Source organism: Anthonomus grandis, chromosome 10, assembly GCF_022605725.1.
Source record: "Anthonomus grandis grandis chromosome 10, icAntGran1.3, whole genome shotgun sequence".
NCBI lineage: Eukaryota > Metazoa > Arthropoda > Insecta > Coleoptera > Curculionidae > Anthonomus > Anthonomus grandis.
The window spans coordinates 866293-1323340 of NC_065555.1; the positions used below are offsets into that span (position 1 = coordinate 866293).

General features: G+C 32.7%; 18 protein-coding genes, 3 long non-coding RNA genes and 1 pseudogene across 39 annotated transcripts; 10 read left to right on the forward strand and 12 right to left on the reverse strand.

The window, feature by feature from the left end:
- Positions 1-16360: 16360 nt before the first annotated feature.
- Positions 16361-162532, forward strand: LOC126741642 (protein sickie-like). Of its 5 annotated transcripts, none has more exons than XM_050448165.1 (27): positions 16361-16559; positions 20688-20884; positions 42521-42638; positions 56638-56690; positions 82660-82841; positions 93700-93970; positions 95641-95822; positions 95892-96127; positions 96188-96489; positions 97094-97590; positions 99886-100008; positions 113748-114104; positions 114172-114233; positions 123090-123200; positions 123267-123501; positions 123558-123701; positions 126482-126508; positions 126831-127033; positions 127093-127244; positions 150983-151066; positions 151150-151548; positions 151607-151851; positions 154347-154644; positions 154734-154939; positions 156521-156754; positions 156815-157026; positions 159463-162532. In XM_050448165.1, the coding sequence occupies exons 2-27, from the start codon at positions 20801-20803 to the stop codon at positions 159855-159857; spliced, it is 5412 nt and encodes a 1803-aa protein (XP_050304122.1). In that variant the 5' UTR covers positions 16361-16559; positions 20688-20800; the 3' UTR covers positions 159858-162532. The 5 variants fall into 5 exon arrangements, with proteins under 5 accessions (XP_050304122.1, XP_050304124.1, XP_050304123.1 ...); XM_050448167.1 differs by having other exon boundaries at positions 96230-96489; XM_050448166.1 differs by lacking the exon at positions 126482-126508 and having other exon boundaries at positions 16362-16559.
- A 480-nt stretch (positions 162533-163012) lies between these two features.
- LOC126741643 (centrosome-associated zinc finger protein CP190) lies at positions 163013-192254 on the reverse strand. 5 transcript variants are annotated; one of them, XM_050448174.1, is made up of 18 exons: positions 191953-192254; positions 190786-191081; positions 190556-190732; positions 188516-188703; positions 187167-187311; positions 186937-187114; positions 186684-186885; positions 183561-183735; positions 182953-183171; positions 182752-182892; positions 177079-177365; positions 176846-177026; positions 171779-171892; positions 167953-168143; positions 167689-167896; positions 165207-165427; positions 164583-165129; positions 163013-163394 (listed from the first exon to the last, which is right to left on the reverse strand). In XM_050448174.1, exons 2-18 carry the CDS (start codon positions 191060-191062, stop codon positions 163327-163329), a joined length of 3519 nt encoding a protein of 1172 aa, XP_050304131.1. In that variant the 5' UTR covers positions 191063-191081; positions 191953-192254; the 3' UTR covers positions 163013-163326. The 5 variants fall into 5 exon arrangements, with proteins under 5 accessions (XP_050304131.1, XP_050304129.1, XP_050304128.1 ...); XM_050448172.1 differs by lacking the exon at positions 191953-192254 and adding an exon at positions 191599-191929 and having other exon boundaries at positions 183561-183732; positions 190786-190954; XM_050448171.1 differs by lacking the exon at positions 191953-192254 and adding an exon at positions 191599-191928 and having other exon boundaries at positions 190786-190954.
- Positions 171797-172785, forward strand: LOC126741646 (uncharacterized). Its single transcript, XR_007662248.1, has 2 exons — positions 171797-171940; positions 172456-172785. It is a non-coding gene; the product is annotated as an uncharacterized LOC126741646 (long non-coding RNA).
- A 5656-nt stretch (positions 192255-197910) lies between the features above and the next one.
- On the reverse strand, positions 197911-200081 carry LOC126741351 (uncharacterized; annotated as a pseudogene).
- Positions 199880-201118, reverse strand: LOC126741645 (chondroadherin-like). The gene has a single exon (XM_050448176.1). It carries the CDS (start codon positions 201076-201078, stop codon positions 200143-200145), a length of 936 nt encoding a protein of 311 aa, XP_050304133.1. The 5' UTR covers positions 201079-201118; the 3' UTR covers positions 199880-200142.
- Positions 201119-205711: 4593 nt separating this feature from the next.
- On the reverse strand, positions 205712-223940 carry LOC126741283 (DNA topoisomerase 3-beta-1). Its single transcript, XM_050447664.1, has 13 exons — positions 223678-223940; positions 223336-223605; positions 216321-216458; positions 215842-216190; positions 215576-215776; positions 215417-215517; positions 215136-215359; positions 212260-212532; positions 211986-212203; positions 208107-208331; positions 207553-207708; positions 206045-206272; positions 205712-205988 (listed from the first exon to the last, which is right to left on the reverse strand). The coding sequence occupies exons 1-13, from the start codon at positions 223766-223768 to the stop codon at positions 205889-205891; spliced, it is 2574 nt and encodes an 857-aa protein (XP_050303621.1). The 5' UTR covers positions 223769-223940; the 3' UTR covers positions 205712-205888.
- An 805-nt stretch (positions 223941-224745) lies between these two features.
- Positions 224746-312508, forward strand: LOC126741626 (brother of CDO-like). 5 transcript variants are annotated; one of them, XM_050448141.1, is made up of 15 exons: positions 224746-224891; positions 244289-244379; positions 280558-280642; positions 282208-282437; positions 282496-282800; positions 284629-284759; positions 284817-285113; positions 285166-285415; positions 291650-291861; positions 291917-292164; positions 295017-295236; positions 295296-295490; positions 299346-299497; positions 299698-299722; positions 306248-306395. In XM_050448141.1, exons 2-14 carry the CDS (start codon positions 244368-244370, stop codon positions 299716-299718), a joined length of 2358 nt encoding a protein of 785 aa, XP_050304098.1. In that variant the 5' UTR covers positions 224746-224891; positions 244289-244367; the 3' UTR covers positions 299719-299722; positions 306248-306395. The 5 variants fall into 5 exon arrangements, with proteins under 5 accessions (XP_050304098.1, XP_050304099.1, XP_050304095.1 ...); XM_050448142.1 differs by having other exon boundaries at positions 306222-306355; XM_050448138.1 differs by lacking the exon at positions 299698-299722 and having other exon boundaries at positions 306248-312508.
- LOC126741632 (transforming growth factor beta regulator 1) lies at positions 224952-226189 on the forward strand. The gene has a single exon (XM_050448147.1). It carries the CDS (start codon positions 225050-225052, stop codon positions 226040-226042), a length of 993 nt encoding a protein of 330 aa, XP_050304104.1. The 5' UTR covers positions 224952-225049; the 3' UTR covers positions 226043-226189.
- On the forward strand, positions 257918-262052 carry LOC126741635 (uncharacterized). 2 transcript variants are annotated; one of them, XR_007662240.1, is made up of 3 exons: positions 257918-258106; positions 259956-260314; positions 260370-262052. It is a non-coding gene; the product is annotated as an uncharacterized LOC126741635 (long non-coding RNA). The 2 variants fall into 2 exon arrangements; XR_007662239.1 differs by having other exon boundaries at positions 257974-258106; positions 259956-262052.
- LOC126741636 (uncharacterized) lies at positions 265295-267148 on the reverse strand. Its single transcript, XR_007662241.1, has 2 exons — positions 266889-267148; positions 265295-265630 (listed from the first exon to the last, which is right to left on the reverse strand). It is a non-coding gene; the product is annotated as an uncharacterized LOC126741636 (long non-coding RNA).
- On the reverse strand, positions 312496-321253 carry LOC126741628 (actin-related protein 10). The gene is made up of 7 exons (XM_050448144.1): positions 321020-321253; positions 318389-318629; positions 318138-318334; positions 317838-318078; positions 312976-313096; positions 312786-312917; positions 312496-312727 (listed from the first exon to the last, which is right to left on the reverse strand). Exons 1-7 carry the CDS (start codon positions 321166-321168, stop codon positions 312576-312578), a joined length of 1233 nt encoding a protein of 410 aa, XP_050304101.1. The 5' UTR covers positions 321169-321253; the 3' UTR covers positions 312496-312575.
- Positions 321254-321325: 72 nt separating this feature from the next.
- LOC126741631 (uncharacterized) lies at positions 321326-330995 on the forward strand. The gene is made up of 5 exons (XM_050448146.1): positions 321326-321620; positions 323836-324089; positions 324148-324308; positions 330191-330461; positions 330520-330995. Exons 1-5 carry the CDS (start codon positions 321563-321565, stop codon positions 330769-330771), a joined length of 996 nt encoding a protein of 331 aa, XP_050304103.1. The 5' UTR covers positions 321326-321562; the 3' UTR covers positions 330772-330995.
- A 957-nt stretch (positions 330996-331952) lies between these two features.
- LOC126741633 (ATPase ASNA1 homolog) lies at positions 331953-334033 on the reverse strand. The gene is made up of 3 exons (XM_050448148.1): positions 333815-334033; positions 333425-333654; positions 331953-333007 (listed from the first exon to the last, which is right to left on the reverse strand). Exons 1-3 carry the CDS (start codon positions 333922-333924, stop codon positions 332361-332363), a joined length of 987 nt encoding a protein of 328 aa, XP_050304105.1. The 5' UTR covers positions 333925-334033; the 3' UTR covers positions 331953-332360.
- Positions 334034-334100: 67 nt separating this feature from the next.
- Positions 334101-340127, forward strand: LOC126741634 (ATP synthase subunit g, mitochondrial). Its single transcript, XM_050448149.1, has 3 exons — positions 334101-334267; positions 334437-334630; positions 339941-340127. Exons 1-3 carry the CDS (start codon positions 334228-334230, stop codon positions 340004-340006), a joined length of 300 nt encoding a protein of 99 aa, XP_050304106.1. The 5' UTR covers positions 334101-334227; the 3' UTR covers positions 340007-340127.
- On the reverse strand, positions 340124-355141 carry LOC126741627 (UDP-N-acetylglucosamine--dolichyl-phosphate N-acetylglucosaminephosphotransferase). Its single transcript, XM_050448143.1, has 5 exons — positions 354932-355141; positions 354763-354877; positions 354427-354706; positions 354207-354372; positions 340124-341268 (listed from the first exon to the last, which is right to left on the reverse strand). Exons 1-5 carry the CDS (start codon positions 355120-355122, stop codon positions 340782-340784), a joined length of 1239 nt encoding a protein of 412 aa, XP_050304100.1. The 5' UTR covers positions 355123-355141; the 3' UTR covers positions 340124-340781.
- On the reverse strand, positions 348822-353830 carry LOC126741629 (beta-1,4-mannosyl-glycoprotein 4-beta-N-acetylglucosaminyltransferase). Its single transcript, XM_050448145.1, has 2 exons — positions 353303-353830; positions 348822-350025 (listed from the first exon to the last, which is right to left on the reverse strand). The coding sequence occupies exons 1-2, from the start codon at positions 353622-353624 to the stop codon at positions 349118-349120; spliced, it is 1230 nt and encodes a 409-aa protein (XP_050304102.1). The 5' UTR covers positions 353625-353830; the 3' UTR covers positions 348822-349117.
- Positions 355142-358298: 3157 nt separating the features above from the next.
- LOC126741521 (histone H2A, sperm-like) lies at positions 358299-364892 on the forward strand. Its single transcript, XM_050447954.1, has 3 exons — positions 358299-358512; positions 358587-358719; positions 364484-364892. Exons 1-3 carry the CDS (start codon positions 358398-358400, stop codon positions 364647-364649), a joined length of 414 nt encoding a protein of 137 aa, XP_050303911.1. The 5' UTR covers positions 358299-358397; the 3' UTR covers positions 364650-364892.
- Positions 364893-372603: 7711 nt separating this feature from the next.
- Positions 372604-374315, reverse strand: LOC126741352 (leucine-rich repeat-containing G-protein coupled receptor 5-like). The gene has a single exon (XM_050447745.1). It carries the CDS (start codon positions 374239-374241, stop codon positions 372682-372684), a length of 1560 nt encoding a protein of 519 aa, XP_050303702.1. The 5' UTR covers positions 374242-374315; the 3' UTR covers positions 372604-372681.
- LOC126741128 (leucine-rich repeat-containing G-protein coupled receptor 5-like) lies at positions 374286-389956 on the reverse strand. Of its 5 annotated transcripts, none has more exons than XM_050447463.1 (4): positions 389701-389956; positions 379939-381740; positions 376677-376729; positions 374286-374999 (listed from the first exon to the last, which is right to left on the reverse strand). In XM_050447463.1, the coding sequence occupies exons 1-4, from the start codon at positions 389701-389703 to the stop codon at positions 374359-374361; spliced, it is 2499 nt and encodes an 832-aa protein (XP_050303420.1). In that variant the 5' UTR covers positions 389704-389956; the 3' UTR covers positions 374286-374358. The 5 variants fall into 5 exon arrangements, with proteins under 5 accessions (XP_050303420.1, XP_050303421.1, XP_050303418.1 ...); XM_050447464.1 differs by having other exon boundaries at positions 374286-374327; positions 376005-376729; XM_050447461.1 differs by lacking the exon at positions 376677-376729 and having other exon boundaries at positions 374286-374742; positions 379629-381740.
- Positions 389957-390095: 139 nt separating this feature from the next.
- LOC126741353 (uncharacterized) lies at positions 390096-406810 on the reverse strand. Its single transcript, XM_050447746.1, has 12 exons — positions 406587-406810; positions 406356-406481; positions 406089-406289; positions 398321-398521; positions 398137-398267; positions 397900-398083; positions 396985-397104; positions 391925-392050; positions 391664-391864; positions 391409-391609; positions 390434-390564; positions 390096-390372 (listed from the first exon to the last, which is right to left on the reverse strand). The coding sequence occupies exons 1-12, from the start codon at positions 406738-406740 to the stop codon at positions 390181-390183; spliced, it is 1968 nt and encodes a 655-aa protein (XP_050303703.1). The 5' UTR covers positions 406741-406810; the 3' UTR covers positions 390096-390180.
- Positions 406811-409818: 3008 nt separating this feature from the next.
- On the forward strand, positions 409819-411306 carry LOC126741197 (uncharacterized). Of its 2 annotated transcripts, none has more exons than XM_050447550.1 (5): positions 409819-409992; positions 410067-410260; positions 410407-410646; positions 410706-410876; positions 411057-411306. In XM_050447550.1, exons 1-5 carry the CDS (start codon positions 409912-409914, stop codon positions 411268-411270), a joined length of 900 nt encoding a protein of 299 aa, XP_050303507.1. In that variant the 5' UTR covers positions 409819-409911; the 3' UTR covers positions 411271-411306. The 2 variants fall into 2 exon arrangements, with proteins under 2 accessions (XP_050303507.1, XP_050303508.1); XM_050447551.1 differs by having other exon boundaries at positions 410076-410260.
- Positions 411307-424455: 13149 nt separating this feature from the next.
- On the forward strand, positions 424456-441300 carry LOC126741500 (retinol dehydrogenase 12-like). Its single transcript, XM_050447920.1, has 6 exons — positions 424456-425101; positions 425151-425276; positions 433912-434112; positions 434165-434365; positions 434423-434550; positions 441024-441300. The coding sequence occupies exons 1-6, from the start codon at positions 424906-424908 to the stop codon at positions 441213-441215; spliced, it is 1044 nt and encodes a 347-aa protein (XP_050303877.1). The 5' UTR covers positions 424456-424905; the 3' UTR covers positions 441216-441300.
- Positions 441301-457048: the final 15748 nt, after the last annotated feature.

Consider the following 457048-nt stretch of genomic DNA (forward strand, 5'->3'; position numbering starts at 1 on the left):
AAAATTGAAACATTAACCGTTCACGAGATATCGCCACTTAAAATTTGGTTCAGGTTTGTAGGACCTTGGATCGTCGACCTGTCAGTCTACAGCCGATATCTTTTGATCTACTAAAGCTACCAACATCAAATAAACTTTTTTTTAAAGGAAAATTGTTTGATCTACAGTTACTGTAGGGGCCTTTAAAACTATAAATTTACTAGTTTTTGAGATATTGGACCTAGAAAGAGCGGACCCTCCTAGTGACTAGAATTTATACAAAAATTCCCCATAACTTTCTCATTTGTCGTTCTATGGTTTTCATCAATAAAAGCAAAATTATATAAAAAAAAATTATCTACCAAATACTGTCATAAAAAAAATTGAAACATTAACCGTTCACGAGATTTCGCCACTTAAAGTTTGGTTCAGGCCTGTAGGACCTTGGCTCGTCGACCTGTTAGTCTACAGCCGATACCTCTTGATCTACTAAAGCTATCAGCATCAAATAAACTTTTTTTTAAAGGAAAATTGTTTGCTCTACAGTTACTGTAGGGGCCTTTAAAACTATAAATTCACTAGTTTTTGAGATATTGGACCTAGAAAGAGCGGACCCCTCTAGTGACTAGAATTTATACAAAAATCCCACATAACTTTCTGAATTGTAGTTCTATGGTTTTTATCAATAGAAGCAAAATTGTAGAACAAGAAATTATCTACCAACTACTGTCATAAAAAAATAGAAACATTAACCGTTCACGAGATATCGCCACTTAAAGATTGGTTCAGGCCTGTAGGACCTTGAGGCATCGACCTGTCAGTCTACAGCCGATATCTCTTGATCTGCCAAAGCTACTGACATCAAATAAACTTTTCTTTAAAGAAAATTGTTTGATCTACAGTTACTGTAGGGGCCTTTAAAACTATAAATTTACTAGTTTTTGAGATATTGGACCTAGAAAGAGCGGACCCTCCTAGTGACTAGAATTTATACAAAAATTCCCCATAACTTTCTCATTTGTCGTTCTATGGTTTTCATCAATAAAAGCAAAATTATATAAAAAGAAATTATCTACCAAATACTGTCATAAAAAAAATTGAAACATTAACCGTTCACGAGATATCGCCACTTAAAGTTTGGTTCAGGCCTGTAGGACCTTGGCTCGTCGACCTGTTAGTCTACAGCCGATACCTCTTGATCTACTAAAGCTATCAACATCAAATAAACTTTTTCTTAAAGAAAATTGTTAGCCCTACAGTTACTGTAGAGGCATTTAAAACTCTAAACCCAACAGTTATTGAGCTATTGGACCTAGAAGTGGCGGACCTCCTTGATGACTAGATCTTTCACAAAAAACCCCCATAACTTTCTCAGTTGTAGCTCTATGGTTTTCATCAATAAAAGCAAAATTGTATAAAAATAAATTATCTACCAAATACTGTCATAAAAAAAATTTAAACATTAACCGTTCACGAGATATCGCCACTTAAAGTTTGGTTCAGGCCTGTAAGACCTTGGGGCGTCGACCTGAGAGTCTAAAACCGATATCTCTTGATCTACTTAAGCTATCTTTATCAAATAAATTTTATTTGCAATGAATTCGTTTGTACTACAGTTTTTGTTAAGGCCTTATAAGCCCTAAACCTCATATTTAATGAGATATTTGAGTGTGAAAGGAAGGACCTCCCTGGTAAAGGGATAATGAGCTATATCTCTCTTACAAGTTATTTTCTGATTATTATCGATAGAGGTAAAGTTGTAAGACAACACTCTATCTACCTAAAGACCATCATAATTTTTTTGGAAAGATTAACCGTTTAAGAGGTATCCTTAGTTAAAGTTCAATTCAGGCCAGTAGGACCTTGAATTATCAACCTGAGAGTCTACAGCACTACAGCAGATATCTGTTGATCTACTTAAGCTACCAACATCAAATAAACTTTATTCGAAAGAAAATCGTTCACGCTATCGATTCCTTGCATCGCATCGACGATAATGATATTTCTAAATATAAATATCTTTGTCAGAAACCCAATCTTACCAGTTTTCTTTGCTCCCTTCTCCTTATCACTTCGATTAGGGCCTGCGACAATAGGATTACACGTGCTCAAATGATCCCTCTTTTTTCCTTCACTATCCCCGGGGAGTTCCTGTCGACCTGCGTTTGTTCCTGCTGCGTTGACCGGGGGATTCCTGCGACGAATTAGGACGTTAAAGAATTATCTGTTTTACTAGTAAAAAGAACGAAAATACCAAGCAACACATGATAATTCATAAATAACCAACGTTCATTTTTAGTTTGTTCATTCGATTGGGGTCAGTAGTGACCCCTTTATCCCTCACTGACCCCCAGTATTTGATAAATAATTTTTTGTTTTACAATTTTGCTTTTTTATTGATAAAAACCATAGTAAACTAAGTCTACTCACCAAAAACATCCACAACTTCTACGTCCAATATCTCAATAATTATTGAGTTTACAGTTTTAAAGGCCTCTATAGTAACTGTAGAGCGAAGGATTTCCTTTAAAATAAAGCATATTTGATTGTCGTGGCTTAAGTAGATCAAAAGATATCTGCTGTAGACTCTCAAGTTGATGCTTGAAGGTCGTACAGGCCTGATCCCAAATTTAAATGAGAATATCTCGTTAACGGTTAACGTCTTAATTTTTTTATAAGAGTATTGATAAAAAATGTCTTGTTCTACAATTTCGCTTTTATTAATAAAAACCAAAGAACTACAACTGAGAAAGTTATGGGGGTTTTTTGTGAAAGATCTACTCATCAAGGAGGTCCAATAGCTCAATAACTATTGGGTTTAGAGTTTTAAATGCCGCTACAATAACTGTAGAGTAAACAATTTTCTTTCAAAAAAAGTTTATTCGATATTAGTAGCTTTAGTAGATCAAGAGATATCGGCTGTAGACTTACAGGTCGACGCTCCAAGGTCTTACAGGCCTGAACCAAACTTTAAGTGGGGATATCTCGTGAACGGTTAATGTTTTAATTTTTTTTATATCAGTAGTTGGTAGATAATTTCTTATTCTACAATTTTGCTTCTATTAATAAAAACCATAGAACTACAACTGCGAAAGTTATGGGGGATTTTTGTATAAATTCCACTAGGGGAGTCCGCTCTTTCTAGGTCCAATATCTCAAAAACTAGTTAATTTATAGTTTTAAAGGCCTCTACAGTAACTGTAGATCAAACAATTTTCTTTCAAAAAAAGTTTATTTGATGTTGGTAGCTTTAGTAGATCAAGAGATATCGGCTGTAGACTGACAGGTTGACGTTCCAAGGTCTTACAGGCCTGACCCAAACTTTAAGTGGGGATTTCTCGTGAACGGTAAATGTTTTAATTTTTTTTATGACAGTATTTGGTAGATGATTTATTTTTCTACAATTTGGCTTTTATTAATAAAAACCGTAGGACTACAACTGAGAAAGTTATGGGGGATTTTTGTATAAATTCTAGTCACTAGGGGGGTCCGCTCTTTCTAGGTCCAATATCTCAAAAACTAGTAAATTTATAGTTTTAAAGGCCTCTACAGTAACTGTAGAAAAAACAATTTTCTTTCAAAAAAAGTTTACTTGATGTTGGTAGGTTTAGTAGATCAAGAGATATCGGGTGTAGACTGACAGGTTGACGTTCCAAGGTCTTACAGGCCTGACCCAAACTTTAAGTGGGGATATCTCGTGAACGGTAAATGTTTTAATTTTTTTTATGACAGTAGTTGGTAGATTTATTTTTTTACAATTTGGCTTTTATTAATAAAAACCGTAGAACTACAACTGAGAAAGTTATGGGGGTTTTTTGTGAAAGATCTACTCATCAGGGAGGTCCGCCACTTCTAGATCCAATAGCTCAATAACTATTGGGTTTAGAGTTTTAAATGCGTCTACAGTAATTGTAGAGCAAACAATTTTCTTTAAAAAAAAGTTTATTCGATGTTAGTAGCTTTAGTAGATCAAGAGATATCCGCTGTAGACCCTCAGGTCGACGCTCCAAGGTCCTACAGGCCTGAACCAAACTTTAAGTAGGGATATTTTGTAAACGGTTATATTTTAATTTTTTTGTATAACAGTAGTTGGTAGATAATTTATTTTTCTACAATTGTGCTTCTATTGATAAAAACCATAGAACTACAACTGAGAAAGTTATGGGGGATTTTTGTATAAACTCTAGTCACTAGGGGGGTTCGCTCTTTCTAGGTCCAATATCTCAATAACCAGTGAATTTACAGTTTTAAAGGCCCCTACAGTAACTGTAGAGTGGACAATTTCCTTTAAAAAAAAGTTTATTTGATGTCGGTAGCTTTGGTAGATCAAGAGATATCAGCTGTAGACTCCCAGGTCGATGCTCCAAGGTTCTACTGGCCTTGACCAAATTTTAAGTGAGGACATCTCGTTGCAGTTATTGATAAATAGTTTATTACTTTACAATGTTACTTCTATCGAGGATGACCAGAAAATAACTACTGAAGAAGATAATATATGGATTGTTGTAAAAGGTCCCGTCACCAAAGAAGGCTGCCTCTTCTAGGCCCAATATCTCAATTACTATTGGGTTTACAGTTTTATAGGCCACTACAGTAACTGTAGAATAAAAGATTCCCTTTCAAATAAAGTTTATTTTATGACGGTATCTTTCGTAGATCACCAGATATCAACTATAAACTATCAGATGAATAATCAGAAAATAACTTCTATAACAGATAAGGCTCAACCCTTTCAAGACCAAATATCTTATTATTTATGAGGTTTACAGGTCGCAAGGGCTCTACATCAATTGTAGATCCACAAGTTTTCTTTAAACTAACGTCAATTCGGTAACGATATCATTAGTAGTAGATCAAAAGTTGTATTAACTCTTAATAATGACGTTTTTTAAATAGCGATAACTCGTAAAGACGTTTCAGGCTATTCTGGTAAATAGAGTGACAAATTTCCGCTGTCTGTTTCTAATTCTAAATATACGCGGGGGGACTGTGTTGTTTTTTTTTCCCGGTAGCCTGGAATGATTCATTTACTCCAGAAAACAGAGAACGACGGCAACTTTGCCGAGTGAATTTTAAAGTGTTATTTATTGCTGTGATCCCTTTGGGGTCTTTATACGCCCCTCCCCCGGATTTCCGGTAGCTATTACATTAATTAACCCCTATAGAGGTAGGGGGGGGGGGGGCGATAAAAGAAATAGCAAAAACAATGACCTTTAAAGCACCTCCACAGTCATTTGTTTGCAGCATTTTCCCTAAAAAAGAAAACCGTCGTTTTTCGAATTTTTCACGGCACCCATGCAAGGAATATTCCCGTTCTTATGCATTCGTTCGCCCTTCGTGCTAATTTGCATTTCTTTTCTTACTTTTCGCCGAAACGACAAAAAGGGAGGAAAAAAAACAATGGAAACGCGAGTAGATCGTAGTTAACGCCTCTGTTTTGCATAATAAGGCTTTCGTTAGGGAAATTCACTGTTTTTCTTCAAAGGTATTTATGCTAATGGATTGGAGAAGGAGGCGTTTATAATGCCACTCGTCTGTATGGAATGTCACTACTGTCACATCTGTCAAACGTCAGTAATGTCATTTATTGAATAACGTGAATGTAGGCGTGATCTATACAATTGGCAACGCTGTCCCGTTAGTGTCATCTGTCACGTCAAATGTCATCATTGTTAAAAGACATGAATGTAGGCATGAAGTTCTTACAAGAAGTTATCTATGATCCTTTTTTATTATATGTTACCATATATTTTTCCCTTATATAATATTTTGTTAAAGCGGTATAGTAGCCTGTAAGGAAAGTTATATTCCACGCACATATAGGAAGAAAAACAGTTGGCAAATAATGACATCTGTCAAATGTCATATTTGTCACTTATTGACGTGAACGTAGGCGTGGTCTATACAATTTTCTTCATAATGCTATTTGCCTGTAAAGGATGTTACATTCCAGGCATATGAAGTGAGAAAAACAATTGGCAACGCTGTCCCGTTAGTGTCATCTGCCACGTCAAATGTCAACAGTATGAAGGTAGGCATGTATTTCTTACAAGCAGCTGTGTCTATTTTTTCTATGTGCCTCTATACAATTTACCCTTATTTTACATTTCCTTTAACTGCTATTTTCTTGCAAAGAACGTTATTATATTTCAGGTACTTAGAGTAAGAGAAACATTTGGTAACACTGTCTGTTAAGTGACATCTGTCACGTCAAATGTCATCATTGTTAAAAGGCATGAAGTTATCTATGATCCCTTTTTACTATAAGTTACCATATATTTTTCCTTTTAGGATATTTTGTGACAGCGCTAGTAGCCTGTAAGGAACGTTATATTCCACGCACATATAGGAAGAAAAACAGTTGGCAATAATGTTTGTTAAATGACATGTGTCAAATGTCAACAGTGTCACTGACCTGAGTAATTGAATATAGTCCTGAAGTTGGCACTCTGGCCTCTGTGCATTGTTCCCTTATACGATATTTTCTTACAGTGCTATTAGTCTATAAAGAATGTAATATTTTAGGCACATATATATAGTAAGAAGAATAGTTGGCAACACTGCCTGGTAAGTATTATCTGTCAAATTAAACGTCAAAAATGTCAAAAGACACATGAATGTAGACATGGAGTCATTGCAAGGGATTGTCACTATTTTTCCTAAGGTTACTATAATACATAAATGATATTTTGTGACGGTGCTATAAACCTGTAGGAAATCTTAAATTCCAGGCATATATAGCAAGAAAACCAGTTGGCAACAATGTTTGTTAAATGACGTCTGTCACGTCAAATGTCAAAAATTAACATTGTTCACTAAATTCACTGCAAAACAGCCTTGGAGTTTTTACAAGGAATTGTCACCATTTTTCTCTTATATATTTTCTTATAATACTATTAGCTTATAAGGAAGGTCATATTCCAGACACATATATAATACAAGAAAAACAGTTGGCAGCAACGTCTGCTAACTGTCATCTGTCACTTCAAATGTTATCAATGTCAAAAGACGATCTACTGGCATGAATGTAGGCGTGGAGTTCTTACAAGGAATTGTGACTCTTTTTCTTTCAGGTTATATTACCAAAGAAGTATTTACAAGAAAAAAAGTTGGCAACAGTGTTTGTTAAGTGACATCTGTCACGTCAAATGTCATATTCGATCTATTGAAGTGAATGTAGGCATGGAGTTCTTACAGGGAGTTGTCACCCTATTTCCTATAGGTTACTATACATTTTTCCCTTATTTGATATTTTTTTATAGTCCTATTAGCCTGTAAGGAACATTCTTGCCAGGCATCTAGAGCAAAAAAAAATAGTTGGCAACAATGTCTGTAAAGTGACATTTGCCACGTCAAATGTCATCAATGTCAGAAGACAATCTAGTGACTTGGTATGGATTCTTACAAAGCAGCTGTCATTATTTTTCTTATAAGTTCCAATCCATTTTTCCGTTATATGATATTTGTTGATGGTACTATTAGTCTGTAAAAAATGTCATATTCCAGGCACATAGAGTAATAAAAACAATTGGCAACACTGTCTGTTAAGTGTCATCCGTCATAACAAATGTCTTCTATTGTAATTCTTATAAGGAGCTGTCATTATTTTCCTTAGTGCCGCTCGTTAGTAAAGAATGTTGAATTAGTTTCGTGAAAATAAATAAAACGATTTGGCAACATTGGTAGTAACTGACATCTCTCACGTCACACGTCAAAGAACTGGCAACACTTCTAATAATGTACGTCAAAGTAAACTCGAGTATCGGCAAGAGGAGCTAAGATTCGGCACCATTGCCATAGTTAACGTCACGTCAACTGTCATTGACCGTCGGGCGGATGGAGGACTAAACAGTGTATTTAAACCTAATACTCTTTGGATCGTACGGGGGACTGAACGATGTGTTGAACTAAATTTAACGTAACTTTAAGTACTTGGAGAAAGACTGGAAAGTGCCTGGAAAAAGTCTTTGACTAATTTAAACGCTTGTAGTAAGAATATTCTTTCGAAGTTTTGTTAACAGTTCACACTTCAAAGTCTAAAATCTCAGGAATTTACTGGAATATTCTTGTGAAATAATTATTAGAATATTCAAAGGAATATTCACTTGAAGTTTCCTTAAGGGTCCAAACCATTTTAATTAAGAATTCTTGAGATATCATTCATTTTAGGTAGCGGTGTTTAATAGGAATGCTCGTTTTCCAATGTGTCCACTCACTTCAAAGTCCGATATCTCAAAAACTTATTGGAATATTCTTGTGAAATAATTATTAGAATATTCAAAGGAATATTCACTTGAAGTTTCCTTAAGGGTCCAAACCATTTTAATTAAGAATTCTTGAGATATCATTCATTTTAGGTAGCGGTGTTTAATAGGAATGCTCGTTTTCCAATGTGTCCACTCACTTCAAAGTCCGATATCTCAAAAACTTATTGGAATATTCTTGTCAAATAATTATTAGAATATTCTAAGGAATATTCACTTGAAGTTTCCTTAAGGGTCCAAACCTTTTTAGTTAAGAATTCTTGAGATATCATTCATTTTAGGTAGCGGTGTTTAATAGGAATGCTCGTTTTCCAATGTGTCCACTCACTTCAAAGTCCGAAATCTTAAAAACTTACTGGAATATTTTTGTGAAATAAGAAGCAGAATGTTCATGGGAATATTTTCTTGAAATTTTGTTAAAAACTCAAATTGATCTAAATAATATTTTTTAAGTTATCCGCCTTTTTAGGCAGTGATGACCAAGAACCAGATGTGCCCTTCAAAGTGATCACTCAGTTCAAAAGTCGATATCTCGTCAATTAGTGGGAATATTCTGCTAAAACAAAAACCAGAATATTCAATAGAATATGGACTAAAAATACTGTAAATAGCTTAACGTAATCCAAAAAATAGTTTTTCATTTATTAGCGTTTTTATGCAGTGTTGTCCAAGAACCAGGTCTGAGCTTCACGGTGAGCAATCATTTTAAAGGTTAATATTTCATAAAATAATGGGAATATTCTCAAATAACAAAAATCAGAATATTCAATAGAATATTGTCTAGAAATATTGTAGATAGTTCAACTTAATCCAATAAAGAGTTCTCGAGTTATCAGCATTTTTAAGCAGTGACGACCAATAACCAGATTTAATCCTTAAGTTGTCCACTCACTTTAAAAGCCAATATCTCAAAAACTAATACGAATATTCTCATGAAACGAAAACCACAATATTCAGTAGAATATTCTGCAGAAATAATGCAAATCATTCAACGCGATCGAAGAATTTTTTTTCAAGTTATAAGCGTTTTTAAGCAATGATGACCAATAACGAGTTCTTCAAGTTGACCTTTCATTTCAAAAGCCAATATCTAAACTCAAACATACAATATCTGTACTAAAAACGCTCTATAAGTTGACTTAAGCGCCTGGACTAAGTATCGCGTTGTCTCAAGTGCCTGGACGAAACAAATGATTTTTTTCAAGAATGGAAGCCTGGACTAAGTGAATTTTTATGTCAAGTGCCTGGACTAGGGTCGTATTCTCTCGAGTGTCTGGAGGATACATTTAATTTATCTCCAGGCACTTTAAAGCCATTTCTTAAGTAAAACTGATTTCGGTACTAAGCGGCTTGTCTAAAGATTTAAATTCTTTGATCGGACGGAGGACTGAACGGTAAAAAGACCCGGTGAGGGTAAAAAGTGCCTGAAATTGTTGGACAAAGTGAAAAAACAATACACAGACAGTCCGCTCTTGGTCACGAGTCAAAGGGAATCAAATAAACTCATCTCTCCTCAGGAGTAAAATTGAATTTAAAAACAAAAACAGAGAGAAAAAAAATGAAGGGAAAAATACGTGCGAAGGCGCGTGCGTCCTTTTGCCGTCCAGTTTTTCGACGTCGACGACGCGACCGAGCCTTCCTGCACCACGGCCTGTCCACTCCTATTAAAAGGGTGGACCCGCCTCTAAAAAGCAATACCTCACCGCTAGATGGAGAAACAAGTAAATATCGATCCAAAGTGCGGCGGGGGGGTCATAGGTTCACGTTCAGGTCGAAAAAGACATAGAAAAGAGAAAGAAGGAAAATAAAATATCATTTACAATATTTTACGGGCTCCAGTCAGTCCGGCGCTATAAACTGTTTATAACCCCTATAAACTGTTTATCTATGGTCCGGCGCCGGTCAGGTTAAAAATTATTTAGGAATAAAATAACCAGAAAAGATAATAAATAACTACCTGTAATTTTGATACCTGAGTCTTCTATTTATTCCGAGACACAGGGTTGTTCTAATTATTTCTACGGCTGTTCGCAGTGTGTTAAGTTTTGCTTTGTTTTTCAGTGTTTTGTGTACTCTTTTGATTGTGTAGTGGTTGTTGATACCAGTTTTAAGAACTTTTTTTTCTCTGAAGGCTTTGCTGGAAGTAACCAGGTAAGATCATACTAATTACACATATTGACATACTAAGTACACAACTTATTAAATCGAATTTATTTGTTATTATAAGATGTGCTAATAATAATATAGATAGTTTAGGGTTATGATAAACCATGCCTGGGGCATTTATTATTTGGATAATATAAAATATGAGCATTTTAAATTTCACATTCAAATTTTATTATTACAATCAATTAGTAAACTTGTTATACCTATATACAGAAGCACTGAGGGGCCACACAAGTTTTTTGATGTGACTATTTTTGATATATTATTATAGTTAAGAGTCAATATAGTGTTTGCAGACCAGGTATAGCCAGTTTAGTATCTCACCGAGTATCTGACTAGAGTCGAATAATATTACACCATTTGTAATATAATAGCAGATCAACATTTAAACTACATATTTATATGTACCTAATATCTTTAATATCATCTATGGTCGCAGTCAGATAAAGACTTTTTTGACAAGAACTAATTGGAAATATTAGATATTTATAAAATAATTAATTTTAATTGTATTCAGGTATATTTAAATATATTATTTTAAAAAATGGCTCCACTTTTTCCACCCGAAAAATTAATTATGATATTATAAAAAAAATTATGAAAGTGACAGTATTTTAGATTTATATGCTTTTAAATTTGCTAAGCTATGCCTAATAAAAAAATTTGATAATTATACATACATTTTATAAATAAAAATTTAAAAAGATGCTCTATTTTTTCCAAAATTTTTTCTCTCTTGTACATGAGATTGAGAGATATATCATTTTCTATAGAAAGAGAGAAAATTAACGGTATGTCAAAGTGTGACACATAGTTGAATTGGTAATTAAAAAAGCTATTTTAAACTGTAATAATTCAATAAGAAAATAATTGAAGTGTCTAGATAAGAAAATACATGAAGTTGATCGAAGTTTGACAAATCAAATTTAAAAACTAATGCAATAATTGTTTTTACCATAAAAAATAGTTTTGAATATGTTCTTGCAGATTTTAAAATTTTTACAGATATAATAAGCTTTAAAGAAAATGCTGATTTGCATTTTTCCTAAATATCTCAAAAACCAAAAAAGGTAAAAGTATGCTGCTGGCATCTTACTTACAAAGAGTTAAAATATTCTTTAAAAATTTGTCCTTTTAACTAATAATTTTTCTATCTGTCATAGTTTACATTTTTTTACAAAGCTCTCATGTCCAATTGCAAAAAAATAATCTTACTTTTTTAGTATGATTATTTTATTAAAAAAAATACATTGGCTGGTTTGTTTCAAAAAGCATAACATTTTTATAAGCATAGTGAAAAATAACAGCTGGGGCCAATTCACTATGAAACTAAATTTTATTGTAAAAGTTTTAATTAATAAAGACCAATCAATCTTTTATTGAAATATAGTTTTTAATATTTTACATGGTCAAAAAATTAATGTTTTTATATTTGAAAATTTTTAACATTAAATATCTCAGCTGAAAAATATAACCTCAGTTTTACTTATCTATCATCGAAAGAAAATATATTTTATATAAAAGGGATATTTTTGAATTGAAACAGAATAATTATTGTGTTTTTGCAGATAAAAAAAATAACAGGATGCACATGGAAGAAAATACAGATTTTTCTAAAAATCGCATTCTACATACATATGTAGTAAGTATTTGCTTGTATACATTTTAGTCACAAATTTAAGATAGTCTAATATGGGATACAACAATCCTGGGTGACACTCTATTTTAATTTTTTTTCAATTTTTGCAATATCTTTTATTTTTTTAAAAACTAAAAGTAATCAAAATATGGGAAACATTAATAGTTATGGGCAATATAACCTGAATAAAGGTCTACATACATATATGTAGTGAGTAAAGTTTCTTTAAAACATATATATGAGTATATAATTTTTAAACTCATTCTCTAAGAACTTTTTAACTTTAATTAATATGGTTTTTAGGACAATATGTCTGTCTACTGTGCAGTTAAAGATTGTGGCCTAATAAAAACTAAGAATCATAGATTCCCCAATCCTTCAGTGGATTATCTTAGATTTGAGAAATGGGTGAGCTTGACAGGCAACAAGGCTTTGTTGGACAAAAATCCCAACAAAATTTACAGTGGTAACCGAATGTGCTCAAACCATTTTACACCAAGTGACTTTGGGCCTAACCAGGTTCTTTTAAAAACATCAGTGCCATCATTAAATTTACCAGGTCAGTTTACACATAGTTTTTCAGTGGTGTAGACCATGAGCAAGGGGGTAACAGAGCATTTGTCCCCCACAAGACAGTTTGTCACTAGTTGTTTTTTTAACCCACTTTTAATCTTTTATAAAAATTATTACTTATCATGCCACTTTAAAACTTTTCAGTCTATGCCACTACGGTTTTTATCAGGTTTATCAAGTTTTTAAAAATTAATGAACTTTTTTTTTGTGTTGTAGATCCCTTACTCAATATTAAGTTTAAAATGCCAGAAGAAGACTTTCCAAAACAAGATAATATTTCAATTAATAAACCAGGCATATCAGGAATAAAGAGAAAACATGAGGTGGAAAGTTGTGTCACCTCCAATCCAGGGCCCAGTGGCTTGCAAAAGTTTGAGGTAGAACAAACAGAAAACCCGTTAGTGGAAGATACTCGGTTGGCACCTAGTAAGTTCATTATATTCTAATTTCTAATATGTGTATATTTTATAAATCATTCAAATATATTTGTTTGTTTTTAAACAATACACAATGATTTTATAATATACCTTTTTTCAGGAGCAACTGAATTATTAAGAGCAGTTGATGTAACTAGAAAAGTCCAGTTAACCCCAAAGGCTAAATACTTTTATGAAAAAGCTGAGTACTTCAAAAAGAGGACAACTAAGTTACGAAGATCAAAAATGTCACTTAAAAGGCAGCTGCAGTTTCCAGACTTGACTAATCCATTTGGGTTTAAAGGGGTGATTTCGAGCATGGATAGGATCAGGAAAAGGTTTTTTGAATCTCAGATAGAGAATTCCAATAAAAAGCCAAGGGGTCGAAGGTTTACGCTAGAGGACAAAGTCCTTGCTCTTGCATTTTATAAGCACAGTGGTGCAAATTACAAATTTATGAGCAGGATATTTGCCCTTCCATCAAGACAAACCATTGGAAAATTATTAAATCGGATTCCTGTTAAACCAGGCATTAACTATGAAGTTTTGTCTATATTAAAGGCTGAAATTAAAAACTTTAAGGATCCTAGGGATAAAATTTGTCTTCTCATGTTTGATGAAATGAGCATTGAACCTCATTTATCTATAGACAGAACCAAAGGCAGCATAGTTGGCTTTGAAGACTATGGTTTTTATACAACCGATAAAATTGCAAATCATGTTCAGGTTTGTAATTATTATTATTGTGTAATACTATAATGTAAAAATTATATTTTGTTTTTAGGTTTATGTTTTGAGAGGTGTCATGAGGAAGTGGAAACAACCGATTTATTATAACTTTTGTTATGGGGCCACAAAAGCTCATGACATCAAAAACATTTTGAAAACAATAATTTCTGAATGTCACAAAATAGGCCTAACAGTTATTGCAACAACATGTGACCAGGGAACTAATAACGTCTCGGCAATTCGGTCTTTAATTGCTGATACGAAAGAAAAACATGTAAGATTTGGTGAGGAGTGGACAAGGAACACATTCGAGATTAATGATTTGGAAGTTGTACCAATCTATGATGTCCCACATTTAATTAAAGGAGTACGAAATAATTTTTTAAAATATAATATACTATTTTCAATTGATGGACTTCAAAGAGAAGCAAAATGGGATCATCTAATTTCTCTTTATGAAATGGACTCATTTTTCGGAGAGCTTAAACTGTGTCCCAAATTAAGCGATATCCATGTAAACAGAAGAAAAATTAATAAAATGAAAGTATCCATTTGCAGTCAGGTTTTAAGCCATTCAGTGGCTGTTGGATTGAATGTACTTGCTCGTAGTGGTAAGATTTTTTATAAATGAAAAAAATCCTTTTTTAGTCAATATGATTGATTTGCTAGTTTTAAGATGTACTGTTTTCTTGAAGTATTTACGCTTTTCTTAATTGTTACTGAATGTATTATTTATTTCCAGGTATGAAAGTAAACTATAATGAGCAGATACGACAAATGCCGAGGGAGGCAGAAAGTACAGCTGTTTTTGTAAAGTTTATGGACCAGCTCTTTGATAGCCTAAATGGAAGTACGTTTCATCCAGGAAAAAGGAAAATTTTAAGATCAGCCCTAACTAAAAATTCTGCACATTTTAAATTTTGGGCAGCTGCAGTAAGCAATTTAAAAACATTTCGATGTGTAAAAGAAAATAGCCTTTGTATTCCTCCATCTTTTAAAAATTTAATTTTCACCATCGAAAATTTTAAAGTTATTTTTGATAAATTAGCCAGTTCAGAAATAACTTATTTAATGCCCAGGACTTTCAATCAGGATCCTTTGGAAAACTTCTTCGGTCAAATACGACAACGGGCATTTAGATTTATTAACCCGACAGCCGAAGCATTCACCCCTATTTATAAATCACTTTTAGTAAAAAATCTTACATCTAAACATTCTATGTCAGCAAATTGCGAAGATGATGAATCCGAGATATTTCTTACATTGCAACGACTTGTGTCACAAGTAAGTTTTTTGCTTTAAGTTAATAATTTTAAAAATTAAAATTATATGTATTTTTCAGGGACTGCCCGAAGATGATAACAAAGAAGATCCAGTTGAATATACTGCTATTCCAAGCTCATTGCCAGCCAGACAGACACCTATGGTAGAAAAAGTATTAAAATATGTTTGCGGCTATTTATTTAAAAAACTGAAAACGAGAATTAGTGTTAAAAACTGTTTCTGTATGAAAATGTTTTTAATTCGAGATCATGAAGAGGACAATGTTGACAATGATATCATGATAGAACGGGAATATACAGATAATAAAACAAGATTGTATTATGTCAATAAAGAGTTTGTGTTTAAGTTGGGTAAGGCATATTCCATAATCAAGTATGTTCTAAACACAGATCTGCATAAGAAGGGAGTTCTACAATATGTTTTAAAAGAACTTTTAGTAAAAGTAAAACTTACATCCTGTATGCATAATCATTTAATATCAAACACTATTTTTAAATATTTTGTTAATGTAGTAACTTTTAATTATATTAGGGAAATTAATAACATTCTTAAAGGTAAAAATGTAAAGTGCCTCCCTGTAAAATGTCCACCCTATTTTAAAAATGCTAAAGCACTACAATTAAAACGCTTTAATTACAAAAAGTAAAATAAACTATTAATCTACAATTTGTTGTGTTTTTTTTTAAGCCTCAAAATAAGTGGTATACAATAAACTGTGTTTATTGTATACCTCTTTGATTTTAGAGAGATTATTATATTTAATGCCTTCAAACAAACTATACAATGTGTTCTATTTAAGACTGTATCACCTCATTCACCCTCACCCAACGAGGCCAAAACAGTCCATTTAATCTTTTTTTCGGTTTTGTGAAAATATAAAATATTACATATTATAATTCCTTAGGTGATACCTATAGCTTTAAATATCAGTCAAATATCTTATTACTAAGTTTCCACTAATTTAGAATAAATTAAGGATTTTACTAAAAAATTTAAAAATCCGTTAACAAATAAAATCAGCATTTATGTCAAGAGGAAGTATGAATTTACATTAGGTTACATGGGAACTCAATTTTAATTTTTATCCGGCGCATTCGCCGTTAAAAAATATAATACCAGTTACCGTTATCGCATAAGTAAAATAACGCTCGTTAAAAGTTATTGGGTATGCGAAAACTCTTTCTAATACAATACCTAGCCGCAAGGAGGCGCCTCAATTTGGATCCACGGCACATATGAGAGTGGTCATTCTAGTATACCCCCTCAATATTATTCTATGTCCTGCACTTTTCAGTCGCGTTTCAGGAAACGACCGGGAATTAGGCGTCGCGACGCCGCCCCCACGACGCCCGATAACGCTCGACGACGCGTCGTTCGCCCCGTGTGCACCAGGAAGTGTCCAAGACGAACATCTGGCGCACTACCTGATCGTGCTGGTGGGAAGTTACTTCGCGTTTTAGTGCTTTTTTTTGTTTAATGTGTTTAACCAGTCCAGGAATATTATACATGGTGGGCAAATGGATACAAGTGACGTCACAATCACCTGTTGAACTATGTCAGCAGTTGGTGTTTATGAATTCAACATTTTCCGCCAACGGATCATTTTCATTAATGTCATCAATAAGTTTAACTCTGAAATCCCACTTCTGAGCTTCGCCATAAAACTTCCGATAACTTCAACACTTCTGGATGAAACTCTTTGAGACCTAAAGATGATTTTAAGAGAAACTTTTCCTTAATACTCCTCTTTTTACCCCATCCAATTATCTTCAATAGTTCCAAAGATATTCAACTTTTTCTGATAACGGGCACCATTTGAAAGGTCACCAAAAACAAAACGTTTATCACCAGAGCCGTGACATTTTTCTGGATAATAAAATAAACGGGAAAGTCCGTAAAACATTTCCAGGGAAATAGGCGCGCTCCTTTTACGGATTAATTTATGGCTCGAATTTGTTTTAGAGCCTGCCGGAACAAATTATAGGCTCGGAATTGCCTCTTAATGCCACTTCGAGACGACGTAAATGACGTAATTCGCTCGGTTTTAAGTATTCGTATTCTTAGGTGTTCAATTGAAGAGAATGTTCTCTTGAATAATTCGCTTTTTGTTTCATCAGAATATTCCTAATAAAGTGAGTGGTCTTGAAACTTGAAATTCTGACTTGGTTCTTGGTTATCACTACTTAAAAAGGGTGATAAGTAAAAAATTCTTCTTTGAATCACGTTGATCTATTTACATAATTTCTAAAGAATATTCCAACGAGTATTCCAATGTTTGTTCCATGAGAATACTCCCATTAGTTGACGAGATATTGGCGTTTGAAGTGGCTGGTTAACTTAAAGGTCAAATCTGGTTTTTGGGCCTCATCGTTTAAAAAGGCTGATAAGTGAAAAATTATTTCTTGGATCACGTTGGTCTATTTATATAATTTCTAAAGAATATTCCAACGAGTATTCCAATGTTTGTTCCATGAGAATATTCCCATAAGTTGACGAGATATTGGTGTTTGAAGTGGCTGGTCAACTTAAAGGTCAGATCTGGTTTTTGGGCCTCACCGTTTAAAAAGGCTGATAAGTGAAAAATTATTTCTTGGATCACGTTGGTCTATTTATATAATTTCTAAAGAATATTCCAACGAGTATTCCAATGTTTGTTATATGAGAGTATTCCCATAAGTTGACGAGATATTAGCATTTGAAGTGGTTGGTCAACTTAAAGGTCAGATCTGTTTTTTGAGCCTCATTGTTTAAAAAGGCTGATAAGTGAAAAATTATTTCTTGGATCACGTTGGTCTATTTATATAATTTCTAAAGAATATTCCAACGAGTATTCCAATGTTTGTTATATGAGAGTATTCCCATAAGTTGACGAGATATTAGCATTTGAAGTGGTTGGTCAACTTAAAGGTCAGATCTGTTTTTTGAGCCTCATTGTTTAAAAAGGCTGATAAGTGAAAAATTATTTCTTGGATCACGTTGATCTATCTATATAATTTCTAAAGAATATTCCAACGAGTATTCCAATGTTTGTTCCATGAGAATATTCCCGTTAGTTGACGAGATACTAGCGTTTGAAGTGGTTGGTCAACTTAAAGGTCAGATCTGTTTTTTGGGCCTCATCGTTTAAAAAGGCTGATAAGTGAAAAATTATTTCTTGGATCACGTTGATCTTTTTATATAATTTCTAAAGAATATTCCAACGAGTATTCTAGTTTTGATTCCATGAGAATATTCCCGTTAGTTGACGAGATATTGGCGTTTGAAGTGGTTGGTTGACTTAAAGGTCAAATTTGTTTTTTGGGCCTCATCGTTTAAAAAGGCTGATAAGTGAAAAATTATTTCTTGGATCACGTTGATATATTTATATAATTTCTAAAGAATATTCCAACGAGTATTCTAGTGTTGATTCCATGAGAATACTCCCATTAGTTGACGAGATATTGGCGTTTGTGGTTGGTTGACTTAAAGGTCAAATTTGTTTTTTGGGCCTCATCGTTTAAAAAGGCTGATAAGTGAAAAATTATTTCTTGGATCACGTTGATCTTTTTATATAATTTCTAAAGAATATTCCAACGAGTATTCCAATGTTTGTTCCATGAGAATATTCCCGTTAGTTGACGAGATATTGGCGTTTGAAGTGGCTGGTCAACTTAAAGGTCAGATCTGGTTTTTGGGCCTCATCGTTTAAAAAGGCTGATAAGTGAAAAATTATTTCTTGGATCACGTTGATCTATTTATATAATTTCTAAAGAATATTCCAACGAGTATTCCAATGTTTGTTCCATGAGAATATTTCCATTAGTTGACGAGATATTGGCTTTTGAAGTGGTTGGACAACTTAAAGGTCAAATTTGTTTTTTGGGCCTCATCGTTTAAAAAGGCTGATAAGTGAAAAATTATTTCTTGGATCACGTTGGTCTATGCATATAATTTCTAAAGAATATTCCAACGAGTATTCCAATGTTTGTTTCATGAGAATATTCCCATTAGTTGACGAGATATTGGCCTTTGAAGTGGCTGGTCAACTTAAAGGTCAAATTTGTTTTTTGGGTCTCATCGTTTAAAAACGCTGATAAGTGAAAAATTAATTTTTGGATCACGTTGATCTATTTACATAATTTCTAAAGAATATTCCAACGAGTATTCTAGTGTTGATTCCATGAGAATACTCCCATTAGTTGACGAAATATTGGCGTTTGAAGTGGTTGGTCAACTTAAAGGTCAAATTTGTTTTTTGGGCCTCATCGTTTAAAAAGGCTGATAAGTGAAAAATTATTTCTTGGATCACGTTGATCTATTTATATAATTTCTAAAAAATATTCCAACGAGTATTCTAATTTTGATTCCATGAGAATATTCCTGTTAGTTGACGAGATATTGGCGTTTGAAGTGGCTGGTTAACTTAAAGGTCAGATCTGTTTTTTGGCCCTCAGTGTTTAAAAAGGCTGATAAGTGAAAAATTATTTATTGGACCACGTTGATCTATTTATATAATTTTTAAAGAATATTCCAACGAGTATTCTAGTTTTGATTCCATGAGAATATTCCCGTTAGTTGACGAGATATTGGCGTTTGAAGTGGTTGGTTAACTTAAAGTTCAAATGTGGTTTTGGTCCTCATCGTTTAAAAAGGCTGATAAGTGAAAAATTATTTTTTGGATCACGTTGATCTATTTACATAATTTCTAAAGAATATTCCAACGAGTATTCCAATGTTTGTTCCATGAGAATATTCCCGTTAGTTGACGAGATATTGGCGTTTGAACTGAGTGATCACTTTGAAGGGCACACCTGGTTCTTGGTCATCACTGCCTAAAAAGGCGGATAACTTAAAAAATATTCTTTATATCAACTTGAACTTTAAACAAAATTTCAAGAAAATATTCCCATGAACATTCTGCTTTTTATTTCACAAAAATATTCCAGTAAGTTTTTGAGATTTCGGATTTTGAAGTGAGTGGACATATTGGAGACCTATTAAACACCGCTACCTAAAATGACTGATATCTCAAGAATTCTTAATTAAAATGGCTTGGATCCTTAAGAAAACTTCAAGCGAATATTCCTTTGAATATTCTAATATTTATTTCGTAAGAATATTCCAATTAGTTTTTGAGATTTCGGACTTTCAAGTGGAAACTTGCGAAAGGCTTGTCGGTGTTTATCGGAACGGATTTTATGTTCGTTCTATAGGGCGGAATTACCCGAAGGTCCTCGAGCGGGCCCAAAAGAGCGAGATAGAACATTTACTTGTTTCGCGGTTATTTACGTTAATTTTCTTCAATTTAAACACGCAACATTTCCATTATCTGTTGTGGAAAACACGTGACGACGTGACACCTCCATTAAAACTTTTAAATTAAAAATAATATAATTAAATTTATTACCTTTTGGTCTTGTCTTTGTCTCGCTCATGACGGGCGAGCCGCCAAGTGGCCTATGAAAGTTTTACATTAATAAAAAAAAACAATAACACGGTTGTCCATGGCAACTGATAACGTCACAACCATATCCGGTGTGCCGCGCTTGGGCGGGAAATTTAAATTCTCATTATGATTTTATTGATCCTCTGTTGGTTGGTGTTTGGCACTAGTTTTGGCCTTACAAAATGAAAACCTGTTGTTTTTTTTTAATTTAGCACCATATAACTGCATCTATAGGGTGTGTCTATAATGGATAACCGGGAGAATGTGATTTTCTATAGTGACTTTAGGACAAAACGGCGTTAAAAGCGTTTAGTGTGGCCGCACCATGTTTCCCGGGTGTATAAGAGCCCCGAGGAGTATACAGGGCTCCACCGACGACATTACCAAGCAAACAAAGTCAATTGTGCAGGTAAGGAATACCGTTATTAAGTCACCCTGTAGAATGTTCTGCCTTTTAAGCACGTGTGCTAATACCTACTTTTGGGCACACGCCCTCTTATATCTCTTATCTTGTCTAATATATGGCGTGCGGATACATTCATTCATCTTTAGATGCCAAACGGGGTGTTCCAGGGTAAATAACCCCATAGTGAAAGTTATTTATATGCCTGACGTCCGGACGTGTTTAAGTCTAATTAAGGCATCAGGGGGTTTAAGTTTGACGCCCCTTAGCACCGAAACCGTTGATTTTTCGACATTTTTCATAGACACATTTTCTGTTCGGAATTGAAATCTCTTTGTTGTGACGTCATTTCCGTGAAAATCCAACAAATTTTAATGGGCCTACACCAAAAAAAAGACGCATTCGAGTCAAAGTCTGCAGCTGCAAATTATTTATCTTTAGCGAAGGCCTGATATAAGAAACACCAAGAATTCAAAATATACTAATAGTACTAGAAAGAGAACTACTAGTAGTTCTCTTTCGTGCTCCTTTTTTAAGTCAAGAGCAATTGATTTTCTCGAAATACCCCTATAACACAACGCATCTCTTTCAAGTAAAGAAAGTTCAAATCAATTGGTCAAGATTTAGGTCTTTACAACGGTTTCAAGTGCCTATAAGGTTATTTTATTGTAAAACCTGATTTTCTGGCTAAAATAAGTATACACACTGATTGATTGGGAATTTGACAACGTTGCAAATAAGTTATCTTATTAAAAACAGTGTTGCAATTATTAAATTAGTCGTGGAAGTTGAAGAAATGTTTCTTTCTCATATCTCTGAACCAGAGTTAGTTAGAGATTTGAAAATTGAGGTACAGATTCTTCAAACTAATTCATTTGACATGTAGACAAAATCGTCATATCTCTGAACTCAAGTGAGCTAGAGGCCTCAAAATTGGTACACAGATTCCTCAAATGAATTCATTAGACACCTATTTCGGCGTTTTTTCCAAAAAATTAAAAAAATTGAGAAATCAGCCTTGGAAGTTGAAAATATTTTTTTATAGAAAAAAATTCAGTTTTCAGAGACAAAATCGTCATATCTCTGAACTCAAGTGAGCTAGAGGCCTCAAAATTGGCACACAGATTCCTCAAATGAATTTATTGGACACCTATTTTGGCGTTTTTTTCAAAAAATTAAAAAAATTGAGAAATCAGCCTTGGAAGTTAAAAATATTTTTTTATAGAAAAAAATTCAGTTTTCAGAGACAAAATCGTCATATCTCTGAACTCAAGTGAGCTAGAGGCCTCAAAATTGGCACACAGATTCCTCAAATGAATTTATTGGACACCTATTTTGGCGTTTTTTTCAAAAAATTAAAAAAATTGAGAAATCAGCCTTGGAAGTTAAAAATATTTTTTTATAGAAAAAAATTCAGTTTTCAGAGACAAAATCGTCATATCTCTGAACTCAAGTGAGCTAGAGGCCTCAAAATTGGTACACAGATTCCTCAAATGAATTCATTAGACACCTATTTCGGCGTTTTTTCCAAAAAATTAAAAAAATTGAGAAATCAGCCTTGGAAGTTGAAAATATTTTTTTATAGAAAAAAATTCAGTTTTCAGAGACAAAATCGTCATATCTCTGAACTCAAGTGAGCTAGAGGCCTCAAAATTGGCACACAGATTCCTCAAATGAATTTATTGGACACCTATTTTGGCGTTTTTTTCAAAAAATTAAAAAAATTGAGAAATCAGCCTTGGAAGTTAAAAATATTTTTTTATAGAAAAAAATTCAGTTTTCAGAGACAAAATCGTCATATCTCTGAACTCAAGTGAGCTAGAGGCCTCAAAATTTTCACACAGATTCTTCACATAAATTTATTGGACACCTATTTCGGCGTTTTTTCAAAAAAATTAAAAAAATTGAGAAATTAGCCTTGGAAGTTGAAAATATTTTTTTATAGACAAAAATTCAGTTTTCAGAGACAAAATCATCATATCTCTGAACTCAAGTGAGCTAGAGGCCTCAAAATTGGCACACAGATTCCTCAAATGAATTCATTAGACACCTATTTCGGCGTTTTTTCCAAAAAATTAAAAAAATTGAGAAATCAGCCTTGGAAGTTGAAATTATTTTTTTATAGAAAAAAATTCAGTTTTCAGAGACAAAATCGTCATATCTCTGAACTCAAGTGAGTTAGAGGCCTCAAAATTGGCACACAGATTCCTCAAATGAATTTATTGGACACCTATTTTGGCGTTTTTTTCAAAAAATTAAAAAAATTGAGAAATCAGCCTTGGAAGTTTGAAAATATTTTTTATAGAAAAAAAAATCAGTTTTCAGAGACAAAATCGTCATATCTCTGAACTCAAGTGAGCTAGAGGTCTCAAAATTGGCACACAGATTCCTCACATAAATTTATTAGACACCTATTTCGGCGTTTTTTTCAAAAAATTAAAAAAATTGAGAAATCAGCCTTGGAAGTTGAAAATATTTTTTATAGAAAAAAAATCAGTTTTCAGAGACAAAATCGTCATATCTCTGAACTCAAGTGAGCTAGAGGCCTCAAAATTTTCACACAGATTCTTCACATAAATTTATTGGACACCTATTTCGGCGTTTTTTTCAAAAAATTAAAAAAATTGAGAAATCAGCCTTGGAAATTGAAAATATTTTTTATAGAAAAAAAAATCAGTTTTCAGAGACAAAATCGTCATATCTCTGAACTCAAGTGAGCTAGAGGCCTCAAAATTGGCACACAGATTCCTCACATAAATTTATTAGACACCTATTTCGGCGTTTTTTCCAAAAAATTAAAAAAATTGAGAAATTAGCCTTGGAAGTTAAAAATATTTTTTTATAGAAAAAAATTCAGTTTTCAGAGACAAAATCGTCATATCTCTGAACTCAAGTGAGCTAGAGGCCTCAAAATTTTCACACAGATTCTTCACATAAATTTATTGGACACCTATTTCGGCGTTTTTTCAAAAAAATTAAAAAAATTGAGAAATTAGCCTTGGAAGTTTGAAAATATTTTTTATAGAAAAAAAAATCAGTTTTCAGAGACAAAATCGTCATATCTCTGAACTCAAGTGAGCTAGAGGCCTCAAAATTGGCACACAGATTCCTCACATAAATTTATTAGACACCTATTTCGGCGTTTTTTCCAAAAAATTAAAAAAATTGAGAAATTAGCCTTGGAAGTTAAAAATATTTTTTTATAGAAAAAAATTCAGTTTTCAGAGACAAAATCGTCATATCTCTGAACTCAAGTGAGCTAGAGGCCTCAAAATTTTCACACAGATTCTTCACATAAATTTATTGGACACCTATTTCGGCGTTTTTTCAAAAAAATTAAAAAAATTGAGAAATTAGCCTTGGAAGTTTGAAAATATTTTTTATAGAAAAAAAAATCAGTTTTCAGAGACAAAATCGTCATATCTCTGAACTCAAGTGAGCTAGAGGCCTCAAAATTGGCACACAGATTCCTCACATAAATTTATTAGACACCTATTTCGGCGTTTTTTTCCAAAAAATTAAAAAAATTGAGAAATTAGCCTTGGAAGTTAAAAATATTTTTTTATAGAAAAAAATTCAGTTTTCAGAGACAAAATCGTCATATCTCTGAACTCAAGTGAGCTAGAGGCCTCAAAATTTTCACACAGATTCTTCACATAAATTTATTGGACACCTATTTCGGCGTTTTTTCAAAAAAATTAAAAAAATTGAGAAATTAGCCTTGGAAGTTGAAAATATTTTTTTATAGACAAAAATTCATTTTTCAGAGACAAAATCATCATATTTCTGAACTCAAGTGAGCTAGAGGCCTCAAAATTGGCACACAGATTCCTCAAATGAATTCATTAGACACCTATTTCGGCGTTTTTTCCAAAAAATTAAAAAAATTGAGAAATCAGCCTTGGAAGTTGAAATTATTTTTTTATAGAAAAAAATTCAGTTTTCAGAGACAAAATCGTCATATCTCTGAACTCAAGTGAGTTAGAGGCCTCAAAATTGGCACACAGATTCCTCACATAAATTTATTAGACACCTATTTCGGCGTTTTTTTTCAAAAAATTAAAAAAATTGAGAAATCAGCCTTGGAAGTTGAAAATATTTTTTATAGAAAAAAAATCAGTTTTCAGAGACAAAATCGTTATATCTCTGAACTCAATTGAGTTAGAGGCCTCAAAATTGGCACACAGATTCTCCAAACTAATTCATTTGACACGTGTATCAGCGTTTCTCCCAAAAACTTAAACTAAATTAAAAAATCAGCCCTGGAAGTTAAGAATAATTAATTTTGTTCAATATACTGCTAGATTTCCCGCCACCCTCTTCAAACGTCTAAATCACATCCCGACAGGCCCATTTTCAAGACAACGAAAAATCAAAATGTTTACGATACATATAATGAATTAGGGTTTATAAATGTATACGGCCCGACTGATTTACTCCTAAAGCCGTTATTTATAGCATTTATGAGGTTTCTATAAGGTCCCCTTTTGTTTTGAAATTTAACCGCGTTTAACGGCGATTTATTGCCTCCCGGGTTCGTTCTTTACCATCATTTTTCTTGCCTATAATATACCGGGTGTGTCTCGAATCTATATAGAATATTCCTCAAACGTTCTGAATTATTCTTGGGCTTATATATTCTATGTTACGTGATGACGTGACTACAAAAAGGTAGAGGGGACAGGTCCCCAATTAGCCGTCAGCGAAAACGGTAGTTGAGCCGTCACCGATCCATCAATCCAACACATAAAATATAATTTTTATATGAGAGAGTTTAACGAAGGGTTATACGTTAACGTTAATGTTAAACACCCCCCCCCCCCCCCCGTCTCGCAAACTCCCTAATTTTCTAATAAAGGAAATATCAGATGAGATATACAAATCCGAACTGGAGGCCCCTCTTAACTTCGATGTTGTTTCCGAGCGATTTAACTCAATATATGAGCGAAAACTGGAAAATTGTACTGTAGGAGTCTAATTTTGAGCGGGGGTGGTTTGCCCCCAAAAGATTATATGGGAAGATTAGTGTGGCGATAACCGTCTAATTCTTAAGATGTGGAAATGAATGGGTAGTAGTGAATAAGAAAGTGGTTTCTGTCCTTGTTTGCTTGTAAAGGAAGAAGAAAAATTGGGGGTGTCTGTTGAAATAACTGGGGGTTCTTACTAAATGCGCAAATATGTTGTCACGAACTCTTCATAAGTTGATAATTAGATAACATAGACGTTTGAAATTTTTTATGCGAATTCTTTAATTAAATTAATTGGACACCTATTTCAGGATTTTTCAAAAAAATTCGAAAATTTTGAAAAAATAATTTTTTTGAGGAAGATGATTTTTTTTACTAAAAATCCACAAACTGTCCATAACTCAAAAACCAGACATTCTACACATGTGAAATTTTTTACATAAATTCTTCTATTAAATTGGTTGGATACCTATTTCAGGATTTTTCAAAAAAAATCCAAAATTTTGAGAAAATAATTTTTTTGAGGAAGATGATTTTTTTTTTCTAAAAATCCATAAACTGTTCATAACTCAAAAACCAGACATCCTACACATGTGAAATTTTTTACATAAATTCTTCAATTAAATTGATTGGACACCTATTTCAGGATTTTTCAAAAAAAATCGAAAATTTTGAAAAAATAATTTTTTTGAGGAAGATGATATTTTTTTCTAAAAATCCACAAACTGTTCATAACTCAAAAACCAGACATCCTACACATGCGAAATTTTTTACATAAATTCTTCTATTAAATTGATTGGACACCTATTTCAGGAATTTTCAAAAAAATTCGAAAATTTTGAAAAAATAATTTTTTTGAGGAAGATGATTTTTTTTTTTCTAAAAATCCACAAACTGTTCATAACTCAAAAACCAGACATCCTACACATGTGAAATTTTTTACATAAATTCTTCTATTAAATTGATTGGACACCTATTTCAGGATTTTTCAAAAAAATTCAAAAATTTTGAGAAAATAATTTTTTTGAGGAAGAAGATTTTTTTTTTTTTTAAATCCAAAAACTGTTCATAACTCAAAAACCAGACATCCTACACATGTGAAATTTTTTACATAAATTCTTCTATTAAATTGATTGGACACCTATTTCAGGATATTTCAAAAAAATTCTAAAATTTTGAAAAAATAATTTTTTTGAGGAAGATGATTTTTATTTCTAAAAATTCACAAACTGTTCATAACTCAAAAACCAGACATCCTACACATGTGAAATTTTTTACATAAATTCTTCTATTAAATTCATTGGACACCTATTTTAGGATTTTTCAAAAAAAAAATCGAAAATTTTGAAAAAATTATTTTTTTGAGGAAGATGATTTTTTTTTCCTAAAAATCCACAAACTGTTCATAACTCAAAAACCAGACATCCTACACATGTGAAATTTTTTAAATAAATTCTTCTATTAAATTCATTGGACACCTATTTCAGGGTTTTTTAATAAAATTCGAAAATTTTGAGAAAATAATTTTTTTGAGGAAGATGATTTTTTTTTCTAAAAATCCACAAACTGTCCATAACTCAAAAACCAGAAATCCTACACATGTGAAATTTTTTACATAAATTCTTCTATTAAATTGATTGGACACCTATTTCAGGATTTTTCAAAAAAAATCGAAAATTTTGAAAAAATTATTTTTTTGAGGAAGATGATTTTTTTTTTCTAAAAATTAACAAACTGTTCATAACTCAAAAACGAGACATCCTGCACATGTGAAATTTTTTACATAAATTCTTCTATTAAATTCATTGGATACTTATTTCAGGATTTTTCAAAAAAAATCGAAAATTTTGAAAAAAATAATTTTTTTGAGGAAGATGATTTTTTTTTCTAAAAATCCACAAACTGTTCATAACTCAAAAACCAGACATCGTACACATGTGAAATTTTTTATATAAGTTCTTCTATTAAATTAATTGGACACCTATTTCAGGATTTTTCAATAAAATTCGAAAATTTTGAAAAAATAATTTTTTTGAGGAAGATGATTTTTTTTTTTTTAAATCCACAAACTGTTCATAACTCAAAAACCAGACATCGTACACGTGTGAATTTTTTTATATAAGTTCTTCTATTAAATTGATTGGACACCTATTTCAGGATTTTTCAATAAAATTCGAAAATTTTGAAAAAATAATTTTTTTGAGGAAGATGATTTTTTTTTCTAAAAATTCACAAACTGTTCATAACTCAAAAACCAGACATCCTACACATGTGAAATTTTTCACATAAATTCTTCTATTAAATTGATTGGAAACCTATTTCAGGATTTTTCAAAAAAAATCGAAAATTTTGAAAAAATAATTTTTTTGAGGAAGATGATTTTTTTTTTAAAAATCTACAAACTGTTCATAACTCAAAAACCAGACATCCTACACATGTGAAATTTTTTACATAAATTCTTCTATTAAATTGATTGGACACCTATTTCAGGATTTTTTAATAAAATTTGAAAATTTTGAAAAAATAATTTTTTTGAGGAAGATGATTTTTTTTTTCTAAAAATCCACAAACTGTTCATAACTCAAAAACCAGACATCGTACACGTGTGAAATTTTTCACATAAATTCTTCTATTAAATTGATTGGACACCTATTTCAGGATTTTTCAAAAAAAATCGAAAATTTTGAAAAAATAATTTTTTTGAGGAAGATGATTTTTTTTTCTAAAAATCCACAAACTGTTCATAACTCAAAAACCAGACATCCTACACATGTGAAATTTTTTACATAAATTCTTCAATTAAATTCATTAGACACCTAATTGAAGACTTTTCAAAGATGGTGTTATATAGGTATTGCACTCTATTCCCGTCAAAAAGATTAAATTTAACATCAAAAGAATCTTCGTTTTCCAATAAAATCAAAATATATTCTGCGACCGTCAAACCGGTTTACGTGCACGTCTTTCTTTACATATCCACTTAATTAAACACGCTATTCGCTTTCCTTTGAAGTGCCGCGACGGTACGTACGTCTATTTTCATCTAAAAATGTGCGTAAAATAAACCAAGTCAGGTCAATACGCCGAGACAGTTTTAAAACTAAATAAATTAATTTTAACTGGATACGGTCCTGTCGCACATCTGACAAGTCCGTATAACCACGTAAACGTGTTGCCATAGTAACGGCGCGCGCAGCCTATACATCCGTGACTTGCAATCAAGCAAAACGACAGGGCCGTAGCAAGTTTTTTTTTTTAAATTTATCACTGCTCATTTTTTTTTCAAAATGGCCTCCACCATTTGGCCTCGTTTACTTTACATTTAACGCTAAAGGGTGGACATAGTAAACTGGCTTTCATGTAAGTATATTAACGAAGATCCTCGAACAATAAATGGCCTGTCGTAAGGGTTTACTCTCGGATAGGCCCGGGGATAAACTAAACGGGTTATACCCCATAAAGGTCTTGTTAATTCGCTTCCGAAGGATATCCTGGTTAAATATATTGCCACAAAAAAAATACTTGCCACTTAAGAGTGGGATGAAACTTTTTTTTTAATGTGTGGACTTCAAAAGCCACATAAAAACAAACGCGAGCATTATAAAGCGATCATTTACTGCTCTACCGACATCCGCATAATTTCAACCCCTTTTCATGAATAAATCAGTCAGAAGAGGTATGTGTATTATGTATATACGGGTATAAGAGACCCCTCGTTATATCAATAAGTGTTTACGGAAGGGGCGCGTTTACCCCATTTCCCGCATTTTATAATTCCGGCGAGCGGCGTCGCTCCATTAAACCCTTCCCGTGTTGACATTACTTTGCAGTAGGATTTTTTTTTTAAACACGTCAATTTACTCCTTTATATATGTACATATAAATATACCAGACCAGGGTAAAGGGTTGCACTAAGAACTTCTATCTTTACTTAAAATGACATATGTACAATGGGTAATGTAATCCCACTAATCAACGGGGAGAATATATGGCTGATTCGCGTGTGCTAACCCGGTTGTGTTGTATATACTGAGCAGTTCAACCCCTTTTTAGATTAAGATCGCACGGAGATTTGTATCTTCCGTTAATCGTCCCTTTTGAGTGAAGAAACAAATCATTTTTCAACAAGAAATTCAAATCACCAAAGGATAATAAACCGTGGGAAAATTATAAGGGTCCAAACCAGAAAAATAAAAATATTTTGACAGTGGCAATTGTTTCGTACCCTCCCTGAATTTCCTAATTAATTTAGCCCATATACGAACCAGTAATATTTAATTTAATTAAAGAAGTTCATTCATTAGAGAGCAGACTTTTGTCAGGCCCAATAAAAAAGCGATTAATTTCATGGTTTTATTCGTAAATGAACGCGATTGAATTCGAACGATTTTTGGACCCGCATATGTTGTTGAAAAATCGTTTATATGTTTCCGTCAGCGCGTTTGTACAATTGAACCCGATACATTTATTCAGTGTTGTTGATTAGTGACACAAAATAACAAACACAATTGTACTAAAAAATATCTGCGCTCCTTTGGATTATTGGTCTTATTTGGTTGTCCTTGGACGGTTTTCTTGGATATTCTTGGGTTTTCTTAAAAGATGATCCAATTTGGAAGGAAAATGTATCTCAGAAAAATCGTAGAAACGCTAAAGAAACAAGTGAAAATCCATGAACACCCCAAAACGAAATCACACTAAATTTCTTGAATTTCCTTAAATCTTCCTGGATTTATTTTGTCCTTGGATTTACTTGCATCGTTTCGTTTTCCAGTATTTTGTTTACTTTTTGAGAAAATTGTACGATTTTCTGTACAATTATGTTATTTAATAAAAAAAAAATTTTGGTTTTTGAGTTATGAACAATTTGTGGATTTTTAGAAAAAAAAATCATATTCCTCAAAAAAATTATTTTTTCAAAATTTTCGATTTTTTTTGAAAAATCCTGAAATAGGTGTCCAATCAATTTAACAGAAGAATTTATGTAAAAAATTTCACATGTGTACGATGTCTGGTTTTTGAGTTATGGACAGTTTGTGGATTTTTAGGAAAAAAATCACCTCACTCAAAAAAATTATTTTCTCAAAATTTTTGAATTTTTTTAAAAAATCCTGAAATAGGTGTCTAATTAATTTAATTAGAGAATTCATGTAAAAAATTTCACATGTGTAGGATGTCTGGTTTTTGAGTTATGGACAGTTTGTGGATTTTTAGAAAAAAAATCATCTTCCTCAAAAAAATTATTTTCTCAAAATTTTTGAATTTTTTTGAAAAATCCTGAAATAGGTGTCCAATGAATTTAATAGAAAAATTTATGTAAAAAATTTCACATGTGTAGGATGTCTGGTTTTTGAGTTATGAACAGTTTGTGAATTTTTAGAAAAAAAAATCATCTTCCTCAAAAAAATTATTTTTTCAAAATTTTCGAATTTTTTTGAAAAATCCTGAAATAGGTGTCCAATGAATTTAATAGAAGAAGTTGTGTATAAAATTTCACATGTGTAGGATGTCTGGTTTTTGAGTTATGGACAGTTTGTGGATTTTTAGAAAAAAAATCATCTTCCTCAAAAAAATTATTTTCTCAAAATTTTTGAATTTTTTTGAAAAATCCTGAAATAGGTGTCCAATGAATTTAATAGAAAAATTTATGTAAAAAATTTCACATGTGTAGGAAGTCTGGTTTTTGAGTTATGAACAGTTTGTGGATTTTTAGAAAAAAAAAATTAACTCACTCAAAAAAATCATTTTCTCAAAATTTGTGAATTTTTTTGAAAAATCCTGAAATAGGTGTCTAATTAATTTAATTAGAGAATTCATGTAAAAAATTTCACATGTGTAGGATGTCTGGTTTTTGAGTTATGAACAGTTTGTGGATTTTTAGAAAAAAAATCATCTTTCTCAAAAAAATTAATTTTTCAAAATTTTCGAATTTATTGAAAAATCCTGAAATAGGTGTCTAATTAATTTAATTAGAGAATTTATGTAAAAAATTTCACATGTATAGGATGTCTGGTTTTTGAGTTATGAACAGTTTGTGGATTTTTAGAAAAAAAAATCATCTTCCTCAAAAAAATTATTTTTTCAAAATTTTCGAATTTTTTTGAAAAATCCTGAAATAGGTGTCCAATGAATTTAATAGAAGAATTTATGTAAAAAATTTCACATGTGTAGGATGTCTGGTTTTTGAGTTATGAACAGTTTGTGAATTTTTAGAAAAAAAAATCATCTTCCTCAAAAAAATTATTTTTTCAAAATTTTCGAATTTTTTTGAAAAATCCTGAAATAGGTGTCCAATGAATTTAATAGAAGAAGTTGTGTATAAAATTTCACATGTGTAGGATGTCTGGTTTTTGAGTTATGGACAGTTTGTGGATTTTTAGAAAAAAAATCATCTTCCTCAAAAAAATTATTTTCTCAAAATTTTTGAATTTTTTTGAAAAATCCTGAAATAGGTGTCCAATGAATTTAATAGAAAAATTTATGTAAAAAATTTCACATGTGTAGGAAGTCTGGTTTTTGAGTTATGAACAGTTTGTGGATTTTTAGAAAAAAAAAATTAACTCACTCAAAAAAATCATTTTCTCAAAATTTGTGAATTTTTTTGAAAAATCCTGAAATAGGTGTCTAATTAATTTAATTAAAGAATTCATGTAAAAAATTTCACATGTGTAGGATGTCTGGTTTTTGAGTTATGAACAGTTTGTGAATTTTTAGAAAAAAAAATCATCTTCCTCAAAAAAATTATTTTTTCAAAATTTTCGATTTTTTTTGAAAAATCCTGAAATAGGTGTCCAATCAATTTAATAGAAGAATTTATGTAAAAAATTTCACATGTGTAGGATGTCTGGTTTTTGAGTTATGAACAGTTTGTGAATTTTTAGAAAAAAAAATCATCTTCCTCAAAAAAATTATTTTTTCAAAATTTTCGATTTTTTTTTGAAAAATCCTGAAATAGGTGTCCAATCAATTTAATTGAAGAATTATTGTAAAAAATTTCACATGTGTACGATGTCTGGTTTTTGAGTTATTTAAAAATTCTCAAATGTCTACATCGCATAGTTTTTGGGTATAAACAGGCAACGCGGTTATACAATGTTAATTCATTTAAAAATCTTATTAACGAGACCTTTGAAAATTGACATATTTTTTTTAATAAATAGAACAATAATTTGAAAAATAGTAAAAAGTTATGTAGTTCTGATTTCTCACTCTACCCGTGAAAATCGGGTAGCTAGTTTCTCTCACTCTCATTCATATACTTGTCACAGTTCTGTCATTTACTATATGACCCGATAAAAAATTCTTATTTTTATTTTTAGCGTAAATTGAAGCTTTTAAGAACATTAGGACCTAATTAAGCTAATAAATTATTAAACCCTTAATCAACGCCTATTCAATTCCTTATATAGAACCCAAACCTGATGCACTGTAGTACCAACAAAATAAATAAGCGTATATATGCGTACCCTAAAACAAACGGATACGTTACACAACCCATACGAGAGTGTTTATTCAATAAATCGACTTGTCCCGATTTGAACGTTAAAAATTGAATTTAATTAACTTCCATGAAGAGGAGAGTTGCATTACGGTCGGTCTACACGTAGTATTATAGAGAACGTATTTATAACCGGTAACGCCGTTTTCGTGTTTTTCCTCCTCGTAAAAGTTAAATTTAGCGTGTGGCCATTTACTTTCAAGATGTACACTAGCCGCCAGCAGACGCCTCATAGTTACGATGTTATTGTGCAACTGAGGAGATAATAAAAATTTAAAATGGTCTATAGTCTAAAGAAAATCAGAGACAGGCAAGGTTGATTGGGTCGAAGTCCATTATTTCCCACTCAAGTAGAGTTTTACCAAACCACACGACCATCTTTAATTATATAGAGGCCCAATAAAACACCGAAGAAAACGGAGCGATCCAATTAATTTCTCACCGAGAAACTTTTGTATGTAAGCGAAAGGGGTGAAACTGTGGGTAACTTTGTTAACTAATCACCCTCCCAGCTCCTCGCCCCTCTTGATTCTCCTGAGGATTCCTCCACTGAGTTGACACAAGTGTGACAGTTGACGTGCCGAATATTTGACATGCATGAAAATTGTTGCTTTAGGGGCATAAAAATGGACCCTTTGCCAAAATTCAGCCCGGCAGGGTGGAAAGTTAATTTCTGGCTCAGCTAATTAAGGGTTTTAATAAACCGAAACGTAACGCGACGTGGCAGATTTTCGCTTTGCCATCAACGAGTTCCGTACAGTTGGAGTAAACTCATTTTACTATCTAACTCGAAAAATTCATCCATTATCCCAAAGATGCTGGTCATACACTTTTATAAAAGGTAAAAAACACAAAATCTACAGCATCACAAATACATTTAATAAAATTACGAAGGTTACATGTTTCGCTCGACTAGAGCATCATCAGACCTAAACAATAATTAAAATGATGTAACCCGAAAAAAGGAGAATTCAACAAAAACTTACCATAACATACACAAAACACCTAATGTTTAAGTAAACAAGAATATAATAAAGTGGCACTATCTATGTACAAAGAACTCAAATCACTTTATACATTTTAGAAATCTAACCATCATTTAAGAGGTTATTAAAAACTAGGTGACCATCAAAATCAAACCTTTCATTAACACAGGACAGATCTGGGCTTTTAAAAGCTTTACTAATCTCCATTGTCTCCAACAAGTCTAGTTTTTTACTTTTGTTGCATTGATGCAGTATTTTTATATTTTGGCTGTCACGAAAATCATGTTTGGGAGTCGAAAAGGTGATTAGCAAAAGCTGATCTGGTCACTGTGATTTCGGTATTTTTAAATTTATTGTATTGGGCCTTGTGTTCACTAATCCTAGTAGAAATCTTCCTACCAGACTGGCCGACGTATCTATCCATTGGCACAGATTAACTTTCTTATTTTAAGTGGGACTCCTCAACTTTTTTAACATATTTTGATGTCTAAGAAAAATGACACTCCATATGTCAATTTTTGACATCTAACCTTTAAATTATTTAATTTTTTAAATTTCAATTTAGAGTGCCATGAATAATTTAAAATCGTTAATTTTACATCAAGTATTCCTAGAAAAATATAATTGACTCCCCTTTATTTTTCACAGCTTTTCTAGATGCATCTATAGTTTGCAAAATCGTATTTTCGGCTCTAACTCAATTTTTTCAAATGGAACTAGGGTGGCTCATTGCCACAGTTAAAAAGTGTATTTTTTTACAAATAATTTGGTATAAGACAATCGATAGTGGGTACTTACCAGCATTATTAAAATTTTATTATTTATCTCTTGATATTGGATTTTGGATCGACTGTAGTGACTTACCAAATGAAAAAAACAAATAAATTATTTGACAGTTGACACATGTCAAATAATTTATTAAGGCTCAAAATGTCCACCCATTTATTATGAAAATTATGATGCCTTACTTGACCTTCTATTTAATTTTTGTGTCTTATAGTTGTTTTACCTGTGTTTTAAATGTACTACCCTCAGGTTTATGTAAATTAGTGGTATGGGGCCCCTAGTAAATATAATTGTGTTGTATAGTAATATAATTAATTTTTAAGTTATACGCATACAGGTGCTTGCACCTAGGTGTACTTTATTGTATTGATACTACAAATTAATTTTGTTCACATCTATCCTGTATTAAGCATGTATTTGTTATGTTGAATAAATTATGAATTATGACAAAAAAAATTGTTGCTGTCAAAAGGGTAAGAGTCCAATTTATCATTAATCTTGAATGTTTAATAGATGTTACGCAAATGCTACTAAATGCTAAAAAGTCTATCTACAAAATCTATTTAAAACGGAAACAAATATTTTATTAATTTACAGCAATCTTTGCATTTTTTTAATTGGAAAAACTGTTTTTTTGAAAATTACCAAATATCGATTGTCTGGTAACAAATTATTTGTAAAAACAATACACTTTTTAACTATGGTAATGAGCCACCCTGGTTCCATTTGAAAAAAACGAGTTAGTAACGGAAAATACGATTTTGCAAGCTGTTTTTCTAGGACTACTTGTTGTAAAATTAACAATTGTAAATTATTCATGGCACTCTAGGTTGAAATATAAAAAATGAAATAATTTAAAGGTTAGGGGTCAAAAGTTATTAGGTTTGTATATAGGAGTCAAAGACATATGGGGTATCATTTTCCTTCTATAAAAATATGTCAAAAAAATTGGGGAATCCTATTTAAAATAAGAAAGTTAGGGTTCATTTAACAACTGAATACGTCAGCCAATCTCAATTTGAGTGCTACACCCACGTACCAAATTTCAAGTTATACGGGCGAACCACTTTCTTAAGACACCCGGTATTATCTGTCGCGTTCTTGGTCAACCAACATATTTAAAAAAACACTTTTGGTCATAATTATAATATTCGAAATATGTTAAACTTTATGTTAGCCAAACATAAATCTGTCTCTTATCAAAAGTCCTTCGAATACATTGCTTCACACTATACCGGAATAAATTACCAAAAAAAGTTAAGAATTTTGAACAGGAAAAATTCTCAAAAGAACAATCTTAGTGAATGGGTACCTAACTGACACATTGTTGAAACTCCTTGATCCCCTGGTGGGTTGGTTTTTTTTTTGTTGGTTTATAACTAAAAATGTCAATCAATGCTTTATTGTCAAGAAATTGTTACAATTTGTAGACAAAGCTGTAAAACAAAAAAGACACAAAAATGCAAACAAAACACAATTAAAAAAAAGAAAAACAAAACAAAATTTAAAAAAAAATATAAATAAATAAATAGAATAGATTATCTACAATATATACAGATTAATACAATTTAGAAATTGTAAGTAGTCAAAAATATTATTATAAAATATACAATTTAATGTATACAATGTATACAATACAATGTATACAATATCAAAAAAAAAGATCATTAAAAAAATCTCTCTACGTTAAAAAAAATGTAAAAAATGTTTAAAAAAGTAAAAAATTATAAAAAATCCTAAAATAGCTACAAAAAGCAGTATACCTACAATATATCTGTAATATACCTGTATTGATTCTTTTTTTTATTATAATGTTAATCTCTTTATGTTTATTTTTTATGTATATTCACCAAAATTAATGAATGATTTGAATTGAATTAATTGCAAAGTAGCCACAATTGCCTGAATGTATCAATTTAGAGAGATCTATATAAAAACAAAAATTAAATTCTATAACGTATAAATGTAGCCGAACAAAATAGAAATTGGACGGTTCCGCGATTTTTCTCATGTAACCGATAGCATTGAGGCCTTAAAATAAAAAGCTCACAATATGTACATAATTATAATACATTATATACCTGGAACGTTTTAGTATGTTTTTTCTATTGAATTTTTTTGATACATACAATTATAAACAAAAAATTCCTCCATGACTTTTGCTGTAAATCTTACCGTACACCCAATATAATCGTTAATTAAAAAAACGTCTTTTATGCATAAAATGCATCTTTAAAAATTATGGAAATAAATCAAGTTAACTTTGCTCGTTGCCAGAAAGTTGTTTTAAACATTATGACACTTGCGTTAGTGATTATTCTCGACAGTTTGTTTTTAGTATCCTTTGGATCTTAAAACGTGAATTGTACTAGTTAAAAAATGGTAGATTATTCTAATTTGGACATGAAGCAAATGCATTTCCTTTATGGACTTGCCAATGGTAATGCTATGGAGGCGCGGCGTTTGTATCAAGAAAGGTATCCTAATCGCGCTGTCCCAGATAGAAGAATATTTATACATGAACATTCATCGTCGTCTGGCTGAATCTGGGAGTTTTAAGGCTAATTCTGCCGAGGGAAGGCCCCGTACAGTTAGGACACCGGCAGTTGAAGAGGCTGTCCTACATGCAGTCGAAGAGGATCCGACCACTAGTACACGAGGCATTGCTTCTTAGAGATTATGAACCGCGTACGCAATTTCGTAGATGGTATCTCCAAAAAGTAACACAAAATCCTCAATTTGGTGCGAACATCTTGTTTACGGACGAAGCTAATTTCTCCAGAAATGCAATAATCAATTTCCACAACAATCATTACTGGGCTCAAGAAAACCCTCATACGATTACAGAGACACATTTTCAGGAACAATTTTCAATAAACGTCTTTGTTACCAGGACGCCTTAACGGACAGAATTATTGTAATTTTCTCCAAAATGATTTGCCTCTGCTTCTCGAAGATGTTCCTCTTCAGTTACGGCAACAACTTTGGTTTATGCATGATGGTGCCCCAGCCCACTTTAGCATATTGGCTCGTGAGCATTTAAATAGAGTCTACCGAAATAAATGGATAGACCGTGGAGGACCACCTAGATCACCTGACTTAAATAGCCTAGATTTTTTTTTGTGGGGACACCTAAAAACATTGGTTTATCAGACACCAATTGTGACATTAGAAGAACTAAGAAATAGAATTATTGACGGATGTGAAACTATAGGAAACACGGCTGGAATTTTCGAAAGAGTTCGTGATTCTATGAGAAGAAGAGCTGAAGCCTGCATAGAGGCAAGAGGTGGTCATTTCCAACATTTGTTGTAATATGTATGTATGTATTGTATTTAATTGTTGTTGCTCTTTGTTCACCAGTTTGTAAAAAATAGCTTGAAAAAGCGTAGTATTTTTTTGTATTAAAAATTCATCATAGCTACGCCACTGGTTGCTAAAAAAAAAGTAGGTGAACATCTAAAAAATGTTTTTTTATGCCATAATTCAATTCAATATTTTAAACCGTATTTGAAAAATTTATTAAAAACGAAAAAATAAATAAAACTTTAACGCCCTGTATCTTAAAAACTAAGCATTTTAGGACCCATGTTTATATGAACTTTTTGACTTAAAATCCGTCTAGGAATGTCCCTTTTAAATTATGACATTTCTTTAAGTAACACCCTGTTTATTGTGACAAAAAAAATTTATAGTTAGAGAATGTCAATTAAAAAAATTACCAAACAAGCTACTTTCTAAAAAGGACATGATAGCAAGTTTTTTAATAGAAAAAAAACTGTGCCTACTGCTTGGTAACCTCTTTGAAAAAAATTATAAATCAATTCTTTCTACTCAAAAATTTCTTGATGTTTGGAAAATCGCCAAAGTTTTGATAAGTCATAAGTGACTGTTCGACCAATCTCGGTTTTTAAGATTTGTTAGATTTTTTATCACCTATATTGTTCTTAAAAATAATTTTTTCTCAGTTTATTATTTTCTGCAAAAAGGCCGTTTTTATTAACCTCGCCCCTACCCCCTCCCCCCCAACCACCCCACACAACTTACCAGTAAGAAATTGTTTTCCAAAATAATACCCACAAATAACAGCTGATTTTTTCGTTAATATTTAATCTAATAACACAGTTTGCTTATTTAAATGTCATATAAATATATATGTATATTAATAAATATTTAATACAATAAAAACGGTGATTTGTCAAAAGACTTCCTTACTGGGCTGTTATTTGGGAAAATGCTTAATTTTAAATAAACCTGATGATTGTAAAGGAAAAAAATTGTTTCAAATGAGGAGCGACCAAGCAAAACCAGATAAATCCAATTTATAACATTTCGAGATATTTGCAAAAAACGTGCCAATAGCGTGCCCGTAAACTTATCAAATTAAATTATGGTGTACGTGAAAGGTTTAATATTATAGATCTCGTAGACCATATTTTGGACCTTATTAATTAATTAATTAATTAATATAAGAATAATTGCTAATTAAAAAATGGATTTATCTGTTTTTGCTTGAGATAAATATATATCGGATATTTTATAATGTAAAAGTGCTTGTTTTATTGTGGTTATGTAGTTATTGTATACACATACTGACCTGCGCAACTAAAACTTTTTGAAAGATTAACGTCAGAACCTGCAGCCGGATTTTTTGGTTTTTGCATGAAACCTGAATAGCAATTTTATTTTGTGGATTTATCTGGTTTTGCTTGATCGCTCCTCAAATCTGTCCATTTGGATAATCTAGGGTCTAAACAGATTTAAGATTTGCGGATGACATAGTCCTAATATCAGATCGCCTCGACCATGCCGTGGGAAGTAATAGAGTCAAATAGTTTTAGGTACAAATCGAAAAACTTTGCTGTCAAGAGTGTGACGTTATTACTACTATGACGTTCATTTAAAAGACAGCTGTGAAATAAATGATTCACTTGATTGACATTTAAAAAAGATGTTACTTAAAGACACTAAAGCAATGCTACCAACCATCAAATTTTATGAGACAAGTGACAGATGTCAAATGCGGAACCACGTTGCCAACTATCAAATACTTGGTTTTTGAATTAAGAGCATTTTTTAAATTAAAAAAATAATGTTTTGCGATACGCCTTGCTTTCGAGAAATAAAACCTTAAGATTATGTGAGAAAAGTATAGATACAAAAACTATAGATTGTTTTATAACCTATAATTTTCTTAATAAGCATTTTTTCCTCAGGCAATTAATTTCTGCAAAAAACCGTTTTTCATGAAACCTACCCTTACCCCCCCCACCCACCCCACACAACTTACCAGTAAGAAATTGTTTAAAAAAAATTATTATTTTTCAAAATAATACCCACGAATAACAGCTTCTTTCGTCGTTAATACCTAATCTAATAACACAGTTTGTTTATTTAAATTTGATATAATTATATGTTAATAAATATTTAGTACAAAAACAGTGCTATTAGATTGGATATTATCGACAAAAAACAGTGATTTTTCAAAAAAATTTCTTACTGGACAAACGTGTGGGGTGGGTGGGGGGGGGTAAGAGTTGTGTTGATAAAAAACAATGTTTTCGCAAAAAAATATATAATTTAATTTAAACACACTGTTTATTTCAATTTGATATAATTTTGTATATATGTATATAAATATTTCGTATAAAAACAGCGTTATAAACAACGAATAATATGGACGAAAAACAGTGATTTTTCATCAAATATTTGAGGTGTACTAGTTTAAAAACTACATATCTACAATTTTATTGGTAGATACTGGAGTCAGATAGATTTTGTATATACAGATTTTTTCAAAAGCTTTCGACAAAATAGATCACTCTACTTTATTAAAGAAATTAAGAGGCATTGGCATTAGCCAAAATTGTGAATCTTTCTTTTGTGAATCTTTTTTTTTTATTTCTATTATAAAAAAAAACAAAGTTTAAACGGTTTTTTATAATGGCTACAACTCTAACTACTACAAATCGAACTCTCTATGGAAAAATTAATAATTGCAAAATTTCCCTATTTGCAGACGATTTAAAAATTTACGCCAATGTTTTAGGATATGATCATATAGTTAATTTACAACATCAACTAAATAAGTTAAGCCAATGCTGTCAAAATAATAATTTATTACTTAACGTATCTAAATATAAGGTTTGTTTAATCACACCATAGAATAGCCCAAGCTTATTTAATTACCTTATAAATAACGTGGATCTGCAGAGATGTATGAAGATTAAGGATTTGGGGGTCACATTTGATATTGATTGTTATAGAATAAGATGCTGATTCTTAGGGGTTTTACACATTAGAAACATACCAATTTTTTTCTGCTGCCAAAATATATTTAAGTATTAATACATATAAAGTAATCTACTGCATGTCATCTGTATCCAACATACGTCAACTATACAGTATTAAATAGTAAATTTTACGGATCCAACAGTGTATAGTGTGTACACACATTCTTTTATAAGCAAATGCGAAGAAGTGTTCATATTTATTGAATTTCGAATGCAGCCAACGACATTTGAAAAATGATGACATTAAATAATAAACATTGTGCTTTATATATAAAGACTGTGAGAAAATAATCGAACATTTACAAAAATTTTTTAATCTGGTTAAAGTTTCACTATTCTAAATCACTCTATTATGCAGAATACCCACAAGTATTTTTAAAATTGGTGCTCGCAATCTTTTTCATAAGACAACCGGAATGGGTAAATGCATTGGTGCAAGCAGGGCAAAGTCAAGAAAATCAAGGCCAAAATAATTCGACTTGCCCCCAACCCTTCGTGCCTTCTCTATGAATAAAACCTCGTTGGAATGCACGAAGGGAAGAAGCTTATTACATGCCCGGAATGCGTAAAAGTTTTTAGGGTGAACTTTTCGCGATATTTAGTTTAGGCGGTTGGTGGTTTTAAATTCCACTGAGTAACTACCCTTAAAATATCTTAAGTTTAAAAATGCATTAGAGGACCGATATTTTGGACGTGAAACCCTGCTTCAAAGAGACACATTTCAAGGTGAGCTACAACAAGTGAGATGCGCTAGAAACCCCTCTATAAAGATCCAAAAAAATCTTTGAGTACGATAAAATAGAACCACCAAACAACAGTCATTTATATCAAACCTATTTTTAGAAAATCTCACTCTTTCTATACTGATATTCGACCCTAAGAAAGCTTCTTTTTTACCTATACGGTTTGCAGTTCCTTTTAGCACCGAATTCGGTCTGAGGGGGAGCAAATAAAGAAAAAGGTGACGGCGGTAAATAAAAGTGCGGCTCACGTATCATTTCTCGACAGAAAAAAAGGGGGTTTCGACCCTGTTCGGGGTAGCAGGGAGGCCTGACGAGAGTGAATGCAGTTCTAGAGAGAGTAATTTTCTAATTTTTTTTATTTGTTTTCAGATTTATACCGATTGGGCGAACCACTACTTGGAGAAGGGTAAAAGTAAAAAAAGGGTCAGTTCTTTGGCCACGGATTGCAGCGACGGGGTTTTATTAGCGGAAGTTATCGAGTCAGTCAGTGAGTACCAAATCATATTAATTTTTTTTTAATTAAAAGGAATTTTAAAGTATGTATAGTTCCTGTAATTAAGTACAATTTTAACCGCTTAAATACGCCGGTAACTTCTATAAATTTGTTTTCGGGCGCGGCGGTCGAATAAGCAGCATCAATGTGGTGCCTTGCACTTTGACAGACAATTGTCGGAAAACCATGAGGTCTTTCCACATAATTTCAATGGTTTTAGAAAATTATTAATTTTCTGAATCTAATGAGGTCATATAAACCGTTATACCTCTTATAGTTATCGAGATATTGGAGGTTGAATGGCGAATTCGGAGTCTAAAAAAATGTGTGTCAAATGCCCCTCTTATATGCGCACTTTTGCTGGTTTTTACCATTTTTCCTTATTAATTTGACATAGGAAAAAGCTAAAATTAGCAATAGACATTATTGAGAAATGCTGTATGAGGATTAATAACCATTTAACCACAAAAACTTGCTGGATACTCAATGACACACTCCTATAAATTTTTTTCGGGTGGCGGTCGAATAAGCAGCATCAATCTGGTGCCTTGCACTTTGGCAGACAATTGTCGGAAAACCATGAGATCTTTCCACATAATTTCAATGGTTTTGGAATATTATTAATTCTCTGAATCTAATGAGGTCATATAAATCGTTATACCTCTTATAGTTATCGAGATATTGGAGGTTTTATGGCGAATTCGGAGTCTAAAAAAATGTGTGATCAAATGCCCCTCTTACATGCGCACTTTTACTTGTTTTTCACCATTTTTCCTTATTAATTTGACAAAGAAAAAAGCTAAAATTAGCAATAGACATTATTGAGAAATGCTTTATGAGGAAATTAATAACCATTTAACCGCAAAAAACCACTAAATACTCAATGATACACTCTTATACATTTTTCAGGTGGCGGTCGAATAAGCAGCATCAATGTGGTGCCTTGCACTTTGACAGACAATTGTGGGAAAAACATGAGGTCTTTCCCAATAATTTCAATGGTTTTTATGATTGATTTTCTGAATCCAATGAGGTCATATAAATCGTTATACCTCTTATAGTTATCGAGATATTGGAGGTTTTGTGGCGAATTCGGAGTCTAAAAAAATGTGTGATCAAATGCTCCTCTTACATGCGCACTTTTACTTGTTTTTTACAATTTTTCCCCACAATTTGACATAAAAAAAGCTAAAAATAACAACAAATATTATTAAGAAATGCTAGATTAGGAAATTAATAACCAGTTAACCGCAAAAAACCGCTAAATACTCAATAACACACTCCTATACATTTTTTTTGGGTAGCGGTCGAATAAGCAGCATCAATGTGGTGCCTTGCACTTTGACACACAATTGTCGGAAAACCATGAGGTCTTTCCACATAATTTCAATGGTTTTGGAAAATTATTGATTTTCTGAATCTAATGAGGTCATATAAATCGTTCTACCTCTTATAGTTATCGAGATATTGGAGGTTTTATGGCGAATTCGAAGTCTAAAAAAATGTGTGATCAAATGCCCCTCTTACATACGGACTTTTGCTTGTTTTTCACAATTTTTGCCCATTAATTTGACATAGGAAAAAGCTAAAATTAGCAATAGACATTATTGAGAAATGCTGTATGAGGATTAATAACCATTTAACCACAAAAACTTGCTGGATACTCAATACACACTTCTATACATTTTTTTTTTGGGTGGCGGTCGAATAAGCAGCATCAAACTGGTGCCTTGCACTTTGACAGACAATTGTCGGAAAACCATGAGGTCTTTCCACATAATTTCAATGGTTTTGGAAAATTATTGATTTTCTGAATCTAATGAGGTCATATAAACCGTTATACCTCTTATAGTTATTGAGATATTGGGAGTTTTATGGAGAATTCAGAGTTAAAAAAAATATGTGATCAAATGCCCCTCTTACATGCGCACTTTTACTTGTTTTTCACCATTTTTCCTTATTAATTTGACATAGAAAAAAGCTAAAATTAGCAATAAACGTTATTGAAGAATGCTGTATGAAGAAATTAATAACCATTTAACCGCAAAAACTCGCTGGATACTCATAACGCACTCCAATACATTTTTTCGGGTGGCGGTCGAATAAGCAGCATCAAATTGGTGCCTTGCACTTTGATACACAATTGTCGGAAAAAAATGCGGTCTTTCCTAATAATTTCAATGGTTTTAGAAAATTATTGATTTTCTGAATCTAATGAGGTCATATAAATCGTTCTACCTCTTATACCTATCGAGATATTGGAGGTTTTGTGGCGAATTCGGAGTCTAAAAAAATGTGTGATCGAATGCCCCTGTTACATGCGGACTTTTACTTGTTTTTCACCATTTTTGCCCATTAATTTGACATAGAAAAAAGCTAAAATTAGCAATAGACATTATTGAGGAATGCTGTATGAGGATTAATAACCATTTAACCACAAAAACTCGCTGGATACTCAATACACACTCCTATATATTTTTTTTCGGGTGGCGGTCGAATAAGCAGCATCAATCTGGTCCCTTGCACTTTGATACACAATTGTCGGAAAACCATGAGGTCTTTCCACATAATTTCAATGGTTTTAGAAAATTATTAATTTTCTGAATCTAATGAGGTCATATAAATCGTTATACCTCTTATAGTTATCGAGATATTGGAGGTTTTGTGGCGAATTCGGAGTCTAAAAAATGTGATCAAATGCCCCTCTTACATGCGCACTTTTACTTGTTTTTCACCATTTTTCCTTATTAATTTGACACAGAAAAAAGCTGAAATTAGCAATAGACATTATTGAGGAATGCTGTATGAGGAAATTAATAACCATTTAACCGCAAAAAACCGCTGAATACTCAATGACACACATTTTTTTCGTGTGGCGGTCGAATAAGCAGCATTAATCTAATGCCTTGCACTTTGAAAGACGATTGTGAAAAAACTAGGAGGTTTTTGCGCACGATTTCCACGGTTTTCGATTAGTTTTGATTTTCTGAGTCCAACGAGGTTACTTAAATGCTTGTATCTTAAATAGTTCACTTCTTATTGGAACTTTTGTGGTGAGCTTGGGGTCTAAAAAAATGTCGATTTAATTGTATCTTTTGCAGTCGGATATTTACAATTTTCCTCACTCATTTGATACGAGAAAGGTAAAATTTAAAATGGAAATTGTTAGAAAATACATATTTCAGAAACTAATAATGATTTAACCCTAAAAATAACCGTTTAAATAATGCGTTTCTGTTTTTTTTTTCGGCCGGTCGAATAAGCAGCATCAAAGTGGTTCCTCGCGCCTTTGAAAGACAATTTAGGGAAAACTGTGAAGTTTTTCCGTGTGGTTTCAAAGGATTTGGGAAGTTTTTCATTTTTCGAATCCAATGAAGTTATTTAAATAGGTGTAGCGTTCATAGTTCTCAAGATATTGGACATTTTAATTAGAAAAAACCCTTAAATATGTACGTGCTGCTCGGGAGGGTGGTCGAGTAAGCAGCGAATCAATGCGGTGTCGTACGTAACATTTCGTATTCGAAAATTATCATAATTTCTGGGGCTAATAGTTGAAATAAAAATAAAAATAAAAATAAAATAAATAATAGAAATAATGAATATCATCAATCTCTTACGAGTAAATATAGTCGAGAGTATTTAACGCGTCCACGTATTTCTACATATTTATTTACGTACTACTACATATTTGTTTGTAGTGGTCGAATAAGCAGCAACAATATGGTCTCTGAGGTCCTTGGAAGGTGATTGTGCGAAAACTATGCACGGTTTCAACGATGTTGGGAGATTTTCGACTTTCTGAATCCAATGAGACTGCTTAGAAACTTTTACCTCTTGTAGATGCTGAGATATTTAAGATTTTATGGTTGAAAATGTTCGCCAAATATAACACCTTTTGACGACTTTTTTTCACCCGAAAAATGGCCTCAAAATGGTCAATATCTCGAGTATTATTAGAGGTACGACCTTATTGGATTTAGAAGAATGGGCTTATGAAAAACAATTGTCTGTAGATAATAACGTTTAATTTTTTTTTTAAAGCTGTCGTTACAAAAACTGTTCGGTCTGAGGAGAACTATCATTTGCAAAATACTTCCTAATTTTATATACGACCATTTTCGAGAAAATTCAAGAACACCGATTTTAATAGGTTCACCTTTTTCCAATGTTTTTACTTTTGTATTCAATTCTATGTAGGATGAACCTAAAAACATCTAGAATATCTTTTTCTCCTAACTTGCATATTAAAGGAGGAATGGGTGAATCGGAAATAGCTGAAAACAGCCTAAAAAAATCGGTTTGAAATTTTTCCCTGATGTTATATAGAAAATTGATGTATTCAGTTTTACATTATATTCTATGCAAAAGCCCTTAAAAACAAGATAGAATATCTATTTGAATTAAAGTGCGTATTACAGTGTAGTAAAATTCATTTATATTTATTTAAATATTTTTATAATGCAGGGTTTATACTGGTAAGACCCCATTAAAGTCGCTTTTTACGGGTTTCTTGGCATTATTTTCTTGGATTATTGGACGGTTTCTTTGACCTCCAAAATTGCCATATCTCGGTAATTATAGGTGCTACGACCTATTCAGAAGGACTAGGTTCAAAAGACGAATTTTGAAGAAAGACCCGTGTAGAAAAAATGAGAAAGGTTCAGGAACCCCTAGATATTTTGCCCCCATATAACAATGTATTATCATATGCCTTCGGACTACACCAATTTTAGCATATACGGGGCCGCATAATACGTGTGGGCTAAACTTTTTAATGAACTTACAAGTTTGAATGGGTGTAAAGTGACTCCGTCGGGTTCGGGTTTACACATTCATTCTTATTATGTCGCCTCTTGTTATTCAAAAGTTTAGTCTATACGACCAGACGGGCTTATTTATTACCGGAAAGTTCATTTTTCCTCTTAGTTATTGGTTAAACCGCAATCAGCAAATAATATACAGGGCGCCTAAAACTATTGAATATTCAATGAAAATGTGGGTTCACGGTGTTTACACAATTATTATTAATATACAGGGGAGCGTCAACCAGTGGGAGACGACACATTATTTATATGCATTATGAATGACGATGATTTTAATTTGTGGACTCGCGGTTATTACGTTAACCGTAAATGAACAATTAACATTTCGCGAAAATCCCGTTAAATTGTTATTAAAATTATGACCGAAAAAAAAACTTGATTTATAATAGTTGACGTGCACCATCTTGAACGTCGATTAATCAACGTGACCGCGCGGTCGACATATGTATTTCGGGGACACTGGGTCGCATCGGTGAATTATACGTGGTGGATTTAATAGTTCAGTTTAATATAATATGTAGGGGTTCGTAGGAAAACAAGTACGAGCTTTGCTCGTACTTTGATCAGTTGGGACCAGTAGAGATTTTCCTTAATTTTGATCAGTAGAAAGTTTTTTAAATACAATTCATGTCGAAATCACCATTGAAGATTGTTGAGCAGTTGCTCCGACAACGCTACTCACCGCGTTATATATCTTACAAGCTTTGCGTCTACGGTTTTTGGGGTATCATGCTTCGCAGAACCATGATGTGATAAGAGCTCCGCTCGAATCTAAGTATGTGTTAATATTTAAATAAACTCCAAATACCAAATTTCATTCAAATCGGGCAAATACCAAAAAAGTTTCAAAAAAAAAATTAATTCATAAAATAATAATACCCATTAAATCCAGATTAGATTTTTTTTTTATCATTAGGACCCACTGTGTTGTAATTTTTGTCTAGCAAAATGACTTGTATAGACCACTATGTCGCATGAATATTATAATAATACACGGCAAATACTAAAACGTCAAACGTTGCCGAATTATCACGGCTAAAAGAATCCGATTTGGTAAAAGGTATGCACATATTCGGATTCTCCAGAGTTTCTTGAATAATTCAATACCAATTTCAAGAAGTTCTGAGCTATTTTAAGCATTTTATCAATGAAATTAGGAAGCAAGTCCGAGCCGATTCGTCCACGTTGACGCCATGTTGTCAAAACCACCGTAAAAGTCCGCATTAAAATCGCGCGTAGACGTCAAAATCGACCATTTTCAGACGATGATTTCGGGTATAAAATAAGGTTTTTACCTTATGATTTGTACATGGAAAAATAGTTCAAAGCCTTAGGAATAGATTAACATCAATTCTGGATCGATTCCAATTGGTTTTAGTAGTTAAATTTCGATTATAAAAAGGGTCTTTTTTCGGCGTTTTCGTTGCCATGGAGACGCCGGCCATAACACCGGTCATAGGTGACTCGAATGTCGCTCTTGTGTGGGTAGATTTTTAGCGATTTTTCGTATTTTTTTGAAAAAAAATTATTTTTAGGGCACGTGTAAAAATAGCCAATAAATGAAATTTTAGTATGTCATAGTAAAATGAATGACGCATCTGCTCGATCGGTTTTGGTTTTTCTATCATATACCGGATACGCACAATTAATTTCTAAAGTCAAAAAATGTAAAAAAATTCATAACTCAAAAATGGTTTTACTTAAAATTACGGTTGAAATTGCAAAGGATTCTGCTTATCACACGCTACAAACCACCTATAAGCCATCTGGTTCTAGCGGGTGCCGCTAAAAAGTTATTAAGGCTGAAAAAAAAAGTGTAAAAAAGGGTATTTTCAATTGAGCACTGTTCACCCTGTATAAATGATACGGTTAAACTTTATACGCCATTTTATTTGAAAAGAATGCAGCTTTAATTAATCCAAATGAAATTTTTTTAAATTTTGCACCGTAAAAATCTTACACAGAAAAAACTAAAAAAAATCAATTTTTTGAGGTTTTTTTGATTTTTCTCCCAAAAAAAAAACATTTTTTCATAAAAAGTCCTTAATAAAAATTGTAGTTCTCGATGAGGCGCACCTGTCTTCTGTGAGTCATTATTTCCGGAAAAACACCGTTAAACCGTCAGAGGGGCTGGAATATCATACATGTCTGAAACTTTGAGCGTTAAAAAAAATACTTCCCGTATGCTGAGAATAACCAAAAACTATACAGATAAGGTCCTCATTAATTTTAATCGATCTGTTAAATTTCATAATATTCAAGAAACCGTTGCGACCTGTATCGAATTCCATTGACCAAAATTGAAGAAAATTTTTTTTTTTTACTTTGAAGGCGTCCTAGTCCTACACAAAAAAACAAATGAAAATTTGAAAATAATCAAATTAAAGCCTCATATTTCTAGATTATAAAAAGATAAACATCGTTTCTCTAACCTAAATACAACCAAAGTTATAAACACTTTTGTCCGACCGGTCCGAATTTTGTGCGAAAACTCCACTGCGGGAGAGCCCCATAATAAGAGCTACGCTCTTATAATAAGTAGGAGTTTGTATAAATGTACGACCGTAAATCTCCGTTTTTTGTGCTTTTAAGTGCAATTTTATTGGTGTTACTTATTCAACCGGCGCACAGTACGATCTGATGAAAAATTTAAATAGGTTTTTTGAAAGGACATATATTGATTTATATACTAGCAAATTCATAATTCAGACTTAAATCGAAAGTCAAATGTTACAGTATCCTACTCTCACTTTTTAAAAAGTGAATAAAGGTATTATTAGCCTTTGAAGGAAACAATAGTCATCTGAAGAACTTTCATCTTCATCTTGCCACTCTAACTCAAGATTATTGTTTGATCACCAAATACGAAATATTCGCTTATATTGTCTGTATCATTTTGTTATAAGAGCGTAGCTCTTGCTGTCCCGCAGTGGAGTTTTCGCACAAAATTCGGACCCGTCGTACAAAATTGCTTATAACTTTGGTTGTATTTGGGGTACAGAAATGATGTTTACCTTTTTATAATCTAGAAATATGAGGCTTTCATTTCATTATTTACAAATTTTCATTTGTTTTTTTGTTTAGGGCTAGGACGCCTTCAAATTCATTCAAAAATTCTTTCATCGATTTTGGTCAAGGGAATTCGATACAGGTCGCAACGGTTTCTTGAATGTTATGAAATTTAACAGGTCGATTAGAATTAATGAGGACCTTATCTTTATAGTTTTTGGTTATGCTCAGCACACGGGAAGTATTTTTTTTTAACGCTCAAAGTTTCAGACATGTGTGATATTCCAGCCCCTCTGACGGTGTTTTTCCGGAAATAATGACTCACAAAAGATAGGTGCGCCTCATCGAGAACTATAATTTTTAATAAGGACTTTTTTTAAAAAAATGTTTTTTTTTTTGGGAGAAAAATAAAAAAAAACTGTTTTTTTTTTAATTTTTTCTGTGTAAAATTTTTATGCTGCAAAATTTTAAAAAAATTCATTTGGATTAATTAAACCTGCATCCTTTCCGAATAAAACGGTGTATTAAGTTTAACGCTATCATTTATACAGGGTGAGCAGTGTTCATTTAAAAATACCCTTTTTTACGCTTTTTTTTCTTCAAATATTAATAACTTTTTAGTGGGGGTACTTAGAGGTTTCATTCAATTGGAGCATTTAAAGAACCTTTTAAAACCAATTTTTTGGCACACTCTACAATCATCTACGTAGAGCAGTTTTTGCTCTACACTATTTTTTGACTTTGAGGCCTAATACCGCAATGGCTATGCCCCATACGAAGACCATTTTTGCCCTCAAACACGCGGAATTTATCTGGCTATAATCCACTAGATACCGTTTTGTTTCAAATATCACCATTTTCCAAGAAAAACCAATTTTCCATGAAAAGTCTCAAAAAATCGGTCAGCTGAATATTGGTACCCCTACGGGCCCGACGATCAGGGTATAATAAGTAATGTGGTCTAACACCCAACAAGTGCGCGTCTCCATGGCAACGAAAACGGCGATTTTCGCCTAAAAAAGACCCTTTTTATAATCGAAATTTAACTACTAAAACCGATTGGAATCGGTCCAGAATTGATGTTAAACTGTTCCTAAGGCTTTATACAATTTTTCCATGTAAAAATCATAAGGTAAAAACCTTTTTTTATGCCCAAAATAATCGTCTGAAAATGGTCGATTTTGACGTCTACGCGCGATTTTAATGCCGACTTTTGACAACATGGCGACAACGTGGACGAATCGGCTCGGACTTGCTTCCTTATTTCATTGATAAAATGCTTAAAATAGCTCAGAACTTCCTGAAATCGGTACGGAATTATTCAAGAAACTCTGGAGAATCCGAATATGTGCATATGTTTTACCAAATCGGGCTCTTTTAGCCGTGATAATTCGGCAACGTTTTGACGTTTTAGCATTTTCCGTGTATTATTATAATATTCATGCGACACAGTGGTCTATACAAGGCATTTTGCTATACGAAAATTGCAACACAGTGGGTCCTAATGACAAAAAAAAATATAATCGGGATTTAATGGTTATTATTATGTGGTAATTTTTTTTTTTTTTAACTTTTTTGGTATTTGCCCGATTTGAATGAAATTTGGTATTTGGGTTTGGTTTAGGGTATAATTATTAATTTTTTGAAAATTTTTGAAATATTGAGTTTTAGGATCACATGACTACTAAGCGGTTAGATAAAATATATATTTTCTAACAATTTCTCATATTTATTTGTACAAATATTCTCTGGACAATTTGGCTGGACACCTATTTCAGCGTTTTTCAAAATTTGTACAAGATTTTGAGAAAAAAATATTTTTAGAAAAAAGCATTTTTTTTCTCATAAAATTTGAGAAAATGTCCATAACTCAAAAAGTTGACTAAATACAATTTTGAAAATTTGTACAAATAGTCTCTGGACAATTTGGTTGGACACCTATTTTGGCGTTTTTCAAAATTCGTACGAGATTTGAAAAAAAAAATATTTTTGAAAAAAAACATTTTTTTTCTCATAAAATTTGAGAAAATGTCCATAACTCAAAAAGTTGACTAAATACAATTTTGAAAATTTACACAAATATTCTCTGGACAATTTGGTTGGACACCTATTTCAGCGTTTTTCAAAATTTGTACAAGATTTTGAAAAAAAAATATTTTTGGAAAAAAAAAAAAAAAATTTTCTCACAAAATTTAAGAAAATGTCCATAACTCAAAAAGTTGACTAAATACAATTTTGAAAATTTGTACAAATATTCTCTGGACAATTTGGCTGGACACCTATTTCAGCGTTTTTCAAAATTTGTACAAGATTTTGAGAAAAAAATATTTTTAGAAAAAAGCATTTTTTTTTCCTCATAAAATTTGAGAAAATGTCCATAACTCAGAAAGTTGACTAAACACAATTTTGAAAATTTGCACAAATATTCTCTGGACAATTTAGTTGAACACCTATTTCAGCGTTTTTCAAAATTCGTACGAGATTTTGAGAAAAAAATATTTTTGGAAAAAAGCATTTTTTTTTCTCATAAAATTTGAGAAAGTGTCCATAACTCAAAAAGTTGACTAAATACAATTTTGAAAATTTGTACAAATATTCTCTGGACAATTTGGTTGGACACCTATTTCAGCGTTTTTCAAAATTCGTACGAGATTTTGAGAAAAAAAATATTTTTGGAAAAAAGCATTTTTTTTCTTATAAAATTTGAGAAAATGTCCATAACTCAAAAAGTTGACTAAATACAATTTTGAAAATTTGTACAAATATTCTCTGGACAATTTGGTTGGACACCTATTTCGACGTTTTTCAAAATTCGTACGAGATTTTAAGAAAAAAAATATTTTTGGAAAAAAGCATTTTTTTTCTCATGAAATTTGAGAAAATGTCCATAACTCAAAAAGTTGACTAAATACAATTTTGAAAATTTGTACAAATATTCTCTGGACAATTTGGTTGGACACCTATTTCGACGTTTTTCAAAATTCGTACGAGATTTTAAGAAAAAAAATATTTTTGGAAAAAAGCATTTTTTTTCTCATGAAATTTGAGAAAATGTCCATAACTCAAAAAGTTGACTAAATACAATTTTGAAAATTTGTACAAATATTCTCTGGACAATTTGGTTGGACACCTATTTCAGCGTTTTTCAAAATTCGTACGAAATTTTGAGAAAAAAAATATTTTTGGAAAAAGGCATTTTTTTTCTCATAAAATTTGAGAAAATGTCCATAACTCAAAAAGTTGACTAAATACAATTTTGAAAATTTGTACAAATATTCTCTGGACAATTTGGTTGGACACCTATTTCAGCGTTTTTCAAAATTCGTACGAGATTTTGAGAAAACAAATATTTTTGGAAAAAAGCATTTTTTTTTCTTATAAAATTTGAGAAAATGTCCATAACTCAAAAAGTTGACTAAATACAATTTTGAAAATTTGTACAAATATTCTCTGGATAATTTGGTTGGACACCTATTTCAGCGTTTTTCAAAATTCGTACGAGATTTTGAGAAAAAAAATATTTTTGGAAAAAAGCATTTTTTTTTCTTATAAAATTTGAGTAAATGTCCATAACTCAAAAAGTTGACTAAATACAATTTTGAAAATTTGTACAAATATTCTCTGGACAATTTGGTTGGACACCTATTTCAGCGTTTTTCAAAATTCGTACGAGATTTTGTGAAAAAAAATATTTTTGGAAAAAAACATTTTTTTTCTCATAAAATTTGAGAAAATGTCCATAACTCAAAAAGTTGGCCAAACACAATTTTGAAAATTTGTACAAATATTCTCTGGATAATTTGGTTGGACACCTATTTCAGCGTTTTTCAAAATTCGTACGAGATTTTGTGAAAAAAAATATTTTTGGAAAAAAACATTTTTTTTCTCATAAAATTTGAGGAAATGTCCATAACTCAAAAAGTTGACTAAATACAATTTTGAAAATTTGTACAAATATTCTCTGGACAATTTGGTTGGACACCTATTTCAGCGTTTTTCAAAATTCGTACGAGATTTTGAGAAAAAAAATATTTTTGGAAAAAAACATTTTTTTTTCTTATAAAATTTGAGAAAATGTCCATAACTCAAAAAGTTGACTAAATACAATTTTGAAAATTTGTACAAATATTCTCTGGACAATTTGGTTGGACACCTATTTCAGCGTTTTTCAAAATTCGTACGAGATTTTGAGAAAAAAAATATTTTTGGAAAAAAACATTTTTTTTTCTTATAAAATTTGAGAAAATGTCCATAACTCAAAAAGTTGACTAAATACAATTTTGAAAATTTGTACAAATATTCTCTGGACAATTTGGTTGGACACCTATTTCAGCGTTTTTCAAAATTTTTACGAGATTTTGAGAAAAAAAATATTTTTGGAAAAAAGCTTTTTTTTTTTTATAAAATTTGAGAAAATGTCCATAACTCAAAAAGTTGACTAAACACAATTTTGAAAATTTGTACAAATATTCTCTGGACAATTTGGTTGGACACCTATTTCAGCGTTTTTCAAAATTTGTACAAGATTTTGAAAAAAAAAAATATTTTTGGAAAAAAACATTTTTTTTTTCTCATAAAATTTGAGAAAATGTCCATAACTCAAAAAGTTGACTAAATACAATTTTGAAAATTTGTAAAATAACTGGGAAAAATTGTGAAAAACAGACTGTAAGAGGGGCTTTTGTTAGGTTCCAAATTCACCACGGAACCTTTAATATCTAGTGAACTATATAAGGGATATAACCATTTAAATGATGTTTATAAAAAGCGTTTAATGGAATGAAATTTTTCTTTTTTAAATATCTTTACCAATGTAGTAAATTTGCGGATGAGTTTAATGCATCATTTAAAAAATAATTTTTTTCCAATGGCGTCCGTAAGGGATTTACCTTAAATGATATTTAATAAGAAAAAATACACCACTGCATTTTCCCAAAAAAAAAACAAAATTTTTTAAATCTTTGTTTAGTTTTGAGCAAATTTGTATTCTTGAGTTGTTTTATTTGTATAATTATTGTTTCATACACGTGAATGTATTTCCTATTTTTTTCCAGATTTCTTTGTGTATGATATTCCATTATTACACTATAAGATATATACGTGTATAAAAAGTATATCGTATCCTGCACAGTGGCATTAATATATCTGATAGCGGGGTCATTTTATCATATATTTGAGGTTTAGTTATCGAGTGTAAACACTAGCTACATAATAAGCATTTTTTTCGCAGGGAATTATTTTCTGCAAAAAAACCGTTTTTCATAAACCTTACCCTTGCCCCCCCACCCACCCCACACAATTTACCAGTAAGAAATTGGTTTCAAAAATCATTGTTTTTCAAAATAATACACATAAATAACAGCTGGTTTCGTCGTTAATAAATAATCTAATAACACAGTTTATTTATTTAAATTTGATATAATTTTATACATAAATATTAGGTATAAAAACGCCTCATTAGATTGGATAATATGCACGAAAAACAGTGATTTTTCAGAAGAATTTTATCAAATTGCTTAAGGTAAAAAAATCACTAAAAAATCATTGAATAAATATGTATTTTAATATATTATGATGTGTTACTTGAAGTGTTAATTTCAAGTTTTATTTTAATTGTAATTGAAACTGGAACCTATAAATCCAATGAAACCATATACCTCCAGTATTAACGTTTATGTCAAACAAATCGTCAAAAGTCGTGATATTTGATGAACATTCCCAGCCCCTAGTTGACCATAAAATCTCAGGAACTACACAATTTACAGCCATCTAAATACTCTCATTGGATCCAGAAAATAGCAAATATACAAAACCATAAATAAACACCTCACAGTTTTCCCTTAATCAGCTTTAAAAGACCTTAGGAACCACATTGATGCTGTTTATTCGACCGCTTAAAACAAATATGCGGGAGTACGTAATAAACGATTTAGAGGCACGCTTTATTAGTACCTGAATTTCTCATAATTAATTCAAAGGCACAAACCACCTGAAACAATGTTAGCAACGCTTTTCTTCTTAGAAGTCTTCTGGTATAATACCACCGGGTCGCCAAACCGCATTACCATGAAAACGGGCGTATTTTACGGCGTTTAGTTGGGGGGCAAACGGTCAACTTTCACCCAATTATTACGATATTAATTAGTTTCTTTTCGTTACAGCCTCCCAAAAGATCGCCGATATCAACAGAAAGCCAAAGTCACCCTCACAAATGGTAAGTTCTAAGTGACGTTTTAATGGGGCGGTTTTTGTTCAGTTTTATAACCGCAAATGGGTGTTTTTATTTCAATAAGAATCTAATCATCGTTATTCGATAAGAGGATTTCTACCTGGTTTTTTAGGGGTGTTGTATAGGGCCAATAATAAAGGAATTTTATTCATAGTGACATGAGTCTTTGAACCATAAAACCTGGAAAACTTCTGAATAAAATGACTTAAGACCAAAATAAGAATTGTAGCCTGATTCATGCTTAATAAGTCACTTTTTATTTCGTGTCAATTACTCCAGCAGTTTTTCAGTTATTTCCCATAGAGTGGGCCAACACTAAAAATAAACAGAAAGCAATCGAAACGTTTTTCGCATACTAATCAGGGGGTTGGGAGTTAGGGTTGGATGTTTCCACCCATTTTCCGCATTGCATATTTTGATCAAGAAGATACTTGAGTTTTTAGTAAAGGAGTGTCTTTAAACAAATTGAATTCGCACTTAAGGAATAACAGATATTTTGTAAGTACCAGTAGCCAAATTGATAAATTTTTAATTTTTTGGGTTTTTTAGAGTATTTTCCGCTTTTCCTGAAAAAAATTTTGGAAATTCATCCTTTAAAAAATAAAAATTTTTGAATTTTTATTCCAGGAGTTCCTTTAAGAACATAATCACTTTAGTCTTAAGGGATAGCGAATATCTTGAATACAAAAAGTCAGAATTTTGAAATTTTTATTTTTTTGGGTTTTTTGAAGTTTTTTCGACTTTTCCTGGGGAAATTTTAAAAATCCCTCCTAAAAAAGTTAAAATATTTGAATTTTTCGTAAAGGAGTGCCTGTAAGAAACAAATTACCTTTACTCTAAAGGAATCGCGAATATTTTGAGTGACAGTAGTCAAAAATTTGAAATTTTGGGTTTTTTGAGTTTTTTTAAGTTTTTCCGACTTTTCCTGAAAATTTTTTACAAATCTCTTACTAAAAAAGTGTAAATATTTGAATTTTTAGTCCAGGAGTCCCTGTAAGAACATAATCATTGTACTCTAAAGGAATAGCGAATATCCTGAATAAAAATAGTCAGAAATTTAAAATTTTTGGTTTTTTTGAGGCTTTTCCTAAATAAATTTTGAAAATTCCTCCTAAAAAAGTCAAAATATTTGAATTTTTAGTCCAGGGGTCCCTGTAAGGACATAATCACTTTACTCTTAAGGAATAGCGAATATCTTAAATATCAACAGTCAGAATTTTGAAATTTGTGGTTTTTTTGAATTTTGTGAAGTTTTTCCGACTTTTTCTGAATAAATTTTGAAAATTCCCCTTAAAAAAGTCAAAATATTTGAGTTTTTAGTAAAAGAGTGCCTGTAAGAAACAAATTAACTTCACTCTTAAGAAATCGTGAATATTTTGAGTGACAGTAGTCAAAATTTTGAAATTTTTTATTTTTTGAGTTTCCTGAAGTTTTTCCGACTTTTCCTAAAAATTTTTTACAAATCTCTTACTAAAAAAGTGTAAATATTTGAATTTTTAGTCCAGGAGTCCCTGTAAGGACATAATTATTTTACTCTTAAGGAATGGCGAATATCTTAAATATCAACAGTCAAATCAAAATTTTTGAATTTTTATTCCAGGAGTTCCTTTAAGAACATAATTACTTTAGTCTTAAGGGATAGCGAATATCTTGAATACAAAAAGTCAGAATTTTGAAATTTTTATTTTTTTGGGTTTTTTGAAGTTTTTCCGACTTTTTCTGGGGAAATTTTAAAAATCCTTCCTAAAAAAGTTAAAATATTTGAATTTTTCGTAAAGGAGTGCCTGTAAGGAATAAATTAACTTCACTCTTAAGAAATCGTGAATATTTGAGTGACAGTAGTCAAAATTTTTAAATTTTTTATTTTTTGAGTTTCCTGAAGTTTTTCCCACTTTTCCTGAAAATTTTTTACAAATCTCTTACAAAAAAGTCAAAATATTTGAATTTTTAGTCCAGGAGTTCCTGTAAGAAAATAATCACTTTACTCTTAAGGAATGGCGAATAACTTAAATACAAATAGTCAGAATTTTGAAATTTGTGGTTTTTTGAATTTTGTGAAGTTTTTCCGACTTTTTCTGAATAAATTTTGAAAATTCCCCTTAAAAAAATCAAAATATTTGAGTTTTTATTAAAAGAGTGCCTGTAAGGACCAAATTAACATCACTCTTAAGCAATAGCGAATATCTTAAATACCAACAGTCAGAATTTGGACATTTTTGGTTTTTCGCGTTTTCAAAAGTTTTTCCGACTTTTCCTGAAAATTTTTTACAAATCTTTTATTAAAAAAGTCAAAATATTTAAATTTTTAGTCCAGGAGTCCCTGTAAGAACATAATCACTTTAGTCTTAATGGATAGCGAATATCTTGAATACAAATAGTCAGAATTTTGAAATTTTTATTTTTTTGGGTTTTTTGAAGCTTTTCCGACTTTTTCTGGGGAAATTTTAAAAATCCTTCCTAAAAAAGTCAAAATATTTGAATTTTTAGTCCAGGAGTTCCTGTAAGAACATAATCATTTTACTCTTAAGGAATAGCGAATATCTTAAATATCAACAGTCAGAATTTTGAAATTTTTGGTTTTTTGAATTTTTTTAAGTTTTCCGACTTTTTCTGAATAATTTTTGAAAATCGCCCTTAAAAAAGTCAAAATATTTGAGTTTTTAGTAAAAAAGTGCCTGTAAGAAACAAATTAACTTTACTCTTAAGGAATCGCGAATATTTTGAGTGACAGTAGTCAAAAATTTGAAATTTTGGGTTTTTCGAGTTTTTTTTAAGTTGTTCCGACTTTTCCTGTAAATTTTTTACAAATCTTTTATTAAAAAAGTAAAAATATTTAAATTTTTAGTAAAGGTGTTCCTGTAAGGAATAAATTAACTTCACTGTTAAGGAATAGCAAATAACTTAAATACAAATAGTCAGAATTTTGAAATTTGTGGTTTTTTGACTTTTGTGAAGTTTTTCCGACTTTTTCTGAATAAATTTTGAAAATTCCCCTTAAAAAAATCAAAATATTTGAGTTTTTATTAAAAGAGTGCCTGTAAGGAACAAATTAACTTCACTCTTAAGCAATAGCGAATATCTTAAATACCAACAGTCAGAATTTTGAAATTTTTGGTTTTTCACGTTTTCAAAAGTTTTTCCGACTTTTCCTGACAATTTTTTTAAAATCTTCGATCAAAAAAGTCAAAACATTGGAATTGTTAGTAAAGGTGTGCCTGTAAGGAACAAACTAACCTCACTCTTAAACATCGGGGAACATTCAGGCATATATATATATGCCCTTGATCACGTAAAATGTTATCCTAAGGTCCCATCTACTACTTAATTCAACATCCGTGTAACCTCTCGGAAGGTGACAAAAGCCACCCGAAAATTGACGTCGTTTTTTCCATTCTAATCAGATCCCGGTTAAGCTTCACATAGAGACTTTTACATAATAAGTACCACCTCTTCTTCTTCTTCTTCTTATTCTGCCTCTTGTTTGGCTCTGGTACCACTTAAACGGTGGGGAAGTGGGTACTACCGCGCCGAATTAATCAAAACAGTTCGAATCGGTACGTCGAGACGGTTAATACGCGACCGTACGTGTTTTACGGGGTTTTACACGCGGGTTTTAGGTGCGAGAAAAGTGGGAACATCGGGGAGAGTTCCTTAATGTTTTTGTGTTTGTTTATAAAGGATCGGGACTAATGACGCAATGGGATACTACAGGTATTTATTTTATTAAATGGTGGTTGACTCAAATGACGTAGGTAATAAACCAAGGGTTTGTTTACAAAAAAAAAAAGAGAATCTGTAGGAAAGTTTTTTGGATTTAATGTGAAATTCTAGGCGGGGTAAGTTCAAACGGTTTTGAGGAATATTGTAAAAAAATGTTTTTCAGTTTCTACCACATTTCATGGTCGAGGCACACCTTGCATTACTTTAAAATTGTATGTTTTTTTAAGTAATTAAACTCACTAGAGACGTGAAGTATCATTTCATAGCAATCCTCAAAGATTTATGGGTCTCAGATGGTTTTAAAGGTCAACAAATGAGTAAAAACACTTTTTGGGTTTCTACCGCATTTCATGATCTATGCACGCCTTGGATCGTCTTGAAATGTCACTTTTTTTAAGTAGTTAAACCCACTAGAGACGTAAAGCATCATTTCCTAGCGATCGTCAAGGATTCAAGGGTGTCAGATGGATCTAAAGGTCAATGAGTGCGTAAAATTAAATTTCTTCGGTTTCTACCGCAATTCATGGTCCATGCACCCCTTAGATCGTCTTGAAATTTCACTTTTCTTAAGTAGTTGAACCCACTTGAGACGTAAAGCATCATTTTATAGCGATCGTTAAGGATTCATGAGGGTCAGATGGGTTTAAATGTCAAAAAGTGGGAAAAAGTGCATTTTTTTCAATTTCTACCGCATCTCATAGTCTATGCACGCCTTAGATCATCTTGAAATTTCACTTTTCTTAAGTAGTTGAACCCTCTAGACATGTAAAGCATCATTTCATAGCGATCATCAGAGATTAATGAAGGTTAAATGGGTTTAAATGTCAAAAAGTGGGTAAAAAGTGCATTTTTTTTAAATTCTACCGCATTTCATGGTCCAGGCACGCCTTGGATCATCTTGAAATTTCACTTTTCTTAAGTAGTTGACTACTCTAGAGACGTACAGGATCATTTTATAGCGATCGTCAAGGATTCATGAGGGTCAGATGGGTTTAAATGTCAAAAAGTGGGTTAAAAGTGCATTTTTCCAGTTTCTACCGCATCTCATGGTCTATGCACGCCTTAGATCATCTTGAAATTTCACTTTTCTTAAGTAGTTGAACCCTCTAGACATGTAAAGCATCATTTCATAGCGGTCGTCAAAAATTGATGAAGATCAGATGGGTTTAAATGTCAAAAAGTGGGTAAAAAGTGCATTTTTTCAATTTCTACCGCATCTCATGGTCTATGCACGCTTTAGATCATCTTGAAATTTCATTTTTCTTAAGTAGTTGAACCTTCTAGAGACGTAAAGCATCATTTCATAGCGATCGTCAAAGATTCATGAATGTCAGATGGGTTTAAATATCAAAAAGTGGGTAAAAAGTGCATTTTTCCAGTTTCTACCGCATCTCATGGTCTAGACACTCCTTGGATCATCTTGAAATTTCACTTTTCTTAACTAGTTGAACCCTCTAGACATGTAAAGCATCATTTCATAGCGATCATCAGAGATTAATGAAGGTTAAATGGGTTTAAATGTCAAAAAGTGGGTAAAAAGTGCATTTTTTTAAATTTCTACCGCATGTCATAGTCTATGCACGCCTTAGATCATCTTGAAATTTCACTTTTCTTAAGTAGTTGACTACTCTAGAGACGTATAGGATCAATTCATAGCGATCGTCAAAGATTGATGAAGGTCAGATGGGTTTAAATGTCAAAAAATGGGTAAAAAGTGCATTTTTCCAGTTTCTACCGCATCTCATGGTCTATGCACGCCTTGGATAATCTTGAAATTTTACTTTTCTTAAGTAGTTGACTACTCTAGAGACGTACAGAATCATTTCATAGCGATCGTCAAGGATTCAAGGGAGTCAGATGGTTTTAAAGGTCAAAAGGTGCATTTTTTTTCGTATTTAAGTAGTTAAACCTATTAGAGACGTTAAGCACGTTTTTTTTCAAGACTTTTTTTTTTCTTTTTTCGGCTGTTGAGTTTGACATTGACAGCATTTCTTCTTCACTTCAGGTATTGCCAGAGAGCCAACCAAGGAGACTAGATTAAGGAGAGTGATCTCCACGCTTCGCAAATGAGGTGACTCGTACTCAAATTTGAACGATAACTGGGTTCGCAGAGCCACCTCAGTGCTGTTGTTCAGAAATGTACCTCGCTGTGAAATTTGACATTTCTAAAAAGAGAATTTTTGATAGGATAAGACCTTGTAACGTTCGCGATTAACCCATTAACGCCTGGTTAATTTTTTTTTGGCAGAGAAATATCAAATGATTATTTTTTAAGTTTTTAGGATACAATACAAGAATTGACAGCAATTTTTTAGTTTTATTGGTAATACTGTAGCCGAAATTAAATGTGACCATATGGTAACACTAGGCGTTTTAACTACCTTGTTATAACAATTTGTGAAAAAATACAACGAATTGTTCAGTGTCATTTATTTTAAAGTAAAAAACAAAAACTGTTATTTTAGACTAAAATCTACTTCCATTGAAAAGTTACTTTGTATGAAATAAAGAAAAACAGTCAATACAAACACCCACGTCGCATTTTTTGCACATTGTTCTTCCCACTGCGGAACAGCCCTCTCCAGCCCAACGTCGCCGTTTGTTTTGGGGAACTCGAATAACCAAATGATCCCTTTTATCATACCGAATATCATCCGATACCCTGTTCAAGGAAACTGAACTTGAAGATGTGGAAACTTTACCAGGACCTTTTGGTGGAACTCCAAAAGATTTCAAATAAAATTTCGCTATTTCCCTTCTAAACTCTAATTGCGGAAGAGTTCATCCAGATTTCTTGTGGAGTTGCCAAGCATTCTGCACACACGCGTCCATTAGTCACGTTGTGTACTCCAAAACATGTACTCTCAAATTTGTACTCCAAAACATGTTGACGCCAGAGTGACAACTCCATTATCAGCCCAGCGAACATATGAAATCCCATTTCCCTTATCAAGGATAGATTCGGTAGTATCTCTCGGTTTTTTTCAAAGGTCTTTTTTTCTGTAAGAGAGCATCCCTTAGGTAATCTATTTTCACGCACAGTTCCAGTACCTTGATACCCTTTATCTCGTAAATATTTAAGGAGCTTTACGCCTGTAAATAAATTATCAAAATAGAGTTTATATGGTTTGAAACCTTTTACTCTTTCCACTTCTTTTAGCATTTGCACCATGGGCGCTGATGATTTACCGAATAATAATTCATACTCAGGGGAGCGGCGGGGGTTATTTCCCTGATACATTTCAAAGTTGATGAGGCAACCAGAATGCTATATACAGAGTTTTCAGATTTAATTGAACCTAAAAGGTTGTTGCCCTTAGCATAATAAATTATATTCACCTTATAATAAATCCTTTAGCAATTTTAAATTTTTGCAAACTTTTGTATAACGTTTATTTAATGGGTTTTACTCAGACAGTCTTATTATATACTAAAATATTTTTTAGCCATAGTAATAGCACTTTAAAAGGCAATCTGACCCAACAATATCTAAAAGTAATAAATATATAATCTTCATTAATTAATTATAAACTTGAGGTACAATATTGTATCACAGCAGGATAGTTTTGTTAATAATTAGAGGAGATTTATTTAGTAAATGAGTAGGTTGCACACCTGAAATCATTTATTTATTTGCACTTTACAGATTATACTAAATTGGTAATTGGTCGTATTACAGTTGAAGGAATATTTCGGTATTTTTCCCCTTTTTTAATTAGGGTAAAGTAATACTAAATTATAATTTAGATGCCTACTGTTATTGGCTACATATGGGAGGTAAGTAAATACTAAGAGTATTTCTAGTCTAATATATTATTAAAAACGGGGATCATCAATACGACCATTTAGTAATTTACAAAGATATACTTTATGAAAATTGATTGGATCTACATACGTCGCTCAAGTGCCTCCAGTTTGTACGTATGACATAACCCAATTGTATTGTAATATTTGTTTTCTCTAACATGTAATGCGCCATTTTTGTTTTGAATACTCTGTTAACCGTAAATGTAATAGTATGGGTTCCAATTTAGGCATATAGTACAGCTCAAACATGCTGGATTATTACATCCTTTAGGGTGTCTTACGTATAATGTGATTTTTCATAGTTAGTTAAACCCAATTTAAACATCAAACGTGTTGTACCTAAAATTCAAGATGGTGGACGGTAAAACAAAATGGCGTCGACTCAAGTTCGTTCTTTGGTTTATCCGTGAGAACGTGCGACCCAGTTGACGCATAAACAGAGCGAACAAATTAAATTCATAAGTCATAAAGTGCGCCGCGAACTAAATAATAACGAACACCTATAAAACGTACGTTGGCCAATACGAAGGAATCCATATTAGGGACGATCACAGTCTAAGCGTTTCCGATAAGCTGATCGGGGGATTTACGGTCGGCGAGAATGTGACCCGGGCCAAACGACGTGAAGGAAAAATTATAGCGGTTCGGCGGCCCCAAAAGTCCCTATTTGGGCACTTTTTATGGTACGAATTTGTCTAAACAAAAAGTGCCGATAATTTTTCATTCATTTATAAGAACCTGCTATTGGTACTAGACAAAATGTTAAAAAAAAAAAGAAATAATCACATAAAAATCTGGCAAGGTTTAAAGGTATTTTAGTTTTATCCCTGTTATTACAAAACAATTCAAAATTTGCTTCCTCTGGATTACCCTTTAAGAATAGCACTTTGCAATTAGCTAGTGTAGAAATGGCTTTAGAAAATCAGAACTTTTCATCAATTATACTGTTCTCAATAGTTCAAGTATATTGCGCACAAGCGACGTTGCCAACACGTCTACAATTTACCATCTCTTAATCGTTTTAATGAATTCCATTCGTCGCCGTTGTCTCCGCGGCCGACCTTTGACCTTCGAAATTAGCGTAATCGTTGAAATTATTATTCCGAGAATAATCGCGGTTTTCCGTAAAAGGAGCTAAAAATAATGTGTTGCCTCACACCAGTATCAATAAATAAATAAATGCACCCGCGAAATTGCAAACAATGCCATTAAATGCGGTATTGCGAGATGTAAGTAGGTCGCAGCTGATACCCAGTTATACAGGGGGATTAAGTTAGGAAAATCCATCTGAGGAAGTTTTCAAGATCATCTACAGGGGGGTTTAATTCTGTAATAAAAGTAAAATTCACGGTAATTATTTCAGACGTCCCTGGACCATGAAATACCATAGAAACTGAAACAATGCATTTTTGGACCATTAAACCCATCTGAGATCTGTGAATTTTTGACGATTGCTACGAAATTATGCTTTAAGTCTCTAGTGAGTTTAATTACTTAATAAAAGGGAACTTTCATGACAATACCAGGCACACCTGAACTATGATATGCAATAGAAACCGGAAAAACGAACTTTTTTCCCATTTTTTGACGCTTAAATGCACCTCAAATCAAGATCGTTATGAAATAACGCTTTACGTCTCTAGAGGATTTAAGAAAAGTGAAATTTCAAGATGATCCAAGGGAAGCATAAACCATCAGATGCAGTAGAAACCCTAAAAATGCGCTTTTTACCCACTTTTTGACATTTAAACCCATCTGACATTCATGAATCTTTGACGATCGCTATAAAATGTTGCTTTACGTCTCTAGAAGGTTCAACTACTCAAGAAAAGTGAAATTTTAAGATGATCTAAGGAGTGCATAGACCATGAGATGCGGTAGAAATTGGAAAAATGCACTTTTTACCCACTTTTTGACATTTAAACCCATCTGACCCTCATGAATCTTTGACGAGCGCTATGAAATGATGCTTTACGTCTCTAGAGTAGTCAACTACTTAAGAAAAGTGAAATTTCAAGATGATCTAAGACGTGCATAGACCATGAGATGCGGTAGAAATTGAAAAAATGCACTTTTTACCCACTTTTTGACATTTAAACCCATCTGACCTTCATCAATCTTTGACGATCGCTATGAAATGATGCTTTACGTCTCTAGTGGGTTCAACTACTTAAGAAAAGTGAAATTTCAAGATGATCCAAGGCGTGCATTGACCATGAGATGCGGTAGAAACTGAAAAAATGCACTTTTTACCCACTTTTTGACATTTAAACCCATCTGACCTTCATGAATCTTTGACGATCGCTATAAAATGATGATAAGATGCAGTACGTCTCTAGAGGGTTCAACTACTTAAGAAAAGTGAAATTTCAAGATGAACTAGGGAGTGCATAGACCATGAGATGCGGTAGAAACCGAAGAAATTTAATTTTACGTACTCATTGACCTTTAGATCCATCTGACACCCTCGAATCCATGACGATCGCTATGTAATGATACTTCACGTCTCTAGTGGATTCAACTACTTAAGAAAAATTCAATTTCAAGATAATTCCAGGCGTGCCTGGACCATGCAATGCGATAGAAACCGCGAAAACGCGCCTAAAAATCTCATGATTTTTTTTTCCTAATAATTTGTATCCATCTGTATCTAAATTAATGGCAATTTTAAATTTATTTGGGACTAGTCATTTTTATAGGAAACCGTACACTACCAGATATATTTCATGGGACTCTTTTGGCGCCCATTACAACCTCGCAAGACCTGACTAAGAGCACTTGCAAGCAAATTGCTCTGATCCAGTCCGGGCCCTAGTTAGGGATATAATTGGGTCATTTCTTTTATATTGGCCTGATACTTCCTTATTACTATGGTTATGTCCATTCATGTTTGTCCTATGGCATAATGTGTTGAAAAAATGTCTAGAAAAAAATAATTGGAACTAAGCTTTATACATTTTCTTGTTTGACTTAAAAATAATGCCACTTCCTTGCCTATTTATTTTCAACTCGGTCATGCATATAAAGCGTAACCTGTCTGATTATTCTTTGTCTAGAGGTACCCACTATGAGCTCAGGGTTAACGTAAATTCGGATTTACTCAAACATAAATTAAGCAAAGTGGCAAACAGCCCAATTAAATTGTTAAAGTTTCATTGAAAAGAATTTTAATTAAAAATTCCTTTTATACGGTAACAGAATATTTAAATTGCAGCGTCTCATCCTTACTCCTATAATTCGTATTTGTTTGTTTGTTAAAAGCTGTAGTTTTCTTTTATTCTTAGTCTTTAGTTAACTGTAGATTTTTTTATTGTTTTTTCTTAAGGCCTTTTTAAAGTCGTACGTTTAGGTCTTATAATTTTATTTTTTGACATTATCCGATACTTATTTGTATGAGTCTATGGAAATCAATATTTGAGTATTGAGTATTTGTTTTATAAAGGAACACGCGGTCCTAAAAGTCCTTTTGTCCATGTATCCCGACTGGTCATAAGAGGCACGCACGTAGATCGATTAGGGTCGCCAAAAATTAAATTTATGACTTTTTTACTCGAGTCGAAATCTGCATAAAAGCGATCGCCCGGACTGGTGCAACTGCGTTTTTTTTTTACTTATTGCATCAAGCGTTTTTAGGTGAAAACGGTTGGTGACCTTTTAAATCAAAATTTCGCAAAAAAACTGGCATTTTGTTTAATTTATTTGGGACGAAATAATAAATTGAAGGTCAAATCCATGAAATTTCAACGGCAAATAAATAAATAATAACCTTCGACCTTCGGGTCAGTACATAACAATTATTATACAACAATTGTCATTTCATGCAGTGGTTAATTTGTTTCCTGGATGTCATTAAATATTGGGTGTAACTCTGTCTAACCACAATGGAAACAACACCAATTTCTCATTTTATTTATTTACTTATTTATTCTCCTTTAAAGCATAAAATTAATTCGTAGTTACTTTAAAAAAAAATGCTTAGTATCAATATATTTAGTAACCGTTGCCCCCTTACATACCTATGCTTCCAATTAAAATAAATAACTAAAAAAAGAGGAGATAATGATAATATCTAAACTAAATAAAGAAAAAAAATTAACAGTTGAAAAATAAAACAGTAGATATATTAAATTTTTCTTTTATCACATATACAATATTTTGTTTATTGGTGAACAATTAGTTCTATTGGTAGAAAATAAGCCATAGTTATCTTTGGAACCTAAAGTATTATATTATTTAGGAACAAGCAGTCTTTATTACAAAATATGATTTATAATATATATAAAGGGCTGAACGCAAGTTTCTTTTATGATTTAGTTTTTGAATAAGATAATAGACATGGAAAAACATTTCTCTATCTCGATTAATATTAAATAGAGTTTGTTATGGAGCCCACAGACGCGTATTCTATAGAGGCAATTTTTAATCCAACATTAGTATGGCATTATAACAAAAAAAAAACAACGAATCCGACCGACTCTTTGTTGTTGTTGTTGTTGTTGTTATTTTAAATGGCGCCCATTAGTTACGAAATAATCGTCCATTAACAAAACGGTTTTATGGGAGAAAGTGGACCCACGGCGCCCCCCTCTGCGCCCATAAAAACCGTCAGGAGTTTTTTTTTTGATATTATTATAAGTGGTGCCCGGCAGCTAATGACCCTGTTTTTATCGGTTATTGTTATTGAGTTTTTAGAGTGCCGTAAGGAATCATTTATCGATTAAAATAAAACGCGTTTTTTTTTACTACAGTTAGTACCAGAAGAAATTTTTGAGTGCGGTGCTGTCGTGCAATTGCGCAGGACCGTAGTGGTACCATGAGTGGTACAAAAAAATGTGAATATATCATTAGATTTCTGGAAAAAAGTTAGTTGAAAACGAGTACCATGTCGATAAGTTAATTTCTATTTTTAAGAAATTTTTTACGATTTTAGGAATACTATGAGTGGTACCAAAAATCTGATTTGACCATTAGATTCCTGAGAAAAAGTTAGTTGAAAACGAGTACCATGTCGATAAGTAAATCTCTATTTTTAAGTTTTTTTTGACGATTTTAGGAATAGTATGAGTGGTACCAAAAATCTGATTTGACCATTAAATTCCTGAGAAAAAATTAGTTTAAAACGAGTACCATGTCGATAAGTTAATCTCTATTTTTAAGAAATTTTTTACAGTTTTAGGAATGCCATGGGTGGTACCAAAAATCTGATTTTACCATTAGATTCCTGAGGAAAAATTAGTTTAAAACGAGTACCATATCGATAAATTAATTTTTATTTTTAAGTTTTTGTTGACGATTTTAGGAATACTATGGGTGGTACCAAAAATCTGATTTGACCATTAAATTCCTGAGAAAAAGTTAGTTAAAAACGAGTACCATATCGACAAGTTAATCTCAATTTTTAAGAAATTTTTTACGATTTTAGGAATACTATGAGTGGTACCAAAAATCTGATTTAACCATTAGATTCCTGAGAAAAAGTTAGTTGCAAACGAGTACCATGTCGATAAATTAATTTCTATTTTTAAGATTTTTTTGACGATTTTAGGAATACTATGAGTGGTACCAAAAATCTGATTTAACCATTAGATTCCTGAGAAAAAGTTAGTTGAAAACAAGTACCATGTCGATAAGTTAATCTCTATTTTTAAGAAGTTTTTGACGATTTTACGAATACTATGAGTGGTACCAAAAATCTGATTTGGCCATTAGATTCCTGAGAAAAAATTAGTTGAAAACGAGTACCATGTCAATAAGTTAATTTCTATTTTTAAGAAATTTTTTATCATTTTAGAAAAACTATAGGTAGTACCAAAAATCTGATTTGACCATTAGATTCTTAAGAAAAAGTTAATTGAAAACCAGTATATCATGTCGATAGACTAATCTCTATTTTTAAGAAATATTTTACGATTTTAGGAATGCCATGGGTGGTACCAACAATCTGAATTAAATATTAAGTTTGTCGAAAAAGGTCAGCTGAAAACTAATGCCATGTCGAAGGTTTTATGCTGTTTTTTAAGACAATTTTTACGATTTCTATTAAATTACGAGTAGTACCGACAATCTGATATTACCATTAAATTTCTATTTTAAAAGAGAAAAAGTTACCATGTCGATGACTTTATTTTTATTTTTAAGATTTTAGGAGTATCAGGGGTGGTACCAAAACTCTGAATTCATGATTAAATTTGCTGAAAATGGTCAAGTGAAAACGGACACTATGTCCATGGGCTTATCTTGACTTTTAAAATAAAATGCAAAATTTTTTTAAAAACTGTGGTGGTACCACTGGTACCAATAATGTGATTTTACTATTTGCCATGAAAATTAACTTTATATAAAGGAATCTGTACAGTCTTGAAAAAAACAGGGATTACTATAACTTTCTGAAAACCTTATTTTTTCTTTTAGACTAATATACAGTATCATTAATTTTAATTCAATAAAAAAGTGTGTCAAATTCTTATCATAAAGCTAAAAGATTTAAGTCATAGTATATATATGTCATAAAAGTAGTTTGACGTAACACTAAATAAAATTACAAAGACTTATTCTTAAGGTATATTTATACACCATACTAATGAAATTTAGTACTGTACCGTTTATCCTATTAAGAACTTTATTAGGTAACCAAAAGTACCATATCGATAGGTTAATCTTTATTTTTAAGAAGTTGTTTACGATTTTAGGAAAACCATGTGTTCATCCAGCGGTTTTTAAACTATCCAAGATTTATCATAAATATCGTATTACCTCCTCCCATCAATCATTTAATGCACCATCCATTTACTGCCTAAGATACTTAATACTCGACAAACAAAAACAAAAATCTAAAGCACATTTTGTAATTAAATATCGCGTAATTAATTAATCTTTTTGCAGTTAATGTCGCTCAAACGAATATTCCTAAAAATAGGACGGTGATGTGCCCCAATTATCTATTTCGGGCCGGTGTTTATTTATTGCCCTCGATAGTTTATTTACGTTTTTTTTTTCAGGATATTTACCTTGTTTGCATAATTTTTTTTTTCTTTTTTGATAAATATGAATATTGGACTTCTTACTGTCTGAAAAGAGACAGTGAATGATGAGCTTCTAGAAAGAGACACTAATTTAATCTACACCGTGACCGATTTATTAAATTTATATAAAATCGGCAAACGTGTGTCCGTTTAAAGTCAATTTACAAATAGACACATCATTCGCATATTTAACCTTGAACGTTCGCACTCGACCATCTGTAACGACTTGCTAACAAAAAAAATTTGTTATTTGCAGGCATTTTTTGTTTGGATATTATTTATTAAAGAATACGTGGATTATTTGTTCCTATGTAGTTGCTAGTCCGGGGAATCTGTACTTTTTAACAAAAAAATTGCAACCCGCAAACGAACGACTGAATGTGGTAAAGGGGTTCATAAGAAACATAAAAAAAATAAATTCATACCTGGGGTGGTTTTGCGGGGGTGAAAACTGAAAAAAACAGCTGGAGCATTTTTCTATCGCTATTTCCGGCGAAAGTTGACGCTCAAATAAAAAGTGCTTAATGGCAAAGTTGTAGATAATATAAAAATCTATAATTTTTGTAGAGGGCACTTTTGAACATAACCTCAAAATGTTCAAGATAAATGCATTTTTTTTTCGTTTTTTATTTTTCATTTATCCAAAAATTATGCAATTTTCATAAAACTTGGTATAAATATACTCTTTAGTATCCTAAATAATCTCTATTTTTTTCAGTACTATACAATAACAATTTTTCAAGAAATTCAAGTTTTTCAAAAAAATTACTTTTTTTTTTAAACGAAATTTGTCCTTTAGAGAATTGTCCTAGGAAGTTCATATGAGGCTTATTTTTTTTGTTTTTATTTCTAGTTTTTAATAAAATAAAGAAAGGTTATACTTCCCATTTGAAAATAAGCCAAAAAATGCAAAAAACTGAAAAAAATTTTTTTTGCAACAATGAACTTTTTATTAATTGTTAATAATTTACTAAAAATTTTTAAAATGTCAAAAAAGTAATAACACCACTAGATTCTACGAAAAAAAATACATAAGAAAATATATATTTCATCATGTAAAGTTATAAATAAATAAATAATGGCTTTATTTGTACTTTTCAATAGTGTACATAGGCGAAGTCTAGCCTAGGCGAAGTCTAGCCTAGCGAAGGCTAATCTACTTAACCTATTTAAAAAAAGTAAGGAAAATTATTTTAGATAGCACACCAGAAAGAAAAAAATTAACATTTGTAATGATAACACTAATATTAATATAAAAAAAAACAGATATACACCCATTGGTCCATAAAAATCAAAAAATTATAAAATAAGAAATACCTACTGACAATTTAGCTATTCTGTTTTGTTAAAAAATGCAGCTTTAGTTTTTTCTTGAAACCCGCTACTGACATTTCTTTTATAGGATTCGGAACAAGGTCATTGTAAATTGCCACAGCATTATATATAAAACTACGACGAAAGAAGGCTGTTCGATATCTAGGAATTGACAACTTATTTATAAATCTCAGATTTGCATCATGTAAATTTTTCCGAAAATTAAGTTTTTTGCGGAGGTAGGGAGGAGTAGACGACGCTATAGCAGTCTATGCACAAAAACCGCCAATTGCAAAGAGAATAGATTTTCCACGCGCAGCCAACCAAGTTCACACAGCCCTGCAGAGACTCTATCATTCTTTCTTAGTCCATAAATAAATCTGCAGCATTGATTTTGCAGCTTTTGCAAACGGTACGCAGTGATTTTTTCTAAACATGGATAATAAACAATATTGCAGTAATTCATAATAGGTAATACTGAAGACTCACGCAGTTTTTTCCTTACCTTAAAATTAATTATATTTCTGTTTGCATACAATGGCTTTAAAGAATAGTATGACTTTTTAATAACATTAGAAACGTGTAACTTAAAGCGCAATTCATCATCCAAAAGCAATCCAAGATTTTTTGCACATTTAACCATACTTAGCTGATTACCTCCCACAAAAAGCTTTAAACCGTCCAATGCTATTCTTTTTTTGTTCTTAGAAGTAAAGCACATAACATAACACTTTGAAGGATTGAGTTTTAAATTATTTTGAGAGGAAAAGAAGGAAATTCTAGAAAGATCGTCGTTTATTTTATTTGATGCCTCCAATACAGATTCAGCTTTAAAAGAATGATAAATTTGCATATCATCCGCGAACCCCTGGATCTGGCAGTATTTTACAACTTTAAACAAATCCGAAACATACATCAGAAATAAGAGAGGTCCCAGAACAGATCCCTGAGGTACTCCAGATGTTATATATTTGATATTTGAAAAAGTCTGATCTTCCAAGACCACCATTTGCCTTCTGTTGCATAAGTAGGATTTAAAAAACATTTGGGAAACATTATCAAAGCCATAATAAGCCAATTTTGCCAAAAGCAAATAATGATCCAAAGTTCAATAGATTGTTTTATGCAGGAGACAATTCAAGCTTAACCCCCAGTATGTATCCCGTACCTCGACGCGTATTCTGTATATTACACTAAATCAGCCAGAGAAATCGATGTCGTTTTATAATTTTCGAAGGGTAGAATCGATTTTTCGAACTTCCCAATTCCAAATCGATTTTATTAAACATAATTTGGCTACTTTTTGATCGAAATCAGCGGTTTTTACATATTTCCATAAAAAATAGAAGTATGAAATAATTGTACAAAATTGATTAAAATTTTACAAAATTGCTGAAAATTTTTTGCAGTATTTGATTTTATGAATACATTATACATTTTATGATACACGAAAATTTTTTACATTATGTACAGTTTATATAATACGACGTATTGTTTTATTGATTTATTAGTCTTTTTTTTTATTTACATGCTGTGAAACTTGTTCGTGGTCGGACTCTCCAGTACAATCTGGTTCTTCAGCGTTTTCCGCATCTTCATAATCGCTGATATCAGAGTCTTCACATTCTTCTTCATTTTCGGCGTCTAATGAGATTCTTGGAAGTTCAAACTCATTTAAAATCTCTTCCGAATCACTGCAATCTTCCTCTATTTCATCGATATTGGAGCAGTTGCCTGTATCTTGGCAATTAGTGCACAATGATGTGCCCATGCTTCCTACACCCACATCGATTTGTACTGCAATTACCTTTGCAGGTGCAAAAGATTTTTTTGAGTAACTCTTCGGGTATCATCGTGTCGCTTGTGTATCGAGGCATATGAATTGTACTATTATTCACGAGTGACTCTTTCCATCCCCTCATGGTTGCACTTAAGTTGTTACCAAACCACATTTGAAGTTGATGATATACTCTGAAACAATGCTGTGTAGCTGCTCCAATTGTTGGTGGTAACTTTTCCAATTTGAATGTAGGTTTAGCAATTAAGATTTCGTAACGCTGAAATCTCAAATCGGTCAAAGTTTCTTTTCCTTTAGTGTAATTGTAAATATGTACAACCATTGTGAGCTATTACAGTTGGATGAGAATCAGGCTCATAAAATGGCTTTGCTAATTCAGCCAAGTTCGAAGAGTTCATGAGCGCTTCCACTGTTTTTTTTGCCTTTCCCTGCGAACCCAGATGTTGAATCGCAGCCAGTAAAACAATGGATAAAAGCAATAATAGATTGGTAGTGCTGGAATTTGAAACTTTTTGATGAATAAATTGCATCATTTACTTTTCCTGCACCTACTTTCAAAAAGTATTTGTTGCAATAAAACTAAAAGATCAACATCTTGGCCTACAATGACGATCTGCTTGTTACATTCAGTTACTCCAGTTGCTGAATTTTTAAACATATTACTTTCAGCAATTTCAATTGAACTATTAACAATTAAGGAATCTGCATCTTCTTCAGCGACTTTAACTGAATAACCTTCAAACTTAAAAGCTTTTTCTAAGTGTTTGATCAATTCTACCTTGTTATTTTCATTTGACAAAAAATTCTCTTGCGAAAGAGTAACTTGTGTGTGCAGTTCAAGGTGGAATGTAGGGAAGTTCGAAGAACTTTTCCGCCTTAATCGTTCGCTTGCTTTTGTTGAACTTGCAGTCGAGTTATCAGTCTCACTTTCTGGATAACCGTCGAATATAATGCACGAATTCGTCGCATAATGATTTTGCACAAAAGATAAGTATTTTTGAATAATAATCTGTACAGTATCATTTTTTTGCCATACAACTTTTCGTAATAAAAAGCCGCCATCGATTACATGTACAACGTTTTCGGTAACCGGTGTAGTTTCTGTGATGGTAAAAAGGTCAAATAGTTTTCAGAAAAATGTGACAACGGATATGGCTCAAGTTCACACTTTAAGTAATTTTTCATGTCACTTTTTTTGCTGATGTTCAAGCATATTCTTTGAAATAAAATCAAAGGATCGATTATGATGTTCTCGTCGTTTACTTTGATCGATGCCTGAACACATTTTAGTAATAAAACCCTGTTCTTTCTTGAAAATTTAACATTCTCAAAATTGTTACCTACTACGGATTCGACAGACTGCATGCCAACTTCGTACGCTCGATGGCAGTTGATCGATTCGTTACCCACAATTCCGGAAAAGATGGACATCAGGTTTTGTGTGTCTGGAAACGGATTAAATTTTCTGAAAAATACCAATCAGCTGCATCTCTAGTGATTCTAGACTCAGTCGCGTCGACGTGCTGCTCGGATGTGTAGTAAGAGACATTGCAAAATTATTAACAATTATTAAAAAGTTCATTGTTGCAAAAAAAAAATTCAGTTTCTTGCATTTTTTGGCTTATTTTTAAATGGAAAGTATAACCTTTCTTTATTCTATTAAAAAGTAGAAATAAAACCAAAAAAAATGAGCCCCATATGAACTTCCTAGGACAATTCTCTGAAGGACAAATTTCGTTTAAGAAAAAAAGTAATTTTTTTGAAAAACTTGAATTTCTTGAAAAATTGTTATTGTATAGTACTGAAAAAAATAGAGATTATTTAGGATACTAAAGGGTATATTTATACCAAGTTTTATGAAAATTGCATATATTTTGGATAAATGAAAAATAAAAAACGAAAAAAAAAAATTTCGCAATGTAATGCATTTATCTTGAACATTTTGAGGTTATGTTCAAAAGTGTCCTCTACAAAAATTATAGATTTTTATATTGTCTACAACTTTGCCATTAAGCACTTTTCATTTGGGCGTCAACTTTCGCCGGAAATGGCGATAGGAAAATGCTCCAGCTGTTTTTTTCAGTTTTCACCCCCGCAACTACCCCAGGTATGAATTTATTTTTTTTGTGTTTCTTATGAACCCCTTTACCATATCCAGTCATTCGTTTGCGGGTTGCAATTTTTTTTTTTCATGAAATATGGTACAGATTTCCCGGACTATGCCTACAATAAACCCTTAAATTATTTTGTCCTCCGGAGGTTCAGTTTACACGCGAATTGCAAATAATATTTACAGTTTATTGAATTTACGTTGAAACTTTCGATCGTTTTTCTTCATTTTAAGTGAAAACTCCGGGCTCTTTCTGGTAGAAATTCCTTGTAAACCGTATCAATGTCGCCGTAACTCATCCCGAATGTAAGCGTAAAGTGATATTTAAATTAGGCTCCGGGAAAAAGGAGCACCACCGGAGTTAAAGTCGTTAATGGCCCTCTGACACGTAATTTTTCGATAGAAAAGTCGATATAACGGAAGATTATTAGCGTAAAAAAATATTTTTTTTTTGGTACGGTCCTGTCGAGTATACTGTAACTACGTTTACAACGCTTGTACTAATTATTTAATACTTGAGTCAAATGACGTCACGAGAACTATTTTTTCGGTGTAAACGGCAGCGCAATAAAATTTGATGCTTTCCAAACAAGGAAATTAAATTCATTTTTTTTGCAGTACTAAAATGACAAGTTTGACATTTTATGTGATTTTAGCTTATGAGAGAGAGATTTTTGTATAGGAAAATCAAGAAGAACGGGAAGAGAAGGACAAGTTTAAGCCTTGAAAAAGAATTTATTATTTTTAAACAAAAATAACACTTTTAAAGATTTAGAGGTTACACTTCAACTGACATTTTGATCCTAGAGGTAATAGTGGACTAATTTAAACTAAAACCCTCAAAATAAATCCTTGTAAACAAGGCTGTACTAAATAATTTGATCCATGGACCTAATAGAACCGCGCGGTGTAAACGTAGCTTGTGAATGTGCACGCGAGCAGACCTGTACAGGACCGCAATAAGAATAATTGTTTTTTTCTTTTAAATTTTAAAAATGCCTGTGGGCGCTTTTTTCGAATCCTTGGGGCCACACATGGTTTTCCGAAAATCGTAAATCTAATAATAAATTCAGATTTTTGATATCACCTCCTAAAAAATTAAGATAAACTCATCGACATGGTTGGTACAGGATAAACCGTACAGTATTAAATTTCATTAGTATAGTGTATAAATGTACCTTAAGGATATGCCTTTTGTTTTCAACATTTTCAATTCAACAATTCTTTTAATTTTATTTAATGTTACGTTAAACTACTTTTAGCTTAATAAGAAGAATTTAGCACACTTTCGTATTGCATTAAACTAGGATATACTGTATATTAGTATAAAAAAAAAAAATAAGGTTTTTAGAAACTAATGGTAATGCCTGTTTTCTTCCAGGCAGTACAAGTACCTTTATATACAGTTTAAGCGTTGATTGAACAGGCGATTCCCTTTTCAATCAACGGTTTAAGTTAATTTTCATGCCTTTTCCGGGCAATTGTATATATTTTTTTTAAGCAATTTGTCTCGGAAATTTAATGGTACCAGTGGTACCACCTACACTTTTTTAAAAATTGTACATATCATCTTAAAAATTAAGATAAGCCCATGGACATAGTGTTCACTTGACTTTTTCCAGCAAATTGAATAATGCATTCAGAGGTTTGGTACCACCCATGGTACTCGTGAAATCGTAAAAAAATAAAAATAAACTCGTCGACATGGCACTTTTTTTCCGCTAATTTTTTCTGAAATCATATTTTTGGTACCACCCATGGTACTCACAAAATCGTAAAAAAATCCTAAAAATCAAGACAAACCCATCGACTTGGTACTTTTTTTCAGCTAATTTCTTCTAAAAAATTTAATGGTAAAATTAGATGTTTGGTACCACCCATGGTACTCTTAAAATTGCAAAGAGTTTCTTAAAAAATAAAATAATCCCTTTGACATGGTACTCATGTTAAGCTAATTTTTTCTGGTTAATTCAATAGTGAGATCGTATTTTTGGTACCACCCATGGTACTCTTAAAATTGCAAAAAGTTTTTTAAAAATCAAGATAAACCCATCGACATGGTACTCATTTTAAGCTAATTTTTTCTGACAAATTTAATGGTAAAATTAGATTTTTGGTACCACCCATGGTACTCTTAAAATTGCATAAAGTTTCTTAAAAAACAACATAAACTCCTCGACATGGTAGTCATTTTAAGCTATTTTTTTCTGACAAATTTAATAGTGAAATCATATTTTTGGTACCACCCATGGTTCTCTTAAAATTGCAAGAAGTTTTTTAAAAATCAAGATAAACCCATCGACATGGTATTCATTTTAAGCTAATTTTTTCTGACAAATTTAATAGTGAAATCATATTCTTGGTACCACCCATGGTACTCACAAAATCGTAAAAAAATCCTAAAAATCAAGACAAACCCATCGACATGGTATTTTTTTCAGCTAATTTCTTCTAAAAAATTTAATGGTAAAATTAGATGTTTGGTACCACCCATGGTACTCTTAAAATTGCATAAAGTTTATTAAAAAACAAAATAAACCCTTCGACATGGTACTCATTTTAAGCTAATTTTTTCTGACAAATTTAATAGTGAAATCATATTCTTGGTACCACCCATGGTACTCACAAAATCGTAAAAAAATCTTAAAAATCAAGACAAACCCATCGACATGGTATTTTTTTTCAGCTAATTTCTTCTAAAAAATTAAATGGTAAAATTAGATGTTTGGTACCAGCCCTGGTACTCTTAAAATTGCATAAAGTTTCTTAAAAAACAAAATAATCCCTTTGACATGGTACTCATTTTAAGCTAATTTTTTCTGACAAATTTAATGGTAAAATTAGATTTTTGGTACCACCCATGGTACTCTTAAAATTTCATAAAGTTTCTTAAAAAAACAATATAAGCCCCTCAACAAGGTACTCATTTTAAGCTAATTTTTTCCGACAAATTCAATAGTGAAATCATATTTTTGGTACCACCCATGGTACTCTTAAAATTGCAACAAGTTTTTTAAAAATCAAGATAAACCCATCGAAATGGTCCTCATTTTAAGCTAATTTTTTCTGACAAATTTAATAGTGAAATCATATTCTTGGTACCACCCATGGTACTCACAAAATCGTAAAAAAATCCTAAAAATCAAGACAAACCCATCGACTTGGTACTTTTTTTCAGCTAATTTTTTATGACAAATTCAATGGTAAAATAAGTTTTTCAATACCATCCACGGTATTCCCAAAATCTACAAAAATCAATTTTTTACATTTTTATTGAAAGCACAAGACAATCCACATACGTCAGCTATATTAATAATTTATACAACAAAAAAAACACAAAATTTTCACATATTCCGAAATTTTCCCACGTTTTTCCCTCTTTATCCAGATCCCTGGACGGAGCTGCCGTTCTGGAATCCAAAGTCTCCCCGATTAAAGAAACTCACGTCAGGCCGCCTGGTGAAACTCGCCGTCGCATTTTTCTCGAATTTCGTGTGTTTTTTCAAAATGGTGGCGGGGCGCGGCTGTTTTATTTTCCAATTGTACTCGTGCACGTCCTTCATCATTTTCCCCAAGATGACCAGGGCGAGGAAGAACCGGAAACTGCACGGGATGTACTCGAAAAACCAGAAAATCGGGAAAAACATGATCCAAGAATAAAATCATAAGTTGGTATATATTGTCATTTGTGAAATTTAAATAACTAGTCACTTTTGACAGTTGTCAAAGCGAGGAAATGTCAATGTGACGTCTACGGTGGAAAGGTAAGAGGGAGAAGGCGCGAGGAGGTTGAACTTGCTTACATACAAAAATCAGCCCATAATCAATTACCTAACGCTCTCTCTCTCTCACTCCCAAAGGTTCCAGGATTAATTAACATCAAGTTACGAGGTGTAAATTTCGAGTTTGTGTAATTTAATCCGGCATTTTACACGGGACTGATTTATGTTGGTGTGGCGTGCGATGCTAAATTAATCTGATAATGGAAAATTGGAAAATTGACCGGCAAGGGTGGAAAATTGTTTTTAGTTTGACGTAAATTTTGTTTTTTTCAAAAACACTATGGAGCATTAACTGGAAAAATAATTTTGAAAAAAGTTCCCATACAACTTGAGAAATTGGTCTTATTGGATTAGAAGTTTCGCAGGAATTTCTCCCAGAACGGTAGATCATAACATTAAATTTTTTTTCTCCAAAAGTAGCTCTGATAATTCCGCGTAACTTTTATTTAAACCATTTTTCTCTGTGTTATCAATTTTCTCGAGAAATTCGATTTTTATTTTAGAAAAATAGTTGGCAACAATTAAATTACTCCAAAGAAAAATTATTATTTTTTTGGCTTTCCTATAAAGGATATTATAGAGAGTACCATATTCACAGATTCGTAATTTTTAAGAAATTTTTTAGAATTGTAGTACTACCATGGGTGGTACGAAAAATACGATTTCACTATTAAATTTGTCAGAAAAAATTAGTTTAAAATGAGTACCATGTCGATGGGTTTATCTTGATTTTTAAGAAACTTCTTGCAATTTTAAGAGTACCATGGGTGGTACCAAAAATATGATTTCACTATTGAATTTGTCGGAAAAAATTAGCTTAAAATGAGTACCATGTCGATGGGTTTATCTTGATTTTTAAGAAACTTCTTGCAATTTTAAGAGTACCATGGGTGGTACCAAACATCTAATTTTACCATTAAATTTTTTTGAAGAAATTAGCTGAAAAAAAGTACCATGTCGATGGGTTTGTCTTGATTTTTAAGAAACTTCTTGCAATTTTAAGAGTACCATGGGTGGTACCAAAAATATGATTTCACTATTAAATTTGTCAGAAAAAAATAGCTTAAAATGACTACCATGTCGAGGAGTTTATGTTGTTTTTTAAGAAACTTTATGCAATTTTAAGAGTACCATGGGTGGTACCAAAAATCTAATTTTACCATTAAATTTGTCAGAAAAAATTAGCTTAAAATGAGTACCATGTCGATGGGTTTATCTTGATTTTTAAAAAAACTTTTTGCAATTTTAAGAGTACCATGGGTGGTACCAAAAATACGATCTCACTATTGAATTAACCAGAAAAAATTAGCTTAAAATGAGTACCATGTCAAAGGGATTATTTTGTTTTTTAAGAAACTTTATGCAATTTTAAGAGTACCATGGGTGGCACCAAACATCTAATTTTACCATTAAATTTTTTTGAAGAAATTAGCTGAAAAAAAGTACCATGTCGATGGGTTTGTCTTGTTTTTTAAGAAACTTTTTGCAGTTTTAAGACTACCATGGGTGGTACCAAAAATATGATTTCACTATTAAATTTGTCAGAAAAAATTAGCTTAAAACGAGTATCATGTCGATGGGTTTATCTTGATTTTTAAAAAACTTTTTGCAATTTTAAGAGTACCATGGGTGGTACCAAATATCTAATTTTACCATTAAATTTTTTAGAAGAAATTAGCTGGAAAAAATACCATGTCGATGGGTTTGTCTTGATTTTTAAGATTTTTCTACGATTTTGTGAGTACCATGGGTGGTACCAAAAATATGATTTCACTATCAAGTTTGTCAGGAAAAATTAGCTTAAAATGACTACCATGTCGAGGAGTTTATCTTGTTTTTTAAGAAACTTTTTGCAATTTTAAGAGTACCATGGGTGGTACCAAAAATACGATCTCACTATTGAATTAACCAGAAAAAATTAGCTTAAAATAAGTACCATGTCAAAGGGATTATTTTGTTTTTTAAGAAACTTTATGGAATTTTAAGAGTACCATGGGTGGTACCAAACATCTAATTTTACCATTAAATTTTTTAGAAGAAATTAGCTGAAAAAAAGTACCATGTCGATGGGTTTGTCTTGATTTTTAAAAAACTTTTTACAATTTTAAGATTACCATGGGTGGTACCAAAAATACGATTTCGCTATTGAATTTGTCAGAAAAAATAAACTGAAAAAAAGTACCATGTCAAAGGGATTATTTTGTTTTTTAAGAAACTTTATGCAATTTTAAGAGTACCATAGGTGGTACCAAAAATCTGATTGTACCATTAAATTTTTCAGAAAAAGTTAGCAGAAAAAGAGTATCAAGGCGATGAGTCTATCTTAAATTCTTAACAAGTCTATATAATTTAGAAAATTACAATTTTTCCAAAATTGTCCACTTTTTCTCTCTATTTCTAGTTGGATAACATCAACTTGTGCCTGTCCACCCTCCACTCGCAACACGTCCAAGGGATCGAGGGCATCGCCGCCCAAGAATTGCGAGATGGCAAACTGAAGGCCATTCTGGCGCTCTTCTTCGCCCTCTCGCGCCACAAACAGGCAACAAAAGCCCGCCAACAGCAAGACATGACGCCCAACAGGTAGGAAGCTGCTTTATCGACATACGTATAATCCGTTCGGGTTCTGATTGGGTCACAGTTGGCAGCCAGGAAAATCCAAAAGATGCTTATTAAAATGTTGTTTTTTGGTTTAAAAAAGAGAGATGTGGCCATGGTATTTAATTGAATTAAGACAATTGTATAAAAGTCAAATTATTATTGCTTTTAGTGGCATTAAGGCCAAAGGCCAACTCTGTAGGCCTATCAAACAACTCGTGAATTAACTATATTAGCTCGGTAGGGAGCGATTAACGGGTTGAGCTGACATGCGCGCCTTCACCATAGTATCAGGATACGATTGGCAATTAATTATTATTTAATTAAATTGGTTATACAGGGTGTCCTAGAAAAGAAAACTTTTTTTTTTTGTTTAAATATTCTTGGTGAACCTTGAAATTCTTTTTTTTTGTCAGCTGTAATTTTTTTTCTTATCCTGATATTATGGTGGATGAGCGCGTGCGACCATACATAAGTAGTGCAAGCGTCTCTTATAAAGTGGCTAAAAAAAATATTACAAAAATCAAAATGGCGGACGGGCGCCATCTTGGAAAGAAAAACAACCGAATTGACCAAATTAGGTGTGGCTTCTTGGAACCCGTTTGGATATTTTACGAATCTGGAACTTATCGATTGGAGAACCCAATGGCAAAAAAACGTGTATGTCAAAACAAGCAATTTCGCAAAACTCTTGACTATAAAAAAGGGCCTGTTTGAATTTTATATCGAAACCTAAGCAAAGCATCTCAATTTCACCCTTCGTCGGTCCCGAACTCTCGTAAAAAAGTCATAAATTTCGGTCCAGATGTTCGACAAGGGACCCCGCTTTATTTTCCCGGCGGTTATTTGCCTGTTTTCGTTTTTCCAGGGTGGGGGAGTTTTTCCAAGGATGGACCGCTTAAAGGCCGGATTAGAGGCCATTTTTTACCATAATTAAGGCGTTAGTAGACACCGGAAATAAATCTTTTTTTCGAGGGGAAAGCTTAATCTTTTAACTTTATCAAGATTTAGTTGTTTTTGGAAAATCGACTTTTAGGATTAAAAATCTGATTTTGGCATTGAGTTAGTTGGGAAAAAGCAGCTGAAAATGAGTACCATGACGATGGGTTTAACCTGAGTTTAACAAAGAAAATCATGATTTTCGGAGAACAGTAAGAGTGGCAAATTTTTTTTTTTTTTAGAGTTGCAAAGTGTTTATATCTTTAGAACCAAGACTGTTAGAACCATGAAACCTTGTACAAAGGTTCTTCATTAAATTTCATTGGACACCTATTTCAGGATTTTTCTAAATAATATACAAAAAGCTAGAAAAAAATTTTTAAGGGTGGCTATTTTTTTTTTTAAAAAACTGGCAAAGTGCCTATAATTCAAGAACCAAGACAGTTAGAACCATGAAACTTTGTACAAAGGTTCTTCATTTAATTTCATTATACACCTATTTCAGGATTTTTTTGAATATAATACAGGAAGTAAGAAAAAAAAATTCTAAGGGTGGCTATTTTTTTTTTCTTAAAAAGTGACAAAGTGCCTATAACTCAAGAACCCAAACAGTTAGAACCATGAAACTTTGTACAAAGATTTTTCAGTTAATTTCATTAGACACCTATTTCAGGGTTTTTTTGAATAATATACAGGAAGTAAGAAAAAAAAATTCTAAGGGTGGCTATTTTTTTTTTCTTAAAAAGTGGCAAAGTGCCTATAAATTAAGAACCAAGACAGTTAGAAACATGAAACTTGGTACAGAGTTTCTTCATTTAATTTCATTAGACACGTATTTCAGGATTTTTCTGAACATTTTACAGAAAGTTAGAAAAAAAATTTTTAAGGGTGGGTATTTTTTTTTTCTTAAAAAGTGGCAAAGTGCCTATAACTCAAGAACCAAGACAGTTAGAACCATGAAACTTTGTACAGAGGTTCTTCATTTAATTTCATTAGACACCTATTTCAGGGTTTTTTTGAATAATATACAGGAAGTAAGAAAAAAAAATTCTAAGGGTGGCTATTTTTTTTTTCTTAAAAAGTGGCAAAGTGCCTATAAATTAAGAACCAAGACAGTTAGAAACATGAAACTTGGTACAGAGTTTCTTCATTTAATTTCATTAGACAAGTATTTCAGGATTTTTCTAAACATTTTACAGAAAGTTAGAAAAAAAAATTTTAAGGGTGGCTATTTTTTTTTCTTAAAAAGTGACAAAGTGCCTATAACTCAAGAACCCAAACAGTTAGAACCATGAAACTTCGTACAAAAGTTCTTCATTTAATTTCATTAGACACCTATTTCAGGATTTTACTGAATAATATACAGAAAGTTAAAGAAAAAATTTTTAAGGGTGGCTAATTTTTTTTCTAAAAAAGTGGCAAAGTGCCTATAACTCAAGAACCAAGACAGTTAGAACCATGAAACTTTGTACAGAGGTTCTTCATTTAATTTCATTAGACACCTATTTCAGGATTTTTCTAAATATTATACAGGAAGTTAGAAAAAAAAATCTAAGGGTGGCTATTTTTTTTTCTTAAAAAGTGGCAAAGTGCCTATAACTTAAGAACCAAGACAAAGAGAATCATGAAACTTTGTACAAAGATTCTTCAGTTAATTTCATTAGACACCTATTTCAGGATTTTTCTGAACAATGTACAAAAAGTTAAAAAAAAAATTCTAAGGGTGGCTAATTTTAAAGTATCCATAACTCAAGAACCAAGATAGTTAGAATCATGAAACTTTGTACAGAGGTTCTTCATTTAATTTCATTTGACACCTATTTCAGGATTTTTCTAAATAATACAAAGAAAGTTAAAAAAAAATTTAAAGGTTACTAATTTTTTTCTGCTTTTCCTCAATTAGTCCCTTAAAAGATTCTAAGTAATATACACCTTCATCCGGGCACTCTGGTTCTTTTCCGGCAACTCCTAATATCTTCTGAATTCTACAGGAATCCTTTTGTAAGTTTGCTCTTCTTTCAGTGCTCTGTGCTTTCCTCAGAAAGAGCTCAACAGATCAGAAAGCCTGGAAGTGTAGTGTCAATTTTTTTAGGAATTCCGGAACTGTTTCCGGAACAGCTTCGAAGCCACCTACATCCAGTTCCATTAACTCCAGTCCTCTTAGGACAACATTTAATTTATTTTCAGTGTCAATGTAATAAGTGCGAATCCTCCTAATTCTTACAATCGCCAATTGTTAACACAATTCATATTTGTATTGAGTGGCTTCCTTAATCCACTGGTCTTTGCACTGATATATTCACGAAAATTGAACTACTATTTTTAAAGATTTTTTGAAGAATCATGGTACCAACATTCTGATGTCACAATAAAAATGTTTTGGGTGGTACCAGACATCTGATTTCACCAACACATTAGGTAGATATAATGTCCTGAAAGAAATCCCTGCTTTTCCCTTGATTCTCCTAAAATGGCAGATTCTAATCGGGTTTCCACCCTACCACGGAAAAACTTCGCATCAAACATCTGCCAGTGACGCTTTTCTTACACCCGCGAAACTTTCCCCGGAAAAGAGATTTAAGTGGGATCTGCGACGCCCCCTTTAATACAGTAAACACCTCACGCCGCAACTTTTTTTAGAAGAAAAAGGGAGGATAGAGACGTGCCCCACACACACACACACACATCGACGTGAAATTATGAAAAACGACCTGAGAAAAGTTTTCCTTAGGTCGTCGATAAGGGATGTTACTCACATAACAATTATTTTAAGGTGTAACTTACAGCCCTAGCCTGTCCTATAGGGATTAATGAGATGCTTCTCCCTTGTCCTCTTAGGGGAAATCATTAGTTAATATTTATTTTACCCCTGAGGGATGTAAAGTATGATTAGTTCCGGTGTTCTTCGGATGGGACTTTGTGGGGGTCTAAGTTGGAAATTTCTTCCTGTACCGCATTTTGTGTCGCAGTCCAGATCGTCCAACTAAGAAAGGAACTGTATTGACACCCTATGGCACGTATTATGATAATATCCCGAGTGCTGGAAAGCCTTTGAGCCGTTCCAAAGGACGACAAAGGGATATAAAAATCTGCTTTAAAAACAAACAAAAAAGTCCCCCAGTGAAATATTGTTATTGTCTCTGTCGTCTGCAGGGTTGACACTTCAATTTGGCCTGATGAAAAATGAATTTTATGAGAGGCGGAAATTGTCATTGGACTTTTTTCCTAAGGGAAATAAACGTATTTATTGGTGCGGGTCATCTGTAAAAGACACATTTACAGACAACCACCGGTGGTATAATACGGTAAAACTCAAAGGAACGTTCCGTTAATTAAACGTCCGTGTGCGAAATTAAACTTTTGAAAAAAACCGATTGTGTCCCTCTCTGGAGCTCACGGACGTGTTTAAGAATAAATTGAAATTGATGCCGACTACGGTCAATTGGTCTTGACGACGTTTATTTGACGGGCGAGACCATGAAAATATATTGAAACTGATGCCTACTATACAGGGTGCGTCAATAAGGCGTAGCTAAAGCATACGAGGTAGAGCAAAAATCTATAAACTAAAAATATTTTTTTTGAATCTATACAGGGTGGATCACAATATTTTTTTTGAAATATACCGTTCTGCATGGTTAAGCATGAGAGGTTTATTTTGATATAACATTTTTTATTAAGAATATGGGTAGAACAAAAACACAAATTATAATAACTATTCTTTTATTTTTATTACTTAAGCAGCGAATGAAGCAAAAGTCGAAAAAGGAATGAATCTTAAATATATCCCTTTTAATACAGACTAATACGGACCTAATGAATCGGTCTTTGTATTAGTAAAAAAACACTACGTCAGTTATTATACAAACCCATTTATATTCCAGTTGCTTTCTGTTTTCATAAAGAAAGATGACGATGTGGATATTGGCTTAAACTAAATATAAACATCATAAACCTCTACAATAATAGAAATATATTGAGTCATATTTGTTGACTATTAAATACATCTATTTCAATATTTTTAATTAATTCTTCTCTTTTTTTTTTTAAAGGGTTCGTTTAAAAAATTGTAACTAACTATGGATTCAACCTAGACTTTCGACGAAAATTCGTACCACAGTTAGTCTAAGATACCTGTTAAAAACTAACGATAATTTAAAGGATCATAAGCAGTCTCAAATGTCTGGAAGATAATACTCAATGATACATAAATTATTATTCCAGGCACTTAAGATGATTCAAATGTCTCGAATAAAGTTCCAAACTTCAGGACTTCTCTAAATAATTCAGGAAGAGGTTTAGAAGTACTTCAAGGTTTTTTAAAGGCACTCATAGTACTGCCAATGCCTATTAATTCCAATTTAAATTTTTATCTATTTTATTGTGTATTTTTTGAAGAATATTGACAGGAAAAACGTCATTTATCAACTCAATTGCCTGGAAGATTTTTTTTTTAATTTTTGACCTCGATGCAACTTTCTTGTGGACTTGGATATGGAAAAAAATTAATTTAGGAAGGATTACATGTCGTTTAACATTTGAAAAATATTGGCGGCAACTTCTTCTTCTTCTCTAGCCTGTATCTATCCACTCCTGAATGTAGGCCTCTTCCAGTGCTTTCCATGTTTGTCTGAAAATACCATAAAAAAAGAAAAATTAAATAAAAATTCAAACATCTTAAACCATCAAAAAAATCCGGGAGAGTTGACCGTCGGCCTTCCCAAAAATGTCACCGTGTTGCAGGAATATCCGAAATTTCAAAGGCGATGCGGCCGGTTATCCGAAGGGGAAATGCCAATTTGAGATTCCGCCACGTTGCCGCTGTTTTACCTTTAAAAATCTAATTTATAAATAAAATTATAATTTTCTGTGAGTGTCTCACAGTCGGACATTTTGAATTCAGTTTTTTTCTGTTGCTATGGGCGTGGCTTATAGATGCACCTAAACAATAACAATAGGGCGGCCATCTTGAATTTTGTTTATTGGTAGGCGTGGCTTCTGAAACATTAGAACTAATCTATTTGATTGAATTGTTGACTATTATTGAACCGTTGATTGAATCTATTTTTTAATTCAACTATCTAACAACCGTTTGACGTCCGTTGGTTGTGATAAAACGGCCGATAAAACGGATTGATTATCGTGGAAATCGACGATTTAAATAAAAATCCTAAGACGTGGCAACGTTGTCTTTTTCATTCGTTAATCCGTTTTTTGGGGTGGTTGGCACACGCCGAGTGCATTTCGTGTTCGTGCTCTCGGGGCACTCGGGCGTCGCGACGCGTTTTGTTTATAAACGGTTGTGAACGTGAATCGACGGCGTCAGTGTTGTTCATTTTTTTGTTTTGGTTGGGTTGGTAACTAGTCGAATTTTTTAAGGTTATGTTTTCACCGTTAAAGTATGTCAAAGTGGCGTTAAAAACTTTCAAAAATTTCGGAAAAACAAATAAAATGTTTATGATTTTCTTTCTGCTGTTAGTTGAATAAAAAATTAAAAAACAAATGGTACTTTATGAGAGCCATTTTTTCCAGATTACGTCGTCAAATTTAAAATTCGACGTTTCGTCATCAATTTTCGCTTTCTGGCAATTTTTCCAGTTCAATGAGTAAGACAAAGGTAAACATAATTATGGCAATATTTACGTGTAAGAGAGAAATGGGTATACATTTTTTTAAAATAAATCAATTTTAATTATTCACCTCAGTATCTCAAAATCACCTCAAAATCAGGTAAATAACAAAAAAGTTAAAAAAAAAATAGTCCCACATAATAAATAATATATACTAAATCCCGATAAGTTTTTTTTGTTATCATTAGGACCCAGTGTATTGTAATTTTTGTCTAGCAAAATGCCTTGTATCGGTCCACTGTGCCGCATGAATATTATGATAATGCGCGGTCAAAACTTTGCCGACTTATCACGGCTAAAAGAACACGATTTGTTAAAAGATATGCACATATTCGGATTGTCCGGGATCTCTTGAATATTTCCAGACCAATTCCTAAAGGTTTTGAGCTATTTTAACTACTTTATCAATGAAATTAGTAAGCAAGTCCAAGGCGATTCATCCACTTTGACGCCATGTTGTAAAAGACGCCATTAAAATTGGGCATAGACGTCAAAATCGACCATTTTCAGATGATGTTTTAAGGTGTAAAAAAACGTGTTTACCTTATTATTTGTACATGGAAAAATAGTAAAAAGCTTCAGGAACCGATTAACATCAATTCTGGACCGATTCCTATTGGTTTTAGTAGTTAAATTTCGATTATAAAAAAGGTCCTTTTTCGGCGAATATCCCCGTTTTCGTTGCCATGGAGACGCGGTCATGGGTTGCTTTGAAAATACCCAGTGTGTAAAATATCCATATAATAATGGTCAAAAATTGAGATTTTATTATGTTGTACTAAAATCAAGCAGATATGGTTTATCTATGACATACAGGGTGCGCACAATTAATTTCCAAAGTCAAAAATTCATAACTCAAAAACGGTTTTTGTTAGAAGTACGGTTAATATTAGAAAATATTCTTCTCATTACAGGCTAAAACCGTGCATAAGCCATTTGGCTCTAGGTGGCGCCACTAAAAAGTTATTAAAAGTACAAAAAAAAAGAGTTGGTAAAAGGTATTTCAAATAAACAGTGCTTACCCTGTATAAATAATACCTTTAAACTTGATACACTGTTTTATACGAAAAGAATGCAGGTTTAATTAATGTAAATGATTTTTTTATTTAATTTAGTGCCATAAAAATTTTACACAGAAAAAATTGAATTTTTTTTAGGTTTTTTTGATTTTTCTCACAAAAAACATATTTTTCTGAAAAAATATTTTAACGAAATTTGTAGTTCTCGATGAGGCGCACATATCTTCTGTAGGTTATTATTGCCGCAAAGATACTGTTAAACCGTCAGAGGACCTAGAATATCACACATGTCTAAAACTTTGGACGTTAAAAAAATAACTTCCCGTATGCTGAGAATAATCAAAAAACTATACAAATAAAGTCCTCGTAAGCTCTAATCGACCCGTTAAATATCAAAGAACCGTTGCGACCTGTATCTAATTCCCTTGACCAAAATCGAGGAAAATATTTTTGTTTACTTTAAAGGCGTCCTTGCCCCAAACCAATGAAAATTTGTAAATAATCAAGTTGTAACCCCATATTTCTAGATTGTAAAAAGGTAAACATCATTGCTCTACCCCAAATAGAACCAAAGTTATAAGCACCTTTGTCCGGCTGGTCCTATAACAACATAACCTAAACACCTTTTAATATACACCATTTAAAATTATTATATACCCATCTCTTTCCAACACATAATTAGCGCCATAAGTTCATCTTTGTCTAACCTATAAAGCCTATATTGTTTTGAGTGACAAGGACAAAACGCATGAACAATTTAACGTATCGAACAGAGACCGATATATATTTTCATATATCGAGCATTCTTTTCATAGAAAATTAGCACATACCAAACGACTAACCTTCATAATTCAATTCCCATCATAGAAAAATCAATAAAAACGCATCTCAGATCTCAAATCAATGGGGTGACTGGGGTAAAACTCTAGGGTGGGATATTCCCTAAGAGGGGTCACTCATAATGAGGGTGGCTCCCGCTCTAAATCTCGCCCCGATGCTAAAATATACACGTCAGTGTTTCAATATTGTGATGTTTTACGTAATAAGTTGAGTGATTTTTGTGAACGTTCTAGTGAATATTCAGTGATGGGGAACAGCCATTCCGGAGGAAGGAAGTCCCGGAGTTTACCGACTTCACCGGAAGTCCGGCGAGCTAAGTTGTTAGTGAATATTTCAATAAATTAATAAAAGGAATATTCTAAGGTTTATTATGCACTTTAAAGTCCAACAACTCAAAAATGAAGAAGAGCATTCTCGATAAGGTTTCAAAGAGATTCAGGCAAAAGTTTTAGACATATTAGGCTTTTTGAGTAGCGGGGTCTAACTCTAAGGTTACTCACTTTAAAGTCTAATATCTCCGTAACTAATGGATATATTCTCATGAAACAAAAAGCAAAATATTCTGCTTCTATAAACTCGAAAAAACAAACGAATTTTTTACTGTCCAGACCAATAATTAAACGGGAATAATCGGGACGCGGATGGCAACCATCCGCTTAACAGGCCATAAATCATTTCCTACATTCAGATCGGGCTTATAAATTATCCGAATGCCATTAAGCGAGGCCCCCCGATTAAATAGAATTCACGCTTTTGAAGCTAAAACAACTTCGGTTTTAGTTTGACGGGTTTATTTTCGGTTTTATGTATTGAACGTGCAGTTTAAGTGCTCTCTGAGGGCCTTTAAATCATTAAATTTGAGCGGTAACGTGTGATTCAATTAAGGAAATTTCAGTGATAAACCTTTAGTTTACCTTAAGACTCTTCTTCCCAATTCTTCTCAAAGTTCTACAGGTTGGAAGTTACCTCTAAAGGGATTGATTAGGTGTATTCCTCAAAGGTGCCGTTTGGAACAAAATTCCAAAATTAGAAGTCCCAAAATAGCCCCAAATATCGAAGTTATTTCAAGATAAACGCAGATTTCGGTTATAAATCGCCTCTTGAACCGAGGAAACTCAAGATTTTTCCCGCACAATTAAATGTGTATATTTTAGAGGGGTTTTTGAATGGCCTACGTAATCACAGACTATTTAGTAGTAAAGTACCTTAAATAAATAATTATTTAACACTAAAGAAAACACGAAAAATGCACGAAAGTCACTTTATTGGCATAGGTCTCAAAAGTTAGGTTAGACTAATGACATTTGACGTTGACGTTTAAAAGATTCAAGGACACCAGCTGTTGCCAAATAGGATTTACCGAGTATTTTGCCATTTTTCCATAAATATTTGAGATAAATCGACGTTTGGACTTGCAACTCTTGTAACATACTTAAATGATAACTATTTCAATCAAATGTAAGCTGTCACTTGTCAACGGATGACGTAATTGACATTTCTGAATAGTCTCGCGGTAGTAAGTTTTTTTGTATAGTTACTGTGTCATTATAATGCCTTATACGTGTAACCTCAGTTTTAAAGTAAACATTTTCATATAATAAATTCCCAGAGACAATATGATTATATCTCTGAACTCTAGTGAGCTAGCGACTTGAAAATTGGTACACGGATTCTTCAAATAAATTCATTGGATACGTATTTCAGCGTTTTTCTCAAAAGTTAAAAATACTTGAGAAATCAGCCTTGGAAGTTGACAACATTTTTTGAAAAAGAATTTATGTTCTCAGGAACAAAATGTTTATATCTGCGGACCCAAGTGAGCTAGCGACTTGAAATTTGGCACACAGATTCTTCAAGGAAATTCACTCGACACCTATTTCAGCGTTTTTTTCAAAAATTAAAAAAAATTGAAAAATCAGCCTTGGAAAAATTCCTAATAAAAAAAAAATTAAGTTCTCAGGTACAAAATCTTCATAACTCCGAACCCCAATGAGTTAGCAACTTTAAAATTGTCACACGGATTATTCAAGCAAATTCATTGGACACATATTTCAGGGTTTTTCAGAAGAGATACATTTTAATATATATATTATACAAGTTATACAAGTTTGTGTACAGTAACAGGATCTTTACTAAACAATTACTAAAGTTCATTATAATTTTTTAAATGACATGTTAGTTGCGTTATCTGCCGTCGTACGTCTAGTATGCCTAGCCTTAAACAAATAAACAAACCACACAGCCATATTTAAAAATGTTTAGTTAAAGGAGAGGATTCGTTTCCTAAAATCCGATTTCGCCTTTTATTATCGGCCATAAGACATTGAAAAGGAACATTTTGTTTACGTTTTAGGAGTTTGACGTAAACAACCCGCACTACTTAAACCAATTTTCTTATTTTTATTTGTTCGATAGATCGTCGGCGATTCCTCATAAGGGCGGTACCGCAACCAGTGCCATACCGTTGCCGGGCAGTGCGCTGCCGGCCCGACGATGTCCCCCGGACAAGGTACGACCGGTCGCGGGCTCCTCCAGGGCTCCCAGCCCCGCCCTCAGTATGATCCCCCGGGGGCCGCCCGCCGCCCCTCCTCAGATCTCCAGCCCCTATCAGACACCGACGGCCGCCCCTAAGAATTCTACCGTCACTCAGAACGGTTCCATGTTGGATAAATTGAAATTGTTCAAGGTAAGCATGTATTGTAACGAGTGTAAGAGATCCTTCTGATTTAAGTACATATTATGTCAAAATATGAGTCCAGCAGCTGATGTGAATACTAATGCAGAAAATTTGCAGAAGCTTAATAATTATACCTTAAGTAGACCCCAAATACCAAATTTCATTAAATTAAATCATTTCATTATAATTACATTAAATCCCGGTTAGTTTTTTTTTTCATCATTAGGACCCACTGTATCATACTTTTTGTCTAGCAAATTGTTATGGATCCGTCCACTGTGTCGCATGAAATCGCTGTAAATTTCAAAAGGTCAAAACTTTGACCAATTATTACCGCTAATAGAAAACAATTTGGTAAAAGATATGTGCATATTCAGATTGTCCAGAGTCTTTTGAATTTTTTCATACTTATTCCAGGAAGTTTTAAGCTATTTTAAACATTTTATCAGTGAAATTAAATAGCAAGTCCCAGTCGATTCACCCACTTTGACGCCATGTTGTCAAATCCGCCGTAAATGACGCCATTAAAATTGGTCATAAACGTCAAAATTGACCATTTTCAGACGATGTTTTAGGATACAAAAAAAAGCCCTTTGCCTTATAATTTGTACATGGAAAAATAGTAGAAAGCTTCAGGAAAAGATTACAACTAATTCTGGCCCGATTCCAATCGGTTTGAGTAGTTAAATTTCGATTATAAAAAAGGTCGTTTTTCGGCGAAAATCATCGTTTTCGTTGCCATGGAGACGCGGCCATGGGTTGCTTTGAAAATACCCAGTATGCAGGATGATTTTTAGCGATTTACTCTAATCGACCCGTTCAATTTCATTAAATTCATATAACCGTCGCGACCTCTATCGAATCCTATGTACAAAAATCGATTAAAATTTCTTTTTTGACTTCTAAGGCATCCTTGTTTAATCCGTATGTAAACAGAACCAAAGTTATAAGCACTTTTGTCCGACAGGTCCCGATTTTTGGCGGGAAATCCTTAAAGATAGTGTGCTTTGATTATAGTCTCAGGGTCTAATGACAGAACAAGGTCATTAGTGTCACTTTCGGGTGTGTAATAGTCTTACAGTATTTTTTATAATGATTTTTTCAAAAAATCGCACATTAAAAAAGAAGCAAATTATGAATTGTTTGGCGTGCAAAAGGGACAAGTGCACCGGTGGGGGGGTGTATTAATATCCGTTTTTTTTTCACCGCATCCTTTAACTTTTGAATGACATTAGTCAATGAATAGAATGACATATGTCAGATGTGACATGTGACAGTTTAAATTCCGGTACCCTAATATTTTTTTAAGCTTTATTTGCTTTATTTGTGTTTAAATTAGTGTTTTAATACTTCAACAGTGGTAAATAATTTGTGGTGCCTAAGAAACTGGGTTTTTAAGCTGTAAGTGTTAATTTCTGCACACACCTTGCATTTATATGTTCCAAAAAACCACTCATATTTATATTGCAAATCTTTCCTCCTGTAATTAAATTTTTTATTAAAGGAAAACCCTGTTAAGGAACAGTTTTCAACTTTTGTGTAAGTTAAGTTTTTCTGGGAATCCCTTAGCCTAAAACGCAGCGATGCCGGGTCACTTTAAGAGCTATTAATGGCTTCTATAATGGAACTCAAAGTCATTTCGACTAAACACCCCAATAAAATTTGATAATTTATTCTAGAATAATGAGAAGACTAGTGCTAATACAAATGGCAAGAGGACAAGCTCATCCAGTGGGGTGTCGTCGGCTAAAAGTGAAAGAAGTGACAGCAGTGCCTCCCTGGATGCCAACCCCGAACACAAACCAGCCAAAAACATATCCAGAATTAAACAGACTTCAAAACCGACCAATAATACCCCTAGGTACCTTAGTTTTAAGCAATTTCAAAGTTTCCCTTGACCTTAATAACATTTTTTTTTGTCTCGTGTTAGTATTAAGACCCAGATTCAAAAGAATAGTCCAAGTCCAGCCAAAAAGGTCCAAAATGGGGGCCCCAAAATGGCCACGGAGGTAGAAAAACATGCCAACAAAGTGGCCCAGTTATCAGCGGGTAGCAAACTGGCCGAGCCGAAAGTCAGAGTGTCAGCCCTCAATAAGGATGTGAAGTCATCGGGTGTTCAAAGTGGAAATGGCACTGGAATACCCAAACCCACCCTGGCGGTCAAAGGTAATAGTTTTATTTACATACAAGTCGAAAGCATTTGTGTGTGCAAACATTTAATAATAGGTACCACAAAGTCTTCCTCTTCTAACATTCCCCTGCACCCAGCATCGAAACCGCCGACCATATCACGTGAACCGTCACAACATTCCTTGTCCAATCACAAACCGGCTGTGGCCATGGTATCACCGATGAAGTGCGAGAAGGACACCAGTACTACTAATGTGACAAAAGAGCAGCCGCTGTCAGAGAGCAGCGCCTCTACCGGCCCCTACAGTAACTCCAGCGACAGTTCCTCGGTGATTTACCGGCCGTCAAGCGAGAGCAGCTGTTCCGAGAACGTCCATAATCCGATTCCCAATAGGCAAGTAATGTAATTTTTATTTAAATGCTTGAACTATAGAATCTTATTGTTGAGTAACAGTTTGCGCCTTGTCACATCCACAAGTTGTACCTGGTTTCACTTTAACGGGACCTTAGTCCGGGCGCTATTGACCGGAAATATTCCTTTTAATATGATTTTTATTTGACCTTTTAATATGATAAGATAGTAAAAGCAAACTGTAAATAATTTTTTTTTTAAGTCAAAAGTTACAAGGCAATTATTACTTGACAGATAAGAATTTCAAAAAGTATATGCCCCTTGTGAAATCAGTTCTAATTGTTTTTTTAGAGTTGCTAAGATATATTGATTATGGAATATTTATGCTTCCTATACAGATTTTCCTTTCATTCATACCTGATAAAACATACCAAAACAGATAAAAAAAAAATTTACTGTTAAAGGCGTGTTTATATACAAGAACCTAAACGCCCGGACTATAGAATCTTGACTGGATATCGGTGTGCGCTTTGTCACACCCGTTACCAAAATAAGTCGTTTCACTTTAGCGGGACCTTAGTCCGGGCGCAATTGACCGAAAACATTTAAACCCTTTTAATAATATCTTTTTTTTTTTTTTAAATAGGAAGGAACCATTGACTTTTCTATCGGAACCTCCGCACATCCCCCACCCGCCCCTAGAGCCGTTGAAAGAAGCCCCCCAGGAGGCCGAGAGTCCGATAAAGTCCAAAGTGATGACGTCACCGACGACCCAACCGAGACTCACCACCACCATCCCCAACCATATCAGACAAACCATCAAGTCGAAAGTGGGCGAGGGAAACGTGTTAGAAAAGGACAAGAATATTGTCAGCATGAAACATATTAGGGAGCAGAGTTACGTGGCGAAACAGCAGCAGCAGCAGCAGCACCATCTGGACGATTTTCCGGATAATATGGCGAGTTTCGCGATGGACGTGAAGATTAACGGGGCGGTCAAAGAGGGCGGCGGTGAAAATTTAAGTATAGAACCGATGCGGCCGTTGCTACGGGGTTATTGCAGCACTTTAACGTTACCCGGGCGGCAAAGGGGCGGCTACAATAGGGCGACCGACGGGGATTATTGCGAGATCTCGTTGGCCAACGGGTAAGGATATAATTATGTATTATTAAAATTAACTTGTTAGATATTGGGTAATTAGAAAACCTAATTTCTCTATGTACCAAAAATAATCATATTACTTCGAAGTTTAACAATAAAAACTTACTGGACAAAGATTGAAATAAGACTTAGTGTGACCAGATACAATTTTGAAAATTTGTACACATATTCTCTGGACAATTTGGTTGGACACCTATTTCAGCGTTTTTCAAAATTTCTACAAGATTTTGAAAAATAAAATATTTTTGGAAAAATTGTTTTTTTTTTCATCTAAAAATTTGACAAAATGTCCATAACTCAAAAAATTGAACAGATACAATTTTGAAAATTTTTACACATATTCTCTGGACAATTTGGTTGGACACCTATTTCGGCGTTTTTCAAAATTTTTACAAGATTTTGAAAAATAAAATATTTTTGGAAAAATTGTTTTTTTTTTTCATCTAAAAATTTGACAAAATGTCCATAACTCAAAAAATTGACCAGATACAATTTTGAAAATTTGTACACATATTCTCTGGACAATTTGGTTGGACACCTATTTCAGCGTTCTTCAAAATTTGTACAAGATTTTGAAAAAAAAAATATTTTTGAAAAAAAACACCTTTTTTCTCATAAAATTTGAGAAAATGTCCATAACTCAAAAGTTGACCAGATATAATTTTGAAAATTTGTACACATATTCTCTGGACAATTTGGTTGGACACCTATTTCAGCGTTTTTCAAAATTTTTACAAGATTTTGAAAAAAAAAATATTTTTGGAAAAATTGTTTTTTTTTTCATCTAAAAATTTGACAAAATGTCCATAACTCAAAAAATTGAACAGATACAATTTTGAAAATTTGTACACATATTCTCTGGACAATTTGGTTGGACACCTATTTCAGCGTTTTTCAAAATTTTTACAAGATTTTGAAAAAAAATATATTTTTGGAAAAATTGTTTTTTTTTTCATCTAAAAATTTGACAAAATGTCCATAACTCAAAAAATTGAACAGATACAATTTTGAAAATTTGTACACATATTCTCTGGACAATTTGGTTGGACACCTATTTCAGCGTTTTTCAAAATTTTTACAAGATTTTGAAAAAAAAAATATTTTTGGAAAAATTGTTTTTTTTTCCATCTAAAAATTTGACAAAATGTCCATAACTCAAAAAATTGAACAGATACAATTTTGAAAATTTGTACACATATTCTCTGGACAATTTGGTTGGACACCTATTTCAGCGTTTTTCAAAATTTTTACAAGATTTTGAAAAAAAAAATTTTTTTGAAAAAAAAAATTTTTTTTTCATAAAATTTGAGAAAATGTCCATAACTCAAAAAGTTGACCAGATATAATTTTGAAAACTTGTACACATATTCTCTGAACAATTTGGTTAGACACCTATTTCAGCGTTTTTCAAAATTTGTACAAGATTTTGAAAAAAAAAATATTTTTGAAAAAAAACACCTTTTTTCTCATAAAATTTGAGAAAATGTCCACAACTCAAAAAGTTGACCAGATATAATTTTGAAAATTTGTACACATATTCTCTGGACAATTTGATTTGATACCTATTTCAGCGTTTTCCAAAATTTGTACAAAATTTTGAGAAAAAAAATATTTTTGGAAAAAAAACTTTTTTGCTCATAAAATTTGAGAAAATGTCCATAACTCAAAAAGTTGACCAGATATAATTTTGAAAATTTGTACAAATATTCTCTGGACAATTTGGTTAGACACCTATTTCAGCGTTTATCAAAATTTGTACAAGATTTTGAAAAAAAAATATTTTTGGAAAAAAAACATTTTTTCCTCATAAAATTTGAGAAAATGTCCATAACTCAAAAAGTTGACTAAATACAATTTTGAAAATTTGTACAAATATTCTCTGGACAATTTGGTTGGACACCTATTTCAGCGTTTTTCAAAATTTTTACAAGATTTTCTTCTACAAATTTTGTATTTAACTTTGTTCGTTTCGACGTCAACTTTAGGCGTAAATCATAATTATGCGATTTACTCCACTTTCTATCCTCTCTCTCCGTCAAACTACCCTACATAAATTAAATTCATTTCATGAGTCATTTTTTTTGGTATCCCCCTTTACTATTCCCAGTGGTTTTTTCTTAGGTATGAATTTTTCCTTTACAAAACATTATTATGGTCTAAATAAACCTATTATCGCTCATTTTTCACTAAAAAGACACACACCTACGTGATTTATTGGGGTTTTCGATCAGATTTAAACTTATCCCGACCGTTCACCAATTGTGCTTGTTTAAATTTCAGATATTTATCGGAAAGCGAGATCCTACGCGGGTCAAACCCCATGGACATACCGGACGGTTACTTATCGGAGGGCGGATCGGTTTTGTACTCCCGTAGGTTACAAAATATACCCCAAAACAACGGGTAAGTTTTCAATGGTAACTTTTAATTTTATATTAAAGGAAAACGAATAAGCACCTCACTGTAGCCCACCTACCACCGGTCGTCGCAAATAATCGGCTTAAGATAACAACGGGAAATGCCATAGAAACCGAAGGTGGGAAAGTGAGCACAATGATACAGACGCTAAAGGATTAAATTCTTATGGGGAAGAGGGATTATTTAATTTGGATATTGCGTGGGGGGGGGGAGAACAGTTATTTTCGACTTGGGGAGCCCCAGAAGGCCGTTGATTCATTGCCGGTTTTATGTTTATAAACACGTGAAAGGATTGAGAGTGTGTATTCGGTAAAAATCGCCTATTTTTGGATCGCTTAAAACGGTCGAATAGAACAGTTTTTATGGTCGAGGCACTTGATCTCGCACAAATGACGGAATATTTTGGAAACTATTGAGAGTAATCAGATGAAACGAACTGCATTTGGTTAATCAATAATCGCTCTGCCATTCATTTTTGGTTTCGTTGTTGTAACGGGATAATTGATGATTAAAATGCTTTTTGTTTCATTTAAATACGTTGAGTAGTTTTTGAGATATTCGGGGTTTTGTTAAGATAATTCAATACCCAGGCACCTGTCCACTAAAGTCTGGATAATTCAAAATCTACTGGACAAATTGATTTGGGACTTATAAGTGAATTGTTGAGGGATCATTGAAGATTAAAATTCTCTTTAATAATTCTTTTAAATACGTTGGGTGGTTTTTGAGATATTTTGTGTTTCGTCATGGGGGTTCAAAATTCAGGCACCTTTTCACTAAATTGTGAATAATTTAAAATCTACTGGACGAAATTATTTGGGACTTAAAGGTGAATTATTAAGTGATCATTGCTGATTAAAATGCTCTTTGTTTCATTTAAATACGTTGAGTAGTTTTTGAGATATTCAGGGTTTTGTTAAGATAATTCAATACCCAGGCACCTGTCCATTAAAGTCTGAATAACTCAGAATCTACTGGACAAAATGATTTGGGACTCATGTGAATTGTTGAGGGATCATTGAAGATTAAAATTCTTTTTAATTCATCTTAATACTTTGGGTGGTTTTTGAGATATTTTGTTTTTTTGTCAGGGGGGTTCAAGATTCAAGCACCTTTTCACTAAATTGTGAATACCCCAGAATCTACTGGACAAAATGACTTAAAACTTAAAGATAAATTGTTAAGGGTTCATTGATGATTAAAATGCTCTTTGTTTCATTTAAATACGTTAAATAGTTTTTGAGATATTTAGGGTTTTCTCAAGAAAATCCAATATGCAGAAACCTATCTACTAAAGTGTGAATAACTCAAAATCTACTGGACAACTTGAATTTGGACTTATGAGTGAATTGTTGAGGGATCATTGATGATTAAAATGTTTTTTGTTTCATTTGAATGCGTTGATTGGTTTCTGAGATACTTGAGGTTGTATCAGGGTGGTTCAATATCCAGGCACCTTTCCACTAAATTGTGAATAATTTAAAATCGACTCGATGAAATTATTTGGGACTTAAAGATGAATTGATGAGGGACCATTGATGATTAAAATTCTCTTTAATTCATTTAAATACGTTGGGTGGTTTTTGAGATATTTTGTGTTTCGTCATGGGGGTTCAAGATTCAAGCACCTTTTCACTAAATTGTGAATAACTCAGAATCTACTGGACAAAATGACTTAGGACTTAAAAGTAAATTGTTAAGGGATCATTGCTAATTAAAATGCCTTTTGTTTCATTTAAATACGTTGAATAGTTTTGGAGATATTTAGGGTTTTGTCAAGATAATTCAATACCCAGGCACCTGTCCACTAAAGTCTGGATAATTCAAAATCTACTGAACAAATTGATTTGGGACTTATGAGTGAATTGATGGGGGATCATTGAAGATTAAAATGCTCTTTGTTTCATTTGAATGCGTTGATTGGTTTTTGAGATAATTGAGGTTGTATCAGGGTGGTTCAATATCCAGGCACCTTTCCACTAAATTGTGAATAAATCAAAATCTACTGGACAAAAGGACCTGAAGGTAAATTGTTAAGGGATCATTGATGATTAAAATGCTCTTTGTTTCATTTAAATACGTTGAGTAGTTTTTGAGATATTCAGGGTCTTGTTAAGATAATTCAATACCCAGGCACCTGTCCGCTAAAGTCTGGATAATTCGAAATCTACTGGACAAATTGATTTGGGACTCATGTGAATTGTTAAGGGATCATTGCTGATTAAAATTCTCGGGTAGTTTTTAAGATATTTTATATACATATTATTCATTGTTAAAAACCGAAATAGCTTAAAAACTATTAAAGGTATCTTAATCAAATAAAAAGCGTTTTATTAATTAATAATTACACTCCAATTCTTGTTGTTGGTCCCAAACGATTTCATCCAGACGCTTTTGCGTTAGCCAAGTTTCTGTGGAATGTTGACTGTTTTTGGACGTAATTTTACATGAACCTAATTATCTCGGAAACTATCAAAGATATCCTAATATTCCAGACTTTGATATTGAACCACCTTTACAAAAATGGAAATATCTAAAGAACTAATGAAGATACTGAAATGAAACAACAAGCATTTTAATTATAAATGATCCCTTTTTATATTCCATACCAATTTATCAGAAAATTTCCAAATATGTGTATCCATGAAAAACCTTCAGTTGTGCCAACAATCGAATTTCCTCTCATAACCTGCCAAACACCACGTTATCTTGTTGCTCTTTTATCTCTACTGTTACACGGAACTTTTGTTATCGCTCGAAGGGTGGCTTGAGGGCTCCCTCACGGTCATTTATCATTTTCCCCTTGCGCGATAGAGAGAGAGAGAGAAATAGAGGAAAAAGGGAAATTTACGATGTGTTTGTTTATGCCGGTGAAATTTACGATGGCATAATGAAAATGAAGTGGAGAAAATTCCCCTTTCACGGGTTTATATTCAGAGAAAAGTGCATTGTGCGGGTGAGTGTCTTAAAGGGAATTATAGAGGCATATATTTGTGTAAAATGTGTAGAAGCATTAATGTACCACATTAATGTAAAACATAATGAGACTCACATAAACGTTGTTTCTGCTACTATGTTAACACATCCATTATTATACCTGCTTGTTTTAAATATCGGTGAGGTCATTGTTGGGCATTTAAATTTTTATTTAATGAATGAAATGGACTTTGTCTTCTCCATCAAAAGCCGGTGTCACACAGACTATTTTTATTTGAACAAATTGAACCATCAGTTTTAATAATCTAGGATTGGTAAACTTGTATGGTAGGTATCATCTGGAAAATTAATGAATACTTTGGAACCTTTTTATGCGCATAAGGAAAACCTAAAGTGTAGATATCACTCTTCCAAAGAAAAGGATGTTAAGTTTATGTCATTTGCCACCTAGAATTAAGATAAATTTTAAATGCATAAAAATCAACATATCTAAATCTTAGAAAAAAGGTATTTTTATACTTAAACCATCATAGACTACTCATTCCTAAATAGAATTTTAAGATGATCAGTCATTTAAATTTAGGAAATCTGAGTTTGCTTGTAATGGCAACATGGAAAATATTAAGGAAATAGTGCATTCTGAAGTAGAGTCAATGTAACATCGAAAAGTTGTGGTTATAGTATTTCTAATTAGATATTTCCATTTTTAATTGTTGAACTGAAGCTTGGGAAATTAAAATTTATTAAATATGCATTTTTAATAAAGATTTAGTTTCTGATAAAGGGTGCAATCAATTTGATGAAAATTGAAATAAAGATAAATTTTTTGAAAAAAAAATGTTTTTTTTTTTCAAAAAATATTTTTTTTCTCAAAATTCTGTACAAATTTTGGAAAACGCTGAAATAGGTGTCCAACCAAATTGTCCAGAGAATCTATGTAGAAATTTTCAAAATTGTATTTGGTCAACTTTTTGAGTTATGGACATTTCTTCAAATTTTATAAAAAAAAAATTAATTTTTTTCCAAAAATATTTTTTTTTTTCAAAATCTTGTACGAATTTGGAAAAACGCTGAAATGGGTGTCCAATCAAATTGTCCAGAGAATATGTGCACAAATTTTCAAAATTGTATTTGGTCAACTTTTTGAGTAACCGAAATTTTCTCAAATTTTATGAGAAAAAAATTTTTTTTTCAAAAAATATTTTTTTTTTCAAAATTCTGTACAAATTTTCAAAATTGTATTTGGTCAACTTTTTGAGTTATGGACATTTTCTCAAATTTTATGAGAAAAATTTTTTTTTTTTTCAAAAAATATTTTTTTTCTTAAAATTCTGTACAAATTTTGAAAAACGCTGAAATAGGTATCCAACCAAATTGTCCAGAGAATCTATGTAGAAATTTTCAAAATTGTATTTGGTCAACTTTTTGAGTTATGGACATTTTCTCAAATTTTATGAGAAAAAATTTTTTTTTTCAAAAAATATTTTTTTTCTCAAAATTCTGCACAAATTTTGAAAAACGCTGAAATAGGTGTCCAACCAAATTGTCCAGAGAATATGTGTACAAATTTTCTAAATTGTATTTGGTCAACTTTTTGAGTTATGAACATTTTCTCAAATTTTATGAAAAAAAATGTTTTTTTTTCTAAAAATATTTTTTTCTCAAAATTCTGTACAAATTTTGAAAAACGCTGAAATAGATGTCCAACCAAATTATCCAGAGAATATGTGCACAAATTTTCAAAATTGTATTTGACCAATTTTTTGAGTTATGGACATTTCTTCAAATTTTATAAAAAAAAAATTAATTTTTTTCCAAAAATATTTTTTTTCTCAAAATTCTATATGAAGTTTGAAAAACGCTGAAATAGGTGTTCAACCAAATTGTCCAGAGAATATGTGTACAAATTTTCAAAATTGTATTTGACCAATTTTTTGACATATGAACATTTCTCCAAATTAAAAAAAAAAAAAAAAATTTCCAAAAATATTTTTTTTCTCAAAATTCTGTACAAATTTTGAAAAACGCTGAAATAGGTGTCCAACCAAATTGTCCAGAGAATATGTGTACGAATTTTCAAAATTGTATTTGACCAATTTTTTGACTTATGGACATTTTCTCAAATTTTATGAGAAAAAAAATGTTTTTTTTTCAAAAAATATTTTTTTTCTCAAAATTCTGTACAAATTTTGAAAAACGCTGAAATAGATGTCCAACCAAATTATCCAGAGAATATGTGCACAAATTTTCAAAATTGTATTTGACCAATTTTTTGACTTATGGACATTTTCTCAAATTTTATGAGAAAAAAAATGTTTTTTTTTCAAAAAATATTTTTTTTCTCAAAATTCTGTACAAATTTTGAAAAACGCTGAAATAGGTGTCCAACCAAATTGTCCAGAGAATATGTGCACAAATTTTCATAATTGTATTTGACCAATTTTTTGACTTATGAACATTTCTTCAAATTTTATAAAAAAAAATAAAAATTTTTTTCCAAAAATATTTTCTCAAAATTCTGTAAAAATTTTAAAAAACGCTGAAATAGGTGTCTAATAATTTTATTACTTTAATCTATATTCCAATTCTCTAACCCTTTTGTTGCCCAAGATACAGACTTTCCATTTCCAGGGAATTGGAACATTTTTATCAACTTTCAAGGGTGATTTCTCCGTTCCTAGGAAAAAACGCTCAAAAATAGGTGTCCAATGATTTAAATTTACATTTTAAATTTCAACTCTCTAAACCATTTTGATTCTTGAGATACAGACTGAACAAGTCAGACAAAAACAGTCAGTATTCGACAAAAGCCTGGATAACCCAAAAGCTTCTGAATAAAATGATTTGAGATTAAAACAAGAATTGTAGTGGCATTATTGATTATTAAAACGCTTTTTGTTTTATTAAGATATCTTTAATAGTTTTTGATATATTCGGAGTTTCATCATGGTGGTTCAATATCCAGGTATCTGGAACACAGTGTGATTATTGACTGATCAAACACGATTGGTTTTATTTGAATATTTTTTGGTAGTTTTAAAGAAACGTCACTAATCATCAGTGGACCGAAACAACAAAAATATCCCATTAAAATTGATGTTTTTAGTGCCTCTACCGTCTGGATACTTCCGCGTCTTATACATCAACATAAGACGATCGAAAATAGCGTCGAATAAATCCATCAGATGCCACTAAAACCATAATACGAGATTATATCGTCGCGTGACATTATTTACACCCATCCGAAAGAATTCGCTTTCTATTTTTATAATCCGGGAATTTCGAGAGGAAAGAATTTTAAGCGCTTGTTTTACAAATCAGACGGTGTCAACTTGTAAGGAATGTTACCACTTTCCGGTTACTTAAATTAATGTATTAGCGTTGATTGAATATTTGGTCAAAGGTATAAGTAAAAACGCTTTTGATATTATGGCACTAAAGGAATATTTTGGTCTATCAGAGTCGTCTTTAAAAAATATATTTACATATGTCACGCTCTAAAGCGTGATAGTGAGAGTTTGAGGACCTTGTAGGATGGACCGTTCATTTATTGATTGAATCTGTTCCTGATGTTATGGTGAGGTGGTCCCTGCTACTGTCTTTTTTCATTTCTTCCAGGCATATGAGGGATTATTTCACTTATTCCAGGCAGTTGAAGACGCCTATCTATTACTTCTAGGCCTTTGACGCCATTTTTCAGACATTCCGTTGTTTTGTCAAATATACTACCAATGTTAAAAATAACAATTTCTTAGTATTTATTATAAATAATTTTTAACAAAAATTTAGATATATCCAATTTTGTTGCCCCACTTTATAAATATTCATAAACATTTTTTTCTCATAAAATTTGAGAAAATGTCGATTACTCAAAAAGTTGACCAAATACAATTTTGAAAATTTGTACACAGATTCTCTGGACAATTTGGTTGGACACCTATTTCACCGTTTTTCAAAATTTGAACAAGATTTTGAAAAAAAAAATATTTTTGGAAAAAAGATTTTTTTTTCTCATAAAATTTGAGAAAATGTCCATAACTCAAAAAGTTGACCAAATAAAATTTTGAAAATTTGTGCACATATTCTCTGGACAATTTGGTTGGACACCTATTTCAGAGTTTTTTAAAATTTATACAGAATTTTGAGAAAAAAAATATTTTTGAAAAAAAAACATTTTTTTTCTCATAAAATTTGAGAAAATGTCGATAACTCAAAAAGTTGCCCAAATACAATTTTGAAAATTTGTGCACAGATTCTCTGGACAATTTGGTTGGACACCTATTTCAGCGTTTTTCAAAATTTATACAGATTTTTGAAAAAAAAATTATTTTTAGAAAAAAAAAAATTAAAATTTGAGAAAATGTCCATAACTCAAAAAATTGAACAGATACAGTTTTGAAAATTTGTACACAGATTCTCTGGACAATTTGGTTGGACACCTATTTCAGCGTTTTTTAAAATTTGTACAGAATTTTGGAAAAAAAATTATTTTTAGAAAAAAAAAAATTAAAATTTGAGAAAATGTCCATAACTCAAAAAATTGAACAGATACAGTTTTGAAAATTTGTACACAGATTCTCTGGACAATTTGGTTGGACACCTATTTCAGCGTTTTTTAAAATTTATACAGAATTTTGAAAAAAAAATTATTTTTAGAAAAAAAAAAATTAAAATTTGAGAAAATGTCCATAACTCAAAAAATTGAACAGATACAATTTTTGAAAATTTGTACACAGATTCTCTGGACAATTTGGTTGGACACCTATTTCAGCGTTTTTCAAAATTTGTACAAAATTTTGAGAAAAAAAATATTTTTGGAAAAAAAAAATTTTTTTCTTATAAAATTTGAGAAAACGTTCATAACTCAAAAAGTTGACTAAATACAATTTTGGAAATTTGTACACATATTCTCTGGACAATTTGGTTGGACACCTATTTCAGCGTTTTTTAAAATTTGTACAGAATTTTGAGAAAAAAAAATTTTTTTGGAAAAAAACATTTTTTTTTCATAAAATTTGAGAAAATGTCGATAACTCAAAAAGTTGCCCAAATACAATTTTGAAAATTTGTACACATATTCTCTGGACAATTTGGTTGGACACCTATTTCAGCGTTTTTCAAAATTTGTACAGAATTTTGAAAAAAAAAATTTTTTGGAAAAAAAAAATTTTTTTTCATAAAATTTGAGAAAATGTCCATAACTCAAAAAGTTGACCAAATACAATTTTGAAAATTTCTACATAGATTCTCTGGACAATTTGGTCGGACACCTATTTCAGCGATTTTCAAAATTTGTGCAGAATTTTGAGAAAAAAAAAAAAAAAAAAAAAAACATTTTTTTCTCATAAAATTTGAGAAAATGTCCATAACTCAAAAAGTTGACCAAATACAATTTTAAAAATTTGTACATAGATCCTCTGGACAATTTGGTCGGACACCTATTTCAGCGATTTTCAAAATTTGTGCAGAATTTTGAGAAAAAAAAAAAAAAAAAAAAAAACTTTTTTTTTCTCATAAAATTTGAGAAAATGTCCATAACTCAAAAAGTTGATCAAATACAATTTTGAAAATTTGTACACATATTCTCTGGACAATTTGGTTGGACACCTATTTCAGCGTTTTTCAAAATTTATACAGATTTTTGAGGAAAAAAATATTTTTGAAAAAAAAACATTTTTTTCTCATAAAATTTGAGAAAATGTCCATAGCTCAAAAAGTTGACCAGATACAATTTTGAAAATTTTTTTCACAGATTCTTTGGACAATTTGGTTTGACACCTATTTCACCGTTTTTCAAAATTTGTACAGAATTTTGAGAAAAAAAATTTTTTTTGGAAAAAAACTTTTTTTTTTCATAAAATTTGAGAAAATGTCGATAACTCAAAAAGTTGACCAAATACAATTTTGAAAATTTGTACACAGATTCTCTGAACAATTTGGTTGGACACCTATTTCAGCTTTTTTCAAAATTTGTACAGAATTTTGAGAAAAAAAATATTTTTGGAAAAAAAAATTTTTTTTTCAAGAAAATGTTTATAAGTCAAAAAATTGGTCAAATACAATTTTGAAAATTTGTACACATATTCTCTGGACAATTTGGTTGGACACCTATTTCAGCGTTTTTCAAAATTTGCACAAAATTTTGAGAAAAAAAATTATACATAACCATTTTTGTACTTAACCCCACAAAACCAAAAGTATCTCAAACCAAAAAAAAAAAGAACCAAAAAAAAACAATTTTATCATTAATGATCCCTCTACGATCACTTAGACACCATTTCATCCAGAAGTTATCCAGATTTGCGTACCGTGTCATAAACCGTCCAAATCCAATTACTATTCAGGGGCCATCCGAAAATCCGGAATTCCACACATACCAAGAAGTACAATTTTCGGCCTAACCTGCCCCCATATAGAACGCCACCCCCCTTGGCCACCCCTTTTCCAACCCCCTCCTCCAGAAACCTTCCTATCAGATGTTTCAACGGACATGCGCACACAAATCGATCCTCTCGGGCTTTCAGACATTCAGACGGTTTTTAACCCTCGGTGCGGAAAATCGGCGGAAAACAACCGTCCAGGAAATTATTTATTTTACGTTTTTTTCGTTAATTAATTAATTAATTCATTAAGTTCAATGGTGAGAAGTGTACGGGGTCGGTGGTGATCGGGTTCGGTGGCGACCCATTTTTCACCCTTAATGGAGCAAGAAATTAATCAAGAACGTGAGTTTTTTTTTGTTTTTATTCCTACTGTCGGAGGGTGTGAAGGGAGAATCGAGAGTCTTTTGTCTCGGGTGATTCGTAGTGAAACTTATTTAACAACGAATCGTATTGAGTTTTGTGAGGGATGGAGCGACTTGTGATTGGTAAAATGCCTTTTGTTTCGTTGATTTCTTTTTGGTTCCAGAAAAGTCTGGATAAGTAGAACAGTTGTGGATGAAATGATTTGGGACTTTGCTTATAAAATGCTTTTCGTTTCCTTTGATTATCTCTGATAGTTTTCGCGATAGGCCACTTTTTGTGAGGTTAGGAATCATTATCCACTATCCTTCAAAAAAAACCTGGATAATCTCAAACACTTCTGGACGAAACGGTTCGGACCAAAAGCAACAATCATAGAGTGACTATTGATTAATCAAATGCTCTTTGCTTCATTTGATTATCTTGAGGATATACGACTTGAAAATTCACTTATATGGTTTATTCCTAAGCCTGGCCCAACCTAAATATAGATAAGACACGTCCAGTAGATTATCTCACTCTTTCCCATATAGTAACTGGGCCCCAGAGGGGGCTTCTGTTGACTCACTTTCCCTTTTTTTGTTTGAATAGGCCCCGCACGTAACATTTTAATGGGGAAGAATGAGTCAACAAGTTCAAGGGTAAATTTACATAAAAGGGTCAGTGATCTATTGTGTTTTTATTTATTATGCGCCTCTCTGTCTTATCCATTAAAATCCTAGGTTTTCTTGAATAAGGCAGATAAAAGAAACGAACATTTTTAATGAATATATTAAAATTCTGACTTTCCTGGAAAGTTGCTCGCAGTTGTTAAATCCGGTTTTTCCTAATGAAAGAACGTGAAAAGCTCTCCAGGAAAATAGTCTGGAGATTTACGGTTTTTTAAAGTACCTAACCACGGAATATGGAAATGGGGAGCGCTTTCATCGAAGGAAATGGAAAAAGGGTTGAGAAATGTGAATTAGGGCTTGAACAATAAGGGCTTGTACGTATGTGTGTTTCAGCTCTTAAAGGCAGCAGTAAATAGGCATTTGACGGTTAATTTTAATGTTCTCATTAAAAGTTGGATATGTCCAGAATCACAAAAGATAATCAAATGAAATGAAAGTCTGGATTAATTTGCTTCATCAGGATATTCCCAATAGTTTTTGAGATATTGGCTTTTGAAGTGTGATTAACGGTTGGCGTTACTTAAAAAGACTGGTAACTCAAAAATTATTCTTGCACTATTTAAAATTTTTCTAGAGAATATTCCAGTGAATATTCTAATTGTTGTTCCATGAGAATATTCCCATTAGTTTCCAAGATGTTGGCTTTTGAAGTAAGAGGTTTATTGGAAAGTTAGACCTGGTTTTCGGTGGTCATTGCTTAAAAAGACTGATAACTGAAAAATTATTTTTCACATTACTTTGCACTATTTACAATATTTCTAGAGAATATTCCAGTGACTATTCTAATTGTTGTTCCATGAGAATATTCCCATTAGTTTCTGAGGTATTGGCTTTTGAAGTAAGTGGTTTATTGGAAAGTTAGACCTGGTTTTCGGTGGTCATTGCTTAAAAAGACTGATAACTCAAAAATTATTTTTCACATTACTTTGCACTATTTACAACATTTCTAGAGAATATTCCTGTGAATATTCTAATTGTTGTTCCATGAGAATATTCCCATTAGTTTCCAAGATGTTGGCTTTTGAAGTAAGAGGTTTATTGGAAAGTTAGACCTGGTTTTCGGTGGTCATTGCTTAAAAAGACTGATAACTCAAAAATTATTTTTCACATTACTTTGCACTATTTACAACATTTCTAGAGAATATTCCTGTGAATATTCTAATTGTTGTTCCATGAGAATATTCCCATTAGTTTCCCAGATATTGGCTTTTAAAGTAAGTGGTTTATTGGAAAGTTAGACCTGGTTTACGGTCGTCATTGCTTAAAAAGACTGATAACTTAAAAATTATTTTTCACATTACTTTGCACTATTTACAATTTGTCTAGAGAATATTCCAGTGAATATTCTAATTGTTGTTCCATGAGAATATTCCCATTAGTTTCCAAGATATTGGCTTTTGAAGTAAGAGGTTTATTGGAAAGTTAGACCTGGTTTTCGGTGGTCATTGCTTAAAAAGACTGATTACTCAAAAATTATTTTTCACATTACTTTGCACTATTTACAACATTTCTAGAGAATATTCCAGTGACTATTCTAATTGTTGTTCCATGAGAATATTCCCATTAGTTTCCCAGATATTGGCTTTTAAAGTAAGTGGTTTATTGGAAAGTTAGACCTGGTTTTCGGTGGTCATTGCTTAAAAAGACTGATAACTTAAAAATTATTTTTCACATTACTTTGCACTATTTACAACATTTCTAGAGAATATTCCAGTGAATATTTTAATTGTTGGTTCATGAGAATATTCCCATTAGTTTTTGAGGTATTGGCTTTTGAAGTAAGAAGTTTATTGGAAAGTTAGACTTGGTTTTCGGTGGTCATTGCTTAAAAAGACTGATAACTGAAAAATTATTTTTCACATAACTTTGCACTATTTACAACATTTCTAGAGAATATTCCAGTGAATATACTGATTTTTATTTCATGACAATATCCCTATTAGTTTTTAAAATATTGGCAGTTGAAGTGAGTAGACAACTTAAAAAGCTGGTCACTGATCATCACTGCTTAAAAATGCCGATAACTCGAAGAGGTTTCTTCCGATTACATTGAACTATTAACATTATTTCTAAAGAATATTCTGCTGAATAATTTGATTTTCGTTTCGTGAGAATATTTCCATTAGTTACCGAGATATTCATTTTTGAAGTTTTTGATCATCATTGCTTAAAACAGCAAATATCTCAAAAATTTTTACTTAAGTTGGCTTAAACCTTCAACAAAACTTCAGGTGAATATTTTTCTGAACATCCATCTTTTAATTTCATAAGAATATTCCAATAAGCTTTTGAGATTTCGGACTCTGAGAACTCTTGAAGACCAAATATTCCTATTAGATGTTACCACCTATAAAGGTTGATATCTTAAGATTTCTTACTTGAAATGCCTTGAACCGTTAATAAAATTCCAGGTGAATATTCTGCTGAACATCCTTTTTTTTATTTCACAAGAATATTTCAATAATTTTTTCAGATTTCAGACTTTGAAGTGAGTGGTCACCTTGAAGACCAAACACTCTTATTACTAGATACTGTATACTTCAGGTTCGCTCTATAACTCTTATTTTAGCTGCAAATAATTTTATGCAGTATTTTTTGAGTTATCCAGGTTTTTGTGAAATACTGACTATTTTTCATCCAGAAGTTTTTGAGCTATTCAGGTTCTTGTTGAATGCTAACATTTTTGAACTTAACTTCAGAAAAACCGACATATCTCAAAAACGATCAAAGGTATCCTAACGAAACGAACAGTATTTTATTAATCAATCATCCTACCACAATTCTTGTTTTGGTTTCAAACGATTTCATCCAGAAGTTTTTTAGTTATCCAGGTTTTTATGAAATAGTGACTGTTTTTAGACTTACCATTGGAAAAACCTAAATATCTGTAAATCTGTCCTAGATATTTCAATGAAATAAAGAGCACTTTATTAATCAATAATCACACTACAATTCCTGTTTTAGTCCCAAACAATTTCATCCAGAAGGCTTTGAGTTATTCAAGTTTTTATAGAACGGTGACTGTTGTTGGACTTAGAAAACCCTGAATATCTCGGAAACTATTAAAGATATCCCGATGAAATAAAAAGCATTTTATTAACCAATAATCACGCTACAATTCTTGTTTGCTCCCATATTATTTCATCTAGAAGTGTTTCAGTTATCCAGGTTTCTGTGGGGGATAGTGGCTGTCAAACTTAACCTCACAAAATGTGACATATCTCGAAAACTATGGTTGATAATCAAATGAAACAAAAAGCATTTTACTATTCATTAAACTATCCGCATCATTGGTTCAGAAATTTTTAAATAATCGAGGTTCCTTCACAAACCTAAAACTCCACACATTCAATTAACTTTTTATTCTTGCCAGGTCCGGCCTCACCGTGTTAACGGAACAGTCGTCCCGAAGGGGCGGGACGTCCAGGGACTCGCCGCCGCCGCCGCCCCCTCCCGCCCCCCGCGGCTCGTCAAAGTCGCAACGTAACTGCGGTACCGCCACCTCAAACTCAACCGCCGAGTCCTCGAAACATTCGTCGTCATCCTCATCGTCGAACGGGCACCACCACTGGAAGCGGTACGGCGACTCGCCGGGGGTGGGAAGTCCGCCCCCGCCCGCCCCCGGCAGTCCCACCTCCAACCGGCGGGAGCGGCGCGGCAGCCCGCACGGTAAAGAAAAGGGCGGCGGGGGCGGTAGTAAGGGGGTGCGGGGCGTTCCGCAGAGTTTCGGGTGAGTTTAAGCGGGATTTAATTTTTTTTTTTTTGTTTAAAATATTATTAATAATTTCTCGTTGTAGATATGTGAAGAGAAACGGGAGCGGTAACGGTGGTAGCGGGGCGGCCAATGGTGCGGGACAAGGTAAGGACCAAAAAGCTTCGTCCCCCATGAAATTCTTACCCTAAAATGGCTAAATTAGGTGTATGCGTAAAACGGCTTATTAACTTAAACTCGTTTTAAGTTAATCCCAGTGCGGAATCAATAGGGTTAATTTCCGGACAATATTTACCTCCCCGTTTGGGGGCGAATGATTGACAAGCGAATTGGATGTTACGTCGGAAGTTAATTGTAGAAGGAGGGTCTATCGAGACGATCGATGGACGTGCACGGGAGTAAAGTGAAAAAAAAAGTGGGATTTGAAACGGGAATAAAATTCCTGACTCGATAATTCCAGTTTGACCGTACTCCTTTGCTTAGGCAATTAAGTTTGGTTATAGGCAATTAAAATGATCATTTATTCGTTTCAAGTTTCTATTAAAGTGATTGCTCTTCTAGACTTTTGGAATAGTTTTTCTAAACTTTATGCCTGCTATTGGACATCATATTTTACAGTCTGTTCCAGACAATTTTTTATTCAGGTCGTTTTAAGTGACTTTTTTCCTTTTTTTTTTTGGTCCATTTTCTAGTTATTCTTGTTTTTAGGTTTAGTTAGTTGCTCATTTGTTTTTAGGTACTTAAGTGTGTGAGAGGCTTTAAAAAAAAACTTAAAAAAACAATTCATCGCCTCCGAGAGGTTTTCATACCAAAAAGGGAGTCAAAAGTCCATTATTTGACATTCTACCGCATCTCACTTCTCTAATATGCCTGGAATCATCTTGAAATGTCACTTTTCGTTTGTAATTGAACCGATCACAGACGTGAACCATCAATTCATTGCGATCGTCAATGATTCCTGAGTCTCAGGGAGGTTTTCATACCAAAAAGGGGGTCAAAAGTCCATTATTTGATATTCTACCGCATCTCACTTCTCTAATATGCCTTGAATCATCTTGAAATGTCACTTTTCATTTGTAATTGAACCGATCACAGACGTGAACTATCAATTCATTGCGATCGTCAATGATTCCTGAGGCTCAGGGAGGTTTTCGTACCAAAAATGGGGTCAAAAGTCCATTATTTGACATTCTACCGCATCTCACTTCTCTAATATGCCTTGAATCATCTTGAAATGTCACTTTTCATTTGTAATTGAACCGATCACAGACGTGAACCATCAATTCATTGCGATCGTCAATGATTCCTGAGGCTCAGGGAGGTTTTCGTACCAAAAATGGGGTCAAAAGTCCATTATTTGACATTCTACCGCATCTCACTTCTCTAATATGCCTTGAATCATCTTGAAATGTCACTTTTCGTTTGTAATTGAACCGATTACAGACGTGAACCATCAATTCATTGCGATCGTCAATGATTCCTGAGTCTCAGGGAGGTTTTCATACCAAAAAGGGGGTCAAAAGTCCATTATTTGATATTCTACCGCATCTCACTTCTCTAATATGCCTTGAATCATCTTGAAATGTCACTTTTCATTTGTAATTGAACCGATCACAGACGTGAACTATCAATTCATTGCGATCGTCAATGATTCCTGAGGCTCAGGGAGGTTTTCGTACCAAAAATGGGGTCAAAAGTCCATTATTTGACATTCTACCGCATCTCACTTCTCTAATATGCCTTGAATCATCTTGAAATGTCACTTTTCATTTGTAATTGAACCGATCACAGACGTGAACTATCAATTCATTGCGATCGTCAATGATTCCTGAGGCTCAAGGAGGTTTTCGTACCAAAAATGGGGTCAAAAGTCCATTATTTGACATTCTACCGCATCTCACTTCTCTAATATGCCTTGAATCATCTTGAAATGTCACTTTTCGTTTGTAATTGAACCGATCACAGACGTGAACCATCAATTCATTGCGATCGTCAATGATTCCTGAGTCTCAGGGAGGTTTTCGTACCAAAAATGGTGTCAAAAGTCCATTATTTGACATTCTACCGCATCTCACTTCTCTAATATGCCTTGAATCATCTTGAAATGTCACTTTTCGTTTGTAATTGAACCGATCACAGACGTGAACCATCAATTCATTGCGATCGTCAATGATTCCTGAGTCTCAGGGAGGTTTTCGTACCAAAAATGGTGTCAAAAGTCCATTATTTGACATTCTACCGCATCTCACTTCTCTAATATGCCTTGAATCATCTTGAAATGTCACTTTTCGTTTGTAATTGAACCGATCACAGACGTGAACCATCAATTCATTGCGATCGTCAATGATTCCTGAGTCTCAGGGAGGTTTTCGTACCAAAAAGGGGGTCAAAAGTCCATTATTTGATATTCTACCGCATCTCACTTCTCTAATATGCCTTGAATCATCTTGAAATGTCACTTTTCGTTTGTAATTGAACCGATCACAGACGTGAACCATCAATTCATTGCGATCGTCAATGATTCCTGAGTCTCAGGGAGGTTTTCGTACCAAAAAGGGGGTCAAAAGTCCATTATTTGATATTCTACCGCATCTCACTTCTCTAATATGCCTTGAATCATCTTGAAATGTCACTTTTCGTTTGTAATTGAACCGATCACAGACGTGAACCATCAATTCATTGCGATCGTCAATGATTCCTGAGTCTCAGGGAGGTTTTCGTACCAAAAAGGGGGTCAAAAGTCCATTATTTGATATTCTACCGCATCTCACTTCTCTAATATGCCTTGAATCATCTTGAAATGTCACTTTTCATTTTTAATTGAACCAATTACAGACGTGAACCATCAATTCATTGCGATCGTCAATGATTCCTGAGTCTCAGGGAGGTTTTCGTACCAAAAATGGTGTCAAAAGTCCATTATTTGACATTCTACCGCATCTCACTTCTCTAATATGCCTTGAATCATCTTGAAATGTCACTTTTCGTTTGTAATTGAACCGATCACAGACGTGAACCATTAATTCATTGCGATCGTCAATGATTCCTGAGTCTCAGGGAGGTTTTCGTACCAAAAAGGGGGTCAAAAGTCCATTATTTGATATTCTACCGCATCTCACTTCTCTAATATGCCTTGAATCATCTTGAAATGTCACTTTTCGTTTGTAATTGAACCGATCACAGACGTGAACCATCAATTCATTGCGATCGTCAATGATTCCTGAGTCTCAGGGAGGTTTTCGTACCAAAAATGGTGTCAAAAGTCCATTATTTGACATTCTACCGCATCTCACTTCTCTAATATGCCTTGAATCATCTTGAAATGTCACTTTTCGTTTGTAATTGAACCGATCACAGACGTGAACCATCAATTCATTGCGATCGTCAATGATTCCTGAGTCTCAGGGAGGTTTTCGTACCAAAAAGGGGGTCAAAAGTCCATTATTTGATATTCTACCGCATCTCACTTCTCTAATATGCCTTGAATCATCTTGAAATGTCACTTTTCATTTTTAATTGAACCAATTACAGACGTGAACCATCAATTCATTGCGATCGTCAATGATTCCTGAGTCTCAGGGAGGTTTTCGTACCAAAAATGGTGTCAAAAGTCCATTATTTGACATTCTACCGCATCTCACTTCTCTAATATGCCTTGAATCATCTTGAAATGTCACTTTTCGTTTGTAATTGAACCGATCACAGACGTGAACCATCAATTCATTGCGATCGTCAATGATTCCTGAGTCTCAGGGAGGTTTTCGTACCAAAAAGGGGGTCAAAAGTCCATTATTTGATATTCTACCGCATCTCACTTCTCTAATATGCCTTGAATCATCTTGAAATGTCACTTTTCGTTTGTAATTGAACCGATCACAGACGTGAACCATCAATTCATTGCGATCGTCAATGATTCCTGAGTCTCAGGGAGGTTTTCGTACCAAAAAGGGGGTCAAAAGTCCATTATTTGATATTCTACCGCATCTCACTTCTCTAATATGCCTTGAATCATCTTGAAATGTCACTTTTCGTTTGTAATTGAACCGATCACAGACGTGAACCATCAATTCATTGCGATCGTCAATGATTCCTGAGTCTCAGGGAGGTTTTCGTACCAAAAAGGGGGTCAAAAGTCCATTATTTGATATTCTACCGCATCTCACTTCTCTAATATGCCTTGAATCATCTTGAAATGTCACTTTTCATTTTTAATTGAACCAATTACAGACGTGAACCATCAATTCATTGCGATCGTCAATGATTCCTGAGTCTCAGGGAGGTTTTCGTACCAAAAATGGTGTCAAAAGTCCATTATTTGACATTCTACCGCATCTCACTTCTCTAATATGCCTTGAATCATCTTGAAATGTCACTTTTCGTTTGTAATTGAACCGATCACAGACGTGAACCATCAATTCATTGCGATCGTCAATGATTCCTGAGTCTCAGGGAGGTTTTCGTACCAAAAAGGGGGTCAAAAGTCCATTATTTGATATTCTACCGCATCTCACTTCTCTAATATGCCTTGAATCATCTTGAAATGTCACTTTTCGTTTGTAATTGAACCGATCACAGACGTGAACCATCAATTCATTGCGATCGTCAATGATTCCTGAGTCTCAGGGAGGTTTTCGTACCAAAAAGGGGGTCAAAAGTCCATTATTTGATATTCTACCGCATCTCACTTCTCTAATATGCCTTGAATCATCTTGAAATGTCACTTTTCATTTTTAATTGAACCAATTACAGACGTGAACCATCAATTCATTGCGATCGTCAATGATTCCTGAGTCTCAGGGAGGTTTTCGTACCAAAAATGGTGTCAAAAGTCCATTATTTGACATTCTACCGCATCTCACTTCTCTAATATGCCTTGAATCATCTTGAAATGTCACTTTTCGTTTGTAATTGAACCGATCACAGACGTGAACCATCAATTCATTGCGATCGTCAATGATTCCTGAGTCTCAGGGAGGTTTTCGTACCAAAAAGGGGGTCAAAAGTCCATTATTTGATATTCTACCGCATCTCACTTCTCTAATATGCCTTGAATCATCTTGAAATGTCACTTTTCGTTTGTAATTGAACCGATCACAGACGTGAACCATCAATTCATTGCGATCGTCAATGATTCCTGAGTCTCAGGGAGGTTTTCGTACCAAAAAGGGGGTCAAAAGTCCATTATTTGATATTCTACCGCATCTCACTTCTCTAATATGCCTTGAATCATCTTGAAATGTCACTTTTCATTTTTAATTGAACCAATTACAGACGTGAACCATCAATTCATTGCGATCGTCAATGATTCCTGAGTCTCAGGGAGGTTTTCGTACCAAAAATGGTGTCAAAAGTCCATTATTTGACATTCTACCGCATCTCACTTCTCTAATATGCCTTGAATCATCTTGAAATGTCACTTTTCGTTTGTAATTGAACCGATCACAGACGTGAACCATCAATTCATTGCGATCGTCAATGATTCCTGAGTCTCAGGGAGGTTTTCGTACCAAAAAGGGGGTCAAAAGTCCATTATTTGATATTCTACCGCATCTCACTTCTCTAATATGCCTTGAATCATCTTGAAATGTCACTTTTCATTTTTAATTGAACCAATTACAGACGTGAACCATCAATTCATTGCGATCGTCAATGATTCCTGAGTCTCAGGGAGGTTTTCGTACCAAAAATGGTGTCAAAAGTCCATTATTTGACATTCTACCGCATCTCACTTCTCTAATATGCCTTGAATCATCTTGAAATGTCACTTTTCGTTTGTAATTGAACCGATCACAGACGTGAACCATCAATTCATTGCGATCGTCAATGATTCCTGAGTCTCAGGGAGGTTTTCGTACCAAAAAGGGGGTCAAAAGTCCATTATTTGATATTCTACCGCATCTCACTTCTCTAATATGCCTTGAATCATCTTGAAATGTCACTTTTCATTTTTAATTGAACCAATTACAGACGTGAACCATCAATTCATTGCGATCGTCAATGATTCCTGAGTCTCAGGGAGGTTTTCGTACCAAAAATGGTGTCAAAAGTCCATTATTTGACATTCTACCGCATCTCACTTCTCTAATATGCCTTGAATCATCTTGAAATGTCACTTTTCGTTTGTAATTGAACCGATCACAGACGTGAACCATCAATTCATTGCGATCGTCAATGATTCCTGAGTCTCAGGGAGGTTTTCGTACCAAAAAGGGGGTCAAAAGTCCATTATTTGACATTCTACCGCATCTCACTTCTCTAATATGCCTTGAATCATCTTGAAATGTCACTTTTCGTTTGTAATTGAACCGATCACAGACGTGAACCATCAATTCATTGCGATCGTCAATGATTCCTGAGGCTCAGGGAGGTTTTCATACCAAAAAGGGGGTCAAAAGTCCATTATTTGATATTCTACCGCATCTCACTTCTCTAATATGCCTTGAATCATCTTGAAATGTCACTTTTCGTTTGTAATTGAACCGATCACAGACGTGAACCATCAATTCATTGCGATCGTCAATGATTCCTGAGTCTCAGGGAGGTTTTCATACCAAAAAGGGGGTCAAAAGTCCATTATTTGACATTCTACCGCATCTCACTTCTCTAATATGCCTTGAATCATCTTGAAATGTCACTTTTCGTTTGTAATTGAACCGATCACAGACGTGAACCATCAATTCATTGCGATCGTCAATGATTCCTGAGTCTCAAAGAGGTTTTCATACCAAAAAGGGGGCCAAAAGTCCATTATTTGACATTCTACCGCATCTCACTTCTCTAATATGCCATGAATCATCTTGAAATGTCACTTTTCATTTGTAATTGAACCAATTACAGACGTGAACCATCAATTCATTGCGATCGTCAATGATTCCTGAGTCTCAAAGAGGTTTTCATACCAAAAAGGGGGCCAAAAGTCCATTATTTGACATTCTACCGCATCTCACTTCTCTAATATGCCATGAATCATCTTGAAATGTCACTTTTCATTTGTAATTGAACCAATTACAGACGTGAACCATCAATTCATTGCGATCGTCAATGATTCCTGAGTCTCAAAGAGGTTTTCATACCAAAAAGGGGGTCAAAAGTCCATTATTTGACATTCTACCGCATCTCACTTCTCTAATATGCCATGAATCATCTTGAAATGTCACTTTTCATTTGTAATTGAACCAATTACAGACGTGAACCATCAATTCATTGCGATCGTCAATGATTCCTGAGTCTCAAAGAAGTTTTCATACCAAAAAGGGGGCCAAAAGTCCATTATTTGACATTCTACCGCATCTCACTTCTCTAATATGCCATGAATCATCTTGAAATGTCACTTTTCATTTGTAATTGAACCAATTACAGACGTGAACCATCAATTCATTGCGATCGTCAATGATTCCTGAGTCTCAAAGAGGTTTTCATACCAAAAAGGGGGTCAAAAGTCCATTATTTGACATTCTACCGCATCTCACTTCTCTAATATGCCATGAATCATCTTGAAATGTCACTTTTCGTATGTAGTTGAACCGATCACAGACGTGAACCATCAATTCATTGCGATCGTCAATGATTCCTGAGTCTCAGGGAGGTTTTCATACCAAAAAGGGGGTCAAAAGTCCATTATTTGACATTCTACCGCATCTCACTTCTCTAATATGCCTGGAATCATCTTGAAATGTCACTTTTCATTTGTAATTGAACCGATCACAGACGTGAACCATCAATTCATTGCGATCGTCAATGATTCCTGAGTCTCAGGGAGGTTTTCATACCAAAAAGAGGGCCAAAAGTCCATTATTTGACATTCTACCGCACCTCACTTCTCTAATATGCCTTGGATCATCTTGAAATGTCACTTTTCATTTGTAATTGAACCAATTACAGACGTGAACCATCAATTCATTGCGATCGTCAATGATTCCTGAGTCTCAAAGAGGTTTTCATACCAAAAAGGGGGTCAAAAGTCCATTATTTGACATTCTACCGCATCTCACTTCTCTAATATGCCTGGAATCATCTTGAAATGTCACTTTTCATTTGTAATTGAACCGATCACAGACGTGAACCATCAATTCATTGCGATCGTCAATGATTCCTGAGTCTCAAAGAGGTTTTCATACCAAAAAGGGGGTCAAAAGTCCATTATTTGACATTCTACCGCATCTCACTTCTCTAATATGCCTGGAATCATCTTGAAATGTCACTTTTCATTTGTAATTGAACCGATCACAGACGTGAACCATCAATTCATCGCGATCGTCAATGATTCCTGAGTCTCAAAGAAGTTTTCATACCAAAAAGGGGGCCAAAAGTCCATTATTTGACATTCTACCGCATCTCACTTCTCTAATATGCCATGAATCATCTTGAAATGTCACTTTTCATTTGTAATTGAACCAATTACAGACGTGAACCATCAATTCATTGCGATCGTCAATGATTCCTGAGTCTCAAAGAGGTTTTCATACCAAAAAGGGGGTCAAAAGTCCATTATTTGACATTCTACCGCATCTCACTTCTCTAATATGCCATGAATCATCTTGAAATGTCACTTTTCGTATGTAGTTGAACCGATCACAGACGTGAACCATCAATTCATTGCGATCGTCAATGATTCCTGGCTCTCAGAGAAGTTTTCATACCAAAAAGGGGGCCAAAAGTCCATTATTTGACATTCTACCGCATCTCACTTCTCTAATATGCCATGAATCATCTTGAAATGTCACTTTTCATTTGTAATTGAACCAATTACAGACGTGAACCATCAATTCATTGCGATCGTCAATGATTCCTGAGTCTCAAAGAGGTTTTCATACCAAAAAGGGGGTCAAAAGTCCATTATTTGACATTCTACCGCATCTCACTTCTCTAATATGCCTTGAATCATCTTGAAATGTATTTTTTTGTATGTAATTGAACTTTTCGTATGTAATTAAATAGTGTCTAAAAAGATATGCAAAAATCTAAAAATTCACGTTATTACACTAATACGCTTAAAAATTTTAGGTATTCAAAATCACAATGGAAAAACCGCGTCCGTATCAGCGGTCCCACGCACCAAAGTCAAAGTTTCCGGAGGTACCCAAACGTGTTCAAGCGATTTACAACAATCAAACAGTGAGTATTATATTAGGGAGAAAGCCCCCTGCATTTCAATTAATCGTTTTATCGCGATCCTCCTAGAACCTTCTCCGCCCCAATTTAAGTCGTACTCGTTGACCGGCAACACCGCCAATCAACTGTCGCAGTCGGTAAGGGAGCGTCTCATGATGGGTTCGCAGAGTTTGCCGAAAGGGGGCGTCCATCAGGAGTACGGTCTCGTGATGAGACAGATGCGACCGAAAGCGAGCGATGGATCGTTGAGCGATACCCAGGCCATCGAGAATTGTAGTCCTTATGCCCCTTGGTTACGTCACAGGTTCAAAAATAAAGGGAAAAAAACCGGTTTCGTGGAATTATTATTTTTTTTTTTAGTAATACTTACTCGGTGGCGCCCCGACTGTCCGAAACCGATAGCATGGAGAGCCTTACCAGTCTTCCAGGTCACAGAAGTAGCCTTACACACGCGCGCCTTCTTAGGGATTCGCCCTCGCGGCTCAGTCGCAGCAATAGCATAAGGTGCGGCAAGTGTTTTTTCAAAAAAAAAAAGTCCACCGTGTTAAGTTTATCAATTGTTTGTCTGAGGTTATGGGAGGGAACAGTGTTGAAGCCATTACTATTTCTGTTATATGAAAAAAGTGGATTATTTGCGGATAACACAATGATTTATTTAATTGGAGAAAATCTTCTTCAATAAATCTAAATCACCACCTGTTTGACTGGCTCTGCGACAATAATTTCAGTTTATATGCAAACAAATCATTAATGACTAAAAATTATTCGGGAATTCCGAAATACTTCGATAAAATATTCGACAAAAACCAAAATTTTCAATTTTGATTTTTTTATTTTTGGCTTTGTTTGTTAAGATAACTCAAAATGAAAAACACATTTCCATGGCCACTTTTTTTGCTGTACAACTCGGTATGATTTAATATTGAATCTGACGTTTTGGCTTCTGGCGACCATTAATTTTTTTTAAATACAGACCTAATTTTTTTTTCAATTTAATTTAATCCTTTCAACACCCTTAAAGCGCTATCTATCGTCACTTTGATATTTGTCGAGGTTTTTTACAGAAAATTCCTTCACCAAAATATTTTATATTTATTTAACCATAATACGGCGCTGATGAACTACATTTTTAGATAAAAATCAAGAATACACTTAATACATTTTCATGACGTTTTTATTGCAACTCATTTATTGATAGTAATATTTCACGAATTTTAACCATAAGATTAACAAAAAAAAGTAGACAACAAATCCGCTTACATAAACAATTTGTTTGCTACTATACTATCTTGATACCCATATTAACAATAAACGTAAGTTAATCTTTATTATTATAAGTCATTAAATGCAATACAAAATCTTTTTTCCGTGATTACTTGATTAAAAATTTCAACGCATTCTTGGGATAGGACCCTATTTTAAAAAATTATTTTTTTATGTGAGTATAAAACAAAAAGTAGCAAATAGAGTATCTTTTGTTTTCAGAATATTATTTTCTATCAAAATAATTAATAATATACCAAATGTCCCATTTAAAATAAGAAAGTTAGGGTCAAAAGTTTCGATATTTAGTATTCTCTCGATATACTAAATATATGTTCTTCAAACGATTTCGTTGAATACTTATTTCAGTTTTTTTTTTGAAATATTTGGATATTGTTGAAAAAAAATTGAAAATTCGAAAAAAAAATGGTCATAATTTAAATACTACTCATATTTATTTTTACTAATTGAAATAAATAATATCTTTATTTAGCAAAAGCTTGTTATGTTTAATAACTTTTTATGTTTGCTTGGGTTGTGTTACATCTGTCGACCAGTATGAAGTCTATACGATTTCTCGTATTATAGTTATGTATATCTCCAAAAACTCTTAATTTATTACAAATATAATCGGGGAGCATCTGATGTTTTAATTTAAAAATAAACAAATAGACGTTATATAAAATTCTTTGATGTACATACAACATAATAATTATCTAGGACACCCAACATAGAGACAACAGGTGTGTAACGATTACAATTTAGAATCAGTCTCATAGCCCTATTTTAAATTCTTTCCAGTTGGTCAATTCTATACTGTGGCAGGTTAAACAATAATGTTGAACAGACCTGTAAATGAGGAAGAGCAATGGCGTTGTAAAGTTTCAATTTGATGTACATTGTCAAATTTTTTCCAATTCTTGTGATAAATCCAACTTTTTTTGAAAATTTTCTCATTACTTTATTTTCATCTTTTTTCTTAAATTTTTAAATAATACTGAGAAAAAATTTGATTGAAAAAAAAATCGATGAATTTTAAAAATGCTCATAACAGAAAAACTAAAAAAAATTTAAAATTGAAAATTCGCGTACATACTCTTTAGACAATGTCACTTGACGCTTATTTCAGGTTTTTTTGAAATTTTTGAATAATACTAAGAAAAAAAGCTCGGAGTTCCGGAAAATGTTCATCACTCGAAAAAGTACTCAAAATTCAATATTGAAAATTTCGGTACGCGGTCTCTATAAATGTTTATTGACACATTTCAGTATTTTTCAAAAAAAAAAATGAAAGTGCTGTTTCAAAGACCGGTTATTTTTTTCTAAAAGTGTATCTATAAAAAAAACTGAAAAACTAGATATTTTCCGAGTAAAAAATTAAATATAAAAAAATGTGTAAAATGAATAGACTCCCAAGTAGAAAAACAGTTATAATTCCCTCAATTTTCCATCGATTTTCACGAAAGTTGTATTAGTTGACAGGGTTTTTAATTTGGAACAAAAAGTTATTCTATAAAAAATTTGAAAAACTGAATATTTTCAGAGTGAAAAATTATCACAGAAAAAGTTATTTTTTTAATGTGATATCATGAAACAAAATAAATGGGAAACCTGAGTCGTTCGATTCTATGGCGGCAGCACCAGGAAGATACCACTTTTAAATCGTACTTAAAAATTTTAACACGGGAGTTATGGTCCTACAAGCCGGATAAGAAAGTCTGTAGTTCACTAGATAAGACACGATCAGACATTATTAATAATAATAATAATAATAATCTTTATTTAGCATATAAAATATAATACATTTTAGAAAATTCAATAAAATTATGATAGTTTAATCCACCCGGTACGTTATGACCTGCTTTCGTTAGCCGGTTAACCTACCAAAAATGGTAATATATAAATACAAATTACTTAAAAAAAGGTAATGCTTTAATTTGGACCTATATTGTAATGCTTTGTAGACTTTTCGTTAAAAACGTCTCATTTTATATTATTAATTTAGTCAATTTTTCATTCAGCTATCTTCGAGACCGGACATTTCCCAGGTAGACAAAAGTGTGGTGCACCGTTTTCAGCTTTATTATCATTACAAAAAAAGTACCCAATTACGCTTCCTAAAGTTGAACTGTTCGCTTTTGTGAGTTCTGCGCTTTTTAAGGATCTTTACATGGAAAATTCGCTTTTACAAGCAGTTGCCACAATTAATCTATTTTAAAAACCCATAATACTTTGACCGATGCTATGGCATGATTAAATTTGGCAACTGCATGTTTCGGTCAGCTTTCACCGTTACTTTTTTAGCACCACCTTAAATCATTAAGACATTCAATAAAGAATTAATTAAAAAAAAAAAAATGGAATTTGCAGATCAACCAAATCCGAGAAACTGTATCCCTCCATGTTGCATAGGAACACGGAACCGGAAACGGAACCGTACTACTGTCTCCCTATTGGGAGTTTATCGCATTGGTCACAGCCCACTAGTCCCGCTCCCGGTAATGCCAGGACGTTCCCTCTCAGTCCCACGCATGGCGGCACGCCCAGGCACAGTATACCGAAAAATGACGAACGTAAGTGATTCTAAAGGGCAGTTTTAGAGCAGTTTTTTCGACAATTTTTTTTGTTGTAGTTCATGGTTCGTCGATCAGCTTGGTGTCGACCGCATCCAGTTTATACTCGTCAGCGGAGGAGAAACAGGCTCACGAAATCCGGAAACTACGGAGGGAACTGAGCGAGGCCCAGGAGAAAGTGCATACGTTGACGTCGCAGCTCAGTACGAACGTAAGTACCGTTTTTCTTGTGATATTATGGCGAATGCACCGGGAATGAGTTAAGCAATATTCAAGGCACTTATTGTGCGTTGAAGAAGTTGATGAATGCACCGGGATAGTACTTAGGAATCGTTTTTTAAATTGTACAGAATTTTGAAAATAAATTAGAAAATTGAGTAAATACAGTTTTAAAAATGTGTATACATATTCTCTGAACAATTTGGTTGGATACCTATGTCAGCGTTTTTCCAAATTTGTACAAAATTTTGAGAAAAAAAATATTTTTGGAAAAAAACAAATTTTTTCTCATAAAATTTGAGAAAATGTCCATAACTCAAAAAGTTGACCAGATACAATTTTGAAAATTTGTACACATATTCTCTGGACAATTTGATTGGACACCTATTTCAGCGTTTTTCAAAATTTATAAAAAAAATTGAGAAAAAAAATATTTTTGGAAAAAAAAACTTTTTTTTGCTCATAAAATTTGAGAAAATGTGCATAACTCTTAAAGTTGACCAGATACAACTTTGAAAATTTGTACACATATTCTCTGGACAATTTGATTGGACACCTATTTCAGCGTTTTTCAAAATTTGTACAAAATTTTGAGAAAAAAATTATTTTTGGAAAAAAACATTTTTTTCTCATAAATTTGAGAAAATGTCCATAACTCTTAAAGTTGACCAGACACAATTTTGAAATTTTGTGCACATATTCTCTGAACAATTTGGTTGGACACCTATTTCAGCGTTTTTCAAAATTTTTACAAAGTTTTGAGAAAAAAAATATTTTTGGAAAAAAAAAATTTTTTTTCTCATAAAATTTGAGAAAATGTCCATAACTCAAAAAGTTGACCAGATACAATTTTGAAAATTTGTACACATATTCTCTGAACAATTTGGTTGGACACCTATTTCAGCGTTTTTCAAAATTTGTACAAAATTTTGAGAAAAAAAATATTTTTGGAAAAAAACAATTTTTTTCTCATAAAATTTGAGAAAATGTCCATAACTCAAAAAGTTGACCAGATACAATTTTGAAAATTTGTACACATATTCTCTGGACAATTTGATTGGACACCTATTTCAGCGTTTTTCAAAATTTGTACAAAATTTTGAGAAAAAAAATATTTTTGGAAAAAAACACCTTTTCTTCTCATAAAATTTTAGAAAATGTCCATAACTCAAAAAGTTGACCAGATACAATTTTGAAAATTTGTACACATATTCTCTGAACAATTTGGTTGGACACCTTTTTCAGCGTTTTTCAAAATTTGTACAAAATTTTGAGAAAAAAAATATTTTTGGAAAAAAACACCTTTTCTTCTCATAAAATTTTAGAAAATGTCAATAACTCAAAAAGTTGACTAGATACAATTTTGAAAATTTGTACATAGATTCTCTGGGCAATTTGATTGGACACCTATTTCAGCGTTTTTCAAAATTTTGTAAAAATTTTGAGAAAAAAAATATTTTTGGAAAAAAGACAATTTTTTTCTCATAAAATTTGAGAAAATGTCCATAACTCAAAATGTTGACCAGATATAATTTTGAAAACTTGTACACATATTCTCTGAACAATTTGGTTGGACACCTTTTTCAAAATTTGTACAACATTTTGAGAAAAAAAAATATTTTTGAAAAAAAAAACTTTTTTGCTCATAAAATTTGAGAAAATGTCCATAACTCAAAAATTTGACCAGATACAATTTTGAAAATTTGTACACATATTCTCTGGACAATTTGATTGGACACCTATTTCAGCGTTTTTCAAAATTTGTACAAAATTTTGAGAAAAAAAATATTTTTGGAAAAAAAACTTTTTTTTGCTCATAAAATTTGAGAAAATGTCCATAACTCTTAAAGTTGACCAGATACAATTTTGAAAATTTGTACACATATTCTCTGGACAATTTGATTGGACACCTATTTCAGCGTTTTTCAAAATTTGTACAAAATATTGAGAAAAAAAATATTTTTGGAAAAAAAACTTTTTTTTTCTCATAAAATTTGAGAAAATGTCAATAACTCAAGAAGTTGACTAAATACAATTTTGAAAATTTGTACATAGATTTTCTGGACAATTTGATTGGACACCTATTTCAGCGTTTTCCAAAATTTGTACAAAATTTTGAGAAAAAAAATATTTTTTGAAAAAAGACCATTTTTTTCTCATAAAATTTGAGAAAATGTCAATAACTCAAAAAGTTGACCAGATACAATTTTGAAAATTTGTACACCTATTCTCTGAACCATTTGGTTGGACACCTATTTCAGCGTTTTTCAAAATTTGTACAAAATTAGAAAAAAATTAAAATTTATTCATAAAATTTGAGAAAATAATTAAAACTCAAAGAAGATTTGAACAAATGCAAGTGGCAAATACAATTGATTAAAAAAAAATAAAAAAACTACAGTCGCATACATTTAAGTTATGCACAAAAAAATCTTTAATTAGGTTTGCATTAGAAAAAAGGGGATTCACGATAGTGACGGTACATCTGCCTGGAAAAATTAAATTTTTATTCCAAGCATACGAGCTGGACAATGTTTCAACTGACTAGACGAATAACTGTAGAATAATTCATTCGGTAAAATCAATTAAAGTAACTAAAAAAATATATTTACGAGAGTAAAATGAATCTGAAAAGAATATTATTAATAATAAATAGTCTTTATTTGACAAACCCTGGCAAATTACAGTATTTGCTTGAATAGGCGAAAATTAGCTAAAAGCTACTCTTTATCTCTTAACCTATCCAATTAAAAAAAATAGTCCTACTAATCTAAACTAATCATTGCTGTACCAAAATTAGATCTTTATAGAATCTTCGATAACAATAAATGGTAACAAAAATTAGACCTAAAACGATTAAATAGAATCACACCTTGATAGGTGAAAAAACGTTCAAATATTGATGTAGTGCGACGTGGCATTGAAAGTATATTATACCTTAAATTAATTAAATTACGTAAATTAAGAATCTGAAAGAAACAGAGAGAATGGACTAAGTAAAATTTTAATGTGGGGATCAAGGGCTCCTAACCGAGATATTAATATGGTGAAAGTTACTTTCGGCTCCCTGAAATATTGTGGAGGAGAGAATGTAGAGTGAAATCACTTAGTTTTTTTTTTCACCCAAACCTTCTCTTTAAAAGTTTTTTGTAACTAACACTACATCTTAATCGCTTAAAACTTAATACAAATCGAGCAGTAAATAAAATATTCGAGACGAGTAGCCCCCGTGAAACGCCGGAGGCATTTTATCGTTAAATGTGTAAATAATTTTTTTTTAACGTTTCGCGGAATAACGCCACGAGTGGCGTATATAGAATATAAATTGGTTCAATTGGCGTTTATTGTGCATTGATTTGGCACCAATATACTTTGACCTTTAATTGTTGCTATTTATTAATTTCTTTTTGCACCAAATGCATGTGTTTCATACATATATCCTAGAATGTAAATAAAACTTTTCTCTTGACATTAGACTGGCAATTTTACGGATGTGATCTCATATTAGTTTTCTTATGCACGGCGATTATATTCCCATTGTATGCACAGATTAACCCAGATTTCCGTAACGTGAAGAATTATTTAATTGATACCTCACCTTTTTTTCTCTCTCTTTCTTATGCTAATGAGAGTGCAAGAGAAAGACTCGCTTTGTATTGCTCTTGATGCTCGATCTGTATTTTTCTTTGAAATGATTTGATAATTCTGCCACACACAGTGCTAAAAAAGTGCATAATAGCCGGGCTATTTACGTCTTTAGCCATGTATAAATAGGGTAAACCCATAACCCTCTAGCGGCTTTAATGCTCTAAAAATCCGCCCAGACATGCCATTTTTAGAGTAAAATAAAACAGGTGGCCCTTCAGGCCCTACGAAGGTCAAAAGTTGCGTGTAAACAAGAGAAACCAGATGTTGGAACGTTTAGTCTATATTATGATTTACATAATATGGGTTCTTAGGGACATATACAGGGTGTGTAATTTCCTAATGCACCTGTCGCGTCGCGACAATTTTATGAGAAAAATGCGGTAAAACGCTCGTTACTCGGAGGAACGATAAGTCGGGTTTTGTTTTTTGCATGCTTATTATGTTCGATGAACCTTGGGAGTCCGTAAATGGGGAAATTCTTAACAGATTTTCATGTCAAAGGTGGCATTTTAGTCGCTCTGAGAGGTACAGCAATTAATTGGGCAAGAAGTTCGGTTTTTAACTCGGTTTCTATCGCATTTGATTTTGAAGCCGCACCTAAAATTTGCTTGAAATTTATTAATTTTTTTAAATTTTGTTAAATATAACTTACACCAATCTTTATACTATATCTTATAATCATTTTTTATAATTACAAGAAGCTTCAAGTAAATTGCTCTTGATTTGAATTTCTTATTTATTTTTAAAGTTAAATTAAAAATAATTTTTGGAGGATTTTTGGTAAAATATTTATAACTTAAGAAATAATGCACCAATTAACTTGCAATCTACTCGCAATGATTAGCAATAGATCTCTACATAACCACAAGAAGTTCCAAGTAAATTGCCCTTGATTTGAATTTCTTATGAGTTTTTAAAGTTAAATTAAAAATAATTCTTGGACGATTTCTGGTAAAAAATCTGTAACTTAAAAAATAATGGATCAATTTACTTCTAACCTTCTCTCATCGATTAGATATAGACCTCTTTATAATTACAAGGAGTTTCAAGTAAACTGCTCTTGATTTGAATTTTTTATGGATTTTTAAAGTTGGCTTAAAATATTTTTTTTTGGACTGTTTTTAGGTAAAATATTTATAACTTAAAAAATAATGGACCAATTAACTGACAATCTTCTCGTAACGATTAGCAATAGATCTCTTTATAATTACAAGGAGTTCCAAGTAAACTGCTCTTGATTTGAATTTTTTATGGATTTTTAAAGTTGGCTTAAAATATATTTTTTTTGGACTATTTTTAGTAAAATATTTATAACTTAAAAAATAATAGACCAATTAACTTGCAGTCTTTTCTCGTCGATTAGCAATATATCTCTACATAACTACAAGAAGTTCCAAGTAAATTGCCCTTGATTTGAATTTCTTATGAGTTTTTAAAGTTAAATTAAAACAATTTTTGGATCATATTTGGTAAAAAACTTATAACTTAAAAAATAATGGATCAATTTACTTCTAACCTTCTCTCATCGATTAGATATAGACCTCTTTATAATTACAAGGAGTTTCAAGTAAACTGCTCTTGATTTGAATTTTTTATGGATTTTTAAAGTTGGCTTAAAATATTTTTTTTTTGGACTGTTTTTAGGTAAAATATTTATAACTTAAAAAATAATAGACCAATTAACTTGCAGTCTTTTCTCGTCGATTAGCAATAGATCTCTACATAACTACAAGAAGTTCCAAGTAAATTGCCCTTGATTTCAATTTCTTATGAGTTTTTAAAGTTAAATTAAAACAATTTTTGGATCATATTTGGTAAAAAACTTATAACTTAAAAAATAATGGATCAATTTACTTCTAACCTTCTCTCATCGATTAAATATAGACCTCTTTATAATTACAAGGAGTTCCAAGTAAACTGCTCTTGATTTGATTTTTTTATGGATTTTTAAAGTTGGCTTAAAATATTTTTTTTTGGACTGTTTTTAGTAAAATATTTATAACTTAAAAAATAATAGACCAATTAACTTGCAGTCTTTTCTCGTCGATTAGCAATAGATCTCTACATAACTACAAGAAGTTCCAAGTAAATTGCCCTTGATTTGAATTTCTTATGAGTTTTTAAAGTTAAATTAAAACAATTTTTGGATCATATTTGGTAAAAAACTTATAACTTAAAAAATAATGGATCAATTTACTTCTAACCTTCTCTCATCGATTAAATATAGACCTCTTTATAATTACAAGGAGTTTCAAGTAAATCATTCTTGATTTGATTTTTTTATGGATTTTTAAAGTTGGCTTAAAATATTTTTTTTTGGACTGTTTTTAGTAAAATATTTATAACTTAAAAAATAATAGACCAATTAACTTGCAATATTTTCTCGTCGATTGGCAATAGATCTCTACATAACTACAAGAAGTTCCAAGTAAATTGCCCTTGATTTGAATTTCTTATGAGTTTTTAAAGTTAAATTAAAACAATTTTTGGATCATATTTGGTAAAAAAATTATAACTTAAAAAATAATAGACCAATTTACTTGTAACGTTCTTCCATCGATTAGATATAAACCCTTTTATAATTACAAGGAGTTTCAAGTAAATTGCTATTGATTTGAATTTCTTATGAATTTTTAAAGTTAAATTAAAAAAAAAATTGAACGATTTTTGGTAAAAAATTTATAACTTAAAAAATAATGGACCAATTTACTTGTAACCTTCTCTTATCGATTAGATATGGAGCTCTTTATAATTACAAGGAGTTTCAAGTAAATTATTCTTGATTTCAATTTTATATGAATATTTAAAGTTGGGTTATTTTTTGTTGGACAGTTTTCGGTAAAATATTTATAACTTAAGAAATAATGCACCAATTAACTTGCAATCTGCTCGCAATGATTAGCAATAGATCTCTTTATAATTACAAGAAGCTTCAAGTAAATTGCTCTTGATTTGAATTTCTTATGAATTTTTAAAGTTAAATTAAAAATAATTTTTGGACGATTTCTGGTAAAAAATCTATAACTTAAAAAATAATGGATCAATTTACTTCTAACCTTCTCTCATCGATTAGATATAGACCTCTTTATAATTACAAGGAGTTCCAAGTAAACTGCTCTTGATTTAAATTTTTTATGGATTTTTAAAGTTGGCTTAAAATAATTTTTTTTGGACTGTTTTTAGTAAAATATTTATAACTTAAAAAATAATAGACCAATTAACTTGCAGTCTTTTCTCGTCGATTAGCAATAGATCTCTACATAACTACAAGAAGTTCCAAGTAAATTGCCCTTGATTTGAATTTCTTATGAGTTTTTAAAGTTAAATTAAAACAATTTTTGGATCATATTTGGTAAAAAACTTATAACTTAAAAAAATAATGGATCAATTTACTTCTAACCTTCTCTCATCGATTAGATATAGACCTCTTTATAATTACAAGGAGTTTCAAGTAAACTGCTCTTGATTTGAATTTTTTATGGATTTTTAAAGTTGGCTTAAAATATTTTTTTTTGGACTGTTTTAAGTAAAATATTTATAACTTAAAAAATAATAGACCAATTAACTTGCAGTCTTTTCTCGTCGATTAGCAATAGATCTCTACATAACTACAAGAAGTTCCAAGTAAATTGCCCTTGATTTGAATTTCTTATGAGTTTTTAAAGTTAAATTAAAACAATTTTTGGATCATATTTGGTAAAAAACTTATAACTTAAAAAAATAATGGATCAATTTACTTCTAACCTTCTCTCATCGATTAGATATAGACCTCTTTATAATTACAAGGAGTTTCAAGTAAACTGCTCTTGATTTGAATTTTTTATGGATTTTTAAAGTTGGCTTAAAATAATTTTTTTTGGACTGTTTTTAGTAAAATATTTATAACTTAAAAAATAATAGACCAATTAACTTGCAGTCTTTTCTCGTCGATTAGCAATAGATCTCTACATAACTACAAGAAGTTCCAAGTAAATTGCCCTTGATTTGAATTTCTTATGAGTTTTTAAAGTTAAATTAAAACAATTTTTAGATCATATTTGGTAAAAAACTTATAACTTAAAAAATAATGGATCAATTTACTTCTAACCTTCTCTCATCGATTAGATATAGACCTCTTTATAATTACAAGGAGTTCCAAGTAAACTGCTCTTGATTTGAATTTTTTACGGATTTTTAAAGTTGGCTTAAAATAATTTTTTTTGGACTGTTTTTAGTAAAATATTTATAACTTAAAAAATAATAGACCAATTAACTTGCAGTCTTTTCTCGTCGATTAGCAATAGATCTCTACATAACTACAAGAAGTTCCAAGTAAATTGCCCTTGATTTGAATTTCTTATGAGTTTTTAAAGTTAAATTAAAACAATTTTTGGATCATATTTGGTAAAAAAATTATAACTTAAAAAATAATAGACCAATTTACTTGTAACGTTCTTCCATCGATTAGATATAAACCCTTTTATAATTACAAGGAGTTTCAAGTAAATTGCTATTGATTTGAATTTCTTATGAATTTTTAAAGTTAAATTAAAAAAAAAATTGAACGATTTTTGGTAAAAAATTTATAACTTAAAAAATAATGGACCAATTTACTTGTAACCTTCTCTCATCGATCAGATATAGACCTCTTTATAATTACAAGGAGTTTCAAGTAAATTTTTCTTGATTTAAATTTTTTGTGGATATTCAAAGTTGGTTTAAATTTTTTTTTTTGGACTGTTTTTAGTAAAACATTTATAACTTGAAAAATAATAGACCAATTAACTTGCAATCTTTTCTCGTGGATTAGCAATAGATCTCTACATACCTACAAGAAGCTCCCAGTAAATTGCCCTTGATTTGAATTTTTTATGAATTTTTTAAAGTGACGTAAATCCCTTTATGAATCTTATTCTGAGGTCAAAGTGAGAGTTACTGAAGACTTTTATGAACAAGCTTTTTTTATCCGGAATTTCACGACCGAGTGTTTTGAGGATAACTTGAAAAATCTTTGAGGCATTTAAATAAGATTTCTATCAAAAGAAAGGACGTTTTTCGAGGAATAATTTCATATATGAACCATTTTTATGGCCTAAGTACTTTCTGAGCTAGAGCCAGTTTTGCCCACAAGGGTCTGAACCTATCAAATTTGAGGTTTTTGGAAATAAATTGGTCACCTTGAATTTTTTAGTTATTCTTGAACATTTTTTCAAATAACTTTCAAATTATTTAAGTTATTCTTATAATTCCTTTACAGTGATATTCGAAACACTCCAGGAAACCATTTTTTTCTGAAAAGTTGATTTTAGATTAAAAATTACCTTAAATAGAGCGAGTTTGGTTTAGGGGTAATTTCACCCAAGAAATGTCCCAAGTTTTTTAAGGATAACTTGAAAAATTTTTGAGGTATATAAATGGGGTTACTACAAAAAGAAAGGGTCTTTTCTGAGGAATAACTTCATATATGAACCATTTTTGTTGCTTAAGTAGTTTTCGAGTTAGGGTCAGTTTTGCCCCCAAGGCTCAGAACCCACCAGATTCGAGGGTTTGGGAAACAAATTGGTCACCTTGAATTTTTTAGTTACTCTTGGACATTTTTCTAAATAACTTCCAAGTTATTCAAGATATTTCCGTAATTCTTTTACAGTAACATAAAGGGACTTTATGGAACAATTTCCTGTCTAAAATTTGATGTTTTTGCTCAAAAAAAAAAAAAAGTAATTCGGGCTAAAACAGGAGTCAGTAAATACATAAATATCTAGTGCTGAGAAAAACATACATATTATATCGCACGACCGTCATCAAACAAACCACTTATGTCCATAACAGTCTCGAATAACTTCTGGTGTTCACTATTTCCTTCAGATGACCCACAATCGTGATCTCTACGAATGGCAGTGGACACACAATAACGCCCATATGTCGTCTTTTTTATTATTTGTTTTCTTGGAATCTATTTATGCCTAGACCACCCTGTGTATTTATATATAAATTGGCATTATATATAAATATTCTTAAACTAATTAATAATGTTCCTACTGTAATTAATGACGGCAATACGCCGACAAAGAGTTCATATCTTTACATGTATACTTTATCGGGATTTTTCGCTGAAAAGTGCAATTTTTTACTTATTCAAATGAGACGGATAATTACGTTAGCGATGATGTCAACAGTCGGGTATTTTAATTTGTTATAATGAGATGCAATAATAAATAATACATTGCTCGTGTATGTTCGGGCATGTTTGTGACAAAAGCAGGGACTATCACCAACGTCCCCTTAAGTTATTCAATTTTCTGTACAATTATGCACTTTCTTGGACCTCATTTACATTTCAATTGCTCATACAAGACCTCACTTAAGCACATATTATTTAATAATAAACAAAAAGGAAAGAAAAACAATAATTGGGGACACTCGACCGAACTTTATTGGCTTAATTGCGATAAACAACAAATATTATTAAATAGTTTCAGTTGTTCAGTTTTAATTGGACGAGTAAATCGGGTTATAAATTAAGTATATAGGATGATAGACGTACTGTTTTAAATAAAGTCTTCTTCTTATCTCTTTCTAACTCAATCAGTCAATTTATCGTGTGTCTTTGTTCGCTTAGGAAACACCGGTCACGAGGCGTGAATTTGTACAAATTTACACGCTTTTGTTATTTTTTTCCTCACTCTCTTCATTTGTTACCGTTTCTTTCCTGCCAGGGGCTTTATTACCCCAGCACGACTAATTTCTAAGGTCACGCAAGGCTGACCGAACTCTGAAACGAAGAACTAACTTAACTCAACGAGTTAATAAATCAAGAATCAACAAAAAAACAAATATCGGCAGTTGGTAGCATTGCCTTAGGGTCGGGATCTGTCACTTGTCAAATTCGAGAATAATGATTTTTCACTTCAACAGTTGGCAACGTGGCGCTGTAGGTGACATTGCTGTCGCTAATCTTCGAAATGGCGTCACAAGATTTGTCGATTGTGACAGTCACATTCCTGATTCGTTTGACAGTTGTCATTCGAATGAATATCATAGGAATTATGACTTTTGTTCTTGACAGCTTCGTAAGTAAAAAATATTGGCTGAAAATTCAAATTTCAATTTTTCCAGACAGTTTTTTTTTTAAGGTTTATCCTCTCAATAATTTATAGTTCATTTGATAGTCAAAAGTTTACTATCATGAGTTTTTCACAATTAAGTTAAAAATGCGCGGGAATTTCATTTTATTCTCTGCGTACTACAGCATTTCTAAGCAACAGATCATATTCGAAATTTTGCAACGTCGCGCGTGTACGAGTGCCTGCGACAGAGCACCGCCCCGGCCGGCCCGAGGACGGGATTAGTAAAGACTTACCATAATTATGGAATTGTACCATAATTTTGCAAAATTTTTTGCTTGCTCTATAATTTGTACCATAATCAGAAATGTACCATAGTTGTACCATAATTTTGTTTTTTTTTTTTCTGAATGGTGATCACACGTTTATGAGAAGAAAAATCGATTTTTGACGATGATATAATGTAAAAAAAAAATTGACAACCGCTCAATTGTGTGAATAATTCGTGTCAGTTTACCAACTGTCATTTCACAAGCGTGATGTTTTCTTAAGGCAGGATAATTGCCGTGACGTCATATTCAAACAGTGAACTTCATTTTTTTTCTTCACACGCGCACTCTATATCTGCGTACACGTCGGCTCTAATTGAAGAAGGAAGACGGTCGGTCTGGTGCTCGTGAGTCAGTCGATTGAGAGCGAGCGAGAGAGCGATTCGTACGGTCGGTTAAACTCGGGATATTTCGAAAAATACGCGCCAAAAAAAATCAAGTGTGTTTTTGAGTGAACAGTCTCGGTTGGTACTGGTGATTTTTTCTTCGGTTTCGCTGTTTTGTACTAAATACCACGATCCTCCTCCTTACTCCTTAAAAAAAAGCTTTTTTTTAACTATTAGTCCTTCTCTTCCATTTTTAAATAAAAAAAATAATTTGGGAAATGACGTCATAATAATCAAAATATTTACACTACATATTATAGATAAGACGAAAAAAATTGTTTATTTATTGGCTTAATCGTTCGGATTTGACAAGGTTACATACACTATTGATAATTTTTACACAAGTGTGAGTAAATAAGAGGGAGATACCAGAATGAACTTTTCTCTTTTTTTTTTGTAGCATTTCTTCTGGAAATGTATGTTTTTATTTTATAGTTCACTCAACATAAATGAGACGTTCAATATCATTTTCTTCCAGGCAGTTGAATTAATTCGACTACCTACCTTACAGTGAGCAAAGGGAGAATTAGGCTGCAGTTCAACTTTCTGGAAGGTTTTTTTTATTTTATTAAGGAATTTTAGTGCATTAAACTTTTACACATACAGTCCATCAATTTCTAGTTTAATTGCCTGGAAAAATAATTTAATTTCTTCCAGGCAGTTGATTAAATTCAACCACCTTATAGGCTGCAACTAAACTATCTGGAAGCTTTTATTGTTTTAATGAGGAACTTGTGAGTGCATGTACCTTCAAACAGAGATAAAAGATAGTCACAGTTTCCTGTTCGGTTGCCTGTAAGAATAATTTAATTTCTTCCAAGCAGTTGAGTGAGTTCAACCATTTTTTAATGAACATAGAAAGAAATAGACTCAACTGCGTGGAAGAATATTTTCTTTACTTCCAGGCAGTTGATTAAATTCAACCACCTTATAGGCTGCAACTAAACTATCTGGAAGCTTTTATTGTTTTATTGAGGAACTTGTGAGTGCATGTACCCTCAAACAGAGATAAAAGATAGTCACAGTTTCCTGTTCGGTTGCCTGTAAGAATAATTTAATTTTTTCCATGCAGTTGAGTGAGTTCAACCATTTTTCAATGAACATAGAAAGAAATAGACTCAACTGCCTGGAAGAATATTTTGTTTACTTCCAGGCAGTTGACTAAATTTAACCACCTTATAGGCTACAACTAAACTATCTGGAAGCTTTTATTGTTTTATTGAGGAACTTGTGAGTGCATGTACCCTCAAACAGAGATAAAAGATAGTCACAGTTTCCTGTTCGGTTGCCTGTAAGAATAATTTAATTTCTTCCAAGCAGTTGAGTGAATTCAACCATTTATCAATAAATATAAAGACTCAACTGCAATTAAGTTAAAATATTCGTCCAAGAAGTTGAGTGATTTCGATCATTTCTTAGTGAAAAAAGCAGTAAGAGTTATAGACTCAACTGCCTGGAAGAATATCTCAATTACTTCAAGGCAGTTGAGTGAACTCAGTCATTTCTCAGAAAGATTTCCTATGATACATCAAACTGAGATCCACTCTGACATAATGACAAATATTTTTAGTAACTTCATCCACCCTGGAAATGATAAGTAATGGGAACAATTGCCTGGACAAACTTGTATCAATTCCAGGCCAATGAATCATAAGAATTATTTCATTGATTTTAGATTGATGACTCCTTGCGATCAGTATGATAATTATTGAATGAATTCGGAGCTGGCCAGTCGCTTATTTCCTTGATTTAGGATTCAAAATTGATTTTAATCTATAGGGCTATCAATAATTTATTGCAGTCGTAATATTTCCTATACAGACCTGTATGAACGTTTTTTTTTTCACAATTTTTATAAATTTAACGGGAAATTATTAGAATTAACTGTCTTTAAATCAATAGTTGCCTTGGCGGATATAAAAATTAAATTCCTGGCAATTATTGTAAGTTCTTCTTTTTAATGATTTTAGATTGATTACAATTATATTATAATTATTATTTAATCACATCTGAGCTGCAAAAGGACCCTCATATTTCTTGATTGACTTATTTCATGTAATAGTTGAACTTTTATAATTTTAAACTAAAATAACTGACTCCATCAAAAATTGCGCAAAAACATTCGAAATGCGTCATAGAACGGTATCAAAACAGAGCCAACGCGAATTAAGGTCAAGTAAAGCTGGAAATTTAAAATTTAAATCCCCCTGATTATGTATTAATATGCGATGTTATTATGTAAAATAGAAAATTCATTATTTATTAATAAACAGTCACAACCTTATTATATAGGGTGTCACTTTGAAAATGACGTATCTTCAAATCCCTCCCACATGCCAAAAAAAAATCAAATCAAGAGTGATGACTATAATTAACGTGGGCGACTTTTTATTGCATCCTTTTTACCGATTACGTAATCTTTCCTTGTTTTTTTACCGTAAGAACAAAACCTGAATAAATAATAATAATTTAAGCTCCAATTGAAACTAATTTTTCTATATTTAGATCCTTATCAGTTTTCATTAATATCCACTAGAAAAGTTAATGTAATACATGATGGTGTAATTATTTACTACATCAAGCCTCTGGCTCGGGTGTACCGTTATATTTGTGTACCTTCATTATATACACTTGAGCCACTTGTACTATTGTTTACTAATAAAATGGGGCTTATCTCCTTAAGGAGCTTAAAAGGTTTTTTATTTAAATATATATGCTTGAATTGTACAATAAGAAGTGCTTTATATAGGAACCTTAAAAGAAATCCCAATTGTTTAGATACTATTTTTGCCCTATGTAAAAGAAGTTTCTTATGTACAGTCTTAATACAATTAAATGTACAATACTTCTCAGGTTGTTTTTTTTTAATGCAATTTTTCCGTTATTTCTTTGAGGCGGATTTACAACCGGCTTAATGCAATGCCCATTCAAGTCATACGCGGAAACGTTTTGTTTTTAAGGTCTGCTATGTCGTTGCTCTTCTATGGGCGTCATTTTAAAGTTAAATTTCGGTCTAGTGAACTACTTCTTTTGATTTTTGTGTTTGTCAGTACTCTATGGGCAATTCTGGCTTCACAGTGAATTTTTGTAAAAATAGATTTAGTGGTATATATAAAACTTAGTGGTAACAGAGGATAATCTATATATGTATAATAGTTGTATGTATGTAATGTAGACCTATAGCAATTTACTATTTATATTCATTTTTTAAATTCTGTTATATAAATTAGTTTTTTTTTTAAATTGTATAAAATTATATATCTTTTTTATTTGTGTATTTGATATTAGTAAGGCATTGATTTTGCTGCAATTTCTTATTCTCCATATTTGGATCATTAAAAATGTTTGTGCTTAAAGCCACTGAGTCGAGACTATTCTTATAAATTGTTTAGGTTTATCTGAATGATTCTTTCACTAGTTCTGAGTATTGAGGATGAGTGGTAAATCAGTAGGTCAAGTACTGACTACTAGGTACTGTACTGAAGGTTCTTTTTTTTTCTCCAAATTTTCTACATAAAAAAAAACACATTTTTTCTATAATGTTGTTGATCTGTAAAGAATGTTAATATGGCTCTGTCTCATAAATATTTTCCAAATCAAAAAAATATATAAAAATAACAATTTTTTTAATAGTTTTCTTGGTCTGTAAGGAATGGTATTATGTATAGCAAAAAAAATTAATTCTTTCAATAGTGCTATACTCACCTGTAAAGAATGTCATCATCAGTGTTTTTCAAAAATCCACTTTCTATAGGTCACAGTCTAAACGCATCAGAATATTGGAAAAAATTTAATTTTGGATAAACTTGGGCGGCATTTGGCTTAGACTGGGACTTGAAAAAAGTACTTACAATTTTTAGATTAAATTTTCGTCATTTCACAGTCTCAACGCATGTGACTCCAAATAAGACATTTTCACTTTTAACCTCGAAAAATTAAAATTTTTGGAAAATACAGAACGTCGAAAAAAAATAAAATTTAAATAAATTTGGGCGGCATATTGTTTAGACTGTGACTCGGAAAAAGTATAGTTTCAATTTTCAGACGAAAAATTAAAATTTTGGAACAGTTCTTTTACTTTTGTCATGTCACAGTCTAAACGCATCAAAATGTCGAAAAATAATCATTTTTCAATAAACTTGGGCTGCATGTTGCTTAGATTGTGACTTCAAAAAAATATTTTCATTATATTAGACTACAATATTGGAAAAACTATTTTACTTTTTCATGTTACATTCTGAACGTATCAGAATGTCGAAAAATAATCATTTTTTAATAAGCTTGTGTTGCATGTTGCTTAGATTGTGACTTCAAAAAATATATTTTCATTTATTAGACTACAATATTGGAAAAACTATTTTAATTTTTCATGTTACATTCTGAACGCATCAGAATGTCGAAAAAAAATATTTCTTAGAAGAAAACTTGGCATGTTGTTTAGACTGTGACTTCATAAAAGTATTTTTAGTTTCACTAACTAAACATTGAAATTAAAAGAAAATTCTGTTGCTTTCGTCATGTCACAGTCTCGATTTATCGAATAAAGTTTTTCTCAATTAAAGTAAAGCGAACGTGAAACTTAGACTGTGACACCAAATAAGAAATTTCCACTTTTAACCTCGAAAAATTAAAATTTTTGGAAAATACAGAACGTCGAAAAAAAGTAAAATTTGAATAAATTTGGGCGGCATATTGTTTAGACTGTGATTCGGAAAAAGTATAGTTTCAATTTTCAGACTAAAAATTAAAATTTTTTCTAATAGTTCTTTTACTTTTGTCATGTCACAGACTAAACGCATCAAAATGTCGAAAAATAATCATTTTTCAATAAACTTGGGCTGCATGTTGCTTAGATTGTGACTTCAAAAAAAATATTTTAATTTTATTAGACTACAATATTGGAAAAACCATTTTACTTTTTCATGTTACATTCTGAACGCATCAGAATGTCGAAAAAAATATTTTTTAGAAAACTTGTTATGTTGCTTAGGCTGTGACTTGATAAAAGTATTTTCAATTTCAATAAGTAAACATTGAAATTTTAGATCACAGTCTAAACGCATCAGAATGTCGAAAACAATTTTTTTTAGAAAACTTGGCATGCTGTTTAGACTGTGACTTGATAAAAGTATTTTTAGTTTCACTAACTAAACATTGAAATTTAAAAAAAATTCTTTTGCTTTCGTCTTGTCACAGTCTCGATTTATCGAATAAAGTTTTTCGCAATCAAAGTAAAGCGGACGTGAAACTTCGACTGTGACTCCAAATTAGAAATTTCCACTCTTAACCTCGAAAAATTGAAATTTTTGAAAAATTTAGAATGTCGAAAAAAAATAAAATTTAAATACATTTGTGCGGTATTTTGTTTAGACTGTGACTCGGAAAAAGTATAGTTCAATTTTCAGACGAAAAATTAAAATTTTGGAACAGTTCTTTTACTTTTGTCATGTCACAGTCTAAACGCATCAAAATGTCGAAAAATGATGATTTTTCAATAAACTTGGGCTGCATGTTGCTTAGATTGTGACTTCAAAAAAATATTTTCAATTATTCGACTACAATATTGGAAAAATCATTTTTACATTCTGAACGCATCAGAATAGCGAAAAAAATATATTTTTTAAAAAACTTGGCATGTTGCTTAGACTGTGACTTAATAAAAGTATTTTCAGTTTCACTAACTAAACATTGAAATTAAATAAAATTCTTTTACTTTTGTTATGTCACAGTCTAAACGCATCAAAGTGTCGAAAAATGATCATTTTCAATAAACTTGGGCTGCCTGTTGCTTAGATTGTGACTTAAAAAAAATATTTTCAATTATTAGACTTCAATTTTAGTTTTTCATGCTACATTCTAAACGCATCAGAAAGTCAAAAAAAAAATTTTTTTAGGAAACTTGTTATGTTGCTTAGACTGTGACTTGATAAAAGTATTTTCAATTTCAATAAGTAAACATTGAAATTTTAGATCACAGTCTAAACGCATCAGAATGTCGAAAATTAATCATTTTTCAATAATCTTTAGACTGTGACTCGGAAAAGTATAGTTTCAATTTTCAGATTAAAAATTAAAATTTTGGAACAGTTCTTTTACTTTTGTCATGTCACAGTCTAAGCGCGTCAAAATGTCGAAAAATAATCATTTTTCAATAAACTTGTGCTGCATGTTGCTTAGACTGTGACTTAAGAAAAGTATTTTCAATTTCACTAACTAAACATTAAAGTTTAAAAAAAATTCTTTTACTTTTGTTATGTCACAGTTTAAACGCGTCAAAATGTCGAAAAATAATCATTTTTCACTAAACTTGTGCTGCATGTTGCTTAGACTGTGACTTAAGAAAAGTATTTTCAATTTCACTAACTAAACATTGAAATTAAAAAAAAAATCTTTTGCTTTCGTCATGTCACAGTCTCGGTTTATCGAATAAAATTTTTCTCAATTAAAGTAAAGCGGACGTGAAACATAGACTGTGACTCCAAATAAGGAATTTCCACCTTTAACCTCAAAAAAAAAAATTTTTGGATAATTCGTTATTTCACAGTCTAAACACATATATTTACTGATAAATTAATTTTCTTACTTAAAAGTCGGACAGATACGACATTTAGACTGTGACGTATACGTTTTCAATAACTTCCAACCTCAAAAAACCAATAAGATGCTGATTGAACTTAACCTAATCATTTGACAAGAATATAATTGCCTTTTTTATATATAAATCACTTAACACACTAAAACGTCCCAAAATCCCATTAAACGTCAAACACTAACGCTCGATTATAACTATCGCGATTTTTCCAATAGTGTTGCTCGGTTTTTTTTGTAGATTTCCTGATGTGGTTAAAACGTCATCACAAAAAACCCTAAAGCACAATCGATAACAGCACTGTGGTTAATTAACCGGAATTAATTAATTAAACAAACGAAACGCCCCTTGACCGGTAATCCAAAACTCATTACCGGATCATTTTTCATTCCACCCGGAAGCATTCGTAACGTGCCCTTAGGGCAACCATCTATCTATCCTCCCTCTAATTACCAGTTATATGTGCTCAAAAGTCACATTCTTTTAAGGGATTTATTTTTAGTGAAACAAGCTTACCTTCCTTTGAGTTTATTTTGAACCTTACCTGACCCCTTGAGCATGGGTGAAAAAATATGAATTTTATCCGGAATATTTGAGTAACCCCGTATAATAATATTATCAGATAATAATGTGCGAGACAATTACGCCCTTTCCTCACTAACAACTAAGTAATAATAAACAAAACAGTAGAAGTGAAAAAAGAGGCTTAAATGCCACCGGCCTCCCTTCAAATGTTAACCACCCCGCCACCCTCGCAAATCCACGAAGGGTTCGCCACCATACGGAGACCGAGGGTGGGGAGGCCCCGGAAACCTCCCCGGCCTCCCTCTTTGGCCAGTGTACCCGAAGACATCCGTGGGTATCAAGATGATCTGCTGAAGAGACAAATCGGATGTTACACCACCCTGGGACGTACCAAGAACGCGTTGAATGGCGATAGTCTGGAGGATTTTAGGGAGTTCAAGAGGAAAATCGGGGGGTTGAATCTTAACGGTGGGCCGTCGTCGCCTATTGGTGATCCCAGTATACCGTGGTGGGAGTTGGCCACCAAGAACAGCAGGTACAGATCTTGTCCGCAGTTGGACACCCAAACGGTTAGTATCTGACCTCTGGTGGGTTTCACTGGTCATTTTTTCAACAGGGTTTTGAGAGGTATCAAATTCGAGGTTCGTTCGTTGTTTTTTTCTTGTTTGTGATGAAACAAACGAACTTCAACTCGGAACAATTAATGAATAAAACTGTTGTGTTAACGTTTAGAATTTGAAAACGGCAACGTGCTATTGTTTTCGAAGGGTCGTTGCTGCCTTGGGGTTAAAGGGCGCACCTTTAAAAGTAATTTCCATTAAAAAGGGATTAGGTTATGGGGATTAATGCCCCCTCTGTCCCTGTAGAGATGGGCGTGGTTTGATGGACAGGGGGGCCTAGTATGCTTTCTCTTGTTTCTAGTGAAAAGATGAGTGGAAGAGAGAAAACATATTTGAATTTTTCTTTTAAACTTGTCAAAGTTTAGCAGATAAGAGACGTAATTGTCTTTTGTCTTTAAACGTCATGAGAAATGAGTGAGATAAAGATAAAAAAATTTTATATGAGTACGACAGAAACCAAAGAATGTTAAAAAAAATTAATTGTAAAAATATGTTTTTTATTTAAATAATAAATGAACTATTTATAATTGCCTTTGAAAGTTGATCTTAAATTATTGCAGAATAAAGTTCATGCAAAAACCCAAATATCTCAAGAACTATTGAAAATAATCAAATAAAACAAAAAGCATTTGAATAACCAATAATCACTGTATAATTCTTCTATAGGTCCCGAATAATTTCATCTAGACATTTTCTAGTTATCGAGGTTTTCATGGAAATAGTGACAGTTATTGACTTAACCTCACAAAAACGCAAATATCTCCAGAACTACTGAATATAATCAAATAAAATAAAAAGCATTTGATTAACCAAAAATCACTGTATAATTCTTTTATAGGTCCCCAATCATTTTATCAAGAAGTTTTCTATTTATCGAGGTTTTTATGGAAATAGTGACAGTCACTATATCCATTGACTTAGCCTCACAAAAACCCAAATATCTTCAAAACTACTAAAGATAATGAAATGAAACAAAAAGAATTTGACTAATCAATAGTCATTTTACAATTCCCCTTCAGGTCCAGATATTCAGGTTTTTTTTTTTTTGGAAATACTGATTCTAATTGACTTAACTTCACACAAATCCAAATGGTAACCGACATTGATCTACCCTCATAAAAACCCAAATATCTCCAAAACTACTAAAGAAAATCAAGTGAAACAAATAGCATTTGATTAATCAATAATCAGTCTACAATGCTTCTTTAGGTCCCAAATCATTTCATCCAGAAATTTTTCAGTTATCCAGGTTTTTCTGGAAATAGTGACTGACATTGTATTTCCCTCATAAAAACCCAAATTGAAACAAAAAACACTTGATTAATCATTCTACAATTTTCTTCAGGCCCTATTTAATTTAGAAGTTTTCCAGTTATCCAGGTTCTTCTGGACATGTTACTAATAACTTAAAAGAGTACGTTAAGTGTGACTCGCCTATGCTAGAAATAACATTTACTTTTTTAAGCATTTAATTTTCAGGATGCAAATCTTTTTTTGCCAAATAGTACTGTGGTACTTCCTGATTAATTCCGGGGCACCCTGTACACGTTATGCAAGGATTGCATGAGATAAGACTCTCACTTGTTTGATGCTGTCAAGGTGCTGTAAAGCACGTGGGTAGAACATTGTAGTACTACTATGGAACTGTTTATAATAATTCTCGTTTTGGTACCCTTGAACCACATTTTATTTGGAAGAAAATATGGTGATCTAGATTAAGGAACTCGTTGGTTCCGGTCATTGTTAGCTTAACAAAAAAAAAAAAAAAAAAACAACGACCTGCTGATGTCAATCATTATATAACACTCATAAAACGTGGTACTGAATGGGCTTCTGATGATCCGAAACTGGTTCTGGTGTCTTCTTTGAATTAACATGAGCGTGTGATTGTGTCGAAATCGTTATGAAAAAAAAGCGATTAGTTGAATTTTAAATGGGCTTGTTATTTTCACAAAAATCTCGATAACTCGGAAACTTCTGGATGAAAATGGTTTAGGGCCTAAAGAAAAATTGTACAATAATTATGGATTAAACAAATGCTTTTCATTTCATTAAATCATCTTTAGTAGCCTTGAAGATATTTGGGTTTTTGCGAGGTTAAGGCGACCATTTGCATGGAGGCACAATTATTCAGGAACTATTATTCAAACAACAGAGAACGCTCTAGTGCAGTTACCGTGTTAAAAAAAAAAGGATGGAAAATATGAACTTTTGCTTATAAGAAAATTCTTCTTTAGTACGAATAATTCACATTCTTGTCACGTCCTTTAGCTGCATCATAAAACCGAATAAAATAACAAACAACAACAATTGGCCCAACCCCAAACGACAATCAAATGTATGCGCAATTTACTAAATTGCTTTTCAGGTAATTCCGCTGAATAATAACTACAGGCTGACGTCATACGGGGCGAAGCGAAAAAGTGCAATTATTATTGTACTACTGACCGCTCCTAAACTCCTAATTTTATGTTGTACATACAGGGAGTGTCCCTATAATACATCCATCTATGTATTATATGATTTTTCAATTATGAGTTGTATTACATTGCCCTGGTCCTTCCAGCCGGAAACTTAAGGGAATTTGATAGTTTATTAGACAGTACAACACCCCATATCGGTTTGCCCCTATATGTACCTTTCAAACTGGTTTGGGGTGCGGTAATGAGGTCCTTAGATTAATAAAATGAGTCGTGCAAAGCAAACAGTTTTTCTGCATTGCATGCACGTATTAGGTAAATAAATAAATCGCATTTTATTTAATAGTAATCTACTTACAGGAAAATCAAAAATGTAGTAAGATCAATTTTTATACCAATTTTTTTGGTTTTCACTCAATCTCAAAATAAAGCCCACTGATTTTGATGCAGAAAGTGTTCTTTTTAAAATATGATCAACAAAATTAAATGTTTTATCAAACGTAACGCCCAAATATTAGATTAGTCAGGCAAGTTCTCTGAATTTATTTTTATCTGAAAAAATAGCTTGAGGCTTTTTAAGCTTTCCAGAAGGTCGTTTATAAACAGTATAAAAAAAAGCAATAAATTCCAAATTTGAACGTGGCGGAACTCCTGGTTTTATACGATATTCTGATGATCAAGCAAATACGATTTTATAAGTTTAAGCACCCCTTCCGAGAACCCTAACTATTCTAATTTATATAACAGTATATACAAATCGATCTGATCAAATGCCGTCTGAAAATCCATATAGATTATATCTACTTAATCCCTGCAGCTTAAGTTAGTAACACATATCTTTATCATCTTCTTTCCATAAATCCGTGTTGGTCCAAAGAGATAAGCGTGTAAATTTTACTTGTGTGTAAATTTGACCATAAATACGAATTTCAAAAAAATCAGACAGAATCTAAATAGGCCGATAGTTACGTAAGCAGTTTCTATCCCTTTTCTTAATTTTTGATGAAACACGCGTAGCAGTTTTTTAACGGTTCGGAAAGCTACTAGAGGCAATGGCTAAGTTAAATATATAGCAAAGAGGCGTAGGAAAGGCTCCTATGCAATCCTCAACAACAAAACTGGGTATTTGAATAATCTCAATTTCTTCAATATTTTGTAAATTTTGAGTTGCTTAGAGATACTAGGTTATGTGGTATTACATTCAGGAGAGCCATTTATGAAAAGAAAACACTTTCTTATTATTTTTTTTCAAAGAATAATATTAGAATGGTGAGATGCGGTAGAATGCCAAATAATGAACTTTGACACTCTTTTTACCATAAAAACCTGTCTGAGACCCAGAAATCATTGATGATCGCAATGAATTGATGGTTCATGTCTGTGATCGGTTCAATTACGTACGAAAAGTGACATTTCAAGAGGATTCAAAGCATATTAGAGAGGTGAAATGCGATAGAATCCACATTATGGACTATTATGGAAATAACAAGTATTTATTAAATAGCTATTAAAATTAACTCAACTCTTTGAGTTATGGCATTTTCTCAAATTTTATGAGAAAAAAAATGTTTTTTTTTTCCAAAAATATTTTTATCTTAAAATTTTGTACAAATATTCAAGAACGCTGAAATAGGCGTCCAACCAAATTGTTCAGAGAATATGTGTACACATTTTCAAAATTGTATTTGGTCAACTTTTTGAATTATCGACATTGTTACAAAATCTAATGATAAATTAAGAGATTCGTATTGCAATACATGTTCAGGCAACAAGAACTGAAGACAAACTCCCAGTAAGTGGAAAACAAACTTGCGTTGTTGAAGAAAAACTGCGAATTTAAAAAGTGCTTTTTAAACATTTCCAAATTTTTATTTGCCTCCTGAAGAGGATGCAGCCGTATGAGAAAAACTAGTAAAATTCATAGAACAAATCGGTATTTTAGAAAATCCTTTTTTTGTTTGAATAAAAGGCCAAAATTCGGAACTATCCCTACTTAGATTTTCTTTAGTACATTGAATGTAGCTTTTCTATGCCAAGCCGATGTTAGGATTTTAAGTGTTGCGCAACAATAGTAGAATCAGGTTTACTTTTTTTTGACTTCTAAATGTTATATGCCTTGTATAATTCATTCTCTGTCCTCTTATATTAAGACTTTTTGGTCTTATTTCAGGCCCACGTGGTTTCCGCCTTCGAGCAAAGCCTTACCTCGATGACCCAGCGGTTGCAGCATCTCACCTCGACCTCAGAGAAAAAGGTAAAAACAACTGATCCGCTCAATGCCCTCCTTAGACCCTCGGATATGTTTTTCTAAACGTTTCCATAAATCATTTATTCCAGGACAGCGAACTCCAAGAGCTCCGACAAGCGATGGAGTCCCTGCGGGCGCAATCGATCCAGGCGGGAATCGGATCGGGTCTAGCGCGTCAACCGAGTTCCGATAGCGTATCAAGTCTCTCGTCCGCCTGCTCCCTGGACAAACAAGAGAAGAAAAAGAAGAAGGGCTGGCTACGGAGCAGTTTCACCAAAGCGTTCAGCCGAAACGCCAAAGTGACCAAAGTCCAGTCGAGTCATAGCGAGGGTGAGAACGAGCGACAACACAGTCCCCCGCCTCCCGCCCCGATCGATCAGGGCCAAGAGGTGGTGGAGCTACAGAAGCAATTGAGAGAGAAGGATATGGTGTTGACGGATATCCGATTGGAGGCGCTCAGTTCCGCTCATCAATTAGAGAGTTTGAAGGTTGGCTGGTTTGTGGATTTATAATTATGGGTGTTCTTTGATGCCGGGTTTTTTGTAGGACACCGTGATGAAAATGCGCAGCGAGATGCTCAGTTTGAAGCAGAACAACGAGAGGTTGCAAAGGATGGTGAGCGGCACGGGGAGTATTCCCTGCGGGGAGCTTACGACCGAGGCCAGATCGAATTCGTCTTTGGACGCTCTCAGTGATCTCATTCCGACCGATGAGCCGACGACCGAGGTGGAAAACGATGGGAAACGAGTCGCTATTTCGGTGTATTTGGGGCAACCGCAGGGGTTCGATAGGTACTGTGATAATGTACCACCTAGATTAGCCACATAGGTTATAATTTATAATTCTTATACAAAACAACCCAAGCAACATCGGATGGATCGGATAATAAACGTTAAAAACGATCTATATATATATATATATATATATATATATATATATATACAGGTTTTCTTATTCCCTTTATAAACTTATTTTGTATAAACATATGTATACGTATAGATGATATACGTATATAGAAGATCCCATAAATAATAGTAAATAATTTAACAGCAGATTTATTTATTTTTTTTAAAAATGAGTTTCCTAGTCCGAAAGTCAAAGATATTCAAGATACAGGGTTATAAACAACTGGAGGTCATATCATATAAATGTTACATATAAATACAACATTTATAAACACGTTTTGCATACGTTTTTAAAATCCAGTTTTTTGACTGTTGTTAAATTTAATCGAAATTCTAAAGAACATATTGGTCGTTGCTCATAATAAGCTCTTAAAGTCGAACCAAGCATAAAATTTACTATTGAAATTAACGTATATAGCCAAAAACGGATTAATATAAACCTATAGCACAGCATAAAGAAACCAGCAGTCTCACTCCGCTCGAAAATGTAAGCGAACTAATAGCATCCTTAGCCATGCCGCAGCCATGTTCTCCGGATGCCGAGCTCACTGTTTATCGAACTGTGTTCATAGGTGTATCGCCTAGTTCAGCGCCGTACTTAGTGACTATTTTGATAGCGTTTTTTATAAAAACTTTTGTATTAAAACAGAGGTATGTCAAAAATTAAATAAATTAATAAATTAATGAAGCAAAATAATTGACTTTGAAGTTTTTAATAGCTGCAAATTTGGCTGTATGGCTTAAATAACATAATTAAGCATCAATTAAAGTTGCAGCAATGTAATATTTTTTTTTTGGATTTTTAAGGACATTATTTATATTTCTGCCATTTTAACAGTGTTGCCATATTTAAAAGAGTTGCAAAATTGTATACTTTTACTTTAGTTGGTACTTAATAATATAACAAAAATTCGCAGATGTTAGAATTGTTTTGAATTGTTGCCAACTATTTGTCTTTATTTATTGGCCTAAGAGTTTCTATTTGTTTTGATATATTACTTTATTTGTATAATTAGTTATCCTTAAACTACTATGTAGTCAGGTGTTAATCTAAAAGCGTTACTATACAGGGTGTTAATTAAGTATGTACCATAAATTATTTAACAGGCGATTGTTTGAGTAATTTTAAGACAAAAAGTTCATATGAACATAGGTCCGCAAGTTCTCTGGCGGTGTTATTTATAACATTAAGGAGCTAATTTACCCCTAACATGATTAAATTTATTAGGTCCAGTGTAATCTCGAACGGGACCTGAAGAAATATTTGTGGCAAAAAAATTGGGGCACCTCAATTTTGTGCCATTTTTAATGTTATTTGATTTACTCAAATACAAATACAACTTTTTCGTATCTCGCTTATTTTTCGAGAAAAAAAAAGTCCACCTAATTGCATATCCCTGGATCACACAAGGAATTTGGGGAAAAGTTTCATTTGGAATTTATTATTAACTAAGCAAGATACGAAAAAAATTCAAGAGACAGAAAAGTTTTATTTGTATAATCCACAGAACATAATAAAAATTGCACAAAAGTCAGTGGCATATATTTTAGTTGTTGTTAAATTTTAACACCCTGTATATTGAGAACGAAGAATTTCTGGACATATATTTATATGAACTTTTTGTTTTAAAATTACTCAAAGAATGGTCTCTTAAATTTATGGTACATACCTAATTAACTTCCTGCACGTATTATTCTATATCGTTGTTGTTAGATGTAGAAATGCGATGTTTATTTTTGTTTAAATATTTTGTTAATGTATGAACTTTATTTATATTAAAAAATCAATATTTGTACTATGTAGGTATTTTTATTTTACAAGATAATAACATCTAAAGCGAGTGTCAGCGGCATCCCTACTATAAGCAAAAATGCCTCGCCTGCGTTAGTACACATGCACCGAACTCGCTTATTCAAGCCAATGTATTTTTATTGAAGTGCGACTGCTGGTTTCTTTATGCTGTGCCTATAGGGACTATGTGCTTCAGATAAACGTTAAAAACCGTATATTTATTCTAATAATAATAAACGCCTAAGAGGAACTGGAAAAAATCGTATAATATGCATATATCATAAATTTCGTTAAAAAACTAATATGAAAAACGCATATTATTTATACGTAAAGTACGTTTGATTAACATATATATATATATATACTTACCCGTGTTTCTTTGGAACGGAAATGTACTGCTAAAGTTTGGGTGTTCTGCACCTCAAGGGATTGTCTGGTATATTTAAATTTTTTAGGAAATAATTGGCTTATTCTTAAAAGGGATTTAATCAAAGAAACTTCTTGTTATTTGATAACATAATTTCTGAACCACCAAAAATTAGTTCATAATTATTTCACGATGAATTTTGTTTAATATCCATAATTTTAGGTACTATCTTGAAAACTACGGTTATGACGGTAAAGGATCCTCCCAAAACAATTCCGCTGAAATAGCGATAGCGTACACGAACATCGGAGCGTCCACCGGTTGGGGCCAATTAGACAACAGCGTACGAAGGGCGTTTAAGCAATACGTTGCCAGATTGGATCCCGGGGGTGGTTTAGGGTTGGGCAGCGACTCGATAGCCAGTTATAAGTTGGGTGAGGCGGAAAGGAAACCGGATACTGGCCCGCCGGACCTTTTGCCGGTCGGTTATGCCGTGGGGAGAGTTACGGCAGTACATGTGGTAAGTATAATCAAAGTCTATATAGCTTGGGTATAATAAATTGTGAGACGATTGCGTTGAATATGCATCAATTTTTTCCTCTTGTGAAGGTTCTTCAGCCAGTGGCGGCGTTGGCGTTTGAAGCGTTGATTCCTAAAGGGGTGGCGCAAAGGTTGGTGTCCTTATTGTCGGAGCACCGGCGGTTGGTGTTATGTGGTGCTCCTGGAACTGGTAAAACCCATTTGGCAACGCGGCTCGCAGAGTTCCACGCGCAGAGTTTAGGGAGGGATCCGCAGGAGGCCGTGGCCACTTTCAAGTGAGTTTGAGGGTTGAGGTTAAGTGGAGTGGCGAAACAATGTGGAATTTATCGTCTTAGATTCATGCCTCTATCTGTCATAGGAAAGAGTTATTAGCGATTTTGGGAAGTAGTGTTTTGATTCATGTCTCTATTTTTAATAATAAAAAAGTTATTAACAATTTTGGAAAACATCCACAACCTAAAAACGACAAAAAACTGAAACTTTAATTTTCCTTCAAAAGTATTGGTTTTTCAAAATTTCTTATTTTAATCGAAAATGTTCTCTGCACGTGGGTGTATATATCAGTTTTTGATTCATATCTTTATCTCTAATAGTGAAAAAGTTATTAACAATTTTGGAAAGTATCCAAAACCTCAATAATGATAGAAATTTAATTTTTCTTTTCCTTCAAAAACTAATGGTTTTTCAATTCAAAACAAAACCTAATAACAATATTAGGAAAAGAAGTTATGAGCCTTTTACTTGTATTGATTCAAAAATGATTAATTGCGATGCTGTGGGATGTTCAAAGGATTAACCCTGTGAGTAACAACCCTTCACTTGATTCTGTCTAGTAGGTGGAGAGGATAAATAATTAAAAAACCCTTTGACTCATTGTCATTCCTTCTATTCAAAAAAAGCTCTTATATTCCTTTAAGGAAAAAAGTGGCATATTCCAGGATCTTAGATTCCTTTTAAAGTCGCCTTGAGTCCAAAATTTCACCCGAGCCTCCTTTTTCCACGTCTTTCTTCCATCCAATACTAAGGCACTCAGCACTGTGATATTTACCAAAAAATCCTTACTTATCAAAGATGTATTCTCTTATTTCGCCAAAAATATTTTTAAATTCTATGTTTTTTAGACTGATAACTGAAAATTAAATAATAGTCGTGATTACTGTACTTACATTAAAATACAATCATTTATATCTGGTTAAGCCTTTAAAATATTTAATAAATTGCTATTTTTCAAACGTGTTAATTTCCAGTCTGCTTAAAAAACGCGATTATACAGATTTCTGAAGTTTCCACTATTTATAGGCCAATAACACTAACCAACAATCTTTCTAAATTAAGTATATGACAACTAGATTAAACGAGTTTCTCAAGAAAAAATAATTTCAAAGCAGCAATAAGGATTTAAATATAATTGCAGTGCAGAATCCGTTTACGAAACTTTAAAGGAGGGAAATCTGTATAAGCATATTTTTGGATTTAAGTGAATCATTTGACAACATTGAAATTAGAGGTACTATATAAATAGGCTGTTTGAGTTCTATCTAAGTCGTAGAATTCAAAGAGAAAACTTAATAATACCTTAAGTGAATCTTATCTGGTAGTGTTAGTGTTTGTGACTTGCTAAATTTGTTGGCTGTCGAACAAGAAGAAATTTGCTTTCTTTTTTGGTTTACTTGCTACTATTCTTCAAACACAATAAAAAAAATGTAACAATAACATAGATAATAAAATATTAAGTTTTTAGAATAATTTTTGGTTAGTAGATTATACAATAAGTATGCACGCACATAATTGTATTCATAGTGCACCTATGCGCAATCTACTATATTGTATCCCATATTTGAATTTAACTGTTTCAGTGTGGACAACAAATCGGCCAAAGAATTACGCCAGTACCTGCAGCACCTGTCCGAGCAAGCGGCCTCCGGGGACAACAGCGTCCTGCCGTGCGTAGTCGTCCTGGACAATTTACACAAGGCGGGCCCCCTAGCGGACGCATTAGGCAGCTTACCCAGAAACTTACCCTGCTTACTGGGAACGATGGCGCAGAGCGCCTGTTCCGCCACCAGTTTACAACTGCAACACGGATTTCGGTATGACAAAATGTGAAAAACTTCCACTTAATTTTTTTTTTTAATTGTTCGGGTTTTTAGGTGGGTATTGGTGGCCCCCCATATGGAACCGGCCAGGGGCCTGTTGGGGCGCGTGCTCCGAAGACGTTTGGCCGCCCTGGAACTGGAACAGGGACCGCAGCCGGAATTGGCCGCCATTTTAGGATGGTTGCCGAGGGTGTGGCAGCATTTAAACGCCTTCTTGGAGACGCATAGTAGTGGGGATGTGGCCATTGGACCCAGATTGTTCCTCAGTAAGTCAACTTTCATGTCTCTCAACCTGCATCCTATAGTGTTTTTTATTAACTCGCAATTAAGAGCATGAACTAACCGTACCGATTAACCTTTAGTATACGGGATCTTAAAGTATGGTTGTGTAATAGGATTACTATACAGTGAACGGCAAAAATTTTTAAATTCATAAAAACAGCAATTTTTAAAACCGCGTATGTTAGAAACAGTTGAATAAAAGTATGACATCAAAATCATTTTGTAAAGAATCCAAAAATGTAAACACAACCCTGTCTGTGATTACATTTTTGGATTCTTAGACTTTGTCTAGCTAAGGAAAGGTACAGCACGTGTTGTTCGGCTCGGTTTCGCAGTAAATTTGTTTACGCCGCTGCCAAAGCAACGGTATCGATCGCCTTGATTTGCATATAAACAGTGCCGTTGCGTTAATTCTTATATTTGTGTTCTGTGCCTTTAAATTAAATTAAAAAAGCGCGCTACTGTCACTAATCGCGCGTTATTAGGGGACAAAACTTGGCGCAGCTTTGAAACAGATGGTGTACCTTTCCTTAGCTAGACAAACTCTAAAATAAGAAACTTGGTATTAATCACGGCTACATGAGACACCCTGTATACAAAATTTTTGTTAAAAAAAATGCGCAATCAAATATATTAACCGACATGTGCAAGCGTTTTTTCGAAACACATCCTCATTTATTTTTTATTGAATTTGTTCCATATTTTTGCCGTTTACTCTATAGTAACTTCCTATATATTAGCCCAACCAGTTTATTTATGCCTGCGATCAGTCAGGAACTCTTCATCGTTAAAGGATATGCACATGCGTGATTCATAACCGGTTCGGAATTTATTTCAACCGCTACCGATCCACGGACTGTCAGCATCTAAATTTGTTTGGGTTAGTATAGGTTATGATTTCCGATTGTTTTATTTAGGAAAGATTTGAAGCAGAGAAATTGCTAAGGAATACCGTAATAAATTTTAATGCAGTTATTTTTTCTGAGGCTCCTTCCTGTTGTTTATAATATGGGGATTCAGGAAATCGATTTGCCAGTTCATTCGTCAGTGCTGAGCTCATTCGAAAATGTTGTAAAAAATCGTCAAATTGTGAAAGAATGTTTTCAAAATATCCAACTTTTTTTGGGAACTTCTGTAACTTCTAAGAGGTTCTCCAAGTCCTCATCACTATAACATAAATGATCAGTCATGGTAATTTTATCATGGACAACTAATCTAAAACAAAATCGATTTAATTATAACAGGAAGTGTTAGTTAAGCAACAAACTACTCGTAAAAATAATAAAAAACAGTAGGACAAGTAAATAAGTCAACATACATAGATACGTTTATGTCATAAAAAATCTACTGCGCAAATCTAGAACTCAAAATTCTAGTCTAATGAAGGATCGATTGAACTATTTACAGATTGATCCTGAACAAGTAACAAAACATCCGCGAACGGCAGGATTTCGAACTAGAAGTTCAGGTCTAGTAACCGCGAACGCTCTTTTTAACAATGCGGATGCGAAGTAATTCTGAACTTGTCCAGCACTCTCACCGCGAACAAAGCTAATATTAACAGAGAGCCGGAGGGTTTCAAGTTCCATTAAATCAAAAGTTAATTTTTGACAACGAATATCTCTCTGTTAATACCAGTTTTAGAAAAAGATAATCTAGGTTTATTATATAGTTATTGATGTAAGTTATGAGAAATAATTTCATAAAAGGTTTAATCCCTGCAGAATTTTTAATTAAATTTGTTAATGAATTCAAAACTTAAATTAAATTAATAATTTATTCTCAATATTATTTCTCTTTTAGCTTTTATAAAAGAGTTTCGTGAGGGTAAAAAATCCATTTTAAAAATTGATAAAAAAACTAAATTTTTCCGTTAGACTTCTTAAATGTTTTGCCCAAATCATTAGCTTCTTCCAAAAATGAATAAGGAAAATTTGTGGAAAGTAAAATCTTAATATGATGCAGTGGGTTTATAAAAAATTGTATGTTAAAATGGGTCTAAGGGGGGTTTTCGATTTTATTTATTTTAGGTAGACAAATCATATTTGCATTTTAGTTATTTAACCACTGCATCATTTATTGACTTGTTTGGGTAGTGTATGAACTAGTTTTTATGAGATCGTTTGATAATTTAGAAATATGAACACAACAAATAGGCATGAATATAGCAGTCGATAAACTAATGATGTGTTCTTGCCAATGCCTACAAGGTCATTAATAAAAAAAAAACATTTATATTTGATGGCAAAGAAACTCTTAGTTGCGAAAAGCCATTTTACCTAATTTGTTTGTGTATTATTTTTGATTTAACTGTTCCGTCAACAAATTTACTTTTTTTGACAGTAAAGCATATATTGATTGATTGAATCTTTGTTCACCAATTTACAAGAATAGTTAGTGAGAGAATTTAAAAATTCCAGGTTGTCCGTTGGAACTAGACGCAGCGCGTGCTTGGTTCGCCGACGTATGGAACTACTCCCTGGCCCCGTACCTTCGAGAGGCGGCCCGCGAAGGTTTACAACTGTACGGGCGTAGGGCCTCCTGGAACGACCCGGCACAATTTATCCTGGACAGTTACCCTTGGCCGGGAGCACCTCCTCAAGGATTAACCACCATCACCGCGAAAGACGTGGGACTGGAAAACAACCCGAACGCTCAAGCGGAAAGTGACGGAGATCCGCTCTTAAATATGCTGATGCGGCTTCAAGAAGCCGCGAATTATTCGAGTCCACACTCGAACGACTCGGACTGTAACAGTTTAGACTCGAATATGACGCACGGGAGCAGTAACGTGGGCACGGAGAGTGTCTCGTAGCATATGCGGGACAGGGAAAGTTTTACGCTTGATTAGGAGATTGAAGCCTTAGGTGCTCGGTTTTTGTAAGAAATGGGGGATAAATTGTAACGGAATCCTGGATTAATGCATTGTTTACGCAAGGTACTACTTAATGGTCATTAAAAATTGTTCTCAAGTAACTTGGATCATAATTCCACTTCTAGTGCTCAGATCAACTTTATGACTATTTTAAAAGTTTCTTTGGAATGTTCTTAAGCTACTACCGAAAAAATCACGAAAATTCATGAATGGGAATAATTTTTATACAAATTTTTGTAAATCATGTCCAAGAGGAAAAACAGTCTCAGGTAACATGGATCATAACTTCACTTCTAGCGCCCAGCACGTCTTGATTTTTACTTTAAAATTCTCTTTGGAATGCTCTTAAACTTAATTAAAAAAATCACGAAAATCCATGCGTTAGAATAAAATGTATCCACGTTTTTTTAAATCACGTCACTTTTGGTGCTCAGATCAGATGTTGAAGCCTCCTCCAAACAGTTCAGGCATATTAACAAATTTGATATCACGGTTCTAGAAGCAATATTTCAATTGTTTTCAAGCATCTGAAGCTATCTGCGTGAAAAATAATTTCGATATTAGATCAGACAAAAAAAAATTTTTTTTTTTTAAAACACAGTAGGTACTTCAACTGCCTCAAATAATGTACTATTTAAAATCAGTCTAAATGTTTAGTGAGTCTTTGTTGTCATTAAGTGACTCCCTCCCGTTTATATCTTCTTACTAACAATAGAGTTATAGTATTTACAATAGAGTAGTTAAGAAAGCTCAGGTCTTTATTTGGTTATAACGAACTGTCGAGTTTACGCATTAAAGGCTCAAATATTAAGGGATTTCTAACAAGGTTTCTCTTAATCTCAAAATGAGATCTTTAGAGTAAAAGTTTTGTAAATGGGTCATGTAACTAACATCCTATTCTTGTAAGGGACAAAAAATTCATTGCTGCAAGAATCTTTACTGTGTGCCAACGTCCCTTGAGTTTAAAAAAAGTTCTATTTTCTCGACAATCCTATTGTGTTTGACTTATTTTTGAAATATCTTGTTTATTATGTGGTTTAGGCAAAAAAGTATAGAAGCTTTTTTGTCGGTCATTAAAATCTACATCTTTTTTGTCTTTACTGAATTTTTATTATTTCTAATGATCAGGGGCGTTTTTTTTTGAAAATTCCCTCAGGATCAGTGGGTTTTAAAACCGCATTTCTCGGTAAAAACCGACAATTTGTGGTCAACATGAATATTATAATTAATTTACATTAAAAGGGATTGTTTTAAATGGTAGCAGTTTTTGATTCATGCTTCTATTTTTAAATAATGAAAATGTGTTCAATAACTTTGAAAATAGTCTAAGTGTAAAAAGGAAATTTTAATTTTTTTCAAAATCTATTGATTTGTTCGGAATTTTTGTTCTAATCAAAAATGTACTCTGTGGGTGGGTGTATAAAGTGATTTTCTTTAATTCTTGTATCTTTTTCTAATAGTAAAAAAGTTATCAAGAATTTTGATAAACAACTAAATGCACCATTTCCTAATAAAACCTAACAATTTTTCAAAATCCTTATCTTTGTTCCGAATGTTTAAATAATTTAACTCACCCAGGAAACATCCTGTATACATTCCAATTTATTGTAACCAGTTTTACCGTCTAATATCGGCCTAAATTTTAACATAAAAGCCATTAAAGGCACACATTTATCGTTTATATATTTTTATTTATTCAGAGCATTAGAAAAGCTAATACACATAACGTATTACTTTTATGTGTTACGCGAACATTTATTTGATTATTGTATTCATCCAGGATTTTCGCATGAAAGTTTTTATATGCGCTGCAGTCAGTGTGAACACAGATTTCAAACGTTCCCTTATGGATCATTAAGACTTCCACCCTTAATCAAGGAAAAAAATCCTTTTTTCACGGTCAATTCACATCGAACGACCTAAAAAAACCGATAAACAAAAACACAATCGTTTCACGTAGATTTAAGTACCACCCGACTATAACCAAGTGCTTCACTTTTATACCTTTGCGGTTTCGTTTTTTAAGACGCAGTACGAAAATGAATTATGAGAAATATTACTGCACACCAGGGATTTCATTAATTGTTCCTGAGGAAGTCATTGAGCGAAAACACTTATAAAGACAATTAATGGACCACCCTACTATATTGTGCTGTTTGTTTGTTGTATAACTTATCAAGTAAAGAATGAATGTTGCTGTATAAACAAGCGGTATTTAAAAAACTACCGTATATAATGTACCTATAACAAAATAATAAAAAAAACTATATTTTGAGACAAGTGTATTTGTGTAACAGCTTTTTATACGCGCCCTTTTTGTGCAATTATTCTAACCTAAGATATTGTTAAGGTTTTGTCTCTCTCTTGGGTAGAACAATATTTGCCTTGTTAGACAAGGATAAGAACTGTACGCTACGCAGTTTTCGTTTTTTTTTTTTAATTATTTGTCTGTGTTTATGAGTATTTCTGGTCAAAATAACCCGATAAGTATTTAATGTAAATAATTTAATTTAAAAAGAAATATCCCTTGTTTATAACGTTTATTTGTACCGCGATAATATAGTAATTTTATACAAATTGTAATATAAAAACTACCAATAAATTATTTATCTTGATTGTGTTAAGTATTATTTTAATAAATCCTTATCACGTAGAGGATTTATGTTTATTGTGAGGTTTATTTCAATAAAGGTCGGAATGTTCTTTCTTTGGGTTGGCCGGAATGCTTGGAGTCTAGGCAATTTCTCATCTTATTCCAGGCATTTTACTACTTGTAATATTGATTCTTGTGTTTTATCAGGCGCTCTTTTCAATGAATTTTTTTAAATCGTCAATTTTCTACATCACATTCCTGGAATAAATTTAAGGTTTTATCCCTTAAACATAAAGTTCATGTCAATGTTTTCTTAACAACAAAACTTGTCTATTGGGTTTATTGTAAGACAAGGATAAAAAGTGTATACTATGTAGTATTTATAGTCAAAACAGTCTTTTAATAACGATAATGCACTCAAAAAGGAATCTTGCTTATAATTTTTATATTTACCTAATTTTATAGATAAAAACTGGCATTTGATTGAAATAAAACACTTAACTGAAATGACGTCTCCTATATTACATATAAGTAACGCTCAAGGCCATGCAATCGATATTGAGTTAAACAAAAAAAAAGTAAATTGTAGATATTCATGATGTAAAAAGAGAAATATTTACATAAACTATATTTACATTGTATAAATAAAAATCGGTTGCCTCAATATACCGCTTTCAGGGACAATTTATACCTAAACCTAATTTGAAACTATTTCACGCGATTGTAATAAAGTTAAAAAAAAAAGAACGAGTATACGATTTTTGTAGATAAGACAATTCAATCTTCGGGCAGAAGATTCGTTTTTTTCCTTTTGATTTATTCTTTGTGTTGGTCTTCCTCTTCTTCCTCCCAGTCGTCCATTAGTTTTGTAACGTTTTCAGTAGCTGAAAGTGGATAAAGTTGCATTTTAAATAAAAATTGGCATGGCATGTTGTTGTGTTGAGATAGTGACGGATGAGTTATAATAAGGGAAGTTTGCGTGTCAGGGTCATCCGGTATATATAGAGTGTTAACAATTTTCTTTTTTTTTACATAGACTAGGATTTTTAAAGTAAATTCTCAATTTTCCATGATTTTTAGGCTTTTTTGAGTAACTCATGTTTGTATTCCAGGCTTTCAATGTCATTTTTCATGACTGCCAAAGGAATCACATATATCCATGTCTTTTCAAAATTTGTATGTAATTTTCCATTTTATTCCAGAAATGAAATGAACATTAATTTTAAGTCCCGGCAGTTAAGGGAAAATATTGCCATTTTTTCAGGAACTTTTATAGTAATTTCACATTTTGTTCAAGGAAATTAAAATAACGTTTGACATTTTCTTCGGATTTTTAAAGTGACTTCATTTTATTTCAGGTCAAATTCTGACCTAACTGTACAAAAAGTTCCTTACTTCCAAAACTGTGGCTTGGATTTTTTCAATTTAAAACAACATTTGTAAAGAATTGATTTCTGAGCATCAGGCTTTCTATTTCATAAGAGGACATTCATTAGTTTTTGAGATATTCAGCTAGAAAGTAAATGCTCACGTTGAAGGACAAATATGATCTCTGAACCTTACTGCACAAAAAGTCTTTTTGTTCTGAAACTGTGGCTTGGATTTTTTGAATTTAAAAGAACATTTCTAAATAATTGATTTCTGAATATCAGGCTTTTTATTTCATGAGAAACATCCAATAATTTTTGAAATATTCCGATTCAAAGCGAGTGCTCAGAGCAGAGGTATTGTCTTTCCTAACGCACTCGCTAAAAACGAGTAACATTTTTGCGCCTATTCCGGTGCGTTCACGTAAAATACAAATTTTAAAACATCCAATGTTTAAGGTTTTCACTTCAATTTTTTTAATCCATGGAATTTTTTGATTTATTCCAGAAACTTCGTTTAGCGTTTTCTCGAACATTAGAAGCGATTTTCCCTTTCACTCCAAGTGAAATTTTGGGTATAAAGCAAAGTTACAATCCCTGCAAAAAGCCTAAAAATCGGGAAAGGATTTTGTCATTCCCGGCACATTCGCCAAAAAATTACCACCATTCCTAAAATCTATCCGGTGTTACCTACACTGTACTCACCATTATTCTCATTCGGTTCACGTTCCTCTTGAACCTCCTCCTCATCCTCCTGATTCTCAGGATTTTGGCTCGCCTGACTGTCAGTGTCGTCCCAATCCTCCAGAATCTCCTTATTTAAGTCCTTATTCGTTTTCTGCCCGGCACTGTGCTGCGACTCATCGGTGAAATCCTCGAAAGCAGTTGGAGCGTTCACTTCCGGATGTTGCTGTTCTTCCGGTTTGGCGCATTCTTGAGGTTGAGGTTCCTCCGAGGGAGTTTGAACGGTCGGTTGCGTTTCCACGGTTTCTTCGGGGGCGTAAGTGGATCGATCGACCTCGTCAAGGCTCTCCTGCGGGTGGTTCTGAAGGATTGTTCCGTCCACTTCCATGGGTTCTACGGATGCTGTTTGCTGACTGACCACTTCTTCGTCCTCGTGTGGTATTTCCACCTCTTCCGATTGGCATTTGGGAGATACTGGAGGGATGTCTACGGGTTGCGAGGCGTTTTCACAACTCTCCTCTTCTGTCACTCGTTTTTCCTCTTCTGTTGCGCCTGTTTCCGTATTTTCCTTCATTTAAAAAGAAAGAGTTTAACATTCATGAATAAACACCCAGGGTCCATTGACTAACTCATGCACTAACCTACCTGTTCTGCGGAAGTTACTACTTCCGAGGGTTCTTCAGCGTTGGGTATTTGGTTCTCGTCTACTTCCATGGGTTCTTCTTGTTCTTGCTGCATTACGGTGGAATCGGTGGTGTCCGGAGGCGTGTTTTTGCCCTCAGCAGCAGAAAATTCTTCGGGGTGGTTTTCTGACTGCGTTTCTGGCTGTTGTACTTGCTCATTTGTGGAAGGCGCAAATTCGTTGTCTAAATCAAGAATTTTTTTGGTTAGATTTAAGAAGTTTAGGGAAGAGTTTGAGCATAAGCAGTGGTTTAGTTTTAAGGAAGGGCATAGTTTTGATTACTTGCTTTTTTCAATTTTTATGTTGGATTTGACCTGATTCTTTGAATTCCAGAGATCTGAAAATGTTTTAAATTTGATAGGTTTTATGAAATGCTTTTTCATTTTATTACAGAAAATCGGTACCTGCCCCGAATTTTACATATTTTTTTCAGGGATTTAAACAATTTTTAAGCTTTACTATGTCTATCAGGAATTTTAAACAAATTTTAAGATTTTCGATGCTTTTTAAAGCGAATTCTTATTTTGTTCCAGATATTCAAATTATTTGTCACATTTTTCAGGTATTTAAACAATGTTTCATCGTTTTCAATAGAAAACATAGATAAGTCTATGAATAACTTGAATTTTTTTTTTAGTTTTAACACACCAGGCTCTTGAAGCAAATTAAAGTCATTTTATTCCACATATTTAAAACAGATGTGTATGTTTTCTAGACTTGTGAAGTTCCTGTTTATCTTTTGTAAAGAATTTTTTATGTTATCCAATGGATGCGGATTTTTCAATTTATTCGAGGCATCATTATTTCAAAGTGATTTGAAACACTTTTGATGTCCAGTTATTTAAAACAATTTTTTAGGTTTTCCCGGGTTTTACGTAGTAATTTTCCATTAATTCAAACAAGTTTTTCGATTTGAATCCGGAAATTGAGTAAATTTTTTTCATATATTCCAGGATTTTGACTTTTAGGGATTTAAGACAATGTCATGTTTTTTATCATTTCTTTGTATTCATTTTTAAAATTTAAGCCTGTTCCATGATTTGCAGGGATTAAAAAAAGCATTTCCAGGATTCTTGGAGTCATTTGCCTTAGAATTACAGGACAGTCTCAATATATGTTCATATTTTTTAAATATTTTTGTGATATATGCTTAGATTTCGACTTCCGGGGATTTAAAGTAATTTTACAGAAAATTTGAGCATATTTATCGATTTTCGAAGATTTGAAAAAAATCATGTTTCCAGGATTCTTCAAGAAATTTTCCCTTTAATTCCAGTGTATTTCCATTACATTTTCAGGCTTTTTAAAAAAAAATTTGGTCTGATTTCAGGAATTTGAAGTATTGCTTTATCTCCAGGTATTTAAAACTATTTTTTTAGACGTTTTTGAATTTTTTTTTCAGTTTATTTCAGGAACCTGGAAGTCAAGGATTTGAAGACAAATTCTGGAATATTTTTCTGATGTATTCCAGGAATTTGACTTCCGGGGAGTTAGAACGGAAGTCCGGGGTTTAAATAAATTTTTCATGTTTTCCCGGTTTTTTTTTGTAGTAATTTTCCTGAAATTTAAGCCAGTTTCTTGACTATCGGGAATTTGAAATAACATAATGTTTTTCAGGATTTCAGGATTCTTGGAGACATTTTGCCATTAATTGCAGGACATTTTCAATAAATGTTCATATTTTTCAGAATAATGACTTCCGGGGACTTATTAGAAGAATTATTCAAAATTTCGAGCATATTCCTCGATTTCCGATGATTTGAAAAAAATCGTTTCCAGAATTTCTTGGAACAATTTTTCCTTTAATTCCAGAGCATTTCCATTAAGTTTTTTTACTTTTCGGCCTTTCATGGTAACTTTTAGCATTATATAGGAATTTGCAGTAATACTTGGTCTTACAGGTATTTAGAAAACAAAAAAATCGTATTTTTCAGGTATTTTGATTTTTCTTTGGTTTATTCCAGGATTTTGATTTCCCGCGATGCGAAGCAATTTTTCAGAAATACGAGCCTATAATTTTCTCTCTAATTCCAGGGCAATTCTATTAAATTTTCTTACTTTTCAGGCTCTCTAGAGTAATTTTTAATCTTATTACAGGAATTTAAAGTGATATTTGAAATAACTTTCCAACTTTTTTAAAATAATGTTTTCGCTTTACTCCACAAATTTATGCGTCAGGGATTTAAAGAAAAATTTAAATTTTTTCCAGGATGCTTGGACTAGTTTCCTATTTTATTCTAGACAGAGAGCGTTCACCATTTCAGAGTAAATTCTCATAAATGCCTGTTTTTTTGATATTTCTCAGCAATTTCCCTGTCCTTTTTTTTTCTGTCCTTCAAAGGTTTAGAAACGTTCTCCGAGCCTTTTCAATCCCAACATTCAACTTTCTTTGAACACATTCTAATTAAATAATAATTAAAGAGTCCTTGGAAGATTTTGATCTACCTTTTTCCTTTAAAGGAGTATCCACCGTAGTAGCATCTCCACCCCCGGTGCCCTCAATTTCTTTCCTAATCAAATCGATCGATTCTATAGGCGACTCGATCGCTTGCGTGGTCGTGGTGTTATCGACGATTATCTGACCGGCCGTAGTGGTAATCGAGGCTCCGTTTCTTATTTCCAGCATCCCGTCAGAATTAACTAGAAGATTTCCCTACGGAAAAAATAAACCATCATCAAATCCCCTAGGGAAAAGTGTGTTCAACTCACTTGTGAGGTGATAAATTGACCCTGTTGTCCCTCCACCGGGTGACTATAAAGCACTACGATATTGGAATTCTCGCCGCCTTGTCCTTGATTTTGTTCGTCTTCGGGATAATCGTGGTCGGTGAGGACCATCACCAGTTCGTCGGTGGAGTTTAGGTCACCGCCGGCAGCGGCAGCCGCCGCCTGTAATATACCTAAAAGAAAAAAAAAAATGCTACTTAGGTACTAAGAAAGCCAATACCGTATTAGTTATAAACTAAAAAAGTAGTAAAACAAGCGGATATTGGAATTAATGTCACAATAGGACGATCAACAAAAAAAAAAAGGAAGAATATCCTCAATTGCGGTATAGACAATAACAAATATACAGTCGGAAATGCAATGTAAACTCGACGAAAACTATAGCGTCGATAGGTCAAAAGTGCTATAACACCGGGTCAAACTGATTGCTGCAAGTGAAAATGAATATGCGAATAGTGAAATTATTGGGAAAATTTGAGCAACAATAACTTTAGTTGAAGGTTACTTTGTAAAACAAAGATTCACGTGGATAGAACAATGAAAAAATCAATATTAGTTGGAGCCGAAATTGTCCGGTATTTAACGGAAATCACTTTGGGTATCCTGGAAAACATTTCACTTGCATGGAACACGCAACAGAGTATCCCAAAAATCTTCAAAAACCTAGAAAACACATAAAATAGTACTCACTCACTGAAAAGTAGAAAAAATTATGTCAGATTTCTGCGAGATATAAAAAATTACTCTAAGCTTAGAAAACTTAAAAAAAAAAAACGAAAAACTACCGGGAAAACTAATAAAAATGTTGGAAAGTATGAAGAGTCATAGAAAATAAAAATTAAATTCTGGGAATAATATCGAAAAACAGCCCTACAAATACTGGAAAAGAAGAAAACCTGTGGGCTACTAACCAGATGTTAAATGAGGGCCTCAAATTCCTGGAATAAAATATATACAATGTTTTCCCCAGTTTTTTTTTACAGTAATTTTCCAAAAATTTAAGATTGTTCCTTAATTACCGGGTATTTGAAAAGAATCTATGTTTTCCAGGGTTGTTGAAGCCCTTTTTACTTTAATTCTAGGCATTATCCATCAATTTTCAGGCTTTTTTGACGTTATTTCAGGAATTTGTAGTAATATTTCGACTTCATGTTTTACAAAATTGGGTGCAAATATTTTAAGAGCGTATAGTTAAAGTCAAAATAGGACTTTTTTCCTATAAACATGTGTCCTAAAACGCATCCATTCAGAGCTACAGCCCTCTCAAATTTGCTTTAAGAAAATAGATTATTTAAAACACTAACTATAGTTATGCATTAAATCTTTTGAAAATTTTCAAGTCTCAGTTTTTTGGGTTCTCTTGACATTTTTCGTCCCAAAAAAACGGTCAAAACTCAGATTCATGGGAGCTTTTACCCTTATGATGGCCCATATCTTATGTTACCGATAAGAATTTTGAAAATCTGAGACACCGTCTAGTTGGCCATAAAAAAAAACCTAAAATTAGCGGTCACAGCCTACTTCGTTTTTTCTAATTGGATAGTTTGATCTGGCTTAATAATGCTCCCCTTTTGTTTAACAGCGACTTTCTGGAAAACGGTTAATTGTATCGAAAAAATGCAAATAACTAAAATTTAAGAGTTTCATGGCTAACAAGAAGATGTTGCTAGATTTTTAAGTTTATTATTGCAAACTTAAGATAGGGGCCATCAGAAGGGTAAGCCCTCCTGAATCTTTCCTTAAAATTGGATTTACACCATTTTCGTCACAGAACACTCAAAAAACGGGTCTTTTCAGGAGATTTGACACATAACTGTAGTCATGGTCCCAAATAATCGATTTTCTTCAAGCAATTTGCGCGGGCTGTAGCTCTGAGGGGGTAAATTTTAGGACACATGTTCCTAGAAAAACAGACTTATTTTGACTCTTAAAATATTACTCCGAATTTTGTAACACCCTGTATACTGGAACATAAATACCTGGAAGTAAAAAATTGACCCCGAAATCCTGAATTTGTCACCAGTATTTGAGTTTTTTTTTGTGTAATATTTTCCCTTTAATTCCAGCTATTTGAAGTCGTTCTTTCATTCACAGGATTTTTCCATGACTTTTGAACCGTTTTTCCATTTTACTCAAAACCAATTCACTGGAATTTAAATAAAATCAAAATTAATTGGAATAAAATTAAAAATTGGAATCAAATTTAAAGTTAGGTCAAATTCCTCAAAGGTAAAAAATTACCTCAAATGTCTGGAATTAATGGAAATCACTTCAAAATGCCTAAAAAGATATAAAAAAGTAATTCAGTTACCTCTAAAATCGCTGGACACCATTAAAAAATCATGTCAAATGGCTGGAAGATATAAAGAAATACCGTAGATAACCGAGAGTTATTAAGGCTCCAAACCTAACGAAGTTTTAAAAAACTACATTAAATCCATTTAGAATATATAAAAAAATGTTTCGAAAAAATGTGGAGGATATATAAGTTAAAAAATCCAAGACCCAGAATTCCTGAATTTACTCCACTTTTATTAACTTTCTAGGCAGTACACTTTTAAATGAATTATTTACGTATTTTTCTTTTCCATTTTATATCAATTTTATTTCAGGAATTCAAAATCATTCTTACACTTCCAGTCTTTAAATAATTTTTCATGTTTTTCCGGATTTTTCATTTTATTCCAGATCTAATTTCCCTAAATAAAGTGAGTTTTGAATCAATGAAATATGAATTTAAATAAAATGAAAAATGGTCTAAAAAGAATAAAAAATTATGGTAAAATGCATCAAATGCCTGGAAAATATAGAAAACTGTTGTCAAATGCATGGGATTCAAAATACTCTTATATTTGGAAAACATTAAAAAATTGTCTAAATCCTCGAAAGTCAAAAATTGGTCACGAATTCCTCGATTTATTCCATTGTTTTAACATTCTAGGCGATTCTTTTAATTTTTTCTGAATTTAAGGTTTCATATTCACGGTTTTAAATTTTCTTAAGTTATTTTCCATTTAATTCCAGGAATTTCGAGTCATTCTTTCACTCCCAGAGTCTATAAACCATTTTCCATATTTTCCCGGATTTTTCAAGTAGATGAAATTTCCCAAAGTCAAATGAGGTCATCAATCCTTGAAATTTGAATCGGAGTAAACTGAAAATTAGTTCTAAAAGATTGAATTGAATAGTTATATATATTATAATTAACATGTCTTATAAACTTTCTTCATAGTCCAATCTTTATCTTTATTTCTGACTAATAAAACCACATGGAAAAATGAAGGTCATTGAAATTTAAGGGAGGGTAAATATTTCAGGTACATAATTAATATAAGTTAAACATGGTTAAATTTAAAAAATGTTTAAAGCAATTTGACTGTTTCAATTATATTTAAGCAACAGACAAGAAAAAGTTCAGGTATTAACACCATATTTGTACAAACAATATTGCAATAGAACATGAACAACAAATCAAATATCTAGATGTTATACTCGAGGCTAATTTTCACGTAATAAATTAGTAAATTGTAAAGGTTTATATGTTACCAGATTGTATTACTGAACGTGGTCCACTCGTCCTAGTGTCATTTCATGTCTTTTTATAATTGTATGTTTACTGTTTTTACGTTTCATTATTTTTTATTTAACATCACACGGATGGTACTGATCCATTGGTGATATTTCGCCAATGAAGTGGAGCGCAACGTTTAGAAATTTAAGTGTGTTATGTATATTGAAATAATTTTTATGTTCTTTTTATGTGTGTAGTACGTTTTGCTTTATATTATTAATAATTTTAAAATCGTACCTTCGCCGCTAGTGAGTTCCGGCGGTAGAATGAAATCGGCTCCGCCCACTTGGCCCTGGGGCTGCTGAAGGATGTACTGTTGGTTGTCCTCCAGTACCACGATGTCCACCAGACCTAAAAATCGGATTATTGAGTCAATAAGTAAAACTAAGACTATGTAATGTATGTAATTCTAAGCAAATCCATATTTTTATGAACAAATTTTGTATATAAAAAGGGTGTTTAGGGGGGTTACTTTTGCAACAATTTAGTATGAAATTCATGGAAATCCATGAAGTATTTTTTTTAATGATTTTCTACAGTTTGTCTAATTTTTTATATCTCCCAGGCATTTCACATATTTTTTTTAGGTTTTTGGAGACATCTGAGCTACTTTCTTGTCCACCAGACATTTTTAAAGAATTTTTTATATTTTCCAGGAACTTGACACAATTTTCCAGGCTTGTCGAGGTTGTAATTAATTAAATTCCAGGAATTTGAGGCCATTCCTTAACTTCGACATAATTTTTAATTGTTTTCAATTCGTTTATACTATTTTTCAATTTATTCCAGGCACTTGGGGCCGTTTTCTTAACTTCCGGCGATAATCCACAATTTGTCATATTTTCCAATTTTATGTTTGGAATTTGATTGACTTTTCATACTCTTCTGGCATTTGATGTATTTTTTGTTTTCAGGGAGTTGACATAATGGTTGCAAGGTAGCTGCAAGGTATCTGTTGGGCAAGTGTATCTATAGTTTCGATTTACAATTTTAAATGTGTATTATGATTAATATTAAGGGTTTGTTTATTAATTTATTTATTTTCATAATGTATCATACTTGAGATATATGTGGTAAGGTAATGCACCCAATATTATGTCCAACATCATCTTTTTGTTCTTACTATTTTTATTAGCAGTATGTACTGTGTAGATGTTATCAAATTTTAATTTTGTTCATTTTGTGACGTTGCTATTGTCTATTTAAATTAGATCTTGAAAGCAATAAAGAAATTATTATTATTATTATTATAATTTTATTATTTTTGACGGCATTCAAGTAATTTTTTTTATCCAGTCAATCTCCAGGCATTTTGAAGTGATTTCAATTCATTCCAGGAATTTGACAACATTGAGTCATTGCAGTCTTTTTGAACTAATTTTTATTTTATTCCGGAAAATTGGTCTTGGAATAAAATAGAAAATTACTACGAAAATCCGGGAAAACATGGAAAATGGTTAAAAGATTCAGAAGGGTGCGAAATGAGTTTAAATTTTTGGAATAAAATGAGAAAAGTTATTCAGGATTATTTAAAAACGTGAGTAAATGCTTGAGAGTTCTTTTTTAAATCCGGGAAAATATGATGGCAGATTGTTTAAAGACCCTGTGAGTGAAAGAATGATCTGAAAGTCTTGGAATAATTTGCAAATTTACTTAAGAGTAATAAAATTAAATCCCTGGAAATTACAAAAAAAATTAAATAAATGAATGGGATAAACTCAGGAATTCGTGGTCAATTTCTTAACTTACAGAAATTTACTCATTTTTTTTAAAGTTTTCCAGGTTCAGGATAATTTTTAATGACTCCCGGGCATTTCACATAATTTTTCTGTCTTGCACACATTTGCAGGAGTTTCTATATTTTTTAGGATTGTGATTTCAATTAAATTTAAATTTAATTCAATTTTATATTTCATGGATTTGAAGGATTGAAACCTGATTTTATTCCGGGAAATTTGATCTGAAATAATATAGAATATTAGTTCAAAAATCCCCGAAATCATGGAAGACAGTTTAAGAAGACTCTAAGAGTGAAAAAATGACTTGAATCCCTGAAAATTTCAAAACAAAATTAAGTGAAATACCTGGTATAAATTCAGACCTTTAAAGGTAACTTTCGGACCTCTTAAGGTAAATTTTGATTTTATTCCCAGAATTTCAGTACATTTTTTAGCATCCACGAATTTTCATACTTTCCAGGGTTTTTTATCCTTTCTGGGCATTTGATCTAATTTTTTTAAGTTTTTTTTTGGCATTTCCTTTAAGTCCACGAATTGGACACAATGTTCCGTGCTTTTAATATTTTTGAAGTAAATTTTAATTTAATTCCAGTAATTTAAACATTTTTTATGTTTTTCAGGCATTTGATATAATCGAAAAATTCATCCTAAAAAAACCATTTTCCTTATCTTTTAAGCAAAACGGTAAATTTGGCACCGTTACCCATAATATTATGATTATTCGTGCAACTACTTCTATAGGAACTTTTTATACATTTTCCAGGAATTTGACACAATTTTCCAGGCTTGTTGAGGTTGTAATTAATTAAATTCCAGGAATTTAAGGCCATTCCTTAACTTTTATGCATAATTTTTAATTGTTTTCAATTCGTTTATACCAATTTTCAATTCATTCCAGGCACTTGGGGCCGTTTTCTTAACGTCTTCCGGCGATAAACCAAAATTTGTCATATTTTCCAGGCATTTTCCAATTTTATTGACTTTTTAAATCCGGGAAAATATGATGACAGATTGTTTAAAGACCCTGTGAGTGAAAGAATGATCTGAAAGTGCTGGAATAATTTGGAAATTTACTCGAGGGTAATAGAATTAATCCCTGGAAATTACAAAGAAAAGTTAAGTGAATGAATAGCATAAATTCAGGAATTCATGGTCAATGTTTTAAGTTAATGTATGTAGGATGTATTTTTTTTTATAATTAAAATAACATAATCAGTTAGTGTAAGCTTTTCTTTACCTTTATATTCTAAAAGTATTTTTTCTTTCAAAATGATGATGTGATATATAATTTGCGCTCGTTAAAACAATATATAAGGTTCTCAGAAAATTGATACTGCCGAACCGAATCTGTGGAAACTGCTGACTCAACAACCCGTTTGATTTCTGTTAACGGTACGACGGCGATTAAAGGGGAATAATAAAAAAGCTGACTCAGTCCTTAATACGTATTAAAAAATGAGGACACGAAAAACAGGCAGTCAGTCGAAGTCTTTGAAGAGTAAAAGTCGATCTAATCTGCCGGTTTAAGACGTAAAGTCACGGGATCACCAAAAAAGGCGGTTTTGGTGCCGTGCAAGAGCTTTATAATTATACCGGGAGAAGGCGGCTCCCGGTTTTATAATTTTGAGTATTTTAAAGACGAATTAAGACGGATTTTTAAAATAAATCGAAGACGTAAATATAATAAGACGCTGTCGTGTAGTGTGAAGGTAATTAAGCGGGTTTTATGTAAAACAAGTTTGTTATTCATGTTATTAACTCTACTTGATTCACTTATTTATTAAACTCTTTCTTTTGTTGTTCTGCCATCCAGACTTTTATTTCCTAAAAGAACCCAATAATATCTCTAGCGATGAAGAAAAAACCTACATGTATTCCAGGTTCAGGATAATTTTTAATGACTCCCGGACATTTGACATAATTTTTCTGTCTTGCACGCATTTTAAGGAGTTTCTATATTTCCTAAGATTATGATTTCAATTGATTCCAGGAATTTGGCACAATTTTTCAGTCTTTTTCGACTAAATTTCATTTAATTCAATTTTATATTTCATGGATTTGAAGCAATGAAACCTGATTTTATTCCGGGTAATTTGATCTGCAATATTATAGAATATTACTTCAAAAATCCCCGAAATCATGGAAGACAGTTTAAGAAGACTCTAAGAGTGAAAAAATGACTTGAATACCTGAAAATTTCAAAACAAAATAAAGTGAAATATCTGGTATAAATTTAGACCTTTAAAGGTAAATTTTGATTTTATTCCCAGAATTTCAGTACATTTTTTAGCATCCACGACTTTTCATACTTTCCAGGGTTTAGCATTTTCTTTTAGTCCACGAATTTTACACAATGTTCCGTGCTTTTAGGATTTTTGTTGTAAATTTTAATTTAATTCCAGTAATTTAAACATCTTTTCTGTTTTCCAGGCATTTGATATAATCGAAAAAATTCATCCTAAAAAAAGACATTTTCCGTATCTTTTAAGCAAAACGGTAAATTTGGCACCCGTCACCCAGAACATTATAGGTTTGTTCTCACTGAAAATTCTTACAAGTTTGAAACTGTTTCCAAACCATTCTTGATGCGCATGCGTAAAATATTACAACTTCTGATCGATTTGAAACCGTCTGTGCGAACATCAAATACGGGTTGAGTGGAGAAGAAAAATAACCTCACTTTTTTATGCCAGTGGAAAATGGGAAAAATAAATCAAAAATAAACAAAAAAAAATATACTACAACCTTAAAATAGCTGTATATTATTAATAAAGTTTAAGATTGTGTGATTTCCTACTTCAAGACTTACTCTAAAATGGTCGAGGAATTCTATTATATTAAATTGGGACACAGTTTCATCAAAATAGTTTTGGGCTTTATCCGTTCTTCAATTAAATCTTCTTTAAAAGTCTGTGTCGGAATCAACATAACTTGGAATCAACAAAATTCTAATCAGATTCTTCCGACGATTCAAAATCACATATTTCCTTAATGTTTATTTTTAGACTAATCCAACAATTTGAAATACAATTTTCAAAACGAATATCAAAGACTATACAAAATGACAAAATACAAACAACAATTTACAGGTTATGTTCCGAAGATCGGCGCTGACTGGCTACACGAATTCTCTGACACTTTGCTTAAAATAAATTCGAAAACAAGTCTGACTATCAGATGACGATCAGAAATTTGTGTAAGAACATCAAACTTTTGATTTGAAACCGATCAGAAGTTCCTGTGCGAACGCATTTTACTCTATTGCGCATGTTTATTTGTCGAAAACTTGTTTCTTGCAACTACTTCTATAGAAACTTTTTATGAATTTTTTGTAATTCCGTTATTTATTGGAATTTTCCTAAAACCTTCGCACAAACCTATCGTATATTCAGACTTTTATTTTTGCAACGTTTCACTTTTTTTAGAATCATGATCAATCTGCAGTCTGCTCATCATTATAAAAAATAATAATTAACCTGAAATGACAACATGACACAATACTATTCCTCTTTGCCTTACACATTATTATCGAGGACCTTTCTCTAATAAATGAGCACCGAATTACCCAAATTCGTCGCTATACTTCCGCCTATATTCCCACCGATGTTGGCCAGGGTGGTAGTAGGAGTAACGGAAACGTTCTCTTGTCGCGACTGCTCGGGTTGCACCATTTGCACCGCCGGTCGTTCCATTTTTACCGCGTTTTCTCGCTCCTTGGCCACTTTTACGTTCGAAATGATCTTCACCTAAAAAAGGAGCACATTAAACACTCTATATCTCACTATTGCCTATACATACCCTATCTCTAAACGACTCTTTTTCAACTTTCACGCCGCTATGTGTCTCGTTGATGACCTCCGCGTGTTGTTGTTCTTTAACCTGCAACTGCACGTTGTTCTGTGGCGCTTTTTCCGATTCAAACTGGGGTTCGTCGTCGCCCTCTTCGTTTTCGACGTCCATCACCTCGTTCAGGCTGGTGATGCCGTCGCGACGCGCCTCTTTTAAATGTTGCGCCCTGATGTGCGTGAACAGGGTGACGGGCGATTGGAGTTTCTTTTGACAGTAGGCGCAGTCGAGGATCGATTCTAAAGAAAGAAGAAAATTTCACTGATTAATTAAAGTGTATTAGTATTTATTTACCACACAATGCATTCCAACAGGAAATTTCGAACTTATGCTCGGCAAACTAAGAAGTAATTATACAAAGCAGATAAACTTAAACTAAAAACTATATGCTTTAGGTAGCTTAAGTTAAAAATTTAATAGTCTATAGACATTGAAATGATTCAAAACAATCGTCAAGTCCCAAGCTCACAACTCTGAGTATATTACAAGCAAACGAATATTAAATATAAAGTGAGATTTGATGAGGTTTTTAATGTAGCCCTAGCTATATAATTATTGCTGATAAAACATGTGTATTAAACCACGTGCAAGTTCGATATAAAGACGCATTTTTTGCTAAGCTAGTAGGTTTATTTTCTGAATTAGATTCAAGGTGTTTTCTAGGGTGGATAGAGGAAAGTCTTTTAAAACATGACGTGCATCAATTTAACAGATGCATAATTTAAATTTTAAAAAAACTGTCTGCTTAGAATACCTCAGATATAAAAAACTTAAATCCATACTTTAGAAGTAATTTTCAATTTTTGTGCCAATTTTATTTAAAGTGACTTTTTAAATAAAAAAACATTAATTTTTTTTTCTCAATCGGTTCTTTGAGCTTTGAAGTTTTATTCCTGGATTAAATTTTATATAAATGTAGATAGATTTGCGTATGTGCAGCGCAGGTTTTATAAATATGGAATATACCTTCCAAGTAATAATAACTTATTTTCATTTTATGAATGTCAAAGATTTAACCTTCGAGAAAGTGATTTTGGAATAAAATGGAAAATTGCATAAAAATCTCGGAGAATCTTTACTTTCAGGAATTTAGAAAACATAAATTTTGATTTTATTCCAGGAATTTGAGGGCGTCCTTTAACTTTTTCAAATTTTATTCCCAAAATTTTATTTTTTAACTTCCATGAGTTTGTACTTTCTACGCTTTTTTTTATGTCTTTCCGGTAAATTTTTTTCTAATAATTATAATTTTCTGTCTGTGCGATTTCCTTTTATTCTGACATAATTTGCCACGTTTTCAGACTTTTTTGACTTATTTTCCTTTTATTTTCATATTTCATGGATTTTAAAAATCTTTAAAAATCCGGGAAAATAAAGAAAATCCTGGGAGTAAATTCAAATTACTCGAGAAACTGGCAAATTATTTAAGAAAATTAAAAAACATAAGCAATTGTTTTAAACCCCTGGAATTTACAAAAAAAAATAAATCCAGGATTTCGGGGTAATTTTTTTACTTCCGAGGATTTAGATAATTGTTTATGTTTTCCGGACCTTACCGGACGTAAATTTTGATTTTATTCCAGGAAATTGGGGCCATTTTTCTGGTGATTGCCCACAATTGTTATTAGAAGAGGCTATTGAGAAAACATCTTTTAAATAGGGATCTTAGCTATCCCTATTCGTATGAGTATTTCTATTTTCTTTTTTTTTGTGTTGTCCTAGGTTAGGTTTTATTTATACCAATAAATGTTGTGTACGTTTTCTTTTATTGCGCTGATCACCACTCTATTATACCTAATGTAGCCCTGTATATAATGAACTTTTATTGGTTTATTATTATTATTGTAGTTTATTTTCTTTGTAGACTTTAGTACTGCTTTATATTATAATTATAATTGAAGAGTGGTCGAGCTAAATGATCTAAGTGCCAAAATCTACATTTTCGTTTTTTTTCTCTCAATATATTCTATGTGCCACCGCCAATATCCTACTATGAGATCTCAAGTGCCAATTTCAACCTAGGGCTTGCAAACGAAGTCCAACGATGGGGCCACCTCTACGTCCGGTATCATATTCTTTGCTAATTGATCTAAGTGCCGGTATGCAGGTCGATATTCTTGGTTGGTTTGTCGTTAGATTCGATTGTTATTGTCTGTGTATTTATATGTTAAAGTAATTACAATTAACTCCATTGCGTTTGGCGATAATACAAATACGGAATCAAGAAGAAAAAAACAGAGTGAAGCTAGATTAATGGAAAATCTTATGTTACACAAAAATCAAAGCTGCAAAAACCTGGAAAAGCCGTTCCCAAAAATGCGGTTAGTATGAGATTTTTAACGATATTTCGCTTGAAATTTTAGACCGCTCGCGGCGCGGCCCGATAGTCAAATCTTTGTAGCCGATAGTTACATTACCCTGAGATATTTTTAATTTCAGATCACCTGTAAATGTAAATTTAGCTGTAGAGATGTGATTCATATAAAAGTTAAGCTCTTCGATCTATACCATGGCCTTGAACTCAATGAGCAAGGCAGCTATCTCATAGGATTATTGCAAGTTTTACCAGTCCAACGTCGCCGCCATGGTACCTACGATGATTCAGCAGAAAGCAGACGACAATAGCTTTTGCTATTCCAGATGGGCAAGGTAACGTAAAAAGGGTATGGAAAAAAACGTTTTTGGAAATATTTGCTATCAGTCCGCAAAAGATTACCACGTTTGTTAGGCGTAAAAAGGAGAGGCATACAACCTTCAAGGATAAACGAGGAGGTTGTAAAAAATTCAAGTACACTCTTCACGATAGATAGATGGTAAAAGACCACATCAACAGCTTTCCGAGGGACGAGAGCCACTACAGCCGTTCAAAAAGTGAAAAAGAGTATCTCAGTCCGGACCTTAATGTCTATAAGCTATTTAACGCTTTTAAAATAAAACATCCTGGTTGCACTATAACATACAAATTCTATAGAAGAGTTTTTATAAAGGATTTTCCTTTAGAAGACCTAGAAGAGTTGATAGGTGCAAGACTTGTGATTTACTTTTTTTAAGAAGCAAGGACATAGATTTTAATGTATCAAGAAAAGCTAAAAACGAGCTGGAGTTGCATCATAGAAAAACAGATAAAGCTCTAAAGGTCATACAAGAAAACAGTGCGAGTAGTACTCTTCCAGGTAGCGATACCTGTACCATTACCATGGATCTACAGAAAGTTTTTTCCCTACCAAAATTAATGCATAGTAGTATGTATTAAAGCCGCCAGTTGTCATGCTACAATTTTGGAATACATGTGCAAGATACGTCAGATGGGATAATGTGCATCTGGCATAAAGGACTGTAGGGCCGAGGTGGCAACCAAATGGCATCATGTCTTCTACAAGCCTTGAACACAGGTCAGCTTTCAACTTATAAGCGAAAACTATGTAATGGATTGACAATTGCGCAGGGCAATTAAAAAACCGAATGTTCATTTTCTTATACAATTTATTAGTAGCCACTGGACATTTTGACACCATCGACCATAAATTTTTAGTTTCCGGCCATAGTTTTTCGTCTTCAGATAGAGATTTTGCCCTTAAACAAGCAAAACGTTCTAAGCTTCAGACAGTAAACGATGTCAAAACGGCAATTGCGGCTGCTAGACCTTCTAGGCCATACAGACTCTTAGATATGGGTAAATGTACTTTTTTTGATTTTGATAAACTATCATCAAAACTTATAAATACAACTAAACTAGGCATTACACAAGCGTCGTGGTTACGTGTGACGAAAGAAGAGCCCGGCATAGTATTGTACAAGAAAAATTTCAGTGACCTAATAGGATGGGAGAAGTGCCGTGTATTAAAACAGGGTGTGACTGTGCAAAATTTAAAGTCGGTTGAGCTCTTAGCCTTGCCTGGTGTTGAGCAAATAAAGGAAAGTAAGAAAAAAGACCTTCGCGCAATGCTAAAGTACATTGATCAGGACAATAGGACATTTTTTATCACTATTTTAGATTTTTAATCATTTATTATTTTTGTGGACGTTATTTCTTCACTTATTTTGCTTTACGAAGTTTCTTTGATGTCTTACCACAGAACATTTGTTTTATTTTCCTTAATTGTCAAGTTTTCTTTGATTTCTAGCAATTTTTAATTTTGCCACTTAGATCACTTAGCTCGACCACTCTTCAATTATTGTAATGTATGTAGCTATTATGCTAAATAAACTTCTTTATTAATTTTATGTTATGAGAGAGTGTTGTACTGTGGTTTTTGTTAGCACAAGGGCGTTCGTTGAAATTTATGGCATAATCCAGGGTTGCCGTACCTCTGAATTTTTCCCAAAAGTTACTAGGAAAATTGTTTGACAGTTGAAAAGCTGTTCATTTAAAACGAGAAATGGCCTTGAAGAACTGAAGACAGGGTGGCTAAATTTCCCAGAAAATTAACAGATAAATATTTTCTTTCTTTTGTTATTAACACTACTGAAAAAAGTGGTCTGTCATAGTGGTGATTTGAAAAATTATTAACAGAGTTGCCATATTTGCAAATTTAGGAAATTTTGTGTGTGGGAATTAATTTTTCTTGTGTAATAAAACTACAGAGAAACTATTAACAGCGTTGCCATATTTGCTTTATTTTTTCCAGAATTAGGTGTGAACGAATAATAAATCTGAGTGAAAAGAGTTATTTGAATTTCATCCACAAATTAGGGAATTTTTTCTGGTGAATTACGAAAATTGAAACAACATTAACAGCGATGCCATATTTGTAACTTTTTTCTTAAAATGGGGAAGTTTTTGCTTGGCTGTTAAAGTTACTGAGAAATTATTAACAGAGTTGTCGTATTTGCTAAATTTTATTCAAAATTAGGAATTTTTTTCTGTAGAAAATAATTCTTGTTTGATAATCCAGCTATAGAGAAAACATTAATGACAAATATGGAATTAATGCAAGAAAAGATTTTTATCCAAAAACATATATGTGAAAACAGTGTTTATACCAACTCAAGGAATTTCTCATAGGATGCGTAAGAAAAACCTCTAAAACAGATATTTAGACACTGAGTTGCCAGATTTGTGCATTTTCCTAGTAATCTTTAAAAATTAAATGAAGAAAATCACATTCCTGAAACCCTGTACTATATTTCCTGGGACGTGGTTGTCAGATTTGTAGAATTTTTCCAAGGTATTAAGATTTGACTGGAAAACGCTTAAATAATTAATATGGTAGTTATTCTATGGGGTGAGATCTAGAAGGTTCTTCTTAGTATTAAACTATTACATAAATATTTCAGTTCTGACATGAATACTGGCAACTGCACTATAGCCACTATGATCAAAAGAATATTTCCTAACCAAGGGTTGTCCAAAAAAAAAAATTTCAATGCATAATTTCCCCTTTGAACTTTAATTATTGAATATTTAATCTGAGTAATACGTAAATGTTTGAAATGTTGGCAACATTGCACCAACCAACTGAACAGTCAAGTACATTTTCAAGCCCGTGTTTGCCAAAATTGCGATTTGTTGCCCAAAATTTTAGAACATAAATAATAATCCATTTATAGGCAAAAACCTAAAACTGACCATTTACACAGAAATAGCGAAAACTTTAGCCCATTTCTAAGCAATTTCCTACTCACTGATCACTTTAGTATGTCCAACGATGCGCTGATGAAGGACCAGATCCTCGTTAGTGTGAAATCCGAGTTGACAATTGCGACATTGAACCTCGTCGGGTCCGTGGTTTCTCATGTGCTCCTGAAGCCGTTCATCTGTCACGGCTACAAAAAGAATTTCGCCCACTTAGTTTCGTTTTTTAATTACTCAATGGAATTACTCACCGATAAAGGGACATTTACTGCACTTGGGGAAGACGTAGGGCTTGGCCGGTTTCAATCCGTGTTTGGTGTACAAATGGTACACCATGTAGTTCTCTTTGGTGCACTTTTTACCGCAATATTTGCATAAAGATGAGTCGAATTCCATTTGATGCTGGTCGCTCATGTGTTTCCTGAAGAGGTAGTAAAGGACGAACTCGGGAAAACCTTCTTGGTCGTCACCTAAATAATTAAGAAGAAGAAGGGTTTTTATATATTTACATAGAATGCAATAAGAAAGTAAAAATCCTAATTTTCCTTACAGTTTCAGAGATAATTGGATGAATAGGATAATGGGAATTTTCTTGGAAATAATCAGACGTGCAATGGTAAATAGTTTTTTAAACCATAACCCTCAAACGATTTCTTTTAGCCTCAAAATTTTAGCAACACTTTTAGCAAGAAATGTTTCTATTTCTTCCCTGGTGAGGGCCTAACATATGCCGAAACGTTGCTAAAAGAAGCATAGTTTTTCTTTAAAAAATAGCCCACTAAATATAATAATAATAATACCAACTTAGAAGTATGTTTAGTAGTGATAAGAAATTATAAATGAGGATTGTCCTCCTTACCATAGCATTCCAAACAAAGCCAAGGGCCCTCATCACTAATCGCTCGATAACTCGCCTTCCTTGACCTGAGTTTTGTTGCCTCTTTTTCGGTAGTTTCCTTTACGATTTCCTTCTTCACTTCACGCATCGTTTGCTGTCTGGTGGTCATTCTTTCGATAGGAGCAGCAGCAACCTGCTAAATATTTTTTGTAAAATTATTCTTAATTAATTTAATTAGATACCTATTTTAATGTTTCCCAAAATGTTGTTCAAAAAATTATTTACAGTGGTACACAGTTGGCCTTTCGATATACTCTTCATACCTTGGACTAATTTTGTCCTTATTACATGTTCTCGAAAATGTAGAGGATGTATTAGGAAAAACGGGACAAAGTTACTCCAATAAAAATTTCCATAAAATTACTTTGCAAAAAAATTAAAAAAATTTGGACCACTGTACAGGGTTTGACTTTAGATATATTACTTTACACACCGTCGACTAACTTTTTCTTTATAACATTATTTTTTGTAAACATACAGAATCTCCCAGCAAATCAGGACAAAGTATCTTCAATAATAAACATGAAAATTATATGTGCAAAAATTAAAAATAAAAATATTTAAGATGACTGTTCAAGATTGGACTTTCAATATGTTACTCTTCATACTTTAAACTAATTTTTTCCTTATTACATATGTTTCCGAAAAGATATAAGACGAACATTGTCATAAAACCTATTTACGAAAATTCAAAATAAAAATAGTTTAAACTACTGTACAGGATTGAACTTTTTATATTTTACTACCTCTTACCTTGCACTAACTTTTTCCATATTAGGTAATTGCGAAAATTTTTATTTTTTTCAAAAATGACTGAAAAACTCCAAATATTGAAAACATTGATTTTTGAAAATGTCTATTGATTTTTTAATTAATTTGATCTGTTAACCAAATAAATTTAAGGTAAAAACGTGATTGTGGATTAAAGATTTGGGTAATAAGAGTAATTTTTGTCAAGGCACTTTTTTTACACACATATTTCTACTAATCTTGAAAACATTTCACTAGAAAGGGCAATTCTTCCCAAATAATTTCATATAAGAACATTTCTTGTATCTCAAAAACTCACCGAGTTACAGGCAATTTATCTTACAAGGTTCAAGAGCCTCTAAATTTGAGGTTTTAAAAAATAAATTGGCATTATAGGACATTTTTAGGCATAACTTCGGATCCAATTAATATATTTTAATATTTTCTTCGCACATATATAAATGAGTTCCTGAGGATGGATTTGAGGATAAAAACGCAAGTCTAGGTAAAAGATTTGAGTAGTTGGAGAAGTTTTCGTCAAGGCACTTTTTACGCAATTTTTCAATCGGAATATTCTTAAAAGGAGTTTTGGAATGGAAGGACCAATTCTTCCCAAATAATTTCATATAAGAACGTTTCTTGTATCTTAAAAACTCACTGAGTTACAGGCAATTATGTTTCACAAGGTCCAAGGGCCTCTAAATTTGAGGTTTTGAAAAGCAAATTGGAATATCAATGTTTTAGCATATGAGGACCTTTTTAGGCATAACTTCGGATCCAATTAATATATTTTAATAATTTCTTTGCACCGATATAAAGAGGTTCCTGAAGATGGATTTGAAGGTAAAAACGTGATTCTGGGTTAAAGATTTGAATAGTTATAACGGTTTCCGTCAAGGCACTTTTTTTGCAACTTGTCCTAGCATGTTTAAACTATTTTTGAAAATATTTCACGAAATAATTGCAATATTCTTAAAAGGAGTTTTGGAATGGAAGGACCAATTCTTCCCAAATAATTTCATATAAGAACATTTCTTGTATCTTAAATACTCACTGAGTTACAGGCAATTATGTCTTACAAGGTCTAAGGGCCTCTAAATTGGAGGTTTTAAAAAATAAATTGGAATATCAATGTTTTAGTCATTATAAGACATTTTTAAGCATAACTTCGGATTCAATTAATATATTTTCATAATTTCTTTACACAGATATAAATGAGTTCCTGAGGATGGATTTGAGAATAAAAAACGCAAGTCTAGGCGAAAGATTTAAGTAGTTGGAGAATTTTTGTCAAGACACTTTGTAAGCAAATTTTTTTTTACTATTCTTGAGAATATTTCACGAAATAATCGGAATATTCTTAAAAGGAGTTTTGGAATGGAAGGACCAATTCTTCCCAAATAATTTCATATAAGAACGTTTCTTGTATCTTAAAAACTCACTGAGTTACAGGCAATTATGTTTCACAAGGTCCAAGGGCCTCTAAATTTGAGGTTTTGAAAAGTAAATTGGCATATCAATGTTTTAGTCATCAGAGGACATTTTTAGGCATAACTTCGGATTCAATTAATATATTTTCATAATTTCTTTACATAGATATAAATGAGTTCTTGAGTATAAAAAAACGCAAGTCTAGGTGAAAGATTTGAGTAGTTGGAGATTTTTGTCAAGGCACTTTGTAAGCAAATTTTTTTTTACTATTCTTGGGAATATTTCACGAAGTAATGGGAATATTCTTAAAAGGGTTTTTGGAAAAGAAAGACCAATTCCTGCCAAATAATTTCATATAAGAATGTTTCTTGTATCTCAAAAACTCACTGAGTTACAGGCAATTATGTCTTACAAGGTCCAAGGGTCTCTAAGTTTGAGGTTTTGAAAAGTAAATTGGCATATCAATGTTTTAGTCATTATAGGACATTTTTAGACATAACTTCGGATCCAATTAATATATTTTAATAATTTCTTTACACAGATATAAAGAAGTTCCTGAGAATGGATTTGAAGGTAAAAAAGTGATTCTGGGTTAAAGATTTAAATAGTTAAAGCGGTCTCTATCATGACACTTTTTTTCCCAACTTGCCTTGCATGTTTAAACTATTCTTGCGAGTATTTCACGAAATAATCGGAATATTCTTAAAAGGGTTCTTGGAAAAGGAAGACCAATTCTTCGCAAATAATTTCATATAAAAACGTTTCTTGTATCTCAAAAACTCACTGAGTTACAGGCGATTGTCTTACAAGGTCCAAGGACCACTAAATTTCAGTTATTTTAATACAAGTATTCGAAATTAGGCCAATCAGGGCAAAATTCTTACTCTTCTTAAAACGGCTTACCACAGGCTTAGGCTTCTCCTTCGCCGTCTTCCCGGAATCAGATTTCGACTGGGTAATCTTCAATTTAATATTCTTCTTCTTCTTCACCAAGTCCGGATACTTTTTCAATATTTCCGATACGATTTTCGTGTGGTCCACCTCGCTCGGATTACTGGTGGTCAAACTTATCACGGTTTCATCCTCGGTATTTGTGATTTTAATCCTAAATCGTTGGAATAATTAGAAAAGGAAAATATCTTATCGGTTTTATTACCTTTTAGGTGATGAGGCCGCATTGGTGTCAGATTTCCTCTTAACCGACTCGTTTGTAACAGTTTCCGAGCTGGATATATTGACTTTTCTCTCCGGTTCTACTTCTTCCGCCTCTTGACTCGTGCTATTATTTTTGCTTCGAGCAGGGTCCATTGCTCGCTGAGCTTCTTCCAGTACACCTAAATGCCAGATTTACCATCTGATGACCCTAAGAAATTTAAATAGAAATACCTGTTTTATGGTCATCGTCTTTAGTCCATAAGGGTTTACTGGTCAAAGACACCTCGTCAAAAGCGTTGTAAATCCCTGGCACCGGTGATAAATCATCTTCGGGCCATTCGAATCTCGTCGGTCTGGGTGTATTATCTGCCAAAGACTGTCACCAAAAAGTGCGATTTTATTTATTTTTAATAGTAACATATCGTTTAAAGATCTATAATCTATCGATAAAATTGCGGATGACGTAAAACTTTTTAGAACTACTGAGTGTTTCAATAATGCGTTGGGTCTAAATTGTTTTAGATTAGGGAATATGGATGGATCCAAACATATCAGTCATGTAACAAATAGGGCAATGAAGGTGCTTGGTTTCATTCAAAGGTCAAGTTTTGACTGAATGTTTATTTTCATAATGCTTTATTGTTCCCTTGATAGATAGATGACATACTTTATTGTTCAAGAACTACGACATATATAATTCTTATTAACAAAGTTTGAAAGACATACCTACAAAATTAAGTTCCGTAACAGACAGAAATATTTTACTAATACAATTGTTGGAAAAATTACAGAATCCTAAAAGCCTAATAGAGACTAGATCCTACTCAAGATTAAACAAAAAATATTCATCAACAGAATAAAACACATGGTCAGTTAAAAGGATTTTTGCACTTATGTCGGAACATTTTCAAATTCTCAATGGCAAGTGGTTAGGTAACTAAAACTTCATCACTTCATGTAACTAAAGTGAGGAATAGGCAAACATAAATTACAGCATGTTTGGTAAGTTCGGACATTTGAGAAATTAGGAAGATGTTTGTGAACAATACACACTATTTCCAAAACAAAAAGAGTTGATAGGGTGATGGTTTTATTTTCAATGAATACAGGGACGTAACAGACACATGACCGAACATCTTTTTTTGTAGAACACCACAGAATTGTTAGTGGAACTGTTACATGGAGTAACTCAAAAAAAACTCCAGACTTTTGAGAATTAATGCATTTAGAATTGGATATGCAAGGGACTAATAAATGGGTGAGGGATAGTCTACATTTGCCTACACTAGAGTCAAGAAGAATTCTTCTAGATTTATGTTTTTTACATAAATTAATAAATGCTTCTATAGACTGTCCTCAGTTGTTGTCACTTTTTAAACATAAACTTAGCAGCACTAGCTTTTAAGCAAAAATGAAAAGAAATTTTTTAAATTGTTCTTTCTTCAATCATAGTCTTATTAGTAACTTATGTTAAATGATATACTTATTATTAACTGTGATGATGATACTTGTGACTAACATTTTTATAATTACAATATAAATGGCTTGCGTTAATAAATAAATTAATAAAAGTTACTTACAGATCTGGTGGCTACTCTTTCTGGTCTGCTTTCGAACGTGTCCGAGGTGGACCCCCATCGGTTTGAATTGGAAGAACTCGATCTGGGCAAAGGGGAGAAATGTTGTCTTTTACCCCGGTAGCTGCCCCTTTTACTGGCAGTTGGGACTGGGGAGCTCATGGGGGGCTCTACAGGAGAATTTTTCTTCACTAGAAGTACGTACATTGAAATTAATTAAATAGGTTCATTTTAAAGCCATAAAGTTGTATTGATTTTAAAAATGTCCTTTAAACTCCTTGAATCATAGGAGGAACCAAATAATAGCCACATATTTCAAGAATGGTAAAACAAGACTCTCAACAAGATGAAGGCTCACTTGAACACTTAATAAGTAGAAGATTTTTTAGGGTTTTTTCTACTTCAGCAAAAATCTGTGAAGTGGAGTAACAAATTAGTCCTAGATCCTTCTGCTGGGGTACTCTTTGAAGTTGTTCACCATTTAAGGTGTAAATAACAATTATATTAATAAAAATTAGGGTAAATGACGTGCAAGCACACTCACTGATATTTAATTTGAAGCTATTTAAATTGCATCATAAATTCTTCAAAAATGAATGCCTGATGAAATGAAGTTCTGGTATTTTTAGGTTACTTTTTTTTTATTCCAGTCAGTTGGAATAATTTTTTTTCAAATTCCAAGCAGTAGAATCATAATTTTCCTTAACTGCCTGTAATTTTCCTTAATTGATTTTCCAGGTTTAACACACAAAAATTGTTTGTTTAACTGCCTGGAATTTTAGGCATTTCAGTCAATTTTTTTTCCATCCAATTTCAGGCAGTTTGGTCTCAAATTTGGTCTGAAATGCCAAGGCGTAGAGGCATAATTTTTCAATAATATAAACTAATTTTGCCCGTATTTAATCATTATCAGACATTAAAAGTTAATTTGTCTTTAAATTTCAGACAGAAAAATATTTTTTTTTTAAATTCCAGGCATGTTTGCAGCGCATATATACTCAAATGCCTGAAAATTGAATAAATTGTAGAAAATTTTGGTTTTTACCACCTAGAATTTTAGGCATTTGAAACTATTATTCTTTTCCAAAGTTTCAAGCAGCAAAGAAATTTTATACTGCCTGGAAAATGAACTCAACATCACAAACTTATCTGACAATCATTCTCTCGTTTGAATTTTAAATCGTCGTCAAATAATAATCACTTTTGCATTTTATTTGATATTTATTATATCAAAGACCATTGATAGGACCCAAAAACAAAAGTGTTCTAGGCCCTGTAAATCGCCAGAAGTACCTTTAAACACACACGACTTTGAACCTTTAATTTTGACATACTGGAACCTACAATTGAGGTATGACTGAATTGGGCAACCAATATACAAGGATCAGGCAAAGATTTTAAAATAATTGCTTTTTCCATTTGATCTGTACAGATATATGAGATTTTCCATTGATTTGATAAATGTTTTATTAAAGTTATATTGTATTTTGAAATACTGTGTCTCGACAAGTCACTTGTGAGTTGCACTAATAAACGAAATTTAAATTTTAAGTAATATATTTTAGGTTTGAAGCTTCATGGTATTTAAACAATATCTACTGAACACACTAGGAATGTTAAAGTCACCAATAATATTAAATTCTGAATTTTGTTTACCCACAAGGTTTGCCTCACTTTTCTCAAAAAAGCATTCATATAAATTACTACTATAGTTAGGAACAAAGTTCAGATCCAAGATTTGATCAATGACAGCAAGGTAGCAATTAATGGAAGAAAAGTTTGCCATTTCATAGAGTTCAAAAATGGTTGCATAAGGTCGACATTTAAAAATGCATGCAGTATTGCGTGGAATAACTTAACCAATTATCAATATAGATGTCACAATAAAGTAAATATTAAGGTGGACTGCCCCCTGGAATTCTCTGGTTGCTTTACTGTGATAAACTTTAAGGTGTAAATTGATTAAATTACAAAATTCAAGTCTCGAAAAACCTCAAAGTTCTGGTGAAAAAATGCTCAATAGATATATCTTAAATAACTCACCATCTTTCCAAGCATTTTCACTCTCTTCACCCTTTTTCTTATTATACTTGTTCAATCGATAAACTTTTGAAACTGCCGACAACTGTGCCTCCAATAATTTCGTCAACACTGTGATATTCATGGTATTGGCAGCGGCATATAGTTTATCATATATACTCGCATGATACTCCAACATACCTAAAACACAAACTACAATTAACACCCAATTTTCCATTTTTTGGCACACATACCGGTATACATAAAGTTAACAATTGGCACTATGACGTCAGCCTGTAGATCCGGGGGCATCATGATGGTGTTTTCTTCGTGTGCAGGGCAAGTTTGTTCCAGAAACCCAAAGTATTCGGTGCAAGCGTTCATGACCAGACGATGGACTTTTAATTGGACATTGCCTTCAAACTGTAGGGTTAAATCGCAAAAATCAGTTTTAGAGAAAAAGAGCTGGAGTCTCTGGAGGAAATAGATGCCCCAGTTGTCTACTCGGACTTGTTTACTTGTCTCCACCATGGTTATTAGTTGTCTTTAGCTGGAAACAAGTCTTCTCAGTGAGAGAATGTTTTTATTATATTTATTTATTACAAGTATCAACTGCTACAAGGCCACTTCACATACCATAAAAAGTACTGTAATAAATCATAAAAGGAAATACAAAAATGAGCAAATACATATAATAATGCAGAAATTACTCACACTCTTAAATACAACAACAAATACTCAAGACATCACTGAGCAGTTCAATTCTGTTTTAGTTTATTTAGAATTATTTTTTGAAACTGCTTCAGACTAGCTGAGTCAATGTCAATATCGGAAGCATATAAGTTAAAATATTCACAAAGTTTGTGGATAACCCAGATAAGAAACTAATGGATGGCGAGTGTTAATTTTGTTTATTGTTATACTGTGTCAAATTTCTTAATCCTACAGCGGGAATGAAAAGTTTCCTTAACACCAAAACTATTTTGGGGAGTAGACAGTTTTCAAAATAGGTATGGGTGAAATATTTTAAGTACTACTACAATTTTTAAAAGTGCAAGTGAACTTACATTGGTTTTCCAAGGATTAATAGGATCCCAGGTGTGATTTGGATAGGATGTAAGCAGGGCCGGGGGCATTATTGTAACAAACCTATTGATCTCCAGAGGGTGTATAGATATGTAAGGCATTGTTCCACTACTTCATATAACCAAATAAACCGTGAAATTCTTACTAGGAAATAAACTAAAACAAGGCAAAGCTGTGCAAAAGCCAAGGAAGGGCCCTAATCCCTTGCCTGTGTTCTCACTGTTAAAAAGCCATTTCCGGATAAAACTCATGCAGTTAAATGAAACGGTGAATAACATACGGGGGAACATAAACAATTTCCACTTTCCCGGAGTTTTTAATTTAAATTTACTGACCTTTTCTTTATTATTAAAATGTTAGCTCCATCTTATAATGGCTGCCTCAAACATATCGAACTGCCGGTTCGGCTATTTCGACGTAGGGGGCGCGGCAGTGCTCGCGCGGTAAATTTGAATTTTGCCTTTCTAATGTTTTTTTAGCGCATTTTTCAGGTTATTAAGGTCTCCGAAGGACCTACGTTGCTTATTTTCGGTTTCTATTATAGACACGCGACAGGAATAAAGCGTTTTAATAGAAAATTCACTGGGAAATCGCGGAGGGTTTTTAGGGCGTGCGCACCGAAACCCGAATAGATGTCGCAGGTTTCCTAATCGCGCTGAAAAACGTAAAAGGAGAAACGTGAAATGGATCGGTAACAATGGCGGAATTTAAACATTCGCCTGCATAAATCAATAGTATTGCTTCGGCGTCACATCAGAGGGCGCAATGGCGTTGTGTGTTTGTTTCGTATAGATTACTACTTGTTCGGCTTTAATTATAATTATAGTCCTCTACTTATAATGTTTTTATTTATTTTTAAATAGTTTTGTGTGCTGGTAAGAGCGGGAGAGAATAATATTAATTGTGTATTATAAGATCAGAATGACCGATAAAATAATATAATTCATTAACTTTCGTAATTAAAGGTTTATCTCTCATTAAACCAGAAGAACGAAACGAAGAGAAAACTGTTGGAATTCTCCCAATAGTGCCCTATAGAATAGTTTTTCCATTTTTCAGGTATAAAAAACGGGTCGTCAACGTCAAAACATTTGTTTACAAATTATAAATTAAATGTCAAATAAACGTCAATTTACTAGTGCGTAAAAAGTGAAACTTAACGCACCCTAGGAAGTGTGTAAAGTAAGCACTTTACGCACGGTAGTAGAAAAAGTCTTTTTAGAGTGCGTAAAAAGTAATTTGACGACTGTGAGTATTCCTAGGAGACGGGTGCATTCGACACAATCGTCATTCGACATAATGGACATTCGACACAATACCCGCGAAATATTTTAAACGTTCGAGTATGATCGGTTGGGTCTTTTACACGTCAGCCAATTTTTATTCGAAATAGCTGTAGTGTTGTCATCTAACACAAAATAGGGTTAGGTATAGGTATATTATTTTGTTTACATTCGAGTCGTGCTTACAATAATTAGTTTATATTTATCGATAGTTTGCCAAAAGTTATTAATTTGTGAGTTGTGAGTTCTTCAGTATATTTGAAGCTTTGAGATAACTACAAAAGACCTGGGATGATACTTCCTGATACTGATTAAGAAACACTATAACTAACTTTGTGTAATTTACTACTTGGCCTCCTATCCTGTGATTCTTCTTCTTAGAACATTAAATACCTGCATTATACTTATTGCGAAGTGACGAGGAATTTGACGCCAAAAAAACGTACGATCACTTGGGAAAGTGCAAGTTTTTGATCTTGTGGAAGCATGTTTTTCATTAAAAATTGTGGCAAACAAAGTTCCATTTGACTTGCATAGGTGTGGTGATATTTACTACTTTTGACTAATAAACTTGAAAAAGTGCAATTTAGGATAATATGCTGGAGAAACTGGATGATTTTGATAAAGTCATATGCCTCCGAGGATATGTGGATTATAAACTATAGTGTGTCAGCTTAAATATAACATACTGAATAACCAAAAGGACTGTAATAGACTATACAGTTTTTAATTTACTTATACACACACTTACTGCTATCAAGTAGTTTGTGACTAACATTATTTCTGAATTGGTGTTGTAAAAAAGTGCAATGAGTTATTAGTTAATAATATTTATAAGTAGGAAAAGAAACAGGTTCTTAGAGAATATCATATATTACAGCCTTATTTAGATTGAGCCAAGTTTTCATTCATATTGTTGAGTTTTGTCAGGGCTGGAATGTATACAAATTACAGTAACAGTTTACTATCTTATCGACTACCCATTTTCAAGATTAAAAAAAAAGACAGGTACATAGGATAGTGAATGTCGTATTCATCATAATTTCATTGTCGGAGACCATAAATTTCACTTTTTTCATTTTTATTTTTTTTTAAATCTTTTAAAAAAAAAGTGACTATATTAAATAATTACCCCTGGCGTAACAGTTTACTATCCTATCGAACGCCGTTTTTTGGTACGAATTTAAAAAATTACAAAAAACAGTTACAAAAGTTAATGTATGTCGTATTTATTATAAATTCGTTGTCGGAGACTCAATCATTTGATTTTGATCAGTTTTTCTTATGAAAAATGACTATTCACTCAACAGGTCCTTTTTGCACCCAGCGCCTTTTTTTATAAAAAATAATCACTACCAACCCAGCTCAGCCCCAACCAACCCAATCCAACCGCGATAATTCAGTGTCGCGAAAGGTTTTTTCGGTACGTATTCTGGTAAGTGATTTCCAATTTGTTGTCTCTCTCGTCTCAACATAATCGAGTATTTCCGAGCGGTGTGTTATGTGTCGAGGTCACCCTGTTCGGGCGCTCGCAGAGTCGCTTCGGGGGAAGCTTCGGGAGTGTGTCGAATGTCCATTGTGTTATTTGCCTGTTTTCCATTCCTAGTACCATCCCAAAATTGTTTAAAGGATTTGTTTGTGAGAGCTCTTAACCCCTGCTCTTCAGGGTCAATTATTGGATCAGCAATTTGGTTTGATTGCTGGGTGTTCTACTGAATTGAATGTCCTTTCTTTTGTTGACTTTCTGACTGAATCCTTGGGGGGAAAGGTGTCATGTACATGCTTTCTACGCTGACAACTCCGATAGATTAAATCATGGGTTGTCAATATATAAATTTATGAAAGCAGGCTTACAGGGGTTATCAAAGTGCTTGGTTATGAGTCACATGAGATTTCGGTATTGTCTGGTGTTTCACAGAGGTCTCACTTAATGCCTCTAGTGTTCAAGAATTATGTAAATGATCTCGGGGTCTTTTAGTACACCTCTTTTCTTCTCTTTGCTGACGATTTTTTTCTTAAGATTTAATGATTGCTGCTCTAAGAATGGTATGGACTTAAATGATAGAAAATATTATTCAATATGCTTTAATAAGTGTAGGGAATGTTAATTTATATTTGTTTTTCTACTTTTAATTTGGGAGCACTTGATTGGGTACACTTGAATAATGAGATAGATTAATAACACATTATAATTATTTTATTACTTGCTTTGTTCTCCATAAGTGCAAGTCATACCAACAACCCAACCTACAACTACTAAACCTCAGTTGTCTTTTGTCAATGTCTGACAAGCCATAAATAGGCAATTTCAAAGTATACTCTGGTTGTATACCTGACATCTCCCTTTTTTATAAAATTAAAAAAATAAACATTCTTATCCTGATTAACTTACAGAACTACATCCTTAAAGATCTAACCTAGTAGGTGCTCTAACTAATCTACCTCTACGAGTAACCACAGGATTTAAGTTTTCTTCTACTTCATCCTCACTTTCTGCACTATACATCTCAGTGTCTTCTGACTCATTTTCACTTTCATTCCCTAGTTCACTTTCACTTAACTCTAAGAAACACTTTTTGTTTTTACCTTCATCCCCCTCATTGTCTGAGAAGAACCTAACCGATTTATATTCATCTTTCACCCCTATATCTTTAGTATCTGAAGGCACAACTTTTATAAAAATCCTATTTCTAATAAATATAGAGCCAGAATCAGTTTTTACTTGATATGACCTGTCTCTAAGTTTTTGGACAACCCTACCAGGCACCCAAATACCTTTAGGCTTTAATTGAATTACAACTTTGGTATTAGGCAAAATGTCTGGTAACTCTTTAACTCCTGGCCTATTATAATTATTGTACTGTGCCTGTTGTGTTTTTTCCAAAAACTTAGTATAAATCTTAGTATCTATTACATATGGTCTTAAGGTTTGCTCAGTGACAGGAATAGTTGTTCTTAAATTTCTCGACATTAATAAGTTTGCTGGAGAAACATTGTCAAAAATTGGCATATTTCTATAATACAGCAAAGCCAAATAGATATCTTTCTTTTCCTCTAAGACCTTTTTAAACATATTTTTAGATGTTTGGACATTTCTCTCTGCCATACCATTCGATTTGGCATAGGTTACTTTATTCCATGGGATTAAGGGTATATTATGACACATTAAGGGTTCAGGAGTTTGGGATTTAGAATGTTTTTGACATATATAGCATTATTCAATTTTTTGTTTAATATCATTAAACATTGTGGGCCAATAAATTGAACCTTTAGCTAAGTCCAAACACTTTTTAACACCCAAATGGTTATAGTGTACTTTGTTTAACATTTCACTGTGCAAACTTTTAGGTATTACTAGACAATTTCCTTTTAAAATCAAATTTTTATGCAAAGTGAACTCATCTCTGAATTTAAAATAGGGTTTTATACACTCCCTGACTTTTTTAATTGAATTGGGCCACCCATTTAAAATAACAGTTTTTAATTCCTGTAGAGTTTTATCACTTAAAGTCATTTTTTCAATTTCATTTAATTTTCCTTCTGTAACATTTATTTCCGACACTACAAGACATACTTGTGCCTGCATTTCATTATCAAAATGATCATAACTTTTGTCTTGAATATAAGCCCTCGATAAAGTATCTGCTATAATAAGTTTTTTGCCTGGCTTATAGTATACTTCTAAATCATATTTTTGTACCTGTAATAACATTCTTTGAAGTCTAGGAGGGCACTTATTTAAAGGCTTTTTAAAAATTGTTATTAAAGGCTGGTGATCTGTCTCCACTTTAACTTTTTTCCCAAAGATATATTCATGAAACCTGTTTAAACCAAAGCATATTGCTGCCATTTCTTTCTCAATTTGCGCATATCTTTCTTGGGTTTCAGTTAAAGCTTTGGAGGCAAATGCACATGGTAAGTTATTTTGAAGCAAAACTGCTTCTACCCCTGACTTTGAACTGTCTACATAAATTACTGTTTCTTTTTGTATATCAAAAAATTGTAAGACTGGACTTGACGTTAAGATCTTTTTTAAATTCTCAAATGCTTTTTGCTGCAAAGATCCCCATGTAAAGATTACATCTTTTTTCAGTAATGCTCTTAAAGGCTCCGAATTTGTTGAAAAATTTGAAATAAATTTAATAACATAAGTAAGCATTCCCAAAGCCCTCTGAACATCCTCTTTGCATGTAGGTGTTGTCAATTGCTTTATTGCTGCTAATTTTGACTCATCTAACGACACTCCATCACCTGAAATTTGGTGTCCCATGTACTTTATATTAGATTTACCTAAATGACATTTTTCCAGATTAAATTTAATATTATTAGATTTTGCAGTTTCTAGGACCTTTATTAACCTCATATCATGTTCTAATTTATCTTTTCCAAAAATTACCAAGTCATCAATATAAATTCCTGTCCCTTCACAACCTTGAAATATTTCCCTAAACTTATGTTGAAAAACCTCAGGTGCAGACTTTATTCCATATGGTAATCTCAGAAATTTATACCGCCCAAATGGTGTGCCAAACACACAAAGATCTGTACTTTCTTTGTCAAGAGCAATTTGGTAAAACCCACAAGTTGCATCTAATGTGGAAAAAACCTTGGCACCAGCCATTTTAGCTGTAATCTCTTCCAGCGTTGGAATTAAACATTGTTCCCTCTGTATGCTTTCATTCAGATCTTTTGGGTCTAAGCATATTCTGAGAGTACCATTTGGTTTTCTAGCTATAACTAGAGCATTAACCCAGTCAGTTGCTCCTTCCACTTTTTCAATTATTTTTTGTTTTTCAAGTTCCACTAAGCTTTCTTTTAATTTGGGTAGCAGTGGGAGAGCTACTCTTCTTGTGGCATGAACAACTGGCTGTGCATTTTGTTTTAATTTTATGTGATATTTACCTGGTAAACAACCTATACCCTCAAAATTTTCTTTATATTTATCTAATAAGTCTTTATACTCATTATTTTCACTTTTTAAAGATTCTATCTATTTTTGTAATTCTATTTTTATGATTCTATTTTTATAATTCCTAGATTTATGCAAGAGGACAAGCCCAAAATAGCCTGTGTATTACTTTCTACAATATAAAACTCCAATTTAAACATTTTATTATTTTTCTTGCAACTTAATTCACATATGCCTACTACTTTTAGATTGTCCCCTGTGTATGACCTAAGCCTGCAATTTGTAGTTTTTATTGGTATATTAAATAGTCCTAAGTGTTTTAAGTGGTCTAAAGATAATACATTACACATTGCACCTGTGTCAACTTTAAATTTAAATTTATGATTATTTACAAACAGATCTGTAAACCATTCATTTTCTGACATGCAATTTTTATTTTTATTTTCCCTACTTTCTATTGCATCAATGTACAAAAATGCATCTGTGTAATTTCTTTCATTAATTTCTACTACAGAATTAATCTCGTTTTCCTCTGTTACCTCATGTACTGATGTGAAATTTTTACATACTACTGAGAAATGATTTTTCTTTTTGCATTTTAAACAAAATTTGCCATAAGCTGGACAATTATTTAAAGTATGAGTTCTACCACATTTAGTACATGAAATAAGTTTTTTACCTAGACTTCTACCAGCTCCATGGTGAAGTTGTTCCTGCTTCTGGTTTTGTTTTTGTCCATATCTTGAGCCCTACTTATTTTGAAGTCTTGTCTCAAATCTCGCTCTGTTATGAATATCATTAATATCCTTGAATGTATCTTCAGACTGCATCTCCCGGCTCTGCTCCTTGGCAAATTCCAAAATTTTGCACTGCTCGATTACTTGGTCTAAAGTTAAAGTGTCATCCTGTAGAAGCTTTTCCCTGAGCTCGTTACTCCGAACTCCACAGATAACCATACACTTAATTAAACCCTCCTCCAAGGCATCAAATTTTGAATCTTATTTTATAGGCGACTTTATTGTAAATAATTATGAAACTTATGTCAGAGGGTAGAAAAATAGGATTTAATTCCACACTTGCAAAATAAATAGGGAAATGAATGATGAATATATGATACATTTACATTTTTAGGAAATAGTATATAAGTTATATTTCAGCGTGCACATGCAGGGGTATCAACCTCTAGGAGCCAATTAAACAACATTTTTTATAAAAAAAAAAAACAATGTATTTGAAGAACTCAAATGTATTGTATGTAATTTTAAATTTGAATAAAATTTGATTTGGTCTGAGCTTATTATTCCACATATTTCAAATGTAGTAACTAAACCGTTCCTAAAATTGTTTGTATTAATTTTAGTTGATGACTTACTTATTTTAGGGATAGATTTAAAAGAAGTAAGAAGTTTAAACAAAAATTTGGGAATTAATATAAAGTAGAGGTCAAAAACTCTGTTTAAAAACGATTTGGTATGCAGGACTGTAAATCTATTAATACTCCAATTAATGTGCTTAAATAATTTAATAATTTTAAACATTCAAAAATTAATACTAACCAAGACTCGGTTCAGGTTTTAAGATCAGATCTTTTTTAGGTTGTAAGCCTGCTAAGTAGGTACCTGGATAAAGCCAACTGAAATCTTATAACTGCTCTTAAGAGTGTCGAGGACGAGGGATGTAAACATTATTTATTAGTATATGGTTATTAAAGAAAAGATGCATCAATGCCTGGTATAAATTACGTACATTGAAAGTGAAGATCAAATAGCAGATAGATTTTACCAATGCATTTGGCAGAGTTAAATTTGAAAAGTCTAGGAAAGGATCAGGGTTAGACTTAAGTATTTAGCAGTATATAAAGTTGAGTTTCTTTTCTATCATATAATTAGTGCGTTATTTAACAACATGTTTTTTTTGTTTATGTATTAATGTTTAAAATTATTTACTGTCACAAAAGAAAGAAGTGCGAATAAACATGATCTTACTTTTAAAATAAAAAACGTGTGTGTGCGCAGATATAATTGTGTAAAACCCATTCTTCAGGTGATCCAGCCAATAAAGAAAACCAAATTTTAATTTAAATTCGTTAATTTATTGCCACATGATTGTTGTTTTTGATTTGGAGCCCTAAAATGTTATTTTTATTTAATTAGATAATTAACTGGGTCACGCTAATACGTTACTCATACACAAAATAGATTTACAATATTAAAGTAACTTCTAATACAAGTACATCTTAAGAAGTAATCATATTACAAACATATGGTTTCATTATACTAGACAATCATTCAAATAAATACTTCTTCATAATAACATCAGTATATAAACGTTTTTCATGCGACACTATTGGTGCTATTTTTCAAACTCTCATACCAGTTCCTACACTCGTTGGTCAAAGGATTATTATTAATATACCACAACACTTTCGGGGAAATATCCACCAGTTTCCTGGGGAAGCACCTGAGTTGATTATGCTCCAGCCTGATCCAGTCCACCATTTTCAAGGTGCCCAAACTCCCGACGCTGATCTCCTCCAATTCGTTTTTGTGCAAAAACAACCAGCCTAAAGTCTCGATACCGTCAAAAGCCCCCTCGCTCAAATACTTAATTCGATTATTATTCAAATGCACGTGCGTGGAAACGTTCAAATTAGCCGTCGGGTCATAATGCATCCCGTTAATATTCTGTAACGCTCCCGCGGGAATGCTCGTGATCCAGTTAAACTCGAAATTCAGCACGGTTATCTTTGGACTGCCTAAAAACCAATCGGCCGACCAATATCCCAAGTTGTTCTGGTCCAGTTGCAATATGCTCAAGTTGGGTATATCGTTGAAAGCTCTAGGATGAATGGATTCAATGCTGTTATTGGATAAGCATAGTTCTGTCAGCGGGAGCTTATTAAAAACCCCCTCCCTAATGGTCTTAAAGTTATTATGACGCAGCTTGATTAAATACAACTTGGGCAGATTCGAGAAACATCCGCTCTCCAGATCGGCGAGGCTGCTGTTGTCGATAATAATGTCCACCAATTTCGGAAGTCCGTTGATCGCGTCCCTTTTTAAGATCGGAACGTTCTGATCTAAAATCTGGATGTATCTTACGTCGACCAAGTCTTCGACGGGGGAAAAACAGCCGGTGATCCTTTTCACATCTTTTGCGCCGACTAAAGTGACGTTGGTGTCGAGGAACGTCGACTCCTCGCAACTTTTCGCGTACGTACAAAACAGCGCGAGAAAAACGACGATTAAAAAAATTCCCCGGGAGGCCATCGTCGTCGCGTTTTCTACTAAACTGAAATTATTGTTTTGACATTAACAATTTAAGTTTCGGCGACGACGATAAAAGTCGATTCATGACTTCTTATCGCTATCAATGAATGAAAGGTCGCCCGGGGTTAATGACGGTGAAGTAATTATTTAAAATAGTCAACGGATGTGTCGCTGCTACTGTGTCCCCGCGATATTTTTTTTTCTTGGGTGATTAGGGAGTTTTATATTTAGATTACGTATGTGGAATTTTTATTTGGTGTTTGTGTCTGTCCTATGGGGCGTATACAGGGTGTCCTAAAAATCAATGGCAAGCCGAAAACGGGCAATAGACCAAAGAGGTGTTCAAAGATTTAAAAAAAATCTATCTTGAGCACTTTTAAAATTATAGAAGAGAGAAGTGGCTGTGTTGCTCGAAGGATAATTCAAATTAATCAAACTAGATGTATTCAGAGGAATTTATTTTTAAAAAGCTTAGCAGAGCGCTTTCGGCGTATGATGAGCCATCATCAGTCCTAATTGTCAGTTAAGCCCAGAAGTTTTTCATAGTGGGAACACATTTGATAGTATGAAAATTATACATTACATTTAGACTATACACTATCTATTCATCACACTTAAGACTGTACAGACACTAAACAGGACGAACAGTAACGGACTCTTTATTGTAATAAAATGTAAACAAAACACAAAGGAGACTAACGTGCTCCCCTTTTTAAATACTGTTCGTCCTGTTGAGTGTCTGTATAGTCTTAAATGTGATGAATAGATACCGAAAACCGTAAAAAAAATGACACCTCCTGTTGATCTTTTATGTACTGTAGTTACAAATTTCTTAACAATTTTTTTTAAATGTAACCCTGAGTAACCCGAGCTTCGATAAATTACAAAACTAAATTCAACCACAACTGTTCACATTTTTAAGAAATTATCAGATTTTTGCTCAACTTCAAAATTGTGTCTTTTCCCTATTGTTCCAAATTGTGTTTTTTCCTTTGAAGGACCAGTCTGCAGCAGCGTTTTTGCGTTATAATGAACCTCGGGCAAATAACACAGTTTGTCATTTCATACATTTAATAAAAATGCCCAAATAAAACACTACTACAAACACATTTTAAATGAACTGTAATAAATTTAATTCTGGTTCAAACAAAGACAAATTATAGATTGCCAGAAGCATTCGAAAAGAACCGGCCGTTAATATGTAAATTACGCGTATGTAAAGGTGAATTTGTAAATTTGTATCATCATAGTTCGCAGGGATGTTAACCCGTTGAAAACCACGCACTTTTTTCTTTGACCCAGAAAACTCTACTGCTTAAAAACTTAAAAATAAAAAATCTCTTCTCTCCCCAAAGGAAGTTTTTCAGAATCCTTCAAACCGGCCGCTTTCAAAAGTTGGCGTATCTAATCTAGATTTCAAAATGGTAAGATACTTGCTAGATTATTGGTTCAATAGGACGTTTGGGACCGTGGGATTGGCCTGCGAGATCACCTGATCTTACACCACTTGATTTTTACTTTTGGAGTAATTTGAAGCCAATGGTACACAACAGGAACTATGTTAATGACTTTATTGCATTGGTCAACAAGATCCTTCTGAAATGTAAGCAGCGATAACACATGCTGTACAACGTAGGATTTTAAAGTGCTTAGAAGTCAATGGCAGTCATTTTGAAAATTTATTGTGAATTACTTATAATCTTAGGATAACCTGATTAAATCATTCTTAAGTTATGAAACAAATTGGATAAAGTTATTTTGTATAGGCACACATTTTCTTTTATCCATTTTTTGTAAATTGGGGTACATTTCGTTGAACTTTCGGCATGTTCTTGCTACAATTTTGTCACATTGTCCATGCATAATAAATAGATTCATCAAAACTTCATTTGAATAATTATTTCTCTCAATTTCAAATAATTTTTAAGGTTTAACTATTTTAAAGAAGCACCCACGTGTATTACTTACTATTATTAGCTACGTTTCCAACGCGCAAATCTATTAGGTCCATGGATCAAATGATAGACTATTTTTATTTAGTACATCCCTGTACATAAGGATTGATTTTGAGGGTTAAATTAGTGCAGGATTATCTCTAGGATCAAAATATCCGTTGAAGGGAGTTTATCAGTTTAGACGAAGAATTGTAGGACACAACCTCTAAATCTTTAAAGTGTTATTGTTGTTTAAAAATAAACTAATAATTTTTTTAAGACTTACGCTTGTTCTTCTTGTCATATTCTTCATTTTTGTGTACAAAAACCTCGTAAGCCAACATCCAATAAAATTTCAAACTTACCGTAGCTAATGATCAACTAAATGTAACTGTCAAACGTCAATAGCATAGGATTGTTTGGTCATGACCTTTTATGGTCACCTAAAGCAAATATATTAAAATATTCCAATTTTTACAGAAATTTGCTTTTATTTCAGAAACCGAACTACTTAGATATATAGGAAGGTGATACCTCGTTAGAAAGGTATTTCAATTTCCTTTTATAATATGTTATAATATACAGGGTGTTCGATTTTAAAAAAACGCATTTTTCATCATTTTTGTATTTAGCGGTAAAATCACTAATTTTGACTAACCCTGTATAATGTTGAGGAATATGGCTTGACAGGTTCAGTTAATAACCTCATCAGGTCTTATTTACAATATATTAGCCCAAAAAAATAAGAAGCATTCTAGAACTGAAAAATACCGAATTTTGTAGACCACACTTTCAAAGGCTTAAAATATTGACAGTGCCATGCTTGAGCATTTTGAATATTTCCATGATAGAAAGACATCATTTTATGTCCTAATGACGACAAGGCAATGCAATAGTCTTAGAATTCCCTCACACCGAATGGCAATGTTTAAAAGATGTCCCTACTATAATTGCATTAGGGCGTATAATGCTTTACCTGATAGTTTCAAAAATTTGTCAAGTGATAAAGTATTTAAACAATTATTGTGTGAAATTGTGAAAATTCCTTTTATTCACTTGATGAATTTTATAACCACATATCGCAGACACTAAACTCACGCCTGTTGTAATGTTTGATGTCAATTATTGTTATGATTTTTTGTATGTATTGTTTCTTGTCTATTTATTTCATTAACTTATGTAGATGGGTAGTTTGTAATAGTATTATATGATATATTGTAAACTTCTGCTTTAATTATTTGACAATTATGATGTTTCCATTGAAACTGATGACAAATAAACTTTATTATTATTATTATGTAGAACAATTTTTATAGTTGAAGACTAATGTACAATACTTCCATAAATTACGTTCATAATTTCAATTTTCTGCGCGTTCCAGTGCCGTAGTAATAAAAATTTATCTGAAGCTATGTTTTGGACAAAATATAAAGAAAATAATTAATTTCTGGAAAACCACTAAAAATAGGTATACAGGAACACAATAGAGAAATCGGTTTTTGTCTAACTGTTGCCGCAGCCTGCTCAATACGTGCTATTAGTTCTTCTTGTGTGTCGATAGGCGTCTAGAAAACTAAACTTTTCATATACCCCCACAAAAAAAAGTCACATGGATTTCGGTCTGGCGACTTTGGTGGCCATGCAACTGGTCCATTTCGGCCAATCCACCGATTTAGGTAACTTATATCCAAAAATTCGCTCACTTCTCGTCTAAAATGGGCAGGTGCTCCATCCTGCAGGAGCCACATAGCTTGCCTGATATTCAGTGGCATGTCTTTTAACAGAACAGGCAGATTATTTTGCAAAAAGTCCAAATAAACATCGCCCGTCAAACGGTCTGGTAAGATAAATGGTCCAACAAGTATCCCATTCACAATTCCTGCCCACACATTAGCAGAAAAGCGGCGTTGAAAATTGTTTCTGCGAATTGCATGGGGATTATCAACAGACCAAATATGCGTATTACGAAAATTGTTAATTCCGTTTCGGGTGAATGTTGCCTCGTCCATGGCTAAAATGTTGATCATTTTCATGTTGTTGTAGGAACCATTCACTAAACTGAACTCTGCAGGGGAAGTCTTCAGGCAGTGGCGCTTGGACACGTTGAACGTGAAAGGGATTAAATTGATTCTCGCGCAATGTTCATGCTTTTGTTTGACTTAATCCGACCTGCCCTGCAACAACTCAAGTACATGTTGTTGCATCTTCTTCGATGAGATTTAAAATTTGTTCTTTCCTATGAACATTTTTAGGTCTCCTTCCTCTTCCTGCATGCCTTCCACGATGTTCCCGTAAATCGTCGTTGAATAAGATTTATGAAACTTCTGGGTGTAGGATGATTCCGCAAAGGAAAGCGGTCTGCGTATAATACCGAAGCAGCAGCAGCACTTTGAAGACACTCTCCATAAATAAGCAACATATCCACAAGTTCATTGTTTTCATAACGATGTGCCATTTTTAGGATTTGCAAATTTAAAATTAACAACAATAAACCAAAAGTGTCTCTGATCGGTACAATGCGTGATCGATAATACAAAAATTCTAGCAAAAACTAAACATAAACAGACGATGAAAAACAAACCCATATTCACTTTTTTTATTCTGTATGTCCCTTGTTTTTGAGTGTATCGAAAGAAGTTATTTAAAAAAAAAAGTATATTTTACCGAGTTCTATACACAGTTAAAAAAAAAGTATCAACTTAAAAATCACCCTGTATATTAGATATTTATTTTTTAGGCAAAAAATTGTTATTCTAACAAATAAGTGTCTAATTAGAGAGTAAAAAAAGGTTACAATAAATTAACGTTTTAAAGCATCTTATTGCCGACATAATATTCCCAATCTAATAGAAATAAATTATTCATTTAGCTGAGGGTCATACGAAATAGGCCGCCAACTGGGCCATTTTATCTTTGGGCTTGCCTCTGCCTCTCGAGCCGCCCCTGCCGCCCCTTCCTCCGCCAGTTTTACCGCCCCTAGAAAAAAAAACTCGCTCAAATATATTTTATATTAAAAAAAAACACAAACTTACCTAAACGGTCTGGGCGGTCTACTGACCACGGCCACCTTGGGCCGATCGACCAATTTGGCGAAATCGTTACTGCAAAACGCGCAGCCGCTCATTTCGGTCGCCTGATTGGGCAATTTCGATTTTTCCGGTTTGTATTCGACGGTGACCAATTGGGCGCCGCAGTCGCAATTTTCTTCGAGAATCGTGATTTTGTGGGCGTCATCGAACAGGTTTATGATCGTGTCGCACCTGGAAAGTTAGAAATGTTCATCTTCACATTAACACCATCGACCATTAACCTTTGGGTTGGTAAAGGAAGCTACAGAGGAGAAACCAATACAAGAGTGACGGTGAGGTCTTAGAAAGATTGGACGTTACTGAACAGATGAAAAACTGAATAATATAGTTATATCTGGAATTCTAAAACAGGAAGAAGAAATGACCAAGAGTATTAAGAAATTATTCAATGCCATGAAAGTGTCAATATAAGAGAGTGATGTGTAATCATATCGACTTAATCGGAATTAAGATGCCCTAAATCAGGGCTAAAATTAAATAAATGCGGTTTTATATCTTGTTCTTCATTTGGTACGGTTCAATCGTAGCATTAGTTCAATTGTTATTTAAAAAAGAAGGAAAACAAATATGAGATAGTATATGTATTAAATGGGGAGGATTTTCAAAAAATATGATACCTTTAAACTACAATGAAACAAGTGCGACAACAAAAAGTATTAAACTGATAATTGACAAACATAAACATACTTTACACTAATATTAGAAGTCTAAGAAACATATTAACTGGTTTAAATGATATATTATTAACTAGTCAGAAAACAGTATAACTTTTCTTATAATCATTTTATTGGAAACCTGGATTTATCCTAACGAAAAGCACTTGTTTAGTCTACCCTTTTACACAGCACTGCATAGTTATAGAGAACCGGTATTTATGTTCGAGATGGGATAAACTATGTAGCAGTAGTTTAATTGATTGGGACATTTAGGCGAGAGGTGTATCAAATTTAAAAAAATGCTAAAGTATGTGTTCAACCAAATTACCCAGAGAATATGTGTGCAAATTTTAAAAATTGTATCGGATCAATTTTTTGACTTATAGACATTTGACTTATGTGTCCGATCCACTATTAATCTTTCACGAAAAACCGGTGCACCTATTAAACATAATATTAAATTCCTTAACGTATATCACGCGGACATTTTATCCGATATTTATAGTTGAATTTCAAATCTTGTGTAAACCAAAAATAAACGTTTATTTAACTATCGTGTGTTGCTTGGGTTATTAAGAATATTTAACCTTAATGAATATAAATTTTGAACGTGTACATTGCAGATAAGTTAAATTGGTTGGGTTCTTGGCACTATTTCATTTATGACTCATATTTTATTATACGCATTATTACTATCAGCAACTAAACAGGATCTTATGCTTAAGGGTAAGATATATTATGTTTTAAAAGAAACGTTTAAGAGTTAAATTGTTTGTTAACTAGACGTGGCTTTACCTGTTGCATCCCAATTTCCATTTAGGTCCCGAGGAGGGGTCCAGTACCAAAACCCCATATTCACATTCGGCACAATTTATGACCCCATTGGTATTCAGTCCGTACTGACACGTAGGGTGAGTGCAAGAGTTACAACCGTTCGCTTTACGCATATCGCTTAAAAAAATTAAATTAAATCAAATTAATCGGATGATTCGGGAGATTACAAATAAAAAATATTTTTTTTCAAAAGAAGATTTATTTATGAAAATTATGATGCCTTACTTGACCTTCTATAAATAACTTTTCTTCTGAAATTTTTAATGTTTGTGTATTATAGTTGCCTAATTAATTACCCTCAAGTTTATGTAAATTAGTGAATGTATGGGGCCCCTAGCAAAAATAACAGTCTTGTATAGTAATATAATTATTTTTAAGTTAAAAACATACAAGAGCTTGCACCTAAGTGTACTTTATTGTATTGGTACTACAAATTAATTTTGTTTACCTCTATCATGTATTTATTATGTTAAATAAATAAATAGTTCGATAAAACCGGCAAAAAGTGAACTTACTTAAATGGCGGATTATTGTAACAGTATGGGCAAAAAACGAAACTTTTCCCCTTGTTACCGGTGGTCCAGCAAAGCAGCTCGAACTCGTCCAAGGGACACTTCAACTCCCTAAACAGTTTAATGGTGCCGTTTTGTGGCAAGTTATAAGTTTCGTCGCACTGCGGACAGTGTAACCTGGCAGGTTTCGCTTGGATATATTTCATGTATCTTCGACATTTACCGCACCTAAAAATCGTTTATACGGGGTGTGTTTTAAAATTCGACCCTCAACACGGAGATCTCGGAATCAGTAAGAGATACGAAGATGGTTAAATTACGGCGATGTTTGAGCTTAACAATGTGCCGTTTAAAAAAAATATAGGGAAACTTTTAATATTTTAAAAAATTTTATGATATCTTTTTAATATTATTCTCCAAACTTCAAGTTATTCAGATTTAGGTGAAAAATTTCCAAAATAATTCCTATACAGTGCATCCCAAAAGTTATGTCTAAATTCATTTAAAATGTAGGGGTGTGTTCGAAAAAAAAACGCTCGGACCCGTCGATTTTTATTTCAAGTTGCGCATATTTGTACGTGAAGTTTGTATATACAAAGTACGACCATCAACTTCATTTTTTCAAACAAAAGCACCTTTTTTTATTTCATTTTTAACTTTCGCGTGGAATTCTACGTATGTTTCATGCATCATGTCCTATACCTAAAGTCAACAGTTATCGAAAAAAAGACGACCAAACATTATTATTGAAGTTCGCCTTACGAGTCACCTTATCTCTGAGAATTTTTATACAGAGCAAAATTCCATTCATTCGTGTTTTTTTATCGTTGGCTGATGACCGTGTATTTTCATAGAAACTGTATGACAGTTGTACGCCAAACAGATATTGTCAAGTGTGAAGTGTACGAGCAAAGTTGCGGTTTTCACAATGGTAAAGTTAACGGAACGAGAAAAAATAGAAATTCTGCGCATGATCTCTAGAGATGGAATTAAGAACTATCGCCCCATTACTATTATGAGCTCTATTTCTAAAGACTTGGAATTGGTTATCTTTAAGCGCCTATTTAGTTAGTAGTAGTAGTATAACTTTCACTAATCTTGTCTCATTCTGTCAATATGTCCATGAAGCTATTAATGGAAAATCCACACTATAAATCCTGAAACCTTTATCAGACTTACATAAGTTTAACCTCAGTTGTAGGTTTCAATATGTTGAAACTAAAGATTGCAAGTCGTGTATACCTTTAAAAGTACTTCTGGTGTTCCACAGAGCTACAATCTTGGACCACTCTTGTTTTTGGCTGCTGTTGGTCTGACTTGCAATATTAAAAATGCAAAGGGATTATTGTTTGCCGACAATTTCAACTGTTTCCTTCAGATTTAATCTGTGAATGACTGTCAGGCTTTGCAAGATGATTTTTGGAATGATATTGCGAGAATTAAATGGCTTTAGATTAAATGCCACCCTAAATAGTAGTCCCTTAATTTTTAATTACATTAGTGATTTTTGACCCGACTCTTTCATTTTCTAAACACTGGTTATTTAAAATAGAAAATGCATCTCCATCTTTTCGATAGCTTTCTAATCTTGGAATATGGGTCAATTAATTGGTCCCCCCCAGTACAGTGGTGGCAATGGTTGAAGGCGTTCAGAGAAAGTTCTTGAAGTGCATGTTTTTTAAGAAATTTGGTATATATCCACAGAGAGGCGATAATGATCTATTGTTGCAGGTTTTTGATAGACTGTCTCTGAGTAAGAGAAGAATTAGAATATTTTTGTGCGCTTGAAAAACCAAATCGATTATCCTGAGATTCTTTTACGTCAGTTACCTTTTGCTTTAAACAAAATTAACACTCGCCATCCATTAGTTTTTTATCTGGCTTATCCATAAACTCTGTGGTGTGGGTGCTCGATATATTAAATATGACCAATTATTCTATTGGCAACTATCTATGAGAGAAGAATGAAAAATATTAAAAAGGAAGAATTATGAAAATGAAGTGAAATACACCCAACCCTTTTTAATTTGATTTGAATTATTTTGTTAAATTTTATTATGATTTTTATTCTAGGTAGTTAATTATGATTGATTGTCCAACCTTCTACTACTGCAATAAAAACTCTTTGTAATTATAAATTATTTTCTACTTTTTAGTTCGATTAGCAATAAAAGTGTGTTCTTTTAGTTTTTAAAAACTATTATTATTCATTATAATGTACAAATTTGCAAAACTTTATGGTCAATGTGTAGATTTTAAATAGATCATAATGTGAACTATAAACATTGTATGGTCCTAATATCACTTATTTCATTAAAATGTCTTCTAATAAAACCTAGCGTTCATTGTAATGTTGTCAGAACCTAGATCATTCACTATATCAATATATTCTAAAGGCACACTCATTCAAAAGATTTTATATTTACATGTTAAGATGTTATTTCCACAATTATAATGTAATGGTTTATGCAAATAAAAATATACTGAATACTAAATATAAATATATATTCTGTATTATATTTTATACCCTCCCAAATGTGATACTGAAACATTTAACTTTAAACCATTAATCAACCATAAGCTAATACTATCAGGGTTTGCACTGAAGTAATGTATCAGATTGTGACATTATTTTATACAAATTAACCTTATTAGACACAGCCAGATGCTATGGTCCCATTCTTTCCGAACACTCTTATATTATTCCAGGAATTTGGAATCAAATCTGGCTTCATTCCCGGATTTTAGGGTCATTTTTCAGGTGTTTCAATTCATTTTTCTTTTAATTTTAATTTCAGAAATTTTTAAATTTAAAAACCACAAATTTTGGGCATTTTCCAGATTTTTCAAACATCCTTACGATATTTCAAAGTAAAATATAATTTTATTTTTAGACCTTAGGGTCATTTTCCACGTCTTCCAGACATTTTAAGTAATTTATCTTTTAATTTTAATATTCTAAAGTATTTTTTTGTTTTCAATGTCCATGTAATTCCAAAATTTTTGGAAGTTTTCCAGATTTTTTTGAGTATTTTTGAGATATTCCAGGCATTTGCATTAAATCTTATGTCATTCCAAGATTTTGAGGTAATTTTTCCGTGTCTGGCTAAGATTTGCAATATTGTTTCTAATTAATTTTATGTCTTTATTTAATTTAACGCTATTGCGTTTTTATGATTTTTTTTTTAATTTGAGAAATTGGCATGTATTTGGATTTTCTTAAAGTTTTCCACATTAATAGAGTAATTTTTTATTTATTTCAGGCATGTAAAATAAAGTTTTGTTTTATTCCAGGTTTTCAGAATCACTTTTTCTGTTTATCCAGAAACTTGGAGTGATTTTTTATGACTTACAGACGTTTAACGTAATTCTGTAGGTTTTCTAGAATACCGGATTAATTTTCTATATTTTATTAGACATTTGAAGGAAATTTTTACGCCTTCCAGGAATTTCAATGATTTTTTATATTTTGCAGGAATTTTGCGTAATTTTCTGTCTTCCAGGCATTTAACGCAATTTTTTAGAATAAAATGGAAAATGATTTCAATTAATAAGGATGTAACTATGAAGTCATCTGTGCACCATTAAGGTATTACATTTACAAATATTACTTTTCCAAAGATTTCAAAAATGCTAAAACCAAATATGGCTTCTATAAGAAAAACAAAGTTGATGATGATTGGCAGAACACAAAACGTGGTATTAAAAATCTAAAAACACCCTTATGTATATAAGAAATAAACTTCAGAAAAAACCAAAATCGATTTTTCAAAATTTCGGATTTTTTTTTTACTTCTTTAGATTGCATATTGTTAAGTTCAAAAAATGCCTTCACCTTGTATCCACAACGTTTTTATATATGATAAATGCACATTAACTTGCCTAGAATGCGCCTTTCCCGACGCACTAAGGGGCGAAAACGACACTTCAAAAAGCTGATCCATCGCGTCGATATTCTTCACGAAATACTGAAATTTCAGCTTGAAAATGTCAATGGTATGTTTCAAGACCGCGTTAAAATTCGCCTTTCCCGCTGCTATAAGGTTCAGTTGTTCTTCCACGGCCGAACGCATCGTCGGCAGCACCAGCTGTGCATCGATCTAAAAATTTCATTAAAAAAATGACCGAACTTTTGACGATTTTTTGATTCCGGTACTTTTTGGTATCCGTGAACCAGGACTATCCCCAAAGTTGTCGGCTTGAGTTTCCTTCCAGGCGTCACGGTCACGTAATTCCTTTGGGAGATGTTGTTTATATGGACGGGAATGGACGCGTCGGTGCCGATTCCGTGTTTTTCCATTAAAGTGATCAGTTCCGCTTCGGTTAAATAGTCCGGGGGGGACGTTTGATGTTCTGTTAAACGGGCGTTTTGAATCGGCACGGTTTCGTTTTCTACGAATTTCGGTACTATTTCGTTTTTACCCAAAGCCTAAAAAAGGGCCCGATGAGTCGTTTCTGTTATGACCAAAAAGGAGAGAGAGAACAATGGTTTTTGAGAAAAAGTGAAATTTTGGTATTTTTGCCACTTTTAATGGCACAATTGGGTTTCGAAATTTTGTATAACTTGTTTGTTATTAAAGATAGAAACTTGATTTAAAAACTAGAATATACAATAAGTCCGAATGCATTTTTTATCTTATTACCAAAAACACTGAGAAATCAAAGGTTTTTAAACAAAAGTGAAATTTGTGATTCTTGCCATTTTGATGCGTTAGTTAGATTTCGAAATTTTTCGATAACTTGTTTGCTGTTAAAGATAGAGACTTGATTCAAAAACTGGCATATGCACTAAGTTCCAATGCATCTCTTATGTTCTAAGCAAAAACTATGAAAAATCCATGGTTTTTGAGAAAAAATGAAATTTGTCATTCTTGACATTTTGATGCCGCACTTCAATTTCAAAATTTTGGATAACTCGTTTGCTGTTAAAGATAGAGAGTTGAATTAAAAACTGGGATATTCATTAGGTCCCAATGAATCTTGTATGTTACTATCAAAAACTCTGACAAATTAAGGGTTTTTGAGAAAAAGTGAAATTTGTGATTCTTGTCATTTTTATGCCGCATTTGGGTTCCAACATTTTGGATAACTTGCTTGCTGTTAAAGATAAAGACTTGATTCAACAAGTGGCATGTGCACTAGGTATGAATGCATCTTTTATGTTACTACCAGAAACTCTGAGGAATCAAAGGTTTTTGAGAAAAAGTAAAATTTGTGATGCCGCAATTGGATTTTAAAATTTTCAATAACTTATTTGCTATTCAAGGTAGAAATTTGATTGGAAAACTGACATAAACGTTGAATACCAATGCATCTTTTATGTTATGACCAAAAACTGTGAAAAATCAATGGTTTTTGAGAAAAAGTGAAATGTGTAATTCTTGTCTTTTTAATGCCGGAGTTGGATTTTAAAATTTTGGATAACTTGCTTGCTGTTAAAGATAGAGACTTGATTCAAAAACTGGCATATTAACTAGATCCCAATGCAACTTTTATGTTACTATCAAAAACTCTGAAAAATTAACGGTTTTTGAGAAAAAGTGAAATTTGTGATGCCGCAATTGGATTTTAAAATTTTCAATAACTTGGTTTCAGCAGGACAGTGTCGTTCAGGCGCTTTTTCCCAATAAATTAATCTCCTGAAGAGGGGACATTCTTCAGTGGCCCGCCCGAAGCCCGGACTTGACTCCCTGCGATTTTTTTTTGTGGGGATACCTTAAGAGTAAGGTGTACAGCAACCGACCCCAATATCCAGCAAGAAATTGAAGCGATAACTCCAGAAACTTGCCAACGCGTTATTGAAAATTTTAGGGCTCGGCTTGAGGAGTGCCAGGAAAGAAATGGGGCACATTTGGACAACGTAATTTTTAAGACATAAATTTCCCAAGTTTTCTGTAAATTTTAAGAATAAATTTGTTACAATTGATCAACGGGTTTTTTTTATTTAATTTTATAAAATGAACAACTTTCTGGACCACCCAGTACTATCAAAAACTCTGAGAAATCAAAGGTTTTTGAGAAAAAGTGAAATTTGTGATGCCGCAATTGGATTTTAAAATTTTCAATAACTTATTTGCTATTCAAGGTAGAAACTTGATTGAAAAACCGACATAAACGTTGAATCCCAATGTATCTTTTATGTTATGACCAAAAACTGTGAAAAATTAGTGGTTTTTGAGAAAAAGTGAAATTTGTAATTCCTGCCTTTTTAATGCCGCAATTGGGTTTCGAAATTTTGTATAACTTGTTTGTTATTAAACGTAGAAACTTGATTCAAACACTGGCATATTCATTAGGTCTCAATGCATCTTTTATGTTACTATCAAAAACTCTGAAAAATTAACGGTTTTTGAGAAAAAGTGAAATTTGTGATGCCGCAATTGGATTTTAAAATTTTCAATAACTTTTTTGCTATTCAAGGTAGAAACTTGATTGGAAAACTGACATAAACGTTGAATCCCAAAGCATCTTTTAGGTTATGACCAAAAAATATGAAAAAATAACGGTTTTTGAGAAAAAGTGAAATTTGTGATTCTTGCCATTTTAATGCCGGAGTTGGATTTCAAAATTTTGGATAACTTGCTTCCTGTTAAAGATAGAGACTTGATTCAAAAACTGGCATATTCATTAAGTTCCAATGCATCTTTTATGTTACTATCAAAAACTCCGAAAAATTAACGGTTTTTGAGAAAAAGTGTAATTTGTGATTCTTGCCATTTTAATGCCGGAGTTGGATTTCAAAATTTTGAATAACTTGCTTGCTGTTAAAGATGGAGACTTGATTCAAAAACTGGCATATTCACTAGGTCCTAATGCATCTTTTATGTTACTATCAAAAACTCTGAAAAATTAACGGTTTTTGAGAAAAAGTGAAATTTGTGATTTTTGCAATTTTCATGCTAAATTGGGGTTCCAACATTTTGGATAACTCGTTTACTGTTAAAGATAGCAACTTGATTCAAAAAGTGGCATATTCTCCAAAGTCTTTGAAAAATCATAAAATTTACTTTACAAAATAGTTCGCCCACTTACTTGCCATGTCATCAGACTAGTATATCCCGGATCGATCAACGTTTTCCCGGTAATATAAAATACTTCATTATTAATAATAATTTTAATACTGGTGCTTAAGTATTTGCAATCTTTAGCGAGGGTGCCTATAAAATGCCTAGTGATATAATCGTATAACTTCCAGGCGTCACCGTCCAGTTCGGTCCTAGAGGCCGCCTTCATGGGAGTTATGGGGGGATGGTCACCTTAAAATTAATATGACAAAAATAAACTTCAATCATTCATTTTAACAATTATTGTACCTGCATCATGTCCACTTTTCGGCCTGTTAATTCCTTGACCTAAAATCTCTTTAACTTCCTTGCCCCAATCTGCGCTGTTTTCTTGTTGCTTTAATGTGCCCCTGTAAAAATTACCAGAATATTATTAATAATAAATTCAACTTTTTTCATATACCTTACAATAAATCAAAGTTCTCGGGATATTTAGTGGTTTCAGTACGAGGGTAACTTATGTACCCTTGGGTATACAATCTTTCAGCGATTTGCATGGCATGATGTGGCCCCATGCCTAAACCCGAACTGGCCACCCTCATCAGTTCTACGGTGTTTAAGGCCGGCGGTCTGGGCTTCACTTTTTCTTTTGATTGTACACTCTCCACCCTTGACAATTCAAAAATAAAACCTACTTAGCAACAAAAAGGCATTTTGACGGTGAAAACCCGTACTTTCCCTCGTTTTGCTGCTTAACTATCCCCAAAAACATGTTGGCCACGTCCTTATCGAAACATCTGCCGCGTTCCCACTCCAACGGTACGTCGACGCCCTCTTTCGTGACCGCCGAGGCCTGAACTACCCAATAAGTTTCCGGTTTAAACGACTGGATTTCGTCGTGTCTCTGGACGCAGAATCCCAAGGTAGGCGTCTGGCATGGTCCGTAAGATATTAGGGAGGCGTCCAAATCGCCGTATTTGCCTTGGAAGTATTTGGTCTGGTAACGGGTGAACGCACAACCGATTCGCAAGTCGAGCTCTTGGCGCGCGTCCACGCTTTTTGCTTCGTTTTCGTTCGGATGCGCTGGGGAGAGAACAATCTTAAAATAATGGATCACTACTTTGCTAGAATTAGCAAGCACACCGTAACCATTAAAAAACCACCAAAGGTTTTCGAGAAAAAGTATATAAAATCGTATTTTATAATTAGTTACCTAGATTGTTAAAGGCGGCCTTAATATCCTTGTCAGTGATTGCAGAGAATTTGGCTCTGTAGGTTACGTTGTCAGAATACACGTTTCCATTCATGCTATTGGCCACCGAAGACATTACTTCAAAGCATATATTTTCTCCTAAAAGTCAAACAAAGAGCACTTAGATGTTGTTAATAAAGCTTGTGTTCAATATGCCATTGAAGACTTCTGTATTTCTTGACAGATGGAAGTATTATAATAGTTCGGGAGTATATCCAACTTTTATTTATTTTTATTTTATTTATTTATTTATACACGGGATCAACCCCATTATAAAAAATATATATATTCTTGAAAAAGAAATAAAAGCTATACTACCTAACCACTAATTACTAATTAACAATAATTATCAGACTTAATCTTAATACCAAGGATAATTAAACCGTTTTACAAGTAGTAACAATATTCTCTCAAAATCAGAACAATTAACAATGCAAAATTAGCTAAGAAAAAACAAAATATATTATTATCAATGACAATGATCAAATGTATTTCAAATCATTAATCATGGAGCAAAATTAATTCAAAAAACAAAATCCTACAAACTCTTAATAAGACTCCTAAAATGCAATAAGGAAATTCCTAAAACTTCAATTCCAGTAGAGTTTACCAGCCTCAAGGTCCTTTCGACAGGCCAGTGCATAGCATAGTTGGTACGATGATAAGGCAAAGAAAACAATCGATTTGCCCTCAGATTACGGTATGGAATATTAAATGAAATCCTATTAAGTAGTTCGGGACAAATCACAAGGCCATTCAAAAGTTTATAAATGAACACCAAATCATTCTCAGTGCGTCTCTTAAGTAAACTCCGCATATTCAGCAAGTTCATTGCTTCATCATAACAATGGTCATTAGGAACTGGAATGCGAAGTTTATAAAGGCAGAATCGTAGAAATTTATTTTGAACCCTCTCCAGTGCCATACAATTATTCATGTACAGCATTCATGTTCTTAAAAAAGCTGAAATTATTCCTATTTATAAGCAGGGTGATAGAAGGTTAATGAATAATTATAGACCAATTGCAATATTAAGTACTGTTAGTAAAATTATAGAAAAATGCCTTAAACATAAATTAATGATATTCTTGAATAAACATAAATTATTATCCGAAAGTCAGTTTGCTTTTAAAGATAATGTTAATACAGAAAATGCATCGTGCAAAGTGACAGAACAAATTATAAAATCTTTAAATAGCAAAGAGAAAGTGGCAATATTCCTGGACTTGGCACATCACATTTTATTAAACAGATTATATGATATGAGGATAAGAGGAATAGCAAATAATCTATTCAGTTCATACTTGAGTAACAGAACTCAGAAAGTAAAATTAACAGAGGAGAAAAGTGATCCTGTAAAAGTGGGAGTTGGTGTGCCACAGGGTACAGTGCTGGGGCCAGTCTTGTTTATGAATGGGATTTTTTCTGTGTTGAATGAGGGAAGGGTTCTCTGTTTTGCGGATGACAGTGCCATTATAGTAAATGGCAATCAGCTATTAGAAAAGCAGAATTAGCAATAACATACATAAAGAGATGGTTGGATCACTTAATATTGATAAGACCCATTTTATGATGTTTGCATTGACTCAGGCAACCCTTCCTAAAGTTCAAGAGCTCAAGGTACATGATTAACTTTGCGATATACAATCTTTGCACTGCAAATGTCAATTTACCGTTAAAAGAAAATGTAATATTAAGTATCTAGGTGTATTCATGGATGAAAATTTAACTTGGAAATCACACATAGAATTTGTAACTGCTAAAATAAGGAAGTTGATTTATAAGTTTTATGAGCTACGTAACATCCTACCAAGTATATAATTAAAATAATGTATTTTACAAACAGAGGATACCCATCTGAATTGCTATTTCATGAATGCAAATTATTGACATTAGAACAACTCTACATAGTGGCAGCACTTAGATTTATGTTAAAAACAGATTGTTATAAACAGGAAATATCTCATCAATTAAATACTAGAAATTCATCTTGGCAAAATGTTAATATACCTTTAACAGAGACATATCTATTTTCTTGGTCCCAAACTGTACAATTTCCTGCCTCTTTCACTAAGAACAGGAAACTATTGTCAAATTAAACATAGATTTAAAAAATGGATTATTGATAGTGAGGTAGCTATTAATAATTTTGGCTAGATTAACTTGGTAATTCCTTCTCACTAGATTTCTTTTTCCACTAAATTAGCTTAGTCTCCTTCCATAAATTAACATTATATAACCTCATTATTATTATTACTATTAATATTGTTTATTGTTCATTTACTTAAGTATTTCTTAAAAATGTAAGTATTAACTACTGCACACACAGATTTATAATCCATTGTGCAGTTTAAAGCAAATTGTATAAAAAACAAATGTATTAAGTTTGAATAAATTGAAAGTTTTGTAATCCCTGTTTTTAAGAATGGGGAAAGGAGTGAGGTCAGAAACTACAGAGGTGTCTGCATTCAGTCCTCTATTCCCAAACTCTTTGATAGCTTGGTAAGTGATCGATTGAGGTGGATGTGCCGAAATTTAGTGTGGTTATTTTCTGGTCGATAGACAGTCACAAGTTTGTTGTTATATCAAAATAGGCTAATCAAAGCCATGGAGGATTTTAAACAGGTTGACTCAATTTATGCAGATTTTTCAAAGGCCTTCGATCGAGTTGATCATGGGGTTTTTCTGAGTAGGTTGTTTGATTTGGGTTTTTGGTCGGGCTATCAAGAGGATCAGACACTTTTACAGGAAGACTTAGATAGATTTGCCGATTGGTTTTGGGATAGTAAGCTTAGTCTGAATGTGTTGAAGTGCTGTTTTATTAGCTTTTATAAGGGGGTCAGAAAACATACTATTTCCTATCTTATTGATGAGGCAGTGGCGGCTCGTGGGAATAGGCAGGGTAGGCCGGGCCTACCCTAAAATTTTGGGCATACAAAGTACAAAAATAAAATTTTAAAAATATTTGATTTTAATTAAATATCATGTTAACACACCAATTTATTTATTATCTTAACCCGCAAATATATTTTATTTAACGCAAAAAGCATCAAATCGCTTAAACGCACTTAAAAAACCACTAATAGGCCCGAACGAATCTGGCCGACCCCATACACAATATATCCCTATAGAAAAATCGCGGGACGCTGGTCAACGCGTCGGAGGATGGATTTTATATGCACGTTATTATTTTAAGTCATTTAGGCCCGACACGAGGTGGCCTGCGTTTGTTTTCGCGGTTGAATGTTTGTTTTTAGCGGAAAAATTTATTGATTTGTACTTGAATTTGTTCTTAATTTGCTAATTCGTGGTTAAATGTTTTCGTGAATTAAAAAGTTGTAGTGTTTTTAATTTAAAAGTTGTAGACATTGGTAAATGAAGTTGGTGAAAAACCTAATAATTAAATCCAGAAATTTGCAATGTTTTTACAAGGCTTTTGCCTATTACGTTTTTTTTTTAATTTAACACTAGTTGGTTGTGTAATTAAGATAAAGGCCTAAGAGGCCAAAGCCTTTTATTAGGCCTTTATTTAAAAATTAAAGGCTAAGTTTGAGGACTTAAATATTACTTTTTTTTGGAATAGTAAGATAATATAATAGACAAAAATGAGTTTTACCAAGTTGCAGTACTAGTACCAATAATGTTATGTTGGCACTTGGCAGTGGATTGGACATTATTGTTTCGTTGTTGGAATTACCATTGGCTAAAAGACCTGAGGCTGAAAGACAAAAAATTATTTTGAGTGACAGGCCTATTCCAAAACTGTGTATTGACCAAAAAGATGGGAAAAAAGTACGTGCTTTTAATATTTCTTGGTATGATGTGTATAAATGGCTGTGTGGAAGTTGTATTACAAAGAAACTGTATTGTTGGCCATGTATGTTGCTTTCGAATAAAAAGTGTGTATGGAATTGTGAAGGATACTCCAATTTAAAAAATATATCTGCATCGCTTAAGAAACATTCAACTTGTAAAGAGCATTTAAGTAGTTCTTTGTCCTTTAAGGATGTACAAAAAAGAGAGTTTTCTGTTCGTGACTTGCTAGACGGACTGTCGAAAATTTGAAGTCAAGTAAAATGCTGAAGTTAAAATAAACCGAGAAATTATTAAAAAATTAATTGCTTTAACTTGTACTTTAGCTAAACAGGAACTGGCTTTTCGTGGCCACGATAAATCAGATGACTCTCTAAATCCTGGAAATTTTAAAGCAATTTGGGAATTAATTGTTAAATTCAAATCCAGAACTAAAAGATCACTGGCAAAAAAAGACTTATTTTAGAGGCCTCTCAAAAACGATACAAAATGAACTCACTGACCTGATTAAAGACGAAATTTCCATTTTTATTGAAAATGCCATCATTAATTCCCCATTTTTTGCATGTATTGTTGATAATACAACCGATATAACTGAAAAGACACAGTGTCCAATTGTATGCAGGTTAGTAGATGGAAAAGGCATAGTTCAAGAATATATCTTAAGATTCTTTGATTTAGGGGAAGATCGAAATGCTCCAGCGTTACGCGATTTACTGTTTAGTGTGATTGGTAAATTTGACTGTAAAGCGAAACTAATTGCTCAAACCCATGATGGAGCTAGTGTTATGTCGGGCCAACTAAACGGACTACAAAAATTAGTAAAAGACTCTGCACCATTAGCTATTTTTACCCATTGTTTTGCGCATCGCCTTAATTTAGTTTTACAGCAAAGTTGCTCCAATATTACGGCAGTAAAAATATTTTTTTCGACTCTTCAAGGAATTCCGGCTTATTTTCACCATTCCTCCAAAAGATCCCATTTCTTAAATAAATTTGTCGGAAAACGAATTCCTACAAATAGCGAAGTGAGATAGAACTCGAATGCTAAAGTGTTAAATGCCATATTACAGGAGAGAAAAAAATTAATTGAAGTATTTCAGGAGATAATGAATTGTCCAGAATCAAATGCGAAATCAATTAGGCAGGTAGATGGGTTTAAAAGAAAACTGGATGATCTGGAATTCGTATTTTTATTAAACGTTTTTAGCGACAACAAACAGAGCTGTTATACAATGTGTTACAGAAAAAAAATAATGACATCCAGTTTTGTAACAATTCCGTTTCCAGATGTCTTGAAGTGTTAAAAAGCTGGAGAAATGACCTGACCTTTTCTAAGCATATTAACGTTGCTGTTAGCGAGACAAATACAGAACTTACTTTAAATCATAATGAACTTGGTGGTTTACCTAAAAATGATGGTAATCAAAGCACTTTGGATAAAGCCAAAACTAAATTTAGACGAATATTTTTTGAAATTTTGGACAATAATATAACTCAATTAGAGCAACGTTTTTCGCACTATAGCAAGTTTCAATTTCTGCAGTTGGGTGATACTAAAAAATTTTCAGAATATGGAGGAGTATTTCCGCAAAAACCATTGGACTCATTAATAAATACTTATGGAGCAATTTTGATAAATCATTATTGAAAACAGAACTAGAAACTAAACTAAAAAAAAATAATTTTACGATAAAAGTTTGTCGGGTCTAATTAAAAGTATGCATGATAACGACACAAATGAAATTCTTCCTGAAGGTTACAAGTTGTTCTGTTTACTAGCTACAATACCTGCAACCAGTGCTTCAGTTAAAAGGACTTTTTCTACGTTAAAGCGAATAAAAACATCTTTGCGGAACACAATGACTCAAAATCGGCTTTCATCCTTATCTATTTTATCAATCCAAAAGGACAATCTCGCTCAATTAGTGGAAACTGGGGACACATTTTACGATAGGGTAATTGACAAATTTGCACGAAACAAAGATAGAAGAATTAGATTGCTTTATAGGTAATAAAACTCAAAAGTGATAATTTGTGTGTGTTCAAAATACTTTTAAATGACTCCTTCTTTCTGTGCGACTTGTTACTTTTATGTACGTAGGTTATAACAATAAATGTACATATTAAGCTTAATTACTGTCGTTTCTTTTCATATTGTCCCCCTTTTTTGTTCTCTAGTTCTCCCAAATTTTTAAAATTTGATAGAAAAAAAAATGTTTTTTGTTTGGAAAAAATTCTTAGAGTTAATGTTTTAAATGTATAATTACTTGACAACACTGGCCTATTATATGATTCTTTGGGCTTCATCGTGAGTGGGCACTCCTGCTATGGCCTACCCAAAATTTAACCCCACGAGCCACCACTGTGATGAGGGAGGAACAGTTAAAATATGTAACCAAAGTAAGAGATGTGGGAGTCATTTTTCAAGAGAATCTATCTTTCAATGAACATCTGAATGAAATTACAGTTAAATCATTAAAATGCTTGGCTTTGTTCTCAAGCATTGTAAGAATTTTTTATTGGATTTTCTAAAGGGTGTATATGGCTCACTGGTTCGCTCTAAGCTTGAATATGCCTCTATAATTTGGTCACCTTATCTGGAAATACACAACTGGACTGTGGAAGGATTATGCATTAATTGAGAGTCACTTATATTTCGTTACATTGGAACAAAGGTGGAATATGTTGGGTATGATGTGCCTACATAAGCTAATTAATGGTTACATAGATTGTAACAGCTTGTTGGAGTGCAAAAACCAGCTAGGATTCAATCGATCAATCAATCATTAGAGAAAGGGTTTACACTGAGTTGAGCAATATATTTTTTATTGACTTAATTTACCATTGCTTCTGAAGCCTCTCTCCAAACAGTTAGGATATATGTAAACCATGTTACACAGCAATGATAAATGTATGATTGTTATTGCTTAATTTATAAGTTTAAACTATTATTGTAATATAAGGATACCACTTTTAGATTTTATCTGTTTGTATCCCAAAGGCTTAATAAATAAATAAGTGCTAAAACTCGTTTTCTATAGTCTCAATATTAATCAATTGATCTCAAAAACCCAGGATCAAAATAACAAAATGCATTCTTAACAGAAATACTTTACAATGATTCTCACTAAGTCTCATACTAATACAATATCATAAATACCTTCTTTATCACAATCAAGCCACAGGACCAAGTAATCACACCCTTTAGCCTCGGCAGCAAGAAATGTGGGCATTTTCAACTTGGGCATCGCCTCTTTCTTTTCTATGGGACATGAGAATAATTCTACAGGGTCAACTCTGTCCCAGTTGTTATATTTGCTAAGAAAGTCCACTCCTAGGACATGTCCGCAGACAGAGGTCATTTTGAGCCTTGCAGATGAGCCCAAGAATGTTCCGTTCCATTCATGGATAGAGCAGGCTCCGTTAAAGCCTAAAAGAAGATTATTTTAATGAGATTTCTAAGGAAAATGTTGAATGGACATTCAGTCTTTAGGAGACTAACCTTTTCTAGAAGAATTCTTGCCATTGCTCAAAATATTGGCCAGGGAAGCCGCCAATGACGGTTTCTCTGCCACCATAAGCACAGTTTTCATTGTTTATGTTAAAATTGATGTTGAGACTGTATTGTTGTTTTTATAGTTTAAAATTTATTAGTTTATACAGGCCCGGTTAGAGTTAAATTTATAAACAAGCTGAATTTTTGTTCCTAACAGAATTAGGAAATAAAATTGGGAGTGGTTGGTGTTTTAATGGTGGTGTCACGAAACAGTGAGCAGCTAACCGGGCACGGAGCGATACGGTATGTGTCCGTTCGGACGAAAAACTTATTTTATTGGTTCTATCATTGAATATTTACATGTTTTAAATATAAACCGATTCCAAGCGGTCTATCGGTAATTACCGTTCCTAAATGGTATTAACCAAACACGTCCAAGCAGTTATAGTTATAACCGCTTGAGATACGTGACGTCACCAATTAGCCCTTTATACGTCATCAATTTGGAACAGTAATTACCCACGTCCCGAGCTGTTTTCTAAACGTCAAATGTCAAAGACATTGAAATAAGCGCGGGAAAAATAAACAACAAATTATTTCCTTTTTAAAAATGACACAAAATTTATTATGGCTAATAAATAAGTGTTCTTTTTTGATATTTATGTTTAAGAACTAATTACACATAATATTACTGGCGCCTGGGGTATTATTTAAAAACAAACAAAATGATGATAGTGACAGCTGACAAATTACGAAGTTACTTCAACTAAACACGTTCAAGCGGACACGATTGGTTATGTTATAAAGGGACTGTTCAAGGTGAACCAAGGGCTTAACCGCGGTTAAAACCGATAGATCGCTTGGAATCGGTTTTGGTTTTTTTTTATATATGTGTGAATCTAGCGTCCGATCGATATCCAGCAACTAGATATTAACAATGACTACCTAAATCGAATAATGGCGGCCCCAAACCATCCAAAGGATTTGAATAATTTATTATTTTCTCTATAAAGCATATATCAATAGTTTTATATCGATATATCGTTGCCATCCCTAACAATGACATTGACGTCTGTCAATTTTGACATTTCACTTTTTGCTTATAAATTTTAATTTTTCCCCTATTATATTTAACAAACATCTATTTGTATCAAAAAAGCGTTTATTCAGTGAGTGTTACGGGCCATTATAATTCAGGTGTGTGATCCCATCCCTCAATGGTAAGTTATTAAAGTAATACTGCCCTTAAATATTCATTATTTTATGGTTAGGGTTGTCAAACGTCACTTAGACTGTCATAACATGCTTATAATTGCCCCACTGGTTTTTTGTTTACTTATTATTTAACCCATTAAACAAACACTAAAATTGCCTCAAAATGAGTTACGAATACCACCAGCACAATAATTCTTATCGTCGCCCGCGTCCCACCTCGGTAAATTATCGCCAAAAGCTCGCGGTACTCAAAAGAATGATCGTGGAATATGTGCACGAAAACGCCGCGTTAGTAGACGAACTAGAAGAGGTCCAAGCTAAAATAGTGATGCGAACCGAAGAGAGGAAGTTCTTGTTAAGAAAACTGTGCGAATATGACCCATTGGTTGCTGCTGAGGTGCAAAATGCGGCCCAAGGTGGAGCCAGGGCGCCCAACCATTCCGCCGAGGTGAAAAAGTCTAAGAAGAGGCCCTCTGACTCTTCAAGTAGTGACCGAAGATCTTCAGTGTCGAAACCTAGGAGACCCAGTGTGAAAAGCAGCAAAAAGAAACTGATACCGCCTGTACCAGTGGACAGTAATGGAAGACCAACATTTCCAATAGAATTAGGAAAGCTCACAATCCATTCTTTAGGGGAAATTATACCAGACAAACTGGAATTTCATTCCGAAGATACAGTGTTTCCAGTCGGTTATGTTTCAACCCGAATATATGGCAGCTTGAGAGAACCCACTATCAAATGTGTCTACACGTGCAAAATATCTGAAAAGAACGGTTTGCCAAACTTTATAATAGCCTGTGAGGACGGCAGCTCAGAGATCGAGGGTGACACACCTGACGTATGCCATTCTCTACTATTACAAAAAATTAACGACAGCCTTTCTTTGAATGTGGTTAGCACTAGGCCTAGGGGCAACGAATTCTTTGGGCTGACACACTTAACAGTTTTACATCTGTTTCAAGGCATGCCAGGGGTCAGGAAGTGTCTGAATTATAAATGGACAAGGTTTGAAGTGTCAAAGACAGCCGAGCCTCCAAAGGAGTATAATGATGCCGGCTTAAGTTTTGATTATTTGCAACGGAGCATTAATATGTGCAAGTATAAGATGGCTCCCGACGTGCTTCAAATGCCTAGTGATTTTATTGAAGGCATTTAAGTTTAATTGTAATTTTCTTTTTATATTATGGATGTTTTGATGTAAAGGGCCCTTATTGCCAGAGTGTGTACTATATTATTTTGTAAATTCTTACTTAGAGTTGGAATTTGATTTAAATATATGTATTCATTTTTGCTATGAGTAAAACACTTTTTAATTGTTTAGAGTGATATTGCGGTCTGCTAGAAAAGTGAAAAAGAGGATGAACAGAGGGATGGATTTTAAACGAGATACTCTACATTATAGAGCATTAGTGCACAAGCATGAGTTAAGGTTGATGAACCCATTTTTGTACCATAGTATCCAAGTTCTATAGGTTAAATTGTTATAATGAAAGTACTACAATAATGTGTAGATGAGATTTTTAAAGGTTGTCTGATTTTTGAAATGTTTCTAAGTATAGTCATATTTGCAAAGAAATGGTTTATTGGTCACCTAATGCCAATTACCTTAAAATATTAATTAATTAAAATCCTCCCCTCTACTATAAAAAAAGGTTTTCACATCGCACGCTCACTTCTCATACCTAATATGGGGCGCAATTATATAGGTACCTACTATAAAATGTAATTTTTATCGGGAATGTAAAGCAAAAAGTCTGAGCCAATATAAGGGGGGGCCCTCATTTTAAATTAAGTTAGAACTGTCAACCGGTGGAGAGGTCTAAAAGGGAACAAAAGAACCAGGACGGGCGGCGGCAGATAACAAAAGGCGATCGCGAAATCCGTTCTCGGAAAACCGGCCCCGGCGCTCAATTGAATTGTCAATTGCAAAAGGAAGAAGAAGAAAAAAATTCGGGATTAAAAAAATGTCATCGAAGCCATGGGATAAGATTTAGTGCGAGTTCCGAGCGGTTCAGTTCACTTGTTTCAAGGTACTTTATAACTTCGATATACGGTTTTACAATCGGTTATTTATCTACCTTCAGTTGATCATGTTTCAAAATAAAAAAGAACACTTTTAATGCAAATGGCGGATGTCCACATGCAGTTTTTTGAACTCAGGTTTTCGTCGAGAAAAGCACCTTAGTGTGTTGAGTCAGTTAAGGTGATAAGTTCCCTAGATTCCCTATCTCATGTCAATTAATTTGAAAAAACGCATCTATTTTTAATACACGGCGTGCAGATACTGCAGATGCAGAATCTTCTGCTTAAAATGATTCCTGTGCACTGAAATTAGAATATTCCAATTTTTCGTGAACATATTCGTAAGAAAAGTATAAAATTAGCAAATAAAGTTCCTTAACTAAAATTCTTGTTACTACCGAAATAATAAACTTAGAACCGCGTTTTTACGCTCAAATTCAACATCAAAATCTTTATAATACTCCGGTAAAAGAATTACGAAAATATTTCCAGTGGTTCCCAAGTTATTCCCAAAAATGTCCCCTAAAAAATGAAAATCTTGATCTCGGTGAATAACGGCATTTACGTTTCGAAAACCTTAAATTGGAGGGCCCTTGGACCCTGGTTGCTAAAATTGCCTCTAACTCAAAAAGTTTTTGAGATATAAGAATGGTTCTCCTATAAAATTATTGGTAAAAAAACGCCCTTTCTTGAACTGAACCTCTTTTAAAAAAATTCCAATTTTTCATGAAAATATTCTTAAGGAAAGTGAAAAATTGCTAAAAAAATATAAAAAAAAAGTGCTCCAACCAAAATACACATAACTACCCAAATAATCAAGTAACAACCATGTTTTTACTGCCAAATCCATCCTCAGGATCTCCATAATACTACCGTGAAAAATTATGAAAATATTTCCAGTGGTTCTCAAGTTATGCCAAAAAATATCAAGTAATAATTAAAAATCTTTCGTCATTAGAGGGTCCTTGGACCCTGGTTGATAAAATTGCCTCTAACTCAGAGAGTTTTGAGGTGCAGAAATGGTTTTGCTATGAAATTATTAGGAAAAAAATGACCTTTCTTGGACTGAAACTCTTTTAAGAAAATTCCAATTTTTCATGAAAATGTTCTTAAGAAAAGTGAAAGATTCCTGAAAAAAAAGTCTTTTAACTAAAATGCTCCTAACTACCTAAATAATTAACTTACAACCACGATTCTGTACTCAAATTCATCCTCAAGATCTCCATAATACTACCGTGAAAAAATGATGATAATATATCCAGTGGTTCTCAAATTATGCCCAAAAATATCGACTAATAACTAAAAATTGAATTACGGCATTTACGCTTCGAAAACCCCAAATTGAAGGGCCCTTGGACCCTGGTTGATAAAATTGCCTCTAACTCAGAGAGTTTTTGAGGTGCAGAAATGGTTTTGCTATAAAATTATTAGGAAAAAAATTACCTTTCTTGGACTGAAACTCTTTTAAGAAAATTCCAATTTTTCATGAAAATATTCTTAAGAAAAGTGAAAAATTCCTGAAAAAAAAGTCTTTTATTTAAAATGCTCCTAACTACCTAAATAATTAACTTACAACCACGATTCTGTACTCAAATTCATCCTCAAGATCTCCATAATACTACCGTGAAAAAATCATGATAATATTTCCAGTGGTTCTCAAATTATGCGCAAAAATATCGACTAATAATTAAAGATCTTAATGTCGATGAATTACGGCATTTACGCTTCGAAAACCCCAAATTGGAGGGCCCTTGGACCCTGGTTGCTAAAATTGCCTCTAACTCAGAAAGTCTTTGAGGTACAAGAATGGTTTTCCTATGAAATTATTGGAAAAAAAGCGCCCTTTCTTGGACTGAAACTCTTTTAAAAAAATTCCAATTTTTTATGAAAATATTCTTAAGAAAAGTGAAAAAATACTTTAAAAAATTGGAAAAAAAGGCCTCTAACCAAAGTACACCTAACTACCCAAATAATCAAGTTACAACCATGTTTTTACTGCCCAATCCATCCTCGGGATCTCCGTAACACTACCGTGAAAAAATCGTGAAAATATTTCCAGTGGTTCTCAAGTTATGCCACAACATATCGACTAATAATTAAAAATCTTTCGTCATTGGAGGGTCCTTGGACCCTGGTTGATAAAATTGCCTCTAACTCAGAGAGTTTTTGAGGTACAGGAATGGTTTTGCTATGAAATTATTAGGAAAAAAATGACCTTTCTTGGACTGAAACTCTTTTAAGAAAATTCCAATTTTTTATGAAAATATTCTTAAGAAAAGTGAAAAATTCCTGAAAAAAAGTCTTTCAACCAAAATACTCCTAACTACCTAAATAGTTAACTTACAACCACGTTTCTATACTCAAATTTATCCTCAAGAACTTCATAACATTACTGTGAAAAAATCATGATAATATTTCCGGTGGTTCTCAAATTATGCCCAAAAATATCGACTAATAATTAAAAATCTCAATGTCAGTAAGTTACGGCATTTACGCTTCGAAAACCCTAAATTGGAGGGCCCTTGGACCCTGGTTGCTAAAATTGCCTCTAACTCAAAAAGTTTTTGAGGTACAAGAATGGTTTTCCTATGAAATTATTGGGAAAAAAACGCCCTTTCTTGGACTGAAACTCTTTTAAGAAAATTCCAATTTTTCATGAAAATATTCTTAAGAAAAGTGAAAAAATACTTTAAAAAATTGGGAAAAAAACTCCTCCAACTAAAATGCATCTAATTACCCAAATAATCAATCTAGAACCGCGTTTCTAGTCTCAAATTCATCATCAAAATGTTTATAATACTCCGGTAGAAAAATTATGAAAATATTTCTAGTGGTTCTCAAAATATGCCCAAAAATATCGACTAATATTTAAAAATCTCAATGTCAGTAAATTACGGCATTTACGCTTCGAAAACCCTAAATTGGAGGACTCTTGGACCCTGGTCGTTAAAATTGCCTCTAACTCAAAAAGTTTTTGAGGTACAAGAATGGTTTTCCTATGAAATTATTGGGAAAAAAACGTCCTTCCTTGGACTGAAACTCTTTTAAGAAAATTCCAATTTTTCATGAAAATATTCTTAAGAAAAGTGAAAAAATCCTGAAAAAAAAGTCTTTTAACTAAAATGCTCCTAACTACCTAAATAATTAATTTTCAATCACGTTTCTGTATTCAAATTCATCCTCAAGATCTCCATAATACTACCGTGAAAAAATCATGATCATATTTCCAGTGGTTCTCAAATTATGCCCAAAGGTATCGACTAATAATTAAAGATCTTAATGTCGATGAATTACGGCATGTACGCTTCGAAAACCCCAAATTGGAGGGCCCTTGGACCCTGGTTGATAAAATTGCCTCTAACTCAGAAAGTTTTTGAGGTACAAGAATCGTTCTCCTATTAAATTATTGGAAAGAAAACGTCCTTTCTTGGACTGAAACCCTTTTAAGAAAATTCCAATTTTTCATGAAAATATTCTTAAGAAAAGTGAAAAATTACTTTAAAAAATTGGGAAAAAAAGTCCTTTAACAAAAATGCATCTAATTACCCAAATAATCAATCTAGAAGCGACTTTCTAGTCTCAAATTCATCATCAAAATGTTTATAATACTCCGGTAAAAAAATGACGAAAATATTTCCAGTGGTTCCCAAGTTATGCCCAAAAATGTCCACTAAAAAATAAAAATCTTGATCTCGCTGAATTACGACATTTACGTTCCGAAAACCCCAAAATTGCTTGGACCTTGGTTGATCAAATTGCCTCTAACTCAGAAAGTGACAGTCTTGACATTCAACAATTTTATTCTCCATCTCATTCTAATTCCACTAGATCGTCTCCTCATGTCAGTAAGTTATCGGATAAAATTCCCTTGGGAAAAAAATTCATTTTTAATACACGGCGAGCGGATACTGCAAAACATTCTGTTTAAAATGATTCCTGCACACGTAGAAGAAACTCATGAAAGGCCCGCTTTTTTTTTTTTTCTTTTTAATAAATTTATAAATGTATTTTCTTTCTTGGTAAACGGGTCATTATATGAAACAATCATATACACGGGATGCCGGAGTAGGAACTGGTTTCGGCTTTTTTGTCACTTTTCATTCAACAGTCCCTGCAGTCCAAGTGTATTGAAAAAAAAAGATAAAAATACTCCAGAGGCCTTCTTAATAATGATGATCACTCGCCAGTGGTGACTCGGATCGATCGGGTTAGAACACGAAAAAGAAATAGATGTTCAAGTGTAACAACTTCTGACTGGGTTCCTTCGTGTCACGTAACGAGGTCCTAAGAAATATTTCGAAGAGAGAGAAAAAAGACGCAACGAAGATCACATCGCATCGCACAACCTGTTTGCATAAAGGCCGTTTATGTATGTGCGCGGAAAACACGCAGAATATTTCGGTTCCCATCAGACTCCTCGTAGTTACTTTAAAAGTCCGTTCGATCCGATTATATAAACGATTGGCCTCTCATCGGTATGCAAGAAGAAAAGAGACACATTAAAAAAGGAGATTTTTATTAAGCGTAAAAAGGCTTACTCGTATCATCACGAAAGCACCGAATTATAATGGGATTCGAGCAGAAATAACTGAATGAGAACACTTTGAAAATTCGGAAAAAGTCACTTTTGGACCTCGTTTTTGAGCCCAAAAATGGGCATCAAAAATGCCGTATCTCAGCTAATATGAGAGCTACAACGTTCCGGAAGGTCTCGTTGGATTCAGAAGGACGAAACTAAGACATAACCGTTGGAATTTTCCAGATAGAGCCCCTAGAAGCTGAGATATGGACCTCCAAAGTTTGGAATTTTTCACTTTTCGGGTATACCCCCCCGTATCAAATTTTTCAGCAAAAATTGATTTTTTTCGAAATTGAACTAACTATACCAGCGGCTTCCTCGTATCACCCACATCACGAAAACACCGGGTTATAATAAGATTTGAGCAGAAATAAGGGAATGAGAGCACTTTGAAAATTGGGAAAAAGTCACTTTTGGACCTCGATTTTGAGCCCAAAATGGGCACCAAAAATGTCATATCTCAGCTAATATGAGAGCTACATTGTTCCGGAAGGTCTCGTTGGATTCAGAAGGACGAAACTAAGACATAACCGTTGGAATTTTCCAGATAGAGCCCATAGAAGCTGAGATATGGACCTCCAAAGTTTCGAATTTTTCATTTTTCGGGTATACCCCCCCGTATCGAATTTTTCAGCAAAAATTGATTTTTTTCGAGATTGAACTAACTATACCAGCGGCTTCCTCGTATCACCCACATCACGAAAACACCGGGTTATAATAAGATTTGAGCAGAAATAAGGGAATGAGAGCACTTTGAAAATTGGGAAAAAGTCACTTTTGGACCTCGATTTTGAGCCCAAAAATGGGCACCAAAAATGCCATATCTCGGCTAATATGAGAGCTACAACGTTCCGGAAGGTCTCGTTGGATTCAGAAGGACGAAACTAAGACATAACCGTTGGAATTTTCCAGACAGAGTCCATAGAAGCTGAGATATGGACCTCCAAAGTTTCGAATTTTTCGTTTTTCGGGTATACCCCCCCGTATCGAATTTTTCAGCAAAAATTGATTTTTTTCGAAATTGAACTAACTATACCAGCGGCTTCCTCGTATCACCCACATCACGAAAACACCGGGTTATAATAAGATTTGAGCAGAAATAAGGGAATGAGAGCACTTTGAAAATTGGGAAAAAGTCACTTTTGGACCTCGATTTTGAGCCCAAAAATGGGCACCAAAAATGCCATATCTCGGCTAATATGAGAGCTACAACGTTCCGGAAGGTCTCGTTGGATTCAGAAGGACGAAACTAAGACATAACCGTTGGATTTTTCCAGATAGAGCCTCTAGAAGCTGAGATATGGACCTCCAAAGTTTGGAACTTTTCATTTTTCGGGTATACCCCCCCGTATCGAATTTTTCAGCAAAAATTGATTTTTTTCGAAATTGAACTAACTATACCAGCGGCTTCCTCGTATCACCCACATCACGAAAACACCGGGTTATAATAAGATTTGAGCAGAAATAAGGGAATGAGAGCACTTTGAAAATTGGGAAAAAGTCACTTTTGGACCTCGATTTTGAGCCCAAAAATGGGCACCAAAAATGCCATATCTCGGCTAATATGAGAGCTACAACGTTCCGGAAGGTCTCGTTGGATTCAGAAGGACGAAACTAAGACATAACCGTTGGATTTTTCCAGATAGAGCCTCTAGAAGCTGAGATATGGACCTCCAAAGTTTGGAACTTTTCATTTTTCGGGTATACCCCCCCGTATCGAATTTTTCAGCAAAAATTGATTTTTTTCGAAATTGAACTAACTATACCAGCGGCTTCCTCGTATCACCCACATCACGAAAACACCGGGTTATAATAAGATTTGAGCAGAAATAAGGGAATGAGAGCACTTTGAAAATTCGGAAAAAGTCACTTTTGGACCTCGTTTTTGAGGCCAAAAATGGGCATCAAAAATGCCATATCTCGGCTAATATGATGGCTACAACGTTCCGGAAGGTCTCGTTGGATTCAGAAGGACGAAACTAAGACATAACCGTTGGAATTTTCCAGATAGAGTCCATAGAAGCTGAGATATGGACCTCCAAAGTTTGGAACTTTTCATTTTTCGGGTATACCCCCCCGTATCGAATTTTTCAGTAAAAATTGATTTTTTTCGAAATTGAACTAACTATACCAGCGGCTTCCTCGTATCACCCACATCACGAAAACACCGGGTTATAATAAGATTTGAGCAGAAATAAGGGAATGAGAGCACTTTGAAAATTCGGAAAAAGTCACTTTTGGACCTCGTTTTTGAGGCCAAAAATGAGCACCAAAAATGCCATATCTCAGCTAATATGATGGCTACAACGTTCCGGAAGGTCTCGTTGGATTCAGAAGGACGAAATTAAGACATAACCATTGGATTTTTCCAGATAGAGCCCCTAGAAGCTGAGATATGGACCTCCAAAGTTTCGAATTTTTCGTTTTTCGGGTATACCCCCCCGTATCAATTTTTTCAGCAAAAATTGATTTTTTTCGAAATTGAACTAACTATACCAGCGGCTTCCTCGTATCACCCACATCACGAAAACACCGGGTTATAATAAGATTTGAGCAGAAATAAGGGAATGAGAGCACTTTGAAAATTGGGAAAAAGTCACTTTTGGACCTCGTTTTTGAGGCCAAAAATGGGCATCAAAAATGCCGTATCTCAGCTAATATGAGAGCTACAACGTTCCGGAAGGTCTCGTTGGATTCAGAAGGACGAAACTAAGACATAACTGTTGGATTTTTCCAGATAGAGCCCCTAGAAGCTGAGATATGGACCTCCAAAGTTTCGAATTTTTCGTTTTTCGGGTATACCCCCCCGTATCAAATTTTTCAGCAAAAATTGATTTTTTTCGAAATTGAACTAACTATACCAGCGGCTTCCTCGTATCACCCACATCACGAAAACACCGGGTTATAATAAGATTTGAGCAGAAATAAGGGAATGAGAGCACTTTGAAAATTCGGAAAAAGTCACTTTTGGACCTCGTTTTTGAGGCCAAAAATGGGCATCAAAAATGCCGTATCTCAGCTAATATGAGAGCTACAACGTTCCGGAAGGTCTCGTTGGATTCAGAAGGACGAAACTAAGACATAACTGTTGGATTTTTCCAGATAGAGCCCCTAGAAGCTGAGATATGGACCTCCAAAGTTTCGAATTTTTCGTTTTTCGGGTATACCCCCCCGTATCAAATTTTTCAGCAAAAATTGATTTTTTTCGAAATTGAACTAACTATACCAGCGGCTTCCTCGTATCACCCACATCACGAAAACACCGGGTTATAATAAGATTTGAGCAGAAATAAGGGAATGAGAGCACTTTGAAAATTCGGAAAAAGTCACTTTTGGACCTCGTTTTTGAGGCCAAAAATGGGCATCAAAAATGCCGTATCTCAGCTAATATGAGAGCTACAACGTTCCGGAAGGTCTCGTTGGATTCAGAAGGACGAAACTAAGACATAACTGTTGGATTTTTCCAGATAGAGCCCCTAGAAGCTGAGATATGGACCTCCAAAGTTTCGAATTTTTCGTTTTTCGGGTATACCCCCCCGTATCAAATTTTTCAGCAAAAATTGATTTTTTTCGAAATTGAACTAACTATACCAGCGGCTTCCTCGTATCACCCACATCACGAAAACACCGGGTTATAATAAGATTTGAGCAGAAATAAGGGAATGAGAGCACTTTGAAAATTCGGAAAAAGTCACTTTTGGACCTCGTTTTTGAGGCCAAAAATGGGCATCAAAAATGCCGTATCTCAGCTAATATGAGAGCTACAACGTTCCGGAAGGTCTCGTTGGATTCAGAAGGACGAAACTAAGACGTAACCGTTGAAATTTTCCAGATAGAGCCCCTAGAAGCTGAGATATGGACCTCCAAAGTTTGGGATTTTTCATTTTTCGGGTATACCCCCCCGTATCGAATTTTTCAGCAAAAATTGATTTTTTTCGAAATTGAACTAACTATACCAGCGGCTTCCTCGTATCACCCACATCACGAAAACACCGGGTTATAATAAGATTTGAGCAGAAATAAGGGAATGAGAGCACTTTGAAAATTCGGAAAAAGTCACTTTTGGACCTCGTTTTTGAGGCCAAAAATGGGCATCAAAAATGCCGTATCTCAGCTAATATGAGAGCTACAACGTTCCGGAAGGTCTCGTTGGATTCAGAAGGACGAAACTAAGACATAACTGTTGGATTTTTCCAGATAGAGCCCCTAGAAGCTGAGATATGGACCTCCAAAGTTTCGAATTTTTCGTTTTTCGGGTATACCCCCCCGTATCAAATTTTTCAGCAAAAATTGATTTTTTTCGAAATTGAACTAACTATACCAGCGGCTTCCTCGTATCACCCACATCAAGAAAACACCGGGTTATAATAAGATTTGAGCAGAAATAAGGGAATGAGAGCACTTTGAAAATTCGGAAAAAGTCACTTTTGGACCTCGTTTTTGAGGCCAAAAATGGGCATCAAAAATGCCGTATCTCGGCTAATATGAGAGCTACAACGTTCCGGAAGGTCTCGTTGGATTCAGAAGGACGAAACTAAGACGTAACCGTTGAAATTTTCCAGATAGAGCCCCTAGAAGCTGAGATATGGACCTCCAAAGTTTGGGATTTTTCATTTTTCGGGTATACCCCCCCGTATCGAATTTTTCAGCAAAAATTCATTTTTTTAGAAATTGAACTAACTATACCAGCGGCTTCCTCGTATCACCCACATCACGAAAACACCGGGTTATAATAAGATTTGAGCAGAAATAAGGGAATGAGAGCACTTTGAAAATTCGGAAAAAGTCACTTTTGGACCTCGTTTTTGAGGCCAGAAATGGGCACCAAAAATGTCATATCTCAGCTAATATGAGAGCTACAACGTTCCGGAAGGTCTCGTTGGATTCAGAAGGACAAAACTAAGACATGACCGTTGGATTTTTCCAGATAGAGCCCATAGAAGCTGAGATATGGACCTCCAAAGTTTGGGATTTTCAATTTTTCGGGTATACCCCCCCGTATCGAATTTTTCAGCAAAAATTGATTTTTTTCGAAATTGAACTAACTATACCAGCGGCTTCCTCGTATCACCCACATCACGAAAACACCGGGTTATAATAAGATTTGAGCAGAAATAAGGGAATGAGAGCACTTTGAAAATTCGGAAAAAGTCACTTTTGGACCCCGTTTTTGAGGCCACAAATGAGCACCAAAAATGCCATATCTCAGCTAATATGAGAGCTACAATGTCCGGAAAAAAATAAGTCAATATCCTAGTTTTTACAAGACAAGACTTTGCATTGCAAGGAATTTGCATTTGAACAAAATTTGACAGTTTGGATGGGAGATTATAAATTTTTAAATAAAAATAAAATTCTAGCTTTTGTATTTCATCGTGTATTAACTAAGGCCTTAAACCCGATAACCCCAACGCGGGTTTCTACTATAATATACTATCGACATTCCTGCACATCCACACACCATAACCCCGGGCATATTGAACGTACTTAACAATAATTATTTTCTTCAAAAACATCTTACAAACAGGTATTGATGGGCGGTCAAGTGCGGCTCTCCTATAAAATTTATTGTAGTGCCTCAATGTTAACAGTTAATCGTTTTTTTTTCTCGTTGTACACAGTTAAATAAACAGGCAATAAATCCGGAACGTTTTTGTAAGTTAAAAGAAGATTTTTGATACGTCCGATTCGGCAACGAAAAGCGCACTGCTACTAAGGTGACTAATGACAGTTTTGACGTTGAAAACGGCATCCAAGCTGGTTTTGATGGGAAGTTCGATAATAAAAATCCCTTACTTTAGTACCCTATTGTGTAAAAACTAAGGTCTCAATCCCATAGCGGTTTTTACCATAATACACCGGCAGAAATCCTGTACATCCACACTCTAATAAATGACAGTTTTGACGTTGACAGCTACATATATTAACTCTGTGGGATAAACCCGTCATATATAAAATATGATGGAGATGAAACGCGATCGGCATACAACCGGCCGTTATTAAGACAATGGTCGGTTAGAAAAGGACCCTTGTTGGACCATTAAAAAATTGCCCAAGCCATTATTCTTCCCTATATGGTAATTTTATTCGGGTTATGTTTTTATAAACACGCTCACCCGGTACGTTTTAACTGAGACGTCTGCTTTTTATTGTTTTTGATAAGGTTTTTTGACCACATTAAATCGCCTACCGAGTGACATAAAACTGAATTAATACGCTTCCTGTCTACAAGATTTACATTTTCTTGGCTATATTTTAGTCGTACGTTGTATAAGCTCAAAATCAATCTGTCGACCAGCTTGGTGAATAACGGACCACACCAAGATGTTTGTGGCAAGTGACGTTGCATGTCAATGTCAGAACTGTCATTTGTCGTCTTGGATACAAACTAAATTGGGCGCTTCTTGTCATCGGAACCTGATTTTCCCAAGGAATCATTAAGACCAAAGATTACAACGAAACAACTTAAACGATTCTGTCAGTTTTTACATCAGTGAAGTTTATGTTCACTGTTAATAGGGAAGTATTGGAACTGCCAGGCTAGCCACTGCTAGGCTTTAATTGCGCCACAATGGTCCAGTGTTCTTTATTTTTGACAGTTTTGACATTTGAAGAAATAATTTTGACACATGACATGAAGAATGAGGCAATGAAGTTATTTTATTCGTTGGATACTGATAGAACTATTTGACTGTTCCAATAATTCCCGAATGTCAAAACTGTCATTTGTCACCATGATTGACGTCTGTCAAAGAAAAAACTGCGCTTTTTGTCATTGAAGGCTGACTTAGGAAAATCTTCTTAGTTTTACATAAAATATTAAGGCTTGATTCCTTAAAAACTCCTTCCGTGATCTTCAAATAACATTCACATCGAATATTCCATTAGCAGTCCCTCGTAAATCCCTTCTGCGTCCATCACTGTTGACCGATAAACTTAGGACACTTCTAAAGTGCTAACTACCCGCCTCCTAAACATTCTCTTCATTATCAAGTTTTAATAATCCGAGAACTGGTTTTGGGTGAATATTAATTAGAGATAGAGGAGGCGAGGACTATAAGTGCCGAACCCTCCGTTGATATAAGAAAACCCCAATGTCAGTTTTAATATCTAAAGATAGCCGCATTTCTTTATGACGTTTTAATATAATATAATGGATAACGTTGCGAAGATGTAACGAACGAACGAACGAACGGTCGAACGGCCATTTGAACCTGTTCAAGAATGCGAAGCCCGCACATTGTTGCCGAATCTTCGAGCATTTGAACGCATTCTTTAACTCTTCTTGGATAGACAGAAGAATATTATACAGAGGAATATATCCAGATTTCTTCTTCTTTTCTACCCTTCCAGGCTTCTCCAGAAAAGCTTGTGTGGTCCAAGCTATTCTGACCAGTCTCTGAACTGTCATTTTTAGGTTAGGGTCGATTTCTTCTGATTTAGATATGGCAAGATAATAAATAGACGTTTATTGGAAAGATATTTGTCTACACTACAATATTGATTAATGGTATTAAATCTCTAACCCCAACACCAAGCGAGATATCTGGCATAAAAGCTCGAAGGCTCCATTGAGAGGGGATAAAACCCAAAAATCTTCCATATCTTTTTTAATATTAGTTTTAGCCCAGTTAATGTATTATGGAAAATTGTTGGCTTGCTCATTATCGACCCAATGAGCTAAAAAAAAACTTCGTTAAGCGGGTTGGTGTTTGAGTTATGGCTCTTTGAATTTTGACTGACGTCAGTGCTAGCTTGAAACGTCAGGCTCAGCCACTTTGGTCGATTTCTCGTGATCCAGACATGCCAGGATGCTGAAATAAAATTTATTGGGAAGGTAATCGTTTACACTACAATATTGATTCATAGTATTAAATCTCTAAACCCAACGCCAAGCGAGATATCTGGCATACAAGCTCGAAGGCTCCATTGAGAGGCGATAAAATCCAAACATTTCTCATATCTTTTTTAATATTAGTTTCAGCCCAGTTAATATATTATGGAAAACTATTGGCTTGCTCATTATCGACCCAAGGAGACATACAAAATTCGTCTGAGTCTTCTGGTTTATAATTTATGGCTCTTGGAATTTTGGCTCACGTCAGTGCTGCCTCGAGACGTCAGACTCAGATTCTTTGGTCGATTTCTCTTGACCCAGACATGCCAGGATCTTGAAATAAAGTTTATTGAGAAGGTAGTCGTTTACACTACAATATTGATTCTTAGTATTAAATCTCTAAACCCAACGCCAAGCGAGATATCTGGCATACAAGATCGAAGGCTCTATTGAGAGGGAATAAAATCCAAACATTTCTCATATCTTTTTTAATATTAGTTTCAGCCCATTTAATGTATTATGGAAAATTGTTGGCTTGCTCATTATCGACCCAAGGAGCCATAAAAAATTCGTCTGAGTCTTATGGTTTATAATTTATGGCTCTTTGAATTTTGGCTGACGTCAGTGCTGCCTCGAGACGTCAGGCTCAGACTCTCTGCTAGATTTCACGGGATCCAGACATGCTAGGATCCTGAAATAAAGTTTATTGGGAAGATAATCGTCTACACTATAATATTGATTCATAGTATTAAATCTCTAAACCCAATGCCAAGCGAGATATCTGGCCTACAAGCTCGAAGGCTCCATTGAGAGGAGATAAAACCCAAAAATCTTCCATATCTTTTTTAATATTAGTTTTAGTTCAATCAATGTAATATGGAAAATTGTTGGCTAGCTCTTTATTGACCCAAGGAGCCATAAAAAATTTGTCTGAGTCTTCTGGTTTATAATTTATGGCTCTTTGAATTTTGACTAACGTCAGTGCTGGCTTGAAACGTCAGGCTCAGCCACTTTGGTCGATTTCTCGTGATCCTGACATGCCAGGATCCTGAAATAAAGTTTATTGGGAAGATAATCGTCTACACTACAATATCGATTTATAGTATTAAATTTCTAAACCCAACGCCAAGCGAGATATCTGGCATACAAGCTCGAAGGCTCCATCGAGAGGGAATAAAACCCAAAAATCTTCCATATCTTTTTTAACATTAGTTTTAGCTTAATCAATGTAATATGGAAAATTGTTGGATTGCTCATTATCGACCCAAGGAGCCAAAAAAAATTCATCTGAGTCTTCTGGTTTATAATTTATGGCTCTTTGAATTTTGGCTGACGTCAGTGCTGCCTTAAAAACGTCAGGCTCAGACTCTTTGGTCGATTTCTCGTGATCCAGACATGCCAGGATCCTGAAATAAAGTTCATTAGAAAGGCAATCGTTTACACTACAATATCGATTTATAGTATTAAATCTCTAAACCCAACACCAAGCGAGATATCTGATATACAAGATCGAAGGCTCTATTGAGAGGGAATAAAATCCAAACATTTCTCATATCTTTTTTAATATTAGTTTCAGCCCATTTAATGTATTATGGAAAATTGTTGGCTTGCTCATTATCGACCCAAGGAGCCATAAAAAATTCGTCTGAGTCTTATGGTTTATAATTTATGGCTCTTTGAATTTTGGCTGACGTCAGTGCTGCCTCGAGACGTCAGGCTCAGACTCTCTGCTAGATTTCACGGGATCCAGACATGCTAGGATCCTGAAATAAAGTTTATTGGGAAGATAATCGTCTACACTATAATATTGATTCATAGTATTAAATCTCTAAACCCAATGCCAAGCGAGATATCTGGCCTACAAGCTCGAAGGCTCCATTGAGAGGAGATAAAACCCAAAAATCTTCCATATCTTTTTTAATATTAGTTTTAGTTCAATCAATGTAATATGGAAAATTGTTGGCTAGCTCTTTATTGACCCAAGGAGCCATAAAAAATTTGTCTGAGTCTTCTGGTTTATAATTTATGGCTCTTTGAATTTTGACTAACGTCAGTGCTGGCTTGAAACGTCAGGCTCAGCCACTTTGGTCGATTTCTCGTGATCCTGACATGCCAGGATCCTGAAATAAAGTTTATTGGGAAGATAATCGTCTACACTACAATATCGATTTATAGTATTAAATTTCTAAACCCAACGCCAAGCGAGATATCTGGCATACAAGCTCGAAGGCTCCATCGAGAGGGAATAAAACCCAAAAATCTTCCATATCTTTTTTAACATTAGTTTTAGCTTAATCAATGTAATATGGAAAATTGTTGGATTGCTCATTATCGACCCAAGGAGCCAAAAAAAATTCATCTGAGTCTTCTGGTTTATAATTTATGGCTCTTTGAATTTTGGCTGACGTCAGTGCTGCCTTAAAAACGTCAGGCTCAGACTCTTTGGTCGATTTCTCGTGATCCTGACATGCCAGGATCCTGGAATAAAGTTTATTGAGAAGATAATCGTTTACACTACAATATTGATTCATAGTATTAAATCTCTAAACCCAACGCCAAGCGAGATATCTGGCATACAAGCTCGAAGGCTCCATTGAGAGGCGATAAAATCCAAACATTTCTCATATCTTTTTTAATATTAGTTTCAGCCCAGTTAATATATTATGGAAAACTATTGGCTTGCTCATTATCGACCCAACGAGACATACAAAATTCGTCTGAGTCTTCTGGTTTATAATTTATGGCTCTTGGAATTTTGGCTCACGTCAGTGCTGCCTCGAGACGTCAGACTCAGATTCTTTGGTCGATTTCTCTTGACCCAGACATGCCAGGATCTTGAAATAAAGTTTATTGAGAAGGTAGTCGTTTACACTACAATATTGATTCTTAGTATTAAATCTCTAAACCCAACGCCAAGCGAGATATCTGGCATACAAGATCGAAGGCTCTATTGAGAGGGAATAAAATCCAAACATTTCTCATATCTTTTTTAATATTAGTTTCAGCCCATTTAATGTATTATGGAAAATTGTTGGCTTGCTCATTATCGACCCAAGGAGCCATAAAAAATTCGTCTGAGTCTTATGGTTTATAATTTATGGCTCTTTGAATTTTGGCTGACGTCAGTGCTGCCTCGAGACGTCAGGCTCAGACTCTCTGCTAGATTTCACGGGATCCAGACATGCTAGGATCCTGAAATAAAGTTTATTGGGAAGATAATCGTCTACACTATAATATTGATTCATAGTATTAAATCTCTAAACCCAATGCCAAGCGAGATATCTGGCCTACAAGCTCGAAGGCTCCATTGAGAGGAGATAAAACCCAAAAATCTTCCATATCTTTTTTAATATTAGTTTTAGTTCAATCAATGTAATATGGAAAATTGTTGGCTAGCTCTTTATTGACCCAAGGAGCCATAAAAAATTTGTCTGAGTCTTCTGGTTTATAATTTATGGCTCTTTGAATTTTGACTAACGTCAGTGCTGGCTTGAAACGTCAGGCTCAGCCACTTTGGTCGATTTCTCGTGATCCTGACATGCCAGGATCCTGAAATAAAGTTTATTGGGAAGATAATCGTCTACACTACAATATCGATTTATAGTATTAAATTTCTAAACCCAACGCCAAGCGAGATATCTGGCATACAAGCTCGAAGGCTCCATCGAGAGGGAATAAAACCCAAAAATCTTCCATATCTTTTTTAACATTAGTTTTAGCTTAATCAATGTAATATGGAAAATTGTTGGATTGCTCATTATCGACCCAAGGAGCCAAAAAAAATTCATCTGAGTCTTCTGGTTTATAATTTATGGCTCTTTGAATTTTGGCTGACGTCAGTGCTGCCTTAAAAACGTCAGGCTCAGACTCTTTGGTCGATTTCTCGTGATCCAGACATGCCAGGATCCTGAAATAAAGTTCATTAGAAAGGCAATCGTTTACACTACAATATCGATTTATAGTATTAAATCTCTAAACCCAACACCAAGCGAGATATCTGATATACAAGATCGAAGGCTTTATTGAGAGGGGATAAAATCCAAACATTTGTCATATCTTTTTTAATATTAGTTTCAGCCCAGTTAATGTATTATAGAAAATTGTTGGCTTGCTCATTATCGACCCAAGGAGCCATAAAAAATTCGACTGAGTCTTCTGGTTTATAATTTATAGCTCTTTGAATTTTGACTAACGTCAGTGCTGCCTTAAAACGTCAGGCTCAGACTCTTTGGTCGATTTCTCGTGATCCAGACATGCCAGGATCCTGAAATAAAGTTTATTGGGAAGATAATCGTCTACACTATAATATTGATTCATAGTATTAAATCTCCAAACCCAACACCAAGCGAGATATCTGGCATACAAGCTCGAAGGCTCCATTGAGAGGGAATAAAATCCAAAAACCTTCTATATCTTCTTTAACATTAGTTTTAGCTTAATCAATGTAATATGGAAAATTGTTGGCTTGCTCATTATCGACCCAATGAACTATAAAAAATTTCGTTAACCCTTTTGGAGTTTAAGTTATGGCTCTTTAAATTTTGACTGACGTCAGTGCTGCCTCGAGACGTCAGGCTCAGACTCTTTGGTCGATTTCTCGTGATCCAGACATGCCAGGATCCTGAAATTAAAGTTTATTGGGAAGATAATTGCTGGCACTATAATATTCATACACATTATTCTCCTGAAAATCCCTTGCCAAACAAGTTATTCACCAAAAACCTCTGTATATGATTTAAAAAAAAATTAAAGCGCCGTTATTAAAAAACGGGGTTATTAATACGAAAATCTTATTTGATATCGCGTGTTAATTACACGCCAAAACAAAACAAGTCCTACTACCGAGCGGCAGTACCTTTAATTAGTAGATATAATATTTATACAGGTTTGTGTTGACATATTATAGTACCATATATTGAGTACATACAAAAGAGTATACTATAGAACATTTATCTGAATTCTAGGTTGAGGTTACCACCACACAATGCTTTTAAGGGATAGGAATACACCTTAAATGGAGGCAGAACGTACTGATGACTGTAAATGAATCATACGGTAAGTGGTACATGGTTATTATACCGATAGTAATTTCGTCAAGATTTAAAAAAGGCGGAAATTTAGGGCTTTATCCCTCTAAATGGGTTTCGCTTATTTTCAGGTAGCCGTGAAATATGAAACAGCCCAGATTAAATGGCATTATATTCTTTTGGGTGTAAACAAGTCTTTGTACATGTATGTACAGATGTAAAGTAAATGATTATTATATAAAGACCATTGTCCTGTATATAAGGTATTTGAAAGCGTGGCAGTAGCATGGAATTGATGGTCTTTTTTTCCCATTTTTGTGAAGTAGATTTATTTGTTTGTCAAAACTGACTCTTTTGAGGCAGTTTAATCGCATCAATTGGTTGATAGTCAATAACAACATCAGAATGGCATCAATACAGATGGCTAAAAAGTTCTTTCTAAAGAGGTATCCCACTCAACTCCTATTGTTATTTAAGATTTTAGGGAAAATGCCGAGTAAAAGTGAATTATTGCATTTAAGAATTATTGAACTTCCATTGAATTAAATATAGTGAAAGGTATCGTTAAAGATGTAAGTTCATATTTCTTCCAAATAAAACTGTTTTCTTGTTCTTTTCAATAAATGGACGGATGAGAAAGTTCTTCCTAAATTTATATTTACGGACCAAAATAGATAACTGAATGAATCTAACTTTTCTTCAAAAAATTGATCATTGATTAATCAATAGGGGACATAATCCCGATAAGTGAGTACTACTGACAACGTCGCCATAGAGCCCTGAAGCCGATCTCGGATCTCGTTTTCTCAAGGTAGGCGCGCGGTCGTACTACAACACGACAAAATAAACGCGAGGGATCTCTCGGATCGGGTCTGCACGCCGGCCGATACACGAAAAATTTCAGTGTGTGTGCGTTCGTTCACTCAGTTGACTCGCTGCGAGTACGTATTAATTTGGGCCCGTTCGTTTATTGATTTTTCGGAGTTGCGGTTATTCGGGAATTGATTGAAAGGACGCGATTTTTTTTTTTGAATAAACATTTTTGGGATTTTTAACTGTACGGTTGTACCCTGAACTTTGGGGCATTGACGATAGGCGGAAGAAGGGTCTCAGGTGCTTCTTTTTACGGATTTTGTTCTTGTAGGAGGATCCGGTTCTTCTTCATGATGGCTTGTGTTTAGTAAGTATTGTTTTGTCTTAGAAATGGAATATTCTGTATATATTCTCAAAATAAATAAATAAATAAAGCCAGTGTGGCCAATGATTATCCAAATGCAAGTAGAAGTGATCAAAATAATCAATTCTCTTATTTAATGACCAATAATTTTTTTTTAATTGATCAATTACCATTTTTGATTGTGAAAAATATAAGTCATTTCTCATAATTATGGACCTCCAAAGTTTGGAATTTTTAATTTTTCGGGTATACCCCCCCGTATCGAATTTTTCAGCAAAAATTGATTTTTTTCGAAATTGAACTAACTATACCAGCGGCTTTCTCGTATCACCCACATCACGAAAACACCGGGTTATAACGGGATTCGAGCAAAAATAAGGGAATGAGAGCACTTTGAAAATTCGGAAAAAGTCACTTTTGAACCTCGTTTTTGAGGCCAAAAATGGGCACCAAAAATGCCATATCTCAGCTAATATGAGAGCTACAATGTTCCGGAAGGTCTCGTTGGATTCAGAAGGACGAAACTAAGACATAACCGTTGGAATTTTCCAGATAGAGCCCATAGAAGCCGAGATATTGACCTCCAAAGTTTGGGATTTTCAATTTTTCGGGTATACCCCCCCGTATCGAGTTTTTCAACAAAAATTGATTTTTTTCGAAATTGAACTAACTATACCAGCGGCATCCTGGTATCACCCACATCACGAAAACACCGGGTTATAACGGGATTCGAGCAGAAATAAGGGAATGAGAGCACTTTGAAAATTCGGAAAAAGTCACTTTTGGACCTCGTTTTTGAGGCCAAAAATGGGCATCAAAAATGCCATATCTCAGCTAATATGAGAGCTACAACGTTCCGGAAGGTCTCGTTGGATTTAGAAGGGCGAAACTAAGACATAACCGTTGGAATTTTCCAGATAAAGTCCATAGAAGCCGAGATATGGACCTCCAAAGTTTGGGATTTTCAATTTTTCGGGTATACCCCCCCGTATCGAATTTTTCAGCAAAAATTGATTTTTTTCGAAATTGAACTAACTATACCATCGGCTTCCCCGTATCACCCACATCACGAAAACACCGGGTTATAACGGGATTCGAGCAGAAATAAGGGAATGAGAGCACTTTGAAAATTCGGAAAAAGTCACTTTTGAACCTCGTTTTTGAGGCCAAAAATGGGCACCAAAAATGCCATATCTCAGCTAATATGAGAGCTACAACGTTCCGGAAGGTCTTGTTGGATTTAGAAGAGCGAAACTAAGACATAACCGTTGGAATTTTCCAGATAGAGCCCATAGAAGCCGAGATATGGACCTCCAAAGTTTTGGATTTTCAATTTTTCGGGTATACCCCCCCGTATCGAATTTTTCAGCAAAAATTGATTTTTTTCGAAATTGAACTAACTATACCATCGGCTTCCCCGTATCACCCACATCACGAAAACACCGGGTTATAACGGGATTCGAGCAGAAATAAGGGAATGAGAGCACTTTGAAAATTCGGAAAAAGTCACTTTTGGACCTCGTTTTTGAGGCCAAAAATGGGCACCAAAAATGCCATATCTCAGCTAATATGAGAGCTACAATGTTCCGGAAGGTCTCGTTGGATTCAGAAGGACGAAACTAAGACATAACCGTTGGAATTTTCCAGATAGAGCCCATAGAAGCCGAGATATGGACCTCCAAAGTTTGGGATTTTCAATTTTTCGGGTATACCCCCCCGTATCGAATTTTTCAGCAAAAATTGATTTTTTTCGAAATTGAACTAACTATACCATCGGCTTCCCCGTATCACCCACATCACGAAAACACCGGGTTATAACGGGATTCGAGCAGAAATAAGGGAATGAGAGCACTTTGAAAATTCGGAAAAAATCACTTTTGGACCTCGTTTTTGAGGCCAAAAATGGGCACCAAAAATGCCATATCTCAGCTAATATGAGAGCTACAACGTTCCGCAAGGTCTCGTTGGATTTAGAAGGGCGAAACTAAGACATAACCGTTGGAATTTTCCAGATAGAGTCCATAGAAGCTGAGATATGGACCTCCAAAGTTTGGGATTTTCAATTTTTCGGGTATACCCCCCCGTATCGAATTTTTCAGCAAAAATTGATTTTTTTCGAAATTGAACTAACTATACCATCGGCTTCCCCGTATCACCCACATCACGAAAACACCGGGTTATAACGGGATTCGAGCAGAAATAAGGGAATGAGAGCACTTTGAAAATTCGGAAAAAGTCACTTTTGGACCTCGTTTTTGAGGCCAAAAATGGGCATCAAAAATGCCATATCTCAGCTAATATGAGAGCTACAACGTTCCGGAAGGTCTCGTTGGATTTAGAAGGGCGAAACTAAGACATAACCGTTGGAATTTTCCAGATAGAGTCCATAGAAGCTGAGATATGGACCTCCAAAGTTTGGGATTTTCAATTTTTCGGGTATACCCCCCCGTATCGAATTTTTCAGCAAAAATTGATTTTTTTCGAAATTGAACTAACTATACCAGCGACATCCTGGTATCACCCACATCACGAAAACACCGGGTTATAACGGGATTCGAGCAGAAATAAGGGAATGAGAGCACTTTGAAAATTCGGAAAAAGTCACTTTTGGACCTCGTTTTTGAGGCCAAAAATGGGCACCAAAAATGCCATATCTCAGCTAATATGAGAGCTACGACGTTCCGGAAGGTCTCGTTGGATTCAGAAGGACGAAACTAAGACATAACCGTTGGAATTTTCCAGATAGAGCCGATAGAAGCCGAGATATGGACCTTCAAAGTTTGGGATTTTCAATTTTTCGGGTATACCCCCCCGTATCGAATTTTTCAGCAAAAATTGATTTTTTTCGAAATTGAACTAACTATACCAGCGGCATCCTGGTATCACCCACATCACGAAAACACCGGGTTATAACGAGATTCGAGCAGAAATAAGGGAATGAGAGCACTTTGAAAATTCGGAAAAAGTCACTTTTGGACCTCGTTTTTGAGCCCAAAAATGCCATATCTCAGCTAATATGAGAGCTACGACGTTCAGGAAGGTCTCGTTGGCTTCAGAAGGACAAAACTAAGACATAACCCTTGGAATTTTCTAGATAGAGCCCATAGAAGCTGAGATAATATTTGATAACTGATGATCTGATTGTGTGCCTAAATAGCATTCGCGTATTTTAGCGGGAAGCTTGAATTATATCTTTTCTCAAGTTTTCACTTTAATTTTTACTGTTTTCGGCGGGAAATTTGAATTGGTACCTCTGCTATGACCTACGTCATGTTGCCCATTTAGGGGTGGCTAAAACAAAAGTATTTTTCCAGTAATTAAAATACATTTTGGGTCATTATAAGAGTCACAAACCGACAAGTCATACATACATAAGGAGTATACGTTATGAATTCTGTTTACTCGATGCATATATGCATAAAATATACATAATCTATTTACTTTTTTATGCATGCACCTTTTGATCCTCATATGTATCTAAATTATAATGTAAATACGAGTGTGTGGATCGGAATTACGAATCATAAGGTTGACACTCGTGTTATTTGAATTTGGCGCGCCAACTGTCTGTCATAGTATAGAAAACTGTAAACATGGGCCCAAGTATTAAGGGAGAGCGAGGATTTTAACTAAAATGCTATTTGTACCTTTTAGCGGGAAATTTAAATCGATTTTTCTTATAAATATTTAATTCGATAGGCCAATTTAATTATATGGAGAATCAACTAAAAAACAATTTATTCTAGTAAAATTTTTTGGGTGGCGCCACCTAGTTATCCAAACGAAAAACTCTATGCTCACTTTGGCGGGAAATTTGAATTGCGTGACAATGACAGTAACAACTCAAAAAAAAAATGGTGCACTAGAACCAACTTAACAAAAAAAAGTGCGAATACCTGATGCTCTTACTCGATGGGTTGTTTGTGGTACCATATTACGTATTATAGGTACTTATATATAGATACTAATTATAGGTACCCGATGCCATATATGTATATTCTTATTGAACACCCAGACAAATTAGTCAGAGCGACGGAAACCCGATACTTCTTGTTTTGTTTGTTTGGGTACGTGTGTGAAATGGTACCAAGAAATCGCACGTTAATATTTTGTCAGGAAACGAGGGCAGGGTAGACTATACAGTCGTAAAATTAAATTTGGTATAGACCCGTTTTGTGTGTGTGTGTGAAATAAGTGAAAATGTCTTTTTTTTTGAGGTTATACACGCGTTCTGCCTTATAAGAGAGTCAACAAGTTAAAACAAAATGGCCGAACAAGTCGCCATTTTGAATCAGAGTAGTGACTATTGCATGGCAGTGGTCCGCCATCTTAAATTCGATGACTACTATGTTTGAATGAAATGAAAATATGTTTAAATATCCCGCCGATTTGAGCCAGTTGGTTACATATTGTAATACAGTAAGTTACGTGCGGGTATAGGCCACGCCCTAATTTTTACAAAGAGAACCTCAATCAAGCAATAACCCGATGGTTTGTCGCTCCCAATACTAAGAGGATAAAGAGGGAATATATTTTTTAACCAGTGGGCATCAAAGAATCCTATATATTTGGAGTCATTGTCTACTTTATCTCGGGCGTTATTATGTATAAATTCCTGACTTTTATTCCAGACGCTTAAATTCACTTTTTGAATAACGTTTCCAGATTTCTGCAAAAATTTTCAATTTTGTTCCAGGCATTCAAAGGCATCTTAGATTTCTTCCAGGTATTTAAAGTAATTTTTCATATCAACTAAGCCATTTTAGGATATTTATAACTATACCTTTAATGCACTGCAAATCATTATTTATTTATTCCAGGCATTTAAACTCGTTTTTGGGAACATATTTCCAGATTTCTGGATCCATTTTCAATATTATTCCAAGCATTTAAAGTGATTTTGAATTTATTCCAGGCATTTAAACTCGTTTTTAGGAACATATTTCGAGATTTCTGGTGTCATTTGCAATTTTATTCCAGGCATTCAAAGTAATTTTGAATTTATTCCAGGCATTTAAAGTGATTTTTCATACCGACTAAGTCAACTTAAGATATTTCTAGCCATTACTTCAACGCGCTGCGAATCATAATTGATTTATTCCAGGTATTTAAATTTGTTTTTGGGAACATATTTCCAGATTTCTGGACTCATTTGCAATATTATTCCAGGCATTTAAAGAAATTTTGACTTTATTCCAGGCATTTAAGTATATAAGTGATTTTTCATACCGACTAGAGTAGACTTAAGATATTTTTAGCCATTACTTCAACGCACTGCGAATCGTAATGGTTTTATTCCAGGCATCTAAACTCGTTTTTGGTAACATATTTCTAGATTTCTGGATCCATTTTCAATATTATTCCAAGCATTTAAAGTCATTTTGAATTTATTCCGGGCATTTAAAGTAATTTTTCATATCAACTAAGTCATTTGAAGCCATTCCTCTAATGCTCTTGAAATCATAATTTATTTATTCCAGGCATTTTAACTTATTCGTTGGAATATATTTCCAGATTTATGGAGTAATTTTCAATGTTATTCCATTCATTCGTCATAAATTTCAACTCTTTTTAAGCATTCTTCCTAATATTTCAATACAATGGAATTCATAATTTATTCCACGCATTTAATCCGTGTTGTTCTGAGCAAGTCATTTCCGGACATTTGAACCTGTTTCTTACTCCTTTCGGGTTAAAATAATGTGACTTCACATGCCTGGAAAACATGGAAAATTGTATTCAATAATCCTGAAATAAAAAGGAGAGTTCAAATATGTAAACCCGAGGACACAAGAAGAAATGCCTGGAATAAAATGACAAATAAGTAGAATACAGACATTTAATTAATTAATGTATAAAAGTGTTTCCTTGGTATTTTAAGCCAATTTTCGTTTCGTTTTCTTTCCCTTCTCTTGGGTTAGATGTGAGAGCTGTAAAATGATTTCCAGTAATTTTTATTCTTTTTTTAGTACAGAACCTCATAAAATCAGTTTTTTGAGACTTCGCCTTGAACTAAAAACGCTTGTGACTAACATTATGCTAACGACCCAAAATATTTAAATAAAAATGCGGTCCAAAGAACCGATTTTGAGCGTTTATGGGGATTTTATAGTCGCAGGTACCACCGGTTTTTCAGATAAACAAAAAGACCCACTAGAACCACGTTTACGCGAGTGGCTCGATACGTATTAGCCAAAACGCATTAAGATTACGTGTTAAAAGAGGAAATGCTTCTAAATCAGTTTGGCCAGTAAGCGTTTTTAAAATAAAACATTCCAGTATAATTTTATATATATATATAGGTTCTTATGACCCAATATAAATAGCCGAGAGAGTCTTTCGAAAAATGACACATCTCGTGCGACGTTCTAATTTTTCACCATACAGGAAGTCGTCGCACTTTTAATAGCTACAAGAATTGGGCGCGGGCTTTTCTATGAAGAGTTTTACCACCGCGCTCGGTTTCTCAATTCATTTTACTTCAATACGCATATTAGAAATAGAAGGGACCTGTGATCAACTAAAACTACTTACAAGTGCCCTTATATACTAAAGATGTAACTCATAGAGCAATTACTCCTACTGGTCTAAAAACTGTATTAGTCTATATATGTAGGTTATTGATTTATGTTGGACCTACTTGATTTTCTTGAACAATCAAGGTGAGACTTACGATTGCATCTTGAGGGAGTCCTGTGTTTGAATAGTCATTGATTAGTCTTAATTGGAATGTTCTATCAGTCAAGAAATTGCTTATAAATGACATCATCCACTTATTTTACATTTTTTCTAAAGTGTTTATAATGCTCTGCCTGTTAATTAAGTCAAAAGCTGAGGTCTAATCAATCAATCAATCAAATATGCTTTATTGTCAAAAAAATTAAAAAAATTTTGTAGACAAAGCTATACATAAAAAGCAAAACACACAAATATAGAAACCAAAATACAAGCACTAAATACAAAACTGGGTACAAAAGACATAAATGTACCTGGTCAAATTTCTTATACTTATACTAAATGTAAAAAGTAAGAAAATATAAAGTAAATAAAAATAGTAACAAAAACAGTCACTAAAATTAATACAATGGTTAAAAAGTCATAAAAAATTTTATAGAAATTTAGCAATACAAAATATTGCTATTCTACATCGTAAAAAATTTAATAATTAGCCAGTGCGTGCATGATACTCAAAAATTAATATTAAAAAATAAGACTTTAGTTTTTGAGATGTTTAAGCAGAGAAATTTGCCGAAGTGCCGCAACATCCGGATTGCTCCATGTAAAGCTAGTATCATCGGCAAAGAGACAGATTTTGCCGCTAATGTTAAGATGGGCCATATTATTAATAAACAGCAGAAACAGAATTGGGCCCAGAACTGAACCTTGGGGTACCCCACATTATATTGGTCTGCTAGAAGACATGGTCGTATGAACCTTTACAAGCTGACCTCTGTAGCTAAGATAGGACTTAAACCATTCGAGAGACGTTCCTCTGAACCTATAGTGCTGTAATTTGTTGATCAAGATAGTATGGTTTACACAATCAAAAGCCTAGGAGAAATCACAGAAAATGGTTACTGTTGAATGATGATTGTTTATGCTGGAGTAAACACTGTTAAAAAGGGAGAACAGAGCATCATTAGAGCATTTATTACTCAAGAAGCCAAATTGATGGGGAGTTAGTATTTTATATTTAAACAGAAATGATAATAGCCTTTTTTTAATCAATCTTTCTATGATCTTCGATAATGTTGGAAGGAGAGCGATTGGACGATAATTTGAAGCTTGCTCTTTATCTCCTCCTTGATGCAAGGGAATATTTATTGCAGTCTTAAGGCAGTTGGAAAAGACCCCATTTTGAAATGATTTGTTAATTAGGTTTCTCATATGGTTAATTGTGTTATCAGGCAGATTTGAGAACATTTTTAGGGTAAGATTTTTAAGAATTTGTTTCTTATTTCATTTATTGTACTTTGAAGCTCTATTATTAGTACAGGGGTAAAAAAGAAACTATGTAAGTTTTCATTAGAGAGATATGAAAGTGGATCATGAGAAGGTGTTATAGTAGTCATTAGGTTTTTAGCCACGTTTACAAAGTAATCGTTAAGATTCTCAGACGAAGAGGGGATAGTGCTAGTCGAAGAAGGCTTATTTCTTAAATCGTTAACAATAGACCATGTTTCTTTAGCAACGTTACCAGAATTAGCCAGCCTGTTATTATAATAAATATCTTTTGCGGCTTTTATTGCTTTTCGTTACAATTTCCTGTATAACTGAAAATTTTTTTAGGTATGATAAAGAGCGCATGTTTCTTGCAGACACACGTAAGCCTTTAGTGGACTAGGGTTTATGTTGCTTAATTTTGATGGGTCTATAAGTAAAGGACTTATTCGCAATACTTGACAAGGTCTTTACAAATCTAGAAAACTCATCATCGATATCATCAGAGATAAGACCCCAGTCAGCTGTTTGGCATAGATTCTTGAACTTCAAAACATTTTTTTTACCAAAAATACGGCCTAATTTACCAAAAATGTATTTTTGCTTAAAGTGTCTATAGTAAATCTGGCCAGTACAGCTTCATGGTCAGAAAAATCTGAATTGAGAACAGTACAATCCACGAAGTTCAGAGTAAAAGTTGACACGATATAGTAAAGGCGTATTGAATATATATTTCTAGTCCTACCATATGCTCTGTGGTGGAACGATATTTTCTGAAACCTGCCTGCTCTGGAATAATAAGTATTCAAGATACCAGTTCAGTATATTATTAATTATTTTTTTTAATAGTTTGCCAAGATAACGGGTTAATTATTCTATGGGCCTCTAGTTTTCCTTTTTCAAGATTGATCTGGATTATTCACGGACTGGAAATAGAATGGAGTGTTTCTAATTTTTTTGGTAATTGACCTGAGGTCGATATTTTTCTCTCAGTAGTCTCAGTCATTTAATAATATTAGAACGTAATTTGTTTTTCGATTGGTAAGATTTCTTGAGATTTGATTGATCATTAGAAGAGGATCGGAATAAAATGATAATTTTCGGGTATAAGAGGACACATTACGAGAGAAAAACACTATTTCCCGGCGATCCAAACTGTCGCGAAAAGATGGTTTCTAGAAGACAAATGTTTTGTTCAGATTCGACGCGAAAAGGGTATACTTTAGCAATAAAAATGATGAATGGCACCTTACCTTTGGAATTTCTGGATGCGAGTGTCACAGGGATCCCTGATTTCCTCTGGAGAACTTGACTGAATTCTGCTTGTTTCAAAGCATTCACTTAGAGTAGATTTTCTTAAAAACAATGTAGACTTTTGCGAAAAAGAACTTGCGAAGAACTACTTTTTGAGAATTACTTTTTTAATATGCTTGGAGAGAGAGAGAGACGACTGGTGACGCTTCAATCGCAAGACTGCTAAGTCGTCTGCGCATCCAGGTGCCAACCAAGTATTGCTAATGTATAAATATAAAAATTTAACTTTAGGCGCGGGAAATAATAAAATTGTTGCAGCGACACAAACACTATTTAAAAAATGAAACGATGATACAGGAAATAGGTGAAGAAATCGAATTGTCATTTATTTATCCTTTTCTCAATTTGAAAATTAGAAAAGGATGGGAATGAAATGATGTTTTTCGGGTTTAATCAGACACATTACGATAGAAAAACACTATTTCCCGGCGATCCAAACACTACTTAAAAAATGAAATGATGATATAGGAAATAGGTGAAGAAATCGAATTTTCATTTATAGATCCTTATCTCAGTTTGAAAATTAGAAGAGGATGGGAATAAAATTATGTTTTTCGGGTTTAATCAGACACATTACAAAAGAAAAACACTATTTCCCGGCGATCCAAACACTACTTAAAAAATGAAATGATGATATAGGAAATAGGTGAAGAAATCGAATTATTGTCATTTATTTATCCTTTTCTCAATTTGAAAATTAGAAAAGGATGGGAATGAAATGGTGTTTTTTGGGTTTAATCAGACATTTTACAAAAGAAAAACACTATTTCCCGGCGATCCAAACACTATTTAAAAAATGAAGCCATGATATAGAAAATATAGTGCAGAATTAAGATGCTTCTTAACAACATCAAGTTCTTTCTCGGTTAAGAACATTTACCACAACAGTACAATTCTGATGGAGGATAACCGGGGCAAATCGGCCTGAAAATTGACTTCTTGTGGGAATAAACCTTGAGATCCCAAAACCCAGTTAATAATCACTCGCTTCAGTTAAATAAATAATAATTTGGTACGCTGGGCGTAACTAATAATGCGGCTATTAAAAATATGCTTTATATAGATCATGAACAATGTTGTTTGGTAGCCACTGTACGAAGATCTCTTTCTCTCTCTCTCTTGTTATGATCCTGCTAAAGAAGACACATAAAAGAATTAATTGATATCGATTTTTTTTTTGGATGTTGATTAAATCAAGAACCGGTCAACTTGGACCCAGACCTTGATGTCGCTCGCTTTAAGCGGTAAAATAATTGACGTATATATGCATAAGCATAAGTCAGCAAGAGATCGTCCCAAACTATTCAAATTATATTATACCAGGTCACTTAAAAAAGGCGTTTTAAAATATACGAATCAAATTTTCCTCTTTAAGGAAAAAAGAATTACTGGTGAATTACCGTGAGACAAATGTGCAAAAACTCCCCTCGAGTTTCTTAATTACAGGGCAATAATATCTATAGATAGCCTTGTTCCTTTGTATAGCTTGTCCTTTTTTTTTTTAGTATTTTACTGATTGTCTCGATGGGTTCGCTGGGTTCTCTGTCTCGCTCCTTCTCTCGTTGGGCCCCATTGTGAAATGGGCGCACTCAACTCAACCTTCGTCTGGAATCGGAATGCAGTCTTCCCCTCTCGCCCCCCAGATGGGTGGTTCTTTTATTTTTGAAAATGACGGTGCTTTTTATGACGAACGGCGTGAGCTAGCTGCTGCTACGTATACGGGTCGTACCGACGGTTTCTTGCTTATACTTTCGTTTCAGGTGTATAATAAGGCGTTTATATAGAATTCAAACTTGAGTTTGAGATTTTAATATTGGTTATATGGGGTAAATAAAATTCAAATATTTCTATTTTGATTAATTTTTATTATTGTAAGTGCGAAACACCTAGAAGGTACCCGCGCGACTTTCACGCACTTCGACAATACTGTTGTACCTTAGAGTAAAGAAAATACAGCCTTTATTTCAAGAGATATGCATTCTCAGAGTTGTCAATATTTATTTAACTAAAACTTTGACGCGGCGAGATGACATATTTTGAGAACAATTCCAATTTAAGAATTTTTTTTATATCGCGTTTAACTTTCCCTGCAGTAATAAATAATATGCATAAGGTATTTTTACTACGTTTTTAAATTGTCCCTATTAAGATTTCTTACTCTCAACTCAAGTCCAAAAAATGACTTAGTTCCAGACACCGTGTATAGAGTTACTCCCTAGGGGACATCCTGGACTATTATTTCGATATATTTTCATCAAAAGAACCTTTTTATTTATGAACCCTGGTGTATCGTAAAATCATCAACCCATAATAGGAAATTAACAAAAAAAAAAAAGGAATATACCACATACTTAACAATAATATCTGAGTCAATGTTCTATATAAACATAACGGAAATTAGAACTTCACATTGGTAGGATGTTGTGAGAGATATAGATCAAATATTATAGAGTTTATTTGAACGTATTTCCTTGGCCCTTTCTGAATCTTATCTGGTATTAAATTCTGTTCCAAGTCATATGTCTTCCAATGTCGGCATTCTCTTCATCTTTAAGTAGAGAAGCGTCTTCTTCTTCTTCTTCATGTCTTAATTTCCTCAGAAACCGCCCGTTAAAGGTAGCAAAATAATTAATTGTAAAATTGCTTTTTCAGGTTCAATGGTAGATTTAGTTCCAAATTGGATCCAGAATTAACAGGTTTTTATATATGCGTAATAATATATGTTGTCAAAGTTTTTCGTGTTTGAACATCCACCGATTTATTTTTTTCGCTGCTTTGGTATTCAATTTTCTTATCACTATCACTTAACCATCCATGATACTTTTATGCAACATCCCATAATCTGTTGCGTCCAAAAAACATTTGGCAAATAGTTTATTTTTGTTTTCTGTATATAGGTAGTCCAATTCGGTCGCTTTATGTGGGTCAATCGTTTGTTTAACATTCCAATAACGAATATTACTTTTGCAATGATCGTTTAATTTTTTTATGCACCTACGTTCACTGTAAACATTATTTTTCCTAAAAAAAAAAAATAATAATTCTTGGCAGGGTTTAAATTAACAACGGATTGAACTATATTTACTTTAAAATTTTGGACGGCACCATCACAAACGCCAAGTTCTAAAACGACACTCTAGATTTTTTAATTAGGTAATTTATTTTTGTTGTTTGTCATGAGTGATTTGAGCGGATCATTAAAATACCTGACGTAAAGTCCAATTCAGAGATCTATTAGAATCTTTGATGTGTCGCACATGCCGCACTAACTAGTCCGTGCGTCTATGTCGTATTTATTGTCGCATGATATACATGTTTAAATGGTAAGATTTTATATAGTTTATCGATGAAATCATTTTAAATATACGTAAAACCGCATGTTTTATACTATTTTTTATTTTTCTTTCGAAAATGTCCATTTTTAGAAAGAAAATAATATCAAAAAATTGACCGCAGACTAAAATCCAAGCATCTTACAAAATATTTTAAACACTCCCAGCACTCACAGCCTTGTCACCTCTTTTTAGCCAGTCTATTAAACAAAGATAAAACATCTGCGTTCTGGCGATTCCTACTTTAGGTTGTGCAAGTAATTGTGTATCTCTCTCTATCCCACTGATTTTGAGAATTACGGGGCCGTACCCACATAAATTTATGGGCTGTTTTTGTATTACTTTTGACGTGTCTAAAGAAATTTTTAAGGATGGGTCTATCACCTTTAATAGTTGGGAGGGAGGTCAGGTGAGGTCATTATTATTTGATGGGTTTTGCTGGTTTTCCTTTTTCCCCTTTTATGAAAGTGGTGAATTTAGAATTTGGCCTGTATTCGTCTAAATTTTTTGCAGTTTTTACTGTGAGGAAGTGTGTTTTTTTATTTGTGTTTGTGGATTTGTTTTAGTATTATAACTGCCCCTGTTTGCCCTTCAATGACACAATAAAGACTACTTCTTTCACCATTCTCTGGGAAAAACCCTTTTTTGCTATAGTAAGAAAAACACTGTTTTTATTAAGAAAATAAGTCTAAAATTTTGTTTTTTACAGCTTACTTCCCTCTGTTGTGGCAGTTGAGGATCAAATTTCGTGTTTGTCTAGGAATTTTTTTTGACGAAGAAATTTACAACAAAAGTCATATTTTTTTCTTACTTAATAATAACCACAGTAATTTTTTCAAGAAGGAAAATGTCAAAACTTTGCAATTATTGATTTATGGATTATTCTGAAGATTTTTTTAGTCTTTTTTAAAAAAAGGACTAAAAATCCTTTAGCTAAAAGCCCAGAACATTAAAATTCCATCCCAGAAGTGCCTGTGCGAAAAAAAACATTTGTTCCTTATTGGCACCCCAATATTTTAAATTTTTTAAAATCAACATTTTTTCAATTATTGATTTATGGTCATCTCTTTTCTGAAGAAATGATTGGAATTTATTCATTAAATGTCAAGACAATTGAATTTTCATTCCAGGGGTGCCTGTAAAAAATAAAATAATTTGTCCCTTATTGACACAATAATATCTTGAGTTCTAGTAGTCAAGATTTTGAAATTATTGATTTATGGACTACTCTGAAGGCTTTTTTAGTCTTTTCTGAAGAAACGCTTGAAATTCATTTACTAAAAGTCAAAAAATTGGATTTTTTGTTCCAGGAGTGCCTGTAAGAAAAAAAATAATTTGTCTCTTATTGGCCCGCCAATATCTTGAATTCTAGTAGTAAAAATTTCGTTATTATTGATTTATTGACTACTTTGAAGACTTTCCTAGTCTTTTCTATAAAAATAACTAAAATATATAACTAAAAGTCGGAAGAAAATGGACATTTTATTCCAGAAGGAAAAAATTTGTCTCTTATTGGCATCTTACTTATACCTTAAGTTCTAACAGTCAAAATTTTCCCGTTATTGATTTATGAACTACTTTAAAGGTTTTTTTATTCTTTTTTGAAGAAATAACTAGAATCCATTTATTAAGAGCCAAGAAAATTGCATTTTTATTCCAGGGGTGGCTGTAAAAGACAAAATAATTTGTTTCTGGTTAGTACCCTAATATCTTAGGGTTCTATTGATTTAATTTTGAAATGAATGAGTTATGGACTACTCTGAAGGCTTTTTTAGTTTTTGTTAAAGAACTTACTAAAATCCATTTTATAAAAGTCAAGTAATTGGAATTTTTATTTCAGGAGTGCCTGTATAAACATAATAATTTGTCAACATTTATATGAGATAAAAGTATAGTTATCTCATTCCTTTATGAGCTAGATAGAGATAAACTTATGTGTCAAAAAGATATTGATACATTTTAATATTCAAACGTTTTTTCATAAATAACATTTAAATAATAGAGTGTTTATGGGTAAAAAAATTGAATGGGTTTATAGAAAACGACAGTCAACTGATCAAAAATTAGTCCCTATCACGAATTTTGTTCCAATCTTATTTTTTGGCTCATTGACAACATGCAGCAATATATGCCCTTCAGCGACACAATAAAGACTGCCTCTTCCTTCATTCTCTGGAAAAAAGTCCCTTTTTTACCATAGTAAGAAAACCCTATTTTTATTAATTAAACAAGTTTAAAGTTTTGTTTTTTTCAGCTTACTGCCCCTGTTTGTCCTTAAGCGACACAATAAAGAATATAATTATAATGTAATGCTTTAGTATCCATATGCTAATGTGCGAGATGAAGTTGAAATCCATAGCAGCAACAGAGAAACTGTTTCCTTCCTTAATGGAAGAAACTGCTAAAGAACAAAGGCAAAACAACGAATTTAGAAAATTGTATTAACTCTTTGGGCCAGATTCAAAAGACTGGTTAAATTTATAAAAGTATTTAGTATCCTCACTGTAGTTTTAGGATTCAGTATACTTAAAATGTAATGTCTTGTATAAGATTTTTAGTTTTTAGTATAAGCATTTATCTTTGTTAATTTACATCTAATCTCTCCTATTATGCACAATAACTAAATACGAGGCAAACAAATTAATAAATATTACATTCAGGATGTAAAGTGTGTTTTTTACAAGTAAAACTTGTGTCTTTTAAACGCATAAGATATAGACAGCTAGATGATTTTTAATGTAAAAGTTGATTTTAAAAAATATACTTCCACTTTTCTGACTACAAAATTACTTTTTATCCAAAGATGTTGGTACTAAATATAGAGATAGGGGTTTTCATGAGTATATTATTATAATAATATATCATAATATGTATTAATTTAAAAAAAACTATAATAAAGGACATTGAATATGGCAGCCACAATCCCCATTAATAATCACCACCAAGTAAAAATAAATCTCAATACCCAAAAAAAGGAAATATATAAAATTTGAAGACAAACCAAAACATTTTACCCTTTTGTGTCAAAAAGTAAATATTTAATGCCTTAATCCACAGAATAAATGGGCCTAAGTAATTCGTACCACCTATTCTCTCATCACTTGTTATAAACACCCCACTGATACCGCTAAAAACTAAACTTATTAAATTAAAATTTTTGGTTAAACTCTTTTTCGTACTTAAATCTTACTTATATTTAAATTAAATATTATCTACCTATCAACTATCCTGAATTTCTAACTTAATAAAACTAATCCCAAGAATCCCGAATAATAAATGTTAAGGCCGGACCTGTGCAACTTTTCACGCTTGAGTGGCTGTGACTGAGGTCAGACGTCTAACAAAATAGTACGTGGGCGCATGTAGTCAAATTTTACGAATCAAATGTATAAATTCTTAAAAAAATGCTTAAAACATTTATTTATTTAATGGACTGGTTAAATATCGCTTAGAATATTACTTTATGACTGTTTTCACATAAAATTTTGCGATTTAAACATGCATGTCATGTGACAATACAAGCAACACCGGCACACGAACTATTCGCGGCACATCAAAGATTCTAATAGATCTCTGAACTGAACTATACCTAATAATTATATTGATCTTTGAAAGTTTATATTAAAACCCCATAAAAGACAACTTGGTCATATATGGATACTGTACCACGTTACCATAACCAAATGCCTTTTAAGGTCAGTTAACGATATTCTAATAACGTTTAATACTTTCCTTTTACCCTATTAATTAACCTCTTTATAGCATGTAACGCGTAGGATTGGTCACTAGCGTGGGCTACACAAACAACAACTCATTTTCAAAGAGAAAAATGTACAATTTCGTTTCTTTTGTAAGTGACGTTCTATTGCCACAGATAAAGTTTGTTTAAGAGTTTTGATTGGCAATTAAAAATAAATCTAAGTCATCGAATACTTCATATGTTGTGTTTTACTTAAATCCCAATCCCATTATCTCATCTAGATGCAATATTGTCAATATTAGCTCCGTTCACTCCATCGACCTTCAGTCGAAATTATCGATGAAATTTTTCGGTTCTTATATTTATTTTACTTACAATGAGATAAAGTTGCATTTTGGGTACTTGGCAAGGAAGGGTCTTAGCGGTATCAGGCGTCAGATTTTCACCAAATATTATATTTAACTGATAAAACTACTTCGAGGGTAACGTTCGTAAATATTGACTGGTCAACAAAATCGGGTGATTTTTCTGAAACTGGAGAGCCCATTCGGTCCCGTCGTCCAATCCATCCCTGTCAGGAGAAGATACATCTATACTCTATTTCAGAAGTGTATAGAGCAATAAACTGGGGAATTCCGTTCTGTTTGGCTACATTTCGTGGTAGTTCATAGGCGCAGGTACTTATAATATTTATGAATTTAATTTTCACGGATTAAATGCCTTTATTTTGAAAGAGATTAAATACTAAATAAATACTTTTAATCCTTTTGTATAGGTACCTTTTCTTATCTTTTAACGCTTTGTAACATGCAAAAATGGGGTCAGGTAATATATACAGACTATAAATACTTTTAAATCATATTTTAAACGTTAGTAGTCACTGCTACGCTGTAGTGTAATCACAATATTATTATCCCAATATTTAAAAAATGGAGGTATTCAGTCCAACGAAAAGATGTACTAAAAATTCTCCACTATCGCTGAGTGAAAAAGTTATTATTTTAAATGTACATGATTGCATAAAACACGATTACCCTAGTTTTACTGTGCAAGAAATTGTTGAAAAATGTTCTCGAATGAGTGGAATTGGAAAGTCCACCATTTTCAAATTGTTGCGGGAAAGAAAAGTAGCAGGTCAAGTGGAATCTCCCAAGCAAAAGCCAGGACGACCTACAAAAGTCCTTGATGAAAATGCTAAATGTATAATTCGAAGAAAAGTTCACTCTTTTTATTTTAAAAAGGAAATACCCACCCTAGACAAAATTTTAATGGAGCTTGGCCGAGATGACAGTATTCCGTTGATAAGTAGAAAACTTTTATGGAAAACTTAAAAAAATATGGATTTTGCCTGGGAAAAGCATAACCGCAAAGCACTTTTACTGGAGAGCGACGAAATTGTTTGTTGGAGACGACAATACTTGAGAAGTATCAAGCAGTACCGCAGAGAGCAAAAGAAAGTTTTTTATCTTGATGAGACGTGGATTAACGAAGGTTATATAGTCCAAAAAATGTGGCAAGACAAAAATATAACCAGTGCTCGCCAAGCTTTCATAGAAGGCCTGTCTACGGGTATTAAAGTACCTTCGGGAAAAGGAAAAAGACTTATAATCACACATATTGGAAGCGAAGAGGGATTTTTAAAAGAAGGTCTGCTAACCTTTGAGTCGACTCGCACAGGAGATTACCATGAAGACATGAACTCAGACGTTTTCGAGGACTATTTTGGTGAAATGATAAAATTTCTTCCGGCTAATTCGGTGGTGGTTATGGATAACGCAAGCTATCATTCACGGCGAATAGAGAAGACGCCAACTTCAAGTTGGAGAAAGCAAGAAATTATCGATTGGCTGACTGCAAAAGGTATTGCGTTTGAAGCAAATTTGATAAAAAAAGAACTGCTGGCAATAGCAAACTTACACAAAACTCGTTTCATGAAATACGCCGTGGAAGATATAGCCGAAAAATATAATATAACTGTACTGCGCTTACCGCCATATCATTGCGAACTAAATCCTATAGAACTGATATGGGCGCAGGTAAAAGGATTTGTAGCAAGACAAAACACGACTTTTAAAATGAAAGATGTTAAGCTACTGTTTGATCAAGCCATTACGGAAGCGACACCAGAGAATTGGCGAAAAGCAGTCCAGCATGTAATTAAGCAAGAGGACAAAATGTGGGATCTTGACAACCTCATCGATCAGACAGTCGATCCTTTAATTATAATGTCAAGAGGTGATGACAGTTCGTCAGATGACGAAGAAGACTACAATCTATTATAATTTAAAATTGTTATACACTGTTCAAAAAGTGCCAGATTCAAAAGTGACATTTTCAACTGTTTTACTCTACATATTATGTTCAATAAATTTGTGAAAAAAATATATTATTCCATTTAAACAAAAGTAACTTTCTAAAATAAAATAGCATTTAAGTACATTAATTATAAGGTAAAAAACAAGTCCCAGTTGCACGCCTTTGGCGAACCGTTTTCAATGTTTATCAGTGGGTAACAATGGGCAAAACTCATAAATTGACCCAAAACCGGGTGGCACTACCTGCAATCAACGAAAAGAAAGAATTTTACATTGAAACTAATACCCAACTAAGGTAGTGGCATAAAATATTGGTGGATCACCAGGTACCACTTTTGCATACCTAATGAGGTTTTATTGCTCTACACACTTCTGAAATAGAGTATAGTTACTTTATAAGAAATCACTTAAAAAAATGTTGGACATGCACTGGTTTGCCCCTCGATGATTAATTATCAAGAGTTTGGTTTAATACGGGCTAAAGAAAAACGAAAAATGGCGAATTCTAGTAACCATCAAAAGTTTATTCGAGTTGTAGAATTTTAGAAAGAAGCTATTTTCTTTATTCTAGGCACTTTTTGTAAATTATTGACAATTTTCAAAAAAACTTTTTTTTAAATAAAAAACTGAAATAGGTATTCAATCACACTAACTCAGGATTTTGAGTACAATTTTCAAAACCCTTTTTAAGTCCGATTTTTGAAACGAACAATGAGGATCATTTCCCACCTTTCCATTTATAACCCCCGATGATTCATAAAACCCTTGATAGGAAACCAACAAAGAAAAAAGAGTGAAATAGTATATACTTTCATCAAGGGGGTAAGGGTTTGTACCACATGCTTAAACCACCCTTCTTATGTCAAGTGCAGCAGTTAATACGGCGGTGGTCCCTTATAATAAAAAAAAGCTTTTTGGGTGGCTTCTTATTGAGTTCGACTTGAAACAGTGGGATTAGGTTGTTTTATAGGCATAATTGGGATTTCCTGGTTTCACCTTTGAGGGCTCCAGTTTCACGGGGAGTTAAGTCATTATTGTTTTTAGGGTTTCCACTTTCATCTCACTCACTAATGTCATACTATGGTTTTGGAAATAAGAGGAGGGGAAGGAAAAAAGATTATATTAAGGAAATGGCTAATACAGAGGGAGAAATGTATATAATAATAATAATAATGTATTTATTTAGCTTGAGCTACAAAAGGTAATACATAATATATTACATATTTAAAAAAAAAACTTAAAAATTTAAATCAATCAATATAAAAAAATGCAAATAAATTCATGGTTTCATTATTAAGTTACAAGGAAAAAAACAAAAAAAGAGACAAGATAAGATAAAGAATGTTGTAACATTTTTAAATAGCGTTAGCGAAGATTAATATAGTTCAGCAAATATAGTTTTACAAGGTTGTTAAATTTTAAAGATTTATTACCATTAAAGTAAAAAAAGTAAAGTGTTTCTCCACTTTTGGCCGGTAGTGTATATATGGGCTGCTTTTCCTACAAAAACAAGGATTTTGAAAAAAAAAAACAGTAATAATTTTACTAATTGCTCTCATAACGCGAAAACTAGTCAGAATCTAAAATTGAAAATTTATACAGGGTGTTTCAGAACTATGGGATCAAACTTCTAGGGTTTGTTCAGTGCAACAGTAGAGTCCATTCGAATATAGGAACCCCAGTCCGGAAATGCATCACTACGCCACTACGGCCCTAAGACGCGTTAAAATTTATAAAAAAAACATTTATTACCTAAATAGGATCTGCTGCATTTATTTTTACCTTTTGTACATGATACCATAACAACAATTGTTTAAAATCGACGCTTATCAATGTCAATTCTCAATGTCATATTTAAAAATTTTATAGCTAATGGAAAACTTTACCAATCAAGTCTGTCAACGTATTGGCAGTGATTGAATATTTAATTGGGCCATACCTGCTACCGGAACGGTTAACAGGACCTATTTATCTGCGTTTCTTGGAGGAAGTTCTCTCAGAACTCCTTGAAAATGTTCCACTAAACGTTAGACAGCAAATTAATGTGGTTTCAGCATGATGGAGCGCCTGGCTCACTTTGCAGTACAAGTACGCGAGTATTTGGCTCAGCGGTTTGGGCACCGTTGGATTGCCAGAGGTGGAGCAGTTTTTTGGCCTCCTAGGTCACCCGATTTAACGTCGCTCGATTTTCTCTTGTGGGGACATGTAAAGTCTTTAGTCTACGAAACTCCAGTAGAATCAGAGCTAGACTCAATTGGACGAATAAAAGCAGCATTTGAAACCATTCAAAAACGGATTAAATTTTTAGTGTATTCCGCCGAAATCATGTGCGGCGTTTAAATCGGTGTATTGAGGTTGGAGGAAGACATTTTGAACAATTGTTGTGATGGTATCGTATACAAAAGGTAAAAATAAATGCAGCAGATCCTATTTAGGTAATTAATGTTGTTTATAAATTTTAACGCGTCTTAGGTCCGTAGTGGCGTAGTGACGCATTTCCGGACATGGGTTCCTATACTCAAATGGATTCTTCTGTTGCACTGAACAACCCCTAGAAGTCTGATCCCATAGTTCTGAAACACCCTGTACAGCTATTCCGTGAATAATTTGACTTCAGAATTTACATTCCAGGCATTTTGAAATTATGGACGTTGTAAAAATTGACAATAAGATGAGGCAATCAATAACGACGATAAACTATCATTGTAAGCAATCAATAATATTGACAAACTAGTATAGAGGGTAAATTAATACCTACCTTTAAAATTTACTCAATAGTATGTCAACCTTATTTATTAAAATTCATCTAAATTTAATGAATTTACGCCAATATCGTCGTCAATATCACGAAGTGGTGTAACTAATTTTTTGTCACTTTTCAGGAGATGCTTTTAAAGTTTTTCACGACCTTTGCTTCAATGCTAACGCAAATTCATTACAGCCACGGTGTTTCGTTTTGGACAGTAGTTATATATGTATAAGTACTATTTATTCATGATAACCAAAACGCATATTAGATTTTATACTTTAAGTTATTTAGCAAAAAAATAGATACGCCAGTTTGTGAAATTGATAAAAAAAAAGAAATTGAAAAAAAAATTTTTTTTCCCTTTCTTTTTTCTTTTGCATCTTCACGTAGTTTTTTCTTTTGGGTATAATATTGTTAATATTATCTTATAAATATTCATTTAACGATTTATAGATTTGAGGAAAGTCTATCTCTAGTACTTCTAGATTTAATTACTGGTGTAAAACACTAAAATGAAAATCTTTATTTTTGTTTTGAATTGAAGGAATATATACTGTATGTATTTTTTTTGAAGCATTGGGCAGCATGAAATAAACTTATCGATTGTGGGGAGAAAGAGGAGAGAACTGATTGGGGTCATACAGGATTGTTTATAATTCTGCTGTTAGGTAATATTATTAGTAGATTTTGGTATAGACAAATATTGTTGAGCCTTTTTAATACTATTAATTCTTTCTAATTTTGTTTGTGTGAGGGGCAGCTGATTACAAAGGTATACATATAGATACATATATATATATATATATTTTTTTTTTTTGTTGATTGATTTTTATATGTGAGTCGAGACATTATTATATTATTGTGTATTTCTAGCAGCGGCGATATGTTTTTTATTTTTTTATTTTTAAGATATCATTGAACTGACAATGAAGATTGCACATTTAAATGTCCGGTCCATATTACTGGATTTCATGATTTTTCCCTTTTAGTCCAACAAAACAACTTCGACATAGTCATGGTAACTGAGAGTTGGTTAACGCCTAATACAAATCTTGAAATATTTAATATAGCTGGTTTTAAAGCCATTCGTAAAGATAGAGAGCATGGTAGAGGAGGTGGAATCTTAGCATATATTAAAAATACTATTCCCTATAATAAAATAGACTTTGATATTCAAGTAAGTAATTCTCTTGAGCATTTATTTATAAAGTTAAAAAATCGCAATCAAAAGTACTGTATTGGAGTCTGCTACAGACCACCTAAGTCTAATATAACATCATTTGTATCAGACATTGATAATATTATGTCTTACATATGTACAAATTTTGATAATGTTATTTGTGTTGGTGACTTTAATGTAAATTTTTTTAACATTCCTAATCCAATTCTTACGTGCTTGGAAACATACAATTTAATACAAATTATTAATGAACCTACTCGTATAGCATCCACTTCAAGTACCTTGGTTGATCCTATTTTTATTTCTAAGTCATTGAGTCTCAAAGATTGTGGAACAGTTAATGCAGATCTAATTTCCGATCATAGACTTACATACTGTGAAATTTGTGCTCCTAAAATTAAAGTCACCCCAAAAATGTTAAATTACCGTTGTTTTAATACCTTCAATTATCAAGACTTTCTTAAAGACTTTCAGTCTTTGGAATGGCACTCTATAATAACAGAGAACAACATTGATGTTAAAATTAATATTTTAAATAGCTTTATCTTAACATTGTTTGATAAGCATGCTCCACTAAAAACACGAAAAATCACAAAACCAAAAGCTGAATGGTTGACACCCAATTTAAGAATGCTTATTAGTGACAAAAATAAAGCATTACAAACTTTTAAATCCACAAAAAGCATTCAAAATTGGAACAACTATAAACAACTTAGAAATTTATGTGTTACTATGATTCGCCGGGAAAAACAAAACTATTTAAATCATATTACATCACAAAATAATAGCAATAAAACCTGGTTAACACTTCGAAATTTAGACGTACATTTTTCTGATACTACAAAAAAAGATTTACCACCTCATGTTTCTGATCCTAATGCAATTAATGCTTATTTTGCACAATTTTTTCAAATCGTTAATAATAACTGTGACAACAAAATAAATTTTTATGACACAAACGTTTTTAGTGCAGCTAACCACTTTTCATTTGAGTTAACCGATGCTGCGGAAGTTAATAAAATATTACATAATTTAAAAAAGAATAGCTCGGGAGATGACGTTATTTCTCTTAGAATGCTTAAATATTGTAGCTCGTACATTGATATTTTCCTGGTTCATATAATCAATTGTTGTTTTGAGCAAAATTATTTTCCACTTGCATGGAAAAGTGCCATTGGAATCCCACTAGCAAAAATTTCAAATCCTAATGATTTTTCCAATTTGCGTATCATAAGTATTTTACCTACAGCGTCTAAAATTTTTGAAAAAATTATCTATAAACAAATTTATGACTATTTCCTATCTAAACATTTATTGCCAAATAATCAATGTGGATTTAGGGCAGGATTAAGTGCATCTACAGCGCTTACTAAAGTAACAAATGACATTTTTGAAAATTCGGATCGCAGCAATGTCACAGTGTTAGCCCTGCTTGATTATTCCAAAGCATTTGATACAATTAACCATAAACTTTTAATATCTAAGCTAAAATACTTTGGGTTTTCTGCCGACTCAGTATTCTTAATAAAATCATATTTATCCAATAGATATCAAAAAGTTCGGTACTATAATGAGTCTTCTAGCAAGCTGGATATTTTATCTGGTGTTCCACAAGGGTCTATTTTGGGACCCTTGCTTTTCATAATTTACACTGCTGATATTTTATTGTCCTTAAAAAACTGTCATGTAATGGCTTATGCTGATGACACGCAGCTTTACATTTCTTTTCATCCCAATGAGCTTAACGCTGCATCTGCTCACTTAAATGAAGACTTAGAATTGCTAAGTAAGATCTCGTTTGAACATAACCTTAACTTAAATTCAAAAAAATCAAACCTTATGGTCTTTGGTAACAAGAACGCGGTAGAAATAGTCAAATTAAATATGAATATTTGCGTAAATAACAACAAACTGCCCTTTGTAGAGGTAGCCCGTAATCTTGGTATTATTATTGATTCCCAATTACGTTTTAATTCTCATGTGGAGATGTTAAGACGTAAGGCTTTCTCGAGGCTAAAGATTCTGTTTACAAATAGACACTTTTTAAATTTTAAACTTAGAAAAATGTTAACCGAATCTCTTGTTCTTTCAAATTTTAATTATTGTGATTTTATCTATTTTCCATGCCTTGACTCGCTTCACAAAAATATGCTTCAAGTAATGCAAAATGCTTGCGCTCGTCTAATTTTTGATCTTAAAAAACGCGATCACATCTCTCAAAAAATAATTGATTTAAAATGGTTAAGAATGGATAATATTTGGAAACATCACTTAAGTAATTTTACATATAAACTTTTATCTAATCAAGATCGAAATTTTAATATCTTGCGTACCATTTTTAAAACAAGACGTTCTGCTCACTCTGCCAATATAAGATATAAGTTAAAGTTTTCAATGCCACAATTTCGAACTGCTCTCTATACTAGATCTTTTTCTTATAATGCAATTAGCTTGATTAACTCACTTCCTGACGAATTTCGACTTTTCAATTTTAATAAATTTAAATTTAAAGTAAAAAATTATCTTTTAGATACACAAAATCGTCCAGTGAATTTATGATCTGATTTATTTTTGTTCTTTTTTTTGTATCTTTAAGACGCTTCTCGCTGCTGCTTCATAGATCGTTCAGAACTGTATATGGGTCTCCCCTCACATTGATACTGGAAGTGGTGTATTGAATGGCTCTGTTATGTTTTTGTTTGTAATATGGCTAACAGTTTAGGGATTGATTCTCTTTTTTTCTTCTCTTACTTTTAGTAAGCATAGGTACATGCACATGGTTAAGTAGAATAGCATTTATTTGCTAGACTTCGCCATTCCTGTACTATTTAAATTACATTATTTTGTATATTATTATTTGTTAAAAAAAAAAAAAAAAATTGTAACTTTGTTTGACTTATTAAAGACCTTATTTATTTATTTATTTATTTATATAATTTGATAAGACAAAACTTGATTTACGTCTCTGAACATCTAGGTACGTTACCATAGATAAAAGAGACACCGCATAATTAAAATGACAAATATACTTTATTTTATTAATCAACTTATATGAAAACATAAAAAGCGACAAAATAAGTAAACATTGTGCTTAAAGAAACTAAACCAAAATGTTTAATAAAGGTATTATTATAAAAATAAATGAGAAAAAGTAATTTTTAGATCTAAATACACACATAACATAAAAAAAAACATTATAAACTCAGGTTAATAAAAATCTAATTTAAATACGTTGATATAATAAAAGAAACCATACGTAATAATAACGGGCTGGGTTTAGGACTCACTCTAAGGGTGTTTATGGCGTGCTAAATGGATGACGGGATGAAAAGATCACCTGCGCGCAAGATGGCAGCTGATATTGCGCTATGGGCAGAATCTTCTTCATTCTGCCCATGAAATGATTCAAAGAAACGTAATGAAACCTCTTCTATGTTCGAAAAGTTAGCAACTGCATACAAAAGCATTGCAGCAACGACAGAATTTTTATTTTGCCCGTTGCATCCATCTGAAAACAAGGCTACTGACTTACTGAATAGTTTTTTTAGAGGCGTATTTTTGTAGAGCAATATATACACATAAACTGATTTCCGACGCACCTCTTTGGCTACTTAGCTCACTCCAAATGAAACAATGACATTCCTTTGAAGCGATATCGTAAAAAGTAAAGTTATAGTTTGCTAAACGTCGTTTATAAAATAGAGCATTTTCTTTTGACTGTGGCAAGTAAATTACCTGCTGAAGATCAAAGCTTGCACATCCTATAGTGCTATCTCCAGCTAACACCTTCTCTTTAGTGATCTTTTTAAGTTCCCTTACTTTAGTCTTTTCTGCAACATGTCTATTAAACTTATCCATTATCTTCTCTTTTAAAGCTGGATCTCCTTTTCTGTAGGACAAATATAACGAGCACTGGTCCTTTTTTGGCCGGTGGAAAGACAAATTTAAAGATCTAAACACCTTACGATACAAATCAATTGAAGGTTTTTCTTCATTTGGACTTAATTCTTCAAGAAACATATTGTACATCTTGGATACCGTTAATTCGGGGTGGAGATATTCCCTGCTAGAACTAGCACGAACATAGTGAGCTTCTACCTTGGGAAATCTTTGGATGTGATTTAAAATTGTAGTTCGAAGGATATTATCACCAAAGTATATAGATTTCAACAAGTAGAATCACTTCTTTGATCGCCTCAAAATGCCGCCTTTTTTTATAAGCGGTTGTAAATCACTTGTAAACTACGCCGGCACCCCTCGCATGACAGGATACAAGTCCGTCCACAAAGTTTACATTAGAAATGCGTTTACGGGGGGCAATAAGGAAAGTATTAAGTTTAATAATATTATTGGGTAAAATCAAGGTTTTTTTATTTTAAAATATTTTGATGAGTTTTGACGCTTATTCATTGTGACACATTAAATAAACAACAACTAGGTAATAGGTAATATATTTGTGTATGCATCCAGTCGCCATTTTTTCTTTGCTTTTATTTCTTTTTATAATACTAATAAAACGCTTAAATTTGAGTCAAAACCTTAGGAATGTTGTTAAGAAAACTAGAATCCCCTAAAAACCCTTTAATCTTAATAAAGTTGTACCTAATATAAAGGGTGTAAACCTAAATGTATACCTTAATTGCCGACTGGTTAAGCTGAATTTATACAGACAAATAGAATAAAATAAGGCCTTATTTGACATTAATGCATTTTTAAACAGCAAAATAAAAAAAAACATAAGAAATAAGGAATTACCAATCACATGCCAGGTATATTTCAAGAAATTGACCAATTACATACCAGGTAAATTTTATCTCTTTGTCTTTCAATGGGTTTTCTGACCAAAAACGCCGTGCATACTTTCGTTTTCAAATAAAAATAAAATATTAGTTGCATTTTGGTCAACTTCTTATTTTATTTTGCTGTATAAATGCCTTATGGGGGTTTGTGTAAATTGAACTCTTATTTTAGTCTTATTTTATTCAATCCAGCATTATTATTCTCAATAATAAAAACGTAGGGTTGTACCGATTATCTTTATTTTTTGATTGACCTGGTTACTTAAGAGGAATCATTTGGTTCAGACACTTAATTTAGACACCCTTTATTTAATCCTTTACTTGTTTTGGGATTTTCCCAAAATCCACTTTACTTACTATGTAGGTATGTAGAAACCTGGACGGTTATTCTACCTGGATGTTTATTAGAATGACGTTTATTTCTACCTGGATGTTTACTACCATTTATTATTAAATGGAATATTAATTTGTTGAATCACAGTTGGCTGATCAAAACACATGTAATTAGTGGGAAACTGCAAAAAGAAAATAAAAAGACTTTTTTGTCTTCGAGACTGCTTGGTAGTTTTGGTAGCCGTTTCCAGAACTTCAATATGGCGATCAATAAATTCACGTTGGGATGCCAAATTCCATTTCAAATTTCCATCACTCCTAGGAAAACAAAAATATGCAAGTATTGACGAGAAAATTCTGAGATAAGCCGAAAAGTGTAAGTCGACATCGACATTTAATCAATTTCACAAAGTGGCTTAACTGAGATACGCCTTAGAATGACCAGTAATATGGAGAATTCTAAATTTTACAAAGAGGCGTAACTTAAGTTAAGTCTGTTTGTAAAATTGTACCTTATAATAAATCTAGATACGCCTGTCAGTTAATATGCTCAGAACGTAGAAAGGATCGAGTTATGCCACTTCGTGATATTGACGACGACATCTGCCCAAATTTAAAATGTCATTGTAGATGTTTGTATCTTTTTTGTTCTAATTATCGGGATCTAGCTAATCCGTATTCTTATAATTTACTATATACATCAAACGGAAAAACTGTGGTATATTTTTCAGTTTTGTAATTTGTCATGTTATTTATCAAACTTTTTGTTTACAGAATAATCAATTAGGCAAACTATACAAGGTACTTTCAATACAGCAACCAAATTACGTAATTAGTTTAACAACGTCAATCAATGTTGTTTTAAAGAATCTTTAGGATATTTGACTCAAAACTGTAATAACGTGATTCGACTAATTGTCAAAAATTTAATATAAATGTTTTGGAATTATTAAAAAGAAAAATAACGTGTTAGCTTACATTGATAACATCACTTTATACAGAATATACTATTGATTCAATTATACGTTTTTTATTTGGCTTCATAGTGACACTAAAAAAAATAGTGGTATTTAAATGACATTTAAATTATATTTGAATTATCACATTTATTTCAATGAATATAATATTTAGTGAATTTAAATGGTTTCTTTTTTCTGTATACATATAAGCGATCATTGTTTTATTCGTGGATGACGTCACTTGAAGTCTATTTTTTTTTTTATTTCATTAAAATTTAAAATTTTTAATTTAATAAAAATACAATAATTTAATCAAAAAGTTCTAAAATTTAAAAATTTTTCGTTTTTAATTTTAGAATTGTATTAAAATTAAAAATTTCTCAATTTTTTTAAAACCAAAGTCTACTTTTTGTGACAAAAAACAGCTCCAAAGTTTAAACTTTTTTGTTTAAAGAATTTAAATTTAAAAACCATCTTTATATTCTATATTTTCTTTATATTCATCTTTATATTCCAGAAAAAAAACTGGCAAAAATTTTGCAATTAATACAAAATTCAATTGTCTTCAATTGTCTGATTCTAATGAGACCATCCAGAAGATCGTACTTCTTATAGTTCCCGAGATATTGACAATTTTGAGGCCCCAAAAAATCGTCAAAAATGGGTAATTTCGAAACTTCTAAAGTTCTGTTTAAAACCCACTAAAACCAGTGTTTTCATAATCTATGGGATAAGAACAAGCTTAGAGTGTAGTCGAGTCAAACTCGGAAAAATTACTTTTGGTGAAGAAATTTTCATACCTGGATATAATATATAATATTTAACTGAAATTTATTGGTATCTTTTTATAGACCGCCTTACAAATAACAATAATTTAAAATCTGGGAGATCCGTGGGTAAATATTTAAACAATTATATGAAAATAATACTTTGTCTATCTACTTTTGGCCACTACTGTACACCGTGACACTGCCTTTATCAGTTCATGAAAAGCCTTAGCCCTTGCCTTGCGAATAGCCAAACAGGCAATTAAATGTTGCTTTTTTTGCCCGTCTGCACAGGATTGTATCGCAGATCTAGTTCTTAAACAGTAGCAACAAAGTATCACAAGCCGGTGAACCGAAACCCAAGTTAAATTTTCTTGAGAAGATTTTTGAAAAAAATTTGTCTTTTTAACCCTAAAGGCTGGTGGCGCTGCCAAGCAGTAAAATGGACATAATGCGAAATGAAGCGGTTAAAAGTCAGGACATAATGCGGTTTGATGCGTATAACAGATTTTGCCTTTAATTTACTATGGGACAAAATTCGATTTGCTACATTCTCTAAGTTATAAAATTCCAAATTCTATTTAAAAGTGCTGTAGGGCCTAAGTTCTCACCAAAACCAATTATTCTTACAATCTATGCTAAGAACACGATACTATGATACGAACAAGCTCAAAATGTAGTTGATTTAAATTGAAAAAAAATTTTTTTCGAAAAAATTTCCATGCCCCCGCTAAATGAAAGAAGATTGCGACTAAACCACGACTTCGATCTACAGAATTCCAACGGCTTCTTCATGCTTTCAGTTGTCTGATTCTAATGAGGCCATCCAGAAGTTCGTACTTCTTATAGTTCCCGAGATATTGACAATTTTGAGGTGCCAAAAATGGGTAATTTCGAAACTTCTAAAGTTCTGCTTAAAACCCACTAAAACCAGTGTTTTCATAATCTATGGGATAAGAACAAGCTGAGAGTGTAGTCGAGTCAAACTCGGAAAAATTACTTTTGGTGAAGAAATTTTCATACCTGGAACTAGTCTAAAGCGTCAACAATTGTACCACAAACCTAACAGTACCTTTTTTCTAGCAAAGAAGCTTATATATGAAGGGCTAGCTACTATTATAGCTATGGGAATTCTTCATATATGAAGAATTCCCATAGCTTCAAAATTGCCTGAGCTAGACTCGGATTTACGAGAGTTGGACCAAGGAGATGTTGAGACAGGAATTTTTAATTTTTTCCAGAAAAATTTCACTTTAATCCATGATAATTCAAAAACTATTCCAGGCATTTTTATGAGGTTTTCACTCAAAATTGAAGCAATTCCTTGCAAACAATTTCATATATAAAGAATTCCTGTAGCTTCAAAATTGCCTGAGCTAGACTCGGATTTACGAGAGTTGGACCAAGGAGATGTTGAGACAGGAATTTTCAATTTTTTCCAGAAAAATTTCACTTTAATCCATGATAATTCAAAAACTATTCCAGGCATTTTTATGAGGTTTTCACTCAAAATTGAAGCAATTCCTTGCAAACAATTTCATATATAAAGAATTCCTGTAGCTTCAAAATTGCCTGAGCTAGACTCGGATTTACGAGAGTTGGACCAAGGAGATGTTGAGACAGGAATTTTCAATTTTTTCCAGAAAAATTTCACTTTAATCCATGATAATTCAAAAACTGTTCCAGGCATTTTTATGAGGTTTTCACTCAAAATTGAAGCAATTCCTTGCAAACAATTTCATATATAAAGAATTCCTGTAGCTTCAAAATTGCCTGAGCTAGACTCGGATTTACGAGAGTTGGACCAAGGAGATGTTGAGACAGGAATTTTCAATTTTTTTCAGGAAAATTTCACTTTAATCCATGATAATTCAAAAACTATTCCAGGCATTTTTATGAGGTTTTCACTCAAAATTGAAGCAATTCCTTGCCAACAGTTTCATATATAAAGAATTCCTGTAGCTTCAAAATTGCCTGAGCTAGACTCGGATTTACGAGAGTTGGACCAAGGAGATGTTGAGACAGGAATTTTCAATTTTTTCCAGAAAAATTTCACTTTAATCCATGATAATTCAAAAACTATTCCAGGCATTTTTATGAGGTTTTCACTCAAAATTGAAGCAATTCCTTGCAAACAATTTCATATATAAAGAATTCCTGTAGCTTCAAAATTGCCTGAGCTATACTCGGATTTACGAGAGTTGGACCAAGGAGATGTTGAGACAGGAATTTTCAATTTTTTCCAGAAAAATTTCACTTTAATCCATGATAATTCAAAAACTATTCCAGGCATTTTTATGAGGTTTTCACTCAAAATTGAAGCAATTCCTTGCAAACAATTTCATATATAAAGAATTCCTGTAGCTTCAAAATTGCCTGAGCTAGACTCGGATTTACGAGAGTTGGACCAAGGAGATGTTGAGACAGGAATTTTCAATTTTTTCCAGAAAAATTTCACTTTAATCCATGATAATTCAAAAACTATTCCAGGCATTTTTATGAGGTTTTCACTCAAAATTGAAGCAATTCCTTGCAAACAATTTCATATATAAAGAATTCCTGTAGCTTCAAAATTGCCTGAGCTATACTCGGATTTACGAGAGTTGGACCAAGGAGATGTTGAGACAGGAATTTTCAATTTTTTTCAGAAAAATTTCACTTTAATCCATGATAATTCAAAAACTATTCCAGGCATTTTTATAGGGTTTTCACTTAAAATTGAAGCAATTCCTTGCCAACAGTTTCATATATAAAGAATTCCTGTAGCTTCAAAATTGCCTGAGCTAGACTCGGATTTACGAGAGTTGGACCAAGGAGATGTTGAGACAGGAATTTTCAATTTTTTCCAGAAAAATTTCACTTTAATCCATGATAATTCAAAAACTATTCCAGGCATTTTTATGAGGTTTTCACTCAAAATTGAAGCAATTCCTTGCAAACAATTTCATATATAAAGAATTCCTGTAGCTTCAAAATTGCCTGAGCTAGACTCGGATTTACGAGAGTTGGACCAAGGAGATGTTGAGACAGGAATTTTCAATTTTTTTCAGGAAAATTTCACTTTAATCCATGATAATTCAAAAACTATTCCAGGCATTTTTATGAGGTTTTCACTTAAAATTGAAGCAATTCCTTGCAAACAATTTCATATATAAAGAATTCCTGTAGCTTCAAAATTGCCTGAGCTAGACTTGGATTTACGAGAGTTGGACCAAGGAGATGTTGAGACAGGAATTTTCAATTTTTTTTCAGGAAAATTTCACTTTAATCCATGATAATTCAAAAACTATTCTAGGCATTTTTATGAGGTTTTCACTTAAAATTGAAGCAATTCCTTGCAAACAGTTTCATATATGAAAAATTCCCGTAGCTTCAAAATTGACTGAGCTAGACTCGGATTTACGAGAGTTGGACCAAGGAGATGTTGAGACAGGAATTTTCAATTTTTTTCAGAAAAATTTCACTTTAATCCATGATAATTCAAAAACTATTCCAGGCATTTTTATAGGGTTTTCACTTAAAATTGAAGCAATTCCTTGCCAACAGTTTCATATATAAAGAATTCCTGTAGCTTCAAAATTGCCTGAGCTAGACTCGGATTTACGAGAGTTGGACCAAGGAGATGTTGAGACAGGAATTTTTAATTTTTTCCAGAAAAATTTCACTTTAATCCATGATAATTCAAAAACTATTCCAGGCATTTTTATAGGGTTTTCACTTAAAATTGAAGCAATTCCTTGCCAACAGTTTCATATATAAAGAATTCCTGTAGCTTCAAAATTGCCTGAGCTAGACTCGGATTTACGAGAGTTGGACCAAGGAGATGTTGAGACAGGAATTTTCAATTTTTTTCAGAAAAATTTCACTTTAGTCCATGACAATTCAAAAACTATTCCAGGCATTTTTATGAGGTTTTCACTCAAAATTGAAGCAATTCCTTGCAAACAATTTCATATATAATGAATTCCTGTAGCTTCAAAATTGCCTGAGCTAGACTCGGATTTACGAGAGTTGGACCAAGGAGATGTTGAGACAGGAATTTTCAATTTTTTCCAGAAAAATTTCACTTTAATCCATGATAATTCAAAAACTATTCCAGGCATTTTTATAGGGTTTTCACTTAAAATTGAAGCAATTCCTTGCCAACAGTTTCATATATAAAGAATTCCTGTAGCTTCAAAATTGCCTGAGCTAGACTCGGATTTACGAGAGTTGGACCAAGGAGATGTTGAGACAGGAATTTTCAATTTTTTTCAGAAAAATTTCACTTTAGTCCATGACAATTCAAAAACTATTCCAGGCATTTTTATGAGGTTTTCACTCAAAATTGAAGCAATTCCTTGCAAACAATTTCATATATAATGAATTCCTGTAGCTTCAAAATTGCCTGAGCTAGACTCGGATTTACGAGAGTTGGACCAAGGAGATGTTGAGACAGGAATTTTCAATTTTTTCCAGAAAAATTTCACTTTAATCCATGATAATTCAAAAACTATTCCAGGCATTTTTATGAGGTTTTCACTCAAAATTGAAGCAATTCCTTGCAAACAATTTCATATATAAAGAATTCCTGTAGCTTCAAAATTGACTGAGCTAGACTCGGATTTACGAGAGTTGGACCAAGGAGATGTTGAGACAGGAATTTTCAATTTTTTTCAGGAAATATTTCACTTTAATTCATGATAATTCAAAAACTATTCCAGGCATTTTTATGGGGTTTTCACTCAAAATTGAAGCAATTCCTTGCAAACAATTTCATATAAGAAGAATTCCTGTAGCTTCAAAATTCCTGTAGCCACAAACCTAACAGTACCTTTTTTCTAGCAAATAGCTTATTTTAAGTTAAGATTGCATAGGCAAAAATTGAAAAAAATCAGAGCGACTAAAAAGCGTTTAAAAGGATAAAAAGTGTACGTCTAACCACACTAAAGCCCTATTAGAATATACTTGATTTCAATAAAATTCCTCAATGATATTTCCCACATTCGATCCTTATAAGTAAACGAATGTCAACTCTAAAAGCACCAACCCTCCCCGTTATGGTATCGCGTAATTTCGTATTGCACGCGACTATCGACGCTTGTCATCACGAAACATATTATTTAATACGCTATTTAATTAACGGCGTTATGTACTCGCTTAAAAAACCATCAGTTTGTCGTTGCCCGTAATTGGCTCCGGTAGCGGTGAACGTTTTGAATATAAACACGGGTTTTTTCGCACTACGAATTTTAATTAGCACCGTAATATTATACGCGTAAATTGTTTATTAATCACCAGGAATCAGTAAGTTTCATGGTATTTTAAAAGCGTTGGCAACGTCGCATGAGGTACGTCCATGGGACTCGGCACGGTTCGTGACCAATCGCCTTGACGTCGTTGCCATATTGTGCGAGAAGTAGTAGTGCCCCTGAAGAACTTTTTTTTTTTATATTTAATAACTGTATATCATTTTATTTTGTAGAATGGCCTTTTATACACAAATTGCAACTCGTAAATTATAAATCACTCATGCCAACCTAATAAAACGTAATAATAACTAGTATAACTGTGACCTGTGTGAACACATATGACATTATAGTTGAAAGCGCGAAATTCAAATTTTAAAATTAAATACTACAATTTGTTTATTGTTTTTAGGGATGCGGCCTCAAAATGTCATCAATCAGTCGATTCTGCGCCGTCGCGGTCGCTCTCGCTGTGTTACTTCAACATGTTTGCGCAGGTTAGTATTACTAGAATTTATAAATTGAGGTAAATCTGAACCTAACTCAAGAAGTGTTTGAGCTACGAAAATTCTTAATATGTATTTGAAATTGCTCCTTAGGAATCGCTGCAACTTTGAGTATAAACTTCATAAAGTTGCCTGGAATTGATTTTGAATTATCACGTGTCGAAGTGAAATTCAGTATGCATCAATTACAAGTGCAGGTTACAAGTACAACCCCTAAAGACCGAGCCAAATTCCTCCTTTACTTACTTTAATATGTATAGACTTGGCAACAGATAAGAACCCCCAATTCAGGATCCCCAAGTTCTATACTTTAAATGTGCTAAAGTAAATTAAATAAGTGAAAATTACAAGAACTCATTAAAAATTAATTTGATACGACGCGAAATTAGCTGCGCTTATTGACAGACCTAAATCTTAAGCTGACTGTACATAATAACAAATCGGATTGCTATATGTTAACATCCACCCTTCAATCCTGTCATTATCATTAACAACATTAATTTGTAAAATATTTACAGTTGGAAGAGCTATTGTTAACATATTTGCAGTACTAATGTACAAATTAAGGAAATCAAATTTTTATCAACTGGACCTCTTCAAAATTAGTGTTTTACATCAAGTCAACATCGACAAGTGTCCTCCTGACCTGCTTAATATCTTAAACATTTGATATGGATACTTCATGGACATTCAATATTTCACCAATCATATATCAAACAAAACTACACTCTGTAGTACAACTAGAAAGAGACTTATATTGAGCCTCTACACTTAATAACGAAACTGTAGTAAATGACTTTCAGTAAATGACATTTTTATAAACAGTTACGAATCCAGTTTCTATCGTACAATTTGCGAAATCTGCATCGGCAAATGCTGAGATAATATGATAATTATTATCGCACTTCACATACTTCAAACCAAGATTCTCTGTTGATTTCATTTGGTTTTTCTAAACAACATAAATAAATCATCAACGTGAACTACTAAAAACATACAATCAGTAAAATACAAGCATGGATCTGATTGTGGTCTCTTAAATCCCGTATCAATCAAGTTTACATTCAGAGAAGTCTTTTTTTCTTAACTTACACGCCCTTTTGAAGTCGTTGTTCTCTTTTCCCTTTGGTATTTCCACGTAGACAGTGTCTTTCAGTTCACCGTTTAAAAAACATCCAATTGTGACACAAATAAGTCCTACTGAATATTTAGACAGCAACTGTTGAGTACATTTCGGAATTACTGTCACATTGTTTGTGTCCACTTGCAACTAGCTGAGCTTTTTTCAGCCCGTGTCCATCGATATCCTTCTCCTTGAAAATCCACCTGGAATCAATAGTTATGTTGGTTGGATATGGCTCAATTTCCCAAGTATTCTTCACTCTTTATTGCTTCCTTCTATCCACGACCAATTATCTGCAATGGTCCCAATAAATAATACTGTAAAGTGTGTTGGTTCACCGTTCTGCTCTTCTACTGTCTAACTTTACATAACAATAATTCGGATTACTACATGTTAAGACAATAGTGGTTTTAACACATCCATCTTTTTCCAGACTTCGAATACTTGGTATCAAAACCAGAATCCCTGATACTCCCACGAGGATACGAGACTTTACTCTCCTGCGAAATGAACATCCAACCCGATAAGTTCCAATGGAAGTTCTACCCGTCCAGTGACCCCTACAATAGCAAAGTGAACATATTCCTGAGCAACGATAGCTTCAAGTTAATCCCCGAGGACCGCTATCGGGTCACCAGGAAGAAATCCGAACTGTCTATTAAAGTAAGATAAGATTCATAAAAAAAACCTTTGTATACTATAGATGTACCTTCTTGCATAGGTAAATGAAGAAAACGCAGGTGATTACCAGTGCCTGGCCTACTATGGGGCATCTGTGGTAGCCTCGGTCCCGTGGACAGTCACCATGGCAACAATGGGCGACCCACCGTACCAATCGTCTGTATCTACGTCGGTGCAGTCTGGCAACACCGTCAGCTGGCGTTGCGAGGTACCTGAGTCAAATCCTCCGGCTTTTGTGGAATACAACAAGGGGGATAAGTATGTGGCCTCCCCGTTGGGTGGAGATTTCAAAGTGAGGAGTATGATATTGAGGAACGTTTCCGTGACTGATTCTGGTACTTATCGGTGAGTATGTAAGGGTGGGATATTGAGTTCTCAAACTGGTTTAATGTTCTCAATATTCGTGTTTTGGACTCGCATAGGTCCATACCACATAAATCTGAGTCTAACTCGGGCAACTATTGGGCCACAAGGATTCTTTATATAGGAAGTTATTTACAAGGAATTGGTTCAATTTTAAGTGAAAACCTTATAAAAATGCCTGGAATAGTTTTTGAATTATCATGGATTAAAGTGAAATTTTCCTGAAAAAAATTGAAAATTCCTGTCTCAACATCTCCTTGGTCCAACTCTCGTAAATCCGAGTCTAGCTCAGTCAATTTTGAAGCTACAGGAATTCTTCTTATATGAAATTGTTTGCAAGGAATTGCTTCAATTTTAAGTGAAAACCTCATAAAAATGCTTAGAATAGTTTTTGAATTATCATGGATTAAAGTGAAATTTTCCTGAAAAAAATTGAAAATTCCTGTCTCAACATCTCCTTGGTCCAACTCTCGTAAATCCGAGTCTAGCTCAGTCAATTTTGAAGCTACAGGAATTCTTCTTATATGAAATTGTTTGCAAGGAATTGCTTCAATTTTAAGTGAAAACCTCATAAAAATGCCTGGAATAGTTTTTGAATTATCATGGATTAAAGTGAAATTTTTCTGAAAAAAATTGAAAATTCCTGTCTCAACATCTCCTTGGTCCAACTCTCGTAAATCCGAGTCTAGCTCAGTCAATTTTGAAGCTACAGGAATTCTTCTTATATGAAATTGTTTGCAAGGAATTGCTTCAATTTTAAGTGAAAACCTCATAAAAATGCTTAGAATAGTTTTTGAATTATCATGGATTAAAGTGAAATTTTTCTGAAAAAAATTGAAAATTCCTGTCTCAACATCTCCTTGGTCCAACTCTCGTAAATCCGAGTCTAGCTCAGGCAATTTTGAAGCTATGGGAATTCTTCTTATATGAAATTGTTTGCAAGGAATTGCTTCAATTTTAAGTGAAAACCTCATAAAAATGCTTAGAATAGTTTTTGAATTATCATGGATTAAAGTGAAATTTTTCTGAAAAAAATTGAAAATTCCTGTCTCAACATCTCCTTGGTCCATCTCTCGTAAATCCGAGTCTAGCTCAGTCAATTTTGAAGCTACAGGAATTCTTCTTATATGAAACTGTTGGCAAGGAATTGCTTCAATTTCAAGTGAAAACCTCATAAAAATGCCTGGAATAGTTTTTAAATTATCATGAATTAAAGTGAAATTTGTCGGAAAAAAATTGAAAATTCCTGTCTCAACATCTCCTTGGTCCAACTCTCGTAAATCCGAGTCTAGCTCAGGCAATTTTGAAGCTACGGGAATTCTTCATATATGAAATTGTTTGCAAGGAATTGCTTCAATTTTAAGTGAAAACCCCATAAAAATGCCTGGAATAGTTTTTGAATTATCGTGGGTCAAAGTAAAGGTTTTCTGAAAACAAGTTCTCCCAAGCAGAGTGTGAGTAAAAGTCTAGTAACTCACTGAATCCTGCACCTAAAACGGTGTTTTATATATAAATTGCATCTTTGGTAGTTCCTCGACAATTTCCTCAAGAGTTTTCTATGAGTATCACTCAAAAGTGTCTCTAAATGTATTTAAAGTTCCTGTATTAGTCTCTCCAAGGTAAATCTCTCGTAAATCCGATTCTAGCTCAGTCAATTTTGAAGCTACAAGAATTCTTCATATATGTAATTGCTCATTAGACATTGCTTTAACTTCCAGTGAAAACCTTATAAAAATGCCTGGAATAGTTTTTTAATTATCATAGTTCAAAGTGAAATTTCAAAATTCAATTCAGTTTTTTGTCTCTCTAGCTGTACCACCACGAATAGCTTCGTCAAAAAAGACATAGCCGCTACCCTGAAGCTAGAAGTGCTAAAAAACGCACGTTCACAAGCCCCAACGTTTATTAGCAAACCACTGGACGAATATACCGCCACAAAAGGTAAGTAACCTTACCTCTTTATATATATAAAATGGTCTCTCTCTAAATCATTTCTAGGTTCGGACCTCTTTCTCGAATGTTCGGCGGTGGGCAAACCGATCCCGAAGACTACGTGGCTCAAAAAACACTCCCAACTGCCTACGAATCGTATAGAAATGGTCCCGGGTGGCTTGATAATAAGGAACATAACATCAAAAGACGACGGCGTCTACGTATGCAACCACACCAACGAGTTCGGAAGTCTCTCCCATCAAATGATCGTCAAATACAACGAGGAGCCTAGCGTGAATTGTTTTTTGAACAGTACCGACATAAAACAGGGCGAGAATATGGATATCGTATGTGACGTTAAGGGTAATTTAAATGTTTTTCGAGTGATTTAATTTGAAAATTTGAAACGTTTTAGGTACGCCGGAACCGCAAGTTTCCTGGTTCCTTAACGGGTTCTCAGTTATAAACGATTCCCGTATAGAGGCCATAGGGAACAAGATTTACTTTAGGCCAATTGAGAAAAGACACGCGGGGAATTTACAGATATTCGCCCGTAACGTCGTCAAAACCGTTTATAGTAGTATTAGTATCAGGGTTATCCCTTTGACTAGTAGCTTGGACGAATTTATTGTGCCTGTAAATGCACGTCCCAGGCATAATCATAAGTAAGTCACCTTTTTGTTTTTTTACGTGTCTATAACAGAGGCAATGAGCTACAAGGAATTCTTCATATATGAAATTGTTCCTTGAGAGTTGCTTCAAGTTTAGGTGCGAACCTCCTTAAAATGGCTCAAGTAGTTTTGGAATTATTAGTAAATAAAAGTGAGATTGTTCTGAAAAAAATGCTTGACTAGAACTGCTGTTGCTCCTTAAATTATGCAGCTAAAAACATTTTTTATATATGAAATTCATCAAAAGATTTTTGAGTATTTCATATGAGATTTTTAGACTCGCCTAAAAGGTCTAGGCCTCATAAATCTGGGTCTAACTCCGTCAATTTTTGAGCTACAAGAACTCTTCATATATGAAAGAAGTATATTTATTGCATAAACCATAAACATATATATGTGTACACGTAAAAGGTGTTATTCACAGGTTGCGTTCTTCCATAACACCTGATTACAGCAAATCAAACATACTAACAACAAATTACAAGTAACAAAATGAAAAAAATTTTTTTGTTTTTAAATCTTCTTGAAAATTTGTTTTCTTATAGATTTCGACCCGTACATTACGAAAATGCTATTAATTTTTTCCAAAAAAATTATCTTATATTTTTTTTTTTACCTCAAAGTTACAAAAATAGGTCAACTTCTGATAGCCATATTTTTCGTTTCTCAACTAGTTGGATGAAGCCGAGTATACTGGCGTGTACCCTTATCCTTTCACTATAATTAGCCGCAAACCGCATTGCCCAAGTCAGCGATGCAGCTGAGTTATGGCTATCGGAGTGGGACTAGTTTTCACCATTTAAAAAAGATAGGTCATCTTCTGAGAGCCATATTTTTTGTTTCTCAACTAGTTGGATGAAGCCGAGTACACTGGCGTGTACCCTTATCCTTTTACTATAACTAGCCGCAAACCGCATTGCCCAAGTCAGCGATGCAGCTGAGTTATGGCTATCGGAGTCGGACTAGTTTTCACCATTTTAAAAAAATAGATCATTTTCTGATAGCCGTATTTTTTGTTTCTCAACTAGTTGGATGAAGCCGAGTATACTGGCGTATACCCTTATCCTTTCACTATAACTAGCCGCAAACCGCATTGCCCAAGTCAGCGATGCAGCTGAGTTATGGCTATCAGAGTGGGACTAGTTTTCACCATTTAAAAAAAATAGGTCAACTTCTGATAGCCGTATTTTTTGTTTCTCAACTAGTTGGATGAAGCCGAGTATACTGGCGTATACCCTTATCCTTTCACTATAACTAGCCGCAAACCGCATTGCCGAAGTCAGCGATGCAGCTGAGTTATGGCTGTCAGAGTGGGACTTGTTTTCACCATTAAAAAAAAAATTTTTGACTTTGAGGTCAAAAAAAAAATATAAGATAATTTTTTTGGAAAAAATGAATAGTATTTTCGTAATGTACGGGTCGAAATCTATAAGAAAACAAATTTTCAAAAAGATTTGAGAGATTTTTTTTTCTTCGAACTTTGAAAATTTTGATGACCAAATGTATGCATTTTTTTCAGGAACAAAATTTTTGTTTTTAAATCTTCTTGAAAATATTTTATCTTATAGATTTCGACCCGTACATTACGAAAATGCTATTCATTTTTTCCAAAAAAATTATCTTATATTTTTTTTTGACCTCAAAGTTACAAAAATAGGTCAACTTCTGATAGCCGTATTTTTTGTTTCTCAACTAGTTGGATGAAGCCAAATATACTGGCGTGTACCCTTATCCTTTCACTATAACTAGCCGCAAACCGCATTGCCCAAGTCAGCGATGCAGCTGAGTTATGGCTATCGGAGTGGGACTAGTTTTCACCATTTAAAAAAAATAGGTCATCTTCTGAGAGCCATATTTTTTGTTTCTCAACTAGTTGGATGAAGCCGAGTATACTGGCGTGTGCCCTTATCCTTTCACTATAACCAACCGTAAACCGCATTGCCGAAGTCAGCGATGCAGCTGAGTTATGGCTATCAGAGTGGGACTAGTTTTCACCATTAAAAAAAAATCCAGAAAAATGGCATCAGTAGCTAAATTGCAGTCTATATTCTATTACTCTTTTCTATTAAGATAGTTAACAAGCTATGTATACACCACTTTTTCCAGTATTTTGTCTAACGCACATAAAAAATTTATCGGTCTTAGGTCATTAACTAAACTAGATTTATTTAGTTTTGGTATCGGAATAACTGTTGATAATTATAGTAGTTCAGGAATTTCACCAGTTTCAAGAGAACAATTTATTAAATTAAGCAGTGGTTGTTTAATACTCTTAAAAGTATTCTTCAGGACAAAGTCTATATATTTTAACAAAAATTGAAATATAAACAAAACTAATATATATAAACGAAAGTTGAAATATATAGACTTTGATATTAAACTAACCTGGAATACGCAATAAACAAAAGCAGAATGGCCCTGATGGCCACTAAACGAGCAGTAAAAAGGACTTGGAGTACAATACTACTGTGGTAAGATCCAAATTAACCTAAGGCGTAACAATTTAGTGCCCAAAACTTGAAGAAACTACAGCAAGAACGGAACTGTTCAAATTCCAAGATTTGCCCGCCTATGCATTACAAGAGCATGCCAACTGCTATCATGGAAACCCTGCTAAATCTCTAGAGACTACAATGGGGCTTACAGACTTTGTAATGGCACTTTTATAAAAAATACTACAAATCGTACAAGAATATATACATCAGTATATAATACAGGCCATATAACAATACAGTCCACACCAAAACAGTTTTAGCAATTTTTTGAGGAAAAATTATACAATATTGACCCTAAAAGCCTAAAAGAGAAAAATAAATTCTCACAAATCAAACATCCATAACTCGAGATGCAGGATTGAAACTTTAAACATGGATTGTGCTAATAAAATAGTTTTTTCAAAAAAATTCTACAATGAAGAAATCAAACTTGAAAGCCTGCAATAAAAATGTTAATTCTCTGAGACTAAACGTCCATATCTCAGGAAACATAGGGGATAAAGGATTGAAAATTGGAACGCAAATTGTCCTAATATAATAATTATTAGGCGACTATTTTAGCAATTTTTCGAAAAAGAAATTGTACAATGGTTCAATCGGTCCTGAAATCCTGGAAGAAAAATTTAATTCTCTGATGTCAAACATTCATTACTCGAGAACTAAATAGAAGGTTGAAACTTGAAGCATACATTCTCCTATTAAAATGATGGGATACATATTTCATTTTTCCAAAAAAAAAAATGTACACTATAGAAATTAACCCTGAATTTTTACAACAAATAAATCAACCCTCAAAGCTTGGAAAAAAAAATCAAGTTTTTGAGGCTGAACATCCATAACTCAAGAACCAGTAGGAATACAGTGTCAAAAACTGAAACACGAGTTGTCCTAATAAAATTATTAGATACATATTTCAGTATTTTTTCCAAATAAAATTGTACAATGAAGAAATTAACCCTGAAACCTTGCAAGAAAAATTTTAATTCTCTGAGTTTAAACATCCATATCTCAAGAATCAAAAGGGATACAGGGTTGAAATTTGGAACACAGCTTGTCCGTGAAATATTATTAGATACCTACTTTAGCATTTTTTTTTTAAAACTGTACAATGGACAAATTAACCCTGAAAGCCTAGAAAAAAAATTAAATTCTTTGAAGCTAAACATCCATAACTCGAGAATAAAAAGAGATACAGTGTTGATACCTAAAACATAGATTTTCCTAATAAAATAATTTAACATATAATTAAGCATTTTTTTCAAAAAAATTTATGCATTGTAGAAACTAACCCTAGGAAAAAAATTAAATTCTCTATGACCACATATCCATAACTCAAGAACCAGGAGGGATACAGATCTGAAACTTGAAACATAAATTGTAGTACTAATAAAATAGTTGCACATTTATTTCAGCTTTTTTTGCCAAAAAAATTACACAAGGGAGAAATCAACCCTGAAAATCTAAAAGAAAAAATCGAATTCTTTGAAGCCAAACATCCATAATTCGAGATCCAGAAGGAATACAGGGTTGAAAGTTGAAGCATACAATGTCCTATTAAAATTAAAATTATTACAATATAGAAATTAACCCTGAATTTTTACAACGTTTTATTTGCCACGTTAAACAACAGTTCTTTAAGTTCTGTATAATTAATTAAATTAAAATTATAAAATCTACTGTTCAAATTACGATCCTGGTTTACTAATTCCTCTGCAATTTTTGTTCTGACTACATTTAATAGAATTTAATTTATACTGTTTATAAAATAGTGCTTCAATTTTTTGGGTACATTATTTTCCATATTAATAACTTATTAACGCCGTTAATTTCCACTTCCTGTAAATTAATCACTTTTTTGGTATAAATACTTGCAAAGTTTCCACATCTATTTTGGATTTGCCCTATTTCCATATATTTTATCTTCATAGTACTTTCTCTTTTCAACCCTTATTATTTTTAATGCCAAATTTCTTTTTTCTTTGTAATTATTGAAGTTTTCAGAAGTTTTATTATTTTCATATAACTTATAACTTACATCCCTATTATAGAACATCATTCCACGAAACTTTATATCTAGGATAAGATTTTAACTGTTCTTAACGGAGTTATAACATCTAATTTATTTATTACGGTACTAATAAATTCATTCATATTAGAATGATCAAAACTAAAATTTCGATGTTTCAGTAGATTGTTTAAACTGATAAAATCAATATATCTTCCTTTACTTTGCAAGATTTTGGGCTCCCTTGATTATACATTGTTGTGCAAAATTTCAAATATGTAGTGATCAGTGGATTCTTGGACTTTCCAATAGTCTGGCTTGAAACATATTCTGATGGTTTGTTAACACTAGATCAATAATTGAATCCTTGTCTAAGGATTGGAGGTTGTGTCAAGTACAATAAATTCACATCAATTAAAATTTTCTGACTCCCTAGTTCAAAAAGAAGATTGATTATCAAGAATGCTTTCATCAAACCACCCAAGAAAAAAGTTTCGAACTCAACCCTTGAAAAACTAGAAGACCTATAAAGAGAAACTATAAAATATTGCCTATTATTATAAACTATTTCAATTGCAACTAGCCAATATGTTTTTTCTGTGTACACACCTGAATTTTTTGTTTAATTTTTAGATTATTTCTATTATTTCTATTTATCTTCTACGTAGATTAATGCTCCACCAGTCTTTCTCCTGTTATTATCCATTCTATACACATTATAACCAGCAATGCCAGCAATTTCTGTGCCCAAAATATTATCTGTTAAGCATGTCTCAGACAATGCGACTACTACTGGATTTTTTTTAATGGTCAAGTCACAAATTTCATTTAAATAGCCTGTTAAACTACATGCATGAAGTTATAATAAAAAAATATTATTATTTTTATCTATGATATTAAAAGTTCGCCTACACCCACTTCTAAAAAATTATCATTTGCAGGATTGAGTATAAGTAATTATTGATTGATTATTACAATTTGCCTCTTCCACCTGTTTTTTATTTAATTCAACATCTATAAACAAAGATATAGTTGGTACATATATAAGGTTTGATTTATTTTACAATTATCAACAAAAACTGTTTTCCTTCTCGTTATAATAGTCTAATCTATATAAAGCTTTTAAGTTTGTTATTGAATTTTTTCCAAATCTGTATTTAAAGTAGGAAATAGAGGTAAAAATTATATTTGTATTTGTACAATATTTCATTTTACTATTAATATCGCGAAAAATTTGATCCTTTTTAAAATCATTCTAGCCAGCCATTACCAAAATATAATAATTCATAGTAAGATCTTGTGTGAGAGCAATTATATCTTTTATAATAGAGGAAAAACATGCTTCAGGTTTTTTTAATAGCTTGACTATTTTTACTCTAAATAAACCGTCTATATTCGTTTGTCAATTTTACCATCATACTTACTTTGATCCTTTAAATCTACTGGTAGATCAGCTATCCTTGGAGTATTTTGACCGTTGTTATGGGTTGAAATAATTTTTTAGTTAGTTAGAGTTATTACATTTTAATTCTTATGAAATAAAACATGAATTGATACAACTTGAAAATGTCCTTGGGGTTAAAATTGCCCTTTTCCAACCAAACCATTGCCACTTCGAATCCTGTAAGAAACATTCAACTTTTACTCTTCCAAGTTCCTTATTTAAAAAAAGTTTCAATCCTATTTTCTAAATAATTTTTAATAGTATTAAGCAGAGATTTTTTTCAGGAAAAGCCAAAACCAAAAACGTCCCTCCAAACATAAAACGCCGAAAATGGTGCCGCCAAGTAAACCGGTAATATCCCGCGTAAAAGACGACACCGTGGTGGTCCGATGGAACGTTTCCAACAACAACGGATTACGCATTCAATTCTTCAAAGTCCAATACAAAGAGGTCGGCCCAATCAGGGCCAAAGACAACAATTTCGGGGGGAACAAGAGTAACCTACTTAAACCCGTTTTTTATGACATTTTGTTATTGTGCCATCATTTCAGGTTGGAATACCGCTAACACGGACATACCGCCGACCATAACCTCCTTCGAGATTTCCGGTTTAAAGTCCGAGTATACGTATAAGTTTCGGGTGGCCGCCGTGTATATAAACAACGATTCGAAAATGAGTGCGACGTCGAAAAAGTTCCATTTGCGAAGGCTCGACTTTGACGAGAAGAATCCGTTGCCCACGTGTCTTATCACGAGCGTGCAAACGTTGAACCATACCGCTATACAGATTTATTGGGAGGTCAGTTGAATTTTATTACAGAAGTCTCTAGGTTACACGTGCCTTATCAGACCTAAATACAAACAATAAAATACTAAAACCTATTCAAATTAATATATATTAAGGGTGTTCCGTTGATTATGTTAAAAACTTCTAGCACAGATTTACAGAATATCTGTAAATCTTTTAAAATTCCACATTTTTTCCAGCTTATTTACCTGGAAAAAATTTCTTAGTTTTCTAACCTTTTGATCAAGAGATCAGATCAGAGGTTGTCATCTGAAAGCTTATTTATATTACATGGACTTACAACCTTAATTCATTACTAGCTCAGAAATTTCTTATCTCAAGGTTCTGAGTTATTAATATTTATTAGAAAATCTAACTATTCGTTTAAAATTTAAAAAAAAAATATCTACGACGCTGTTCTATTAACCCCGCCTAGCAGGTCAAGTTTTGACAGTTGTCCATATATAGTAGGCGGAGTTAATAAATGTAAACATAGGCGTACGTTCTCGTAATTTGCTTGTAATTAATTGTAGGAAATATTTAAAAGTTTGTGAAGATGTAAAAATTATTTGTCACTTCATTATATAATCAAAAAATTGAATTTACCTCAATACTTTTTTGGGTTCAAGGACTCTTGATATAAATAATTGTTGTGAAACTTTATGAAATTGCCTGGAATTCTTTTGAAATGATCAGGATTAAAAATGGCAATCTTATGGTACTTTGGACACAGCTTAATTGTGTACCTGAAAAAGGATGTTTATACATAAAATTCATCCTTAGAAATTCTCTGTAGAGTCGTAAAAAAGTTTTTTTGGGTCAATCTCATGTAAATCTGAGTCCAATTCGGGCAGCATTTCAGCTACAAAAATTCTTAATATATGAAATTGTTCCATGGAAGTTTCATTAACTTTTACTGAAAACTTCGTAAAAATGCCTGGAATACTTTTTAAATTATCAGGGATAGAATTGAACTTTTTGTGGGAAAAAATGCTCTCAGGCATAGCTTGACCAAAACTGCTGTAACACATTCATTTTGGGACTTAAAGGAATGTTTTATATATGAAATTGTTTGGTAAGAATTGCTTTAAATTTGACTGAAAACGTTATAAAAATGCCTGGAATACTTTTTAAATTATCAGGGATAGAATTGAACTTTTTGTGGGAAAACATGCTCTCAGGCATAGCTTGACCAAAACTGCTGTAACACACTCATTTTGGGACTTAAAAGAATGTTGTGTATATGAAATTGTTTGGTAAGAATTGCTTTAACTATGACTGAAAACCTCATAGAAATACCTGGAATACTTTTTAAATTATCAGGGATAGAATTGAACTTTTTGTGGGAAAATATGCTCTCAGGCATAGCTTGACCAAAACACACTTATTTTGGGACTTACGAGAATGTTTTATAGATGAAATTGTTTGGTAAGAATTGCTTTAACTGTCACTAAAAACCTCATAGAAATGCCTAGAATAGGTTTCAAATTATTAAGTACAGAATTTTCAATTTTATTAAAAAAATCATTAATTAAAACCTTTCAGCCTTTACCTTAAATTGCAATATTCATACTCAGGTACTATATGTCAAATTAAAGGCTATTAAATTAGCGACACAGTGGTCCAATAACATCTAACGTAAGTCACTAATTAAATCGCTGGTGTGCCACTTTGTCAAGAAATTCTTAGGAAGGTAACTTACCTTAGAGTTATGCGTGTAAAGTAATTAAGTAATAATGTTTTAAACTTATTAAAAATATTGTATGCTAATAATCATATTGTATGCTAGAAACTAAATTAATCAATTAAGAAAAAATTGATTTATTATAGAAAATGTAGTATGGAAAAAGAAATTTTAAAAATGTCTTTTACTGCTTGGATTAAATTCAAAACTGAACTAATATGAATTCAAAATGTTGAAAAGATATAAATAACTCTAATTAAATAAGAAGAACTTACTTGAACTACCTACAAAAACGGCTTCATGAAAGCTAGGTTCTAATAGCCAGGTACATTTCCAGACTTAGACCTTCTTGATGTTTTTCTCACTTAGCCAAAAGCAATGATCTTATGTACTTCGATGATTTTATGATTTTAATTAACTATACAAATTATTTTCATTGCATTAATTGATATCGTGATTACCCAAGCCTTTTCCATCGAAATCTAGTAGATATTTATTATTAGATAGGAATTCACCAATGGATTCACGTGATACTACAAAACACACACTTTTTGATTTTATATTGGACGTCCTTAAAAGTTGAAATAATTTAAAACATACTTCATAGATTTATTTTCAATAATCCCAGATTATTCTATAAGTATTCTTTAAAGAGTATCCCTAATTAATATACCACTTAGGAATATTTTTTAGGTAATTTCTTATTACTGGACTTCTGGTGTGAAACTCAGAAATTCTTTAGCAATAAAATTTTCTACTGTTAAAAGTAATTAGAAATTAATTAATTCCATGCAATATTACGTCAATTTTCATTTCTGTCAAAATACAAATTCGGTTTTCTTTAGTAGTTAATATTATTAAATCTGGTAAAAATTACGTGGCCATATTATTCCTTGAATATGAAATAAAGCAACAAATAATTTCTTGTGATGATAAAAAATTCTCTCTGAACCAAAACTGCCTCAGTACGCACATAACCTCATAGAAATTCTTTGAATAGTTTTTAAATTATCGATGTTAAATGGAGAGGTTTTACGGGAGGCAATATTCACAACCAAAATTACTGTTGCACACTCATATTGGCACCTTAGAAAATCCTGTACGCGACTTAATTCAAGCCGAAACTTCCACATATAATAAGTTCCAATTCTAAAAATTATAATATCATTTTTTTTTCTAGTGTCCACCCTCTAACGTTACAGTAGACGGTTTCTACATAAACTACATCGTAGCCACCACCGCTGGAGACGATTACATGATCGTCACCGTAGAAGACGGCAATACCCGAACGTACGTCGTGAATTACTTGCAGCCGGACACCCAATACGACATTAAACTGCAAAGTTTCAACTCAAAGTTGGCCGGGGAGTTTAGTCCGTTCATGAAAGGAAAAACCGGACGTATGTCTTTACATAGCTAATTTTTTTCTAATAAAAAAAACTGCAATTATGTTTTACAGCTGTTCCAGCTAGTCCGACAGTTACCACGTCGGCGACGATATCGAACACTAAAAATGCCGGCAGAGAATCTATAGCAACTAGCGATAACAGTATTTACATAATTATTGCGGGTGCTGTTATTGGTTGTGCCCTAGTCGTTACCGGAGTTATTTTGCTTTTTGTCTGTAGGAAGTGGCAGAGAAAGAAATTGTCAGGTGAGAAATTGGGTTTTTTAGGGACTTTTTGTCATGTCATTTAGGCTTGGGTTTTCTTGCAGTCTATTGACTATTAGTAGTATTAAAGTAGCTTTACAAAATATTTATACGAGACAGATAATTTTAAGAGCAGACAAAGACGTTAATGAGGTTTTATGTTTCAGATCTTTTATAGAGCAAATGTATTTTAGTAACTCAACATAATAACCATTTATAGGGCACAAAACTATAATGTTGTAATAATTCTTAAGATACAGTAAATATGCAGGGTGTTTCAAATTCGAGCCTCAACATGGGGATCTCGGAATCCATAAGAGTCACATAAAGTTGGGGCAAAGTTGAGAATTTTTGATCTTAACAATATGTCGTTGAAAAAAAAATTTAATTTCCTAATATATTCGAATAAATACTGAATTTTGAAAAATCGATTTTATTTTTTTCTGAGCTTATTTCTTATGCGATTTTAAAATAATTTGCACCTTTGCGTTGCCACTTTTTACGTGCTGTTCTTAGATTTTTAATACGACGTTTCGTCTTTTGTCTAACCATAATCAGCTCTTTCTTATGGCGCTATATTGGATTTTTACATTTTTAAACAATTAATTTTTTTTTTTGAAAAAACCCGAATTTTCGGAAAAAAAAACTAAATTTGCCGCAGTTAGCTGTGCTAAAACTGACAAGAGAATATATAAACTGTCATAAATATAATATGTTTTGTTAGTATTGTAGTACAAAGTAACAAGTATTATACTAATAATTTAAGCAATTATAGTTTTTACGAATGAAAAATAGCGAGATATGATATAAATACGACAGAAATGGCATTAAAACGTCAGAAGTGTATTTGTTAATGTATGAGTGACAGCAACCGCTCCATACTTTACTTAAAACCTAAAAAATTAATAAAGGATAAAAATCTTGGTATGTTTAATAAGCTTAAAAATAAATATGGAGATAGAATGGATGAAAGAACTAAAGAAAATTTCTTAAGGAGGTATGGATTAGCGATTTTTGTAACTATTGCGCTACATAAAAAAAAACTACTTTGTAGATAAATGTGAACACAGAGTATTTGGGGATAATTAAAAAAAAACGGATTTAAGCCATTTAAAATTAATTTAGCTCAAAAACTGTATACTGATTATCCCAATTTTCTTGAGAATATGATTATTCAACCTATGTTGAAATATATAGACTTTGGTGGGCCAATTTATTTATTTATTTGGAGGGATCAGTAAACCCTGACACACTACCACATTTATTGATTTTTTCAACTAATTTACTAGAAACTATGAATTTTTACTAATAATTCAAGTTGTTGTAACGCCTCGGTGTGAAATATACTCCTTTGTGCGTTAGTTATTGCTTGTGATTGCTATTTTTACAGAAATAAATACCTAATCTAATATTACTTAACAATCTATGAAAAAGGACTATATTATAATACCTACTTAAAATCCTAGAAAAATTAGGAGAAAATATTATGTTTTTGTGCATTCTTTGCTAATTTTTTTTTGTTTTTTATTCCCTTTAACTCTGGTGGTAGAACATTATACATTTTTGGCGCAAGATAAACTAAAAATTTTGTGATTAACTTACCTCTAGCTCTTACTCTTCAATGAAAGTACATTTGCAAACTGTGGCATTTTTAATCGAAATAATAAACACAGTTGTAGCCAAAGTAATCCCCGACAATTTCGGGAAATTACTATTATTATTTAAAAAAAAGTTTATCTTCTAATTTTAATGTTTTAAAATAAGTTTATCTGTTCAGTTTTTGAAGTCAATATTTTTCGAGCATTCTTATATTATTTCAGGCATTTGAAATAAAATATCGTTTTCTTCCAGGACTTCGGACTTGGATTTTTTTTTTAATTTTAGCTTTTTATCTATTTATTTATAAGTTTTTGTATTTTCTTTATTTTAAGTATTTGGATTTAAGGTTCTTTTTATATCAGGATATCAGAGTCATTTTTCACGTCTTCCAGGCGTTTTAAATAATTTTTTATTAAGTTTTAGGTTTTTATGGTAAATTATTGGTGTTTTTAATTTTTTTTGAATTTAAAAAATTTCCATGTTTTTAGAATTTTTTCATAACAAGTAATTTTTTAATTATTCCAGGCATTTAACGTAAGTCTGTAAGTTTTCCAGAAAACTAGATTATATTTCTATTTTATTTCAAACGTTTGATAGAAATTTTTACGCCTTCCAGAGATTAAAATAATTTTTTTTTGAAATATTTTGCAGGAGTTTTTTGTGTAACTTTCTGGCCTCCAGGCATTTAACGTAATTTTCTAAAATAAAATGGAAAAAATGATGTCATTTAAAAAAAGGACAATATAAATATTTTTCTGGTCCATTCAAAAAAGACTCAGTAACTCCAAAATGGTTGCATTTACAAGGAAACTTGTAAGGGTCTTTTTGGTAAAGAAACTCATCGGCTTTCATATAAAACTAAAATCAATAAAATCGATGCATGCGTTTTTAAACTATCAAAATTCTCGTAATAAGATTGAACAATAATTATTTCCAAATTTTGCATAAAACCTCCATGAGAAAGAAGCGTAGATTTTTTATAAAAAAATTGATGATGGTTGATTAAAGGCAAAACCTCGTATCCTTTTACAAAATGTCACGGCATTTTACCTCCATTACATTTTCCAAAATCACCCTGTACTTATATAGTTTTGTATATAAAATATTGCAGTTGCTGTAGTCATTTTTAAATTTAAGGAATTTGTCATTGAATTCTATGAAACTGATGATGAAATTACTTGAAAAAATGATATATATTTGAATATTTTGTTCTTAATTTTGGAAATTTGCAAATTAATTAAATTTTCGGTTGAATTTCATAGAATTGATTTCCAAACTCGATTTTTGCATAATTTATTTACAAAACATAAATATTTGACAATTTTTTCCTGGATTTTGCTAATTTAGGGAATTTTTTACTGAATTCTCTGGCATTGATTTTAAAATTAGATATTCAAAAAAATGAATATTTGAATTGTAAAATACGCTTTAAAATGTGGTTTATTACCTGTCAGAGTTGTTCTTAGCCAATGGGTCTCTACAATGCAAATTCACTCAACAGTCATCCTACTCATATTGTTAGACATAAACTCGAACATCACATAAAAATAATAAAAAAAAACCATATTTATTGTTCTGTCAACTTTTGGCAATAATAAAATATACTCACCGGGGAACTTCCGTTCCCTTGCATCATCTCAGTCAACATCAATTTACACAATGTCACATTTTAATATATACATATGTCACACATGTTATCTTCCTTTATTTGACGACTAGCTAGTGTCACCTAGAATAGTAAGGGCTTCAGCAGACGCTTCAAGATGCGCAAAATAAAAACAGATCTGTACAAACTTACGCATAATGGCCACATATCTACTCAAGATCAACTATTTCTCACATATTCACCACTATTAAATTTAGCAGCCTGATTTAACTAGTAAACACAACTCTTTTCCAACACACCAACTTACACACATTTCTCTCAAACGTTGCTTTCTGACTGCCTGGCCAATTAATATTTTTGGGTGTCCTCTTGACTCAATGAATATTAGAGATCTAGAATTCAACCTCCATTGCATCTACTACATTTTCCAAGATCACCCTGTGCTTTTATAGTTTTGTATATAAAATATTGCGGATGCTATAGTATTAATTTATAAAACCATTCAATGTTTACAAATAATGTTTTAATAAGTTGACAATAATTAGTTCTTAAAGCGTCCAACTCATATAATAACGTTCCTATATTCCGTTAAATTATTTATATAATTTCGGATGTTCTGGTTTGACATTTATATGATTTTTAACATATTCCAGGTTCCAGAGATAAACCGACCGTAGACCACCACATAGCAGCCGATAGCAACGATTATGGGGCGGAACCAAAAACTATTCCTCGGTCAAATGGTTGTGCCCTGCCTGGTAATAGAATAACTATCACTTCTAACCCTTTAGCAGAGGCTGATAAGGTAAGAATCAACTTTCGGTTTAAATATTTTTATTAAAAACTCATATAATTGACATGGGAATATTGGTCCTTTTAATGTAGTTCTGATGACGGAGTATTTGTCCTAAAGGGTTCAACAAAAATAAAAAAATATTCACTTAAATTTCACGAAATATGTATTAATAAAACTATATTTATTGTTTTCAATAATTTCTTTTTTAGGTCCGCACTGCATGCAAATGAAAATGTATGTAGCAACTATTTTAAGTATGAATTTGTTATGCCTAAACTAACATTTGTTTGTTGCCTAATTGTATGCTCGTTAGATTCTGAACATTGAGACAGTGTAGAATGTCAAATTATGAGACAGTTTTATTACTAACCAAAGCTATTTTTACTCTCGACACGTGTTTCGCCAACGATTTTAGCATCTTCGGGAGAAGATTAAAACTTAACTAAAATTAGTTACAAATTTCCTTATATACTAATGACGTAACTAATAGAGCGGAAAAAGCAAGGAAACAAATCTTAAACTCTAACTGAAGTATATAATTGATTATGAGGGATTGGACCTTTAACGCTGTTAGGAATGGCATCTAATTTTCTATTGTTATTAACTGGTTTAAGTAATTTTAAGTGGTCTATTCCTACAAAGTGATCAGTATTTAAAACATGACTTGACTTTTCAACTCTTTCTTTAAATCTGACATTAATTGATCTTCTGGTTTGTACTGTATCCTCCTATGTACTTTTTATTACAATGTATTTGGGGGAGAACTGCTGCCTGGCTTCTTCCCCAAATAAAAGGGGACACAATTGTTTAAACTGGAGAGTACCAGTGGACTGTACTTATTTATTTTGTTGACCACAGCTTATATGGCGCTGAACCAATTATCTTAATAAATGAAACAAACTTTTACAATCAAAATATGCTCATTTATTAGGTCCGAAGATGGGAAAATGGAACAGTTATTCATTAAAGCAGTTGTAAACTATGGATTGTCTTTGCTGTCTTTCTGTATACTTAATTTTACCTTATTTACACACACTTTGCTTCTTAGCAAGTAACTTCACTCACTTCTTACTAACAATGGTGCTTATACTCTAGTTACAATGGGTAAATTCTTTTTAACCTATTGTATCATGCCTGTAAGAAGCAAAAAACTTTTCCACTAATTAACAGTGAATATCTCAGATTTTCGATTTGGATAAAAATCCAAATCCCGGGATCCCGAGACCGATCCTAATTATATTTTGAATAAAATATTTAACAGTAATAACAGTATCCCGAGCAAATAAAAATGCAGTTAACTGAAAACAAATTATTTAAAAATTCAGAACTAAAAACATTTGTACACTACGTATTACATATTACATACCCAGGTACCTACTACCTAATAACCCAACTAAAAAGTCTAAAAATAAACTTGAGACAGAAACACATCCTTCAAAAAAAAAACATACAAAATAACTTTGAAATTAAACAAAAATAAAATATGCTCTTAAAAACACTAAGGTATCTAAAGATAAATCACTTAAACGAGATCTAAGTTTAGTCGCAAATGTGACCGCCGAAGAAAAGGCTTTTTCAGCTTCGACACTTGTTGGCGCTACTGTCAGTAAATATTCATAACTATATGTTACAAAAAATCGGGATTTTCGGGACATACAGCAATCCCGGGATTTTCGGGATTAAAAATGTCTCCCGGGATTTCGGGATCCCGGTCTGGAAACCCTAGTTCTGAAGACCTTTTTAGTCATATTTAAAGAAATGACTAAAATCGATGCACTAAAAGTCAATATATTGAAATTCTTAGGCCAGGAGTGCCTGTAAGAAACCAAAGATTTTCTTACTTATTGACAAACGAATATCTCTTGTTTTTGTAGTCAAAATTTAAACACTCTTGATTCATGGACTTCCATAAAAACCTTTTTATTATATTTGAAGAAATTACTAAAATCGATGCACTAAAAGTCGAGATATTGAAATTCTTATTCCAGGAGTGCCTGTAAGAAGCAAAAAACTTTGTCACTTATTGACAGTGAATATCTTGGGTTGTCGAAGTCAAAATTTAGAAATTCTTGATTCATCGACTTCTCTAAAGACCTTTTTAGTCATATTTGAAGAAATAACTAAAATCGATGCACTAAAAGTCAAGATATTTAAATTCTTAGGCCAGGAGTGCCTGTAAGAAGCCAAAGATTTTGTTACTTATTGACAAACGAATATATCTTGTTTTTGTAGTCAAAATTAAGAAATTCTTGATTCATGGACTTCTCTAAAGACCTTTTTAGTCATATTTGAAGAAATGACAGAAATCGATGCACTAAAAGTCAAAATATTGAAATTCTTATTCCAGGAGTGCCTGTAAGTTTCAAAAAACTTTGCCACTTATTGACAAGTGAATATCTCGCATTCTCGTAGTCAAAATTTAAAAGTTACTGATTTATGGACTGTTCTGAAGACTTTTTTACTTATATTTGAAGAAATAACTAAAATCGATGCACTAAAAGTCAAGATATTTAAATTCTTAGGTCAGGAGTGCCTGTAAGAAGCCAAAGATTTTGTTACTTATCGAAAAACGAATATCTCTTGTTCTTGTAGTCAAAATTTAGAAATTCTTGATTCATGGACTTCTCTAAAGACCTTTTTAGTCATATTTGAAGAAATGACAGACATCGATGCACTAAAAGTCAAAATATTGAAATTCTTATTCCAGGAGTGCCTGTAAGATTCAAAAAACTTTGTCACTTATTGACAAGTGAATATCTCGCATTCTCGTAGTCAAAATTTAAAAGTTACTGATTTATGGACTGTTCTGAAGACTTTTTTACTTATATTTGAAGAAATGACTAAAATCGATGCACTAAAAGTCAAGATATTTAAATTTTTAGGCCAGGAGTGCCTGTGAGAAGCCAAAGACTTTGTTACTTATTGACAAACGAATATCTCTTGTTCTTGTAGTCAAAATTTAGAAATTCTTGATTTATGGACTATTCTGAAGACCTTTTTAGTCATATTTGAAGAAATACCGTAAAATACTTTGGCAGGTTTGGACCTATTATTAGACTATAACTCACAAACAAATTAAAATAGTGCCTTGTGTACAAAATAGAGTAAATCACCCAATTATGGTTTTGTTTTATCGAGGGGGTATATATATATACTTTTTTTTTTGATGGGGTGCCAAAGTAGGCTTTATTATTGGGGTTACTTTGGCAGGGTATAAAAATACGTTTGTTGGCATTATAGACTTATTGCAATGCCTACTTTGGCATCAAAAAAAAAAACCTAGTGCATTTTTTTTTGTGAAAATTATTTTTAGTCACATAGGTAAACTTTATTAAAACTCATTAATAGAAAATTAACTTATTATTTATTACAAAAACCCAATAACAGAAAATTAACATATTATATTTATGTAAAAACCGAAAAAAAAAAAGAAATTATAACTGATGTTTTTAAATACAGTCCTTCACACTGTCGTCGGAATTAAAATCAACATTTGTGCAGTCTATGCAGACGTACAAATTAGTCTACTAAGTCTCTAAGACGTAAAATTGATCCACACTTTCTTCGTTGCAAACTCCGCAAATCCATTTACAACACTGACAGCACCGAATCCAATCAGGACCTTGGTAGTTTTGCCATTTTTTAAAGCAAATTGCACAATTACCATCGTTTTTAGTTTTCACTTTTCTTTTTCTTGGCTCCCTTGGAGGCAATGCTTTGCTAGAAGCTGTTTGAAATGTTATCAGTGCAAGATCGTCGCTATCTTCATCACTGGTTTCTATAATCATCTTGTGAGTTCCTGAGGGACCAGCCACTGGTTCTGCATAAAAACCTTTTGCAATAAAGACCTTTTTAGTCATATTTGAGGAAATGACAGAAATCGATGCACTAAAAGCCTGCCTGCCTGTAAGAGCAAAAAACTTTGCCACTTATTGACAAGTGAATATCTCGGATTCTCGTAGTCAAAATTCAAAAGTTATTGATTTATGGACTGTTCTGAAGACCTTTTTAGTCATATTTAAAGAAATCACTAAAATCGATGCACTAAAAGTCAAGATATTTAAATTCTTAGGCCAGGAGTGCCTGTTAGAAGCAAAAAACTTTGCCACTTATTGACAAGTGAATATCTTGGGTTCTCGTAATTAAAATTGAAAAATTCTTGATTCATGGACTTCTCTAAAGACCTTTTTAGTCATATTTAAAGAAATGACTAAAATCGATGCACTAAAAGTCAAGATATTTAAATTCTTAGGCCAGGAGTGCCTGTTAGAAGCAAAAAACTTTGCCACTTATTGACAAGTGAATATCTTGGGTTTTCGTAATTAAAATTGAAAAATTCTTGATTTATGCACTATTCTGAAGACCTTTTTAGTTATATTTGAAGAAATGACTAAAATCGATGCACTAAAAGTCGAGATATTGAAATTCTTATTCCAGGAGTGCCTATAAGAAGCAAAAAATTTTGTCACTTATTGACAAGTGAATATCTCGGATTCTCGTAGTCAAAATTTAAAAGTTATTGATTTATGGACTGTTCTGAAGACTTTTTTGCTTATATTTGAAGAAATAACTAAAATCGATGTACTAAAAGTCAAGATATTTAAATTCTTAGGCCAGGAATGCCTGTAAGAAGCAAAAAACTTTGTCGCTTATTGAGAGAGAATATCTTGGGTTCTCGTAATTAAAATTTTAAAATTCTTGCTTTATGGACTGTCCTAAAGATCTTTTTAGTCATATTTAAAGAAATGACTAAAATCGATGCACTAAAAGTCAAGATATTTAAATTCTTAGGCCAGGAGTACCTGTAAGAAGCCAAAGACTTTGTTACTTATCGACAAACGAATATCTCTTGTTCTTGTAGTCAAAATTTAGAAATTCTTGATTCATGGACTTCTCTAGAGACCTTTTTAGTCATATTTGAAGAAATGACTATGTTTTGGATTGCGGTTTTCTTTCCAGGGAGGGTTCACCTTTACGAAGGACCACCTGTCCTCTCACACAACTTAATTGAATTGATACACGTTTAATACTTTTTTATACTTCGATTTTATTAACTTTTATGACTTAAAATAACAAAATGCTTATCGATCGTTTGCCGTTCGCTTCGATTTCTCTCGTGTGTTAAAACTGTCGTCCCCCCGTCTCAACGGCACGGGTTGCGATTTAGGATGAGGCGAACGCAGTTGCCAAATTGTAGATATTCTCATAGATTTTAAATCAGAAATTTAAGTAGGGCTCCACAGACTAAAATCGATGAACTAAAAGTCAAGATATTGAAATTCTTATGCTAGGAGTGCCTGTAAGAAGCAAAAAACTTTGTCACTTATTAACAAGTGAATATCTCAGATTCTCGTAGTCAAAATTTAAGTTATTGATTTATGGACTGTTCTGAAGACCTTTTTATTATATTTGAAGAAATGACTAAAATCGATGCACTAAAAGTCAAGATATTTAAATTCTTATTCCAGGAGTGCCTGTAAGAAGCAAAAAACTTTGTCACTTATTGACAGTGAATATCTTGGGTTTTCGTAATTAAAATTGAAAAATTCTTGATTTATGGACTATTCTGAAGACCTTTTTAGTTATATTTGAAGAAATGACTAAAATCGATGCACTTAAAGTCAAGATATTGAAATTCTTATTCCAGGAGGGCCTGTAAGAAGCAAAAAACTTTGCCACCTATTGACATGTGAATATCTCGGATTCTCGTAATTAAAATTTAAAAGTTATTGATTTATGGACTGTTTTGAAAACCTTTTTAGTTATATTTGAAGAATTGACTAAAATCGATGCACTAAAAGTCAAGATATTGAAATTCTTATTCCAGGAGTGCCTGTAAGAGGCAAAAAACTTTGCCACTTATTGACAAGTGAATATCTCGCATTCTCGAAGTCAAAATTTAGAAATTCTTGATTCGTCGACTTCTCTAAAGACCATTTTAGTCACATTTGAAGAAATTCCAACCACATGAGATCTGGAGATCTTAATTTTTGTAAAACTCGAAATGCAGATAAATTATACATCCCTTTTACCCGGTTGTTGCCAGGTACAGGACGGTCTGGAAATTACATCTCTCAAAATTTCTAATCATTTCGCATGTAGAATAAAGAGAGCTAAGACTTTTCCAACTTTTAAAAGGGCTCTTAGGACCATATTAGCTGACTGTCCTTTTTACTCGTTGACAGAATTCTTTAACTGTAGATTTATTGACTAAATTTAATTAAATTATAGTTTTGTTATGATGTCGATGGAAATAAACGATTTGATTTGAGTGAGAGTCACTAGTTATGTATCTAAAAGTATTTGTTGCTTTTCTCTAAACATCAAACTCTAACTTATTATTATTTTTGATGACATCGTTAGCGAAACACGTGTCGAGAGTACAAATAAAGAGTTTTGGTTAGTGGTAAAACTGTCTCGTAATTGGAGAGTCACCTATAGGACTAACGTCCTTTAAATTTTCGCTTTGCTTGTTAAAATGTCTATTTCAGTAGCAAAAAGATCCTGCAATTAGCATTCTTTAAGCTTCCGTAACTAACCAATAACCCTTTACGAATCCACGCTATTTATGCTTAAAATTTATCCCAAAAAAAAACAAAATGGGTTTTCCAACCACTTTATTTTTTTTTTAATGAATGATTTAGGAATTTTATGGATATTCAATAACTAGGTTGGAAAACCGATTGCGCCACTACTAAAAAAACTAAAACTAGGTTAACCCTCTTTATTCCAGAAATTTCTAGCTCGGATTTTTTCCAGAATGCGACCGTGATCGAGATGCGTCACCTCGCCAATAACAACGTGCGTTCGCCACAGGAAAACGGCAGGGAGGACCTCCTGACTCTCCGGGAGAAACCTCTTCGTCGTAATAGCGATAGTAGTGGTAGTAGTAGTTGTACTAGTAGGAAAAACTCCGATTATGTGTAGCGGTGATACAGGTCAGATGAGGATGATTTGACATTTTTCCTGATTGAATGGTGAATGAGCTTTTTATTCAATTGGAAGCCTAATTGAACCGAAAAAAAGTTCACGGCTTAACCTCATTTTCGAGAGATGTATTGAAAAGTAGTTAACATTGATGGAGTGTATAGGCTGGACAGAGTTCGAGGGTAACTTTTGAAGGGTCGGAAACTTTAAAAAATGCTATTTAAAAATGTTTCTATAAGACGTTTTGACTTCAGGAGCCATCATCAGCTTTTGTTTTTCTTATCGAATTAGAGCAAATTTATATGTAAATAGATTCTACCTATAGTCTCTCTCTTTTTTTATAAAGATCGTATCCAAAGTAATTGTTTATATAACTCATCGGCGTTTATATGAAACGTAATTAAATGTAAACAGAAGTTTTTCGATTTTTGTAAAGCCTCTGACAGTATCAAGATTTTTCTAATCCATTGCAAAAATACTAAATAACTTTAACACAATTGAATTTACAAAAAAAATTGTAAGGATCTTTTCGGTGAAGAAACTTATTAGGTTTCATATGAAACTTACATCAATAAAATCGTTTCGTGAGTTTTTCAAATATTTACATTTTTATAAAGCCTTTGACAGTATCAATCCATTGCAAAATTGCTCAATAACTCTAAATTGGTTGAACTTACAAAGGATTTTTTTTGGTAAAGAAACTCATCAGTTTTCATGTGAAAATCAAATTGATAAAAACGTTAGATGAATTTTTGAAATATTATGCCTTTGAAATAATTTGTGAATTTTCAAAATTAAAAACAAAATGTTCAAATATTCATTTTTTTTAATATCTTATTTGAAAATCAATTCTATGGAAAATTCCTTAGATTTAGAAATTAATACACGTTCACTACGGTACCAGTCACATCGGTCTTGTCAATAAGACGGTACCAGACATAATATGTGTCTGGTAAGCTTCTTTTTAATTACGCCGATACCAGTCGAATGTATCTGGTATGGGTATTATACTAATTTTTAAAAAATCTTACGGGTTTTAACGTTTCATTTAAAGTAATTTTTCTCGAAAACTGCACCATCAGTAAAGGCCTTTTACCGCGAGCTGCATATCAAAAGGTTTTTAAAAAATACAAAGATTTAGGTAAATGTCTTTTATATTATTAAAACCAAGGTTATAAGCACAAATAAAACTTAATTTAATTTGGAAACATTGCTATGCTTTTCATTGAAGCACGATAAACACATCGCGGGTTTATTTTCGCAATCAGCGCAATAACTTGATACTTTGGTAACCTTTTTATCTGCTTCCTTACTATAGATAATGTAGCTCGCAACTTCTTATAGCAGCCTACACAATTTCGTCGTCTTTTTTTTCCAGGGCCCTGCTCAACAGCAAATGTGTGTATTCTTTTGGGAGTATGTATTAAGCTTGTATTTTGTCGTTCAGAACCTTGTTCTGCTAGCGCCTGTCCTAAAGCTTCTCTAAATTGTAACATATTTAGATGGCTGTCTTTATTAGTTTCATTAAAAACCACTTGGGAATTTACAATAGTAGTTCCTAGAATCAACTCGAAAGCCGTTTTTCTGTACCACTTTAACCCTTTACGTAAAGAGGTATAATACGACGACATTTGGTCGCTAAGATCAACGCCTTTTTTAGCCCTGTCATAATCTATAATACACTTGGGTTTTAGAAGTGGTTCAGATTTTCTATTTTTTTACCGGTGCCTTGAAGGCTTATGCTATGGTCTTTTTTATTTGAGATCATTAATATTTGCCACTTTATAATTTTTATCCCCTTATCACTATGTACTCCTATCACTTCATTTTTTTTAATACCACGCTTAATAAATTCTTTCGGTAGGCCCCTTCGAAGTGTACCACAATAAAACGTCTTTTTGCTTGAAGTTTTTTTACAAGGGGAACACCTGAATAAAAATTATTGCCATATAAGATGCGGCCCGAATCAAGCAAATGATCCATAAGGTTCATAAACGTGATTATCTAACTGTATGTGGATCGCTTGAATCTTCTTGATTTTCCTCTCTTTGCCACAATAGACCTTGACATTAATTGTATACCCTTCCAAAGTACACAACTTGTACAGCTTAACCCCATATTTGTGGCGCTTGTTTTTAATATATTGGCGTATACCTAAACGTCCCCTCCAGGGTATCGTACTTTCGTCAACGACAACTTCCTTTCCTGGGATTAAAATACGTTGGAACCTTATATTAAGTAAAGTCAGAAGAGGGCGTATGCGAAAAAGGCGATCTTGCGAGTTAGGCTAATTGTCATTATTATTAAAATGAATATATTATAAGAGTAGCAAGAATCTATCTCTGGTTATTTTTGATGCAATATATTTATTATGATACAGAGGATGTTTAGCCCAATAAAGGTTAATGGTTGGAATTCTAACTAACCCCATGCAGATTAAAATTCCAAAGAATTTGTACATCTCTTCCTCATCTGTATCTATCCAAAGTTTGAGACGAGACTTATCACGGCTTGTTGGACTATCTGTTGTAAATCATACCTGTTTGTTTCAGCTACTATTAAACCGATCACATCCTTATCTATAAATAGTTTAAATGTAGCTAAGGGACTACTGCAGTATTGAGAAGCTACATTAACACTTTGTGGAAAAGAGTACTCATTTATATTCAGTGTCCATTAATATCCATACGTCTGTTTGAAGATTTTCTGCGAAAGTAAAGGCGCTAATTACTTGTAAATTTCCATAAATATAGTATTTTTTATATGATTTATACAGTCTGATTTAAATAAATTACCTAGAAATTCATTAGCCTCGCTTATATGATCATCCTCGCTATTTCCCTCATACAAAGAGTCATTGCCATCATGTGCGTTGGTAATAGAGGACACTGAATCATCATCTGAAGAGCTAGAGGGGGGCGTAGGATCGTAATCAGGATCTGAACTTGAATGAGTTCCAGCAAATGGATCTTCTTGTTCACTTTCAATATCTTCATTTTCACTTGAACTGTATCTGCCTTGCAAATTACCCAAAGCATTTATAGCAGATGTCTCTTGTATCTCAATAGAACTAGCTGGATCTTGGTGCTTCATTGAGGCTAAAGGGTTTGATTCCACTGTCTGCTATACAAATCAATTTCCAAAATTTATATTAAAGCTATAAAATTTACCTGCAATTCAGTACACGATTCAGCTAATTCGACCGCAGCAGGCGAATTAGATATCACTTGAGGTACATCTTTAGATTTTTCTGAGCTTGAAGTTGCCTCTAGCTCAAACGAATTCTATATTGAAAAATTTTGCAAATATTTATAGGTTATGGGAAAAAATAAAATGCTAAAACTTGCCTTTAATCTGGTATCTGGGACATATACATCATCATTATTTGTTGAACAATCACCACTGACATTTTGTTTTAATAAATCAAATATTTTTTTGAACTCGTGAAGTCATTACTCACAGAAATTAAAGTCAATACTGCACAAACCGTGTAAACAAGTTTTACCAGTCACATATATCTGGTACCGCGAATTACGGGTACCAACCCGCCACCTTACGCGTACCCGTAACTCTACAGTACAGTACTACTCCGTAAAAAATACAGCTTCCGTCGGAATGGAATAGATGGCAGGATGATTACCGTCAGAACATAAACAAGACTACCAGACACATATGACTGGTATCGCAGCGAACGTGTTAAAGAAATTTTAAAATTCTTTAAATTTGTAATTTCCTAAATTAAGAACAACATATTTAAATATTCACTTTTTTTTGAATATTTAATTTGCAAATCAGTTTCATAGAATTCAGTGGAAAATTCCCTAAATTTGAAAAATCCAGGGCAAAAATCTTAAATATTAATTTTTTAAAATAAATTATGCAACAATCTAATTTAGAAATCAATTCCATGAAATTCAATGGCAAATTGCTAATTGACAAATTTCCAAAATTAAGGACAAAATATTCAAATATTAATTTTAGTTCAATATCTAATTTGGAAATCAATTCCATAAAATTTTATGGAAAATTCCTTCAGTTTCCAAAATCAAGGACAAAACATTCAAATATTCATTTTTCTTGAAAAATCTAATTTACAAATCAATTCGGTGGAAAATTCTCTGAATTTGGAAAAGCCAGGGCAAAAATCGAATTTGGAAATCAATTTAATGAAATTTAATGGAAAATTCTTTAAATTTCCAAAATCAAGGACAAAATATTCTAATATTAATTTTTTTTTCGAAAATCTAATTTAGAAATCAATTCAGTGGAATTCAATGAAAAATTCGTTAAATTTGAAAAATCCTGGACAAAATTGTCAAATATTTATTTTTGTAAATAAATTATGAAAAAATCTAATTTAGAAATCAATTCCATGGAATTCAATGGAAAATTCCTTAAATTTGCAAAATCCTGGACAAAATTGTCAAATATTTATTTTTGTAAATAAATTATGCAAAAATCAAATTTGGAAATCAATTCTATGAAACTTACCCGAAAATTTAATTAGTTTGCAAATTTCTACAATTAAAGATAAAATATTCAGATTTTGTTTTTTTTTTGTTAAGAATCTAATATAGAAATCAGTTTCACGGAATTCCAATTTAAAGACAAAATATTCGAAAATTCATATTTTCTTAATATCAAATTTAGAAATCAGTTCCATAGAGAATTCAATTGAGTATACAATAAATTTGCAAATTTCCAAGATTAAGGACAATTATACAATTTTTTTTGAATAACTAGTTTGGAAACCAATTTCCATAGAATTTAATAGAAAATTCCTTAAACTTGCAAGTTTCCAAGATTAAAGACAAAATATTAAAATATGCATTTTTTTATTATTATCTAATTTGGAAATCAGTTCCATGGAAAACGTCTTGAATTTTCAAAATTTCCAAAATCCAGGACAGCATCAAGTTTTTTCTGGTCCATTGAAAAATTACTCAGCAACTCTAAAATGGTTATATTTATAAGGATACTTGTAAGGGCGTTTTTGCTAAAGAAACTCATCAGCTTTCATATGAAACTAAAATCAATTAAATCGGTACATAAGTTTTTAAACTATCAAAATTCTTGTAATAAGATTGAACAAATTTTGCACCAAACCCCCATGAGAAAGAAGCGTAGATTTTTTTTGCACAATAATTGATGATGGCTTTTGAAAGGCGAAACCTCGTATCTTTTTACAATTATCACGGAATTTAACCTCCATTGCATCTACTACATTTTCCCAGATCACCCTTGTACTTATATAGTTGTGTATATAAACTTAAAAATAATAATTTATAATACCCACAATGTTTACAAATTATGTAAATAAGTTGACAATAATTAGTTGTTAAAGCGTCCAACTTGAAATAATATAAGTAATTTATATTAGCTTGTAAGAATACCTCCCCCCAATATAAAATATAATAACGTTCCTACGAAGTGCTCTTATGCGAAAACGAAAGATCTGAAACGTAAGGCGGCTAAAATTATGAGAGAAAAAATTAACTGTGATATTTTTTAAGTGTTTTGTTTAATTAACATTTATCGTGTTTTTTTTTAATTTACTTGCCAATTATTATTAACGAGGTTCGAAAGGCATTTGATATCATGTTCTATACACGTAAATGGTCTGTATGGGAGACATTGATGATGGTAGCTAAAGAACAAAACACTGTTTTGTATCTAATAATGAAAAAACTAAAGACAACCCAGTGGCTTTTTGGCAAGTTATTCCATCTTCAGGGTCCTATACTCAATAATTGCAAACGTCACATAACTCATCTAATTGAATTAATGTATTTAAAATTACTTTGAAGTTGTACATATTTATTACGAAATGTTTGCAACCTCTTTTTTGGACCATTTTAAAGAAACTTGTATGGTATCGAATGCACTTCAAATAACCACTTTCTGAAACAACTAACGTACCCTTAGTAAACTTCAGTTTATTGTTAGACTGAAGTCCCTTAAAACCGAATGTTCGTAGATGAATCTAGAATAGAGTAGTGATAACGATTGTACAGTACCTTTATAAAAAAAATACAGTTTTTGTAATAGATTGCTTGATTTTTTAAATAATAATAATAATATTTGAAAAAGCAATGTTAATTTTATTAGTTTCCTTAATATTAAATAAATAATTCCTTTTAGTACAAAAAGTGCATTAAATCTATGGCACCCTGGTACCACTGCTATTTTCCAGAGATCCCATGGGGCCAATATCCCTCAAGTTCACCCAATCGGGCAAATGTTGCTCCCTAAGGTAAAACTCTTTTGTGACCACTTTCATTCCCAGTAATTCGGTTGCGCCATAAATTGAACCTGTCAATTAGGGTAACTAGTATAAAAACCTTTTTAAAGGGTATTTTCAATTACATACCTCCAAGCCAGGCAGTATAGTTTTCCTTGCACGGTGAAGAAAAGAACTTGAACTCCTTGATATGTTTCAAGGTTTTATATCTGTCGTTTTCTAGCTGTTTTAATAGCTCCTCTTTTAATCTGGCTTTAAAACCTACAAATGTCTATTATATAGGATAAATTATTATTTATTTTTAATATAGTTAATATACCCAAAGTCATGGCAGTCCCACCGATTAACAATAAATTTTCCGCTAGAGTTTGCCTTAACTCTCTATCGACTTTTAATAAGGCGTCTAGTATCATTGTTGATAGGCATAGGTGGTCGTTATCCTAAAGGGAAAAAAATGGAGGCTTAAATCTTTTACGAACACTCACATTTGAAGCAACAGTATATTTGTCTATAAGCGCAACTAACATACCGCACCCCCGCTAAAAAAGTGTCACAACTCAAAAACCGTTAATATTGAGATAAACATGCAACAAATATTGAAATATTTCGTTCTATCTTGCATAAAAGCGTCACTTCTATATTTCAAGTATTTACCGCGAGACGGCGATGTGACGCTTTTTTGTTGCCAACATCAGCGCAGCGTGAATTCCACAACAGTGTTACTTTTGACTTTACAACAGCGAGCACATTGAGTTTCATCCAGAAAAGAGTCACATTTCGTACTGTTACAGTTTTTGAGAGAATTATTAGATTAATTTGATATTTATAATCAGTAAAATACTGTTATATTTTGTGTTGTGACTATTTTTTCGGATAGTTCAATTAAAAAAGTGTTTTTGTTTTCCCTGAAATACTATTGCATTTTGAGTTGTGTCGGTTTTTTTAAAAAAAGTAAGTACCAATATTTAAATTTAATTGCGCTTATTTTTAGATGTGACTGTTTTTTAGAATTAATGCCAACGATTTCAAAATAATCTTGGTTTTTTTTTGAATTATTGACAGATATTTTTTTAATGGAGACTCTTTATACTTAATTTTTACTTAGTGTTTCTAATTTTTTTTTCTGTACAAACTTGTGACACCTTACGCAATGTCGAGCTCACGAGCACGCAGAATTATATCTCTCGCATTGGAGAAGAAGCCAGAGCATAATGCATCAGAGCCAAATCAAGCATTGAATTCAGGTCAGCTGATATTGCATGCAAATAATTGCATGTCTGAATAAGAGGGTGCGTTTTTATATTCACTGATGGATCCACCGATTGCACACCACCACATCATCAATCCGGTTTTATAAAAAATTGTTATCCATATCATTCAATACAACATAAAAATGGATTGGTCGATGTGTGATGGAATCGGCGGATCCACCAGTGAATATAAAAATGCAATCAGAGTAATATAAAGTATTAGTAGAACATTGAAAACAATGCTAACAATGTCATTTAGTTTTCAAAAAACATCTTTTAATATTTTATATGTGACCTATAAAGCTGTTTAATATAAAATTAAAATAAAAACCATTAAAGTGAAATAAATGATCTTTTACTTTTTTGTTACAAATTTTGCGTAATATGCGTAAACGCATATCAAAATTTGTAACTTAATTAACAATAATCTTTTACATAGCCTTTTTGCTTGTCAAAGTATTTTATTAGTTTACGGATACATGCAGATAGCGGATAATTATTAGTTTTATAGTCCTAATAACTTTTGTACTTTAGCTATAATAATGCCTCGTTGATTTTTAGGATACGAAATCTTAAAAATACCTGAAATACAGTTCGTCGAAGATGAAAATGCTGCACCTAAGTTTGACTGCAATACAAATTATAATACGGCCAAGGATGCTGACAATAATAAACCTTGCACTTCATTTCCACGTATTGAGTTTTCACCAGAACTGAAAAACAATGCTCAAATGTCGGACTTGGTTAGCGATAATGATGATGATTCCGTGAAGGATCCTAACTATAAATCTGATGATAGCAGTGATTCTAGTTCGTCCTCTTCTGGATCAAGTAGTAGTTCCTGTTCGGGTTGTAGTAATAATTCAAGTTGCAGTGTTTCTTTATCGAGTTCAAACGTTGTTGGCCAGGCATTAGACACTGAATTCGTTAATAGTCAAGAGGCAGGTAATCAAGAACCAGAAAAACAAGCAAAAAATACTCAAGTGTCAGAAATTCAACTTTTAGACTCTCATACAGCAAACACTTTAGTAGCAAATATTCAAAGTGCAAACGTTCAAGATACAGCTCCTCAAGCAGGAGGTACTCAAGAAGTAAATACTCGAATTCTCAAGCCTAAAAAAAGAGGAAAAAAGCGAGTAGCACTGACAGAAGAATGGTTAAGCAATAAAGCGAAGAAATTACGGAACTCAGGTCAAGCATACACCTTAAGATCAAAATCTCAAACAAATGTAAAAGCCAGAAGTATTAGACCTCCTTGTGGTGATAAATGCCGGCTGAAATGCTCTAATAAAATAGATGAAAATATAAAACAAGATATTTTCGAAAAATATTGGGCTCTGGGAGATATTAATAGGCAAAGAAGTTTTATTCACAATTGCATGAAGCCAGTCAAACCAGCCTACAGGTATAACAGCGCTCAAAAACCTAGAGAACATAATAATGCATTTTATTTTTATGTCAATGATGATCCAGTCCGCGTATGCAAATTTTTCTTTATGGCTACGCTGGATATTAATAACCGAATTACAAGAACAGTCGTCGACAAAGTTGAAAAAGGCAGTGGCGAAGCGTACGAGTAGACAAGGTAGACACTGTCTACCCAAAATTATCCAGTTATTTGTCATTAATTTATTACGTTATTATTTCATGTAACTGTTGAATTACAATAAAAAAAATTAACACAGAACGTAGTCGCTCCTTACTATTATTATATGGTATCTAAACGGCTATAATATCTATAATATCTAAGGCGCGCCCCGCCTGACGCAAAAATTAAAATAAAACTGCAGGGCTGACACCCAATTATTGTATACGAGCCCCAGAAAGACACATTGATATTTGTCTTCCGAAATTTAGAGCAATTAATCGAACCATATACGCATCAAGCAGGTGGCAGACAACATTCAGCCTATTACGTATGCAAAATTTACTCGCGGGAAAGACATTCGAGCTTTTGTCTATCTAAGTCGACCAGCTATTTTATTATGCTCTTGAGGGTTATTGTTTATGGACACACTTGATCTGGTCGGCCGCAATACATCTTACAGATTTTTTTAGTGGTTATTTATGAACGACTGTTCGATATTGGCAATAATTGTATTTTAGTTGTGTTTTTGTTTGTCTTTAATTAATTTTAAAATAATGGATATTATGGATTTATAAGTTATAGTTATACCTATGTTGTATTTTTTTGTAAGTAGTATTTATTTTTATTTATCTATCTTTTTATGCTAGTAGTAATTATTTTTTTCTTTTTTATATCACTACATAATTTTTCTCTTTGAGTTAATATTTCATGCGCTTTCATTCTCTATTTCATTAAAATGAAAAATATTGAATACACATTTTTTTCTAATTAACGATTTTTATTGTTTGTCTACCCGAAAAAAAAGTTTACGCTTCGCCACTGAAAGGTTCCTAGAAGTAGATTTAAAAGGTAAACACAAAAGCCATAAAAAAGTGGATGCATGCATATTGAGAGTCATTACCTTTGCAAGCAAGCTACTAGGGAATACATTGATAGTGGAAAAAATTTAACCGATATATTTAATGACTACAAACAAAAATGTCAAGACAATAATCTACCTCACGCAAATTTAGTGATGTTCTCAAAAATTTTTAACACTGAATTTAATATAAGTTTTTTCATCCCCAGAAAAGATCGTTGCGAATTGTGCAATGCTTATGAAATTGCCACAGGGGATGCCAAGTAAAAGTTGGAAAGCAAATATTTATTGCATTTAGAAGAAAAAGACTTATCAAGAAATGGAAAAAACAAAGAAAAGGAAAAAGCTAGTCCCAATTACGTGGTGTCAGTTTATGATCTGCAAGCAGTTCTTCCTGTTCCTCAAGGAACTGTGTCCGTTTTCTATTACAAATCAAAATTGAACTGTTATAACTTTACCGTGTCTGAATTAAAAACAGGTTTAACGGAATGCTACTTTTGGCATGAAGGGCACGGCAATAGGGGATTTGATGAGATTGGTTCATGTGTGCTTGATTTTATTAAAAAAAAATTGGACACTTCTAAAAGTGAAGATGGGCTTGACGTTTTCTTTTCGGATAATTGTTGTGGGCAGCAGAAGAATAGATTTTTAGTTGCGATGTATATTTATGCTCTGTCCAAATACCCAAAAATACACTCAATAACTCAAAAATATCTAATAAGCGGACATAGTCAGAGTGAAGGAGATTCTGTTCATTCAACTATTGAAAAGGCTGTAAAGAAAAGTTTAAGATCTGGTTCTAACTACGTGCCTAGTCAGTATGCACAAATTCACTTAAAACACTGTGTAACGAGATAGGTATGACAGGCTTTAAATCCTTAAAGATTACCGAAGTAAAGGTTTTTAAGTTAAATCAAGATAATCCGACCACTCTTTACTATAAAACATTCATAAAGATGAAGACTTTAAGCAAGTAGATTTATGCGGAAGAAAAAAAAATTAATATACCAAATACTCTACAACATGCCTACAAAAGCATTAAAGAGAACAAGAAAAAAGATCTATTAAATTTGTTACATAATAATCACATTCCGAGTTGTTATTCAGTATTTTATAACTCTTTGTAATAAAAAAATATTCTTTTTTAAAGTTCTTTATTGTGTTTTTTTTTATATTTCACTAGTTTCACTTGAAAGTCAAAATAGTATTTTGTTCTAAAAAAGTGTCACAATATTGGGGTATATTTTTTTAAACTAAAAATTACAAAAAACTATTTCTTTTAACAAATCACTGCACCAGTAACATAAAACTAATTATATTTTTCTTTACACTAAAAGAACATTTAATTTGTATTTTGTCATAGTAACTGATAAATAAAGGTTTCAAGTGAATTTAATTCTTTAAAATCAATTTTCTCAAAACAATGTTTTACACTTTTTGTGACACTTTTTTAGCGGGGGTGAGATATGCCACATCTACTTTACCTCCTCATATAAAATCTCAAAGGCCTTCTCCCGTAACTTCCCAGTAACCGTTAATATATCCGATCCGGCGTAAGGATATTTAACATCAGGTGGAGGCACCAGTTCGGATTTTCCTAATAAAAGCTGCTCCCCCCTCGACTTTTTGGTTACAAAACAGCATCTGACCTTTATGTCCTCGATAATCCTTTCTGGAAGGTTTTGCACACCTGCGTTGGCACTACTTAGAAGAGCCCTAATATTCCTTCAAAAAAAAAACCACATATTAAACAGTTGCAAATATTTTTTAGAAAAATTGTTAACTTATGTACAGCCTCTCCTCCTAGCGGTAGGGCTTGCCAGGCATGCACCATAGGCAATCCGAAACAAACTGGGATCACTACAGCCTCTTTATAGCCAATATCTACGACTAAAGCCGTATCCACTGCCAAACTGGCTAAGGATACTAAATGTGACGGAAGTACCAGGATCTGGGATACTTCATATTGTAAAAATAGCACCTAAAGTCCAAACTGGGTTAACTGCCTCTTGTATAATTATAAAATAATTCATACCTTGGCTAAAGTTTCCCTGAACAATGTGGGGCAGAGTAAGGATTCCACAACGATAATCCGTCGGCCTTTGGGGCTGATCAAGGCATATTTGAAATAAATCATATGGATGAAATTGACCATGAAATCGTAAAGGTCCTCGGGAGACTGGTAATCGCATAGTTTTCTAACGGTGTTGGTTTTTTTGCATAGAACTTCGGACCTGATGATGTATCTGGGCGAGAATTCACTTTCAAAACCAAATCTAAAAGAAACAGATAATATTTTGCAAGTGGTTACGAATGAAACCGTATGGTACTTCAGGGTATTTTGTATTTATTTATTGATTACAAGCTTTGCAGGTAAAACCCAATTACAAAGCAGAAAAAATGTACATATTATAAAATGCAAACCAAACAGGCTGAATTAAAAATTTTTCTGAGCAATTATTGTAGATAAATACATATTTCTGCAGCGTTTTTAAAAAATCAAACAACTGTGATAATAAAGTAGCATATTATAATAATAATAAAATAAGGGAAGGCATACAATTTACTTTCAAATTGGTCGATCCCTCTGATGTGTTTAAGTATGTGCAGAGTATTAGGTCAAATGCATTCAGATGGTGAAACTGTGTTTGCATGTGATAATATTACATATAACTCATATTGTCAATAGTTGTCTTGAACATGGTCATTTCCCAAATTGCTGGAAAGAATCTCTTGTTACCCCACTACCTAAAAAACATGATCCTGTCAGTTTTACAGATTTGAGGCCTGTTAGTCTGCTTCCTGTAATATCAAAAGTTCTGGAAAGAGTGGTTCATGTTTAGATTACTTTAATACAAATGGCTTTTTTCCTGTGCATCAATCGGGCTTTAGAGCTAGTCATAGTACAACAGCTGCACTTCTAAATATTACTGATGACATTATAAAATTCAAGATAGGCAAATGGCTGCTATATTGATTTTGATAGACTACTCTAAAGCCTTTGATGTTATTGATCATGAGTTGATGTGTGCCAAACTATCATATTATGGTTTTGGGAAGGTTGAAATACTGTTCTTTAAACAGGTCGAAGGCAGGTAGTTAGGATAGGTGGTGAGACATCGCAGAGTAGAAACATTATTTCGGGAGTGCCACAAGGCTCCATACTTGGCCCTTTGTTGTATGTTATTTATACTGCAGATATGTTTTCTATTGTATCAACGTACATGCAAGCATATGTGGATGATACACTTACACACATTATTATTTCAGTTTAATCCAGACTGTCCTGATAATGCTGCTGAGATTTTAAATTCAGAATTATCTAATATTTTGCGATACTCAACCGAACATAATCTGACAATTAATCCTGCAAAAACTGCAATGTTACTGTTTTGTTCTGAAAAGAAAAGGGGCATACTCATGAATCGACTTAATATTCAGATTGAAAATACTCGGTTGACTTTTGCTAACTGCGGTAAAAATTTGGGTTTGTGTATAGATATACAGCTTAATTTTGAACAACATTTAAAATCTTTACTAAAAAGAAGTTATGAAGCTTTTATATGCTAGCAGACACCTTTTAAATTTTAAAGCCAGAAAAAAATTGTGTGAGTCACTTATTATGTCTATTTATTCGTATTGTTTCATAGTATATTATCCATTCTTACATGTTGTAAATAAAAAACGGATACAATACGTTCAGAATAGATGCTGTAAATTTGTTTATAAATTAAGAAAATTTGATCATGTCTCAGAAAATATAAAAGAGTTGGGTTGGCTTAAGTGTGATAACTGGTATAATTTTAACTTGACTCTATTTTCTAGAAAACTAAATATGTGTCAACAACCAGTATATTTGTTTAAAAAACTAATTTATAGGGAGGCTGTGCATAATTGCTTTTTGCGAGATAAAAATTATTTAACAATGCCACAACATAGAACTTCTTTTTTTAAAAAGAGCTTCAGTTATAATTGTGTTAACTTATATAATAACTTACCTCTTCAATTTAAGGTATGCAATACTGGTTATTTAAGGTCTAAGTACAAGAGGTATTTATTAGATGTGCAGTAGATTTGCAGATATTGTATGTATATATGTACTGCATTGTTATATTGTTATGGTTGGTTAAAACTGTTTTATCCTCAGTGTTATCTCTTAGTGTTAACATTTAAAGATGGTGAAGTTAATATCCGGAGAATTGGTTGAGTGGAACAATGGCCAGGAGGCTAAACTTCGCCAGTTGCGCTATTCTTGTGCATATGATGTGAGTGTACATTTTTATATGTTTATGCATTGTATGTGCAAAGAAATACTTGAATAAAGGCGTTATTTATTTATTTATTTTATTTATGTTTTTAGTTATTGTAAATGAGTTCCAAAAGTATAATGTTTTATGACCTACCCACGCTAAAGGGATGTGTATGTAATAGTAAAATAATGGTTATTTTTGTTTAAAAACTTAAAGGCTATTTATTTCAATATTTTTAAGTACCTAGGCAAAGTCTAGGATTGCTGGTATTCAAGCCATTGAAATAAACTCGAGAGGGGACTCCTAAGGATTTTAGACAGATCCATATTTCTCGGGAAACATTGTGTAAGAAACAAATTGAAATTAAATGCAGGGGATTTAAAACAATTCACATTTGATAATATGGAAGAACTTACTTGGTAAAAGCCGTGCCTATATCAAGTACCACAATCAAATTCTCACTTTTATTAATAGTTTCGTTTTTACTCAGCGACTCGGTTAGAGCCTGGACGGAGGCCTGAACTGTTTTTGCGGTTTTAGAAGCCTCAGATTCCATCGTTGACATCTTTGGAATCTCAATTTAAATGAGTCATTTATTAAACTTTAAATTAAAGAACCCAAAAGGTAAATAAACGGACACATCTGAAAGTGACGTGACAAATGTCATTCATGTGTCAGTTGTCATTGTCAGCTGATTTGAGAGGTTAGGAATTAATTGGCGGAACGACGTAGAAGCGGAAGCGTCAATTTGACAAGTCGAAGACTGCAATAAGTGTGTTTTTTTTGTTTGTTTTCTGTTTTGCTAATATTCGTGCGTTTATGTTTAGTTTAATAGTGAAAACACATATTTATACAAACATTTAAAAGTGTCTCATGAGGTATTTGAGAAGCACTTAGGGGCTTAGCCGGCACCTTTGACCTTACTCCTACCTGGCAATTGAAACATACAAATTTTCATCATGGATCAAATGCTGCCCAGTCCTGGCTTTAGTATCCCCAGTATTGGAAATGAGATTGGTGAGTACCACTTTACCACAACTTTATACAATCCCTTATCTATGGTGAGTACCATTGTTGGTACATTAAGAAACACAGGATTTATTCATGAAGAATTGGATCCCAACTAAAATAGCTGTATCTTATTATATGTATATACAGCATCAATTTATTCCAATTTAATAATAAAAGTATCCTTAAAGAGCTTTTTTTAGTCAAGGAAAAAACATTTCTTACCCAAAAAATTTATACACTTCTTGTATTCCAAGAACTTTCTTAGTTATGAATAATTTTAGGAAACATTTCACTTAGCGATAGACAGGATAGAATCAAATCATCTTTTTGCTTTAACATTAAGTGAACCCCGTGTAAAAGGTTTTTGTATTATGAAGCATCTATATTAAAGGCTAATATTGGCCTAATAAGCCTAAAGTTGAAGCAGCTCAAATCAACAATAGCATGTATCTAAGTCTTGCCGACTCCAATAAAATAACGGGCATAATTCATGAATGACGAACTCAGCACCAGGTCATAACCAAATATCAGTTTATGTTGTGCGCAATTTAGACAAAGAACTTAACGTAGATATTTTAGAGATTTAATCAATTATATACATAAATGGGGTTTTTCTAAAACTTCAAGGCCAAAATTATAGACCAATTAAAGCAAATAAGTAGTTGAAAAGGTAACAAAAAAAAAAACAGGATGTTATCATTAATAAACGAATATATAAAAATTGACAAATATCAATAAGGATTTAGAACAAGTGTCCCAAGAACTCTTGTGAGGTTATGGACAATTTTAGCAATTAAAGTATTTCACAGAGCATTTATCATCCTTTTTGTCCAACATCAAGTGAAAGCTCAGTTTTCACCTCTTTTAAATGGAAATATTGGCATCATATTGGAAATGAGCGTAAAGTTATAGAAATTTAAAATCCCTCCTACTAGATACATCCATTTCTGCCTTAATACTGGGGGAGGTTTTTTCATCCCCAAAGCTTTAAAGGTTTATGATAAACTTTTTTTAAGCCTCAAATTCATTTTTATGTTATGAATTTACCCACCTATGTTATTTTTTCATAAAACAAAAATTGGCCTTTTAGAGGGATAAAATGAATAATACAAATATTGAATTTGTTGACAGAATAAAATACCTTGGATTTATCATAAATAGTCAGTTAAATTTAAATGATTATTTGGAATGTCATTGGTAAGGTGCGCAAAAAAACTGGGTTTTTTAACAAAGAAATTAATTTTTAACAGCTATAGTGACTATAGTGGATCACTGCTTTATTTTGAAAACACTAGAGATATAAATAAGTTGCAAGTACTGCAAAACAGAGCTATGCAAACCCTTTTAAATTGTAATAAATATTAATTAAAAAAAAAATGTAAATTGGCTGGATATAAAATATCAACTTTTTTTATTTATTTATAAGCATGGTCTTCTACCTCCATATTTACAGGATTTCCTAGAAAAAAATAATGAAATTTAATTCAACCCCTTTTGGTCTGTTCGACTACAGTCTAACATTGTACAAAATACCTTAAGTGCTACTATGGACTTATGACCATTGATTTTGATAATAAAAAAACTGTAGCTGCAATATTTGTCAGTGTTGATGTAATAAAAAACTGGGTCTTAGAGGTCTTACCCTTAACTTCAAAAGATCATATTTATGTAATAGAAAGCAGTATGTTAAATAACCATGTCAGCTTTTTAGAAAATATTGTGGTGTGCCACAGGAATCAGTGATTGGTTCTTATATTGTATATAAGTGCTTAGTCTTAGATATATTGAGCATTATACTACACATTTTAATGTATACTGGACAAACTTTAGAAGAACAAATAAACTCTAAATATCGAAATACTCCCTTCAAAACTAACCACATAATTTTTAATCAAGAAAATACAGCCTAATTGGACGGCCTTTTCTTTATTTAAATACTATGCAGCTAGAAAGAGTTCACTTCATTAAATATTTAGGCCTAATTATCGACAAGAACTTCAATTAAAAAAGGACTTATTACACATATTTATGATGGTATTTGGTGTATATAGATGCAAAAATTGTTGATCCTATGAAAACAACTTTAATATTTACAATGCTTTTGATACCAGTGACTAGCACTGATTAAAGGAATATTAATATATTATAATCTATTTTACCTATAAAGAAGTAATAAATACAATGATTTCTAAAAAAAAGGGATCTTTCTTCCTGCCCATAGGTCTTACTCCACTGCATCAACCCGAAGAAGACCAACAGATCCACCCAAATGCCTTACAACAACAACAACAGCAGCAGCAACAACAACAATCGTCAATCAGCAACCAAGTCCCATCCTTGGCACCCATGGGAGGACTGACTCCCACCCTCGGATTGGGAATGGGTAATGCCATGACTATGCCCCACACCAAATACGTTACCGGATTCCCGATGCCGATGAGCAGCGTCCACGGAGGAATGACACCGCAAACTCCAGTACGTTAATAAGATAAATTTACTTCTTTAGATGTTAAATTATATATTAAAATTGCAGCAACACACTATGATGTCTTCTATGGTGAACTTGGGGGGCACCGGGAGCAGTGCCAATACGCCAAGCATGAGCGGTGTCGGTACCGCTGGTCCGTCCACGCCATCTCCGATGACCCCGATGACGCCGCATTCTGCTGATCCAGGCATTGTGCCCCAATTACAGTAAGTTATATTTATTTATTGCAAACACCACAAAGTTGGTAATTACACGTAAAGTCCTAATTTACAGATTAATTAAGCCTTAAATTTACAGGAGAAGATAATAAAACTTAAAAATAATTAACAGGGATAAAAAAGAAACAAGAGCAGGAAATAAAAGGGGTCTTAACCTGGTATAGTATTTCCATTTTAAATATAATAGTTAAATGGAAAATCACAGTAAAGCTTTCAAATCTTTTTAAAGAAGTACTCAAAATGTCTTTACTTGAGTAAAAACTTCATTTGCAACAGTCATCATTCGGTTGAATGGGGATAAGTTATTTGGATCAACCTTAAGGAATTTTTGATCATTTGGAATCCTAAGATTAATTTTGGTACATTTAGTCCAAATTACAGTCTTTATAGTTAAAGTGATTTGATATATTATGTAAAAATATCACAGCTTGTATCTTTCTTCTATCTAAAAGAGTTTTAAATGAAAAACTGTCCAGCATACTTTTATAAGACACCTTGTATGGATAAGAGTTATTATTCAAAACATAAAGATAGCGCAGAAACAACCTTTTTTGAACTTTCTCTATTTGATCTATGTGCACATCCATATTTGAGTGGCGTTCATTCAAGGTGAGGCCTAACTATTGCATTATATAAGCATACTATTGTAGCGATTTTGCAGTGCTTAGTATTGCGGATAAGAAAACCCATGCTGCTTTAAATGCTTTTTTTACAATGATGGAGAAATGACTATTAAACTTTAATTTAGACTGAAATAGAACACCCAGCAGCGGTACTCTCTAACTCGATAAACATAGAAATAGACAAAAAAAAATATAGAAAGAAAATATCTTTCTATGCGCGATTAGCACTCGCTAACCTTTTCTCTATGTCACTTGGCTTTAGACATTCTTATACTACCCAACATTAGCCTATATTTATAGCTAATGGGATTTTTCACAGCCCACAATGTCATTCGACATTATCGATCTTTTAAGTAATAAGTATGCTTTGTTATTGTTTCTGTTTTCATCCTATATCCATAAGGGATGCCGATAAGGGAAAAGTTTTCTTATAGATTTTTGAAGTAATTTACGTATCAACAGCGAATTTTATGATGGATCTGTTGATCTTTTGACCGCAATAAAACCCTAATTATCTGTTGTAACCAAGTGATTTAAGTAAGTTATTTTTTTGTGAACTTTTATGGTTTAACATTTTCTAATAAAATACTATTCTTTATTTAATTAGTAAGTTTCATTTAGAATCACTTTCGAGCCGACCCTGTTTCCTTTATCACTTCTTAAAAACGTTGGTCCTTGCACAATGCGGTTTAATGGTCTAATATGAGAATATGAGAATTCGTTCTTACATAATTCATTCTTCGTAACTACATCTTTTTTTCAATGTACTAAAAAGAGACGAAAGTAATAGCAAGACCATACAACCTCTTTCTATATTTCTATTCCGACGGCAACCCGAACTCTACCCGATCGAAGCCAGTTGAGATTGAGAGTAGGGTTTATACTTTTTTTCTATAATAGAAATAAATTTTCTTTCTATCGAGTTAGAGAGTTCGCTCGCTGATCTTTAACCTCTGTATTTATTTTTCTAGTAAAAGAGGTAACAGAACACTTTTTCTCATTTTAAGCCATTCCACTGTTACTAAGCAATGCCACACAATTATTTAAATCTCGCTGCAATATATCACAGTCTTTCTGGGCCTTGACAACCCTAAAGAGTTTGAAATCATCCGCAAAAAGAAGCCAAGCAGATCTAGGTAAAGAGTCAATAAAGCTAAAAAACAGCAGAGGACCCCTGAGGTTTTTATAAATGTTTTCGACCTTGTAGACCCAACCCTAACCTGCTGAACTCTATCTCTAGTCAGATAGGACCTCAACAAGTAGCACGGAACCTCCGCAACTCCAAAGTACGCCAACCTTTTAAGCAGCAGTTCATGATCAACCCAATTGATATTTATTGGAAATAACCTCGACAGTAAATTCTGAAATCATCGAAAGATTAGTAATAGTAGATTTACCCCTTAGGAAACCAATCTGAAAATTGGAAATTTTTGGCACATTCAAGTTTCAAATATTTTTATGTTATTTATTTAGTCAAAAAACTTACCACAGCAATCATACATAAAACATCATGTATGTATAGTTTATAAAAACACAAGCTAGGCTACCAGATTGTTTAGATGCCTACTAAGGTCTATTTCTTGTGAAATATTTGCTGAAACTTTACTAGCAACATTACAGTAGAATGATAGTAATAAAACAAACCCGTAAGTCTCAAATTTATTAAAATAAAAGTCAAAGGATTACACGTGTTTCGCCCATACTGGGCATCATCAGATCCACTTGTAATAAAAAGAAATAAAAAAGAAGTAGAGAAAAACACTACATGATACAAGTCAAAGGTAGAAATTGAGTTAAAATTAGCAAAATCGGACGAAGACTAGTGACTACATATTAGAAATATAAACAATTTATATTTTGTTTGACCTTTGACTTTAATTTAAAAAAAATTGAGACCCGTGACTTAGAGTTTGTTTCATTACTGTTTAATGGAAGCCAGTCTCTTTGAGAAAAAATTGATTATTTCTTGGAATTACAGTAGAAGGAATTGAGGACAATCTAAGGTGCTTGGAGGACGTCATTTATAGTTTGCCAAGATTCTCTTGCTTTATTGCCTTATACATACACTACCGGCCAAAAGTGAAGAAACATTTACAAATTTAACAATAACATCTTAACATACAAGATATTATTTTACATGTTTAGTAGAAAATATTTAGCTCTATTATTGCAGCATAAAAACCATCCTTCTTGTTTGTATTTACCTTATCAGTTGATCAAAAAATTATTTATGCTATTTTATGCGGACAAAAGTGAATAAACATTCCAAAGAAATCTTATTTGGTATTTAAAGTAATTATTTATCATTAGTTTGATCTTAACGTTGAGTGTTAAACTGTTATATACGATTTGTGCAAAATGCCTCGCGGAATAGATCTGAGTATTGATCTCCGAAAATTAATTGTTTCAAAATTTCTAGCTGGTGTAAAACAAAGTGAAATTGCTAGGCAAATTAATCGTAATAGATCCGTAGTTTCAAAAACTATTGCTGCTTTTAAAAAATATAATAGTGTGACTACCCGTCCAAGGTATGGACGGCCAAGGAAAACGAATAAAGTTATTGAGAGAAAAATAAAAATGTTGGCAACAGAACATCCCTTTATGCCCGCCACAGAAATTTATAATGAAATACCTAGGGTTTCGGTATCTGTGCGTACTATTCCTCGTCGTTTGACTGAATTTGGACTTATAGCCGTCGTCCAGCCAAAAAACCATTCATTCCTAAAAAGAATAGATTGGCTAGACTCCAATTTGCACAGAAAAATCTTGATTGGACAACCCAAAAGTGGAAAACGGTTCTATTTTCTGATGAAAGTAAGTTCTGCCTATTCGGATCTGATGGAATGAAATGGGTTTGTCGTCCTGCCAATACTAGACTTAATCCAAAGTACACCAGGGCAACTGTGAAACATGGAGGAGGCAATATCATGGTTTGGGGTTGCTTTTCCGGATCAGGAGTAGGACCATTAAGAAAAGTTGAAGGAAAAATAGACAGATTTCAATTTTTAAGAACTCTTCAGGATCATATGCTTCCATACGCAGAAGAAAATATGCCGCTTCGGTGGTCGTTTCAGCAGGATAACGATCCGAAGTATACCGCAAAAGTAGTAAAGAAATGGTTTGAAGACAACGATGGCCCGCACAAAGTCCGTATATAAACCCGATAGAAAACCTATGGGACCATTTAGATAGAAAAATCAGACAAAAAAATAAAGATAAATTTAGAAACCAGGATGATTTGTTCACAGCTCTTCAAGAGGAGTGGAATTCCATTTTAGCAGATTATATAGACAGCCTAATGAACTCTATGCGAAGTCGGTGTGCTGAAGTTATAAAAAATAAGGGTTTTGCTACACATTATTAGTCTTTGTATGTACAACTAACTAATCATTGTGTATAAAAAATAAATAAAAATAGTGTTTCTCCACTTTTGTCCCCTGTAAAAACAAGAATAAAATATATTAGTTGTCACTTGTTTTGTTTTTTAATTTTTTATTGAGGTACTGAAGACTAGAAACAAAATTATGTTTAAAAGAAATAAAAAATTAATGATCAAATACACTAATATAAAAATAAATACAAAAGACACTTTGTTTCTCCACTTTTGTCGGTAGTGTATATATTATTTATTCTGTTTTAAAAGTAGGTCCACTTAGCCATTTTAATCCAGTTTCTGTAGATCCTGCGGTATCTATAAAAATTATTTAAAAATGAGACATTGTTCATAGAATATTTACTTATGTAATGAAAAGAGCGCATATTTCTTCCAGATACACGTAGCCCCTGACAATAGGCAAAGCAATGTTAAAATTATTTATAACCACCTGATGAAACCTATGCAGAAAGTCAAAACTAGCCAAAACATTAGGCTATTTCGATTTATATAAATCCTACTATTGCCCCACGGTCAGATAAACTGTCATGAATATTTTGACACTGATTGTCGGTTTGCTTAAAATTTGTACAAAAGTAGTCTGTTATTAAGGAATAATGTGCTGAAAACCAGGTCGGCTGATCCACAGAAGTAAATTTTCTAAATTACCAGATGGAGATCATAAACCTTTTCAATAAATAAATGATCAAATCCATCAACGGTAATAAATATAAACTTAGTTAAAAAAAGAAACATTCATCATAAAAAGTCTTAATAATATAATAATAATGAGTCTTTTAGAATAATAAATATTCCCAAGTAATACACGATTTTGGTTTCCACCAGCTGTACATATTTTATTGAACTTCCAACTATAAAAATCGGATAAAATGTCCACGTGATATACGAAGAGGTATTTAATATTATCTTTACGTTTTACTCACGTTTAACAAGAAGGTTTATTACAATTATGTGTTATGTTAATAATATAAAATAATTATTTCATAAAAGTGAATCGTTTAAATATGGTATTTGTATGCTATTTAAAGACGTTTAAGGGAATGAGATTTATTTTTTTAAATAAACTTTACTACCGATGTAGCTATTTGCAGATGTGTGCAGATGTGTTTTATGCACCAGGCAGCATTTTATGATGTACAGGGTGTCCCATTTTCATGCGTTTTATGGGGTATCTCGCTTATGCGTGGAGATAGAAACTTGCGATTTTCGCGACAGTTTACTACTTCTTTGTGAAACTTAATATGCTGTTGTCAAAACTTTGACAGCCGTCATAGTTTTTAATCTACAGGGTCTTTTTAAAAATGTTAGATTTTCGAACACTCCTCGTATCTTTGTTACTGTATAACATATTGAAAAAGTAAAGAATGGTTTTGATAGGGTTTTTTCCGTAGAATTTCATTCCGGCATCCATTTTATTGTAAAGTTTTTTATTTTTGAGAAAAAAAATATAGCTTTCTTAAATGGAACATTCTGTATATTTATAGACCTTTATATTGGTCGTATATTGGCCCTGTTTAAAAATAAGCAATTTATTAAAAAATTATAAATTTGTGTTTATCAATTTTTATTGCTATATCCAATGTAATGACAACCAAAAATGTAGCGAAAACCAAATTCGTAGAAATGGTTTGCGGTTAAAACATTTTCTCGATCAAGGTTTCAGGACTGTTAACGTTTAAAATAAAATATTGAATAAAAAATAATTAATGTACAGACCGATCAAGATAATGAGCTTCCAAACAACCATCCCACATTCACCACAACCGGAAAAGTCAATAGCTAGCTCTCCGCCTGTCAAGAACAAAAACACACCGTTATTTCAAACGCTAAGAGTTCTTATATTTGTTTTGCAGAAACATAGTGTCAACCGTGAACCTAAATTGCAAACTGGACCTGAAGAAGATCGCCCTACACGCTCGAAACGCCGAATACAACCCGAAACGTTTCGCCGCCGTAATAATGCGAATACGAGAACCGAGAACGACCGCGTTAATTTTCAGTTCTGGTAAAATGGTGTGCACCGGCGCGAAGAGCGAGGAGGACTCCCGACTGGCGGCCAGAAAATACGCCCGGATTATCCAGAAGTTGGGCTTTCCCGCCAAATTTTTGGACTTTAAAATCCAGGTAGGCGCCCATTTTATCCCCGTCAACTGTTGTTAGATTTTCCAATTTTCTATTCCAGAATATGGTGGGCAGTTGCGACGTGAAATTCCCGATTCGTCTCGAGGGTTTGGTGCTGACACACAGCTCGTTCAGTTCCTACGAACCCGAACTGTTTCCCGGTTTGATTTATCGTATGGTCAAGCCCAGGATCGTTTTGTTGATATTCGTGTCGGGAAAAGTGGTTTTAACCGGGGCGAAAGTACGCCAGGAGATCTACGAGGCCTTCGACAATATTTATCCCATTTTGAAAGGTTTTAAAAAGAAAATTTAAGGTTTTATGTAAGGTGTCTGTGTATTCGGGATTAACATAGGCCCCAATGTAGTCTTAAGACTATTGTTTTCAGTTGACCATATTGGTTTTGGACTATAGTTGAGTCCACGATTTGGGACAAAAGTGTTGTTGTTTGAAATTAATATAAACTTAAGTTCGTTTAATTGTTTACGTTTTGTAAATACGTGGATGGTAGTTTTATAAATAAATTGCGATATTTTCACCTTTTGTTTTCTTTCATTTTTGGTCCATAACTATGGAACCACAGAATAGTATTCACACCAGAGAGGAGTTTTTTACGGTAAGAACATAATTCTGGGTTAAGGATTTTTGAACGTTAGGGTGTTTATGGTTGGGGCTATTTTTTGATAAGTTGCTAAGTAAATTTTAACTATTCTTAAAAGGTCTATTCTCACCCGATATTTTCATATCAGAACGTTCCTTACAACTTCAAATCTTTCCAAGTTACAAGCAATTTTGCCAGCCAAGGTCCATGGACTATCAAACTTGGAGATTGGTTTAAGATTTCGATTTATTAGCGGACAACTTAGATTATAACTTGAATAATATGTTCACACTAATAGAGGAGGTTCTCAGGATAATTTAAACGATAAACACCTGACTCTAAACTAACGATTTTGAAAGTTGAAGCAACTTTGGTCAGGCCATTTTTTTGCTACTTCTTTTCAATTTCCTTGAGAATATTTTCATGAAAAAATTAAATTATTCTCAAAAGGTCTTTGGGCAAATAAAGAGCGATTTTCACCCAACGTTTTCATATCAGAACGTTCCTTGTAACTTAAAAACTTTCTGAGTTACAGGCATTTTTGTCAGTGAAGGTCCAAGGACTATCAACCTTGGAATTTGGTGCAACAATTTAATTAAATTATTTATTTATAAGAGGACATTTTACAGCATGACTCAAATAGTTTCTCCATGCTAATAGAGGTGTTTCCCAGGCTAATTTAATAAGGATAAAACCATGGCTCTAAACTAAGGATTTGGGTAGTTAGAGCAACTTTAAATAGAGTATGTTCCCTGAGGAGTTCCTTAAAGGTTTTTGGCCAAAGAAAGCCCTATTCTCAACCACAATTTCATATGCAAACATTTCCTGTAACCCAAAACCATTCCTAGTTATAAGGTCTCTAAAAATAATAATTTACTACACCATAAACTAGTAATCATAATAACAATAATTTAATTTCAATAAATTTCGAGTGTAAAAAGATACTTACACAAAACAATTACTAAATCAAAATGTACAATAGAATAAACTTAGAACAATATAAATAAAACCTTGGAAGAAAAAATATACATAGAACATTTACAAAACTGACTTGGTGACATGCAAAAAAACACAATAAAGTTCCCGCAATATGTTGGGCATACAATTTTTTTATATGACACTAAACACTTCCTGCTTTTAAGTTATAAAAAATAATCTCAAAAAGAGCCTTTTCCATTCAAATCAGATGATATAAAGGAGTATCAAAAATTCAACAATACACAAAAAAAAAATCTATATAAGACTTACTGGATAATTTCCTTCACTGTACATCCCGATACCTACCAAAGTGACCCCCCTAATACTATACAGAAGCCTTAACAAGATACTCGGAAAACGTCTTAATCTTCTCTGCACCCCTAACCTCGTTTTCCAACAGAGGCAGTTTGACCACATGAAAATCTTCATACAAATCCGCGATTTGATCCAGATACTTTGCCTGTATCTTAATGCGTGCGTTGCACATTTTACACGGAGGTTCATCTTTGCCTTTAAACACCAATTGATTGACAATGATATTATGGGTGTCTATTTTCACTTTAGTCAGTTCTTGAACGAGCCGCTCGGTCTCATATAAAGACAAGAATTCCGCTATGCACACACAAATAAAAGTGGTCTGATCCGGGTTTTTAAACTGTTCATTCACCTGCATTATTATATTGAGCATCTCGTCCATTTTGCTGGAAAATTGATCGACATTTACATCTTGAAGGCCAAAAATGCTGCTTAATTGTGTTATAAGGGGGCCGATTTTCTGTTTTAAGTTCATTAGTTTTCCCAGGCTTTTTTCTACCACTTGTGGAAATGTGAGGAGCCTTAGGGTGTGCCCTGTTGGGGCCGTATCGAAAACCACCACAGAAAAATTCATGCTTTTTATTAGTTTCATCACTTCACTGTAAGATATCGCCTCGTCTGCTCCCGGTAAGGAATTCATGAGTTCTTGGATAACACCTACAATGAGGATTTTTTTTAAATAGTAATAAATTGAACGCCAAGGTCTCAAATATATTGAATATAATGTCAAAGGATTACCAAAAAAGTAGAAAAACATCACTACATAATGCGAGTCAGGGTGGAAATTAAAAGTTAATAAAATCAGACTAATATATGTGTACAAAAAGATCTGGTCTGATGAATCCTAGTACCAGTGAAACATGTGTATTCCTTTGATCTTGTATTCAACATATTTGAGACCTGTGAATTGCAGTTCAATTTATTAAGTACTATTTAATTTATACAAGTCTCTTTGAGTAAAAAAGTGACTATTTCTTCAAGTTAGATTTTTTTAATTGGGCCACTTAGACTGACTTCAGGACATTGACTAATAATAATTGGTATTACAAAAAAAAACCACTTTCAATTCTTTACCTTTACTCATTTTTACAGTTTCATTTTCCCCATCAAAGTATTCCTCGGGCAACTCATTAACGCCCACATTGGGGTCAATTTCCATGGCGAATAAATTTGTAAAACCATTGACGAGGCCCGGAACTTTGGAGAACTTTTGGTCGAAGGCATCAGAAATATTATGGGCGGGATCGGTCGATATTATTAATACAGATTCTCGTACTTTTGATAGTTGCACTGCCAAGCTACAGCTAAAATTGACTTTGACTTGAAAGTGGTCCGCAGAAGAACACATAAGGAGGGTAGATAAATGTGAAGTTTTGGATAAAAAAGACACATGTAAGAGGTTAATTTTGCACTAAGTGTTCAGTGATATACCTAGGCCTGAATTGAACATAATTTTGGTCCTACCTGCATGTAGTTTTACCAACACCTCCTTTGCCCCCCACAAATATCCATTTGAGACTTGTTTGCTGTATAATGTTTCTAAGGGATGGTTCTAAAGGTTCAAATTCAGACATTATGTGTTTTTTTAGAAAGAATTATATGATTCCTAAATTAATATTAATTAAGTGGTTTACAAGGCAATTTTTTTTTTTGTTGTTTACGTTACTTTTGACGTTTATTACGTCACGGTGACGTTTCCTTTTTCGCGTGTCAAAGTGACATATTATTACGTCGTTCCGCTAAACCCTAACCAAACTTTTTTTGAATGACAGGTGACTTATTACTTCACTCGATTGAAAAGTTCAATAAGTCGGTTTGCCAGTATCACTTTTTTCCAATTCTTTCATTAATTATTAGAAAAAAACCGAAATACTAAAATGGCCCAACTGGTTTCGAAAGTTCCTCAATTAGCCAGCAGTAAGTCACATATTAAACAACTTCGTCTTTGACTTTTACAAAGACGAAAATAATGTAGCAAACGGTTATGTAATGTAACCTCTCCCTAGATGCTACTATAATCATATTTTTGAACAATTTTTACATGCGAAAGGCTGTACGTGCAATTAAATATCATATGTTTCCTTAGAACTTGCTGCTGATGCAAAACCGATGTTCGAGACCTTCATGAAATATGCCAAAGTGGAGCTGAGCCCACCCACCCCCGCAGACATTCCCCAAATTAGGGCTGGTATCGGCAGGCTAGTCAGTGCTGCCAAGAATGGCAACTGGAAAAACACCACCGTTAAAGAGGGATTTGTTAACACATTAATCGGCATTGAAGTAAGTAACATGCTTTTTTATTGAATTGGTTCAAATGGTAAAAATAAATAATAGTTTAAAAGAACATGCTTTTATTGTTAATCAAACTAAAAAGTAGAAAATAATCTTTAAAAACAAAGAGCTTTAATTACAATAGTAGAAGGTACAGTAGCAATTTCTTAAATAAAAAGTTATTAACAGAACAATTCAAATTAAACAAAATGGGTGGGATGCTCGATATATTAAATATGACAATTATTCTATCGGCAACTGTCTGTGAGGGAAGAGTTATGAAAATGAAGTAAAATGTAGGGTGCCTGCGCCGGTTTACGACCATTTAACGGATTTTTCAATTTTGAGAAGCTATCATTTGCACATTTTTTTTTTCTTTTCTAATGAATCTTTTTAAATAGAATACTTTGGATTCTCATAATAAGTTAATATATTGGTTTCGATACTGAAAATTTTATTTAATTGAAATAAATGAAAACGTCACTTTTTACCTGTTTTCGACCATCAGTGTCCTGAAGTATTCCTGATTTCGACCAGCATGGGCAAAAAAGGGATCTGTTTTCGACCACGAAAGTTGAAAATCTTTATCCTTTTCAAATAAACCTTATCATATCTTCTCAATGAGAAAAAAAAAATATAATTATATATACATAGGTATAACAAATAAAAAATAATTCTGTAAGTGTACCTACACAAAACTAATAATAATAAAAATTTACTTACTTAAAAGTATTAAAACAGAGAAATAAAATGAATAATGAACTTGGGTATTTAGGAACAAATAAAACAAATATAGTCTTTTGTTGATGCTTCATCATATGTCTCATTCCATAGAATTCTGTGCATTTCACATGGTACCATCTGGGACATTCGTCGCATCCAATATTTTTTTCATCATCCTCCTCGACATCGCTAATGAGATCATCATTACAAGCAGAACATTTGACTGGTTCGGCTTCATTGTTTGTCTTGGTATCATCACTCATTTCTTCATCATTTTCAGGTTTTTTGTGTTTTCTTTTAACTTGTATTCCATTTTTCCTTTTCTGTTTTCTCTTTTAATTTTTTTTTTTTTTTTTTGTTTCGCCTCTTCGACTTTTTTTTTTTAGCATTATCCTTCTCACTATAATGTATCCTCCAGGCATTTGACGATATAGTACTTGGAAACTTTGCTTTGTCTTTCCGATTTCCCTTCTTGATTGCCTCTGGAAAAGTAAGGTGTCTATCAAAAGAAATGTTAACAGGTGTGGCTGTTCATTTTCAAAGATTGTTCAAGATATTCCTGGGCTTCACTTCCTTCTTTATCTTTATCACTTGCTTAAATATGAGTTAAGTTAGTTTTATCAAGCAATACGTCACGGCTGCTTCCACATTTCATGCTCGATAATACAGTTTCTAAAGATTTAATTACCTGTATGGTTTTTTTACTTGTATCAGGTTCAGGTATTTTATCTTTGGTATTCGAACAAGTTGGTGGACAGTTTTCAGTATTATTAAGGTCCCTTGGTAAACTTTCGATTTGATCGGTGGATTTTATAGATTGACTAGACTTTTCTGGCTGGTATATTTTTCCAGGGTTTTCTGACGATATTACCTGATTCGGTGATGATTGGCGAGCAGAAGGCGATTGCTGACTTGACATTATGTTTAATGGGGGTCTATCTGAAACTCTTTCTGGGCAGGCGATTTCACGATACATTTCTTCAAGCTCATCTTGCTGAAAAGTAGGTGATCGAGAATTGGGTTCCAGATTAATGATTTCATAAGTATTGCTATTTTCTAAAACATTAGTCTCACGAACATCATTCAATCCGGAAATGTCCATAATAGAATCTGATGTTCCCTTTTCTTTGCCGTTTTCTATGAACTCATTGTTAAGTTCAGAAATATGTATGTTGTCTGTAGGTGTCTCTATCTCAGAACATGTTTTCATATGGAATGATTATCGCGTTTTCCAAAAGAATTATGCTACCAACCTCAACGTTCTTATTCAGTTCATTTTGAAAAGAATGTATTTCATTTAAAACAGTGTGTGCATCAATATCTTTAGCAGACAATCTCTCTTTAATTAAAAGAATCACTTTTTAATATCGATATTATATTATTAACTTTAATACTGGGTTCACTTTGCTTTTCAATAAGGTTTTGGACACATTTAGAATAGTCTACATTATCAGGATTTAATGGATAAAGACCACATTTTCTAAATCCATTTATTATATGAGTTTTCATTTCATAGTTATCCAAATTTGCTTGGAAAACTTTACAGAAAATCATTTTATTTACTGTTACATTCGTGTTTTCTGGAAGTCGCTGCCATTTTCAAACAGTTTTTTGCCATTCCGACTTAAAAACACTTACGTCGGCGGGTAGAGTGGAGTTTGGGGGGAGAGCGTAGAGGACTATGCCATTGTTATCACAAAATGCACTTATAGGCAACGTCATATGCGATCTGTGCCCATCCAAAAATAAAATGATTGTAATTTTATTTATGTCTAACCACTTATTAAAATGGCTTCATCCAACCTGTATTTGACCTTCCTAGAACCCACTGATTTGGCATATTTTCTACTAAGGCTCTGGGTGGTCTTACGTAAGGAAATACCACTAATGGAGGTGTCACTCTTCCAACTCTTGCCACTCTTCCAATGTTATTAAAACAGTGATATTGTCTTTTTCTTGCCCTAATTTAATATTATATAAGTTTTTATAGCCCTTAGGAGCTAATACCTTCCCCGACTTTGGACATACGGAAAAGCCAGACTCATCACCGTTAAAAATTCTACTTGGATCATCCATAATACCAGTTAAGTTATTCGATATTAAATCTCGAAACCATGCTCGTAAATATTGTTCTGTAATTAGTGCTCGAGCCTTATTTACACCTTCAGCTTCCCTAAGACTAATGTCAGGATGGCGTTTAAGAAAATTAAGATACCACTTCTGCCCGGGTTTTCCGTCCTTAAATAAATGATCTTTTCCTAAATCTTTAGCTATTTTCTCCACAGTATCCGGTAGGTCAGTCTTCTTTCAACTACTACTATAACTGGTCGAAAACTAGACTTAGTATTTTACATATTATACACACTAATATTCTAGTATGAGAAAAACTTATCTAAAAAGCAATAAAATAAAAAGAGATAATAACAACGTAACGTCGTATACCCCATTTTCGACCACCTGGTCGAGAAAAGTGTGAACAGAGAATTTTGATTCCTGTTACCCGACCACTTCGATTTTAATTACAAAATGAAATAAAAACCAACTCTAATACTATATTTTAAAAAGTATAATACTAACTTTTGTCCTAAAATATAAAACAATACTACACAAGCAAGATTTTTATGGCTTACCGTCTATTTTCACTACGAATTTTTGAACAAAATTACTACGTTCTACACATCACCTGACTGCTTGTGTTCACACTGACAGGACAGGTGACTTTTAACCCTAGAATATTGAGATGTTTAGAGTAGAAAGAGAAAGGATTATTGAAAACGGGCTTAATGATAGAAAGAGACCGCTGCAATTCGCTTTCTTATTTTAGACAGACTTCACAAACCCTAGTCGAAAACAGGCGCCGGTCGGGTAACTGGCGCGGTGACCCTACCCCATGCTTTTTATTTTGACTTGAATTATTCTATTTAGCCTGCGTTGAATGCCTGGAAAAAGTTAGAAATAATTTCAATTGCCTGAAAAACATCAAGAAAATACTTCCAGGCAGTCGAAGCTTTAATTTTAGCCACCTTAAAAAAGTGAAAAATTTCTTAAAATGCCTGGAAAAAATTAATAAATTACTTGCAGACAGTTGAAATTTCAATCTTAGTCCTTTGGAAGAATTGAGAATCGCCTTTGAATGCCTAGAAAAAAATTAGAAATAATTTTAACTGCCTGGAAAAATGTTAAATGTCTTCAACTACTTCAAAAATTACTTCCAGGCAGTTAAGGCATTGTCTTTTACTCTGCTGGAAAAATTGAGAAATGCCTTAAAATACCTGGAAAAAATAAACGTATTTTGAACAGGAAAACTAAAAAAACTACTTTGAGGCAATTGAAACTTAAATTTTAGCCTTTTGGAGAAATTGAGAAAAGCCTGCGTTGAATGCCTGGAAAAAGTTAGAAATAATTTCAATTGCCTGAAAAACATCAAGAAAGTACTTCCAGGCAGTCGAGGCTTTAATTTTAGCCACCTTGTGAAATTGATTAATGTCTTAAAATGTCTGGAAAAAATTAGACATGCCTTCAACAGCTTGGAAAAAATTAATAAATTACTTACAGGTAGTTGAAACTTCAATCTTAGTCTTTTGGAGGAATTGCAAGAATTGTCTATGAATGCCTAGGAAAAAATTGGAAATAATTTCATCATAATGGAAATAATTTCATCTGTTTCGAAAATAACTTCCAGGCAGCTAAGGCATTGTTTTTATTGTTCTAGAAAAAGTGAGAAATGCCTTAAAATGCCTGGAAAAAAGGAAAAAATATTTAAAATGTGAAATTAAAAAACTACTTCTAGGCATTTGAAATTTCAATTTAAGCATTTTGGAGAAATTGAGAATAGCCTGCCTGGAAAAAATAAGAAATAATTTAAACTGCCTAAACAAAATTAAGAAAGTACTTCCAGGCAGTCGAAGCTTTAATTTTAGCCACCTTAAAAAATTGAATAATTTCTTAAAATGCCTGGAAAAAATTAGACATGCCTTCAACAGCTTGGAAAAAATTATTAAATTACTTGCAGGCAGTTGAAACTTCAATCTTAGTCCTATGGAAGAATTGAGAACTGCCTTTGAATGCCTTGAAAAAAAATAGAAATAATTTTAACTAGTTATAGTTAAAATTTTAATGTGATTATTATTTGGGGAAATTAAGTATAATTCATTGTCCCACTTTTTACTATTGTAATAAGAACTTTCTACTTTTAGTTTGATTAACAATAAAAGCAAGTTTTTTTTAAACTATTATTTATTAATTCTGGCAGTCCTAATAAGGACAATATAATCGGAAACTGTTATCAAATTATTGCATTGTCATCGGTCCTTGATATGTGTGCAAAATTTCATGATGATCAGACCTTTAGAAACCAGTAAAAATTAAGCTCAAAGGTTCCATTACATACATACATAGATAGAACCCGAGCTAATATAAGATAAATTAAAATTACTGCATTGATCATCAGTGGGCAAGGGTTTGCTACTTTGAATTGAACATCAACCTAAAGACAATCATAATTAGGGTCATAATCAGGTACTTTCAGTATAGCTGTAAAAATGATCTTAAGACTTTAAACTGATTATTATTAATCAATAAATAATTTCTTTTCAGGTCCTATGTTGGTTCTATGTAGGTGAATGCATTGGAAAACGCCACCTTGTCGGATATGATGTCTAAATTTAGCTCTAATTATGTGTAGAATCTTTTTTTTTGTTAACAATAGAGTAAAACACTTTTGGTTCTCTTGTATCTCATCTCTTATCCAACGATAATGTTAAAATAAAAGATTTCAGGTTTATTAACAATTTTTGTATTTCGTCTGATTCCTTACGTCTAAGGGATATGTTCTATATTTTCCCTGTAAACCAGTTTTTGAGCAGTTAAAAGTATTGCATCATTAAAGTTTCTAATGTGCTTTACAGTCACAGAATTTAAGGCTACCGACCCTATACGAGCCTTTATAGGAAAGCTTAGAGAAGCAGGCACTTTTTTCGCTATATCCTAGCTTAAAGTAAAATATATCTAAAGCGTAAACGGTAAGTTTGTTGTTAAGGCTTCTATCATGAATAAAATTGCTTTGGGAATTCATCTTAAGCTAAATCTATTAAGGTTAATTAAATCTTTGGCAACAGATACTTAAATAAACATTAATTATACAGTATTTGTTTTCTTTTGTCTCTTTACAAATCTAATTAGAAATAGTGTACTCGCACATTGTCTGCCTGTGTAATGGCACAATTTTTGAGTTGTATGATCAAGAAAATTTCTTTCAAGTTAATAACAATGGTCCTATAGGATTTTTTTTAATAGTAGTGAGACAAAATTAGGAATTATTAACATAGTATGCCTCTAAAGAAAAACAAGAGTTTTATAATTAACCATCCTTGTATCGTAAAATTAATTCCTATATATAAGGTTCTATTACACTAAAACTTACCTACGCAACAATTGATCAAACATCATAAAAGACAGACGCAAACGGATATCTAATAAGAAACGCCAAACCCGTACACAACATTTGAATAACCAACAGGACGGTGGTGAGCCTCGCCTCGTGCATAGGCCCGCAATACAACAAAACTAAATTAATCAGGGTGAAATTATTGGTCACCACCACGCCCCCCTTTTCCTCCCAACGTATCAATTTAAACGTTCTAAAAACGTTCACCGCCAGTTTACCGAGGAACCGTAGGTCGTTATATTTAAAGACGGTGGTGCTGCACTCCATTTTGTCGGTTTTCGAGTTGAATTTCGGCAATCGATGCCTGGGACACGGTATAAATTTGAAGAGTTGCGGCACGGAATAGATAAAATTGAACACTTGCGGCATGAAGAACAGCAGGGCGGTTTTGCTGAAGTGGCCCAGGATGGCGACCACCGCGAACGTCATGCCGGAGAAGTAGCAGAAGGTGTCGCCGACAAATACCGACGCCGGATACCTGAAATAAAATATTTATTTATTTAGAGTCGAGGCTCTTACAGACAAGACATACATAGCTGTCCAGTAATAAGAAAGCACGTTATTATATCACAAATACAACTTAGTAAACAAGTTTTGCATAATAATATAGTTTAGGTGAAGTTACTTGGTCAAGCTCCAAAATTGAGTATGTACAAAATACAATCAACATACTACATATACGCATTAAAATAAACTGCAAAATATATTACGATATTTAGTGATCGATTCCCGTATATATTTGCGGTCGATTCGAGTCTTTCCACAGCCTAACAATCAATATTTGCCAGATAAAGAGAGGCAAGTTCGGCGCGGATAACTTGAAACAGACGAAGATACGAGGTTCTCTCGATGCTGCTGGGATTGAACCGTGAAGCGTATTTACGTTTCCGAGTTCGTTTCAACACCATGCGGTCGTGAAATTAGCACGGAAATGTAGCGCAATATTGGTTTACAAACCCGTGCATAAGTACTTACTTTTACTAAGAAATATATATTTTCTCTGGTAATACGTATAAAAGGTATTAATTTTTTTTTGCGACAGGTTCATTGATAATAATATTTAAAGAAATATTATGTAAATGAGGACGTTTTCGTTTTTGGGATTCTGCTTTTGTAGGTCTTCCTGATTGAATTCTTCCACTGCAAGGTAAGCTTCTATTTCTGCGGCATGCGATTGAAGTAGGTTGGATGTGAACTTTTCTGGATTTTCTTTTGTTGATATTCTTTTCACAAATAAGCGATAATTATTTTGGATGGAGTTTGTAGTTGACTCAAATTAGAAGCAAATTTGGTAAGTATGTTCGTATTAGCTGGATTGATGTAATTTTCTAGAACACTACAGATTCTCAAAAACTCAGATTTAATTGTCTCAAATGGGTTCATATAGTGTTCTTTATTGCTCGCACTATTAACATCACTATATTTAATTCAGTTGAAACTAATGGAAGCTAAAATCCCTCAAGCGTGCATCCCTCAGTACCTGATGCGTCGGACGTCATATCTGAAACGCACTCTATTTTGCTGATTTCGTTTGCACTGGAATTAGCAATATCGTCAAAAAATTATGAAAAAAATTCGTCTCCTAGGGCCCATTTTGCAAAATTTTGATGATCTTCTTTAGTTAAACATATTGAAGTTGTGAATCTAATTCCATATTTCTTTTTTGTCAGCAAATAGATGTTTAACTCCCCTGTCAAATTTATTCACATGTTGCCATATCAGAATTTACAACATATATAAGTGAATACCTAACTTTACAAAATATGTACTGCCACCAACTTGCGTTATCTCATCTATTCCTTTGCTATCTTTGCAAAATTTGTTATAAGCTATGGTAAGTTTTCGAGATCTTCCACTAGCCAACTGAATAAGTCGTTTCTTATGATAGGATTTAAATATTTTAGAAATAAATTGTATCAAAGCGTACATATATTAAAAACTTTGCAGCATTGTAGCATAATGTCTTTACTTATTCTTATCGACGACTCGCAATAATTGTTTGTGTTGTTACCTCTAGTAACTATATCGCATCGATATGATAAACACCATTTTTCACGACGGTCCCATAACTTACTAAAGTGAGTTACACTCTGTCACTATTTAGCAGATTTGGTATGTGAATTTCTGCTTCCTGCATTGCCTTTAAAAACATCACACTACGAAAACTGTTCATAACTGTCTGCCGATCTTCTTTTTGAACTTGGTGTTCACGCTGCCACAACCATCGCCACAATGCCTGAGTAACGTGGAATATACAAAGCAATAACCTGCTGTTGGAAAAAACCTCTCTTAATGCATTTATCTCGGTGCTACTGTCATCCGTCATAATTATTGTTATGCCGCACGTTTTTTCCAGAAAATCTTTTGCTGTTCGAAAAGCCAGAGCTTGGCAAGCGTTGTGCTGTGATTGGCTAGCGTGCAAAATATTAGTCTGATCACACGATCCACTTATTTCGATAAAGAGCATTTCATCAGCTAATCACGCCTTGTAAACTCTTTGCATTATTGGAGTAATTAAAACTCAAACGATGGGATCTTCCACAATACATAAATTAATATTGCACTCCAGAAGCTCTATCTGTTTTCTTTTTAAAATATCCAATATGTCAGTACTGTCTCTACTGCCGTAATTCTGGAGTCGCCACCGTTTATACAAATGAGTTACTTGACGATCGAGTGGATTTTTTTGAGCATTAGCCAATGTTACATAAACATCTTCCTCGCAATTTTTCATAATGCTGAATTCATGATATGATTTAGCTGCTGCAGCTGACATTTCAGCGTCAAAGTAGGATGTAAATAGTTGTTTCATATTTTCAAGGTAACGCAAGAGTCCCAAAGATTGTGCGATATTTACTCTATAGAAATGAATATGTATAACGACATTCAAACCTCTCTTCAATAAAGATGATGTTTGTAAAGTATGTTCCGTTACTTTTAAAAATTGTATGCTAATATTTGCTCCGCAATTGAAGTTTCTTATTACTCCTTGGGTTTTGTTTCTTTTTGCCAGTTGACAAACGAAAACTTTTCGAAAATCGTAACGTACGGGTTTTGAAAAACGTCTTTTCATTATCCAATTTGTTTTTGTTTCTGCCGAAAACTTGTTTATAATGTAACTACATATCTCATCATAACTGGCGGTATCGCGGACAACGAACACTGAGCTTCACAAATATAACTTACTAAAGAAGTTCTTTCGAAATTTAGAACCTCAAAATCATTGGTATTTTTTTAAAAACAAACTTTAAACTGTTTCATAATTATTAGATTAAAGTCGCGACGATGGAATGTATGTAATAAATTCATGCCTATTGGAATGTCGCATGTTGAAATGAACACGGGTTTGTATTGCGCTACATTTCAGTGCTGATTTCACGACCGCATGGTGTTGAAACGTAAATACGCGGCCGGGAAGCATATTCAGATGTAACAGTTAATATATCCACTTCGTCGAGCCGAACGGATTTTTTATAATATGTAACATGCACGATAACACTTAAATAGATATCCAGACTGTTACATATAATTATAGTTAAATTTATATTTTTCTCAATATTTTATTAGAACATTTCACACATTCTTTGATGTCATTTAAGTAGGTATAGTATATTTTTAATAAATTTATGACCAAAATCTACAAACTAAAAATAATTTTACATATACAGGGTGCGCCAAAAAAGGTTATGACGAATTATGTAGTTTTTTTTTTTAATGGAACAGCCTAATTTATAGGCTGTAACACCTATGAACACCCTATATATTATTTTATTTTTAGATTCTACGTAAAATTCTAAGAAATTTGATGTTTTGCATGTTACACTTTAATCAAGTAGTTTTTGAATCAGAGACAGTTAAAAACGACTTTTTTTTTAACTGTAAGACGTCTCTAATTCAGAAACTACTTGATTAAAGTATAACATACATTACATTATATTTCTTAGAATTTTACGTATAATCTAAAAATAAAATAATATATAGGGTGTTCCATTTAAAAAAACTACATATTTTGTCATAACTTTTTTTTGGCACACCCTGTATATGTAAAATTATTTTTAGTTTGTAAACTTTATCAACCCTATAACTATACCGTATAATTTTTTTTCCATCCTATATAATTTAAGCGCTATTTTAGCCGTACGCCTTGCTGATACACCCTGTATACACAATTGTGTTATGATTTCCGCGCCAAAACAATACGTTTCTATACATAACCTTTTTATGAAATAAAATCAAATCCCCTACGCCACTGTCCACACAAAACAATATTATGCAACATATATGTTATTAAGTATAATAGCTCAATTTCTTCTTTATCCTTTCCACTAATCCAATAAAACGAACACTTTTCATTAAGTCATCGATATCCATTTCAGCCAAAAACAACAAGTTTCTTTCGCTAGTCTATGCAAAAATGCGATTAATGTAACAGTCTGGATATCCATTTAAGTGCTATCATGCACGTTAATACAAAACAAGTATAGTCGCTTCGCTCCTATACTTTTGGTCCGTGGGGACCAGTTTGGAACCTTTAGGTCTTGTCTGTAAAGAGCCATAAAGGAATTCTTAAAAAAAAAAAAAAATTATCAGGTGTACTTAAGTCTGCTCAATCGGGGCGCCAACTTTTATATGCCAAGGAAAGAGAGGACCAGTTGTTGGGGTATCATGCTTCAAAGAACTATAATGTGTTATATAGTTGCGTTGTATGTCAATATAATGCGTTATATTCAAATATATGTAGGATAAATTAGTTTTAGGTTCGTAGTTATTCAATTTATAGGTATAATATTATTTTTCTTTCGAAATCCATTTCAATAAACAATAATCTTATTCAGGTTCCGTGAACGCTCCTTATCGATGTGTTATGATTAGGTGGCAGTTTTTACTTTAACGGTGACATCGGCAATGACCAAAAGGGGACATCAGTCGACAGTCTTCATGAAGGTTCCGAAATGAGATACGGGAAAGAGACGCGTTTTCGGGAAAGTCTTAAAAGACGTAGGGCGTGTCCCTAACATTAAGACGAAAAGACGTAAAGACGGGTTAAGGTTAGGATCAGTAAGACGTGGCTGCATCCTTTTCCTTTTCTATTATAAAACGTGAGACGAGTTATAAGTGTTTTAAAGCCGCTCGACATAGTGATGTGCACGCGATTTACCTTAACAGTTAAAGTCTACTCCAAACTCTTTTGTGCAATAGGTTTCTTAATTTATTTTATTAAATACATTGAAAATCCCGCACCGGACTTTTCATTACCATCAACGAACCCTAGACAACATATAAAACCCTACATATTATATGTTAACGTTTATTAATTGTATCCTAAATAAAGTCCAAATACCAAATTTCAACCAAATCGGATCAATAGCAAAAGAGTTACGGTGTCAGTTGACCTGGACCTGAAATGTCAAATATCTGTCAAAATTTATTATTTGCATCTTAAATAAATTCCAAATGCCAAATAAAGTTTTTTAAATACAATTCAAGTAGAAATATCCATTGAAGATTGTTGAGCAGCTGCTCCGACAACGCTACTCACCGCGTTATATTTCTTACAAGCTTTGAGCCTACGGTTTTTGGAGTATCATGCTTCTGTGATAAGAGCTCCGCTCGAATTTAAGCATGCTTTAATATTTAATATGACTACAGCACTTGACGTGAAAACACATATGCACTATATTTCAAAACTTTGCAAAAATTGAAAAATCTTATCCTAAATAAACCTCAAATACCAAGTTGGTACTGAAATCAGACCCATTGGAATACATTTTCCATTTTTACGTGAATTTAAAGCTCAATAATTTAAAAATTTGATCCAAACCAATAATTATTTCATAAATTAACCCCAAATATCAATTAAATTGGACCCATAGAAAAAAGTTTTCATAGTCACGTAACCCTAAAATTCAATATTTTAAAAACCAATAATTATTTCCTAAATAAACTCCATATACCAAAATTGAATAAAATCGAACCCATAGGAAAAAAGTTCTGATTGCCACGTGATTATAAAACTCAATATTTTAAAACTGTTAAAAATCAATAATTATTTCCTAAATCAACCCCAGATACCAAATATCAATCAAATCGAACCCATAGGAAAAAAGTTTTGGTTATCACGTAACCCTAAAACACAAAAATTTTCAAAAAATTAATAATTATACCCTAAACCAAACCCAAATACCAAATTTCATTTAAATCGGGTAAATACCAAAAAAGTTTCCACATAAAATAATAATACCCATTAAATCCCGATTAGGTTTTTTTTTTATCATTAGGACCCACTGTGTTGTAATTTTTGTCTAGCAAAATGCCTTGTATAGACACTGTGTCGCATGAATATTATAATATTACAGGGAAAATGCTAAAACGTCAAACGTTGCCGAATTATCACGGCTAAAAGAACCCGATTTGGTAAAAGATATGCACATATTCGGATTCTCCAGAGTCTCTTGAATAATTCCGTACCAATTTCAGGAAGTTCTGAGCTATTTTAAGCATTTTATCAATGAAATTAGGAAGCAAGTCCGAGGCGATTCATCCATGTTGTCAAAACCGCCATAAAAGTCGGCATTAAAATTGCGCGTAGACGTCAAAATCGACTATTTTCAGACAATGATTTCGGGCATAAAAAAAGGTTTTTGCCTTATGATTTGTACATGGAAAAATAGTACAAAGCCTTAGGAACAGTTTAACATCAATTCTGGACCGATTCCAATCGGTTTTAGTAATTAAATTTCGATTATAAAAAGGGTCTTTTTTCGGCGAAAATCGCCGTTTTCGTTGCCATGGAGACGCGGCCATAGGTGGCTTTGAGAATTCATCAGTGTGCAGGGTGATGTTCAGCGATTTTTCGTGCTAGGACTTTTTTGAAAAAAAATTACTTCTAGGGTAAAAATAGCGAAAAAATGAAATTTCAGTATATTATAGTAAAATGAATGGCGCATCTGCTCGATTGGTTTTGGTTTATCTATAACTTACAGGGTGCTCACAATTAATTTCCAAAGTCAAAAAATTCATAACTCAAAAACGGTTTTACTTAGAAGTACGGTTAATATTGCAAAACATTCTTCTTGTCACACGCTACAAACAGCCCATAACCCATTTGGCTCTAGGGAGCGCCACTAAAAAGTTATTAGGGCTAGAAAAAATAAAGTGTTAAAAAGGTTACTTTTGACTGAGCACTGCTCACCCTGTATAAGTGATAGCGTTAAACCTAATACGCCGTTTTATTTGGAAAGAATGGAGGTGTAATTAATTTAAATAAATTTTTTCTAAATTTTGCACCATAAAAATTTTTTCCCAAAAAAACTAAAAAAAAAAATTTATTTTTTTGAGGTTTTTTCGATTTTTCTCCCAAAAGAAACAATTTTTTTAAAAAAGTTTCTTAATAAAATTTGTAGCTCCCAATAAGGCGAACATATCTTCTGTGAGTCATTATTTCCGGAAAGATACCGTTAAACCGTCAGAGCAGCTAGAAGATCACACGTGTCTAAAATTTTGGTTACGTTAAAAAAAAATACTTCCCGTATACTGAGAATAACCAAAAACTATACCGCACTGTCTCACGTAAACTCTAATCGATCTGTAGAGTTTCATAATATTCAAAGAACCATTGCGATCCGTATCGAATCAAGACTGGAAAAATTGGACAAAAATTTTTTTTTTACTTTAAAAGCACCCTAGTCCTAAACAAAAAAACAAATAAAAATTTGTAAATAATCATGTTGTAGTCTTATATTTCGTGATTATAAAAAGTTAAACATCTTTTCTCTAACCTAAATATAACCAAAGTTATAAGCACTTTTGTCCGAATTTGGTGCGAAAACTCTCCTGCGGGAGAGCCCCTCCATTAATAACAACGTTCGGCTGCGTGGATATCTCGACTGTTATAGTCCATATGAACTCAATCCAAACAGCAGAAAAACTAAAATTTTTTTAACTTAAAAATTAAAAAAGTTATAGGGACGAACCACTTTCCTAAGACACTAGGGTATATTGAGGGAGGGCGTAAAAACAAAACACTTCTAATGGCTTTAAAAAATTTATATACCTTAAAATATCACAGTCTATAAACGAAATGGTGTCTTAAAATTAGGCCTAATAAAGTGCATCGTTATTTATTAAAATTTAACCTAAACACTGTACATAGTACATAATACACAACAGAAGCTACGATGGTCAGTCTTGAGAGCCTAATAATTAATTAACCAATTTTTGTAGCTACATTGAGGCGAATTAATTAAAATTACAACTTTGTACTTTTTCTTTAGGATAAAGCATTTACTTAACAATAAAAAACTAGCCAATCAACAATATTATTAAATTCACATATAGTATTCACTTTGCGCGAAAAAGTTCACCAACAACGGGTCAAACTTTAAATCGTGATCCAGAACGCTCTTGGGGGCAAAATCGACATCCGAATACCTGTGGGCCCTTCTCAGTTCCGTTTTGCCATCTAAATACACTCCTAAAGCGATAAGATCCTTAATAAAATTATACGTTATCTTTTTACTGGTGATTTTCTCCCAATCTATAACGTTCTTGGCACGGTTTCGCGTCAGGTACCTTATGATATTCTCCGGTTCGGCGCAGTACTCACAAAACCACCCCCCGGTGCGGTTTAAGTCGCCTAAAGTTAAACTTTTTGTCGCAATTAAAGCGAGCGCGTCCAAATTGTCGTTTAATGATTCTTTTAAGTAGGCCACAGTGCAAGCGCCCCCTGATATAATCGTTTTCTCCGGGTGAATCCAGAAGAACCCAAACACCACCCATTTAAGTCTAAAATTAACGGTTTCGGGTACACTGTTGTGGAATTTCAAGAATTTCAGTGAAGTTGCATCGAAAATCTCATTGGTGGGACTCACTACGACGAAATCATTGTCCCTCAGGTTCCTCAGCTGGGCCTTAGCCGACCTCCAAATACTAGTAACATTATCGTCCCTAACATTCGGAATATAAAGGATTTTTTTTAACAATTGCTCGCTAAATATCCCATTTTTTAATTGACTGTCAAAATAGTTGCTTCTTTCGTATAAAATAAATAGATCGACAACATCTCCCAGCTCTGTCAGTCTTATATCTACCAACGACTCGCTAATTTGGTCGCAGCTGAATATGCAAATAAGTCTTCTTTGAAACGTGTTGGGTCCGGTCAGTTTTAACGGTTGCTTTTTTGCTAGCATGGCTCGGAAGTAAACCTCTGGATAGCCACAGTCTGGACCATGCCAACCTAAAAGGAAAAGTGGATTTTTACTGGATATTTCATGTCTTGGATGTGGTGTGTTTATCTGAGAAATTTGATTAATGTGCAGTCAGTCGAATATCATTTTGAATAGGTGAATGGAGTTAAAGCTAAAGAAGTTGATTTTAAGCTAATTATGTTAAATGCACATCAACAAAAACCCTAATTTTATGCAATCGTGTTATGATCGTTATGAAATGATGCTTTACGCTTCTAGAGGGTTCAACTACTTAAGAAAAGTGAAATTTCAAAATGATCCAAGGAGTGTCTGGACCATGAGATGCGGTAGAAACTGAAAAAGTGCACTTTTTGACCTTTAAAGCCATCTGAGCCTCATGCATCCTTAAAGATCATTATGAAATGATGCTTTACGTCTCTAGAGGGTTTAACTACTTAAGAAAAGTGAAATTTCAAGATGATTCAAGGAATGCATGGACCATGAGATGCGGTAGAAACTGAAAAAATGCACTTTTTGACCTTTAAAGCCATCTGACCCTCATGAATCATTGACGATCGCTATAAAATAATGTTTTACGTCTCTAGAGGGTTTAACTACTTAAGAAAAGTGAAATTTCAAGATGATCCAAGGAGTGCCTGGACCATGAGATGCGGTAGAATCCGAAAAAATGGACTTTTTACCCACTTTTTGACATTTAAACCCATCTGAGCCTCATGCATCCTTAACGATCATTATGAAATGATGCTTTACGTCTCTAGAGGGTTCAACTACTTAAGAAAAGTGAAATTTCAAGATGATCCAAGGAGTGCCTGGACCATGAGATGCGGTAGAATCCGAAAAAATGGACTTTTTACACACTTTTTGACATTTAAACCCATCTGAGCCTCATGCATCCTTAACGATCATTATGAAATGATGCTTTACGTCTCTAGAGGGTTCAACTACTTAAGAAAAGTGAAATTTCAAGATGATCCAAGGAGTGCCTGGACCATGAGATGCGGTAGAATCCGAAGAAATGCACTTTTTACCCACTTTTTGACATTTAAACCCATCTGAGGCTCATGCATCCTTAACGATCGTTATGAAATGATGCTTTACGCCTCTAGAGCTTTCGACTACTTAAGAAAAGTGAAATTTCAAGATGATCCAAGGAGTGCCTGGACCATGAAATGCGGTAGAAACCGAAAAAATGCACTTTTTACCCACTTTTTGACATTTAAACCCATCTGAGCCTCATGCATCCTTAAAGATCATTATGAAATGATGCTTTGCGTCTCTAGAGGGTTCAACTACTTAAGAAAAGTGAAATTTCAAAACGATCCAAGGAGTGCCTGGACCATGAGATGCGGTAGAAACCGAAAAAATACACTTTTTACCCACTTTTTGACATTTAAACCCATCTGAGCCTCATGCATCCTTAACGATCATTATGAAATGATGCTTTACGCCTCTAGAGCTTTCAACTACTTAAGAAAAGTGAAATTTTAAAACGATCCAAGGAGTGCATGGACCATGAGATGCGGCAGAAACTGAAAAAGTGCACTTTTTGACCTTTAAACCCATCTGACCCTCATGAATCATTGACGATCGCTATAAAATAATGCTTTACGTCTCTAGAGGGTTCAACTACTTAAGAAAAGTGAAATTTCAAGATGATCCAAGGAGTGCCTGGACCATGAGATGCGGTAGAAACCGAAAAAATGCATTTTTTACCCACTTTTTAACATTTAAACCCATCTGAGCCTCATGCATCCTTAACGATCATTATGAAATGATGCTTTACGCCTCTAGAGGGTTCAACTACTTAAGAAAAGTGAAATTTCAAAACGATCCAAGGAGTGCATGGATCATGAGATGCGGTAGAAATTGAAAAAATACACTTTTTACCCACTTTTTGACATTTAAACCCATCTGAGGCTCATGCATCCTTAACGATCGCTATAAAATAATGCTTTACGTCTCTAGAGAGTTCAACTACTTAAGAAAAGTGAAATTTCAAGATAATCCAAGGAGTGCCTGGACCATGAGATGCGGTAGAAACTGAAAAAATGCACTTTTTGACCTTTAGACCCATCTGAGACTGATGAATTCTTAACGATCGTTATGAAATGATGCTTTACGCCTCTAGAGGGTTCAACTACTTAAGAAAAGTGAAATTTCAAAACGATCCAAGGAGTGCCTGGACCATGAGATGCGGTAGAAACTGAAAAAATGCACTTTTTGACCTTTAAAGCCATCTAACCCTCATGAATCATTGACGATCGCTATAAAATAATGCTTTACGTCTCTAGAGGGTTCAACTACTTAAGAAAAGTGAAATTTCAAGATGATCCAAGGAGTGCCTGGACCATGAAATGCGGTAGAAACCGAAAAAATGCACTTTTTGACCTTTAAACCCATCTGTGACTCATAAATCAAGCTTTATTGCAAACTAAATTTAAAAATATACTCAAGTGCCTGGAATAACAATCAAAATCATTAATTTATTTCATGCTAATAAATGATTAATCATCTTGGACCTATTCTATGCAGTTAAGCATATTTTTAAAAATGTCCAACTGCATAAAATATCCCCTCGTAAGTTCACATGTTGCTATTTGGGGTAATAGATCTGAGGCACAAATTGTGCGTGTATTCTTAACAATGCCTGGAATTTATATGTTTAAATTAATGTTGTACATGTATAAAAATTTTAAAAAAATCCTCCAAAGTAAGTGATTTTGATAAATATAATGTTAGATTAGTTAGATGCTCTTTACCCGCCAAGGTTTACCTTTGTTATTTAGACCCCTTTTTATAAATGAGTAAACTTTAATGTTAAAACAACTGGATAACCTCAAAATATTTAAAATTAAACTAAAATGGCTTATTATAGGTTTTGTTGTATATAATAATATCAATGAATTTAGCAACATGTTAAAAGTCTCTCTGGTCTTATCGATGTCGGTATTGTTGTAGTTATTCTATTTTCCGAGTTTTACATATTATGTATAATTAGGTTTTTTAAACATATTTTTGCTGTGTTAAATAAATGAGTTAAGTTTATGTATCTGTGTCTTTCTCCTGACTTGTCTTGTATATATCTCTTATTCTATTGTATCTATGTATGTACTAACAACTACACAACTACATGACCAAATAAAACAGTAAACAGTAAGTATGTTAGGTGCAAGTCCAGGTACAACTGGCAGATTTTCACCTTGTGTTTGAATTAAAATACCCATGGGTAAAATCTATGAAAAAACAAGTATAATTGGTAGTTTTTCCCCCTGAACTGAAAATTTAATGAAATAAACTTGTACTTACCAGGTAAACAGCTACATTTCCAATTATTCCCGTTGGCCAACATAGTCCGGGTGTCAGTGCCCTCAGTAAAACACATGCTCGAGTTAAAATCAGTAAAGTGGTCTCTCGAAAGTGCCCGTTTTAAAACAACCGTATCGTTCAATGTATAGTAATTTTTCCTCACTTTATTCGGGCCCTTTATGGCGGCCAAAAAAGACACCCTTTTTAATTTCTCCTTATGCTCAGACTTGTACAGGAGGTAATAGGAAGTTATAAGGCATAGCTGCATTAAGATTAGAAATAGTAAAAATACTTTACTGCGCCCGTAACGATAGTAGAACATTTTCAAGGAAGGAAACTAGGTGGAGTTTTTGACCCTTAACTGGGATTCAATAGGCTCCATGTTAAGTATTTGTAGACGGACCAACGCCTTTATGGTTATTTTGACTTAAATTTTATATATAGAACATCTTAAAAGCGGTTTTTTTTTAATAGAAAATTGGGTGCGGGCGCGGTAGTGTGACATTTTTGGTCAGATATAAACAGAAATCAGCTGTTGCTGACAGACAGTTTTGACACTTGACACACTTCTAACGTTGCCAGGTCTAGTGAAAAATCACTAGATCTAGGGATTTTGTAGCTACTTTAGTGATTTTTATTCAATCTAGTAACTTTTTACTAAAATTCCTAGTGATTTTTATTTTTCGAATTTAACTAGGGATGCTACCTTGCAACCAAGTTTGTTGGTTGGTCTAGGGTGAATTTTGAGTCAAATAGTTTCTTCATATGTGATCTTAGAAAAAAAACATTAAAAATACAACTTTACATGTTTCTCAACTTCAACTCTTCATAAAATAATAAATATTTCTTTACACTCGACAAGTGCATTTGCCAGCAATAAACAAATTTTTATTTTAAAACTTACCAATTGTGTTTAAGCAGTGCAAGGGAGGTTCCTATATAGGGCAGCATAAAATACAAACTAAATTGATGGGCCTTCCACAAGGGCCCCGTCAATTCCACAAAGTTAAAAATGGCAATCGAAATGGCAATGACGACACTTTGGCCAGCTTCTAGGCCATTAACTCCCGCTACAAATAAAATTCAAAAACTGCCTGATATACATAATAAAGTTACTTACTTACCTAATATATTTATGGCATTAGTACAAAACACAGCAAACATTCCCATGTACAAATAATAAATAATGCCTATATCGACACTAACCCCAAACCAATCTCTAAACGGTTTAGGAACTATAATAGTTGTCATATTAAAGCTAACATAGTAAACTGTTAACAGTGGCAGAGACGCTATAGTGGGCAGTAATAACTTCTGACGCCAAGGAACATCTAATACATCATCAGCAAAGCCTAGTAGAAGCATACAGCATATGGACAGTAATGCTACTATACATTTAACGTACTGCAACAAATGATTTTTTAAGTTTTATAAGAGATTTTTAAGAGCTTTTCCTTAACCTCATCATAGGGAAACGATTCCTTCTGAAGCAAATTGTTTCCGAATGCCACAGGAATGAATAGCACCAAAGTGATTAAAAATATAAACCCCGAAACGATTCCCAAAGACTCTGGCCTAAAAATCATTAAATTTATTAGTGAAACATCCCTGAAAACTGAGTATACCCACACTTTATCACTGGTAGTTTTGCTCATATCTATACCGAACAAATTGGCTTTAATAAACTTTTCCTTCAGTTTCGGTATGGTCCTTACAGTTAGGGCGTAGCTTAGGGCCGCCATGCCAATATTTACCATTATAGGAAACATAATTTTCATCGAATTTTCTATTTCGTTATCAACATCCACGTCTACCGCCATTTCAACTTTTAAATATCTGTTCACAACTGTCATTGATTTGACATAAGTCAGCTGATAATTGTTTAAGCCATATTTTTAGCGAGTAAGCGGTTGCCTTATGGCTTGTTTACACCAGCTTAGTGCGCTAAAGGTGTCGGGTGTGTTGCAGGCGCTTTGCGATCCATTTTTTGTTAGACAATCACAAAGGGGGGCGCAGGTTTCAATAAGTACAGCTTGTGGCAGGTTCAAGGAAGAAGGATTCAGAACGATATAAATAAACTAAGTCTAAGTCAAAATGTCCTTTATTTGTTTAAAACAATAAATTGGTTTTAAAAATGTTGTTGTTGTTCTTGTCCGCAAATTCAACGCCACACATGCAAAATGCAAAAAAGAATATAAATAAATACATACACATAATAACAACATATAATTAAAATGAAAATAAATCTTCATAAAATTCCAATAAAGAATAATATGCCTTCCTCACTAAGAGTGTACGCAGTCGCTGTCTGAATATATTAATTGACGTTGCCTCTGTAATGTAACGTGGTAGTTTATTAAATACCGTTATGCCTTCAAGGTAGATGTAGCGATAGGCAGATGCAAGTTGTTTACTTGACCTGTCACGTACCTGGGATTTTCTGCCATGTATTTATGCCTAGCCACTTCCAGGATATAGATACTCTTGACATTAAGAACACTCTCTTTAATGAACAGAGGTCCACAAGACTCTCTGGGTTTTGCCCTGGAAATGTACCGGAAAGCCCGTTTTTGCAAAATAAGGATTGACTGGATAAGGGCTAGCATTTCCCCAGAAGCAAATACCGTACCTACCGATGAACCAAGTTCCTCATCAGTTCTCAACCTTAATGCAAAACAGCCTGAAGATATCAACTTAGCAAGACCAACAATATGCTCTCCAAAACAAGAGGTTTATCCGTAATCAATCCAAGGAACCTGTCTATTTCCAACTCATCAATTTTGACTATTATTAATATTTTCTTGTCATGTGGACTGAAGAGAAGTAACTTGTCTTAATTGAAATATATAGGGGATACCCAAAAATGGGCTCTAAAAATGCGTTATCTCAACGAGTTTGCTAAAATACATTCTTTACAAATAAATGTTGTTAGTCAAACCTACAATATTTTGCTTCTTTACCTAAGATACTTTGATATACAGGTATTAATATTAATTAAGTTAAGGGGCAGAAACAAGAAAGGTAGTTGGTATGGTGATTCGCTCCCTTTATCCTAGGTGGAGTAACATATAAGCCCAAGGAATAAAACTTATTCAAAAGTGGCCACTGTGTACCCGGGGTCTCCCTTACTTATAGGAAGATTAAATATGGGAACTGTAAAACATTGAAGAAGAAGCGATGGGATCATAATATTATAATGTCCAGCTGTGTGTTGGTTTTTCATTTTTTGCTATGTATCTATTAATTTTCCCTTGAACGGTTCATTATGTCGTGGGAGCAGGATAATCTGGGCCAAGATGTGGCGAGTCAAATAACAGAGGCAGCAAAATAACCATTGTCAATTCATTATTAGAGTGCTCGGAACCGACCCAAAATCACCAAAACAGGAATTCATTGATTAACAGATGAACCATTTTTTTTTCTAATATTAGAGAATGCAATATATGGAATTTATTTTCCTTGTATATGTTATGAAATTTCTTTGGCAAATTAACCTCTTCTTTATCAATAACCATTAGGAATACCATCATTCTGATCTAGTAAAAATCGAGGTCACCTTGTATCAACGGTATCCCGAATATGCCGTTTGATATTCGACCGGGAGCGTGGCGTCTCCTGTAATCCAGCTACTTGGAGGTCGGGTTCAGCGGATGGTTTGAGGTCGGGAGTCCTGGTGGGGGGCCGCCCGCGTCGACTGGGCGTCCGCACTAAGCCCTGCGTCAATATGGGCGTCCCGGGGGAGCCCGGGGCGACCAGGTTGGCCAAGGAGGGGCGGACCGGGCCAGGGGGGAAACCCAGCAGCCAAAAGTCCCCGCGTCGTGCAGTAGTGGGATCGCGCCCGGGAGTGGACACCCCTCGTCAGCCCGACCGATATAGCTAGACCTGGACCTTTTTTCATTTTTTTTCTCGATTGATTTCGCTTTTTTATCGATTTATTTGTTTATCAGGTATTTTATTTATTTTTTCTAATGTAGTTTTTGGGCGTATTTAATATGCCTGATAACATAACCTCAACCGGTTAACATTGGTCGAAGATTCGCATGTGACAGGCTAGGGATGTGCGATGTTCTACTATCGATAGTAACGTGCCAGAATATCGAATATCGGATAAACATTTTAAAATTAGAATCTATTACAAAATATTTACCTAGAATCATACAATAAAATAAAATATTAATGTCTGGCAGCTCGCTATATAATTTATCGATCAAACGAACATTTCGATCGAAATTATATGAGGCGCTTCATTCGAATAGATTACTATACAATTATTCACTATGTAGTACCGCTTCCGGTGCTAGGTGGCGCCAAGTGTCAAAGTCAGTTAAATTAATATGACAGGTTACCGACACGGCTGTCAGCCATCACCACGAAGTTAATAAATATGCCTCGACTTTAATTCAATGAAAAGTAAAGGACACTAATTAATTAATTACTTTAATTAATAGTCTGCCACCCAAGATGGTCGACGAATTCTTACTAAAAATACAGATATCGGAATGAATCGACAAACAAGTTGCTAAAAAAAGATGAGGCTTGAAAATGTAATAAAAAGAATCATTATTCCGTTATGAATTTTTCCCACAGGGTGTTAGTTAGGGAGTTTAGAGAAAAAATTACTAACTTAATATTATTAATTTTTTATTAACCCCTGTATAACAACAAATCAGTTGGAAATTTTCGTAGTTTCGATATGACAATAAAACGGCCTAAAACTCGGCCAAAAATTATCAAACTCCATGCAATACTGAAAAAGTTATTAAGGAATTTGAAGCATATTTTCGTTGTCCGGTCCAATAATCACAAGTTACACAGACTAAACGGCAACACTGCTTGCCCAACTGTCACCGAAGTGTCAATCCTGTCAGCTGTTCCCACCAAAACTCAAATACTTGACATAACGTGGTCGATGATATGGTCATTTCACTCTGGTGCACCACTGCTATATATGCCCATCCTTGTTTTTTTTTTCTCTCAAAAAAAAACGATAGATACTATATTTCCCGCCAATTCCCGCCATTATTTCGGTTAGCGTCGGTTCTTTTCCCAGATTTATAACTGAATTACGCTCGAATAGACGTACTTACTCGTAAAAATGGTACGTGGAAAGGCAGGAAAACTCAATGATGTGAGAAGCCCCAGGGTCTCCAGAAGTAAAAGGGCCGGCATCACTTTTTCGGTAATTAAAGTCCACAAATCACTGAAAAAAGGTACCTACCTATCTGTTTCCTTTAAGGCCCCCCCAACAGTGTTCTCAATTAAAAAATGTCTAATTGATTTTCAGGACGATATAGCCACAGAATCGGAACAGGAGCTAGCGTATACCTGGCAGCAGCTCTGGAATATTTATCAGCAGAAATTCTGGAGCTTGCCGGTAATGCCGCAAGGGACAACAAGAAGTCCAGAATCACACCTAGGTAAGTACACTTTTGAATTATCTAATAATTTTAATGGGTTCAGATTAAAATCTTTGGCACTTCTTTTTTAGTCGAGGAAGTTGGAATATTAAAATTAATTAATATTCTAATTGCTTTACACTAATGAATAGGTTAAAGTGCCAGAGAAATACAGTGAAAAAAAGTTCAGTTTTGTTACTTCTGATGTATGTTATGAGCCTGACTATAAAAATTATTTTTTCCTAATTTTTAATGGTTACACTGTTACCTTGATTCTTTCTTTTTAAAATGAGGCATTACATATATAGTTCTTGGTCATAATCAGGATGCAGTTTGTGAATGTAGGTACTCCAATTAAGCAACTTGTTCCTTAATAACTAGCTTTTTCTTGGTGAATAATGTTCTCAATTAAGTCACCCTTTTGATATTTACTAGTTTTTGCATTACAAGAACTTGTGAATTTATTGCTCTAATATTGCAATAAGCTAATTTTTTCTCGAGTAACATTTAAACTTCTACCAAACTCTTTTATTCCTCAGTACACATACAAGATCCATTATATGTACACAAAAATACAGTGTCTGGTCAACTAGACCCTAAATTTAAAAAAATAATGCATAATTTACTAAAAGCAGTTTTAGAAAAATATTTTGACAAAGAAGTATAACTTATTATACCTCAGATTTTAATGTTGTTTATTGAAAAACATCTCTGGTCAGATCTATATTAGTCCTCAAACATTATTTAGTGCCATATTATCATAAGGCACATGCAAACCATCTAGAGATGGCGCAACAGAAGTTTATTAAATATCTCAGGTATAAATTGTCATGCCAAGGTATGACAAGTAATGCAAGTAAAACAGAATACTATGATGTATGTTTCTCTTTTGATGTACACTTCGAAGTCATTAAAGTCTTTAACAAAATTGTGAAAGAAAACTGTCATTTTAATGCCCCATATGTTCGTACAACAACCTTGAAACAAATGCTGCCCCCTACCTTCTAGAAATTCTTTGACCTATCTGACTGGAAATTGCATAATTGGATTATGAAAAAAATTCATAGCTGGTTATTTGCTAGCTTCTTCATTCATGCTTAATTGCTAGCTTCTTCTTAGCACCTTATAAGTCTCATATTTTCAGGACATTGGATGAATTATTAAAACTAAACTTCTCAAACAATCGACCCATTCGATGTTGATTGTACAAACTTATGAGTTTCAGTGTATCACCTGCCAAACCCTTTTTCTTTAATCCCTTAGTAAAATGACCCGTAAGGAACACATTCTTGATATTAAGCTATTTATTTATTTACAAGTATATAATGACAAATGACCCTATTTAATAATTTTGAAAATTATAAGGATTCTTTGTAGAAAAAAATATTATACAATCAAGCACCTATATATGAAACATCTGTATGTGCAGAATCAAATCTTGTCACTGTTTTTCAAATATCGGCATTACAAACATTAGAGTGGAAATGTACGTATAGGTAATTAAAAAATTATTCATATGTATTACATCATGTAAACAGAAAATACAAAATCTTAAGTAACTTATACTATTATCGGTGATCAAATGTCAGCTGAAAAACCTTTCGAATTTATAAGTGACAACAATTTAATTTTTTTAAATTTATTTATTGAATTACCATTTATAACATTAAGTACTTGGCAACAAGTTATGTAGTTTAAGTACAAAATAATTTATGTATCTAAGATTGGGAGGGTTAGTACCAGGCCTAAAGAGAGGAGGGCTATTTTATAAAAGTTTTAAAGTATGGTATATTGGATACTATTCAAAGACGTTCATAAAATGCGTTTAATGCATTTTATGCATCAGGGGGCATTTGTCAACGTACAAAGAAAAAAATTAATTTTTACCAATGCCGTCCATAAAGGATTTATTTTTTTCAGTTATTTGGTATAATTACTGTTTCATACACGTTAATGTATTTCGTACTATTTTCTAGATTTCTTTACATGTGATATCGAAATAATTTTACCATACTTATCCCTTACAGTACCGAGATAAAAAAAAATTGAGTTTGGGGTTTATATTTATTTTACGCCGATAAAGTTGGGTCAAAAGGTACGGAAAATTATTTTAAAAAATATTCGAAAGGGTTGAGGGAGAGATTTAGGGAGTACACAAGTGTGTGTCTAGGGAGCCAACATTAGAAAAGCACAATTGTGAAACAAAATTTATTACTTTGTATGGAATGAAATAAAACAGATTTTATCTTTGGTTAAACAAAGAAAAACATTACATTTTAGGCAACGCATTCTGGACCGACGTTTGCACCCTTCTAACCTGCATTTAACTGGGTTCCTCAATTCTTCATTCTTTGGTCAGTGTTCAAAACCATCAAAGCATTTGTCTGCACAGGGCTAACTGGAAGGCATTCTTATCTTTTTTTATTTCATTTCCTTTAACGCTAGTCTCTTCCTCTATATTTTCTTGGCATCCTGTTTCCTCCAATACACGCTTCTCAGTACCGGCAATCAGATATTCCCCAAGATTAAGTCTAAATTCCAAAAAATCCATAATATCTTTGCTTCGAAGATTTTGACTATAACAATCCCTTCGATACTCCATCTAGCTGTTTACTATTGCTAAGTCGAACAAATGTAGGATGGCTTTAAGAGTCCATTTCCGGGTTCGAAAGAAAGATCGATAGTATTCCATCATTTGGTCGCAAACATCTACACCACCCATGTTTTCGTTGTATGATTTAACAACAGCTGGGCATGCTATGCCTGAACGTTTTTTTTTCTGTTTTATTCCATCTTTGCACCTCAGTTTCCGGCTGTCTTCCAAAAGCTGTGGATATCATTAAAACAGATTTTTTATCTTTCCACTTTGCAACGCAAAGTTTATTATCGGTTCTAACAACTTCTTCTGACTCCCCTATTTATTAAACTGTCTTTTTTAAAATCAAACCCTTTCACTCTGTTGGACATAATTGTAGCAGTAATTGCATCTATATTCAAACTCGTCAATTTATTCATCAAAGCAATAGTTGAAAAGTATCTGTCAAAAAACTATTTTGAGGTAATGTTTCTGCTAGACGCAATATTATTCAGGGTCCCAAGCCTAAATCCCTATCTTTTAGTGGGGTAGTATTGCCCTGGTAGATTTCAAAATCCAATACCAGTCCGTCGGATGTCGTAAGAACGAAATTCTTCAGTCCCACTGGTCTTGGTTTATTTTTAAGAAATTGTCGAACTGGACATCTTCCCAAAAAAGGAATCATTTGTTCGTCAATAGAAAAAGCTGTCTTTTCTTTTCTTTCAATGGCTTTACATCTATTGCGAACCAAATCAATTACCGGCTGTATTTCTCCACAATCTATTCTTTTTTTGTTCCTCTTCTGATACGCTAAGATTGTCAACGACATGAATTAATGGGAACTTATATTTTCCATTCCAATACATATGTATCCTTGGAAAATGAATACATCCCATCAAAGCATTCATTCCGAAAAATTTCTTTATTTCTTGAGAGGTAAAGTTGTTTTCTTTTGCATTTTGTTGCAAGAAATACTGGGAAATGAAATTTGCGGCTGCATCCAAATATTTAGCAAAATATTCGTTTGGAGTTTTTACGATGGATGGAGTATAGTCCTCTTTTACAGGAAAATCTTTGCTTCTAAAGTTTCCATGCTTCCACTGGAGAGTCTGGAAATGTATGAGGGCTAAATCATCTTCTGAATCTGAAGAGCTATCAGCTTCATTTGGTGCTACAATTGGGATCTTTTCGTGAATTTCAAACTCATCTTCTCTAAATCCGACCCAACTTCGTCTAGAAGTTGGAACAATGCCTCCTCGTCATCCCTTAGATGGTCGAAATCAATAATTTCCTTACTTCTTCCTGTAACAAAGAATTAATTGTATCCAACTTAATTAAAACCAAACCACGTTAACTCCCGTGGCTCACAATTGTGATATACATAACAAAACCATTCTTGGAATCAACAATTTTAAAGATATTTTCAATCTCTAAAAACAATACACTTAATTGAAGGTTATTAAGCACTCCTTTTTTCCCCTAAATTGTATAAATAAATAATAACTTACCTGCACGAGCCATTGTTGAAAATAATCTGAAACTTTTCAGGTTATGACAAGAATGCACTCCCGGCAAAATAAACGATTTGCGCGTGCACATCTATAAAATGCACTATTCACAATCATGTCGCACGGTTCTCTACCCAGATTAAACATTTTTTGATCCTTATAACACTAGTAAATAAGGAAGTCACAATTGTGACATCGGGTAGCGTAAGGGATATATGAGATGTAGTGATCGAGTCTACATTTTTTAAATTCCGAAATTTTCTCTCGTATAAACAGAATCGTATCTGTTATACGTTTATTCAACAGTTTAATAAATATATCTTGACCGTATACGGTTGTTAAATATACCAATAGTTTTAATTTTAAAATTGTATTTTGAAGCCTAGATAATGGAAGTTGTCTAGAACCAAAAAAAACTGATTTTTTTTTTTTAATTTATTCACTTGTCTATTTAAGTCAGTTTAGTTATTTATATAAGTATTTTTTTCTTAGGCAATTATTTTCTGCAAGGCAACCGTTTTTCATTAAGCCTACCCTTAGCCCCCCCACCCACCCCACACAATTTACCAGTAAGAAATTGTTGTCGAAAATCATTATTTTTCAAAATAATATGTATCACTAACAATAATTATGGTTTCATCGTTAATATACTAATAACGTAGTTTGTTCATTTAAATTTTATATAATTGTATACTTATAAATATTTAATACAAAAACAGTGCTATTAGTTTGGATTTTATAAACGAAAAACGGTGATTTTTCAAAAGAATTTTTTACTGAAAAAATTTTCGGGGTGGGTGGGGGGTGGTAAGGATTGCGTTGATGAAAAACAACGTTTTTGCAGAAAATATTTAATTTAATATGGAGAAAAACAATTAGAGCGGATAATACCCCAAAAACTGCTACTGGGGAGTATCGTTGCTGAAGCAACTGCTCAATAATCTTCAATGAATTTTCGACTTAAATTGTATTTTAAAAAACTTTCCACCAGTTAAAATTTCGACTGGTCGCAACTGATCAAGTTCTTATAAGAGACCCTGGGGTATATGAAACTATTTACTAATTTAAAACCCTCAATTATCATGCTTTTTCTCTTGCTCCTATTAAGTTTTAGCACATATTTCTTTTGCTTCTTTGGCCCATGTTACATCTTAAAGAGATGATCAATGTGTCATTGGCATATAATAACTAACTCGGGTTACTGATTTTCTGACCTCGACCTGATATTTCACCCCTCAATCGATCTTTAGTACCTTTTGCCTAATGTGATCGCTATAGATATTAAATAGAGTTTGAGAGAAATTGTCGGAATGTGTGCTGTTTATTTTTATTGTGCACTTATTATAACAGAAAAGCATCCAGATAAAAAATGCAGTCAGTGTTTGGCAGTATTTTCTCCAAACCTCCGCAATTCCATACACATCATTTATAATGTGCTGATTCTCGGATCATTCTGTCTTTTTGACTTTATTATAAAGCTTATGAGATCAATATTAATGGTTTGCATTTTTTTCCTTCCTCTCACTTCAAGAAGTTGCAACATCCAGTGCCTTCTCTTAATTTTTTTAAAATCTATTTTAGTTCATTCTAAAAATGTATGCCTAAAGTGTAGACTCCTTAGTCCCATACTGCCACTAAAACTTACCCTGATACACTTCCTACATTTGATATTATAGGAATCTAAATAAAAACTTCATTCCAGGCACATCGAACTGGCAGTAAGGAACGACGAGGAATTAAACATGCTCTTTGCCAACGTAACGATAGCCCAAGGGGGCGTGTTGCCGAACATCCAAGACGTTTTGTTGCCCAAGAAAACCACCGTGAAGGCCATGCAGGGCAAGTCCCAATCACAGGATTATGATTAAGTGTGGCTTAATTTATGTTTTTTAGTTACCAAATGTACCTTATACTTAAACGCTTATATTTCAGGTTTTTTTTTTGGTGTTTTGTAATGTTAAGTTTTTTTTTTACTGATTTACTCGGTTATTACGTTAAACGTAGTTTCTTTTTTATTTAAGTGTTTAAAAAATGTTCATTTTAATATTTTTAGGATAAAATTTATTTTTGTATCATTAATTATTTGCCGAAATACAGTTATTTTATATGTATAGTTGCCAAAGTTTTTTTTTTGTTGTTGTGTTAAGAACCAGTGACATGAATTCCCACTTGTTTAGTTATTATTGAAAAGAACGAAGAAATAAATTTGACAACTTTGGATCACGTGTGAATCATACAATCCACTGCCAATGTCTACATATAATCTATAAAGGTGTAGTGCGAACTTAACTGGGATAGAATAACATTCATTTTCTTTGCAATATCAAAATAAATCAAGAAAAGTTAACAGACATATAATGCGTTCTTTTATACGACCTGAAGAATAAACTGGTCAATTGACTTACCTTAAGGAAAATTGAACTATATTATATGAGTATTGCCGTTCGAAGAATTACAAAATAACCACTTGTAGATGTTTAAAGTAAGCCGATTTGGGATTAAGACACGACATTCATTCTCAATGTATAATCCGAGAAAGAAAGAAAACATTTCAACAACTATCCTTTAATATGATAGAAATTGTTAACATTATGTTTTATAATTGCCAATCTAAATAATATATACTATATTTTAATAATACTATATGTATAATATACAAAAAACAAAATTAAATGATAAAGTCATCTTAACCTATAATTATTATTATCATTATAAGGTAACGACTGAATTAAGTTAAACCTATAATACTTTTGGCAAAGGCCGTAACATCATTACAAAGGGGGCGGTTATAAAACCTAGCAAACATCTCGGATTTTTGAGTCCAACCAGCCCTTTGTCTTATCATTTCAATAGAAATTCCACCTCTATAAGGCGCAAATGTGGCCGCATGCCTAGTGGTATAACTTGAAAAAATAGAGGTATTTATACCACTTGCTTCAAGAGTTAATTTGACCCATTTACTTAATCTCTGTGTAGATACTGGACGTATAGGTTTCTTGACTGTTAAAATAAGTAAGTCTGTATTAACTGGTCGAATCTCCCTATAGTTTTTATCTCATAAAAGTCAATAACTGAGGCTAGACATAGGTTTGCATTTTCCTTAAAATATGGGATTACTAACTGATTAGTAATCGTCTTGGGTAGTCTGTATCCCTTAAACCTTGAACAATAGTAGGCTTATATGGACGATATTTATTTTAAGGACTCTTTGAATGGTAGTCCTTGGTATATTCATATCAGTTGCAGCTTTTGGAGTCAATGTTTTCGGGTTCGCATTAAAATGGTCTAAAATATTTTCATCGCGAGCTTCATTGTCCCTTTGATAATTTTCTGGCGTTGGTATTTCAAAACTTTCATGAGTTCTAAGGTTCATGACAAGCATAGCGAATAGTTTTGGACCTGGCAGTTGTCTCTCAGGATACAGTTCCAAATATCTGGCGATTGTAAGATTTGCGTTCCTATTACATGTAATATAATATATACTTCCTTTGAGTGCTATTCAGGCTCTTTCTGATGCTATTAATATTTCATTTCAGTTGGGCACATACCCTCTTTGCCTAAAATTAGCAAAAATTTTGCCTCTTTATAAGGGTGGTGATCGTTCTAGTCCATCCAACTATAGGCCGATTTCAATTTTGTCTACTTTATCTAAGTTAATCGAAAGACTTATGAAGGATCGTCTTTTAAAGTTTCTTCTGGGGGAAGGGGTTCTTCGAGATGAACAATTTGGTTTTCTATCAGGGAAAAGCACCTCTGACGCTATGTTTGATTTCTTGTCCAAACTTCTCCAGGGTGTTAATGGAAGAGAGGCGACTGCGGCGGTGTTCTGTGACTTGTCCAAAGCTTTTGATTGTGTGAGTCATAGGATACTGCTTCAGAAGCTTTCTGCTTATGGAGTTAGGGGTGTTGCACTGAAGTGGTTTGAGTGCTATTTGTCTGGTCGCGAGCAGTCTGTGTACCTTAATGGTGACTTTTCTGGTAGGGAGTCTGTGGATTGTGGTGTTCCACAGGGGTCAGTTCTTGGTCCCCTTCTATTTCTTGTATACATTAATGATCTTATTACTCTTAGCATATGTGGACATTTTACATTGTTTGCTGACGACACAACGGTTTTATGGTCGAATAAAGATCCCAAGCAGCTTGTCAGAGATGTTGCAGCCGATCTCCTGAAATTAAGGCAATGGTGTGATTCCAATCAACTTTGCTTAAATATGTCAAAGTCCCATATTATTGGTTTCAATTTTCAAGCTGAGAGTCTTGATTTTGGTGAGAACGCATTGGACATGGTAGACAATTCTGCATTTCTTGGTTTAGTTATTGATAAAGATTTAAAGTTTTCTGACCATATAATAAAGTTAAATAAAAAACTTGCTTCTGGCTGCTTCTCTGTTAGGGCAACAATCATGAACTGGGGAGAGATGTTGCTCGTGATGTGTACTTTGCTTTGTTCGAGTCGCATTTAAGGTATGCTCTTCCATTTTGGGGTGCATGTTCAAATGATCTGTTTCAGTCTGTTTTTGTGCTGCAAAAGAGGGCTGTCAGAAGTTTATTTAAGGCCCATTCTAGAATGCATTGTGGTAATCTTTTCAAAGCGAGCCGTATTTTGACCCTACCATCATTATGCATGTTTAATATTTAAAAATAAGAACAGTTTTCCAATCCAACATCACAGTTATCCTACCAGACAGATTAATAATATTCCTCTTCCTATTCCTCATTTTACATCTATCAAAGATTCATTTATATATCGCGGTTTAATGATTTATAATCACATTAGCGTGGAATTAAGAAGTGTTCAGTCTTTGCGCCAGTTTCGTTGTAAACTGAAGTCATATTTGCTTCTAAAAGGCTTTTATTCGATTGAAGACTTTTTTAAGGCTGAGGATGTTGTGTAGTAGATGCTAAGCTTTTAATCTGTTAATTTTAATTTTGAACATACCTTTATGTGTCCCTTTATCTCTGCTACCTTTGTCTTCATGCATATATTTTATTTTATAAAGATTTTGTTTGTAACATTTTTCTCTTGCATTTTTTTTTTTTAGGCATTTTATATGTTGTATAAATTTTTTATATTTGTTTTGTAAAATCTGATTTGATTGTATTTATTTTCTGAAGCTTTGTCAATAAAATTCGTGTACATGTACCAAGTTTTCGACAATAAAGTACTTGAAAAAAAAAATTAAAGAATTTTAAACCTTTTTGAACATAAAGCCGCATAAACTTGTACATCCAGCACAGACGAGATGGTTGTCCTTAAATGCATCGATATTGAGAGTACAATACTTTTCCGAAATATTCATCACATTGGAAAATAAAAATTTGTTTTGTTAAACAATTTAATTACTAAGTTGTACACAGACATCAGAGCATACATTTTCTTTGTTTAAATCTAGTAATACAGCTTTAAAAATAAAGTTTTAAAATTTCTGGTGATTTTTTTTTAAATCTGGTGATTTTTCATTTTTTTTTACTGGTGAATTTTATTTTTTTGACCTGGCAACACTGACATCAAGGTTGCCACCTCATCATACGTTTCCTTTGGCACATACTAATTTAATTACAAAAATTTAATCAGAATTTTCACTTTCACAAGAATCAATCATTCCCGTCAAGTGATCGACCCCTTAAAAAGGAAAAAAGAGCAACTGGCGAGTCTTCTCGCCTCATAACCGTGATCTCATCCGGCGCCACGTGTCACTCGAGTGGTACAGCACGTGCCTGGACATGCGTTCATCCACTTGCCATGTAAAACTCTTGATTTATGTCGCTTTTGTTTGCATTGTCCGATTTTAGTCTTATTTTATTACCGATTAGGCGTGTGTTTCCTCGTTGACATCCCTTCGTAACGTACCGGGGAAGGGATGATAGGATGGCGATGAATTATTTTAATAGTTCACCATATTTTATATTTCGGCAGAGAATGTGTGTTTTATTCAACAGATACCATTATAGAGCATGCCCAATTTGAGTCTTGTACAACCTGTCACATATTTTTTATTGGGGTTATTGGATATAATCTTGGTTTACCGAGTATAATGCGGATAGCCTTATTTATCACCGTTTGAAGTGGGGACACCTCATTTTATTTTATAGCCTTGCCAAGCGAGGGGTGGTTAAAACCAAAAGTAAATACCGCTTCATACAAGCGATATTTGGTACTTACCACAGAACACAAATATATAGAGATATATCCAGACGAGCTGGACCCTGCAGCCAACCTGCACCAGTTTTTTCAGGACTTTTATGCACAAATGTTCCTATTTGTCGTTATATCAAAATAAATTAGCAAAACTATAGATAATTTCGTTTTATTAAATCTCACATAAAAAAAACTTGGCACCTAGAGTATGCTAGGCTCATCTATCGGCAACGAAAGTGTTAATATAATTGGCATTTTCCGAAGAATATGTGTAACCATAAAAAAATATCGCCATTGAGGGATAAGGATCTAATAACCTAAAAAATTCTTTATATATCTCTGATATTATATATTCTGCGTTTTTAACAATTTCTATCTGACCAACCTACTACACTAAACAAACCCGAGTACATAAATCAGTTGAAGTACTTGCAAATATCAATACAATCAAACCCATTAATGTTATCATTAATATAATTGACATTTTCCGAAGAACATGCGTAGCCTTAAAAAAAACTGTCGCCACTAAGGTACAATTATCAAATAATCAAAGAAAATCTTTATATACAAATATAATGCGTTTTTAACAATTTCTAACCTACTGCACTAAACAATCCCGCGTACATAAATCAATTGATACCGTGCGAATCCTTTAAACACAACAAGTATTTGCAAACATCAATACAATCAATCCCATTAATGTTATCATCAATATAATTGACATTCTCCGAAGAATATGCGTACCTTTTCCGAATGCAGGGATATAATATAATATACAATGATGGCAACTTTAATAAGCGTGATGGAGTGATTGATTTTATCAAAGAGACAATAACACATAAACATTCTTTTGTATTCATTGGTCAAGTTAAATCGGTGGAACTAGCAATAGATATAACTTTATTGGGATAACTATTACTAACTTGCATATATAAGTCCCCAAGTATAAATAAGGAGCAATTCAATAATGATTTAGTTCATTACCTTGAAAAAAGAAAAAACGTAAAAAACCATATAATTACTGGTGACATAAATATGGATTTATTATCATCAAAGCCAGAACATGAAGACTACAAAAATATATTCAGCTCTTATCATTTCACTTCTTATTTTAATAAAGTAACAAGACCACAATCAAATACATGCCTTGACCATTTTTTAGTTAAAATCGGTAAAAGAAAATTTAAAAAAAGCCATTGTCATTTATTATGAACTATGACATTACAGATAATTTACTCGATTATCCTAAATCTTCCTCTGAATAAGAAAATTAATGTTGAAAATGATAAGATGCAAACGAAAATGCACATAGATTATAATAAATAAAAATAATAATTAAAGATGGAAAACTGGCATTCAACAATACTTATTTCGCAGATAATGTAGAAACGGCAATAGATAATTTTATACATATTTTAAAGACTAAAATTACCAAGCATACCAAAACTTTTAAATTAGTAATGGAAATAATGGGAAGAATAAATGGATAACGAAGGGTGTATTAAAAAAAATACAAGATAAAAATAAATTATATCAACAAAGTAAAAAGGAACCTAACAATGAGGAGCTTAAGAAAAGGTATAGGAATTTCAAAAGTGAAATCAATAAGCTCATAAAAAAGCGAAAAAGGGTTTTATGCAAAGAGCCATTACAGAAAATACAAATCAAAGAAAGCCTCTATGATGGGATTGTGTTAATGATATTTATTTATTATATTTTTATTATTATATTATTGTGTTAAGAAATTATAGCAAATCATTTTAATTAGTATTTTAGTGAAATTGGAAAAATGTTGGCAGATGAAATAAAGGGAGTGCTAAAAACAAGTTTATCTAGCAACGAAGAAATTTATGAACATACACTTTTTCTAAGGCAAACGACCGCTACAGAAGTCATACAAACCATCGCCAGTCTCAAAAAGGGAAAAGCGCCTGGTATTGATGAAATTAAGGCCGAAATTCTAAAAGAAATTCGAAATGAGATAGCATATACCCTAGCCTACATAATAAACAATTTTTTTGAGTCTGGTATATTTCCCCAATCTTTAAAAATTGGCGAAATTATACCACTGCATAAAAATGGCTCGGAAGAAGACGTTAAAAACTATAGACCCATCTTGTTACTTTCGAATATCGCAAACATATATGAAAGAATCTTAAAGAGACGGTTAATATCTTTTTTAGCAAAATAGTATGTTCTTTCAGATAAACAGTCCGGATTTCGAGAAAAAGTATCAACGGAAAATGCTACTTTCCAATTAATGAATTACCTATATGACAACTTGGATAAATCACAAAGCCATAATTGTGCATATTTGCTGATCTCTCAAAGGCATTCGATACTGTTGACCACGATGTTTTGTTGAGGAGACTTTATTCTTATGGCATTCGGGGTATGGCTTATAAACTAATTAAAAGCTACTTAAGCAATAGAACGCAACTAGTCAAAATAAACGATGTAAAAAGTACCTTCAAAAAAATAATGCACTGTACTTGGACCTTTATGGTTTATTCTATATGTCAACGACTTACTTAAAATGATTACTTTGGGACAAATAATTAGCTACGCAGATGATATGATACTGCCATTTTTTACTCTGATAATTCATGGCAATCTGTAAAAGTTAATGCTGAGAAAAATTTTACAAACATTGTGAATTGGCTTCAAATAAACAAACAATACAGTTTGTAAATATATCGAAAATAAAATACTTAACATTTACATCTTATGCAAGCAATTTGCCAAAAATGGGACCTCTTAAGATAGACACAGACATTTTAGTACCAGAAACAGAAGTAATAAAATATTTGGGCGTAATAACACGCATCTGAAGTGATCAATAAAATAAGAACTCTATTATCTAAATGTAAACGACTTAAAGAATTTTTGGATTTAGAACACTTGAAAACATTAAATTTTGCTTTAGTACAATCACACTTAACCTATATATGGACTTATCAGATGGGGTGGAATAAGAAACTGTCATATGCGTTCTCTTGAAATTGTCCAAAAATGGATAATAGATATTATATATGATAAAAATAAACTGTTTCCTTCCAATCAGCTTTTTGCTAATACTGGCATATTTTATTTGCGGCAATTATATGTGTAGAAATTGCTAATGAACCTACATAAAGGAGACATCTCTTTTAAAAATTTAGTTCATTCCTATGCAATTCAACTTTGTTCCCAAAAATATTAGAGATAAATTAAATAATAAAAATTTTAAAATGTATGTTAGAGATTGGATACATCAGATGGGCAGAGAAAGATTTAATAATTTAATAAATAATACATAGGATAACTAACTAAGAAATTGCAGATCTCGGAAATTGAATTATTAAAAAAAAAACACTGAACAAGACATATACAGATAATGACCCAAATCCTAAAAAACAACACATCTAATACTGAACACTGAACTCGTCAAAATCTAAATTACCTGTCCAAGTCCAGGAAGAAATTGTTATTATTATTCTTTATTTTTATCTAGGTTTTATTATTATGTATAGGTGTAATAAGTTATCACGTACAAGTAGTATACTACTATTTCTGTGATTATTGTTTATTTACTGGTAAATTGAAGTTAATCATTTTGTAATATTTTTTTTTATTATTGTAAATAAACTGATTTATTATATTATTATTGTTTTTAAAAATACTGTCGCCGCTAAGGCATCAAAGAAAATTCTTGATATACAAATATAATGCGTTTTTAATAATTTCTAACCTACTGCACTAAACAATCCCGCGTACATAAATCAATTGATACCGTGCGAATCCTTTAAACACAACAAGTACTTGCAAACATCAATACAATCAATCCCATTAATGTTATCGTCGTTATAATTGATATTGTCCGAAGAATAATCGATGCGGTACTTCTTCAACGTGATCAGCATGTCACCCAAAAATTCACACTTCCATTTATTTTTGGCGATCTTGATCCGCTGCAACAGTTTTAAATTGGACACCAACGGCAAATGCCCGATCGTTTTTAAATTATTAAATTCCAAATTTAACGTAACGAGAGACTCGAGCGGGAAAAAAGTCTCGAATAACAAGTTCGAGATGCTGTTCCTTTGCAGATCTAAACGTTGAAGAGATTTCAAATTGGAAAACGTTCCCACTTTGAATTCCGTGAGGTTATTAAAGCTCAAATTCAGTTTTTCTAGTGTAGGGAAGTATTGCAAAGCGCCTATTTCAATATCCGTTATTTCATTATGACTTAAGTTTAATGTTTTTAAGTTATTTAAACCGATAAGCTGTTTCACTTTTAGGGACTTTATGGCATTGAAACTTAAATCTAACGATAAAGTCTCAATAAGTCCATCAAAAGCAGCTGGATTTACAACGGAAATGTTACAATTTGACATATTGAGTGACAATAATCGGGATAAACCTGTAAATGTGTTTGGTTCAATCGTTGTAAGGTTCAAGTCTGATAAGTTTAAGGTTTGCATTGTATATAAGTCTTTAAAAGTGTCGGCTTTTAATGCTGCTTTTCCAGAAAACATCACTTTAGCATCGAACGATTTTAATAGAAATAAACCCTCTAAAGCACCATATTCTAGATTGTCAATTAGGGTATTTATTAAAGTTAAATTTGTTAGTCCATACAGTCCTTGAAATGCTTTTTTATTAATGCTGATTATGTGAGAATTCCATATGGTTAAAGTAAGCAAAGTTCCTAGGCCTGAAAAAGCTTTTGAAGGAATACTTTCATTGTTAATACTGATATCCAGCTGCTTTAAATGGATTTTTTTATTGAACTTTATTTGGGAAAAATCATTATTTCTGATATCAAGGTGCCTGAATTTCCCCACTTTATTGAACGACTTCAGGGTAAACCTTAATAAATTAGAATTTCTTAAAGACACTTTCCCAATATCGCTCAAATTAAAAAAAGCCTCATTAACAATCTCTAATCCTCTCTTATTGTTCTCAATATAAATCTCAAGGGGATTTAGTAGGGTATTAAATGCTTTAGGTTCTATTTTAGTCAACTCATTATGAGATACGTCAATAAACCTTACCGGTAAAGACTGAAACACACCTTCTGGTAAAATCGTTAACTTATTATAAGAAAGTTTAATTGTTTCTATTTCAGGGAGGAATTTAAAAGTGTTGGTACTTAAATTGGCCAAAAGATTATTCTCTAAATTCAAAGTCCGTAGTCCAATGATCCCGTTAAAAACATAATCAGGCAAATGCTTTAAGTCGCAATGGCTTAAGTCTAATATGCGTAGCATACCAGATAAATTAAAGTTATAATCCTCTAATTGCAACTTGTTATTGTGAGATAGATTTAGGATCATCATTTCATAGAATTGTTCAAAAAAAGGATCAAATAATGAAAAAAAAATTCTTAATATACAAATATAATACGCTTTTAACAATTTCTAACCTACTGCACTAAACAATCCCGCGTACATAACTCAATTGATACCGTGCGAATCCTTTAAACACAACAAGTACTTGCAAACATCAATACAATCAATCCCATTAATGTTATCGTCGTTATAATTGATATTGTCCGAAGAATAATCGATGCGGTACTTCTTCAACGTGATCAGCATGTCACCCAAAAATTCACACTTCCATTTATTTTTGGCGATCTTGATCCGCTGCAACAGTTTTAAATTGGACACCAACGGCAAATGCCCGATCGTTTTTAAATTATTAAATTCCAAATTTAACGTAACGAGAGACTCGAGCGGGAAAAAAGTCTCGAATAACAAGTTCGAGATGCTGTTCCTTTGCAGATCTAAACGTTGAAGAGATTTCAAATTTGAAAACGTTCCCACTTTGAATTCCGTGAGGTTATTGTAGCTCAAATTTAGTTTTTCCAGTGTAGGGAAGTATTGCAAAGCGCCTATTTCAATATCCGTTATTTCATTATGACTTAAGTTCAGTGTCTTTAAGTTATTTAAACCAATAAGCTGTTTCACTTTTAGGGACTTTATGGCATTGAAACTTAAATCTAACGATAAAGTCTCAATAAGTCCATCAAAAGCTGCTGGATTTACAACGGAAATGTTACAATTTGACATATTGAGTGACAATAATCGGGATAAACCTGTAAATGTGTTTGGTTCAATCGTTGTAAGGTTTAAGTCTGATAAGTTTAAGGTTTGCATTGTATATAAGTCTTTAAAAGTGTCGGCTTTTAATGCTGCTTTTCCAGAAAACATCACTTTAGCATCAAACAATTTTAATAGAAATAAACCCTCTAAAGCACCATATTCTAGATTGTCAATTAAGGTATTTATTAAAGTTAAATTTGTTAGATCATACAGTCCTTGAAATGCTTTTTTATTCATGCTGCTTATGTGAGAATTCCATATGGTTAAAGTGAGCAAAGTTCCTAGGCCTGAAAAAGCTTTTGAAGGAATACTTTCATTGTTAATACTGATATCCAGCTGCTTTAAATTGATTTTTTTATTGAACTTTATTTGGGAAAAATCATTATTTTTGATATCAAGGTGCCTGAATTTTCCCACTTTATTGAAAGACCCGAGGGTAAACCTTATTAAATTAGAACTTCTTAAAGACACTTTCCCAATATCGCTCAAATTAAAAAAAGCCTCATTAACAATCTCTAATCCTCTCCTATTATTTTCAATATAAATCTCAAGGGGGTTTAGTAGGGTATTAAATGCTTTAGGTTCTATTTTAGTCAACTCATTATGAGATACGTCAATAAACCTTACCGGTAAAGATTGAAACACACCTTCTGGTAAAATCATTAACTTATTATAAGAAAGTTTAATTATTTCTATTTCAGGGAGGAATTTAAAAGTGTTGGTACTTAAATTGGCCAAAAGATTATTCTCTAAATTCAAAGTCCGTAGTCCAATGATCCCGTTGAAAACATAATCAGGCAAATGCTTCAAGTCGCAATGGCTTAAGTCTAATATGCGTAGCATACCAGAGAAATTAAAGTTATAATCCTCTAATTGCAACTTGTTATTGTGAGATAGATTTAGGATCATCATTTCATAGAATTGTTCAAAAAAAGGATCAAATAATGAAAAAAAAATTCTTGATATACAAATATAATGCGTTTTTAACAATTTCTAACCTACTGCACTAAACAATCCCGAGTACATAAATCAATTGATACCGTGCGAATCCTTTAAACATAACAAGTACTTGCAAACATCAATACAATCAATCCCATTAATGTTATCATCGTTATAATTGACATTGTCCGAAGAATAATCGATGCGGTACTTCTTCAACGTGATCAGCATGTCACCCAAAAATTCACACTTCCATTTATTTTTGGCGATCTTGATTTGCTTCAACAGTTTCAAATTGGACACCAACGGCAAATGCCCGATCGTTTTTAAATTATTAAATTCCAAATTTATCGTAACGAGAGACTCGAGCGGGAAAAAAGTCTCGAATAACAAGTTCGAGATGCTGTTCCTTTGCAGATCTAAACGTTGAAGAGATTTCAAATTTGAAAACGTTCCCACTTTGAATTCCGTGAGGTTATTAAAGCTCAAATTTAGTTTTTCCAGTGTAGGGAAGTATTGCAAAGCGCCTATTTCAATATCCGTTATTTCATTATGACTTAAGTTTAGTGTCTTTAAGTTATTTAAACCGATAAGCTGTTTCACTTTTAGGGACTTTATGGCATTGAAACTTAAATCTAACGATACAGTCTCAATAAGTCCATCAAAAGCAGCTGGATTTACAACGGAAATGTTACAATTTGACATATTGAGTGACAATAATCGGGATAAACCTGTAAATGTGTTTGGTTCAATTGTTGTAAGGTTCAAGTCTGATAAGTCCAATGTTTGCATTGTATATAAGTCTTTAAAAGTGTCGGCTTTTAATGCTGCTTTTCCAGAAAACATCACTTTAGCATCAAACAATTTTAATAGAAATAAACCCTCTAAAGCACCATATTCTAGATTGTCAATTAAGGTATTTATTAAAGTTAAATTTGTTAGATCATACAGTCCTTGAAATGCTTTTTTATTCATGCTGCTTATGTGAGAATTCCATATGGTTAAAGTGAGCAAAGTTCCTAGGCCTGAAAAAGCTTTTGAAGGAATACTTTCATTGTTAATACTGATATCCAGCTGCTTTAAATTGATTTTTTTATTGAACTTTATTTGGGAAAAATCATTATTTTTGATATCAAGATGCCTGAATTTCCCCACTTTATTGAACGACTTCAGGGTAAACCTTAATAAATTAGAATTTCTTAAAGACACTTTCCCAATATCGCTCAAATTAAAAAAAGCCTCATTAACAATCTCTAATCCTCTTATTGTTCTCAATATAAATCTCAAGGGGATTTAGTAGGGTATTAAATGCTTTAGGTTCTATTTTAGTCAACTCATTATGAGATACGTCAATAAACCTTACCGGTAAAGACTGAAACACACCTTCTGGTAAAATCGTTAACTTATTATAAGAAAGTTTAATTGTTTCTTCAAAGTCCGTAGTCCAATGATCCCGTTAAAAACATAATCAGGCAAATTAAGTGAGATAGATTTAGGGTCATCATTTCATAGAATTGTTCAAAAAAAGGATCAAATAATGAAAAAAAAATTCTTAATATACAAATATAATACGCTTTTAACAATTTCTAACCTACTGCACTAAACAATCCCGAGTACATAAATCAATTGATACCGTGCGAATCCTTTAAACACAACAAGTACTTGCAAACATCAATACAATCAATCCCATTAATGTTATCATCGTTGTAATTGACATTGTCCGAAGAATAATCGATGCGGTACTTCTTCAACGTGATCAGCATGTCACCCAAAAATTCACACTTCCATTTATTTTTGGCGATCTTGATCCGCTGCAACAGTTTCAAATTGGACACCAACGGCAAATGCCCGATCGTTTTTAAATTATTAAATTCCACATTTAACGTAACGAGAGACTCGAGCGGGAAAAAAGTCTCGAATAACAAGTTTGAGATGCTGTTCCTTTGCAGATCTAAACGTTGAAGAGATTTCAAATTTGAAAACGTTCCCACTTTGAATTCCGTGAGGTTATTGTAGCTCAAATTCAGTTTTTCCAGTTTAGGGAAGTATTGCAAAGCGCCTATTTCAATATCCGTTATTTCATTATGACTTAAGTTTAATGTTTTTAAGTTATTTAAACCGATAAGCTGTTTCACTTTTAGGGACTTTATGGCATTGAAACTTAAATCTAACGATAAAGTCTCAATAAGTCCATCAAAAGCAGCTGGATTTACAACGGAAATGTTACAATTTGACATATTGAGTGACAATAATCGGGATAAACCTGTAAATGTGTTTGGTTCAATCGTTGTAAGGTTCAAGTCTGATAAGTTTAAGGTTTGCATTATATATAAGTCTTTAAAAGTATCGGCTTTTAATGCTGTTTTTCCAGAAAACATCACTTTAGCATCAAACGATTTTAATAGAAATAAACCCTCTAAAGCACCATATTCTAGATTGTCAATTAGGGTATTTATTAAAGTTAAATTTGTTAGATCATACAATCCTTGAAATGCTTTTTTATTAATGCTGCTTATGTGAGAATTCCATATGGTTAGCGTGAGCAAAGTTCCTAGGCCTGAAAAAGCTTTTGAAGGAATACTTCCATTGTTGATACTGATATCCAGCCACTTTAAATGGATTTTTTTATTGAACTTTATTTGGGAAAAATCATTATTTCTGATATCAAGGTGCCTGAATTTTCCCACTTTATTGAACGACTTCAGGGTAAACCTTAATAAATTAGAATTTCTTAAAGACACTTTCCCAATATCGCTCAAATTAAAAAAAGCCTCATTAACAATCTCTAATCCTCTCCTATTATTTTCAATATAAATCTCAAGGGGATTTAGTAGGGTATTAAATGCTTTAGGTTCTATTTTAGTCAACTCATTATGAGATACGTCAATAAACCTTACCGGTAAAGATTGAAACACACCTTCTGGTAAAATCGTTAACTTATTATAAGAAAGTTTAATTGTTTCTATTTCAGGGAGGAATTTAAAAGTGTTGGTACTTAAATTGGCCAAAAGATTATTCTCTAAATTTAAAGTCCGTAGTCCAATGATCCCGTTAAAAACATTATCAGGCAAATGCTTTAAGTCGCAATGGCTTAAGTCTAATATGCGTAGCATACCAGAGAAATTAAAGTTATAATCCTCTAATTGCAACTTGTTATTGTGAGATAGATTTAGGATCATCATTTCATAGAATTGTTCAAAAAAAGGATCAAATAATGAAAAAAAAATTCTTAATATACAAATATAATACGCTTTTAACAATTTCTAACCTACTGCACTAAACAATCCCGCGTACATAACTCAATTGATACCGTGCGAATCCTTTAAACACAACAAGTACTTGCAAACATCAATACAATCAATCCCATTAATGTTATCATCGTTGTAATTGACATTGTCCGAAGAATAATCGATGCGGTACTTCTTCAACGTGATCAGCATGTCACCCAAAAATTCACACTTCCATTTATTTTTGGCGATCTTGATCCGCTTCAACAGTTTTAAATTGGACACCAACGGCAAATGCCCGATCGTTTTTAAATTATTAAATTCCAAATTTATCGTAACGAGAGACTCGAGCGGGAAAAAAGTCTCGAATAACAAGTTCGAGATGCTGTTCCTTTGAAGATCTAAACGTTGAAGAGATTTCAAATTGGAAAACGTTCCCACTTTGAATTCCGTGAGGTTATTAAAGCTCAAATTTAGTTTTTCCAGTGTAGGGAAGTATTGCAAAGCGCCTATTTCAATATCCGTTATTTCATTATGACTTAAGTTTAGTGTCTTTAAGTTATTTAAACCGATAAGCTGTTTCACTTTTAGGGACTTTATGGCATTGAAACTTAAATCTAACGATACAGTCTCAATAAGTCCATCAAAAGCAGCTGGATTTACAACGGAAATGTTACAATTTGACATATTGAGTGACAATAATCGGGATAAACCTGTAAATGTGTTTGGTTCAATCGTTGTAAGGTTCAAGTCTGATAAGTTTAAGGTTTGCATTGTATATAAGTCTTTAAAAGTGTCGGCTTTTAATGCTGCTTTTCCAGAAAACATCACTTTAGCATCAAACGATTTTAATAGAAATAAACCGTCTAATGCACCATATTCTAGATTGTCAATATGGGTATTTATTAAAGTTAAATTTGTTAGATCATACAGTCCTTGAAATGCTTTTTTATTCATGCTGCTTATGTGAGAATTCCATATGGTTAAAGTGAGCAAAGTTCCTAAGCCTACAAAAGCTTTTGAAGGAATACTTCCATTGTTAATACTGATATCCAGCTGCTTTAAATGGATTTTTTTATTGAACTTTATTTGGGAAAAATCATTATTTTTGATATCAAGATGCCTGAATTTCCCCACTTTATTGAACGACTTCAGGGTAAACCTTAATAAATTAGAATTTCTTAAAGACACTCTCCCAATATCGCTCAAATTAAAAAAAGCCTCATTAACAATCTCTAATCCTCTCCTATTATTTTCAATATAAATCTCAAGGGGATTTAGTAGGGTATTAAATGCTTTAGGTTCTATTTTAGTCAACTCATTATGAGATACGTCAATAAACCTTGCCGGTAAAGATTGAAACACACCTTCTGGTAAAATCGTTAACTTATTATAAATAAGTTTAATTGTTTCTATTTCAGGGAGGAATTTAAAAGTGTTGGTACTTAAATTGGCCAAAAGATTATTCTCTAAATTCAAAGTCCGTAGTCCAATGATCCCGTTAAAAACATAATCAGGCAAATGCTTTAAGTCGCAATGGCTTAAGTCTAATATGCGTAGCATACCAGAGAAATTAAAGTTATAATCCTCTAATTGCAACTTGTTATTGTGAGACAGATTTAGGGTCATCATTTCATAGAATTCTCCAAAAAAAGTTCGATTTAGTTTGAGTATCTCGTTATAAGCCAAATTTAATTCTTTAATAGTGTTAAACCTTAACGTGTTGTTATTAAGGTGTCGTATTTTATTATGAGAAAAATCCAGAATTAAATCATTCTCAAAAATGTGAATATTCGGAATAGCTTGCAGAGAGCAATTTGAAACGTTAAAAACTCCTCCAGTGGATACTTGCGATATTAAGTTCCCTAATAGGGAATCATTAATTATTGAATTAGATAGTTCAAAGGATTTTGTTATGCTAATGCTATTATCAAGAGCATATTTGACTTCTTTTAATTGGTTATATTGCAAGTTAATTGTAGAAATCGAAGCAAAAGGCAAATAAAAATCTATTTTTGATAACCGATTATGGCTCAGATCCAAATTTTCACTTACTGGAAAATATCCAGGCTCTATCATAAACACCAATTCAGTCAATTTATTAAACGACAAGTTTAATACTTTCAAGTTCATTTTGAACATTGCGAAGTCGATTGTCTCAATGCTGTTATGTGAAAGATCAAGTTCCTCTAAGCCACCTATAAGCAGTTCGGTAACATTTTTGATTTTATTAAAAGCCAAATTGAGTATTTTCACGTTAATATCGTTAAAGGACTCGCTGGTGAAATTTTCCACTTCACAAAAATTTATTGATAATTTAACGACCGTAACTTTATCGGTAATTGGTGGTACTTCGAGGGTGGATATTTTATACTGGGTTATTTGTAGTTGGTCAATTTGTCTTAGGGAAATCTCAGGCCTGTAAACTGCGTCGTAAATGTAGTACAAAGAGTCTTCGAAACTGGTGTTGGAACAGCTGATGTTCCACTTGGACTCGTGGTGCTTTATCTGGCATTTTGATGATAAACTTCCGTTGGTAATGATGAGAATTAGGAGAGATGCGAGAATCTGAAATAAAAGTTTGTTTTTGATATGAATGAGAAAAGAAAGAGTGTTAAATTAATTTCCGTGTTATATTGAGTATAATTAATCTTGAAAGTTAAATTAGACTTATCGATATGGGACTTGCTCTCAGGTACTTTCTTCCAATTAATCCAGTGGTAAAGTAGTAAATTTCCTAATATATTAGAATTAGACTAAGAATCAAACAACTAATTTATTGGAACAATTCAAATCAACGGTTTTCTTAAAATCGTAAATTTTCTTTAAAAATTTAAATAAACCTACCGACATGATACTCTTTTTCAGTTACTTTTTTTCAAATAATTTAACAGTACAATTAGAATTTTGATAGTATCAACGATTTCCTTAAAATCGCAAATTTTTCTTAAAAATTGAGTCATGTGAGCTGGTAATAGATGAGTATAAATTAGAGCAATGTACAAGTAAAAACAGTAGAACAGGAGGGGTTTTAGCATTAATTAGGCGTGATATTAAATATAGAATTAGAAAAGTAGTATGTGTTGAAAGTTATGTCTTTTTTCCAAAAAAATTTCTTTTTTCAAAATCTTGTTCAAATTTTGAAAAACGCTGAAATAGGTGTCCAACCAAATTGTCCAGAGAATATGTGTACAAATTTTCAAAATTGTATTTGGTCAATTTTTTGAGTTATGGACACTTTCCCAAATTTTATGAAAAAAAAATGCTTTTTTCCAAAAATATTTTTTTTTCAAAATCTTGTTCGAATTTTGAAAAACGCTGAAAAAGGTGTCCAACCAAATTGTCTAGAGAATATTTGTACAAATTTTCAAAATTGCATTTGGTCAATTTTTTGAGTTATGGACACTTTCCCAAATTTTATGAAAAAAAAATGCTTTTTTCCAAAAATATTTCTTTTTTCAAAATCTTGTTCAAATTTTGAAAAACGCTGAAATAGGTGTCCAACCAAATTATCTAGAGAATATTTGTACAAATTTTCAAAATTGTATTTGGTCAATTTTTTGAGTTATGAATATTTTCCCAAATTTTATGAAAGAAAAAATGCTTTTTTCCAAAAATATTTCTTTTTTCAAAATCTTGTTCAAATTTTGAAAAACGCTGAAATAGGTGTCCAACCAAATTATCTAGAGAATATTTGTACAAATTTTCAAAATTGTATTTGGTCAATTTTTTGAGTTATGGACACTTTTCCAAATTTTATGAAAAAAAAAATGCTTTTTTCCAAAAAATATTTTTTTTTCAAAATCTTGTTCAAGTTTTGAAAAACGCTGAAATAAGTCTCCAACCAAATTATCTAGAGAATATTTGTACAAATTTTCAAAATTGTATTTGGTCAATTTTTTGAGTTATGAATATTTTCCCAAATTTTATAAAAGAAAAAATGCTTTTTTCCAAAAATATTTCTTTTTTCAAAATCTTGTTCGAATTTTGAAAAACGCTGAAATAGGTGTCCAACCAAATTGTCCAGAGAATATTTGTACAAATTTTCAAAATTGTATTCGATTAATTTTGTGAGTTATGAATATTTTCTGAAATTTTATGAAAGAAAAAATGCTTTTTTCCAAAAATATTTCTTTTTTCAAAATCTTGTTCGAATTTTAAAAAACGCTGAAATAGGTGTCCAACCAAATTGTCCAGAGAATATGTGTACAAATTTTCAAAATTGTATTCGATCAATTTTTTGAGTTATGAATATTTTCTGAAATTTTATGAAAGAAAAAATGCTTTTTTCCAAAAATATTTTTTTTTCAAAATCTTGTTCAAATTTTGAAAAACGCTAAAATAGGTGTCCAACCAAATTATCCAGAGAATATGTGTACAAATTTTCAAAATTGTATTTGGTCAGTTTTTTGAGTTATGAATATTTTCCCAAATTTTATGAAAAAAAAAATGCTTTTTTCGAAAAATATTTTTTTTTCAAAATCTTGTTCAAATTCTGAAAAACGCTGAAATAGGTGTCCAACTAAATTGTCCAGAGAATATGTGTACAAATTTTCAAAATTGTATTTGATCAATTTTTTGAGTTATGAATATTTTCTGAAATTTTATGAAAGAAAAAATGCTTTTTTCGAAAAATATTTTTTTTTCAAAATCTTGTTCGAATTTTGAAAAACGCTGAAATAGGTGTCCAACCAAATTGTCTAGAGAATATTTGTTCAAATTTTCAAAATTGTATTTGGTCAATTTTTTGAGTTATGGACACTTTCCCAAATTTTATGAAAAAAAAAATGCTTTTTTCGAAAAATATTTTTTTTTCAAAATCTTGTTCAAATTTTGAAAAACGCTGAAATAGGTGTCCAACCAAATTGTCCAGAGAATATTTGTACAAATTTTCAAAATTGTATTTGGTCAATTTTTTGAGTTATGAATATTTTCCCAAATTTTATGAAAATTTTATGAAATGCTTTTTTCGAAAAATATTTTTTTTTCAAAATCTTGTTCGAATTTTGAAAAACGCTGAAATAGGTGTCCAACCAAATTATCTAGAGAATATTTGTACAAATTTTCAAAATTGTATTTGGTTAATTTTTTGAGTTATGGACACTTTCCCAAATTTTATGAAAAAAAAAATGCTTTTTTCCAAAAAATATTTTTTTTTCAAAATCTTGTTTAAGTTTTGAAAAACGCTGAAATAGGTGTCCAACTAAATTGTCCAGAGAATATTTGTACAAATTTTCAAAATTGTATTTGATCAATTTTTTGAGTTATGAATATTTTCTGAAGTTTTATGAAAGAAAAAATGCTTTTTTCCAAAAATATTTCTTTTTTCAAAATCTTGTTCGAATTTTGAAAAACGCTGAAATAGGTGTCCAACCAAATTGTCTAGAGAATATTTGTACAAATTTTCAAAATTGTATTTGGTCAATTTTTTGAGTTATGGACACTTTCCCAAATTTTATGAAAAAAAAAATGCTTTTTTCGAAAAATATCTTTTTTTCAAAATCTTGTTCAAATTTTGAAAAACGCTGAAATAGGTGTCCAACCAAATTGTCCAGAGAATATTTGTACAAATTTTCAAAATTGTATTTGGTCAATTTTTTGAGTTATGAATATTTTCCCAAATTTTATGAAAATTTTATGAAATGCTTTTTTCGAAAAATATTTTTTTTTCAAAATCTTGTTCGAATTTTGAAAAACGCTGAAATAGGTGTCCAACCAAATTATCTAGAGAATATTTGTACAAATTTTCAAAATTGTATTTGGTTATTTTTTTGAGTTATGGACACTTTCCCAAATTTTATGAAAAAAAAATGCTTTTTTCCAAAAAATATTTTTTTTTCAAAATCTTGTTTAAGTTTTGAAAAACGCTGAAATAGGTGTCCAACTAAATTGTCCAGAGAATATGTGTACAAATTTTCAAAATTGTATTTGATCAATTTTTTGAGTTATGAATATTTTCCCAAATTTTATGAAAATTTTATGAAATGCTTTTTTCGAAAAATATTTTTTTTTCAAAATCTTGTTCGAATTTTGAAAAACGCTGAAATAGGTGTCCAACCAAATTGTCTAGAGAATATTTGTACAAATTTTCAAAATTGTATTTGGTCAATTTTTTGAGTTATGGACACTTTCCCAAATTTTATAAAAAAAAAATGCTTTTTTCCAAAAAATATTTTTTTTTTCCAAATCTTGTTCAAATTTTGAAAAACGCTGAAATAGGTGTCCAACCGAATTGTCTAGAAAATATTTGTACAAATTTTCAAAATTGTATTTGGTCAATTTTTTGAGTTATGGACACTTTCCCAAATTTTATGAAAAAAAAAATGCTTTTTTCAAAAAATATCTTTTTTTCAAAATCTTGTTCAAATTTTGAAAAACGCTGAAATAGGTGTCCAACCAAATTGTCCAGAGAATATTTGTACAAATTTTCAAAATTGTATTTGGTCAATTTTTTGAGTTATGGACACTTTCCCAAATTTTATTAAAAAAAAATGCTTTTTTCGAAAAATATTTTTTTTTCAAAATCTTGTTCAAATTTTGAAAAACGCTGAAATAGGTGTCCAACCAAATTGTCCAGAGAATATTTGTACAAATTTTCAAAATTGTATTTGGTTACTTTTTTGAGTTATGGACACTTTCCCAAATTTTATGAAAAAAAAAATGCTTTTTTCAAAAAATATCTTTTTTTCAAAATCTTGTTCAAATTTTGAAAAACGCTGAAATAGGTGTCCAACCAAATTGTCTAGAGAATATTTGTTCAAATTTTCAAAATTGTATTTGGTCAATTTTTTGAGTTATGGACACTTTCCCAAATTTTATGAAAAAAAAAAATGCTTTTTTCGAAAAATATTTTTTTTTCAAAATCTTGTTCAAATTTTGAAAAACGCTGAAATAGGTGTCCAACCAAATTGTCCAGAGAATATTTGTACAAATTTTCAAAATTGTATTTGGTCAATTTTTTGAGTTATGAATATTTTCCCAAATTTTATGAAAATTTTATGAAATGCTTTTTTCGAAAAATATTTTTTTTTCAAAATCTTGTTCGAATTTTGAAAAACGCTGAAATAGGTGTCCAACCAAATTATCTAGAGAATATTTGTACAAATTTTCAAAATTGTATTTGGTTAATTTTTTGAGTTATGGACACTTTCCCAAATTTTATGAAAAAAAAATGCTTTTTTCCAAAAAATATTTTTTTTTCAAAATCTTGTTTAAGTTTTGAAAAACGCTGAAATAGGTGTCTAACTAAATTGTCCAGAGAATATGTGTACAAATTTTCAAAATTTTATTTGGTCAATTTTTTGAGTTATGAATATTTTCTGAAATTTTATGAAAGAAAAAATGCTTTTTTCCAAAAATATTTCTTTTTTCAAAATCTTGTTCAAATTTTGAAAAACGCTGAAATAGGTGTCCAACCAAATTGTCTAGAGAATATTTGTACAAATTTTCAAAATTGTATTTGGTCAATTTTTTGAGTTATGGACACTTTCCCAAATTTTATGAAAAAAAAATGCTTTTTTTCAAAAAATATTTTTTTTTTCAAAATCTTGTTCAAATTTTGAAAAACGCTGAAATAGGTGTCCTACCAAATTGTCCAGAGAATATGTGTACAAATTTTCAAAATTGTATTTGGTCATTTTTTTGAGTTATGGACACTTTCCAAAATTTTATGAAAAAAAAAAATGCTTTTTTCGAAAAAAAATTTTTTTTCAAAATCTTGTTCAAATTTTGAAAAACGCTGAAATAGGTGTCCAACCAAATTATCTATAGAATATTTGTACAAATTTTCAAAATTGTATTTGGTCAATTTTTTGAGTTATGGACACTTTCCCAAATTTTATGAAAAAAAAAAAATGCTTTTTTCGAAAAAAATTTTTTTTTCAAAATCTTGTTCAAATTTTGAAAAACGCTGAAATAGGTGTCCAACCAAATTATCTATAGAATATTTGTACAAATTTTCAAAATTGTATTTGGTCAATTTTTTGAGTTATGGACACTTTCCCAAATTTTATGAAAAAAAAAATGCTTTTTTCCAAAAAATATTTTTTTTTTTCAAAATCTTGTTCAAATTTTGAAAAACGCTGAAATAGGTGTCCAACCAAATTATCTAGAGAATATTTGTACAAATTTTCGAAATTGTATTTGGTCAATTTTTTGAGTTATGGACACTTTCCCAAATTTTATGAAAAAAAAATGCTTTATTCAAAAAATATTTTTTTTTCAAAATCTTGTTCAAATTTTGAAAAACGCTGAAATAGGTGTCCAACCAAATTGTCCAGAGAATATGTGTACAAATTTTCAAAATTGTATTTGGTCAATTTTTTGAGTTCTGGACACTTTCCCAAATTTTATGAAAAAAAAATGCTTTTTTCGAAAAATATTTCTTTTTTCAAAATCTTGTTCGAATTTTGAAAAACGCTGAAATAGGTGTCCAACCAAATTATCTAGAGAATATTTGTACAAATTTTCAAAATTGTATTTATTCAATTTTTTGAGTTATGGACATTTTCCCAAATTTTATGAAAAAAAAATGTTTTTTCCAAAAAATATTTTTTTTTTTCAAAATCTTGTTCAAATTTTGAAAAACGCTGAAATAGGTGTCCAACCAAATTATCTAGAGAATATTTGTACAAATTTTCAAAATTGTATTCGATCAATTTTTTGAATTATGAATATTTTCTGAAATTTTATGAAAGAAAAAATGCTTTTTTTCAAAAATATTTCTTTTTTTAAAATCTTGTTCGAATTTTGAAAAACGCTGAAATAGGTGTCCAACCAAATTGTCCAGAGAATATTTGTACAAATTTTCAAAATTGTATTTGGTCAATTTTTTGAGTTATGGACACTTTCCCAAATTTTATGAAAAAAAAATGCTTTTTTCCAAAAAATATTTCTTTTTTCAAAATCTTGTTCGAATTTTGAAAAACGCTGAAATAGGTGTCCAACCAAATTGTCCAGAGAATATGTGTACAAATTTTCAAAATTGTATTTGGTCAATTTTTTGAGTTATGGACACTTTCCCAAATTTTATGAAAAAAAAATGCTTTTTTTCAAAAAATATTTTTTTTTCAAAATCTTGTACAAATTTTGAAAAACGCTGAAATAGGTGTCCAACCAAATGGTCTAGAGAATATTTATACAAATTTTTAAAATTGTATTTGGTCAAATTTTTGAAAAAGATTTTGAAAAAAGAAATATTTTTGGAAAAAAGCATTTTTTCTTTCATAAAATTTCAGAAAATATTCATAACTCAAAAAATTGACCAAATACAATTTTGAAAATTTGTACACATATTCTCTGAACAATTTAATTGGACACTTATTTCAGCGTTTTTCAAAATTCGAACAAGATTTTGACAAAAAAAATATTTTTTGGAAAAAAGCATTTTTTTGACGGGGCAAAAGTCAAAACCTAAAAGATTTGGTAGTTAAGGAACTGTATACTAAAGGGTTACTTCCAATATCAAAGGAGAAAAAGAAAGACTTGTGTTCGCTTCTTTCTTTGGTGCCACCAGTGTTTCACCAATTTTATCAAAATTTACCTACCGATACTAAAGTTATTGATCATGACTCAGATTTAGTGGATGAAGCAGTAGAACAAGAAGAAAATTAAATACTTACTTAGGCTAAATGAATCAATTTTTTAAATTGTCAAATTCGTTTTCTGAAAAACTATATTTTTTTACTTAAGCCCCTATTACCTAACATCAAAGAATTGTTGTGTACGTTTTCTTTTATTACGCTGATCACCACTCTATTATACCTAATGTAGCCCTGCATGTAATGAACTTTTATTGGTTTATTATTATTTTTGAAGTTTATTTGTAGACTTTAGTACTGCTTTATATTATAATTATAATTATTGTAATGTATGTAGCTATTATGCTAAATAAACTTCTTTATTATTATTATTATTTTAGTACCAACGGCTTTTTCAAAATCACAAATTTTCCTTAAAAAACCAAATAAAATCATCGACATGGTACTATTTTTTTTCAACTAATTTAACGGTACAATTAGAATTTTGGTAGTATCAACGGTTTTTTCAAAATCGGTAATTTTTCTTAAAAATGCAGATAAACTAAAACTGATTGACTACGTGTCCTTGTCAGTTAAATTTAATTTACATAGTAGTGACAAACAAAAAAAAAATCCGCTGGTCCAGCTTGTCCTTTTTTTGGTGGAAGCTTGATTAGCTTCAAAATCTTCATGACCAAATAATAAAAGTCTTCAAAGAATGATTGAATGATGATAATGATGCAATGCCACTTGTCCTTTGTAGTGAAAAAGAGACAAAACCAAAGACGTATGATTATTCACTTGACGTTGTCCAGAGGCGGCACTTATCCTTGCATTCACTCAAATTATTCTCCAAATCATGCTAATATTACTCCAGAAATTGTATTTAAAATTTTGTTAATGATCGGTTCAACTTGGATTACCTGAGCCAAGAAAGGCTTCAAAACTCACCAATTTTTAACGATCCTTAACATTTAAATTAATAATATATTGCTTAAATAAATTCTTACCATTTTTTTTAAAATTTATTCGTTTTATTGATGCGCGTGTATTAAAGAGGCAGCCGCCCGATGCGAAATCATAAACCACACTTTAATTAACATACTAATAAAAATATTATTGTTAATTGTCCGTTTATCAACGAATTTATCGCTTAAAAGTTATGCTTTAGCCAGATACAACCCACACAAAATCGTTATATAAATATTTTTCTTGCACATTGAAAATTAATGTTGCCTCTTTTTAATAGACCATCTGGCTCTATAATGACATAGGGATTTTGTTCATGTGCGACAGAGAATCATCTATTCCAATAGAGTGGGACAATAAACCCATTCTGAAGCCACGTGACCTCTATGGACGGTGGTTTCTCCCTTTATTCTTTCAGTTCATTAAATTGCGAGTGTATTATATCAAAAATTGTTTATTTGTCACCCTTAATGTTTAGCACTTTATTACAAGTTACAATTGAATAATAAAAGTTGTAAGTGTTAACATTTGATCTCATCCGGTTGCAACTGAGTATATTCCACTGAATAATCCCAAAGTTTCTTGCGGAACTCCTCGGTCAGTTTTCCAGGACCTGAAACGACCATTCCTTCGTACCAATAGGTGCCGGTGATGTTTTTCACGTCATCAGCACAGGCCAGGTGCAGTAGAGTTTGAGCTCCTTCCTCTTGAGACTAACGAAAAAAACGCTCATTAATTACCACTCTTAATGAAATCATTTTGTAGCCATTATACCTTGCCGTAAATGAAGACGAGAAGCATCAGAGCAAACGCCTTGTAGTTACGGTCCTGTACAATGGCGGAATTCCAATAAATCGGCGTCTTCACTCCTCCGATTATTTGTGAGTTGGCGGTAACTCCGGAATCTAAAAATTAAAAAAAAAAATACTCCAAACATATTTAGCCTCAGCGAATAATGTCAATCTCATAGCAATTGAAGTAAATGCCACAAATATCCACACAATCCAGAACGTTTGGAAAAGGGAGTTAACCATTCTACTAAAGTAGACAAATCTATTTAAATTTGTTATCTAAAACAGTCCTTATCTGATCTGAAGATGAAGGGACTTATGGTGTAGCTCCTCTAAATCTATTAAGAGGTTCTCGTAATAAGTTTTGCTAGTAGGTCCTCAAAATTAAAAAACCAATATATTTACAAAAAAAGCTCGTATATTATTTCTTGCAGCTGATCATGATAATTTCCAAATTAGTATTTGATTTCTTCTGGTCGTAATTGAGTATATTCAACTGAATAGTCCCAAAGTTTCTTGCAAAATTCCTCGGTCAATTTGGGAGGTCCTGGAACGATCATCCCTTCATACCAATATTTGGCAGTGACGTTGTTTACTTCGTCGGCACAAGCCAGGTGCAGTAGAGTCTGAGCCCCCTCTTCCGGAGTCTAAAATTGCAGAGAAATATTGACTCGATATTTTTCTGGACTCTTTCCTAAGGTACCTTGCCGTAAATAAAGATAAAAATCATCGGACCTATAATCTTGTAGTTACGGTCGGTTAATAGGGCGGAATTCCAGTAAATTGGGGTCTTTACTCCACCGATTATGTGCGTATTAGCTATGACTCCTGAATCTATAAAGAAAAATTGATCTCAAACCGGGACTCCTCGGTTATCCTAATACCATCAAACAAGGGGGTGCAATTGCGAGAAATTTTACCTATATGTGCGATATTAGTGTAGACTCAGTATTAATACCTTTCAATCTTTCTCCAAACATTTTTGCAGCCGCTATCATGCACAATTTGGAGTTGCTGTAGACTCCGCCGTTCAACTGGGTACATAGTCCGTTGAAATATTCGGCAGGAGGGTTCAATTGATCGATGTTAATAGTCGAGACGAAGCCCATGACGGAACCACTGAACGTAATTCGACTAGGGGCGGATTTCTTTAGCAAATCTACGAGAAAAAAGTATTCGAATTTCCCGCCCAGTGTTTCCGTCTTCATCTTACCTAAGAGCAAGTGAATAAGCAAAAAATGACTGAAATAGTTCACTTGCATCGTTTTATCGAGGCCATCTTCTGTGGTGACTTTTTCCTTGTTTAACGCGATTCCCGCGTTACACATCAAGATGTCGAGTCTCTCTTCTTTTGCTAAGACCTCTTTGGCAAACTCCCTGACGGATTTCAGAGATGCCAGATCCACTTTCATGCCTACAAAAACAATTATTGTAGAAGAGCTTCGATTATTGTAGATGATATATAAAGAGTTACCGATTATATTTTGGTTGTGGGTTTGACGTTTGACTTCATCTACTGCTTCTGAAATTTTTACGATATCTGCGATGATCACTTTGCATCCTTTAGCGGCTAGACCTAGAGCACTTTGAAGACCGAGCCCTAAGAATCATCATTATATATGTTTTATATTATAATAAGTCTGATAGGGAGGTACTTAAGAAAAACATATTTGTATTAATTTCATCTTGTTATATCTCGAAAACTAGTCAAACGTTTTTCAATTTTCTTTTTTGGGGGTTGTAGTAAAAATAAGAGCGCATCCTACTGTATAAGTCGCGTTTTTGTATTTTAAGCGGTTTTCTTGAAAATTGACGCCAAATATTCGGCGCCAGAGGCGATTTTGCGAAAACAATTTATTTTGGGCAACTTCTAAATATATAACTTGTCATATCTCGGAAACTAGTCAAAAATTTCTCGTTTGTCTTTTTTGTGAGTTATAGAGGGAAAAAGCGCGCATCCGACTATATACGTCACGTCATTGTATCTTAAGCCGTTTTTTTTTTTAATTAAGGAAATATATTCGGGAAAATTGCTCCATAGAAGCAATTTTTCGTAAAATTATAGTGTTTCTTAAGGGTGAACCCACGCCTTAATTAAATGAAAACAAAAATTGACAACACTGTATTAACAAGCACATTGAATTCACCGTAAATGGCAACAATTTTCGAATTTTGAATAAAATTCCCTGTAATTGCTTAACATATTTTTATATCAACTTCCTTGATAGGTCTGAAAATATTTAAACTTAAATATTAATTTAGTGTGCCGCGACTATGTTAAGACAGTCAAGCAGGCTTGGAAAACGCGTCGTAAATATGACCGTTTTTTGTTGCATAAAGCCTTTGCTGACGTGTATATAAAACCCATTTATAGAGCGCACCTTCTAAATATATAACTTGTCATATCTCGAAAAGTAGTCAAAAATTTCTCATTTTTCTTTTTTGGAGATTATAGTGCAAAGAAGCGCGCATCCTACTGTATAAGTCGCGTTTTTGTATTTTAAGCGGTTTTCTTGAAAATTGACGCAAAATATTCGGGAAAATTGCACCTCAGAAGCGAGTTTTCGAAAATCGCGCTTATGATTACAGCGTTTCTTAAGCGTGATTTTTCATTAGATTAAAACGAAAATTGGCAACACTGTATTAACATGCGCATTGAGTTCACCGAGAATGGCAACAACTATTTTAATTTTAAATTAAATTCTTGATATTATGATAATTATTTTCTTAAATTACTTGATAAGTCTTAAAATATTTATTGGCACATTTTATGGCACACTAGATTATTTTTTAATATAGTGTGCCATGACTATATTAAGACAGTTATATCTTCAGTCAAGGAGGCTTGGAAAACGCGTCGTAAATATGACCGTCTTTTGTTGCGTCTGCTGCCTTTGCTAACGTGTATATAAAACCATTTTTTAAGCGCAACTTCTAAATATATAACTTGCAATATCTCGGAAACTAGTCAAAAAATTTTCGTTTTTCTTTTTTGGAGATTATAGTGCAAAGAAGCGCGCATCCTACTGTATGAGTCGCGTTTTTGTTTTTTAAGCGGTTTTCTTGAAAATTGACGCCAAATATTCGTACGCCAGAGGCGATTTTGCGAAAACAATTTATTTTGGGCAACTTCTAAATATATAACTTGTCATATCTCGGAAACTAGTCAAAAATTTCTCATTTTTCTTTTTTATGAGTTATAGAGGGAAAAAGCGCGCATCCGACTGTATACGTCACGTCATTGTATCTTAAGCCGTTTTTTTTTAATTAAGGAAATATATTCGGGAAAATTGCTCCATAGAAGCAATTTTTCGTAAAATTATAGTGTTTCTTAAGGGTGAACCCACGCCTTAATTAAATGAAAACGAAAATTGACAACACTGTATTAACAAGCACATTGAATTCACCGTAAATGGCAACAATTTTCGAATTTTGAATAAAATTCCCTGTAATTGCTTAACATATTTTTATATCAACTTCCTTGATAGGTCTGAAAATATTTAAACTTAAATATTAATTTAGTGTGCCGTGACTATGTTAAGACAGTCAAGCAGGCTTGGAAAACGCCTCGTAAATCTGACCGTCTTTGTTGCATAAAGCCTTTGCTGATGTGTATATAAAACCCATTTATAGAGCGCAACTTCTAAATATATAACTTGCAATATCTCGGAAACTAGTCAAAAATTTCTCGTTTTTCTTTTTTGGAGATTATAGTGCAAAGAAGCGCGCATCATACTGTATGAGTCGCGTTTTTGTATTTTAAGCGGTTTTCTTGAAAATTGACGCCAAATATTCGCACGCCAGAGGCGATTTTGCGAAAACAATTTATTTTGGGCAACTTCTAAATATATAACTTGTCATATCTCGGAAACTAGTCAAAAATTTCTCATTTTTCTTTTTTGTGGGTTATAGAGAGAAAAAGTGCGCATCCGACTGTATACGTCCCGTCATTGCATCTTAAGCCGTTTTTTTTAATTAAGGAAATATATTCGGGAAAATTGCTCCCTAGAAGCAATTTTTCGAAAATTATAGTGTTTCTTAAGGGTGAACCCACGCCTTAATTAAATGAGAACGAAAATTGACAACACTGTATTAACAAGCACATTGAATTCACCGTAAATAGCAACAATTTTCGAATTTTGAATAAAATTCCCTGTAGTTGCTTAACATATTTTTATATCAACTTCCTTGATAGGTCTGAAAATATTTAAACTTAAATATTAATTTAGTGTGCCGTGACTATGTTAAGACAGTCAAGCAGGCTTGGAAAACGCGTCGTAAATCTGACCGTCTTTGTTGCATAAAGCCTTTGCTGACGTGTATATAAAACCCATTTATAGAGCGCAACTTCTAAATATATAAATTGTCATATCTCAAAAAGTAGTCAAAAATTTCTCGTTTTTCTTTTTTGGGGATTATAGTGCGAAGAAGCGCGCATCCTACTATATAAGTCGCGTTTTTGTATTTTAAGCGGTTTTCTTGAAAATTGACGCCAAATATTCGCACGCCAGAGGCGATTTTGCGAAAACAATTTATTTTGGGCAACTTCTAAATATATAACTTATCATATCTCGGAAACTAGTCAAAAATTTCTCATTTTTCTTTTTTGTGAGTTATAGAGGGAAAAAGCGCGCATCCGACTGTATACGTCACGTCATTGTATCTTACGCCGTTTTTTTTAATTAAGGAAATATATTCGGGAAAATTGCTCCCTAGAAGCAATTTTTCGAAAATTATAGTGTTTCTTAAGGGTGAACCCACGCCTTAATTAAATGAAAACGAAAATTGACAACACTGTATTAACAAGCACATTGAATTCACCGTAAATAGCAACAATTTTCGAATTTTGAATAAAATTCCCTGTAATTGCTTAACATATTTTTATATCAACTTCCTTGATAGGTCTGAAAATATTTAAACTTAAATATTAATTTAATGTGCCGTGACTATGTTAAGACAGTCAAGCAGGCTTGGAAAACGCGTCGTAAATCTGACCGTCTTTGTTGCGTAAAGCTTTTGCTGACGTGTATATAAAACCCATTTATAGAGCGCAACTTCTAAATATATAACTTGTCATATCTCAGAAACTAGTCAAAAATTTCTCGTTTTTCTTTTTTGGAGATTATAGTGCAAAGAAGCGCGCATCCTACTGTATAAGTCGCGTTTTTGTATTTTAAGCGGTTTTCTTGAAAATTGACGCCAAATATTCGTACGCCAGAGGCGATTTTGTGAAAACAATTTATTTTGGGCAACTTCTAAATATATAACTTGTCATATCTCGGAAACTAGTCAAAAATTTCTCGTTTGTTTTTTTTGTGAGTTATAGAGGGAAAAAGCGCGCATCCGACTGTATACGTCACGTCATTGTATCTTAAGCCGTTTTTTTTTAAATTAAGGAAATATATTCGGGAAAATTGCTCCATAGAAGCAATTTTTCGTAAAATTATAGTGTTTCTTAAGGGTGAACCCACGCCTTAATTAAATGAAAACGAAAATTGACAACACTGTATTAACAAGCACATTGAATTCACCGTAAATAGCAACAATTTTCGAATTTTGAATAAAATTCCCTGTAATTGCTTAACATATTTTTATATCAACTTCCTTGATAGGTCTGAAAATATTTAAACTTAAATATTAATTTAGTGTGCCGTGACTATGTTAAGACAGTCAAGCAGGCTTGGAAAACGCGTCGTAAATCTGACCGTCTTTGTTGCATAAAGCCTTTGCTGACGTGTATATAAAACCCATTTATAGAGCGCAACTTCTAAATATATAACTTGTCATATCTCAAAAAGTAGTCAAAAATTTCTCATTTTTCTTTTTTGGAGATTATAGTGCAAAGAAGCGCGCATCCTACTATATAAGTCGCGTTTTTGTATTTTAAGCGGTTTTCTTGAAAATTGACGCAAAATATTCGGGAAAATTGCACCTCAGAAGCGAGTTTTCGAAAATCGCGCTTATGATTACAGCGTTTCTTAAGAGTGATTTTTCATTAGATTAAAACGAAAATTGGCAACACTGTATTAACATGCGCATTGAGTTCACCGAGAATGGCAACAACTATTTTAATTTTAAATTAAATTCTTGATAATATGATAATTATATTCTTAAATTACTTGATAAGTCTTAAAATATTTATTGGCACATTTTATGGCACACTAGATTATTTTTTAATCTAGTGTGCCATGACTATATTAAGACAGTTATATCTTCAGTCAAGGAGGCTTGGAAAACGCGTCGTAAATATGACCGTCTTTTGTTGCGTCTGCTGCCTTTGCTAACGTGTATATAAAACCATTTATAGAGCGCAACTTCTAAATATATAACTTGCAATATCTCGGAAACTAGTCAAACATTTTTCGTTTTTCTTTTTTGGGGGTTGTAGTGCAAATAAGCGCGCACCCTACTGTATAAATCACTTTTCTGTATCTTAAACAGTTTTCTTGATATTTGACAAAATATATGCAGAAAAATAGCTCCCCAGAAGGGAGTTTTCGTAACTCAAAAAATAGTGTTTGCATTTTAAATTACCTGATGCGCCTCCAGTAATAAGGGCAGTCTTGCCAACTAAACAAACTTTACTTCTGCACCAAAAACACCATACTTTCGATAGGATAGTTATAACAGCTATAAAACTAACTAAAGGATATACTGCGAATATTAAACAGGCGTGTAAAATGGTCATTTTAATGGCTAAGGAGCTTCTGGTTACCAAATATTAATGCGAAAAAACTAAATTATATGTATACGGCGTCAGTAAAAAAAAAACACCATATAATAGCCAATTACTAAATTGTTTTGGCCTTTTTTTACATGGGTTTAGAGTACACTTTTCATCAGTCGTCAATTTTAACACAATATAAACATGGTAATTATGATAAATTGATAGGCCAATCGTAATAATTTACTTAAATACGATTGATTTAAAATTCTGTAACTTTTCGAAAAATGTTCTGGCCATGATCGATAGTAATAGTCCAATTATATTAAAAAATTGGATCTTTACATTATGACCAACAAAAAAATAATTAATTTTTGAATTGACGTAATAAGTAAAGCCTTATATAACATTAAGCCAATCACAATTCCCCGCATATATTTGTTGAGACGTCGCCATTTTGTTTAGGACACGTTTTTTTTTGTTCAACATCATGGCATCCATCCGCCATTTTGAAATTTGTTTTTTTTTCACAAAGTCACATCTAAATTTTTTTAAAATCTGATTAAAAAAAACAATTATTGAAATGGCATTTTTAATGCGATTGTTCACTGGCAATGTTTGCTGATATGGCAACAAAGCATATGAAAAATCCTGTATGTCCTTTAAGCGATGTTGTCATATACTGTGCAAAAGTAGTTCTCTTATTCATGGAAATGGATTAAATGAATCTCTTACTAAAGAATAATTTTTTTATTAACATAACAAATAAAACATTAACATTTAGCATTTGATTTCTTGAGGCTGCAACTTAGTATATTCGACCGAATAGTCCCAGAGCTTCTGACAGAATTTTTCGGTCAATATTGAGGGACTGGGAATCACCATTCCTTCGCTCCAGCACTTTCCCGTGACGTCCTGCACGTCCGCATGCGCTAGGTGTAAAAGCGTTTGCGCACCCTCTTCCGGCGTCTAAATTAACACAAAAATAATCATCATTCCAATATTTATTGAAGACTTCTTACCTTGCCATACAAAAACACCAAGGCCATCAACGCTAGGGCCTTATAATTGCGATCAGTTAATATAGCGGAGTTCCAATATATGGGGGTTTTTACTCCACCGGTGGCGGTGGCATTGGCCAAGACCCCCGAGCCTACGTTTATAAAAATTAGTCAAAAAGAGACAAAAAAATCATTTAGGGTATACCTTTTAATCTTTCACCGAACATTTTGGCAGCCGCCAGCATACATAGTTTGGAGTTACTGTAGACTCCTCCGTTCAATTGGGTCGTGATTCGATTAAAATATTTTGCGGGTGGGTTCAGTGCATCGACGTTAATGGTGGAAATGAAGGCCATAAGTGAACCGGTGAAGGTGATCCTACTTGGAGCAGATTTTTTCAAAAGATCTAAGAATTTAGGTATTTATTAAAACGTAATCGTAATTGGAATGAAAGATTAATAAATCACTAAATGGCACCGCATTCATAAAAGCCAGAAAGGATCGAACTTTTTTTTCCTTGCTACTATACAATACACCTGACAAATCACTGTTCAAAAAATAATAATTATCGCGTTTAATCTGGAAACCACAGTAGGGATAAATATATGCACCTCTTATATACCAATTTTGCTCTAATTTAATGTAACTTGAGAAGGAAAGACCGTCCTTTTGGGGTAGTTATATTTAAAACTATCTTCATTTTATTAAACAAAAAAATAAATCCGAATCATTTATAATGTTGAATTGAGGGATTCATGCAAGCCTGATGTGTTTTTGAGAAATAAAATAATGCTTGAACTTCAACTAAATGAGCTGCAACAACCCAATGGATATCGGATAAAATATCCGCGTGATATACGTTGAGGAATTTAATATTATATTAAATTACTCACGTTTAACAAGAAGGCTTATTACATGTTAATTATATAAAATTATGATTTCATAAAGGTTTAATTATGGTATGTTGTATACTATTTAAAGATTTTTACAAAATGGAATGAGCTTCTAAACAATTATATTTACCGTCAACAAAACGCTGATTATAGAAAATCAGCATAAAACCTTTATTTTAATCGTTTAATAATTGTTGATATAGAGTTTATAATAAAATAAGGTTTATATCTATCTAAAATCTATTTATGCTTAAACTGGGGTGTCCAGGAACTCCACCAACAAACTTTATATTTATCGTAAAGATATTTTAATTAAAAAAAGTACACCACTGAATTTTTCTTTTCTTAATCCTCTAAATTAAATTTGTATTCTTCAGTTTTTTTTATTGTATAGCTTATTTAGTATAATTATTGTGTTTCATATAATATGTTAGTACATTTCCTATTTTTTGCTAGATTCAATAGCAAAAAATAATAGGGGGGTTTTTCACGATTAACTCGAAAACCTTAAGGTTATATGTAAAAGTAAACATACAAAACCTATGGATTTTTTTATCACCTATAATTTTCTTAAAAAGCATTTTTCTCTCAGGCAGTTATTTTCTGCAAAAAAAACGTTTTTTTATTAAACCTACCCTTAACCCCCCACCCACCCCACATAACTTGCCAGTAAGAATTTATTTTCAAAAATCATTGTTTTCCAAAATGAAATACATGAATAACAGTTGGTTTTATCGTTAATCTTATAACACAGTTTGTTTATTTGAATTTGATATAATTATATTAATAAATATTTAATACAAAAACAGTGCTATTTTATTGGATATTATGCACGAAACAGTGATTTTTCAAAAGAATTTCTTACCGGGAAAATGTGTGGGGTGGGTGGGGGGTTAAGGGTTGTTTTGATGAAAAACAATGTTTTTGCAGAAAATGTATATGCAATATTTAATATAATAACACAGTATATTTAAATTTAATATAATTTTATCAATAGATATTAAGTATAAAAACAACGTTCTTAGATTGGATAATATGATCGAAAAACAGTGATTTTTCAAAAGAATTTTTTACTGGGCAAATGTGTGGGGTGGGTGGGGGGTTAAGGGTTGTTTTTATGAAAAACATTTTTTCTGCAGAAAATAACTGCCTGAGAGAAAAATGCTTTTTAAAAAAAACCGTTAAATATACAGGGTGTTACTTAAAGGTATGTCGTAATTTAAAAGGGACATTCCTGGACCGATTTTAAGTCGAAAAGTTCATATAAACATGGGTCCTAAAATGGTTAGTTTTTAAGATACAGGGTGTTAAAGTTTTTTTTTTTTTTCGTTTTTAATAAGTTTTTCAAATACGGTTTAAAATATTGAACTGAATTATGGCATAAAAACACATTTTTTAGATGTTCACCTCCTTTTTTTTAGCAACCAGTGGCGTAGCTGTGATGAATTTTTAATACAATTTTCCAAAAAAAAATACTACGCCATTGACTTACGAAAAAAATATGATTTTATCTTAATTATCAATCAATTATAAGCAAAAAATTCCTCCATGACTTTTGCCGTAAATCTTACCGTTTGGGTGTAATCGTTAATTAAAAAAACGTCTTTGTTGTGTCTGTAACTGATAATATTTTGGAGTCTAACGATAAAGGCCTGGCCAGTCTCTTAATATTATTAAATTATTCTAAGGCTTTTGATACCCTGGACCACGCACTCTTGTGTTCCAAACTGCATTATTATGGGTGCTCAGATGCTTCTTTAAATATTTTCTCATCTTTTCTTAATAATACATTTCAGAAAGTAACATACAATGGAACTTCTTCTCAAACCCTAAGTTTTCATTCCGGTGTTTCTCAAGGCTCTCATTTCCTTTTTATAATATACACTGCTGATATTCTTCTAATTTCTGTACAGCTACCGCCTTTGCTGATGCAACACAGTGTGTTAATCACAACTTAGAAACCATTAGGTATCTGTCTAATAAACATAATCTACAACTTAACTTCAGTAAATCCAAGATTCTATGTTTTCAAGTAAAAAAAAAGTTAATATTAACCTAGGAGGGGTCATACTTCCTTTCGTAGCTTCCGCGAGAAATTTAGCTTTACATATGGACGAAGATCTTCTTCCAAGGCCTTTTTTTGCACTAAAATTAATTTTTATTCAGAGACACTCACTTAATTTTAAATTAAAAAAGCTACTCTGTGAGTCTCTTGTTCCTAGTCATTATGCTTACTGCGATTTTATATATACGCCTCGTTTGCGGTTATTAGAACAACAAAGAATTCAGAAAATGCATTCATATATGGCATTAAAAAGGGAGACCACATATCGCATAAAATATCAGAAAACAAATTGGCTGCTCTATTTGACCCTTTTAAAAAGCCACATTGGTTTTCAGGTATTATGTGACTCCCGATTCTATAACTAGAGATTTTTTATCACCTATTTTCTGCAAAAAAAACGTTTTTTTTATTAAACCCACCCTTACCCCCCCACCCACCCCACATAACTTGCCAGTAAGAATTTATTTTCAAAAAATCATTGTTTTCCAAAATAAAATACATGAATAACAGCTGGTTTTATCATTAATCTTATAACACAGTTTGCTTATTTAAATTTGATATAATTATATATACATATGTAAATTAATAAATATTTAATACAAAAACAGTGCTATTATATTGGATATTGTGGACGAAAAACAGTGATTTTTCAAAAGAATTTCTTACTGAGAAAATGTGTGGGGTGGGTGGGGGGTTAAAGGGTTGTTTTTATGAAAAGCAATGTTTTTGCAGAAAATTTGTATGCAATATTTAATTTATTAGCACTGTTTACTTAAATTAAATATAATTTTATATATAAATATTTAGTATTAAAACAGCATTCTTAGATTGGATAATATGATCGAAAAACAGTGATTTTTTAAAAGAATTTATTACTGAGAAAATGTATGGGGTGGGTGGGGGGTTAAGGGTTATGTTGATCAAAAACAATGTTTTTGCCGAAAATGTAGATGCAATATTTAATATAATAGCACTGTTTATTTAAATTAGATATAATTTTTTATATATATATTTAATATAAAAACAGCGTTATTAGATTGGATAATCTGAACGAAAAACAGTGATTTTTCAAAAGAATTTCTTACTGAGAAAATGTGTGGGGTGGGTGGGGGGTTAAAGGGTTGTTTTTATGAAAAGCAATGTTTTTGCAGAAAATTTGTATGCAATATTTAATTTATTAGCACTGTTTACTTAAATTAAATATAATTTTATATATAAATATTTAGTATTAAAACAGCATTCTTAGATTGGATAATATGATCGAAAAACAGTGATTTTTTAAAAGAATTTATTACTGAGAAAATGTATGGGGTGGGTGGGGGGTTAAGGGTTATGTTGATCAAAAACAATGTTTTTGCCGAAAATGTAGATGCAATATTTAATATAATAGCACTGTTTATTTAAATTAGATATAATTTTTTATATATATATTTAATATAAAAACAGCGTTATTAGATTGGATAATCTGAACGAAAAACAGTGATTTTTCAAAAGAATTTTATCAAATATTTGAGGTATGGTAATCGAGTTTAAAAACTAGATATGTAAATTCCGTGTCAATTTTTTTTAAATGCCTAAACTTTCTCTCTTGTAAATACAATAGTGTATGACATCCGTAGATATATTCTGCAGTTTAATAAATATACCTTGACTATATACTAAATATACCAAAACCAAAAATCTACTAAAAAATCGGCAATAATATATGATGTGAAGCATTCGGAATAATTAATTACTATATTATTATACTTAAAATTGGTGAAAGAGGAGAACCCATAGCCATACCAAAGTTTTGTTGATAAAATTCATTATTGTACTGAAAATAAGTAGTTTTTACACAAAAGGTTAAAAGTTCTAAAGTTGTACTAACCCTTAGTGTTGTACGTTTTCCAAATTGTTATCATTCTCTAATTTATTTTTAACAATATTTCAAGTTTTGTCAACAGGAACATTAGTAAAAAGACTTACAACATCAAAACTTACCAATAAATCATGAGGGTTAAAAGATATTGTAGTGTTGAGGATTTTTAATGTAAGAATCAGAATTATTAGGGTATGGAATTAAGATATTTTGCAAGAGGATGAGTAGGTGAATGTATGCTACTAACTATAGGTCTTAAAGGAACATTTATTTTATGTATTTTTTGTAAACCATAAACATGTGGTGTTTTACTATTATGTGGAGTTAATTTAAATCTATCAATATCAGAAAATTGGTTTTTATTCTTTTTAAGTAAATTATAACTTTTTCCTGTAGGATTTTTAGATAATTTAGAATAATTACCAACATTAATTATTAAATTTAATTTATTTTCATAAGTGTTAAAATTTAAAAGAACAGTAGCGTTACCTTTATCGGCTGGAAGTATTTTAATAGTGTTATCGGATTTAAGTGTCTTTAAAGCTTTTAATTCTAAAGAGTTTAAATTTTGTTTAATTTTAATTGGTTTTTTAATTTCTATCTTTGTCCTAATTCTAAATTCATCTTGTTGATCCCTTGGTAAGTCGATCGTTGCGTTTTCTATAGCTGAAATGATATTTAATTAAGGCAGAATTTTAATTGAGACCTTTAGAAAGAACAAGTTTTTCTGTATCAGGTAAAACTCTATCTGACAAATTAATAACAGTTTAATTTATAAAATCATTATGAAGTAGATTTATTTTATTTATGTGAAATTGTTTTTGTTTTTGAAAATTATTTAAATAACTATTATTTATACAGAAACAAATTTTGATTAACTAAATTAAATAAGTTATTTTTTAATTTTTGTATTTCATTATTTAAATTGATTTTATTATATCTATGAAATTGAATTCTTTCTCTTAATAACGCTTTACTTGCTCTTTCTAAGATTTTATGTTTTTTATTATTTTTGTATGATGTGTGTAATCTTAAGCATTTTGGTATTAAATTATTAATTTTGCATTTATACAGGGTGTTTCAGAACGATGGGATCAAACTTCAAGGGGTTGTTCAGTGCAACAGTAGAATCCATTTAGGAACCCATGTCCGGAAATGTGCCACTACGCCACTACGGCCCTAAGACGCGTTTAAATTTAGAAAAAATAATAATTACCTTAATAGGGTTTGATGCATTTATTTTTACCTTTTGTATATGATACCATCACAACAATTGTTCAAACAAAATGTCTTTCTCCAACCTCAATACACCGATTTAAACGCCGCACATGATTTCGGCGGATTACACTAAAAATTTGATCCTCGTTTTGAATGATTTCAAATGCTGCTGTTATTCGTCCAATTAAGTCTAGCTCTGATTCTACTGGAGTTTCGTAGACTAAAGACTTTACATGTCCCCGGGTGACCTAGGAGGCCAAGAAACCGCTCCACCTCTGGCAATCCAACGGTGCCCAAACCGCTGAGCCAAATACTCGCGTACTTGTACAGCAAAGTGAGCCGGCGCTCCATCATGCTGAAACCACATTAATTTGCTGTCTAACGTTTAGTGGAACATTTTCAAGGAGTTCTGGGAGAACTTCCTCCAAGAAACGCAGATACATAGGTCCTGTTAACCGTTCCGGTAGAAGGTATGGCCCAATTAAATAATCATCAACAATGCCTGCCCATACTATATAAAATTTTGAAACATGACATTGAGAATTGACATTGATAAGCGTTGATTTTACAACAATTGTTGTTATGGTATCATGTACAAAGGGTAAAAATAAATGCAGCAGATCCTATTTAGGTAATTAATGTTTTTTATAAATTTTAAGTAGTGACACATTTCCGGACATGGGTTCCTACACTCAAATGGATTATTCTGTTGCACTGAACAACCCCCAGTTTTTTGTTTGATCCCATAGTTCTGAAACACCCTGTATACTATTTAATTAATTATAAAAATTGATATTTGCTATAAGTAACGTAATAACCAATAAAATAAGTAACTCATTACTTTCAGCTTACTTTAACATAGAACCAGTTTTTATTGCATAAATAGCATTATGAATTTCCTTAATAGTAGAAAGTGAAAATTTAAAACAAAAATGTTCGTTTAATTTATTACTATTATAAAAGTCGATTGTTTCTTTTCCTTTAGTAGAAATATTTTGTAAGATATAACAATCCAAAAAAATTATTAATTGAGTCAGGGTTAGATAAATGGGGTGGTAAATTATAATTTTTGTTGGTCTTAGCGTTCATATTAGAAAGAGTCTTCCACATTTTGGCTGGATTGTTTTGCCAACATAAATATTCATTATACTGTTTTTTTTTATTCTCTGACCACCCTAACTATAAGTAATTGCGGCACTGTTTATATCTGATATGACCATCGTTTGAGCGACTTTGTTTAAAATTGCGTGGTTTTTTGGAAACTCGAATATTTCTTAGTGGAGCATGAATCCCAAAAATGTTTAAAAGAGTTTTATTAAATATTTCAATTTTTTTGACCATATTATTAGTTTGAAGAATTTTAAACCGGTTGGCTGAATGCAAGTCATGCTGAAAGGTCTCATAGTTTATTTTCACCTTCGGATCTCTTATAGATTCCATAATCTCTATGTTGATGGTCGAATTTGAAACACCATGAACACATCCACCACCACATTGAAAACCACTCTTTTACTAATTACTGGTTAATAACACTAAAACGTTTTCAATCAATATTTTTAAATCCAAGGTAATAGGGAATGATTTAACTATTAAAACGTGATCTATGAAAAATCACATTAAAGAAAAAAAACTGTTCATCAAAAATCCTTGACAACATTAATAATTATTGCATTAATAGTGAGAAAAAAAACAATTTTTTTAACTCGTTTTAGACCTGTTAAGTCACTGCTGAGATAAATGTATTAGTCCGTATAAACCGATGAGGAAAAACAATTATTTTTAGCAAAAACTTAATTTTTTACCTGTTTTAAGTGGACACCACCGTGGTGATAAATAAAGAAACTAACTGCTCTTACTACTTCCTTGGGCATAAAATATAAATAAAAAATCATGGTGCGGATCATCGTTTAAAATTACTGTCTCAATACTTGCATACCTAATAATAAATGAGTCAGCAAGAAATGACTGAAATAGTTGACTTGCATCGTCCTGTCGAGCCCGTCCTCGGTCGTCACTTTTTCCGTATAACTGGCAATACCGGCATTACATATCAAAATGTTCAGTCTCGCTTCGTTTTTTAACACCTGCTCGGCAAACTCTCTTGTGGATTTAAGGGACGACAGATCAACCTTCATACCTCAAATTAATTAAAAAAAAACACAGTTAAATTTTTCAGTAACAAAAAAATGCGCGCGCTTTATACCAATTACGTCTTGATTATGGGTTTGTTGTTTTACTCCTTCGACTGCCTCGGATATGTTGACGATATCGGCTATGATCACCCTGCAACCTTTGGCGGCCAAACCCAATGCAATTTGAAAACCTAGACCTAAAAAAGATAACAATTACGTTAAAATATCCATATTTGATTTAATGGAAATATGATTGTTGCTAATGAATGAAAAAAAGACGTTAAAAGTGATTTTTTTATTACCAGAAGCACCTCCGGTGACAATAGCGGTCTTCCCCACCAAACAAACCTTACTTCTGCACCAAAAACACCATAATTTCGATATAACCATTAAAACAACTAAAGTAGCAACAAATGGATAAACCGTTAACGATAAAATAGTATTAATGCAATTCATTTTGGTGCAGAACCTTAAACCAAACGACAATAATAATCAATGGAATGTATTTGCATGTTAATGGCCCGACCCATACTAAAACCGGTTAAATAATTATTAAAAAAAAGTTTCACCATTGTAATTTCATTGGACACAGTAATTATAGATGTTTCGGGCCTTTTTAATGACAAAACATGCATTGCGTTTTAACGTGTATAATGAGAATCCAGGTTAAAATATTTGAACAGTTTTAGCTATAGGAAATTATTCTTCAAAAATGCTTTTTTATGAAAGAAACTTCTTGGCTCTCCCTGGTATAACAACCTTGGCGGCCATCTTGGTTTTCACAGAGGGTTCACGTGACCCCTCGTTTGTTTATAGATAATCAGTCACGTGACGCTCGTAATTGGAGACGAGGAGTTGGCTTTGTTTGGTGTAATACGAGGGTCGTAATAAAAGAAATTAATGTTTCTTCCAGGCAGCCACAGTAATAAGCTACAAAAGTGTTATTCCATTAAATATTTTGTACCGCTACTGTAAAATAATTAAAAAAGGTTCCACTATATTTAATTGTCATTTTGTTGGTCACAGTAATTATAGATGTATATTTTTTCTCTCTTTGAGATTTAGGTATAAGAGTATTTATTTTGTTTGGGGTTAATGATTTATGGTTGCTTATTTTTAAAGAGTTGGCTTTGTCTGGTGTAATACGAGGGTCGTAATAAAAGAAATTGGTATTTCTTCCAGGCAGTCACAGTAATAAGCTACAAAAAATGAATTATTCCATTAAACAGTCTGTACTTTTACTATTGATTAACCTATAAAATAATTACAAAAAGAAAGATATATATATTGTCAATTCTGAAAGAAACTTCTTGGTTTCCCCTGGTATAACAACCTTGGCGGCCATCTTGGAATATGGTGGGAGGAGCTTGGTTTTGACAGAGAGATCACGTGACCCTTCGTTTGTTTATAGATAGTCAGTCACGTGACACTCCTAAATAGAGATGATGACTTGGCTTTGTTTGATGTAATACGAGGGTCGTAATAAAAGAAATTAATATTCTTCCAGGCAGTCACAGTAATAAGCTACAAATGTGAGGTTATTTTTTTAAACATTTTGTACCTCTACTATTGATTAACCTGTAAAATAATTACTAAATGGAAATAATATTAATTGTCAATTCTGAAAAAAACTTCTTGGCTCTCCCTGGTATAACAACCTTGGCGGCCATCTTGGAATACGGTGGGAGGAGCTTGGTTTTGACAGAGAGATCACGTGATCCCTCATTTGTTTATAGATAGTAAGTCACGTGACACTCGTAATTGGAGACGAAGGGTTGGCTTTGTTTGGTGTAATACGAGGGTCGTAATAAAAGAAATTGATATTTCTTACAGGCAGTCATAGTAATAAGCTACAAACGTGAAGCTAGTCTCTTAAACAGTTTGTAGCTGTACCATTGATTAACCTGTAAAATAATTACAAAATGGAAATGATATTAATTAGAACCAGTACCTTGACAAGCTTTTAAGCATAAATCAACAAAATGAACAGACTATGACCGAGTACCAAATTTCAGGGCCACAGGTGGAACAACCTCGATAGGAAGAAATTCTCAAACCTATTATAAAGCTCTTCTCTATTTATGATATTAATTGTCAATTATGAAAGAAACTTTTTGGCTCTCCCTGGTATAACAACCTTGGCGGCCATCTTGGAATACGGTGGGAGGAGCTTGGTTTAACAGAGAGATCACGTGATCCCTCATTTGTTTATAGATAGTCAGTCACGTGACACTCGTAAATGGAGATGATGACTTGGCTTTGTTTGATGTAATACGAGGGTCGTACTAAAAAAGTTGATATTTCTTCCAGGCAGTTACAGTAATAAGCTACAAAAGTGAGGTTATTTTTTTAAACAGTTTGTACCTCTACTATTGATTAACCTGTAAAATAATTACTAAATGGAAATAATATTAATTGTCAATTCTGAAAGAAACTTCTTGGTTTCCCCTGGTATAAAAACCATGGCGGCCATTTTGGAATACGGTGGAGGGACCTTGGTTTTGATACAGGGATCACGTGACCCCTCGTTTGTTTATAGATAGTCAGTCACGTGACACTCGTATTTGGAGACGAAGAGTCGGCTTTGATTCGTGTAATACGAGGGTCGTAATAAAAGAAATTGATATTTCTTCCTGGCAGCCACAGTAATAATCTTTTAAGACCAACTTGAACAAATTATAACTTATAATTAGCGAAAACTGAAAAAAATGGAACTAGATAGCACCATAAACGGCCTAAAAACTTCAATAAATAAATTGCAAACATTAAAAAATGCTTCAAACCTAGAGCGGAACCAATGCTTCAGAGGGAAGAGTAGCATAATGACCAACAAAAATGAAATAGTAAATAAATAGAAGCAGTACCTTGACAAGCTTTTAAGCATAAAACTTCTTGGCTTCCCCTGGTATAACAACCTTGGCGGCCATCTTGGAATACGGAGGGAGGAGTTTGGCTTTGATAGAGAGATCACGTGACGCTCGTAATTGGAGACGAAGAGTTGGCTCGGTTTGGTGTAATACGAGGGTCGTAATAAAAGAAATTGGTATTTCTTCCAGGCAGTCACAGTAATAAGCTACAAAAGTGAAGTTAGATCAACTTGAACAAATTATAACTTATAATTAACGAAAACTGACAGAAATGGAACTAGATAGCACCATAACCGGTCTAAAAAGTCCAATAAATAAATTGCATATGAATAGAAATTGATCCTGAATTGATGCAAGATAGAGAAGGATGAAGAATGATTGTGCTGTCAGTCAAGACAGAAGCAGGAAATTATTCCACTAATCTATAAAAAACTTTTTGACCCTCCTTGGTATATCTGTGGCGGCCATCTTGGAATACGGTGGTGGGGGGAGCTTGGTTTTGACGTGGCTCGTTTATTTATACTTAATCTGTCACGTGATTGGAAGTAAAGCGTAATACGAGGGTTAAACCAAAGGAAATCGATATTTCTTGCGGGCAGTCACAGTGATAACCTAAAAAACTAAACTTTTTCCCTCCACTGTTGACTAACCTGTAAACAACCACCTTTCAGGTAGATTTTTGTCATGATTCCTGTCATTTTGAACGAATGTAGAATTATCAAAATTTTAGATTAAGTACTATGTTTTATACCGTTTAGTGATGGAAGAATTAGTTGGGCATATACCGTTGTCTTTGGGTGCCATACTGTTAAGAACCCTTGTCGAGTCCTACACTGGAAACGTAAGTACTTAATAACATTCTTATTTTTTCACATTAGAAGTTAGAAAGAGAGGAAAATTTCGTCATTTCTCTAGTTGTTTCAGCCCTCGCAGTCGTCGTCGATAATCGGTTTAACTGCCGAATTAGTACCTAAGGCGGCCACCGCGGTGTTGGTGTCTGGGGCGGCCGTATGCGGTCTATACAAACAATTACGTAAAGGTACCCTGGTGAACGTGGGACTCGGCAAAAAGGTCTCTGGAATGGTAAAGAACGCAAGAAATTTGATACAGTGAGTAACAACAGGTCGTACTTTAACTAAATAGTTGTTTAAAATGCATTGATAAAGTTGACGGTAGCCATGCACCATCTGAAGAAGCTTTTCTTAAGTCTAGCAATAAATAGAAAATTCCTGTAAATAATAATGTTATACCCCAGGCGACGTGAACGAAATGGTGATTCCTGGTTGCTTCGTAACATCAACGGTTCCAGAAGGAACTGCATGGAGGCCTTGGTAAAACTAAGCGATCAGACTGAAGGGCGTCACCAATTATCAGTTCCAGCTCAACAATCACCAATAGGACAGTCGAATAGTTCGCCAGCGTTCGGTCAACCGCAATTTACTAACACTAGGGCCACGCAAGGTTCTAAGGAGGTACCGGTGGAAAATCTTTATAGGTTCTCAGATTTGCCATTATTGGGTGAATATGTGGTGATGCTTAAATCCGGTTTTACAGTAACAACTTCTTTGGAAGCACCAACTATTCCTCTCAAGAGATCCGGATGGCTAACCACTCTAGAGCGCCGAGTAAACGAAGGAAATCGGTAAGTCGGATGCCAAGTTTCCAGAGACCGATCACGAGAAATTATCGGAAAGTGGTGAAAGCAGATGAAGAACCAGAAATAAGGTATTTTCTTTATATAGCGCTGACTAAAGTATTAGTTGAAAGGCTTGAATGCTTGAAGGGGTAAGAATGTTATTTTGCGCTCAGAATAACATATATCTATTTCTACTATTTGATTTTTAATCCAAAATCTAGCCTTTCAATGTTGTATAAGACAATTGACATTCCAGCGTTTCCTTTCAGACCTCCGTCGGCACGGAAAAAGAGGTCAGATCCGACCGACGACATCAAATCAAAGACCAGCATCAACCAGTGTGAAAGCGAAGGAGCCTCAAAGCGATCGCTACATCGACTCAGAGACTTATCAAGCACAAACAGACAGCAGAGGAGACGCGGCAAAATTCAAAAAATCACCCGTAAAACGAGAAGCGGCAAGATTTACGTCTATAGGATATGAGGGCCCTTTAAGAGATTAAAACAAATTTTAAAACAATTTTTTTGACGCTTATTTTAACCCTCCTCCTCCCTTCCAAATTGCTTATCTTTAGGTACCTCTGCAGTCTTCCTGTGTCGTCTTAGTATCTCTTCCAAAGGTGGTTAGTTCTCTTACTTCTGAATTAAAGTTCTCACAGTACAAGGCTGGCAAAAGAGTTTCTACTTGACAGTAAGGATTATATGTGCTGTCTTTTATTGGAAGTCAAGGTCTACCAAGCTTGGAACTTCAGAATCATCAGTTCTTCCTCGATCAAGATCCAATCAGGATTCCATGAAAAAAGTAAATAGCTGATCAGAGGAAGAAACCTCGTCCAGAATCAAGACTTTAGGACGCACCTTCAGTCCTGGAGAGGACTGTGCAAGATTGAAGGTGCGTCCTAAAGTCTTGATTCTGGACGAGGTTTCTTCCTCTGATCAGCTATTTACTTTTTTCATGGAATCCTGATTGGATCTTGATCGAGGAAGAACTGATGATTCTGAAGTTCCAAGCTTGGTAGACCTTGACTTTCGCTGCTTTATTCCTGGTTTGAGGACATATTTGGCAATAGCTTAAATTGTTCTGAAAGAGGTAGAATTTAAGAGTAGAGCTGAAAGAGTTGGGTTTTGGAATTTACAGCCTGGATCGTGGGTAGAGTAAGATTAGTTCAGTTTTCCCTTAAAAATTACTTCAAGGTATTTGGTTGAGATGGACCAGTTGTATAGACTGTTGACGTTTATTCGATATATAATTCAGCACGATAGTTAAACATTAAGCTAGAAACAGCCATTGTTTGCGTATTAATAAATTGTTAGTTTGACAAACACAAAAATTGAGCCTATACTATACCGGGTGTCTTAGGAAAGTGGTTCGCCCCTCTATGTTTTTTATTTTTAAGTTAAAAAAAAATTAAATTTGGTACGTGGGTGTAGCACCCAAATTGGATTGGATGACGTATTCAGTTGTTTTTTGTCAAATTTAAATCAACTCTATTCAAAAAAATATAAAAAATTCTAAAAAAACATTTTTAGAATTTTTTATATTTTTCGAAGATCTTTACGATATTCCAGGCATTTGGAATAAAATGTCATTTTATTCCTTGACCTTAGGGTTATTTGCCACGTCTTTCAAGTACTTTAAATAATTTATCTTTAATTTTAATGTCCTAAAATAATTTTTTGTTTTCAATTTTTAATTCCAGAATTTTTGGAAGTTTTAACATTTTCCAGATCTTTTGAGTATTTTTTATGATATTCAAGGCATTTGGATAAAATCTTGTTTTATTCCGGGAATTCGGGGGTCAATTATCGCGTCTTTCAAGTATTTCAAATAATTTTTGTTTTTAATTTCAAAATTTTTGAAATATTAAAAATATTTTAAAAATTTTCCAGAATTTTTTGGTGTTATTATGATTTTGAAGGCATTTGGAATAAAATCTGGTTTTATTCCAGGACTGTGAAATCATTTTCTACGTTTTCCAGGTATTTCAAATTACTTTTCTTTTAATTTTAATGTTTTAAAATAGGTTTTGGTTTTCAATTTTTAATTTCAGAAATTTTGATATTTTTGAAATAAATTTGAATAAACAGTTTCCAGACTTTTTAAGTATTTTTATATTATTCCAGGCATTTGTAATAAAATTTTGATTTATTCCAAGATTTTGCGGTAATTTTTCCATGTCTTGCAGGCATTTCCAATATAGGTATTCAAAAATAATTTTCCGGATGTTTTTTGAACTTAAGGGTCATTTTCCACGGGTTTCAGTATTTTAAATAATTTTTCTCTTAATTTCATTGTTTTAAAATAAGTTTTGATTTTCAATTTTTTATTTCAAAAATTTTGAATTTTGTTTTTGTTTTTCTGCAGGCATTTGGAATAAAATCTTGTTTCATTCCTGGACTTCAGGGTCATTTTCCACGTGTTTCAATTATTTCAAATAATTTTCCTTTTAATTTTAATGTTTTTGGATAAATTTTTGTTTTCAATTTTTAATTCAAAAAATTTTGAAATTAAAAAAAAACATTTTTGGAATTTTTTATATTTTTCGAACATCTTTACGATATTCCAGGCATTTGGAATAAAATGTCATTTTATTCCTTGACCTTAGGGTTATTTGCCACGTCTTCCAAGTACTTTAAATAATTTATCTTTTAATTTTAATGTACTAAAATAATTTTTAGTTTTCAATTTTTAATTTCAGAATTTTTTGGAGTTTTAACATTTTCCAGATATTTTGACTATTTTTTATGATATTTAAGGCATTTGGATAAAATCTTGTTTTATTCCAGGAATTTGGGGGTCAATTATCGCGTCTTTCAAGTATTTCAAATAATTTTTGTTTTTAATTTCAAAATTTTTGAAACTTTAAAAATTTTTTAAAAATTTTCCAGATTTTTTTGGTGTTATTATGATTTTGAAGGCATTTGGAATAAAATCTGGTTTTATTCCAGGACTTTAAAATCATTTTCTACTGCTTCCAGGTATTTCAAATAACTTTTCTTTTAATTTTAATGTTTTAAAATAGATTTTTGTTTTCAATTTTTAATTTCAAAAATTTTGATATTTTTGAAATAAATTTGAACAGTTTCCCGACTTTTTAACTATTTTTATATTATTCCTGGAATTTGTAATAAAATTTTGATTTATTCCAAGATTTTGCGGTAATTTTTCCATGTCTTGCAGGCATTTCCAATATAGGTATTCAAAAATAATTTTCCGGATGTTTTTTGGACTTTAGGGTCATTTTCCACGGGTTTCAGTATTTTAAATAATTTTTCTCTTAATTTCATTGTTTTAAAATAAGTTTTGATTTTCAATTTTTTATTTCAAAAATTTTGAATTTTGTTTTTGTTTTTCTGCAGGCATTTGGAATAAAATCTTGTTTTATTCCTGGACTTTAGGGTCATTTTCAACGTGTTTCAATTATTTCAAATAATTTTCCTTTTAATTTTAATGTTTTTGGATAAATTTTTGTTTCCAATTTTTAATTCCAAAAATTTTGAAATTTAAAAAAACATTTTTAGAATTTTTTATATTTTTCGAAGATCTTTACGATATTCCAGGCATTTGGAATAAAATGTCATTTTATTCCTTGGCCTTAGGGTTATTTGCCACGTCTTTCAAGTACTTTAAATAATTTATCTTTAATTTTAATGTCCCAAAATAATTTTTTGTTTTCAATTTTTAATTTCAGAATTTTTGGAAGTTTTAACATTTTCCAGATATTTTGAGTATTTTTTATGATATTCAAGGCATTTGGATAAAATCTTGTTTTATTCCAGGAATTCGGGGGTCAATTATCGCGTCTTTCAAGTATTTCAAATAACTTTTCTTTTAATTTTAATGTCTTAAAATAGGTTTTGGTTTTCAATTTTTAATTTCAGAAATTTTGATATTTTTGCAATGACTTTTAACAATTTCCAGACTTTTTAACTATTTTTATATTATTCCACGCATTTGTAATAAAATTTTGATTTATTCCAAGATTTTGCGGTAATTTTTCCATGTCTTGCAGGCATTTCTAATATAGATATTCAAAAATAATTTTCTGGATTTTTTTGCTATTTTCTTATGATATTCGAGGCATTTGAAATAATATCTCGTTTTATTTTTGATGACTTTAGGGTCATTTTTTACGGGTTTCAGTATTTTAAATAATTTTTCTCTTAATTTCATTGTTTTAAAATAAGTTTTTTATTTTCAATTTTTATTTCAAAAATTTTGAATTTTTTTTTTTGTTTTTCCGAGAATTTTTATATTATTGCAGGCATTTGAAATAAAATCTTGTTTTATTCCAGGAATTTGGGGGTCAATTATCGCGTCTTTCAAGTATTTCAAATAATTTTTGTTTTTAATTTCAAAATTTTTGAAATATTAAAAATATTTTAAAAATTTTCCAGATTTTGTTGGTGTTATTATGATTTTGAAGGCATTTGGAATAAAATCTGGTTTTATTTTAATAAAAAAGTATTATAAAAAATAAATTTAAGGACTTTTGAATCATTTTCTACGTCTTCCAGGTATTTCAAATAACTTTTCTTTTAATTTTAATGTTTTAAAATAAGTTTTGATTTTGAATTTTTTATTTCAAAAATTTTGAATTTTTTTTTTGTTTTTCCGCAGGCATTTGGAATAAAATCTTGTTTCATTCCTGGACTTTAGGGTCATTTTCCACGTGTTTCAATTATTTCAAATAATTTTCCTTTTAATTTTAATGTTTTTGGATAAATTTTTGTTTCCAATTTTTAATTCCAAAAATTTTGAAATTTAAAAAAACATTTTTGGAATTTTTTATATTTTTCGAACATCTTTACGATATTCCAGGCATTTGGAATAAAATGTCATTTTATTCCTTGGCCTTAGGGTTATTTGCCACGTCTTTCAAGTACTTTAAATAATTTATCTTTTAATTTTAATGTACTAAAATAATTTTTAGTTTTCAATTTTTAATTCCAGAATTTTTGGAAGTTTTAACATTTTCCAGATATTTTGAGTATTTTTTATGATATTCAAGGCATTTGGATAAAATCTTGTTTTATTCCAGGAATTCGGGGGTCAATTATCGCGTCTTTCAAGTATTTCAAATAATTTTTGTTTTTAATTTCAAAATTTTTGAAATTTTAAAAATATTTTAAAAATTTTCGAGAATTTGTTGGTGTTATTATGATTTTGAAGGCATTTGGAATAAAATCTGGTTTTATTCCAGGACTGTGAAATCATTTTCTACGTTTTCCAGGTATTTCAAATTACTTTTCTTTTAATTTTAATGTTTTAAAATAGGTTTTGGTTTTCAATTTTTAATTTCAGAAATTTTGATATTTTTGAAATAAATTTGAATAAACAGTTTCCAGACTTTTTAAGTATTTTTATATTATTCCAGGCATTTGTAATAAAATTTTGATTTATTCCAAGATTTTGCGGTAATTTTTCCATGTCTTGCAGGCATTTCCAATATAGGTATTCAAAAATAATTTTCCGGATGTTTTTTGAACTTAAGGGTCATTTTCCACGGGTTTCAGTATTTTAAATAATTTTTCTCTTAATTTCATTGTTTTAAAATAAGTTTTGATTTTCAATTTTTTATTTCAAAAATTTTGAATTTTGTTTTTGTTTTTCTGCAGGCATTTGGAATAAAATCTTGTTTCATTCCTGGACTTCAGGGTCATTTTCCACGTGTTTCAATTATTTCAAATAATTTTCCTTTTAATTTTAATGTTTTTGGATAAATTTTTGTTTTCAATTTTTAATTCAAAAAATTTTGAAATTAAAAAAAAACATTTTTGGAATTTTTTATATTTTTCGAACATCTTTACGATATTCCAGGCATTTGGAATAAAATGTCATTTTATTCCTTGACCTTAGGGTTATTTGCCACGTCTTCCAAGTACTTTAAATAATTTATCTTTTAATTTTAATGTACTAAAATAATTTTTAGTTTTCAATTTTTAATTTCAGAATTTTTTGGAGTTTTAACATTTTCCAGATATTTTGACTATTTTTTATGATATTTAAGGCATTTGGATAAAATCTTGTTTTATTCCAGGAATTTGGGGGTCAATTATCGCGTCTTTCAAGTATTTCAAATAATTTTTGTTTTTAATTTCAAAATTTTTGAAACTTTAAAAATTTTTTAAAAATTTTCCAGATTTTTTTGGTGTTATTATGATTTTGAAGGCATTTGGAATAAAATCTGGTTTTATTCCAGGACTTTAAAATCATTTTCTACTGCTTCCAGGTATTTCAAATAACTTTTCTTTTAATTTTAATGTTTTAAAATAGATTTTTGTTTTCAATTTTTAATTTCAAAAATTTTGATATTTTTGAAATAAATTTGAACAGTTTCCCGACTTTTTAACTATTTTTATATTATTCCTGGAATTTGTAATAAAATTTTGATTTATTCCAAGATTTTGCGGTAATTTTTCCATGTCTTGCAGGCATTTCCAATATAGGTATTCAAAAATAATTTTCCGGATGTTTTTTGGACTTTAGGGTCATTTTCCACGGGTTTCAGTATTTTAAATAATTTTTCTCTTAATTTCATTGTTTTAAAATAAGTTTTGATTTTCAATTTTTTATTTCAAAAATTTTGAATTTTGTTTTTGTTTTTCTGCAGGCATTTGGAATAAAATCTTGTTTTATTCCTGGACTTTAGGGTCATTTTCAACGTGTTTCAATTATTTCAAATAATTTTCCTTTTAATTTTAATGTTTTTGGATAAATTTTTGTTTCCAATTTTTAATTCCAAAAATTTTGAAATTTAAAAAAACATTTTTAGAATTTTTTATATTTTTCGAAGATCTTTACGATATTCCAGGCATTTGGAATAAAATGTCATTTTATTCCTTGGCCTTAGGGTTATTTGCCACGTCTTTCAAGTACTTTAAATAATTTATCTTTAATTTTAATGTCCCAAAATAATTTTTTGTTTTCAATTTTTAATTTCAGAATTTTTGGAAGTTTTAACATTTTCCAGATATTTTGAGTATTTTTTATGATATTCAAGGCATTTGGATAAAATCTTGTTTTATTCCAGGAATTCGGGGGTCAATTATCGCGTCTTTCAAGTATTTCAAATAACTTTTCTTTTAATTTTAATGTCTTAAAATAGGTTTTGGTTTTCAATTTTTAATTTCAGAAATTTTGATATTTTTGCAATGACTTTTAACAATTTCCAGACTTTTTAACTATTTTTATATTATTCCACGCATTTGTAATAAAATTTTGATTTATTCCAAGATTTTGCGGTAATTTTTCCATGTCTTGCTGGCATTTCTAATATAGGTATTCAAAAATAATTTTCTGGATTTTTTTGCTATTTTCTTATGATATTCGAGGCATTTGAAATAATATCTGGTTTTATTTTTGATGACTTTAGGGTCATTTTCCACGGGTTTCAGTATTTTAAATAATTTTTCTCTTAATTTCATTGTTTTAAAATAAGTTTTGATTTTCAATTTTTTATTTCAAAAATTTTGAATTTTTTTTTTTGTTTTTCCGAGGATTCTTATATTATTGCAGGCATTTGGAATAAAATCTTCTTTCATTCCTGGACTTTAGGGTCATTTTCCACTTGTTTCAATTATTTCAAATACTTTTCCTTTTAATTTTAATGTTTTTGGATAAATTTTTGTTTTCAATTTTCAATTCCAAAAATTTTGAAATTTAAAAAAACATTTTTGGAATTTTTTATATTTTTCGAACATCTTTCTCATTTTATTCCTTGACCTTAGGGTTATTTGCCACGTCTTTCAAGTACTTTAAATAATTTATCTTTAATTTTAATGTCCCAAAATAATTTTTTGTTTTCAATTTTTAATTTCAGAATTTTTGGAAGTTTTAACATTTTCCAGATATTTTGAGTATTTTTTATGATATTCAAGGCATTTGGATAAAATCTTGTTTTATTCCAGGAATTCGGGGGTCAATTATCGCGTCTTTCAAGTATTTCAAATAACTTTTCTTTTAATTTTAATGTCTTAAAATAGGTTTTGGTTTTCAATTTTTAATTTCAGAAATTTTGATATTTTTGCAATGACTTTTAACAATTTCCAGACTTTTTAACTATTTTTATATTATTCCACGCATTTGTAATAAAATTTTGATTTATTCCAAGATTTTGCGGTAATTTTTCCATGTCTTGCTGGCATTTCTAATATAGGTATTCAAAAATAATTTTCTGGATTTTTTTGCTATTTTCTTATGATATTCGAGGCATTTGAAATAATATCTGGTTTTATTTTTGATGACTTTAGGGTCATTTTCCACGGGTTTCAGTATTTTAAATAATTTTTCTCTTAATTTCATTGTTTTAAAATAAGTTTTGATTTTCAATTTTTTATTTCAAAAATTTTGAACTTTTTTTTTTGTTTTTCCGAGGATTCTTATATTATTGCAGGCATTTGGAATAAAATCTTCTTTCATTCCTGGACTTTAGGGTCATTTTCCACTTGTTTCAATTATTTCAAATACTTTTCCTTTTAATTTTAATGTTTTTGGATAAATTTTTGTTTTCAATTTTCAATTCCAAAAATTTTGAAATTTAAAAAAACATTTTTGGAATTTTTTATATTTTTCGAACATCTTTCTCATTTTATTCCTTGACCTTAGGGTTATTTGCCACGTCTTTCAAGTACTTTAAATAATTTATCTTTAATTTTAATGTCCTAAAATAATTTTTTGTTTTCAATTTTTAATTCCAGAATTTTTGGAAGTTTTAACATTTTCCAGATCTTTTGACTATTTTTTATGATATTCAAGGCATTTGGATAAAATCTTGTTTTATTCCAGGAATTTGGGGGTCAATTATCGCGTCTTTCAAGTATTTCAAATAATTTTTGTTTTTAATTTCAAAATTTTTGAAATATTAAAAATATTTTAAAAATTTTCCAGAATTTTTTGGTGTTATTATGATTTTGAAGGCATTTGGAATAAAATCTGGTTTTATTCCAGGACTTTAAAATCATTTTCTACGTCTTCCAGGTATTTCAAATAACTTTTCTTTTAATTTTAATGTCTTAAAATAGGTTTTGGTTTTCAATTTCTAATTTCAGAAATTTTGATATTTTTGCAATGACTTTTAACAATTTCCAGACTTTTTAACTATTTTTATATTATTCCAGGCATTTGTAATAAAATTTTGATTTATTCCAAGATTTTGCGGTAATTTTTCCATGTCTTGCAGGCATTTCTAATATAGATATTCAAAAATAATTTTCTGGATTTTTTTGCTATTTTCTTATGATATTCGAGGCATTTGAAATAATATCTCGTTTTATTTTTGATGACTTTAGGGTCATTTTTTACGGGTTTCAGTATTTTAAATAATTTTTCTCTTAATTTCATTGTTTTAAAATAAGTTTTTTATTTTCAATTTTTATTTCAAAAATTTTGAATTTTTTTTTTTGTTTTTCCGAGAATTTTTATATTATTGCAGGCATTTGAAATAAAATCTTGTTTTATTCCAGGAATTTGGGGGTCAATTATCGCGTCTTTCAAGTATTTCAAATAATTTTTGTTTTTAATTTCAAAATTTTTGAAATATTAAAAATATTTTAAAAATTTTCCAGATTTTGTTGGTGTTATTATGATTTTGAAGGCATTTGGAATAAAATCTGGTTTTATTTTAATAAAAAAGTATTATAAAAAATAAATTTAAGGACTTTTGAATCATTTTCTACGTCTTCCAGGTATTTCAAATAACTTTTCTTTTAATTTTAATGTTTTAAAATAAGTTTTGATTTTGAATTTTTTATTTCAAAAATTTTGAATTTTTTTTTTGTTTTTCCGCAGGCATTTGGAATAAAATCTTGTTTCATTCCTGGACTTTAGGGTCATTTTCCACGTGTTTCAATTATTTCAAATAATTTTCCTTTTAATTTTAATGTTTTTGGATAAATTTTTGTTTCCAATTTTTAATTCCAAAAATTTTGAAATTTAAAAAAACATTTTTGGAATTTTTTATATTTTTCGAACATCTTTACGATATTCCAGGCATTTGGAATAAAATGTCATTTTATTCCTTGGCCTTAGGGTTATTTGCCACGTCTTTCAAGTACTTTAAATAATTTATCTTTTAATTTTAATGTACTAAAATAATTTTTAGTTTTCAATTTTTAATTCCAGAATTTTTGGAAGTTTTAACATTTTCCAGATATTTTGAGTATTTTTTATGATATTCAAGGCATTTGGATAAAATCTTGTTTTATTCCAGGAATTCGGGGGTCAATTATCGCGTCTTTCAAGTATTTCAAATAATTTTTGTTTTTAATTTCAAAATTTTTGAAATTTTAAAAATATTTTAAAAATTTTCGAGAATTTGTTGGTGTTATTATGATTTTGAAGGCATTTGGAATAAAATCTGGTTGTATTCAAGGACTTTAAAATCATTTTCTACGTCTTCCAGGTATTTCAAATTACTTTTCTTTTAATTTTAATGTTTTAAAATAGGTTTTTGTTTTCAATTTTTAATTTCAAAAATTTTGATATTTTTGAAATAAATTTGAACAGTTTCCAGACTTTTTAAGTATTTTTATATTATTTCAGGAATTTGTAATAAAATTTTGATTTATTCCAAGATTTTGCGGTAATTTTTCCATGTCTTGCAGGCATTTCCAATATAGGTATTCAAAAATAATTTTCCGGATGTTTTTTGGACTTTAGGGTCATTTTCCACGGGTTTCAGTATTTTAAATAATTTTTCTCTTAATTTCATTGTTTTAAAATAAGTTTTGATTTTCAATTTTTTATTTCAAAAATGTTGAATTTTTTTTTTGTTTTTCCGAGGATTTTTATATTATTGCAGGCATTTGGAATAAAATCTTGTTTCATTTCTGGACTTTAGGGTCATTTTCCACGTGTTTCAATTATCTCAAATAATTTTCCTTTTAATTTTAATGTTTTTGGATAAATTTTTGTTTTCAATTTTTAATTCAAAAAATTTTGAAATTTAAAAAAACATTTTTAGAATTTTGTATATTTTTCGAAGATCTTTACGATATTCCAGGCATTTGGAATAAAATGTCATTTTATTTCTTGACAGTAGGGTTATTTGCCACGTCTTTCAAGTACTTTAAGTAATTTATCATGTCCTAAAATAATTTTTTGTTTTCAATTTCTAATTCCAGAATTTTTGGAAGTTTTAACATTTTCCAGATCTTTTGAGTATTTTTTATGATATTTAAGGCATTTGGATAAAATCTTGCTTTATTCCAGGAGTTTTGTGGTTATTTATCACGTCTTCCAAGTATTTCCATTAATTTTTGTCTTAGGATAAGTTTTTGTTTTTAATTTCAAAATTTTTGAAATATTATAAATAATTTTAAAAATTTTCCAGAATTTTTTGGTATTTTTATGATATTTAAGGCATTTGGAATAAAATCTAGTTTTATCTAAATCTAGTAAAATCTAACTTTGGAATCATTTACTACGTCTTCCAGGTATATTAAATCACTTTTCTTTTAATTTTAATGTTTTAAAATAGATTTTGATTTTCAATTTTTTTATTTTAGAGCATTTAAAATTTTTTTGATTTTCCGAGGATTCCTATATTATTCCAGGAATTTGGAATAAAATCTTGTTTCATTCCTGGACTTTAGGGTCATTTTCCACTTGTTTCAATTATTTCAAATACTTTTCCTTTTAATTTTAATGTTTTTGGATAAATTTTTGTTTTCAATTTTCAATTCCAAAAATTTTGAAATTTAAAAAAACATTTTTGGAATTTTTTATATTTTTCGAACATCTTTCTCATTTTATTCCTTGACCTTAGGGTTATTTGCCACGTCTTTCAAGTACTTTAAATAATTTATCTTTAATTTTAATGTCCTAAAATAATTTTTTGTTTTCAATTTTTAATTCCAGAACTTTTGGAAGTTTTAACATTTTCCAGATATTTTGACTATTTTTTATGATATTCAAGGCATTTGGATAAAATCTTGTTTTATTCCAGGAATTCGGGGGTCAATTATCGCGTCTTTCAAGTATTTCAAATAATTTTTGTTTTTAATTTCAACATTTTTGAAATTTAAAAAAACATTTTTAGAATTTTTTATATTTTTCGAACATCTTTACGATATTCCAGGCATTTGGAATAACATATCATTTTATTCCTTGACCTTAGGGTTATTTGCCACGTCTTTCAAGTACTTTAAATAATTTATCTTTAATTTTAATGTCCTAAAATAATTTTTTGTTTTGAATTTTTAATTTCAGAATTTTTGGAAGTTTTAACATTTTCCAGATATTTTGACTATTTTTTATGATATTTAAGGCATTTGGAATAAAATCTGGTTTTATTCCAGGACTGTGAAATCATTTTCTACGTCTTCCAGGTATTTCAAATAACCTTTCTTTTAATTTTAATTTCTTAAAATAGGTTTTGATTTTCAATTTTTAATTTCTGAAATTTTGAAATTTTTGAAATAACTTGAACAGTTTCCAGACTTTTTGAGTATTTTTATATTATTCCAGACATTTGTCATAAAGTTTTACGGCAATTTTTCAGTCTTGCAGGATTTCTATTACATAATATTGGAATACAATAATTTTATTTAATTTAAACGCTTTTAAAATTTTAGGATTTTTTTTTTAAATTTGGAAAATTGGCATGTTTTTGGTTTTTATTCCAGGCTTTTAGAATTATTTTTTCTACTTTCCAGATGCTTGGAGTGATTTTTTATGACTTGTTTCCTAACCTACATTTTTAGAAAACTTGGTTAATTTTATATATTATTTCAGACATTTGAAGGAAATTTTTACTCCCTCCAGGGATTTCAATAATTTAAAAAAATATTTTCCAGGAATTTTGCGTAATTTTCAGGCCTTCCAAGCATCTAGAGTAATTTTGTAAAATAAAATGAAAAATGACTTTAAATAATAAGGGTGTAACTCTGAGTGTAACTGATGATAAACCACTTCAAAAGCGAACTATCTATTCATATTATTTTTGTTTTGTCCTTCTATATATCCAGACATCCATAAATACATTTTGTACATCAATAAACACACTTTTATTTTTATATGGTTTTCCTAGGAGTAGGAGGCATCGGCAAAGGTAGACTTAAAGATCTTCTCTGGTAATTGCGTTATGATTTTCGATATATTGGAAAATATTGTGCTGATTTGAGGAAAAAGGAGAACCTTGTATAACAACTGCTTGAACTTCTGCCACGAATATTCCTAATAGAGTCAATAAAAAATTAATTTTTCAACTGTTATTGAACCAATTCACCTTGCAATGAACCTGACACTTTAACAAGTATGACGTCCATACTTATATTACTGTCTTTACCTTGCTTAAACAATATCAGGCTAATTTATAGGAGCAACGGGTACCACTAATGAGGGCACTTTAACCCAAACGGGTACTCTCGTTGAACGTCTTGTACTTTTTGTCAAAACACGATGTTATAATGCTAATACCAACAACTTCCTTGTTTTATTGGCTTGTGTTTCGTATGTATTTGGCACCTAGGAAGTAACCGAAGGTACTCAATTAAATGCAAATTAAAATATTTAATGTAATATGGAGATTCACATAGAGCAACGTCGCTTTTTGTTCCTTATAAGCTAATTGTAAACAGTGTTGTCAGAAATTTAGTTTATAGACCACCAATCAATCAGACAGTCTTTGAAGATAAGGTTCAAATGTGATCCTCTTTATCTGAACTTGAGGTTCAATTAAAAGAAATCAAACGTTCAACATTTTTTGTTCTGTCAACTGTCTTCCTCTATTGATAGACTGAGTAGCAGTGAAATACTTGAAAATGACAATTGCAAATTATGCATTGCAATTATGTAATAATCAATAAGGAATTCTATGAACTTGAGGTTATTGAAGAAGAAGTGTGGAAGTATTGATTGGAAGATGAAACTGCACGACGACGAAATATATCAAGCAACTAAAGATTCCCCCGACCTTCCAAATCAAACATTCTAAAACAACTAAACTACATGACAAATAAAACACGTTGTACATTAATAGATCGATCCAATTTTAAGATAATTACCCGATAGAATAAAGTGTTAAATGTAATATCGAATCATACTTAGCGATCAGGAATTTACAGTAATTACCTTCAGGTTAACAAGTCCGTAGCCTTTCGAAAATTGACATATTTAATGCTCGACCTTTGGCGAAAATCCATAATTCTACGGGTTGCCTGCCGACCGAACAATAATAATAATATGGGGTTGTTTTTATTATTTATCGGTGCCGTTGTGATTTTTGTGCTCTTGAATAGATGGTGGTGTTTTTGGTGTAGGAGTAAGGTCTGTTTGGTGGGAAAAACAGCCATCATTACCGGAGGAGCTTCAGGTAAGTCAGAACCATTGACCTTAGTAACGTTTAACCTTTGCGTTTTAAGGTATTGGTTATCAAACGGCCTTAGCGTTGGCCTCAAAGGGATGCCGAATCATTATAGCTGACAGGGCAAATATAGCACAGGCGGTGGAGAAAATCAAGCAACTCACGCATAACACCAACATAGTTGGTAAGAATTTCTATTGATTCACTACTATTCGCAACAAATGACAACAGCGCTAGCGCGATTTTTCACGATTACTCCCGAAGGCTTAAAGTTGCACTCTGAATTCACTTACTAAGCTTAAAACAGTGCTGCCATATCTCTAATAAAAAAAATCATTTATTAAAGAAATTCAAGGGAGTAATAGCAGTTTGTATGAAAGACAATAGACACTTCGTGCTATTGAAACGCTGTCATCTTAAGATTTTATGTTTTTGGATTAACTGTTTAACCCTAAGTAAATAGCTGCTCAAAAGCACTGGGGCATAGACTTATGCTTCAGTTATAATAGCTGCTTCTGTTGAATTGATCAGGAAACTGATTTTCTTGAATACTTTACAATGGCAACAACGTATCGAAATTTTTCACCAAAAATTGATTTTTTTCGAAATCGAACTAACTATACCATCGTCTTCCTCTTATTACCTACATCACGAAAACACCGGGTTATAATGGGATTCGAGTAGAACTAACAGAATGAGAGCACTTTGAAAATTCGGAAAAAGTCACTTTTCGACCTCGTTTTTGAGGCCAAAAATGGGCTCTAAAAATGCGATGTCTCGGCTAATATAAGAGCTACAACCTTCTGGGTGGTCTTGTTGGATTCAGAATGACAAAACTAAGACAAAACCGTTGGAATTTTCCCGATAGTGGCCATAGAAGCCGAGATATCGACCTCCAAAGTTTGGGTTTTTTCATTTTTCGGGTATACCCCCCCGTATCGAATTTTTTCACCAAAAATTGATTTTTTTCGAAATCGAACTAACTATACCATCGTCTTCCTCTGATCACCCACATCACGAAAACACCGGGTTATAATGTGATTTGAGAAGAACTAACAGAATAAGAGCACTTTGAAAATTCAGAAAAAGTCACTTTTCGACCTCGTTTTTGAGGCCAAAAATGGGCTCCAAAAATGCGATATCTCGGCTAATATAAGAGCTACGACCTTTTGGATGGTCTCGTTGGATTCAGAATGAAAAAACTAAGACAAAACCGTTGGAATTTTCATGATAGTGCCCATAGAAGCCGAGATGTCGAGCTCCAAAGTTCGGGATTTTTCATTTTTCGGGTATACCCCCCCGTATCGAATTTTTTCACCAAAAATTGATTTTTTTCGAAATCGAACTAACTATACCATCGTCTTCCTCTTATCACCCACATCACGAAAACACCGGGTTATAATGGGATTCGAGCAGAAATAACAGAATGAGAGCACTTTGAAAATTCGGAAAAAGTCACTTTTCGACCTCGTTTTTGAGGCCAAAAATGGGCTCTAAAAATGCGATATCTCGGCTAATATAAGAGCTACGACCTTTTGGATGGTCTCGTTGGATTTAGAATGACAAAACTAAGACAAAGCCGTTAAAATTTTTCCGATAGTGCCTATAGAAGCCGAGATATCGACCTCCAAAGTTTGGATTTTTTCATTTTTCGGGTATACCCCCCGTATCGAATTTTTTCACCAAAAATTGATTTTTTTCGAAAACGAACTAACTATACCATCGTCTTCCTCTTATCACCTAGATCACGAAAACACCGGGTTATAATGGGATTCGAGCAGAAATAACAGAATGAGAGCACTTTGAAAATTCGGAAAAAGTCACTTTGCGACATCGTTTTTGAGGCCAAAAATGGGCTCTAAAAATGCAATATCTCGGCTAATATAAGAGCTACGACCTTCTGGATGGTCTCGTTGGATTTAGAATGACAAAACTAAGACAAAACCGTTGGAATTTTCCCGATAGTGCCCATAGAAGCCGAGATATCGACCTCCAAAGTTCGGGATTTTTCATTTTTCGGGTATACCCCCCAGTATCGAATTTTTTCACCAAAAATTGATTTTTTTCGAAATCGAACTAACTATACCATCGTCTTCCTCTTATCACCCACATCACGAAAACACCGGGTTATAATGGGATTCGAGCAGAAATAACAGAATGAGAGCACTTTGAAAATTCGGAAAAAGTCACTTTTCGACCTCGTTTTTGAGGCCAAAAATGGGCTCTAAAAATGCAATATCTCGGCTAATATAAGAGCTACGACCTTCTGGATGGTCTCGTTGGATTTAGAATGACAAAACTAAGACAAAGCCGTTAAAATTTTTCCGATAGGACTTATAGAAGCCGAGATATCGACCTCCAAAGTTTGGGATTTTTAATTTTTCGGGTATACCCCCCCGTATCGAATTTTTTCACCAAAAATTGATTTTTTTCGAAATCGAACTAACTATACCATCGTCTTCCTCTTGTCACCTACATCACGAAAACACCGGGTTATAATGGGATTCGAGCAGAACTAACAGAATGAGAGCACTTTGAAAATTCGGAAAAAGTCACTTTGCGACATCGTTTTTGAGGCCAAAAATGGGCTCTAAAAATGCGATATCTCGGCTAATATAAGAGCTACGACCTTCTGGATGGTCTCGTTGGATTAAGAATGACAAAACTAAGACAAAGCCGTTAAAATTTTCCCAATAGGACTTATAGAAGCCGAGATATCGACCTCCAAAGTTTGGGATTTTTCATTTTTCGGGTATACCCCCCCGTATCGAATTTTTTCACCAAAAATTGATTTTTTTCGAAATCGAACTAACTATACCATCGTCTTCCTTTTATCACCTACATCACGAAAACACCGGGTTATAATGGGATTCGATCAGAAATAACAGAATGAGAGCACTTTGAAAATTCGGAAAAAGTCACTTTTCGACCTCGTTTTTGAGGCCAAAAATGGACTCTAAAAATGCGATATCTCGGCTAATATAAGAGCTACGACCTTCTGGATGGTCTCGTTGGATTTAGAATGACAAAACTAAGACAAAGCCGTTAAAATTTTTCCGATAGTGCCTATAGAAGCCGAGATATCGACCTCCAAAGTTTGGGATTTTTCATTTTTCGGGTATACCCCCCCGTATCGAATTTTTTCACCAAAAATTGATTTTTTTCGAAATCGAACTAACTATACCATCGTCTTCCTTTTATCACCTACATCACGAAAACACCGGGTTATAATGGGATTCGATCAGAAATAACAGAATGAGAGCACTTTGAAAATTCGGAAAAAGTCACTTTTCGACCTCGTTTTTGAGGCCAAAAATGGACTCTAAAAATGCGATATCTCGGCTAATATAAGAGCTACGACCTTCTGGATGGTCTCGTTGGATTTAGAATGACAAAACTAAGACAAAGCCGTTAAAATTTTTCCGATAGTGCCTATAGAAGCCGAGATATCGACCTCCAAAGTTTGGGATTTTTCATTTTTCGGGTATACCCCCCCGTATCGAATTTTTTCACCAAAAATTGATTTTTTTCGAAATCGAACTAACTATACCATCGTCTTCCTTTTATCACCTACATCACGAAAACACCGGGTTATAATGGGATTCGAGCAGAACTAACAGAATGAGAGCACTTTGAAAATTCGGAAAAAGTCACTTTGCGACATCGTTTTTGAGGCCAAAAATGGGCTCTAAAAATGCGATATCTCGGCTAATATAAGAGCTACGACCTTCTGGATGGTCTCGTTGGATTAAGAATGACAAAACTAAGACAAAACCGTTGGAATTTTCCCGATAGGACTTATAGAAGCCGAGATATCGACCTCCAAAGTTTGGGATTTTTAATTTTTCGGGTATACCCCCCCGTATCGAATTTTTTCACCAAAAATTGATTTTTTTCGAAATCGAACTAACTATACCATCGTCTTCCTCTTATCACCTACATCACGAAAACACCGGGTTATAATGGGATTCGATCAGAAATAACAGAATGAGAGCACTTTGAAAATTCGGAAAAAGTCACTTTTCGACCTCGTTTTTGAGGCCAAAAATGGACTCTAAAAATGCGATATCTCGGCTAATATAAGAGCTACGACCTTCTGGATGGTCTCGTTGGATTTAGAATGACAAAACTAAGACAAAGCCGTTAAAATTTTCCCAATAGGACTTATAGAAGCCGAGATATCGACCTCCAAAGTTTGGGATTTTTCATTTTTCGGGTATACCCCCCCGTATCGAATTTTTTCACCAAAAATTGATTTTTTTCGAAATCGAACTAACTATACCATCGTCTTCCTTTTATCACCTACATCACGAAAACACCGGGTTATAATGGGATTCGATCAGAAATAACAGAATGAGAGCACTTTGAAAATTCGGAAAAAGTCACTTTTCGACCTCGTTTTTGAGGCCAAAAATGGACTCTAAAAATGCGATATCTCGGCTAATATAAGAGCTACGACCTTCTGGATGGTCTCGTTGGATTTAGAATGACAAAACTAAGACAAAGCCGTTAAAATTTTCCCAATAGGACTTATAGAAGCCGAGATATCGACCTCCAAAGTTTGGGATTTTTAATTTTTCGGGTATACCCCCCCGTATCGAATTTTTTCACCAAAAATTGATTTTTTTCGAAATCGAACTAACTATACCATCGTCTTCCTCTTGTCACCTACATCACGAAAACACCGGGTTATAATGGGATTCGAGCAGAACTAACAGAATGAGAGCACTTTGAAAATTCGGAAAAAGTCACTTTGCGACATCGTTTTTGAGGCCAAAAATGGGCTCTAAAAATGCGATATCTCGGCTAATATAAGAGCTACGACCTTCTGGATGGTCTCGTTGGATTAAGAATGACAAAACTAAGACAAAGCCGTTAAAATTTTCCCAATAGGACTTATAGAAGCCGAGATATCGACCTCCAAAGTTTGGGATTTTTCATTTTTCGGGTATACCCCCCCGTATCGAATTTTTTCACCAAAAATTGATTTTTTTCGAAATCGAACTAACTATACCATCGTCTTCCTTTTATCACCTACATCACGAAAACACCGGGTTATAATGGGATTCGATCAGAAATAACAGAATGAGAGCACTTTGAAAATTCGGAAAAAGTCACTTTTCGACCTCGTTTTTGAGGCCAAAAATGGACTCTAAAAATGCGATATCTCGGCTAATATAAGAGCTACGACCTTCTGGATGGTCTCGTTGGATTTAGAATGACAAAACTAAGACAAAGCCGTTAAAATTTTTCCGATAGTGCCTATAGAAGCCGAGATATCGACCTCCAAAGTTTGGGATTTTTCATTTTTCGGGTATACCCCCCCGTATCGAATTTTTTCACCAAAAATTGATTTTTTTCGAAATCGAACTAACTATACCATCGTCTTCCTTTTATCACCTACATCACGAAAACACCGGGTTATAATGGGATTCGATCAGAAATAACAGAATGAGAGCACTTTGAAAATTCGGAAAAAGTCACTTTTCGACCTCGTTTTTGAGGCCAAAAATGGACTCTAAAAATGCGATATCTCGGCTAATATAAGAGCTACGACCTTCTGGATGGTCTCGTTGGATTTAGAATGACAAAACTAAGACAAAGCCGTTAAAATTTTTCCGATAGTGCCTATAGAAGCCGAGATATCGACCTCCAAAGTTTGGGATTTTTCATTTTTCGGGTATACCCCCCCGTATCGAATTTTTTCACCAAAAATTGATTTTTTTCGAAATCGAACTAACTATACCATCGTCTTCCTTTTATCACCTACATCACGAAAACACCGGGTTATAATGGGATTCGAGCAGAACTAACAGAATGAGAGCACTTTGAAAATTCGGAAAAAGTCACTTTGCGACATCGTTTTTGAGGCCAAAAATGGGCTCTAAAAATGCGATATCTCGGCTAATATAAGAGCTACGACCTTCTGGATGGTCTCGTTGGATTAAGAATGACAAAACTAAGACAAAACCGTTGGAATTTTCCCGATAGGACTTATAGAAGCCGAGATATCGACCTCCAAAGTTTGGGATTTTTAATTTTTCGGGTATACCCCCCCGTATCGAATTTTTTCACCAAAAATTGATTTTTTTCGAAATCGAACTAACTATACCATCGTCTTCCTCTTATCACCTACATCACGAAAACACCGGGTTATAATGGGATTCGATCAGAAATAACAGAATGAGAGCACTTTGAAAATTCGGAAAAAGTCACTTTTCGACCTCGTTTTTGAGGCCAAAAATGGACTCTAAAAATGCGATATCTCGGCTAATATAAGAGCTACGACCTTCTGGATGGTCTCGTTGGATTTAGAATGACAAAACTAAGACAAAGCCGTTAAAATTTTTCCGATAGTGCCTATAGAAGCCGAGATATCGACCTCCAAAGTTTGGGATTTTTCATTTTTCGGGTATACCCCCCCGTATCGAATTTTTTCACCAAAAATTGATTTTTTTCGAAATCGAACTAACTATACCATCGTCTTCCTTTTATCACCTACATCACGAAAACACCGGGTTATAATGGGATTCGATCAGAAATAACAGAATGAGAGCACTTTGAAAATTCGGAAAAAGTCACTTTTCGACCTCGTTTTTGAGGCCAAAAATGGACTCTAAAAATGCGATATCTCGGCTAATATAAGAGCTACGACCTTCTGGATGGTCTCGTTGGATTTAGAATGACAAAACTAAGACAAAGCCGTTAAAATTTTTCCGATAGTGCCTATAGAAGCCGAGATATCGACCTCCAAATTTTGGGATTTTTCATTTTTCGGGTTTACCTCCCGTATCGAATTTTTTTACTAAAAATTGATTTTTTTCGAAATCGAACTAACTATACCATCGTCTTCCCCTTATCACCTACATCACGAAAACACCGGGTTATAATGGGATTTGAGCAGAACTAACAGAATGAGAGCACTTTGAAAATTCGGAAAAAGTCATTTTTCGACTTCGTTTTTGAGGCCAAAAATGGGCTCTAAAAATGCGATATCTCGGCTAATGTAAGAGCTACGACCTTCTGGATGGTCTCGTTGGATTTAGAATGACAAAACTAAGACAAAACCGTTGGAATTTTCCCGATAGTGCCTATAGAAGCCGAGATTTTGACCTCCAAAGTTTAGGATTTTTCCTTTTTCGGGTATACCCCCCCGTATCGAATTTTTTCACCAAAAATTGATTTTTTTCGAAATCGAACTAACTATACCATCGTCTTCCTCTTATCACCTACATCACGAAAACACCGGGTTATAATGGGATTCGAGCAGAACTAATAGAATGAGAGCACTTTGAAAATTCGGAAAAAGTCACTTTTCGACTTCGTTTTTGAGAACAAAAATGGGCTCTAAAAATGCGATATCTCGGCTAATGTAAGAGCTACGACCTTCTGGATGGTCTCGTTGGATTTAGAATGACAAAACTAAGACAAAGCCGTTAAAATTTTTCCGATAGTGCCTATAGAAGCCGAGATATCGACCTCCAAAGTTTGGATTTTTTCATTTTTCGGGTATACCCCCCCGTATCGAATTTTTTTACCAAAAATTGATTTTTTTCGAAAACGAACTAACTATACCATCGTCTTCCTCTTATCACTTAGATCACGAAAACACCGGGTTATAATGGGATTCGAGCAGAAATAACAGAATGAGAGCACTTTGAAAATTCGGAAAAAGTCACTTTTCGACCTCGTTTTTGAGGCCAAAAATGGGCTTCAAAAATGCGATATCTCGGCTAATATAAGAGCTACGACCTTCTGGATGGTCTCGTTGGATTAAGAATGACAAAACTAAGACAAAACCGTTGGAATTTTCCCGATAGGACTTATAGAAGCCGAGATATCGACCTCCAAAGTTTGGGATTTTTCATTTTTCGGGTATACCCCCCCGTATCGAATTTTTTCACCAAAAATTGATTTTTTTCGAAATCGAACTAACTATACCATCGTCTTCCTCTTATCACCTACATCACGAAAACACCGGGTTATAATGGGATTCGAGCAGAACTAACAAAATGAGAGCACTTTGAAAATTCGGAAAAAGTCACTTTTCGACCTCGTTTTTGAGGCCAAAAATGGGCTCCAAAAATGCGATATCTCGGCTAATATAAGAGCTACGACCTTCTGGGTGGTTTTGTTGGATTCAGAATGACAAAACTAAGACAAAACCGATGGAATTTTCCCGATAGTGCCCATAGAAGCCGAGATATCGACTTCCAAAGTTTGGGATTTTTCATTTTTCGGGTATACCCTCCCGTATCGAATTTTTTTACTAAAAATTGATTTTTTTCGAAATTGAACTAACTATACCATCGTCTTCCTCTGATCACCCACATCACGAAAACACCGGGTTATAATGGCATTCGAGCAGAAATAACAGAATGAGAGCACTTTGAAAATTCGGAAAAGGTCATTTTATCTATATATCTATTATTTATCTTATACTATTATATATCTATTTATATATTATTATTATCTCATTACATCTATTATAGGACCCCATTTACACCTCTTTTATTACTCGAATCAAAATATGTTTTCGACGTCTATGATTTCCAGTCTTAATGAGCCTGGAACTCCTGGAAGCATGAATCCAGTTATTCTTGATCCTCATATTAAAAAATTACTAACATACGTTAAAAAAATCCCATTTAGTGACCCAATTACACACTGTTGTACTACGCTAATACCTACTTAAAGTACAATGATGATTTAATGGCAAAACAACTTATAAAACCATATAATTTGACTATTATTAACCGATCAATTTCCTGACTAGTACGTACCACCAAGTGATTGACTAATGATTTTGTTTTTCAAAGGTAAACAAATTGAACTTTCGTCTTTTAAATCAGTAAGAGAGTTCGCGAAAAGTATCATAGAGACCGAACCAAGACTGCACATTCTGATTTGTAATGCCGGTATCGGAGACTATCGGATACGGACCATCACTGAAGATGGATCGGAAAGAACCATGCAGATCAACTACTTAAGCCACTTTCTTTTGGTCAATTTGCTTATTGGTATACGAAATCCCTTGTTGTACTTATTATAGATTAACCTAAAGGTTTTCAGATCTTTTAAAGAAATCAGCACCCAGCAGGATCATCTTTACCAGCTCCCAAGTGGCATACTTCTCAGATTTATCAGTGGAGAACATGATGCCTAAGGAATCGTATTACAAAAGATGGCTGATTAAATTTAATGGTGGAGTCTACAGCAATTCTAAACTGGCCATGGCAGCGGCAGCCAAAATGTTCGCTGACAGACTGGATGGTGGATATACGTATCCTTAAGTAGCTTCCAAGACGTTTCATTGAGGCATTTTTTTAGGTACCGGAGTTACAGCCAACGCAATTCATCCTGGAATTGTTAAGACTCAAATTATCATGAACGCCATTAGGAATGATAAGAATATTTTTGGTTATCCGTTTATGTTGCTTTTTTATTTAATCGGGAAGGTAAGCAATGAGCTGTAGGTCTTAACAGGTCATTAGCATAAATGAAATTGTTTTATTGGACAAGGGAAGCTAAAGTTTTCTCTTAATCATTTTAAGCTTGTAGCATAGAGCTTATTGAATACTCCACTGTTTCTTTCATTAATGTCAGTTAAAATTTTTCGAGAAATTCACCTTTCAAGTCTCCAAATGAAGCATCAGGGGAAACCTTCGCAGCTTGATAATTTCTAAAGTTTTCGCTGAATCGTTCCAATCTTTTAATCGAGTTTGTACTGGAATGCTCCTAGAGTACTCCACTGTTTATTTCATTAAGTAGTTTTTAAGAAATTGAACTTTTTTCAAGGCAACTTTCCGGAAACTCAGTACTTTTTTAAAAGTACTGAGTACTTTTAAAAAAGTACTGAGTACTGAGACCGGGTTTTAAATATATTTCTTTAGACTGTTTATCGTATTCTAATTTTCGCTGAACTTTTGCTTTTTGAATAAAATCATTGGCTCGTCTATTTGCAATTTGTAAGCGATATCTGATTTCTTGATAATATGCGTCGATATTATATACAGGGTCTATCAAAGTACCATTTAAAATATTAGAAAAATCAACCTTACGTGCAAAAACTAATTCAAATGGCGTATATTCGTGATATACACTGGGAGTTGTTATAACAAAAGCTGAAATAGTTTGTCCATTCATCCCAATCGTCTTGCATTTCGTTTATGTACATTCTAAGAAACTCATTTAAGACTCTATGATTTCTTTCGCAACCACCTATAGTTTGACTATGGTAGGCTGTCGAAATAGAATGTTTAATTTTTAGAAGTTCAGAAAGTGATGTAAGTACTTCGTTTTTATACTCAGTGCCCATATCGGTTCTGATTTCCTGCATTGGGCCCATAATTAAGAATAAATTCATTAAACATTGCCCTAGCTATAGTTTTAGCTTCTTTATTCGGAATAGGGATAATTTTGACAAATTTAGTTAACTCGCACTGGATTGTTATTTTATAAATATTGTTGTTAGGAGTTTTTCTAAATGGTCCAATCGTGTCGATACATGTGACGTCAAAGGCTTTTTGTGGTGTAGGTGTTATTACCATTGGCTCTGAATGAGTTATTTTTCTCTTATTAATTTGACACTTTTGACATTTTTTAACGTATTTGTTGACATCGCGGGACATTCCTTTCCATCGGTAATTTGCTCTTAGCTTCTTAAGCAATTTTTTCTGTCCACAGTGACCTTCGGTAAGTGGATTATCATGATATTCCTGTATTAACGCTAACTTGTCATCATTATTTTTAATAATATTGGGCTCTTCATACAGAAAAATAGTAAGATTTTTTAATTTACTTAAAGCAATATTTTTTAATTCGTTTATTGTGCACAATTTAAATATTTCATCTGTTATTTTTAGCTTTAGTTCCTTAATATTGCAATCAGCAGCCATTTTTTCCAGCTTAGACAAAACTGTTCCTAAGAATGTTTTGTCATTACTGATTAACATTTTATCCTCGATCATAAAATCTTTATTCTTACCCATAAGTATCCATAGATATTTATGCTGAATTTTAAATTTTACATAAGCTAATTTTAAAACATTACTGTTTTCTAAAGTCTCTAGGACTTTTGGTTTAACCGTAAACGGCATGCTAGCATTCTTGCTATTATCTTCTGTTAAGGTAGTATCCTTTTTTGCCATTGCCCATGTTACTGCAAATACGTTGACTGTTTTGTTATTTATTGCCAAATCGCTTAGTTCGCTAATACAAATTCTCGATAATGCATCTGCTCCTACATTGTCCTTTCCTTTAATATATTCAATTTCAAAATTATATTCTTCTAAATCTAATCGCATCCTGGTAAGTTTTGAAGATGGGTCTTTCATAGAAAAGAGATACACTAAAGGCTTATGGTCAGATTTTACCAAAAATTTATTTCCGTACAAATATGGCCTAAAATACTGAATCGCCCAGTGGATGGCTACTAATTCTTGTTCTATAGTCGCTTTATTAGATTCTCCTTTAATGAATGATTTTGAAGCGTAAGCTATTGGCAATTCTTGCCCATTAAAGTTTTGTGATAATATAGCGCCACAAGCATTTTTTGATGCGTCTGTTGTTAAAATAAATTGTTTATTAAAGTCTGGGTATTGCAAAATGTCGGGTTGCAACAACGAATTTTTAAGATAAATAAAAGCTTGTTTAGATTTTTCACTCCATTCGAATTGCGTATTTTTTCTTGTTAACATATTAAGAGGTTTCGCAATTTCTGCAAAGTTTCGAATAAACCTGCGACAATAGTTACAAAATGCTATAAAGCGTTTTACTTCATCAGCATTTCTAGGCTCTAGGTATTTATTAATAATGTCGTATTTTGACTCGTCAGGCAAAATTCCATTACTAGTAATCCTGTGACCTAGGTAAGTAACTTCTTGCGAAAAAAAATTGCATTTTTCGGGATTTAATTTTAAATTGTATTTTCTGCACGTTTCAAATACACTACGTAAATTTTGTAAATGATGATTTTTTGAACAACCAATTACAATTACGCCATCCATGTACAAGAAAGCCTTTTCAGGTGTTATTCCAGCAAATGCTATATTCATCATCCTCTGGAAACTGTTTGGGCTTATTCTGAGGCCAAATGGTAACCTTGTAAATCTGTAGCTACCTGTACTTGTACTAAAAGTTGTGAAATCTCTAGATTCTTCTGCAAGTGGTATTTGATGAAAGCCCGCCTTTAAATCTAGGGTTGAAAATCATTTAGCACGGCCTAGTTGGTCTAAAATATCGTCAATTCGAGGCAATGGAAATTTATCAGGGATAATTTTCTTATTTGCCTCTCTAAAATCCACTACTAGTCGCCATTTTTTATCATGACCCTTAGATTTCTTAGGTACCAAAAGGATTGGACTATTGTAAACAGCATTAGATTCCTCTATTATGTTTTCCTCTAACATTTTACTTACCTGTGCATTTATTTCTTTAGATTGGGAAAGCGGTGTTCGATAATTTTTTATATAGAAAGGTTGCTCATCAGCTAATTTAATTTTTTGTTTATAAAAATTGTTTGTTGTTAATTTATCACATTTTAACCCAAATATATCAGCAAATTCCATGCATAATTCGGTGGTTTCCTTTTTCGCGCATTCCGGGATGTTTTTATTTAATTCCTTTAATAGTTGATCTTTTCGGTTATTTTGATTACAATGCAATTGATAACACGAACAGGATTATTTATGGTTATGGTTTCGCATGTTGTATTTAGAATTTTAATTATTGGATTTGACCTAGAAATTATGGTTGATGCTATGAAAACGCCTGGGGATATTTCGTTATTTAATACAACCGAATCTTCTTTAAGATATTTTAACTTTTCTACTTTTCTAATTATTTCACATCTCGGGGGGATAATTACCATATCTTTTGCAGGGCTGTCATGAATTGGTATAGAGATTAAATTATTATGAAGTCTTATTTGCATTGTCCAATTAGAGTAGTCCAATTGACATTGATATTGTGTAATAAAATCTCTACCAAGAATTCCATCTGCTGGTATGGGAAAATTATCCTCAACTATGTGAAAATTTTGTTTTAAAGAAAAATTGTTAATAAACATTACAGTTTTAGTAGTACCTATGGAAGTTATATATCCTTCTGTAACACCGTTTATCCTGCTAGCATTTGCTCTGTCAACTATTTGGTTTTTATCGATTTTTGTTCGCTTAATTAAAGAAATATCGGCACCAGTATCTACGATTAATGTTATTGTTTCATTTTGTGTCATTTGGGTCTGAACGACGATAAAATTTGACAACGATAGGTCCATGTTAAAAATATTTATTGCTCCCCCAATGGACCTGGTTGGGGTGATAATTCGTTTCCCGAATTATCTGTCTCAAAGCTGCGCACAGAATAGTTTCCTCTGCCTCGTTGAGAATAGCCCCTGTGACCTCTATATCTGCTATGGCCACCATGATAATTATTATGGATGGGAACTTCAGGATTTCTATTAAATCCTCCTCTTTTCCATTGTCCTTGCGCCCTAGGGTAATGACCTCTATAATTTGGATTTCCTCTATTGTTGAATCGATTTTGTGTAAAAAGTACTGTAGAATTTTTTGATTCAGTTTCGACGCTAACCAACTTTATCAAGGCGTCTTGAGTTGTGTTGAATGTGCCTGCTTCCATTATCAACCTGGATCTTTCTGAGGTTGCATTCGATTTTAGGGCTTTAACTGCAATATTAGTTGTATAACCCTCTGCTACATTTACTGGTACACCTTCATTTATATACGCTCCTTTTAAGCTTGTTGCTAAAGCTTCTATGTCAGATGCATATTTTGATGTATCGCTGGATCCTTGTTTAAGAGCTAATAATTTTGCCGAAACTAACTGCGAACTTTCACCTTTAATATTGCTTGTTAGTTTTTGAATTATAATTGGTATGGTATCATTATCGCCAATAAGGTCTCTTGCTTTACCAACTAATTTAGTTTTAATAAGAGCCACGGCATTTGCTTCGTGCCCTTCGCAATTTTCTTGGATTAAAGTTAGTGCGTCAATAAAAGATCGAAGTTTATCCGCTGAGCCATCAAAATCATTGCACAAAACCCTGCTGGTGAAATTAAAAAAATCCATTTTAGTCATCGCCATTTTGCCAGTTCCAATTTTAATTTCAGTGTTTGTATTTTCTTCGTCTGAACCCTCTGAAGAGTTTTCACTGTCAATAATATCCTCCTCAATCACGTTTGGATCAATTAGTTCAGTGCACGATGTAGGTATTTTATACGAAACATTTAATACTTGACATACCCTGACTACTTTATCTCTTGAGAAGGAAAAAAGTTTTTTAATAGCAAAATACTGTTCTTGACTTAAATTTTTGTAATCATGTAATACAAGTTGCACAAAGGTATTATAGTATTTAAGTAAATTATCCCTAACTTCTTGTTTAATTTCCTCTGATTTAGGTATTTTTTTCTTTAAGACTTTTTTTGATTCGTTAGTAATTAATATTTTTAAATTTGATAACTTGGTACAAAGTTCTTCCCAAGCTGATGACATAAAAATAACTAAATTTAGCCTAAATTACGGTAAAAAAAATCTAACATAATAGTAGTACATGAAAAATGTAAACAAAAATCCAACATAAAAATTATTATTCAGCTATATATATGTAATATGTAACTTTATAATATATTATTTAATATATTATAATATTATAACTTTCGATTACTTTATGAACTAATAAAAAAAAATAGTTTTACCCCCAAAAATATTTTAAAACTGCTAAATAGCCAAAAAAATCTTATTCTAAATATACACAAATAAATAAAATTACATACCAACTATATTATAACATTTGTGTGGTCCATGTCCTGGGACGGATGCAAAATCTCCATTACATCTCCTTCTTCCATCTTCCAATAGGTGGCGTTTAATCGCTCGTCCTTAATGTCACTGCTTTCAGGTTTTACTAAAATGTTTTTCTACACCAACACATTGTTTCTTCTTTCACTAACACGGACTCACAAACACAAACCACTATGTAATAGTCTTGCTTAGACATCACCAACTGGAGCTTTCAGCATAAGACTTCTTGACAAATCTCTTTTCATGTTTCTGCGGTAAGCCTTCCTAATTTTTAGTAACACCAAGATTACAACAGCCACAGTGATTATATACAGCAGAATACGGATATCCATAGGGACATTTATAGCTTGTTCTTCCACTATAAAATTGGAGTTTACAACACCTGTGTCCGTAACTTCAGCATGCTTGGTGTTAGTAGTACCCATATTGACTCACACTGTATGTTACTGTACATTAGCACACTTTACAGCAACTAGCTCCCATACTTTTACCACGGTTTTACTATAAACATTTTTCTTTTTGTACTATATACATATAGAACAATTACTACTCTTACTGAAAAATGCACTAAAAAATGGTGTTTGGCACTGGCAGGATCGCCATGTGAAGGTTCGATTTAGGAATTATAAAGCCAAATGCGCTTACACCATTGTATATTACTCTCTTCGATGATATCTTGTGTATTAGTAGTTATTTAAAAACAGTGTTCTACATAATTGTCGTGCATACGTGTGCAATAGTATTGCATAAATATTTAACAATAATAATAATTAATTGTATAACAAATTAATATACAGTATGATACTTGAAAATAAATAACATATATCACTATTATATTATTGTACCACAACCTCTTTACTAGTAAGGAAAACCTTTGAAGTTATCAAGCTCCTGAATCACTTTCAATAAATACATTTTATACATAAATACTTCCTCTTTAACTTTAGTTTCATTGATCTAGGTTTAGTAACTTTTGAAAAATGTTCATCTTTTCGGGTCCAAGTGGGAAGCTTTGCTGCATTATATCTTCTAAAGTTTTCTCTATATCCTTGACGAAATTTTTTAAGCAATTAATTTTTACATTAAAGAATGATTTGTTTTGTAGACTTCAGAAGAAGGTGCACAAACACTGATCCACCTCGCTCATTCAGACGAAGTAAAAGACGTTACAGGACAATCGTTCATTGAGGGAGTCCGATGGATAAAACCTTTCCAGATTACCGACACATTTTGCAAGGAACTTTGGGATATTTCTGTTAAATTAATTCATTTGCAATCTGACGAAATGACTTTATAAATGTTGTAATGAAAAGTTAATGTAGTAAATTTACTCTCAATGAGAATATGTGATATTTTTATAAATTGAATGGTTTGGACATTAATATGTAATTTTATTTATTTACTTTATCCTGTCCTACAGTGAGAGAGATCGCATAATATATTTTAATTGACATCAACAGGAAAATAGCGTATTAATAAGAGAAAGAAAATATGGAAACAAAAGCGAACCGACTCCCCGGAGATTATTAAAAGTCAATGAATACGTCCCGTTCGATTCGCCAAATCGCTTGTCATCTGTTTTTCTTCCGACTACGAATTTTCCGCTCGATTGCCCTCGTTTGTGAGAGATTCAGCAGGTTCGGCAAGAAAAGTTCTTTACAAACCCCGATTAAACAGACGTCAAGTAATTATTGAAAAAAAAATAAATAAATTAAATGGAAACTTCACTCGACTTGGATCAAAACCAATTAGCGACCGTGTTTGTTGCTCCTGTCCTGACTTTTTCCGTATATACATATATATTTTTACCTGGCTGTGCACTAAAAAAAACAAGAGAGTAAGAAAGAACCAAAAAAAAACAAGTTTGTCGACCGTTTCCCCAAAGAAAACAGCGGGGCCTGCGTGAGGCGATTCCCGAGGGACCGGAAGACCGGGAGAGGCAGGGAATAAGGAGATCGTGGACAAATTGCTGCCGCCTGAGAATCGAAACGGAACGGACCCGTTTCACCATCGGTATTAGATCGGTAAAGGATTTAGCATTTTTATTCGGATCAGCTGAATACAGATTGTAAACTTCACACGTCTTAAATAATAATAATAATCTGTCTCATTCTTTAACGAAAGTTAGTGATCACATTGGCAGATGCGTGTCTATCTTGTGCGGTTTTAGGGACTCGCTCGCGCAGATCAAATCCCTTTTTCCTTCCCACTTTCACTCAATTATTAGTTGGGGTCAATCGTAACCTTTTTATGTCTGAGTATGCTCTTTTCTTAGTTTTATGAATTACAGTAGCTGTCGTTCACTGCCTATTCTTTGAAGTACTTTATAGTTCGTAATTCTCTCCGTCTGAGAAATCCAAAGCATTAGTCTGTAGCACCACAGTTCAAAGTATATTTATCATGGCCCTCTTTTGATTTTGAACAGCATAGATTAATACTTCTGTAGGTATAGTTTAGTTCAGAGATCTATTAAAATCTTTGATGTGCCGCGAATAGTCCGTGTGCCGGTTTTGCTTGTATTGTCACATCACATGCATGTTTAAATGGCAAAATTTTATGTGGAAAGAGTCATAAAGTAATATTCTAAGTGATATTTAATCATTTTATTAAATAAATAAATGTTTTAAGCATTTTTTTAAGAATTTATACATTTGATTAGTAAAATTTGACTACATGCGCCCACGTACTATTTTGTTAGACGTCTGACCTGAGTCACAGGCACTCAAGCGTGAAAAGTTGCACAGGTCCGGCCTTAAAATTTATTATTCGGGATTCTTGGGATTAGTTTTATTAAGTTAGAAATTCAGGATAGTTGATAGGTAGATAATATTTAATTTCAATATAAGTAAGATTTAAGTACGTAAAATGAGTTTAACCAAAAATTTTAATTTAATAAGTTTAGTTTTTAGCGCCATCAGTGGGGTGTTTATAACAAGTGATGAGAGAATAGGTGGTACGAATTACTTATGCCCATTTATTCTGTGTATTAAGGCATTAAATATTTACTGTTTGACACAAAAGGGTAAAATGTTTTGGTTTGTCTTCAAATTTTATATATTTCCTTTTTTTGGGTATTGAGATTTATTTTTACTTGGTGATGATTATTAATGGGGATTTTGGCTGCCATATTCAATGTTCTTTATTATTGTTTTTTTTTAATTAATACATATTATTATAATAATATACTCGTGAAAACCCCCATCTCTATATTTCGTACCAATCTCCTTTGATAAAAAGTGTTTATGTAGTCAGAAAAATGGAAGTATATTTTTTAAAATCAACTTTTACATTAAAAATCATCTAGCTGTCTATATCTTATGCGTTTAAAAGACACACGTTTTACTTGTAAAAAACACACTTTACATCCTGAATGTAATATTTATTAATTTGTTTGCCTCATATTTAGTTATTGTGCATAATAGAAGAGATTAGATGAAAATTAACTATCAATTTGAACAATTAACTATTAAACTTATATTAAAATTAAGATAAATGCTTATACTAAAAACTAAAAATCTTATACAAGACACTACATTTTAAGTATACTGAATCCTAAAACTACACTAAATACTTTTATAAATTTAACCAGTCTTTTGAATCTGGCCCAAAGAGTTAATACAATTTTATAAATTCTGTTTTTTAGCCTTTGTTCTTTAGCAAGGAAATAGTTTGTCTGTTGCTGCTATGGATTTCAACTTCATCTCGCACATCAGCATATGGATACTAAAGCATTACATTATAATTATATTCTTTATTGTGTCGCTTAAGGACAAACAGGGGTAGTAAGCTGAAAAAAACAAAACTTTAAACTTGTTTAATTAATAAAAATAGGGTTTTCTTACTATGTTAAAAAAGTGACTTTTTTCCAGAGAATGAAGGAAGAAGCAGTCTTTATTGTGTCGCTGAAGGGCATATATTGCTGCATGTTGTCAATGAGCCAAAAAATAAGATTGGAACAAAATTCGTGATAGGGACTTACTAATTTTTGATCAGTTGACTGTCGTTTTCTATAAACCCATTCAATTTTTTTTACTCATAAACACTCTATTATTTAAATGTTGTTTATGAAAAAACGTTTGAATATTAAAATGTATCAATATCTTTTTGACACATAAGTATCTTTATCTAGCTCATAAAGGAATGAGATAAGTATACTTTTATCTCATATAAATGTTGACAAATTATTATGTTTTTACAGGCACTCCTGAAATAAAAATTCCAATTACTTGACTTTTATAAAATGGATTTTAGTAAGTTCTTTAACAAAAACTAAAAAAGCCTTCAGAGTAGTACATAACTCATTCAATTCAAAATTAAATCATTAGAACTCTAAGATATTAGGGTACTAACCAGAAACAAATTATTTTGTCTTTTACAGCCACCCCTGGAATAAAAATGCAATTTTCTTGGCTCTTAATAAATGGATTCTAGTCATTTCTTAAAAAAAGAATAAAAAAACCTTTAAAGTAGTCAATAAATCAATAATAATGAAATTTTTACTACTAGAATTCAAGATATTGGCGGGCCAATAAGAGACAACTACTAGAACTCAAGATATTATTGTGTCAATAAGGGACAAATTATTTTATTTTTTACAGGCACTCGTGGAATGAAAATTCAATTGTCTTGACATTTAATGAATAAATTCCAATCATTTCTTTAAAAAAGAGATGGCCATAAATCAATAATTGAAAAAATGTTGATTTTAAAAAATTTAAAATATTGGGGTGCCAATAAGGGACAAATGTTTTTTTTCGCACACGCACTCCTGAGATGAAATTTCAATGTTCTGGGCTTTTAGCTAGTGGATTTTAGTCATTTCTTTAAAAAAGACTAAAAAAATCTTCAGAATAATCCATAAATCAATAATTGCAAAATTTTGACATTTTCCTTCTTGAAAAAATTACTGTGTGTTATTATTAAGTAAGATAAAAATGTGATTTTTGTTGTAAATTTCTTCGTCAAAAAAAATTCCTAGACAAACACGAAATTTGATCCTCAACTGCGACAACAGAGGGAAGTAAGCTGTAAAAAATAAAATTTTAGACTTATTTTCTTAATAAAAACAGTGTTTTTCTTACTATAGCAAAAAAGGGTTTTTCCCAGAGAATGGTGGAAGAAGTAGTCTTTATTGTATCACTGAAGGGCAAACAGGGGCAGTTATAATACTAAAACAAATCCACAAACACAAATAAAAAAACACACTTTCTCACAGTAAAAACTGCAAAAAATTTAGACGAATACAGGCCAAATTCTAAATTCACCACTTTCATAAAAGGGGAAAAAGGAAAACCAGCAAAACCCATCAAATAATAATGACCTCACCTGACCTCCCTCCCAACTATTAAAGGTAATAGACCCATCCTTAAAGATTTCTTTAAAAACACGTCAAAAGTAATACAAAAACAGCCCATAAATTTATCTGGGTACGGCCCCGTAATTCTCAAAATCAGTGGGATAGAGAGAGATACACAATTACTTGCACAGCCTAAAGTAGGAATCGCCAGAACGCAGATGTTTTATCTTTGTTTAATAGACTGGCTAAAAAAAGGTGACAAGTCTGTGAGTGCTGGGAGTGTTTAAAATATTTTGTAAGATGCTTGGATTTTAGTCCGCGGTCAATTTTTTGATATTATTTTCTTGTGATATTATTTTCTTTCTAAAAATGGACATTTTCGAAAGAAAAATAAAAAATAGTATAAAACATGCGGTTTTACGTATATTTAAAATGATTTCATAGATGAACTATATAAAATCTTACCATTTAAACGTGTATATCATGCGACAATAAATACGACATAGGCGCACGGACTTGTTAGTGCGGCATCTGCGACACATCAAAGATTCTAATAGATCTCTGAATTGGACTTTACAACAAGTAGGAAGTAGGACCGCACCAGTCTCAGGCACAGAACACAAATATAGAGAAATGCCCGTGTTACCTAATGATGACACAGAATTTCCGTTCCATGTTGGGTGGCGTGCGGCGGGAAATTTAAACCTAATCGCTTCAAGAATTAACACGGCAACTAAAATATTAATTTGATTTTAATTAATTTAATCCTCCAGAGTTTGCGTATCAAGGACGTTTTAAGGGATATTTAGACATAAATACTTAGCAATAATTATGAATTAGCATCGTAGGTATGAGGGTAAATTTTGAATAAAAAAATACTAATTTTAAATATTTTATTTTAAGATGAACAGGTTTACCAAAGAGCTTTAAAACGTATAAATCTAAATTAAATTATGTAAGTAGGGTATTACGAGGGCGGGTCAATAGGTCCGTGACTTTTTGAATTTCACGCCCTTTAATGGAAATGGCAACTCTGCTCCTGTCAATAGAGAACTGTCAGTTGCGCCTGTCAAAATTTGAACAAGCTGCGTCATTTAGTTTGTGTTTGACAGCTGTTGATAGCAGACTACCACTCGTTTTGAGAAGAAAATGGAAAAAAGTGAATTTCGTGTGCTCATTAAGCATTATTTTTTACGGAAAAAAACCATCACTCAAACCAAGGCTAAGCTTGATAAATATTATGGGGACTCTGCACCATCCATTTCCATAGTAAAGAAGTGGTTTACTGAATTTCGATGTGGCCGTACAAGCACGGAAAATGCCGAACGTTCTGGACGCCCAGTCGAGGTCTCTACATCAATCGAAAAAATTCACGATATGGTTTTAGGCGATCGGAGATTGAAATTGAGAAAGATTGTGGAAGCCATAGGCATCTCACATGGTTCAGTAGTTTCAATTTTGAATGATCATTTGGATATGAGTAAGCTTTCCGCAAGATGGTTGCCGCGTTTGCTCACAATCGACCACAAACCCAACCGTGTGACAATTTCCCAGGAATGTTTGGCGTTATTCAACCGCAATATGAATGAATTTTTGACGAATATGACGTAACGTGGATCCACCACAACACGCCGGAGACCAAACAGCAGTCAAAACAGTGGATTTCTTGGGGTGAATCGGCGCCCAAGAAGGCAAAGGTGGGTTTGTCAGCCAATAAAGTCATGACGACCGTTTTTTTGGGATGCACGCGGTATAATCCACCTTGACTATCCTCAAAAGGGGAAAACAATCAATGGAGAATATTATACCAACTTATTGAATAGATTCAATGAGGAACTGAAAGAAAAAAGACCACAAAGAAAAAAAACAACTTAACTTAATCCCTGATCACAGATGGTTCGCAGACTTTCATACCAATGGATTGTTCATCTTTAATACAAGATAATATAAATTTCATCAATTCAAAGCATCAGTTTTTTTATAAAAAAATTAGAAACTGGACCCCTGTCAATTTCTCTCTTTTTTTTTTCATAAAAAAGCCCAGAAACTAAAAAATTTATCAGGCGTAACAGCACAGCAGCAGTTTAGGTCACTCATATACTCCGCTTGCTCCGCTTGTTAAGATGTTCAAGAATAGGCTTAATGTGTCCATATTCAAAGGGAGAATTGGAAAGTGTCGAAATGTCTTCAATACTTGTAAAGTCTGGGACTACATTTAAAAATGGAGAGGGAGCAAGTTTTATCCTTACTAAACCATAAGGACTCATTGAGGTTTTTCTCAATGGATTTGGGAGATGTTTGGTGAATTAGAACTTGGCAGATTTGCAATCATGATTTTAACCAAATCAACCGTTTTCCTAAATAAAGAGTTTTGTTCTTGAAATGAACTTACAGCTTTTTTATTAACTGAATAAAGATTTTCTCTCTTGATTTGAGCAGTATCTTGAGACACACTTTGGGCAAAATTTATAACTGTGACATAGATATATTCAAAATAGGATAATTGTAATTTGGTAAATTATAATATATCTAAAATGCTCTCAACCTTCAGATGTATCATATTATATGTTAACGACTCATTTTAATTTATAAAATTAATTATGTATCTGGTGATCAGATTTTTTTATTCTCGTTTTATGTTAGGTCTTTGTGTGATTGCAAACACCACACGAATAGTCAAAAGATTCTTGTGTCAAGAATAGACGAGAGTGCTTGGTATTGCAGCCGTACCTCGCTCTAAACATTAGAGAAACCTGGAAATAACTGAAAATAATAATAATAAATTTTATACTTTTACAATTATTAAAATAAAATAAGTCATTTATAAAAGTAATTGCCAGAAGCTCTTCAGTCTAGCTGAAGAGCAGCTACTCTACTGAAAATTCAAAGTCAAATAAAGTTTTATTGTTTAACAGTTTAGTTAAGGACTGTATTAAGCTGCCACATTCACAAGATGAAGTTTCATCTCAGAACATCAATATATCAACACACACACAGCTGAAAGTTTAAAAATTTTTGAAAATACGAAAGAAAACAAAAGAAAATGCCGTATTTGACAATGTAGCATTTGAAATTAATTTCAGTGCAGACTCAAAGGCTCTCTGCTTCATTTATCCGAAATACTTTATAAACGAGCTGGTGGAAACGTTCGGCTCCCAAGGATCTTGATGCCAATCCAAAAGTAGAGATGGACTCCTGTCTAAAGGCGATGAGGACAATCAGTCTCCCGTTCTTATTTCCGACGGCGACTGGATGGATACACGAGGCTCCAGGAAGCTGGATATTACCTCCACGAGTAAATCAAGAATGCATATGTACCAGTTTTCTACGTATTTTATGATGAATCGAGACAGTGATGATGGTTTTTTTTTAAATTTATTACTTTATCTTGGGAGCAATAAGCAGTGATAATTGCTCGCGGGCGTCATTAAACTTAGTCTCTGGCATACTTTTCAACTCTCTCTTGATCAGTAGGCTAATCAGATTGCCTGACCTTTTCTCCCTTTTCTTTATCTGAGTCAGATTAGATATTTTGGTCAAGTGCCTCATACGGATTTTTTTTCTATTTTGTCTTCAATGGGTAAACGCCCTACATACGTCGCTTTTTTTTTATTCACGTTACAAAAGCCTTACAAGGCCAAGGTCAGGTTTGACCTTTTTTTTTGGTGGCATGTCGCATTTAACTATGCAGCCAGTTACAATTTTTACATTTTATTTGACTTGCCATTATTACGTATCGCATATTTCTAAATACTCTAATAATTGATTTAAATTTTATGCTTTTTTTTAATGTTACTTATTTTTAATATCTAGATATATCTAATTTATAGGACGGATCTTAGCTAAATTATCCTCTTCAATACAGGGTGTCTACTATAAAAACCGCCAAACTTTAAGAGGTGATTAAACAAGTCATTTGCAACAAAAAAGTCGTATAACATTTTTTAGACAATTTGTTAGTTCTTCTGGTATTTAAAATTTTTGGATTTTATCAAATTTCTTGTTTTTTTTCTCCTATAAACAAGAATATCTCCGTTATTCTTACCGCCACATAAAATGTAGATATACCATCTGAAATAGAATTAAATTTGCTATCAGATGGGTATATTTAAGTTTTTGAGTAATTTTTTATACCGGGTGTTATCAGAAGTTAAATGTAACATTTGGGAAATGTGCAAAATTAGTGGTATATTCTTCATTGTCTTTTTTCTAAAATTTGGTAAATAGGGACATGTTTTTCTTTCAGCTGAAACTACTGCATTTAATATGCTTTCCAATGATATACTTACTTTTCTGATAGCTATTTGTCTTCACAACAATATCATGGGCAAAAGAAAGAAGACCACAAAAATTTTCAAATTTTACATTTCTTGATTGACCAAAATTAAAAAATCAAAATTTCATTAAACAAACCTAAAATTATAACAATTGTTCAAAATGTCTTCCTTCTTGTTCAATACATTTAATGCATCTTCTTCTGACACTATCATCAACCCGTTCATGTTCACACACACTAATTCAGTTAATTAGTTCGTCTCGAGTATTAACGTTAACACTATAAACATTAGATTTTAATGTGCCCCAGACATAAAAGTCAAGGGGCGTAAGGTCAGCGCTTCTGGGCGGCCATCTTACCGGACCGTATCTTCCGATCCATTTCTTACCAAAGCATTGATTCAAGGAATTTTGCACAATTCTGCCATTATGGGCTGGGCATCCGTAAGTTCCTGTCTAGCGGCTAAAGGGTTTTCTTTCAGAATGCCAACAAGGTCATTATTTAATAAATTTGAAAACTCATTGGAATTGAGCCGATCAGGAACTATCACAGGCTCGAAAAGGCGACCTCTCCATTAATCCTATCCATACGTTGACCCTTATTTCATGCTGAAAATGTGAAAAAACAATCGCATAAGTATGGTTATTTATTAAATTCATTATTCCAACTCTTGATGTTGCTCCAACTGTCCAAAATATTTGATCTGTTCTCCACTCTTGCAACTTATTCAAGTAGCACCTACAGAATTGAAGCCTCACCTCACCATCCACTGGCAATAAATCCTGGACTTTTTTCAAATGAAACGGATGCAAACTCCATGTACAGTGGAATGGTGAGTCCTTAATGCAGCACCAATGCGGCGAGTACTTCTAGATCTATCTTCTGTAACAGCTCTCATAATCGCAGGTTCTTGTCTCCAGCGTTGACCATTTTGACCATCTTCTCTAATACGCAAACCTCTAAAGGAACCAGTTTCCCCACGGCGCTTCAAAGAACACCAAATGCTGAAAACTATCGCTTTGGCCTATCGACACTTCATTGCGGGATTTGTTTTTTTGAGTGTGTATTGCACATCGCCTATCGCTTACAATTAAAAGGTAGTGAAAGTAAGGAAATTTTTGAAAATACAAAAAAAAGAATTCAGTTAGAATTTAAAGACAAATTGGGATTAATTGTCGATAAGCCAAAGCCCGGGTATGGTTCCACAAATGATGGAAATACTGCCAGGACATTTTTTAAAAACGTAGAAATTAGCTCTGAAATAACAGGTATCGACTCAACTCTAATTAAAAACTTCAGGTTCTAAGATTAACGTACCTAAATTTCAGTCCTTACTTATTGATATTAGGAGCATTTATTTAAATTTTTATGAATGGTACTACATGCCTAGTACTGTTCATAAAATTTTAACGCACGGTTGCGAAATTATTAGCTTTTTTTAACTCCCTGTAAGGCAGCTGGCAGAAGATGCTCTCGAAGCCAGACACAAAGAATTTAGAAAAATTCGTTTACATCACACACGAGAAGTATTGAGAATTCAAAGCAATACAGAGCTCATTAGAAGCCTTTTGATAACTTCCGACCCTAACTTGGCTTATCTTAGAAATCTGTCAAAAAAAGAAAACAAACCCATAACGTGGGATATGGATATTGTAGAATATTTAAATGGCCATATAGAAACAGATTCGTTACTTTAAGAAAATGATAATGCACCCGAAGATGTTTAGTGTTGTAAATAACTTCTTTTTTTTCACCCCGTATAAAGACACCAATTTCTATTCAAACTATGTATAATTTAATAGGTTCTTGGCAAAAGTATTCATATATAAATAAAACCAAAAAATTGGTAACTTTAACTTTTAATTAGATAATCATTTTTGTCTTGATTTGTTTCACCCTGTATAAAGACATTAATTCCTATTCAAACTATAATTTGATAGGTTGTTGGTAAAAGTGTCCATGTATAAATAAAACCAAAAAAAAGGTTACTTTAACTTATAGTTGAATAATGATTTTTGTCCTGATTTCCCTATAAGTTGCAATACTGTGCGGCGTCTGAATACTTCTGCAAATGTACTTCTATGGGGTTGCCGTCTATTAGGAAAACGAAGCGCATACTCCCTTGCTGCCTCCCGCGAGTTTCCATTTGAGACACCGTAAAGTGAAAACTTAATGACAGTTCTTGTCAAATTGTAAATATCTATGTTTTTGTTTTAAAATCAAGTAATACATGGTTTGTGAATTTCCTTCTTTTGCGGATTCATTGCCATTTACAAAAGAAGCAAAACCTGCCTTTTTTCTTAAAGATATCTTATTTGTTTACGGCTTCTCTAATGGAAATTTGTGGAGTTGTTGTGTTAAGGAAGATATATTTACAAGTACTCACCGCATTGGTGCTCAAAAGATCAAGAGATTGAAAATTTGTGGTTTCTTTCTTTTGCCCATGATATTGTTGTGAAAACAAATAGCTATCACAAAAGTAAGTATATCATTGGAAAGCATATTAAACGCAGTAGTTTTTGCTGAAAAAAAAAACATGTCCCTATTTATCAAATGTTAGAAAAACGACAACGAAGAAGAATTTTACACATTTCCCAAATGTTACATTTAACTTCTCACCCGGTTTAAAAATTTACTCAAAAACTTAAATACACCCATCTTATAGCAAATTTAATTCTCTTTCAGATGGTATATCTACATTTTATGTGGCGGTAAGAATAACGGAGATATTCTTGTTTATATGAGAAAAAACAAAGAAATTTGATAAAATCAAAAAATGTTAAATACCAGAAAAACTAGCAACTTTTCAAAAAAATGTTATACGACTTTTTTGTTGCAAATGACTTGTATAATCACCTATTAAAGTTTGGCGGTTTTTATAGTAGACACCCTGTGTAATACAATATACAGGGTGTCCCAAAATTAGTGGACGAAACGCGAACCATGTATTCTTTGGTCAAAAATAACCTCACTTTTTCCTATAAACATATATCGGCAAACGCCCCCCAAGAGAGCTACGCCCCTTTTAAAGGGGGCACCTGAAGATGGTTTTTTCCACTTATTTTCGAAACGGGTAAATATAAAAATTTTAAATTTTGGTATTCTCCCAATTTTGATATGCTGAATTTAGCTGTCATTTCATAATTTTCATTATTTAGTCAGGTGCGTATCATTTAGGGGGTGAACCTAAAAAAATACTTAAAAAAAAATTGTTTGCAAAGTTTTTGTTTTTGTTTCTTTAAATTTTAAAAATTTAAAGCTTTTTACGTAAAAAAGTACCTCTTGGTCAATAACGCTAGGAATTACCATTTTCGAGAAAAACGCATTTAAAAATAACGCTGCATAGTATCATTAATAACAATTTTTATTAAAACTCAATAGCACGCTTCAAAAGTAAATTGACAAATAAAATTGTAAAAATACTAATTTATTTGAGGCAAAAGTTTCCGATTTCCTGAATGCATAACCTGGATCTTCTTTGAATGTTTTGGGTCGATCTAAGAATTTCAAATCGGTTTTCTCTTGGCCTGCAGCTGCGAGAATTCGCCTCTGAAGCTTTTCCGGAGTATCAATTTCGGTCGCATAAATAATATTGCACATATTACCCCAAAGAAAATAATCCAGAGGATTAAGGTCGGGCGATCGTGCAGGCCAGTTTATTGGACCACCTCGGCCTATCCATCTGCCTGTAAAATTATTGTCCAGCCAGTTTCTCACCTGTCGGCTGTAGTGAGCTGGTGCCCTATCGTGCTGAAAAATCATTTCCAGCCGAGTTTCTATGGGAACATCGTCCAGTAAATCTCTGAGATTGTTTTGAAGAAAATTTAAATAATGACGATCAATTTATCTCCTATCAAATCCGCCCATACGTTAAACGAAAATCTATGCTGAAAGTTAGTTCGTCGAACTACTCTCGGATTCTCGATGCTCCAAAAATGAGTATTACGGCTGTTAAAGCCCTTACTCCTAGAAAAAGTTGCCTCATCTGACCACAAAATTTTTTGAGGAAGATTTGGGTGATTTAAAATCCAATGACAAAATTCTACTCGAGCTGGAAAATCTTCTTCTTCTAACTCCTGAACCTTTTTATAATGGAAAGGCTAGTATCCTAACATCTTAGTCATTCTTCCAATCTGAAATTATTTTTAAATATTTTAAATTTCATAGGAAATAAGCCTAAACCTTAGTAAGCCACTAAACATTCCAGTTAGTCGTCAAAAGGATTTGTTTTGGGGTGTTTGATGTTTGTGATAAGACTTATACAAGTAAATAAAGTAAATAATAATAATAATAGTAATTAGAGTATTTTGAAATGAATTTAATGATCTGACGATAATAATTAATAACAACACTATTTATACCAATCTCAATTTTCAGTTATAAGTATTTTAAATTTAATTTTTTTGATAACAAATTAGGTACTTAATTATTTATTTATCATATTTAATTTTACTTACATTTGACTTTGGGATATTGGTAATCTCTTCTAAGGTTCTCAATGATATTTAAGGGTTTTCTTCAAGTAAATTCAGTACTTCCCCATAACCATCATTTGCAATTGGTCTTCCTTGCCCTCGAGCACGTTCGAAGGATCCATATTCAAGTAGATTTCTATGAATTCTAACAAAAACTTCCAATGTGGAAGCCTTCTTGCAGGAAACCTCCGCCGATACTCTCGTGCAGCGGCATGTGCGTTTCCATTGCAAAACCCATACATAAAATGAATATCTACTTTTTCACGGGTCGAAAAGTCTTCGATAGTTAAAAAGATATTAACAATTTGAATGCAAAATGACAACTAATCAATTACAACAAATGTTAATGTCATTATGCAGTGTGTCAATTTTTTCCAAAGCCTGCTACTAAGTTTTCATAAAAATTGGTAGTGAAAATAATACTATGCAGCGTTATTTTTAAATGCGTTTTTCTCGAAAATGGTAACTCGTAGAGTTATTGACCAAGAGGTACTTTTTTAGGTAAAAAGCTTCAAATTTTTAAAATTTAAAGAAAAAAAAACAAAAACTTTGCACACAATTTTTTTTTAGGTATTTTTTTAGGCTCACCCCCTAAATGATACGCACTTGACTAAATAATGAATATTATGAAATGACAACTAAATTCAGCATATCAAAATTGGGAGAATACCAAAATTTAAAATTTTTATATTTACTCGTTTCGAAAATAAGTAGAAAAAACCATCTTCAGGTGCCCCCTTTAAAAGGGGCGTAGCTCCCTTGGGGGGCGTTTGCCGATATATGTTTATAGGAAAAAGTGAGGTTATTTTTGACCAAAAAATACAGGGTTCGCGTTTCGTCCACTAATTTTGGGACACCCTGTATAATACAATACAAAAGATATTGAGCAAGAAAACATAAGAAAATAACACTAGGATAACTATTCTAACTAAATATCTAAACTAAATACTAAGTCTCACATTTCTAAGGAAGGTAATTAGATAATTAAATATTTGCATAATGGACTAGCCACTTTACATTCCACGCGTAAATTAACCACTAGCATCTCGATTTCTTGAGTATATTTTTTACATTCAAAGAATATGTAATTTAGGTCACCTGTAACATTACAATTTGTGCACAGATCAGTAGGTAATACTTTAATTTTGTTTAGGTGTGCTGGGTAGCAAGCATGTCCAATTTTCATACGAATTATAGTTGTTTTAAAACGCCTTGGCACGTTTAGTTACGTAGTTACACACGTAGTTAGTTAGTGAGTCTTTAGTACTACTGCAATATTGTTTATTTTCCATGTTTAAACAAAATCACTGCGTACCGTTTGCAAAAGCTGCAAAATCAATGCTGCAGATTCATTTATGGACTGCGAAAGTATGATAGAGTCTCTGCAAGGTTATGTGAACTTGGTTGAAAATCTATTCTCTTTGACTGCTAGCGTCTTCCACTCCTCCCTACCTACGCAAAAAATTTATTTTTCGGAAAAATGTACATGAAGCAAATAAGATTTATAAATCAGTTGTCAATTCCCAGATATCAAACAGCCCTCTTTCGTCGTAGTTTCCTGTATAATGCTGTGGCAATTTACGATGACCTTGTTCCGGATCCTATAAAAGAAACGTCAGTAGTGCGTTTCAAGAAAAAACTAAAGCTGAATTGTACAAAGGTATTTCTTATTTTATAATTTTTGATTGTTATGGACCAATGGATGTACATCTGTTTATTTTTATATTACTATTAGTGTTACCATTATAAATGTTAATTATTTTCTTTCTGTTATGCTATCTAAAATTTTGCTTACTTTTTTTAAATTAGGTTAAATAGATTAGCCTTTGGCTAGACTTCGCCTATGTACACTATTGAAAAGTACAAATAAAGCCATTATTTATCTATTTATTAATATTGAATTCAATGGGTACAATTAAATCTAACATTGGATGTATCTCCCGAAAAACCTCACAAAATGGTAGGGATGACCAGGTTCGACCTAAAACACACAAAACTCTCTCGCCATCTGACTGTCATAATTTTCCAACGAAAAACCCAGGAAAAAAATATTCTTTGGCCGCCATTAAGCGGCATAATCAATGTTTATGAAATGGGGTTTCGGATCCTAACTTAGTTAACAGTCTCAAACTGCTCCTTATCGGATTAGAGGCAATGAAGGGCCGCATTAACCGGCTAATTCGACTTAAAGGCTTATAATTAAATTTTATTTCGGTTTTCAACATTTTCCATTATTATTATTATTTTCTTTTTATTATAGGCCCGTTGGCTATGTGAGGAGTGGGCTGAGAGGGAGCCCTTTTTTCTTTAAACTCGAAAAAACCATCAGGTCCTCTATGACCAATGCAATGCATAAAACAAGGATTGATATATGTTCCACAGCATATAAAATGTGTTAAAAATATTGTGCGTTCGGTCAAAAGATTAGTATAAATGGAGAGGATATTCAGTAATCATGTTGATTATATATGCAAAAAAATTGGATTTTTCAATCGTATTTCAAAAGCTCTGTCTCCGTGGGCCAAAATAATGTTAGTTTATAGCACTATTGTTTTTCCCCATTTTTCATATGGAAGCTCTTTGTTAATATCTTGCACAGAAGAAGATATTCATAGATTATAATTACAACAAAATAAAGTTATGCGCATTTTATTAAATTGGGATAAATATACATCTATTCAAAGCATTTTGACTATTTTAGGATGGCTAGATGTTAAGCAATGAATTGAAAAGGCAAATTATATTTTGATCTTTAAAATTGTGAACAACTTACAATCAGCCTATTTGAATAGGCATATCTAATAACTAAAGAGAACTTTCATGATCGTAATTTGAGGGCAAATAATTAATTTAACATCCCCAGGGTAAGAACGACAGCTTTACAAAAATCGTTGTTTTACAGTGGAATTCAATCTTATAGTACCTTGCCCAAATGCAGATTCATTAAAGAGTTTTAATAAAAATCTTATGCTGTATTTAAGGAACTAACTATTAATTATAATTACATTAAGTATAGGTATTATTATTATTATTATTATGTAATAGCTTTAAGCTAGCCAAGTGCTAAATAAACGTTTATTTAT

Coding starts and splice junctions, on each gene's coding strand:
- LOC126741642 (XM_050448165.1), top strand. CDS start 20,801: ATGTTTCCCGGGTGTATAAGAGCCCCGAGGAGTATACAGGGCTCCACC. Junction 123,201..123,266: donor CGATTTACAACAATCAAACA/GTGAGTATTATA, acceptor CGATCCTCCTAG/AACCTTCTCCGCCCCAATTT. Junction 127,034..127,092: donor TATACCGAAAAATGACGAAC/GTAAGTGATTCT, acceptor TTTTTGTTGTAG/TTCATGGTTCGTCGATCAGC.
- LOC126741643 (XM_050448171.1), bottom strand. CDS start 191,718: ATGCCTTACATATCTATACACCCTCTGGAGATCAATAGGTTTGTTACA. Junction 183,172..183,560: donor GCTTTGTTTGGAATGCTATG/GTAAGGAGGACA, acceptor TTAATTATTTAG/GTGACGACCAAGAAGGTTTT. Junction 163,395..164,582: donor TGAACCGAATGAGAATAATG/GTGAGTACAGTG, acceptor ATCCACTTTCAG/CTACTGAAAACGTTACAAAA.
- LOC126741645 (XM_050448176.1), bottom strand. CDS start 201,078: ATGGCCTCCCGGGGAATTTTTTTAATCGTCGTTTTTCTCGCGCTGTTT.
- LOC126741283 (XM_050447664.1), bottom strand. CDS start 223,768: ATGAAAACTGTGCTTATGGTGGCAGAGAAACCGTCATTGGCGGCTTCC. Junction 223,606..223,677: donor CAAGAATTCTTCTAGAAAAG/GTTAGTCTCCTA, acceptor ATCTTCTTTTAG/GCTTTAACGGAGCCTGCTCT. Junction 215,777..215,841: donor AAGCAGCAAAACGAGGGAAA/GTACGGGTTTTC, acceptor TGAATTGTCAAG/GGTGGAGAGTGTACAATCAA.
- LOC126741632 (XM_050448147.1), top strand. CDS start 225,050: ATGAGTTACGAATACCACCAGCACAATAATTCTTATCGTCGCCCGCGT.
- LOC126741626 (XM_050448138.1), top strand. Junction 284,760..284,816: donor CGAATATACCGCCACAAAAG/GTAAGTAACCTT, acceptor AATCATTTCTAG/GTTCGGACCTCTTTCTCGAA. Junction 295,491..299,345: donor GCAGAGAAAGAAATTGTCAG/GTGAGAAATTGG, acceptor AACATATTCCAG/GTTCCAGAGATAAACCGACC.
- LOC126741628 (XM_050448144.1), bottom strand. CDS start 321,168: ATGTCAACGATGGAATCTGAGGCTTCTAAAACCGCAAAAACAGTTCAG. Junction 312,918..312,975: donor TGGGACTGCCATGACTTTGG/GTATATTAACTA, acceptor AGACATTTGTAG/GTTTTAAAGCCAGATTAAAA. Junction 312,728..312,785: donor CTATACTGCCTGGCTTGGAG/GTATGTAATTGA, acceptor CCTAATTGACAG/GTTCAATTTATGGCGCAACC.
- LOC126741631 (XM_050448146.1), top strand. CDS start 321,563: ATGGATCAAATGCTGCCCAGTCCTGGCTTTAGTATCCCCAGTATTGGA. Junction 321,621..323,835: donor CAGTATTGGAAATGAGATTG/GTGAGTACCACT, acceptor TCCTGCCCATAG/GTCTTACTCCACTGCATCAA. Junction 324,309..330,190: donor GGCATTGTGCCCCAATTACA/GTAAGTTATATT, acceptor TTTGTTTTGCAG/AAACATAGTGTCAACCGTGA.
- LOC126741633 (XM_050448148.1), bottom strand. CDS start 333,924: ATGTCTGAATTTGAACCTTTAGAACCATCCCTTAGAAACATTATACAG. Junction 333,655..333,814: donor GTTGGTAAAACTACATGCAG/GTAGGACCAAAA, acceptor AGTCAATTTTAG/CTGTAGCTTGGCAGTGCAAC. Junction 333,008..333,424: donor AACTGTAAAAATGAGTAAAG/GTAAAGAATTGA, acceptor TCCTCATTGTAG/GTGTTATCCAAGAACTCATG.
- LOC126741634 (XM_050448149.1), top strand. CDS start 334,228: ATGGCCCAACTGGTTTCGAAAGTTCCTCAATTAGCCAGCA. Junction 334,268..334,436: donor AGTTCCTCAATTAGCCAGCA/GTAAGTCACATA, acceptor ATGTTTCCTTAG/AACTTGCTGCTGATGCAAAA. Junction 334,631..339,940: donor ACACATTAATCGGCATTGAA/GTAAGTAACATG, acceptor ATTTCTTTTCAG/GTCCTATGTTGGTTCTATGT.
- LOC126741629 (XM_050448145.1), bottom strand. CDS start 353,624: ATGTTCTACTATCGTTACGGGCGCAGTAAAGTATTTTTACTATTTCTA. Junction 350,026..353,302: donor GAAATGTAGCTGTTTACCTG/GTAAGTACAAGT, acceptor TTTTCCTTTTAG/GTTGGCATGGTCCAGACTGT.
- LOC126741627 (XM_050448143.1), bottom strand. CDS start 355,122: ATGGCGGTAGACGTGGATGTTGATAACGAAATAGAAAATTCGATGAAA. Junction 354,707..354,762: donor AATCGTTTCCCTATGATGAG/GTTAAGGAAAAG, acceptor CATTTGTTGCAG/TACGTTAAATGTATAGTAGC. Junction 354,373..354,426: donor TAATGCCATAAATATATTAG/GTAAGTAAGTAA, acceptor TTTTATTTGTAG/CGGGAGTTAATGGCCTAGAA.
- LOC126741521 (XM_050447954.1), top strand. CDS start 358,398: ATGGTACGTGGAAAGGCAGGAAAACTCAATGATGTGAGAAGCCCCAGG. Junction 358,513..358,586: donor CCACAAATCACTGAAAAAAG/GTACCTACCTAT, acceptor ATTGATTTTCAG/GACGATATAGCCACAGAATC. Junction 358,720..364,483: donor AAGTCCAGAATCACACCTAG/GTAAGTACACTT, acceptor ACTTCATTCCAG/GCACATCGAACTGGCAGTAA.
- LOC126741352 (XM_050447745.1), bottom strand. CDS start 374,241: ATGATGATCCTAAATCTATCTCACAATAACAAGTTGCAATTAGAGGAT.
- LOC126741128 (XM_050447463.1), bottom strand. Junction 376,730..379,938: donor GACTTATATACAATGCAAAC/CTTAAACTTATC, acceptor TACAATGCAAAC/ATTGGACTTATCAGACTTGA. Junction 375,000..376,676: donor TGAACCAAACACATTTACAG/GTTTATCCCGAT, acceptor ACACATTTACAG/GTTTATCCCGATTATTGTCA.
- LOC126741353 (XM_050447746.1), bottom strand. CDS start 406,740: ATGAATTGCATTAATACTATTTTATCGTTAACGGTTTATCCATTTGTT. Junction 406,290..406,355: donor CCATAATCAAGACGTAATTG/GTATAAAGCGCG, acceptor AATTAATTTGAG/GTATGAAGGTTGATCTGTCG. Junction 397,105..397,899: donor GCAGCCTCAAGAAATCAAAT/GCTAAATGTTAA, acceptor TAATATTCGCAG/TATATCCTTTAGTTAGTTTT.
- LOC126741197 (XM_050447550.1), top strand. CDS start 409,912: ATGGAAGAATTAGTTGGGCATATACCGTTGTCTTTGGGTGCCATACTG. Junction 409,993..410,066: donor TCGAGTCCTACACTGGAAAC/GTAAGTACTTAA, acceptor TCATTTCTCTAG/TTGTTTCAGCCCTCGCAGTC. Junction 410,647..410,705: donor CCGGTGGAAAATCTTTATAG/GTTCTCAGATTT, acceptor CCGGTTTTACAG/TAACAACTTCTTTGGAAGCA.
- LOC126741500 (XM_050447920.1), top strand. CDS start 424,906: ATGCTCGACCTTTGGCGAAAATCCATAATTCTACGGGTTGCCTGCCGA. Junction 434,366..434,422: donor GTTCGCTGACAGACTGGATG/GTGGATATACGT, acceptor GCATTTTTTTAG/GTACCGGAGTTACAGCCAAC. Junction 434,551..441,023: donor TTTTTTATTTAATCGGGAAG/GTAAGCAATGAG, acceptor TTTGTTTTGTAG/ACTTCAGAAGAAGGTGCACA.